Here is a 485,749-nt window from a genome sequence, read left to right as displayed (position 1 = left end):
AAATACCGGCACTGTGTGATGGCGGAGGGGCAATATCTGAACATCCAGATGGCAATTCAGACCATAAAAATTTCAAGAACTCTGAGAAGGCAGCTGTACCCTGGGGCATAGAGGTACCCTTAGTTGACTCATACTGGCGTTTCCTAGGCTGCGGAGAATCAGTCAGACAAAGCCACAGAACCAAGCTCCAAAAATAAATGCAGCTGCCTCAATGGGCTAGCTGAGCGTGAAATCACCTGCTTCTGTGAAGGAGAGGCTGAACGAGTAGTTACCGCCCCCCTGACTGTGGCACATGGCACAAAACGCTCTAAATGCGGCAATTTTTCCCCAAAGTTGGCATGAATCCACACAAGGAGACTCCATTCCAACAGTTTTCCTGGCAAAATGTTGAATTTTACAGAAGCAGGAAAAAGTTGAAAAAAGCTCATTAAAAATTTTAAATGGCCCACAGACCCAAATTTACTGCAAAATCGCACAAAAACCATTTGTGAAACTTTAAAAATTACAAAAATAATAAATTTCAGATGGGAGAACATAGAGAAAACCTTCAAAACCTCTCGAAATTACTGTTTAAAAGATGGATTTTGGAGCTTCTCAGCTCCTACTCACAGTTAGAGAGACACACAGCCAGCCTGCTTTTTTTCCTCCAGCCTTTGCACCGGCCGGTCTAGAATTCATTGACACACTGCTGGAAATTCATCTTTCAAGCTGATCTTTGGGCTGCTAGTCAAACACCCGTGTCTGACTATGCTTCCACCCCTGCGGACCACTGGACGCACATCTGGATGGGCGGAGGTGCAAAAACGCAGCAGGCGCGCTGTGAAACACCGCTGAGCCCCCTAAGCGCACTACACAGTCTGCGCTCTACCCCCTGCTTAACAGGGAGTGAGACTAGGTCAGGGACAGCCCTGAACTCCAAGGAAAGCTAAGAAGACTGGCTAATAGGTACCCCGAAAGGATCGGCCTGTCAGCTACAGACCGAAGTCTGTGAATTCTCAAGCAGGCAGCCTGTTAAATTTGCTTGAACCGCAAAAGGGAACAAACTTCACCGAATTAAAAATAATAAATGTGGGAGAGCAGAACTCTTAACACCTGCAGCCATGCAGAATAGAAAAACACGGGTGGAGCTAAGCTGGTCTGTGAAGTACCCTAGAGGCGGAGTGGAAAACCTGGAATGGTTCTCTTCTGCAATCCATGCAAGTAAAGGGAAATAATCCTATGGGTCTAGAACAGGGGTAGGGGACTCCGGTCCTCGAGAGCTGTATTCCAGTCGGGTTTTCAGGATTTCCCCAATGAATATGCATGAGATCTATTTGCACGTACTGCTTTCAATGCATCTTCATTGGGGAAATCCTGAAAAACCGACTGGAATATGGCTCTCGAGGACCGGAGTTCCCTATCCCTGGTCTAGAATGTCTCACCTATTGCACTGGAATATAATTTTAGATTGACATGGTTCAAATTGTGATAGTTTACTAAATGCTACAATGAGTAACTGTTTTTAACAGTTCTACACCTCAAGTACCTCTGCTCTAAAGCTAAGACTGGAGGGTGTGGGGATAGGGAGTTTGGTATCTCACCCAAGGTAGAAAACACCATGATTTGAAAAGGAGTACTGCAGCTATAACAACCTTTTCCACTTTGTTTATTACCAGGCTTAATATACCACCATTTGAAAAAATATCATAGTATGCTACAACCTAATAACTAAAATAAGATGATGGTAAAGAAAATAACTAAAAAGCCAGGACGTAAACTTTAAAACCCCTACTTGGTATTCTAGCCCTGAGTGAGAAATCTTATGGAACCTCAGTGTAAGTAGCAGCTCTTTTCTACCTGGATATAGCGTGCCAAGCATCCATAGCTGTGGAGAAGCCCTCTCAAGTCAACTTAGCTCCATCTACCCCTATACTGCATGGGGAAAGTAACACTGGAAGGTTCTAAAAGTTACACGTGGCTCCCAAGCTCCAGAGGTAGGTAACAGAAGTACTGGCCTGCAAAGTAGTTCTATTCTGAATCCTGTGTAAATCTAAGGAATACTTGGAGTCGATTAAGCAATTTTTTTACTGATCAGGAAACATTATGCAGGATTGTCTGGGGCTAGGTGTCACCACTCTAAACAGAGGTTCATTTTGGGAAGGATTGCCCCAAGCGTGGTATGGAAATTTTAGAGAGCCAGAGCCAGCTCAAGCACCAAGAAACTGTGGCACAACACTACCAAACTTCAGCCCTGCAAAAGCAGTGTTTGGTTCTCACACTGGTAGGGTGAAAGGCATCTGAGGTAGCAGTGATTCATTTCCTTTATAATTGCTTGGCAGTGGGAGGGGGGGAGCCCCAGCCAGAATGCACAAGCAAAGATGGGGGGAAGCTTTTTCCTAGTTCAGATAGTTTACCTCAGGATCCCCCTAATAATTCCAGATTTGTGTCTCAGCGCCAACACCATAAAACAGGGACACTTCTCCACTGGTTCTCATCTTAAATTTGCTTCCTCTACCCCCTGTAAAGCCATCAGAGAATTCCAATGAAATACTGCTTTCCCTCTGGCAATGGAAAGTAAGAGAGAGCAAAGGGCATCAAATTAAGCAGTACACCACTATTGGCCTGCGCCTCTCAAAAGGGAATAGTCTTTTCTGCAAAAGCAGCTCCAAGCTCACTTCTAGGTGAGAAAGTTGACTTGTCACTCTAGGCACTGGCTTCCCCCTAATCTCTGAATACACACATAATTCCATAACCTGACTGAGCTGCACTCTTCCACTCATTCAGCATGTACTGGCAGCTTACCTTGCCTTCATGTATTCATTTTGAAGTCTTAAAGATTACACAGCACCTGAAGCCAAACAGCTTGGGTGGTGAGCTAGTATTACCTTTCAAGAAAGCAAAATTTAGCCATTCCTATCACTACTTCTTTCCCCTTTCCCCACTTCAAGATATGCCATTTAAGAACAGCTATTGTCTTCTTAGATAAACTTACATTTCTGTCAAGTACACCCCCCTCCCTCAATTAATCTCAAGTAAAATCCAAAACAAAAATAATGAAACAAATTAAGGGAAACAGTTATGCAACAAATTCTAGGCCAGCTCTGATGAATTCCATGAAGCTAAGAAAAGTGCCCCTGTCCGCCTTCACCTCAAGTTAGCTACTATTCAAACAGTAAACCATCACCATTCTTGGTACAGAGGAAAATAATTCCAATTGCAACATGGACAAGTGTCTGTCAGCAGGTGCATAAGTGGGATGGATGTTCATGAGTGTACACATCCATAGTTTATAGATTTGGTTCTCAATGTCTTTCATCACTCTCCCACTCCCCCTGTATTTCTCTAAATCTGGTTCGCAGAACCTGTGGGTTTTTGTCAAGGTGAGATGTGGGTTCCCTGATTTTCCTTGGTTTCAGGTTAATTCCAAATTTTGAGGAAGCTGTCCCAAGAACCAGTTGCTACAGCCATACCATCGTCCGTCACGCCCAGGCAGCTCACCCTGTTATCATGGCCAGCAAGGACACCTATGGGAGAACAGAAAATTAATTATTTTGTCTTTAAATGCTTTTATTATTAAAGAATAAGAATGTGACAAACATCAAAAATTCAGGTACAAATTATAAATTTTTATAGACCATTTTAAGTGATGGATTGCATTTTTTTTTCTCATGAAATATGAAAATGTGATCACGTTCTGATTCTACTAGTTGGATGGCTTTGATGAAGGTCTCTCCCACAACAAGATTCCAATGAAACCAGACAGTTCTGTTAAAGTGAGGTGTAGAGAATGACACTGACTGTTTCCCACAGGAATGGGGGAAAAATGGACTGGGGTGAATGGCCTTGTCCCCGCAGTCAAGGGTCTGCCACAAGTTGCCTCCCTTCCCACCCCTCCTAGTCAGCAACCCCCCTTGTGATTGCAGGTCCAGCAACATCCTCCCTCCCTTGTATCCAATCACAGCTACCGGCAACACCCCCCCCCACACACACACACAAATGTGCAACGGCCCCTTTGCAACTCCTGGGGCGGGCCTACCAGCCTCTTAGAAGTGTTCATAGGACAAAGAGGTAACATCACACGCAGGGCTACTTTGGAACCTTTCCACTGAGCCCCTCTTTCTGATGTAACTTCTGGCGAAACCGGAAGTTACATCGGAAGGAGGGACTCTGTGGGAAGAAGGTTCCGAAGCAACACTACGTGCAATGTTGCCCCTTCGTCCATGAAGCTTCTAAGAGGATGGTAGACCTGCCCTGGGAGGCACAAAGGGGCCAGCCCAGGGGAGTAGCAGCTTTGTTTGTTTGGTTTCTTTTGGCCGGTAGCTGCAATCGGGAGGGAGGGTGGGAGGGAGAGGGGCTGCTAGACTCAAAGGTGGGCGGGGGGGCTGGAGCTGAAGGGAAGGGAAACAGGTTTGGGCCCATGTGGGGAGTGGAGTGGAGCTGGAGGGAAGAGACAGGTGTTGGACCCACGGGAAGGGGGCTAGAGGGAAGGGAGAGATGTGCAGGATCTGCAGGTAGGAAGAGAGGGAAAGAGAAAAGCTGGACCAAGCGGGATGAAGGAAGAGTGAGTGAAATATTGAACATAGCGGAAGGTAGGGAGGAAAGAGAGAGTGTGAGACACACATTGGTGTAAGAAGCTGGACACGGAGATAAACAAAAAGTGGGGAGATGGTGGGTATGAATGGGAGTATAGGAACAGGGACAAAAAGGGGAATGCTGTGTGGGGGTGGTATATTTATTTATTCATTTATTTTTATAGCCTGTCCTACCCAGGAGCCTGGAATGGGTTACAAGAATACATACACAAAGTTTTCAGGAACATTACAGTCAATAACATGCTACAGGATCAAAACACAAAGCTATAGAATCAATAACTTACAACTTATAGAGAATGTGACTAAGAACACATGCTTTGCAGAATCTAAGAAAATAAATCATAAGAGTCATGAATGGGTATTAACATATCTGAAGTGAACGCTAGAAGACCTGGTTAGCAGGCACTGGTATTCTGAGGTAAGGTACATCGAAGCAAGGTATACATCGGAGGTATATGGACACAGAAGATGGCTAGACATGGGGAGAATAAATGCAGAAGGAAGATGCTGGACGTAGGGGGGCATAGGGATATAAAGGAGTGATACTGTACACAGGGGGAGGGATTCATATAATGGTAAGATGATGAAGGCAGGGAAAAGGGCATATAGCAGACATAGAGAGGGGAGATGTTGAATATGGGGAACAATACATACACAGAGATAGAAGATGGATGGTGAGCATGGAGAAAGAAGAAATGTCAAATGGTCAGGAGACCCTGGCAAGTTAAAAGACAAAAGAAAACAGACCAGTGCCTGAGACCAACATGATTTGAAGAATAAAATGATGAGAATATCTCAGATTTGAAATATGTATCCTGCTAGAGTTGGTGTTAGACATAACTGGGGTCCGCAAAGTCCAAGCTGTGCTTCTTCGCCTTCCAGCTGGCTTAGGGTTCTCTCTGACCAAGGGGCAGTTGCACTCCTCTAACCCTATTCCTGTCATGTGTGACTGCAGTGTTCTATTAGCATGATTTTTCTGTGTAGCATTCTGTAATAATTTGTCTTATTCAATTTTCTTGATAGTGGAGGGGAGATGGGGGTTTAGTTGATCCTTGCTCTGTATTAGTGTTTATAAAATGAGAATTGTACAGACTATTGTTTATTTTTATACTTTAATAAAATAAGTTCAGTATAAAATCATAACTATTCGAGGCTTGTATGGATGAAATCAAACAGTTTGCGGGGACTGAGCTCAGGGAGACAGGAACCGAGCTCGCAGAGATGGGCACAAATGTTTTCCCTGTGAGGTAGAGCTTTGATTCCGATTCAATATGTCACTGCAGCAGGAAAATCTAAGCAAATTCAAGGCAATCAAAGCCAAGATATCCTGTCCTGCTGATGATCATACCTGGAACAAATTCACCACTAACAGCAAACGATCTTGCTTTTCATCTAAAAGAAATTCATCTCACCTAGTAGCATATTGGATAAGTTCCCAAGCAAATTACTGGCTGAGGCACCTAATACTATCACCCTGTGACTAGTTAACTTCTAGCTCTCGGAGAACAAGTACATTTCCTTGAGGCTAGAGTAGCAGACTTAGATGAGCTGAGGGAGACAGAGGAGACCTACAAGGATGTTGTAGAGAAGTCCCAACTTCAGTCTGGTAGCCCCTGTGCTGCCTTGGGGAAGATAGGTCTCCTAGAAGGAGAGCATCACTCTGAAGTAGGAAATAATCCTGTAGCTAGGACCTGCCCACCAGGGGATGCAATATCCTCTCGCACCGAGGATGTGTCTCCAGGAGTCTCTGCCCAGGAGGGAAGGGTTAGGACAGCTGTTATAGTTGGTGATTTGATCATTAGGCATGTAGATAGCTGGGTGGCTGATGGACACAAGGATCACCTGGTCACTTGCCTGCCTGGTGCGAAGATGGCAGACCTCACATGTCACTTAGATAGGATTTTAGATAGTGCTGGGGAGGAGACAGGTACCAACGACATAGGAAAATGTGGGAGGGAGGTTCTGAAAGCCAAATTTAGGCTCTTAGGTAGAAAACTGCTACCCTGGAGGATCTAGATTTCATATTCAGAAATGCTCCCAATTCCACGCACACGACCCAAGAGGCAGGCAGAGGTGCAGGGAGGAGGGGTTTAGATTTGTAAGGAACTGGGCAACCTTCTGGAACAGGGGGAGCTTGTTCCAAAAGGATCGACTCCACCTTCACCGGGATGGAACCAGGCTGCTGGTGCTAAAGTTTAAAAAGGAGACAGAGCAGCTTTTAAACTGAGATGCGGGGGGAAAGCCAACAGTTGCCCAGGAGCGGATGGTTCGGTGTGAGGAATCCTTAAAGGGATACTACTGAAAAGGGATATTTAGGGAGTCCCAGTAGAGAGGTTTTAATAAGGGTAAAAGAAAGCCAGGAGGGTTTAAGAGGAAGACAGAGTGAGCGACCCAAATTTTCCGTGTCTTCTCAGCAGTCTAGTTACAAGAAAAAAACACAATTTGAAGTGTCTGTATACAAATGCTAGAAGCCTAAAAAATAAAATAGGAGTTAGAGCATATAGCACTGAATGATGAGGTAGATATAACAGGCATCTTAGAGATCTGGTGGAAGGAGGACAATCAATGGGTACAAATTATATTGCAAGGATAGAGTAGATCAAATTGGAGGAGGAGTTGCGCTATATGTTAAAGAGGGAATTGAATCAAATAAAATAAACATTCTGCATGACATAGATAACAGTGTGGAATCCATATGGATAGAAATTCCATGCGTGAAGGGAAGGAATATAAAGGTAGGGTTATACTATCGTCCCCCGGGACAAAATGAGCAGACGGATGAAGAAATGTTTTCAGAGATTAGGAAAGCTGGAGAATTGGGCAACAGTATTATAATGGGTGATTTCAATTACCAGCGAAAAATGAAGAGAGTATGTATAATCACTAGAACACTGAAATCATACTCTAAATCTACATTATGGGGAACCATCCATTCATCCAGACACACAAAGCAAGCACACAGAATAGAAAGCGCAAGAAAGAAAAGAAAAATCCTCAGCTGGGCTTCATTGGTTAAAAAACTATTTCAATGCTCCTAGGTATGCACAAAACTGGTGCTATATTTCCAGAAGGTTCCATACATCCCGAAAAGGGGCACTTAAGACACAGCCCCACCAGCAGCAACTAAAGCAGGTAAAGAAAACAGTACTTCGCTGCTATAATCACTGATCCAGCACCCCGCCCCGCACTGCATAAACGGGGTTACAAGGTGCACTTCCACAACAGCAGCAGAAATAACCACAGGACCGAAGCTGCGTCAGAGGTCAATCTTCACCAGGCTGGCCTGCCACCAACACTGCAACATCAGGCGACAGCCAGACAAAGCAAAAAGGCGTTGGGATAATAGACGCCGACACGGACTGCTGTTAAAAGAGAATTAAGCTCCACCCTCCTTCTCAAGGTACTGAAGCAACCAAACAAACTTAAGTGAAAAATATTAAAAATAAAAGCAGAGCAACTAAAAGACTTCTGCACAGATTGCTTGTAGAAATTGTAACTGGATCTAAGAGTATATACTAACTCTCAGGCTAAAGGGTTAGAGCATGTGCTCAGAAAAGTTTGTGGATTTTTGCAACTCCCAGATTGCAGGTTGGGATTGAACACCTAGCATATGAAATCCAGAAGGGACATAACAGAATATAGTTTATTATGCCTGGTTCAAACTAAAATAAGTTGAAAAGAATAGGCATCCTCTGGGTACTTATTTATAGATAAAACTGTTACAGAATTATTCCCATGTGCCTATCCAATAAACAAAACCAGTGGCAAATCATTTTTTTACTGTTATCATGGGCTACTGATCTTCTATTGTTATTACTCTTACCAGGAAGAAATTTTTGCCAGGGGAAACTCAAGCATCTTCTACTTGTCTGTGGAACATAGTAACAGCCAACTCTTACCCGCACGGTCACCCTTCATAGAGTCCCAAATATTGCAGTTGAAGTCATCATAGCCAGCTAGCAACAGACGGCCACTTTTGGAGAATGCCACTGAGGTGATGCCACAGATGATGTTGTCATGCGAGTACATCATGAGTTCCTGGTCTGCCCGCAGGTCAAAAAGTCGGCAGGTAGCATCATCTGAGCCCGTTGTGAAGGCGTTTCCATTAGGGAAAAACTAGACAAGAAATATAAGACAGAATCTGACAAGATAGAAGCAGTTCATCTAGGATATGCAAGTTTCCTTCACACAAATATGTTATATAGAATTTAATTATGATTAGTTATTTATGAATTTTATGGATATTTAAAATTTTTACTGTATATTTAATTTTTTCATGATATTGTACTGTTTATTTTAAGCTATTTAAATTTTTTTTTATTGTAAACTACTTGAACACATTTTTTTGTAGTTTGTGGGATATCAAATAAATGAAATCACACTGCCCCACCACAGAACAGTACATCACATGCAGCAAAAGCCATGACATTATGGAAGTATTAAAATATTCCTCTATTAAATAAAATATATTATCTTCCACAGACCACTAGAGCTCGGGAAACATTGGAGGGAGTTAATCCAGATACACCGCAATTGGATGTTAATAACATCTGCTATCTTGGAAGAATCTATTTCTGATTTCATTTATTTTTCAACAGGACTTGAATTCATTTATGAAACTTTATTTCCGCTTATCAAAGAACTGTTTTTTTTTTTGTTTGTTTTTTAATTTCTTTATTCTTTTTCAAACTTACATCAAGTGCACAAAAAGAACAACATGAAATACTATCATATAACACTTGAACATCATACATTATATAAGAACTGTTTTATGGTAAAAAGATATGGCTATTCGTGGATGTAACTAAGGTTACCCAGGAAAAACGGACACAATTTTTGTCCTTGAGACAGGAGACCAAGGCCACGGGAGCGTCTTTTTTACTAGCGTACCCTTGTAAGTGCGTAGTAAAATTTGCTCAGGTTAAGTAAGATCATTTCTGGAGCTAATGAAAATTGCTGCTGTTTAGCGGAATTTAATATAAATGCAGAATGCCTTTCATTGATTAGTTATTTTTTCTTTGTGTTTAACTTCTCAATGTTACCTGCCTTATACTCCCCTTTGATTTGATTTTTTGTGATCTTAGGAAGCAAGAATTTTATTTCTACTTTCTTTTATATATAAAAAAATGTGATGTTCCTGCTGTATTTCCTTAGCAAGAATGTTAGTTTCTTGTAATGTATTGAAAATTTCAATATTTAAAAAAAGCCCTGGCATTACTCACACAAACAGCATTGATATCAGACTCATGGCCGGTGAAAGTTTGTCGGCACATACTGTCTCTGATGTCCCAGAGTTTGATAGATGCATCACATGCCCCTGATACAAAGGTCCTCATATCTGGGGCGAGGGAGAGGCTCATGACATCACCACTGTGACCTGTAAATGTAGTAGTTTGCTGTCCGGTCTCAATATCCCATAATGCACTATGGTAGGTAAAAAAAAGAAAAAGACAGACTCGCCAAAAAGCTGCTTACCAATAAAAGGTATACAAACACAGAATAAAGGAGATATTAAATATACTTGTGTTAGATGATAATCAATAAAAATACTTCACAAGTTGAATAAAACCAATGAATAAAGTGCAAAAAGTGCTTTTAAAGTGCAAATAAATGCTAATAAATATTGATAAAGTGCTCAGTCACCAACTGATATGTGCAAAAAGTACTAGAGCCGGTTGTAAACAGGGACCATCACAGCACTAGCACCAAATCCCTTAACCTGTGTTCTAGTAGGAATGAATATTGAGAAGCATACAGTGTGCTTTGTGTAGTTTAATTTTGTGGTTAACCATTATGTGTTGTTAATACAATTATATTTTGTGTGTGTATATATGAAAAATGAATGGAAAAAATGGTGTTACATAATAGTGCTATTATGGGGGCAGGGTCTGGCCCACGACTTAGCCCAGTGTTCTTCAACTTCCGGTCCACAAAATAATTATTTTATTTCCGCCGGTCCATAGGTGTCAATAGGTTGAAGAACACTGCTCTAGTTAATTTTTAATCTGAAATTTCAACTCCAGAAAGGGAGGAAAGAGGGAATTTGACTAGTGATTCCCATCTTTAGAGCAAAAACCAAAGAAAAAACTGCAGGAATCTCTATTAAAAGTCTATACAAAATTGTAATACATAAAAATTGCTCTCATATACACGGAGTACGAATCCATCTTTACAGAACATCTATTACAGATCAACAACTTGGTGGTCCCTAAAGACAAGTAGAATCACATATAAGAATCCCTGAATTTTAAAAATGAACACTTTGGGGGGGGGGGGGGAAGAACTCTAGCATTCAGAGATCTTAAAGAACAGATCGTTGGATCCTGCTGCTAAGTCACTGCCAAAAACAGCTAATACTAGAACCACCACTGCTCAGATGAAAAAAATCCTGCCCAGCCATGCAGAAGGAAATGAACCGAGGCATACTGTACACCTGTCCAGAAAGGATTTTTAACATTGCTCAAGGAAGCTCCAGAAAACATCCAAGCGGCACCAAGGGATAGTCTCCTATGATTGTGATTGGTAATTCCAGTTGTTGTCAGAGAAAACATTTTTGGTGTCTTTCAGTTCCATCCTTAGACAACCCTTGCACTCTATCATGCTCCTTAACACATTGATCACTGATGATACAACAGAAATTAAACGTGACAAAGTATAGTGATAAAACAAGACCAAAAGCTCGAGTCATTTCCTATTCATATGCAACTTTTGAAGGTAAAGAGGAAAAATACAAGCCAATGAGCACAGAATGATAATACAGTTACAACAGTGTATCGCAAACTGCCACAAGGAGGAGGAGGTGCCAGTGCACTGCCTACAGGACGTGCCTCTTGTGGAGAGGCACATCCAGTAGGCAGTCAGTGGGTGCCAGCACCTCGCCTTCTCTTCACATGTCTTCCAGCAACCTCATTGGCGGATCAGAGCCCTGTCTGGAAGACTTTCGCGCATGGGCGGACATCATAACGTCTGCACACTTCCAGATGCCGGCCACCACATTTAGTGTGCCATGGCTTGGTAAAGTTTGCAAGACACTGAGCTACACAGATCAGCTAGGGTTTGGAAAATAGCATATGCAAGTTTTAAATGGAATGGGTTGATGATAAACTCAGACAAGACTCAAATTCTGAGAATTAACAGGGATGGAACTAAGGTTTCAACAATTGAAGAAAAAGTGAGGGACCTAGATTGGTTGAGATTTCTCACACCCTGAACCAGTGGTAAGTCTGTATATGGAAAACTGCACAATGGATTAGTGTCTAAATCCTTCTAGGAGATAGGTGTGTCATTCTGGACAGAAGGGTAATGTTCCCATGCTCACAAGTCATGCAGAAGGAATCCACTCCAGCTTTTGAATTCCTCCTCCTTCACTAGAGCGAGTTGTACTGCTCCCTTCAATTTGTACCACAGCAGGTGATAGCCCTATATAGAAAGAGATGTGAAGGACGGGTATGGGGAAACTCCCTGAACTACAACTCTGTTGTGCTCTGAAATTATAACAAACATGTTAAACATTGAACTGTCAAAACAGCCAAACAGAAACATTTAAGGAGCTCATGAACTGTCAAAACAGCCAAACAGAAACATTTAAGGAGCTCAAATACCCCAATGTGTTCTAACATTCAAATTTCAGTTTGGACTCAAAACGTTCTGAATGAAACAGTAGGCAGGCACAGGAGATAACAAACAGGGCGAGGCTCCAGAATGACACACCTATTAGAAAAGATATTAGCAAGGTAAGAACCTAGTCTTTTTTAATGCAATAGATGTGTTGTTTTGGATGGACAGAACGTACTAAAGCAGTCCCAGAAATCTAGGGCAGGACTAGTGCTGCCTGATTCACGATTCTAATCGATTCACCAATTCACTTCGGGTGAATCAATTCGAATCGATTTAAAAACAAAAAAAATCAGCCTCCCGATTCGATGACTGACCTTCCCCCCCCCCTAAAGCAGGATCAGCAGCGCTGCCTCTTGCTGACCGGCCGCTGACCCTCCTGCTTTAGAGGGCGAGGGTCAGTCAGAAAGTGCTGCGGTGAGGTCAAGGATGTTCTCTGTTATGGCCCGTTTGGTAGGACAGCTTTTTGTGAAGAAATTTTAAAAAGCGTTAAAAACCTGGCTTACCTCTTGTTAGATGTTGGCTTAAAACATAGGAAGGTTTTGGTATTTTTTTAGTTTTAGAACTAAGGGCTTGTGTGTTAGTAATATTTTGATTTTATGAGTGGATTAAATGTAAACCTCTTAGATCAGGGCTGCTCAATTCCGATCCTCGAGATCTACAGGCAGGCCAGGTTTTCAGTATATCCACAATGAACACGCATATGAGAGATTTGCATACTAAGAAGGCAGTGCAGGCAAATCTCTCTCATGCATATTCATTGTGGATATCCTGAAAACCTGGCCTGCCTGTATATCTCGAGGACCGGAATTGAGCAGCCCTGTCTTAGATCATTCATTTGTACTGAATATAAGAATTTTAACAAACAAACGTGTCTTTCATGAAGAGCAACATAACTTTCATGAAGCAGCCATCATTACAATCCCAACATCAGTAACTTTGTCTACAATTATAAAATAGGTGTGTTATAAATAAAAGTAATAAATTTATATGATATTTTTGAATGAAATTTTTGTGGGAAGGGTGGGTGGGGAGGGAATAAATTTATGTATTTACAATGACAATAGAAAGAAATTCAAGTGATGTGTAAAAGTTTTAATGACATAATATTGTGTACTTGAAGTAAGATGAAAAATGAATAAAGAATTTGAAAAAAAATAAAAGTAATAAATGGAAAAAAAAAGAAAACAAAGAAGAAAATAAGATGAAACCTTTTTTTATTATTGGACTAATGTAATACAAAGAAAAGGAAACTACTGAGAGTGTGCCCCTTTATACTGACATACAATCCCAAACTGGAAAAACTCAGAAGAATCATAAAAGATCTACAAACACTACTCAAGAAGGATGAATTACTGAAAGCAATAGTCACAGTTCCTTAAGTTTATTTCACAGTAGGAAAGGGATCTGGGAGGGAAGATCAGTACAGAGACCTGAAAGGGAGGTTCAGAAAGCAGCCTCAATCTGTATATCTTAAAGAAAATGCATATAAAGTAGTTTCCTGCTGCAGTGTGGAAGATAACTTTAAATCATACTATTCAGCATCACTTGTCCATCAACTATTGGATCAAATTTTAAATATTTAGGCTGGATACTTAAGAACATAAGAGTTGCCACACTGGGTCAGAGCCCAGTATCCTGTTTCCAACAGTGGCCAATCCAGGTCACAAAAGAGTTTATCCTAGAACTAAGCAGTGAATTTTCCTAGGACAGGAGTAGGCAATTCCGGTCCTCGAGAGCTGGAGCCAGTTCAGATTTTCAGGATATACACAATAAATATGCATGAGATAGATTTGCATGCACTGCCTCCTTGAGATGCAAATCTATCTCATGCAGATTTATTGTGGATATCCTGAAAACCTGACCTGGCTCCGGCTCTCGAGGACCAGAATTGCCTACCCCTGACCTAGGTCCATCTTAATAAAGGCATATGGACTTGTCTTTTAGGAAATTATCTAAACTTTTTAAAACCCTGCTAAACTAACTGCTTTCACCACATTCTATGGTAACAAATTCCAGAGTTTAATTACACCGAGTGAAGAGGTATTTTCTCTGGTTTGTTTTAAATTTATTACTTAGTAGCTTCATTGTTCACCCCCTAGTCTTTGTATTTTTGGAAAGAGTAAACAAGTGATTCACATCTACCCATTCCACTCCACTCAGTATTTTATACACTTTTATCATATCTCCCCTCCAAGCTGAAGTACCCCAACCTCTTCAGCTTTTCCTCAGTCGTCCCATCCCTTTATCATTTTTATCACCCTTCTCTGTACCTTTTCTTAACAGAGTATTTAATTCCCTACAGTTCTAAATGAAATAGTTAATTTCTACAGGCAAATCTTTTTATCCCACCTCGCTGTAAAGTCCATTTGGCCCCTTCATTTTGGAACTCTTTGCCATTCCACCTTTATTTCGAACACTCTTATTATATTTAAGAGGAGATTAAAAGGTATGTTTTTCAACAGGCCTTTGACTTGTAAGATTTGTGGAGAGAGAGAGAGGGAGCACAGTTTTGTTTTGTTTTATGTGCGTGTGGCTGCTTTATCCTTTTCTTTCTAGATTTGATATGGATTTACACTACCTTCCTGTTAGTTCAGTGCAAAAAGCAATTAAGCAAATTTTGGATAGATAAGATAGATAGATAAGAGGATCTAGGAGAACTGGAAGTTTCCTTACCATGTTGTGTCTCCAGAACTGGTTATAATCTGATTGTCATCCAAAAAGCGGCAGCAGGACAGATAACCTAGAGCAGAGAATCAACAACTCATCATAGTTAATGCATGCTACCCAATTCCAGCCAGTTTTTCCATCAGTGCTCAAAATCTATTCATGGATGAGTAGGAGAAAATAAAAGGAAAAAACACTGGAGTAAAAGAATGCTGTACTATATGTTTAAATTATAAGTAAAATCTCCCTGCCTGTGTGAAGCTCTCCCTCACCTCACACTCAGTCTGTGACTCATATGTATCTTCATTATGTGATCACTCCCTGCAGAGACAAACTTGATCAGGCAGCATTCTAAAGTTATGTCAAGAAAGTCACAGAAAAAAAAGATTTGGATTTGGGGGAGGGTGGTTTGTTGGGTTTTTTAGGTGGTGCTGAAAGAAGGTCAGGAAATGACTCCCGATTAGTATCAGAATCTCTCAAAACAACTACAGCAGACAGCCAAGAAGGCACTGACCCTCAGAGGGCACACAAGCTGATTATTAAAGCCTTAGAACTGACTGATGCTGAATATCTGTAGAGGCTTCTATCTTAAAAGCTTTCTGACTGATTCTGTGAAGAAAACACTGATATCAAGCCACAGTGTTGAGGAGTTGATATTAACATAACAATCTTCCACAACAGGTAATTGAGACCAGCAGCGTGCCAGATTTTAAGAAAAGATGGGATTGGCATGTGGGATCTCTTCATGGAGGTAGTTAGGGGGTGGGCCATTAGTGTAGGCAGACTAGATGGGCCGTGGCCCTTTTCTGCCGTCATTTTCTATGTTTCTAAGTGTCAGGACAGATCAGTGATTCTATCTCAGTGTCCAGTCCAGGCCACTTCAAAGTACCTGTCTGATTCCAAATAACTACTACTACTTCTTATCATTTCTAGATGTACGCAGCACTGTACATTAAAACATTCAAGACACGGTCCCCTGCCTATTCAGATTGTTCAGCCCCAAAAGCAGGAGCTGGGGGGATACCTAAAACTATCCAGCTAAATAGTAGCTAATGGACTCGTCTACAAATCTATGCAAACCATTTTTTCAATTCAGCTTTCTGATTAGATATGAATATGCTTCTGGGCAGAAAACTGCAAACTTAATTATTAACTGTAAAACTTTTTCCAGCTTGTTTTAAATATATATCAGTTCATTATATGGAATATTCCTTAGACCTAGTACTAAAAAAGAAGGTTAATAATTGTCCTTATCAAGTATTCAACTCATGATTACATAAGCTTATCATGCTTCCCCTCGGTCATCTCTTAAGCCTTTCTTCTTCATAGTTCCAACTTCTTTAATCATCGTTACGGCTGAACTGTTTACTATCGTGGCAAGTATTAAGGAGTAGTTCTTTCAGCAATACAGTCAACACCAATGTGTTCCATGCACATTCACTTGACTGAGGTGTCAAGAATTACTCGAGTCATCTATCTAGCTCACAGGTGTCAAACTCAAAGTCCGCGGGCCAAATCCAGCCCGCCTGGTCGCTTTATACGGCCTGCGGTCCGATGCCCCCAGTGTTACCTTGTGGCCGGCTCCTCACAGCCGTAGTGTGCATGGAGCCGTAGTGTGCAGTGGCTCCTCGCGCGTTTCACACCTTATCCAGAAGCATTCCCCTCTGACGTTGCAACGTCAGACAGAAAGCTTCTGGTTTAGGTGCAGGATGCGGCTCTGTGCACACTACAGCTGTGAGAAGGAGGGAACCGGCCACAAAATGACACTGGGGGGCATCGGACCGCGGGCCGCATAAAACGGCTAGGTTGGAGCCAGCCAGAAGGTTAGACACCCACCGGAGGGAAGCACAGCATGGAGGGAAGGGAGACAACAAAGATAGGGGGGAATGATTTTATTTTCAAGTTAGTGTTTGAATTGTGTCAATTTTGAGCATTTGAATCTGCTGTCTATCTTTTGCACTGCTCAGGAAGAAATACATTTGTTTCTTTTGCTCTGGGGGTTGTACTGCACACAGAATCTTGAATCTTAGGGTGTTTTTTTAAAAATATATTCGTTCTTTCAGTTTTTGGTCCCGGGTTTGCATAGGGGTTATCTGTGCCATTTTGATGACGGCTCTGCACGGGGCAGGAGCGTAGGATGATTGATCCTGCCCCATATTGCCGCTAGACCACCAGGCAAGGTCCGATGCAGAGTTTTGGGTAAAAAAAAAATTTTTATCGCGAATAACCGAATCCGCGGGTACTGAAACCATGGATTCAGAGGAGTTACTGTATAAGGATATTTAAAGAGGAAGTTTCTAAGAGATTAACGATAGAATAAATCATACGAAGTCTGTAGAAACACTTTTGTACTACCGTACTGATCTGTTGATAAGTTGTTATCTAAAGTCACATCAAGTAACGTAATTGTAGTAATTGCAGTGGAATTTAAACAAATGGGAGAGATTTTCTTACATTACTGGACAACAACATAATTTTTGATTTAGAGATGTCTAGAGAGAGCATGTTATCATTTAACCAGTTAGTTATATGCTCCAGTTTTTTTGTTGATCTCTTGAATATCTAATGGATCTTGATTTATTAGATGAAGCAGTTGAATATCATCCGCATAAGCACAGATAGTGAATCCTATAGATTGGCTCAAAGTCATTAAGGGAGCTAGAAAAATATTGAACAGAAGTGGGGATACTATTGATCCTTGAGGTACCTCATATTCCTGTGAACAGGAGTCTGATAAACCTTCCTTTGTTATGACCTTGTAAGAGCGATCTGAAAAGTAAGAAGAAAACCAGTCCAAGGCATTTCCTGAGATTCCAATAGATTGAAGTCTTATGAATTAGCAGATGATGATCAAGTGTCAAAGACTGCCAAAAGGTCTAGTGAGATTAGTATCATTGATTTCCTGTGGTCTAATTCAGTGGTTCCCAACCCTGTTCTGGAGGACCACCAGCCAGTCAGGTTTTCAGGATAGCCCTAATGAATCTGCATGGAGCGGAATTGCATGCCTGTCACCTCCATTATATGCAAATCTCTCTCATGCATATTCATTAGGGTTATCCCAAAAACCCAACTGGCTGGTGGTTCTCCAGGACAGGGTTGGGAACCACTGGTCCAAATGATAGAGAATTGAAGATGTAAGGCAAATCAAAGAGTATTCTGTTGAGTGATTCGGTCTGAATCTGGTTTGGTTAGGGTGAAGTGCATTTGTTTTCTCCACAAAGTCAAAAAGTTAACTAAAGACAATTTTTTCCATAATCTTGGCAAGGAATGGCAGATTAGCTATGGGGAGATAATTTGAACAGTCGGTTTTGGAGTCCTTGAAGTCTTATTTTGGGATGAATCATCACTGCTTTCCATAATTTGGGCATTTTGTAAGATGTTAGACTGTTAGTGATCATAGAATAGATCTAGGGTCCAAAGAATGGAAAGTAGCATTTTCGCATTGTTGGTGAAATTGAGTCAGAAGAGGAACCAGTCAAGTTAGATCAAAGTAGGATGCGCTAGAAGAGGCTCCTGCATTATTGGCAAAATTTTATAAATTCAACGTTCACTTTTTCCCCTTATTGAGAGGATAATTCTCTCTTCAACATGCCTAAATGAAGGGGAAAACAGAGGAATGATCTTCCTGCCTCCTCTGCCACTTCATTGAAGCGACAAACAGCAATTACAACTTCTGCTGTTCCTGTTGACTCGGGCGGATCCATGGACCAAGGTGGGCAGACCCCAGACCTGGACAGTGAGGTATCGTTGAGCCCAGTGGGTCCTGGTGTTCCTCCATGTCCCAGAATGTTGTCGGGGGACACCAACAGCACTGCAGGAAGCGCCAGAGTTACTTTCTCCATTGGGGCTGCTGGTTTCACCCTTGACCCTGGAGGTAGTTCGAACTCAGTCACGTTTACATCAGCCTGCGTTAGCATTTGAAGGAGTCTGTTTCCAGAGGACAACGAGAATGGAAATGGTGTTCAAGATTTTGTAGTACCAGTTTCTTCGGGTCAATTACCTTCTCTTTCATCCCTTAACCCTTTGGAAAAACCAGCAATGATAGATATGGAGGTATTATGGGGAGCAACTGAGAGCTTGCACCAGGTATGCTCCTATTTAAGAACATAAGCGTTGCCTCTGCCGGGTCAGACCAGGGGTCCATCGTGCCCGGCAATCCGCTCCTGCGGCGGCCCCCCAGGTCCATGACCTGAAAGTGTTCCCTACCTAACCTAAAATATCCATACCCTATTCGCTCAATGTCCTGTAAGGTAAACCTCTATCTTTACCCTGTTATCCCCTTCGCTTCCAGGAAGTCATCCAGTCCCTTTTTGAACCCCAGAATTGTACTCTGTCCTATCACCTCTCCTATTTCCTCAACTAAGAATTCAGCTATATAATTTAAAAATTTTTAAGAAAAGATTCAACAACAGACTACTAGAATGGATCAAGTAGAAAAACTGGTCTCAGAAATAAAAGTTTCTTCTAATCAGCAATTGAAAGATAAAAATTTGTTAATAAGGAAAATTGAAAATTTGGAAAATGCTAACAGAAACTTAAACTTGAGACTGATTAACTTTCCGGTTTCCAGATTGCAGTCTCCGAAGGAGTTATTTCAACTATTTCTAAAAACAGTTCTAAAATATCCTGAGACCAATATTCCACCACTACAGAAGTTGTATTATCTAAATTTAGTTAAAGAAGAAAAAAAAATAAAAAGGCAGTACAGTCTGGTGATTTGGATTTCACTGGAATGTTAGAATCATCACAAATCGAAATTTCAGCTAGGGCCACTTTATTGGTGACTTTTGTTTTCATGCAGGATAAAGAATCAATTCTTTATCTAATCTATAGATAGACTGAGAATGTTGAATTCTATGGACACAAAATAGTGATTTTTCCTGATGCTTCAAAGTGGACACAGCCTAGGTGTAAAAAAATTTTGACTTTTCATCAATCAATGTTAAGTTTAGGAGCTGCCTTTCAACTTCGCTTTCCTTGTAAATGTTGTATTACTTATCAGGCAAATAGATATGTCTTATGAACCAGATCAATTGTTATGTTTTCTGGAAGGCAAGGCAGCCTCAAGGACCCCAGACGTAACCGTTGATATCAATCCTGGAGAGAACATAGGTGTATAGGAGTTGGGCTAGGTCAGGTTTGGAGATGTAAGGTTTGATTCTTCTCAGTTGGCAAAGGTAGTAGAAGGAGGTGGAGACTATTTGAGATATGTCCATATGATAAGATTTTGGAGTTTGTGGTGTGAAGAGCAGTCTGAAATGGGGGTAAAAATGAGTTGATAGATTTATAGACACCTGTGTTGTTGAATAACTTGGGTGGTGTGAATTGGGGGGCAAATGCGACAACCTCAGATGACAGGAATTTGCAATGGACATTCCACAGTGATTGTTGAATGGAGGAGAGAAAAGGACTTTACTGGAACTGTTAAAAATCAGAAGAAACGATAGGATACATTGGGAAAAATTTTAATGCGCACGAAGGAGCATTATCTGCTCCTTAAGTGCACACCTTCGGCGTGCACCACTGGAGGCACCTATTTAAAGGAGTAGTACCGGGTCGACTTCCGGGTGGGTGACTTTGATGGCGCCACCGCTTCGCAGCAGCGCATTTCCTGAGAAATCTGAAGGGATTGGGTAGACTTCCAGATGGGTAACTAAGTGGTGGCGCACTTCCTGAGAAATCTGAAGGGAACTAGGTGATCAGGCAAATAAGATAGGCAAGTTTATTTAATTTGATGAATCGCCTATTACAATTTCTAGGCGATGTACATATTATAATTAAGATAGAAGAAACTTACAAAATAAATTAAGTGAGCATGTAAGTGAGAGGGGTACAAGTTCCAGAGCTTTAACTGAGTGAAAAAATATTTTCTCCTATTTGTTTTATAGGTATTTACATCATTGAGTCTTCATGATTTTTGAAAGAGAAAGATAGCTGACAAGTTCCATAGAGAAAACAGGGAGAAAACAAAATCAAAGGTATTTGGCATGGCATAAAGTCATTGTGTTACTTTTTCTACATTTTAATAAATGCCGTTATCATCTGACAGCATTAAATTACCTACTTGTGTGGCTGATTCATCCAGCTTGCCTACAGAAAAACCTGCCAGATCTGAATTGAACATCACAGATCAATCATTAGTCACTATCCCATTCATCACCACCCACTTCTAGCATTTACCTGTGTGCCCTGGTAGCTCCCGGCTCACTCTCACGTTGCCCTCACGGGTCTTCAAGCTGTAGATGGAGCAGATATTGTCCAGACCCCCACAGGCCACAAAATTTCCAGAGGGAGCATAGGCGCAGGTCATAACCCAGGAAGATCTGAGAGGAATTGCATGGACCTGCCCAAAGAGAGAATGCCAGGAAAATGTTACCAGAGAGGAATAGTATACCTATAATCTAAACATCATATTGCAAGGCTATTCAGCTAAGAGGACCTCCAGGATCCACACACATATAAGAACACAAGACTAGTCATACTGGGTCAGACCAATAGTCCCATCTAACCTAGTGGCCAATCTAGGTCACAAGTAACTAGCAGAAACCCCAAATAGTAACATTCCACGCTACTGAAATCTGGGCAATAACAGGCTATGAATTTTTCCTCCAGGAGCTTGTCCAAACCTCTTTTAAACCCAGATATGCTAACCGCTGTTAACACATCCTCCAGCAACAAGTTCCAGAACTTAGCTATTCATTGAGTGAAAAAATATTTCCTCCTATTTGGTTTCTTTTTATTTCCAAAATTTTTATTCAAATTTTGTATAATAAACATACATTCAAACAGGAGAGAATATAATTCTGAAAAATCTGTTGACAAATTATTTAATCACAAAGCAAAGGATATTTCTAAAATTGCTAGAACTAACTATCCCCAAACCCACCCACCCCTCCCCATACGCAGAGAGTGAAAAAAAATCATATCATAACATTCACACAATATACATCCATACGTATCCATTTTCCAATACCACTTAACCATTATCCACATATACTTGAATGGGTGACTACAATCTTTTAAATTTAGCCTTCTTGCCTCTCTTTTCCATTATAGTTGCCTCATATTTCCCAATTAGGCAAACTGAGTTCCACCAAAATTGAAATGATAAAGATGCATTTTTCCATGTTTTCAGAACAGTTTGAATCGTTAACAGCAGTAAGTATTGCTATTAACCTTTTGTAATCATTAGGCATATCAACAGATGCATCAAAGAGATTGAAAATTACTCCAGCATACATTAAGGGAACATGACTCCATACCTGCTGCCCCAAATCATGAACCATAAGACATTGAAATAACATATGATCTAAAGTGCCTTTATCATTACCACAAGACCAACACATAGGAGGAGAGTATTCAGAATGAATCTTGTTTAACAGGAGTCCATACAACACGTCTGACCACAAAAAATAAAGATTGTTTCATGGAAGCAGACTGACAGCATCGACAGTGCTTAATGAATATAAACTTCCATTGATCATCAGATATAGATACAGTTAAGTTCACGAGACCATATATCACGTAAACCATCTATATTACATTTTTTGTTGTTCCAGTTGTATTAATATTTTGTACCACTTAGTGTGATTTGTTTCCCAGTTACGCTTTGTGGTCCTGTAGGATATGTTTTAGATTTTCTTGTTCATTGGAGGGGGAAAGCTGCTTTTGAGGATGGGTGTGTAGGATTATACTAGTGGTTGGGGGGGGGCTGGTTCTTGGTCCTGTTATTATGGTAGAGCTTGGGAATTATCAGAACTCAGATTCCCCAGTTCATTTTGGGTTTGTTGGGCTTGAGAGTCCTGGGCTATCCCTTCCAGTTCAAAAGTAGCTGATGGAAGGGGGGGGGAGGGGATGGGGACTGTTTGGTGATGTACTTAATGTACTTGATATAACATCAATAAAATTGTTTCAACACTAATATTTTGTACCAGTTTGATGCTTCATGACCTAATCCCATAATCATTTTACACAATGAAAGAATGCTTTGGTTTAGATGACTTCACTGAGATTTTCAACCCCCCCCCCCCTTCCTCCTATTTGTTTTACAGGTATTTCCATGTAACCTCTGAATATCGCCTAGTCTTCATAATTTTTGAAACAGTAAAAGAAATCACCAGGATTTTGTAGACCACTACTACTATTTATCATCGCTATAGCACTAAAAGGCGTACGTAGCGCTGTACATTTAATATTCAATAGATGGCCCCTGCTCTGAAGAGCTTACAACCAAATTAGGACAGAGACTGGACATCTCAGGATTGAGGAGTTTCTGGTAGAAGGAATGATACAATGGATATAGGTATCTGACAGTGAGTGGGAGTTAAGAGTTGAAATGTGGGCTCTTAGCTTGGATTTGAAGACTGCTAGAGACGGAGCATAATGTATAGACCTCAATCATATCCCCTCAGCCGTCTCTTTTCCAAGCTGAAGAGCTCTAATCTCTTTAGCCTGTCCTCATGAGATGAGTGCCATCCCCCTAATCATTCTGATTCACTCTTCTTTGAACCTTTTTTTAAATTCAGCTATATCTTTTCTGAGAGGCGGTGACCAGAAGTGAACGCAATACTCAAGATTAGGTCGCACTGTGGAACGATACAGAGGCATCTTCATGTTCTTGGTCTTATAAGCCATTCTTTTCCTAATAATCCCTAGCACCCTGTTTGCTTTTTTTTTTTGGCTACTGCTGCATGCACTGGGTGGAAAATTTCAGTGTAGGTGTATGATGATACACAAACAACTTTAGCTGTGAGTTTTACCAAGGAAAAGGGAGCAAAATATATATCATCCTACCTACAGAGGAGTAAGCATAGGCACAGGGAACTAAAGTGAACTCCTCACACACAGCACTGGTTAAAGAGCAAGGGATTGCAACTGAAGCATAGGGGGAATGATGTCATTTTACCTAACGTAATACACAGTCAGGAGTAGAGCTGAAAATCAAAACACACATTTTGGCTTATGTTACTCAATTTTTTTTTTGTTGTTGTTGTTTTAGGTTTAGTGCATCTATTGCCCAGGTTCCGAAATATACCCTCTGCCGTTTCTATATGCTTCAGCGGCCACGTAAATCACCTTTCTGTCTCACTACATGCAGGATCTGTCACAACAGGTGCGGGTCTCCGACCTTTCTGTCCCAGCATTTCTCCATTTGGCCGATCGATCTCCTCGCTAACTCTGGGATGTTCTACCGCTGCAGTGCCAATTCAATATACACTGCCTTATGTTACTCAATTTTCTAATAAATCTACAACTTAGATTTTCTTTCCCTATGCGGGCAGGGGACTGAAGAAATCTCAAATCTTGCAAGACCATGAGACCTACTTCTCTATTCCATGACTCCTCAAATTACAATCACATAAGAATAGCCTTACTGGGTCAGACCAATGGTCCATGAAGCCCAGCAGACCGTTCTCACGGTGGTAAATCCAGGTCCCTAGTACCTGGCCAAAACCCAAAGAGTAGCAACATTCCATGCTACCGATCCAGGGCAAGCAGTGACTTCCCCCATGTCTTTCTCAATAACAGACTATGGACTTTTCCTCCAGGAAATTGTCCAAACCTTTCTTAAAAACCAGCTACATTAACCGCTCTTACCACAACCTCTGACAATGTGTTTCAGAGCTTAACTATTCTCTGAGTGAAAAAATATTTCCTCCTATTGGTTTTAAAAGTATCTCCCTGTAACTTCATAGAGTGTCCCCTAGTCTTAATTTTAGATGGAGTGAAAAATCAATCTGCTTGTACCCATTCTACTCCACTCACTCCTCCAACTAACACTGCATCAGTAAAATGACTTACCTGTTGCATATGATCATATCTGACAAATGGCCATTCTGATGAGTGGGTGAAAAATTCACCTGCAATAAATATACTGAGGAGGGGATTCATGAAGCAGCACTGGGGCCTTAATTCACGTTATTTAGGCCTTAACACAAGTTAAAAAGCACTAATGCTGCCTGACCTAAAATATCGAGATGATAAAATTTAAGTTGTTGCTGATTAGGCAGTAATGAGATGCAAAATATGCAAATACATGGTTTGCATCTCATTACTATGTAAATGCCCTAACACACCTTGCAGTGATACATCGCAAGCATCAAAGATCATGGTAAAATAACCCCAGCTTTTTGCCAGGACCATCAATGCTCCCGAGCTTCCCACCCCCTTCCCTAGAGACTACTTGTTAAAAAGCATTGGTGGTCGGGGAGGGGAGGAGGGAATCCAAGACATCTGGGAGGCGAGGTCCAGAGGGTCATTGGGCAGGAGAGAGATTCAATTGCTCTTTCCCAGTCCGGAGCCTGCCTGAAAATGGAGACATACTACTAGGGGAACCATTTTCAGGAAGCTACCAGACTGGACAGGTGTAACTGGGCTTCGCTCCCATCCAAAAATCCTCCAGATCCACCCCGACAGACTCCCCAGACCACTGGATGATCTCCCATGGACCCCTGGATCACCACTGCTTTTTTAACAAGTAGCCCCTAGAGAGGCATGCAGGCAGGACTAGGGGGAACCCTCCCCTTGTGGCCCAATAATCACTCCTGGTGGAATTCTGCACGTGCAAGATTGCGGTTCACATAAACAGTCGGGTCTAAGCCAGCACAGGAAGTGACCCGCTGTGCAGCAGTTTACTTTCTCCTCTACTGCACATATCTGCCCTGAATTCTGCACAGCAGATGCAGAATTCTTTACATCCTGAGAGAGTGAGGAATTCTGCATTCACAGAATTTCACGAGTAAATAATCCAGGAATAACGCTGCTAACTAGATAATGCACAGTTAACATGAGGAGCTCCTAGTGTCTCCAAAACAGAAGGCGGTAAGTGCTCCCACATTATTATTATTAATTTTTTTTGCAGGTTTCGTGTGCTATTAGCACCAGACCTGCAAAACCCAGAGAAAAAGGGTCCTAAAATGTGCCACGTTCTCTCATGCGCTAGTCTTGCGTTAAATACATCAAATCCAAATTTTAGCACAGTTTATAGTAAAAGGGCTCTACAGTTGGCAAAAGGACAAACTGGCTTTGTGGGTTGACATTGTTCCTCTTATTTTATTTCTTGATTTTTAACATCATTTTTATATAACTTGCTCCAATATAGTAACATAGTAACATAGTAGATGACGGCAGATAAAGACCCGAATGGTCCATCCAGTCTGCCCAACCTGATTCAATTTAAATTTTTTTTTTTTTCTTCTTAGCTATTTCTGGGCGAGAATCCAAAGCTTTACCCGGTACTGTGCTTGGGTTCCAACTGCCGAAATCTCTGTTAAGACTTACTCCAGCCCATCTACACCCTCCCAGCCATTGAAGCCCTCCCCTGCCCATCCTCCTCCAAACGGCCATGCACAGACACAGACCGTACAAGTCTGCCCAGTAACTGGCCTAGTTCAATCTTTAATATTATTTTCTGATTCTAAATCTTCTGTGTTCATCCCACGCTTCTTTGAACTCAGTCACAGTTTTACTCTCCACCACCTCTCTCGGGAGCGCATTCCAGGCATCCACCACCCTCTCCGTAAAGTAGAATTTCCTAACATTGCCCCTGAATCTACCACCCCTCAACCTCAAATTTTGTCCTCTGGTTTTATCATTTTCCTTTCTCTGGAAAAGATTTTGTTCTACGTTAATACCCTTTAAGTATTTGAACGTCTGAATCATATCTCCCCTGTCTCTCCTTTCCTCTAGGGTATACATATTCAGGGCTTCCAGTCTCTCCTCATACGTCTTCTGGCGCAAGCCTCCTATCATTTTCGTCGCCCTCCTCTGGACCGCCTCAAGTCTTCTTATGTCTTTCGCCAGATACGGTCTCCAAAACTGAACACAATACTCCAAGTGGGGCCTCACCAATGACCTGTACAGGGGCATCAACACCTTCTTCCTTCTACTGACTACGCCTCTCTTTATACAGCCCAGAATCCTTCTGGCAGCAGCCACTGCCTTGTCACACTGTTTTTTCGCCTTTAGATCTTCGGACACTATCACCCCAAGGTCCCTCTCCCCGTCCGTGCATATCAGCTTCTCTCCTCCCAGCATATACGGTTCCTTCCTATTATTAATATTCTAGAGAAGTTAGTCCCTTTGCCAGTTAGTGGAGTGGAGGATTGGTCTAGTAGCCTCAGCACCCTGAGGTTGTGAGTTCAATTCCCACTGCAGCTCCTTGTGACTCTGGCCAAGTCACTTAACACTTTCATTGCTCCATGTTGTGTAAACCACACAGAAAAAGTGGTACATCAAGTCCCATCCCCCCTTTACCCCTTTAGATTTTGAAGATATCCACAATGAATGTGAATTTGTGATTTGTATACACTGCCTCCCCTGTCTGCAAATCTCTTCCATGCATATTCATTGTGCATATCCTGAAAACCTGAAAGGCAAGGGGTGCTCCAGGACCTAGTTGGGAAACACTGGTATAGTTGATCAAACAGATTTTATAGGCTAATTTATGCACAACATGAAAAGAGAAACCCACTCCTCTTTCAGTGTTTTTGAAAAGGTGTTCAGCAAGTGTCGTTCAAAAAAACAAAACTGCTACACTCGACTCATGATTTTTAATATTCATTCATATTCCCTCTTTGCCAAACTCAATAGCCCTAACCAGTTTAACTTGTCTTCAGGAAAAAAAAAGTGTTTATTTTTGCTGCTCTTCTTTGAACTATTTCCAGCTCTATTTCTTTTTCTGAAAAAGCCTTCCTTAAAGAAAGGACTAATATGGGAATCTCGAATGCTTTTCAGTCACCTTAATCCAGAAAGAACAAGATTCAACTGTATCATTTGGGGGGATGTTTATAGGGTTGGGATTTCTTCCTAGAGGACACTATTTACATAGCAATATAGTAAGATAATCTGGCTGAGAGGCTCTGGCAGTCCAGAGCAGGATGTAGCAGCTCTAAACAGGCTCTTCCTCATCCCTGATGCCAGGGTGATTCAGAGTTTCAGCACAGTGCTGCTTATGCTTGCTTTCAGAAACCAGCTGCAGAAATCAGTAGCCCTGGAGCAGGGATCTCAAAGTCCCTCCTTGAGGGCCGCAATCCAGTCGGGTTTTCAGAATTTCCCCACTGAATATGCATTGAAAGCAGTGCATGCGCATAGATCTCATGCATATTCATTGGGGAAATCCTGAAAACCCGACTGGATTCGGCTCTCAAGGAGGGACTTTGGGGACCCCTGCTTGAAGTGTGTAACCCAGGGGTGGGCAACTCCGTTCCTCGAGGGTCGGAATCCAATCGGGTTTCCAGGATTTCCCCAACGAATATGCATTGAAAGCAGTGCGTGCGCATAGATCTCATGCATATTCATTGGGGAAATCCTGAAAACCCGACTGGATTGCGGCCCTCAAGGAGGGACTTTGACACCCCTGCCCTGGAGGCTCTCTGTTGCAGTTTTAGGGATTTAGAACAAATTTTCTTGCGCTGCGGCACTCTAAACATAGTGGCCGTGGCTTGAGGCATCTGGAAGTGTGTAGATGTCGCCGTGATGACATCACGTGCACGCGTGACATCATCATGTTGATGTCCACGCATGTGTGAAGGCCCTCCAGATGGGCCCTGAGCTACCAGTGGGGGGTGCCAGCAGGGAAGAGGGCCAGAGAGGAGAGGCGCCGGCTGATTGCCTACAGGACGTGCCTCTCACTACAAGACCTCTCCTTCTCCCCAGTGTGCCATGACACACCTGAATTTCAGGAGGCACACTGATTTAGAAGAATCTGCCATGGCAAAGGCCTTATTTTCAGCCAGCAGGGAGAATAAGAACATCTGCCGATTCTCTGTTGATTTTGCTTTGTGCTGATTGCTGAAGACTTCTACTCAAAGGTGAACTTTTTTTCCCCTAGTCCCAGTCCTATGGCAGAATGGAACAGGTTTTCTTCCAGGATATGCTTGCACATTCCACCATCCATCTTTCTCTCGGTCTTTATTTCTCCCAGCCTGGCTGCTGAAAGCACTCCCAAAACATGTTACCATCACCAAGCTTTAGTGTAGTTAAGTTAATCAGGATTTCTACTCTGCCTTTACCTATTCGGTTCAAGGTCAGATTACATTACAAGAGGTTGGGGTCAGTTAACCAGGAAATTACAATGGGCAGTTTTACAATAGAATTGTTAGTACAAGCAGATCAGTACAGTTATTAATACAGGGGAAGATTCTCAAAACTAAAATGCGCCTTTAACGTGCTAGCCAACTGGTTCCAGCCGGTTTAGCATGCATGTATTTTAGCGGCAGATTATCAAAACGGCTTACTGTGGTCTTTTTCAAGTTTCCTAGCAGTCTCCAATACTGCCATGCAAATGTAATACAACAAGGTCATTAATATTAAAATGAGCACTCCGAGCAATTCTCTATCATAACCTCATTGTACCACATTTGCAGGCAAAATTTGCTGACAGGTAGCCTTACTTTCTGATCAGTGCTCGAGTGCTGATTGGCTCAGTCACTGTCATATCTTCCCTTTTTAAAGTCGTGGTTGAGGTTTTGGTACCTTTCCCTTTCCCAACATCAAGTTTGAAGTTGATCATGTTGTGAATGCTCATCCCCAGCGGGACCGTGACTTCTACTTCCTTTGCCGGATCCGTAATGCCATTTAGGACCAAGTCCAAGGTGACATTTCCTCTCGTAGGCTCTCCTACCATCTGTTCCAGGAAGCAGTCCTCTAGCACTTCCAGGAACTTTGCCTCCTTGCCACAGTTGGAGGTTCCCAGGTCCCAGTCTTTCCCCGGGAAATTGAAATCCCCCAAGATTATGACATTACCTGTTTTACATTCTTGTTTAATTTCCTCCATCATTACCAAGTCTGTCTCCTCCCTCTGTCCCGGCGGTCGGTAGTAAAGGCCAATCTTTATGTCGGCATCGTTGTGTCTGGGAATCCTGATCCAAAGAGATTCCAGCTTCTCTTTCTCTTCCACCATAGTTTCTCTCACAGATTCTAATCCTTCCCGAACATATAGGGCAATACCTCCACCTTTCTGCCCCACTCTATATTTTCTGTACAGTTTGTATCCCTGTAGTACTGTGTCCCATTTGTTTTCGTCATTCCACCATGATTGAGTGGTCAGGCAAAGACAAATATTATGCCCTCATAATAGGGGAAAGTGTCTCAGACGACATTATCAACAATTCACTCCCCCTCCCCTTCACAAAGCCGCGGTAGCAGTTGCCACGCAACAAATACTCCGACACCCATTAAATCCCTATGGGCGTCAAAGCGATTACTGCAGCTTTTAAAAAAGGATCCCTTAGATATTTACAAACCATATCCCAAGATGCAATCAACAGTGACTATAGGAAATTAAAAAAAACAGAGTGTTCTTTCTTAACTGTTTTTCTAAACACTTCATTTGAAGTACATTCCATCTGTCTATTCACTCCCCTAACTCTGCGAGTAGCAGTCATCTATTGACCCCCCCCCCCCCCACCAATACGTCACACTCTTCCTTCCTCACTAACTTTGCCTTCTGGCTCTCTTTCTTCATCGAGCCCTCATCCCCAGTAACTTCAACATCCATGTTGACAACCCCTCCAATTCTTTTGCTTCCAAGTTCCTTGCCCCAACATCCTCATTCAATCTCGAGTTGTGCTCCACTACCCCTACACACCAGAAAGGATGCTGACTGGAGCTACTCCTTTCCTCTTAACTGCTCGACCACCAAATTCTGAAATGCCACCCTTTTCCTCTCTGATCATCATCTGATAACATTCACAAATCATCACCCCACCTCTCCAGTCCCAGCCAATCGCAACTTCCGGTTGTATCAGAGGAGAAGCTTCCGCCCACACCCGCACGCGACTGCACGAACACTCCGGCGGCTTTTAACAAGTCTGAAACCTTAAAACATGCTGCAAAGGTAAAGGGGAGGGAGGGAGATGCACAGTCCACGTGAGGGGTGCCGAAAGGCAGTGAGGTGGCGAGAGAGAAGGGTGGATGCTGCGGGGACAGGGCGGGGGGGGGGGTGAAGGGGATGGGGCGGTAAAGGGGACCAGTGGTCCAATGACAGGCATAGATTTTTTTTTCCCCCATGCCATTCTCTACTCTCAACCACACAGCACAGTTACTTACCGTAACAGGTGTTATCCAGGGACAGCAGGTAGCTATTCTCACAATTGGGTGATGTCATCAGCAGAGCACAGGTGCGGAAGCTCGCAAGCAGACTTGCTTCAAGAAACTAGAAGTTTCGAGTCGACCGCATCGCGCATCCGGGAGTGCCTTCCCGCCCAACGTAGGGCACATCTCCTCAGTTCAGATAGCTAGCAGAGAAGCCAACCAGGGGAGGTGGGTGGGTTGTGAGAATAGCTGCCTGCTGTCCCTGGATAACATCTAGACAAGCGTCCTTGGAGCAAAACGCCTCTGATATATAGGAGGAGGACGTGTAGTTTTGGCAGGAGCTGGCTTTAGTTTAGGTCTGACAATAGAAGCAAAGGATTTTTCATGTTCAGACAATTTCTTGGTGGCTGCCTCGATAGATTAATCAAAGATGTCATTGCCTGCACAAGGAATATTGGCCAAGCGGTCCTGGAGATTAGGGTCCATGTCAATGGTACGAAGCCAGGCAAGGCGACGCATGGCTACAGAGCAAGCAGCTGCTCGGGCAGACAATTCGAAGGCATCATAAGACGACTGAAGGAGATGTAATCTGAGTTGTGATAAAGAAGCAATGACTTCTTGAAATTCAAAGTGTTTTTGAGTATCCAAATAACTCAGAAATTTAGCTAAAAGAGTTATGAGGAACTCAAAATAAGTAATAAAATGAAAATTATAATTGAGGACTTTAGAGGACATCATAGAATTTTCATAGATGCTACGTCCGAATTTGTCCATAGTTTTTTTCCCTTCCCTTCCAGGAGGAACGGTAGCATAAACCTTGGAAGGATGGGACCTCTTTAAGGAGGACTCCACAAGCAGGGATTGATGAGATAACTGTAAGTTGTCAAACCCTAGAGTCCAATTTGCCTGGAACAGCTGGTATGGTATAAGGGGTCTCCAGACATCTGGCAAAAGTCTGAGACAAAAGCTTGTGAAGAGGAAGCTTAAGTGACTGCTGGAGGTTGAGGTAGATGCATGATTTCGAAGTACTCCTTAGAGTATTTGGAACCAGCATCTAATTGAAGATCCAAGTCAACAGCCATCTGACGAAGAAAAAATGAGAAAGATAGCTGATCCGCCAATGCTTTGCCTCGAGAAGGACTCAAGGACGTCGAAACAGCCTGGGTCGAAGATGAAGCTTCAGCAGGAAAAAAGGCATCAAAAGAATATGAAGACTTGGACGAAGCAATCGAAACCGCTGCAGAGAGTGGTGGATACATGGAACACGCTTCCGGAGGCTGTGATAAGCAGGAGCATGCTACAGGGCTTCAAAGAAGGTTTGGATAGGTTCCTAGAGGACAAGGGGATTGAGGGGTACAGATAAGAGTTGACGTAGGTTATAGGGATAGGAGTAGAGATAGGTTATAGAAATAGTCAAGGACCACTGCTCAGGCAATGGGCCTGATGGGCCGCCACGGGAGCGGACCGCTGGGCGAGATGGACCTCTGGTCTGCCTCAGCGGAGGCAACTTCTTATGTTCTTATGCATCCTCGAGGTGTGGAAGTGGAGATCTCGATTGAGGAATCGGTGGTCTAGTCGAAGTAGGCGTAGATCGAGTCTTAGTGGAAGAGGGACATTCTTTAGAAGAAGAACTATGTCTTGAAGTATGCCTCGATGAAGGCCTCGATCGTCGGTGAGAACGGTGCTTGGAAGTAGATCTCGAAGATCGAGGAGACTTCGCCTCGGAGACAGAAGCAGCCGATGCCACCAAAGAATAGATAGGACTGGAGGCTGTAGATCAAAGCTCCAGAGGCTTGATGGAGGAACCTCGATGCACTCTCAAAGTCTCTGCTCCTTGTATAGAGTGTGAGGATCCTGCTGAGGCACTTGCAAAGATTCTCCTTCTTGCTTCACGTGCTTAGATGCGAGACCAGACACTCGCAGAGACTCTGCTCCCTGCAAAGAGTGTGCAAGCTCAGACTGAGACAAAGGAAGCAACTCAACCTCGCGGGAGTCTGCAGAATGCCCAGGCTGGATAAGAGGAAGAAACTTCGGTCCCATATTAGTAAGGAACTGAATGAATTGCTTCTCCAACATGGTCTGAAAAGAAGCCGGCAAGGATTGATCCGCGTCTGAAACCAGACCACCTGCTTTGGCTGGAGGTTCCACCGAGGCAGTGTAAATGTGCTTCGACTTGGAAGTCTTAGGCACTTTAAGCACCACCGCTGGAACTTTCTTTTGAGCTATCTGACCTGAGACAACAGGGGAAGATACAGCAGATGTCGTTGAAGAAAGAGCTGCTGCAAATGATGAAGGTCTGATGAGGCTCGAGGTGGAAGGAGTAGAAGGAGGAGTCTCGGTCGAAGGTGAGACCGAGGTCGCCTTCGAAGTTGAGGGATCGGAGGAAGAATCCATCCCGAAGAGCTTCTCCACCAAAAGACAACGACGTTTAAGGGCTCGAGGTTGAAGAGTAGCACAGCGCTCACACGACTTCAGTTGATGATCCGGCCCAAGGCACTTGAGTCACCTATGGTGTGGGTCCGTAAGGGAAATCGGACGCTGGCACTGGCTACACTTCTTGAAGCCCGTTACTGGCCGGGACATAGAAGGAAAAACGGCCGCTGCAAAATCAAAGCCCTTGGGCTGTGGCCGAGTGGCCTGCCCCAGCAGTCATACGGAAGACTGAAAAATTTTAACTATAAATAAACTAAACTAAACTAAACTAAACCTTGGGTTTATATACCGCACCATCTCCACGAATGCGGAGCTCGGCACGGTTTACAGGAAGAAGGATGAGAGAGGAACTACAGTGGAGAGATTAAAGAGTTAGGTGTAAAGGGGAAGGTGAGAGGCCTAAGAGGGGGGAAATGTTACAGTTTTGAGAATAGCCAGGTTTTTAGGTGTTTGCGGAAGAGTTGGAGGGAGCATGAGGTTCGGAGTGGGGAGGTGAGGTTATTCCAGATCTCAGTGATTCTAAAGGGGAGGGATGACCCAAGTTTGCCTGCATGGGAAATACCTTTTATGGAAGGGAAGGATAGTTTAAAAATTTGGGAGTATCTGGAGGAAGGGGTTGGGGAGTTCTAGGATAGAGGGATAACGACAGGAAGGATGCCATGTAGGATCTTGTAGGCCAGACACGCACATTTGAAGTGGATCCTGGGGATTACTGGGAGCCAATGGAGCTTAGACAGGAGTGGTGAGACGTGATCAAATTTGCTTTTCGCGAAAACAAGCTTAGCTGCGGCGTTCTAAATCCGCTGAAGTCTGTGGAGGCTTTTCTTGGTTAGGCTGAGGTAGATAGAATTGCAATAATCCAATCTGGAGAGGATGATGGATTGTACTAGGACTGCGAAGTGTTTTTGGTGAAAATAGGGTCTGACTTTCCTTAGCATGTGAAGGCTGAAGAAGCATTTCTTCACCAGGGATTGGAGATGTTCATTGAAGGATAGAGAAGAGTCTAAGGTGACACCCAGAACTTTGCTTGAGACCTCGAGCTGTAATGGGGGGCCGGAGGACAATGGGATGGAGGAAGGTAGATGGTCTAATTTTGGGCCGAGCCAAAGGAGTTTTGTTTTGGACTCGTTTAGTTTCATATGCATTGTGAATGCCCAGGAATGCTAGGATTGTGAATGCATTCTTTATGCATGAGGATATGTTTGTGGAGAGGTTAGTGAGGTTCGAGTCGGTCTCAAGGAGGACGAGGATGTCATCAGCGTAAGTGTAAAGAGTTTCAAGGGGGGATAGTTGGAGTAGTTTCAGGGAGGACATGTAAATGTTAAAGAGGAGAGGGGTGAGCCTTGTGGGACACCACAAGTCGGGGTCCAGGGGGAGGATGAGGTAAGTATAAATAAATAAATAAGAAATAAAGTAAGAATAGCGATTCGTGAAGAAAAAAATACAAACCGCGGTTCAGAGAAGGCACGAAGTAACGAAGTTAAACGCAGAGAATCAAAGACGGGCTTCTCGGCTCCACGGAAAACTGAGAACTGAGGAGATGCGCCCTATGCTGGGCGGGAAGGCACTCATGCATGCGCAGTGCGGTCGACTCGAAACTTCTAGTTTCTTCAAGCAAGTCTGCTTGCGAGCTTCCGCATCTGGGCTCCGCTGATGACATCACCCATATGTGAGAATAGCCTGCCTGCTTGTCCTGGGATAACCTTTTTATGGCCCAAGGAATCTTGCCAAAGAATTAGTTAACTGTACTGTAGTGGACACTGTCAATATATGAAGAACCAAACCCTATCTAAGCCGAGGCAAGAAGGGTTGGGGGAGAGAGAATGATGTACACTTACAGTAAAGTTCAAGGCATATCAAGACCCATCTGCTCCTTTTTCTTGGAGTTAGTGGATGAGAGGTATACCAAGTATACACATGGCCTTAGCTCTTGCAGAACAGAATCAGAAGTCATACCTTGTTTGTGGTGTAACTGTCCCAGATGATCAGCTTCCCATCCTGAGATGCACTCACCAATAATCTGAGAAATAAAATAGAAAAATAATATAACAGCATGTAAGCAAACGGATTTGAAGTAAAATTAGAATAGATTTTGGAAGGCAGCAGAATGTTAACAGACAAACAACAGAAGTGGGAGTGTGTGGCGCAGTGGTTAGAGCTACAGCCTTGGCACCCTGAGGTTGTGGGTTCACATCCTGCATTGCTCCTTATGACCCTGGGCAAGTCACTTAATCCCCACTGCCCCAGGTACATTAGATAGAGTGGGAGCCTACCGGGACAGTAAGGGAATAATGTTTGAGTACCTGAATAATTTGTAATTTACACAGAATTGTAGGATATTCGGAATATAAATTATTTTTTTAAAAACCAAGAAAATACAGAAGGGACAAGCGGAGATAAGAGTTACTTTCCTGTAAAAGGGAGGGGAGATCTCCATTGACAAGATAAATCAGTCATACAAATGGATGACTAACAGTGCTAAGATGGAAACTATGGAAATTCTATGAGATTATGTGGAAGATCCCATGCTACAGACCTATATGGGAGCCATCTAAGGTTTATTTTACTATACCTTAGCTTCGATCATGAAGTGAAGGGAGAGAATGTACATTTAACATAGAAACATGATGGCAGATAAGGCCAAATGGCCCATCTAGTCTGCCCATCCGCAGCATCCACTATCTCCTCTCCCTAAGAGATCCTACATGTCTGTCCCATGCTTTCTTGAATTCAGACACAGTCCTCATCTCTATCAACTCAACTAAGAGAATATTCCACGCAGATTTTGGTATCATCTGCAAAGAGGCAAATCTTACCCGACAGCCCTTCAGCAATATCACTTACAAAATTGTAATAGGAGAGGAGAGGCTGTTGGAACAATACAGCCCCATTTTAGACAGGACTTAGAAGTAGGAATTGAGATGTACAGGTCATTGTGTCTCAAGTAAAGAATGAAATGGGCACAAAATTTTTCCCCATCCCCGCGGGAACTCATTTTCCCATCCCCAATAATTATTTTCCTGTGCCCACCCCATTCCTGCAAGCTCTGTCCTCATCTGCACAAGCCTCAAACACTTTAAAATCATAAGTGTTCGACGATCCAAGATGGCGTCAGGCTAGACGCGCTGAGGAGCCGCTCTGAGGACTTTCTCTTCACAAAAATTTCTTAGCGGTTGTCTAAGCGGATGCCTAAGCGGAGGGGCCGTAGCGCCGTTGGTGCCTTGCGGCCCACTGCCACCCCCGCGGTCGGCGAACTCCTCAGACGGATGCAGGGAGCATTTTTGGCGTCGGAGGGAGGCCCGCAGAGGAGTAGCGGCGTCGGCGAGGCCGTGGTGATTCCTCCGGGATTGGAGACATCTTTGAGCCCCGACGTTAGGGCACCGCCCCCGCAGCCACAGTTGAGCAGCTCTCCAAGGGGTAGGGGAACCCTGGATGTCGGGGCCTTGCCTTCCCCTGAGGCAAGTAGTCCATCACAGAGCCTGCTGACAGGAGCTCTCATGGATATGAGCTCCTATGAAGAAACTGAGGAAAAATCATCTAAGGAGAGGCGAGATAGCCTTCAGGGACAGCGACAAGTTAATCAACTGGACGGTGAGCACTATGACACTTCTTTACCTTTAATTTCTTTGGAAAAACCCTCAGAAGTAACTCTGGACTCACTATGGGATCTTATGGCCGGACTAGTGAAGACCATAAGTCCCAAACTTCAGTCAATTGAGGGGAAACTGTCTCAACATTCTACTGAACTTAAAGAACTGAAAAATGAAATGACTGCCTCTAATTCCTCTGTTCAAAAGCTTGAACAGGAAATTAAATCATCTAAACAACTACAGGAAACTTTAATGAAAGACAATATAAATCTTAGGAGAAAGATGGAGAATTTGGAAAACAACTCCAGATACAATAACTTAAGATTAATTAACTTTCCTAGGCTACCATTGACACCACCTAGAGAAATGTTTAAAAGATATTTTCTTGAAGTTTTGGGGGCCTCAGAAGATTCATTGCCTCCTTTATCACGAGTTTATTATTTACCTAATAAGATTAAATTGCTAAAAAAGTCGTCGGATCAAGGATTATTGGATGTATCGGAGTTATTGGAAAAATCTGATAAAGAGGCTATAGAACCAAGTACTTTGATTGTAACAGTAGCTCTCTCTATTGATAAAGTTTGGTTGTTAAAACTATACTTTAAAAATAGACAGAAAGAATTTATGGGTTGTAAAGTGCAGATATTTCCTGATTTATCACGAGAGACCCAAAAGCGTCGTCGTGAATTTCTTATGTTGAAGCCAGGTGTTACATCTTTAGGTGCTACTTTCTATTTACGACATCCTTGTAAGTGTATAGTGCATCACCGATCAGTTAAATATGTTTTCTTTGAGCCTAATCAGTTGACTTCTTTCTTAGCGCTCTCCCGATTGGAGGCAGAAAAACCATAAGCTCTAAGATTATTGATTAATCCCAGCATCAGCCTTCTAGCTAACTTTATATGAAAGAGTGTACATTTTGTTCAATTCTTTTTCTTTTATTTTCGCTTGGATCCAAATTTGAGGACTTGAGCATTTTAGTTTATATATGATCTAAATGTTATTGGAATGTTTCTTGCTCTATGTGGAATTGCTAATTTGCTTTCTGTACAAGTTAATTCTTGATTATGTGATTTAAAAATCAATAAATATATATTTAACATAAAAAAAAAATAAAATAAAATAAAATCATAAGTGTTCAAGGCTAAGTGTGCAGTTAAGGTGGAGCTTACGGGAATGGGACAGCGACAGAATAGAATCTGCCAAAATGTACAGCGGTTCTAAAATACACCTTTGTAATGACTGCTACTGCCTGTTGTTCAAAAAGTAGAATAGCATGGCTTGACTCCACTGTAACTTCAGTTCCTACTGCACTCTCTTCATGTAGAGATGAGTAAACTGTGCTTATACATGGACAGACCTTTATTCTTAAACATCTTTTCCCCATCCCTCCTCCACTCAGTACCTCGAATCAGTGCCCCAGTGCATGGCATAGATCTTTGCCAGGTGCCCCCGCAGTGTGCGCCGTGTCCGCATTTGAATCCGACCCACAGGGTCCAAACCTGCAGTGATCTGAGAAGAATTCAGAAAAAGTCAAGGCATTTCAGTCTAGGTGCAATTTCTGCTTGTTTTGTTACAGAGACACATTGTATCCTTATGAAATAAGAGCAGGAAGATGCCTATTAACCTAAGCCAGTGTTTTTCAACCTTTTTTGGGCAAAGGCACACTTGTTTCATGAAAAAAATCACGAGGCACACCACCATTAGAAAATGTTAAAAAATTTAACTCTGTGCCTATATTGACTATATATAAAGTAATTCACTTGAGTGCCACCGCCGCCATCGGGAACAGGCCGGCGCCAAGTTCTCCCTGCTTCTCTTCCGCGCGGGGCCGACCAACTCTCGCCACCCGTCGTCAATTCTAACGTCGGAGAGGACGTTCTAGGCCAGCCAGGCAGCGATTGGCTGGCCCAGAACGTCCTCTCCGACATCAGAATTGACATGAGTGGCGAGAGTTGGCCGGCCCCACAGGGAAAAGCAGGGAGAACTTGGCGCCGGCCTGTTCCCGATGGCGGCGGTGGCACTCAAGTGGCTAAAGAGCCGCAGTTTGCCGGCCTAGGGACAACACTGGAGGGTGGCCAGCTGTGCACCCCCTTGGGACGTAAACCCGGGGTGGGGCAGACCGCCCCCCCCCACCCTGATATGCCATTATCTGTACCTCACTCCCTCCCTATGACCAAAAATTCTCCTTTCTTCTATTCCCCGTGTACACAACCATCTCTTTCCCTCCCTTCCTCTCTCCAAAGTCCATGCCTTCTGTGTCCAAACACTCATTCCCTCCCCACCTCAGCATCTCTTTCCCTCCTTTCCTCTCTCCCAAGTCCATTTCTTCTGTGTCCAAAAACACATTCCCTCCCCCACCTCAGCATCTCTTTCCCTCCCTTCCTCTCTCCCAAGTCCATGCCTTCTGTGTCCAAAAACCCATTCCCTCCCCCACCTCAGCATCTCTTTCCCTCCCTTCCTCTCTCCCAAGTTCATGCCTTGTGTCCAAAACGCACTCCCTCCCCCCTTTTGTGTTCCGTGTTTGCCTCCCAGCCCATCTTTGCAACTTTCTCAGCAAAACGAAGCTCAAGCCGCGAGGCTTGTCTTCTGCTTCCTGCCTGCCCTGCCGCGCACAAATAGCCGACCGGAAGTATTCTCCGACGTCAGCACTGACATCGGAGGGCAGGCTTTGCTTAAGCCCTCCCTCCGACGTCAGCGCTGACATCGGGGAACGCTTGCGATCGGCTATATGTTAGCTGCAGGGCAGGCAGGAACAGAAGACGAGCCTCGCGGCTGGAGATGTATTGAACTCCGCGGGTCCCCCGTCCAGCTCTCTCCTGTCCACGTGGGGCGGACCGCCCCTCTCCATAGACTGTGGCCTAGGACCCTGGGGGAGCCCGGGCCCCCTGTCAGCTCCGGGCCCCTGAATGCAGGACTAGTGGTACTGCCCTGATGGCGGCCCTGACCGTACAGCACACCAGGCAACATCTCGCGGCACACTAGTGTGCCGCGGAACAGCGGTTGAAAAACACTGACCTAAGCAACCCTGTTACAAATTACCTTCTCACCTCCAAATTCTGTATACAGCGCCATAAGTTTCCTGCGCAATTGGTGGCATAGCAGTTTTGGCATGCAACTTATTAACAAGTCAATTGGTGCCAATAATTGGCAAGTAATACATAATTGATGATAATTGGTACCAATTAGAAGTTACACATACAATTTGGAAGGCACTTTCTTTAAGTGGTGTGCGTCACTTCTAGTATGCAAATCTTAAAAAGTGTGTGAGCATGGGTAGATCGTGGGGGTTCCTAAAAGTTTGGCATACTTATAGAATAAGCCCAATCTGCCTGGCTTTCCTTGGCCTAAATATTATACCACATACGGCTGCTAAGCAGGATTCTATGCCTTCTATAGAATTATGCTAAGTGCCATGCTAATCAGCAGTGGCGTATCAATGGTTGTGGTGGGGGGGATCCGCTCCAGGTGCAACCCATAAGAGGGTGCTCCAAGCAATGGCTTGCATCACAGTCCGACTCCGAGAACTTTTTCCTTCAGCAGCATTCAGGAATTCACTGCTCTGCTGACATCAGGCCTTCCTTTCTGAAAGGTTCTGCCTTCGTGGAAAGAGGAAGTAGGCGGGACCCCAGCATGAGCAGTGAGTTCTGAGCATTGCGAAGAAAGAGAAAGAGAGAGAGAAATGCTGTATCCAATTGGGGAGAGGGAGGGAGGGTGGGAGAAGGAAGACCAGGAAAGGGAGAAGAGAGGAAAGAGAAATGTCAGACCATGGAGAAGGAAAGGAGGGCTGGAAAGGAAGGAAGGAAAGGAGATGCCAGGCCATGGAGGGGGAGGAAGAGATGCCAGGGCATGGGGAGGAGGGAAGAGAAGGAGACAGATGCCAGACCATCTGGAAGAAAGGAAGGAGATGCCAGGGCACAGAGGAAGAGGGAGAGATGGAAGGAAAAGAGAGGAGAGAGATCCCAGAGCATGGGGAAAGGGAAGCAGATGCAGACCATTGGGTGAGTTGGGGTGGGAAGGAGGGAAGGAAAGGAGAAGAGAGAAATGCCAGAGCATGGGGGAGGGCATAGAGACAGAAAGAGAAAAATGGGCCAGAGAAAGAGGGCAGATGCTGTATGGAATGGAGATTATTGTAGTTGTGTTTATAAATAGAAATAAGGTAATCTTTTCATTGGACTAATTTTTTAATAACTTTTGGAGAACAAAACCCTCTTCCTCAGATTAGAACAGGATACTGTAACAGCAATATATTGTACTGACCTGAAGGAGATTTTGACATCTGAAAGCTAATTGAAAAATGGATTACTCTAATACAGTGGCATACCAAAGGGGGTGAGGGGGGCAGTCTGCCCCAGGTGCAGAGCATAAGGGAAGGAGTAGATGCCAGACCATCAGGAAGAAAAGAAGAGAGCAAAAGGAAGGAGATATGCCACCAGAGCATGGGGAGAGAAAAAGTAAGGGAAGGAAACTGAGAAGCCAGACCACTGGGAAGGGAGGTAGGGAAAGGAAGAAAAGGAGATGCCAGAGCATGGAGGGAGAGGGAAAGATGGAAGGAAAAGAGAGGAGAAAGATCCCAGACCATCGGGAAAAGAGTGAAAGGAAGGAGAGGAGATGTCAGAGCATGGAGGGAGAGGGAGAGATGGAAGGGAAGGAAAGGAGAGAGAGATCCCAGGGCATAGGGGAAGTGAAACGGATGCCAGACCATGGGGTAAGTTAGTGTGGGAAGAAGGAAAGGAAAGGAAAAGAGAGATGCCAGACATAGATGAGAAAGTGGAGACAGAAAGAGAAAGAGGGTGGACACTGGATGGAATGGAGAGTGAAGAAAAGATGAGGAAAGCAGAAACCAGAGATGACAAAAAGGTAGAATAATTTTTTTGTTGCTTTAGAATAAAGTAGTGTTGTAACTGTATTCACATAAACATTTATACATAGAAAATAGAAATAAGAATCTTTCTACTGTCCGACTAATACATTTTTCCTAAATTTTGGAGATCAAAATCCCCTTCCTCAGGCAGTGGTGTACCAAGGGGGGAGAATGGGTGGTGGTCTGCCTCAGGTGCAGCTCCTAGCGGATGCTCCTCTGATCTCTTTTTATAAGGGGGGGTGATCAGTGCTGATTTATTTGGCACCATAAATAGAATTTGAGCCTGAATATCAAACATATCATTGCCTCTCAAGTCATATCTCAGAGGGGCTGCAGTCCTCACTCAGGTTTGAGCATTGTTCTTTCTCACTCCCAACCTCCTTACTGTATAGCATGCATATTCCAGCTCCTTGTCAAATGAGCAATTCTGAAATGTATGGCCCAGCCTTTGCTAATCTCACAGGACAAATAATTAGCAAAATTGATAAATGAATTTTCAAACTGCTCAGGGGAGAGGATTTTTTGGGAATCCGTCATAGCTAGTTCTCATTGTTAGGGGGAGGGGGAGGTTCTAGTTTCTACGCTAACCAATTATCAGTTGCTGATGGTATGATTTAGTGCTTCCACTGGATACCTCTGAGCCTAAACATCCACAGCCTTCTTTTTCCAGAAGGATTAATTTTTCTACAAAACAACGGATGGTTCTCCTAAAAACATTAGGTGAGCTAGGGATGGAGATAAGATGTACTTACCTGAGTCAGTGTGGAATCTCCGCATGCCTTTCGTGCATCCTACAAAAAAAAAAAAAGAGGAGAAAAAAAAGATGAGAGAACACCTATGCAATCACCACAAAAATCTAAGATTCACAGATCTTGCTTAGAAATGGATAAAAATGGAGGCGAGGTGAGCCGACAAAATCTTAAAGAGAAATCCATCCAAATGGCTTAGAATCAAAAACTCTTCAATCTAGAGCAGACATGGGCAAACTATGGTCCGCGAGCCATATCCAACCCATTTAGTTTTTTAATCCGGCCCGCCAAATTACCTTCATGGCGATATTTACTTTTCTTTCTACAAGTAGCCGGAGCTTTGAAGTTGCATGTGGCTGCTGGAAAATCCTCCTCTGACACAACCGGAAACAGAAAGTTGCGTCACAGGAGAGCTTTCCAGCAGACGCACACGACTTCAAGGCTCTGGCTGCTTGTAGAAAGAAAAGTAAACATCGCCACAAAGGTAAGGGGAAGAGAGGGAGATGCTCGGACCGCAGCAGGAGGGAGAGGCTGCTGGACCATGCAAAAACTGCTGGAGGAAAAGAGGGGTGGAGGACAGGAACAGATGCTGAAGGGAACTGGGGAAGAGAGAGATGGGAGAAGACGCTGCTGAAGGAAACTGGGGAAGAGAGAGAGGGAAGAAGATGCTGCAGAATGGAAATGGGGAAGAGAGAAATGCTAGACTATGGGGGGAGCGGAGGGAAGAAGATGGGCGCCAGACCAATGGGGGGGTGTGGAGGGAGAGATGGAAGGGAGAGGCACAGTAACAAGAGCATATGGAAGAGACAGAGAGAAGGCAGACAGTGGATGGAAGGAATTGAATGAGGAGAAGATGAGGAAAGCAGAAACCAGACAAAGGTAGAAAAAAATATATATTTATTTTCTTATTTTTGCTTTAGGATAAAGTAGTATATTAGTTGTGTTGATAAACATTTATAAACAAAGCCCTGCCAGCTGAACATCTCTTTCTCTAGTTCAACAGCCAGAACTTTGAGTTCTCAGAATCTCTTAACGAATTAATAATCCCATGGAGAGAGAGGGCGCCTACTTTACATAACTTCTCTAAGCTCACCTAGACTCTTTTAATAGGAAAAAAGAGAGCTTCCAAATTATATAAAATTTTGTGAGAAATGAGAAGCGAAGTGGTTATCCCCTTTGACGACCTCTTGGCGGAAGAATTGAATTTAATCCCTGATGACATAAATTGGAACTCCATGCTCGGCCCACCATGTCAGCGTCAATTTGTCAATCTACGTTTTTTGTTTTGCATAGGGCATATTTGATCCCCTAATAAAATAGCCAAATTTAAACACTCAATCTCATCAGGGAAATGCTGGTCTTGCCATACACAGCTTGGCACTCTTATACATCTCCTTTATAAATGTCATAACGTACATTTGTTCTGGTCAGTATAAAACTATTCGAGGCTTGTGTGGATGGGATCAGATTGTTTGCAGGGACGGGGACCAAGCACCAAGCTTGCGGGGATAGGACAGGTCTGGCCCCTTTGTCAAATTTAAGAACCCATTGTGGCCCACGAGTCAAAAAGTTTGCCCAACCTGATCTAGAGTGTCAGGGCCTCACTGAACATAGAGATGATAGGCTCAATTTTTAAATGGATGAATACTTTTTACTGGTAGCTAGTAAATATGTTAGTCCACTATATATGTATTTTCAGCTGTTATAGGTATAGTGGCAGGCTGAAAGTATGTCTAACTGCTATGCCAATACCTATGAAGTGGAGACACAAACAGTAAGTGGAAAAAATTATCAGTATAGCAGCAGCCTTCAGGAATTACGAGTCAGTTATATCAGTCAATTCTGACATCAAAAAAGAAATTCCGGGTCAGCCAATTGCTGCCTGGCTGGCCCAGAACTTCCTCTCCAACATTAAAATTGACGTCAGGGGGGGGGGGGAAGGCTTGTGGGTCTGCTGCTTGTATAGTCGCTGCATGCACCTGGACTGTTGCTGTGTCGGGGAAGCAAGGAGAAATCCCGGCCTCCGCCATCAACTCGTGTTGCCCTCGCGATCTACTGGTAGATCACGATTGACGTTTTGGGCACCCCTGACCTAGCGTATGGAATCAGGAAGGGATGTAACAGAATGGAAGATTAGGTTTATACCTTTGATATCATCTTTCTGTTAGTCCCTGGAGGATTCCATATGATCTGCCCTCTCTGTATTCACTCAGTTGTTTGAAGTAGCCTACTCCTTTCTGCCTTGGTTACTCTCATTGCAGGCTTGAAGATTTTCTAGCCATATCATGTGGGGAGTTTCTGTGAGTATACACATTACCGAAGGACTTTCTTGGGGTGCTCATTGCACAGAGCAAGTTAGTACTGCAATGTTCCTCAATGTTTTTTTTCTGAGTTGCCTTTGTGATTGTTTATTACTTGCCAATATTTCTGCAGAGCACACCAGTTCATGAGTTACTTGTTTGATGGGGATTTTCCCTGTACCCTTTTTGTCCTGGATTATAGGTATGTTCTTGGCTTTGAGACTGAACTGTTTCTACCACTACGGGGAGTACAGCATGTGTTCTGAAAAGATGTGAATTCTGCAACACCCGGACTGTGGGTTGGGATTGAACACCTAGTGTATGGAATCCTTCAGAGACTAACGGAAAGAAGATTATCGAAGGCATAAACCCAATCTGCCACTCACAGTTCCCTACCTCCCCAGCCCCCAAATTGCTATTTTTTAATTTGGATTTTGTTTCTTTTTGCTTTTTTTGGTGTGAATTTGCTGGTGACAGCCATCTTGGAGAACCTAGGGGCCTAACTCTAAAACATACCCACAATCTGCCCCTAACCATGCCCACTTTTAACTATGTGCTTTGCACTGTGCCTAACTGTTGTAGAATCACGCCTACCAAGTTAGGCGCCCAACTTTCAGTTTACTCTAATTAGTGCCAATTAAGCGCAGATTTAGCCTATTACTCAATTAAGTTAGGTGTCAATGTAGCCGCCTAACTTTATAGAATTTGGGGGCTTGTACCTAAGGCAGAAGCCATCTATTCAATAACTGCCCTAAATTGACTTTGTAGAAAAAAAAATACAGCTACTTGAGCCTCATTCTTTCTGTATATTTCTGATCCACTTAGAATATTCTAAAACATTAGAAGACCACCTTAAAGGCCTGGAGCACTAAGGTCTGGAAGAAACGGTCTCAGGAGATGAAAAGTAGTTATCTGGAGTTTTGGTAAAACTATTGGTTAGACGGTGAATCAGTGAAAGTTTTACAGGAAGCCTTAAGGGGAAGAGAGTCCTGCTGACTCAAATTAAAACTCCTTCAAGTCAGAGGGCACTTTAATAAAATGCAACCTTTAAAAAGGCAGGACTAGCAGAAAGTCTGCTACAGATTGCATCTAATTATCACACTTGAGACAATACTGCCCTCCTTCACTGCTTTCTTGAACACCGTCTTACACCATGGCTGCCTGCACACCTATGTGCGGGATCTGAAAGTGATGTCAGAGGGAGAGCTGACGCTGGCACGAGCAGCAGGTTGGAGTTGCTACTCACGCCAGCGAAGAGTTAAGGAACGGTGGGGAGGAAGTGAAAGTGCAGGGGAGGGATGCTGGTGCCCCCATCAAAATAGTGCCTGGGGCGGACTGCCCCCCACCCCGACCCCCTTACTCTGCCACTGTTGGCAGATCCTCTCCTACACTGATTTAAGAGAGATTTTTTTGTGTTTACAGGTTCTCTGTGATTACCCTACAACATTCCTGAAGTCTCAGCTCCAGAAGTCCCACTGTAGTAAAATTCACAAATGCAGATCCATCCACCTAGCCATGGTAGACCACCCCCTGGACAACAATCCAGGCCCAACAGATCACCTCCCAAGGAGGCATTCACATGCTGCATATCTCTACAGAATTCATTTTTTTTATAACATTGAACATAAGAATTGCCGTTACTGGGTTAGACCAATGGTCCATACAGAGCGGCCCTTTAGTCAAAGACCAGTGCCTTAACTGAGACTAGCCTTACCTGCGTACATTTTGAATCCCTGGAGGGTGTTTTCCCCTATAACAGCTTCCGGAAAAGCGTTCCAGTTTTCCACCACTCTCTGGTATTTTTTTTTCTTTTGTGTGTGTGAAGCTATTGCTTCAGGATGTTGTGTATCTGCCAATTGTATGATTCATGTTTATTATGTATGTTGTTATATGGAAACACTGAGACTCCAGGCAGTATATACATTTTTTAAAATAAATTAATTAATGGCTGTGACACCGCTTCACTTGTGGTATATGTAATCAGTGCAATGGCAAGGGGGGATGTCTTTTTAACCAATGGAATCTTTAATCGAAATAAACAAGTCCCAACAAGGCTCCCTGTTTCGGCATATCAATAGACGCCTTCTTCAACATGGAAAAAAACTGAATTATACTTTTTGGTGGAATTCAGTATGTCATATTTATAAAATGGAGAGAGTGCTTGCCATGCAACAGGGAAATTATCACAAGTTTAAAAAGATTTGGGGGCCATTGATTAATTATTCTAATGATCAGACATCTTAAACACCTTAGTATTAGATTAAATATAGGGGGAGTGGGAATGTGAAAGATAATAATTGATAATTGTTTATTATTAATATGGGTGAGTGGGTAGGGATTCTTTTATATTTATATGTTTGAAGGTATTTAAGTAAGATTGTCAAGTGATTAGTTAAAGATTTTCTGTTTGACTATTATACACTTCTTGTAATATTTGAAAATGAATAAAGATTAAAAAAAAAAAAAAAATTGGGGAAAAAAGCCCAGCAACGGGAGACCCGTTCGCAGGCAGCCTCAACTGTGTTTGTCTACCCTGTGTAATCAGTGAGCACACTTCTGAAGACAGCCATAAAAAATGTTAAAATAAATAAAATTGGAGGGCAGGAGAGGGGAAATTACTACAGTTATTCAACACTCCAAATACCCCTGGTATATATTCACTTGTTTCCTACTCAAAGTGAATTAATTTTATGTTAAGACTCAAAGGATATCATGAGAAAGGGAGGAAAGAGCCTGCTTGATTGTGGAGTGCTTCACTTGGAAATTACTACAGTTGCCAGAGCAGCAGCATAGTGCTTCCCAATTGAGACTGTAGTAAGGAAGCTTTGATAAGTACTAAAGGACACAGAGGCTATGAGCTGAAGCTCTGTTTATGGAGGTTCCTCTAGCTTATCTATTTGACCATGTTCTTCCTGCAGATTATTGTGGCTCTAAGCTTTAGTGACAGCAAAAACAGAGTATACCCGAGACAAGGCTTTGGAAATGGGCAACCAGAGTGCTGTGTTAGTCAGCCTGGGCCCGTCAAGCGGACATTTTAAAAGTATCTGTGACTGAGATTAATACAAATTTGGATGAGTTTAGTTTGAAGAGTGAAGAGCTAGCTGGGCCCAGTTCTATAAATGGCACCTAAAACTTAGGCGCTGAGTAGTGTGGCGCTTAGGCGTGATTTTATAAAAAGTGTACTTTACAGAATTGCACTTAGGGGCGCCAAAAGTGGGCTTAGGCACATCCTATTTATGCCAGGGTTTTCTTGGCCTAAATGAGAGCACCTAAGTCCAAAAAGGCACCCATATGAAAAACAAACCCCCAATCCACCCCCTAACCATGCCTACTTTTTGATAGGCACCTTGGTATGCCTACCATCCAATCAGGTGCAATTGACATGAATGAGGTGCTAATTGTTAATTACTGTACTGGCACTTTAAGCCTTTTAAATAAGTTAAGCGTCTAGATCGGCTAGGCGCCTTGATCTAGGCATCTAATTTTAGGCATAATTTATAAAATTAGAGCCATAGTGTATGACAGAGCCAGGTTTCCACTCCTCTGTCTCCACCTCCACCATTACAGCCCTCCATAAATTAACATAGTAACATAGTAACATAGTAACATAGTAGATGACGGCAGATAAAGACCCGAATGGTCCATCCAGTCTGCCCAACCTGATTCAATTTAAAAATTTTTTTTTTTTTTTTTTTTTTTTTCTTCTTAGCTATTTCTGGGCGAGAATCCAAAGCTTTACCCGGTACTGTGCTTGGGTTCCAACTGCCGAAATCTCTGTTAAGACTTACTCCAGCCCATCTACACCCTCCCAGCCATTGAAGCCCTCCCCTGCCCATCCTCCTCCAAACGGCCATACACAGACACAGACCGTACAAGTCTGCCCAGTAACTGGCCTAGTTCAATCTTTAATATTATTTTCTGATTCTAAATCTTCTGTGTTCATCCCACGCTTCTTTGAACTCAGTCACAGTTTTACTCTCCACCACCTCTCCCGGGAGCACATTCCAGGCATCCACCACCCTCTCCGTAAAGTAGAATTTCCTAACATTGCCCCTGAATCTACCACCCCTCAACCTCAAATTATGTCCTCTGGTTTTACCATTTTCCTTTCTCTGGAAAAGATTTTGTTCTACGTTAATACCCTTTAAGTATTTGAACGTCTGAATCATATCTCCCCTGTCTCTCCTTTCCTCTAGGGTATACATATTCAGGGCTTCCAGTCTCTCCTCATATGTCTTCTGGTGCAAGCCTCCTATCATTTTCGTCGCCCTCCTCTGGACCGCCTCAAGTCTTCTTACGTCTTTCGCCAGATACGGTCTCCAAAACTGAACACAATACTCCAAGTGGGGCCTCACCAATGACCTGTACAGGGGCATCAACACCTTCTTTCTTCTACTGACTACGCCTCTCTTTATACAGCCCAGAATCCTTCTGGCAGCAGCCACTGCCTTGTCACACTGTTTTTTCGCCTTTAGATCTTCGGACACTATCACCCCGAGGTCCCTCTCCCCGTCCGTGCATATCAGCTTCTCTCCTCCCAGCATATACGGTTCCTTCCTATTATTAATCCCCAAATGCATTACTCTGCATTTCTTTGCATTGAATTTTAGTTGCCAGGCATTAGACCATTCCTCTAACTTTTGCAGATCCTTTTTCATATTTTCCACTCCCTCTTCGGTGTCTACTCTGTTACAAATCTTGGTATCATCTGCAAAAAGGCACACTTTTCCTTCTAACCCTTCAGCAATGTCACTTACATACATATTGAACAGGATTGGCCCCAGCACCGAACCCTGAGGGACTCCACTAGTCACCTTTCCTTCCTTCGAGCGACTTCCATTAACCACCACCCTCTGGCGTCTGTCCGACAGCCAGTTTCTGACCCAGTTCACCACTTTGGGTCCTAACTTTAGCCCTTCAAGTTTGTTCAACAGCCTCCTATGAGGAACTGTATCAAAGGCTTTGCTGAAATCCAAATAAATTACATCTAGCATATGTCCTCGATCCAGCTCTCTGGTCACCCAATCAAAAAATTCAATCAGGTTCGTTTGGCACGATTTACCTTTTGTAAAGCCATGTTGCCTCGGATCCTGTAACCCATTAGATTCAAGGAAATACACTATCCTTTCTTTCAGCAACACTTCCATTATTTTTCCAACAACTGAAGTGAGGCTCACCGGCCTGTAGTTTCCTGCTTCATCCCTGTGACCACTTTTATGAATAGGGACCACATCCGCTCTCCTCCAATCCCCAGGAATCACTCCCGTCTCCAGAGATTTGTTGAACAAGTCTTTAATAGGACTCGCCAGAACCTCTCTGAGTTCCCTTAGTATCCTGGGATGGATCCCGTCTGGTCCCATCGCTTTGTCCACCTTCAGTTTTTCAAGTTGCTCATAAACACCCTCCTCCGTGAACGGCGCAGAATCTACTCCATTTTCTCGTGTAACTTTGCCGGACAATCTCGGTCCTTCTCCAGGATTTTCTTCTGTGAACACAGAACAGAAGTATTTGTTTAGCACATTTGCTTTCTCCTCATCACTCTCCACATATTTGTTCCCAGCATCTTTTAGCCTAGCAATTCCATTTTTTATCTTCCTCCTTTCACTAATATATCTGAAAAAATTTTTATCTCCCTTTTTTACATTTTTAGCCATTTGTTCTTCCGCCTGTGCCTTCGCCAAACGTATCTCTCTCTTGGCTTCTTTCAGTTTCACCCTGTAGTCCTTTCTGCTCTCCTCTTCTTGGGTTTTTTTATATTTCATGAACGCCAACTCTTTCGCCTTTATTTTCTCAGCCACTAGGTTGGAGAACCATATCGGCTTCCTTTTTCTTTTGTTTTTATTGATTTTCTTCACATAAAGGTCCGTAGCCATTTTTATCGCTCCTTTCAGCTTAGACCACTGTCTTTCCACTTCTCTTATGTCCTCCCATCCTAACAGCTCTTTCTTCAGGTACTTTCCCATTGCATTAAAGTCCGTACGTTTGAAATCTAGGACTTTAAGTATCGTGCGGCCGCTCTCCACTTTAGCCGTTATATCAAACCAAACCGTTTGATGATCGCTACTACCCAGGTGAGCACCCACTCGAACATTAGAGATACTCTCTCCATTTGTGAGGACCAGATCCAATATCGCTTTTTCCCTTGTGGGTTCCGTCACCATTTGTCTGAGCAGAGCCTCTTGAAAGGCATCCACAATCTCCCTACTTCTTTCCGATTCCGCAGACGGAACATTCCAGTCCGCATCCGGCAGGTTGAAATCTCCCAACAGCAGAACCTCCTCTTTCCTTCCAAACTTTTGGATATCCACAATCAGATCCTTATCAATTTGCTGCGATTGAGTCGGAGGTCTGTAGACTACACCCACGTAGATAGAAGTTCCATCTTCTCTTTTCAGAGCAATCCATATCGCTTCTTCCTCTCCCCAGGTCCCTTGCATTTCGGTCGCTTGGATATTGATCTTTACATAGAGAGCTACTCCTCCACCTTTATGACCATCTCTGTCCTTCCTAAAAAGATTATATCCCGGTATGTTTGCATCCCATCCATGTGATTCACTGAACCATGTCTCTGTGATAGCAACAATATCTAGATCTGCCTCTAATATCAGGGCTTGCAGATCATGAACTTTGTTGCTTAGACTGCGAGCATTTGTGGTCATCGCTTTCCAGCTATTTTTCAGCGATAATCTCCTTCTTCGTATGGATTTTTGTGTCGTTTCACTTTCCGTTGCAATATGGTTACTGCGGATGGGCAGACAAGATGGGCCACTTGGCCTTTATCTGCCGTCATGTTTCTATGTTTCTGTGTGTGTGGTGCAGTGCTTAGAGCTACAACCTTAGCACCCCGAGGCTGTGGGTTCAAATCCCTTGCTGCTCCTTGTGACCCTGAGCAAGTCACCTAATCCCCGATTGCCCCAGGTACATTAGATTAGAGAGTTGCGCGGGGACAGAAATCCCACCCGTCCCCACCCGTCCCCGCCAAAATCCCACCCATCCCCACCCGTCCCCGTGAGGAATCCCTCCGTCCCCACCCGTCCCCGTGAGGAATCCCTCCGTCCCCACCCGTCCCCGCGAGGAATCCCCTCCGTCCCCACCCGTCCCCGCGAGGAATCCCCTCCGTCCCCACCCGTCCCCGCGAGGAATCCCCTCCGTCACCATCCTTCCCTATAAACTTCAGAAATAGTTATTTTATTTAATTATGCTACTGAATTAAAGGCTCTGGTAGAGACCCATTTACAAATAAGCAAAGAGACTATTAATTTGGAAATATTAATTGGGAAGAATACATACTTTGTAAATGGGTTTCTACCAGAACCTCTAATGTAAATATAAAATATAAATACTCAGCTGATGAGAACCCACAAACTGTCAGCTGAGGACTTCCTTTGCAGTTGGCCTGGGGTCCCTTTTGCCAAGCTTGGCAGGCAGCAGTAGCGTCCCTGAGTCACAGATGCTGGCACCTCAGTGGCTCATGGATGCTGCCAGCGACTGCTGCGCTTGGTGGAGGGGAGTTCTGACCATCTCTAGAGGAGGTCCTCTGCTGGCGGTGCTTGGGGATCCCCACCAGTCACAGCAAGGGCCAACAAGTACTTCAACACTGTAGAAATAAAACCAGAAATGCATTTCCTTTTCTTTTGAACACAAAACAAAGATATCTGCCATATACATTTCCCAAGGCAGATGACTCTATGCAATGTCACCTCGGTAACAAAATACAAAAATAGACAAATACACCCCCTCCCTTTTTACTAAACCACAATAGTAGGTTTTAGCACAGGGAGTTACGCTGAATGCCTCGCGCTGCTCTCAATGCTCATAGGCTCCCTGCGCTAAAAAACAATATTGCGGTTTAGTAAAAGGGAGCCATAGTGCAAAATATAGACAGCAGATATAAATTCTCAAAACAGACACATTTTGATCACTAAATTGAAAATAAAATCATTTTTCCTATCTTTGCTGTTTGGTGATTTCATGAGTCTCTGGTTGCACTTTCTTCTTCTGACTGTGCATCCAATCTTTCTTCCTTTCTTTCAGCCTCCTGTATGTTTCCTCTCCTCCAGACCTCATTCTCTCCCCCAACTTTTTCTTTCTGTCTCCCTGTTCCCCCTTCTTTCTGTCTCTCTGTCTGCCCCCTTTCTTTCTTTCTCTGTGCCCTCCCCCAAGCCACTCGGTTTGCTGCCACCGCCATCGGGGAATAGTCCCCAAGCCACCGCTGTCCCAAGCTTTCCCTGCAGAAGCGTCGCGCTGACCAGCATTCCGCTCCCTGACGTCAATTCTGACGTAGGAGAGGAAGTTCCGGGCCAACAAGGCATTTCTCCTCATTCCATCCAGCCTGAGCCCCATCTCTCCTTGATCCAGCATTTCCCTTCTGTGTCTGTCAGAATTACTATTCCACCTATTTTCCAGCATCACCCTTCTTTGTGTCCATCTCACCTATATCCCTATCTCACCACTTTTTCAGAATCTTCATTTGTCTCTGTCCTTATCTTTACGCCATGTTCACCATTTGCCCTTTCAATGTCTTTATCTCCCCCCCCCACACACACACTTTTTCAGCATTACTTCTATGTCTCTATTTCACCTCCTCTTCATGTCCCCTCTGTATCTCTATCCTTATTCAGTAGGTCCTGCTTACCCTTTCTCTTCTTTGTGTCACAATCTCCATTTTCAGCTTTCCCCCCTTTTCCTTTGTTACTGCACCCTGTAGCCAGAATCTTTCCACCCTCTCTCCACTCCGGCCCAGCCCAGTATTAAATATTTCCTTTTGTTTCCCTCCCCTTTCTCTTTCTCTCTCTCTTCTGCTCCCTCACCCACGAGTCCTGCATCTGGCCCTCTCCCTTCTACCTGCACCTGGCAACACCCCCCTGCTCCGCGGCTCTCTTCAGCAACTCGTCAGCAGCGGTGATCAAGACAAGCTGCTGACATCGAGGCCTTCCCTCTACGAGTCCCGCCTTTGTGGAAAAAGGAAGTTGAAACAAGCGGGACTCGCAGAGGGTAGGCCCCGACGTCAGAAGCTGCTGCTGAGTTGCCGAAGAGAGCCGCAGGTAGAAGGGAGAGGGAGATAGGAAGGCTGTAGAAGCTCCGGAGCATGACACCGAACCCGGCCAGGATGATTTCTTTTTCAGGCTGCTGCTGCCGCTGCCATCCCCCACCCGAAATGACAAAAAAACAGCCTAATGCCCGCGTCGGGAAATAGCCATGCAGAGCAGTGAGCTCAGCACGTACACAGATGAAAGCCTTGCTTGCTGATTGGTCCGGCGGCACGGTGGGGCGGGGCCGCCGGACCAATCAGCAAGCAAGGCTTTCATCTGTGTACGTGCTGAGCTCACTGCTCAACATGGCTATTTCCCGACCCGACGCCAGACTTGCATCGCCAGACTTGCATCGCCAGAATTTAGGTAGGTTGTTTTCATCCCCGTGGGAGTCCCGTGGGCAAGGGGGCGTCCCCGTGGGAGTCCCGTGGGTCAGGGGGGCATCCCCGTGGGAGTCCCGTGGGCCAGGGGGCGTCCCCGTGGGAGTCCCGTGGGCCAGGGGGGGAACCCGCGGGATCCCCGCGATCCCCGTTCCCGTGCAGACCTCTACATTAGATACAGTGAGAGCCCACTGGGACAGAAAGGGAAAAATATTTGAGTACCTGAATGTACACCACTTAGGTTATAAGTGGTATATAAATACTAAAAACAAATAAATTGCAGGATAAAATGAGAGATTTGGAGGACAGACCACCATAAATTCATAGCAACATTTTAGATATGCTATTTACATTACATTAGTGATTTCTATTCCGCCAATACCTTGCGGTTCAAGGCGGATTACATAAAAGTTTTCAGAAATTACATATGTTTACAGGAATAGCATAAGAGATGTCGTAAGAGTTACATATGAATTACCAGAGAGTTGTCGAGATCTAAGGTGGTAAGTGTTGGGTAAATAGAGGCATTTAGCATTAGTTGGGTAGTTGGGGGCATATTAGAGTATATTAAGGGTATAGAGTGGGTAGGTGGGGTTTGGGTAGGAACTGGTCGTGTTAGATAGGTTTTATGTATTTTTTGAAGAGTAGGGTTTTAGTATCTTTCTTGAAGGTTTTGTAGTCTGCTATCCAGTCCTATGCTGAAGAGTCAGCAAGGCCAGCTTGGTCAGTTCTCTTACTCACTCGGATCTGGTTTCGTAGTTGATCTGCCTCCTGGCGCAGCTGCTCTAGTTCACTCATTGTAGGTGTTTTGACCTGGTGCCCGATATCCACGTCCTCTCAGACAAAAGAATCCTGCAAGAAAAAAATAAATGAAACTTAAGAAGAAACCACTACACGGCAGGCACATTCAACTCAGCGCTGTGTGTTCTGCAATTCATTTGCTCTTCCCACAGCTGATGCAAATAGATACCAGCTAGAATGCTCAGAATGCAAAACTAACTCACACTGAAACCAAAAGAAGCCAAAAACACCAGAGCACTGGATACAGCAAAATGAAGATCTTGCACACGTTTGTTTAAATCCTATGGTTTTAAAAGTAAGCTCTTATCAAAATGACTTTTCTACAGATGGTCCGGTGCAATGGCTCTCAACTCAAACCTCGAGATGCACCCAGCCAGTCAAATTTGCAGGATATTTACAATGAATATGCAGGAGATAAAAAAAAGGCAGCATAGGCAAGTCTCTCGCCTGAATATTCATTGTAGATATCCTGAAAACCAGACTGGTGTGGAACAAGGTCCGAGTTCAGAATCATTGCTCCAGTGGTTCAAGTGCTGAGCACTGTCAGGCAAATTATTTAGTTTATTATAGTTTATTTAGATTTTCCATACCAACTCATTCATGGTAATTCTAAATAGGAGAGCCTATTTTAGGTACCAAGAATGCATCTATTAAGAGCCTATTTTATAAAGAAAAGCAAGCACCCACTTTTCTTTCTTAAGTACTACCATAACAAGTTAAATCAGGGCTGGTTCAGTCTATGGACCAGGTGAGGCACTGGCCCAGGGCATCAGTGATAAACGGTGTCAAAATCCTAGCCTAGAATCTTTCCTTCCCATGCAGTTCAGCATCCAAAGGGTAGGAGGGAGAGACGAAGGAAGAGAAGAGAGATGCTAAAATGTGATTTCGACACCCTTTATCATTGGGGGGTAGTAGAAGGAGAGATAACCAGTTTGCAGGTCGAGGGGAGGGGCACTGATACAAAAATTGGCTCAGGGCACCACAATCCCTTATATAGTTAACATAGAAAATGACAACAGAAAGACCTTGGTACTAGAGAATGACATGGGGACAAATTTTTCCCCCATCCCCACGGGAACTCACTGCCCCATCCCAGCGAGTTTTTCCTGTCCCTGCCAACATTCCTACAAGCTTTGTCCTCATCTGTGTCTGATTTCAAGAAAACCTGGGATAGGCGCATGGGATCTCTTAGAGAGAGGAAGAGATAATGGTTACTGCGGATGGGCAGACTGGATGGGCCATTTGGCCTATATCTGCCATCATGTTTCTATGTTTCTATCTGCACAAGACTGAAACACGTTAAATTCATAAATGTTCAAGGCTTGTGCGGGTAAAGCAGAGCTTACAGGAATGGGACAGGGACAGCGAAAATGAGTTCCTGAGGGGATGGGCGTGTCACTCTCTACTTGGGACAAAAAGACTGACTAAGAACCATTTCTTCAAAGAATCACACCTTCTTGGTAATTAGGAGACATAAACAGTAGGGCGTAGGAGCTTTTACAGTTTGCTCAGCTGTTTACCACTGATTCCAGTTGTTACCCATCAGGGGTTTTTTAAATAAAAGAAACATTATAGGACCCCTGAGGAAGGAATGTTTCTTTGAAACACGGACCGTGTCGGGTCCGGGTTCATCAATCCTTTTGGATACAAACTGTTTTATGATCATATTCATATTTTATGATTGCTTATTAAAGACTTGGTATCTTGTGCATCATCACTGCAATTTTTGCCTTTGTATTTCTATTGTCCATCACAAGCATTAAGGTTGATGGATATGATCTGAAGGTATCTTCTTTAAGCGAGGTAAAACTGTCTGGTTACCGCAAAACTATGTTGTGGAATGTGCTACCTTTTGAGATAAGGCAGGTTTCTGGCATCTTGCAGGTCAGGCTAATGGTTAAGACTTGGCTATTTGGGCAGATGTTTCTTCAATTATTTGATTTTTAGTAAAAAAAAATCCTTCTTTATCATCTTTTGATTGTAGTTTGCTGTTTTAGGGTCTGTTTTTAACTGTTATGATGTTGTAATGTAATTTTTAGTTTTATTTTAGGTTTTAATGTTTTTATCATATTTTGTTTGGTTTGATATTTTTGCACGTTATGTTGTTACCCGCCTAGAATGGTAGGATATGCGAGTTATAAAGTTTTAAATAAATAAATAAAATAAATGGAGCCAATACAGTGCCAGAGACAGTACTCAGTATCAGAAGTGATAATTCCCATATAAGAATCTGGGATGTATTTCTATGAATGTAGGCCAGCACTCGCTAACCTTTCTGTGGCCCTGACCTAATCTATAAAGCCACAAAGAGCACACAACTCTCTAGCAATGCACGACAGTGACATCCTATAGAAATGCTTGTCTAGGATGCAACCCCAAACATGGTTTTCGTAACCTCAAATTAGGGTTTGGGAAACTATGGTGTGAGCATTCCTCAGATCCAGAGTATAGGCAATCTCCTTTGTTTAAGATGGCAATAAAAGTCCAAGGATATAATCTTTCTTTGGGAATAAGAATGCTCAAGGTCTCAGGTCTAGGATGGGATGGAATCTACTACTATTATTAATTATTTCTATAGCACTACCAGACTTGCGCAGCGCTGCACAGAATCACAAAGAGTAAGAAAACAGTCCCTGCTCGAAAAAGCTTCCAATCTAAACAGGCAAGACAGACAAACGGGATGTCATGGATACAGTTAAGGGGAACGGTTAATCAGCTGGCTGGGTTGGAAGACAGAGGGGAGTACAGGACAATTGAGCCATTGTGACATTCCACCAATAAGAGGTTGGCTCTTATTGGTGGAATGAGGCATTATGACATCACAAGCTCAGCTCTGCTTCCCAAAGACTAAAACTCTTCACACTACTACTATGAATTATTTCTATAACGCTACCAGACACACGCAGCGCTGTACAGAGTCAAAAAGAAGACAGTCCCTGCTCGAAACGAACGAAGTCTGGAATTGGCAGTGGAGGAGAAAGGTAATGCTAAGAGAGACTTATCTGAGGAATTGAGTTCTCTGGGAAGCGTATAAGGAGAGAGGAGAGATATTGAGGGGCAGCAGAATGAACACACTTCTAGGTCAGCAATAAGATCTTAAACTGTATGCGATGGCAGATAGGGAGCCAGTGAAGCGGCTTAAGGAGAGAGGTGACATGAGCATAGCAAGGTTGGTAGAAGATGAGTTGTGCAGCAGAGTTTTCCACAGATTGCAAGGGGGAGAGGCGACACTGAGGGATACCAGTTGGGAGTATATTGCAGTAATCTAAGCATGAGGTTGCAAAAGCTTGGACAAGGGTCCGGGTATTGTGCTCAGAGAGGAAGGGGTGAATTTTGGAGATACTGAAGAGATAGAAGCGACAGGTCTTAGCAGCTTGTTGGATATATGTAGAAAATCTTCCTGTCTTTTGTGAAGAGGTGGGTGAGGAAGGTGTCTGGAAATATTTAATCCCAGCCTCCTTTTTTGTACAATACTTGTCTCAAGAAAGGGAGGATTTTCTATCAGCCGCTCTTTCTCATGCAGTAGGGGCTTTATATATCTCCTTCAGCGGACACTTTGGCAGCATTTTCAAAAGGTATACTCTGGAAAACCAGCTACTGGAGTTTACAAAGAGGCAAACAGTTTACTACTTCCTCCAGGCCACCCAAAGAGATAAACTGACCATCACAGAAGCAGGAATATGCTCTGGGCACAATTTAAAAAAAAAAACAAAAAAACCCAATATCCCTGAATGACCAATTTACTACATGATAAGGTGATCAGAAAAAAAAAGGTCTTGAGCTCGGCTGCTGACATGGATAAGTGGACACAAGGCAATGTTTCATTTCGAAAAAAGAACATAAAAATTGCCGCTGCTGGGTCAGACCAGTGGTCCATCGTACCAAGCAGTCTGCTCACGTGGCGGCCCTTAGGTCAAAGACCAGTGCCCTAACTGAGTCTAGCCTTACCTGCGTATGTTCTGATTCAGCAGGAACTTGTCTAACTTTGTCTTGAATCCCTGGAGGTTGTTTTCCTCTATAACAGCCTCCAGAAGAGTGTTCCAGATTTCTACCACTGTCTGGGGAAGAAGAACTTCCTTACGTTTGTACGGAATCTATCCCCTTTTCACTTTAGAGTGCCCTCTCGTTCTCTCCACTTTGGAGAGGGTGAACATGTCTTTATTTACTAAGTATATTCCCTTCATTATCTTGAATGTTTTTATCATGTCCCCTCTCAGTCTCCTCTTTTCAAGGGAGAAGAGGCCCAGTTTCTCTAATCTCTCACTGTACGGCAACTCCTCCAGCCCCTTAACCATTTTAGTCGCTTTTCTCTGGACCCTTTCAAGTAGTACTGTGTCCTTCCTCATGTACAGCGACCAGTGCTGGACGCAGTATTCCAGGTGGGGGATATAACATGGCCCAGTACAGCGGCATAACAACCTTCTCCGATCTGTTTATGATCCCCCTCTTAATCATTCCTAGCATTCTGTTTGCCCTTTTCGCCACCGACACACATTGCATGGATGGATTAATTGACTTGTCGACGAGTACTCTCAAGTCTCTTTCCTGGGGGGTCTCTCCGAGTACTGCACCAGACATCCTGTATGCGTGTATAAGATTTTTGTTATCGACATGCATCACCTTACACTTATCCATGTTAAACCTCATTTGCCATGTCGCAGCCCATTTCTCGAGCGTGTTTATGTCACGTTGCAGATCTTCGCAATGCTTCTGTGTCTTTACTACTACTCTGAATAACTTTGTATCGTCTGCAAATTTAATCACCTCACTCGTCATACCAATTTCCAGGTCATTTATAAATATGTTGAAGAGCACAGGTCCAAGAACCGAACCCTGCAGCACTCCACTCGTGACGCTTTTCCAGTCCAAGTATTGTCCATTCACCCCCACTCTGTTTCCTATCCGCCAACCAGTTTTTAATCCACGGGAGTATTTCACCCTCGATTCCATGGCTCGCAATTTTTCAAAATAGTTGTTCATGCAGGACCTTGTCAAAAGCCTTCTGAAAATCCAGATATTCAATGTCGACCTGGCCACCCTTGTCTATCTGCCTGTTTACTCCCTCAAAGAAGTGCAGCAAGTTCATCAAGCAAGATCTTCCTTTGCTGGTCCTCATAAGATTGTGTCCATCAAGGTGATCAATGACGTGGTCCTTTATCTTTCCCGGTACTGAGGTCAGACTCACCAGTCTGTAATTTCCCGGATCTCCCCTTGAACCTTTCTTGAAGATCGGTATAACATTCTCCACTTTCCAGTCTTCCGGAATCCTTCCTAATTTGATCGACAGATTGGCTATTAATTGGAGCAGTTCAGCTATAACCCCTTTCAGTTCCATGATTACCCTCAGATGGATGTCATCCAGTTCCGGGGATTTATCATTTTTAAGCCTATGAATCTGCATGCATACCTCTTCTAGACTGACCATCAACTCTTGTCAGTTTACCGTCTTTGTTTCCTGCGTATAGCCTGTTGGCTTCCGGTATGTTGTGTATATCCTCTTCGGTAAATACTAGTGCTGCCCGATTCACGATTTGAATCAGTTCACAGATTCAAATCGGTTCGTTTTTATTAAAAACCGGACTCATCGATTCAGCTGCAAGACAAGTTTGGGCTATTTCACGCCGTTGGCCGCCGGACTCATCCCATCTAATGTAACTTCCGGTTCTGCGAAACCGGAAGTTACATCGGAAGAAATGAAAGGAGTGGTGGGAGAGTCAAGCGGCGAGCGAGCAGACCTCATGCAGCAGACCTCGGCACTCAGCAGCAACAAATACTAGTTTTCTTTTCCCGCATTTCTCCTCTTTCCCGCGATTTAATATCCAGTCCAGGCAGTAAGTAAATACATCGGCAGGGGGCTGGGGATGGAAGCTGAAATCGGCAGGGGGGCTGGTGAGTCTTGGGGGCTGGGGATGGAAGCTGAGAATTGGCAGGGGCCTGGAAAAACTGAGAATCAGGCAGGGGGGCTGGGGAAACTTTGGGGATGATTTGTTTTGGGGAAGCTGTGAATCTATGTTTCTCTAACTAATTTTACAGCTATGTTATAGTTTGGATGTTCCTATTTTTGACATGATACTGCCTTGGTTAAATAAAATGTTTAAACTTAAAAAGCTGTGTCATTAACAGTGAATCAAATTGAAAAATCGATTCAATAGGGTGAATCAAATCGGGCAGCACTAGTAAATACAGACGCAAAAAATGTGTTCAGTTTGTCGGTGATGGCTTTGTCCTCCTTTAGCACTCCCTTTATTCCAATGGCCATCCAACGGCCCCCACTGCTTCCTTCGCGGGTCGTTTCCCCTTAATATATCGAAAAAACGGCTTGAAAGTTTTTGCCTCCTTGGCTATTTTTTTCCTTGTAGTCTCTTTTAGCCCCTCTTACTTCCTTATTGCACCTGCTTTGATGATGTTTGTGCTTTTTCCAGTTTTTTGTCCGTTTTTGACCTTTTCCATTCCTTAAACTAAATCTTCTCATCACTGATCGCTTTCTTCACCGCTACAGTGAGCCACGCCGGTTCCTTGTTCTTTTTTCTCTTGGATCCCTTGTTGATACGCGGTATATATAGATTTTGCGCCACGGTGACTGTGTCCTTAAAAAGGGACTATGCTTGCTCTAGCGTTTTTACAGTGCTTATACTCTTCTTAATCTTCTTCCTCACCATGAGTCTCATCCCTTCGTAATTCCCTTTTCGGAAGTTCAGTATCGAAGCCATCATTCTGGATCGATGTTTTACCCCTGTGTCCAGGATGAAATAGATCTTATTGTGATCACTGCTTCCCAGTGTCCCTTCTACTTCTACACCTTGCACCAGTCCTCATAGTCCATTTAGAATTAAGTCCAGAATTGCATTTCCTCTCGTATTTTCCTTGACAAGTTGTTCCAGGAAGCAATCGCCTACAGCATCCAAGAACTTGGTCTTCCTACTGCAGCCGGAGGTGCCTAGGTTCCAGTCTATCCCCAGATAATTGAAGATAGCTTCTTGTGATGGAGGGTGCATCGGAGATAGCTACAGAAAACATCAAGCACTGCCCAGTGACCTTGCAATACTGCAACCTGGTATGATAAAGAGGGAAGAGGAATCCCTTAATTGGGAATCTGGAACTACAGTAAATTCTCGTGAATTCGCAGTTTGCAAGGTTTGCAAATCGCGGACTCAGTAATTCACGGTATTTTCCGACTGCCTCTTCCTAGTACTAAAGTCATGGTTACACCAATCAGGAGTTGCTTTGATATGCCAGACAGCGTGTCAAAGCAGCTCCTGATTGGTGTAACCATGACTTTAGTACCAGGAAGAGGCGTTCAGGAAATGTGCCCGGTTTCGTAAATACAATTTAAGCACCCGCCGGCACCCCAGCTGGCTTCTCCTGCCTTTGATCAACTGAAAAACCGTATTCGCGGTTTCTGGAATGGAACCCCCACAAATTTTGGGGGAGTACTATACTACAATAGAGCAAATAAAAACAAAAAGCTTCAGTTATGCCACACTTTTTCTATCTTGTTACCTAATCGTATCCACAATGCCTCCAAATCCTAGAACTGCTGGAAGAGACTCACCCCCATCTGGTTTCCCAGGCAACCATCATTCAAGGCATTACAGGCAGTGTACTGGCATACTATGTGCTTGTAACCATGACAACAGCATGCATCGTCCAACCTGCCTGCATAAACCATAAAAAAATTTTAAAAGGGGGGGTGTTCAGGGGCAAAAAACCTTTAGTTTTATGCTCTACTATAATGGAGATCCCGTTTTATTTCCTGCCCTCTCTCTCCCACCCCCAATCTTTTCCTTTATTCCTTATGAACACATGCAGCTAGTATTCTCTTTCTTGCTGGAAGATGCCCAAGCTAAAAAAAAACAGCAATGAGATTTCAGTTGGGCTTCCCTGGTTTTCCCCCAGCAATAGTACCAGAACTGAGGAAAGGAGATTGCTCCTGCCCTAAACCCAGCAGAGAAATCAGGATTAAAAAGGGAGGCCCAGGGAGGCCTGAGGGATAGCCTAGGAGCATCGGGGTGTGGCTATACTGTAATAATAGGCTACATCTTTTTGCGGTGGGAAAGAGGATCCTTGGCAATATATTGGCTGCATTTATTTCTAGGCATTTAAACTAGATGATGGGGGTGGTAAATGAAAGGTGAGCTCAGGAAGACACCCCCAGCAAAATCAAAAGCCTAACAGTGGTAGAGAAAAATAGCAAAAATAAGCCATCTTGGCATTTCATTTAGGCAAAAAGCAATGCAAGAAGATCGAAAGCACCTATTAAAGAAATGAGCACATATAGGGTTACCAGATGTCCGGATTTCCACGGACATGTCCTCGCATCCGGACAGCTCTTCAAAACCTTCCAGCTAGGAGCGACAATAGGATAGCAACTACGCATGTGCGAACGCAATGCCGTGATGTCACACACATACATGTCTATTTCACATATGGTAGTATAATTATTCCACCATTTGAATACCCTTATGGTTTTACTATTTTTTCATACAGTTTTAAAGGATCCTCAGCGGCACCACTTGGAACTCAATAGCATTTCATTGTACCAAGCTTTACGTGTCAACTCGTCATCGGGTCCCAATTGTTCTAATAATTTTATCATATATTCTTCACCTCTAAAGACAGAGTGGTCATAAGGGCTGACGCTTATTATTGGGGGAAAATTCCTTGATAAAGCTACTTCTAGCGAAACATGTCGGTATGACATTCCCCTAGCCGGAGACCACATCTAAAAGCTAAGTGATAGCTTATAAAATTATAAAAATATTTGAATTTCAAAGTGTTTGATAAATATGCAGAAGTGAAGAATATATGATAAAATTATTAGAACAATTGGGACCCGATGACGAGTTGACACGTAAAGCTTGGTACAATGAAATGCTATTGAGTTCCAAGTGGTGCCGCTGAGGATCCTTTAAAACTGTATGAAAAAATAGTAAAACCATAAGGGTATTCAAATGGTGGAATAATTATACTACCATATGTGAAATAGTCTTGATTAAGGACCCTTGTGAAAATTTGATTGTGTTACTAGTGAATTTTTTACACACATACATGTGACATCATCGTGTCATACCAGTGTGTGCGCAGATGTCAGCCTGACAAGCGGACAGGTAGAGGGGGCGGGGCGGAGCCATGGGCCTGGATTTTAGTTCTGGAAAACCTGGTAACCCTAAGAACATATGCTCATAGTCTGAGTAACAAATTTCAGGATCTGCAAACCCTGATGTTAGAGGCAGACATGGCTATTGTTGCTATCAGAAACATGGTTCAATGATTACCATGAATGACTACAATTTTTGTAGACCAAAGGGATGGAAGAGTGGTGCTGTATGTGAAAAATAATATTAAAGTAGCTGAAATGCCAGGAGGCTAGGGAAAGGAAGAAGTAATTTGGATGATCTTGGAAAGAAAAGATGGACAAGATACAGACCTCTGACGCAAAACAGAGAAGCTGCCGCTGGGAGATTTCAACGTGCCAGATGCAGACTGGAATCGCCCGTCTGCAGAATCAGAAAGATCGTGGATGCCTTTCAAAATGCTCCATTCAGACAAATACAGTAAATTCTCTGTTAATCGGAACTCAATTAACCAGAACTCTCAAGCAAAAAAAAAAAAAAAAATCTTAAGAAATACTACTTTAAATAAAATTGATAATAAAATCAATTTCTGGCAGAAATTGAAGTGCAATCTTGGCATGCTATACCTGAGTACGTCCATGCTTTGTCTACTACATGTCCTTTAGTTTGTCTGGAACAGTTTATGGTATGGCATAATATGGGATACGGTATTAGTTAGGCCTATTTTTAATAATAACTCTCAAGCAACCAGAAACTATTTATCCAGCATCTATCAATCTCCAAGGGTGCCGTTTAACTGAGTCTACTGTAGTGATGAAACCCATGAGGTAAAAAGGTGATGCTGGATCTTGTACTCACAAATAGAGAAATTATGTCTTATGTCCAGATGGATCCCACCTGGTCAGTAGTGATCATCACATAGGATGGTTTTGATATAAGAGCTAAAGTGGAGTACAGACACACAAAGATTAAAAAAACTGAAAGTCCTGGGTTTCAAATATGCTGACTTTAGTAAAATGAGGGTGTACTTGAAGGTGGGAGGATATAAAGAGAAGTAGGCAGTGATCCAAGGGAGCTATAAAAATGGCAACAGATTTTTATGTAAGGGAAGTAAATAAAAGCAAGAGGAAAAAGGAAACGGATTTGGTTTCCCAAACAAGTAACTGATCTGAAAAACCTTTCATAGCTTTTTTTTTTTTTTTAAGAGAACTATACGGTCTCTCTTATGGCCAGAAAATTTTAGAATAGCATAGTCCTTTCTACTACACACAATTAGACTATTGTAATTTTTTATACAGCTGTATTTTGACTAAACTGTAATATACAATTGATCTGGTTTCAGGGATTCCTGGCGGCTCAGCAGATTGGGATTCCACCTGCCAGGATCAGCTGAGCCACGGGGCCCTATACCCCTCCCGTGACAACTCCGCCCCCCTTTCCAACATCTCCCCAACATCCCCAGACAGCCCCCACCCCCTGTACCTTCAGATGAGAAAACTGCAAGAGGGAAGCCCAATCCCTCCTGCCTACAGGGCCGCTTGCTGCAAATAATGGGGCTTCCCCCTCCCAATACATCTTGGAATGCAGTGGGAGGGACTGAAGGCCCCGATTGGCCCCAAATATCCATTCTGAGCCAATCAGTGCCTTTACTTTTGAATGAGTCCTCTCTATACCTGTAGTAATATTAAACCGTACCATGCAGTATACACTTGGTGTCAGATGATCACTCACTGTAACATCAGAAACACTTTCCCCGTTTTTGAGCACCAAGTCCAGTATGACCCCATCCCGCAAGGGTTCCATTACCAACCGCTGGAACAGTTCTCTTTGTAGAGTATCCAGGGTCTCCCTACTTCTAGAAGACCCTGCAATAGGGATACCCAAATCAACATCTGGCATGTTAAAATCACCTATTAGTAAAATTTCCCCTTTTTTAGATATATTCTGAATGTCTACTATTAAATCTCTGTCCACTTCTTCTATCTGTGAAAGAGGTCTGTATATCACATCAAGCAAATATATATTTACCTTTCCCTCTTTCCAAATTGATCCACAGGGCCTCTTCCTTGCCCTGCAGATCTTGCAACTGTGTGTCTTTAATATGATCTTTAACATACAACGCTACTCCCCTTTCTTTTCTTCCTCCTCTGTCTTTTCTGAACAGATTATAGCCCAGTAAAACTACATCCCAGTCATGTCTCTCCGTGAACCATGTCTCTATGATCGCCACTATATCCAACTCATCTTCTTGCATCATTGTATCTTAAGGTTGTCCAGAAAAACCTAAAGTTGGATAGTGGAGAAGACCCTTGTCTCAAACAAGTAAATCCTCAGTCCAGGACCCTTCAATCTTCAGGCTGCCAGTGAGGCCAACATCAGACTGAGGCCTCAGACCCCCATGAACCCGCGTGCTGCACCATCAAAGCTACCACTACTACTATTAATTATTTCTATAGCAGCGCTGCACAGTCACAAAGAAGACAGTCCTTGTTCGAAAGAGCTTGCAATCTAAACAGACAAGACAGACAAACAGGATGTCATGGATACAGTTAAGGGGAACTGTTAATCTGTTGGCTGAGATGGTGGGCAGTGGGGAATATGGTAATGGATTGAAGGTTATATCAAAAAGGTGGGTTTTCAGTCTGTTTTTAAACAAGGGAAGGGAAGGGGCTTGGTGGACAAACTCGGATAATATATTCCAGGCATAGGGGGCAGTTAGATGAAAGGAACAAAGTATGGAATTGGAGGTGGAGGAGAAGGGTACAGCTAAGAATGATTTATCTGAGGAATGGAGTTCTCTGGGAGGTGTATAAGGAAACAGAAGAGAGGAGAGATATTGAGGGGCAGCAGAATGAACACACTTATAGGTCATCAATAGGAGCTTGAACTGTATTTGAAAGTGGATCAAGTAAAAGGCCCTTCAATCTGGCCATGAACAAATCACTACAGACTTTGGTGAGGGCAGTCTCTGTGGAATGTTGGGGGTGAAAGCCAGAATGTAGAGGATCAAGAATCTGTCAAGTTGAAAAGAAGTCCAGGCAGCGATGGAGAACAGCACGCTCAAGTAGCTTGGATAGGAACAGAAGAAGGGAGACAGGGCAATAGTTGGACGGGCAGGTAGGGTCCAGTGAGGGTTTTTTGAGGAGTGGCTTAACCATTGCATGTTTGAAGGTAGCAGGGTCAGTTGCAGTGGTAATGAATATGTTGAGAATATGACAGATGGGAGGGATAACTGTTTGTGAGATGGGGTTGAGTAGAGGGGTGGAAATAGGATCTGAGGAGCATGTAGTAGGCTTGGCTGAAGACAGAAGTTGTGCAGTTATTTCCTCTGTGATTTCAAAGAAGGAAGAAAAAAGTCAGTAGTAGTTGACGGAAGGACGAGAGAGTGGGACCAGGCAAGAAGAGCTTCCTGAGTTGTTTGGGTGAAGGATGAAGGGGCGGTGTGAGTTTGAAGTTCAGAAGAGTGGAGAAGGATGTGACTTTGTAGTGAATTCAAGGGCGATCTTGTGGACCTTGTCATGAAGTAATCAGCTATAATCTGGGGAGATAGAGAAGGAGGGGTTGGAGGTGGGGGCGCTTTGAGGAGGGAGTTCAGCGTGGCAAACAGACGACGGGGGTTGGAAGAAAGTGAACATAAGAACATAAGAATGCCTCTGCTGGGTCAGACCTGAGGTCCATCGTGCCCAGCAGTCTGCTCAAGCAGCGGCCCAACAGGTCCAGGACCTGTGCAGTAATCCTCTATCTATACCCCTCTATCCCCTTTTCCAGCAGGATTGTCCAATCCTTTCTTGAACCCCAGTACCGTACTCTGCCCTATTACGCTTTCTGAAAGCGCATTCCAGGTGTCCACCACACGTTGGGTAAAGAAGAACTTCCTAGCATTCGTTTTGAATCTGTCCCCTTTCAACTTTTCTGAATGCCCTCTTGTTCTTTTATTATTTGAAAGTTTGAAGAATCTGTCCCTCTCTACTCTCTCTATGCCCTTCATGATCTTGTAAGTCTCTATTATATCCCCTCTAAGTCTCCTCTTCTCCAGGGAAAAGAGACCTAGTTTCTCCAATCTCTCAGCATATGAAAGGTTTTCCATCCCCTTTATCAGACACATCGCTCTCCTCTGAACCCTCTCGAGTAACGCCATGTCCTTCTTAAGGTACGGCGACCAATATTGGACACAGTACTCCAGATGCGGACGCACCATCGCCCGATACAACGGCAGGATAACTTCTTTCGTTCTGGTTGTAATACCCTTCTTGATTATGCCTAGCATTCTGTTTGTCTTCTTAGCGGTCGCTGCGCACTGTGCCATCAGCTTCATTGTCATGTCCACCATTACCCCCAAGTCCCTTTCTTGGGTACTCTCATTTAATAACATCCCTCCCTTCGTATAGTTGTACCTCGGGTTTCTGTTTCCCACATGTAATACTTTACATTTCTCAATGTTGAACTTTATCTGCCATCTCGTCGCTCATTCCCCTAGTTTGTTCAAGTCCCTTTGCAATTCTTCGCAGTCCTCTTTAGTCCGAGCTCCTCTAAATAGTTTGGTGTCGTCTGCAAATTTTATTATTTTGCACTTCATCCCTGTTTCTAGATCATTTATGAATATATTAAATAGCAGCGGCCCAATCACTGAGCCCTGTGGGACCCCACTCGTGACCCTCCTCCAGTCCGAGTAGTGGCCCTTCACTCCTACCCTCTGTTTCCTACCCGCCAACCAGTTTCTGATCCATCTAGGTACGTCTCCTTCCACCCCATGGTTCTTCAGTTTCCAGAGTAGGCGTTCATGGGGCACCTTGTCAAAGGCTTTTTGGAAATCTAGATATATGATGTCTTTGGGGTCTCTTTTTGCACCCCTTTCTGAATCTGGGGATATACAGATTTTGTGCCTCGCTCACCGTGTTCTTGAGAAAAGACCAGGCATGTTCTACTGTTTGCCATTTTTGGGAAGTGTTCCTAAGTTTCTTCTTTACCATTTCCCTTATTGCTTCGTAGTTTCCTTTCCTGAAGTTGAAAGTTGTCGCTATGGTTCTCTTTCCTTTTGGTATTCCTACCTCAACCGTGAACTTGATCATGTTATGATCGCTGTTTCCCAACGGTCCCACTACCTCTACTTCCTTTGTAGGTCCCCTTAACCCATTTAGGATTAGATCCAGAGTGGCATTTCCTCTCGTTGGTTCTCTAACAAGCTGCTCCATGAAACAATCTTGTATAGCCTCCAGGAATTCTGTCTCCCTAGCACATTTTGAGCTTCCAAGACTCAAGTCTATCCCGGGGTAGTTGAAGTCTCCCATAATAACCGTGTTACCGCTTTTCCATTCTCGCTTCATCTCGGTTTCCATTTCTTCATCGATATCTCCGGTTTGCCAGGGTGGACGATAGTATAGGCCCATCTTTATTTCAGGCCCTTTCCATCCCGGTATTTTAACCCATAGTGATTCCAGCTTGTTGGTCGTCTCTGCTGTGTCCATTTTTGTCGATTGTATGCTTTCTTTTATGTATAGGGCTATTCCACCTCCTTTCTGTCCTGACCTGTCCTGGCGATAGAGCTTGTACCCCGGTAGTGCTGTATCCCATTTGTTTTCTTCATTCCACCACGTTTCAGAGACTCCAATGATGTCTATGTACTCTGCATTGGCCATGGCTTCTAATTCCTCCATTTTGTTAGTTGGATGTAGTAGTCTTGCTAGACCCGTGTAAGCACAGAATTAAAGGAGGTCAGCATAAATTTAAAGTGAAGAAAGGCAGCATGTGTGCAAGATTTGAACCAAAGACGCTTTGCACAGTGGGTACAGGAACGTAAGTAATGGATACTGTGAGTGAGCCAAGGCTGAGATTTGGGTATGCTTGACAGGATCGTGAAAGCCTTCCTGGACCGCCACAAGGCCAAACACCTGATAAATCATGAGAGAACTTTGCTTCCAGGTGAATGATTTTCAAGCTCCTCAACTTTCAGTGCAGGCCAATTAGACAGGTTCCTTTACAGTTGCCCTGCCAGCAGCAGACAGCCCATCAAAGGGTCTGCGTCCTCTCCCAGTCAGAACTGCCCCATTGCCACTGGGAACCTCTTGAGCACCTCAAACCTCAAAATCAGATAAAAAAGCTTGAAAATAATAAAAACTTCTCTGAACAGACTAGAAAGACATCTTCCAGCTCACCTGCAATTTTCCTTTTAAGAAAAACCTGAAGAGAAGCAGTATGGCCCGCTGAGGAAAGATGCGGAGCTGAAGAAAAAGTACACTTCTCCCTCCATATTTGCGGTTTCAGCAATCGCGGTTTCGATTATTCACGGTTTTTAGCTTGCTGGCCCCTCCCCCCAAATTACATCAGCTTGCATAGAGAAATCGCTGATTCCAAGCGTTTCCATAGAAAATCGCCAATTCCCAGCGCTTTCTTCACCGTGTTTTGCCTCTCCTTCAGGAACAGGCCAGGTCCCCCACCATGTTATTCGCGGTTTCACTATATTCACGATGGTTTTTAATAGAAAACAGCTAATAATATATGAAAAAGTTTTTCTGTATTTGCGGTTCTGTTAATCCCCTATCACAGCGAATACAGAGGGAGAAGTGTATTTGATTTCTTCTGCAACAGTTCGCGATTTGGGGGACTTAACTCACTTGTCACGACTTGTATGCTTTGTGTAACAGAAGCACGTGTTTAACAAACGGTCTAAGCACACGATCCTGGCCACACAATTTAGAAAGCAGTTGAACATGGGAGTTAACTCGGATAGTGAACATGACCACATGCTAAATAAAAACAAACAGTATCTGGTGGTGCTGAATTATTCCTCCACAATGCATAGAATAAAAGAATGGATTTTGACGCATGCACAGCACCAGAAATTTGTCATCAGGTCTGGGCAAGCATAGTTGGCTTGGTTGAGAGAAGTGGATATTTAGCAGTACCCACTTACTCTCTCTGCCCCCCACAAAACAACACAAATTATTCACCTGACCCCCTTTCCTGCCAGGACACTCTCCCATGAATATGCATGAGAGAAATCTACATACAGTAAAGGCAGTGCATGCAAATCTATCTCATGCATATTCATTATATGTATCCTGAAAACCTGACTGGTCAGATGTGTCCTAAGGACTGAGTTGAGAATCCCTGCTCTAGATCTTCCCTTTCATTGTAAAAGGCCTTTATCTGAATCTACTGTATCTCACTTAATTCTGGATCAGTGGCTCTCCACCGATTCCTTGACACACATCTATCCAGCTGGGCACTCAGGATATCCACAATAAATATGTATGAGATAATCTGCATGCAGATCTGAGACACACTCGTCGTGGAAATCCTGAAAGACTGAATAGCTGAATTTATCATATGGACTGGATTAAGAATCACTGCTCTACTTAGATCTTTATGTATCACCTGAAAGGACCCTTTAGCAACCTTTCCCTGGATCACCTTAGCTTGATGTCCTATAAGGATGGCCTTCAGAGATGGAAACAAAACTTTTGAGAGAGGACTCCACACCGATCTATAAAAACAAAAAGGAAGTACGCGTCTACCGTATATGCGATTGTCCTCTCCACTCCACTTCACAATCACGTACAGACGCAGGAAAGTGCTTGTGTGAGGTTACAGCAGTGAGGCAGGCAACGTTTCAGAACATAAAGTAACCATTGGAGGCAGTGCAGCTTGTGCGTGTGTCCGGTGCTGGAGGAGGTGAGAGCTGAAGGCAGTTGCGGACATGACCACCAGACACTTAAGGCACAGGTTTTCCATAAAGAATCATTCTTTATAATACTGAGGGCCTCAAAATAGTTGGTATAAAATCTTATCTCTTGCAGTTGATACTTTGATAGTTTTTCACTTTCTGCATGTTGCATTGCTTTCAGCTGTGTATAGCTGAAATTGCTTCTGATAATTTCAGATAATCTACATTTTGGATCTGTAGGTACTTAACTCATGCAAAGTTGTCATTTCTTTAATAAGACATTACCTATTTTTTTCTGCAGCCCTCCAAGTACATACAAATCCAAAATGTGGCCCTGCAAAGGGTTTGAGTTTGAGACCACTGCTCTAAGACTATGAACATTCCTACCTATTTATCTCCCTCCTTATAAAACCCTGCTTAACCTTCCTCTATGCAATCTCTACAATTTTCAGTCCTCTCTCCATTGCTGTAGCTCGCCGATTCTCCTCAGCCATTTTTTCTGTAAACCACCTCAAACCGAAAGGCTTTCACTGTATATAAATAAAGATTTATGTTATGTATAGCTCCCCCTACTTCTATGTTCACTCCTCTTCCCCCTCTTCCCTTCTCTTTGGTCTGTCGCCTTGAGCCTGTATAGGTATGTGCGACTCACAAATGGAAGATTAGATTAGATTTAGGTTTCTTATCATTCTGAACCATATTTAAAACACTAACCTAAAAAAACCAAAAAAGCAGCACAAAGCCAACCATCAGCATCACAGATAGCTGGCTGCAATTTCATCGACTACAGGGACGGGAGGGTTGAAAAAAGATAAAATGAGAAGGGAGTGCAAGTTGACCACCACAAAAGAATCCCAGTCCCAGCTCAGTCATTAAATCTTCTACTACTCCGGAAAGATCACACTGTGCTATGCTGTTCATTTAAATCAAAAAAAGTCTAGGTATAAACAAGTGAAATACAGAGCCAATATTAAATGTATAAACCTGTTGCTTTACATTGTGAGTGCCCTTCCCCAAACTAAAACTTCATGAATCCCACACTCACTAATTCCAAGCTGAGCTCTCTGTTACTATAACCTGAGGGCCATATGCGCTGCCATAAAGTCAAACGCAATCCTAGAGCTATAATAAAGACCCATGTGACCTTGGCCCATTTTAATTTCTTGCTCTAAACCAGAGACACTACTTGACCCCCAGATCTAATCCCTGGCTCCCAACCTCCCTTGATCCTCTGCACTCATCCCTGGCTCTAGCCCTTTATTCCCTGCTACTAGAGAATGACACGGGGAAAAATTCTGTCCCCGTCACTGCCCCGTCCCTGGACCACCATCCCCTTCACCGACCCATCACCGCCCCGCTGACCCTTTCACCGCCCCATCCCCGGCCCCGTCTTCAGCGTCTTCTCCTCTCCATCCCCTCACCCCCAGCACCCTTCACACGGTCCAGCAGCTCCCTCCCGCCGGCCAGCCGTGCATTTCCCTCCTTTTCTTCTTAAAATGGCGATTTCTATAAGGCTATGAGCTGTATTACAGCCGGAGCCTTGAAGTCGCATCGGGTTGCCTGCTAGAAGTCTCCTCCGATGCAACCGGAAACAGGAAGCTGCGTCAGAGGAGACTTTTACCAGCAGGCAACGCAACGCGACTTCAAGGCTCCGCCTGTAATACAGCTCGTAGCCTTATAGAAATCGCCATTCTAAGAAGAAAAGGTAAGGGAAAAGGAGGGAGGGAGATACATGGACGGACGGCAGGTGAGAGTGGGCTGCCGATTGGAACGCTCGGTCACCGCGCGTTCAAGATTGTTCACCGCCCCGTGCCTTGTCCCCGAACTTGCAGTGACCATTTTTTTGGGTCACCGTTTTGACAGGTTACCCGCGGCTAAACGCAGCTAGCCGCGGGTAACCGCCACCATGTCATTCTCTACCTGCTACCTTTAATCCTTTGTATCCCTTCAGATTTTCTTGAACTATTTTTGCCCACATCCATTAAGAAATTTAGCCCTTGACTCTTTAACCCTTTTTATTGAAAGTTTATTCCTAACACTATTCCCAAGAGCTGTGCTCCTTCCAGGACAAGATGTATATAATATTTTATCCAGACCAAGGTGAAAAGCATAGGAACAGAAACTAAAATCTTAACTATGAACTGTCATGTTGTGAATAATGAATTCCAAGTGTCTCTGTTAAGCAAGAACAGGCATTTGTTCCTCTGGAAAAGAAAACATCCAGCAGGAAGCGGCTGCAGGAGTACAGGCCAGAGGAAAAGCAGAACATTAACCTACTTGGTGTTTTGTCTTTGTTTCAAACAGGCCATGCAATTGAAAGATTTGCCAAGTTTTTGGGGCTTTTTTTAAATTTTATTTTAAGGAAGAACAGAGATTGAATTTCTCTGGGTCCATTCACTTAGCAGCAAGAGAGGAGGAAAACCAGGAATGGGCCAGTCAACCTGTCCCCAATAACACAGTTAGTCCCATGACAGCCGGTGACTGAAGCTTAGTATATTGTCTCATGCTCTTTAACCCCAATCTCAACCCCTCTGTACCTGGGTGGATTTGATTTAAGTCATGGTTTCCCACAGACTCATTCTTGCCGGTATAATCTCAATATTTACAACCAGATGTCATCAAACTAGGCCAGTTTTTAATATACTGCTCAAAACAGTCCATTACAGAATTCCTTCTAACATCTTGTGGGAGCGTTAGCTTGGTTTCACCCATTCTTTTCAGAGCTGCTGCTGCTGCAAAATTATTGTTATGGAATTATTTAGCAATTTCAACAACATATATACCGTGTTTCCCCAAAAATAAGCCCTAGTTGAAGTGCTGCATTCGCAGGCAGCAGCGCTTCCCCCCCCAACCCTTCCATCTCTCCTTCCCCACACCGACCACGAGACCGACATACCATTACCTTCTTCCAAACAGTAACATCACGGCAGCAATCTAAATGCTCTGCTTTGTGCCTTCTCCCGCTGGGGCATTTCTCTGCCGCACCACTGATGATGTCATCAGCAACACGGCACAGCAACGCTGTGGCGGTAGAAGGCCTGAAGCAGCCTATTTAGATTGCTGCCGCAACGCTGCTGTTTGGAAGAAGATAATGGTATGTCAGTTTCGCGGTCGGTGTGGGGAGGGAGAGCTGGAAGGGTCGGCGGAGGTTTGGCTATGCGGCGGGGGGGGATAGAAAGATGCTGTGGGTTTGTGATTGGGCATTGTTTCCCCAAAAATAATACCTAGTGGGTTTTTTGGGCCCAAAATTAATAAAAGACTGTCTTATTTTTGGGGAAACACAGTAGTCTAATTCTGAGACACTGAAGTCTTTGGCTAGGAGATGCAGTAAATGAGCACTACAACCACGTGTTATTAGCTTTGTATTCTCTTCATGATCTTCTAAATTTCTTCTCATTTTGGATACATTTGCAGCACGGTCTGTGACTATACTGTGTACTAGACATTTGAATTTTTGTTCACATTTTATTATAGTGTTTGCTGCTATTTTCTGTAAGTATTCTGCTGTGCATTTCTTGAGTTATCAATCGTTCTGCAAGAAAGACATTCCCTTTTGTTATATGAGAGGTGCTCAATAATTTATTTGAGTATGAAAAAGTAGCAAGTGTGTTGAAACAAGTCTATGCATGTTGCGACATAACTCAAGGTTACTCATGCTCAGTTGCGACTCATTACAAGTCTAACATTCCAAGAGACAGGATGTCAAGAGAGTCCTCATGCGAATCAAATAAACTGCTAGATTTGGAGCACCGTTTCAGTGATAACATTTCTCACATAAGAAGAGAAAAAGCCAAAAGAGATCCATGAACGCATGACTGCAGTTTAGGATGAGTCTGCTCCATCATCCTACAAAGTAAAATTTTCGAACAAGCAGTTTAAGTGAGGTAGAGAGTCCACTGAAGATGGGCAGCCTGTGGAAGCAAATTCCATAGAAATGAAAGTTGAAGATTTAATTTTGTCAGACAAATTAAGGTTCCCCAAATAGCTGAAGAAATGGGCATTTCGGAAGATATAGTTTGGAAAATAATTCATGAAAAGTTGGGCATGTCCAAGGTTAGTGCAAGATGGGTTCCAAGAATGTTGACGCACATGTCAGATGCTACGAGGCTCCAGTGCTGTCAGGAGAACTTGGAGATGCTCCATGAAGACCATTGAAGAACTCCAGAGAGATCTGAACCAGCTAGAAAAATGGGCAGAAAAGTGGCAAATGAAGTTTAATGTAGACAAATGCAAAGAATCCCTGCCGGACCAGGCCTGCAACTCAGACAACCGTTGAGATGGAGCCATGGCCACAAGAAGCACCGTTGGAAACGGAGCCCACTGCAACTGCAAATGATCCCTTAAGACTCCCTTTCAGAACGGAACTACATCACGCAGAGAAGCAAACAAAGAGCGAGTTTCAGAGCCCTTGCAATACACCAAGATCGTCACTGGAAGCTGAAGGGAAGTAAATACGAATCCCTTAGCCAACCCTTGAAATCACGAAGAAAGAATAGAAGACATAGAAGTCAGGAAGGGTGACGTACCTCGAGAACTTACCGAAGAATCGAAAACCCTCCAAATGGTAGCGTAACATAGTAACCTGATTCAATTTAAATTTTTTAAATTTTTTCTTCTTAGCTATTTCTGGGCAAGAATCCAAAGCTCTACCCGATACTGTGCTTGGGTGAAGATGTCTATATCGCCTGGAGACAAGACGAGACTAAACAACCTGCTTAGCATAACTCTTACACCTCAACGATGAGAATACAAAAGCTAGGTCGTAATACCAAAGTGGAACAACGATCCACGTTTATCCGACCCTGGCGAGTAAATGCGGAGAAACCAGGAAACTCCACAAGTCGCCTGTCAAAGACCCATCAGATAAGCATAACATGTACTGTGCAGAGAATCAAGAGATACCATGATCACTGGGGTCTGACCGCGAACCTGAGATGGAACATCCAGGAAATTATCAGCCAGGAGAAAACACTGAAAAAGAAAAAACAGAGGCAACAAAGAATCAACTTGTCTACTCCCTCTGACTGTCACTCCTGACATCTACTGAAGAAGCCAGGAAGCACGGTATTTAAAGAGGCCATGAGGTCTAGTTCTAGGGAGTCTCACCTCCACACAATGAGCTGGAATGCCTGAGCGGCCAGAGCCCACTTTCCTACATAAAGAAGAGTTGATTTATTTAATTTATTTATTTATGGTTTTGGTATTCTTTTGTGCTGAGGAAGTCTAAATAAGTGTCCCGTCCTGTAACTTGAGCTGCCGACAGAAACGGAAAATAAATCTCTGCCCATGGAAGGAGAACCCCTACTTAGCTTGCCAACTGAGGATTTCACTCACCTCCCTGGCAGCGGAGAACTACTTCCGTCATGACACAGTCCCAAAAGATCCATATTGTCAATGTGGAAGAATAGACTGAAACTCCTTAAGTGACATCCTGACTGAGTACCACCCCTGAAGAGTGAACGATTTCTGAGATGCCTCTCGAGACCAGACTCCTTGAGTTGAGGGTTGAAGGCACTGAGCCCCCTAACCCGACAGCTCGTTATGTTAGGTGACTATGAGATAATCCAGCAAAGACCATATCATGCCAATGAATATACTGATCTCGCTGAGCCACCAAACTATGCTGAGCGCTGTGTCAGAAGTCCATTAGATACTACCACTAGAGCCTTGAGATACCGGGAACCACCGGAACAAAAGTGGCTGCTGCAGGATTCTCATGTGAAAGGAAGCCGAAGGGGAACAACGGAGTCACTACCATGGATGCCAGAACCCATACAGAAATACATACTGGTGTTCTGGTGACTAAAGAAGAAAGTGAATCTGAGACCGTAACCTGTCTCCCCAGTCTCTGTGAATAAACACATATCACCCCTACTTGATTAACCACACTCCCAGAGATTCCAAGAAATGGCAGAGAAGAAGAGAGGTCTTTGTAAATATAATGAAGAAATCCCCCCAATGGTGTCTACCAAATTGAATATGGCCGCAAGACATCCGACAAAGCAGTCGTGTAAGAAAAATCACACCTAAATTCCCTCGTTGCGTTAAAATGCTGCCACCACTGGCCTTAACCTTATAAGCGTTCCTGGAGGTGTGGCTAGGTCAAATGGCATGTACCAAAACTAATGGTGCTGCCCAAGGACAAACAAGTGGAGACATCGCCGATTTAGAGACCATAGGGAATAAGAAATAAACACACAGTTATCTCTTTGGAAATGTCTAACTCTGAAAAACATATGGACTTGTAGGAGATCCAGCCCCAATAAGATCAAATTTGAGGGGTTTTTTTTTTGGGGGGGGGTTTAATTTTTGGGCAGTATAAAGTAAATGGAACAACCGCTGTTAGGTCTGGAAAAACTAAAACTAGCGCTCCAAGTTCCAGAAACACTGAAAGGGGGTCTCGCATCAACATAAGCTGTGGAAGCTCAAAACACAGCAACCTTAAGATAGAACCCAAAAGGGAAGAAAAGGAATCAAAGTGGCAAACTTCCTGAAAAATGTCCAAAGCCCCATGACCTGACATCAGAGAATCCCCCTCCGCAATGAAGCCTAAAGAGATATAAGAGGAAGTCAAGACCCCTTCAGAGTGCAGTGTAGAAAGTTAAGTAATGGGCTCTTGGAGAGCGGTAAGTTTCATTAAAAAAAAGAGAAACTCGCCTTGGAAAACCCTGACTTGCGACGTAAAATGCAGCAAGTTGAAATTCTGCAAACAGCATTAACTTTATGCATGTAAAGTGAAGACAAGACATACTAGGCGTAATCCCGAAGTAGCATTCGCCTCTCTATAGAAAACGAGCTGCACCTAGACATATAACTGACAAAGCTCCCACTCCTAAAGAGAGCATCGGGGATGATTTCAACAGGCATAGAGCGTACGTTACCCCAAGTGGATGGAAAAAGAGGTAACTTGCCCCTAGTTATCATCAGTCTCATAGACCTTTCAGCTAGATTGGAGGGCTGCCTAGCACACACCATGAGCAGAAGGTGACCTCTACGCGATAAGCTGTAAAAACCTGCAGCCCCTGGAGACACCTGTGCCCACAGGAAGATTTGAAGCGTCATTAGACCACAAGAGATCCCCCTAACTGGGAAATCCATTCATACTACCCTGAAGAATTATTTCTATAGCACTACCAGACACACGCAGTACTGCACATAGATAGAAAGGCTAAGGAAACCACCAAACATACTTGTCAGGGACCCCGAGAGAGACAAAGAACTACCCGTATGAAATGTGGGTACTCTCTGGCCACTTACTTCACTGTGCTGCCTGCCAACCCATTACGGAGAAAAACTGAGCGCAGGCGGCCAAACACTTTGAAGTGCCTGGAGACAGAAAAGAGCAGGCCCAAGAAAAAAGGCTGCCTCTCTTCAAGTGAAGCCAGGGGAACACACATACACACCAAATTTGATCACCGCAACATTGGTCAAAGCTGTTTTAACAGTTCTGACATATCTGACCCCGAAAAGGAGAAGCCGTGGTACACGCTGAGAAAGGCAGCTGCATAAAACAACTCTCCAAACGCTGTAGTGCAGGAGATTCAAGCGTGTGTCAGTTTTGCGCCGAGAAGAGTCAGCCCCAGAAACTAATAAATGCTGCAGCACTATAACCACCAGGGAATGAAAAGAATCTCGCACTTCAAATGCACGGGAAAACACCAGCTCCCTTAATCGAGTTTAGCCCTTCACTGAAGCAACTCCGTAGAAACCAAATTTCCACCTCACAATAAAACTTAGCGCTTAACAAAATAAACGTCCCGCAGTTCAAATAGCAGAAGAATTAAACTTATACTCACAACCTTGTGATTAGTGCCGGTAGATGCCGTGCAGGGCAGAAATGTAACTGCGGTGTCTCTTTCTTTCTTTCGTTTAAATAAGGGAAAGAAGAAAAAATAGGGACTAAGTCAGACCCTCTATCATTGAAAGGAGGGTGAGGCAGGGACCTGGGGGGGCTCAGGCGTATCCCTTAAAGCTGGCACCGTTCAGCTAGACACCTCTGTCTCACTGAAGAGAAGACCTCAACAGGAGAAATATACGTGACATCTCACTGAAGAGAAAACCTCAACAGGAGAAAAGAATTGCCCAGTCACTGCCAGAATCAAGGAGCTAGTTGAATAGCGACCATCACCTGCTGAGAGATAGAGCATACTGAAGATACAGGAAGAGTGCCAGCCAATAGGACCACCTGTTAATCAGTTTCTCTATCTCTGCCTGCTGGTAGATGTGTGCTATCCCACTAGTCTCTGGATTCATCTGCTGCTATCAGGGGACTATATTGAAAAATAAAAACAAAAAATTTTTGCAAACTCTTCATTCCTACTGAGGTAGATAAATTATTGAACACCCCTCAAACTACAACATACAACAGGATCACTGTGGACATTACTCCACCTGTCAAGACTTACAAAAAATGTAAACATTGTTTGAATATACAGCCTCATGCTACATAATTAAAAACTAATTCTTATTTCATGATGAATAACTTTTGGACTTTAATGTATCTTAGGCCCCCTTTTATCAAACTGTGTAAGGGTTTGTTTGTGGGTTTTTTTAATCTCAGACCGCTGTGGTAAAAGCTCCAATGCTCACAGTAATTCTATGAGTGTCAGAACTTTTACCACAGTGGTCTGCGATAAGCCCTTACGCAGTTTGATAAAAGGGGACCTTAAATAGAAAACTATCTTTACATAGATTTTTCCTTAAAAAAGAGAAAAAGCATTTTATTTTTAAAAAATCCAACTTAAATTTTTTTAAAAATCTAAACTTTTATTTTAACTCATTGATTTTAATCTACCCTGCTCTGACCTCATAACAGCACATAGCCAGGCAGAGACTATAAAGGGGCACAGTCTCTCTTTTTCCAAGGAAAACTTGCCATTCCAGGTCACGGGAACAATGTAAACATGCTCTATCAGATTTTACCCTTGAACTCAAAGCTGTGGAACATCTTTCCCTGAACCTGCTGCTTTCCACTACAGAGAAAGCACAGTTACTTACCGTAACAGGTGTTATCCAGGGACAGCAGGCATATATTCTCACATGTGGGTGACGTCATCTACGGAGCCCCAGCGCGGACAGCTTTTCAAGCAAACTTGCTAGAAGTTTCAAGTTTGCACACTGCACCACGCATGTGTCTGCTTCCTCGCCCACTAGAGGGCGCGTTCCACCTCGTGGTCCTCAGTTCCATCACTAGCAAAGAAGCCATCCCCGGGGAGGCGGGTGGGTTGTGAGAATATATGCCTGCTGTCCCTGGATAACACCTGTTACGGTAAGTAACTGTGCTTTATCCCAGGACAAGCAGGCATGATATTCTCACATGTGGGTGACCTCCAAGCCAACCAAAAAAGGGCAGGTGGGAGGATGGCAATTTATGAAAACAGATTACGTAACACCGACTGGCCAAACCGGCCATCGCTTCTGGACAAAGTGTCCAGGCAATAGTGGGAGGTGAACGTATGAACCGAAGACCAAGTGGCAGCTTTACAAATGTCCTCCATGGGAGTAGATCGGAGGAAAGCAACCGAAGCTGCCATCGCTCGGACCTTATGCCCCGTGACACGCCCCGAGAGCGGGAGACCAGCCTGAGCGTAGCAAAAAGAAATGCAAGCAGCCAACCAGTTGGACAAGGTGCGCTTGGAAACTGGATGTCCTAGACGATTAGGATCAAAGGACAAAAACAATTGAGGAACCTTCCGATGAGACTTGGTACGTTGGAGATAAAATGCCAACGCCCTCTTACAGTCAAGAGAATGGAGCGCCGTCTCGCCAGGATGGGAGTGGGGCTTAGGAAAAAACACAGGAAGGACAACGGACTGATTCAAGTGGAAATCCGATACAATCTTTGGCAAAAATTTCGGATGTGTGCGCAAAACCACCTTGTCATGATGGAACACCGTGAAAGGTGGATCCGCAACCAAAGCTTGCAACTCACTAACTCTTCGAGCCGATGTGAGAGCAATCAGAAAAACCACCTTCCAAGTAAGGAATTTGAGAAGGGATACGTCCATAGGCTCAAAGGGAGGTTTCATCAGTTGAGCCAGGACAACATTCAAATCCCAAACAACAGGAGGAGGCTTCAGAGGGGGACAAACATTGATTAGCCCCTTCATGAACCGTTGCACCATAGGGTGAAGCGAAAGAGCACGACCATCTAAGTGCCGGTGAAAAGCTGAAATGGCACTGAGATGTACCCGGACAGATGTCGTCTTCAGGCCTGATTTAGACAAATGTAACAAGTAGTCTAAAACCGAAGCCACCGGGACAGAATCAGGATTCAGATGACGCGAGGAACACCAAGATGAAAATCTGGTCCACTTCTGTGAATAACAAAGCCTGGTCGAGACCTTGCGTGAGGCTTCCAAAACCTCCCTCACTGACTGAGAAACCTGGATTGAAGTGAAGGGGAAAGGAACCAAGCAGTCAGGTGCAAGGACTGAAGATTGGGATGCAACAGCGAACCCTGACTCTGAGATAGCAGAGAGGGAAACACAGGCAGAAGCAGAGGTTCCCTGACACTTAGTTGAAGAACCAATGCTGACGAGGCCACCGAGGCGCAATGAGAATCATCGTGGCCGTGGATGACTTGAGACGTACCAACGTTCTCATGATCAAGGGAAAAGGAGGAAACGCATACAGGAACCTCCCCTCCCAGTCCAGAAGGAAGGCATCCGCCTCCAGACGGTCCGGGGAGTACATCCTCGAACAATATAGGGGCAGTTTGCGAGTCTCCGAGGAGGCAAACAGGTCCACTTGCGGAGTCCCCCAGCGGTCGAAGACCTCGCGCAGGACTCTGGAGTGGAGAGACCACTCGTGCGGCTGAAGAAGCCGACTGAGCTTGTCTGCCAAGCAGTTTTGGTCTCCCTGAATATAGACCGCCTGTAGGAAGATGTTTCGGGAGATTGCCCACTCCCAAAGGCGAAGCGCCTCCCTGCAGAGGGGCCAAGAGCCCGTCCCACCTTGCTTGTTGACATAGTACATCGCTACCTGGTTGTCCGTGCGAACTAGGACTACCTGATCGCGAAGAAGGTGGTCGAACGCACGAACCGCCATGTAAATGGCTCGAAGTTCCAGCACATTGATGTGACATCGACGGTCCTCCGACGACCACAGACCCTGGGTCCGCAGCCCGTCTAGATGGGCCCCCCACGCATACTCCGAAGAGTCCGTGGTCAGGACCTTGCGAAAGGGAGGGGCCAGAAACAGCAACCCCCCGGAAAGATTGGAACAGTCGGTCCACCAACGGAGCGACCGTTTCAAAGAAGGAGTGACCGTAATGAGACGGGACACCGGATCGCAATCCTGACGCCACTGGGAGGCCAGGGTCCACTGAGAGATTCTCAGGTGCAGTCTGGCAAATGGGGTGACGTGGACCGTCGATGCCATGTGGCCCAGAAGCATCATCATGCGCTGGGCCGATACCACCTGCAGCTGCGAGACCCACCGCCCCAGCCGAACCAAGGCCGCCAAGCGAGGCTGCGGGAGGTACGCACGTCGGCGCACAGTGTCCAGCACTGCGCCTATAAATTGAAGGGACTGGGCCGGCTGTAACTGCGACTTGGGGAAATTCACCTCGAACCCCAGTCGCTGAAGGAAGGCGATAGACTGTCGGGTCGCTGAGATAACCCCCTCCCTGGTCGTGCTTTTGATCAGCCAATCGTCCAGGTAGGGGAAAACCTGAAGGCCCCGATTTCTCAGGGCCGCCGCGACCACGACCATGCACTTCGTGAAGACTCGAGGGGACGAAGCTAGGCCAAAAGGCAGGACCCTGTACTGAAGGTGCAAGTCCCCCACCTGGAACCTCAAGAACTTCCGGAAGGCAGGATGCACCGGAACATGAGTATATGCCTCCTTCAGATCGAGGGAGCACATCCAGTCCCCTTCCTCCAAGAGAGGGTATAGAACCGGGAGAGACAGCATTCGAAACTTCTCCCGGACCAGGAATTTGTTGAGCTTCCTGAGGTCCAGTATAGGGCGTAGGTCCCCGGTCTTTTTCGGGACCAGAAAGTAGCGGGAGTAAAACCCGGTCCCCCGCTGATCTGCGGGAACCGGTTCGACCGCCCGAAGCTTCAACAGGGCCCGGGCCTCGGCCAGCAGGATGGGAAGCTGGCTCCGATTGAAAGTGGAAGGTCCCGGAGGCATATCCGGTGGCACAGACAAGAAATTGAGAGAGTAGCCCTCGGAGACGGTCCGGAGCACCCAGGCGTCTGATGTAATTTCGGTCCAGGCTGGGTAAAAGGACCGAAGACGCCCCCCTATAGGCAGGGAATTCTGAGCGGTCGCGGAGGGGAACCTGCCCCATCCGCTCAGCCCGTCAAAAAGAAGGCGCGGGCTTGGAAGGGCCCTGCGCCGGGGCTTGCGTTTGTCCCCCTCTGCCCCTCTGAGCCTGGCGTCTAGGTGGCGGTCTGGAAAAGGCGGGAGTAGATTTTTGGGGGTACCGCCTCGGGGGAGGGCGGAAGGGTTTCTGCTGCGGGGGTCTAGGCTTGGGCCGGACCAAGGAGGCTAACGAGCGCTCCTGCTCAGACAACCGCTTGGTCGCCGCCTCTAATGACTCGTCAAACAGTTCGGACCCCACACAAGGCAAATCTGCAAGGCGATCCTGCAGGTTTGGGTCCATGTCGAGGGTGCGAAGCCAGGCCAGACGGCGCATGGCCACCGCGAAGGCCGACACCCTCGAAACCAGCTCAAAAGCGTCGTACAAGGCGTGAAACAGGTACAACCGCAGTTGAGACAGGTTGGACATGAATGTATCAAAACCTGCCTTCTGGGAGTCCGGTAGGGAGTCACGAAACTGAGGGAGGTCCTTCACCATACCCCGAAGATAGGAGGAAAAAGTGAAGGCATAATTTAGCACCCTGGTGGCCATCAGGGAATTGGAATAAAGGCGACGGCCAAACTTGTCCAGGGTTCGGCCCTCCCTACCAGGTGGAACCGCCGCAGAAACCCTGGAAGGCTGAGACTTCTTAAGGGCAGATTCCACCAGCAAAGACTGGTGGGAGAGCTGCGCCTTGTCGAACCCTTTAGCCGGCACCGTCCTGTATTTGCCTTCCATCTTGGACGGGACTGACGTGACCGTAAGAGGGTTTGACAAATTTTTTAACCAAGTCTGCAGGAGGACCTTATTGTATGGGAGCCGAGGAGCCTCCCTAGGTGGAGTTGGAAGGTCCTGCTCCTCAAGGAACTCCTTAGAATATTGGGATCCGACCGAGAGGTCCAACCCGAGGGCCTTGGCCATGTCCTGCACAAAAACCGAAAATGAGGACGGTTTAGCAGGCAGGGAAGGAGATCTCGACTTTTTCGCCAAGGAAACCGGAGAGGCCTCGTGCGAATAATACAAGGGATCTCTCCCTGACCCCGAGCCCCACGATGTCCTCTCCACAGGCCTCGAGGGGGTAGGAGAATGAGTCCGCCTCGACGAGGCCCGGGGCGAGGACCCCGGGGTCCGGGGGACGAGAGCCCCCTCCCGTTTCCTCGGCGAGGAAGAACGGGACACCCGACGCGCCGGGGAGCGGAGAAGCTTCGGATTGTCAATGCGCAACTCCGACACCCGCAACGCCTCGCCCCCGATCGGGGAAGACCGACCGCGCCCTCGAGGCGAACCCCGTGAGCGCTTCGGCTTCCTCGGCCGGCGCCTCGACCGAGTCCGAGGCGAGGGCGAAGACCCCCGGGAGGACCTCGAGGACGACGACGAAGAAATGCGGCGGACCCGACGCATCTTGTCCCGGGGCCGCACGCTACGCTCCGGCTGATCCCCCGCGGTCGATGGTAAGACCGAAGCCGAGGCCGAGGCGGGCGGAGCCTCGACAGCCGAGACCGAGGTCGGAGGAGCCCCGGTCTCCGAGGTCGAGGGAGCCCCGGCACCCGAGGCCGAGGTCGCCGAGGCCGAGGCCACCGAGGCAACAGCCGCCGGGGTCGAAGCCCGTTGCAGCTGTTCCAGGGCCCCCGACAGCTCCGTTGATATGAGCGCTCTGAGGAGCTCCTGGAAAGCCGGGATCCCGACGAAAGTCGGGAGGTCCGAATCCGGGGCATGCTCCCTGGAGGGCGACCTCGGTCTCGAGTGTTCCCTCGGGGCTTGCACGGGCGGGGCCCGAGGCGGGGCCGAGGACGACCCACCCGCCTTGGTCGAAGCAGAGGACGGCTTCTTTGCAGACCCTGTAGGGGATGGAAGGGAGGACTTTCCCGAGGTAGTCTTCGTTCCCGAGGTCGACTTGGAAGTCGAAGGGCGAGGAGAGGCCGAGGGCCCCGAGGTCGTCGAGGCCGAGGTCGAGGCCGGGGCCGAAGCCGAGGCCGACGTCGAGGCCTTCACCACGGGGTCCGCCGTAAACAACTCTGCCATTCTGGCCCTCCTGCGACGGAGAGCCCTGGGCTGAAAGGTGGAACAGCGATCGCACGAGGTGGTAGGGTGTTCCGGGCCCAGACAAATGATGCACCACTGGTGGGGGTCTGTAATAGAGAGCAGCCTCTCGCACCGGCTGCACTTTTTGAAACCCGTTACAGGACGGGACATCAACGACGAAACTGGCCGGGAACGATCGACGTCCCGCGGCCACGGCTGCCGGGAGCCCCCGGAGCCCAACGAGAAGAAAAATATTTTTTTTTTTTTTTTTTTGAAAAGAAAAGAACAGAATAAAAACGACACAGAAAATCGAAAAGCACAGCGACCGAAATAATCAGACGCGGTGTCAGGAAGCAGCGACACAAAAAAGATTAGGAGCTCACAATCCACAGGGCTTACTGGCTCCGCGGAAAAAAATGAACTGAGGACCACGAGGTGGAACGCGCCCTCTAGTGGGCGAGGAAGCAGACACATGCGTGGTGCAGTGTGCAAACTTGAAACTTCTAGCAAGTTTGCTTGAAAAGCTGTCCGCGCTGGGGCTCCGTAGATGACGTCACCCACATGTGAGAATATCATGCCTGCTTGTCCTGGGATAACTTGACATTTTAATTTTTATTTGCCGAGCCCTCCATCCTGTCATAGTGGTAAGCTTCCTCATCACAAAATATTAAAAGGTTTTATTCCTAAGTATTTATAATTTATAAATATAGGTGTTTTTTTGACTGGTAGTTTGAACCCTCAAGAAATCCCTAATTTACCAGTGTTTTTGATTAGTTGGCACTAATGATAGGTACCTTTTCTGATGGAATAAAATATGTGCATCTGTATCATTTAGGCGTCATCAGCGTTGATGAAACATTAAAACTGAGTGGAAGGTACAAAACAAGCCAGAAGATGGGTGGAAGCATATTTCTAGTATTTAGAAACATAGCGGCAGATAAAGGCCAAATGGCCCATCTAGTCTGCCCATCCACAGTAACCATTATCTCTTTCTCTCTCCAACAGATCACATGTGCCTATCCCAAGCCCTCTTGAATTCAGGCACAGTCTCTGTTTCCACTACTTCTTCTGGGAAACTGTTCCACGCATCTACCACCCTTTCCGTAAAAAAGTATTTCCTCAGATTACTCCAGAGCCTATCACCTCTTAACTTCATCCTATGCCCTCTCATTGCAAAGTTTCTTTTCAAATGAAAGAGACTTGGCTCATGCACATTTATATTACATAGGTATTTAAATGACTATTATATCTCCCCTCTCCTGCCCTTCCTCCAAAGTACAGTACTCCCCTGATATTCGTGGGGGTTCCGTTCCAGGAACCCCCGTGAATATCGAAAAACCGCAAATACGGTTTTTCGCCTGGGGAGGCAGGAGAGGGCAGCTGGAGCACCAGCAAGTGAAGGAAATCTCTCGCGGTATGCTCCGAATACCTCTTCCTGCACTAAAGTCAGGCTTCACCAATCAGGAGCTGCTTTGACATGCAGCTACTGATTGGTGAAGTCCGACTTTAGCACAGGAAGTCCCGGTCAGAGAATACCGCAAATGACCAGGGAAACACTATACAGATTGAGATCTTTAAGTCTGTCCCCATATGCCTTATCATGAAGACCACACACCATTTTAGTAGCCTTCCTTTGAACTGACTCCATCCTTTTTATATCTTTAAGAAGGTGTGGCCTCCAGAATTGTACACAATATTCTAAATGAGGTCTCACCAGAGTCTTATACAGAGGCATCAATATCTCCTTTTCCCTACTGACCATACCTCTCCCAATGCAACCTAGCAAACTTCTAACTTTAGCTGTTTCCTTTTTAACTATTCTTTGAGTTTAAAAAAATATTTTCCTCCAACTGGTTTTAAAAGTATTTCCCTGTAACTTAACTTAGTATCCCCTGCTCTTTGTAATTTTTGATGGGAGTAAAAACTTGATTCACTTGTACCTGTACTAAACCACTCAAGATTTTGTAGACTTGAATCATATCTCCCCTCAGCCGTCTCTTTTCCAAGTTGAAGAGCCCTAACCCTCTTTAGTTTTTCCTCGCCTGGACTTTTCAGCTCTCTGTGGAACAAGCTGGATGAGCTTCTCCTCTCTATACAGGATTCCCCCCCCCCCCCCATGTACCTATGATTCATTGCTTGATCTTGACTATTACTTCACTCCTCAATGTCTCCTTTTCTTTCCTCAAGTGGCACCAGCTGGACACTTGTTCTCCCATAAAATTAGTACCATAATGGCAGAGTCTCTCAGGCTAAAGAACAAGAGATGAACAGCAAAATTCCCCAAACCACTGTCAAAAAACTACTCTCTTTCAAACATATAGTTAACCTAGGTTCCTTCCCACAAGGAACAAGAACTTAGAAGAACTGATGATCTTATCCAAGTCTTAGCAACTTCTTTCCTTAGAAAGGAACAAGTTAAATACAATTCCTTCCACAAAGAAAGACAAAGGACAGCAAGTTCATTAGCCTCTAGTTGTGGCTAGGTCCTGCTTTCAAATATGAACATCAAAAGATATCATCTACTTGACCTTCAGAACTACAGTAATGTGAAACTTTAACTCCCTCTGATTTCCCCTATTATTGCATATAAAATCATAATGAATGGTTTCTGACCTTCGTTTAATATTACATTTTGGTTACAGAGAATCTGAGTACTGTACATTGTCACAGGGTAGACCCTATGACTGAGAAGGGGGGTAAGAAGATGCCTGTGCCCAGGGCCAGGCAAGGGAAAATACTGTCCCAAAATGGAAGAACCCTACCAACACCTCAACCCAGAACTAGATCCAGTCAGGGAAGGTTTAATCATGAGAAGGAAAATACCTATTTGTTTTCACCTGGATTAAGAAAGGGGGAACGGGCAGATGGAACTAATAGTGCTGAGAATAGTGTTCCTAGGGGGAATGATGACAAGGCAACTCACATTTATGGGGGACCTGGTTCAAGGCGACACCAAGAACATTCTAGTCTCCACTTACGCCAGGAACAAGCAACACCTGCAGCTCATTATCCTGAGGCTTATAAGGGCCAGCAACCCAAGCTGGAGAGGAAACAAGGTATTGAAGGAAGACCAATTCCTAGGACTCGAAGCAGCAGAACACACAGGTCAGATCTATTGCTATTGATTCTGAAATGTTAGAAGATTTTATGAGTGAAGCTTCTGGAAATGAAGAGTATTTAGACCCTGAAGAAGTCATGGACTTTAATGTGGGAAATACTGAAACTGAACTGTATGACATGGAAACTGATTGTATTTGAACTGAGGTCATGCTGGGGACTTTGCCAAATAGCAAACTTAGAAGTTAAAATGGTTTGCTAGTTTGAGAAAGTAAAGGGCTAACTGCCCCAGTAAACTCAAGTTTGGAAAGTTTACTATGGAGCCTTAATGCCTTGTGAACGTTTTTGCAACTATTTTGGAAAAGAAACTGAGTTTTTCTAGGCTGTGGCAGTTTGTACTGCACAACCCTGGCTATGGTCTTTTTGGATATTTTTTTTTCCTTTTTGGTTTTCTTATAACTGAATTGTGAGTCTTGTGGGGAGGGACCACAACCAACAGTCACTGTGGAAGGAGGTCCCTTCTGCCCTGAGCTCTGCAGTCAGAAGAGCTCAAAGGCAAGATCCAGTCTGATGTTGCCAGTAATAATTTTGAAATAGAAACTGTGTGAATGCATTTTTGAAACCAGTTGAATATAGTACTGGGCTTAGTAAGCAGTCCCTGGTGTCAAAAGTTTGAGTGGCCCAAACCACACAAGCCAAATGAGAAAAATAATACTATAAACCACACTCTCAAAAATTCACAGCACAGCAGACATATAAACCATGAGAAACAAACAGAGCCCCCTAGAAAATATATCTATATATTTTCATGGGGTTCATTCAAATAAGCCCCACACGGACAAACAATACACACACCCAGCAATACTACAAGGCCCTACTTACAACCAACAACATTCACACTCCCCAAAGAGAAAGGGAAAAAGAAAAGAAGCGGAGAAAAAGGCCTCAGTTCAGCTTCATCTGGCCAAAACAAACTCCACTCCTACAAAAGCTGTTTATGTGTAAATGCTGAAAAATGGCACCAGTTTTGATCGATGAAGTGGTGAGGATGTTTGAGGAGTATGGTGGGTCTGGAATATCTGGATGTGAAGCAATGATATGAACACCCCTGACTATTTTAATCATTTTCTCCAAAATTGAAAAGAAGCTTCCTTAAATAGTCCTGGTCCAAATAGCGTACATATTTAGCACAAAGCTTCATAAACTGCCAAACATATTCAAACATATTCCAATGCAAATTGGCAAAATTAGAATAACTATCCTGTAACAAACGTTTCACTATCCCAAAACATATTTTGACATGATGCTTGCAGATCCATCATCTTTGAACAAAATTAATGCAGCACAGTATCAGACGTTGGGGGGGGGGAGGGATTTCCTGAGGTGCCGGCTTACTACTATCCACATAACAGAAGACTGTTAGTCTATAAATTAATGTATCGCACCAATTTTTCCAAACTGGGCAGAATAAATCTTACGTTTTTTCTTTTAGTTGATTTTTATATTCTTTGATTTTTATATTCTTTTCTCCATAGCTCCCACACATCCTCTCTTCCAGACTTATGCCAAGGTCACTCCAAGCGGCACATAGATCATGGGTTTGTTTGGGTTTTGTTTTGTTTTTTAATTAAAAGGTCTGTATTGAACCAAGGACCTGACTTACGCTGATATTTCAGAAACATAGAAACATGATGGTAGATAAAGGCCAAATGGCCCATCTGCAGTAATAGGTGTTTAAATAACTACATGGTGTAAATGTGCACGAGTCAACTCTTTCATTTGAAATGAAGCTCTGAAACGAGGGCATATGATGAAGTTAAGAGTTGATAGGCTCAGGAGTAATCTAAGGAAATACTTTTTTAATCGAAAGGGTAGTAGTTGTGTGGAACAGTCTCCCAGAAGAGGTGGTGGAGACAAACTGTCTGAATTCAAGAAAGTGTGGGATAGAAACATGGGATCTCAGAGGAAGAGATAATGGTTATCTTCCCTCTCCCATCTTTCCTCCAAAATATTCATATTGAGATCTTTACATCTGTCCCCATATCTTGTCCAAAATTCTGTGGCATTAACAACCACGGAACTCAATTCTCTTAGGAATGGGGTTTTTTTTAATTACAAGAAACTTCTTGCCAATTCAATGTAAATGATATAAATAATAGTCATTCCATAAATTGGCTTTCCAGGATATATCAGATAAATAGATATGTGGCCATGAAATATCCCTACTAAACAAAGTTATCAGATCCAGATGGTGACCTTTCTGATGCATTTTAGAAGCTGCAAGGATAGCATAGCCAACTGAGGACAAAGTAGTTAAAAATTCTCCAGCTGCTAGTGCAGATTGGTCTTCCAGGTGTACTTGGTGACAAAGAATTATTAGTCACAAATTCATAGAACTCACCCTAAGCTCTAGACCAGCCATCAGGGGAGGGGGCATGTAACAAAAGCACATAAAAAAATCAATCGAAATCACCTGGTGTGCCCAAGATGGTGGCATTGTGAATCTGCTGCGAAGAACTCCTACCTGAATATACAATTTTCCTGAGCCGCTTTTGTAATGCCTTACGTGACCATACGTCCCGTTTTAAACGGGACCATCCCGTTTTTAGGTAGCCTATCCCATTGTCCCCAAGCACAGCTTCGGGATGCCGAAATGTCCCGTTTTCAGAAAGAGAGCAACACTAACAATTTCAAAAAAAGGTGCTGTACTTGGGGACAACGGGATGCGACTTTACAAGCAGTGGGCCCACTTATGTTCTTATCCAGAGGGTGGTGGATACATGGAACGCGCTCCTAGAGGCTGTGATAGGCAGGAGCACGTTACAGGGCTTCAAAGAAGGTTTGAATAGGTTCCTAGAGGACAAAGGGATTGAGGGATACAGATAAGAATAGACGTGGGTTATAGGGATAGGAGTAGAGTAGGTTATAGAAATAGTCAGGGACCACTGCTCAGGCAATGGGCCTGATGGGCCGCCGCAGGAGCGGACCGCTGGGCGAGATGGACCTCTGGTCTGCCTCAGCAGAGGCAACTTCTTATATTCTTAAGCCCAATCACTGCCTGGCTGGCCAAGAACTTCCTCTCTGACATCAGAATTGACTTCAAGGGGGGGGAGGCTTGTGGGCCCATCGCTGCACACACCTGCCTGTTGCTGCATTGGGGAAGCAGGAAGAAATCGGCTTCAGTGGGGCAAAGATATCTATAATGTTGTTACCTAAAAATTAGCAAATGTCCCATTTTGAGGAAAAAAATTAATGGTCATGTTAGTAATGCCACATACCAGGAGAAAGGGAGTGGAGAGGACTATTCCCTCACTGGTCCTTGAATCCTCCCCTATGCAGCAAATGATTGACTGTTTTGTGAAAGTAAACTCTTCACTTGGACCTGAGAAGTTGTCCCTGCGATGAAGAAGGGTGAAGGAGTGTCCCTCTCTCAAGGGCTTGAGATTTCTCTAACCCCTCCTGATCCCTCCAGTTCCAGGAACTGCTGGGGCACTGGTGGAAGAGACATTTGCATCCGGAAGTGTTGCAGAAGAGTCTCCCAACATGGGAACTGTCAGCGCCAGTAGCACTGAGGAAATCAGACAAAGGAAGCAGAGGTTATTGCTACTCCCGTGGAGATATCCTTGACTAGCATATGGTTAGTCCTTCAACACTTGTTAGTCTCCAAATCGGTTGAGGAGGTAACATTAATTGCAAACAAGGTAGATAATCTTACTAAGACTGTAGAATCTGTAAAAGAGGATCTCTCACAAGCAAATGCAGGATGAAATACAACATTTACAACAGTTTAAGCTCTCTGTGATAAAAGAAAAACAGATCTTCCATAGGAAATTTAAACAAATGGAAAATTCTAACAGACTGAATCTCCATTTGTTGAATTTCACTAAAACTAGGACATCCTAGGACATCAAGCCGCTAAGTGGTATAAATTAATATCTGAACATGAATAAGAAACCCAAAAATGCTCTTAGACATTTGGAGCATTGAGATTAAGCAGTATTTCTGCATCTCGATGGCCACGTATTTGGTCTTGGAGGATGAGGTGTACAGCTTCAGCATCTATGAAACAAACTTGTTTTTTTCTGTTGCATCGTTCTTTTTGGACCCTGGTAAGATTGAATAAGTTGGATAATTCAAAGTCTAATAGTTGCTGGCACTGTCATCTTGACATAGGAAGATTGGATCATTTACTGTTTTATTGCCCTAAGATACTGTTTTTTTGGAAATCGATTTGGGTACATATTACTAATATTTTAGAATCTGAGATTCCTTTAACTTATGAAGTAATAATCTGTGGTACCATTTTGTATATCAAAGATCCCCTAGATAAATATAAAAGAAGTCTCTTTTTAATTATGACAAGTACAGCTATACAATTGACTACACGTAACTGGAAAAACTGGGATTGTCTCGATTTTGCATTCTGGTGGGCAAGTTTATGTCAATTATATAAATATGAAAAAATGAGAGCTGATCAGTTAGGGAATTTTAAAAACTTTAATCTAATATGGGGTCCATCGACATCTTTTGTAGATTTAATATAATTTTACATTTTGTTGTTAGAAGAATTGCACATCCAGGGGGGGAGGAGGGGAGGAATATAAGGGTTATAATCAAATATTATTATGGATGGGGGCAGGGTGGTTTATAAGTTTTAAATATGTCTAAGTGGATAAATGTGTAATTTTATATTTAAAATATAGTGAATTATGGAATTATGATAAATTTATAGATTCTTGAATGATAAAGAATAGTTTGGGTGAGGGGGTTATTGACCTATAAGAATCTTGTAATATTTTAAGTTATGTCTATAGTGTAAATGTGTTATTTATTGTTCTTCACTTATTGAAATTATTTTAAAATGAATAAAGATTATTTTAAAAAAATATATATTTCACTAAAACTCCTGGGGTAATGCCTATTGACTTATTAAGCGGTATCTAACAGAAATTTAAAAAATTCTTTCAGACTCTATTCCTCAGATAAACAAGATATTATTTACCTGCAAAAAAGAACCTCTAGGAGTTGGGGTAAAAGAGGAAATGTAGATTGATTTGGGAAATATATCTGATATTCTGGAACAATCTATTGCCGATGTTATTGAGAGAGCAGCTTTGCTAATATCTTGTTTTTGAACAGGACATGAATATGGTGTTAAGACTTTAGTTTAAAAGTTCTCATCTTTCTTTTGGAGGACAAAAAGTCTGGGTCAATCCAGATGTAGCAAAGACTACACAGAAACAGAGAAAAATATTTATATCCTTAAGACGAGACACTATTAAAATAGGAGCGACCTTTTTGTTAGCATATCCCTGGTTTGTTATGCCAGATTAAAATTTATTTTTTTTTTAATTCCCCAGAACAACTGAAGGACTTCCTTGATATGAAGAAAATTATAAAAGATTAACTTTGGGATAAGAAAAATGCGAAAAGGGCTCACATTTTGCCTTTTCCTTAAGATCTGGATATAACTAAGTGCCTTATTTACTTTTATCCACACCTATTTGGGGTCTAAGGAAGGGTAAAATTTTACTGGGGGGAGTTAATTGGTATAATTTTCTTGTAATATTGTTGGTCTCTGGGTTTCTTGTAACAAAAAAATGTCTTGTGAAGTTATTTTGAAATGCAATAAATTAAAAAAAAAATCAAATCCATAAATCAACAAGCTAAAATTTCAATATCCTTTGTTTCCAGTGTATGATTGTAAACTTAATTAAGACTTTAAAACGATAGCAAGCCCTCCACCTTGCCAATTCTGCCTACTTAACAAAATAACTTTATAACCCAGAGGACAGAATTCATTAATTAAAAGGGTCATCTGAGCACAGCCAGGTTTCCATCAAAAAAGGCAACCAAGCTGTTCCTCTGAGTAGTTTCGTAAGCACTTTGCTTGTCATAACAGAATGGCAGTATATTAAATACCTAACAAACAAAACAGTGGAGAAAAAAAAAAGGGTATAAGTTCCTTCTCTCTCAAGCCTTCCTAATCATAAGAACTGCCATACTGGGACAGACCAAAGGTCCATCAAACCCAGAATCCTGTTTCCAACAGTGACCATCCCAGGTCCCAAGTAGTAAAACAGATTTTATGCTGCTTATCCTAGGAATAAGCAGTGGATTTCTCCAAGTTATCTCAATAATGGCTTTTGGACTTCTCTTCTAGGAAATCATCCAAATCTTTTTTAAACCCCATAAAGCTAACAGATTTCACCACATTCTCGGGCAACAAATTTCAGTTTATTTAAATATTTTCTCCGTTTTGCGACCAAAAAAGCAAACAGGATGCTAGGAATTATTAAAAGGATGGTTAATAAAACTAAGAACATTATAATACCTCTATCGCTCCATGGTGCGACTTCACCTGGAGTACTGCATTCAATTCTGGTCTCTTTATCTCAAGAAAGGTATAATGGCACTAGAAAAGGTTCAAAGAAGAGCAACCAAGGTGATAAAATGAGCTGGAACTCTTCTTGTAAGAGGAAACACTAAAAAGATTAGGGCTCTTCAGCTTGGAAAAGAGACGGTGAGAGGAGATAAGTCTACAAAATACTGAGTGGATTTTGTAGACTAGAGGGAAATACAGGGAAATACTTCTAAAACCAATAGGAGAAAATTTTTTCATTCAAAGAAATACACGAACACTGCCAGAGTTTATGGTAAGAGCGAATGGTGTAGCTGGTTTTAAGAAGGGTTTGGACAACTTCCTGGAGGAAAAGTCCTTAGTCTGTTATTGAGAGAGACATGGGGCAAGCCACTCTTTGGGTTTTATCCCATCACTGATCCTCTGTTTTCTTGATCATCCTTAATTCTTGCATCTGCAATGTGTCAGGATGGCTTAAAACTAAACCGCCTGTTTCTTAATTGCTCCAAGTGAACTGCTATTGCTTTATCATATCCTCGTGTGCCTTTTTCTGAGTCTCTCAAAATATTTTGAGTGATCTTTGATAAAAACCTCAATTTTCAACAACAAATTGACACCGAAGTATGTTCATTTTTCGTTCTCCATCAAATCCAAGCTGTTCCGTCACTTCTCCCTCTTCAGATTCTTCTTCTTGCTCTTATTGTTCACATGTTTGTACTATGCAGGTATCTCCCTTCAATCTATTAAATGTCTCTAAGTACAATCCACAGCAGTCACAACTTATTCACCGGGCACTTCGATTTGATCATGTGACTCCATTTCTACAAAGAGGACATTGGTTTCAACTCTCAGCTACAATCAAATTTAAAATCCTACTCTTGGGTCTTTAAAGGGCAATGTCCACTTGCACCTGCCTATATAAACATTCCTGGCCACACTCTTTGTTCTGCAACTAATAATCTACTCAAAGTTCCCTCTCTATTTCTTCTTTTCAACTCAACATTTCACGCAAGACTGTTTTTGGCTATATCGGTTCCTTTCTCTGGAACTCACTTCCTTCAAACATAGTCAGAATCATCCTCGCAGAAATTCAAAACACTGCTTAAGTTGTATCTCTTTGCCACTATTTCTCTTCTTAATACAAGTTCTTCTTCACCACATGGCGCTTCTTCTCTCTTGTTTTATGGGCCCAATTTTATTGTAAATCACATAAGTGCCAACTCCACCTCAAGTTTCAAAATAAAAACTTACAATATTATATGGCAGATTTATAATTTTATACTTATATACAGTAAAACTTTGGATTGCAAGTAACTTCTCTCTCTGATACTGCAGGAGTGTAGTGACTGTTCTAAATGAGCGAGGTCTTGCAATACAAGTACATATATTTTGTATTAAAGTTTTTGGGTTGTGAAACGAATTGTCTGAGTTTCCATTATTTCCTATGGGGAAATTCGCTTTTGATATACGAGTGCTTTGTATTACAAGCATCTTTTCAGAATGAATTGTGCTCGTAAACCAAGGTTTTACTGTATTTTGTTCAGGTTATTTGTTCAGATATATTTTGAGACTATTAGTCCTATTTCTGAACATAATCTGTGTTTCTGTAATTAGAACAAAGGTTTTGCCACTGCTGGGTCAAACTAAGGGCCGCATCGGGCCCAGCAGTCTGCTCACGTGGTGGCCCCTAGATCAAAGATCAGTGCCCTATTGAATCTAGCCTATCTGTGTATGTTCTGTTCCAGTAGGAACTTATTCAACCTCTTCTTGAATCCCTAAAGGGTGCTTTCCCCTATAACAGCTTCCGGAAGAGGGTTCCAGATTTCTACCACTCTCTGGGTGAAGAACTTCCTTACGTTTGTACGGAATCTATTCCCTTCTAACTTTAGCGAGTGCCCTCTCGTTCTCTTCACCTTGGAGAAAGTGAACAATCTCTTTCTCTACTAAGTCAATTCCCTTCAATATCTTGAATGTTTTGATCATGTCCCTCTCAGTCTCCTCTTCAAGGGAGAAGAGGCCCAGTTTCTCTAGCCTCTCATTGTAGGGCAACTTCTCCAGTCCTTTAACCATTTTTGTCACTCTTCTCTGGACCCTTTCGAGTAGTACTATGTCCTTTTTCATGTAGAGCGACCAGTGCTGGATGCAGTATTCCAGGTGGGGCATACCATGGCCCGGTTTAATGGAATGATAACCTTTTCAGATCTGTTCATGATACCCTTCTTAATCATTCCTAGCATTCTGTTTGCCCTTTTCGCCGCGCAGTACACAGACTGTTTCATTGACTTGTCTACAAGTACTCTCAAGTCTCCTTCATGGGGGCTCTCTCGGAGTATAGCACCGGACATCCTGTATTCGTGCATATGATTTTTGTTACCGACATGCATCACCTTGCACTTATCCATGTTAAACCTCATTTGCCATTTCGTGACTCATTCCTCGAGTGCATTTATGTCTCTTTGTAGGTCCTCATAATCCTGTGTTCTCACTACTCTGAATAACTTTATATCGTCCACAAATCTAATCACCTCGCTAGTCATGCCAATTTCTAGGTCGTTTATAAATATGTTGAAGAGCACAGGCCCGAGCACCGAACCCTGCAGCACTCCACTCATGACGCTTTTCCAGTCCAAGTATTGCCAATTCACCTCCACTCTGTTTCCTATCCGCCAACCAGTTTTTAATTCATGTTAGTATATTGCCCTCGATTCCATGGCTCGCAATTTTACGAAGTAGATGTTCATGCGGGACCTTGTTGAACGCCTTCTGAAAATCTAGATATACGATGTCAACCGGGTCACCCTTATCTATCTGCCTATTTACTCCTTCGAAGAAGTGCAGCAAGTTTGTCAAGCAAGATCTTCCTTTGCTGAAACCGTGCATAGTAGGAGTTAAGAGTCAAAGTTAAAAATAGAAGTCGGTTGAAGATTTGGTATACTGACTCCACAACACTTATCATGTTAAAGGCTGGTATAAGTATTCATGCTTAACTAGTGGTAGTTATACATGTGAACTCTAGTATTCTATAATCTGTACCTAAAACTCATAGACACAACCCTGACCCACTCATGCCCCTCCCATGGCTACACCCCTAGAAGTGGCATTTGACAAATTGTGTGTAGCTTCTAGAATAGCAAATGCCAATTAATTTACCATCTGGCTGTTAATTGGCATCAAATTATTGGTGTTAACTGACCTTATCCTATAAATTGGGTGCCCAACTTTGCATGCAAAGTGTAAAGCTAGACAATCCAATATTATAGAATTAGTATTAATCTTTAAAAAAGCACATTTAAATAGCCTAGTTACCCAGAAAACTCAATGTGCTTCCTGCCTTTTCAGAACCTAAATTGAGATCCCTTTTTCTCTTCCTTATCACCCATCACCTAAGTGACACAAGCTGCATGGACACTTATTTCCCCAATACTCTTCTTTAGACTCATTTGACTCATTAACCACTCTCTTTTACCACTCTTTCACCTCTTAAATTCATTCAATTTGTAACGTCTTTTAATCTTTTGTAAACCGCATAGAACTTCAGTACTGCGGTATATAAACTGTTATTATTATTATTTACCTTCTCTCTAGTCTACAATTCTGTCCCCAAAGATAGAGACAAGGAGATCCAGTTTCTAGACTAGAGGGAGAGCCTTTGAACCATTTCTGGTTTTTTTGGAGTTTCCATGTCTGAACACTGGGGAAATTTGCAATTTTGTTCTCTTTCTATAAATCAGTACTAGATAGAGAAATGTTATCAGCTGTGATTTGGAGAATGGCATTAGATGATGAGGGTGAACCTAATCTTCCCCACTTCAACCCATGTAAAAAAAAAAAACCCACACTGGCAACAAAATATCTTAGATGGAGGGGGCCCTCCATCATCCACATCTCTAATAGCTAATGCTGTGGTCAAAAAAATTTGACAAAGCTATGGCACCTGTGGGTCCACTCATTACATTTTTCTGCAAAAAAAAAAAAAAAGGCTAGTTAGCTCTGAAATTCATTACTCTCCCAATATTTACTGTATTGGACTTCTCAGAACATTCCTACTAACCCATATGAACCCAAATAGTCTCAGTTTGGTCACATTGCATATACAGAAAAAAAATGAAAGCTACAAGTCTATACAATTAATTGGGGAGGTGGGAGGAAGGCAACGGGTTCCCTCTGTTCAAGCTTACCTAGTTTGTTCTGAAGCTGTTTGTATGATAAGCTGTTCAGGCCAATACAATCCTGGCTCTATCACTACTTGAATTTGTAGTTCTTCCATCCCCCCCCCACCCCAGAACAACCATCACTAGTAAAACAGTAATTGATAACATACAAACACCAAAATGTTCTGTCCAGAGAGATTAACTAATTCTGATAGCTACACAGACAAAATCACTTATGCAACCAAGCACCAACTCCTTCAACCCCTTTGCCTGTCCTTCACATCTGTCCAGAGCATGCTTGAAATCTTGAAATCTGCCAAAGTGAAGGCCTTCATCCCTTCTCTTTGTAGGATTTCCAGTACCACCATCCTTCAATACAGATAAGATAAATTAAATAAATAATGCAATTTCCCATTAAACTATATAACCAGGTTTGAAATTACTTTCCAATGGAGATGGTGAAGGCCAGCACAAATTTGAACATCCTTAGAATAGATGTGGAAAGAAATTGGGGAATTAGGTTGGGGTGGTGATGGGAGAGGGAAGAAGTTAAGCATATAAATTCCAAAATATCATGTACCCAAGGCAGAAAAAAAAATCACTGCTGTCTGGATAAGCCAATTTAGATTATCTGCTATCATTTCCTATATTATCTGGGTTATCTTATAAGATCCTTGATTCAGCTAAATTCTTATTATATACAATAGCAGCTAAGCATTCATCCCTCCAGGATGAAGACTAGACCAGTCTTGGATTTCATAGCAACTCATTCCCATGCACCCATTTTGGTTTATATCATGCCTCCAAGCAGAGAACCAGAGAGGCTTATATAATTCCTTCTTGATGCAACCTTGACACCTGTAGTAATTTAAAAGGGCATCAGCTGGACTAGAGTTCCCATGATGCACCAACTGTAGGTTACAAGTGCCTCTCTAAGAATCAGGTCAAGATTTCCTGTACCCCAATACTCCATATCATCATTGGGTATGCATGCTGCAGTTACATTCTAGGTGAGCATCCACTACAAAGGCCGCAAAAGATCCATAAGGTTTGTCACACCAACCTGACAAAAAAAGCCCTTCAAACCAGAACCCCCCCCCCCCCCCTTTCACACAGCTTAAGGGAATCCCGGTGACAAAGAACAGTGCTTCTCTCCTAGCCAATTCCACCTCCAAAGGCAAAAAATCCTCTCATCCATCTACTGACCACTTCCATGAAGCACAAGCAGCCGGCCCACAAGAGGACAGCTAGGAAAGCAAAAGCTAGAGCCATGTCCCGGAAGCCTGCAATTAAATCCCCAATAATGTTCAAGCCAACCTCAGTATGCAAAGTATAATTAAGGTTATCCATTTATTTTAGTAATCTCTCAAAAAAAAAAAAAACCCAACCGTACAGAATCTTTAATACTGAAGCTCTACATTACGTGTGGGAGCATCAGCGGGCTAACTGCATCATTTGCACAGACATATTTTCCTTGCATGAACCTCAGGCTTTTTGCCATATGGAGCCGTAATCCTAATATGCAGACAGTGGCTGAAAAGATATAATTACCGTTCTTTAGGCGATTCCTTGGTTCGAAGGCTCCTGCTCTCGGGTGGGGTAAATTTTCGGGCTCCAAGAGCCGCAAACGAGAACTAGAAACGTGCCAGATTCCCCTCTGGGCTAATTCCAAGAGCTACTCAGGGTGGAGCCCCGTCCCTGACAAGCAACTTCTGCAGCCCTGTGCAACACCACGAGCCACGCCCCCCCACCCCATCCCATCCGACCGCCTGACCAACCAAAAAGAGCGAACCATTGGATCGACCAATCACCGTTGCCGAGGGGAGGCACCCCCCCCCCTCCCCCAGGAGCCACATCCCTTTCCTCCTGGCGCCTGCCAATCACGTGTACCGGAAAGCTCAATCAGCAAGAGGCTGGCGACCCTCTCTTAGTCGCGCGCCCCGTAGCCTCTCGGTTCCGCCCATCATCCTAAGTAGGCAGCCGTAGCAGCCAATCAGAGAGAAAGAGAAGGGGCGGTCGGCATGTCCCGGCCTGTCATTTGCACTAATGTAATGGACAATAAGGAAAATGGATTTGAATGCGAGAATGAGGCATTGTGGCCACAGATCCGATTCGATTCTTCCACTCCCCTGGAAACAATGACAGCACTGCAAAGGCCACATCACGTTTTCTAAGACTCTAGTGATATTACAGAGGGCATGTGATTGACTCACAAATGACAGTTTGCAAGTTAAGAAGAAAAATGGTTTCAACGAAAATTCTAGTAGTTTCACTGATCCATTTATTCCGTCTTCTCTACGTTTTATGCATCATTATTATTTTAATAGGGAAATCGGAGCTACATTTCCCCCTCATCTAGCATCTCTCTTTCCTTCCCCTTCCAGCAGAATGGGGTTTTTGTTTTCTTCAAGTGGGGCAAGCTCTGCCCCCAGTTTCACATTCAGCTGATGTCTTAATTTCCCACAGTAATTTACAATTAGTCAATTTTAGATAAATCATATCTCCTAATTCTATAAGAGGATGCATCAAGTCAGGTACAAGAAAAACTGAAGAATGGGAATAATATAACATAACCTAACATTATACTTATAGACCGTGACACGGTTTACAAAAGATTCAGCTAGTCAGGTATTTGGAGAAAAGCTAGGTTTTTAGCTGTTTTCTAAAATGTCTGTAAGAAACAGTTGTGAGCAGCAATGATCAAAATTATTTTTCATGAGAAGCTGCCTGAGATGCTAAAGAGTGATTTAGGAATTTCTTGCTTTTACAACCTTTTACAGAAGAGAAATTGAACAGAGCATGAGTTTTTCTACTCCATTTGTGCGTAGCTATGGAAAAAATATTAGCCAGATAAGTAAGGGCTGCCCAACTTGAACAGTACCCGAGCTTCCACAGGCAACCAATGCAATTCACAATAAAATAACGTAACATCATCGTATTTCTTCAATCCATAAATCAATCTAACTGCTGTGTTCTGTATCAATGATGATCTCAATAATTCCTTCTTAGTAATTGATAAATAAGCAATATTGCAATAGTCAATATACAGTACTGCTTTTTCTATGTGGTTTATATATTTTAGACAGGTACTTATTTTGTACCTGTGGCAATGAAGTGTTAAGTGACTTGCCCAGAGTCACAAGTGAGAATCGAGCTTACAACCTTACCCTAGTGCTGTCCAATTCAGGGGAAAAAAATTGATTCGATTCAGCCTAACGAATCGATTTTTCAATTCAATTTGATTCAAGTCACTTTTCCTGCTCAATCGGGTGTTTGTTTGGGGTTTTTTTTTCAAACATCCTGGCAGATTAATTTTGTAGTCTTTCCACCTATCTGCCCCCCTTTGCCCACTCCAAGTCCAACCCCACACTGGCGCTTTGGTGTAAACAAAATAAAAAATACTTTTCCTCTCTCTGTTAGGTCCTAGCTCATACTCGTTGTCTAACACCAGCTCTGGCAGGATACACATTTCAAATCTGACATTGTAATCACAAAATAGAAAAAAAATGTTTTTTCTACATTTCACTGCCATATCCAACATTTGTTTCTTTCTCACTATCAACTCTCTCTCTCTCTTCCCCTGCCTTGTGCCCTGGGTCAAACCTCTCTATACCCCTCCATGCATAATCTCTCCTTTCCTCCCTTCCATTATCATGTGCAACATTTCTTTTTCATTTTCTCTGCCCATGCACCATTTCTTCCTGCCCTCCACCCTTTGTCCAGCATTTCTCCCTCTCTTCTCCATGCATGTCTCTCTCTCCTCTCCACCATATGAAGGACTTCTCCCTCTCATACCTTTCTACCTCTTTGTTTCATCTCTCCCTTCCTCTCCACCCCAACAATTCTTCTTCCCTCCCATTCCCCTGAGAAGCAGCTTTTCATCCCTCCTCCCACCATGAAACCTGATATACCTCTGAAGCCTCCTAAAGCAGCAGAAGTGGCAGTGCTCTGAATGGGCTGCTTTGCGATCTGCTCCACTAGGATTTCCCTCTGCTGTGTCACCAATGACATCAGTGACGTGGCAGAGGGAAGGCCCCAGTGGGGAAGGCCACAAGGCAGCCTGTTCAGAGCACCACTGCTGCTGCTGTTTTAGGAGGCCTTGGATATATGTTAGGTCTCACCGGAGTGGGGTGTCGCCGAATTGGCGAGTCTGATTTTTTTTTTCAGACAACAAATCAATTCAAATCAATTCACTGTTGAATCGGTGAATCAATTCGAATTGGCGAATCAGGCAACACTACCTCACAGTGCTGAGGCAGCTGCTGTAACCACTATGCCATTCCTATGTAGCAAGGCCAAAGAACACACAGACTGACCATTTGTTTTTCTTGCCTTCTCTTTAGTACACTGTGGGTTAGGGTTACCAGATTTCTTCATTAAAAAAAAAGATACATGGCCCTGCCCCAGTCCACCACCAAGCTTTCAAGTTTCAATCTACTAAGCAATTTACAAATAAAATAGGGGAGAGGACAAACATACAAAAAAAATTTTTAAAAATGTAGACAATGCTATAAACAAATGGTCAAACATGAAACGGAAGGTATTTGGGTAGAAATACAATTTAATATAGGAAAGAGGAACAATTAAGTGAAAAAACGAAAGGGGTTGGGTTGCAAAAGATCCTATCCCATTCTGCCCCTAAACAAATCTATTCTTCCCTGAGCTAGGAGCCGCATCTGGAGGGCCTCCAATCATGTGAGGATGCAACACAATGATGTCACACACATGCGTCATGCATATGACATCTTCACGTCACATGCTTGGAGGCCCTCCAGATGCAGCCCCGAGTTTGGGACGTTCCAAAACTGGACAAACTGCCAGTTTTTGGAAATCCATCCAGGCACCCAGACAGTCCTCTAAAAAGAGGTAACCCTACTGCAGGTGCTATTGGATGCAGAATCTACTCTTTGACATCTTTTGACATAACACATCCAACAGAGTATTTGTGATCCTTGAAGCAGGTGGTTATCCACCGAAAAACGTGTTGGATCTTAACTCTCAGTGTGTTGCCAATAAAAAAGTTCTTTATATTCTACACTTGTGTGCAGGAAAGTTCTTGGTCCACCCCTATTGTGTGTATTTGTAACTATAACCTAAATCATCTTAGAGAAGAAACTATATGAGAGTTAAATCCTCACTTTAAAAGCTTCCTCTACATTGACACTTTTGGTAAATAATACAAAATTAGGCGCCTATAAATAGTCCAAAATGCATTCATCAAAATCATTTTCAACGCAAAAAAATTTGATCCTTTGTTTGAGCTGGTATTTCTGATTTTTTTGGTAAATAGAAGACTCTAGGAAAATTAAGTATTCTCAAATTGAGTCTTCTATTGTAGTTATCAATTTGTTCAAATTTCCTCTGATAGATAATCTTGTCTTTAACAAAGTTACCCATTAAATTCTGTAGCATAGCCAGCTCCCTGTTGACTTGCTCAAATTTAGTGTGGGTTTCAGGACAGATACAGAAAAATGTTTGAGTACCTAAATGTAAACCACTTAGATAATAAGTGGTATATAAATACTAACATAAAATAAATAGCTTGAACAGATAGTGATTCTCAAGTTTACTCACTATTGTTGATACTTCTTCAGAAGATTTATTAACAGCCATTTCCAATCTTTGGAGGGTAGTCCATATATCTTCCAATGTCACCGTCAAGGAGCGGGATTCTCCCGCTCGCAAATTAGTTGTAGTTTCAGCATCCTATTCCATGTGAGAGCCCCCACTGTACGGTTGCGTCATGCACTTCCGGGCTTCAGCAGTCACATTCTCAACATTTTCCAGCATCGATCAAAGTGGCAAATGGGCAGCAGGAGATAAAGATATTTCCAGTCCTGAAACCTTGGCGGCGCCTTCCTCTGAGGTAAATGCAGGGAACTCCACTCCCGGAACGGATGGGAAACTGGCTAAAACGCGTTCCATCATTGTCTGTCTGGATGTAGAGGTGTCCATCTGGAGCAGACCCTTGCGTTTGCTATGAGGCACAATAACATCCTGAAGAAACAAACCGTTGAAGTGAAAACTTTACAAGGTAAGACAGAGCACTTCAAACTAGCTGTTAACACACCGTCGCCTTCTTGATTCTCCTAGAATCCTCAAATGATGGACTTAAATAATATAACAGAAATTCTTGAAAATTCTGCGGTTCAAATTGACTCCAGATGTACGATGTTAATATCCTTCGTTTTTGAGCAAGACCTAAATGCAGTTATGAGAATGTTTTTCCGCTTTTCACAGTCTTTATTTTATGGTCAACAGAGTATGGATATTTCCCGACGTCGGCAAAATAACTCAAGAACAAAAAATCTTTTTTTCCTAGCATGAGAAGTAAAGAATTTGGGAGCTAGCTTTTTGTTAAGTTACCCCTGAAAATGCTTGATCAGATATACAGGGATAAAATATGTGTGTTTGCTCCTGAGTAACTTCATAGTTTTTTGGACATAATTTTTTTTTTTTTTTAATTCAAACAATGTAATTATCTACCCCCCCCCCCCCCGTTTTCCCTTTTACCCCCACTGTCATGTTTGTCTTTGTAAAATGTTTCTTAATGTTCACTCTTCCCTCTCCTATAAGTATTATTTTAATCTTTGTTGACTCCGCCCACGTCCAAAATGTCTTGTTCTGAGTGTTTGACTTGGATGAATTTTTGGATAAGAATGGGGTATGACGATAGACAACTTAGTGGTCTGGACGATCAAATGGCTTAGATGTTTCTTGTGATTATGCCCCTCTAATTTCTGTTAACAAGTGGATGCTTGTGGATTTAATTGAAAATGCATAATAATAATAAAAAATTGATCACGTCACCCCCCTTCTGATTAAAGCACACTGGCTACCTATTGAATACCGCATCACTTAGAAAATCATGTTTGTGGCATTCAAAATTAGAAAAGCAGGGCAGCCGGAATTTATTAATAGACTTCTGATGCCCAACTCTCCTCAGCGCACTCTTCGCTCTTCCAATCAAAATTTGCTTGCAATCCCTTCTTTAAGACATATTAATACGATGAGAAATAATATCTTTTTTGTTACTGCCCCCTCGCTCTGGAACTCAGTCCTGAAGTACTTAATTAAGAGAGATCACTACAATTGATAAGTTTTAAGTCCAGTCTAAAAACTTTCCTTTTTCAAGATGCTTTTGACGTATGATCGTTCTTTTTAAGGATGTTTTAACCCAACGCTAAGCCAGTCTTTCTGGTTGATCCCTCTGCTCATACACCCTTTTGTTTTCTCCTTATTTGTTCTTTCCTATCCAAGCGATTGTAGTTCTTCACTTTTCCTTTTGTGCCAAGGAGGCGAAAAACTTTAAGCTGTTCTTTCAATATATTAAGGGGAAACGACACGTGAAGGAAGCGGTGGGGTCATTGGATGACCATAGAATAAAAGGAGTGCTAAAGGAGGACAAAGCCATCACTGACAAACTGAACGCATTTTTTGCGTATTTACCGAAGAGGATACACACAACATACCAGAGGCTGATAGGCTATATGCAGGAAATGAGGACGGGAAACTGACAGGGTTGACGGTCAGTCTAGAAAAGGTATGCAGGCAGATTGATAGGCTTAAAAATGATAAATCCCTGGGACCAGATGGCATCCATCCTAGAGTAATCAAGGAACTGAAAGGGGCTATAGCTGAACTGCTTCAACTAATAGCCAATATGTCGATCAAATCAGGAAGGATTCCGGAAGACTGGAAAGTGGCGAATGTCATACCGATCTTCAAGAAAGGTTTGAGGGGAGATCTGGGAAACTACAGACTGGTGAGCCCGACCTCGGTACCGGGAAAGATGGTAGAGGCGCTGATAAAGGACCGCATCATTAATCACCTTGACGGACACTATCTGATGAGGACTAGACAGCATGGCTTCAGCAAGGGAAGATCTTGCTTGACGAACTTGCTGCACTTCTTCAAGGGAGTAAACAAGCAGATAAACAAGGGCGAGCCCCTCCAGCCCCTTAACCATCTTAGTTGCTCTTCTCTGGACCCTTTTGAGTAGTACCGTGTCCTTCTTCATGTATGGCGACCAGTGCTGGACGCAGTACTCCAGATGAGGGCGTACCATTGCCTGGTACAGCGGCATGATAACCTTCTCTGATCTGTTTGTGATCCCCTTCTTTATCATTCCTAGCATTCGGTTTGCCCTTTTTGCTGCTGCCACACATTGTTGGACGGCTTCATCGACTTGTCGATCAGAACTCCCAAGTCCCTTTCCTGGGAGGTCTCTCCAAGTACCACCCCGGACATCCTGTATTCGTGCATGAGATTTTTGTTACCGACATGCATCACTTTACACTTATCCACGTTGAACCTCATCTGCCATGTCGATGCCCATTCCTCAAGCTTGATTATGTCATGTTACAGATCTTCGCAATCCCCCTGCGTCTTTACTACTCTGAATAACTTCGTATCATCCGCAAATTTAATCACCTTGCTCGTCGTACCTATGTCCAGATCATTTATAAAGATGTTAAAGAGCACGGGTCCAAGTGAAAACACCCTCCAGAGATTCAAGATAAAGTTAGACAAGTTCCTGCTGAACCAGAACGTACGCAGGCAAGGCTAGTTTCAGTTAGGGCATTGGACTTAAGAGCCGCCGCGTGAGCAGACTGCTGGGCACAATGGACTACTGGTATGACCCAGCAATTCTTATGTTCTTATGTTTGTTTCTTTGTATTATCTTTAGTTGTAGGTTGTTTACTCATCTATTTTAACCTTATGCAACACCGCTTTGAATTTTGATAAGGTGGGATAACAAATTTTAATAATAAACTATAAGCATCGGAGCTGTTACCGCCGCGGCCAGCGCTATGGTTTTTTTTAAAAGGGGGGAAAGTGTTTAACAACTGCATTATTCAGTCTGATAAAAATTTCCTTCAGATCAAACCAGATTGCAGTATTACTGATGTCTTCTGACTGGAACTGCAGGTCTTTGATCAAGGGAATCTCTGAAACACCTGACTTCCATATAACAAAGAATACTTTGTCATCATTATTGTCATTATCATCTGTATAAGTGGTGTTACCTAATTCATCACTTGCATCTTTATCTTTATTATCATTGTTATGCTGCCCAGTTACAAAGAAGGCTTTCACAAAGTTGTCTGCTGTTGTTCTAACAATTTTTCATCTGATGGCAAACTGTAATTGAATATCTTCGAGAAGTGATGCAAAAATGTCAAATGTGTGGGAACTCTTCAGTCTTAAAGCCAGACGCACAAGACTTCCTTTCTAAAGACTCTGTTAATCCAATGGACAGTCATTTCACTGTAAAATTTTCCATGGGATGACCAGCAGTCTGTTGTGGGAGAGAGAGATGTATTGTTCACCAAGAACTGGTAAAAGCTTCAGCTTCGGCTTCATCTCCTCTTTAAAGTGACCCAACTCATCACTGTTCTGTTTAGCTAAAGATCAAGTAACTAGTTCTTCAAACACAGGCGACTCCACTATTTTCATAGGCTGTGTTCCTTAAACAGCAGAATTTAAGATGAGATGATCCACTGTTTGCATAACGAGGTTTGCAATAGCAAAATCCTATTCCTGGTTTTGCTGTTTCATTTGGTTTACTGTTGAATTGTCATGAACATTCATTTTGCTTTTTACTTAACTGGAAACATCACATGTAATTGACCCCCCCCCCCCTCTCCCCTTTTTCAAAAGCGTAGCGCGGTTTTTAGCACCAGCCACGGCGGTAACAGCTCTGGACATTCATAGAATTCCTATGACTGTAGGAGCAAATACTTGAAGGGTATTAACGTAGAACAAAATCTTTTCCAGAGAAAGGAAAATGGTAAAACCAGAGGATATAATTTGAGGTTGAGGGGTGGTAGATTCAGGGGCAATGTTAGGAAATTCTACTTTACAGAGAGGGTGGTGGATGCCTGGAATGCGCTCCCGAGAGAGGTGGTGGAGAGTAAAACTGTGACTGAGTTCAAAGAAGTGTGGTATGAACACAGAGGATTTAGAATCAGAAAATAATATTAAATATTGAACTAAGGCCAGTACTGGGCAGACTTGCACGGTCTGTGTCTGTGTATGGCCGTTTGGTGGAGGATGGGCTGGGGAGGGCTTCAATGGCTGGGAGGGTGTAGATGAGCTGGAGTAAGTCTTAACAGAGATTTCGGCAGTTGGAACCCAAGCACAGTACCGGGTAAAGCTTTGCATTCTTGCCCAGAAATAGCTAAGAAGAAAAAAAAAATTAAAAAAATGTAAATTGAATCAGGTTGGGCAGACTGGATGGACCATTTGGGTCTTTATCTGCCGTCATCTACTATGTTACTATGTTATCACCGTGGCTGGCACTAAAAACTACAATATGCTTTTATAAAAGGGGGAGGGGGATGAGTAAAAGTAGTAAAAATTGTCAAAATTATGACTTCAGTGAAAGTAACAAATATTCTCCTGTACTTCTACTTAAGTACAATAACTAGTTACATTTACTTAGTTACTATACAATACTGGCTGAGCATAAATTTACTGTGGCATTAAAATCAGGCATTTTCTTTCCCCTTTTTTTGTTTTTTGTTTTGCAGTTCATGCGTTAACTCTTCATTATCCAGTCAATGTGTGTTAATGTTAATGCACTAACTGAATAATGCAGAAATGCCTCTCTCTGTAAACCCCCCCTCTAATTTTTTTTTAAAGTTAGGGCATGTTTAGCACATGCAAATAGGCAAAATACCACAAACACTTTAACACGTTTTACGGTAGCCTGGTTTTCCTGTGCTAAACGTCTGAGAGCATTTAACACCCATTAGTAAATAATAACAATTATTATTATTAGTAAATAATAACAATTTATATACCGCAGGACCATGAAGTTCTATGCAGTTTACAATGATTAAAGATGTTACCGATGTAAATGGTCCCCTAAAGTCTCTTGTTAGAAAAATAAATGGAACACAGTAACAGCAGGAGTAGTTTTTGGCAAATATGCAAAACTAGGTACAAAGTCTCACATATCTCCTATCTATTCCTCCTGAGACTATATGGATACGCTATAAAAAACTCTCCTACAGACAGGCATTTCATAGTTTCAGGTAGGAATCAAAAGAACTGCTACTTACGGTCTCTGAGGTTACAAACAGAGGGGCAGGGATGGACCAGGCACCTTCCAAATAAAAGAAACCCAGAGTGTCCAAGACTATGGCTAAAAAATAAAATTGAGAATGATGTGGATATGATTCAATCAATGATCTCAAACAATGTCAGAACAGAGAATTTCATTTCTGCAAATTGGCACTTAACGAAATAAGATAACACTCTTTTCAGTTATTGGCAAAATAACACTCATCATTTAGGAAGCTGGTTGGGCTGAAAACTTCTCAGCACCCCCTTGTATGTAATCAAAGTGAGCCAAGTATAGGACAATCAAGCCATTGTGACATCACTGAGGTTGGCTCTTATTGGTGGAATGAGGCATTATGACATCACAATCTAAGCTCTGGTTACTAGACACTGACACTCTTCACACTATGAGGGAGAGCTGACAAGTTCTCAACCCAACCAAGAGAATAACGTGGATATCTACCAGAAGGCAAAAAAAAATCATAGGAAAGAAACAAATGGACTTGACGCAGATCTGGGTTTCAGCTAAAAACGCCTGCTTCAGGAGTCACAAAATCTTTAAACTAACTGGATTCATACTCAGTTAGAAGTCTCTTCTGGAATACTCGCATTACTGCATGGCATTTTTCTCCCAGTTTCAGAGTGCTACTATACTCTACTAAAATAAACACTTGCTTTCTGATTTCACGTTGCTTCCTTTCTTATTTGTTATGTTAAAGCTCATTTGCCCATTATTCGAATTCAGTATTCATAAAATCCTGAGTGGTGTAGAACAGGTACAACTGGATTGCTTTTTTTTTTAACTCCATCAAAAATTACAAAGACTAGGTGATACTCTGACATTCCAGAGAAATACTAATAGGAGGAAATATTTTTCACTTGGAGAATAGTTAAACTCTGGAACGCATTAACAGAGGATGTGATAACAGAAGTTAAAGTAAAAAAAAAAAAAAAAGGTTTGGGCAAGTTCTTGGAGGAAAAGCCCATTGTCTGCTATTGAGACAGACATAGGGAAAGCCACTGCTTGCCCTGGGATCGGAAGCATGAAATGTTGCTACTCTTTGGGATTCTGCATGGAATGTTACTATCATCTGGGTTTCTGCCAAGTACAGTAAAACCTTGGATTGCAAGTAACTTGGTTTGCATGTGTTTTGCAAGACAAGCAAAACATTTTATTAAATTTTAACTTGATATACGAGCAATGTCTTGCAATACAAGTACATACAGTATACACACATCACAACTGAGCCAATGGTTCTTCTCTCTCTGATGCTGCAAGAGTGTAGTGACTGTTCTAAACAAGCAAAGTCTTGCAATAAGAATACATACAGTATACATGTGTCGCATCATCACAACTGAGCCAATGGTTCTTCTCTCTCTGACGCTGCGGGAGTGTAGTGACTTCTAAACGAGCAAGGTCTTGCAATACAAATACGTACAGTATTTTGTTTTAAAGTTTTTGGGTTGTGGAACGAATCATCTGAGTTTCCATTATTTCCTATGGGGAAATTCGTTTCGATATACGAGTGCTTTGGATTACAAGCATGTTTCTGGAACGAATTATGCTCGCAAACCAAGGTTTGACTGTACTTGTAATCTGGATTGGCTGCTGTTGGAAATTGAAAACTGGGCTACATGGACATTGGTCTGACTTAGTATGGCTATTCTTATTCTAATATTTTTCTTTTTCTGTATTTGTCCGTATAGTACAATGTGGTATTTGGTATAGCTCTAGTCCTTCCATTCATTGTCACATACTTTCTCAGAAATATCTCATATATTAGCTTGAAGCTCTCAAGAATACATTTATAAATACAAATGTTTATTATGCTAGTCAATATTTGTACAGATTTGGCAGGATAGAAGCTATTTCAGCTAATGGGGAGTCCATAATCCAAAGCGCTCTTCCCTGGACATAGTGAAAAATGTTCGCAATAGTGGGCATGCTCAGGCTTCCACTGTACCCAGAAACTGACTCCTGTTGTTATTATTACTGGGTCTTATTAACTGTCTTTTTGAAAAAGAAAATTCACTAGTTGGTTTAATTTCTATATTAACTGCCACCATTTACAAAAATAAGATATCAGATAAGCACCAGCTCATTAGTCCTAGTTTGAACCCTACAGGTGAATTTTTAGATATGTAGCTCCTGCTTTTCCCAGACTACCTGAGCCATGGATGCAGGAGAGAAGGACAAAACCAGGACTGGCTCAGCCTATCCCTGCTGACCTGGAGCCAGCAGACCTCCATAAATATACAATGATCATTGTGGAATAGTTTCGTTCAGCAAACAGAGCATGGGCTCCTTTAAGATTAGACTTTGGTCCTGGGTATTGTCTGGGCTGCTAGCCAATCAAGCACACCTGGATCCTGCAGGCCCATGTTACCATTGGTCTCTGGCTGATGCTCTGTGGTCCATTACTCCCCCTTCCTCCCTCCGTGGGTAGAGCTGAGGCTTGGATTCCAGTATCTGCAGCATCCAACTCAAGTCGGAATGAGCGGGGGTGTCTATGGCGGCGGTAAGGATTTCAGAGTGATTTTTATTCTCTGTCTAATTGCATCATAAAAATGCCTTTTCTTCACATTTATGCAAATATCTATTTATATGCTTATATGTGATATATGAGTGTTTGAATGTCTTTAGCGTCCTTTGTTGAGGATGCGAGAACCGGAGGAGAAAGGACTGAAATCATCAATGTGCTCAGTGCTGCCAGTTTCTTCATCAGCTCCACTGCACTTGGTAAGACGCTGTTTGCTTAAAAAAAAAAAAGATAATTGAACAAGGAGAACCCTGGGAGTGGTCCCTTCTTCAGCTCCCATCTATACAGTTTAATCCCCCAGCCTCTCTCTGCTTTGTGCTGGAAATCATGCAAGCTTTTCCTTCTCTCCTTGCAAATCTGCAGCTGACTAAACCGTCTCTCTGTGTCTGCTGGTGTGCAGCCCAAATGCTTATTTCTCTCTGTTCCCTTACCGTTGCTGGGGTGCCTCTACTATAGGTGTGCTGTGTCTGCTGAGCGTGATGAATCATTTTGGCAGGGATGGAAAGGAGTCAGTCCAGCAGCTCCAGCATCAGCATTCAGAGAGGAGCATTGCCCATTTTGCTTTTTTTGTGACTCTGGCTGTCAGAGTGCTGGAATTGATAAGATGAGATGCCCACTAGAATCTTGCCAGATTTCAGGGGGAGGAAAAATCAGGTTTTCTGACAAAATGCTAATTTGAGGTTGAGGGGTGGTAGATTCAAGAGTAATGTTAGGAAATTCTTCATTATGGAGAGGGTGGTTGATGTGTGGAATGCGCTCCCGAGGGAAGTGGTGGAGAAGAAAACGGTGGCAGAGTTCAAACAAGTGTGGGACAAACATAGAGGATCTCTAATCAGAAAATAATGGGTATATATTGAAGGAACTAAGGCCAGTACTGGGCAGACTTGCACGGCCTGTGTCCCGTATATGGACATTCAGTTGAGGACGGGCTGGGGAGGGTTTCAATGGTTAAGATGGGCTGGAGTGAGCTTTGACAGAGACTCCAGTAGATGGAACCTCAGCACACTACTGGGCAGGTTCTCTGGGTTTCTGGCCCAGAAATATCTACAAAAAAGGACTATTTAAACTAAATTAATTTATGGAGCATGTATGGTTGGGCAGACTGAATGGACCACTTGGGTCTTTATCTGCCATCATTTACTATGTTACTATGTCAGACCACATGGGGGGGGGGGGAAACTGAAAGATTCCAGTAGCTTGCAGGCCATAGTAGGTTCTTTATGAATATTTGTTTCTAGCAGACAGATTTCGGAAGAGAAAATTACCAGGCTCAGCCTCCAAGTTTCATCTTCCTCTCAATGCGTGGTATATTGTTATATACTAACAGTATTCTTGTCTGATCATTTTATTTAACATTCCAGCAAGCAAAATCACCTTGTTTTACCTTCTTTGCTCAGATTTTTGTTTCATTCCTGTGTCATGGATTAATATTCTCTGATAACAAGCAGGATAGCAAATCCTCATGGAATGGGTGATGTCACCAGTGGAGCCTGCATGGAGAGCTATTAAACTTTTGAGCTGCCTCACTGGAATTGCATGTCATTTCTCACCTCCTGTTGCCTTCAGTTGCACATCACTGATGCTCGCATCAAGACATCCTTTCCATGTTTAAAAATTGACTTTTGTAAGTTTTTGCGGGTCAGTGTGGTTGTGTAGTACTTCTCCCAATAGTAATGTAAATTGCATTTGGACATTTTTAAGTTTCCTTTATTTTTCTTGCTCAGCCCAGAGTAGGCCTCAGTTGAAGGCCTCCAACTCCCAGTCAAATTGTGTTAAAAAATCAAGTTTCCCTTTGGCTATTTTTCTGGATGATATGGTCCAGAAAAAGCACCTAATAGTTTTAGAAGTGCACTTGATGCAACAGGATTATATGTTACCCACACTGGTGCCTGCCCGTGAACTCTCTCACACTAAGTTGTGTTTACAGATGTCCAAGAGTTCTTCATGGTCATGAAAAACAGCATAAACCAATTTTTGGTACCAGTAAATTCAGTCCAGCATTGGTTTCCTTGGGTCCCAGAGCTGCATCAGATGCTGGGGATACATTGGTATTGAGAGTGCTTCATTCACCCCTGATGCTAAGCATCTATAGAGGCCTTTGGGACTGTTCATACTCCAGGTTCCACCTGAAAAAGAGGAAGTATTCATCCTCAACTTCATTGACGTCGAGCGCTCGTAATGTCAAACAGGTGAAGGCTGGTAAATATCAACATCACACCTCATTGGAGCACAACTCAGAACACCAATCAACAAGGTCACTGATATCCTTGAAGTACCTCTGATGTGAGCAGCACTCATCTTTCTTAGTATTGGAGGAGATTTAATAGCCTTCAAGGATCCAAGACCTGGCATCCAATACTTCTCAAGTGACTCAAGAGGACATGGCTACTTCCACTGTATTTCACACTCCTTTATTGAAGGCAGCCTTTGAGGAGTAGTTCAAAAAGAGATTTACTGAGCAGATTTAACACAATTCTGAGGCTTCAATATCATCAATGTTGGTGCAGAGAGATCCAGCCACTCCCTGAGACTCACACACTGCCTGCAGGTAAGGCATCAGTACAAGGCCTTGAAGGACCTCGGGGTCGATATTGACTGTATTGTTATCAGTTGCTAGTGCAGAAGCAGCTTCACTGATGCATTGAAAATCCATGGTATCTCAATAACCTTGCCCAAAACCTGACATTGATATCAGTAGTGTAATACCAGAAGAGACACAGATTTCTCTTTTGGAGTATTTTTCGGTGTCTGATTGAATGCTACTGGAATTCTGATTATGAGCTGAAGGTATCCTCTGAAGAGGGTTCAATCGGATCCTTCTATGAGGAACTCTTATGAATTGATTTTGTATAGGAAATGAGAAGCCATTCCTTTGAAGTTAGAGACAGAGGAAGAACCCAGGGCAGAAACACTTGACATCCTCTAATTCCTCAACCCCTTCTCCAAAAGAAGCTTGGTCAGTACCTGTTCACAGAATCCTCAAGGACATGCAGATGAGAATATGGGAGATGTTTCTTTTTATATCTCTTATCAACAAAAACTTGATTCTATATGCGAGTCCCTAATTCGAGAAGCAGCAACTTCCTCACCTTCTATTGTGGTCGAATCCAATTTCTAAAGGGCCAGAAGATTAAAGATGCATTCTTCGATATCCTGGGAAGAGAGGTTTGGACATTGCTATCTTTTGGGAAAATGATGCTCCAGTTAAGGATGCTTGCTCCATCATTCACAGCTGGTGGATTCATACCCCCAAGAAACAACGGAAGCAAAAACATTGTACTTGGTATTGGAGAGTTTACAGACAATCTCCTGCAGTAGAAGATTGAGCAATGCCATGCACTAGTGGTCTGATATATATGGTCTGAGTAATCTATGATATGTTCAATATGATATCAAGAGCTTCTGCTGTGGGTATTGGTGCCAAGAAACCCACATGACTCCATACCTCAGATCACAGATATGATGGCAAGAAAAGCTTAATGATATGATGTTCTGGGGAGAGCATCTCTTCAGAGATAAGGTTCAGGAAACTGCTACACTTGTCAAACAGCACAGTGATACTATAAAGACTAAGAGACCCTCTCCAAGCCCACTTTTAACCAGGCCTCATCTTCAGGAGGTCAAAAGTGAACCAATTATTCTCAAAAGTTTAGATACCCTCCTCTCTGCTGCTGTTCCCCCCAAAAAGACAAGATTCTTGCTCATGTTCTAGACAGTAGAAGGCCCATAAAATCCATCTAGCTCTGTAACCTAAACTAGAAATGGGGTTCTGACTGTCTCCACGGGAAACTAACCCCAGTGTTCCATTAGTCATGCTGGGTATCCTACCTTTAGGGGGGAGGCTTAGTTGTTTTACAAATTGATGGCCCCTCATAACCTCTGATCAGAGAGTTTTAAAGGTCTATAGAAGAAATCCTTGTTTTCTTTGTCACAGCTGGTCTTCCCAGAAAAAGAGTAACTTCAGGTGCAACAGGAAGGAAATAAGCACAGGGGTCTAACCAGGCAGGATAGGCTCCTGCCTAGTTAAACCCTGCTGAGTTAGCCAGTTGCTTATATTTAGCAGCATTTAACTGAGTAGTAGTAACAAGATCATAATGCTTTGCAGAAAAACCTGTAATTTAAACCTCATGTACAACAGAAAGTTGGCTGGGCAGTGGTCTGCAGGATGATCTTCTGTATGCATATCCTCCAATATGCCTGATAGATGAAGCCTTGTTGCAAGGAGTTGAACAGCATCACAGACTTTATCCTGACTATCTCAAAAAGATACTGAATGCTTGATGCTTTGGAATGCCATTGGTAGATGACTACACCAAAGTGTATGTGTTTAGCTGTTAACGAAGTAGGATAAATTTTTGTTATTTTCCACAATAAAGTACAGATATTAAAGGTTCATTTAATAAAATATTGCTAGTTCAGGTGTGTGCCTCTTTCCGACAATCTAAGTTCTTTTTGCAGGTTTGGGGTCCTTATATATATTCCTTGTCTCTTAGACTTAGAGTCCGTAGTCTGATTCTTAATACTCTAAGTCTGATCTGACTTGAGTGGTGGGAGGTTGGCACCCCTGGGATTGCCCCTTTTTCCTGCTCAGGATCTAAAGACTCTTCCTCATGTCTTACGTATTCCTTTTTTTCCTCTCTTTTTCTCTGCTGTTTCTGGTTTTGTTTGCATACGTTTGTGTAGAGGATCTCTGTGGGTGAGGGAGGGGGGTCCTGTGTCATGTCTCTCGGGGACCATCAGAGTCTAGGGCCCTGATTTCCTTGTTTTTGCTTGGATACTGTTGGGGCCTTCCCCGTTACATTGGTTTGGGACACTTGCCAAAATCTTTTCCAGAGAAAGGAAAATGGTAAAACCAGAGGACATAATTTGAGGTTGAGGGGTGGTAGATTCAAGGGCAATGTTAGGAAATTCTACTTTACGGAGAGGGTGGTGGATACCTGGAATTCACTCCCAAGAGAGATGGTGGAAAGGAAAACAGTAACAAGAGTTCAAAGAAGCATGGGATGAACACAGAGGATCTAGAATCAGAAAATAATAGTAAATATTAAAAGAACTAAGGCCAGAACTGGGCAGACTTGCAGGTCTGTGTCTGTATATAGCCTTTTGGTTGAAGATGGGCTGGAGAGGGCTTCAATGGCTGGTAGGGTGTAGCTGGGCTGGAGTGAGCTTTGACGGAGACTTCAGCAGTTGGAACCCAAGCACAGTACCGGGTAGAGCTTTGGATTCTTGCCCAGAAATAGCTAAAAAGAAAAAAATCAAGGGGATTCAAGATGGCGGATGCCACTTTGCTGAGCACAGAAGCTTAGCGTTTTTCTTCTAATCTTTTCAATAATCGGAAGTAACTATATACTTTAAAGATATGCTTCATACCAAGAGGAAGGGGACTGTGAGAGTGGGACAGCTACCGCTACTCACATCGCCTCCAGCCCAGTCGATGATTCAGCATTTTCTGCAGCCGCTGAGCCCAGCTGACACCCGGATAACCTCGTGGCGGCAGACTTCCACGATGGACTCGAGTGAGGGAGCACTCGAGTGCCTGGATTTGATGACATCGTTGTCGCCGCCGCTTCTCTCTGTGCCTCCATGTCCAGCAGAACCACAGAGTGAGGAGTTTGGCCCCAAGGGAGAGGATCAGGAGACCCCGGAGCAGCCATTGGGAGGAGCTACTGTCCCGCTGGAACTCTGGGTCGGAAGAATGCTGAAGGAGTAGGAGAACAACAACTACCCCAGTAGTGACACTAGAGACACTTTTTGAGGCTATCAAGAAAGTAGATGTGAAGGTGGAGAAGACGGCCTCGGATATGGAGGTACTGGTTAAGAAAATGGATACTTTTACAGATAGTTTGGCTAAAGTTAAGCTTTAATGTATGGATAAAATACAAACTGAGACAGCATCTTTGAAGCGTTCAATTACTACTATCATTAAAGAACAAAACTTTACAGCTCATAAAATAGAAATGATAGAGAATTTTAATAGAAGATTGAACTTGAAGGTCCTAAATTGTCCAAGGATTCCGGTAATGTCACCAATAGAAATTTTCAAAAAATTTCTTATAGAATCCTTGAATTTTCCACAAGACCAGATTCCACCCATAAATAAAGCATATTTTTTACCTGTTTCAAAAAGATCTTCTGACATATCGAGTGGTGAGAATTTGGTTCCTGATAAAGATTTGCAAAATCTTACCGCAATATTAGAGGAGTCATCCACGGACGTCAAAGAAAGAGCAACGTTAATTGTTAATTTTATCTTCGAACAAGACCTTAATGCTGTGATGAGACAATTCTCTAAAAAACCTGAAATACCTTTTTGTAGTCAACGTCTTTGGTTATATCACGATGTAACAAGAATAACTCAAGATAGGCAGAAAATGCTTTTAGCAATGAAAGAGGAGACAAGGAAGCTAAGTGCTACCTTTCTATTAGCATATCCATGCAAATATGTTAAGTATATGGGTTTAAAATATGTGTTCTTCACACCAAACTATCTACGATCCTTTTTAGATCTCAAAAGTTTTTCTAGTGGAGGGAGTGTAGCTCAAGAATAATGCCGGGTTGTAGCGTTTAAGCCTTTTCTTTGTATTTTCAGCAATTTACTCCCTGTATTTCTTTATTCCCCTCTTTTTGATTGAGGTCTAAGAAAGAGTTAAGTTTCACAATAATTTTTGCTTTATGTTAAAATGGCAAATGTTTTTCTTTTTGGAACATGACTGTATTTCTGTACCAAGTAGTTTATATTTGTAAAGCATGTTAAATTGAATAAAAATAAAATTTTAAAATATAAATAAATAAATCAGGTTGGGCAGGCTTGATGCACCATTTGGGTCTTTATCTGCCAACATCTACTATGTTACTATTATATATTACTTGATGATTTTGCTTTTGTCTTAATTCTAGTTTTGGGGGGAGAGGTGTTATACTAGGGGCTGTTGCAGTATCATTCTTGAACAGATATTGTACCTTTTAGTGTTTACCCTGTTATTTCATCTCTTTGTTCAATAAAAATTGTTTTCAAATAAAATATTGCTAGATTTGTTTTTGCATAAAATGTCTTTTTATCATTATTTGATGGCAGGAGAATGTTTTCCTTTTTTTGGGGGGGGGGGGTTGTAAAACTGTATTAGTAGGGTTCCAAAGAATCCGGCCCCACTTGTTATTTCTGTACTGATTTATTGTTCTTTTTCAATAAAACAGACTTGACAAAATGTCTTTATCAATGTATCATTGCCAAGTGTGAAAACAAAAGTTATAACTATAATACCAAGAAAACCTGGGGTTAAAAAAAAGAAGAACAAATGCTGATATATTGAAGATCTAGCTGGTATTTCTGCTTTATTCCTGCCCTGTGACACCTTCTAATAATCTGGTACTAGCTGCTCCACTAGGGCAATATCAATGCACCTCATTCCTGCCTTGCTGCTGCATCTCCTACTATTTCTGTACTGAGATCCCCACATACAGCTGTGCCAGAGCTCCTCACTCTTACCCTGCAACACCCCATGCTATTTCTGTACTGGAAGCCCCATACACTGGTCAATGCACCGTATTCCTGCCGACATACCTTGTTTCTGCTGTCACTGCTTTTCTAGTATACACGTGCCAGTGCACCTCACTCCTTCCCTGCACTACCTCCAGCTGTTGCAGTCCAGTGTCGGGAAGTGTGAGAAAGGTGAATGGATATCCTTGAGGATGCATCATCGCCAAGCTTTAATTCTATATTTCTCTCTCTCTCTTGGTAGATGAAGTGGGTGCGCTTGTGTTTGACATCGGTTCCTTCTCTATACGGACAGGCTATGCTGGAGAAGACTGCCCCAAGGTATTGAACCTGCCCCTTACATGCATCATGCATACTGATCAAATACTAATAATTTACTAATCACTATGGTGACCCCTTGAAAGGATGAAGGTCCTTTTACTAACCCCCTCTTTTACGAAACTGCGCTAGCAGTTTTTAGCGCGGAGAAGCCGCGCTGAATGTCCCGTGCTGCAACTGCCGCTCACAGGAGCTCTTAGTGTCAGGAGCAGCGTGGGCCATTCAATGCGGCTTCATCACGCTAGAAATTGCTAGCGCAGTTTCATAGAAGAGGGGGGTAAGGCGTGCTAGCCATTTTAGCGCATGCTAAATGCTTAGTAAAAGGACCCCATTGTTATATTTATTGCACTGATGATGGTGGCACAGAACAAGAGTTACGATGATGGTTCCTGAATTCTCTTGCCTTGCAATGTGAGGGTTTTAAGGTGCTGAACACTTTTTTTTTTACTATATGGTGGAAGATATTTATTTGATAAGAATATTTATATACTGAAGATAATTAGTAGTCCTGATTAAGCACGAGCTAATATACTGGTACCTACCTCTAGGATGCCTAACAATGCCTAAGTTTGCTTAGGTGCCAGTAAGGAGAGATTCTATAAATGGTGCCATGCAGTTGATTGACAACCACGCAGGACAGATGATGCCTCTAGGCACTGTTTATAGAATCGGGCCCTATATCTCCTTTGGTGAATCTCTTCATAAAGGTGGTTAATCTTTTTAGAGGACTGTCTGGTCTCTCGGACGGACTTTCCAAAACCCGGCCCCGACGAGCTCCAGCTGCATCTGGAGGTCCTCTGAGCGCGCACGGATGATGTCGCATGTTCCAGGCCTTCCAGACGTGGCTGGAGCTTGACTGGAAGAAGCGAGGAGGCTTTGTGGGGCTGGGAGTGGAATGGGGTGGGACTGGAGGCAGAACTGGGAAGAGTCATGTGTAATAAAGTAACCCTAATCTTGATAAATAAATATATATTGAGCATGATATCAAGAAACCACATAGGTGCCTTCACAGATCAAAAAGTGAAGAGCTGGAGATTGAACCTGGGAGGTTTTAAAAATGCATGTACAAAAGCATTTTGCTCTCATTCCAACGCCAGTCCTGTAAAGTTAGCCATGAGCTGTAGAGAATCCAGTTTAATACATATTTTAAAATGTTCACACGTTTCAGGCTGATTTCCCAACCACTGTTGGGCTCCTGCCCCATGATGAATCGGCGATGGAAATCGATGGGGATAAAGAAAAAAAAGCTGGCAAAACGTACTACATAGACACCAACTCTCTCCACGTCCCACGAGAGAACACCGAGGTCATTTCGCCACTGAAGAATGGCATGAGTAAGCGGTGTCTAAATCCCCTGCCCTGCCTCCCATCTGCAGCAAATTTCTTTCCCACTAAATACTGGATTAGTGGGAAAGTGATTATCTTCAGGTTTTCAGTTTTATTTTTATCACTGCTTTGTGCTGTTCACATAAAGGTTTTGCCATTGTTGCTCTGGTACGTAGGAGAGATTACCTAATGTTTCAAACTGCACTTGGGTCAAACTGAAAAGAAGCTGTCTCCCAGGTGTACGATTGGTTTGCACATGGTCACCCTTTTAGGGCCAGGGTCCACCACCACCATGCTGTTTTTCTTTCTCTTTCTTCCTCTCGTTCTCTCTCAAGAACAGCATCTGTTTCCCTGTTCTTACTCTCAGCTTCTCTGGCACAGAATCTCTTGATGCCGTCACTCTTTCTTTCTGTTAGAAAAAAAAAAAAAAAAATAAAGGCTTTGTCTCAATGCTGTCACCATCTGCCTTGGATACAGAACCTGTCTCTATACTCTCTCAGATACAGGGGACTCCGTGTCTTCACTTTCTTTCTTGGGTATGGGGCCTGTCTCAGTGCTGTCATCCTTGCTCTCTCTCAGATACAGTCAATCCAATGCTGTCAGTCTGTCTCAGGATTAGGGCTTGTCTTTATGTTCAGCTTTTCTCTTAGGTACTGACACTGTCTCCGTGCTCTTGCTTTTCCTCTGTCAGGCACAAGATCTATCAGTGCTGACACTGTGTAAGGTCTATCTCCCTGCCTCTCATTCATAGGGCTTGTCTCTGTGCTCTCTCAGGTAAAGGGCCTTTTTCCATGCTGTCACTCTCTTGTTAGCTATATGGCCTGTTTACATGCTATCAGTCTCTTTCTTAGTCACATTGTCTGTCTGTCTGCATGCTTTCACCTTTCTTTCGCCGTAGACCCTCATTTTCTGCTCTGCTCCCTAACAATACCAACCACACGCCTTTTTTCTTTTTTTTTTTTCTATTTTAAACCCGCTCCTTTCAATTAAACTCATGCCTTGCTCTTCCTTTCTGCTCTGTTTTTATATCTCTCCCCCCTCCCCCCTCTATACCTCCTACCTGTTTCCTCTTTCTCTCTCATATGGGGTGCACAGTTGAAGACTGGGACTGTTTCCAGGCCATCCTGGACCACACATACAGCAAACACATCAAGTCTGAACCGAACTTACATCCTGTGCTGATGTCCGAGGCCCCGGTATGTACTGTACCTCTTCCCTTCCACCGTGTCTGTCTTCTTTGTGACCATTTTGTTCAAGTGCGAAGGCTCTTGTCCAGTAAAAGAGCTAATGTCCATTACCTAGTCCAGTGGAGGAGTGTGTGGCGCAGTGGTTGGATCTACAGCCTCAGCACCCTGGGGTTGTGGGTTCAAACCCCGCGCTGCTCCTTGTGACCCTGGGCAAGTCACTCAGTCCTCCATAGCTCCAGGTACGTTAGCTAGATTGTGAGCCCACCGGGACAGAGAGGGAAAATGCTTGAGTACCTGATTGTAAAACCGCTTAGATAACCTTGATAGGCGGTATATAAAAATCCTAATAAACTTGAAACTTTTGCTGGAAGACCTCTTGACTTTGTAGGGCTAAAGGAGAAGAGCCTTTATTCATGGCATCATTCATTCTGATACACAAAGATTGACTTGTGCATTTGGTAGAGTTCCTGTTCACTGTAAAAAGATTTCTCAGCTCGTTGTTCCAATGAGAGAGCTATTGCCTTAAGAGGTGACTCCTGGCCACATGCTTTACTGGGAGAGCTGATAACCAGTATAAGAACATCCAATCAATGGTTCTTGAGCATAATATTTAATTGAAGATCGCTTTTCCAGTAGGATGCCTTGATAACATTCCTCAGTAGATATCTCTGCCAGAGGTGGTAGGAGTTTGAAGGTGGGAGAGAGCTTGTTTTAAATGAGAAAAATTCATTTCCTCTTGCCCGTTTCCATAAAAAGGCCTCTTTACCCAATGGAAAGACTCTTAGCAGATTAGCCCAGCAAGTGTGTTGGGTTTAAAAGAAGGACTCCTGGGCACCTTTCTAAGACAAGGCATGCCTGGTATTGGAGATATAGGATTAAAGAAGGACAAGAGAATGACACGGAGACAAATTTTTCCCTATCCCTGTGGAAACTAATTGTCCCATCCCATCCTGAAAAGTTATTATCCTGTCCATGCCCCATTCCTGTAAGCTCCGTCCTCATCTGCACAAGCCTCAAACATTTTAAAACCATAAGTAGCAACATTCTAGAGCTCAGATTGTGATGTCATAATGCCTCATTCCACCAATGCCTGAGCTCTGTCCTCATCTGCACAAGCCTCAAACACTTTAAAACCATAAGTAGCAACATTCTAGAGCTCAGATTGTGATGTCATAATGCCTCATTCCACCAATGCCTGAGCTCTGTCCTCATCTGCACAAGCCTCAAACACTTTAAAACCATAAGTAGCAACATTCTAGAGCTCAGATTGTGATGTCATAATGCCTCATTCCACCAATGCCTGAGCTCTGTCCTCATCTGCACAAGCCTCAAACACTTTAAAACCATAAGTAGCAACATTCTAGAGCTCAGATTGTGATGTCATAATGCCTTATTCCACCAATGCCTGAGCTCTGTCCTCATCTGCACAAGCCTCAAACACTTTAAAACCTTAAGTAGCAACATTCTAGAGCTCAGATTGTGATCTCATAAAGCCTCATTCCACCAATGCCTAAAATCTGTCCTCATCTGCGCCAGCCTCAAACACTTTAAAATCATAAGTGTCTGAGGCTTGTGCGATTAAGGCAGAGCTTACAGGAATGGGACAGGGACAGCAACAAAACTCAAGGGGATGGGATGGAGAAACTGAGTTTCTACGGGGAAAAATTTGTCCCCATTCATTCTCTACCAGAGAAAGCTCTTTCAATTGTTCACTGTCTTACTGACCCTGCCAAGTATCTCTTAATTAAACATGACCCAATGAATGATACTTCTGACTAAGACCACATACACTGGAAGGAATACACTGCATGCCTACTTGTTTATGATTGTCATTCATCGTTTCATTTCACATATCCATCTCAGTTCCGTTTCTTGTCCCTGTCTCACTTTACTACGGTCTCATCCAACAAACGAACCAACCAGGAAGTGTGACACCTCTTTCTCAGCTAATGCAGCAGTTATCAGGTCATTACTGCTGATTTGATCCAGCTTTGGTTTGTGAAGAAGCATGTCAAGGGAAATGTTGAATCCTGGGACTACAATGACCAATAGATGCACTGTGGCACAAACACTAAGATATATTTATCGATATCTATATAAGATTACAAGACTGCTGCTAGGGCTGGCCTAACAACTCGGCGGTAAGTACTATGTACTGCTGTGCAGAAAGCCAAGGTTTAATTTCTGGGATCATATTCTACTCCCTGGGACTGTGGATGGTGTGGCAGCAGTGCTCACAGCTCCTGAAGAGGGGAGTATGGGAAGGAAAAGGAGGCTGAGCCATCGCTTAACAGCAACATCTACTGGTTGATATTAAGGTGCACAAGTACCAGATTTATTAACCACATTTATGTAGAAATTCATCCGATGAGGTGTACAGCAGGTATAATTAAACATAAAACTTACAATTTTGTTAGCAGCATAACAGTAGTAAAAAGACCAAATATAAATATAAATACAAGGAATGAGGTAAAGTCAAAATCAGTAATTTGAAACTTATTACAGTAGAATCTGTTATTCAGCACCCACAGAGATTAGTGGATACTGGCTAACTGGTTTTCTGGTTAATTGAGTATGTGTTAGAAACCTTGTCTAACACTCACGCGATTTCCTCCCCCCTCCGGCCCCAAAGCACCACTGTGGCAGCAGTCCTGAGCCGCAAAGCCCTCCTCCCTCCAGCCCCAAAGTGGCAGAAGCAGGCGGGGGTCCTGAGCCACGAACACCCTCACTCTCTCTCCCTCTCTTCCTTACCTAAAAAGCAGAGATCAGCAGAAGGCAGCCTCAAAACAGGTTGCTTGCGGCCAGCCCTCGCAGGGCCTTTCCTCTGATGCATTGGAAGTGATGCATCAGAGGAAAGGCCCTGCTGGGACTGGCCGTGAGCAGCCTGGTTTGAGGCTGCCTCCTGCTGACCACTGCGCTTCAGGTAAGGAAGAGAGCGAAAAGAAGGAGGGAGGGAGGAAATTCATGGCTCAAGATTGCCACCTGCTTCTGCCACTTCAGGGCTTGAGGGAGGGAGAAGGGCTTTGCAGCTAGGACCACTGCCGCCGCACTGGTGCTTCAGGGCGGGAGGGAGGGGAGTTCGTAGCTGCTTTGTGGCTTGGAAACTTGAGGGAGGGAGTATTTGCGGCTCAGGATAATGCCATGCTGGTGCTTTGGGTTGGGAGGGAGGTGTAGTTTGCAGCTCAGGACCGTTGCCACTGGTGCTTCGGGGGGACATTTTTTTTCTACCGGCAATTTTTTTTTTTTCCGGTTGTATGAGAGTCTCGGTAAACTGAGACTCTACTGTAATAGCCATGAAAAAGTTCAAAGATATTCTTATTAACAGTACTGAAATTAAAATAAGAGAGATATAATATAACCCAAAAGGGAGACATAATACTTATGAAGCATCTAATAAGCACAAATCAGAACATTCAAATAACAGATATGACGCTAATGCTTTTCTCTAATACAGCTTAGCCTATAGCTTAGGGATCAAATGCAGATATAAGATGGATGGTACAGAGTGAGCTGGGATAAGCAGATGGGAGGCTAAACTCAAGGCAAGTTGTTTATACAGTTAAATAAGGTATAAGGAACTAATTTAGTCAGTGTATGTAGCAACATAGATTCCCGAGTGAGCCAAAGATTGTGAGCCCTGGTCAAGAAACATTACTGCAATGGGTGAGCTAGGTAAGAGGGGGGGGGGTCAAAAATTAGGGGAACCCCTTTTAGTTGATCTCAAATGAAATATCATGGTATCATTGCCCAATCACTTATGTTATTTTTAAATGGCCCCTTTAAAAAAAATTGTATCTTAATTTTTAGTATTGTAAACTGACCAGATTCTTGTCAATGGTGTGTATGTCAAATATAGATTAAACTTGGAAACTTGAGCTGGAAGGCCAAAGGAGCAGGAAGAAACCAAAAATTCAATTAAAAAAAAAAAGAAAGTGGCTATTCCTAAAATTCCTTCTCATTTCACTATCTCACCATCCCACAGCTACTCATATCCTTCCTGTCAGAGATACAGATCTTCTTTCCCCATGTCATCACCCTTTAGTTCTTTTGTTAAGCACACTATGAAGGGGGGGGGGAGTGTGTGGTACAGTGGTTAGAGCAGGGATGGATAACTCCAGTCCTCGAGGGCCAGAATCCAATCGACAGAAAACAATTCCAGCTCATGGTCCAGCCCCTAGTCCTAGGTCTCCTTGACTACTGCAACATCCTATATCTCCCCTGCCCCACAACAATGATAAAACAACTACAAACAGTACAAAACACAGCCCTGAGACTAATCTATTCACTAAGAAAACACAACCACATCACCGAGGCACATCTCGACTCACACTGGCTCCCAATTCAAGCAAGAATACTATTTTAAATTATACTGTCTATTATTTAAATCCATAAATGGTGACAGCCCAGCCTACTTGAACAACTGCCTAATCCAAACTACCACAACCAGACACAGGAGAACCCAGACACCATTCACATACCCTCCAATCGGAGACATAAAATGGAAAAAACTGTACGATGGCCTTCTAGCCACACAGGCAGCAAAACTAGAACACCAACTCTCCAATCTACTAATTGCGACCCCAGACTACAAACTTTCAGAAAAGAAATAAAAACCCTGCTATCCAAGAAATCCATGAAGACGAACTAACACCGTATGAAACATTTCAATCCTCTGAAGCAACCTGCTCTACTCTGTAACACCTCTGGACATGTCCAGAAATTCTCTTCAGTAATCCACCTTGAACCGCAAGGTAATGGCGGAATAAAAATCACTAATGTAATGTAATGTTTTCAGGATTTCCCCAATGAATATGCATTGAAAGCAGTGCATGCAAATAGATCTCATGCATATTCATTGAGGAAATCCCGAAAACCCAATTGGATTCCAGCCCCCGAGGACTGGAGTTGCCCATGTCTGGGTTAGAGCTACAGCCTCAGCACCCTGAAGTTGTGGGTTCAAATCCTGCACGGCTCCTTGTGACCCTGGACAAGTCTCTTAATCCCCATTGCCTCAGGTAAATTAGATAGAGTGGGAGCCTGCCCGGACAGTTAGGGAATAATGCTTGAGTACCTGAATGATTTATAATCCACTTTGAATTGTAAGTTAGCAGGAGGCTGGATAATCTCTTTTTCAAATGAATAGCACCCAGAAAGAAAACTCCAAGGTTAATAGAGTATACCTTATCACTAGCCGCCTCCTAGCTCTTGACATTAGATAATTATTTGTATAAGTCAAACTTGTAAAGTGAGCACAATGAACTGAAAGATATCTGATTAAATATAATGAGGGGGAAAACCCCCCTCAAATACCCCGGGTGTCAAAAACAAAGTTTTGTACAAACACTCGTTTAGGGGCAGGATGTACTATCACAGGTCAAAAACCTCATTTTAATGCCATCAAGGGCAGAAGAGAAAAATGTGAAATGGAAAAAGGAACCAACAAAGGAGAACCAGGAAGAGCACAAAAGGTACCAGAAAGAATGCCATCGAGAGATCAGGAAAGCAAAGAGAGAATATGAGGAAAGACTGGCAGGAGAAGCAAGAAACTTCAAACCCTTCTTCAGGTATGTGAAAGGGAAACAACCAGCCAGAGAGGAAGTGGGACCACTGGACGACGGAGACAGGAAAGGAGCGATAAAGGAGGAAAAAGAGATAGCTGACAGGTTAAACAAATTCTTCTCGTCAGTCTTCACCAGAGAGGACACATCCAATATCCCAGAACCCGAGGTGATTATAAACGGGGAACACGACGAAAAGCTGGTACAACTAGAGGTAAGCAAAGAGGATGTCCTCAGACAGATAGACAGACTGAAGAGCGACAAATCACCAGGCCCGGACGGTATCCACCCAAGGGTACTAAAAGAACTGAGAAACGAAACGAAATAGCAGAGACACTTCGCCAAATATGTAACCTCTCCCTAAAAACTGGAGAGATCCCAGAGGACTGGAAAATAGCAAATGTCACGCCCATCTTTAAGAAGGGATCAAGGGGTGACCCGGGAAACTACAGGCCTGTGAGCTTGACCTCGGTTCCGGGAAAGATGATGGAAGCAATGGTAAAGGACACAATCTGCGAACACATAGAAAAAAATGGGCAACTGAAGGCAAGCCAGCATGGCTTCTGCAAGGGAAGGTCGTGCCTCACAAACTTGCTATACTTCTTCGAGGGAATAAACAGCCAGATGGATAAGGGGGAATCCATAGACATCATTTACCTTGACTTCCAAAAAGCCTTCGACAAGGTACCTCACAAACGGCTACTAAAAAAGCTGTGGAATCATGGGGTGCAAGGGGATATCTACCGATGGATCAAACACTGGTTGGCAGGCAGGAAACAGAGGGTTGGAGTAAAGGGCCAATACTCGGACTGGCAATGGGTCACGAGCGGAGTTCCACAGGGGTCGGTGCTGGGACCTCTATTGTTCAATATATTTATTGATGATCTGGAGACGGGGACAAAATGTGAGGTTATCAAATTTGCTGATGACACCAAACTCTGCAGCAGGGTTAGGAACACGGAAGACTGTGAAAACCTGCAAAGGGACCTAACGAGACTGGAAGACTGGGCAAATAAGTGGCAAATGAGCTTTAACGTAGAGAAATGCAAAGTCATGCATGTAGGGAAAAAGAACCCGATGTTCAGCTACAATATGGGGGGAACACGGCTAGGGGTGAGTAACCTGGAAAGGGATCTGGGGGTGATGGTTGACACATCGCTGAAACCATCGGCGCAATGTGCAACAGCTTCAAAGAAAGCAAACAGAATGCTGGGCATCATCAAAAAGGGTATCACAACCAGGACGAAGGAAGTCATCATGCCGCTGTATCGCGCAATGGTGCGCCCGCACCTGGAGTACTGTGTTCAATATTGGTCGCCGTACCTCAGAAAGGACATGGCGGTACTCGAGGGAGTGCAGAGGAGGGCGACTAAACTGATAAAAGGTATGGAAAATTTCTCATACGCTGACAGGTTAAAAACGCTGGGGCTGTTCTCTCTGGAGAAGAGGAGACTTAGAGGGGACATGATAGAAACATTCAAAATCCTAAAGGGTATAGAGAAAGTGAATAAGAACAGATTCTTCAAACTGTGGGGAGCCTCAAGCACTAGGGGGTCACTCGGAGAAATTGAAAGGGGACAGGTTTAGTACAAATGCCAGGAAGTTCTTTTTTACTCAGAGGGTGGTGGACACATGGAACAAGCTTCCGGAGGAGGTGATAAGCCAGAACACTGTACAGGGGTTCAAGGAAGGTTTAGATAGGTTCCTGGAGGAAAAGGGGATAGAGGGGTACAGATAGAACTTGAGGTAGGTTATAGAAGTGGTCAGAAACCACTTCACGGGTCGCGGACCTGATGGGCCGCCGCGGGAGCGGACCGCTGGGCAGGATGGACCTCTGGTCTGACCCAGTGGAGGCAAATTCTTATGTTCTTATGGTGAGCAAACTGGTAAAACACTGATCTTGTGGCAAGAACTAGAAAATCAACAAAAGTGCACACAGCTGAGCCTCCCCCCCCAAAAAAAAAAAATTGAAAATGCACTTCTCTTTTCCCAATGGTGGCCTAACCGTTTCACACTAGGCTTCATCAGGGGAAAGTTCAGCTGTGTCTCTTGGCGTGTTATAGGGTTGCTTTTGTTGGAAACTCGCCAACTTCGTTTCTCTGCAGTTGGGGGTCCTTTTAGTAAGGTGTGCTAACTGATTTAGAGCGCGCTAAATGCTAAGACATCCATTATATTCCTATGGGCAACTTAGCATTTAGCGTACCTTAATAAAAGAACGCCTTAGTGTTAATATTCACCGCTACTTCCCCAACATGTTTTCTCAGTCGGCGTTTTACCATTTGGCAGGTGAATTGGGTTGCCATTAATGGAATGAGATATTTTCAAAGCATTCAAAAAAGATCCCCAAATATTTTTTTATTGTACACAGTTATATTAATAAGTAACAAATAAGATTTACAGCAGCATTAAAATGAGGTTTTTGACCTGCAGTAGTACCTTCTACCCTTAAATGAGTGTCTGTCAAAAACTTTGTTTTTGACACATGGGGTATTTGAGGTCTTTTTTCTTCATTATACTAATCAGATATCTTTCAGTTCATTGTACTCATCTTATAAGGCCAGAATCCAGTCAGGTTTTCAGGATTTTCCCAATGAATATGCATGCACTGCTTTCAATGCATATTCATTGGGGAAATCCTGAAAACCCGGCTGCCCACCCCTGGGCTCGATTCACTAAGCAAACCGATTGTGTACCGATCGGTTTGCAACCCCTTAGCGTTCAGATTTCCCTCCGGCCCAATTCACAAACCTCTCCAGCGATCTGCTTCAAATCCGTGCAAGCAAATGAGAGGAAACGCATGCAAAGTAGGCAGGGACGTGATTCACCAAACAAATTTGGGACACCAATTGGGCTGGCCGATCAAGAATAGAAGCGACTGCTGGGGTCCAGTCGCACAGGTCTCTGCTGACTCTCCTGCTTCATTGCCCTGCTCTCTGCCCCGATCTTGCTGTATAGGAAGTGGTTTGCAGCACCGGGGGAATCGTGTGGCTCCTGTCCCTGCTCTGCTCTCTACCCTGAACTCTGCTTTGAATCTGATTTCAAAACAATAAAAGGGTGCAGGGAAAGAAAGAGAAGGCAGGAAGTGTGACTCTCTCTGCCACCTTCCCTGCAGTGTAAGCCCACGGGTTTAAAGCAGGGCTGCCTGCCAAGTGCAGCCCCGCTTTAAACCCGCGGGCATGCACTGCAGGGAAGGCGGCAGAGAGCAGGAGAGTCTGGGTGGCAAGAGCAGGAGAGTTGGCACATGTCAAAAAACAAACTAGCAATAAAAAAACAAACCCGACACAAAACGCATGCACAGACCATCTGCAGGGAAAACAGATGATTTGCGCGGGGATCGCACACCAGCGATCCGGGTAGGCAGATGGGGGCGTTCCTCCGATCACCCCCATCTGCATATTTTTGTTTTAAGAATTAATCAGACCTGCCTGGATTGGGCCCGATCAGGCAGGTTCATGAATCTAGCCCAAGTTTGTTATATTTTTTTGAGACACAATTCACTTTTTCCTTTTATTAGTAATTATTTGTATATAAGTCCTCATGATCCTTCTTTTAAGGCCTATGACTGAGGCTTCCAACTCAGAATCCTTTGACCTAACTTTCCTCTTTTATTACTAACCTAGCACCTGTCGTCCATCCAAACTCTTTATCATAACACTTTCTTATCCCATCTAGAGACTCTTCCTCCCTATTTTCCTGTCATCTGTCCCTCTTTGTTCCATATTATAAGTGAATTTGGGAACCTGAGGGGGAGAGTGTCCCTCCAAATGTTTCAGGCGCTGGTGCTGAAATCGGCCTCCTTCTTGACCACCAGTAAGACCTTCTCTTCCTTGCACCCCATCACAAACTAAGCAAGCAAACTACACCTATGCTCCAGATACAGACCCTCACTTCCCATTTCACTAACTCCCAGTCCCTTCTTATCCCAGGTAGACAGGCAGAAATAAACAGCCTTAAATGAGGCGGGAGACTGAAATCTAGTATCCTGAGAACCCTTGAAAAAGCCGCATTTAGCGGCGAAATGGGTCGTCTGGCTTATCAGTACTCTGCACACTTTAAAAGATAAGTGATGTTTTACTGTTTGTAAAAAGCAAAAAAGTAATGTATGATACAGTACAATTTGGTGGAAGTAATTTGGTCAGTGATGGAAGTCATAAACTTTAACAACTTGGCATTGCATTAAAAATATCCTCGGATTGGAGTATCCATATCCAAGTAGGTTTCCGAGACCATTTTCCTCCACAATCTCTTTTGAATACCTTTTGGTGGGATATACTGTATACACCCATATTCCCCAAACCAGTGCTCCTCGCTGTCTTAGACCTTTCACCAATAAAGCACATTTCTTCATCGTTAAGACTAAACCGTGTGCGTTAATCCCCAGCTGACATCTACTATTCTATCCTACTATTTTCTGTTTTTGATTATTTTTCGTGGGGTTTTGTTTTCTTGTTTCTTTTAGACCTTCCCTCTCCAATCCAGTGCCCCTCCCTGTCTCATCTTTACAGACCTTCCCTTTCCAGCCCAATGCCCAGTGGCATAGTAAGGGGGGGAGGTCCACCTCGGGCTTTGTCTTGGTGGGGGCGCCAACATCCATTCTCCTTTCCGCCCCCTCGCTCCATCCCACTCCTACCCCCTACCACGCATGTGCCTTCACTCCTCCCCCCCCACTCTACTTCTAGCTTTTCGACGGTGCAAGCAGCAACCCCAACCTGCTGCTCACGCCCAGTATCAACTCTCTGATGTCACTTCCTAGACCCTTGCCTAAGGAGTGACATCAGAGCAAAGCTCACACTAGAAAAGTTAAAGAGGTACGAGGGAAGGGATGCGCTTGTGCAGCTGGGGGTGGGTGGGTGGGAAAGGAGCAGGGAAGCAGAGAAGAGTGGGGGGGAGGGGCACCACTGCCCAGGGCGCCTCTCACCCTTGCTACGCACACCACTGCCAGTGCCCCTCCCTGCCTCACATATACAGACCTTCCCTCGTCATCTCAGAGTCCCTCACCCCTTTCTTATTTTATTGCATTTAATTTCTCGGTGGATCATTTGGCCACGTGACAGTTTTTAATTTTGGCCCCCTGAAGCAGGCAATATGTGCCAAAACATGTTGGGTTGATGGGTTCCGCCGATTATACGGTTGTTTTCAATATTTTTGTGTGAACTTTGAATAAATAACTACTGGCTTTATATTGCGACACTTTAATAAGTGTACATTAGAACAATCATATGACATACCATCTAGATACAATATGGTGCTCATAATGTCGTTAGGATATAATGAAACATCTTAATAGGCAGCCAAGTAGTAGCAGTAGATACAGAGCCTCCCTGCCAATTTGGTTTGCTTTACTCCCTCCCAGAAGACATATTTAAAAAAAAATAATAAAATTAAGAGTTCTAGAATGAGACCACAGAGTTCTTTCAGCTATTCGTTTCGTTCTGTTGTCATTTTATGTATTCTGTATCCCTTATTACTACACTAATAAAGATAAAGCCTGACATTTCCCTTTTCCTTTTCCAGTGGAACACTAGGGCCAAGCGAGAAAAGCTGACAGAGCTGATGTTTGAACATTACAACATTGCGGCCTTCTTCCTCTGTAAAACTGCTGTGCTCACAGCGTATCCTTCCACACCCTCTACCTAAGGTCTTCTTCTCCATAATCAAATACTCCCTCCCTTCCCTCTCTTGGACTTTCTTACCGTCACGACCTCCCCTCCCCCCACAGACCTTGCTTTTCTAAACCAAGGGCTGGTCCAAGGCCTAACTGCAGCTTTTCAAATCCCAAAGTGCTGGGTTTTGAATAGCTGTAAGGACGCCCCGGATGTGTCCTCGAAAAGGAGTGCATGTCTGTGGAAATCCAGACATCTGGTAACTCTAAAATTTGAAGTACATGGAACTGGATTGGGAGCAAAGCAGTTCTTGACTCATTCTCTAGTCCTCTTTTCTTCAAAAGAAGGTGCTACTGCTGCCAGGGCCTTGGACTGGCTACTGCTTTAAGAAGAAAAAGGTTCACAGTGAAGAGGGGAGAACAGTAGCTGAAACCAGAACTAAGGAACTGAAAAAAACTGGATGGGAAAGAGCAAAAACAGAGGCTCTGCTGAGGGGTGGGGGAGTAGTCTCTTGAGGAAAACCACATAGTATAAAGGCCTCATTCATCAGGGAATATTCCGAGAAGATTCTCTGTGACTGCTTATTTTGTCTGGTGACAAATCTACTAAAGGGGGGAAGTTATCAATGTGGGCTACTGTTAAGACGGGCCAAGTTTCAGTCTCTGGTAACCAGAGCTGGTATTGTGATGTCATAATGCCTCATTCTACCAATGCCTAAGAGCCAACCTCATCAGTGATGTCACGACTTGATTTTCCTATACTTGACTCACTTGTATTACATGTAGCAGTAATTTAAATTTATGGACATTTCTTTGTTTCTTTAATTAGAGAGGAAGTTAACAACAAGAGGTATCACTAGGCACAGTTCTCCAAACACCTTAGTCACCAGAAATGTAGGCCTTTAAAACCATGACCTACATTAGTGGCGTCTAAGTTTTTTCTTATGTGCCAGTAGCCGCAATTCTGTTAACGGTGCCTAAGTATGATTGACATGCAACTGCCGCTTTTTTTCTAGGCAAGGGCCGATTTAGGCACCACTTACAGAATCTAGGCCATATTGTCCCAATTGTATTGGGCAGCACTTGCTTGAATAAAACAAATTTCCAATGTATCCTGATATGCTGTTTGTATATATGATACCTTATGACCTCCAGGGAGCTCTGTTTGGCGCAATGCAAGTGTTGAGGCAGGCATTAGCCATGAAGCTTAGGAAATGAAATCATCTCCAACATACTCTGGGTACAGAGGTGAGTTTCATCCCCATCATCGTACATAGAAACGTAATCCATTTGGAGATCGCAGGAGAATCCAAGATGACAGCTCAGTCAGTAGAAGAAGTAAGGGAGAAACCTCTTGGGAAGGTTTCCGAGCAGGTTGGAGATAAAGCAAAGAGACAGATGACAGATCTTGCAAGCAGTAGGATCCTTGATAAGATACAGAGAAGAGAATATGAGTGAAGAGTCCATATAAGTGGGGGATTCCTGATGGTAACAGGTTGGTGAACGGAATAGGAGAGAGCCTCTAAAGAGGGAGAGATGGCGGCAAAGGTCCCGGGAAGTAAAAGGTATTTAACATCTAACAAGGAAGAGTCTTTTCCAACTTAATTCCTTAACCCATTCTCCCCTGAGCTTTGCAAATGGACGTTCTACTGGACTAGTACTGGACAGTGGAGCTACTCACACCACAGCCATCCCAGTGCATGATGGTTACGTACTACAGCAAGGTAGGTGCATTGCATCTGTTTCAATCACTTGTGTCTAGGGTGGGGATTCAAAGCTCTGGACTTCCAACGGCGTAGATGACTACAGCCCTAGGTTTCAAGGGAATCAAACTCTGCAAATTAAATTTTTCCTAGCTAAGTCCATACTCATTGTGGATATCCTGAAAGTGAGATCTGTTTGGAAAGGTGGGAGTGTGTTTTTATTTTGGGGCTCTTTTTACTAAACCACAAAAGAGATTCTTACCACGAGCTGGCAAGGTAAATACTCCAACACTCATTCAATTCCTATGAACATCGGTGTATTTACCTTGCCGGCCCATGGTAAAAAGCTTTTCCGCAGTTTGGTAAAACCTAGCATTGGTTAATATTAGGTTTCTTTTCCTGTTCTTTTTTTTGCGTATGAATTTAATTTGATGTCTGATTTGCTTTTCCCTCTTTTGCTGTTTGGGCTAATTTCTTTTGTAATTTTTCTTTTCCATCTGCTGGCGAGGTTTTTTTTAAATATATATAATTTTGTTTTCCTTACAAATGTTTGTTTTGCTTTATTTTATATCTTTAGGCATTGTAAAGTCCCCACTGGCTGGTGACTTCATTTCCATGCAATGTCGGGAGCTTTTTCAGGAGATGAGCACTGAGATTGTCCCTCCATATATGATTGCAGCCAAGGTACAGGGGGAGGGTTAATGCTGTTATAGAGTGAACTTGTTCCATTATGACACAGCAGGAATCTAAAACATGGTTTTATTTAGTATACTGGGCTTTTCAACTTATTACTGCTTGAGACAATGAACATATAGCATGTCTCCAGTGAAGAGATCAGTAAAAACAGGAATTGAACAGAAAGTATCTAGCACACAATGCTTCAATTCCTAAAACAGAAGAGTGCTACCTAGTGGCCTTACAAGATATTACACTCCGTACAATACAGTACTATATTCCATCTGCAATTAGGTTTGCTGCAGAGATGGACCTTGAGCATCCTTCCTGGTCCCTCAGTATTTAGTGTCATCTTTGATATGAAGGTTGGCAACTACAAGTGCTATGCCGGTCCTCTCTGTGCTCAGTTTTCTCTTTACTTTGCCTGTGTTTCCAACTTTTTCCCATTCTAAGACTTCCTGCTTGAGTCAAAACAGTAGGTCACTGCTTGGCTTGTAGATTCAGTGATCCAATTTCAGTCTTCTGAAGGCAGGGTTCATCAGTTTTATGGAGTATCTTGCAGATAAAGTTAGCAAACAGGAATCAGTGCCTCATTTTTAATTTGGCACTTACTTTCTTTAAAAGATGTTGGAATGGGTCACTTTATCTCTCTTTGCCTCAGTTGTAATTTGTGACATCATCAATGACTTAGTACAAGCCACTATAATTGTGTAATATTGTTGTAATTATTGTAGATGGTCTTCTAAAGCTGAATCTTTCATGTGCAGGAGGCGAATATTGAAAGGGGAGGGCAACGTAATGAGATTTCTTTAGTAAAGAAACTAATAGACAGTTTGAGGGTCTGTTGCTTGGGACAGGGACAGTGGTGACTGAAAGAGCAGTCTGGGCGCTATAATTGTTTGTTTATTTTTCTCCCGTCCTTATCCAGGGCAAGTTACATATGAACATACAAAATAAAACATTAACATTTGTCGTACAAAACAATACAAAAACACACTATAACAAATTACATACTTACATATAAAATCAAATTGCATATGACATTACCATTGCATCAACGAATATCATTTAAGGCAAAAACTGGCTAAACCCTAACATACGTCAAAATATAAAATTACATAAGGCATACAAGAAGCTTCAATATAGATATCATTATGCCAGAACAGACCAGACCATCAAACACATCCATGACCAGCACTCAACAGTCATCACTCCTTCCCCCCTCAGCCTAACTCAGACACTATTGTGCTTTCTGCTTCTGTCTACATAGGAAGCTGTTCGAGAAGGAGCTCCTCCAAACTGGAAAAAGAAGGAGAAACTACCTCAGGTTTCTAAGTCATGGCACCATTATATGTGTAACGTAAGTGAAGTGGGGAGACCCTGCTGACCAGAGGGCTAATGTTTGAAAATGACTATCTGAGAAGAAGCTGATTTTATTTCCATCTCAAAACAAACAGGGCCAATCCAAGGACACAACAGTGCTATGGCCTAGCAGTCAAGAGCAAGAAAAAGAGAGGCAACCAGTAGCCAAAGCAGGAATGAAGTCCAGAAAACAAGAGAAACAAAATATTAACCAGTGGCCGTGGATAAAAGCAACTCATATTAGAAGATCAAAATTTGAATCATGGTATGGATCAAAAGGCCCAAAGTCTGGTGATTTTCTAGAGTACCACTTCAACGCAACAACAAGAGATCCAAAACTTGTGAAACAAAACCAAATAAACCAGATCTCTAACTACCAAAAATGGAGGAAAAAAGCCTGAGAGGTCCAGAGGTGAAACTGTTATTTCAACACGTAAATCGACACCTCATATAAGGATGCAATATCTTTCATCGGCACAAAAAAAACCTCCATATAATAATTTAATACAGCATGTAATATGTTTAAATGAGAAAATAAATAAACCAGCACTTAAGAGCCCAACGAGATCTGTTTCACAAACAAGCTTCTTCAGGGGATTCAAGTACTGTACTGTGTTGTGAACAGAACATATGCACTTGGATCCCCTGAAGAAGCTTGTTTGTGAAGCCAGTCTTGTTGGGCCATAAGATAAGTGTTGGTTTATTTATTTTCTCATTTAAACATATTACATGCTGTATTAAATTATTATATGGAGGGGTTTTTTTGACCCTTATATGAGGTGTCGATTTACGTGCTGAAATAGCAGTTTCACCTCTGGACCTCTGAGGCTTTTTCCCTCCATTTTTGGTAGATAGAGATCTGGTTTATTGTTTTTTTATTTTCTAGAGCTGAGGGAGTTATTTGTAGGCAGGCTTTGGAGTATTAAGTGGTTTCTGCGAAGGTGTGGTCCTTGTTCTAGAAGTAGTGTTATTTTGCCTCTGATGCAAGCGTTCCATGTGCTGAAACATGCCAGGCACATTGCTTAAGATCTGAATGATTAGACATTTAGATCACACCATTAACAAAGGTTTCTTTTCAAGTTTATTGTGATTTGATATGCCAGCCCTTAGTATAACTCTCAAAAATCAGTATTAAGTCAAGAGAGGAAAAGGAATGACATTAACAACAGGATAGAGAAGGAGAGACATGGCATGGAGGAGAAGCCTAATGTTTAGTGCAACAGACTGAAATTCTGGTAATCAGGGTTCGTTTCCCACTACAGCTCCTTGTGATCTTGAGCAAATCCCTTAACCCTAGGGTTACCAGATTTTTAAAGAAAAAAAAAAAGCGGACATGTGGCTCCGCCCTGTTCTGTCCCCCAGTCACCCCTCATTTCATCCCTGGCCCAGCCCCATCTTGCCCCCGGCCTGACCTTGTTCCACCCCCCAGTCATGTTCCTACATTTTCCCTGAGCTTGGGGGCCACATCTGGAGGGCTTCCGAGTATGGGCAGATGCGATGCGATGACATTGTGCACCATGTGTGTGACATCATGCATGCTCACAGCCCTGAGATCGGGCTTTCCAAAACTCGTACAAACTTCTGGGTTTAGGAAATCTGTCTGGGCATCCGGGCAGTCCTCTAAAAAGAGGACATATCCGGGTTTTCACGGATATCTGGTAACCCTATTTAACCCTCTATTGCCCCAGGTATAAAACTTAGATTGTGAGCCCACTAGGGACAGAAAGTACCTGAATATAATGTGCACATCTGGTAGTGCTATAGAAATTATTAATAGTAGTAGCAGAAATTGCAGAGCTGAGTATTTCACCCCATGGGGGGACCATATTAAGGCTCATGAACAGCTAAAACCTAGTCAAAAACATACTGAAATAGGAAAGTCCTCAACCCAAAGTTGAATAATTTCTCTAGATAAAGATGAGAAGAGAGAGTGTTCCAGAGGGAAGGACTGATCACACTAAAGATCCAGCTGATTGAGTTGTGAGGACCATAGAGTAAGTACCGGGAACTAAGGGATCAGTAGACAGGAAAATATATGGGAACTCCTGAGTAATGAAATTTATGTTCACTTCCCCCTCCAAATTCACAGGTTTAATACTCGCAAATTCGGTTATTTGTGAATTTTTCCTCCAATCCATCCCCCGCCTCCCTCCTGCGTCCCGGACCTCCCGAGACTACAACGGGAACTCATGGCAGCCATTTTTTATGACGGCTCTGCACGGGGCAGGACCGTAGAAAGATCACTCCTGCCACGCTTCACCACTAGACCACCAGGTAAAGTCTGGGGAGGTCCAAGAGGCAGGAGGGAGGCGGGGTGGGTCAGAATCGACCATAAAAGTTATTCGTGGGCTATCTCTGCCCCTAATCCCTATGTATACGGAGGGAGAAGTATACAAGGCCAAGAATTTTGTAAGACATCCTGTGCTGAATTGTCAACCAGTATTCGGAGTACAAAAGTGGGTTAACGTAATCAAACCTTTTGGAGTTGCTTTTTTTTTGAGCCTCTGATTGATATTGTATTACATGTTTTCTGGACTGTCATCCAAAAGACCAGGGTTCAATTCCTAGGTCTGCCCTCTCTGTTCCTTTGGCCAGTGGAGGTGATTAATGACTACTGGCAAATTCAAGGGTCTGATTGTACCATATCTCAAAAGAAGCCACTGTCCTGGTTTAGTCCACCCAGCCAGAGGACTGTCACTGAGATGGCTGAGCAAAAAAGGAGGCGGTGAACTGTTGGCTAATTGTAAATGAAGGCTCATGGTGTTGTAGTACAGAATGCTGTTGGGTTGTAACAACAGTGTTTGATATTACAGCCAGAAATGTTTGTGCCTGTTTTGTGCTTCCAAGGCTGTATGCTCTCACTTAATATTTATATGACTATTCATTTACCATAAGATCACGACTCCTGATGTAGGCTTCTAAGTGCCAAATATAGCCCTGTGTTGAGTCGTAGCTTTTTGGTGGACACTGAGCATTCTTCTAACCTGTCATTTAATAAAATTGTTGTTTGGATCTCTTCAGGCCTCTTATCCTTTTTTTAGGAAGACCATTTATCTGGCCCTACTCTTCTTCACTGGTAGCTCAAGAGGCAGTGGCATAGTAAGGGGAGTGAGGGAGGTGCAGTGGCATAGTAGGGGTAAGCAGCGCCAGGGTGGGGGCGTCCCTCCCTCCCTTCCGCACGACACCTTCCCTTTTCCCCATAACTTTTAAACTTCTCCAGCGTGAGCAGCATGCCCACATCGGTGTCGGCTCTCCCTCAGACATCACTTCCTAGGCGGTGGTCCCGGGCAGCAAAGGTATAGGGCAGGGGTAGGCAATTCCAGTTCTTGAGAGCCGGAGCCAGGTCAGGTTTTTAGGATATCCACAATAAATATGCATGAGATAGATTTGCATCTCAAGGAAGCAGTGCATGAAATTCATCTCATACATATTCATGGTGGATATCCTGAAAACCTGACCTGGCTCCGGCTCTCGAGGACCGGAATTGCCTACCCCTGGTATAGGGGAAGGTAAGGGGCATGCATGTATAGCAAAGAGAGGAGCAAGGGGACAGAGAGGAGGAGGGGTGTTGCACCCTTAGCAAGACGGCGCCCGGGGTGGACCGCCCCCTTACTATACCCACTGGAGAGGTGGACCACCCTGGGCACCATCTTACTGGGGGCCCTGGCGTCTCTCCTCCTCTCTGTCCCCCTGTACCTCTTGGAAACATTCGCCAACACCTCACCTCTCCTCTCCTTCTCTCTGCCTTCCCCTGCGTACCTCTTGAAATGTTCGCCAGCGCGAGCAGCATTTTCCACCTCCTGCTCATGCTGGTCTTGGCTCCCTTCTGATGTCACTTCCTGGTCACGGGAGCCTAGGCCGGCATGAGCAGGAGGTGGAAACTGCTACTCACATCAGTGAACATTTCAAGAGGTATTTGGGGGGAGTGCTCGAGTGGCAGGGAAGAATAGGGGGCACACAGATGGTGATGTCAGGCGCCAATGCTCCAGGCACCTCCCTCCATCACTACGCCACTGGGGCCAATTCCACTTAAACAGGAAACTCAGAACAGTGGAGAAGTTACCCAGTGGTCAGAGCAGTGAACTTACAGTATAACTAAATCATACTTCTGGCATTGATGATTCTTGTGACCTTGTACAAGGCACTTTGCCCTCCTGTAGCAACCAGACAGTGACGTCAGAAGGGAGCCAAAGCCAGTATGGCCAGCAAGCGGAAGAAGCTGCTCGCACTGGCGAACATTTCAAGAGGTACACGGGAGGGGGGAGGAGAGAAGAGGTGCCCCCACAAAGACGGTGCCCTGGGGCGGTCTGCCCCCACCCACCCCTTACTACGTCATTGCATAGGTCCCACCCTCATTAAGGTAACATGTCCTAACAAGTACCTTTAAAGACATCCTCCCGACGCTCCTAATTAAATTAGTATTCTAGTGCGATGACCGTGGCTCTGGCCAACTAGTGGGGCAGACTAGATGGACTGCACACGGTTTTTATCTGACGATAAAACAGGAGAAAATAATACCACAAATACAAATATGCAGGAACCAGAGTGGAATTGTCCAGATAGGAATGATGTGCAACAAAAGTGTCTTCCAATCCGTCTGGTAATATGATGATCTTTATTGTTCAAACATCAAAACAATACATTCACCAACTCAATGACTCGACATTTACATGTTTCGGCAATCAGGCCTGCCTCAGGAGTCTTAAAAATCACAAATGATAACATGTGAATTATGCAGATTTGACCAAGAACCAATCAAAATGGAGTATCATCATGGTACAAATAGAAGCGATTCTGAAGACTGTCATTAGGATTTCCATCCGCTCAACACCATCCTAATGACAGTCTCCAGAATTGCTTCTATTTGTACCATGATGATACTCCATTTTGATTGGTTCTTGGTCAAATCTGCATAATTCGCATGTTATCATTCGCGATTTTTAGACTCCTGAGGCAGGCCTGATGATCGAAACATGTACAATGTCGAAACATGTACAATGTCGAGTCATTGAGTTGGTGAATGTATCGTTTTGATGTTTGAACAATAAAAATAGTCATATTACCAGACGGATTGGAGGACACTTTTGTTGCACATCATTCTTATCTGGACAATTCCACTCTGGTTCCTGCATGGTTTTTATCTGCCATCATTTACTATGTTAATGTGTTATTTGGAAGTACAGTATATAGAAACATAGAAAGATGACGGCAGATAAGGGCTACAGCCCATCAAGTCTGCCCATACCATTGGCCCCCTTTTAAGTCTACTGGCCCCCTTAACTCTACTGACCTGCTCTATTAAGTCTATATCCTAGTGACCCTATTGATTGGTATGACTCTCGCAGTGATCCCACATAGGTATCCCATTTATTCTTGAAGTCTGGGATACTGCGGGCCTCGATCACCTGTACTGGAAGCTTGTTCCAATGCTCTATCACTCGTTCCGTGAAGAAGTACTTCCTGACGTCTCCACGAAACTTCCCTCCCCTGAGTTTGAGCGGATGTCCTCTTGTGTTCGAGGGTCCTTTGAGAAGAAAGATATCATCTTCCACCTCGACCCGTCCCGTGATGTACTTAAATGTCTCAATCATGTCTTCCCTCTCCCTATGCTCCTCGAGAGTATAGAGCTGCAATTTGTTCAGTCTCTCTTCGTACGAGAGACCCTTTAGCCCCGAGACCATCCTGATGGCCATCCGCTGAACCGACTCAATTCTGAGCACATCTTTACAGTAATGTGGCCTCCAAAATTGCACACAGTATTCTAGATGAGGTCTCACCATGGCTCTGTATAATGGCATCATGACCTCAGGCTTCCTGTTGACAAAACTTCTCTTGATACAACCCATCATCTGCCGTGCCTTAGATGAAGCCTTCTCCACTTGAGTAGCAGTCTTCATGTCTGCACTGATGATCACTCCCAAGTCTCGTTCTGCTGAAGTCTTGGTCAAAGTTTCTCCATTCAAGGTGTAAGTTCTGCATGGATTTCCATTTCCGAGATGCATGACCTTACATTTCTTGGCGTTGAAGCCCAGCTGCCAGACAGAGGACCAACTTTCTAAAGTACGGAGGTCCTGTTCCATAGTATTCTGCAGATTGTAGCCGTTTATGATATTGCATAGTTTGGCATCATCAGCGAATAAGGTTACCTTATAGTTACAGGAATGCCTACAACTTGGGCTTAGTTTAATGATGGTGAGCGAGAGAGGGAATTCTGGGAAGAAGGGGCATCAGAAATAGAAACTTTTCTGGTATATTGTATTTCAGAAGACAGAGGTCATACAGACAAAGGCTGAACAGGATATTGGGGGGAGGGGAGGGAAGTTATTGGACTCTAAATTAGAGAATGATACGGGGACAAATTTCCCTGTTCCTGTGAGTTTTGCCTGACCCATTCCTGTGAGTTCTGCCTTAACTGCACAAGCCTCAAACACTTATGATTTTTAGTGTTTGAGGCTTGTGCAGATGAGGACGGAGCTTAGGCATTGGTGGAATGAGGCAATACGACATCACAATCTGAGCTCTAGAATGTTGCTACTTATGATTTTACAGGGTTTGAGGCTTGTGCAGATGAGGACGGAGCTTAGGCATTGGTGGAATGAGGCATTATGACATCACAATCTGAGCTCTAGAATGTTGCTACTTATGATTTTAAAGTGTTTGAAGCTTGTGCAGATGAGAATGGAGTTTGCAGGAACGGGGCAGAGACAGGAAAAGATCTCGCGGGAATGGGACGGGAAATTGAGTTCCCTCGGGGACGGGGAAAAATTTGTCCCATTGTCATTCTCTACTCTAAATCCAATGCCTACTAGTGGTTATTAGGATTCCTAGGGCAAAAGGTTGATGCCATTGGACACTGGCATAATAAGGGGAGTGCAGGGGGGGAGGCGGTCTGCCCCAGGTGCAATTTATGTAAGAGGCACAGGCACCTGTCCTCCTCTATGCCTCCTCCTTCCTGACACCCCCCCTGCTGCACGCGAGTTTCCCTTCCCTTCCCTTCTCTTGTACCTCTTTAATTTTCCCTGTGCAAGCAGCATTACAACTTGCTGCCCGCATTGGTGTCGCCTCTCTCTGACGTCACTTCTGGGCCCCAAAGCCTAGGAAGTGGGATAGCCAACACGATGCAGGCAGCAAGTTCGTGCTGTTGCTCTCACCTGGAAAATTAAAAAGATATGGGAAAAGGGAAGTGGGGTGTGCATGAGCGGCAGGGGGGGTCGGAAAGGAGCAGGGGGGCAAAAAAAAGAGGGTGGGAATGGGTGCCATCGCCCCGGGTTTCAATCACCCTCGCTACGCCACTGCCATCGGAATCTTATCTTCAAAAATAAACCCCTTTTGACAGGAAAGAATGTTATAAAACCAGAGATGCGAGTCAACAAAAGTGTGGACTGAAGAGTGACATCAGAAGATATTTCTTTCCAGAAAAGGTGGCGACTGCATGGAACAGCCTTCCCAGGGCGGGTGATGAAGCCTGGAATATGCACAGAAATAAGGGGGAAGCTTGGACTGTGGCATGACACTAGAACATAAACTGGGCAAAGGCTAGACGGGTTTTACAAACTTCATCTGCCATCACAGATACAGTAATAGGTAAAAGCCAGATCCACTGTATCATCTGGTCCCATCATCACAGTCTCTGTTTCTTTATTAAAGAAGGTCCCTCCTCTTTAAGGATCCTTTCTTTGACTTTTTTATCATAAACAGGGCGGCTCTTATTCTTTATTGAGACGTTCACTGAAAATTTTTCTATTTCAGAAATGTCTCTGTTAATTTGGATTGTACTTTTGGTATTTCCCATGTTATGTTTATAGCTCTTATATTGTTTTATATTGCTAAGAGTGTCGTGGTGTGTTTGCTTTTGAAGTCACATGCATTTCTATTTTCCGTTTCTCTTGAAATCCTTCTTGTGATATTTCCATGCAGGAGGTGATTCAAGATTTCCAGGCCTCGGTGCTGCAGGTTTCCGATTCACCATATGATGAACAGTAAGTAACAAATCATGGCTCAATAAGAAGAAAAGTTAAAAAAATTTTAAAATATTTTCAGCCTCGACAGTCAGAGTTTTTAGGTTTGTTTTTTTTAAAGCACCTGAGATACTGAATGCGGGATCATATCCGGGTCTTTGGTGAACCTGGAAGTTATATAGACGTCAGCAGATAATCAGTACTGATGCATGTATAACTTTCAGGTCTGTCCGATTCTATTCCTGGACTGCCCTGGCACTACCTGCATTGTGCTGGGGTGCCCAGAGCCAACTAGCATTGCCCAGTTAAATCCACAAGAAAACCCAAAGAAAGGAGAAAACCCCCTGCGTAGCAGAGCCAAAGAACACACAGAAGTAGGGGTGGATCAAAAACTCCTGCACATAAGTGCATTGGCGTTGACTTCGGAGCTCTCTGACGTCACTTCCTCCCGGAAGTGACAATAGTGAAAGCACCAAAGCTGGCGTGGGCAGCAACTTTGGCGCTGCTCGTGCTGAAGTTAAAAAGGTACGAGGAAGGGGCATGGACATGCGTGGGCAGCAGAAGGAGGAGTAGGAAGGGGGGACGGAGAGGAGGCGGAGGGGTGCCAGCACCCTGAGGAAGACCACGCCCAGGGAAGACCCCCCTCCCCCACACACACCCCTTACTACACCACTAGCTTTATATTTTATACTTGTATGCAGGAAAGTTCTTGGTCCACCCCTACCAATTTTTCTATTTCAGAAATGTCTCTGTTAATTTGGATTGTACTTTTGGTATTTCCCATGTTATGTTTATAGCTCTTATATTGTTTTATATTGCTAAGAGTGTCGTGGTGTGTTTGCTTTTGAAGTCACATGCATTTCTATTTTCCGTTTCTCTTGAAATCCTTCTTGTGATATTTCCATGCAGGAGGTGATTCAAGATTTCCACTACCCAGTTAAATGCTGCTGAATATTGATTCCCAAAATTACCAACTGGGACAAACTTGACTCTTAAGGGTAAATCAAAACATCCAAACTGTCCGATCACAACAGAAGAGTCACCCACAAATTGGTCACAATGTAATGTTAAGTGCTCAAGTTAAAAACAATATCATGTATAAACAAATAAAATGGGAGTTAAAAGCAGACAAGGACTGACATAAGTAGTGGGAAGGGACATGGGGGAATATAATTACATTGAGATAAAAATAAAATGAAAGTGAGATGGGGGAGGAAGGAAACCACAAAAGGGAGGGGGGGGGTCGCTTCTTAGGAAGCGTTTGTTGTTCTCTGCTAATGCTTGGAGAAGAAGAGAAATATCAGGCATTGTAGGCGTCCTTGAAGAGAAAGGTTTTGATTTTGGATTGGAAATTTTCCAGAGAAAGTTCTAGCTTGATGTCTAGTGATAGTGCGTTCCAAAGCATGGGAGCGGTAACTGAAAAGATAGCCTTTCGAGTGGTATCGTAGAATAGTTCATGGACAGAGGGAATTACTAGCAAATTCTGGTTGTTGGATCGTACTGATCTAGTGGAAGAGTAGGGAATCAAATGTTTGCCTTTTCTCTGCTACCGTAGTATCATTCATTACTAGCCATTGTTGTACTTAAAATTGTTTATGCACTTAACTGAAGGAGTCTAGAAGGTTTGCGGGTTCTGACGTGTTTCGCCAACCAGCTTCCTCAGAGAACTCACTTCGGTACAGCTGGAATGACCAAAACGGTCTGCTCTTTCATCTCACGTTCTTCATTTGTTTCTTCCTACTTCCTGAGCACTTAAAGTTACATTGTGACCGATTTGTGGGTGACTCCTCTGTTGTGACTGGATATTGATTGCCAGCCAGCTCAGAGTGGTTTAAGTGAGCAGAAGCTCTCCTGCCTATTTAAACCACACTGAATATCAATCCCATAGGGGCTGATTTTATACAGGGCACCTAAAATCTTGCACTGGTAAAAACAATGGTAAATTGTAAACCTGTAAACTATATATTATGTATATTGGTATTAGATCCCTAGTATGTATCAAGTTAGGATAAAAATTTGTACTGAAAAAGTTATACTGTAACAGGGCTCATCACTTTCACCCACACTGTTCAACATTTACATATCATCCCTAGGGCACTTACTGCAAAAACTAAACTTGATCTACTACATATATGCAGATGACATTTCCATTTTAATCCCAGTGAACAGCATTACAAATGAAACCTCAAAATACATTTCTCATATTATGACCGAAATAGAACATTGGACAATCAACTTCAAACTGAAACTTAACACAGAAAAAACAAAAATCTTCCTTGCAAGCCCAACGGATAAAATTACCAACACAACGTTACATATAAAACACCACGATTACCCGATTACTAATACAATAAAAATATTGGGAGTCACATTGGACACACACCTGACAATGGTCAAACACATGAATATAGTGGTAAAAAAATGTTTCCTGATATTATGGAAATTAAAGACTATCAAAAAATACTTTGACCCATTATCGTTCAGATTACTAGTGCAATCACTAGTGCTTTCTACTCTGCACTATTGCAATATCGTTTATATGGGTATACCTAAAAAAACAGTGAGAAAACTTAGAATTATTCAGAACACAGCGGTCCGCTTGATATTTGGACTAAAAAAGAGCGACCATGTCACCCCCTACTACAAAGTACTGCACTGGCTGTAAGTCGAGGCATGAATAATTTTCAAGTTCTCCTGCATATGTTTCAAACTAGTTTGGGGACTAACTCCTACGTACTTGCTATCTCACTTTGTATTCTACAGCCCTATAAGACAAACCAGAAACCGCTATCTTTTTGCATACCCAAGCATTACCAATTGTAAATACAAAATCTTTCTGGATAGAACTTTCGCATACCAAGCAAACAAACAACAACACTGGCTAGACAACTACATTAATAAAGCTGGACTGACCTACAACGCTTTTAGAAAACTCATAAAAACTGCCTTATTCGACAAGTATATCACCTAAACAGAATCTTCACCGAACACTTCTTTTTTTTCTCGTTCCCAATATACCCCCTCTGAAATCCTAATCAAACCATATTTTGCAATTCGGGACAATTCTTCTAATATGTCCCCCCTGAAAATTCTTAAACTGTATATTGTAATTTTCGATGTATTTTTTTGTAATTCGCGATCTTTTTCCTAACAAATCCTCTCGGAAATTTCTTAGTGTACTGTATATTTTATATTTTCGCATTCTTAAAGTTGATGTACTCTGTATTTCCTCTGACTATCTGCATATTGTAACTCGCTAAATGTCCAGCTCTCTTGAATGTAAACCGCCTAGAAGTCGCAAGATTGTGGCGGTATAGAAAAATAAAGTTATTATTATTATTATTAACTGTATGTTATATTTGTTAACCTGTAACCCATTCTGAGCTCATTGGCGAGAACAGGATAGAAAAAAAATTAAGTTAGGTACCTAACTTACCCCCCTTTTACAAAGCTGGAGCACGGTTTTTAGCACCGACTGCAGCAGTAACAGCTATGACGCTCATAGGAATCCTATGAGCATCAGAGTTCTTACTGCTGCAGCCAGCACTGAAAACCGTGCTACAGTTTTGTAAAAGGGGAGCTTAATTGGCAAAACACCCTTAACAGGCTAAATAATTGCTAAAAATAAAATTAAACTGGGTGATAGGCACCTATCTGCCTAATACCTAAGAGGGCGTTTCTATGGGCGGAGCATGACTTAGGTGCCACTAGACGTGATCCTCCAAAAATTTAGGCACCTGAAATGTAGGCCTTTAAAACCCTTGCTGATATTTCAGGCACCTAAGTTTTCACATAGGCGCCACTAGCCACGATTCTGAAACAGCACTTAAGTGTGATTGACACATGGCCAGCGCCAATTTTGTAGGTACCAGCTGATTAGGCGCTGTTTATAGAATCAGCCCCTTAGTATCTTCTGCTTTGCAGTAGAGAATGACACGGGGGGTCAAAGTTTTCCCCGGCCCCACGGGAACTAATTTTCCCGTCCTGTCCCCGTGAGTTCTTTTCTTGTCCCTGCCCCATTCCTGCAAGCTCCGTCCTCATCTGCATAAGCCTCAAACCCTGTAAAATCATAAGTAGCAACATTTTAGAGCTCAGATTGTGATGTCATAAGGCCTCATTCCACCAATGCCTAAGCTCCGTCCTCATCTGCACAAGCCTCAAACCCTTTAAAATCCTAAGTAGCAACATTCTAGAGCTCAGATTGTGATGTCATAATGCCTCATTCCATCAATGCCTAAGCTCCATCCTCATCTGCGTAAGCTTCAAACTCTTTAGAATCATAAGTGTTCGAGGCTTGTGCAGTTAAGGCAGAGCTTACAGGAATGAGGCAAGGATACGGACAGTGACAAAACTCATAGGGATGGGACAGGGAAACTGAGTTCCTGCAGGGATGGGGACAAATTTGCCCCTGTGTTATTCTCTACTTTGCAGTAGTTTTAATTATTCTTGAAGACTGTGAGAAAGTCATACTGGGCCAGATTTAAGGATTATGTAAAGAAGGTGTCTGCAGTATTGCAAGCATTTAGCAGCATGTGACAAATGGTGCATTGATGCCAAAGCTGAATTTTGCGAGCAAGATAGAAAGTTTACTACTCTTTCCTCATCCAGGTTAATTAAAAGAAAATTTTACAAAAGAGAAGATTGCGAAATGAATGTTGCTACACTTCTGGGAAGCTCTGAGACTTGGCAAGGGAATAAATTTGGCACTAGATAAGAATGTGCCGACACGGGAAGAGCCCCTGCTGCCGGGTCACTGTAGTGGGGTTTCACAAGTATTTGTGAAAAAAATACTAAGCTGCCCTTTGGGCATTAAACTTGAAACATTTTTGTTGGCAGGGTGGCAGCACAGATGCCTACAGTCCACTACGAGATGCCAAATGGATACAACACGGATTATGGGGCAGAGAGGTTGCGCATCCCAGAAGGGCTGTTTGACCCCTCAAATGTCAAGGTACTAACTTGTAAGAGCCACTACAAGAAAATGTATTACAAATATTTGATGACACAACGCAAGGAACTCATCGAACCCCTGAGAGCAATTCCTTAATCTATGTAAAAGATTTTAAATTCAATTTCTTGTCTGTATGTGTGTGTGTGTGCCTGAGGGGTTTTTTTAATGGCCAGCCAAGACATATTACATTACATTAGTGATTTTTATTCCGCCATTACCTTGCGGTTCAAGGTGGATTACAGAAGAGAATTTCTGGACATGTCCAGAGGTGTTACAGAGTAGAGCAGGTTGCTTCAGAGGATTGAAATGTTTCATACGGTGTTAGTTCGTCTTCATGGATTTCTTGGATAGCGGGGTTTTTATTTCTTTTCTGAAAGTTTTGTAGTCTGGGGTCGTGATTAGTAGATTGGAGAGTTGGTGTTCTAGTTTTGCTGCCTGTGTGGCTAGAAGGCCATCGTACAGTTTTTTGTGGTTTATGTCTCCGATTGGAGGGTATGTGAATGGTGTCTGGGTTCTCCTGTGTCTGGTTGTGGTAGTTTGGATTAGGCAGTTGTTCAAGTAGGCTGGCCTGTCACCATTTATGGATTTAAATAATAGACAGTAGAATTTAAATAGTATTCTTGCTTGAATTGGGAGCCAGTGTGAGTCGAGATGTGCCTCGGTGATGTGGTCGTGTTTTCTTAGTGAATAGATTAGTCTCAGGGCTGTGTTTTGTACTGTTTGTAGTTGTTTTATCATTGTTGCGGGGCAGGGGAGATATAGGATGTTGCAGTAGTCAAGGAGACCTAGGACTAGGGGCTGGACCATGAGCTGGAATTGTTTTCTGTTGAAGAATTTTTGAATTTGCCTTAGGTTTCTCATGACCGCGAATGAATTCTGTAATATTTTGTTGATTTGTGGTTGTATGGTGATTTGTGGTTCTGGTTGATTTGTGGTTGCATGGTGCACTATCGTCATTCCCATAGCCGACTAAATGATATTCATTGGTTGGCTGCCTAATTCCTAGCGGCCAAAGATCTGCTGTTTAGGTAGGTCTATCTAGCCATTGAACTTAAGATGGCCAGCCAATGAATATTGGTGGGGACCGGCTGGCCAAACAGCTTGAATATTGACTGGTAAATCTTTCTTTTCTGATTTTGGCCAGAAGCCCTTTGTAGCAGGAGTCTCAGATCACTAGCATGCCCATACTGCTGCATGTTACTTCCAAGCCAGAGAAATCTGAACATCCATGCTTCTTGTCTTGCAGGGCCTGTCGGGCAACACAATGCTGGGTGTGGGCCATGTGGTGACCACCAGTATTGGCATGTGTGACATTGACATCAGACCGGTAAGTAGTCAACTGACCACTGCCATCTTTTATACCCATCACTGATACCTCCTCGTTCCTCTCTTTCCCAGTTTGCTAAGGACATATGTGTCACCGAACTGAATCAGAGTAAATGTACATCAAGCTCCGTGTCTTTTTTCTGATAGAACAACTTATAAAATACTCCTACTTGTCTTCAAAATTAAGATCTCCCACTCATCTGCCTTCTTAGACAAATATCTTATCTCACACCCCCCTCCAGGGCCCTTAGATCCTCCAATCAGAACTTACTAACAGTTCCCTCAAAGACATATACTATACTAGAAATACCATCTTTTCCGCAATTACCCCTTCCCTCTGGAATGCAATGTCACCGCATCTTCGCTGCAAAAATTCCTTAAACAAATTTAAAATTAACCTCAAAACATTTCTATTCAAAGATGCATATCAAAATTGCAGTTAAGAATCTTGATCAAGAGAAACAAAAACAAAAAAAACACAAATAGAGAACCGCTTTTAAGAAGCGACCCCCGGTTTTTTCCTCCTGTTTTATCCTCCCCCCTCTTCCCATCCTTTTATTTTTATTTTAATAAAGTAATTAAAATTTCCCTCCCCCTTTGCTCCTTTTAAATTTTGTCCTTGTCTTGGCCCCAACCTGCCCTATTTTTAATTCTAATTTATTTTTTTAAGATATTTAAATTTTTAATACTGTAAACCAGCCAGATATGATACCTGTGAAGATCAGTATACCAAATTATGAATAAACTTGAAACTTGACCTGCAACAGGATAAAATCAAGCCTTTTTTTTTTCCAAGTGAGCTGGCAATCCTAGCTCTAGAAATAGCATGTCCTGCTATTTAAGAATTTATTTCTCATTTACTTTCAGGGTCTGTACGGCAGCGTTATTGTCACTGGTGGGAACACTTTGCTTCAAGGCTTCACGGACCGATTGAATCGAGAGCTTTCGCAGAAAACACCCCCTGTAAGTGTTAACCTTCCCAGAGTAATCCAAAGGGGTCAAGCTGGCACTGGTTTTACCCCAAATGAATGTAGTTCCTGCTTTTCTTGGAGACACTGGATCTACAAGACCACAGGTGCAGTGGGGGGGTTGAAACTGGACTGGCAGAGTGTGCCCTTAATGACCCAACGTTTCCCTCATGAAGAATTTTTGCTCTGTTTAGAGCAAAGCTTCCCAAACTATCCCTAAGATGTGCTAACTTATCACATGTTTCTGAAGCAATAGGATAGATTTGGGAAGCCCTACTCTAGGTAGTGCTGACCCAATCATTAGGTATGAGCGGTTGGTGCTGAGCCCGGATATTCATGCCAGGCCATTTCCAGTGACTGGCATTGAATAAGCAGTCTATTTGTTACCTCCATGACGATATTTATAGCAGCCAAATTTATAGCAGCCAAAGATAGACCAGATATTTAAACAGCCTGATTTGTCCACTCAGTATAGCCGACTAGTGGTCTGAATTTCGTAGATAGCCGGCTATCCGTTAGCTACTAACCACCAAAATTCAGAGGCCATCTTGCCCTTAGGTGGCTAGGTGCTATTTAGTCAACCATGTGCTATTTAGCTGACCAGGAACTATTCCTGGCCAGCTAAATAGCTCTGAATTTTGGGCAGTGAGTCTACACCAGTATCTTAGCCCCCATACCCACTGCATTCTGGGTGATTTAAGAAGAGTTATGTAGAAACACAGAAACATAGGAAATGGTGGCAGAAAAAGATCATATAGCCTTACAGACTGTCAAGGATATTTTTTTTATAATTCTGATACTGTCCACATGTTCACTACCTCTGCTGGAAGACTGCTCCTCACATCCACTATTCTTTCTGTATAGAAATATTTCCCTAGATTACTTCTAAATTTGCCTTCTTTCACCTTCATTCTATGACCCCTTTATTCTAGAACCTTCTTTCCATTGAAGAAGGCCTGTCTTCCATATATTTATATCTTGAAAATATTTAAATGTTTCCCTTTCCTGCCTGTCTTTTAACGTATAAATGTTTAGATGCTTGGAATTAGAAATTAAAATCGGCAAAATTAGAAAAAGTTCAGAGAAGAGCAACTAAAATGATAAAGGGAATGAAACTTGTCTTGTATGAGTAAATACTAAAGAGGTCAGGGCTCTTCATCTTGGAAAAGAGATAGATAAGGGGGGATATGATTGAGGTCTACAAAATCCTGAGTGGTGTAGAACAGGTGAGAGTGAATTAATTTTTCACCCTTTCAGAAAGTATCAAAAACAGGGGATATTCAATTAAATAGTTAAGCTCTGGAACTTGCCAGACAATGTGTTGCCAGAGGATGTGGTTACATTTGTAAGTGTAGTTGGGTTTAAGAAAAGTTTGGACAAGTTCCTGGAGGAAAAGTCCATAGTCTGCTATTGAGACAGACATGGGGGAAGCCGTTGCTTGCCCTGAATCAGTACCATGGAATGTTGCTACTGTTTGGGTCTGCTAGGTATTTGTGACCTGGATTGGCTGCTGTTAGAAATAGGAAACTGGGCTAGACTCAATATGGCTGTTCTTATGAGTTCTTATGAGTTTTGTGCATGTCTCTCCCTGTCCACCTTATGGCTGTCTTCTTCCAACTGCCTTCTCATCTTTATTGTCTTTCTTCGCTGGCTCTTTACTAATTGATTAATTAGTGCTACTTCTTTTCTGTAAACTGCTTTGATTGTCATTCCCTGAAAGATGGTGTATCCTAAACAAACATTTGTTTTGTCCTAGTACCATTTAAAACGATAAATGACCATTGCCTGCAGGGAGGCACTTAGGGCTAGATTCACTAAGCAAACCGATTGTGTACCGATCTGTTTGCGAGCCCTTTACGACCCGATTTTCCTCAGACCTGATTCACTAACCTGTGTAGCGATCCGATCCATGCATGCAAATGAGGGGAATCGGCATGCAAAGCAGGAAGGATGCGATTCACAACACATTTTTCCTGACACACCAATTGGCTGGCCGATCAAGAACAATCAACTGGTGAGGACCAGTCGCTTGTGCAAACATCTGCTTTCTGCCCTGATTCTCCTGATCTGGTTCTCTGCTCTGATCAGGCTTCTCTGCTCTCTGCCTTGCTCCCCGGCTCTCTGCCTCCCTTTCTTGCAGCACGAGCCCGTGGTTTTAACCTGCTTTAAACCCGCAGGTTAAAACCACAGGTTCACACTGCGGGGAGGGGAAGGGCGGCAGAGAGCAGGTGATTCTGGGCCAGTAAAAAAACCCCAAAAAACCAGACAGCAGACATATGCCCAGATCATCTACAGACAAAGTAGATGGTCTGCACATGCATCGGGATCGCTACCTAGCAATCCATGTCAGCGGATGGGTGTGTGTCTCCGATCGCCCACATTAGAATATTATTGGTTGCAGAATCCATCGGACTTGCCTGGATCTTCCACAAGGTTCTGGAAAAGGAGCAGCTAAAGTTGAGAAGTTGTTGGCTCCTGGAATCATTCATTTTCAGACTTGCTTCCACATCCACACTCATGGTCCAGTCCTGGTTTGATTTTAAACCAATAAAATGTACTGAAAGAATTTCAATAGTCAGAACAAAAATGTAATTAATCACAATGTAGAAAGTGGAACTGTAAATTACAATTCACATTTTCTTCTCATCCTGGGGTTGAAAAATACCCCTCTTCTCCTCTAACTGGCATTCTCCTCCTTAGCTAAGTATTCTGCATCCTCTATTTCTTCCTTGGGCGCAGAGGCTGCAGGTGCTTCTTCCCTTGGTCCATCTTTGGTAGAGGTTCTCTCCTTCTCTCAGACACTTCCTCTTGCCCCTAATTCCTTATGCACTTAAGTGGTACTCGGATGCTGGCTTAACCAACCAGATACAGAAATCCTGTGGTCGGTGGCTTAGCCATGTGCAAAGACAAGAGACTGCCTTTGGGCTCAGTATCTATACCATTCAGGATCCCTCCTTTATGAGGTCTCTCCAACCTCTATCTGACTGGTAAGGAGACCCCTCTTAATTCTGGAAAGTACTGGGTACCATAAAAAGGTCATTATGCTATTAGAACCATGAGAGGTCTCTACCTCCCAAACTGGTAGAATCCTACAGGTCCCTCTGTTCCACAAAGGCATTATGGTTTTCTCCAGTTTGGGGTTTATTTCTTATTACCAAGATTCCTAACATTCTACTTGCTTTTTTTTTAACCGCTGTTGCACACAGAGCTTAAAATGATTTCAAAGTTGTTTTCCTGTCTCCCGCAGAGCATGCGTCTGAAGCTGATCGCCAGTAACAGCACAATGGAGCGTAGGTTTAGCCCATGGATTGGAGGCTCCATCCTAGCCTCCCTAGTGAGTGTGTGTTTTCCTTTGCTTCTTGGGAGGTGGAGGGAAGGGAAGAGGCATATCATTTTCCAGTTCTATACTGGAACAAAGAAGATTCTGCCATCCAGTCAAGGATACTTTGCTTATTTTGTGGCATCTTATCCTTGTAAGATGTTTCATGCTGTATGAACTAAAGAATGACACGGGAACACATTTTTCTCCGTTCCTGTGAGTTTTGTCACTGTCCCTGCCCCATTCCTGTAAGCTCTGCCTTAACCACACAAACCTCAAACACTTATGATTTTAAAGTGTTTGAGGCTTGTGCAGATAAGGACTGAGCTTGCAGGAATGGGACAGGGACAGGAAACAAACTCGTGGGGACGGGACTGGAAAATGAGTTCCTGCGGGGATGGGGAAAAATTTGTCCCCGTGTCATTCTCTAGTATGAACCTGATAATGTCAAATCAGAGTATTAAAGAGGAGAAAATATACACGTGTGTAGTTCTGAGAGACTTGCGTAGTTTTTTATTGTATGCCCCATGACAAATGGTTTTATAACACACTACTAAGTTAGGCATTCTTATGTGGATAAGAGCGGTTCTGCTCAAGGTTTCTTCATGGTTGAAAAAGTAGAGATGACCAAATGATGAAGCTGGTAGATAAGTTAATAAAGACCAACACAGGTTTATGTTTATTCAGAAGCTTCTATACCACTACTAATGACTGGGGAGTCAATTCAGAGTGGTTTGCATGAACTTCAGTAAAGGTGTTACAATACACGAGCTAAATTTATGTATATCTTAACTATATATACCATCTATGTACAGTAAATATAGTATTATTATAGTTTCTGTATACAATATATTTATCTTTCTTTGTATTATTTGTGAGTTCACCCTTTCATGTTCCAAGTGGATAGTAGCCCGCTGTTTTCTCCATGTTGCTTTTCCCCCTAATTGCTTCTTTATTTGCTAAAGTGTTCTCTGAAGAGTATCATCTTTATTCCTTTCTTGAACTTTTTGGTGTCCTTTGCTAGTTTTAATTCCCTCAGAAGGGAGTTCCACCACATTGGGGCCATCACCGAGAGCATGCTTGTCCTGACGCTTTTGTATTTGATGTCTCTGAAGGAGGGTATTTCCAGTAGGTATTCTAGGCTTGAGCATAGGGTGTGAGTCAGTTTATGGTTGTCTATTCTGTTTGCTAGGCATTGCGGTTCTGAAAGATGAATGAGTTTGTGTGTCAGCAACATGATCTTGAATTTCACCCTGCTTTCAATCGGGAGTCAGTGTAACTCTTTCAGTAGCGGGGTGGCACTCGTCTGCTTCGATTTTCCCATCAGAAATCTAGCTGCAGCATGTTATATTATTTGGACCTGCCTGATCATATACTTCAGGATGTGTACACGAGTTTTGTTCCAGCTAAAGGACCTTCATCAGGGGTCCATTCAAAGCTCAATATATTTTACTAAATTGATGTGTCAAAGAACCTATGGCATTAAACGATCTTTAGTAGTGCTGGTTTCTTTAGTTACTTGCTACAAGCGTCTATACGGGTAAGCTGGCTCTTCCTTCATTATTTGATTTCTGAGTAGCAATTTGTTAGTGACATGGAGCTGCCTGTCTTTTGGAGTCACCGTTTGGCAAACTCTGCTCTCCTTGGCTGTTTTCCCTTCTTGTCTCTCTTTTTCTTTCACATGCAATTTGCGAGCACTCACTAAGTCATGATACTGCTGACATGGTTGTCACACACTCATTTTTCACTTCTTCAACACATGATTTCATATACATACACTCCTCCTGTATGGCTGCTCATGTTTATTTACGTCTGTTTACTTTCAGCTACTATCATTTATTGATACTCCAAGACCACCATCCACTGGAAATGTTTTCCATTACTTTTCAGTATTGCATATATTTAAAATCACTGCACTCATTCTTAGTTTTTCACATACACATATACACGTTTGTGTTTGAGATACATCTTTTAAACAACAAAAAAGTTATGGTATGTGAGCTGCACAATTCACTCATGTATTTTGAATTGGTTTTAGTTTTTTTATGGTTTTATATCATTACTACAGCATAAATATAATGTTATTTATCTTCTTTTATAAAATAATTGCACGCTAACTTGTATATGTATTTATTCATTTTTTACATTCTTATATTTGATATTACTGTTACTGTATAAATGTATTGATTGTTATTGTTTGTTTGACCTCTAGTTAATATATGTATCCCTAAAGCAGGTTTTCAAGTAAAAACAGGGACCGTGTTGGGGTCTGATCCAACATTTCAAGCATAGTCTCTTAATTCATTACAATAAAACCTTTATAATGAAGTCTTATTGATCTCCAGTTTATGTGTACAATTCTACCCACCTCACCCCCCTTTTTAAAAAAAATGAACCATGCAGTGGAGGGGTTTCGTTTGCATAGCCTTGTGGAAGTAAATGGGAACTGTCCAGTGGAAACTTTGAGGAACAGGTAGGCTGCAGGTCAGGGCTAGAAGGGGATGCCAGGGCTGAGCTCTAACAGAACTGTTTCATATGTATTTCAGGGCACTTTTCAGCAAATGTGGATCTCCAAACAAGAGTACGAAGAAGGAGGAAAGCAGTGTGTGGAACGGAAGTGTCCCTGACCTAATAACCATAAGCCTCCAGACCTCCATTCCTCCTGTGCTCACCACCCAGCTTTCTGACATTCTGTATCATCACATGTGTACGAGTGCACATACATTGTATATGACATGTCTGTCTGCAGCAACTAGGAGACCGCAGGAGCCCACTGAGTCCGACTACTTTTGGACTTTTAACCCAGGGTTGGATGAGTTTCCTGTGTATGTATTACCCTGTCATTTGGTTTTGTAGTAGTTGGTCTGTCCAGATACCTGTTCCATTTATCCTGGGCAAACTTGACTTCAGAATTAAAAGTGTAGTGCATTCACACTTAAATGCAGGAGTTAACTGTGAAAATTCACTTGTGCACACATTTACTTTTGTATCACTTTACCACTTATTCTTGGAGTAAAATATCCATGTGTGGAAGGGGTTTATGTATTTATTTAAACTTAGAGCAAGTTACAAATATAAAACACAAAATAACACCCAGTCCACAATTTCATGTCCCTAAATCCTCAACCCCCCCTTTTTTTTTATCCATGCCATTTTAAAACCTCTTCACGCTTTTACCAATTTTCTAAATTTCACGTAAGTGGCCTCTACCTTCATATGATCCAGTAGACAATTCTAGAAATTCAGCACAAAACCACAAAAAGTACAGTCAACTTAGTCTGCAGAAACTGAGGCTTTTCCAATAACATCTGTGATGATCATAATAATAGACCTGACATACAGTACATGAGGTGGTCACCTCAGCCAAAGACATTGGCTTATCACCTCAGAAACATTGCAAAACTGGGTACAATGAGCCCAATATTCAGCTGCCTAGAGACAGCCTGGATAACTCCAACAGTCGGCACTGACAGTGGATATAAAATGCCAGGCTGCTTCCGGAGATCGGCATTGAATATCCTTTTTTTTTGGCTTTGTGACGGAGTGCTCTGTCACCTGCCCCTAGGGAGCTGGAAAGAATCCCCTTTCAGAAGACAACCTGGGTCTGACCAGAATCCTTAATGAGAGACTTAATTTGCATATGAATCTGTGATGCAGAAAGTGACTAATTTGAGAAGGAGAAGAAGGACTCCTGGGGAAGAGAAAAGGGGTGAGCAGTGACTTTCACCTCAGTTGACTAAAGACTGTGAAGCAGAATAACAAGAGAACTTTTGGAGGGTTGTATCAGGACTGCACCAACCAGGGTGGCATCCATGAGGACTGTCTTCCCTAGAAAGAGAGAACTGCTTCTGGAACTCTTGGGTGACCCTTGGGAGGAGGAATATAGGTATGAGCCTAGCTCCCAGTAAGCCCCAACTTGTCTAAAATATCCAGTGTCGCCAAGGGCATTTAAACCAGACTAGAATGGCTGGAGCAGGGGTGGGGAATGAGGGCTGCAATCCACTCAGGTTTTCAGGATTTTCTCCATGAATATGTATGAGATCTATTTGCATGTACTGCCTCCATTGTATGCAGATAGATCTCATGTATATTCATGGGGGAAATACTGAAAACCCAATTGGATTGTGGCCCTCATTACCCACCCCTGGGCTAGAGAATGGCCAAGGGCCTTTGAACTTGACTGGAGTAACCGAGAGGACGTGACTCAAGCAGTGTTCCCGCTAAGCTGCGCTGGGGTGCGCTGACGCACAAAATATTACCTCGCAGCGCACAAGTTTCTCGTCACAGCGCACACAGTGTAGAGCACAGTTCTTCAACCGCCGGTCCGCAAACAAAATCTTGCCGGTCCGCAAAGGATTCGGTCCCCGCCGCAACGAAAGGCCAGCGTCAGCTGACTTGCAACTTCCTGTTGCAGTCGCTGTGCCGGGACTCCTGCCTTCCACCGCGTTTGCCTCCTGCCTTGTCTCCGCACCTCCAGACCAGCAGCGGCAGCTGTGTATGCTTTTAACTTCGGCACAGAGCTGCCCCTAATCAATAGTTTAGCGCGGTTTCATAAGGCAGCCTCGGGGCCTTTGCTAGGCCGGCCCACATCGCATCATCGAAGCGGGCCGGCTATCAAAGGCCCCGAGGCTGCCTCATGAAACCGCGCTAAACTATTGATTAGGGGCAGCTCTGTGCCGAAGTTAAAAGCATACAGAGCTGCCGCTGCTGGTCTGAACTCTTGGGCCGCTGAAGGAGGGCAAAAAGCAGCTGTCCTGGAGGTTTCCCTTCCTCTCGCCTTTACAGGTTCCTTTTTTCCACCTTTTTTTTTTTCCTTCAAACGGCAACGGGCCCCAGCATCGACATCAATCAAGTAAGTTCCACTGTCAATCAAGCGGTTCTGCTCGGCCAAAGCTTCCCCTGTGACATGAGCCACCCTCAGGGGAAAGAAAGTGACCCACAAAGGTGAGGGGAAGGGGGGCAGATGATGGAAGTTGGGGGGGGGGGGGAGAGAGAGAGAGAGAAGGGGCAGATGATGGAATGGAGGAGATGAGAGAGAGAGAGAAGGGGACAGATGATGGAAGTGAGAAGAAGGGAGAGAGAGCAGAAGGCAGATGGATGTCAGTTGAGAAGGGAGAGCAGATGCTGAATGGAAGTGGGGAAAGAACACATACTGGATGGAAGGAGGAGATAAATAAAGGGGGAAGAAAATAGTAAGATAATGGAGGGGTGAGGGAAAGGGGTGACAAGCTGTGTGTAGACACAGTGAAAAGAGGGAAACGGGACTAAATAGTAAGAAAGAATTTAATTTAGATGGAGGCAGAAAATAGAGAAGGAAGACCAGAGAAGAAAAGGGAAGAGAGAGCAGAGAATGATCAGATCTGAGTGGAGGAAATGAGAAGAGAGATATGCTAAAAACCACACGGGGGGAGGGAAGGATAGAGATGCCAGACCATGAGGGGAACAGAAGGAAGATGATGGATGCTAGACCAAATTGGGGGGTGGGGGGGGGCAGGAGGAGAGATGGCAGGGAAAGACAGACAGTGAATGGAAGGGGCAGATGCTGGACTGAAGAGACAGAGAAGGTTATCATGCTGCTGTACCGGGCCATGGTACGCCCTCACCTGGAGTACTGCGTCCAGCACTGGTACTTTAAGAAGGACACGGTACTACTCGAAAGGATCCAGAGAAGAGCAACTAAAATGGTTAAGGGGCTGGAGGAGTTGCCGTACAGCGAAAGATTAGAGAAACTGGGCCTCTTCTCCCTTGAGCAGAGGAGATTGAGAGGGGACATGATAGAAACATTCAAGGTACTGAAGGGAATAGACTTAGTAGCTAAGGCAGGGAGAACGAGAGGGCACTCTCTAAAGTTGAAAGGGGATAGATTCCATACAAACGTAAGGAAGTTCTGTGGTAGAAAGCAACATATTTATTTGGCTCATAACTTGCTGGCGCCCGATATTTTTAGCTCACAGTGAAAAAAGTTTGCTCACAACACCCGCCCGCTTAGAGGGAACACTGGACGTGAGTAACCAAAAATGGCTATGACAAATTGTAGGCTGTTAAAAAGTTAACTGGCCAAGTCAATATTCAGTACTGACCAGTTAAGTTTATAACAGCCAAAGATAGGACTGCTACTTACACGGCCCAATTTGGTCACAAAACGTAGCTGCTCATCACTGAAAACTGCTGGCTATCACACTATATAGCTATTCTCTTAGGCTTCCGCGGTGTCACCCCTAGGCGCCTAACTGGCTTGGTTTGGGCCGTGACAGACTTCTCCCCAGCATGCCCTCTGTAGCTTGAGGGTCCCCTTCAGGATTTTCATCCAAGCTAGGCAACTGCCTACTAGTGCAGATACAGGTAAGTAAGATGGTAATCAACCAACAGACACCAAGTCAGAATGGCTTCCAAAAACAAGAATAGAGCTTTATTTAGGTCATCTGCCAGATAAGCTTCCAATCCTGTGTTATGTTTCTTGCACACAGCACAGATGATGTTCATAACATGCATCAAGCAAATAGTTCGAAATTGGAATAGTCTTTGTATAGAGAAAACACCCTGACAAACTCAGACTTCAGTTCAGTGCACTGGAGAAGTTCAAAATGAAAGCAAAAAGTGGAAATGTTCAAAATAAATATTTCACAAAAACCAATGTATTCTTGGCTATGCTTCTTAACAGATGTCAACTGCTGTGCTGGTTTAACCCTGGTTTGGATAAGGCAGTCTGTACCAGCTTTGTTCAGCAACAGTGCTCTGATGACATACAGTTTTAAACAGTTCCTTTTGAGACACGGAGAATTTCTTATGGCAGAGAACAAGTATTCTTTAACAGTATGTAGCAGGGAATGACTCACACGGCTTGCAGCTCTTGCTCTGCTCTCAGTAGCCATAGCAACCTCAGAGACAACCCAGCTGCACGCAGCACATGAATTAGCACAAACGGTGAGAAAGTGCGCTGACTCCAGCCTATAATTCCACACACTTCTCTCCTTTGAGAAACACTCTTCCAGTAATATTGTGCTTTCACAAACATGAAACCAAAAATCATATATTAGCAGGCAGGTAAGTTAAGTGAAAATCAAAACTCACTGATCTAGCTGATCAGCATGGCTTCGGCTGATTCCTGAAACTCCAGTAAGCATCCACCAACCTCAATAGCTTCAGGCTGTGAAAATAATACTCTTTCTGGGCTGAGAGGAGATTCTTCCTCTTCTTGCATAACCCAGTCAGAGGGGTAATCTCTGGAAGGTAACTCACACTGCTTTTCAGCTGGGCTTCTGGTTTGTCTGTGCTCAGACCATCTCTCCTTGCCCTGCTCACAGCTTCCTTCCCTGTGCCTCTCGTGACTCTACCTTCTGTGTTCCTGCCTCCCTTCCTGTAATCTGACCTGGCCTTTTGGGAGCTTAAGGCCATGCCCCTAAACTAGGGCGGGAAAGCAGACTTGGGCTTCCTTCCCTTGCTTCTAACAGCACTTTGCCTTAAAGGGACAGGACTACATACCTGCCACAGTGCAAATCCTAGCTATTCAGAGGAAAACCTCTGAACTAGCCCTGGATTTGTCACATTGGCTGGCGTCATAATTGTAGCAGGTTTCCGGGTCTCGCCGCATCTGTATAGAAAGAACCAACGTTTCAGTGATCATGCTATGGCTTTCTTCAGGGTATGCTATGAGGTCTGCAGTGTGTCTTCATATATAGTAAGTTCATGGACCTGATTGAGAACAGGGCAGTCTGTGGGTCGAGAAATTTGAATTTTTGGCAGGAAAGTTTGTTGGGCTGACCTGACTGAGAACAGGGAAGGCTGTTGGTCATGAATTTGCATTTTGGCGGGAAAGTTCATCGGAGGTCCAAGTTTGAATTTGAATTTTGGCAGGAAAAAGTTAATTGGAAATCCAAGTTTGAATGTTGAGTATTGGCGGGAGTGTTGAGGACCCAATTTTTAATGTCTGGAAAGAGGGTCTGAGGTCCTACACAATATAGCCAGTTAACTTTTAGCTGCTAACTGCGAATATTCAGTGGAGATAACTAGTTATTTGATACTGACTATTCACATTTAACTAAGTGCTACTTAATCAGTCAACACCATAGAAACATAGAAACATGTCAGATAAAGGCCAAATGGCCCATTCAGTCTGCCCATCCACAGTAACCATGATCTCTTTCTCTCTCTGAGAGATCCCACGTGCCTATCCCAGGCCCTCTTGAATTCAGACACAGTCTCTGTTTCCACCACCTCTTCTGGGAGACTGTTCTACGCATCTACCACCCTTTCCGTAAAAAAGTATTTCCTCAGATTACTCCACAGCCTATTACCTCTTAACTTCATCCTATGCCCTCTTATTGCAGTTTCCTTTCAAATGAAAGAGACTAGACTCATGCACATTTATATTATGTAGGTATTTAAACGACTATCATATCTCCCTTCTCCTGCCTTTCCTCCAAAGTATACAGATTGAGATCTTTAAGTCTATCCTCATATGCCTTATCACGAAGACCACACACCATTTTAGTAGCCTTCTTCTGGACCAACTCCATCCTTTTTATAGCTTTTTGAAGGTGCGGCCTCCAGAATTGTACACAATATTCTAAATGAGGTCTCACCAGAGTCTTATACAGAGGCTTTCTTCAGGCTGTTAGGCTCTTCAGTTCCAGCTGGTTAAATAATGCCGAGTATCAGCCAGAATATTTTAAATTGCACCCTGTTTTGCACACTTTGCCTTCACCAGTTGAAGCCTCATAAGTTGGTACTGTGGCAAATAGGAAGATAAGTTATTTAGAGTCTATTTCACAGAACAGTTTCATGCTGCTCCATGCCCTTTTTTTTTTCTTTTCTTTTTGGGTGAGGGGTAGGGGGGTTTCTTTACAGGTTATTGAAATCTGGTCTGTGTTATTCTTAATCTTGTGCCTTTGAATTGAGTTTTTTGACCAATAAACAATTTTGCACAGAACAATTAGGGCATCCCTCAACCAGAACAGTTAGGGCATCCCTCAACCACTACTCTGACTAATGCATGGGCACTGATAGGGGTGGTTGGAGTTATACATTTCTTCCTGTAAGCATTTGCTGCCATGTGCTATCAGAAACAAGGCACGGATGGCAGCCCTTGAGTTTATTTCTTTGAGTGAAATTTTGTTAGTTCAGGATTAAATATGCACGTTGCTCTCCATTTCCTCTAGTGAGAATGTGAGCGGTCATGAGTCTGGTGGCAAATTGACACCCTATGTTCATTTAAGGGGTGTATATATGTGAGAGTTTATAATTTATTTAGTTGTATCCCCCATTTAACAAGGTGGGTTACAGTAATACATTTACAGTAAGTATTACAAAGACAACCATAAATACATATAAATCTCATCCAAGTATCATACAAAATAAGCAGATAAGGGAAATATGGGTGCTGAACACCCATATTTCATTTTGCAAAAAAGATGTCTCTTTAAAAGCTTCTTAAACACAGTTACATCCTTTTGCTTTCTAATGTATGTTTAAATATATTTATTAAATTTTCAAATGTGCCAGCAAGTCAAACAAAGAGTTATAACAGTATTCTCATATATGTGCACAGTACAGTCCCCTTCCCCCAGTCAACAACCCCCCCCCCCCAATTCCCGTGCAGAGATATCAGCCCAGGAGCACACAAGGCAAAAACATAAACAAACTCACAAGTTCAATAATCTACTCCGAGCGTGAGGAGTAAGATCCATCCAAAAATGTTCCCAAATCAAACAAAAGCTTTGGCCAAGATCATCAAATTGCCTACGTTCCGAAGAGGTACAATCATCAACGATCTCCAATGACTGTAAGATGGCGGATCACTGAACAACCAATTAGTCAGAATGGCCTTCTTGCCGAGTAGCATCACTCTAGCCACAAAAGCAGACAATCCTTTTGGTTTTGGAGATGTGACGTTATAGTATCTAAAAAGTGCTCGTGGGACTGGAATCCACCGCTGGCCCCACAAACAAGTAGTATATTAACCCAAAAAAAAACAAAACTGGAGAATGTGGGGACAGGACCAAAGCATTTAAGACAATTATGAACTGGAGTAATACCCTTCCGGCATGGGTGGTATATAGAGACGTAAAACTATCTTCATTTGGAATTCCCAATGAACATTGGAGGACACCTTCTTACTTTCTAATGTAAAAGGGAATACAATTCCAAGCATCCAGACCAGCACCAGAAAATGCTCCCACTCTAGTTGCATGTAACCTTGCCTGCTTAGTGTAAACGTCGAGATGGTATGTGTACAGATATACATTCAATCAGAGTAGTTTTAGGTGCTGAACAGCACAATTTTTGTAAAGGCTGTGCTGCCCAGGTAGAGGAGAATGTTCACAGGGACCAGTGGGAAGAAGTGACGTCTGAGAGAGCGCCAAAGCTGATGTGGGCAGCAAGTTAATCACTGTTCACACCAAAGTTAAAAAGATTTGGTGAAGAGGCATGGGTGCAGAGGGGGGGGGAAGAGGTGCCACTGTCCCAGGCACTGGTTACCCTTGCTATGCCACTGACGGGGACAACACTCGATAGGTATTGAGGAGATGGGGGCTCTGAGTGGCCACAATGGGTAAGAGAAAGGCTTCTAGTGATTACATTAGAGAGTGTATGCACAGTGGTTAGGGCCTTGAGGTGGTGGGTTCAAATCCCAAGCTGCTCCTTGTGACCCTGGGCAAGATACTTAATCCCCCATTGCCCCAGATATATTACATAGAATGTGAGCCCACCAGGACAGATAGGGAAAATGCTTGAGTACCTGAATGTAAACCACTTAGGCTATAAGTGGTATATAAATACTAAAAATAAATAATGGGCTGTGTTAGATGGGCATAAGACAGGGGTCTGCAACCTTTTTAAAGCAAAGAGCCATTTTATTGTAAATGTTTGATCCAAAATTTACAAAGAGTCACTATGGGTAGAGAATTGGGTTTGAGATACAATTTTTTAAATGTGATTTAGGTATATATGCATTTAGCACAAAAACAAAACTCCAAGTACTTACAGAAAATAAAGAAAAACAATTTAATGAGACTTTTAACACTGTATTTCCACACAGTTGTTTCACGTCCATCGTTTCTCCCTCTTTCATTCCCCGGACCCTGTGCAGCATTTTTCGCCCCTGCCCACCAGCCTCTTGTCTTTCTATCACCCCTCTCAAGATGCTGCATCTTTCCCTCCATTCCCTTCACCACCATGTCCAACATTCCTCCCTCTTGCATCCATTTCCATCTGTCCCACTGTTCCCTCTCCACTACCACTCCACTCTCATCTCTCTCTTTTCCATGCATCTCTACCTCACTCTTCTCCCATCACCACGTCCAATAATTCTCTCTTCCTTTCTACGCCCAACAATTCTCCTCTTTCTTCTTTTCCCCATGTGCACCATCTCTTCCCCTCTCATTCAGACACCCATGTCCAACAATTCTCCCTTTCTATTTCCTCCCCACCCCAGCATCTCTTTTCCTCCCTACCTCTGTCCCAAGTTCACGCCCCCTCCTTTCCTCCTTCCTTCCATTCTGTGTCCCAACATTCCCCTCCCTCCCTTTTGTGACCCAGCTTCGTGCCCCCCCCCTCACGGTGTGTACCTGTCTCTTGGCGGCCTCCTCTTCCTTCCTTTCAGGCAGCAGCATGTGTTTCTTCACAAAGCCATGGGCAGCAGTTCCAACATGCTGCACACGAAAGCCTTCCGGGTCAGCTGCCCGTGGCTTTGTGAAGAAACACGTGCTGCTGCCTGAAAGGAAGGAGGAGACCACCAGGAGACAGCTACACATCCCGTGATCCCCACAAGCGAAGAGCCGCAGCCATGTGGTCAAAGAGCCGTAGTTTGCTGACCCCCTGGCATAGGGAAAGGGCTCTAACAGAACATATTTGACAAGTGGAGTGGGCTCCCAAAGGCCAATTACATGCTCATTGCTGCCAGAAAAGAAGAATCAGACACACAGGGGTTCAGATACACTTTGTATCAGATCCACTTTCGACAGATGGGGCCACCACCAGAATAAGTGGAGAAAGCACAGGAACATGCCCTCTGTATGCGTTTGTATCTCTGTGTTGTCTTTGTGTGTGTCTTTGACTTGGAGGGAGACGATCAGAGCAGTTTGAATGCAGTTGTACCCAAACACTGTGCTGTTTTGGAAAGAAAAATACAATGAAACCAAGAGTGCTACTATATCAAAGGATGGGTTTCACAGTTTAACCACAGGATGCCACTGTCCCACAGTAACACATATTGCTGTGATTTTCCACCACATGGCAACAGGCAGCAATCGAGGTGTCACTGTACACAATAACCATAAAGAAAGTTTATCATTCTGTTACTAGGTTTCCAAGAAGAATTTATCATTAAGGGGGAACCAATCCTAAGTTTGATTAGGAGAGTGTACTATAAGATACACTTGGTAAGTAAACTGTTTCATTATGTGTCATGGGGGGGATTTTAAAATCATTCTCCAATTGTTGGTGCTTCCGGTTCTTGATTACTGTAATGTGGTACTGTTTGGTGTTCCAATGACGGTGCTAAATTCTCTGCAGGTGGCGCAAAACTCTATTTTGTGAGCGTCATTCCGTCTTCAAAGCAATGAACATGTGTCAGAGTATTATTGCAAGCTGTATTGATTAAAAATTGAGTTTAGAATTAAGTAACAGTAATTGCTGTTGGTTTACTCAACTGTGCAAGGGTGTGCCCCACAATACTTGATGGATTGCATATCACCTTATGCTGGGATGCAAAAGCTTGGTTCGGAAACACAGTGAACTTGACCGTACCGTCTAGAAAGGAGTTAAGTCTGCAGACAGTGGACTAGGTGAGTGGAATAAGCTTCCTTCTTTCATTAAGCAGCAAGAAAGTTTGCAGGCTTTCAAGAAATTGTTAAAATGTCATTTGTTGTGTGGTATGAAATATAGAGTATGACTTCATCAGCTTTGTTATGACTCATTGAACTCATTGAACTGATGCTTTAGGGATGGCAGGGTTGTTTGACGCTGTTAATGTTGATATGTCAGTCTGATTATGTAATTTGGCGGTCATTTTTATCTTTGTAAAATAATTGAAATGTTATTTATGTCTATTTATGAATGTGTTGATGTACTTCGCCTTGTATGCGGCAGATTATAAATAAACCAAACCAATCAGGGATAAGGGTTATAGCAGGACGTGGATGGAGGTGTGAGGGTTACCAGATTTATTGAAGAAAATAAAGAGGAAAGGTGGTCCCGCCCCATTCCACCCCAGCCCCGACCCCACACAAAACTCGTCTCTTCTCCTTCCCCGAGTCCAGGCTGCATCTGGAGGGCCTCTGAGCATGCATAGATGCAACACAATGACATCGTACGGTGGCTAAGAAAGCAAACAGAATGTTAGGAATTATCAAGAAAGGAAAAGAAAACAAAGATGAAAATGTTATAATGTCCTTGTATCACTCTATGGTACAGCTGCACTTCGAATACTGTGTGCAATTATGGTCGCCGTATCTCAAATAAGATATAGCAGAATTAGAAAAGGTGCAGACAAGGGCGACAAAAATGATAAAAGTGATGGGACGATTTCTCTATGAAGAGACGTTAAAGCGGCTAGCTCTTCAACGTGGAGAAAAGACGGCTCAGGGGGGATATGATAAGAGGTCTATAAAATAATGAGTGGAGTGGAAAGGGTAGATGTGAATTGCTTGTTCATTCTTTCCAAACATACTAGGACTAGGGGGCATGTGATGAAGCTTCTAAGTAGTAGATATAAAACAAACTGGAGAAAATATTTCTTCTTACAACATGTACCGTAATTAAACTCTGGAATTTATTGCTGGAGAATGTGGTGAAATCAGTTAACTTAGCAGGGTTTAAAAAAGGTTTGGATAATTTCCTAAAAGAGAAGTCCCTAGGCCATTATTGAGATGGCTGGGGAAATCCACTGCTTATTCCTAGGATAAGCAGCATAAAATCTGTTTTAGTACTTGGGATCTAGCTAGGTACTTGGGATCTGGGTTGGACACTGTTGGAAACAGGATACTGGGTTTGATGGACTATCGGTCTATCCCAGTATGGCAATTCTTATGTTCTTATAAAGTTGAGGACTGAAATAAAGACCCTATATGAGAGTAGCAAAGTTATCTAGGTAAAGTGCTGATCAGGACATCTGGCATAGGGAGATCTCCTCAATCAATGAGCCTTCGTGCTACTGCAAATCCATGAACCAATAAACTCAGAGAATGACATGGGGGATGGATAACTGTGGGAAACCATCTGATGCCACTCTTTAGCATCTATCTTAATCTCAGTTCTTCTACATCAGCGTTCTTAATGCAAGGCTTGAAGGTCAGTGGCTGTGTCCATTCATACTCTGAATCTTCCCTGTCTCCTTAAAGAATGACACGAGGATGGTTTCCCGTGGTTAACTGCTGGGACAGGAACAGGGACAATTCTTCAATTCCTGCCATCATCTTAGAAAAAGGTGGTGCCTGACCTCTAGGGTTCAGTATGCAAAGTAAGGAAATGCTTCCCAATATGGGAGGCTACTGTTTATTTGGCAGACTGACCCAAGTGATGTTTATTCTAATGTACCATTGGGATCTGAGTACCACCATTTTCCAAGAGGGCAGCAGAAGGTGAAGAAATTTTGGAGTTTGCTCACTCCTTTTTAGTAGAATCTCAAGGCAAATTCCCTTAAGTTGCTCATAATATTTCCCTGTCCTAAAATGCTCACAATCTAAGTTTGCACAATAATAAATTAATAAATTTATTCTTGTATATCGCCCAACCACGAAGTTCCAGGCGGTTAACAACAAAGAAGACTGTACAATCAGTGATAGGTACAACAGGTTAATAAATATAAATGACAAAAAGAAATTTACATAGTTATTTAACAAACTTATCAAACAAGTGTTTTTTTAAAAGTTTTCTAAAAACATTATAAGAATCTGTTTGACAGATAAGCGGGCTTAACCAAGAGTTCAATTTGCCTAGCTGAAAGGCAAATGTCCCATTCAAAAATTTCTTGTAACGACAGTTCTTAACTGAAGGATACATGAACACTGACTTATTACAACTGTTTTTTGATGAAGTATAAAAATTAAATTGAGAGGCTAGATATCCCGGAGCCAAACCAAAAAGATTTAAAACAAAGACAACCAAATTTAAAAAGAATACGTGCCTCAAAAGGCAACCAATGGAATTGTCGATAAAATGGACTAATGTGATCATATTTCTTCAGGCCAAAAATTAAGCGCACTGCCGTATTTTGTACTAATCGAATACGTTGTAAATTTTTCTTAAATGATGCAAGATAGATGATATTACAATAGTCGAAGACAGACAGAATTAAAGACCGTACCAAAATTCTAAAAGAAGCAAAATCAAAGTATCTGAGTTTCCAGAGGGTCATAAAACATCTTTTTATCTTAAGATCAGTATGATCCTCAAATGTTAACTGTCTATCTAATAAAAGGAACAATTTCAAAGGTTTGATCATTAATTAAGATCTGTTTGTCTAAAATGGTATCATTTGGGCTGGCAAGAAAAAAATTTGTTTTATCTGAGTTAAGTTTAAGTCTAAACATCCAAAGTTGTATCTTAGCCACAATTTCAGCAATCTGGATTTTTACGTCCTCAGAAAAAGATGACATAGGCAATAACATAATAAGCAATAAAGGGTCAAAGCTCTTCATATACTAGATGCCCTGGCTTGGAATGCTTGAGCCTGAAGTGCCCTGAACCACAGAACCTCTGGTGTATGTGTGGGGGGGACAACATGAAATGGGAGGTGAGGCAATACTTGAGCACCTGATTGTAAACTGCTTAGATAATGTTGATAGGCGGTATACAAAAACCTAATAAATTTGAAACTTGAAACAGTGTTAGTGGTCTGGGGCCCACTGGGTGACCAGGAAATTTCTGGGAAGTGGAGGTAGGGGGCAGGTCCTGCCTATGCAGGAACAGGAAGCTGCTGCAGAGAGGTGGCTTATGAGGCAGGTCGGTGGCAGCATGCTCACCTCATTGCCACTGCTGGCTGCCCGGGGAGGAGGTAGGTGGGGGAGCTGGGAGTTAGAGAGAGAGGTTGTGAGGGGAAGCAACATTGGAGGAGGAAGGGGAGGGGTCCGGAGAAACAGCATGGAGGAGGGCCAAAGAAACAGCATGGAGAGAGGAAGGGAGGGCTAGAGAAAAGAACATGAAGTAAAGTAGTGCTGGATCGGAGGGGACAGACAGACAGCAGGAGAAGAGGCTGGGAGGGAGAGAGAGAGAGAAGCACTATAAGGGTACAAAGGATGGGAAGGGAAACTAAGGAAATGAGTGAAAGGTGGCAGGGCTTTGGGTGGAGTAAGATCTATGAGTCTTGTCTCTATATACTTTATGATGAAGATGACCTTACAGTGTAAGCTCTGTAGGAAATTGAGTTATTGTACCTGAACGTCTAAGCCACTTTGATGCCTTAGCTAGACAAGGTTAGCTATGCAGGGTGACTCATGTTTTTGTGTTGTACTTTAAGGGAAGACTGGAACTTATGTTTCATGCAGAATGCTCTAGGGCAGTGGTCTCAAACTCAAACCCTTTGCAGGGCCACATTTTGGATTTGTAGGTACTTGCAGGGCCTCAGAAAAAAATAGTTAATGTCTTATTCAAGAAATGACAATTTTGCATGAGGTAAAACTCTTTATAGTTTATAAATCTTTCCTTTTAGCTAAGTCTTGATAATAATATTGTAATTTATAGCTAAAGAGACATATGATCAAGAAACTGTTCTATTTTACTTTTGGGATTATGATAAACATACCGAGGGCCTCAAAATAGTACCTGGCGGGCCGCATGTGGCCCCCAGGCCGCGAGTTTGAGACCACTGCTCTAGGGCTACATGTTTCAGAACGAGATGCCTGATTTACTCATTGTGAAAACAGCCCCAAGTACTTTAGATAGATTGTGAGCCCACAGGGACAGATAGGGAAAATGCTTGAGTACCTGATTGTAAAACCGCTTAGATAATCTTGATAGGCAGTATATAAACACCTAGTAAACCTCAAACCTTTCATTCATTGGCATAGCCACGGGTGGCCATGGACCCACTCACTTTAGGCTCATGCCCAACCAAATTTCTCTTGCCCTTGTTATGGCTGGTGGGGATCCTCAAGTCCCATACATTAAAGTATATATATAGAATGTTAAGAAAGGGTGGTCGATAATCTCAGAAACTAGCTTGGACAAATAGAATAAAAATTCTCAACCAAAACTTACAAGTTCCACATTTGCATCATTGATTCTCAAAACCTCCCCAATGGCTCCCATTGAGCACCCAGTTCTAATCGGGAGTAATGCAGCGTTGTGACTGAACCTTTGAGAAAGCCTATACAAAGTAAAACGGGTCCCGTCGGGCTATGGATATGGCATTTATCTAAGCTAAGTTATTATATTCCTTTGCTGGGTGGAGGATATGCTATTTAAATTTTGAAAGAAAATAACCAGCAATTTTAAAAGAAGGATGCATTATAGGAGAAGCAATAAAGAATTTATATAAAAAATTTAGAGTATTATATAATGTTTCGGGGAAGTTTTGAGAATAATGCATATGTGGAACTTGTAAGTCTTGGTTGAGAATTTTTATTCTATTTGTCCAAGCTAGTTTCTGATATTATCGACCACCCTTTCTTAACATTTTATTCTTTAATGTACGGGACTCTATTTGTTCTGTGGATTTCTCCATTTTGATCCCATATTCCATCTTTAAAGACATTAGTGTGATCCTCAAGTCCCACCAGCTGCAAGCGTCCTCCGGTGGCAAGAAATTCCTCCCTCTCTCACTTAATTCAGCATGCAGCACTGTCCAAGTGCTGGCATCATGCTGCCTCCCCCTTGCCATGCACACTCTGTTTCACGGGATAGGGTTATGGGCAGTGTTTCATGGGATAGGGTTATGGGCAGTGGCAGAGTTAACAGGCTGGAGCAAGTGGCAGAGGGAAGAGTTCTTGCTGCTGGAGGTACCTTGCAGCTGGTGGGGCTTGAGGATCCCCACCAGTTCAGGGATTTTTAATGCTTTGAGTTGGTCTGGGGAAGGAAAGGATATGCCCACCCAGTTTTTTCAGTTGCCCACCCAAAATTTGAGGTCTGACTATGTCTCTACTTTTACCCCAAAGGGCATCTAAATCATGGCAAAAATATGTCCGGAACAAGATTTCTTACTTGTCTCTGGTCTGGAGGGTCTCTTCCCAAAGCAATAAGATAATTCTAGAGGCAGTTCCCCTCCCAATGAAACTTTTAATAACACAGAGGTCATGCCACTGCAACTTCAAGATTATGCTTGTAATATTTCAAATCATCATTACATATAAATCTTTATGATATGTGTTATAGACCTAAAACTCACTAAGTCATTAAGTTTATCAGCTAAATTTTAAATAGGTGCATGCGTCAGAGGAGAAAATAGCAACAGCTATACAGATAAGCAGAAAAAGCCTGAGACATTTCAAAAACAGACATCTTTTAGGCCAGGGATTCTCTGCCCAGCCTTCAAGACAAACCCAGTCCCAGGCAGTCAAGGTGTCAAGATATTCCCAATAAATAGTCTCAAAAAATCAAGTGAGTAGGTGGTCTGCAAACAGAGGGAAATTTGCATCTAGAATGGAGGTGCCTGGCACCCCCCAATGTGCTTTTCCTTGCCTCCAGCATCACTACACCATGCACCCCACGATGCACTCTTCCCCATCCTAAGCATTACCGTTCTGGGCACATCTCCCCCCCCCCCTCCGTACCTCTTCAAATCTTTGTGGGCAGCAAGCAGGATTTCCTACCTGTTGCATGCACTAACTGAGTCTTCATTCCAATGTCACTTCCTGGTCCTACGAACAGGAAGTGACATCAGAGAGAGGGACAAGGCCGGCATGAGTAGTGGAAAGGAAATCCTGCTCGCTGCCGGTAAAGATTTAAAGAGATATGTGAGGGGAGAGGTGCATTTAAGAGATCCTTCCCATCACCTGTGGAGGGGAAGAGGAGAGGTACCGACACCCCTGCCAAGATGGCCTCCCCCTTATTATGCCACTGTCTGCAAAATCCAGACTGAAGGAAATGTAGAGCAGACCACAAAGAGACCACAAGTCCAACATAATATGACACAAGTGTTTGAGAGGGAAAGATCGGGAAACAGAGGCATAGTACAGTAGACTCTCTGTTAAATGGCATCCATGGGGATTGGTAGATGCCAGATAAATGAGAGAGGTCTCTAAATATTGAGTGGAGTGGAACAGGTAAGCATGAATCACATTTTTACACTTTCCAAAAATACTAGGACTACGTAGGGGGCATGCAATGAAAATACTACACAGTAAATTTAAATCAAACCAGAGAAAATATTTCTTCAGTCAATGTGTAATTAAACTCCAGAATTCATTGTCAGAAAATGTGATGAAAGCAGTTAGCTTAGCAAGGTTTAAAAAAAGGTTTGGATAATTTCCTAAAAGTCGATAAGCCATTATTAAGATGGATTTGGGAAAATCCACTGCTTATTTCTAGGATAAGCAGCATAAAATCTTTTGAGATCTCTCTAGGCACTTAAGACCTGCATTGGCCATTGTTAGAAATAGGATATTGTGTTTGATTGATCTTCAGTCTACCCCAGTATGGCAACATTTATGTTTCTATTAGAAATAATGGGCTTACTAGAGCCAAGGGTGTGCTATTAATGGAGGCACAATTTTCCCCTCCATCCTGCCCCCCCTCCCCCAGTAACTGGCATTGCTCTCCTCTACCCTCTCTCCTCTACTCTCTACCATCTGCGATGATCAGATCTCTGTTCTTACATTTTCTCACGATGTGACCGGTGTGGGGCCTTGAGAATCTGTGCAGAGAAGTATTCCAATGACAGTCTCAGGGAGAAAAGGTAGAGATGAGAGGAGGGAAACAGAGAAAGATATATATCGGTAATTAAGTGATAGATACTAGGAAACACAGATCATTGTTAAGTTCTTTTTTGTTAGCTTCAAAACATCTTATCATTTTGACCTAAAAAACCTCAAGTTCCTTAAAATTTCCTCTTTGTATCCTGAGCGTAAGGTCATTGAAGCAGTGCCCTGACCCCAAGAAGTGTTGCCCCAACTTGACTTTTTTTTGTGGTGTCTTATGCAAATAAAACGGTATCACTATTTTTTTTATTCACTTTTCTTTATTACCGTAACCTTTAAAATAGTCTACTTTATTCCAGATATGGATATGAAGTTTCTCAGGGCCTGTTCTGGTACTGATTTTTGTACAGTATACAGATCCATGTGTATTTGAGAATTTCCTCTCCTGTCCACCTCACCCTCCATTACTGGGATACCCCGATGAGATCTCCTTTCTGCCAGCTCAAGTCATTTATGACCTCAGGTGTTCCCCTGTACAGACGTCACAGCTATCTTTAAAAGCTGTTACACTGGAGACTGTGGACTTTGCCTAGGAACCTTCAGGTTGGAGATAACATGAGCTTGGGGGTGGAGGAACATAGTGAAATGGGGGGGGGAAGACAGGAATGAGAGAAGTACAGTTGCTTAGCAGCCAGAGTCCTCAAACAACTGCAACAGAACAGAAAATTATACCTTAACACGAATATGGCTCAGGGTGTGGATTGAAATATCACAAGCTCTCTTTATCTATTCATTTGAGTATGGTTATAACACAACAAGTATAGTATATAAGGTTAAACAGTATTGATAGATGCCAAGCGTAGACTATCCCAAAGAGTGAGATAATTCCAGATGTCTTATTTTGCCCTCTGTCTGTCTATATCAGTGTCTCTCAAACTGTGTGCTGTGGTGGCACAAATGGTGTGTGCCACAAGAGATTCCAAAATTTAAAAAAAAAATTCCCTTCATAAGCATTTACTACAATAAATGACATATATCGCATATGTCAATGTTATGAGTATCTGCGTGTGTAAGGATACAGCCGCCCAGACAAGCATCAACAATCTTGCCGCAGCATAGCTTAATCATACAGGGCTGGCAGCGTCTACATTTTAGGGGCCACTCAGTGTGGTTGTCAATCAAAAGCTAGGCACCATTTACAGAATTACGCCAGCTTTCACCTGATCTAATTTAGGGGCGCTTATTTTATATGACACCTAACTCAACCACGCCTATTCTCCGCCCTTAACCACGCCTACTTTTTCAGGCAGGTGTCCTTAGGTGTTGGAGAGCATTTCCATTTAGATGTCGCTACGTGTCCCAAGAGTTTGTCACTGAACTATTAAATTGATTAATGTTGGGTTTTTTTGAGTGGCTAAAAACCAGCGCAATCAATTACCTCGCCAATTAAGCCAATTAAAAAAAAGGTGCAGATCCTGAACTTATGTGTCACTAGGCGAACACAATTAGGATGCTTTCTAGGTGCGTTAATAGAATCTGGCCCACAATGCTTATTTATTTTAAAAATTTCTAGTCCACGTTAAGCCTATGCGGATTGCGACGTACCATACAAAAATAATCCATAACAGATTCAAAACACAAATAACACATACACAGTTACTAAATATATTATGCCAATTCTGAAGCAGTTACATTGGTTACCAGTTGTAATTCAGGTGCAACATAAAGTTTCTGTGGTCCATCAGACTATTTGCCATCAAACATCATGATACTTTCAACAAGTTGTGGCACTCTATAAGCCTAATAGATCTTTACGATCCGAAAATCAAAAGCTATTAATTCCAATAGCGCAGGGAAATTACACAGAAACTAGAGCAATGGCTTTCTGTATTGCTGGGGTCAAAATGTAGAATGCTCTGGTGGGTCAATTGTAACTGTGTGTAAACTGGTTTCAATTTAAGAAGCAGTTGAAAACTCAGCTGTTTGTTGCTTCGGTTTTGTGATTTATTAGTCGGCATTTGAAGAAAAGAATCTGCTTAACCATGTTTGCTATTGTACTCTTGCGATTTATTAGGTGACAGTTGAAGAGAAGAAATTGTTTAATTACGTAGATTTTATGATATGGTTTGGTTTTATCTTATGTATGTTTTAACTGATGTAATCGTTTAGGGTTTTTTTGTAAATGGTATAACAAAGTTGGTGTGGTAAGAGTTCCGAGGATTTTTCCTCTGACTGGGTCTAATATTTGCCACACATTAGTAATGCATTCTAGCTGATTTTGTCTTTCTAGAGCAGGGGGGTCAAACTCAATCACATAAGGGGCCAAAATCTAAAACACAGGCTAAGTCACAGGCCGAACTTTTTAATTAAGATACTTAGTCATAGTAGAAATATAGATCCTTCCTCACCCTTAGACACCAGTAGCACAGTCATGCACTTATGTGGAGCGCCCTGCTCCAACCTAGCTTTTACACTGGGACTGGGTCCTTCTGCCTGCAAACAGGCACTGAGGTAGCGTGGTGAGGAGCTTGGAGCGCTGCTGAGAAAAGGGCAATGAGTTCAGGCGCTTGGAGCACCATTGGGCCACATAAAATGGCCTCCAGGCCTTGTGTTTGACACGTGTATTCCAGAGTGTGCCATTAGTATATAAGGGAGTTGTTATTGTACATTAGGATTGGTCCTTATGAACTTTATGTTGGTGGAGATGCTTTAATAATAAATCACATTATAGTAAAATATTAAAAAAAAGACATAAGATAAAGAGAAGAAAAATAATATTAAGAGTTGATAATAAAGGGGGTTTTTTTGGCCAATGACTTTACAGGAGCAGAGTGATTTATCACCTTGATAACCCTTATTGGGTTGATAGCTCCAGTAGATGCTTTTTTTACCCCAATCAAAGATAAGGAATGTTAAAGGATATGCCCCAAGATAATATAGGCAATTTAGTAGTGGGTTTATTTTTCCATCTGTTATAGAACATCCATCATTATACTATGCCTAATTATGAGATGAGTTGGCCTGAGTCACATTGTAACAATATCTGAATGTTGCTAACTTTTTATCCTTTTCTAGTATTGTTATAAATTCATGTGGCCCATGTCAAAATCTCTGAATGGAACCACCTTTTTGCTTAACCAAGATTATAGTACAAGCACTTGTCCCAAGACCCAGCCAAGCCTTCAACTGTCCTCATCCAAGTGTCTAATTTGCATGTGCAATTTAATTGAGTGAGTTGAGTGCTGATAATTAGGAACTTAATGAGCAAATTAGTGCTAATGGTAAATAATTAAAATTTAAATGCACAAATTTAAGCATTGGTCCAAAAAGGGGGCATGTAAATGGGAGGGTCATGGGCGGATCTGGGTGTTTATTCAATTTATGCATATAGGGGTCTTTTTATTAAGGTGCGCTAAAGATGCTAAATGCTAGGCATCCATTATATTCTATGGGTGCCTTAGCATTTAGTGTGCGCTAATCATTAGTGTGCACTAAGTCAGTTAGCGCACCTTAATAAAAGGAACCCATAGTTATAGAATAATGGGGGGGGGATCTGTGCCTAATTTAGGCGTGAGGATTTACACCACATTTTAGTTGGTATAAGTTTCAAGTTTATTAAAATTTTGATATAAACGCAATAGCAAATATTTTCAATGCGTATAACCAAAAAAAAATTGGGGGAGGACAACATAAAACAATTTAAACAGGCAAACATACAATCAATGTACACAATTAATAAGTGATACATAAGGAAAAAGGATTGAACTACAATTATTAAAGAAAGTAAGAGAACATTTAAGGAAAAACAACATCAGGAGGGTAATTAAAAATGTTTTACAAATAAAACAAGGTCTAAAAATGAAAGGGAGAAGTTAGATATAAATATTTGAACCTGAGATTGTTGATAAAAGAGTTATCCTGTTTATGACTCAAATGCATCTTTGTATAGGTGGCTTTTTAATGTGCTTTTAAATTTTTCTAAAGAAGTTTCACCACACAGAGAAATTGGTAACTTGTTCCATAGCTATGATTGAAAAAGTTGTAGCTCTTCTGGTGCCTATTATTTTCAGAGACGGGATGGTCAGCAAATGCTGATCTATTGATCTTAAAATCGGGTTTTCAGGATTTCCCCAATGAATATGCATTGAAAGCAATGCATGCACATAGATCTCATGCATATTCATTGGGAAAATCCTGAAAACCCGACTGGATTATGGCCCTCAAGGAGGGACTTTGAGACCCCTGATTTATAGAGTCTGATCCTTAACTTTCATACGACTGTCTTGAGTCCAGATGTCAACCCTATTACCACAGAAAATGCCTTTCCAGTCCTAGGAGGTGCCTGGCTGGCTCTCAAGCACCAATAAATTATTTATTTATTTAGATTTCTACCCCGTCCTCCCGTGAACTCAGAACGGGTTACAAAGGCACGTACACAGTAGATTACAGTAGACACAAAACAGTCAGTTATATTAGACATTCAAGGTACATTACAGTTTATGGACATTCGTGTACATTACAGTCAGTTATATTAGACATTCAAGGTACATTACATGCCCACTTTCAGAGATAAGAAACAACAATAAAAAAATAGATTTGAGGAGGTAGCTGAGTCTCACTAAACTTTAGTGCTCTGAAAGAGGTGAGAGAGGAAAAGGTATTGAATGATAAATTTCTCCACGTCGCCCTACCCAGGGTGTGACCTGTCTAGATAGTTCTGAGAGGAACAATCTATACAAATACTGTTTCCCTGAAAATAAGACCTACCCCAAAAATAAGCCCTATCAGGATTTTTGAGGTAGGTCTTAACATAAGCCCTACCCCAAAAATAAGCCCTAGTCCCAGGATTCGCTGGCAGTTTCCCTTCCCTCCATCCCTTGTGCTGCAGAACCCTTGAGCGAGCACCCCCCCCCCCCCCACCGTGCAGTCAAACCCCCATCCTTCCTTCCCTCCCATCCTAACCCCGCCAACCACGAGCGAGCCCTAAATACCTCCCTGAGCAGCGTCAGGCCGGCAGCACTCTAAACAGGCTGCTTCGGCCTTGTCCGCCCATGAATTCACTAGGCCGCGTTACTGATGATGTTTTATTTTGGAAATCCTATCTGCAAGAATTAATTTTTATAACACAACACGCACACACACAAAAAATAACCCAAAACTAAATACGAAAAAACATAATTAAGAACATCAGAAGTTAAAAACAAACAAAACAACTCCCTAGTCTCCCTTTCATCTCTCCCTCCCTCAACCTCTACTATAAAGCCTCAAATATCATGGCAATCAATCAAACAATAAATCAAGGATTACGTATTCCCCACCCATCTCATACATAATCTGTGCAATACACAATATATATATATTATGAACTGTTAACTATTAACGAGTCAATCAGTTACTGCTAATGGACTTACAAACAAACAGAAACTTGACACATGGCATCTTTTGCAAAGAATGGGAAGAGTTGGGAAATCAAAAACAGTGAAGAAGTATTTATTTTATTAGTATGCTGTGGTGGAGAAGGCAGACTCATTGCCCATCACCGTGCCACTGGCAGCCACTTTTGCTCACACAAGTTTCAAGTTTTATTTAAATTTGATAATTGCTTATATATAATTTACTAAGTGAGTTACAATAAAATATAAAATAAACATACAATTTAACGTACAGCTTAAAATATGTTAGACGGACAGACATATAGACAAACGTGAACACATAAGGAAAAAAGGGAGAAAGTTACAAAGTTAATGTTTTTAATTTTAAAAGAAAAGAAGAAGCCATGAATAGAAGGTACATGAGGAAAGGTAAATTTTTTTTTTTTTTTATATAAATGGTGTTTGGTACGTTGGATATAAGTCATATAAGTTCTTTCTGGTTCTACAAGGTAGCTGTAATTTTGCGATATCTTCAGAGTTCATTAAAATCATTTTCCAATTCAAAAAGGTAGAACCATTAACATCCTTCCAGGCCCTAATGATAGTCACTTTTGCAGCTAACCATAGAGTCATAATCAAATTGCCCAGCTCACTCCATGCCATTCCTTATGGAAAGTATTCCAGTAAACTAGTTGGAGGTGAGGTTTCCCAAGAAACCCCTATTCAACCTTCAAGTTAGTTAGTTAGGTGCCACTGACTCATGTTCGAGTCCTAGCGACTTGAATCACAGATCTAAAAAGAGATTGGTTTTGTGCTAGTCCAGTAAGGTCCTCCGGCGTCATCCCCATGGTTGTTTTCAATATGTCCAACGATCTGATTGCAGGTCGCCCTCTTCGCATGGTTCCTTCGATCTTCCCAAACTTAATATCCTTCTCCAATGATCTTTCCTTTGTGACAGTGACCAAAATAAGACAGTCATAGTTTCATCATCTGGACTTCGAGTGACATAGCTGGTTTGATCTCTTCCAGAATCAATTTGTTAGTTATTTTGGCGGTCCTATGGGACTTTCCTTGCTCATTTTCCATACCAAAATTTATTTTTCCCTTTCCCCTTGTTATTATCTTTAATTGTTCTCTCTTTCTTTCAAATTGTATTTCTTCCCACTATCCTATTGTCTCATGTAAGTAAAGTTATGTCATTAATAGTTTAACTGGACCCCTTTTTAAAATTTTTTACTATAAAGCACTTAGAATTTATGATTAGCGTTTTATCAAATTTTTAATAAACTTGAAACATAAAATCCTTCTCTAACACCAAAGCTCAAATGAGTCAATCTTCTTTCTGTCATGTTTCCATAGTGTCCAGCTTTCGCAACCGTAATTGACCACTGAGAAAATGAGTACGTGGACAAGTCTGATCTTCATTTGGAGTTTTATTTCCTTACCTTTGAATACTTTGTCAAGAGCCTTCATTGAAGAGCAACCAAGTGCTATTCTGTGGAGTATTTCTTCCCTGCTAGTTGCTTCTTTGTTTACAAAAGAGTCCTGGAGATTGAAGGAGACTTAGAGGGGATATGATAGAGACTTATAAGATCATGAGGGGCATAGAGAGAGTAGAGAGGGACAGATTCTTCAAACTTTCAAAAAATAAAAGAACAAGAGGGCATTCGTAAAAGTTGAAAGGGGACAGATTCAATACAAATGCCAGGAAGTTCTTCTTTACCCAACGTGTGGTGGACACTTGGAATGCGCTTCCAGAGGACGTTATAGGGCAGAATACAGTACTGGGATTTAAGAGAGGATTGGACATTTTCCTGCTGGAAAAGGGAATAGAAGGGTATAAATAGAGGATTACTGCTCAGGTCCTGGACCTGTTGGGCCGCCGCGTGAGCGGACTGCTGGGCAAGATGGACCTCAGGTCTGACCCAGCAGAGGCATTGCTTATGTTCTTATGAAACCCTTTACAACTTCTATTCTATCACCTTCAAGCTCAAAATCTTCATCATTTTCCATGTTCATGATCTTCATCTCGATTATGTTCCATTCTAATCCTATATTATGACTTTTGGCTTTGACTTTTCTCACTTGATACAGTCTTCTTTGCTGCTGGATATCAGCATTATATCATCTGCATAGCGCAGGTTGTTTATATTTTGGCCACCAACTCTGAAACTAACGCTCTCGTCTTTCAAATTTGCCTTTCTGAAAATGGCTTCGCCATAAAGGTTGAACAGGTAAGGTGACAAGATGCATCCTTGTTTGACGCTACGTTTTAATGGAAAAAAATCAGTGTTACCATATTCTGTTCTCACTTCAGCTTCTTGATTTTCGTAGAGGCTCATCATCAGCTGAGCTATGTGTTTGGGCATTCCCATTTGTGTTAGCAGCCCAAACCCAATGTTAAAACTGAGGTGTTCATATGTGCCTGCAATGCTCACAGCCCCTCCATCATATCTATTGCCAGAACCAGGGAGATGATCTTCCTTCCGGGGTATCCAATATAATCAAAGAACTAACTCCCCTGGGAGAACGGTATAGAAAAATTGAATAAATTTTTTTTAAAAAATTACATTACATTAGGGATTTCTATTCCGCCATTACCTTGCAGTTCAAGGCGGATTACAAAAGAATTATCCAAGATGTATTACAATAAGAACTTACAAAAAAAAAAAAAATTGGTCATTTTCAAAAAGAGTAAGAAATGGGCATGGTTATTTGTTTGGGGTAGTTGGCTTTAGTGAGAGGTGGAGTTTGAGACTTGCGGTACTATTTATTTTTTCAGAGTTTTCTTGAAGAGTATGGTCTTTATTTCTTTTCTAAAAGTCTTGTAGTCGAGGGATGCTGTCAGTAGATTGGCGATTTGGTTGTCTAGTTTGGCTGCTTGAGTGGCCAGGAGGCCATCATATAGTTTTTTCCGTTTGACCTCCTTAATTGGGGGTATGAGAATGGGGTGTAAGTTTTCCTATGTCTGGTTGCGGTGTTGTGGATTCAGGTAGTTTGGACTGTCTCCGTATAAAGTCTTAAATAGTAGGCAGTAGAATTTAAATTGTATTCTTGCTGGGATCGGAAGCCAGTGCGATTGGAGATATGCTTCTGTAATGTGATCATGTTTCTTTAATGAGTAGATGAGTCTTAGTGCTGTGTTTTGGATAGTTTGTAGTTGTTTTGTTATGGTTGTAGGGCATGGGAGGTATAGGATATTACAGTAGTCAAGTAGGCCTAGTATTAAGGACTGAACTATGAGCTGGAATTGAGTTTTCTCGAAGAATTTCCGAACTTGTCTTAAGTTTCTCATAACTAAGAATGACTTTTGTATTGTTTTATTGATTTGCGGTTGCATGGTGCAGCATCTGTTGATAGTTATTCCTGGCAGTTTTAGGGTGGTTTGTATGGGGTAGTTGATTGCGTTGATTTCAATGTTGGTTATGGTTGGTATTTTGTTGTTTTCTAGGAGGATGAATTTCGTTTTATCTGGGTTCAATTTCAGTTTGTGATCTTTCATCCAGGTTGCTATTGATTTTAGTGTTTGGTATATTGTGTTCGTCATGGAGAGTTCAGGTTGATCAAAGATTATGAGAATGGTAATGTCATCGGCATAGCTGTAGGAGGTTATGCCTTGTTTGTCCAGGTGAGAGCTGAGGGAGGCTGTATAGAGATTGAAGAGAGTCGGGGATGGAGGGGATCCTTGGGGAACTCCGCAGGGGTTTGACCAAGGTTCAGATTTTTGTTTGTCTGATTTTACTCTATAGGTTCTTGATTTAAGGAATCCTTCAAACCATGTGTATACTTTATCTGTGATACCTATTGTATCCAGGATTTGTAGTAGAATGTTATGGTTCACCAAGTCGAATGCAGCGGTAAGGTCTACTAGTTGTATGAGCATAATTTTTTTTCCTGTGCTGAGATGTTGTCTGGCTGTGTCCAAGAGAGATCCTAGTAGTGTTTCCGTGCTGAAGTTGTTTCTGATGCCAGATTGTGTGGGATGGAGTATGTTATGGTTTGCTAGGCAATTGGAGAGGAATTTGGCAACTAGTCCTTCTATTTTGATGTAGAGTGGAATAGAGGCAATGGGTCTGTAGTTGGCTGTTTGGTCTATCGGTCCTTTGGGGTCTTTGAGGATCAGGGTGATGATGATTTCACTGAGTTGGTAGGGTAGTGGCCGTTTATTAGCGCGATTTGTATCCAGTTTAGAAGAAGAGCGCGGAATTTTGTTGTGCTGGATGTTTTTAGGAGATATGGTGGACAGCTGTTGAGGTCACAGGATGCATGGCTGTATTTTTTGTAGTATTTGTTGAATTCAGGCCATTGTATGTTGGGGAATTGAGACCAAATTCTATCTGCTGCAGTAGAATCTCTATGGGGAGAATTGTGAATTCGTTAGGATGGGTAGGGGTGTCATTGAGGGTAGCTCTTGCATTGGTAATTTTATTTTGGAAGTGTTCTGCTAATAGAGTGGCTGAGGGGGGGGGGGTAGTATTGTTAGTGGTCAGGTAGGGTTTGGTGTCGGTTAGGGTTTTTAGAATTTAGAATAGTTTTTTGGTGTCTTGGGTTTCAGTGCCTATTAAGTTGGTGTAGTGTGCTTTTCTCTTGTCCTTTAATTGTGATTTGTATTGTTTGTTGATTTTTTTTCCAGGCGGATTTTGTATGATCCGAGTTCAATTTTCTCCATTTTCTCTCTAGTCGTCTACATTGTCTTTTGAGTTGTAGCAGTTCGGAGTCGAACCATTTATCTGAACCATTTATCTTATTTCAAGTGTCAATTAGCAGAAATGAAATTCTATGTTTTGACATTGTTTCAGATAATTGATTGAACCATACTGTATCTATGTCATTCTCTTGTTGGTTGGGCTGATAACTTTTCAGCACCCCCTCATAGTTAATATCTTTCGCATTTGGATATTGTAGTGGCTGAAAATACTGATAAAATGGGATTTTCCTTTGTGTAGCTCTTGTAAGTAAGTTGACACACTCATCCATACCCAAAGACCCTAAGCTTACGATCAATGGTCTATGAAATGATTGTTTGTTGTGCATCGCTTTTATGTAGGTATATAAATGAGATACATGAGGAGCCTTCCATTATAATTAGTGATTGGGTGCATTAATAGGTTTAGCTTACAACATATTTTGCTCTGGAAAGAACCTCACTCTTGCCATGGCAGAGTTAAATTCTCAATTATGGTAGAGAGCTCCAGGTTAACTATCCTGGACCATATCCAGTCTTAGCTGAGAGGATGGTAGTTATTGCTGAGGACATAGCTCTCAGATCACTAGGTCAAGAAATGTAAGCTCTTGTTCTCTGAAAAAAATGATCAGGAATGGATGGAATACCAAAGTTTAGCTCAAACAGTATGCACCGTGGCCAGTCTCCCTCATTGAATATAACAGAAGGAAGGAACAGGATGGAACCTGTCTAGAATACTAGCAGTGGCTCTCCTGTATACTTCAGAATAGGGCAGTGGCTCTTTTGTACACTTCAAAATAAGATAAGCTTTTTCACGATTCATTCATATTGAAGATATTCACAATATTTACTTATAAGCTAAGGAGATTTGTAGGATTTTAAACTTACCGTGATACTTTCTAAGATGTATGGATATCAACTGTTTGATAAGATTGATTAGGAGTGGGATTTTTTTTTTTTACTTTTTTAGAACAGTGGTTCCCAACCCTGGCTGGTGCCAGTCGGATTTTTGGGACAGCCCTAATAAATATGCATGAAAGAGATTTGCATATAATGGAGGTGACAGGCATGCAAATCTGCCCCATGCATATTCATTAGGGCTTTCCTGAAAAATTGACTGGCTGGTGATCCTCCAGGAAGGGTTGGGAACCACTGCTTTAGAAAACTGTGGACAGGATTTTTATGCAGAGAAGTTCAAGAACAATGCATATGAGAGGCTTAAAATATATAGAAACACAGCAGAAACAATATCCTCCAACATGTGTAATACGATTTACAACATCTTGTCAACTTGGGTATGCGTTTGATTACCCCAGGTTCACTGCATTCCTAAACCTTGACTGCTGGAAGCCAGAACAGTTGGATAGTGGAGGGACAACTTGCTTTTAATATACCTCTTCTAAGTCCTTGACCACTTACCACTGTGAGATTTTTATTTATTTATTCAATTTTCTATAGTGTTCTCCTGGGGGAGCTCAGAATGGTTTACATGAATTTGTTCAGGTACTCAAGCATTTTCCCTCTCTGTCCTGATGGGCTCACAATCTAGCTAATGTACCTGGGGCAATGGGGGGATTAGGTGACTTGCCCAGGGTCACAGGGAGCAGCATGGGTTTAAACCCATAACCTCAGGGTGCTGAAACTGTAGCTTTAATCACTGCACCACACTCTCTTCCCCTCCCTGGGCAATTTGGACCTTTGACCTAACACATCTCGTCGATTGCAATGACTGCCCTTCCTGATATGTCTGTATTATGACACTTCCTACTCTACATTCCACCCAGAAACCCGAGGGAGTGGCTAGGAAATTACATTTAATGAGACATCGGTGGGACCCAGAGAGAAAAAAACACACTGATAAAGTTAAGATACAGGATCAAGAGTTCAGTGCTATATATAGTGATACCTGATTACTCTAAGGCTCTTCTATTCCTCAGCAGAGGAGTGTGTGCATGGCAAGGGAAAATACCACTGACAATGGGAATTGGAACATGTTGGAAATTTAGCATTCTTCTTTGGCCACTCTTAGCCCAAGTAGGATGGGGCCTGTTACATCAAAGGTGAGCTGTTTCTAGATTTATTTATTTAGTTAGTTATACAGCTACATTTTCTATTTTATTTTTCATGTTGAAGAGTACATTTTGGAAGTTTAGTAATATAAGAGTCCTTTTATGAAACTGCAGTCAGTGCTAGCGCATGCTCACCTCAACATAGAATGTTTTTTGGGTGGGACATGCTCAGGAAACCTGGCGTAAATTCCTAATCTGTGCGTGCTAAAAAATATTTTTATTTTTGCACAGAGGGGGCATGTCTGGGGGAGGGGGAGGCAGAGAGTGGGCATTTCTATGCTAACCAGTTAGTGCAGTTACATTGTCACACGCTGAGTAGCGCAAAGATAGAAGCATGAACCCTTAACGCTTACAAAATAGGTGTCGAGGTGCTAATGTGGTAATTTTTTTCATGGCTACGCACTAATGGTAAAATTAGCACCTGGCCACTAATGCAAAAAAAGGAACATTACTGCCACAGTAAAAATGTCCTTAGCACGTGTGAAAACCCAGCATAGGGGCATGTTAAGGTCACTTTAAATTGCAGCTTAGTGAAAGAATCCCATAGTAAATATTGACAAATAAAGACCTATATGGTCCATCCAGTTTGCCCAACATGGAGAGCAGCATTGCAGAGTGGAGGAGTAGTTTAACGGTTAGCATTGTGGATTTTGAGCCTGGAGAACTTGGTTCAATTCCCACTATAGCTCCTTGTGATCATGGGCAAGTCACCTAACCCGCCACTGCCCCAGATACAAAAACTTCAGGAGCAAGCAATAAAACTACTAAGTAGTAGATTTAAAACAAACCAGAGAAAATATTTCTTCACACAACGCGTAATGTGGTGAAATCAGTTAGCTTAGCAGGGTTTAAAAAAGGCTTGGATAATTTCTTAAGAGAAGTCCAATAAATTAGAGAATGATACAGGGACAAATTTGTCCCCAGTGAGAACTCATTTTCCTGTCCCGTTCCGGCGAGTTCCTGTCCTTGCCCCATTTCTGCAAGCTCTGTCCTCATCTGCACAAACATCAAACATTTTAAAATCATAAGTGTTTGAGGCTTGTGTGGTTAACACAGAGCTTACAGGAATGGGGCATGGCCAGCGGAAAAACTAACGGAGATGGGAGGAGGAAATTGAGTTCCAGTGTGGATAGGTAAAGGCCATTATTGAGATGGCTTGAGAAAATCCACTGCTTATTCCTAGGATAAGGAACATAAAATCTGTTTTACTACTTGGGATCTTGCAAGGTACTTAGGACCTGGGTTGTCCACTGTTGGAAACAAGATACTGGGCTGGATGGACCTTTGGTCTGTCCTAGTATGGCAACTCTTATGTTCTTACATGAGCCAAGTATAGGACAATCAAGTCATTGTGACATCAATGATGAGGTTGGCTCTTAGGCATTGGTGGAATGAGGCATTATGACATCACAATCTGAGCTCTGGAATGTTGCTACTCTTTGGGGTTCTGCCAGGTACTTGGGATGGCCACCATTGGAAACAAGATACCGGACATGATGGACCTCTTTCCAGCAGGCACTTAGCATGTCTTGGGACAGGTGTAAATGCTGTCCTCTAGCTTTTTTTTTATATTGATGTGGATTCTCCTAGTAAAATTGGAAATCTAATCTGCAATTTCTGGGTTGCTCTATGCCTTACAAGGTTCGAAACGACTTAGAAAAGAATTTCAATGGATTAGGAGTACACAGCAGTTATAAAGCAAACAACATACTAATTGGAGATCATCTAATTACAACGTTGCCAGCTATTAGAAGAATATATAGAGAAGACAGTGGATAAACAGAACAGTGGATTATTTTCTTGAAAGAATAAAACAAAAATACAAATAAATTATACAGAAAGGTAGATTAATTTACAATCCATTAATGTTAGATAAGGCAGGTGGGGAGGGTCAGCTTTGTGAGAATAAAGGCCCTGTGATAGTTAGTTAAGTGATGTGGAATGTTCATTGTTGTTAAGCCTAATGTTATTTAATGTCTGTGAAGTATATTTCCTTGAAAGAAATGAGTTTTTAATTTTCTCCGAAATCTGAGGTAGATTGTTGTCGGCAGTCTGCTCCAGGTCTTTGCGCTGCTATAGGTCAGCAGTGTGTTAAAGAAGAGTTTGTATTTGACTCCTTTTGGTGAAGGTAGGATCAGAAGAAGTTTCTTGAGGTTTCTGGCCAAGATTGCCAAGGGACTGATGAAGAGGTCTTCGAGAGACTCCGCAGAGTTCCCGTATAAGATCTAAAGCATTGTACACAATAGGTTGAAGGAGATATGAGCACTGATGGGTAACCAATGAAGGTTGCTGAAATATGGTGCGATTGATTCAAATTTTTTCAGTTTGAGTATTAGTCTTATGGCTGTGTCTTGAATCAACTGTAATTTGTGAATGAGAATAGAGTTTATGCTGCAGTGGTCCATTTGTGTTAGTATGGTGAAGTGCTAATCATGGAAGAAAGGTCTCATACTATAGAAGGGGGCTTTTTTCCCCCCATAGGTTGGAAATTTGAGGTTTATATGAAAGAGTGGAGTCCAGTATGACTCCCAGGATTTTGGAAGTTTTGTCAATATTTAGTGTGGTTCCTGTAGGCCCACCCAAACCACTGATTATCCACACTCTAACCACACCATATCTAGATGTGGTGTGGATCATCACGTGTAAATAACAACCTTCTAAAATCACATTTAAATATGTACGACAATCTGTTTACATGTGGAATCCTTCTAAACTAAGGGCTTTAGTCTTGCAGTGATGGAAGAATGAGGTTATGTGAAATACCAATATTATCTGCATTATGTATTGGTTGTCTTCATGTTTAGTTGTACTACTAGGGATTAACTGAAGGAATTGTACCACAATTGGAAATGTCAACAGGATTTATATGCCATTTATGCTGGATATAGTTTGTACACCGATATCTTATTGTGATCCACATTGTATAAGTTGCCAACCTTAAAAAAAGTTCTGCAGAATATAAGATTTAAATTAGATTAAAAACTAAATTTCAAGTTTCTTTCTGTACTGCTATTGTGTCCTTCCAGGTCAATTTGTGTCAAAGACCAACCATTCTCAAATTTAGAGTTCAGTAACATGAAAGCTATGACAAGAGAATAACAATTTTGATCCTGTTTACAGAACAGAAAAGCCATCACACTGGAGACCACCCTATCTACAATTCCAACAAACTAAAAGATGTAAGTTGTTTATCGGTTCATCTCATGCATTCATCCCTGTTCCTCTCAGCTTTCTGCCTTTTGCACATTTTCAAAGACAGGCACTGCAGGGGCCTCATGTTTTTCTGTGAATGGGGTTGCTTTTTATTTGAAAATATCATTACTAAACAACCTGTATAACTGAAATCATCCTGTTATTACGAACGTCCATAAAAATAAATACCATTTATATCTTTTTGGTTATTAAGGTCCCCCCTACACACACACACACACACACATTCATATCTTTCTCTTTGCTGCTATACATATTGACATTAAATTTGCAAATGACACTAAACTGGTCAAAGTTGTTATACGCATGCGGACTGTGAAAAATTGCAGGAAGACCTTAGGAAATTGGAAGAATGGGCGTCTAAATGGCAGATGAAATTTAATGGGAACAAATGCAAAGTAATGCACATTGGGAAAAATAATCCAAATTATAGTTATCAGATGCTAGGGTCCACCATGGGGTTCAGCACTCAAGAAAAGGATCTGGGTATCATCGTAGACAATATACTCAAGCCTTCTGCCCAATGTGTGGTGGTGGCCAAGAAGGCAAACAGGATGCTAAAAATTATTAGAAAAAGGGATGGTCAACAAGACTAAGAATGCTATAATGCCTCTGTATCACTCAATGGTGTAACCTCACCTTGAGTATTACGTTTAGTTCTGGTCTCCTTATCTTAAAAAAAGCTTTAGCGGCACTAGAAAAAGTTCAAAGAAGAGCAATCAAGATGATTAAGGGGATGGAACTCCTCTCATATGAAGAAAGACTAGAGAGGTTAGGGCTCTTTAGCTTGGAAAAGAGATGGCTGTGGGGGTCTATGATTGAAGTCTACAAAATCATGAGTGGTTTAGAACGGGTACAAGTGGATCGATCTTTTACTGCATCAAGATTTACAAAGACTAGGGGGCACTCAAAATTACAGGGAAATACTTTTAAAACCAATAGGAGGAAATATTTTTTCACTCAGAGAATAGATAAGCTCTGGAATGTGTTGTCAGAGAATGTGGTAAGAGCAGTTAATGTAGCTAGTTTAAAAAAAAGGTATGGACAAGTTCCTGGAGGAAAGTCCATAGTCTGCTGTTGAGACAGTAGCATGGAATGCTGCTATTTCAGTTTTTGCCAGATACTTGTGACTTGGTCTAGCCTCCGCAAAGTCAGGATACTGGGCTAGATAGATCATTGGTCTGATCCAGTAAGGCTATTCTTATGTTCTTATGACATCCATCATATGCAACAAATACACTTATTAGATAACAACTTTTGGTTCATCTATTATGTCATCTGCACATTCTCCTCGATCTCTGGTTTTCTCTTTCTCTGTTAGTCTCAAGCTTGCATGAATTCTGGTTTTGTTGTGGTCTCAACCATTCTCCTCCAGTAGGCAAAATCAACGCTGTTACAAAACGAAGGTGTAGTAAACCAGTTTGGATAAGAGACTTCAATATTCTTGATACTTTTTGACATTACATCTGAGTTCAACGCTGATTATGGCCCTGGCATTGAATATCCAAGATTGTCACCAACCGCAAGAGATAGCCGGGCTGCCTCCTGCGGTCTGAATATTGGGGCCTATACATTTAGAAAGTTAAAAAAAGGAATATAGTCAATTGTATTAATAAATGTGAATTAATTTCTGGTGTCTTTTCCCATTGATGTGGGCTATATATTCTTTACTTTATTTCATTTGAAATATGTAATTAAAAAATTATGAATAAAAAAAACAGAATATAGTTAAATCATAGCCAATACAGCATATTAATAACAACACATAACTATTACAAAATACCCTAAAAATTTATGCATTTGATATGGAGTTAACATGCAGGAAAATCCCATGTTAAGCCAAGTTAATTTCAAATCTTAACATCTTTTAGCAATTGCGCACCTAACCCCCTCTTCTACAAAGCCACGCGGTAACAGCCCCAAAGCCCATAGAGGTTTAAAGGGCTTCGGGCCCATTACCACAAGCAGCCACTAGCGTGGCTTTGTAGAAGAGGGGGAGGTAAGTAACCTGGTTCACTTTGAGTAGAAAAATAATTATAAAACATCTAACTGGGAAAATTTTGTCTAGCTAGATTTAGGGAAATTTTGCTGGAAATCTGATTAAAGATGATTGCCTTTCTAGAAGATTCCACTGATAATATTCTAACTCAATCTACTCTTTTGGTCAGTTTTCTAAGCAAAGTAGATACATCAGTAGTATTGAGATCTTATTTCAAGAAGAAATCTGTTTTAAGTGGTAAGACTATTCAAGCGACTAGAAAAGAATTTCAATGGATTAGGAGTACACAGCAGTTATAAAGCAAACAACATACTAATTGGAGATCATCTAATTACAACGTAGCACAGTTACTTACCTTAACAGGTGTTATCCAGGGACAGCAGGCAGATATTCTTAACACATGGGTGACGTCACCGACGGAGCCCTCGGTACGGACCTTTTTAACTAGAAGTTTCTAGTTGGCCGCACCGCGCGTGCGCGAGTGCCTTCCCGCCCGACGGAGGAGTGCGTGGTCCCCAGTTAGTATAAGCCAGCTAAGAAGCCAACCCGGGGAGGTGGGTGGGACTTAAGAATATCTGCCTGCTGTCCCTGGATAACACCTGTTACGGTAAGTAACTGTGCTTTATCCCAGGACAAGCAGGCAGCATATTCTTAACACATGGGTGACCTCCAAGCTAACAAAGAGGGAGGTGGGATGGTTGGCCATTAGGAAAATAAATTTTGTAACACAGATTGGCCGAAGTGTCCATCCCGTCTGGAGAACGCATCCAGACAGTAGTGAGTAGTGAATGTGTGAACTGAGGACCAAGTGGCCGCCTTGCAGATTTCCTCGATGGGCGTGGAGCGGAGGAAAGCTACAGAAGCAGCCATAGCTCGGACTCTGTGGGCCGTGACAGTTCCTTCCAGTGAGAGACCGGCCCGAGCGTAGCAGAAAGCAATACAGGCAGCAAGCCAATTTGAAAGTGTCCGTTTGGAGACAGGACGACCCAAACGGTTGGGGTCGAAAGACAAAAAGAGCTGAGGGGCTGTTCGGTGAGCTCTGGTACGATCAAGATAGTAAGCAAGGGCACGCTTACAATCCAGCATGTGCAACGCCTGTTCCCCAGGATGCGAGTGAGGCTTAGGGAAGAAGACGGGAAGCACAATGGACTGGTTGAGGTGAAAAGCTGAGACCACCTTGGGAAGGAATTTAGGGTGGGTACGCAGAACAACCTTGTCATGGTGGAAAACAGTGAAAGGTGGGTCGGCAACCAGTGCATGCAGTTCGCTAACCCTCCTGGCAGAGGTGATGGCAATTAGGAAAAGCACCTTCCAGGTAAGAAGCCTGAGTGAAGCTGTGGCAAGAGGCTCAAACGGAGGTTTCATGAGAGCAGAGAGAACCACATTCAGGTCCCAGACGACAGGAGGAGGCTTGAGAGGCGGTTTGATGTTGAAGAGCCCTCTCATAAATCTGGAAACCAGAGGATGAGCCGTGAGGGGTTTTCCGAGAATAGGCTCGTGAAACGCAGTGATGGCACTGAGGTGGACTCTGATGGAGGTGGTTTTGAGGCCAGCGTTGGACAGCGAGAGCAAATATTCCAAGACAGTTTCCACCGCCAAAGAGGTGGGTTCTTGATGATGCCGGAGACACCACGAGGAGAATCTGGTCCACTTCTGATGGTAACATTGGAGAGTGGCCGGTTTCCTGGAGGCGTCCAGAATGAGGCGGACCGGTTGAGATAGATTCTCCGGAGAGGTCAGCCCGAGAGAAACCAAGCTGTCAGGTGGAGGGAAGACAGATTGGGATGCAGTAGAGACTGATTCTGCTGTGTAAGTAGAGTAGGAAACACAGGAAGAGGAATGGGCTCCCTGGAGCTGAGTTGAAGCAGGAGGGAGAACCAGTGTTGACGAGGCCACCGAGGGGCGATGAGGATCATGGTGGCATTGTCCTTGCGGAGTTTGGACAAGGTCCGCAACATCAGAGGAAGTGGAGGGAAGGCATAGAGGAACCGATCCCTCCAGTCGAGCAGGAATGCATCCGGAGCCAGACGGTGAGGAGAGAAGAGTCTGGAACAGAATTGGGGCAGCTGATGGTTGTGAGGTGCTGCAAAGAGGTCCACCTGCGGAGTGCCCCATCGAGCAAAGATGGAGAGCAGAGTCGGAGGGTCCAACGTCCACTCGTGAGGTTGAAGGATGCGGCTGAGATTGTCGGCCAGAGAGTTCTGTTCGCCCTGGATATAGACCGCCCTGAGAAAGAGATTGCGGTCCGTGGCCCAGGTCCAGATGCGCAGAGCCTCCAGACAAAGGGGGCGAGATCCGGTGCCGCCTTGCTTGTTTATGTAGTACATGGCGACTTGATTGTCTGTGCATAGGAGGAGGACTTGGGGACAGAGAAGATGTTGGAAAGCCTTGAGGGCGTAGAACATGGCTCTGAGTTCCAGGAAATTGATGTGATGACGACGCTCCTGAGGGGTCCAAAGTCCCTGGGTGCGTAGATCTCCCAGGTGAGCTCCCCACGCGTAGGGGGACGCATCTGTGGTGATGATCATAGAGTGGGGGGGCAGATGAAAAAGCAGACCCCTGGAAAGATTTGAGGAGTTCAACCACCATTGGAGAGATTGCTGAAGAGATGATGTCACAGAGATGGGATGAGAAAGAAGATCCGTAGTCTGTGACCACTGGTTGGCGAGAGTCCACTGAGGTGTACGAAGGTGGAGACGTGCCAGAGGAAGGACATGCACCGTCGAGGCCATGTGACCCAGGAGGACCATCATCTGTCGGGCAGGAATGGAGGGATGCATGAGTACCTGACGGCAGAGATGGAGCAGGGTCTGCTTGCGATCGGAGGGGAGAAAGGCCCTCATTAGCGTGGTGTCCAGAACTGCTCCAATGAATTGAAGTCGCTGGGAGGGAAGCAAGTGCGACTTGGGGTAGTTGATCTCGAACCCCAGGAGGTGGAGGAGAGAGATGGTGTGATGAGTGGCTTGTAGCACGAGTTGAGATGAAGGTGCTTTCACCAACCAATCGTCCAAGTAGGGGAACACCTGGAGGTTGTGAGACCTGAGGAAGGCCGCAACCACTATAAGGCACTTGGTGAAGACCCTGGGCGAGGAAGCGAGGCCGAACGGTAGCACTTTGTACTGATAGTGGTGGTGCAGTACCTGGAACCGCAGGTAGCGGCGGGAACTCTGATTGATGGAGATGTGAGTGTAGGCCTCTTTGAGGTCCAGGGAACATAGCCAGTCGTGTTGAGAAAGAAGAGGGTAAAGCGTGGCAAGGGAGAGCATTCTGAACTTCTCCTTGACCAGACACTTGTTGAGGTCCCTGAGATCGAGAATGGGACGGAGGTCTCCCGTCTTTTTGGGAACCAGGAAGTAGCGGGAGTAGAATCCCTGACCCCTTTGATCTGGAGGTACTTCTTCGATGGCATTGAGAAGGAGGAGGGATTGAACCTCCCTCAGGAGGAGGGGGGTTTGAGATGAGTGTGAAGCAGACTCTACGGGAAGGTTGTCTGGTGGAAGAGTCTGGAAGTTGAGAGAGTAGCCGTGGCGGATGATGTTGAGGACCCACTGGTCCGACGTGATGACTTCCCAACGGCTGGAGAAAATGGTGAGACGACCTCCGATAGGCTGTGGAAGAGGTCGTGAGGGAGGATGACTGGCTATGCCCTGGAGAGAAGAGTCAAAAGGGCTGAGACTGTTTAGCAGGCTGAGGCGGCTTAGAGGGTTGAGTGGCCTGAGATCGAGCCTGGGCATGGTGCTGCTGTTGACGAGGTCGCCGAGATTGTTGAGGAGGCGGATTGAGTGGCCTGGCTGAGAACCTCCGCTGGTAAGATGATTGAGGCCGATAGGGTCGAGCAGGCGGAGCCTTCTTTTTTGGCTTGATCAGGGTGTCCCACCTGGTCTCATGGGCCGAGAGTTTCTGGGTGGTGGAATCCAGGGACTCTCCAAAGAGTTCATCCCCGAGACAGGGGGCGTTGGCCAAACGATCCTGGTGGTTGATGTCCAGGTCGGAGACTCTGAGCCAGGCTAGTCGACGCATGGCTACGGCCATGGCAGAGGCCCGAGAGGTGAGCTCGAAGGAGTCGTAAATTGAGCGGACCATGTATTTTCGCATCTGGAGAAGGCCAGAGATGTGTTGTTGGAATAATGGGACCTTGCGCTCAGGAAGGTACTTCTGGAGGGCAGACAGTTGTTGGACCAAATGTTTCAGATAGAAAGAGAAATGGAAGGAATAGTTGTTTGCCCTGTTGGCAAGCATGGCATTCTGGTAAAGCCTCTTGCCAAACTTGTCCATGGTCTTACCTTCTCTGCCAGGAGGGGTAGAGGCATAGACACTGGAGCCCTGAGTCTTTTTCAAGGTGGATTCCACCAGAAGGGACTCATGAGGCAATTGGGATTTGTCGAATCCAGGAATAGGAATGACACGGTAAAGGTTGTCCAGTTTACGGGGGGCTCCCGGTACCGTGAGGGGATTTTCTAAGTTTTTATAGAATGTTTCCCGTAGGATGTCATGCACGGGAAGCTTGAGGAACTCCTTAGGAGGTTGCTCAAAGTCTAAGGCCTCTAGAAAGGCTTGAGACTTCTTTGAGTCAGATTCTAGAGGAAGTGACAGGGCAGCAGACATTTCTCTCAGAAATTTAGAAAAAGAGGACTGCTCTGGTTTGGAGGTGGCATCGGGTGCCGATGGTTCCTCATCAGATGAGGAGGGATCCTCCTCGGTACCGAGAGGAGTGTCCTCCCATAAGTCAGGGTCCCGGACCTCTGGTGCATGACGAGACACCGGGGTGGAGGGCGCGGTATGGCGAGTCTTGGACAAAGATTTTCCAGAGCGCACCGAAACGGTACCAGGGGAGGAGGACCGGCGTCTATCTCGGTCCCGAGAAGAGTGCCGCACCGCCTGGTGCCGAGGAGGATCCAATGTGGCCTGAGAAAGAACCACGGGATCGCTATGAAGTTGTTGGGCCGAAAGGATCGGCATGGAGGTGTTCACCGGTACCGAAGGAGTGGACACCGGGGGCTCGGTACGGGGCTCGGGCCGGTCTGGTACCGGAAGGAGCGGTGCCAGGATAGTGGGTAGCAGTTGTTCAAGCTGTTTCTTCAACTGCTCCTGGAGTTGAGCCTGTAAGATGGCCGAGATACGGTCATCGAGGGGTGGCATCGGAACCGCTTTCTTTTTCTTCGGTTCCTTAGATGCCGCTCCACGCCCCGGCGATGAGGAGGCCGATGACGAGGCACTCACCGAGATCGGGGCGGAGCGTTTGCGGGACCGGTGCGATGCCGGTAAGGACGGTGTCGCCACCGTAGCTGGAGGGCGCTCGAGGGAAGAGGGAGGCTTCTTAGCCGGCTTACCTGGCGCCAGCGACGCCGATGCGGGGTCGGTCGGTGTCGAGGACGACGGTGCCGATTTTTGAGGTACCGCCGTTGAAGGTGAGGAGTCCATCGCCGACTCGGTGCCGAAGAGAAGAGTTTGTTGAATTCTTCGGTTTTTAAGAGTTCTCTTTTTAAGAGTGGCACAGCGGGTGCAGGAATCCGCCCGATGCTCCGGACCCAGACACTGCAGACACCAATTGTGTGGGTCAGTAACGGAGATCGGGCGTGCACACCGCTGGCACTTCTTAAAACCGACCTGCGGGGGCATGAAGGGGAAGACAGCCTCCGCAAAATCGAAGCCCGAGGCCTGTATACTGGCAACAGGCCCCGCCGGGGCAAAACGAAAGAAAAAAGGGAAAAAGCAAAGTTTTTTTTTTTTTTTTTTTGCAAATCAAAGAAAGAATAAACCCGAAGGTAAAGAAAGAAAAAATAAGGAAAAAAGCGCGAGCGGGAAGGCAAAAAAGTGGTTTCAACGGCCGTTGAAAAAACACACGCGTCTTCTTCGCTCCGCGGAAACGAAGAAACTGGGGACCACGCACTCCTCCGTTGGGCGGGAAGGCACTCGCGCACGCGCGGTGCGGCCAACTAGAAACTTCTAGTTAAAAAGGTCCGTACCGAGGGCTCCGTCGGTGACGTCACCCATGTGTTAAGAATATGCTGCCTGCTTGTCCTGGGATAATGCCAGCTATTAGAAGAATATAGAAAGAAGACAGTGGATTAATTTACAATCCATTAACGTTAGATAAGACAGATGGGGAGGGTCAGCTTTGGACTGTTCATTGTTGTTAAGCCTAATGTTATTTGGCTGTGAAGTATATTTCTAGATGTTTCAGGCTTCTCAGCTACAGAGAAAGGCTTTTCTAGTTTTGAAAAGCCAAATATTAGCTAAAAGAGGCAACTTTTTCCCCTCATTTCCCCTGTAAATATTTAATTACTTTTACCCCCATTTACATTTAGGAGAGGCCTTTTAACAAAACCACAATAGCGGTTTTTAACGCAGGCTGGTGCGCTTAATGCTCTGCGCTGTTCCCAACACTCATAGAGTTCCTATGAGCATCAGGAGCAGCGCAGAGCTGTCAGCATGCCGGCCTGCACTAAAAACCAGTATCGCGGTTTTATAAAAAGGGGGGGTTAAGTTACATATATTTTTCATTCTTTGCAGCTAGAGAATTTTTTAGGTGAACATAAATCTTGGAATGCGGTTGGGATGTACAATATTAAGAGTTATTAATTAGGTTAAGCCATCATAGTCAGGGTTATTATTTTATTTTTTAATCTTGTTAGATTACTAATGAATGGTTTGGTTTGGTTTTTTGCTTAATATTCTCCCCCTTTTACAAGCCATGGTATTGGCTGCCATGAGGCAAACACTCCGACGCTCATTAAATTTCTATGGGCAATTACAGCGGCTTCGTAAAAGGAGGCCATAGTTGTGTCCTCCCCCTTGATGTGGGCTAAATTAATATCTCCACAGTGATAACCTAGGCTCTCGTTTACTAAGGTGCACTAACCGATTAGCGCGTGCATGGTAGTCTATGGATGCATTAGCGTTTAGTGCATGCTAATTCAATTAGTGCACGCTAATCAGTTAGCGCACCTTAGTAAAGGAGGGGGCTAGCCTTTTTAGGCTGATGTATCCCTTCATGTTTACCCACTTACCCCCTCTTTTACTAAGGTGTGCTACGCATTTTAGCACGCGCTAAATATGCACGCGCGCTAAAAGCTAAAGCGCCCATTATAAAAGTCTATGGACGTGTTAGCGTATAACACACACTAATATTTAGCGAGCGCTAAATTGGCTAGGAACCATTAATGTTACTTTCATATTACAAGAGTAGTTCTACCCTCCTTCCATTTTGGTCCTGTCAATGATTGTCTTGTTTTGGTTTTGTATGACTTAAGTGTTTTTTACCCTGGTTCTTTTAATTGTAAACGCTTAGAAATTTTTTTATAATCGTTTAACCACATTTTAAATATAACTTGGATTATTTCAAATTTTAATTTATGGTTTGCATTATTGTTAAATTATTTTCCTTTATGTTTATGGAGAATTTAAATTTCAAAAATGCAATAATAATCTCGTAATAAAAAAAGATAACTGGATAAAATTACTTAGTTACCTTTTCTGTTAAGTGGCTTTTTGAATGTGGTCGCTTTATTTAATAAGCGGCATTAATTTATATTCAATGTTTCATGAATTCTAATTGTATTCTTGTATATTTTTTGAACTCCTTCAGCTCTAATTTCAGAATGCGACTTTAATAACAATAGTTATCCTTTCTGCGACTGGATTCAGTCTAAGGATGATGATGGAGATTGGATCAGAACTAATCAACCAACTCCAACAGAAGACACTGGACCCCCGGGAGATTACCCCAATGGAAGTCAGTAAAGAAGCATTCGGATGAAATAAAAAAACATGATTTTAGTTCTGAATATTCAGCCGGTGGTGGTCAGCAGTTTGCTGACTGCCACTGGCTTTATTCTCCGATATTCAATGCCAAGCTACATCTGGGCACCAGCATTGAATATAGTTAAGTGCAATATTTAGCATTTAACCAGCTATGATGAACCACATAAAGTGTGTTTATACAGTTCTATTTATGGGATTATCCTAGACCGTTAAATGCTGAGTGTATTGGCACTTAACTGGCTAAAAGCCGACTCTACCCCTGGAACATCCACAAAGTATCCAGTTTTGGCTTAGGCACTAAGGCCCAGATTCTGACAGTCAGAGTTCCTCTATGCACAGCGCAGAGCATTCAGTGCGCCAACTGGTGCTAAAAACCTCTTGCACAGTTTTGTAAAAAGGGGGGAAGGGGGGTTTCATTATTTAACAGGCATAATCAACACTAATAACAAGATTAATTGGCTTGATAATTAGCTTAAATTAAAATTAATTGGGTGGTATGTGTCTAACTATTGATTTTAGGAAGGCACTTACCAGAGAGTGGGCATGGTTAAGGGTATACTGTGGGTGAATCTTGTGCATGTTTCCATGTGGGTGCCTAATTTACGTGCCAAGAAAACCCTGGCATAAATAGGGGGCGCTCAAGGTTTTGATGCCTACTGGTGCCCAAGTCCAATTTAGGTGCTGCTAGGCATGATTCTATAAATGGTGCCCAACTCATGATTGACATGCGCTATGCGCCATGTTCCTCTGCTCCTATCTTTTAGGCCCTGTGTATAGAATAGGAGCCTAAATGCGCATTTTCAGCAACACAGTTGAATATCCCGGTTATCTCTGGACAAGCAATTCAAAGGGTCAGGAGCTGTTTCTGGCCGTTTAAATTGTTTTGAATATCTATTGCTTTGATTGGTGCACAATTCTCAATATAATTTCGTAATCAACAAGATGGGAAAAAAATTGCAACCCAATGATTAAATATCCAACAGATTTTTCTTGTTTAGCAGGAGGATTAGTTGAATATCTAGATGTTCAATTTTGCTTTAAAAAAAGCTATCTTGCTAATTGTAATCTTCCTTTTCCATGTCTTCTATGTCCCTTGTTGTGCAGAGGGCTACTATATTTTTCAAGAATCGGGTGATTTCACACAGGGACAGTCCATCAAATTGGAAAGCCAGGCCATTTCTGCCTCGGCTGACATCTGCATTGAGTTTTACTACCACATCTATGGGATATGCGTTAAGAGCCAGCTGAATGTCCTGGTAAAAAATGTTGGAAACCTGACGACCATATGGAGTGTGGAAAAAAGTCAGAGCCCTTCCTGGCTTCGGGGATCAGTGACGGTGCCCTACCGTGGTCAGCAGCCAATACGAGTGAGTGGTGTCTGCTGAAAAATATGACCTCTGCCCTTCCTTATCTATAGAACATCACCACTCTGACAACTTCCTATTTGTCAACTTCCTGTTTTGCAAAGTCGCTATCTGGATTCCTGTCCTAGTTTTCTGGCCATTTTTTTCTTTCGTTCATTTCTTCTTTCATTTCCGCAGCATCCTTTCCTCAAGTATTTCCTAGTCAGATAATTCCATTTGCCTCTCAAGCTAGTTTCAAGTTTATTAAGTATTTGATAACCCGTCTATCATTACGTCCAGTGCAGAGAGTGACTGCTCATCTCACTTCAGGGCTTCTGAAACAATTCCCTCTCTAGTTTTGATACCCGATCCAGTGGTAGCGCAATTCTCCAAAAACGTAGGCCTTTAAAACCCTGACCCACATTTCAGGCACCACTAGCCGTGATTCTGTATAACGGCACCTAAATGTGTTTGACACACAGCCAGAGTCATTTTGGCAGGTGCCGGCCAATTTAGGCGCCATTTATAGAATCAGCCCCAATTTGTAGTGTCCTTTACACTATGCATGTATTTGGGAGACATGGCCATGGTTTACCAGTGATCTTCAGCTCAGCTTTAGACACTAGTTTCTACACTGCTTTTACTGACACTTCACCAGCGCTTCTCTCAAGAGTGTACATACACACTATGCCAATATTCAAGATGGTTTGTAATTGTGTTATATTTCATTTTAACATGATCCCTTAGACTCTTGATAAAGGCACAGACGCTAAAACACTGCCAGTATCGAGTCTTTGAGCCATTGTGGCATATCTACCAATAAAGTGATTTTTTTTTAACCATACACCCCTGGCCAATCACTTGATATCTTATCCTCACGACTGCTTCACCCATGTGTACGACCCCCTTGAATAATGTGCTTTGGCATTTGGGGCTGGATTATCTAAACCGCACCTACATTTCCATTGCCTTTGATGCGAATCGCACCTGCTTGGGTGCTATATGGTATCTCACACCTCTTCTGGCATTAGCCATGCCTACAGTGACGTTAGGCATCAAAGCTCCTAGAGGTGAAAATCTGATGCCACTTTTATAAGTACCATTAGGCACCTTGAAAATCAGTTTAAAATGTCATTTAACCGGCGTTTTCACTGAGCTTAGGTGCCAGTAGGGCGCTTACTGGCGCCTTAAAAACTGGCACCGTTTATAAAAATATGGACCTTAGGCACTATTTATAGAATAGTACCTAAATTGCATTGATGCCTTATTGTCAATTAATGGCATCATTACTGTGCATACATTGCATGTACCTCTCGGTGCCAGTTTGTAGAATTGCCCCAAATATCTTTTTGACTAGTTTTGTAGAGCTACCGTATGTCCCTTTTGCATTCACTTTCTTCCTTTCTCATCGACTCCTGGTTTTCTTTCTTTCTTGAACCTTCATTGTCAACCTCAGAGGATTTACTGTAACAAACTCTATTGTTCTTAAAATCCTTGTTGTTACAGATTATTCTGGAAGCAGTTAGAGGCACTTATCCCTACTGTGACATTGCGTTGGATAACATCTCCATTAAGGAAGGCCAGTGCTCAGGTAACACTGAATGCAAAATAATCTTGACCAAGATTTCCTTAAAGTTAGGGTGATTTTACATGCCTGTGTAAGAGCACTTTTTGGATGGTCTAATAATTATTACTAGCCAATTATATCAGTGAGGATGTTGTCTACCTCAAAATATGGGAAAAGGAGCTGGAAACTTAAGAACATAAGAGTAGCCCGTTTTCACGATGGCCAATCCAGGTCACTAGTATCTGGCCAAAACTCAAGGTGTAGCAATATTCCATGCTACCAATACAGGACAAGCAGTGGTTTCTCCCATGTCTTTTTCAATAACAGACTACGGACTTTTCCTCCTGGAACTTGTCCAAACCTTTCTTAAAACCAGCTACGCTATCTGCTCTTAACACATCCTCTGGCAACGTATTCTAGAGCTTAACTATTCTCTGAGTGAAAAAAAATTTCCTCCTATTAGTTTTAAAAGTATTTCCCTATAACTTCGAGTGCCCCCTAGTCTTGAATCAAGCCAGCAAAGTTTTGTGACCTTGAATTAACCCAGCCAAGGTTTGTAACCTTGAAACTTAACAAGGATATAGAAATATTGCAACTGAATGCTATATAGAGCGGAACTAGGGCCTGGTCATAGTCCTGAGGGTATGGTCTAATTGAGAAGGCCATGATGACAGTCACATTTCTGTTTTCAGCTTGTGTAGATGGCTGTGACTTTGACACACTGGATGACTTTTGTGGCTGGGAGAACCCAGTGCAGGCTGGTGACAGGCAATGGGAGCAATGGACTGGTCAGACCAATGTACCTGGAACTGGACCTAATGATGACTTCTCCAAACCAGGCCGTGAGTACTGTTCTCACAGGTGATGAGACCACAACTCTAGTTCAAGTATAGCTGTATATTCCTTAATGCTCAGTTCTCCACTCCATTTTCTTTACCTCCGGTTGCATAATACATTGGACAAGGGAAATACTGTTTTCTGAGGAACTGTGAGCCTAAGGCATCTACAGCATCCAAACCTATAGGGATATGGTGTCAATCTTTTCTTGGTGCCCTGTGACTTAGTAAGGGGGGGCAGGGGCAGGACCACCCTGGGCACTGTCTTGGGGGGTGACATCAACACCTTGCCTCCTCTCTGCACCCCCTCGCTCCTTCCCCGCCAATCCCCCTCTGTACGTGTGCCTTACCTTCCCCCATGCCTCTAGCTCTTCACCAATGCTAGCAGCAGCTCCAACCTCCTGCTTGCGCCAATATCAGCACTCCCTCTGAAATCACTTCCTGGTCGCAGGACCAGGAAGTGGCATCAGAGGGATAGCCCAGGCTAGTGTGGGCAGCAGGTTGGAGATGCTGCTTCTGCCAGCAAAGTTAAAAAGAGGTATGAGGGAAGGGAAGGGACGTGCGCACATGGCAGGGGAGGACGGGGAATGAGTGGGAAGGTGGAGAAGAGGGCAGGGCGCCTCCCACCTTCACTATGCCACTGTTGGTGCCTAAATTTTAGCGCTCTTTATAGAACTGCCCCCCGATTGGTTAATCATTTTATTTTCTTCTGATTGTAGTTGGTTACTATATGCTGATGGATTCCACCTATGCAACCCCTAATGCCACTGTTCTCCTGAAGAGCCCCGTCTACCAGTCCTATGGCTGCCTCACGCTGAGTTTCCACTATTACATGTTTGGTGCTTCCACCACCATGACGCTGAAAGTCTACGCAGCTGCACCAGGCAAGTGCAACATACAACAGGCAAAGGTTACTGAGGAGATGGCAGGATAATGACCAGGTCTAGGGGGCTTTGCATTTAAGGGTAGGAGTGTGTGGTGCAGTAGTTAGAGCTACAGCATCAGCACCCAGAGGTTGTGGGTTCAAATCCCACACTGCTTCTTGTGACCCTGGGCAAGTCACTTAATCCCCCCCATTGCCCCAAGTACATTAGATAGATTGTGAGCCCACAGCGATAGACAGGGAAATATATAAACTCTGAAAATCTGAGCATACCAAAGAGCAGATGTAAATGTGGACACTTTGGCCCTGATTTTATAAATGGCACCTAATGGCTAGATGCTGTTCAGCACGGTTGTCAATCAACCACTAGGTGTCTTTTATAGAATCACGTTTAGCGGAGCCTAACTCGACTTAGGTGCCAGGAGGCATCATCTAATATTAGGCACCGGTATATTAGGCCAGGGATTTCCTGGCCTAATTTACCAGCGCCTGACACAGATGCCTACCGACACCCAAGTCATTTCGCATTCATTCTTTACCCCTAACCATGCCCACTTTTCATTTAGGTGCAGGTAGGTGCCTCACCAAGTTGTGCGTGAACTCAAACTAATCATTTTTACATTTTTGTAAATTGGCTTTACTATGTGACCAACACTTCTACCAATGGCAATGTGAGAGAAACGAACTAACATAGAAACATAGAAAAGACGGCAGAAAAGGGCTATAGCCCACCAAGTCTGCCCATTCCAAATTCCCCCCCTCTGATATTACTCCCTTAGAGATCCCATGTGAACATCCCATTGTCTCTTAAAATCTGACACGCTCTTGGCCTCAATCACCTGCAGTGGGAGTTTGTTCCAATGATCCACTACTCTTTCAGTGAAGAAGTATTTTCTGTAGTCGCTATGGAACTTCCCTCCCCTGATTTTTAACGGATGCCCCCTGGTGGTCGAGGATCCCTTGAGGTAGAAGATATCCTCTTCTGACTCGATACGGCCCGTGATATACTTAAATGTTTCAATCATGTCTCCCCTTTCTCTTCGTTCCTCAAGTGAGTACAGCCGTAGTTTATTCAGTCTTTCTTCATACGTGAGATCCCTGAGCCCCAAGACCATCCTAGTGGCCATACGTTGAACCGACTCGATTCTCAGCACATCTTTCCGGTAGTGTGGTCTCCAGAATTGAACACAGTATTCCAGATAAGGCCTCACCATGGACCTGTACAGCGGCATCACTACTAGAATCAACAAAGTGGAAATATGCTCGAGATATCTTTCAATCAGTTTTAATGTGAGTTAACTATTCTTATAAATCTGGCAGTCAGCATTATAAATATCTAACAATTCGGCCAATGATTATTTCTTAATCAGCGTCTGCATTCATTTATCATCACTGGCCGAATTGTTAGATATCTAGATACCTTTCAAAGCACGAGTCTGCAATCTAGAGGACTGGAACATGTGCGGATGTGTGCGACATCCTCTGCGCATGCTCAGACGCCCTCCTGATGTGGCTAGAGCTCATCGGGGCTTTCCAAAACAGACATGGAAACTTTATCCGGGAGCCTGGGCATGGTTGTTTTCCCGGATGTCTGGTAGAGGTTGTGAGCAGGTTGCTCTCTTTTAAAAAGATGGCAATCCTACACCTAACCAGTCAATGTTGCCACTATGAATATGCATGAGATAAAAGAACTATGTATTGATGTTGGCACATCTATGACATGCATATTCATGAATTGGAAAATATATATCTTATAAAAATAAGGCTAAGATTTACGTTATTGGCTGACTGGTTTGAGGTCCACTTTTTTAGCTAAAGATTGTTGATGATAAATTATACTGGATTAGTACCTATTGTTTGTGTATCAATCATTCTGCATATTTATTTATTAAGTTTTCTATACTGTTCTCCCAGGGGGACTCGGAACAGTTTATATGAATTTATTTAGGTTCTCAAGCATTTTTCCCTGTCGGTCTTGGTGGGCTCACAATCTATCTAATGTACCCAGGGCAACAGAGGGATTAAGTGACTTGCCCAGGGTCACAAGGAGCAGTGTGGGTTTGAACCTACAACCTCAGGGTGCTGAGATTGTAGCTTTAACCACTGCACCACTCTAAAAACCAAAATGTAGTAAAAGTGAGCCAAGTAAAGGATAATGAAGCCATTGTAACATCACGGATGAGGTTGGCTCTTAGGCATCGGTGGAATGAGGCATGATTATGTCACAATACCAGCTCTGGTTATCATAGGCTGAAACTTGTCACACTATTTATTTATTCAGAATGGTTTACATTAATTTATTCAGGTACTCAAGCATTTTCCCCTGTCTGCCCTGGTGGGCTCACAATCTAATATACCTGGAGCAATGGGGGAATTAAGTGACCTGCCCAGGGTCACAAGAAGCTATGTGGATTTGAACCCACAACTGCAGGGTGCTGAGGCTGTAGCTTTAACTACTGCACCTCTAGATAACTAGGCTGATAAGTTTTTGTCTTCAGGAGTGTGCTGGGATCTACTACCATAACACAACAAAAGAGAAGTTTGGCGTATCAGAGCTAGCAATCCCTTATTAAACACCTGTATTCTTTTTCTCCATGTTGGACCTAGCAGGTGGCGCATTTGGAACCCCTCTCTTCACACAGACAGGAAACCAGGGGCAGGCATGGCATCTGGCTGAAATCATATATGGTGGTTCCTCTGAGATCCAGGTACTGTATTCTCAGAGCTCCAATTTCCTTAAAACAGCAAAAACTACGACTCCAGGCAGCAGCTAAGATAGAACCAAGTCTGGATGCAGCAGAAATGGGATCAGATGGTGATCCTACATTTGTCTGAAGTCAGAGGGGCTTCACACTGGAGGTTAGATTGAACTCTATTAAAGGCTGCTAGCTTCATGTGTATTCCACTTGAGTATGCATCTATATAAATATAGACTAAGAAACCTGTCTAAAATTATTTTTTAACAAATCTCAAAACATAGGTCATTCCACGGCAAGTGGTCCAGAGCTCCCCACTCAACCATCTCAGAAATCGATGAAATTTTTTCAGGAAATATGCTAGGACCGTGAAGTTCTATTCAGTTCACAAAAGAAATTGAACAATGAGATGAAATAACTTGATTACCTAAGTATTTGGTAAACAAATAAGTTTTCAGATGCCTCCTAAAATCCAAGCAAGTGGTTGAAGTCTTAATTAAGGTGTTTAAATCTTTGTCCCAGGACGCTGCCTGGTAGAATAGAAGGCGATGGTGGTACTTTTTGAATTTGCATCCTCTTACAGACGAAAAAATAAAATTGGCATGTGAACGTCTAGTATATTTATTAGTAGCAAATGAGAATGAATTTGTGAGATAATTGGGAGAAAGTCCAAACAAGATTATGTAACAGAAAGATCCAAACTTAAACTTAATCTGAGCCTCCACTGGCAACCAATGCAGTACACGAAAGAAGGCAGTGAGATGATCATATTTCTTCAGTCCAAAAACGTTTATGTTTATTTAAGATATGATATACTGCTTCTGCATTTTACTGACCTAAGCGGTTTACAAAGTATCAAACTAAAATGAAATTAGGTACTTTGAGAAAAACTACCCTATCTGTCCCGAAGGCTCACAATCTAGCTAAAGTATCTGACAAACTAAAAATATGTAACATAATACATTTCCAAGATCAAAAATCAAAGAAATAGAAAGAATGAAAGAAGATAAAAAAATTAAAACAAATTTAAGATATAGAAAAGTCTCTGAAGCGGCCTGATAGCAAAGAGTCATATTTTAGTGCAGGTCTTAATACAACTCCCAGCAAAGCACACTTCATAGATCTGTCACTGGCAGAGCTTGAGAGCATCAAAGAAATTAACATTTCTAAAACATATCCACTAAACTGTTATATGAAATAAATAAACCCAAATCAACATGAATCAGTACAAATTAAGTGAGATTGCGGCCTCCATTCCATTATTCGATTCGGGAGAGTCATTTGAAAAAAAATGTGCTTTTAGAAGTCTCTTTAAAATTTTGAAATGATTCTTCCTTCCTTAACTCTACTGGTAAATTGTTCCACAATATTGGAACTAAGTAGAAAAATGCACCATTTCTGGTTGAGGCAAGGTGAGCCATTGAGATACGGGGCGAACAGCTACTCTATTGTCATTTAAAGATCTCAACGAGTGACTAGGTGTGTAAAAACACTAGATTAGAGAGATATAATGGTTGTAACTCAAATAAGGCCCTGTGTGTCAGCATCAGGATTTCTACTTTAATTCTAAATTCCACTGTTAACCAATCAGCCTAACTGCTACGTTCTGCACAATGTGCAGCCTCTGCAAATTCTTCTGTGTTCCTGCCAAGAAAACAATATTGCAGTAATCTAATTGGCTCATTAGCAAAGACTGAACTAAGGGCTCCTTTTACTAAGCTGTGTTAGGGCATTAACGTGCGGAATAGCATGCGCTACAATGCCACACGCGCTAGACGCTAACGCCAACATTGAGGTTAGTAAAAGGAGCCCTAAATGGTTTCAATTGAATACACTAAGCTAGTGGTCTCAAACTCATGGCCAGGGGGCTACATGCAGCCCGCCAGGTCCTATTTTGAGGCCCTCGGTATGTTTATCATAATCACAAAAGTAAAATAAAACAATTTCTTTACAAATGTCTCTTTAGCTATAAATGACAATATTATTATTAAGACTTAGCCAAAAGGAAAGATTTATAGACTATAAAGAGTTTTACCTCATGCGAAATTGTTATTTCTTTAATAAGACATTAACTATTTTTTTCTGAGGCCCTCCAAGTACCTCCAAATCCAAAACGTGGCCCTGCAAAGGGTTGGAGTTGGAGACCACTGCTCTAGGCATATACCAAAAAAAATGGTTCATAGACAAAAGCGACGAAGACCAAGGCGCGCGCCGACAACTGAGCGCAAGACGGAAGCGCGCACCAAAGAAAAAGAGTGTTTTTAGGGGCTCTGACGGGGGGGTTTTGTTGGGGAACCCCCTCACTTTACTTAATACAGATCGCGGCGGCGTTGTGGGGGGTTTGGAGGGTTGTTGTAACCCCCCTCATTATACTGGAAACTTAAAGTGAAGTTTTCAGTAAAATGTGGGGGTTACAACCCCCCAAATCCCCCACAACGTGGCGCGATCTGTATAAAGTAAAGTGGGGGGGTTCCCCCCCACACCTTCCGTCGGAGCCGTTTAAAAGTCATTTTCTTCAGCGCGCGCCTCCGCACTACGCTCAGTTGTCTACGCGCGCCTTTATCCTGGCGCGCTTTTGACCTGACACCAAAAAAATTCACCTTATTCACCAGAGCACACTTATATTGTGCTCAGAGAACCATTACAAGGTAAAAAAAAAAAAAAAAAAAAACCCCAAAAATAAAAAGACCACCCTGTCAGTGAGCTAGGAAGCCCACCCTGAAAACAGCTGGTGTTCTCAATCACCGCGCTTATTGAAAGAATGATAGACATATGTTGGAAGCTGATATGGTAAATTTAAATGTAATGACTATTTTATTATATATTTATTGTATTGCTTCAATAAAAAGTTATATATAAAATAATGGGGGGGTGGGGGAAGTGGGGAAAGTAAAAAGGGGAATGTATCGATAGTTGCAATAGGTTATTCCAAAAAATTTATTTTGAAGACATGAATGATATGTGCTAAAATGACAATAGGGTAAATTTATTATGCAATGATTGTTTTGTTGTATTGCATTATTGGATTTCTTCACTAAAATGTTACAATACAGGGTGTATAAACACTCAGCAGCATTCTCAATTCACCACGTCTCAAAGTAACGGCTAAAGACTTACCGAGCTGCGCACGCGACCGTGGCCAGGGACCAAAAAGGGGGTCTGGGGTCCCGCCTGACGCGCTTCGCGACCGGCTGCTTCAGAGGAGCCTGAACTAAGCGCTCCCATCCTCTCTGAAAAGTAAAACACACGAAAGACCTACATTAAAGGGAAGCTAACAACAAGTCACGCGCCACAAAGTCTCTCACAGGCACAAACGGTACACAATACAGTACCTGCACCCGCTCGCGCACTTTCGTTCCGCTCAGGACGTCACCCCCCCCAAACACACACACACTTTATCCGGAGCTCCTCCCCGTGACAAGCCTGTACTAAGCCCGCCTACACCGCACTGCATTCTCCCCTGCCGCACCCCCGATTGGATGAAAACTAAACATTTCAAAGTGTCCATCCAAGTGCCCCGCCCATTGCACACAGATTGGATCCCTGACCAACCGATTGCGGGATTCCCAACCCGATTCACCGGGACATCCAAACCCCCTGAACTCGTCAAAAGAAAAACGAACTTAGGAAAGACTAAAGAAACTGAAAAAAAACACCACACTGAACCTCCCCCACACACATTTATCCAATTCTCATTAACCTAGATCGGTGGTTCCCAACCCTGTCCTGGAGGACCACTAAGCCAATCGGGTTTTCAGACTTGCCCTAATGAATATGCATGAGAGAGATTTGCATATAATGGAAGTGACAGGCATACAAATCTGCTCCTTGCATATTCATTAGGGCTATGCAGAAAACCCGATTGGCCTGGTGGTCCTCCAGGACAGGGTTGTGGACCACTGACCTAGATAACCATGCCACTCCAGCCCTGCTTTACTCTCTGCAATCCCAGTAGCAACCCTCTCTTGCAGCTCTGTCACTGCATTTCACTCTTACCCTTCTATATTCCTTGCTATATCAGTACTACCCTCCCCCCCCCCATATAGCTCTGCTAATGCATCACAGTCATGTGCCCACCAGCTTGCAGACCCCCCATAACTCAGTCAATGTGCCTCAGTCACATCCTATGGCAGGGCTGCCCAAGTCCGGTCCTCGAGATCTACTGGCAGGCCAGGTTTTCAGGATATCCACAATGAATATGCATGAGAGACATTTGCCTGCACTGCCTTCTTAGTATGTAAATCTCTCTCATGCATGTTCATTGTGGATATTCTGAAAACCTGGCCTGCCAGTAGATCTCGAGGACCGGATTAGTGCTTCCCTGTACTATAGCATTACCAGCTATTTCTATAGTGCAGGGGTGTCCAATGTCGGTCCTCGAGGGCCGCAATCCAGTCGGGTTTTCAGGATTTCCCAATGAATATGCATGAGATCTATTAGCATACAATGAAAACAGTGCATGCAAATAGACCTCATGTATATTCATTGGGGAAATCCTGAAAATCCGACTGGACTGCGGCCCTTGAGGACCGACATTGGACACCCCTGCTATAGTGAGACACCCATCTTCCTCACCTCAACCATTCTTCTACAAAAAAAATATCAATTTGCCTCAGTCCAGCCCTGCAGCACCCTTTGAAGCTTTGATACTGCCCTCTCCTTTTCTTTTGATCTAAGAGCCCAGCATGTAGAATCTTGTCTGTGTATTTCCTCTGCAATGGATTTATAACATGGATGCTATGTCTTTTTCGCAGTTCCTTATAGAAGGGGTGTATGGTGAGAATACGAAGACTGACATAGCAGTTGACAGTGTCCGGATCATCCCATGCGAAGGTGAGCAATGTCCAGGGGTAGGCAATTCCGGTCCTCGAGAGCCGGAGCCAGGTCAGGTTTTCAGGATATCCACAATGAATATGTGTGAGATGGATTTGCATGCACTGCCTCCTTGAGATGCAAATCTATCTCATGCATATTTATTGTGGATATCCTGAAAACCTGACCTGGCTCCGGCTCTCGCGGACCGGAATTGCCTACCCCTGTCCTAGGTAGTGCAATTATTTGGTAAATTGGGCTCATATCTACTGGGAAGAGGGGAGAGGGAAGCATATATTGGCAAGTTGCAGTTTTAACTCTGATCAAAAAAAAATGTGACAAAGTTAGCAGTGAAAAGATATGATCTAGATTTTGAAGGGAGAATACTGGGCAGGTATTGGGCTTTTGAATGCTCCCAATCCCCTACTACTGATGTATCATGATACTTCACCAATTCATTTGCCTATTTCACCATTATAGTCTGTAGGTGTCCTCGTTTTTCACTTCACATTTCCCATGCAAGATTCTTACGTTCTTTTATTATGATTTCTATTTTTTCTTGCTCACCACTCACCCATATTTCACATATTTAAGCCTCACCTGACATTTATATATACATATATCTTTATAGGACCCCAGAAGAAGGTAATTACAACCGCAACACAGACTGTGTCGGGTCCGCACCACAATTTTATGCTGTGTGTTATATATATTGACTTTATTCCGATTGCATTGCTTGGATTAGCTTTTAACTTGTGAAGAATCACTGCAATTAAAATTTTTTATATCAACTACATCGCTTCCACAGTACACCCTCTGAATGCACTTTGCCTTGAGAGCCACAACTTTTAAAAAATTACCTTGGTTCCTTCCTCTAGTCCAGTAGTCTCAAACTCAAACCCTTTGCGGGACCACATTTTGGATTTGTAGGTACTTGGAGGGCCGCAGAAAAAATAGTTAATGTCTTATTAAAGAAATGACAATTTTGCATGAGATAAAACTCTTTATAGTTTATAAAACTTTCCTTTAACAGTTAAAAGGAAAGATATATAAACTATAAAGAGTTTTACCTCATGCAAAATTGTCATTTCTTTAATAAGACATTAACTATTTTTTCTGCAGCCCTCACATTTAAAGTTTAATATCTTTTCTTTCTCAAAACTGGCACATTTCAATCACTGTATTGAAAATAAAATCATTTTCCCTACCTTTGTTGTCTGGTGACTTTATTTTTCTGTGCTTTCAACTATGTTTCCAGGGCCTTCTTGTCCTTTGACTGTTTTTCTCTCCGTCTTCACTTTCTGCCTTGCATCCATCTTTGACATTAACTTAATGTTCAATTTTTCTGCTTTCTTTTCAAAATCTACGTTTCCATGTCTTACCTTCCCTTCCTATCTCTCTCTTCTTCCATCCTATTTCCATGGTCTGGCATCTCTTTCCTTCCTTTTTCTCCCTCCCTCCTTCCTTCCTTTCCCCTGATCTGGCATCTGTCTCCTTCCCTTCCCCCATGCCCTGGCATCTCTCCCTCCCCCTCCATGGTCTGATATCTCCTTTCCTTATCTCCCTCCCATGAACTTGGCTTCTTCTTTTGTTCCTCTCCTCTCCCTTCTCCTTCCTTCCCTCTCTTTCCCCAATTGGGTGCAGCAGCAACAGAAGCAGCATTTCCCTTCCCCCTTTCCTGTGCAGGAGAGGCATATCTCTTCCCCTTTCCCTCCCTCTCCCTTTCCCTGTACAGCAGCAGCAGCATTTCCCTTTCCTATGTAGCAAAAGCATTTCTCTTTCCCGTCCCCTTCCGTTCTCTTCCTTGTGGAGCAGCAGCGTGTCTGGCTGGCTTGTTCCGTTCAAAGCCGCGGGTGGCGGCTCCTTGCGAGATCCGTGCCTGTGTCTGAAGCCTCTCTGATGTTGTGACATCAGAGAGGCTTCCGATGCAGGAGTGGATAGCACGAGGAGCCGCCAACCCGCGGCTTTGAACGGAACGAGCCGGCCATACACGCTGCTGTTCCAAAAGGAAGGGAAAGGGGAAGAGAAATGCTGTTGATCGTATCCAGACTGCGGGCCGCAAATAACACCTGGAGAGCCACATGCGGCCCGCGGCCCGCATGTTTGAGACCGCTGCTCTAGTCTCATGATGTCTTTGCTTATTTTTGACAGATGTTTTTGCGAAGTGTGATTTTAATAACAATACTCAGCCCATCTGTGACTGGATTCAGGCTAACGATGATGACGGGGACTGGAAAAGGACCAATCAGCCAACTCCAACAAATCACACTGGACCCCCAGGAGATTACCCTGATGGGAGTAAGTAGCAATGACTCTTAGCCAGCCTCAAAGTTTATATTTTGGGGGGTTTTCTTTCTGTTATACAAAGAATAGCCTAACAGTTGGGGTGGTGGGGGCAAAACAGTATTCTGCGGTAGACACAGAAGATAATCAGCAATTGGTGACAGGCACAGTGGATCTTCTGAGGTGGAGGAGCAACAAGTAAAACATGAGAATAAATAGTATATTTTAGGGCAGGGTTGTCCAATGTCGATCTTCGAGGGTAGCAATCTAGTCGGGTTTTCAGGATTTCCTCAATGAATTTGCATGAGATCTATTTGCATGCACTGTTTCCATTATATGCAAATAGATCTCATGCATATTCATTTGGGAAATCCTGAAAACCTGACCTGGCGAGGACTGAGGTTAGGCACCCATGTTCTAGGGCATACACAGAAAATCCCAAACGGTGGGGAATCAAGGCACGTGAGGCTTTATCCCAGGATTAAGGTGGATACTCAGTGTATGATGGATATTATAGTGGAGACCACACCAAGAACAAATTTAATGGTTTTGAGACCAGGGCCGGAAGCGACAGATGCCAGGAGGCTGTAGACAGTTTAACCAAACAGGCTTCATACTTCTTAGAGTCAATAAGGTAGGCCATGCCAAGCTATGAACGTACTTAAAAGTTACTTTAAGGCAAGCAGCTGGGACAGAGGCAATTACTTTGGCAGAGGTAATAATCAAACAGTATTTACAAAGAGGGTCATTTTTGATATGACACCTGTCTGACTTTGAACATTTCCAGCAAGACATCCAAAGTTGGAGGTGGAGAAACATCGATTTTCGAAAGTAGCAACATTGCAAAATGTACACATTTTTTTAAAATCAAAAATCGTCTACTTAGGCATCTTGGCCACCAGGACATCCAACCCTTAGGACTTCCAACTTTATTCGTCATTTTTGACCACAAAACTGTCCAAGTTCAAAATGTCCTAATCCAAACTATTTGAACATGGGAAGGGCCAGCATTTTAATAGACTGGCCACATAGACATACCAATGGCGCCCGGGGGGGGAGGGGAGTGCCCCTTCCCTGCCCTCTTCCCCTGTCACGCACGTGCCCCTTTCCTTGTACCTTTTTAATTTCTCCGGCATGAGCAGCATGCCCATGTCAGTGTTGGCTCACCCCTTGACATCACTTCCTAGGCATGGGTCCCAAAGGTGACATCAGAAAGAGCGCCGATGCCAACATGGGCAGCAACTTTGCGCCGGGGAAGTAAAAAAGATATGAAGGAAGAGGGGCGGAGGGGGGGGCAGAGAGGAGGAAGAGTGCCACACACTTAGGAAGACCATGCCTGAGGCAGACCGCACCCCCCTTTTTCGCTAGTGCCAGGAGCCGTTCCTGGCAAGCTAAACAGCTTTGAATATCGGCCTCTTCTTCCGAGCAGCTGATGATATAGCCGTAAAGTCAAAAGTATATAGTTTTATTAGAGCCATTGACAGATGTTTCTTTAATCCTGCCCACTTGCTGACTGGCCTTATCTTCCTCTGCAGAGGGTTACTACATTTACCAGGAGGCCGATGACTTTTCACCAGGACAGTCCATCAAACTGGAGAGCCGGGAGATCTGCACCTCCACAGACATGTGCGTGGAGTTCTACTATTACATGTATGGGATTGTGGGAGAGAAGGTCCAGCTGAACGTCCTGGTTAGTAGCCAAGCTGGTGTGCAGACCATTTGGAGCAGCCAAGGAATCCAGAGCCCCTCCTGGCTCCTGGGATCAGCAACCGTGACGTACCAGGCGATACAACCCATGAAGGTAAACTAAATCGGCTCCAGACAGCAGCCCCGCTCTCAGCTCATTTGATTCCAATTGCCCATCTTATCATCAGATTCTATGCAGGTTGTCCAACTTGGGTGTGGATCATAGATCTGCATGCAAACTAATCAGCTAATTAGAAGTTAACAATCAAAACTAAGTGTTAAGAGCCACTTAATTGATAGTAATTAGGAGTTGTGTGCAGATCTGTTCCATGTCCAGTTCTATAACATGCAGATCTGTTCCATGCCCCCCTCCCCCCCATGCCATGCTCTTGCCCTCCCTTCTCCATCTCCACTTCTTTAAATCTTCACCAGTGCACACAGCTTTTCCAGCCTGCTGCTCACGCTAGCCTGACTCCCCTCTGAAATCACTTCCAGGTCGCGAGGTCAGGAAGTGACATCAGAGGGAAAGCCAACGCCGGCGCGAGCAGCAGGCCAGAGAAGCTGCTCATGCTGGTGAAGGTTTAAAGAGATGTGGGGAATGGGAGGGTGCAAGCATGGCGTAGGGAGGTGGGGAAGGAGCAGGGGGGCGGAGAGGAGTGCTTTCGACCTGGGTGCCCCCACCCTCTCTACACCTCTGATAGCATGCACACCTAAATTTTATAATGGGCAGCTCCAAAGGGAACGTGGCCACAGGAGAAGCATAGGCGAGTGAGCAGCGATCCCAGGATGTGATGCAGTGGGGCACCTGGCTTAGTGGCCATCGGGGGTGGAGCACTCCCTCCTCCTCCAGGCACTAGGGAGGTGCATGGGGTAGTTTTTCAGGGCCATGGCCCACATGCCCGGCTCGGCCAGTCCCCTGCCCCATAACAGGAAATCAGTGTCAGAGGGGGCGGGGGCCACGGCAACTTAACCGGTTATGTTGATATTCAGCACTAAGTTAAGTGCTTAGCGGCTAAAGATAGGCCTGCTATTTTTGCGGCCTAGTTTAGCTGCTTAACATAGCTGGTTAGGCGCTGGATATCTGCTACGTCACCCGATATAGCCAGTTATAGGTGCTGTTAATAGAATCACGGCTAACGATGCTTAAGCAAAGTCTTAAGACACCTGCAATGTAGGCCAGCGTTTTACTGGCCTACATTGCAGGCATCTAAGTATTTTAATGAAAGCGCCTAAGTCCTACTCCGACCCCCCTAACCATGCCCACCTGGGTGAAAGATGCCATTAGACTTCCTGCTATAGACAAACTAATAGCACCTACACTGAAGAGGCCTCCTGGCGCCTACTTTTTTTTTTCATAAGTTTTTAATTGGTTTTAAATGACGTAGTCAATTACTGTGCTGATTAAAGCCAATTAAAACAATTAAGTCAGGCCTGCTACGTCACCCGATACAGCCAGTTAGCAGCTAGCTGCTAACCTTGAATATTCAGCGAGAGATAGACATCCTGGAACCATTCCTGGATGGTTAATTTTGACTACTGTGGGGGGAGGGGGGATGTTTCATGCTATGCACTATGAAATTAAAATCTCCACCGCCATGAGAAATACAGACAAAGAGGTGGAGGATTTAGTAGTGAAGAGTGCAAGCCCTTTAGCGTCGTCACCTCTTGATATAAAAAGTTACATTAATGAGTCTATGGAGGAGGGCACGGTTACTTTACAGAGCTGTACTCTTCTGCAAACAGGTGGTCTTCCAAGCGATCAGAGGCTCCTCTCCAACCTTTGACATTGCCGTGGATAATATCTCTGTCCGAAAGGGCGTCTGTGAAAGTAAGGCTCCTCACTGGTCATCTTTTCTCAGGCATGCATGACTGAATGTGTGTTTGCATGCATGTATCTGTATATTTGCACTTGTGTACATATGCATGTACTGGTGTGTGTCAAAAGAATTCTGGGATAGACCCAATGGGGGCCGATATTCAGACCATAGGAGGCAACCCAGCTACCTCCTACAGTGGGCGGCAAATGCAGAAAGGGCTGGTCTCGGTTAGGGCGCTAGTCTTTGGCCTAGGAGCCGCCGCGGGAGCGGATTGCTGGGCACGATGGACCACTGGTCTGACCCAGCAGCGGCAATTCTTATGTTCTTATGTAAATTCAATGCTGGGACCATAGCCATCACCTGCATTGACTTTTCCGTCTAAGTTCAGCCACAGTAGACATAGCCAGCCAAGCCAATTTTCATTGACTGGCAGCTAAGATACACCCACTATTTAGGCGGGTCTGTCTGGCCACTAGACTTAGCCAATCAGCCAGTTATATCGCATGACATAGCCAGCTATCTTCTGCTGAATATCCCAAACAAGGCTGCCTCAGGGCCATTTAACTAGCTGGGATCCGAAACAGATTCCACAAGGAATGAAAGCCAGCTGATGCAAAGGAACAGCTTATTCCAAATATGCACTGAGTCTCCTTAATGTCTGTCAAATGACAAACAGAGATTAAGGAGATTTATTGCAGATTTGAAGGAAGCTGGTCCTTTGCATCAGCTGGCTTTCATTCCTTGTGGAATCTGTTTCGGATCCCAGCTAGTTAAATGCCCCTGAGGCAGCCTTGTTTGGCGAAACGTGTCGGGCACTGTTGCTGGGAGCATCTCGAATAAATCTGATAATATCTCCAGATTGTCAATTGTTTTATTCCATATTGGATTAGAGTTACCAGATTTTTTTTTTTCTTCAAAGAAGAGGACATTTGGTCCCGTTCCGTTCCGCCCCTGCCCCATTCCACCCGTGTCTGGAGGGTCTCTGCACGTGTACGGATGTGACGAGATGACATTATATGCATGTGCACAGGCGTGTGATGTCATTACGGTGCATCTGCGCATGCGCAGAGGCCTTCAAGATGAGGCCCAGAGCTCAACGCTTTTCAAAATCCGGAAGAACTGCTAGGTTTCGAAAACCCGTTTGGACACTTTGACAGTTCTCTAAAAAGAGGACACATCTGAGTAAATCCAGACACCTGGTAACCCTCTATTGAATTCTTTGGTGGATCGCTTGCTTTGTTGCATTTCCTTGCATTGGGGCATTAAGTTAGATGCACATCTCCTCGAAAGGCGCATAGAGGGATACGGGTGACTAAGTTTTCACCAGGTTACACCTGGCTGGGCCACCGCATGAGCGGATCACCGGACTTGATGGACCCAGGGTCTGTTCCGGAGATGGCAGTTCTTATGTTCTTATGCAGCCAGCTATTTCTTATACAGTTAAGTGTGATACTCAGCACTCAACCGCTTAAGCTACACCTATGGACCGGGAGAAAGAAAAGAATTATTCTGTGGACCGGCATCGGTCCGTGGACCGGCGGTTGAAGAACACTGGGCTGTCGTGGGCCAGACCCCGCCCATCTCTACCCAATGTCCACCCCAGACCCCACCCCCATAATAGTACTAATTGCACCCTGCACGTCCAGTGCCTCATCTGGAAGCCTTCCCTCTGACGTTGCAACGTCAGAGAGAAGGCTTCCGGTTCAGGCGCAGGACGCCCGTAGGAGCCGCTGCCCGTGGCTTTGTGCACTGAATCAGTGAGGAAGAGGGAGCTGGCTCGAAGATAACGCCGCATCGATCGCGCCGTGGACCAGCGGTTGAAGAACACCTTTTTGGGCCTGATGCACATGCTGGCCCTGTGGACCGGCAGGAAATTTCTGTGGACCGGCACTGGTCCATGGACCGGTGGTTGAAGAACACTGAGCTACACTACATAAAGATAGGACTGATCTTTATATGGCTCGTTTTGACTACTAAACTTAGGTGGTTAAGTGCTGAATGTCAACACTTAAGTACATAAATGCTGACTCTGCCCCCAGACTGTTCAGCTTTCACTTTAGCAGTGTCGTTAACCAGTTGAGTGCCACTGAGTACCAGTGGATAGCCCAAAACAAGCAGTTTAACCATCCAGGAGCCATTTCTGGCCTGTTAAATTGCTTTGAATATTGGACCCTCTGTTTCCAGCATTTCCTTGAAGGGTGGGTTCTGTGTTAACTCCTATGTACCTGCCCTTGATTAAATCTCAAAGGAAATGTGTGCATCTGTTCAAATGCTGGGGCTGGGGCTTTCTTATGAGTGTGAGCATATGATGAAAACAAACGGCAGACTCCTATGTACGAGATGCAGGCAATGTTAATTATACTAAATATTTTATTTTATGCAGTTAAAAATACCACCTTATAACAAACCAAGGGACCTGACACGGTCCGTGTTTCGGAAAACACTCCTTCCTCAGAGGTCCATGGTTGCTAAGGTATAAAATAAACCGCAATGAAAGGTATAAATCAACCGCCTGTATGGTGTCCTCCACTTAAAATGTGCGACGCAAAACTAGTAAAGCAAAAGCTGTTTATTTTATATCTTAGCAACCATGGACCTCTGAGGAAGGAGTGTTTTCCGAAACACGGACCGTGTCAGGTCCCTTGGTTTATTATAAGGTGGTATTTTTAACTGCATAAAATAAAATATTTGGTATAATTAACATTGCCTTCATCTGGTACATAGGAGTCTGCAGTTTGTTTTTTGTTTTTGCTTTGGCTGGCGATACTGCAGTTTTCGTTGGATTCCTTTGTGTTGTGTAAGCATATGATGGTCATATTTTTACATAGGGTAAATTTTTCTGGACAGGGGATATCTGTACTGGTGAAAATGAAGCACTTCTCTTGTATAGAAGGTAGAACATAGCATTAATTCCATTCTCTCTCTCTCTCTCCTCCCTCTAAAGCCTGCATTAATAGCTGTGACTTTGATACACCGGATGAGTTGTGCGGCTGGAAAAATCCAGCTGGACCAAACGATGCCCAGTGGGATCAGTGGAATGGTCAAACTGAAACCCCTGGAACAGGGCCAGATAATGACTTCTCGAAACCTGGCTGTAAGTATGCCCTTCTCTCTTCACTTGTCACAAACTGGTGCCTCCAAAGGGGGACGGTGCCTCCCTGGGTTCTCACAGCCTTTGTGGAACTTGAGGGTGGCAGCTTTGAATTTAAAAGTGCCGGTTGTGGGGTGTGCTGCTGGTCAGAAAGTTCTAGAACAAGAAGCCATGATATGATACTGAAAATGGGGGAGCAGAATAGATTCAGGAATAACAGAGAAAAGGATTTCTTCACAGAAATGATGATAGGTAGGGTTGCCAGACGGCCTAGAAAACCATGTCTTCTTTTTAAGTTTCAAGTTTTCTTTAGTTTTGATATACCGTTTATCATTCAGGAATCTAAATGGTTAACAATAAAATATAAAAGTTAAAAAATAAAAGAAGACTGTCCAGGTGCCCAGATGGACTTTCCAAAACCCAACAGTTTGTCCAGGTTTTGGAAAGCTCCGGCTGCATTTGGAGGGCCTATGAGCATGCGGAGAGCTCGTCGGGGAAGAAGAGAGGAGTTTTGTGGGAGTGGGGCTGGGAGCAGAACAGGGCGAGGCCATGTGTCTGGGCTTTTGTGGCCCGAAATATGGTAACCCTAATGATAGGGCATAAAACAAACTTTGGCTTGGGAAAAGAGGGGTAAAGCTGGTGAAAAGATAGGGTCTGGAGTGTGAGACATAAATGGATTAGGTCTAGCTTAGGTTAGGAATGGCCTAGTGGTAGAGCTGCTGCCTGAGCACCCAGAGGTTGTAGGATCTAATCCCAGCATTGCTCCCTGTGACCCTGGATAAGTCACTTAATCCTCCATTGTCACAGGTACAAAATAAGTACCTGTATATATGTCAATTGCTTTGAATGTGTAACCACAAAAACATGGTATACAAGTCCCATTCCCTCCCATCCTTACATATTTTCTGTGCAATCCCATGCTTGAGTTAGAGCATCAGATGATCTACAGAAATGTATTTTTATTTGGACCAGTTGAAATTAGAGCCAGGGCTAGTAGAGTGGACTGGTTACTACACAATAGACACACCCATTGTTCCTTCGATAAAGTAGTCCACAGAGTCTAACTTGCTCAAAACTGTGAAGGGTTTACTGCAACTCGCATAGCTAATTAACTTGGATAAGGTCTTTGTGCAACTATTTACACTTTTATGTAAAGACAGAGTGAATGGTAACACTTCTAGTCCTCTGTTGTCTTTTTCCTGAATTCCCTTTTCTAAGTCCATTTCTCAAGGCAGCTCCAGTTCCTACCAGATTAAGTTCTGAGGTGTAGAGAGGCTTTACCTGGACCTTGGGCACTTCTCCTGTTCCTTTCCTTCTGCTCCTCACAAGCAGTGGTGGAAAACAGTTTTATAGGTTCTGAGTCTGGTTCCTGCTCTTGGCTCCTTAGGGTCAGCAAATGGATAAGTCAAAGACCTCTCTCTATCAGATTAGATGATACTCCACCTTAGAGGTTAGGGAATGGCCAGGGACTCTGTCAAACCCTCAGCCACTTGGGCAGACTGGATGGACCATTTGGCCTTTATCTGCCATCATGTTGCTTTGGGCTGGGTACTTATATTAGCCCTATTCATCCCCCATCCCCAAGGCATGTATCCTCTTACCGTAGGATTACAGGATGTCTGGATTTACCCGGACATGCCTTCTTTTTAGAGGGCATGTCTGGGGCGTCTAGATGGCTTTTCAAAACCCGGCCCTTTGGGTTTTGAAAAGCAAATTGCATCGGGAGGGGCATCTACGCATGCCCTCCTGACTGAGACAAGCAGGCTGAGGAGGCAGGGCTAGGGCATGGTTTGGGCGTAACAGGGTGGGGATGAGTAAAACTGGGCGGGCCTGGGGTGGGTCTAGGGGGTTCATGATTTTACATATGTAAAATCTTGTAACCCAACCCTACTCTCTTAGTCATAAAGGAAGGCACATTTATTCTGGAAGCTGCAGGGGTTCGAGGAAGGTCACTATTACCATTGTTCTACTATTTACTAAAGGTTCTGGTACTGCGACGCAGGCAGAACCTTACATCTGTATTAGATCCAATTGAGTTAGGCACTTCCTTGTCCACAGAGTGCTTATAATCTAAGTCTGTAATAGGTACAATGGAGGATTAAGGGGGTCTTTTACTAAGGCGTGTTAGCTGATTTAGAGCGCACTAAATCGGCTAGCGCACCTTAGTAAAAGAAGTGACTTGCCCAAGATCACAAGAGGCATCAGTAGGATCTGACCCCCAATGGCTCTAGTTCTTAGCCTACTGTTCTAACCAACAGGTTCCTCCTCCACTGACTAGAGTTAGAGGTATTTGTTCTTCATTTTCACGTTGTTGTCACTGAAGAAACTTGTCCTTTGCCCTTATGTCTCCTGATTCACCCCGATACGCCTATCTTTATGATTGCATACTCTGGCATGTGCCTCTTTGTCACACAATGTGGAAAAATGTGAATAGCGTCTGTATAGATAACTATGGCCCTGAAGATTTGGCCGCAGTGATGGTGTACCATGGGACCTGAGTTCACCTAGCAGCCTTTTATTTATACAATAAATCTTTATATACTCCGTTCTTGGGCAGACCGATCAAGCTGATGTACAATGATCAATATAAGAAGCTGTAGAACAATTTACTCCTTAGGAAACAATATTTTAAAGCCTTTCTGAATCGTGCAAGTGAGACTGCCAGAATGAAGGATAAGCCCCACGGCCCCACCTTATGTTTAATGTTTATTGACTTCTAGTTCACTTACGTGCATCTAAGTCAGGGGTGTCAAAGTCCCTCCTCGAGGGCCGCAATCCAGTCGGGTTTTCAGGATTTCCCCAATGAATATGCATGAGATCTATTTGCATGCACTGCTTTCATTGTATGTTAATAGATCTCATGCATATTCCTTGGGGAAATCCTGAAAACCCGACTGGATTGCGGCCCTTGAGGAGGGACTTTGACACCCCTGATCTAAGTGGAGAAGAACATACATCAACAAAAATGTTAGTTTTCAAAGCCATTTACATAGAAACATGGAAAATAATGGCAGATAAAGAACATATGGCCTATCCAGTCTTCTCTATAATTGCTTCCTCTCTCTCTCTCTCAGAGATCCTAGCAAGTTACCTAGATAAACTGGCCTGGCTAAAATTTGTGCCCCCACCCCTGCCTGTTTAGTCAGATTGCAAGGATGTGTTCCTGGGGAAAGTCTGTTTAGCCTAGTGGAGGAAATATACGTTTGACTTTCAAAAGGTGCATATATTTTACGATCACCCCTCTATGACCACCACTTAAGCAAAGAGCAAGTGCAAAGCATGGCCGCCAACTGTGCATGCCTACTTTATACTAATTTTCAGAATTAGCTATAAAGTACATGCAGGGTCAGCCCAAAGGTATTGGATATCTAGACATATCTTTAGACTTGTCCCCTCCCCATCAAGGGTGGCTTGAGGCCCTCTTTTCCCATTTTCAGCATCTCTCCTTCCCTTCCCTACTATTCCATAGTCCAGCATCACTCCCCCCCTCCCACACATGTTGTCCAATATTTTTCTCCTTCTCTGTCTCTTACTGTGGTGGCTTTCCTTTTTACATATAATTTTGTTTTATTGTAAACCACTTAGATCTTTTAGCATTTGCGGGATATCAGATATTTTAATAAACATAAACATTTCCTTACCTATGAGAACTGCACTGGATACCTATAGAAAGAAAAAAAAAACTTTGTAAATTCTATTGTATGCTATTGGGAGAAACTCCAGATTATATGCCTCAACTCTTTAATTTTTCTAATAATCCATCTTTGAATCTGAGAAATAATGACACTTTTAGGCATCCACTCATTAAGAATATAAGATACGATAGATCTTTTAACTCCACATGGGTATATCAAGCAGCAAAACTTTGGAAAACCAGCAATCCAATCCAATTTTCAAATTTTCAAAAAAGACCTAAAGACCTATCTATTTCAAAATTTGTTATTAATAATGCCTAAATATTGTAATAGTATTTGATAAATGTGTATCTTTCATGAAGGTATATAAATAAAGATTGTACTGTATTATATTTCAAGTTTATTTGGATTTTCCATCCTGCCCATTGGACAGACCTTCTAGGCGGTTCACAAGGTGTTCAGTGGCTTACCTCTGGGGTGGCAACACAGCAGTCAGCATCTTTAGAAGATTTACTGTGATTCGCATAGGACCTTGAGCACTCATCATCAAGGCCTGCTGGCTCCCCTTTCAGCATGCACAGATGCTCCAAACCCTGTGCCTGCCACACCTGGTGCCGACCTCTAAATTGTGCTGCCCTCAACTGCCCTGAGTACATGTATTTAAAAGTTTATGCACGCTTAACAAGTGGGGCAACCTATTATTGCAAATTACCTCTAAATGATTTTGGCTTAGGTGGTAGGGATGGATATTTTATTTAAAAACCTATACCCTAAAAATTTGGGAATCCTGTGAGAAGAAACTAATTGTCCCCCCTTCCTCCTTTTTGCAAAGCCATGGTAGTGACTGCTGTGTGGCAAACGCTCCGACTCCCGTTGAATTCTTATGTAAAAGGAGCCCTGCCAGCTTCTGGCCAGCTGAATTTGGGATAGTTCAAGAGCTGCCCCTGCCTCGATATCCCGTGAAGTAGTAGAGCGGTAAAACCTGAGATCATCCAATACTCATCAATTGTCAACGTCTTCAGTGAGTTTACCCCCCTCCTTTACAAAAGCTACACTAGCATTTTTAGCGCTGGCCACCACGGTAACAGCTCCAACGCTCATAGAATTCCTATGAGTTTTTGAGCCGTTACTGTGGCAGCCAGTGCTAAAAAACACTAGTGCAATTTTGTAAAGGAGGAGGAGATCTACTCGTAATTCTGCCTTTTTTGCTTCAGTCCTGTTCTTGTGGAACTCTCTTCCATATGAAATTCGTTCTGCATCATCCTATTCTAAATTTAGAGTTTTCTATTATCCTATTCTATCCTATTATCCTATTCTAAGTTTAGAGTTATTCTAAATTAAAAACTCGGATTCTGTTTTGCAGTCACTATCAAACCTTTTTTTTTTATCTTTCCTTTTAATGCAAAGGCGTTCTTTTCCTTCTATTGTTTTTATTGTCTTGATGTTAAAACAAAATACGGTCTATAAATTCCAAATAAACATATTTCCCTATCGCTAGAGAAGTTACAATAGAAGTTTAAAGTCAGTGTATTTCTTCACTTCTAAGTGGGGGGAGAAGGTTATCAATCTTTTGTCTCTTACTGACTGCTTGTGTCCTCTGGTTGCAGTGGGCTATTACATGCTGATGGACTCGACCTATGCTACCAGCGGTGCCAAAGCTGTCCTCCAGAGCCCCAGCAACCCATCGTCCGGCTGTCTTGCCCTCACGTTTCACTATTACTTGCTCGGCACCTCCAGCGTTGTGGCTCTGAACGTCTATGCACTGGCTCAAGGCAAGTCCCCACCGGCGCTAGAAAGCAACAGGCACATTAGTTCATTTCTCTGTCGGTGCCCACATGTGCAATGCTGACCCGGACATGTTGGGTCTTTCATTCTGTTGTTGCTTGAATTGTTCATTCCATGTTTAACGGTATTTTGAAGCTGAATTCAGGTAGGAAACAGGCAGTACCGTTTATATGGGAATGTTATAAGACCCTGAGGCTCCATACAAAGAGCGCCTCTTCCCACAATGCATTTTAAATACCTCCTGCTGAGTCAGTTATATACTCATGAGGAAGGCTGTTCAAGCCGAAACACGGACAGTGTTGGGGTCCAGTACAAAAAGGATCAATGGACTCTCTGTTAGGCTTGTTATATATTTTCTGTATATGTTATATAATTAATTAATATATTCAACTTAAACATATGAATAAAAAATGTAATTGAACATGTATTAAAAAGGATAAAAGAAACTTACATGAGTATACAGCAGGGGTCTCCAAAGTCCCTCCTTGAGGGCCGAATCTAGTCGGGTTTTCAGGATTTCCCCAATGAATATGCATTGAAAGCAGTGCATGCACATAGATCTCATGCATATTCACTGGGGAAATCCTGAAAACCCGACTGGATTCGGCCCTCAAGGAGGGACTTTGGAGACCCCTGGTATACAGTATATTAAAAAAGGAACTATTCTTAAGAACCGAAACATAAGTCAGCATCAGGGTACACTAACTAAAATGCGCGGGACAAACATGCATCAACAATGGCGTGCAGGACTTGTGTGCGCCGGAATAAAACAGTTACAGTAAGCGCTCTGAGGGAGGGTGTGTGTGGGGGAACCCTCCCATTAAACTTAGAAGTGTTTGTGCTCCCTTTGGGGGGGTGAACCCACCATTACAGGAAAACTGCTGTTTTACCTCGTTTTGGGGGGTTATCGGCAGTTTCCTCTGTAAGGGGGGTTCCCCCCCCAACGTGAACACGAACACTTCTAAATTTAGTCCCCCCACACCCCCCTCGGTGCGCTTACAATAATTGTTTTAATTTGGCGCGCACAAGTCCTGCGTCGGTGTACCATTGTCGGCATGCCTTTGTCCCGTGTGGTTATGATGGGTTGCCCAGCAATCAGTGATGGCCACACTGTAGCCATAATCATGAGGGAGTGGCAGAGACCTTCTGTAACCTAAAATTTGTCCCAGCAGATGCCACTCTGTTTCACTGCAAAATATGATCCTGAAGCACTCAGAATCACTATCTTGGTTTTATACTTGGCTCCCATAGGATGTACTGAGATGCTCCTTCTGTTCAGCATCACAGGGAACCAAGGAGAAGGCTGGAAACCAGCAGAGGTTTTGTATTTGGGCACCGCCAACATCCAGGTAATTATAAATACTGAAGGACAGTTGAACATTTGGAAGCGAGCGGAATTAACAGTAAGCTTGTTTATGTTCCCTTGCTCATTATAATTAAGCGTATACAACTTTTGCGTCCATGTTCATGGGTCACGCAAGGAAGTCATTGTTATATTGATTGATAGGGAAAGGGAGAGCAGTTTAGGCTAAGGCCTAATTCGGCCTGTGACAGTCTGAAAGACAATCCAATTATCTTCCCAGATGAAGCAAAAAGACAGCCAACCAAATCTTTGAGAAAGCTGTTCCCAAACCAGATCAAAATAGAAGGCTATGTCTTTGATCTATGAACAACAATTGAACAGAATATTGTTCTATTTTAAAAAGATTGAAACATAAAATAAGAGTTTGAGCCTGCGGAGACGGGGCAGGGATGGGGACAGAACCCACAGCAATGGGGCGGGGATGGGGATAGAGCCCACGGAGTAGGGGTGGGGATGAGGGCCAAACTTTGTCCCCCATGTCATTTTATATTTTGGGATATTATGCAGGTGTTCAGCTCTAAGCTCTGGAACAAGCTTACTTCCCCACTTAGGAATCTGAGCTCCCTCCATCTCTTCCGTAAACATCTGAAAACCTGGTTATTCTCAAAAATGTAACTCTTCCTCCCTCTCTGTTTACTCTAGTCCTCTAAATTTCCTCTTTATCTTTCCCTCCACTGGCGTTCCTTTCCACCCTAATTCTTGTTAACCGTGTCGAGCTCTGCGAATGTTGAGATGATGCGGTATGCAAACCTAAGATTTAGTTTAGTTTAGTTTTGACTGACCTTTCTGTGGTATCTGGAGCTGCTGAGGTTTAAGCTCAAGTTTTGGACCAGCAGGCTGTTAAATTTGTGCCTTTGGCGGCACAAGTATTTGAGATTTAAGAATCAAGTGACAATGATTAAGGATACTTTTTTTTTTTTTGCATGGAAGAATGGAGTATTTAAAAAACAGTTAAGAACAAACACTTTGGGTGTTTTTTTTTTTTAATTTCCCAAAGTCACCGTTGATTGTACCTTGGGATATGGTTTGTAACTATCTAAATCAGTGTATCTCAAACTGTGTGCCAAGGCATACTAGTGTGCCTCCTGAGATTTCAGGTGTGCCGCGGTACACTGGGGAGGAGGAGAGGCACCGGTGCCAGCTGACTGCCCACAGGACGTGCCTCTCGTGGCGAGAGGCACGTCCTGTAGGCACTCAGTGTGCACCAGCACCTATCCTTCTCTCTGGCCCTCTTCCCTTCTGGCACCCCCCACTGGCATATCAGGGCTCACCTGGAGGGCCTTCACACACACGCGGACATCGACATGATGATGTCACGCATGCGCGTGATGTCATCATGGCGATACCCACGCACTTCCAGGTGCCTCGAGCCGTGGCTCGAGAAAGTTTGCCGTACACTGATCTAAATGAATTATTGAATATTGACTATAATGAAAATAGTCCATAGTAGAAATTATAGTAGAAAGGGGAGGCAAGGTAGAGAGGTTCAAGGAAGATGCTAATTGCTTAATAATGTTGAAGCACAGTTTGTTCCTCTCTACAGTTCATCATCGAGGGCATCTATGGTGAGACCAAGAAGACAGACATAGCGGTTGACAGTGTCTGTATACGTCCATGTCATGGTAAGGACTTATAGAAGACCAAGCAGTTCATTCCACCTGGTAATATTTTTCAGTGGACTCAGTTCTCCACCTATAGTTTTGAGTAGGGAAGGGGAAGGTTTTTAGTGTGGGTCGGTGAGGTAAGTGCTCTGTCGCTCATAGGAATTCTAAAAACCTTCCCCTTTCCCCTTCTTACCTCCCTTTTGAATTTTATTTTTCTTTGATGTAATTTTGAGTCTTACCCTTACCCCAGTGCCTATTGTATCAAATCGTCCTTGTCTTGTCTAACTATGTCATTTACGTATTGCCCCCTTTTATTTTCTTTTATATATTTTTTAAATTGTTAGTTTTGTAAACCGACCAGACGCTTGTTGATGGTCGGTATATCAAATAGTAAATAAGCTTGGAAACTTGGCTACATAAGGAGATTCACTGGAGATTGAGTTCACGTCCAAAATTATGGGTTTCATTTTGGATTCCATACTTTCTCTCTCTTCCCAAATGAATAATGTGGTGAAAAAAATGTTTCTTTAGTCTTGGGATGCTCAGACGAGTTCGTCGTTTTGGGGTTTTTTTTCACCAATACTTTGGCGTTCTGGTTCAAGCAGTCATTCTCGGCCTCTTTTACAAAGCCACGCTAACGGCCCCGAAGCCCATAGAGATTTAGGGGTCCTTTTATCAAGCCGCGCTAGCGGGGTTAGCCCGTCGGACATTTCATCACGCGCTAACCCCTGCGGCCGGCTAAAAAACTAACGCCTGCACGTTAAACCCCTACCGCAGCTTGATAAAAGGACCCCTTAAAGGGCTTCGAGGCTGTTGCCGCGCGGCTTTCTATAAGAGGCCATCTATCTCAACTAGATTATGCAAATTCACTTTATATTTGTTTGAGTAAATGCAACCTGAAAAGATTGCAGATCATTCAGAATACGGAGGCAAAATTGATCTTTGGTAAACGTAAATATGATCATGTTACCCCTTTGTTAAAGGCACTTCACTGGCTTCCAGTTTATTGGAGAATACATTTTAAATGTGTCAGTGTGATCTTTAAAATTCTGTATGGGATTTTCTCTCCTGTTGTTCCTATTTTTTTCAATTCCTGTTGGTCATATAAATCCAGAAATGCCCAGAAATATAAACTTGCCTTTCCTACCGTAAAGAATACCAAAACTACATCTAGTTTTTCTCGTTCGTTTACTTTTTTGTTTGCATAAATCTGGAATGAGCTTCCATCTGAGATCGGACTCCTTTCCCAATTATCAATTTTCCAGAAAAAGTTAAAAACTCACCTATTTCAGAAGTCCCTAACAAATTCATCTGTATCTAATTATTGATTTTCCATCTCTCAACCTTGATCCCTTCTTTTTATTTTTAATATTTGTAAACCGAGTCGAGCCCTCTTTGAGGGATGAATCGGTATTTAAACTAAAGGATTGGACTGGAAAAATATTCCACTCCTGGACCAGCTCAGAGCACCATTAATAGTGGTACTTTGAGTAGAGAGGAGAAAACTCAGCTAGCTGCAGAAGATACAATGTGAAATTAATGTGACAAACTGACCTAAATGCCACTAAGGGCTCCTTTTATCAATCTGTGCTAGCAGGGTTAACGCATGTGACTTTTCAGTAGCGGCTAGCACAGCTGGCGGTTTAGTGCATGCTATTACGCGCGGCTTGATAAGAGGAGCCCTAAATTTTATGAAAATGAATAGGATAATGTTACCAATTTTGTTCACTTTGATAGTTGACTATGTTTTTATTATTATGTATGTTTTATTGTGAGCTGATTAGGTTTTTTAAGTGGATTATTAAAAATATATTTTAAAAAATCTAAACTATATCTAAACATATCTTTCATGTATTGTCTGAAGCTCCTACTGTATCTTCAACAACAACTAGGCCTCCAACTGACTCTCTTACCACAAATACTCCACCCATTGGGTCTTCTACAACAATCAAGCCTCCTACTGTATCTTCAACAACAACTAGGCCTCCAACTGACTCTGTTACCACAAATACTCCACCCATTGGGTCTTCTACAACAGTCAAGCCTCCTCCTGGTTCTTCAACAACAACTAAGCCCCCAACTGAGTCTGACACCACAACTACTCCACTCATTGGGTCTTCTACAACAATCAAGCCTCCTACTGTATCTTCAACAACTAGGCCTCCAACTGACTCTGTTACCACAAAAACTCCACCCATTGGGTCTTCTACAACAATCAAACCTCCTACTGTATCTTCAACAACAACTAGGCCTCCAACTGACTCTGTTACCACAAATACTCCACCCATTGGGTCTTCTACAACAATCAAGCCTCCTACTGTATCTTCAACAACAACTAGGCCTCCAACTGACTCTGTTACCACAAATACTCCACCCATTGGGTCTTCTACAACAATCAAACCTCCTACTGTATCTTCAACAACAACTAGGCCTCCAACTGACTCTGTTACCACAAATACTCCACCCATTGGGTCTTCTACATCAATCAAACCTCCTACTGTATCTTCAACAACAACTAGGCCTCCAACTGACTCTGTTACCACAAATACTCCACCCATTGGGTCTTCTACAACAATCAAGCCTCCTCCTGGGTCTTCAACAACAACTAAGCCCCCAACTGAGTCTGACACCACAACTACTCCACCCATTGGGTCTTCTACAACAATCAAGCCTCCTACTGTATCTTCAACAACTAGGCCTCCAACTGACTCTGTTACCACAAATACTCCACCCATTGGGTCTTCTACAACAATCAAGCCTCCTCCTGGGTCTTCAACAACAACTAAGCCCCCAACTGAGTCTGACAACACAACTACTCCACCCATTGGGTCTTCTACAACAATGAAGCCTCCTCCTGGTTCTTCAACAACAACTAAGCCCCCAACTGAGTCTGACACCACAACTACTCCACCCATTGGGTCTTCTACAACAATCAAGCCTCCTACTGTATCTTCAACAACTAGGCCTCCAACTGACTCTGTTACCACAAATACTCCACCCATTGGGTCTTCTACAACAATCAAGCCTCCTACTGTATCTTCAACAACAACTAGGCCTCCAACTGACTCTGTTACCACAAATACTCCACCCATTGGGTCTTCTACAACAATCAAACCTCCTACTGTATCTTCAACAACAACTAGGCCTCCAACTGACTCTGTTACCACAAATACTCCACCCATTGGGTCTTCTACAACAATCAAACCTCCTACTGTATCTTCAACAACAACTAGGCCTCCAACTGACTCTGTTACCACAAATACTCCATCCATTGGGTCTTCTACAACAATAAAGCCTCCTCCTGGGTCTTCAACAACAACTAAGCCCCCAACTGAGTCTGACAACACAACTACTCCACCCATTGGGTCTTCTACAACAATGACGCCTCCTTATTTGCCTTCAGCAACAACTAAGCCCCCCAATGAGACTGTTACCACAACTGCTCTACCCACTAGGTCTTCTACAACAATCAAGCCTCCCACAAGTTCCTCAAATACAACCACGCACTCCACCTTATCCACTGGGTCTTTCACAACAACCAAGCCTCCTACTGGTTCTTCAATAACAACAACTAAGCTCCCCACTGAATCTTTCACACCAAGCACTCCACTCACTGAGTTTTCCACAGCAACCAAGCCCCCTAATGTTTTTTCAACAACAACCACTCTATCCACTGATTCTTCTACAACAACTAAGACTTCTATGGGATCCTCACCAACAACCACTACTACACTTACACCTCATACTGTGTCTTCTACTACATTCATAACCCCCAATGGAACTTTAAGAACAACAACATCATCTGATCCAGGTAAGAAACAATTTAACACTCAGAAAATATTCAAATTCAGTTTTCCAGGACTGCTGAATACATACATGCTCTGTGTTATGTTATATTTTCATTTTGTGACTTTACTTTTTTTTTTTTTTAATTTCTATGTGTTTTATTTTTACTTCATGTTACTATTGTGTATGTTGGGTTGGAAATCACAATAGCAGGCAGGTCTCCATATTTGCAGTGCTGAAGTGTTTCCAAATAAATAAAATAAATAAATGTAGAATAAAGAGGTCATTTTAGAAGGACTGCATGACATATATAGGTGCAAATACTGGTTTTAAAATGCCACAGATGCTACAGACCACCCAGTTTTGGAGGGGGGAAGCCATGTTCTGAATGTAGCTTGGGTAGTTAAAAACCTATACATGCATTGCCATTGTAAAAATGGGAAATACTTGCTTATTTTTAACAATATTTCTCTTGCTATTTACGCCTGCTCCAAGGGATGTATGTTAGCTAATTGCTTGGACCTAGGTGAGCAACTGTCTTAACATCACTGCTTCAACAGGGGTGGTGTGCAGCGCAGTGGTTAATGCTACAGCCTCAGCACTCTGGGGTTGTAGGTTTAAACCCATGCTGCTCCTTGTGACCCTGGGCAAGTCACTTGATCCCCCATTGCCCCAGGTACATTAGACAGATTGTGACACCACAGGGACAGACAGGGAAAAATGCTTGAGTACCTGAATAAATTCACGTAAACCATTCTGAGTTCCCCTAGGAGAACAGTATAGAAAATTGAATACAGAGTGTGAAAAGTTTCAACCTCTGATAACCAGATCTGGCATTGTGATGTCATAATGCCTCATTCTACCAGTGCCTAAGAGCCAACCTCATAAGTGATGTCACAATGGCTTCATTGTCTTATACTTGGCTCACTTCTTCTACATTTTGATTTCTAGAGTGGCGCAGTGGTTAAAGCTACAGCCTCATCATCCTGAAGTTGTGGGTTCAAACCCACATAAGAACATAAGAATTGCTGCTGCTGGGCCAGATCAGTGGTCCATCGTGCCCAGCAGTCTGCTCCCGCGGCGGTCCCTAGGTCAAAGACCAGTGCCCTAACTGAGACCAGCCCTGCCTGCGTACATTCCGGTTCAGCAGGAACTTGGTCTAACTTTGTCTTGAATCCCTGGAGGCTGTTTTCCCTTATAACAGCCTCTGGAAGAGCGTTCCAGTTTTGTACCACTCTCTGAGTAAAGAACTTCCTTACGTTTGTACGGAATCTATTCCCTTTCAATTTTAGAGAGTGCCCTCTCGTTCTCCCTACCTTGGAGAGGGTGAACAACCTGTCTTTCGCTACTAAATCTATTCCCTTCAGTACCTTGAATGTTTTAATCATGTCCCCTCTCAGTCTCCTCTTTTCAAGGGAGAAGAGGCCCAGTTTCTCTAATCTCTCGCTGTACGGCAACTCCTCCAGCCCCTTAACCATTTTAGTCGCTCTTCTCTGGACCCCATACTGCTCCTTGTGACCCTGGGCAAGTCACTTAATCCCCCCATTGTCCCAGGTACATTATATAGATGCATGAGTACCTGAATAAATCCATGTAAACCATTCTGAGCTCCCCTTGGAGAATGGTATAGAAAATGGAATGAATGAATAAATAAATAAAAATAAACAGGCTTCTCTTGTATGAGCATTTTTTTAAATAACATACATTCAAACAGGAGAGAATATTATTCTGGCAATCTTTTAACAAATTTTGTCATTACAAAGCAAAGGATATTTATGAAATTGCTAAAATTAACTATCCCCAAACTCACCCACCCTCCCCATATGCAGAGAGTGAAATAATCATATCATGCCATTCACACACAGATACATCCATACATATCTATTTTCAGATACCATTTAACTATTATCCACATATGCCTGAATAGGAAACCACATTCTTTTGAACTTAGCTTTGTTTCCTCTTATTTCCATTACATTTGCCTCATATTTCCCAATTAAACATACCGAGTTCCACCAAAATTGACAAGACAACAAATATGTATTTTCCATGTTTTCAGGATGGCTTGAATAGCAATTGCAGTGAGTATTGCAATTAATCCTCTATCATCATTGGTCATATCAACCGACACATCAAAGACATTGGCACTAGTTGGCACCAACCTTGCTGCAAAACTCATGAGCCAAAGGGCATTGAAATAACATGTGATCTAAAGTGCCTTTATCAATACCACAAGACCAACACTTAGGAGAGTATTCAGGATTAATCTTGTTTAACTTAATAGGAGTCCATACTACTCGTCTGATCACAAAAAATAAAGATTGTTTCATGGAAGCAGATTGACAGCATCGAAGACATTTAATAAATATAAACTTCCATTGGTCATCAGATACAGATATATTTAGTTTTTCCCTCTTAATGATCTTTCCTTTCAAGATTGTACTTCCTCCCCTTTTCCCATCGTTCCAGTGTCTTAGTTTGTCTGTCAAACTAACAACCCCAGTAGGTCTGTTTTTATTAATTTAGTTTGTCTATATGTACTTTATGCAACACCTGGTTTTATTAATTTAGTCTTACTATATGTACTTTATGTAACGCTCTTTTATTTATGTACACCGCCTAGAAGCTTGATTAGCCGGTATATCAAATTTTTGGGAAACTTGGAAACTTCTGCCACCCTCTACCCTGATCACTGGTCTAACTCTTTGATTTTGTGTTTTCAGTATGTCCACCTAACTCCCACTACAATTCCTGTGGACCGGCTTGCCCCCCACGCTGTGAGGCACCGCAGGACAGCTGTAATCTTCCCTGCCAGCCAGGCTGCTTCTGCAATCCCGATTTTATTCTGAAAAAGAAGAAATGCGTGCCCTTGACGCAGTGTGGCTGCTTCTACAACAACACGTACTACGAGGTAAATAAGGACGTAAGAATAGCCACACTGGGTCAGACCAGTGGTCCATCTTCCAACAGTGGCCAATCCAGGTCACAGGCACCTGGCAGAAACCTAAAGAGTAGCAACATTTTGGAACCCCCAGGATTCCGGAATCCCAAGTAGCAGCAACATTCCATGCTACCGATCCCAGGGCAAGCAGTGACTTCCCCCCACGTCTGTCTCAATAGTAGACTATGGACTTTTCCTCCAGGAACTTGTCCAAACCTCTTTTGTAAACCCAGCTATGCTAACTGCTATTACCACATCCTCTGGCAACAAGTTCCAGGGCTTAACTATTTGTTGAGTGTAAAAATATGGTCAAACTGGTCTGTAAAACAGCGGCAAACCGCCCTACTCCATGGATTGTCCTTCTATACTTCTGCTTTCTGCACCTTTGGAAATTTCTTCCTGAATTGGGTAGAAGATCTTACTGGAGGATCTGAGGAAGTAATTTTTTTTTAAGGTTATTTTGTATATATATGCTAATATATGCATGTAAATGCATCATACAATTCCCTCCTCACTCACATACAAGTACGCACTATGACAAGTAGGTTCATACTTGTATGCAATCCTGATGTAGGCTTGTACGGGGAAATAGTTGGGAGAAGCATGGATGGAGTCACACAGACATCCATAAGACATAAAATAGAGCTACACGTTAGATAATAACACAGGGGACAAATTTTTCCCCATGCCCGAAGGAACTCAATTTCCCCGTCCCGTCCCCACGAGTTTTGTCGCTGTCCCTGTCCCATTCCTGTAAGCTCTGCCTTTACTGCACCAGCCTCGAACACTTATGATTTTAAAGCGTTTGAGGCTTGTGGAGATGAGGGTGGAGCTTGCAGGAATGGGGCAGGGACAGGAAAAGAACTCGCTGGGATGGGAAAATGAGATCCCATGGGGATGGGGAAAAATTTGTCCCTGTGTCATTCTCTACTACACGTTACCTGTTCAGGAGCAGATATAATTGTACACGGAGCTAATATTCAATGTAGCTAACTAAATAGGAGAGGACCCTACCCAGTAGACTAGCATTGACTGCCACTGCACTATCCGGTTAATGCAGGGACTGTTTATAAATGTCAAAATGTACAGTGCTGCGTACACCTTTCAGCACTATATAAGTGATAAGTAGTAGTAGTAATAAAAGCAAAGCTGGGAATTACTCAGACATTGCTGATACCCAGATAGCTACATACCTAATTAACTTAAAATAGCAAAATGTCTGTCCTAAATTAATTGGTTGGCTATGCCTTTGAATATTGATGATATCCAGATAATTCCCAGCAGGCTGCTGAGTACCTGGATGTTCAATACTGGTACTCAGATAGGGACAGGTACCAAATATCCAGATGTAATTCAGTTGTCATCAACCAGCATTTAGAGACACTCACCGTTGATAGTTGAATATTGACTGGTATGCAACTCAAAGTGGGCATTATTTGGCTTCCCCACCTAGGCAACTTGTTCTAAAATTATTCTCTTTATGAATTAGACAGGACTCTTAGTTGCAAAAAAATACCACAGGCTCCAGGAACATGATATAGTCTTAGATAGAGGCCGGCAGCCTTTTTAAAGCAAAGAACCAATTTATTCTAAATATTTGACCCAAGATTTACAAAGAGGCGCAATAGGTAGAGAAGGGAGTTTGAGATATTCCAGGGCTCTTACTCTCTCTTCCCTCCTTCCCCTGCCCGTCCTCCTCTCCCAACCCATAGCCAAGGTTCTATCCCCTCTCCGGGCCCCAACCCTTTAATCTCCCTCCCAATCCCATGATCCCCCTCCTGGGCCTACCGAGGTACCTGGTGGTTCAGCAGGGGTCTTTATGACAGGAGGGTGGCCCTTTTGCTCCTGCCTCCACACAGTTGCCTTCTAAAATGGCTGCCATGACCTTTCATGGCTGCTCATGACATTTCCTGTAGTACCACGAGCTGCTGCTGAGAGGTCAGAGCAGCCATTTTAGAAGGCAGCCATGAGGACGCAGGAGCGAGAGGACTGCACTCCTGCCATGAAGACCCCTGCAGGACCACCAGTTACCTTGGTAGGCCTGGGGCTTGGGGAGGGTGAATCGTAGGGTTGTGAGGGAGATTAAAGAGTCAGAACATGGGGAGCCGCAGCCACATGGCCTGTGGCTTATGAGCCGCAGTTTGCCAACCCCTGGTCTTAAAGAATATGATAAGGAAGGAAAGCCAACTGCTGCTCTCGCATCTTCATGTGACTGCCTGCTAAATACATAATACCACTAGCTTTAAAGGAAGCTGGATCTTGCCTTCTCAGTGCTAGGTTAAAGCAGTTTATAGGTGCGAATGTGAGAGAAAACAGGGAACCTTATCACAAAGTCTGTGCCACATGATCCACTTTCCTGTTGACCATTTGTAGTTCCATTTCTCTCTTCTGACTTTCTGCTCTTTTCTGTCATTTTTGTACTGTGAACTGCTTGGATGGCTTGTCTCCAGGGCTGTATATCAAATAGAAATGAACCTTGAACTTGAACTTCTACAATGACCCCTCCATGCTCTCTACCTTTTCCAGCCAGGTCAGATGATCTGGGGAGATGGCTGTTTGGAAACGTGCCAGTGCCTTGGTAACTACACCGTTGAGTGTACCAACAACAGCTGCTCCCCTACAGAATACTGCAAGGATGTGGATGGAGTCCCTGGTTGCTATCCAAAAGGTAAGGGCTATTTCTTTTTGTTTGTTTATTTCTTTTTGTTTGTTTATACATTTTTTTTGTTTGTTTATACATGGTCGAGTCACATTATTATGGCCACCTGCTAATAACCAGTATAACCGCCTCTAGCAGCACGAGTGGCAGCCAGACATTGTGGGTGTGACTCAATAAGATGCTGGATGGTTACTAGAAGTATCTGGAGCCATGCAGACTGCAGTGCATTTAACAGTTGCTGATCCAGTCGTTGCTGGATCCAGTCATTGAGCATGTCGATCGAGGTGGCCCCAAATGTGCTCAGTTGGGTTAAGGTCTGGGGAATTTGGAGGCCAGTGATGTAGCTGGAAGTCTTGGTCATGCTCTGCGAACTACTTGCAAACAATTCTGCCGGTATGAAAAGTTTCATTGTACTAAAGATCCCAACAGCCATAGGAAAGACCATCAATATGTACGGGTGACCTTGATCAGCAAGAATGGAGAGATACCTATATGAGAGTGCTTTCTAGAAGTATTAAGGGACCCAGACCATAACGCTGCCATCACAGCCTGTGTATGTCCAACAATGGTTGCTGGGTATTTGTTCTTGGTGGTTTCACGCCTGACATGCTACAGTCCATCTGTTCAATGGCGCTCAAAATGTGACTCATCAGAGAAGGCAACCCTCTGCCAGTCGATACATATTCAGTGTCAGTACTCCTATGTAAATTGCAGCCGTTTTTTGCGATGAACCTTTGAAGCTTGGGTGCAGTCACCAGCCATCTGCTCCAGAGCCCCATTCGCAACAAGGTTCGCTGCACAGTCATTTTGGACATGCATCTGGAATCCCCCTGGTTCATTTGGATGGTGAGTTGCTCCACAGTAGTGTGCCGATTGGCCCGCACCAATCTGCACAGCCGATGTTCACCTCTCGCATCAATGGCTCATGCTGCTCCACAGTTACCACGTCGGGTCAACAAAAAGGTTCCATTCGTCGACTCACAGCATACTTTAACCACAGCAGCCCTTGAACAGTTCACAAACTCTGCTATTTCCGAAATGCTGCCGTTCTTGGTCCGGTAGCTGATGATCATGCCTTTTTTCTTTGTCTGATAAACCACACTTTTCTCCCATGACAGCCACAGTTGCTCTATTGGCAACTTGCTGACATTCCACCTTATATATCCAAGATGTCTATGTGCGACAGGTGCATTCGTTCATTGGCTGTGCGTCCCTGACGTCAGAGGTAGGCGATGGTCATAATAATGGAACTCGACAATGTATCTGTGATGTAGAGTGTCCTTTAAAATGACTCAATAGTTTGTTTTATTGTTTACATTTGCTATGTATACTTCTGTTTCCTTTCTAATCATGTATTATGGTGTAAACCACTGTGATGTCTTTGAGCCCATCCGCGGTATATCAAATTTCAATAAAGGTAAGATAAGATTCATTGCTATCAATGTGGTAAGCATTATGTTGGTGGATCATAGCGAACTGCTGTACTAGGTTTAGTTATTGCTTGCTATCTTTTCTTCTCTTTCGCTCCAGATTCATCTACTTGCATTGCATCTGGTGACCCTCACTACACCACCTTTGACAAGAGAAAGTATGATTTCCATGGCAACTGCACTTATGTCATGGCCAAGCCCTGTAATTCCTCAAAGACTCCCTTTGCAGTGTATGCTTCCAACGAGTACAGGAATGGCTATAACACCGTCTCTTATATCAAAGCTATTTATGTGTATGTGTATGGAGTGGTGGTATCCCTACTACAAAACAAGATAGTTCAGGTGAGAAACATATAACAACCAGATTTCTATTTTACATATTAGATAAATTCATTAGTACATCTAAGGCATACCCACAATGAATATGTATCAGATAAATTTGCATGCACTACCTCTACTGTATATGCAAATCTATCTTATGTATATTCATGATGGGTATCTTAAAAACTCAACTGACTGTGTCCTGAGAACTCGGCTGAGAACCCCAACTGGTGGCATAATGTGGGAGGTTAGCACCTGCATTGCCATGCCATGCGCCCCCCAAAGTTTCCCCGTCACTTGAGCGCCCCCTCACTCTTTCTGCCACTTGAGCAGCCTCCCCACCCCCTGCATACCTCTTGAAATGATCGTTGGAGTGAGCAACGTCTTCCACCTGCTGCTTGCGCCGGCCACGGCTCCCTTCTGATGTCACGTCCTGGTCCTACTCGGGACCAGGAATTCGATGGGCCTACTCGGGACGGTCTGCTCCCCCCTGCCCTCTCTTTCTCCGCCACTGACCCCGACTTAGGTGACCAGATACCTCCATGTCTTAAGCAGAAGATTTAGCTGGTCTCTGATCTTACCCTTCATTCTAACAACTGTAAATAACTAAAATATATTTAGTGATCAGAAAAGTTATTTTATGCTCAGCTGCATTGCCTCATGTGCTTCAAAAGAATAAGGCTAAGTTATTCGATGTAGTGTTGCAGCGAAGGTGAGAGGAGCCCAGGGTGAGGGTGCCCCTTCCCGCCCTCATCTCTGCTCCCCCCCCCAATCTTTCCCTTCTCCCCCCTGCTGTGCTCACGCTCCGAAGGGGGGTGTAGGTGTGGGGGGGACCCCCCAGTTTACTTAGAAGTGTTGGCGCTTCCCTTAGGGGGGTTACCCCCCGACCCCCCCAACAGCAGCACTAACACTTCTAAGTAAACTGGGGGGTTTCTCCCCAAATCCCCCCTCGGAGTGCTTTATATTTAACTTTTAATCCAGCGCGCTGACATCTGGCGCGCATATGTCTGTGCTCATTTGTCCTGCGCGCTTTCATCTATGAACCTTTAAATATAAAGAGGTGGCTGCTGTTAAGCAAAGTTGGACTCAGCATTTTAAGAGAATTTGGGCTCCTTTGAATGATTATTATTTGTTGCCTGATCTATAATTTTTTTGGACTCTTAACTTGTTAATTATTACTGTAATTAGTGAGGTAATGGTGAAGTGTTTCTGTGTCACTTTAAATCTAATACCACCCCACCCCACCCCTGCTTTTACTAAGCCATGGTAGAGGTTTCTATCGCTGGCCAGAGCGCTAAATACTTTGATGCTCATAGGAATTCTATGAGCGTCGGAGCAGCTTAGTTAAAGAGGGCCAATGATATTTACATAGGAAATAGTTCTAGATCTGACCCTTCTAATTGGGAGTAGATACATGCAAACTCTCTTCAGCTCTATCCTGTACATTTGCTTGTTCTCTACAGGTGGATGGTAAAAATGTAACAGCTCCCACCAACCCTGTCCCCGGACTGTCAGTGTTTCCGTCTGGGAATCACCTCGTTGTGCAAACGGATTTCGGCTTGGTAGCGCGCTATGATGGGAACCATTATGCAGAAGTCAAAATCACTAGCGAGTAAGTGTCCTCAGGCACGAGCCCCCTTTGCTATTGCAGTTTGACAGTCATCCCAAATACTTAGAATTAATGACTGTGCCAACAGTCTAAAAGAAGAAACATCAAAATATGGTCTAATCGTCTGTAATTTCCACAACATATAGAAACTTTTCCTTACTAAAGCATCTGTATTTTAATTCATTGCGAAATATATGCTTTTTGTTGCGCTTAGGCCACTAGAAGTTGGTTTGTTGTTCTTAGAAATATCTTTCTTAAGGATTTCATTATATCTCTTTGGTATGCTTGATCCTTTAGTCTTCTGAAGCCAGAGGTTATAAATCTTTGACAAAAACTATGTCACATGACTGTGTTTTCTAGTGACTGCGTGCTCATTTGGTAATATAAGACCTTTCCAAAATTTATATGCGTCAAAAATTTTATTAACAAACTACTACGCATCCATTTGTTCTCTAAAGTGCTTTGTCACATATCTACCCTACTACAGTTACCAGGGCGAGCTCTGCGGTTTGTGTGGCAACTACGATGGAGTCCCCGGTAATGATTTCAGGACCCCTGAGGGACAGAAGGTGGATGGAACCAACGACTTTGGAAACAGTTGGAATGTTCATCAAAAGTAAGTGACATTAATGCTGGCCGAACTTAAATTCACTGTATTGGATATATGATGGAGATTTTGGCAGTTGGAACCCAAGCACAGTACCAGGTAGAGCTTTGGATTCTTGCCCAGAAGAAAAAATTTAAATTGAATCAAGTTGGGCAGACTGGATGGACCATTCGGGTCTTTATCTGCCATCATCTACTATATTACTATGACTACATGGGATAATGTTCAAAACTATTTCCTCTCATACAACAGTGGTTTCCAAGTTTATTCATAATTTATATACCGACCATCGGTTTACAATGCTAAAATTTAAGTTAAAAATAAAAGGGCAGGACAGGATGAAGACAAGACCATAGACAAACTCCCTCTTCTACGAAACTGTGCTAGCGGTTTTTAGCGCAGAGAGCCGCGCTGAATAGTCCGCGCTGCTCCTGATGCTCATTGAGTTCCTATGAGCATCTGGAGCAGCACAGGCGCTCAGCACGGCTCTCTCTGCACTAAAAAACGCTAGCGCGGTATCGTAGAAGAGGGGGAAAATTGATACAAGAGGTGCTGGGGAAGGGGAAGATTCAAAATTACATTGAAGTTAAAATAAAAATTAAAGGGGAAGAAGGAGAAGCGAAAGAAACAAGTAGGCAAGGGAAGTCGCTTCTTAAAAGCGATTCTCATTAATCGGAAATAATTGGAGAAGGGATCTTATCTTGTATTTTGGTGTCTTGAAATAGAAAGATTTTAAGTTTGGTTTTGAATTTGTCGAGAGAGTTTTCAAGGCAGAGGTGTGATGGCAGGGGCTGTGGCGGAAAAGATGGTGTTTTGAGTATAGAAAAGTTCTTTGGCTTGGGGAACAGTCAGCAGATTCTGTTCATGGTTCATGTGTAGAAATGGTTTGCCATTAAGTTGCCTGATTCTTGCAGGACTGGAGATGTGAATTTTCAAAAGCATACACATAGATTTTCAAGAAATTTTTGTGTGTATTAAACTGTAGTTGTAAATTTGTTTAGGTATTTTGGTGAAATAATTTCCAAAAGGGAAGTATTGGTCACTACATGCATAAGTTAACCTTATAAATCTAATTTCTCTCTCTCTTGCTCTCGGTCTACACATTTTTTTGTTCTATTAACTCTTCCCTTCAATTCTTCCATCTTGACCATAAATTTTATATTAATTCATTCTCTCTGTCTCTCTCTTTCTCTTGAAATGAATCCCCCTTTGTCTCACTTTTTCGACCCATCCTTCTTGATCCTCCTCCCTCTCTTTGTCTTATCATTATTTTCCTGCCTTGGTAACTCTGTCTCTGCTTTGCCTCCTGTTTTTCTGTCTCTTCCCATATTCCCCCATCCCCACCATCAAACTTTTCTCTTCCTCTGATAGCTGTACCCCAACAGACTCCATAGTGACGCCGGAATGCACAGAGGAAGAGCGTGAGTTGTATGAGGGACCTGCTTACTGTTCTATCTTGATTGATCCCAATGGACCCTTTGCTCCTTGCCACAAGAAGATCAATCCAAATGTAAGTCTGGCAAGTTAGCATGAGACACTCCTAGAAAGCAAAAATCACAGACCCTCCCCCAATCTGAATCCACTAATGATTACACCGGTTGCATTCATGGCAGACCTTCTTCAAAGACTGTGTTTATGACATGTGTGAACTGGATGGTGATAAACAACAGCTGTGTCAGGCCCTGGAGTCCTATGTGAATGAGTGCCAGGATCGGAACATTACCCTACAACCATGGAGAAATGAGAGCTTCTGCCGTAAGTGAGCCTTAATGATGGATTCTTATCATTATTTATTTATTTGTTCATTTTTATAGCCCGTCCTCCCCAGGAGCCCAGAACGGGTTACAGTAAAATAAAATTAGGTACTTAGAATTTCCCTATCTGTCCCAAAGGCTCACAATCTAGCTAAAGTACCTGAGTAAACAATTTTGAAATCATAAAGAAATAACAAAATTCAATAATAAAAAAATATTAAGAAAAATTCATAAGAAAAAAGAATAAAAATTAAAGTAAAACAAATCCTCCCCAAAGTCCCCAAGCAGTTCAAGTAAGACAGATGAAATGAGCCAGCAATATCGAGATCTCCAACTACAGCTCCAGTCCACATCACCATCAGGCCCGGTAGAATTCCTACTTGGCCATACCTCTCTATTCACCCTAGCATCCTTCTAATTTTCACTGAGAGCCCCCCAGGGACAGGAAAATATCTGATGTGACCTCCTTTACGCCATTCAGTGGAGAAGTGCTCATTCACAACACCTTTCTGTAATCTGGACATGCCAAGTACCAGGTCTAAATATGGATGTTGATATTGTTGAGCAGGAACGTCCTTTTCCCTTCTGCAATCAGAGCTGGATGTCCATCTTTTGGATCCTCCCTAGCCCTGTCCAACACCATGCCCAGACCCCTCCCCCTTGTCATATGGACAAAATTCCTCTTGCTCGAACAGGCCAAAACGCCTGCCATCACAGAACTGAAAATCAAAAACACCAAATACCCAATACAACCCGAACTAAAACTCCTAGGAGTTATAATAGACAGATGCTGCACAATGCAGTCCCAAATCAACAAGACGACCCAGAAAGCTTTTCTAACCATGAGAAATCTACGTAAAATCAGAAAATTCTTCAACCCAGCACAATTCAGACTAATTGTCCAATCCCTAGTCTTAGGTCTGCTGGATTACTGTAACTCCCTCTATCTTCCTTGTCCAGCCACTATGATAAAAAGACTCCAGACCATACAAAACACCGCCCTCAGACTGATCTACTCACTCAGAAAATATGATCACATAACTACTGCCTTCTTAGACTCCCACTGGTTACCCATACAAGCACGAATTCAATTCAAATTCTACTGCCTATTATTCAAAGCGTTACATGGCTCTTCCCCTTCCTACCTAAACAACCGCTTAAACCAGATCTCCACCTCAAGACACAGAAGAACCCCAAACCCTTTTACCTTTCCCCCACTCAAAGGCACACTACGCAAGAAATTGTTTGACAACCTTCTGGCAACACAAGCAGCAAAACTCAACCATACCATCTCCAATCTGCTGACAACATCGGACGACTTCAAAACATTCCGAAAAGAAATCAAAACCCTGCTCTTCAAAAAATTCATCCAAATATCTTAACCATTCTTCACCTACCTCAAGATATTACGTCCCCAAATAACCCACCTAAACACCTTCCAAGCAAACAGACCCCAAAAATTAGATGGTAATCTTACCTACTCTAACAATATTCTCTTTGTCCATATCACACAGTTCGGCACTGTCATTTTACTATCCAACCCCTAAATCCCCTTAGGAATCTATCCAGCTATCTCTCCTCTGTCAAAAATAAAAAAATAAATAAATAAATAAATAAATAATTGTATCTTCACTGGAAAATGTCCAGTCAAATCTTTTGTAATCCGCCTTGAACTGCAAGGTATAGGCGGAATAGAAATCCGTAATGTAATGTAATACTGCAGCATTAGATGTCCATATCCTGCCTTTCTAAAATTGAGATTTGGATGTCCAAATGCCAGTTTTCAGGTATCCAAAACAAGAACAGAGCTTCTAAATTAACCACCTTAATATGAGTAATGCTTTATCCATTTGCGCAAGAGATAGCTGAATTGTAGCACTAAAATTTCCCTTTGCATGTTTCCTGCCCTTCTTTTTCCACAGCCATTAAGTGTCCCCCTAATAGCCACTACGAGCCATGTGCCTCTGCATGTCCAGCCACGTGCCTTAATCTCCGACCTCAGTTATGCGACCGCCCATGTGTGGAAGGATGTTACTGTGACCTGGGCTTTGTGCAGAGTGGAGAGCAGTGTGTGAGGAAGGAGCAGTGTGGATGTGACTTCAATGGACAGTATTACCAGGTATTCACCAAACGTTTCTCAAGCTATCACAACAGTGTCTTAACTCAGACAGATTACAGAACTTTCCCTGTCTGTGGGATTTATCTCTACAAGCAAACGTTTCAGAGGTCACATTGAACCTTACCTTAATATGCTTTAGATCAGGGATCTCAAAGTCCCTCCTTGAGGGCCGCAATTCAGTCGGGTTTTCAGGATTTCCCCAATGAATATGCATGAGATCTATGTGCATGCACTATTTTCATTGCATATTCATTGGGGAAATCCTGAAAACCCGACTGGATTGCGGCCCTCAAGGAGGAACTTTGAGATCCCTGCTTTAGATGTTATGTCCACAGCTATATCAGAAGGCCTCTGTGTCCCGACATCGCAAAAGGTTATTGTCAGCACTATAAAGTGCTTTTCAGTATACATAAGTTAGCAATTGGCCTAATCTGTCCTGACTGAAGGCCTCTGGGAATTATTGCAGGCAGCTCTGACCTCTGACCTCAACCCTGGTAATGTCAGGTAGAAAAATTGTCATTCACATGCTAGAAGTACATTCCTCTGAATAACAAAAAAAACCCAGACATACAGTTCCTGGAGCTGGGGGTCGTCAAAGGAATTCATGCCTACTTGAAAATAACGATCCTACACAGATGAAATGGTGTAAAACAGATATGGGAGGAGATTAGAGAAACCCAACTCAGACATAGGTTCAGACACATAGAGAGGGGCACACAGAAGGCTTAATTTGTAGATAAAAAGAAAGTGGAACTATGTAGTCAGGAGTAGGGTTACCAGATTTTACTTTAGTAAAATCCGGAACCCTAGACCCGCCCCCAGGCCTACCCAGTTCCACCCATCCTAGCTCCATTATACACCAGTCCCGCTCCCCCATTGCCTGCATGCGTGGATGCCCTCCTGCTTGACGCAATTTCAAGGAAGCTTTTCAAAACCCGAAGAGGAAGACATGTCCAGGGAAATCCAGACCTCTGGTAACTCTGGTCAGGAGACGAAGCGGGAAGGCCAAAGTCAAGAGTAACAGGAGAAGAGGGGCTGGATTAGGGAGTAGAGTGGTGGTTCTCTGCTAAGGTTACCAGGTTTCTTCATTGAAAAACAAAGGCATATGGCCCCACCCCGATCCGTCCTCATCTGTGCCCCATTCTGCCCCCAGCTCCACCCCCACACAACCCTAGTCTCTTCTTCCTCGAGTCTGGGCTGTGTCTGGAGGGCCTCCGAGCATGCACGGATGCAACCTAATGATGCCATGCACATGCTTGTGATGCCATTGCATCCGCGGATGCTCAGAGGCTCTCCAGATGAGGATCCGAGCTCGGGCCCTTCCAAAACCCGGACAAACTGCCAGGTTTTGAAAACCCGTCTGGGCACTCGGACATCTGGTAACCCTATTCTCTGCTGAATCTTAGGTTCACCCCCCTCCTTCCTCTTCCTGCAGCCCTCTCAGAAAAGAGAGGCTGGAGCAGAACATCTCTGGAGTCTAAAAGGAAATGGTGGAACTGTGTTCTAGGCCAGTCACCAGAAATTAAGCCCTACAGATACACACCTAGCAGTTGTGCCATACTAACTCTGGGCCAAGTGCTATACATATGCAGCATGCTTATTTCTAGATAAAATACCTTTTTCCTCTTCAGCACCTGTCTGTATATTAATTTGCTGTGCTCTCTGCTAAGTGAGCTCAGGACCTTTCAGACGGACAGAATTTAAAAATATTCATTTATTCAATTTTCTATACTGTTCCCCCAGGGGAGCTTAGAATGGTTTACATGAGTTCATTCAGGTTCTCAAGCATTTTTCCCTATCTGTCCTAGTGGGCTCCCAATCTATCTAATGTACCTAGGACAATGGTGGGGATAATGTGACTTGCCCAGGGTCACAAGGAGCTGTGTGGGTTTGAACCCACAACTCCAGGGTGCTGAGGCTGTAGCTTTAATCACTGCGCCACTCCAGAAATCAAAATATAGTAGAAGTGAGCCAAGTAAAGGACAATCAGGCCATTGTGACATCACTGATGAGGCTGGCTCTTAGGCATTGGTGGAATGAGGCATTATGATGTCACAATACCAGCTCTGGTTATCAGAGGCTGAAACTTGTCACACTATTTATTTATTCAATTTTCTATACTGTTCTCCCAGGGGAACTCAGAATGAGTTACACGAATTTATTCAGGTAGTCAAGCATTTTTCCCTGTCTGTCCTGGTGGGCTCACAATCTAACTAATGTACTTGGGACAATGGGGGGGGGGGGGGATTGTGTGACTTGCCCAGGGTTATAAGAAGCAGCAGCAGCAGCGTGGGTTTGAACCCATAACCTCAGAATGCTGAGGCTGTAGCTATAACCACTGCACCACACTCTCCCCATATCACGTGCGCATGATGTAATCCGGTGCTAATACTAGGTTAATGTCTATGATTCCTAGCCTGGCGAGGTCATCTTCTCTGAGGCCTGCAAGGAGGTGTGCCAGTGTCTGGCCAACAACAATACCAAATGCACTGATACTAGCTGTGGCCCAGACGAGTACTGTGCCAATAACACGGGTGTCCAAGGATGCTTCCCAAAAGGTAAGTTCTCTCTCCGTAGATGTCCATTGGAGTCCTCATTTATAATAGAATGTGGTTGTCCTCGTGAACGGTTGATTGGTCCTAGTCTGTGACATTAGAAGGAATAGGGTTGGGTGCCTGTAGAATTGCATACATCTACACTACACTACTTCAAGACCTGAAGCAAGGGAAAATTTAGTAAAAACAACACCAAGGATAGAAAAGGGAGCCTGACCTAGTGGTACCATAGGCCATTTGGTAGCCAGGTTGGTACCATTTGGTAGCAATGGGCTGGGTCATTGTCAGCAAGCACAGGTAGTTGGGTACCATCCATTGAGTTTGGGCAATAGCTTTACTGGTTTTAGTTCTGTATTTAGTCCTGTTTTTATAGGAGCAGAGGTATAAGCAATGTTACGGTGTGATTTGGTTCATGTAATTTTTTTGTGTCTCACTCTTTGAAATGGTTAAACAGAATGTGAAAGCATATAAAGACCGTACAGCCTACACAGTTTGATGAATTGAAAGAAATGCTGTGTAAATTTTATTTTTCCATCTGTAAGAGGATGCAAATTCAAAAGGTACCACCATCGCCTTCCGTCCAGTGTCCTGGGACAAAGATTTAAACACCTTAATTATGACTTCAACCACTTACTTAGATTTTAGGAAGCATCTGAAAACTTATCTGTTTACCAAATACTTAAGTAATTGAGTTAATTCAACTCATTGTTCAATTTCTTTTGTAAACTGCATCATAGAACTTCATGATCCTGAAGTATACAAGTAAAATGTAATGTAAAGGTAGGATCTTGGAGGTATAAGGCAAGGGAGTACTATGTCCTACAAGGCAGCGTACCTAGAGAGCCTAGTCCCAGGAGAGGTGTGGGAATCAGGCAAGGATCAGTCCCTATACTATGCCAGCAGAGGAAAAAAAAATACCAGAAAAATTAGACACCAAAGAGAAATCAAGACAGGAGCAAAAACAAGAACCAGACCAGCAAATCCATGAGGTGATCCCTACAAGAAGTGTCAGAACAGAGAGTGTGTGGATATGCCCAATACTGGTCCAGTGGGATATCCATTGCCTGGCTGGGCAGTTCCTATGACATGTTACCAGGAATCTGGCCTCAGCTCTCAAGCTCCACAAGTTTGATTCCCATTGACCCTTACATGGGCATTTTTGTTGTGCGAAAGTTAGGGGCTGCTTAGGGCGAAAGTTAGGGGACCAGGAGAGTGCAACATTGAAACTTTACCCAGAAGAAATTAATGGGATTAGAACCAAGGCTTGTTAGAACGTCATACTTTCTGTTGGTAGATTAAAGAAAAGCTCGATGTCTGTATCAGATGGCAGAGATCCTTTGAGTAAATGAGGAGCTGACTTGTCTGGCAGGTGATATCCTCCAGGTAACTAAGATTCTTTGGCTAGAGGCTCTGATATGTCCTCTCAACTTGGACAAGGGTGGCTGGGCAGACTGACTGGGTGTGTATCTGCCCAATAATGAGCTAGGAACGACTCCTGGTTAAACGCTAATATTCAGCGCAGGATAACTAGCAGCTGCTATGTTGAGTGACTTAGCTGGTAATCCATGAAATTTAAAGCACCTGGCAGCCAAATCAGGCCGCTTAACTGCGTGGTCTATCTTTGGCCACTATAGATTTAGCCGCCTACATTTCTAGTGGCCAAAAATAAACCGGATATTCAATGCCAGTCACTGGAAGCAGCCTGGCTATCTCTTCTAGTCTGAATATAGGCCCCTGTATCTTTTTCTGCTATTAGCTACTACTATAATGTCATATGTTATTTTCCGTGGCTTCAACAATTTGCCTTTTGCTTTCAGGCTCTTCCACTTGTGTTGCATCTGGCGACCCGCATTACACCACCTTTGACAAGAAGAAGTACGATTTCCATGGAAACTGTACCTATGTGTTGGCCAAGCCTTGCAATTCCACCAAGGCTCCCTTTGCGGTGTATGCTTCCAATGAGTACCGGAATGGCTATACCTCAGTTTCTTATGTCAAAGCCATCTATGTAGAAGTGTATGGAGTGGTAGTGTCCCTTCTAAAGAACAAGGTGGTTCAGGTGAGATCCAGAGCAACTAAATCACATATTGACATCTGATGGTCTTTGATTGATGGATGAGGACCCAGGAATGGGTAGATGCTAACTCTGATAATCTACACTATTTTTCAGGTGAACGTAACCACCGTGAACATTCCAATCAACCCAGTTCCTGGACTCTCTGTGTCATCCTCTGGGAAATACATGGTTGTGCAAACGGATTTTGGCCTGGTTGTGAGATATGACGGGAATCACTACTCAGATGTAAAAGTGACTGATGAGTAAGTCCAGAGAATTTACAGCAAGAAAAACCTAGCACTCAGTGGCATAGTAAGGGTGGTGCGGGGGGCAGGCACTATCTTGGTGGGGGCGCTGGCATTTTTCTGTCCCCCCACGCCATGCTTGCACCCTCCCTTCCCTCATACCTCTTTAAATCTTCACCAGCAACAGCAACTTTTCGCAGCGGGCTGGCTCCCCTCTGAAATCACTTCCTGGTCGCGGGGCCAGGAAGTGACATCAGAGGGAAAGCCAACGCTAACGCAAGCATCAGGCTGGAGAAGCTGCTCATGCTGGCGAAGATTTAAAGAAGTACTGGTGGGAAGGGATGGCGCAAGTATGGCATGAGGGCAGGGAAGGAGGGAGTGGGGCAGAGAGGAGTGTGCAGTACAGAATGCTAGTACAAGAGCTAGAAAGAACTATGTGAATTAACAAATGGAGACAGGCAATGTGGAAATTAAGGCATATGATGGGAAGTTTAGAAAGGATTTTGATTTTTGACAGAATACGGATAATGTATTCGGGGCTCTAATGAGGGCCGAATTGATTGAATATGGAAAACGCATTTCATCCTCCAACATCTGCAGTCGTTTTCTTTCTTTCGATTTAATTTCTCTCAGAACTGAATATCCAAGTTCTCTATTTAATTTCTACCTATGGCTTCATATACTTGTTGCTCTTTATACACATAGGTGGTGCTTGTTGTTCCTCTGTTGCACCTATGGATTTGTCTGTATCATTTATACAGTATGATCTTTTTGTGTACTTTCTTATGTAAAACTTTCAATAAAAAGATTTTAAAATGAATGAAAATCCAAGTTCGCAAAGATAAGAAGTGCTGGCACATCTGGAATCTCACTGTGTCACACTGTTGTGCCACGGCACACAATTTGCGATTCACTGCTCTATAAGAACATAAGAAAAGCCTTGATGAGTTACAGAAAGATCCATCGTGCCCAGCGTTCTGTCTCTGACTATAACCAGTGTGGATCGAAAGTAGGGCTGTACCAAATATTTGTATTCAATCAATTCGGCCATCTACATTATTCGTATTCAGTCATAAATAGTGATTTAAATGTGAATACAAATAATTCAGGGCTCTACTGTGCTTAACGCTAATGCCTCCATAGAGCTTGCGTTAGTATTTTTCATTTAGCACGTGCTAAAAACACTAGCGCCCTTAGTAAAAGGAGCCCTTGATCTCATAGAAACATAGAAGATGATGGCAGAAAAGGGCTACAGCCCATCAAGTCTGCCCACTCTGCTTACCCACCCCCTGTCTATGCCCTAATGACCCAATTTCCTTATCTTGACCCTCGTAGGGATCCCACATGGGTATCCCATTTATTCTTAAAGTCTGGCACGCTGTCTGCCTCGATCACCTGCACTGGAAGCTTGTTCCAATGATCAACCACTCTCTCTGTGAAGAAATACTTTCTGGTGTCGCCATGAAATTTTCCACCCCTGAGTTTGAGCGGGTGCCCTCTTGTGGCCGAGGGTCCTTTGAGAAAGAAAATATAATCTTCCACTTCGACACGTCCCGTGAGGTACTTAAATGTTTCGATCATGTCTCCCCTCTCCCTACGTTCCTTGAGAGTGTAGAGCTGCAATTTGTTCAGTCTCTCTGACCACCCATTGCATCTTTTATTATGTTTAAGCTCAATGCCCAAAGTTCGAATTCAGCATTCGCATTTGGCCGAATGGTAAAACATGCTATTCGGTACAGCTCTCGTCATAAGTTCACGGAAGATCCCAAAATGTAGATCTATTTCCCATTTCATAGGCTTTTCAGGACCTCAGAAGACTGATGGATATTTCTTGCCCTCTCCAGCTTTTCCATCCTCTCACCCTTTGTAATTACTATCTCCTCCTTGGCCTCAGTCTTCCAAGGGAAGCAGGAGAATAGTTTAGGACAGTGTTTTTCAACCTTTTTTGGGCAAAGGCACACTTGTTTCATGAAAAAAATCACGAGGCACACCACCATTAGAAAATGTTAAAAAATTTAACTCTCTGCCTATATTGACTATATATAAAGTAATTCTCTTGAATAGGAATCAAATAAACACAAAGAAAGTATTTTATAATTACTTTATTACGAAATAAAAATTATAAAATACTTTATTCAGTGCGAAACCTGGGCCTGTTTGGCTGAACACAAAGCTGATATTCTGGCTGGAATCGAAGAAAGACACACACGTAGCTCTTCGTCAACAGCTCTCAGTCTCTCTCTGTATTTGGTTTTTATAGCATACAAAAATAGACAAATATACCCTCCATCCTTTTTATTAAACCACAATAGCAGTTTTTAGAGCAGGGAGCTGCGCTGAATGCCCAGCGCTGCTCTTGACGCTCATAGGCTCCCTGCGCTAAAAACCACTATTGCGGTTTAGTAAAAGGTGACCATATTGTAAAATATAGACAGCAGATATAAATTCAGAACTGTGCATAGTAAGTGAAGGGAAGTTTTCATCTCTGGGAATTTACCCAGTTAACTATTAAGTTATTTGGGCAAATTCCTTTGAAAACTGTGGTAATACTGCCTCCACTTTGCTAAATTTAAAATCAAATCATTTTTCCTACCTTGTCTGGTGATTTCTGGTTGCACTTTCTTCTTCTGACTGTGCATCCAATCTTTCTTCCCTTCTATCAGCCTGTATGCTTTCTCTCCTCCACACCTCATTCTCTCCCCCAACTTTTTCTTCCTCTCTCCCTGACCTTTCTTTCTTTTTTTCTGTTTCTCTTCTTTCCTTCTGTTTCCCTGCCTGCCCCCTTTCTTTCTTTCTCCCTGCCGTTCCCCAAGCCACTGCCACTGCCACTGCCGCTGCCATCGGGGAACAGGACCCACCAATGGATAACAGGCCCCAAAGCCGACGCCGACGCATGCTCTCCCTGACGTCAATTCTACAATCGGAGAGGAAGTTCCGCCCAGCCAGGCAGCGATTGGCTGGCCCGAACTTCCTCTCCGACTGCAGAATTGACGTCGGGGAGAGGAAGACTGATAGGTCCGATAGATTAGATCGCCAAGACAAAGTGAGTCCTGGGTGATCGACTCACTTTGCCTTGGCGAGCTACTGGCGCCCCTGCCTCGGGCCCCCTGTCAGCTCCGGGCCCGGCGGCCCTGCGGCACACCAGGCAACATCTCGCGGCACACTAGTGTGCCGCGGAACAGCGGTTGAAAAACACTGGTTTAGGAGAAGGGATGGTCCAAAGACCTATGACGCTCTAGTTGCACCTTCAGCTCATGTGAAACTACAAAGAGGACATTCTTATCGAGGGTCATGTGCATTCAGACTATTTTGGCATGTGCTTTATTGAACACTCCCCCTTGCACACACAACTGCAGCATGTAGACACACTTATTTATAGCAGCTGCCGACATAGCAAAAGTGGTCACGTCTAAACCTGGGCACCTAGATGAGATATCACCCTAGTATTCTATAACAGATTAGATGTAATAATGCACCATTATAGAATACTAGCTGAATTTCCTAATTCCCTGGGCCTAAATTTGAGCACCGTTTTTGAATTGACCTGTTTAACATTCCTTCTACACCCCCATCAGGTATGCTTGGACTGAAATAACTGGGCAAACTGAAAAGGTCAGTGGGCTGTTTACTAAATTAGTATTTCTAGATGGTTAGTAAAATTGTTTCTCCACAAAGAATAGCCATGGGTTCCTTCTTTGCAGCTACAAAGGTGAACTCTGTGGACTGTGTGGTGACTATGATGGAATCCCTGGTAATGACTTCAAGACACCTCATGGAGCACTTGTATCTCACGTCAATGACTTTGGAAATAGCTGGAATGTCCATCCCAAGTGAGTCTTCTTTCAGGTTCTTTCTAGAGACTTCTAACTGGAAGCAGGTTCTCAATAAGCTGACTTCACGGTCTTTTCCCTTTTCTTTGTCTCATAGCTGTAACTCAACAGACTCTATAGTGGATCCAGAATGTACAGAAGAAGAACGGGAGTCCTATGGGGGACCTGAATACTGTGGCATCCTGGTGGATCCTCATGGGCCCTTTGCTCCCTGTCATAATAAGATCAATCCAAATGTGAGTGACTTTATTTCACTCTTTAGTGTTGAAGGGAACATGTCCTAGCAAAGATTTTTAGAAGATAAAAAAAAAGATTAGCTAGTGAAATATGTTGTGTTTTTTAAGGAAGGATGGTAAGTGTAGTGACTCTTCATATGGATCTGCTGGAATCCAATTGCATAGGACAATCAAAAGAACTCAATGCAAACATTTCTTCTTGGAATTTTTTTTCCAAATCATGGTATCTTGATTTGCTTATGACAGACCTTCTTCAAAGACTGCGTATATGACATGTGTGAGTTGAATGGTGATCGACTACAGCTGTGCGAGGCCCTGGAATCTTATGTGAATGAATGTCAGGAGAGGAACATCACCCTGCGACCCTGGAGGAATGAGTCCTTCTGCCGTAAGTGATAACTGTGTTGATGCCACTGAAAGTATCTTTACGATCCCAAAGAAGTTTATTAAGCCTGCCTCTGATATAGTCAGGTCTTCTGTGGGGAGCAAATGGCACTGAGTTTACCAGAGTAATTCTGGTATAACAGACGAGGAATGCCTCTTGGATCTTCTAGAATAATGAGTCCCCTGTTTTGTAAAATCATCTTTGTGTAACATCTCCTTCAGGACGGCTCTGGGTCCGGGGCCTAGCCAGAGTTCTCCGAAGGCAGTCTCCGTTGGTCCCTCACTCTGTTAGCGCGTAGTACCTTCACCTGGGAAAAGAAGTGTTAGTGGGTGGGTTCACTCTCTTCTCCCCCCATGAAAAATCCAAAAAGAGTTCTGTGAACAAGGTTAGCTAATAAATTAAGCAGGTTTATTTGAACTATATGCATAGGCCTAGTCATAAAACCATTAGTGATAAACACTTTCTGCAACCGCTCCAAAATTTCTCATTTCAGTCAAATAGGTGGGTGTGGCTGTGTGCCTAAATTCCTCCTCTCCAATCCACCCTTACCCAGTCACCAAGATCTCACCCATCTTTTGGTGCTCTCTGAGTTTGGTGATTGCTGTTCTTCTAAACCAGGAGTAGGCAATTCCGGTCCTCAAGAGCCGGAGCCAGGTCAGGTTTTCAGGATCTCCTCAATAAATATGCATGAGACAGATTTGCATCTCAAGGAGGCAGTGCATGCAAATCCATCTCATACATATTCATTGTGGATATCCTGAAAACCTGACCTGGCTCCGGCTCTCGAGGACTGGAATTGCCTACCCCTGTTCTAAACTAAACTAAACCTTAAATTTATAGACCTGGTCATCTTCAAAAAAAATGACGCTCGACTCGATTAACAATGATAAGGTAAACCAGTAATAATAAAATAAAAAATAAAAAAATCAGATAAACCTTGTCCTAAATATACAAGTAATGATAAAAATAAATTTAAACAGAGCAAGTTGCTAAATGCTTAGAAAATAAAAAGGTTTCTAGTGCTTTACAAAATAATTGAAGGGATTTCAAGTTTCTTATCATAGTTGGGATTGAATTCCAAATCTCCGTTAATTTAAACATGTAAGAATGTGTCAGTTTTCCTTTAGATCTAATTCTCTTAAAAGAAGGGAAAGAGAGTTTTAATCTTTGTGTATTTCGCGAGAAACAAGATCTTTGAGCATACCAGATGAACGGAACCAAAGGAGTAAAAATACCAAATAGGAGTTTAAAAACGATGCGAGCTCATTTAAATTGAATCCTGAAACAGACAGAAAGCCAGTGTCTGTCCAGCAAAGGGGATATGTGGTCAAATTTCTAGGCCAGTGGGCCTGCTCCTGCTGTAGGCTCCTGGTCAAGCTCTGAAGACCCTGTCCTCCCAAGAGCTTTCCCCCTCTGCTGAACTGTTTCCAGGGAGCCTTCTCCCTCCATTGGGCTACTGGTGCCAATCTCATTCCGGTAGCCTGGTTCCTCCGTTGGGCTACTAGTGCCAACCATACTCTGGTAGCCTGGACCCTCCACTGGGCTACTAGTGCTGATCACACTCTGGTAGCTGGTCCTCATCAAGAGGAGCCTCTGATATAGTTCCCTGCTGGGGTTCAGAATACCATCTCTCAAGTGTTCCCTCTAAGCTGAGCAGGAGTCCTCCACCCACAGTCTCACCAATAGAGGGTGCTGTTTTACTGTCACATTTTTCAATTGTGAGGGACAGGCAAGTTCTGCAGGACTCCAGGGAACATACCTGTCCTTAGCGACTGAAAATATTCCACCCCCTAGTGGTAGCAATGCAGCTGGAGGACACCTGCTCAGCTTAGAGGGAACAGCCGGCCGGCGGCTCCCTCTAGAGGGCTGTCTCTGCTTAGGTACCATAGACTCTTTTCATCTACCTTGAGGCTATTTGTGGGCTGCTGGTCTTCTTTCTTCAGCCCTGAGCTTCCTGCTCCCAAGGATGGCTAGTCTTCAGGAGTGCCTCTAGTGATATACTTCTGCTGGTACACAGAATAGCAGTTCTAATAAGAGCTCTATAGTAGTCAGTAACAGGGGATCCCACAATTGCAGATATGATTCTGTACAGCACAAAAATGGATTCCAGATTCTTCAACTCTCTTCTAACTCAGTTTCCTGAACTCCCCACCATTTTCTCCCTCCTTTGAACTTGTGAGGAGTGGATTTCCAATTCCCCTATTTTGATTTAGCGCTTCTCAGTTTGCATCCCACATACATTTGAGCTCAGTATGGACTATGACTTTATGCAGTCGTGATTAAGGTGGCCATCTGTACATTTCTTATTGTAAACTCAGTTCCGCACTTGACTTTACATGCATTCATGAAGTTCTTTATCTTCCATCTAGCCATTCTGTGCCCACCAAACAGTCACTATGAGCCATGTGGTTCTGCTTGCTCAGCCACCTGCCTTCACCCTCTGGGCCAGTCATGTAACCAACCGTGCGTAGAAGGATGCCAGTGTAATGCAGGCTTTGTGCAGAGTGGCCAGCGGTGTGTGAAAAAGGAGCAGTGTGGGTGTACCTTCAATGGACAATATTATCAGGTATAAGATCACTAAACCGGTATTTCACAAAGAGAAAATTGTGAGACCGCTTCATGAGCTGTTAACTAAAAAGAATTTCAGATTGGTAGCACAAAATATTGTTGTCAGTGTTGTAGCAAGGGTGAGAGACGCCTGGGGTGGTGGGGTCCCTCCCCTGCCCTCATCTCTGCCCCCGCCCCACTTGCACATGCTCCTTCTCTAACTCCTCCTGCTGCTTGCATGCCGCTTCCCTTTCCCCGTACCTCTGTAACGGCCACTCCCAACCTGCTGTTGCACCAGCGTTGGCCCTTCCTCTGATGTCACTTCCTTCCTCTTTTTTTTTTTTTTTTTGTAATAATTTTTATTGAGAAAGCAGTCAAAAAGAACAAACAACAAGGCCCAAACGAAGGACCAAAGTACTAGTACAAAGGAAGAGTAAATCTCTAGTAAATTCAAAACCGTACAACAGGAGAGTTGCATACAAAACAATCGCTTGGGATGAATCCAAAATCCGCAAGTTAAAATATAATAAAAAGGGGAACCCGTCCAATTCGGGCTCAGAGACGTGCATCAAAAGACTCTCCTAAAGATATCATAGACTGCAAAATCATTTTTCGAAATAGAAAACCCCCACGCAACCAGCCCTCACTCATCCACCAGACAAAATCATCCCTCTCAATCAATCCACACAATCCGCACCAATCATACACCAAACACCCCTCAAGCAAACAACAAACACCCGAGCTCGAGAGGCACCGACCAGTCCTGTAGGGCGAAGTCCCTTGAAGGCGGGTCCCCAAGTCTAACGGGGTCCAGATTCCAGATTATGGCAAGGGAGCAGGGACTGCAGAGTCAGCTGCAACCTGAAACGCCCTCCATAAAGAAACATACAGTTTTTTGTCATTACTAATAGGAGCTGCATAGGTCTGGATTTCGAAGGCAGCTAGTTCCCGCATTTTGTTGAGCCACTGACTAAAAGAAGCTCGCGTCTCCACCACCCAATGTAGAAGCAAAATCTTTTTTGCCACCAGGATTGCCGTATATAAGAACTTCTGGGAGGGTGGGGAAAAACCCGCAGCAGACACCTCTCCCAGGTCTCCCAGGAGCAAGAGGCCATAAGACCTGGGTACCTTCCTGCCCAGAAGGCCATCAAGAAAAGGGAGGACCTGGAGCCACAGAGCTGAATGGGGACACTCCAAAAACATATGTACTAGTGTGCCCGATGCCCTCCGACAATGAGAGCAGGTAGCGTCGGCCCACAAGCCCACTTCCTTCCTCTAATGTCACTTCCTAGGCATGGGTCCAAGAAGTGACATCAGAGGAAGAGCCAACGCTGGTGCGACAGCAGATTGGGGGTTGCTGCCCATGTCAGGAATGTTACAGAGGTACAGGGGAAGGGAAGAGGGGTGCGTGCATGGCAGTGGAGGGGTGGGGCATGAAAGGAGTGGGGGGCAGAGAGGAGTGCCTGGGGCGGACAGCCCCCCCACCCCCCTCTTACTATGTCACTTATTGTTGCACCTTTGTTTGAATATTGTAATGCATTACTCTTAGCTATATGAAAGCAGACACCATTGCAGACTGCACAGAATACTGTAGTGTGAATAATCTCAGGTCAATCAAGATATGGTCATATTATGCCTACACTGATCCCTCATTGACTGAAAAAGTGCTCTGAATAAACCGTTTTCAGATGGAAAGACCACAGACAGGGGGCAAGCCCCCTAAGTGCAGCTTTCTTGGTCAATCATAGCACGATTCATGGTCTTTTGAAATTTCCAAAAGACCATGATGCTATGATTGAGCAAGAAAGCTACAATTAGGGGCTTGAATGAAAACGGTTCTGAGCACTTTTTCGGTCAATGAGGGATTAGTTAGAATGCTCTTTAGTGGGTGCCTTTTTCATTTGAATTATTGGGTTTTTCAATTGGGCTTCACCCTAGCACGTTTAGTCTTTCTTTCCCCAGTAGTATTGTTTGGGGTACACTACAAGCTTTGCATTGGCTTCCTATTGATTTCAGAATTTGTTACAAAGTCATAGTATTGGTATATAAGACCATCATAAATAAGTTATCTCCAGTAACTGCAGCCACCCTATACTTACATCAGCCATCCCAATCATTGCAGTCAGTAACAGCTACTATAATGGATGTGCCCTCTTCTAAATTGATACACCACGACAATTATTGATCACCTATATTTTATATAGCTAAGGCGATTCTCTCAAGTTTCAAGATTAATGGTTGTTTGACAATGAGAGCTATGAAACAATTTTAAGACCACATTGAAAACTCTTTATTTCCAGCAGATTTTTCCAACAACCTGAAAAAGTATTGATGATGCGATAAATAGCAGTAGCAGCTTTGATTCAGTTATAAGAAGCAGCCTAGGTCACTATTTTATTTAACTAGTATGTTGTCTTTAGTTTGTTATTTTATTTTTGTGTTTATTCTGTGTATTAGAATATGTACTGTCTGTTGATTTGTGATCCACCTAGAATGGCAAAGATAGTGCACAATATAAATTTTGTACATACGTAAATTAGTGTTTCCCCTTTATGGGACAGAGGAGCCTTTGTGTTAATAATTGAAGCCATTCCGCCTGACCAAGAGTGTTTCTGTCAAATAGTTGGTCACTTACACACATATGCATTATATTTATGCAAACTCTCCTTTGTCTTTCACTGTCTACAAGGTAAAGATATTTGCACGTGTCTAGGTGTTGATATCGATGGGGACTAATGTTTAATCTTAGCACCTAACTAATGGCCCACTGTACAAAGTTGCAGTAGTGATTCTCTTGTGGCAAATGAATCAAAGCTCATAAGAAATGAATTGGTTTTGATGCATTTGCTGCAGGAGAATGGCTACCGTGGCTTTGTAAAACGGGCCCTTAAACTAGGGTTACCAGACATCTGGGAAAACCTGGACATGTCCTCTTTTTAGAGGACTGTCCAGGTTCCCAGATGGTCTTTCCAAAACCCGGCAGTTTGTCCGGGTTTTGGAAAGCCTTGAGCTCCAGCTGCATCTGGAGGGCCTTCAACAAGCATGCGCATTTGGAGGACCTTCAAAAGATGGCACTAAACTGTTCAAAGTTGTTAAAACACATGCAGATTGTGAAAAACTGCAGGCGGACCTTAGGAAATTGGAAGACTGGGCGGCCAAATGGCAGATGAAATTTAATGTGGACAACTGCAAAGTGATGCACATTGGGAAGAATAACCTGAATCACAGTTACTGGATGCTAGGGTCCACCTTAGGGATTAGCACCCAAGAAAAGGAACTGGGTATCATCGTAGACAATATGATGAAACCTTCTGCCCAATGTGTGGCGGCGGCCAAAAAAAGTAAACATGATGCTAGGAATGATTAAAAACGGGATGATTAACAAAACTAAGAATGTTATAATGCCCCTGTATCGCTCCATGGTGTAACCTCATCTGGACTATTGCATTCATTTCTGGTCTCCTTATCTCAAGAAAGATATAGTGGCGCTAGAAAAGGTTCAAAGAAGAGCAACCAAGATGGTAAAGGGGATGGAACTCCTCTGGTATGAGGAAAGACTAAAACGGTTAGGGCTCTTCAGCTTGGAAAAGAGACAGCTATGATTGAAGTCTACAAAATCCTGAGTGGAGTAGAACGGGTACAAGTGGATTAATTTTTCACTCCGTCAAAACTTACAAAGACTAGGGGACACTCAATGAAGTTACAGGGAAGTGCTCTTAAAACCAATAGGAGGAAATTAATTTCACTCAGAGAATAGTTAAGCTCTGGAATGCGTTGCCAGAGGTTGTGGTAAGAGCGAATAGCGTAGCTGGTTTTAAGAAAGGTTTGGACAAGTTCCTGGAGGAAAAGTCTATAGTCTGTTATTGAGAAAGACATGGGGGAAGCCACTGCTTGCCCTGGATTAGTAGCATGAAATATTGCTACTCCTTGGGTTTTGGCCAGGTACTAGTGACCTGGATTGGCCACCGAGAGAACAGGCTACTGAACTTTATGGACCATTGGTCTGACCCAGTAAAGCTATTTTTATGTTCTTAAGCACAAAGTCAGGAAAAAAGAGACATGTTTTAGGCGGGGCTGGAGGTAGAACAAAGCCAGGCTGGGGGCGTTGCCATGCATCTGGGTAACCCTACCTTAAATAGTTGAACATTTGGATCTTCCTAAATAAAAATTTACTTTCAATAACCATTTAAATTTTGGGTTTTTTTGTATTTTTTAACCACTCTCTTAACTTTATGTTCAAATGGTTTTTATTAAAGGAAAGAAAATGAACAACATTGAAGAACATACTTTAAATGAGTAAAAAATCCTAAGTGCTTAACTTATTTTGGGTTGATTTTCAGTGCCAGGCTCCTAACTTGCCCCCATCTTTTACAAAACTGCAGTGTGGTTTTTAGCGCCGGCTGCAGTGGTAACAGTTCCGACACTCATAGAATTCCTATGAGCGTCGGAGCTGTTACTGCTGCTGCCGGTGTAAAAACCGCCCTATGGTTTTGTAAAAGGGAGAGGGGAGGTTGGGAAGCTAAATATGGAGTCTTAAATATATGCATCATGCTTTTAGGTACCCAAAATTAAGCAAAATTTTAGTCAAAAAGTTGTATTTCTAAGTTAGGCTAAAAATTCTCCCAAATAAAACTGAAGTGCCTAAGTCAGGGACTCAACCTTTTTTGAAAATTGACCCCAGTGTGTTTCCTTTGATTCTTAGCCTGGCGAGGTCATCCTTTCTGAGGCCTGCAAGGAGGTGTGCCAGTGTCTGGCCAACAATAATACCAAGTGCACGGATGCTAGCTGTGGCCCAGACGAGTACTGTGCCAATAATACGGATGTCAAAGGTTGCTTCCCAAAAGGTAAATTCTGCTTAGACCCATGTCTTTGACATCCACAGATAGGGGGAAATTCTAAAGCCTGTGCCCAAACAAAGATGCCGGTAGGCGTCCTACCAGTGGCTAAGTTAATTGAAGAATGTCGTTAGAAACAGCCTAAAATGGCGAGGCAGAAATGCCTCAATAAAAGGCTATGGAATCACACCTATGTAGGCGCTGTAGGCCGTCAAATGCTAAAGTAGGTGTGGCCAATGCTGGAAGTGGTGTTGGGTGACCTAAAGCACCTACGTAGGTGCGATTCATGTAAAGATAGGCACCGGAAATGTAGGCCCGGAAAACCCGGCACCTATCTTTCAAATGGGCGCGATTTTGAAACCAGCGCCAATGCATGATTGACATACCAATATCAGCGTAGGTTACAGAATCCGGCCCATAAAGACTTTGCTGATTTAGCCACCAATGCATAGGCAGCAGAATGCTGTTTGGTTGGGGGGGGGCTCAGGAGCTCTGCCCTAGCCCCAGCGGAATCCTGCAGCATGGATCATCACCGGCTCTCGGCTCCACCCCCTACCTCTTCCTGGCATTGTGCCTTACATCTTCAGGGCAGCCGCCACGCAGCATCAACAATCAGGCCTGCCCCCGGAAGTAGAATGAAGGGTTCCAGTGAAGGCCTGCTCATTGACGCTGCGCGGAGGCTGCCCTGAAGATATAAAATACAATATCAGGAAATGTGTGGGAGGGTGGGCACCAGCCATCGAGCACCAATTTTGGGGGAGGCCATGGCCCCTGTGTCCTCCCCGTTCCAGTGCCTATGCACCAATGATCTGATTCTTTGCCTTTCAGGTTCGTCAACTTGCATTGCCAGCGGTGATCCCCATTACACCACATTTGACAAGAAGAAGTATGATTTCCATGGTAACTGTACCTACATCATGGCCAAACCCTGCAACACCACCAACACCCCCTTCACAGTGTATGCCTCCAATGAGTACCGGTACGCTCAAGCAACTGTGTCCTATGTCAAAGCCATCTATGTGGAGGCCTATGGCGTGGAAGTAGCCATTCTGAAGAACAAAGTGGTTCAGGTAAGTATTGAACAGTATAAGTATAGGTTTATTGCATTTAATGCCTGAGTACCTGGATAAATTCATGTAAACTGTTCTGAGCTCCCCTGGGAGAATGGTATAGAAAACTGAATGAATAACTAACTAAATTAATTAATTAATTTGACTGACCACCTTTTATAAGAAACAGCAAAGTGGTTTACAGTATGTAAAAATTAGCAGACAACATCTGGTTGGCTTAGGGCTACCAGACGTCCGGATTTCCCCAGACATGTCCGGGGGTCTGGACGGCTTTTCAAAACCCGGCACTCTGTCCGAATTTTGAAAAGCCTCCTCACATCGCGTCGGGTAGGGAGGAAATCTGCGCATGGGCTAGGGCAGGACTGGGGGGTGGGATTAGGGCATTACAGGGCGGGGATGGGTGGAACCGGGCGGGCCTGGGGGCGATGCTAGGGGGGGTCCGGATTTTCCGATTGGAAAAATCTGGCAACCCTAGGTTGGCTTTACCTGATGAATCAAGACACTGTGGAAGGGCGTAAACTGAATACAATGGCCTTTATTACTTATTCAGGTGGATGGAACCAGCGTGAACATTCCTGTCAACCCTGTGGTCGGTCTCTCTGTGTCACCATCGGGGAAATATGTGGTCGTGGATACTGATTTTGGCCTGATTGTGAGATATGATGGGAATCACTACGCAGATGTCAAAGTAACAAGTCTGTAAGTACAACATTGTCGTAGGGAAGCCCTAGGGAAGAAGTCATGCCATTAAACCTTTTATGTTTTGCTCTGCATGCAGCTATCAAGGCCAGCTGTGCGGTTTGTGTGGTGACTATGATGGGACTCCGGCCAATGATTTCAAGACCTCTGAAGGACAAGTAGTGAATGGAGTCAATGAATTTGGAAACAGCTGGAACACCCAGATGAAGTAAGCCACCTCTTTGGTTTTAGGCACAAGGCTTTTTCTTTTTTCTGTCCCCTACCTGGACTCTGTAACCTTCTATTTCTTACATGTGCTGGTCTTTCTTCAAAGAACAAAGATCTTATGGCCTATAGGGGACCTAGAGAGAATGGAATTTTTTATAGGTCACAATGCCTCTAAACATGATAATGTCCATAAGTTTTCAAGATTTTGCTATACCTGAATGTAACTTGCTTTGAGTTACAACTGAAAAGGGCATGAGACAAATCAAAATCAAAATGGCAATCTGTAGATGACATTTTCTCTTCAGGACAAATATTTTAATTGAGCCCACACAGATCGAACATGTTCTGTAGGTATGTGCTAAGGAAAAACCTTCCAGTGTACTTCTTTTTACTTATTATATATCTGATCACTGAATAACTCCTTAGAAGACATTCTGAACGATTAATTGGAAGACTTGCCCATCTTATTTCAACTAGACCTCTGTATCTACTGTATCTCAACTGCTCTTTCTGTTCTTTTGGTTTCTAGGGACAGCTTTGACTCTTTGTTTCCTCTTCTTCTGTTTATTTCTTCAGCTGCACCCCAGTGGGGTCTGTTGTTGACCCAGTATGCACTGAGGAAGAGCGTAACCTATATGAGGGCCCTGCATACTGCTGGATTCTGGTGGACGCACACGGACCCTTTGCTGCATGCCATAAGAAGATCAGCCCACATGTGAGCTCCTCTCTCTGTCCCCCTTGACCTAAGTTTTTCATTAAATTATGGAATATTATCCTTAAAAAATAAGATAAATAAACTGAATGCAGAGACCTGGTTATGGGTGCAGCTCATTGGACTGTGCTCCTCTGGTGTGATCACAGGGACTGAGGAATAGGGAGGAATGGCAGATCTCAGGGAAGGGTTTGCAAACTTAGATCATAATTTTATTTTGCCTCAGCTCTAACTTCAGCTCAGTGATGGCTTGTTGATGACGGTGATGGGTATGGGCAAAAATCTTGTGTATGAAGAGCACTATTAAAAGAGCAATGTAGCAGATCTCAACTGACAGAGCACTCTTGGCCCACTCAAAAAAAACCCTTCCCATCTACCATGTCACAACTGACTCTAATTGATTTCTGCTCATTTGCCTCTCTAAATCTCACCTTTGCTCTCTGTCACAAGCATGTTTGAATTATGTCACCCTTTTAGTCAAAATCACCATTGTGGAGGACCATTCATTCTTTCGTTTCCCGTAGATCTTCTTCAAAGACTGTGTGTACGACATGTGTGAACTGGATGGTGATAAACAACAGTTGTGTCAGGCCCTGGAGTCCTATGTGAATGAGTGCCAGGAAAGGAACATCACCCTGGGGCCTTGGAGGAATGAAACTTTTTGTCGTAAGTACTATGTGTAAATACAAGTATAGTATCAAGGTGTCATTGGGAAGGATCTGCATCTGTCTCTGCTACGTTTTGCTCAACAGGTGTGATTGTTAGTCATTGTAATAGCTCTGTTTTCACCCTTATTCTCCAATGGAGCCTCTTTAAGGAGCATGAGGGGACAACTTAGAAGAATATAATCATCACTGGTGTATTTCTAGCTTTTTCCTTTTAAGTTGTAGCTGCTAGTTTACCATACTACATTGCTTCTTGAAACTATTTTAGCTCCATTCACTGAGCTCCTCCCTTGCTCTTACCAAATGATCCATGCTAGAACTCTGGCTTGACATTACCAGCTTTGCCCTATGGACTTGCAAGTTCCTTCTTTGGTTTGAAAAAGATGCCTTAGAGGTAAATTCAGGACAAGCTTAGCCTGACACTAATGATCTGATGTCAATGTATAAGAACATAAGAATAGCCTTACTGGATCAGACCGATGGTCCATCTAGTCCAGTATCCCATCTTCACGGAGGCCAATCCAGGTCATAAGTACCTGGCCCAAATAGTAGCAGTATGATCCTACTATGTCAATTACAAGATCTTGGTTTGATTCTCAAGCCTGAATTTTGCTTTTGATTGGATGGGGCTGTGATTGCTGTAGTGGCAAGGAGTTGGGGTGAGTGAGGAAGGAGTCCTAACTATTGCACAATAGTGACATCTAGTGGCCAGATTCAGGGTACAAATACATTGGGTTCCAGAGGGATCAACAGTCTCTGCCCTCCAGCTGAAGGCTTCTGGCATCAATTGACTAATTTGTATAAGAGGGGCAGTGAAAATAGAAGAAGAAAACTCCTGGGGAGCTGAAAATGTAGGTTCATAGCGACATAACCATAGCAACATCCCACTCTTCCGACACACCTATCTAAAGATACATTTGAGGCCTCTTAATTTCTGAGATTAATTTTCCCTTCTTTCCTCTTTCCATATCACAGCAATCTACTGCCCTCCCAATAGCCATTATGAATCCTGTGGCTTGGCTTGCCAGTCTACCTGCGGTAGTTCGGACTCTGGGACTTGTGATCTGCCATGCGTAGAGGGCTGCCAGTGCGACGAGGGATTTGTTCTTAGCGGAGGCCACTGTGTGTTCAAGAACCAGTGTGGATGCACTTACAATGGCAGCTATTATCAGGTAAGAACGATATCTGGATCCTTATTGTTTGCAAATTTCATTTTTACCGTTTATGAGTATCAGGGCTGGGAGAGGGACATTATGGCAATCATATGTGCCATATGTATGCTTGGAATGAAATAACTGAGCAAACTGAAAAGGTCAATTGGCTGTTCAGGAGCTTTTCAAAACCCGGCACTTTGTCCAGGTTTTGCAAAGCAGATCGCATTGGACGGGGGCATCTGCGCATGCGCAGATTCCCACCCGATCGAGACGAGCAGGCTGAGGGGGCGGGGCTAGGGGGCAAAGCTGGGATGTGGCATGGGTGTAACAGGGACTGGGTGGGCGGGTCTAATTTAATCCATAGTCATAACAAGTCAGTGAACAGCCTTTAACTCCCCCTTTTATAAAACAGTGAAAGCGGTTTGTAGCGTCTGCCGGCACACTGTATGCTATGCGCTGCTCCTATGCTCTATGAGCGTCAGAGCAGTGCACAGCATTCAGCACACCGGACAGCACTAAAATCTTCAAACTCAAGCTCAATACAGAGAAGACAAAATTATTTGTCGCTTCACCACGCCCACTTGACTCCAAAACACCACTAGGCATCAACAAACTTAACTACCCCATACAGCCCACCATTAAAATACTGGGTGTAACTCTGGACCAATGCCTTACCATGAAAGACCAGGTGGACTCCCTAATCAAAAAGGGTTTTTTCACCCTCTGGAAGCTTAAATCCATTAAAGCATACTTTGATAACTCTGCATTCAGAATCCTGGTACAATCCCTCGTATTGAGTCAACTTGACTACTGTAACATCGCCTATTTAGCAATCCCCCTAAAGAATATGCGACGCTTACAATTAATGCAAAACACTGCGGTCAGACTAATCTTCGGTCTGAAGAAGTTCGATCACGTGACGCCATACTACAAACAGCTACACTGGCTGCCGTTGGAAGCTCGTGTAAAATTTAAGTTCGCCTGCCTCTGCTTTAAAGTTCTTTACAGTCTAACCCCTAAATACATAACTGACCTCTTCTCCTTCTCAGCCAACAGACACAAGAGAAAGCTCCCACTTGCACTTGGTTTCTCCCCCAGTTAGAGGTTGCAAACTAAAAAAACACCATGAGCACCTTCTCTCACATCAAGCAGCTCTATGGGGTAAAGATTTAGAACAACTCCTATCACCCACCACTTACGAGGTATTCAGGAAATGCCTCAAAACACACCTGTTCCTGAAATACCTAGACAGTTGACCCGTTGACCCGTTCCTGTCTTTCCCCTCTTTAACGGTTCTCTTGCCCTTTCCCCCTATTGTTCCCCCTTCCCTTAAGTTCTCAACTTGTACTTCACTAATCTTTTGTAAACCGCATAGAACTTAACGGTACTGCGGTATATAAACTGTTATTATTATTATTTATTTATTTATTTATTGTAAAAGGGGTTTAAATTAGGTTTGGTATTTCAGAACATATATGTCTATGTGCTGGAACATACAGGTGCTTTTAGGGAAGGGGGAAGACAAAAATACTGGGGGGGGGAGGGGGTTTTACAAGCGACATCGACGATCCCTAATTCCTCCGGTAAAGCACTGCACAAACCAAGCAATTTTCTCTAACCTTGATGTCCCTGGAAACAAGTATAAATCCCATATTTTATCACGTTCCCGCCTCTCTCCCGCCTTCCTCCTGGCATCCCAGCCTTACCTGGTGGTCTAGCAGGCTTTCGGGGCTATCTTCCTACGCTCCTGCCCTGTGTAGATCGCCAATAGGAAATGGCTGCCATGAGCTCCTGCTGTAGTCTCGAGAGACTACGGGAACTCAAGGCAGTCAAGGCTGGGATGCCGGGGGGAAGGCAGGAAGGAGCCGGATGAGAAGATATTCGCAGTTTTTCTTCATTCATGGTCCGGCTCTGCCCCTATCTTCCGTGAATACTGAGAGAGAAATGTATTTAGAACATTGGAAATACAATTTAGAGACACCTTAGAGGCAGTGGCGTAGCAAGGGTAGGAGGCACTTGGGGCAGTGGTGCCCCCCCCTTGCCCCCTCCTCTCTATCCGCTCCTTCTGCACCAACCCCCCTGTGCCTTCCTCTCTGCCCCCTCCGCTCCTTCTGCATCCTCACTCCACACTCATGCCCTTCCTTACCACCCCTGTACCTCTTTAAATCTTCCCGGCGCAAGCAGCTTCTCTGGCCTGCATTCCCTCTGATATCACTTCCTGGCCCTGCTACCCGGAAGTGATTTCAGAAGGAGCCAGGCCTGCGCAAGCAGCCGGCTAGAGTAGTTGCCCACGTTGGTGAAGCTTTTAAAGAGGTACGGGGGGTCAGCAAAGGAAGGGCACAAGCGTGGCATAGGGAGGGGGAGAGGTGCCAGCACCCCCACTGAGATGGTGCCCAGGGCAGTCCACCTCCCGCCCCCCCCTCTTACTATGCTACTGCTTAGAGGTAAATTCAGGACAAGCTTAGCCTGTTACTGATGACTTGATGTCAATGTATGACCCTACTATGGCCATTATTTCTAAACAGCCATGCATCACTTGGGCACTATTTTCAACTGGCTTCTCTCCCTGCCCAGTGTTCCAATCCTAGTTTACAGTGGAGGAAGGAGTGATCTAGTGGTTAGAGCTACACCCTCAGCACCCTGGGGTTGTTGGTTCAAGCCCCATGCTGCTCCTTGTGACCCTGGACAAGTCACTCAATCCTCCATTGCCCCAGGTACGTTAGATAGATTGTGAGCCCACCAGGACAGATTGGGACAAATGACTGAGTACCTAAATGTAAACTGCTTAGATATTTAATAGGCGGTGTATATAAATAACTAAAACAAATAAATAAATAAAATAAGCTTCCAGAGAAATGGTAGGATCGGAAATACGAAGAGGAAGAAACAATGCTTGAGGTAGCTCAGGAGTCAGTTGAGTCTGTAAAGTAAGGGCCATATAGACGGAGAATCTAGGCTACAATAAATCCAGTCAGTAGAAGATAACCGGGTAGGAACCTTTCCTACCTGGTTATATTACACTGAATATCGACCCCTTGTGTCTCTAGTCAATCCATTCTATCTTGGCTTAGCTAATCTCTATGATCTATTTTCTGACAGCCAGGAGATGTGTTCTATGGACCAGACTGTTCTCAGAAGTGTGAGTGTAAGCAGAGCAATCAGACCGTTTGCCAATCATGGGCATGTTCTCAGGAAGAGACTTGTGGCCAACTTAACGGTGTCTACGGTTGTCAGCCGACAGGTAATGGTAAAATCAGGTGGTGGACAGGAAACAAAGGGGTGAAGAAAACCAACTTTAAAAATCATGTAGGTGTAACGCCTGATTTGTTACCTGGCTGTGGGATAGGGGCACACAAAGAATTTGTTTAGTTTTGGGCCATGGGCCAAGACCAATTTTGTGCTGGCAGGCCACACTCCAAACAGTTGTTCACTCCTCCAAGAAAAAGGCAGACCACATCAAAGATTGTAAATGCCAATCTGAACTTTTACTCCTTCAACGTAGAAAAGATGCTGGCTTGAACAACCCAGTCCAACTATATACAGTCTCTCCTTTTAGCTCGCACCTCAGATGTTTCAAATATCACAAAGATCCTCCTTGTTGGATGGACTCTGGGTCATTCAGGAAAAGGAGGTTTCCCCAAAAGCCAAATCTCCCAAGGACAGATCTTAAGTCTCCTTTGGTGCGAGGTCATTCTTCAAAACCAGGGAGTCCAAGAGCTGTCTTGGTCTCTCTGTAAGATGAGCTTCTAGAAACTCCCAATAAACCCCCCCTCCCCCATTGAACAGGGAGCCTGGTAGTCTCTCAGCAGCCAGCACAGCCAGTCTAACACACACCAACCTGTTCCTATGACAACTTCTCCTTGTCTAGGTGTGCACTATTCAAAACCCAACAGTCATAAATCCTTGTAGTCCCAATGCCTAGTAATGTCACTGATCTGAACGTCTTTAACATACTGTCACCCTTTACCATAGGCAGCCCTAAAACCTAGGGACCTGCACCCAATTAGTTTATACCTTAGGCACTGAAAACAAACACTAGCGGTTCACTCATGACTACCTAGGCAAATTACTCGTAGTTTGGTTGGGGATGGGCTGGGGAGGGCTTCAGGTTGGGCAGACTGGATAGACCATTTGAGTCTTTATCTGCCATCATCTTCTATGTTATGTTACTATGTAGTTTATTTAACAAAATCACTTATCTGGTAGAAGAAGATATTGATGCGAGTGCAGTCAATGAAACTTGGTTCAATAGTGTATGGTAATCCAGACTGGGAGATTAATATACCAGTATATACTCATTTCAGAAACGAAAGACTAGGTGAAAGGGGAGGGGGGAGGAGTAGCTGTCCCACAGATGTTAAGCCCAGTGCCCCGGCTGGAAAGCACCCGGAAGTGCCTGGACGTCTGGCTGCTAGATATTGCGGTTCTTCCAGTCACTCAACTTTGCCAGAACAAGCCTCCAGTCTGGTCTGACTGGATACTTACAACTTGCAGCCAAGATCAGCCGGGCAGCCGTAAGGGTCAGTTGACAGAAACTCGGTTCCCCTTCCTCCAAATCTGTCTTCCTCCCAGTTCTTCATGTATGATAATGTCCCTCCCTGGTTAGTATTTTTAAACATTGATTATGTTGCTGAAATAGCACCCTTCTGTAGAGGAGGACCTAATAATTTTTCAAATGTAGTTCTCCCCCCCCCCCAAGTATTTCTCGAAGCAAACCAGAGCTTAACTTATAAATAAGGAAATAGAGTATATCCTGGGAAACCAATCCATATTTGGTGTGAAGCTCTGGAAAGGAGCGAATCTGCCCAGTAGCAATGTTGCAGAGTTGCCCTGCATACACTAGCTCCTTTACCTCCCAAGAAGCAAACACCCCTTCTACCCTACTCAGGGTTGAATTTCAAGGGGGCAAACCACGAGTATCGGCATCCCTTTAATTCCTTTCCAGACCTATTGTGGACTCTGTGTTTTTATGCTAGCTCGAGGGGGATCCAGGGTCTATGCCCATGAACAAATCTTAATATGCGATTATCTGAAGGCCTTCAAGCTCATTTTCAAAGGGAAAGAGATCTTAGATAGATTGTGAGCCCACCAGGACAGATCGGGGAAAATGCTTGAAGTACGTAAACTGCTTTCAGTGTGATTGTATAACTATAAAAAGGCGGTATACAAGGCCCAATCCCTTATCCCTTTGTAAACAAGGGCTGGTGCACAGAACACAAACAGGTACAACGTTCCCAAATACTTTGTGCCTGCATGAAAGAATTCCGTAAACTATTTCTACGTAGAGATTTGAAAGGCAATCTCTGGCTTTCTTCGCCTCTCCCTCAGACAAAACTGTGCTTCCTTCATATTTATTTCCTTTCTGTTTTACAGACTGGGCTTCCTGCTACGTCTCTGGCGACCCTCACTACATGAGCTTCGATGGACGCCTGTTGAGTTTCATGGGCACCTGTACTTACACCTTAGCCAGAGCCTGCAGGGATTTTAAAGGTAGGCAGAATCGTCCACATACAGTCACCTGTGGGTTACGAAATACAAGCAGAGATGTAGAGGTACAGTATGAAAAGATAAAGGACAGTGTGAAGCACAGTTAGGGCAAATGCTGAGAAGAACATACAGGTTTGATAGCCAGACATGGTATTTGAAGGTAGAACATACATGATAAGGAAATATATGTAGGTATACAAGCCTAGACAGGTATAGAAAAGCGAGAAGATGTTTAAGTGTGGATGGATAAACAAGTTTGGATATGGGCACAGCTGATACTGAGATGTAGAAGGTACAGACCACGTGGCCTAAAAGGAAAGAGAAAACCCCTATGTAACTACTACTACTATTTATTATTTCTATAGCACTGAAAGGCATATGCAGCACTTTACATTTTAACATACAATAGACAGTCCCTGCTCAGAAGAGCTTACAATCTAATTTAGACAGGACATTTCAGGGTTGGGGAGATAATAGTAGGGGGCGGAGCAAAAACCTTCCTGCACATGAGTGCAGAACATAAAGCGCTCTTTCATTAGCAGAGTACCGACAGAGAAAGAAAAAAACAGATGTATTATTGTGTCAAAAGATGTCAAAGAGCAAAGTCTGCATCCGATAGTACAATCAGCCTAACTAGTGTGTTCTTACACAGTTTTAGGTAGGTATACAAGTGAGGGTAAGGTGGATTTCTTGGAGGACATAAGATATCTCACTCCAGCCAGCTACATGACTTTTTGCCGTGTTACCCCCACAATGGCCCAAAGTGAGCGCCCGGCACTTAATAAGCTAGGCTTGTTACTAACCGCCTCTCTCCCTGTCTTCCACTCCCTTCCTCAAATCTAGGTCCCCCGTTCAGTGTGGAGGGCAAGAATGAAGATCGAGGCCAAGAGGGAGCATCCTACTTGCGGAAGGTCTATGTGACCGTGGACAACATCACCATCACCCTCATGAAGAGCCGCCGGACACTGGTCAGTGTGGCACAGTCTCACTTTTTCTAGAAATGTTTATGTCTGAGAAATATGTCCTTTGAGACTCATAAAAAAAACCAATACATATCAGCTAAGGCAAACAGATCATTAAATATAAAGAACAAAGGAAAAAGCATATTAATTTCGTTTTTGGTGTTTCCTACCTTCCCCCCCCCTTTACCCCCAAAATAAAATGAAGTCTAATGGTTCCTTGTGGCATATAAGTTAACTAAGTGAATTTCACTTCCACCACGAGACATCCCACTTGCAAATGAAACTCAATTAAACATTACTACTACGAGGAGCCGCTGGAAAGTTCTCAGCCCAACCAAAAAGAGAATGATGTGGAGCTAGGAAGCTTGCAAATTATTCCACCCTTTTCTTGACCCTTTTCGTTTCATTTCCTATCATTGAAATGAAACAGGAAAACTCAACCATATTAATATCAAAACCAATTTTACGTATCTCTTCACTGGTCAAGTTCATTAGCCATTTGGATATCCAAGTATACTTCATACTTTAAAGGAAATACCCCGACAGAGAATCCTGTTTCAATTCTGCTGTATCAGGGGGGGGGAAACTCCTGCTCTCTGGTCACAGCAGATTCCTATCCCAGAAACAGAACCTAGATCCTTCGCCTCGCAGCATTGCCAATGAGCTGGCTTCGTGCATGCTTTCTTAAATTATGAGAGGTTTATTTTTGCCTCTTGTTGGCCATTGGATCATGGCAGTGGAAGGGCCTCCTTCATTACACCAACTACTCTTGGTCCTCATGAACAAGTTTCAAGTTTATTTACAATTTGATTAATCGCCTATTCCAAATTCTAAGCGATGTACAAATCAGCAAAATACATAGTTAAAAATATACATAAAATAAACATACATAACTAACAAAGGGACTAAGTTTGCAAAACATAATAAAAAAACTCATTTACGAACACAATGAAACAATAGGCAAGGAAAGAAATACAATCTAAGTAATGTAGGAGTCAACAATTAGAGGTTAAGCACAACGGAAGGGAAAGACAAAACTGAATAGAAGGTTTAAAAATAAACAGAAGAGCAGTAGGCAATTCAATTAAATATTGAATGCATCTTTAAAAAGAAAACTCTTAAGTTTGCTCTTAAACTTTTCCAAGTTCTTTTCCTCTCTTAAGTAAAGTGGGAGTGAATTCCAAGTCTGAGGCGCCGTGATAGTAAAGATAAATTGCCGTCGAGTATTGATAATTTTAAGAGAGGGAATGACCAATAAATGTTGGTCATTTGATCTCAATAATTTAGAAGAATTATATGGTATCAATGCTTTATAAATAAAAGATGGAGTTTTAAATAAGAGAGATTTGAATGTAAGCAAACATAATTTATATAGAATACAATGAGACACTGGAAGCCAATGAGCTTTTTGGAGTAAAGGAGTCACATGATCCAACTTCTTTGCTTTCATAATTAGTTTAATGGAAGCATTCTGGATTATCTGCAACCGCCTAATTTCCATTGTGCCCGAAAATCCATGAGCAGGGTCATCAGCTCACATCAAGACATCAGGTCCTAGTTTGTCCTGAATACATCTTTGTAGTTCCTATTATTCTCTTAGAAAAAAAATCAGAATTACCGACTAGATCTAAAGCATTTTGTTAATGTGAAAGCTCCCTGTTTCCTGCCTGGCGAAATCTTTTCTGTTGCTTCCATTATGTTCCAGATCGACGGCAGACGTGTAACCCTCCCCAACAACCCTACCAGCACCATCTCCATCTCCCAGAGTGGTCAGTATGTTGTAGTACAGACCAACTTTGGGCTGACTGTGCGTTGGGATGGGAACCACTTCTTGGAGATTATTGTACCGAAGTAAGTTCAATCCTTCACCTGCTACACACACCTTATCCTAGTCCTCAGGAAGATGAGTACAGTAAGAAGTGTCAGGAGTTCTTGGAAGTGCAGGGAAACAGTCCTAAAAAGTCATGAGCCTCTCAGACATTAGAGGGAATTGAATTCTTCAGGATTTGAACGGGCAACCTCTTTGGAGCATCCAGTGTAGTAGGAAGTGTAAAGGGTGCTCAGGAGCCATAATGAGCCACTGTTATATCTGTAATCCAGTATTATTATCATTTATTGACTTCTTATACCGCTTGTACCTGTCAAGGATCTAAGCGGTTTACATAAAAGTAATAAAAACAGAAACTGTTCTCTTTGTAGAAGTACTGACCCAATGCCCCAGCATAGTATTGGAGGCATTTTCCAACTGGTATTGACCGAATACCCCAAAATGGTACCAGGGGAGCACTGTTCACTCTGGATGGTGTTGGGTGCCCTCTGTGTGCCAGATTAGTGTAGGGTTACCAGATTTTGCATATGTAAAATCTGGACCTCTAACCCCACCCCCAGGCCTGCCCAGCTCCACCCATCCCTTCCCTGTTATGCCCCACTACGCCCCTAGTCCCACCTTAACCCCGCCCCCTCTGCCTGATCATCTCAGTCGGGAGGGCATCCTTGCATGCAACGCGATGTTATGTGCACATGCGTTTGATGTCACCGCGTTGCATCCATGCATTCACCGATGCAACTCCCGACGCAATTTGCTTTTCAAAACCCAGACAAAGTGCCGGGTTTTGAAAAGCCATCTGGATGCCCGGACATGCCTTCTAAAAAGAGGACATATCCGGATAAATCCAGACGTCTGGTAACCCTAGCTAAGTGCATTTTGCCCTCTGTTTTTGGGCTGAATCATGTCACTACTGCGACCTTTAGAGACCTCTCATTTTCCCACGGTAGACATCTATGATATTCTCATGCTTCTTTTCTTTTCTCCTCACAGCTCCTATCTAGGCAAAGTCTGTGGACTCTGTGGCAACTACGACGGGAATGCCACCAATGACAACCTAAAGCCAGACGGTAGCGTGGCTGCAGATGGTGACATACTGGGCAACAGCTGGCAGACCCCAGATGACGAAGATGCAGAGTAAGAGACCACACATCCTAGATGACTTGCACAAGGAGTTCCTTTGCTGGATCAGACCACTCTGTAGCTGTAGTGCTTACCACCATGAATAAATTGAGGGGAAGGGATGTGGAGAACACAGGCTTCTCTTCCATAGGTTTGCATGTCGCAGAAGGAAGAGGTAGAAAAGAATACCCAAAGTGAGCTCCATGGGGGCTTAGAACATACCCAGGAATATCTGTATCTGATGCCATGATTGTTGTGGTTGACCAAGGTCTTGTCTTTATATAGTGAGTTCTCAAAGCAATCAGGTTTGAGAATCCATTATATAAAGACAAACCGCAGACCTCATGGCATACCCTAAACTAAACTAAACCTTAGGTTTGTATACCGCATCATCTCTACATTCGCAAAGCTCGACACGGTTAACAAGGGTTAGGGTAGAAAGGAACTCCAGTGAAGGGAAAATACAAAATGAAGAGAAAATTTAGGACAGAGTAACCAGAGAGAGGAGGAGTTACATTTTTGAAAATAACCAGGTTTTCAGAAGAGTTGGAGGGAGCTCAGATTCCTAAGAGGGGAGGAAAGGTTGTTCCAGAGCTCAGTGATTCTGAAAGGGAGGGAGGAACCTAGTTTTCCTACAAGGGAAACGCCTTTTAGAGAGGGAAAGCCACAGTTCTGCTTACTCAGATATGGCAAGATCCAGTCAGCTACAACAATGATGCCACCAGCTGCAGAAGTCTAAGAGAATAATGAGCAAAATATGCCAGTTACAGACAGTCCCTGAGTTACAGACGCCCAACTTATGTACGGCTTGTACTTAAGAACGCGCTTGCAGCTTCATTTGAGTTCACTGAGCAGTATTTCCAGAGGCATAGACTCCTACACTTCTCCTGCAGCAGATTCAGGAATGATACATGGTCACTTTAAGAACAGTGTGTGGTTGTTCATGCCGTACCTTAGAGCAGTGGTTCCCAACCTTGTGCTAGAGGATCACCAGCCCGGTCGGGTTTTCAGGATAGCCCTAATGAATATGCATGAAAGAGATTTGCATGTAATGAAGATGATAGGAGTGCAGATCTGCCCCATGCATATTCATTAGGACTATCCCAAAAACCCACTAGTGACTGGCTAGTGGTCCTCCAGGATAAGGTTGGGGACCACTGCCTTAGAGGGAACCCTGGTAGGGGCAGTTGACCCTTTTCTCAGCTGGGAGCAGAGGGAAGCAGCAAGAATCTTAAAATCTACAAGTTCTGAGTTACGTACAAATCTGACTTAAGAACAGCTTTAAAAACATAATTCGTTCTTAACCCGGGGACTGCCTGTATACGATTTAAGATGTTCAGCAGTGCATGGCTGAAGAATGACAGGCAAAAGTAATGTGAAAATGGTTATGAAGAGAAAGAGGGATTCATTCCTAGTGACATTGTGCTATATATTTTGTGCAAGAACACTCTACTTCTTCCTGTCTCTCTTCTCTTTCAGTCTGTTTAAATTTGCACGCGCGCCTCAATTCCTTCTTACCTATGTTTCATCCTCTTTCTTGGTGCATCTTGTTCTCCTTTTCTCTATCTTCCAGTGTTTAAGGATTGTCCACTTAGAGACAATGTTCAAAGTGATGTAACAGAGAAGGAAAGTCTCTTACCTGGTTAAATTGCCTCTTTGGGGTTACCAGAAAAGTTGCACTGGATAAAACATAGTTCACGTGACACCCCACTTGGTGCTGTCTAGCAGGGCCTAGGAGCACAGGACCCAGGAGGTAAATAAGCCTTTCTTATTTACTGTGGCCTAATGAGAGAGGTTTTCTTGTGCTTGTGTTTTCCAGATGCAAAAGGGATGACTCACCAGACTTACCCTGCAAAGAGGACCTCTATGATAAAATCAGTGATTCCCAGCATTGTGGCAGGATCAACGATACCCTGGGAGCTTTCAGGTATGCATTGATTCCTAGGATGTTATACATTGAGAGAATCTGTGAGATCCTGCAAATAAAGCCTGTATGTCTCTGCTTAATGGTTCCTTCTGGGTACTATTCATGTGCATATCTCTATCGTGACTTCTTGAAAGCTCTACCTGTGCTTGTGTATGTGGCTGTGTGTGTGTCTCTGAGATGTCCAGAAAAACCCAGACATGCCCTCCTTTTTAGAGAACTGTCCGGACTTTCCAAAACCCGGCAGTTTGTCCGTGTTTTGGGAAGCCCTGATGTGCTCCGGCCGCATCTGGAGGGCCTCTGAGCATGTGCGGAGGACATCACACACATCCGCACCTGCTCGAGGTCCTCCAGACACGGCTGGAGCTCTTCGGGAAAGAAGACGAAGCTTTGAAGGGGCGGGGCTGGGGGGGCAGAATGGGGCAGGACTTGAGGCGGAACTGGGCAGGGCTGGGCCATGTGTCCGGGTTTGTGAGGCTCCAATTATGGTAAACCTACTCTGAGACCTATGGAGTGTGTGCACCTGCTATGTGATTCCCTGTGTCTGCTGTCAGGATGTTTGTCCCTGCTCTCTTGAGACCTCATAGGTGACAGGACCAGTCCAACCACAAGGTAGGACTAGGAAGTTGCCTAGGGCAGCGGCTTCTGGGGCATGTCAAAGTGAAACATTTGATCTGGACAGCCACAAAAACTCAAATAACCATCAGTGTGCACTTTTACCAGGAGGGAAGATGGTGGTTGTTGAATTGATCATGATTTTTGTGGAGGGAGCAAAGAGCCTACAGGTTAGTGGAAGGGGTGCAAGGTTTAATACCTTTGCACAAGCTGTGGTAGGTGATGCTTCTGCATGTGTACTGCAAGTCAGACAAGCTTTAAAAAAAACATTAAAAACTTTTCTTTTTAAAGACGCGTATGGATCTCAGGACTGCTAAAAACTTAATGATTTTTTAACTACAATTTTCAATTCCACAAATAGTGAAGATTAACCCTTTTTTTTGTGCTTACCCTTTATGTTCTTTCTTCTCTTCTATTAAAATTGTAACTATTCCCCATGTTAACCTCACATGTCGTGTAAGTTACCCACAAGTTTATTGTAAAGTCTTGTCTACACTAGTCTGTTTAGTTTGTTATATTTTAACTAACCACAAATTTTTGTATGGTTTGTAACACTAATATTTATCTGTTTTATTTTTATTAATTAATGTTATTATTATGGTACATCGCCTAGTAATCTAAATAGGCGATTTATCAAGAACGATTAAACTTGAAACTTGAAACTTGAAACGGATCCAAACCCCAAAAAACGAGTCTCAAAATTTGAGAAATCATCTAGAAAAGGGCTGCATCCTACAGTTTACTCAACTGAGTAACCATCTGACAACTGTTCTGCTGGTCTGGGATGTCCAGCATTAAGATTTCTTGCCCCCCCACCTGCTTCTTATCCCTGGTTCATCTATATCTTATCCCACCTCTAGAATATTCAAGTCAATCTGATGCCTTCCAAAGTATTTGAGCATGCAAAATCCCAGTCCTTGTTTTCTAGCCCCCCAAAAAGTGCTGGTATTCATATCTAGGTCTAAGGTTACCAGACATATGGGAAAACCCAGACATATCCTCTTTTTTAGAGGATTGCTCAGGCTCTTGGACAGACTTTCCAAAACCTGGCATTTGTCTCTGAGCGTATGTGGATGACATCACACACATCCACGCATGCTGCAGGCCCTCCAGACATGGCTGGAGATCATCCAGAAGAAGAGAGGAGTGGGGCTTGGGGCAAAATGGGGTGGGGCTAGAGGCAGAACTGGGCGGGGCTGGCGGGAGAAGAGGGTGGGGATGGAGGCGGGACAGAGTGGGATCATGTATGGTAACCCTATGCAGGCCCATCCTTAAAGAGTGTGGTGACTGCTGAGAGCTCCTCCCCCTAACAATAGCCAAGCCTCATGCGACTGGCCACAGTCTACTCCAGTCCTTAGAACACGTTACTTGTTGGGAAAAGAGAACAAGGCCTACGACTGCAAATCCCTACTCAACAATTACATGCTTACAAAATATGTTAATAAGTTGTACCCTCACTACTTGTATCCTGTAATTCGCCGACTGTCCAGTTATATTTTGTAATTCGCTTTATCCTGTAATCCGCCTTATTCTGTAATTCGCTTCATTCTGCAATTCGCCTCATTGTCCAGCTCTATTCTAAATTGTGCAGATTTATCAGCTTTATTCCTTGGGTTGCATACACAAGATCTATACCACATACTTAAGATTCATATTTTCCTTTTATCTATTTCTTATGTAATAAGTTGTAGCCGCTCTTCTTGCATTCTGTAATTCGCTGATTGTTCAGCCTTCTTCGATGTGAACCGCCTAAAAGTCATTCGACTGTGGCGGTATAGAAGAATAAAGTTGTTATTATTATTATTATCTTGGTCACATATGTGAGAAATGGATAGAGACTCACCAAATACAAAATTGAAAAAAATACCCCCCACACACACTTTTATTAAGCTGTAGGAGCAAGGCTGAAGGTTTGCCTAGGTTCACCTGTGCTTACCAGATGTTCGGATTTCCCCGGACATGTTCTCCTTTTGAGGACATGTCCAGGAGTCCGGACGGCTTTTCAAAACCCGGCATTTTGTCTGGGTTTTGAAAAGCCTCTTCAATTCATGTCGGGCAGTGTGGAGTGGGGCTAGGGTGGGATTAGGGTGTTATAGGGTGGGGATGGGAAGAACTGGGCGGGCCTGGGGGGCGGGTCTAGGGCGTCTGGATTTTCTGATTGGAAAATCTGGCAACCCTAGGTTCACCAATACCTTAGCAATGGCTCTGCTCTCCTTCCAAATGTAAGAGAATGAAGAGGGTATTGTTTTAATTCCGTAGCTTCCCCAACCCTCTTCCTACTGCTTCCACAGAATATAACGACATCTACCGTTTTTCCCCCAAAATAAGACCTAACTGGAAAATAAGCCCTAGCATGATGTTTCAAGATGCTCGTAATATAAGCCCTACCCCAAAAATAAGCCCCAATTAAGATCAACCCCTGAAGCCCCTCCCCTGAATGTCCACGGGAGGAGGAGTGCCCAATTCCTCCTGTCGTAACAGGGAACCCTCCCGACACAGTCCAAGGCAGGAGGGATGCCCACTCCCTCCTGCTGCTGGCCCCATCATCCCCCAAAACCCACCAAACACTTCCCGACTCCACCTCAACATCCTCCTGACTCCACCCCAACATGAAAAAATAAGACTTCCCCTGAAAATAAGCCCTAATGCATCTTTTGGAGCAAAAATTAATATAAGACCTGGTCTTATTTTTGAGGAAAAACGGTATTTTGTACACAGTGGCGTCAAAAAGTCGTGAAACTGTGCATAGGATATGAATGCCAGAGAATTCCTTGTGCTGGTGAATGGCAAGAGCCATAGTTGGGAAAACCTAATGAGAGATTAATGCTGTTCCTTGGCAGGGAGTGTATCAAGGTTGTGGACCCTGAACCATTCTTTGTCCGTTGCGCCTATGACATGTGCCGCTACGAGGGGCTCCTGCATATCCTGTGCGACCACCTGCAGGCCTACACCGATGCCTGCCTGGCAGAGGGAGCCATTGTGCATGGCTGGAGGTCTCCAGAGTTCTGCCGTAAGTAGCTGATCGGTCACTTTCGAGAAATCACTTCCTTCCTATACACACACATGCCTTGAAGTCTCAAGGGTCTGTAGAGAAACTCAGAATGCTTCACTGTTATTTCTATTTTATATAGCATTACAATACAATACAGTACTCCCCCGATATTCGCAGGGATTCCGTTCCAGGAACCCCCGCGAATCTTGAAAAAACGCGAATATGTTTTTTCATGGGGGAGACTGAAGAGGGCAGCGGGAGAGGGCAGCAGGAGAGCAGCTGGAGCGCCGTCATTAGTAGAAGGATGCAGATTCTTTATAGCGCCTCTCATTTTCCCCCTATCTATTCTCTCCCGAAGCCTTGGACTGCCCTTCAAACAGCAACTATACCCTGTGTGCCAGCTCCTGTCCCCCCACCTGCAACGGCCCCTTCTCACCCATTGACTGCCCCAACCGCTGTGTGGAAGGCTGTGAGTGCAACCCAGGCTTCATCCTGAGTGGCAAGGATTGTGTCCCTGCTAAAGAATGCGGCTGCATTGAATCCTCCGGCGAATACCACGCGGTAAGTACTGAGATGATGTCTTATGTTCTACAGGGGGAACTTAGATCCTGATGGATTATCAGAAGCCGTCTGACCTTTTCTTTCCCCTCTGCAGTTCTTTTCCTCTTTATTATCCCTTCTTTTCCTCTGCCTGCTTCCCTCTCCCCTCATACTAGGGTTACCAGATTTTTTCTTAAAAAAGAGGGCATGGTCCTCACCCTGTTCTGGTCCCACCCTGCCCCATTCTGACCTCAATCCCAGTCCCACACAAACCTCATCTCTTCGGGACCGCGTCTGGAGAGTCTCTGCGCGTGCGTGGATACGACGTGATGGCGTGACATGCACGTGTATGCAACGTCATTGTGTCGCATTAGCTCATGCACAGAGGCACTCCAGATGCAGCCCCAAGCTCAGTGCTTTTCAGAACCTGGACAAACTGCCAGGTTTTGAAAACCCATCCAGATACCTGGACAGTCCTCTCTAAAAAGAGGACATACTCGGGTAAATCCAATTCCTATTTCTCCGATTACTGCCCTGGCTTTCTATTTTGGGCTTGAAATTCAGCCTACGATGGTTACAGATTTTAAAAAGACGCCAATCACCACAAGCTTGCAATCTAACTTGGACAGACTGACGTGACATAGAGGGATGGGGATGCAGAACCCTTTTAACTGGGCCTTGAACACTGCCAGAGATGGAGCCCACCGTAGGGATTCGGGCAGCAAGGCAGAAGGGACAGAGTCTGGAGTTGGCTGTTGAAGAAAAGGGCACAGATAGGAGGGACTTACCAGATGAGCAGGAGGGGGGAGATAAATAAAGGGAGATAGTGAGGGGCAGCTGAGTGAGTGCATTTGCAGGTCAGTAAGTGGAGTCTGAATTGTAGTCTGAAATGGATGGGAAGCCAATGAAATGACTTTTTGCGGCTCTCCTGGAATATAAGTCATGCAGCCAAATTCTGGACGGACTGGAGGGGAGCGAGATGGCTAAGCTTTTCCTCTGGTTTCTGCTCCCCCGTGAATAATGCCTTCTTCTATCCCTTGCAGACAGGAGAGCAGTGGTACAAGGAGGACTGCGTGGAAAAATGCACCTGCCTGGGTGCTAACATCATCAACTGCACTGAAACCCATTGCCGGACACAGGAGATATGTGGGGTGTCGGATGGCGAATTCGGCTGCCATGCCTCAAGTAAGCACACGGTGACACTGATCTCCTTCTACGGTGGTTGTGGCAGTGGTTGACCCTTCTTTTGCAATTTGAAATACACATCAAACAAAAGTTAGCAATACAGTCAGGGTCAGCGTTAGGGGAGCAAACAGGACAGTTGCTCTGGGCCCCTCAGCTCCAGGAAGGCCTCTGCGGGCTGGGAAGTCCTAACCTCTTCCCCACCCAGTTCTGAAGCCTTCTTCGCCTGTAAAAATGCAGGCAACAATTCTGTAATGCTGCCTGCAGCCTCCTCGGTGTTCCTCTGTCGTGGGCTTCCTTCTCAGGTAGACTGCAGCAGAGGAACAGTGGAGGAAAGTGGAAGAGAGAGGAGGAATGTGTTGCCCCCCCCCTCAAATTGGAGGGCTACCTAAGCCCCTATAAAACCCCTTCCTCCATCTCTCTGTCTATCTCTCCTCACACACACACATACACACGTTTCATCATTTATTTTTCTAGTCCTTCCTCCCACATCTGGTCCGCGCTTCCCCTTCTCTCTGTCATCCCCTGGGCTAACTTAAAATAGCTCCAGGGGAACCTGCAGTCCAGGCATCTCTTCCCCTTGTTGGTCCATCTCCCTTCCTTCCCCTCACCTTTCGCGGTCATAAGGATATAAGAGTTGCCATACTGGGATAGACCCAAGATCCATCAAGCCCAGTGTCCTGTTTCCCAGCAGTAGCTCACCCAGGTCATAGGTACCTGGCAAGATCCTAAACAGTAAAATATAATATATGATGCTTATCCTAGGAATAAGCAGTGGATTTCTCCAAGTCCATCTTAATAATGGACCTTTGTTCTAGGAAATTAGCCATACCTTTTTTTTAAACCCTGCTAAGCTAACTGCTTTCACCACATTCTCCAGCAACGAAATCGAGTAATTATGCATTGATATTTAAAAGGTGTAAAATTTTGAGCAAACTCACAACCAATTCTGAATGCATAACAACTTTAACATTTTCAAAGAGTGTACCTGAAAAGAAGTATTTTAATGAGAAATTTCAAAGCCTTTATCCAGAAGAAGACTACCAGATCAAAAACAATAGAAACACTGAGGAGATAAAGTGGTTTATCATGGGTTAGGTGGAAGCCAATGAGGAGGATTAGGACAAAAGCACAGGGAAGGAAAGAGGTCACACAGTCTTGTTTTTGCTTCTTCCAGACAGATCCACCTGTTCTGTCTCGGGCGATCCGCACTATATCACCTTTGATCGTGCCATTCACCACTTCATGGGCACCTGCACCTACACCCTCTGCAAAGTGTGCAACTCTTCCTCGGTCTTGCCTACCTTCAGCGTGGAGACCACCAATGAGCACCGTGGCGGCAACCGGCTGGTGTCGTACGTCAAAGCTGTCCACGTTCACGTGTACGGGCACAGAGTCACGATGCTGAAGAACCGCAAAGTCATTGTGAGTACAGGAGCACGATCCCTGAGCGCCCCTTCCGTATAAGCCCTCTCACACTTGTTTCTTCTTTTTTTTTTTAATTTTTATTGTTTTTATTAACAGTGTGCATCGGTACTCGTACAACATATGATAGCAATACAAATAGGAATAACAATGAGAAGCATTATATTTAGCAAAAACAAGACAGGAAACTGATTGCCAAAGTCAACTGGCAGAAACAATGCGAGCTCTCCCCTATCCGGAATTGGTCCCGAATCCCCTCCCCACTCCCAGAGGGAAGAACACAACTTAGAAAAATTCAAAAGTAAACTAAAGAGCTTTCTTTTTAAAGACGCTTTTGAAAATTAGCCATTTAGTCTTCCAACCAATTTTACTTTTTCTCTCTAATTTTATTGAAGTAATTTTTAACTTCCCTTTCCTTCTGTATCTCCCTTATATGTCTCTTTAACTTTTAAATAATTTGTAGTTCTTATCCCTCTCTTCCCTTATGTTCTTAGTTTTGTTAAGTTTGTCAATAGTCTTGTTAGACCTGGTTTTTGTTATTCATTGTATTGTTCCCCACATTTTGTAATTTTATTATTATGTACATCGCTTAGAATTATGATTAAGCGATTAATCAAATCTCTATTGAAACTTGATATATGATAAAAGAACTAAGAAATACCAGAGGAGGGACCCCAAAGTATTCAACCTAAGAGAAAATATCGAGAGACAGCCCGTGATACCTCGTACCCTACCACACCTTGGAACCCTGTCATACGTGCTAGCCCCCAAATACACTGAATAGTTAATATACAAAACCACTAAGTGACTATAGAACTGAGACTGGAAAAACTTTCCTACTAGGGGTACAAGCCTCAGAATTTGGAGCTTTTTTTTTAAACCCAAATAGGATTATCTTGTGGAGACGCTCCACTTGCTCCTGCTCACTTCATTGGCTATAACCCGCCCTCACTCTCACTAAAAATTATTTTACTTATTTAAACTACCAAATTCTGGGGCTTGTACCCCTAGTAGCAAAGTTTTTCCAGTCTCAGCTCTATAGTCACTTAGTGGTTTTGTATATTAACTATTCCGTGAATTTCAGAACCACATATATTCTAATTTTTGTGTTGTATGACAGCCCCCAAATACCCACCACAAGCTTTCATGGGCATAGCCACCAGGCACAACAAACAAAATACAGTCCCCCACCACACACACACATTATCAAGCACCCTCTTAGAAACCCACCAATCCCTGTTGCCCCCCCCCCCCCCCAAAGCCATGACCCCATCCGCCAGGTTACAAAAATCAGCCTGCTGGCTGTCCCATACCTCATCGTGGAGCTGAAGAAAGTGTGACCATAAAGCTACATAAGTCTTTTTTGTCAATGCGCAGGGAGGCTCTGCACGTGTGGATCTCAAAGCCATGTATTTCAGGCGTCCGAGCTAGCCACTGCGTTAGCGGTGGGGCCTCATCCGAGATCCAGTAGGACAAAATAAGTTTCTTAAAGAGTAAAATAGAGACATACCCTTGCACAATCAGCGTCTCCAGGCCCCCCCAATAGTAAGGCTCCGTACTCCCAGTCCAACTTCCTTCCCACTACTATATTTAACAAGGGTAGGGCTGCCCGCCATAGGTGGAAAGTCGGACGTTCCAGAAAAGAGTGCAGATAAGTATCCAGCAAACTTTAACAAAAACACAGCTGCGCTCCCTTCTGCCTAGTGAGATAGTACCTATGTTCACACTTGTTTCTAACCTGAGGTTCTCCTCTCTATCCTTAGTTGCTTCACTTCAATATCATTAATCCTTTTAATTTCTGTCACCCCTCTTTATGATCACTTGACCCTGTCAGTGGTGTAGTAAAGGGGGGGGCGGTCCCCCCCTCCCGCTCCTTTCCTTGATGCACACGCCTCACCCCTTGCCTTCCCCTTTACTTTTTGTCGGCATCAACACTCTCTCTGATGTCACTTCTGGGACCCGCGCCTAGGAAGTAACATCAAAGGGTGAGCCGACACCGACGTAGGCATGCCACTAAAAAGGTATGGGGAAAGGGAAAGGGGTGCGCCAAAAGCAGGGGGCAGGGGCACCGCTCACCCTTACTACGCCACTGGTCCCTATTAACACTCTCTCAAAAAAATTTTTTTTTTTTAATATAACAGACCCACCCCAAAAATCACCTGCTCAAAGGACTGCACGCACACCATACCAATTGCACCAGCCGCACCCACTAACATACTCCAAGCACCCCCCCCATTCAATCACTCCCCCCCTTGCCCCCAATACTGGAGACCAGAGGTAACTGGAAGAACACCTTCCACATGGCCAAATATGCCAGCACCTCAGGGTTAGAGGAACGTTTATGATAGCCAAGCTCAAAGCGGGCCAGCTCGGTCATCTGATGAATCCAACAATCCAAAGGGATAGGCCCTGCTTGAGTCCAATATTGTAGGATCAGACGTTTAACCGTCAACAAAGTCAGATCAATAAATCGCCTCTGAGGAACAGTGAGGCCTTGCTCTTCCAACAGGGTCTGGTCGCCAAGAAGCAACGTTTTATAATCCCACTCTATAATGCGTTAACCCTGTGCCTTATTGCAGTGCTCAGTGTTTTTGTTAGTGCATATTGTATTATTCTCGATGGATGCTATTTCATTTTACCCATGTACTTCGTTTGTTTCCCTTGTTGACGCCTTAATAAAAATGATTTTAAAAAAAACAACAACACTCTCTCACCCTTGTGATGCCTTTCTTTACCTCTATGACCTCTGTGATAGCTCTTCTGAGTCCTCCAGTACCTCTTTTAAACTTTTGTGGCTCCTCCCCGTGACCCTTATAACCCGTGGAATGCTTCTCTAGCCTCTGGTCTCTGTGATCCTCCCTCTCTCTGCAGCTGAATGACCGTAGAGTCAACCTTCCCGTGTCGCTGAATGAAAAAGTGATCCTCCGGCTGAGTGGCAAGTACATCCTTCTGCAGACGGACTTCGGAGTCTGGGTACGCTACGATGGGAACCACCATGCTGATGTCTCGGTACCCTCCTCTTATGCTGGGCTGCTCTGTGGTCTTGGAGGTGAGTACCTACGATGGTGGGAAGACTCCTGATGCTGGCCTGATTGGAGAAAGTGAGGAAAAAAAGCCCCGCGGTGGTACCTAAAACCTTTGATCTGAGTGTAGCAATTCATTGTTGCACTGCAGGAACAAACAATTAATTATGGGAGGGAAAGAAGGCAGTAATGCTTTAGCTTACGTAAGTTTCCAAGTCTGATCCTTTATTTAACTCCCTCCCCTGCTCATTCTTCCAGGAAATTACAATGGAGACAGCAGGGATGACAACCTCAAGCCAGATGGGAGCACTGCCAGCAGTGTTAAGGACTTGGGAGAAAGCTGGCAGGTCCCTGACAATAATACAGAGTAAGTGTGAGGAATGGGCTGTGTGTGTGCATTTGGCCAATGCTGATGTATTTTTCTGAACTTGCCTATCTCTCTCCATGTGCATCTACCGTGTTTCCCTGTGCTTTTGGGCAAACGCGGTAGCTACCCTTGACACATACCATGTTATACCTATCCTTTTGTGCACCGGAACACCACCGACCGCCTTACATACCTCCAAAGCCTCAAAACCAGCGGCAATGCTCTGAACGGGCTGCTTTGCGGCTTTCCCCACCGGGGGGCCTCCCCTCTGCCGCATCAGTGACGTGGCAGAGGGGCTGGCATAGGGCCTTGAAGATCTGTGCCTGCTGAAGGCCTGCCCCTAGGGTTGCCAGATTTTCCAATTGGAAAATCCAGACCCCTCTAGACCCGCTCCAGCCCTGCCCCCGCCCCCCCCCCCCCCCCCCCCCACTGCCTGCTCTTGCCTGCGTGGATTTCCTCCCTGCCCGACACGATTTGAGGAGGCTTTTCAAAACCCGGACAATGTAATGTAATGTAATGTAATTTATTTCTTATATACCGCTACATCCGTTAGGTTCTAAGCGGTTTACAGAAAATATACATTAAGATTAGAAATAAGAAAGGTACTTGGAAAATTCCCTTACTGTCCCGAAGGCTCACAATCTAACTAAAGTACCTGGAGGGTAATAGAGAAGTGAAAAGTAGAGTTAGAGGAAAAATAAAAATAAAATAAACATTTTAACAAGACAGCATTGATCTAAATACTTTGGAAGGTAGAAGAGAGGAGAGAAAGGAATAGAAGCAGAAGGGGGAGCCCTTGAACAGTAGAATTCTGGAGAAATTTAAATGATAGAAATAGAACAAAACAAAGACAAAAGGCAAAACAATAGATAAGATTAAAGATAAATCATAAGCTGGAAAGAAAAATAAAATAAAACTTTGTCTTCAATCCACGGTTTCAGCGTCAGTGATGAAGTGGAGCAAATAAGTTTAGGAGTTTTGAAAAGCTGTCTGGGGAAATCCAGTCGTCTGGTAACCCTACCTGCCTCATTCTGCTTGCTTGACACTTTCTGTTTTGGAGGAGGTGAGAGTGACCCAGCCTGACCACTATTTATTTATTTTTCTATACCGTTCTCCCAGGGGAGCGCAGAACAGTTTCCATGAATTTATTCAGGTACTTGAGCATTTTTCCCTGTCAGTCCCGGCGGGGCTCACAATCTCTCTAATGTACCAGGGGCAATGGGGGGATTAAGTGACTTGCCCAGGGTCACAGGGAGCAGTGCAGGGTGATGAGGCTGTAGCTTTAACCTCTGCGCCATAATCTCCCCTTGGCATCCATCTAGGGCAGCAAAATCTGAAGGGCATAGACGAAGGAGCAGTCCTTGCCACTAGTCTCTTGGGTAGATGCTCAAGATCCTGTGCCAGCCATACTGATGTTTGTTTAGAGGCGAAAGACTGCTTCATCACTGGGTGCCCTCCAAATTGTGTTGCCCTGGGTGGATGCCTGGTGGTCAGGCTGGCCATGACTTCCTTTTGTCTCCCTTGCCTCAGCGTTCACCTCTTCTTCATTCTCCCCAGCATTCATCCTCTCCTCACCTGTTTGCACGACACTCACAGCCCACTGGGTGGCTCCCTGCTCTCATTGCCAACAGCCAGTGTTAACTAGTATTCGATCCCAAGAGCAGAAAGAAGGTACTGTGAATGTGTGCTACAGCCCCTGACCCTTCTGTTCCCATGGCAACAGGAAATAAAAGCGCCTGGGTACGGGATGGCACTTCTCTGTGTGTCTGGATGCTTGTCTGCGGCCAGTTGTGCTGCCGTCCCGATTCATTTCCTGTGACTCTCTTTCTCTCTACAGATGCACAAATAGTGGGGGCGCCCCCGAACCCTGTGACCCGGATATCTCCAGTGAGGTCTCAAAGCCCACCAGCTGTGGCCTTATTAATGACACAGAAGGTGAGAGGTCAGATAATATAGCACACAAATATACAGAGATACAGTGTTCCCCCGGTCGCTCGCGGTCGGCGGTTCGCGGTCCCGGTCCTTTGCGGTATTTTCCAACCGCAAACTGCCAAGGAGAGGGCAGCGGGAAGAGGCGGGACAGAGCAGCTGGAGCGCCCCGAGTGCAGAAAATCACTCGCGGTACGCTCCGACCGCCTCTTCCTGCACTAAGTCGGGCCTTATCCAATCAGGAGCTGCTTTGACACGCAGCTATGCTAACTGATTTCACCACATTCTCCAGCAACAAATTCCAGAGTTTAATTACACGTTGCGTGAAGAACTGTGTTCTCCGCTTTTGTTTTAAATCTACTACTTAGTAGCTTCATCGCATGCCCCCTAGTCCTAGTATTTTTGGAAAGAGTGAATGAACAATTTACACCTACCCTTTCCATTCTACTCGGTATTTTATAGACCTCTATCATATCCCCCCCTGAGTTGTCTCCTGTCCAAGCTGGAGACCTATCCGCTTTAGCCTATCCTCTTAGAGAAGTCATCCCATCCCTTTTTATCATTTTCGTCACTCTTCCCTTTACCTTTTCTAATTCCACTATTTCATTCTTGAGATACAGCGACCAGAACTGCCCACAGTATTCGAGGTGGGACCATACCATCTAGTACAGTATCCTGTTTCTTAGTAGTCGATTCAGGTCACAAATACTACTACTACTACTTATCACTAATATAGTGCTGAAAGGTGTACGCAGTGCTGTACATTTTGATATTTATAGATGGTCCCTACTCAGAAGAGCTTACAATCTAACTTGGACAACAGACATGACATATAGGGTTGGGGATGCTGAATCCAAGGTGAGAGGAGTTAGGAGTCGAAAGCTCTCTCGAAGAGGTGGGCTTTTAACTGGGCCTTGAACACTGCCAGAGACTGAGCCCGCCGTAGGAATTTGGGCAGCTTGTGTAAGTTTTTACATGTATAAGTTGATGCTTTCTATATTGACAGATGTAGAATGGATGCTCCCTCTGTACATAGCTACAACCATGTATGTGCATTCTTAAATGTATTTTAGAAAAATTCTGCATTGGCAGATCCTTTTCTAACATACTAATGAAGTTGGACATGTCTGGGCGTATCATTTCCAGTTTCTACATTCTTTCTGAAATGGGCCTTCACATGTACATACAAGGATGTGTGGATGGCTCAAGCATAGTGTACACTTCCCCCTCCATATTCGCGGGAGTTAGGGGCAGAGCCGGCCTGTGAATATGGAAAAACCGCGAATAATATTCGGGCTGGTTCTGCCATTATCCCCGGCTTCCCATGGCTATTTTTAGCTCTGTAAGCCCCCCCTTAAGCCTTAAGGTCTAGCAGATTTTCAGGCAGGAGCGATCTTCCCACGCTCCCGTAGTCTTTCGAGCCATTTCCTGTGAGCGATCTGCACGGAGCAGGAGCGTGGGAAGATTGCTCCTGCCTAAAAACCCGCTAGACCACCAGGTAAGACTTAAGGGGGGGGGGGGAATTACAGGGCTAAAAAAAAAACCTGAGAAATTAAAATTTATTTTTTGGTCAAAAACCGCGAATAACCGAATCCGTAGATACGGAATTTGCGAATACGGAGGGGGAAGTGTATTGTGGTAGATGTATAAGGACCTAGAAATTACAACAATGTATGAGTGCACTCCCCAAAGAAATATATTTTTATCCCAGGACAAGCAGGCAGCATATTCTTGACTGATGGGTGACGGCACTGACGGAGCCCCGGTACGGACAATTTTAGAGTGATTGCACTCTAAGAACTTGGAAAGTTCTTTCCTTTTTCCTGTGAACCTTTCCCGAACCTTTTGAGCTGCCTCACCTCCTGCCCTGCAGCCCAAACATCTGTGATGGGATGGGGAAAAGCAATTGAGCCATCCTCTCTCATTAGCGCCAATGAATGATTTGAGATCTCCAATACTCCTACACATTCTGGTCATGTGAGGTGTGTGTTCTGTGCTGGCAGACTCCTGTGTTTGGGAGAGGGCTGGAAGGGTCCTTCTTATTGAAATAATCATTGTATTATCGCTCTACATCTGTCGCTTCTCTTTCCCCATCCATTAGGTCCATTCAAGGCCTGCCACAGTAAGCTACCTCCTGACAACTATTACAAAAGCTGTGAATATGACTTGTGTGGCACTGACGGAGAGGCGGCTTCCCTATGCTTTGCCCTGCAGTCTTATGCTGACCTCTGTGCCCAAGCAGGCATTAATGTCACCTGGCGTAATTCAACTTTCTGCCGTAAGTCACCTCATGTTTCTCTGTCTTTAGGTCTGCTGGGCCTATTATCTGGAGCTTAAAACTGCTCAGTGTGGCCAATACCACCACTATTCTCAATGTCATAGAAACATAGAAAAATGAAGACAGATAAAGACTATGTCTCATCACGTAGACAGTTGCTAAACCCTAATATTCAGTGGCCATCTTGCGCTGAATATTTATGCTTAGCTAACTACCCCCTCTGCTGGCAGTGGCGGTAACTGCTCCGACACTCATAGGAATTGTACGAGTGCCGGAGCAGTTACCGCCACTGCCGGCACTAAAACCCGCGCTACGTGTTAGTAAAAGAGGGAGTAAGTGCTATTTGACTGACCAGGAGCTGTTCCTTGCTGGTTAAAGTGCGCTGAATATTGTGTGGCCTATGTTTAATCAAATGCTAAGTGCTCCCTACGTGTTTAACAATATCATAACACAATATATGGCATGAATTATGCTAGCGTGATCCAGGATGTGCACTTCATTCTGATACCGAGAACAAATAGTCCACCCACACACAACAAAAAAAAACCAGGAGAGCAAAACCAAAAAGAACAACTGGGGAACTGATGGTCTTGATGAAATCCTTTATTAAAGGTTTGTATTCAGACAGTCTTAATGTAAATGGCGCAGTCAAAAACCAAAAATACACAGTAAATGAATTGTGGTATAGACCCGACACGGGCTGTGTTTCGGTCATAAGAGACCTTCTTCCGGGGACCAGTGCTGCTATAAACCTACTTTGGCGGAGTCGCTCGATTAGCTGCGTTTTTATCAGCACACAGTATTACGTTTTGCAAAATTGCAATTTCTTTATTTGTGGTTTATTGCAGCACCGGACCTCGGAAGAAGGTCTCTTTTGACCGAAACAAGGCCCGTGTCAGGCCTATACCACAATTCATTTACTTTATATTTTTGGTTTTTGATTAATTACGCTATCAAAAAGTAGAAGGACTATGCTTGAGTGTATTCCTCCTTCTAATTATTATAAGTTTTTCATTCAACAATTACTCTGGTATGTCCTTTGATGTTGGAGAAGGGATACCTCAAGTGCCTGCAGCTATATATGACGTTAGAACTAGTCTTTTCAATATAGCCTTAATGCAAGCTATCATTGGTCCCTTTAAATTCTCCTATCATATTAATTTATGTTGTTTTTGTATATTACTCTACTTATAAATACCAAATTTCCAATGTAATAACGTTAGCAAACAGTATTAAAAAATTCACACTTTTGATTTAACTTTTGTACTTAGCTTTGTTTTCTTGACCTCAATAATGGGCGGCCGATGGTATAATCTTCTAATTGGATTAGGAGAAAGCTTTAAAGTGCTCAAGTGCTCGACGGAGCGTCTCCATTTCACTCTGTATAGAGCTTCTTCAGGAGAAATATATTTGTTGGCTTATACGCTAATGCTATCGTAGGAAAAAAAAAAAGGGGGGGAAGGAATACTGCAGCGTTTACATTAAGACTTTTTGAACACAAAACTTTAATAAAGGATTTCATCAATATCGTCAGTTCCCCAGTTGTTCTTTTTGTTTTCACTTCATTCTAACGCCATGATCCAGGATGTGCCCGTTTATCCTGGAATGAGAATATGAACGGGCAGACTGTCACGGTCTGGATCCTGCAAAGGAGATGGTTTGGACAGGCCGGAGTGAGCTTCAACGGTAACTCCCCGTAGTTGGAACCTAAGGACAGTACCAGGTGGACTTCTAAGGTCTATGGCCCAGAAATAACAAAATAAAAAGACATTTTAATTTAATCATAAAATTGTAATGCATGTGATTACAGGGCAGACTGGAGGGACTGTTCAGGTCTTTATCTGCTGTCATTTGGTATGTAATATGTTGCAATATTTATTTTATTTAACATAAGAACATAAGAATAGCCTTACTGGGGTCAGACCAATGGTCCATCAATCCCAGTAGCCCGTTCTCAGTGTGGCCAATCCAGGTCACAAGTACCTGGCCAAAACCCAAGGAGTAGCAGCATTCTAGAACCCCAAAGAGTAGCAAAGTTCCGGAACCCAAAAGAGCAACAACATTCCATGCTACCGATCCAGGGCAAGCAGTGGCTTCCCCCATGTCTTTCTCAATAACAGACTATGGACTTTTCCTCCAGGAACTTGTCCAAACCTTTCTTAAAACCAGTTACGTTATCTGCTCTTACCACAACCTCTGGCAAATGTCTTCCTCACTAACATCCTACAAGTCTGAGCGAGTTACAACAAAACACTCATAATTAAAATGACATCACATAGTACAAATACCAAACACCAATGAAGCAACACGACCTTCTCACTTACATGAGAAACATCTCTCAGAAAGCAATGTTAGGCAATAGGGTAATAGAAGATTTTAAAACAGTGTGAATCCAGGTTGATATCTGCATGCAAAAATATTCTTGTTTGTTAGCAACCTGTCTGTTGGCTTCCATGCTCACAATCTTCCCTTTCTTTCTTCTCCACAGCATTAAATTGCCCACCGGATAGCCATTACGAATCCTGTGGCTCTGCCTGCCCTGCCAGCTGCACAGACCTGGCAGCCCCAAACAACTGTGACCTGCCCTGCCTAGAGGGATGCTACTGTGACAGTGGTTTTGTTTTCAGTGGGGATAAGTGTGTGCCCTTCAGTCAGTGCGGCTGTACTGATGCGGAGAAGAACTATCACCTGGTGAGCCCTTATTAGGGATACCAGATTTTATGTATGTAAAATCTGGTTCATAGACAAAATCGCGCGAGACAACGGCGCGCCGACAACTGAGCGCAGACAACTGAGCGCAAGGTTGACGGCGCGCCGAAGAAAAGCACTATTTTAAAGGGTTCCGACGGGGGGTGTTGGTGGGGAACCCCCTATTTTACTTAACAGACATTGAGCTGGCGTTGTGGGGGGTTTGGGGGGTCGTAACCCCCCTCATTATACTTGAAACCGAACTTTTTGCCTCTCTGAACTTGTAGCTCCTGCTTTTCTTAGTGGCACCGACCCTAAAATGTCCATAGATACAACAGTGATAAAGCCAGGTGTGGCTTAGACCAGTGTTTTTCAACCTTTTTACACCTATGGACCGGCAGAAATAAAAGAATTATTCTGTGGACCGGCGGTTGAAGAACATGGGGCTAAGTCGTGGGCCAGACCCTGCCCATCTCTACCCAATCTCCACCCCAGACCCTGCCCCCATAATAGTACTAATTGCACCTTGCACATCCTGTGCCTCATCTGGAAGCCTTCCCTCTGACGTTGCAACGTCGGAGAGAAGGCTTCCGGTTCAGGCGCAGGATGCCCATAGGAGCCGCTGCCCGTGGCTTTGTGCACTGAATCAGTTAGGAAGAGGGAGCTGGCTCAAAGATAACGCCGCATCAATCGCACCGTGGACCGGCGGTTGAAGAACACTGTTTTGGGCCTGATGCACATGCTGGCCCTGTGGAAGGGCAGGAAATTTCTGTGGACCGGCACTGGTCCGTGGACCCGGTGGTTGAAGAACACTGGCTTAGACTGTTCCCGATGACCTGGAGTCATCTTGGTAAACTTCATGTACTGGGTAGTAAGAGGGAGGAGACATTTTATCATTACCATAAAGATGAATGATTTCATTATTTGGGCTAGCACTGTCACACTCTTTTCCCTCTTTGCTATCAGATTGGGGACAGCTGGTACACAAAGGAAGACTGCACTGAGAAAGGCACCTGCGCTAGCCCTAACACGATCACGTATGAAGCCTGGCAGTGCAGCCCTGTGGAGGAGTGCAAGGCGCTGGACGGGCTGCTAGGTTGCCAGTCCACAGGTGGGTGCGACATACATGTCTTCCTCTGACACCTCTAGACTATCCCAGACCAGCGTCAATGAGTGAGAAGGATAAGGAAGCCGAGACAGGAAGTCCTGGATATCCCAGTATCAATGGGTGAGGGGAGCAAGGAAGAAGAAACAGGAAGCTCCATCTGTCTTAGTGTCAGTGGGTAAGAGGAATGAGGAAAAAGACATGGGAAGGCCTGCCGAAAGAAAACGAGGAAATCTGCTTCTCACTTTCAGTGTAAATAATTCAGGGAGATCAGGTTAAGGGTTAGAATTTTCAAATTGTGTGTTTTGGCACAACATCTGCAGCTACATTTTACCCACAAACCTAGTCCTCAAGTGTGGGACAGAAGTGATAACTGTAATTACTAATCTCATAAAAACATGAGATCTGCCATACTGGGAAAGAGTTAGGGTTACCATATGGCTCCATAAAAAAAGAGGATAGATTGAAACATCCGGGTTTTACTTTCACTGAAAGCAATGGAAATAAGGAGGACAGATAGAGGCATCTGGTCTTTACTTCCAGTGAAAGCAATGGAAGTAAAACCCGCATGCCTCAATCTGTCCTCCTTTTTCTGGAGCCATATGGTAACCCTAGGAAAGATCATCAAGCCAACCCAGGCCACAAGTACCTGGCAGAAACCCAAAGAGTAGCAACATTCCAGAGCTGAGATTGTGATGTCATAATGCCACGTTCCACCAGTGCCTAAAAGCCAACCTCATCAGTGATGTCACAATGGCTTAACTGTCCTATACTTGGCTCACTTAAGAACATAAGAGTTGCCATACTAGGATAGACCGAAGGTTCATCAAGACCAGTATTCTGTTTCCAACAGTGGCCAACCCAGGCCACAAGTACCTGGCCAGATCCCCTGTGTGTTCAAGTTTCAAGTTTATTATGGATTTGATTTTTCGCTTATTCAAAATTCTAAGCGATGTACAAAGGAGTAAAATAATGAATTACAATTATCAAGGGGAAACCAACCAGATAATTACGACTGACTTGTCAAAACATATGGTACAAAAGGAAAAAATAGGGAAAGAAATACAAGTTAATGATAGTAAGTAAGACGAGTAAGGGAAAAAACAATAGGAAGGGGGAAAACGGTGAGCTTCAAAGAAATTAAGAACTAAGGTTCAGTTGATGCACCTAATCTGATTTTCTAATTGATATACCTAATCTGTACTGTCCTAACCAGTACTAAGTGATTGTAACTAATTCATGCATTGATATTGCTCACAAAAAGAGAATTTGATAAGAAGCTTGCCATTATGGAAAAAACTTTTTCAGGTAATTTGAAGCAAGACTCCTGCATTCCTATTTAAATTATTAATTCCATATTCCTCAAATAGAGTTTTGAGATCTAATGAACAGAACCTATTGACTATTCCTTCGTTGAAAGTTATTAATACAAGACGGCAATTTATTTTTTTGGTTACTGCACCACAGACTTGGAATGCCCTTCCAATGTTTTTAAGGGAAGAACAGGAACTCGGAAAATTTAAAAGTAATTTAAAAACATTTCTTTTCAAGGATTTGAAAACTAATTTTAATATCCTATAACCCTATTAAATTTTATCTTATTATATTTTATTGTCATTTTGTTTACCTTCTGTATTTTTCCCTTAATGTTTCTTCTTTATTTTATAGATTTGTATTTCATTCCCCCTTACCCAATGTTATGAGTATGTTAAAATTTGATTGTAATCCCGTATTGTTTTTTTAAATATTGCTGTTTACTGTATTGTTACCCATCAAATGTAATTTTAAACTGTACATCGCTTAGAAGTATGATTAAGCGATTAATCAAAAAAATTATTAAACTTGAAACTTGAAGAAGCCATTGAGGGGGGGTCAATTGGACCTTTACATGATTATGGGGTAAAAAGGCACTCAGGATGGTCAAGGCCATAGTGGAGAAACTAAATGAATTCTATGCTTCTGTCTTCACTGAGGTAGATGTACAGGAATGACCCATGCTGATGGGCTCACAATCTGATAGGATTATCAAATATCCAAGAATGGCCCAAAAATCTCTGTTTTGGAATGAAGTAACTTGGTAGCTCTGTTAATTTATGGTCATGTCTCAGCCTCATCCTGTCTGGTCTTTAGCTATAACTGGGTTTTCTGTTGGCTCACAGGTGTCGCCACATGCCACGTGGCAGGTGACCCACATTATTTCACTTTTGACAATGCTATGCATACATACATGGGCACTTGCACTTACACCCTGGTGAAGGTCTGCAATACCAGCATGGTCGCCAACTTCTCTGTGGTGGCCAAGAACGAGGAACGTGGCCTTCCAGAAAATGCCTACATACGATTGGCTCATGTGCTCATCAACCAGGACCGGATCACCCTGCAGAAGAGCAAGAGAGTGCTGGTATACAAGCCACCGCCCTTTTCCTTCCCTTCCTTTCATTTTCCTTTCTTCCATCTCTTTTCTCTTTCTCTCACGCTCTCACTCTTCTTTCTTTCTATTACTCCCTCTCACTTCTCTTCTTCCCTGCATATGTCTTATTCCTTTCATGTACCTCCATCATTCAGCTTTTCCTCTGGTGCCTTCTTTGTGTGTGTCTTTTTTCTCTGTTTGTTCCATATTCTTTTTTCTTCTTCTTCATCTTTCTTTTCCTTCTTGATCTCTCTTTTCCACTTTCTCTTTCATCTTGCTTTCCATCACCCCAAAGATTGAATATGTTTCTTCCCTTACTGATTTTTTTCTCCAGTTATTGGGAAAATGCATTTGATAAATACTAATATCTTTCTCTGTTTGTCTCTCCCTGTGTGGATGTGTGAATCTCTCTTGTTCTCTCTTTTTTTCTCTGTGTATGTTCTCCGTCTCAGATTAACGATGAACGAGTAAGACCACCTGTATTTGATCAGATTCCCGGTGTCTCCATCACAACTAGTGGCATTTACACCGTTGTGGAGACAAACTTTGGACTGGTGGTGAAGTTTGATGGCAATCACCACCTGGAAATTCAACTGCCAGGATCATACTACAATAAGGTAAGAGGGCTGGAGGCCAAAACTGAGCAATGTACACTTTCCCTTCCGAATCCACAGTTTCAGCATCCACAGATTTGGTTATTCACGATTTTTAAACAACAAAAAAACATTTTAATTGTTCGGGCTATTTTAAGCCTTACCTGGTGGTCTAGCGGGTTTTCGGGGCAGGAGTGATCTCTCAAGACTACGACGGGAACTCAAGGCAGCCATTTCTTATGAGCGATCTGCACAGGACAGGAGTGTGGGAAGATCACTCGTGCCATGAAAACCCGCTAAGGCTTACGGGGCTTAAAATAGCCTGGGAAAAGCGGGGGTTAGGGGTAGAACCGGCCCGAATATTATTCACGGTTTTTTAAATATTCGCCGGCCGGCTCTGCCCCTAACCCCCGTGGGTATGGAGGGAGAAGAAACAAGATCAAGAAGAAGCTGTCTTAGGCTAGGATTAGTACACAGCCTTTCTGATTCATCAATCAGTGCTACATACAGTGAGATTGGTGTCTGCTATAGGAGTAGAATCTGAGACAGCAGGTGCCACACCTTTGCGCTCTCAGCACCAGGCCACACAAGTGAGACTGTTGCCAGCAGTTAGAGTGAAGCCTTGGAGGCAGTGAGCAAAGCACTGATGAACTCTCACCGTTATGCGCTTTAGGTCTGTGGCATGTGCGGCAACTTCAATGGAAACATCACCGATGAGCTGCTGATGCCTAATGGCCACTTGGCACAGAATGTCACTGAGTTTGGCAACAGCTGGAAAGCAGAAGGTGACAGTGACCCAGGGTAAGGGACTATGAGTCAACTATGCCATGCAACTTTGCGAGTCAGTTATTCCACCTTCTGCAGATCACGACTATATTCTTTCACCTGTTATGAACGGAAGTTTGACTCAAAGTGATTTACAGCGACCAAAATATTACACTAATCATGATATTGAGGTGAAGAGTCATGGATTTGATATACCGCCTTTCTGTGATAACAACCAAAGCAGTTGACATATATTATATGCAGGTACTTTCTCTGTCCCTGGTGGGCTCACAATCTAAGTCTTGTACCTGGGGCAAAGTAGGGTTAATTCCCACCGTCAAAAGTAACTGCAGAGGGAATCGAATCCAGTTCCCCAGGTTCTCTCACCTCACTGCACTAACCACTAGGCTACTCCTACACTCTAGAGAATGACATAGTGACAAAATTCATCACCGGATAACCGCGGGAAACCATCTCCATGTCATTCTTTAAGGAGAGAGGGAAGATTCAGAGTATGAATGGACACAGCCACTGACCCTCAAGCCTTGCATTGAAGAATGTTGGTGTAGAAGGACTGAGGTTGAGATAGACACTAAAGAATGACACTAGATGGTTAGGACATAAGACCATAAGCATTGCCATACTAGGACAGACCAAAGGTCCATCAAGACCAGTTTCTAACAGTGGCCAATTCAGGTCACAACCTCATTCAGGAGCCAACCTCATCAGTGATGTCACAATGGCTTCATTATCCTATACTTGGCTCACATAAGAATCAGAGTATTAATGGGCTCAGCCACTGGCTCTCAAGCCTTGCATTGAAGAATGCTGGTTGAGAAGGACTGAGGTTGAGATAGACACTAAAAAATGACATGGGATTGTTTCCCGCGATTATCTGCGGGGACGGGAACGGTGATGGATTTTGTCACCGTGTCATTCTCTGCTCCACTCCAAAGTCACAAATACAATACAAAAATACATAAAAATGTATGATAAACTGCTAAATCCATCTGCTTAAAAATGGAGCTGTTGGCTGCCTGCCCATAGAGTCTTGGGGCCCAATGGGGTACCAGGTATCTTGGAATTTCTGGTGTAAACATGGAAAACTCTTGATTGCCTAGGAAAGGAATGGATATGTTTGGTCACTTCTGCTTTGTCTCCCCCCTTTCACCCCTCACAGCTGCCAACCAGATCAACGTGAAGACCTGAACCCCAAGTGCACTCGTGATGAGGAGGCCCATATGCTCAAGCAGTGTGAAGTGATGCTGTCACAGGCCTACCAGCCTTGCCATGCTGCTGTCCCACCTGCGGCCTTTGTGGACAACTGCGTGTTTGACATGTGTGAATACAGTGGCATGGTCTCCACCCTTTGTGACAACGTCCAGTCCTACGTAGAGGCCTGCAAGAGCCAGGGTGTGGACATCCGATGGCGTAACCAGACCTTCTGTCGTAAGTACATTATGGGACTTGCAGAACTGATCTCAATGGGCAGAATCAGGCACTACAAACCCCCACACTGCTTTGGGGGTGTAAGTTCGAGACTAGGACTGGTCAAAAATCTCCAGCCTGGAACTGGATAGCTTGTAATCTCCGAGAGCATTTCTAGCTTCCACTATATGCTGTACTAGTGTCCTCTTGTTATCTTGCGCTCAGATTAGGGTTACCATACGGCTCCAGAAAAAGGAGGACAGATTGGGGCATCCAGGTTTTACTTCATCAAAAGCAGTGGAAGTAAAACCCAAATGTCTCAATCTGTCCTCCATACTTCCTTTTTCTGGAGCCGTATGTTAACCCTAGCCCAGATCCACTGACACAGCTGCCCTCTCCTGCCTTTTGACAGGTGAAACACCGTATTTGCAGTTTTTCAAAATTTGCGGGTGTTCCTGGAACGGAACCTCTGCGAGTTTCGGGGGAGTACTGTATTTATTTTAAAAGTTTCTATACTGTCTAATTCCTAGGCGGTGTACAAAATATGCACATACATAATAGCTAAAACAGCACAAAAAGGAACAAAATATCTCAAATTTAAATACACAGTAATTCCTTGAACAGGACAAATCAGACCCTATAAAAAAAGAATTGACAAACAATTGCGTTTTCAGGAGTTTCCTAAAAGTTCCTCTATCAGCGTATTTTCTCAACCGCCCTACCAACGAATTCCATAATGTCAGCCCCCCGTACAACAGAAGGTCATTGCAGAAGTTTCGACATATTTCGGATTATCACTGGCCGTTTAACAAAGCAGAATTTTCAGAACTCAGCGATCTGTTAGGCTCAGAAGTAATCATCTTACTCTTAAAATTCTCTGGGATTGTACCATACAAATGGTGATTTCAATTATCGGCGCTGATTAAGCCAATTATGATATTAAAGTTAGGCTCACCTATCTAGAATAGAATCAGGGCCTTGGAGCAGATTACCGTGCCCAACTTTGAGCGAGAGAACAATACGCCTGCTGAAACCTCTTGTAAATTTGCACGCATTTGGGTGTGCAAATCCGAATATTCTATAACATTGTTTATTTATTTATTTAAAAGTTTATATACCTTATATTACCTTTACGGTTTACATAATAACAGGCATAAAATGTTAAACAAAACATACATATTTCAACTATTACAAATCACCATAGTTTAAAAAGCAGTCAGCAGGCACAAAAGCCATTTTCAGATCATTCTAAAAATATAATCTCAGCACAAGAAAGCATTAACAAACAATTGGGGGCTTTTTTCTTAAAATTCATCCTAGCAGTACGGAAACGCAAGATTCCTGGCAGTGCATTCCAAAGCTTTACCCCCGCTACCAACAACATGGCCGTGCCAATCTTAATATGGGAGATTGGCAGCTTACCCTCTGAACATAATCTTATGCTCTATTGTGTCTAATATCTAGGAACACTTCTGACCCGCTCATGCTCCTTTCATGACCACACCCCCTTTTGAGCCGTGTGCTATGAAATTTAGGTGTGGATTTATAGAACAGTGACTAAGGCAGATGCATGCACAAACCCAAACTGATGTCAATTAACTCCAGCCATTGACTGTCGACATTCCACTAACTCATTAATTTGTGCGTGCCTAAATTGAGACGGCCTAGGTAGAATCTGAGGGGTTCTGTCCGATACAACTCAGCATGCTCTTTAAAAGGTTAATATGCATTTTGATTCGGTTCATGTGTTTTCTTCCCCAGCTCTTCCTTGCCCTCCAAACAGCCATTACTCTGAGTGTGCCTCTCCCTGCCCAGCTACCTGCACGAATATCTATGCCGCAGCCAGCTGCGAGAGCCGCACGGCGTGCGTGGAGGGCTGCCCGTGCAACCGTGGTTTTGTGCTTAGTGATGACCAGTGTGTGCCCATGAGCCTCTGCGGTTGCCTGGTGAACAAAAATGAGTACCACAATGTAAGAGGGGTATGAGGGGGAGGGGGAGTGTCTCCAAAAACACAAAAGGCACAGGTGTCAAAGTTGGTCCTCGAGGGCCGCAATCCAGTCGGGCTTTTGAAATTTCCCCAATGAATATGCATGAGATCTATTAGCATACAATGAAAGCAGTGCATGCAAATAGATCTCACGCAAATTCATTGGGGAAATCCTGAAAACCTGACTGGATTGTGGCCCTCGAGGACTGACTTTGACACCCCTGACATAAGCGATAACGTTCCGCCTATGGCAATCAGTGTCCTTTTAAACACCAGCCATTGTGGAGTTTTTTCATACCTGAATAGTCAGCTCTGAGACATACCCAGGACTAGAGCTGACTATCCAGATATAAAGTGGTTGCTGGTTCTTATTTGGGTACCAGTAATATTTAACTTGGTACTCAGATAAAGTTAGGACAACTCTTTTGCTGCTTTAACATTATCTAGATACTTGGTCAATTGACCAAATATCTCTGCTAACCATGTAACTGCTAGCTCCGCCTTTGGACCCCCCCCCCCCCCAGCACTACTGGTGTAGAAAAGGGAGTGGTGCCGGCACCTTCCCACTTCCCACAGGTACCTCTTCAAATCTTCGCTAGCTGTGAGCAGAATCTCTTTTCCATTGTTCATACTGTCCTCATCCATCCCTCTGACATCACTTCCTGTTTTCAGGGACTAGGAAGTGACATCAAAGGGAAGGATGAAGCTGGTACGAGCAGTGGGTAAGAGATGCCGCTCATAGCTGGTGAAGATTTGAAGAGGTATGGGGAGGAGCAGTGGAGAAGAGTGCTTGGGGGAGGGGGGTGCAGGGAAGGATGCATTTGGGGGTGGTGCATGGTACCGCAATGTCAGGTGCAAACTTTCCTTACTGCACCACTGCTCAGTACTACCCAGATAATGCCGAGGCAGTATCTCTGGATTTTCGGAGGCTTTGTCTGGATAATGCTGTTGAAAATTTGGGTATGAATCTAGTGAGCGAGACTTCTCTGGGTAGGATCCTTTCCTTCCTGGCGAAGTCCCCTTGAATATCAATCCCATAGTAATTATAGCTTAATGTCTACTACCTCCACCGTAGTGAACCGTCATTTGTACACCTTAAGAATTTAAGATATTCCATGCTGAGTCAGACCAAAGGAACCTCGAGCCCAGCAGCCTATCTCCAACAATGACAAAAACCATATCAATAGGAAATATTCAGCAGAACCCAAAGAGGAGATCCATGGCTTTTCCATTTCTGCTTGGCTAATATTATTTATGGACTTTTCCTCCAGGAATTTGACCAAACCCCTTTTAAACACAGTTGTGCTAAATATTTTGATCGCATCCTCTGGCAATAAATTCTGCAGCTTGGTTGTAAATTTGCTGTGTTTTTTTCACCAGTTCAACTTGTAATAATCAATTGGGGTTAATATTAATTGATGCAATATGATTCTGAAGTCGCTTCAGTGTACATCAGACTTCAGACTTCAAAGTACAGTAGTCTTAATTTAAAGAAGGATTTCAGTATCAGCTGAACGCTAGGTGGTTTGGTGACCTCCTCTCTATCTCCTACACTCTTCAACCTTTATACTGTGTTTTTTTCACCAGTTCAACTTGTAATAATCAATTGGTGGTTTGTAATAATCAATAGGTGGTTTGGTGACCTTCTCTCTATCTCCTACACTCTTCAACCTTTATACTGCCTCCCTCAGCTCCCACCTGGACAAACAAGGCATAACCTCATACAGATATGCAGATGACATCACCATTCTCATACCCTTCGATCAACCAAAACCCTCCATGACAGAAACAATACACCAAACACTAAAATCAGTAGCGACCTGGATGAAAGATCACAAACTGAAATTGAACCCAGACAAAACTAAATTCATCCTCCTCGAAAACAACAAAATACCAACCATAACCAACATTGAAATCAACGCAATCAACTACCCAATACAACCCACTCTAAAATTACTAGGAATAACAATCAACAGATGCTGCACCATGCAACCGGAAATCAATAAAACAATACAAAAATCATTCTCAATCATGAGAAACTTAAGACAAGTTCGGAAATTCTTCAAAAAAATCATAATTCCAGCTCATAGTACAGTCCCTAATACTAGGCCTACTAGGCCTACTATCTCCCCTGCAGCAATAACAAAACAACTACAAACAGTCCAAAACACAGCACTAAGACTCATCTACTCATTGAAGAAACATGACCACATTACAGAAGCATATCTCAAATCGCACTGGCTTCCAATCTCAGCAAGAATACAATTTAAATTCTACTGTCTACTATTTAAGACTTTATATGGAGACAGTCCAAACTACCTGAACAACCGCCTCATCCACAACACCTCAACCAGACATAGGAAAACTCACACCCCATTCTCAAAACCCCCAATTAAAGAGATCAAACGGAGAAAAAACTATCTGAAGGCCTACTAGCCACTCAAGCAGCCAAACTAGATAACCAAATTGCCAGTCTACTCACAGCATCCCTAGACTACAAAACTTTTAGAAATGAAATAAAGACCATACTCTTCAAGAAGTCTCTGGAAAAGAAATAACACCGCAAGTATCAAACACCGCCTCTCACCAAAGCCAACTACCCTAAACAAATAACCATACTCATTTCTTACTCTCTTTAAAAATGACCAAATCTCTTTTTGGTAAGATCTTTTTGTAATACTTCCTTGATAATTCTTTTGTAATCCGCCTTGAACTGCAAGGTAAACTGCAGAATAGAAATCCCTAATGTAATGTAATGTAATACAGGAAAAACTGAGCGCTTACAGATGGATACGCTGCACCTACTGCATCTGAATAAGATAAGATACTGTATGAATAAGATAAGATACTGTATGTTTTCTCTTTATCCTTCAGGTGGGGGATACTTGGCTAACAAAGAACTGTAAAACTCAGTGCACTTGTGTGGTGGGTGGCAAAGCTCTCTGCCAGCCATTTCAGTGCAGCAAAGGATCCATCTGTGCCATGAAGGACGGAACCAATTACTGTAAACCTCAGAGTGAGTTCAGGCCATGAAGTGTCAGTCTCTGCACTTTGCAATGTGTGTGCATGGGGGGGGGGAGGGAGAGAAAAGGAGGGAAGCTTGATGGAATGGGAGTTCCTCAACACCTCTCAGAAGATACAGCTTGATGTGACCATTAAAGACGTAACCGAGATGGATCTGGGCCTGGGGAGGGGAGATTAGTTGAAATGGGATTGGAGCTTGCTAAGACCCAGCGGCAGTAACCCCCCCCCCCATAGATTCCCCCCCCCACCATAGATTGTGAGCAGTGGAAGATAAACAGTTGTTTTATCCTCTTCCCTCTTTCTCCTTTCTTCTTTTAACATGTAACTTTCCCCCCATCCTTCCCATTTTCCCTCACCTTCAAGTTTGTCTAGTTAATGTCCTCAGTGTACACCTCGATTATTTCTAAACTATCTATTTATTTTTCCTTCAAATTTTTTATTGTAAACCGGCCAGATACTTGCTGATGGTCGGTATATTAAAAGCCAATAAACTTGAAACTTGAAAACACAGAAAGATAGAAATTGTTGGCAGATTAAGCCCACATGGCACATCCATTCGGCCCGTCCACATCATCTAAGTTTCCAAGTTTGTTAAAATTTTGCTTCCCTGCATCTAAGGGATACGTTCAGGGTGGTTTATAATCCATAAACATTTCATAATAATTATAAAACAAACTTAAAAATACATGAGATTAAGGTCAAAGAAAGAACTAGAAGGTGGAGCTAGAAAAGGAGGGAAAGGAAAACACATCTGTTATCTTTTCCTAACTCTAGGACAGAGTTTCTCAACTCGGTCCTGGCGTCCCCCCTTGCCAGTCAGGTTTTCAAGATATCCACAATGAATATGCATGAAAGAAATTTGCGTAGAATGGAGGCAGGGTATGCAAATCAAGTTTATGCAAATTCATTGTGGATCTCCTGAAAACCTGACGGGCACGGCGGTACGCCAGAACCGAGTCAAGAAACACTGGTCTAAGAGATCCCGCAAGCCTGTCCCGTGCTTTCTTGGATTCAGCTACAGTCCTTGTCTCAACTACCTCCTCCAGGAGGTCGTTCCATGTATCCACAACTCTTTCTATGATTACTTGAGTCTATCCCCCTTCAACTTCATCGTATGCCCTCTTTTTCCAGAGCTTCCTTTCAGTTGAAAGAGGCCTGCCTCCTGTGCATTTATGCCTTGGAGATATTTAAATGTCTTAATCATATCTCCTCTCTCTCTTTCTTCCAAAGTATATATATTTAGAGCTACGAATATGTCTCTATAGGCTTTTTGAATAAGACTACTGACCAATTTAGCAGCAAAGGGAGCGGTTCTATTATTATAAAGGGAGCGGTTCTATTATTTGCCACCTTTGGTGCCAGCTATGCGCATCAAAGGCAGGAGCACAGCCGGAAGTACATTTTGGGAGGGACGCTTAACCATGCCCAAGGCGGGGCATCATCATGGCTTCACCTGGAAGTGGTCTTGGGCATACTTAAGCATCCCTCTGCGTTAGGGTTACCAGACGTCTGGATTTACCCGGATATGTCTTCTTTTTAGAGGGCATGTCCGGGCGTTCAGACGGCTTTTCAAAACCCGGCACTTTGTTCAGGTTTTGAAAAACAAACTACGTTGGGTAGGGCATCCTCCAACCGAGACGAGCAGGCTGAGGGGGCGGTTCTAGGGGCGAGGCTGGGGCATGGGCTTAACGGGGTGGGGATGGGATGAGTGGAACTGGGCAGGCCTGGATTTTACATACGTAAAATCTGGTAACCCTACTCTGTGTCTCCTGCAAAATGCTGGCCTACATTTAGAGCAGGGATCTCAAAGTCCCTCCATGAGGGCCGCAATCCAGTCAGGTTTTCAGGATTTCCCCAATGAATATGCATGAGATCTATTTGTATGCACTGCTTTCAATTCATATTCATTGGGGAAATCCTGAAAACCTGACTGGATTGTGGCCCTTAAGGAGGGACTTTGAGATCCCTGTGCTAAGCTGTTTAATGCTCTGGCCACCCATATGATTGTTACTCAGTGGAAAGACAATTCTCAACTTAATTTCTCAGAATGGTGGAACCAACTATGCTCAAATAGAAAATATGAAGGCATTTAACTATCAAAAACAATTCCTACTCACACTTTTGCAAAACTTGGGAACCTTTAGACACTCTCTGTGCTAACAATAGAAAACCACTCCTCTCATGATGGATTAATAACAATAATTTATGAATGCTATATCGTGTATGATTGTTTAAGTCAACATTTTGTATTAGACTGAGTATTATGATTATTGTGAATTTTTCTTATCCCAAAAAACTCCAATAAAGATATTTGAAGAAAAAAAAAGAGTGTTAGTGACAGAAGCAGGATTTGAACCCTGGCTGGAAACGGAAAGTCCAGGATAGACTGAATGAGACGAGGTCATAACTGGTCCGATGATTTTCACCTGCCCGCTGAGAAACTAGCACACTTCACCTGCAGTGGGAGGGACAGTCCTACAGCTCTCGTCACCATCTTGTCCTTTTGCTCCCTTTCTGTGGTTTTCAGAGTTTGACAAGTGCACAGTATCTGGCGATCCACATTACCGAACGTTTGACGGCTTCGTCCACCACTATCAGGGCAAGCATACCTACACCCTGGTCACCACCCATGGCCTGCCAGAGTCCCTGCCACCGCTGACTGTCATTGGCAAGAACAAGCAGCGTTTCTTCTTCAGCAGAGTCTCCCTCCTGAAGGAGGTCTATGTGGATGTTTATGGTCACTCAGTCCAGCTGCTGCCCAACCGCATATTGGTGGTAAGTGACCTACTCGGCTTTTCAATTCTGTCATAACATAACAAATTCACTTATATGCCGCAGTAATCTCTCCGTTCAACGCGGTTAACAACAATCAAGAGACTGTACAAGCCAAGTGTATTATAATCACATTCAGAAGAATTTGTCTAATAAGTAGGTATTTAGCATTTTTCTAAAGGAAAGATAAGAGGTAGAGTTTGTTATCGGGATAGAAAAGGGTTTATCCCATGATCTTTTGTATATGGAACTTTTTCCAGTAGGAAATGTAAATAATCTAAAATGCCGAGAAAAGCGTTTTCTGTCAGTAAATTTAAAGTGATCAATAGGGTATAAGGCCAAACAATGTCTTGCAACAGGTATAACCTAACTTGAATAATATTCTTGGCTCAACTGGAGCCAATGTAGCTTCCAATAAAATTTAGTTACATGATCAAATTGTTTCAAGTTGAAAATCAACCAAACAGCTGTGTTCTAATCTAATCTAATCCTTAGGTTTGTATACCGCATCATCTCAACGTTCATAGAGCTCGACGCGGTTTACAGTAGGAGAAATAGAAAGGAACTACAACATAGGGTTAGAGGTAGAAGTGTAAAGAAAATTTAGAGGACTTGGGATGCCAAGATATAAGAGTTTCCTTGATTCCTAAGTTGGAGGGAGGCTTACATTTTTTGAGAAAAGCTAGGTTTTCAGATGTTTGCGGAAAACTTGGAGAGAGCTCAAGTTCCGAAGAGGGGAGGTAAGGTTGTTCCAGAGCTCAGTGATTTTGAAGTGGAGGGAGGTCCCTAGCTTTCCTTTTAGCGAGGGGAAGGATAGTTTTAATTGGTGGGAGGATCTGGTGGTATTAGGGTTTGAGGAATTCCAAGAAAGAGGGATAAAGGGAGGGAGGATACCATATAGGATTTTGAAAGTTAAACAGGCGCATTTATAGTGGACCATGGCGATTATCGGAAGCCAGTGGAGCTTGGCCAGGAGCGGGGAGACATGGTCATAAGAACATAAGAAGTTGCCTCCACTGGGTCAGACCAGAGGTCCATCGCGCCCAGCGGTCCGCTCCTGCGGCAGCCCATCAGGTCCATGACCTGTGAAGTGGTTTCTGACTAATCCTATAACCTACCTCTGCTTCTATCTGTAACCCTCAATCCCCTTTTCTTTTAGGAACCTATCTAGACCCTCCTTGAACCCCTGTAGCGTGCTCTGGCCTATCACAGCCTCCGGGAGCGCGTTCCATGTGTCCACCACCATCTGAGTGAAAAAGAACTTCCTAGCATTTGTTCTAAACCTGTTCTTTTTCAATTTCTCCGAGTGCCCCCTTGTACTTGTGGCTCCCCACAGCCTGAATAATTTGTCCCTGTCTACCTTCTCTATGCCCTTCATGATTTTGAAGGTTTCTATCATGTCTCCTCTAAGTCTCCGCTTTTCCAGGGAGAATAGCCCCAGCATTTCCAATCTGTCAGCGTATGAAAAATTTTCCATACCTTTTATCAGCTTTGTCGCTCTTCTCTGGACTCCCTCAAGTACCGCCATGTCCTTTTTGAGGTACGGCGACCAGTACTGGACACAGTACTCCAGATGTGGGCGCACCATCACCCGATATAGCGGCAAAATGACTTCCTTCGTCCTGGTCGTGATACCCTTTTTGATGATACCCAAATTTACTTTTAGCGAAGATGAGCTTGGCTGCGGCATTCTGAATCCGTTGGAGTCTGTGGAGGTTCTGAATGATCTGCAACCTTTTTTTACTGGAGGCTAGATAAATGATGTTACAATAATCCAGGGAACTCAAAATCAATGATTGTACCAGTAGTCTGAATGAGGAAGGATCAAAATATGCCCTAATCGATCGCAATTTCCACTGCTGGACCTCTGGTGGAGGTGTTATTGGTGATAACAGCTTATATCATGCTGGCCAACACAATGGACCCGATACTGAGGCTGCGGGAGGCAGCCTGGCTACCTTCTGCTGTCCACAGCAATCCTGGATATTCAGTACCAGAGCCATATTCAGCCCCTAGCATTGAATATCCAGGTTAAAGTTCACTTTCTCAGACTCAGCTGACCAAGCTGATATTCACCGGCTGACTGGCTAAGGTGAAACGGCAAAAGCTAGACAAAGCCAGTCACCAGCCAGTCTGACAAACTGGATATTCAGCAGGAGATGGTTGGTTATCTCCCATTGAATATCTGCAGATAGCCAGCTAGGTGGTATTTCTTCTCTTAGGAACACCCTGAAGAAAGCCACAGCATGATGGCTGAAATGTTGGTTCTACCTACCTAGATGCGGTGCAACCTGGACAACTGCAACAATCAGCTAAGTGGTACTTAGCTGGCTAGGACCTTTTCTCAGTTGGCTAAGTACTGCTGAATATCAGAGGGGGAAGAGGAGAATATCAGTGGGTGTGGACATGGAAATGATGTAATTCATGATGCATTCAGCCAAATGCTTCAGGAGCGTAGAGAATGACACAAGGACAGAATTTGTCCCTGTCCCCATGGATAACCACGAGAAACCGTCCCGTATCTATCTCAACCTCAGTCCTTCTACATCAGCATTCTTCAATGCAAGGCTTGAGAGTCGGTGGTTGTGCCCATTCATAGTCTGATTCTTATGTGAGCCAAGTATAAGATAATGAAGCCATTGTGACATCACTGATAAGCTTGGCTCTATGAGCATCAGAGCATTTCCCTTGCTGACCCACGCTGAAAAGGAGCCCTTTCTGTAAATGCCACCACTTAGTGGATAGCTTCCAGCTTCAACTTTGTTTCGCTTCCATATTACCTAGGTCAGGAGTAGGCCATTCTGGTCCTCGAGAGCCGGAGCCAGGTCAGATTTTCAGGATCTCCACAATGAATAGGTAGGAGATGGATTTGCATGCACTGCCTCCTTGTGGATATCCTGACAACCTGACCTGGCTCCGGCTCTCGAGGACCGGAATTGCCTACCCTGACAACAACCCTATTTAGATAATGCTACTGAAAAATCAATGGATGGCCCTAGTCATCGGCACTACTCTAGTTAAGTGTGTTTGAATATCAGTTCTGCTATGTTATGTCATGTCTGCTTCCTATGTGTCGTTACATCCATAGTAACCCTCTCCTTCATCGTTGTCTCTAGGTGAACGGCCAGAAGGTCACACCGCCCTTCCAGCCCCACGAGGGGCTAAAGCTGTCCCAGAAGGCCAAGACCATTTATTTAGAAACTGACTTTGGCCTGTCTGTGAGCTTTGACGGCAAAGAGCATTCAGGTAGGCCTTGAACGAGAGACCTCACTGTGATTCCTTAAAGAGCAGAATAATTGAATTGCGTTCACCCCCCTCCCCCCGCACAGCGCACCATTGTTAGCTAACTTGACAAGGCATTTGGCTAGCAGGATCTTGCACAAAGGAAGCTGAAGCTCAGGCTTTCATTTCCTAGCAGCTAACTTTCCAAGCTTCCAGGTTTATTACATTTTTGATTGATATACCGTCTATCAAAGGTTACCTAGACTGTTTACAATACTACATTTTTAAAAATCAAAGAGAAGGGGGGCATTCAAACATCAATGATGACACAGACAAAGACAAATGGTAACAAGAGGCCCCTGGGGAAGGATAGGTAAAATACATCGAGATAAAATAAAATAGAGGTAAAAAAGGAATGGGGGGAACAGTAGGAAGGGGAAAGCGCTTCTTAAAATTGGTTCGAGATTATTACTCAGGCCTGAAAGGTTGTTGAGACGTCTCTTTATTTTTTTTCATGGCTGGTAGGCATCCCCGAATAGGAAGGTCTTTAATTTGCATCTGAATTTGTCCAGGGATTCTTCAGATCTGATATCTGATGGTAGAGCATTCCATAGGGAGGGGGCTGCGACAGAGAAAATAATGTTGCGTGTGTGGAGGAATTCAGGGTGCTTCAGGAATGGAACCTTCACCCATGATGATCGCTGTTAATTATTTTATGTTTTTAGGTGTTCCTTTAGATTGTATTTTTGTACATCCATAGCTCGTGTATGGTTTCGTGTCTATAATGATATTTATTATGTTTGTTAATTTGTACTTTGCTTTGTATAAGGCAAATAATAAATAAACACAATCCAATCCTTCTGCCAGGAGACTGCACCTCAGGACAAGAGTTCTTCACTCTTTGATTTTTTTTTTTTCCACCCCCCCCCCCTGTTTCTTTCCCTCAGAAATTGTCTTGCCCAGCACATACCAGGCCCATGTCCGAGGTCTGTGTGGTAATTACGATGGCAGCAGGAGGAATGATTACGAAAAGCCAGATGGCACTGTTGTCAACAGTCTCAATGCCTTTGGGAACAGCTGGCGTGTGAATGAAAAGGGACTCTCAGTCTTGGAGGCGGGCAGTGCCAACAGCCGTCGCAGGTGAGGAGGCAAGGAGGACTGCAGGATGCAACACAATATAGTACAACATGTATCTCCTAATTCTAGAAAGCCAAATTTCTGACTAGCATGCAAATTTGCACTCACAACTTATGGAATAAGGTCACTTGTGTGATTAGGTCAATTCAATAATGAGCTACTAATTGGTATTACCAAGCAATAGCAGGCTTTACTTGCCAACAGTTAGCAGTTTCGCACATAACTACGCTTAGTATTTTATAAGTTGTGAATGCGCATTCCAGAGCATGTAACTTCAAGAGGTGTGTCAGTCAATTAGGTGATTGGGTTATAGAATACTAGTGACAGAATGAAGAGCCATCAAGCCAACAATGGCCAACCCAGGTCCCAAGTACCAGGCAGAACCCCAAAGAGTAGCAACATTCCAGAGCTGAGATTGTGATGTCATAATGCCTCATTCCACCAATGCCTAAGAGCCAACCTCATCAGTGATGTCACAATGGCTTGATTGTCCTAGACTTGGCTCACATAAGAACTGCCAATACTGGGACAGACCGAAGATCCATCAAGCCCAGTATCCTGTTTCCAACAGTGGCCGACCCAGGTCCCAAGTACAGTAAAACCTTGGATTGCGAGTACTTTGGTGTGCGAATGTTTTGCAAGACGAGCAAAACGTTTTATAAAATTTTAACTTGATCAACGAGCGTTATCTTGCAATATGAGCATGTCGACCGCGCGCAATGTACAAATACGCACAACATACAGATGTCGCATCACTAAGCGCATTGCCGAGCTGAATGCTGCACATGCATTGCAACTGAGAACAATATAAGCGCGACACAAGCACGCATAACAGTATACAGTATTGGATTATGGAACGAATCGTCTGAGTTTCCATTATTTCCTATGGGGGAAATTTGCTTTGATATACGAGTGCTTTGGATTACAAGCATGCTTCTGGAACGAATTATGCTCGCAAACCAAGGTTTGACTGTGCTTAGCAAGATCCCAAGTAGTAAAACAGATTTTATGCCGCTTATCCTAGAAATAAGCAGTGGATTTCCCCCAAGCCTTCTCAGTTACACTATAATGGCGGTTGCACGTTTAACTGCCGTTACAGAATTCACGCACAGTGCGCATCATTCCAATGCTTAATTTTAGGCAATATATATATATAGAATTATCCCCTTATAGTTTGCTACTTTCCAATAAATTGGTGCAATGTGGATTTATAAAACATAAATCTAGTCATTCACCAGCAGTAATTCAATATAAATTACAATAAAGCAACAGTAATAAGAACATAAGAATAGCCTTACTGGTTCAGACCAATGGTCCATCAAGCCCAGTAGCCGTTCTCATGGTGGCCAATTAACAGAAGAACTGAACTCAACTCAGGCTCTCGAGGGCATCTGTAACATGCAGATTAATCAGATCTACTGTATGTCAGTATATCTCCTGAGTATTCATGGTCTGACTTGTGAGGGGGGGGGGAGATTTGAGAATTGTCATCTGTTTCAAAATCTGGGGAAACCAGAGAGACTGTTGCTAATCCCTGGGACGGGCATTAGATGGCACAGGCTGAGGCCGTGAGACGGCGAATGCCGCGTGTGAGGAGGCAAAGAAGGGTGGGATCAGCACGCAACCGTCAGGAGCAGATAACAAGCTGGCCTTTACACTTTTGCAGACACACCCATACTTATCACAGCTCCTAGAGCTTATCCTGCATCCCAAGTGGGTAATTATCTCACAGCTAGAGTCCAGAGAATGGCAGGGTGCAGCAGGAACTGGTAACATGTAAGGAACAAGCTCTCTGTCCCTGTGCCCAATTTCTAACCGTCCAGTCTTAGGGCTGACAGCATTGAAACACTGTGCCCAACCTCTGAGCTATTTGTTCCTAGAGATGACAGGCTCTGTATTCTTATCCCATTCAGTTTTTCTCAGAAAAATGAGTGAGTTTTGTGTACACTGTAACATAAAGAAATATAACAAAATACAAAGGAAATAAGGTGATATCTTTTTTATTGGACTAACTCAATGCATTTTATGATGAGCTTTTGAAGGTAAACCTTCAGACCAGAAAAAAAGCAAACATAGACAAATATCGTATATGAGGAAAACATGAAAGCATTTTAGGGATAGGAAGAGGGAGGGGTGGGTGGGAGGACAGGAGACAGAAAGGTGGCAGAGCGGGACCGCGAGAACTCCAGTAAGCCAATTAGCTAGCGGTTCTGCACCGGCAGAAGCGAAGGAAGGTCGTTTCTTCCACGATTCACTGCTGGACCACCAGGGAAACTATAGGTACGCAGGGGAGGTGGGAGGGAGATAATAATTAGAATTGGCTGGGACAGGAGGCGGGAGCGACCCTTCCTGTACCGACCATCACTGGATCACCAGGTCTCACAGCAGGCCCAGCAGGGGAGGGAGGGAGTGAGGGGGCTGGATGCAGAGCAGTGAGGGAGGGGGAAAAGGGTGCAAAGCCACCACTGGATCACCAGGTCTCACGGCAGGCCCAGCAGGGGAGGGAGGGAATGAGGGGGCTGGATGCAGAGCAGTGAGGGAGGGGGAACAGGGTGCAGAGCCTGGCAAGGCAAGGCACTGCACTTGAATATTAACCCCCCTTCCCCCCCCCCCGGTTTATATTCGAGTCAACCTATTTTCCTTTGAGGGGGAAGGTTACCTCGGTTTATATGTGATTTATGTGTGTGTATGTATGTGTATATATATATATATATATATATATATATATATATATATATATAGTGTAGACTCCTGATGCAGGCATTGTATGCCGAAACACAGCTCGTGTTGGGCCAATAAAGATAAGTCCCCATTCATTGAAGCTTTTTGTACTTTTTTCGCAGTATCTGGTTTAGGAATGTCTCATCCCAACCTGTAATCACAATCCGCCCAGTCTTTAAAACCAAATAACTGGCCAGGAATGGCTCCTGGCTGGTTAAGTGGCACTTAACTGGCTAACCAGCAATATTCAGTTGAAGTTTTCCTGCTGAATATTGATGGGTTAGTGCTTAGCGGGTAGCTGGTCATATCACTGATAGTGCACTGCCAGCTAAGTTTGTTGGCCAAATGAGGTCACCGAAATAGGTGGAATATTTTTTTGCGGTTTAAATCTAACTGGCTAGCGCTGAATATTAGCTTGGCCAGTTAAATCTAAATTGGCCAAAAAAATACCCCAATTGGATATTTAATGCTGGTCATTGAAAATCCAAGCTGACACGGGAGTCGACGTGGTCTGCTTATTGGCCCCAGTGCCTTCGTTCTCTGTAATTCTGGCTGGGGTGTGATTCCAGTGTTTTTCTGGTGCCACAGTGTTACAACGCTTACACACATTTCTCGAAGGGTGATCCTGTGTGCAGATCTCGGGGGATTCACCCATCTCTTTCTTTTCCAGACGCGAGGTGCTGGACGAGGATTCAGGCTTTGATGTCGGGGAATGCACAGGGGAGCAGCTGCAGCTTCTAAACGGCACCGGATACTGCGGGGAGCTCTCTGACTCCCAAGGGCCCTTCAAAGACTGCCACGCTCTTATCTCTCCAAACGACTACCAGGAGTGAGTAACGGGGATGACGCAGCGTTGCTCGCCTAAGGGGGTGGAAGGGGCTCTGTCTGGAGTCAAACTTGCCCTGGATTTGGGAATCAAACAGACAGTAGCTGACATAAAGAGATCTGTGGCAAGGCTAGTGAGAAAAAGGCTTCAGCCCAACAGGGGCAAGAGAGGTTCATTGGTTGGCAGGAGCATAGGAAACAAAGGAGAGACGAAGGAGAGTTGGACAGGGCAGGTAGAGTTTAGAAAGAGAGCAAAAAAAAATCCAGAGAAAGGAGCTCTCCTGCAGGAAGTCTTTCCTGAATTCAGAGGGGTGATAGAAATGGAACAGGACGAAAATGGAATGGTCCTTGTGGGGATGGTTTTATAGGCAATTTATTGAAATACTAGTTAGTTTTGCAGATCTTACCTTCCTTCTAGCGCAACCTTCTTTTCTGCCTTTTGTCCCATTGATTAACTGTTCCCCGTTCTTTAATTTTTTTCAGGAACTGTGTTTTTGACCTGTGCGCTCTCTACAACGACACAGAGCTGCGGTGTCATAACTATGAGGTCTACGCCCAGGACTGTCAAGAGAAGGGGGTCCGCCTTACCACCTGGAGAAACTCAACTGACTGCCGTAAGTCGCAGGGGTGGAGGGGCACGAGACAGCTGGCATGGACCACTAAGGAATTAACTAGCAAGCAGTGTCCCATATGGTCTAGCGGTTAGGATTCCTGGTTTTCACCCAGGCGGCCTGGGTTCAACTCCCGGTATGGGAATAGTGAAATTTTAAGGCCAGTACTGGGCAGACTTGCACAGTCTATGTCACATATATGGCCATTCAGTTGAGGATGAGCTGGAGTGAGCTTCGACAGAGACTCCAGTAGATGTACAATACCAGGCAGAGCCCAGAAATACCTATGAGAAAGAACAATTTAAATTAAATCATTAACTACCGGTTTGTTACAGTATGGATACTTCCCTCTCTCCAAAGAAGGAAGGGAGTAGTTCTAGAAATTACTAAAGGTCAATCTTCCCCCACCCCCACGGTCAGTATACTTCTTTTTCTGACTGAATGAAATAGGCGATGGGAATTTAAGTGGCATTTACTATTTTCAGAGATGCCAAGTTATCCAGTTCCAGGCTAAAGATTTTGGGGACCATCCTGGATTTCTGACCACCCCATTCTGGTGCGTTAAGAGACTTGCAACACTAAGTTCAATGGGCAGGACCAGACACTACAAATCTCACACTGCTTATGTTCTTATGTAACTTCAAAAGCAGGACTGGACACAAAGGGCCAGATTCTGTATAGACACCCAGTCTCAGAAGCCGCCTAGGCGTATGAGAATCGCACACAGGCATCCTATATAGAATCGAGTTTGCCCTCACGGACAGATGCCTAAGTCCACCTAACACCACGATTTTCTAACCGGCGTCTGTGTCATAGGTGCCAGTTAGAGAATCAGGTTGCCGATGAGCTTATCGTGGCAATGGATCTCCCTGCAGTGATAAGTTTAGCTGCAACCTCGCCCCCCTCCCCCCCCCCCCCGAAGACTACCAGGAGTAGGGATGCCCAGTCCCTCCTGCTGGAACCCCCCCACAACCCCCGCAAACATCGCCGGCAGGGGGGATGCCTAGTCCCTCCTGCCAAACACCTCCCTACCCTGTAAAGTAGCCCCCCGGACCCTCCCTAAGGTAGTGGCCTAAGGTATCTGGCCAATTGGAATCTTAGGCCACTCCCAGTGTATTCCAGAATGCACTGCGAGAGGGGCCTAAGATTCCAATTGGCCCAGGTGCCTAAGGCCCCTCCTACAGGAAAGGCCTTAAGCGCCTGGGCCAATCAGAGCCTAAGGCCCCTCACTGGTGCATCCCACGATGCACCAGGAAGGGGCAGGCCCGCCATTCAAGTGAAAGGCACTGAAGAGCACAAGTTTCCAGGTTTTCTGAAGCTGCCTTGTTGCGAAATGCGTCAAAACCTGTACAGCTGCCCGGCTCCAGCACAAGATAAGTTTTGTTGTTTTTTTTAAAATCTTGATAAATGCTTTGTCAACAGCTGACATTTTGCTTATAATATGAAGTTACAAAAAGTGCTGTGATTGAAAAAAAGAAGAGAAATAGACGGCTGGGGCTGGGGCCTAAAGTCTGGTCTCTTTAAAACACTTTTTTCCTAAGCACTTATTACATTACATTAGAGATTTCTATTCCACCTGTGCCTTGCGGTTCTAAGCGGATTACAAAATTGGGTGAAAACTGGACATTTCCAGGGAGTTTACATATCAGGTATATAACATATACATAACAAGTTTACATAGCAATAGCAATACATACAAATTAAGAAGATTATTACATAACGTTGAGGGACGGAATATTCTGGTTACAGATGGAGGTTGCTTACATAGTGTTAAGGGAAGCAATATTCTGATCCCGGATGGAGGTTGTATTTTTAGGTTTCTGAGTATGATTTTGGGGAAGGTTTGAAGGATTTGGCTAGGGGATACTATAGGGGTGGTGTTTATGAAGGGGTATGCGTGTAGGTTAGAATGATGGAAGGTGTTTTTTGAATAGAAGAGTTTTGATTTCTTATGAAGATGATACAATGTATATAACACTTTGACAATCAGGGACTGTTCATTTTGCTACCTAGTATCAACCTTTCCTTGGTGATTATTTAGTAATTCACTTCCCCAGTGAGTGTTGGTTTCTCCAAAAAAAAGAGGTCAGATTGAGACGTCTGGGTTTTACTTCCATTGAAAGCAATGGAAGAAAAACCCAGATGTCTCTGTCTGTCCTACTTACTTCCAGTGCTTTCAAAGGAAGTAAAACCTGGATGTCTCAATCCGACCTCCTTTTTCTGGAGCCATATGGTAACCCTAAGGGCCAGACAAAAGATCTTAAATCAAATGAGGAAATGGACAGGGAGCCAGTGCAGTTTCAATAATAGCGAGGAAACATGTCTTTAAGCATTACGCAGAAAATGAGCTGCCGCGTTTTGTAGCGTTTCAAGATACTTGAGTTGGTAATGAGCTACACCAGCATGGGCAGAATTACAGTAGTCTAGTTGAGAGATTGGACCAATAAAATAAGGAACAACAGATTCCTTGATGCCCTGAATGAAGGACAGAGGGGATTTAAATGCCATCATGTTTTAAAATCTGTCTTTGCAGGTATGAATTGCCCAGCCCACAGCACCTACCAGAGTTGCATGTCGGCCTGCCCGGCCAGCTGTGCCAATCTGGCAGCTTCTTCAGAATGCAGCCTGCCCTGCACAGAGGGCTGTGCCTGTGAGCGAGGTTACGTCCTCAGCGGCGAGGACTGCGTACCTTACAGTCAATGTGGCAGCACCTTTAACAACCGATATTATCCGGTATGACTCTCCTCTAACCACCTCTAAGTCACAAGGGGTGATCCTAGCCTAGTTTTTACCTTCTATCACAGAGGGAGCAGGGTACAATTTAAAACATGGACCCTCTTTTCCTTTCATTTAATCATCTTGGAAATGCGCTTCCAGAGGGCGTAGTAGGACAGAGTAAGGTACTGGAGTTCAAGAAAGGATTGGACAATTTCCTGCTGGAAAAAGGGATAGAGGGGTATAGATAGAGGGCTACTGCACAGGTCCTGGACCTGTTTGGCCGCCGCGTGAGCGGACTGCTGGGCACGATGAACCTCGGGTCTGACCCAGTGGAGGCATTACTTATGTTCTTATGAGTGGCTAGAGCTACAGCCCCAGCTCCCTGGGGTTGTGGGTTCAAATCCCGCACTGCTCCTTGTGACCCTGGGCAAGTTACTTAATCCCCCAGTGCCCCAGGTACATTAGATACGAGTGTGAGCCCACTGGAACAGATAGGAAAAAATGCTTCAGTACCTGAATAATTTGTAATAAGAACATAAGAACTGCCATCTCCGGATCAGACCATCGGTCCATCAAGTCAGGCGATCCGCACACGCGGAGGCCCAGCCAGGTGTACACCTGGCGTAATTTTAGTCACCCATATCCCTCTATGCCTCTTGTAAGATGTGCATCTAGTTTGCATTTAAATCCGGGAACGGTGGATTCCACAATAACCTCCTCCGGGAGAGCATTCCAGGTGTCCACCACTCGCTGCATGAAGCAGAACTTCCTAATCTGCATAAAATTGTAGGGTATGCAGAATATAAATCATTAATTAAAAAATAAATACATTTTCTTAATCCTTCCACCCCCCCCCCCCCCCCCCCCCGTGTTTGATACATAGAAGGAAACTAAATCCCTGTTGAGAACCCCTTGCAGTAAGACCCACTCAGCATTAACTCTTAAAAGTCAAACCTGCTTCCATCACTCTATAAAGGTCAGATCAGCCAGCTACTCCGACCCTTCCTAGTTGTCTGTCCATTGACCCATTAGAATCCTGCACAGGAGAAATAGCTGTAACAAGCTGAGGAGGTGTTCTGTCTGAAGCCAATAACACTGATCCGCTGACAGCTTGGGATAACTGTCTGCATCTGTTCAAGCAGAACCTCTCCGGCCGTCTTTTGGAGGCACACCTAGCAAAATCAGGTTTTCAATATCACTACTGTACAATTAACAAAGCCCGATTAGATAAGGAGCAAGCTTTTATGGCTTTCAGTGTGGACAGGGATAACAGGGCAGACTGGGGATCAACCAGCTGTCCCCCTTTTTTTTACCTGCCATCATTTGCTTTCAGGCTGTGTTATCTCACTAGCACTTGCTGTGGCAGGGAGGGAGTGACTAGGTACATACAGCTCTACCCCTTCTATGCTTCTTGTTCCAGTTTTCTGGCTGTGCCCTAGGAACCAGAATCGTGAGCAGAAGAATACATCAGAAATGTGAAAACTCCACAGTGTACGTCATCCTAAAGGGCAGACTGGATAGACCGTTCAGGTCTTCATCTGCGGTCATTTACTATGTTACATCCCAGAAGAAAAAAAAATAAATCTTTTTCCCGATAGCCCTTCTCCCCTGTGCACATAGCTCCCTTGTCTATAATTCTTCTCCCTCCTGTCCAAAGCTCTGCCCTCTTGCCTCTTCTTCAGCCACCCATAGAGCTACTCACTTCCCCTTCCCTCCCCTAGCTGTTACTCCCCTCTCTTTACTTCTCTTTGATGTCCATAACACCTCCCATTTGTCCCCTGGCTGTTGCACCATTTCCTCCCTTGTGTCCACTGTCTGTATATTTCTATAGATTCCCTCTTTTGCTCATTCATAGTTCCCCTCTTCCCCCCTCTCCCATCTGTAGCTATTCTCTCTTCACTGCTCCCCTTTTTGCATCTCCTGTTCTCCCCCCTCAGCCATCTTTCCCCTTTGTGGTACCCAAAACGACCGCTACCTCTCACTTCTATAGTGCTGCCAGATAAATGCAGTGTCATACATTAAAACAGTCAAGAGACAGTCTCTGCTCAGTAGAGCTTACAATCTAATCAAACAGACAAGACAAGTAGGGGGTTAGGGAGTTTCTCAGGCATAGGTGTTTTACAAGTAAGTGGGGGGTTAGGAGTTAAAAGCAACCTTAAAAAAAGTGGGCTTTTAGCCTGGATTTGAATACTGCCAGGGACGGAGCTTGACGTATTGTCTCAGGCAATCTGTTCCAGGCATATGGTGCAGCAAGAGAGAAGGAAGTTGGCAGTAGAGGAGAAGGGCACAGATAGGAGAGTCTTGCCCAATGAACAGAGTTCCAGGGAAGGAGTATAGGGAGAGATAAGAGAGGAGATACATTGAGGAGCTGCAGAAGTACCCTTCGTTTACCTTCTCTTCCCTGTTTATAGCTGCCCTCCACTCCATCGAGAGGGGAAGTGATGAGCTATGGAGGCGGGGGAGTTGTTTCATTTCCTCCTTACTCTCTCCCATTTCTTAGCCCCTCTGTCCTTTCTTTCCTTCTCATCTTTTTTTTTATTCCTTACAGGTAAATGCTAATTTCTTCCAGAATAACTGCAGTGAGAACTGTATATGTGTGACCACTGGTGTGGTAGAGTGTCACCCCACCCAGTGTGATGCCAGTGATGTCTGCGTTGTCTTCAACTACACCATGGGCTGCTACGCCAGTAAGTGTGACTAGCAAATCACGGGCAACCCAGTGGCAGGCAATGCCACTTTTTGCGGTCTGATTACAGAGGGGCACTCTGAGATAGAGGAAAGGGAAAAAGATTGTGGAGGGTGGGGCAGGGGCAGTATGGGAGGGCCAGTCTGCCACGGGCAGCATCTTGGTGGGGGCGATGGTACCTCTCCTCCTCTCCGACCTCTTGCTGTGCGTGCACCTTCCCTCCCCTCCGACACTCCTCCCACATTCTGATCTCCCTGACTCCACCCACAAAATCTTGGTGGTCTAGTGGGCTGGGGAGGGAGTTTAGATCAGATCCTCCCCCCCAGCTTGAGAATACTCCACCTCTGACACCACCCCCTGTACAGTTCATCAAAAATCAGGTAGGAGGAATGCCCACTCCCTCCTGCCTTGAAGGGCCGCCTCTTCATAATGGGGACCCTTCCCCCCTCCCGGTGCATCCTGGACGCACTGGAAAGGGCCTAAGGTCCCAATTGGCTCAGGCACCTAAGGCTCTTCTCCTAGGGGAGGGGCTTTAGGTGCCTGAGCTAATCAGGGCCTTAGGCCCCTCTTAGTGCATCACTGGCATGCATCGGCCTAAGGCCCTGATTGGGAGGGGTGATTGGAAGGTGAGGGCGCTTAGTGTCAGAGGGGACGGTTTTGGTGGTGGGGGAGGGGCGCATGCATGGCGGGGGGTGGCGCTGAAGTGCACCTCTATCCTGGGCGCCCCCTACCTTCGCTATGTCACTGGGTGGGGGGAGTTTTGGGTATTGGGATAGGCATGGAAGGGTAGAGGGCCAAAAAAGGAGATGACAAAGTCATCTTGCATGAAGATGTGGTACTGCTGCAACAAGCTCCCAAGAAAATGACTTGAAAAGAAAACAGATCCATTAAGTCTGCCCAACTATTGTTGTCTATACTACAAAGAGATGTCCTAGATACCAGCCATGAAGCATGGTCATGTGTATGATATCACTGCTTAGTTCCTCCTCCATTGCACTCTAGCCTCCTATGCAGATGATCATACAGGATTCCCCCAGCACTTCCTTCCTCCTACGTTCATCCACAAGATCCTATAATAACACAGAGAGCTGCCAACACCAGTGTGGTATTAACTGAGCATTCTGTATCCTAGTTTCCCATAATCTTTTGATGGGCAAATCTTCCCCTAGGCAGACTAGGCAATCACCTACAGTGGCCACCCTCCTAACAGGACATCCATTCGGTGGCTACTCTTGCAAATCCATGTCATTATTTAGGTCTAGCCAAAGCATTGTCCTGAGTTGAGGGGACTCTCCATCAGATAAGAGGCTCATAATCAGATTTTGTATGCTGTACCAATGCGACTGCCAACTGGTTTCTGTTCTTCTGAATGTGGTTCAGCTGTTTATTCCAAATTAGTCTCGATGACTCATCTCTCAATTTATATGACCTGTCCACCTCTACTCTTCATAGAGCAGGAATGGAGCTATGGTATCTGGCACTTCTGCAACCTATAAATCAGTTCCCTCCCTCCACACCTGTCCAGCATTTCATCCTCTAACCCATACCATCCATCCAAGCCACTACCATATCCCACTCAAAGTGGGAGAAGAAAATCAGTGTGGCATGGGACCTTCCAATACAGGCTGTGCTCCAGAAATGCCCTCTTCCACCCTCACTAACCACGTCTTGTGCAGCTTCAATACCCCTTGGCCAACAGTAGAAAATCACAAAAATAGTTCACATACCCCCATTATACTTACACGCTTACATATTTTCATAGGACCCCAGAAGAAGGTTGTCTTATACCAAAACACGGACCATGTCAGGCCACAGAATTGATACTGTGTATGATTTGGATTTTCCAAGTGTATGCATCGTTTTTACCTGTGAAGACTGTTTCAGAATAAATGATTCTCAAGACCATCATCTCCACAGTGCTGCTTGTTTTTTGGTTGTTCCAATGCCCCTTTCCATGCTTACTTGCATAGCGTGTTGCACCAGCGCTGTTAGAGTAACTTGAGGGTTAGAGATATAGTAAAGTACTGCTGATTTCATATCTGCACGTTAAATAAATTCTAGAAATTTCTGATTGCATTAAGTGTTGCTGCACTCTGTAATGAATGCTCGGAGTGCCCTGTTTTCTGTTATGACTCACTGATAGGACTAACTCTTCCTCACAGATAGTCCATGCCTGAGCCAGCCATGTCAGAATGGTGGGACGTGCACTGAAACAGATAATGGCTACTCGTGCCAGTGCCCTGGAGACTTCACAGGACCTAACTGTGAGACAGATGTGATCCAGCCTTCCTCATCAGCTCCTTCTTCTCCTCCTCCTGTTCTCACTGAATCAGCACCTGCGCCATCTACAGGTGAAGAACTTCCCATGACATAGATTCCTACCACTGCCCGGCAAATTGTGGCTTGTCCTTCACCCCCAACCGCAGAGTCAATGCCCAGCTTTTATCTTTATTTTTGTCTTTGCAGTGAATCTTACCGCCATTCTTGTCGGAGTCCTAGTGCCTGTTGGGATCATCATCCTTGCTGTGATCGCTGTCTGCCTTTACCGGCGCAAAGCCAGGTAAGAATGGCCATGCGGGGCTCTAGGGTGACAGGATACAAGATCTGATCATCCTGTTCAACCACCTCAGACTTGCGTGAAAAGTCCTTGCTCTAGACCAGCGAGTCTAGACCAGCTCTAGTCTTGAGTGAAAAGTCCTTGCTCTAGTCCAGCCACCATAGGGTACTTAAGAGTTATCTCCCTCACTGCTTAGTACTTACCATGGTATTTCCCTCCTTGAGTGACACTTACCTCCTTCACGTTTTCCTTTGTGAACTCTGATCATTGCTTAGATATTTCTTTTCCTTTTCAGTAAGAAATTATGTCATTTACAAGAAAAATCTCACCTGAAGACAGCAGTGGAAGGTAAGGAATCCAGTACTACCCTCACTTACTTTGTGGTATACAGCGGTGTGGGAAGTAGACCATCCCGGGCGCTGGCACCTCTCCACCCCCTGCTCTTTCCCACCCTTCTCCTACTGCACATGCATCTTCCCTTCCCCCCTTCTATACCTCTAGCTCTTCGTTGGCGCGAGTAGCAGCTCCGACCAGCTGCTCAAGCTAGCCTCTGCTCTCCCTCTGACGTCACTTCCTGGTCACCGAACCAGGAAGTGATATCAGAGGGAAAGCTGCCGGCATGAGCAGCAGGTAAGAGGATTTGACGAGGTACGTGGGTTGCATGGGGGAGGAGTGAGTAAGAACACAGGTGGGCTTGTGGTACAGCAGTGCTGGGCGTCACCACTCCGAGTACCTCCTTCTCTCGACACTGATTCCAGGTCATCAGGAACCTCCTGATTCACTCTTGGTTTTAGATCCCCTCCCCTCCACTCCACCTCACGGAATGGCATTTTTGGGATTTGTAATACATATCAATACCATCGGTCAAAAGGACTAAGTGGGAATTTACCCGTTCTAAAGCATTTTTTTTTTTTTTGTAACCTAGCGCCTAGTTTATGGAACCAACTTCCATGCTGAACACTGGCTCCCAATTAGCCAACGCTGTACTTTCAAAGCCCTGACAATTGCCCACAAGAGAATCTACTCCACCACCCCCTCCTACATAAAATCCAAACTTCCCATCTATAACCCCACTCGCACCCTCCGCTCAAAGTCAGAGATACGCCTATGCACCCCCCCTGGAAGATCCCTGCTCACAGAAACTGCCCACAAACGATCCTACAGCCACTTCATTCCACACCTCTGGAACCAACTCCCTCCCCAACTTAGACAACAGAACTCATTATTAACATTCCGTAAATCGGTAAAGACCCTCCTCTTCAATTAAAGATCTCCTCTGTCTTCTCCCCCCCTTAGGCCCCTCCCTCCACTCTCCTACCACCTTCCCGAAATTCCAGTATGACCCTCTCTTACTCTATCCACTAACAAATTGTACCTATACGCTTATAACTTTCCTTAAACTAAACTACTGTATTTCCCCCTTCTCTCTCTCTGCTTACTCTCCCTGTATTTAATTCTCTCCAAAAACTAAATCCAATCACTAAACCTGTTGTACCACTTATATGTCTAGTTGCTCCCCACTGTGTATGTTCATTTGTAAACCGTTCTGAGCTATTGGGAGGACGGGATAAAAATCTAAATAAATAAATAAATAGTCATATTCGTTTGGAACAGAACTTTTAAGGCTTTTTAAAACATTGTTGAAAACACATTTTGTAGTTTGGCCAGGAAGTGACTTCAGAGAGAGAGCTAAGGCCGGTGCGAAAAGCAGTTTGGAGCTGCTGTTTGTGCCAGCGAAGAGCTAGAGGCTAGGGGGGAGGGGGAGTGAAGGCACATGCATGGTGAGAGAAGGGTGGGAAGGAGTGGGCGGGGCAGAGAGGAGAAGAAGTGCCGGTGCCCCCACCAAGTGCCGACTCTGCCTTGGACCGTCCACAAACTATCTGGCTTTGGCTCCAGCAGTTAGTTCTGTTTTTCAGCAGCACTAACCAGTTAAATTCTGCTGAATATCAATTGAGAGCCCAAAAGTCCACAGTCTGTTATTGAGAAAGACACAGGGGGAAGCCACTGCTGGCCCTAGATTGATAGCATGGAATGTTGCTACTCTTATGGCATTCTGGAACCTTGTTACTCTTTGAGATTCTGGAATGTCGCGACTCCTTGGGGTTTGGCTGGGTACTAGAGGCCGGGATTGGCCACCGTGAGAATGGGCTACTGGGCTCGATGGACCATTGGTCTGACCCAGTCAGGCTATTCTTATGTTCTCACATGAGTGATTTAATTGGCTAGGAGCTTCTCTTGCCTGGTTAAATCACTTTGGGGCTCTCTCTCACGGTCAACGTTGAAACCGGAATATCAATGCTGGCATCATATCCTTGCTGCATGTCAATTTCCAGGGATTTTTGGCTGGCCGAGACGAAGCTGGCTAAAACAAGATCCAGCAGCTGGCCAGCTAAGTGCTAGTGGCCAAAGATGGACACTGAACTTAGCCGTCGAGCTGCTGAATATTGTCAGTGACCGGCAATGTCGTGCAACATAGGCGGTCATTGACCAATCTGCCGAATCGGATTTTCAATGGGAGGTAGCCACCTGTCTCCTGCTGAATATCAGTAGATTGTTGACTCTGTGCTATTTAGCCATCCAGGAACCATTCCCGTTGAATATATCGATCCCTATGTTTCTATGTTTGACACTCCAGAGGTGCACTGAAAAAGCCAGGACCAGCTTGAAGCCAACAGGTTACCTCCCGTCCCCATCCAATGCTGTAATTTCTGTCTCTTTCCTTTCAGACTCTGCGGGAGAGTTAGGTCCGGGGGAGATCCAGATAACCGAATTCTGAACATCTCTAAATTCTGGACCTGGAGCCTAACTAGCTGGTTACTGTCACGTCATTGCCTAGATCCATCCAATCTCATCTGATCCTGCCTGGATAAGCGAGAACCAGAGAGGGAGAGAAAAGATTCTTTCTTCTTTGAAGATGACTGAGGATACAAGCTCAGTCACAACCAGCTAATACAGTATACTCAACTCCAAAATGACCTCCAGTATTGTCCTGGGCCTGGTCACATTATGGACAGGCCCAGGACAATACAGCCAGTGAAAACCAATAATTCATTTAAAATGAATGGCTGATAGGACAACAGAAATGTTCTGTATTAGATGCTGTTAATATTATTATATGTTTAATAAATTATTATCGACCCTGCTTATAGTCATTTTAAAGAAGCCTCCACATTGCTCTTCTTTTCATCAAGGGGGTCTTTGGTTTTGCAGGTTAGTGTCACATGTGCTCAGAGTTGTCAGAGATCACCCAGGTAGGAGAGAGGAGAAACACATTCTTCCGGGGCTGGCCAAACCATTAGGCACACTAAACATTTGCCTAGGGTGGCAGATTCTGGGGGGTGACAAAGAGCAGCTATAGTCAAAGGAAAACAAACAAACTCAAAGAACCAGCAGTGTATACTTTTCTCCAGGATCATTTTAGGAATGGTGGTATTGAAGATATCATAATTGAGGATAATCAAAAACTTGGAGGGGGAGGGGGAGGAAGAAACCAAGAGGCCTAAAATTTAATAAAGTACCAGAAAACTGAAGGTTCACCAAGCGTAGGGTTACTATACGTCCAGGAAAATCCAGATATGTCCTCTTTTTAGAGGACTATCCGGGCGCCCAGAGGGATTTCCAAAACCCGGCAGTTTGTCCGGGTTGTGGAAGTCCTCAGCTCAGAGGCTGCATCTGGAAGCCTTTGCGCATGAGCGGCCATCACCATGATGACATCACAGATGAACGCATACGAGTGACGTCGCTGCTTCAACAACCCCACACGCGTGATGGCTTCCAAATGTGGCCTTCGAGCTCGGGGAGGTTCGGTTGGGGGATGAACAGGGTGGAGCCAGAGGTGGAACAGGGTGGAACTTGGACAGGACGGGGTGGGGCCAGGCAGCCTCTTTTTTTTTTCAAAGGGGAAATCTGACAACCCTAACATGTTTGCACCAGCCCTGCACACTTCATGTCCAAACATTCAGCCAGTTGCAGTGAGTGCCTTTCTAGCTGAATATCCGAGTTTATGTTCAGCCCTTAACTGCAAAAAGATAGGGCTGGCTTTCATGCACTTGGATTTAACCACTAAACTCAGGCGGTTAAGGGCTGAATTTTGACATTAACTGCATAAGTGCCAACACGATTCCCAGAGTTTAGCAGTCTGTGGTGATATTCAGCAACACTAAACGATTATCCCTCCCCCCCCCCCCCCCCCCAAATGTGATTTAACCAGCCAGGAGCCATTTCTGGCCAATTAAATCATTTTGACTATCGATCCTTTCCTGTAGTCTTTGAAATTCGATTGCAGGGATAGTAGAGCTAACTAAGGGGTAGTTCCTGGCAATTAATACTTGAGTTGGGATGAGCTGAGGGAAGATCCCAGGTAGAGGAAGATGTCTAACCAGCTGTGAACCGCTTCTGAACTAGTAATTCCAATTTTTTTGAAAAAGCAAATACTGGTACCAGAATGCAATGGGGAAAAAATCTAATTGTGACTTTGCTGGTCTCAGATGACCTGTCTGATCTCTGAAGTACCAAAGCCTCTCCTAATAAATGTCTTTTTGAGTTTGCAAAGAATCAAGGTTTTCACTGGGACCGGCACTGCCCTTCAGCCTAGGAGACACATTGCTGCTAAAGTGACCTTTGGCTCTGGTTCCGTATTGTCACTAGCCTTGTGCTCTGTATGATGTGACGGTGTGCTCTTCAGGCTCACGGGCCAGCTGGCAGCAGCGCTGAAAATAAACTTCTTTCTAAACTTTTCGGCTCCCAGCTATTTTTGCTGAACTAGGAAGGGAGAGGCCCAGACAGTTTAGGTTTCTTTATTTACAGTAGGTGCTAATACAACTCGAAAAATAAAACAAGAGAAAGGAAAATAGAGCGATTAAGGCCCCGAGGAACGTGGCACTTATCGCACGTCAATCTTAAATTAGGCAATCCAGCAAAAGAGCAGAGCAGTCCAGGTCTTCAAACCAAAAGGGTATTTATGAGACTTTAGACTGTGCCAGGCACAGAAGAGCACATTGCTAGGCACAGTTCCTTCCCTCTTTCAGCTCCATCCCTGTCAGCTCCATTCCTGCTGCCGCCGCTGCTCTCCCTCCTGCTGGCTCATCTTGATTGAGGCTCCGGAGCTGTGATCAGCTGAGCCGGCAGGAAGAGCAGGGGCTGTTGGCTCAGCTGTGGATTTTTTTTTTTTTTTTTGTGGGTGCACAACACACACCCACAACAGCTGCCAGCTCCTGAGACTTTTAAGAGAAAGTACCAGCACTACCACTGGAGATTCTCTTCCATGTTCCTCCTTTCCTCTTCCACTGGTCTTCCCTATCTTAAGAACATAAGAGCAGTCATAATGGGTCAGACCAACGGTCCATCAAGATCAGTTTCCTGTTTCCAACAGTGGCCAATTCAAGCCACAGTACCTGGAAGAAACCCAAATAGTAGCAACATTCCATACTACCAATCCAAAGCAAGCACTGGCTTCTCCCAAGTCTGTCTCAATAGCAGACAATGGACTTTTCCTCCAGGAACTTGTCCAAACCTTTCTTAAACCCAGCTATGCCAAACCACTGTTACCATATCCTCTGGCAACGAGTTCCAGAACTTAACTATTCGTTGAGAGAAAAAAAATCCCATTTTCCACCTACTTGTTTTAAAAGTATTCCCATGTAATTTCGTTGAGTGTCCCCCTGGTGTTTGTACATTTTGAAATGGTGGAAAATCCCTGTCCTTTTTTTTTTTTTTGTTCTCTCACTCCAATGAAACTGTCAGCTCCAGTAAGGGGAAACGCCTCTTGGGACACTGCACCAGCAGGTCACTCCTCACCAAAACCACCACCGCACTACCTCCCTCTTCCCTTTAAAGTCTTGTGAAACATTTATTTACTAGTTTCGGACAGTGGCAGAAATATAGAGGAGGGGACTAGACTGGAATACGAGAATCAGAGAATAACCCGTTAAACCAAAGAGCTTCTGGGTCTTGATTCAGGTAGCAGAGTTAGCAAGGTAAGTCTGCTTTTGTTTTTCCAGACCTTTTTATTCATTTTCATATTCAATTTTCCCTATATCGTTCTCCCAAGGGAGCTCAGAACGGTTTACACATCTCCCTCGGTATTCGCGGGGATAGGGGCAGAGCCGGACCGCGAATGGAGAAAACCCGCGAATATCTTCTCGTCCAGCTCTGACCCACTCCCGCCTCCCTCCCGCCTTCCTCCCAGCATCCCGGCCTTACCTGGTGGTCTAGCAGGCTTTCGGGGCAGGAGCGATCTTCCTACACTCCTGCCCCGTGTAGATCGCCAATAGGAAATGACTGCCGTGAGTTCCCATAGTCTCTCGAGACTACGGTGGGAGCTCAAGGCAGCCATTTCCTATTGGCGATCTACACGGGGCAGGAGTGTAGGAAGATCGCTCCTGCCCCGAAAGCCTGCTAGACCACCAGGTAAGGCCGGGATGCCGGGAGGAAGGCGGGAGAAAGGCGGGAACATGATAAAATATGGGGTTCCCCCCCCAAAAAAAAAAAAAATCGCAAATTTGTGAAACCGCGAGTGTGGAAACTGCGAATGGGGAGGGGGAAGTGTGCATTAATTTATTCAGTTACTCAAGCATTTTTCCCTGTCTGTCCCGGTGGGCTCACAATCTTTCTAATGTACCTGGGGCAATGGGGGGGGGGGATTAAGTGACTTGCTGAGGGTCACAAGGAGCAGGAACTTGCAACCCCCAGGGTGCTGAGGCTGTAGCTTTAACCACTGCGCCACACACTCCAAAGGAAAGCAACACTCATTTTATGCTGCTTTTTTTTCCATTTGCAATCTTTATGACACTAATCTACAAGGGATCTTCAAAAAGTTTCCACACTTTTATTTTTTAAACACTATTTATTAACCCCCCCAACCCTCCCTTTTACAAAACTGTAGTGCAGTTTTTAGCGCTGCCATGACAGTAACAGCTACAATGCTCATATAATTCCTTTAGCATCAGCACTGTTACCTCCGTGGCTGGCGCTAAAAACCGCACTACGTTTTTGGGGTTTTTTTTTCAAAGGGGGGTATATATCTCAAAAGCAAATGAAATCACTTTTCCACATAATCACCCTGTTTTGCGATACATTTTTCCTAGCCTCCTACCAAACTGTTTTTGGTTGTGCCAGCATTCTTCAATGCAAGGCTTGAGGGTCAGTGGCTGTGCCAACTCATACTCTGATTCTTCCCTCTCTCCTTAAAGAATGACATGGAGATGGTTTCCCCTGGGGACGGTGACAAATTCTGTCACCGTGCCATTCTCTAGCTTGTGCAGTACATAATATTAGAGACTTACTTTATTACTCAGTGGGGACGGGGACAGGGACAAATTCTGTCCCCGTTAGAGAATGACATGGTGGCATGGTCATACTCTGATTCTTCCCTCTCTCATAAAAGAGTGACAAGGGGATGGTTTCCCGCGGTTAAGTCTTGTGAGCGTCGGAGCAGCCGCCGGCGCTGGGGCTCACGCTGTGTGTCAGCAAAGGAGGGGGTAAGCATCTTAATAAAAAAATCCGGCCCGTGACTTAGCCTGCATTTTAGATTTCGGCCCCTTATGTGGTTTGAGTTTGACACCCCTGGTCTAAGATCCTTCCAACAAAACAAGTTTTCAAATATTGATGAAATATTAATCGTATTGGAAACTAAACCTTAAGCTTATATTCTGCATCTTCTCTATAAAGATAGAGCTCAGCACGGTTTACAAAAAATTTGAAGAAAGGAAAATGTAATAAGAATTAGTTATTATATAGAGAGCAGCGAAATTTACATTTTTGAAAACTGTCAAGTTTTCCGATGTTTTCCCGTACAACTGCAACCTTAAAAGAAAACTCTCACATCCCAACTATTTGGAAAATGTAAACTCAAACAATTTTGTGACTGTTAAGGATTGTCTAGTAAATAGACGAGAAATGAAGGAAATCCACTAGCTGAAGCTCGACAGCCTGCAGGATATTGATCCTTTGCCTTTTCACCCTAGCTGAGACATGGAATCAGGTCAGCCTCCAACCCATACCAGGGCACCTGCCAATTTTCATGTATTTAGTGGGATTTATTAGCTGCCTTTATTAAAAAAAAAATAAATAAATAAAAAAATCACCCAATACAGAATTTTGTTACCAGAATAACATATCGTAGTAAAGTGTCCAAATTCAAGAATAAATACAGTCAATAAGGCAAATTTGGAAATGGCAAGTTGAAATGTAGCTATAAGATGAACATGAAACACTGTCAGAAATAGACACATTTAATATCCCTATATATTACAGGGGTCTCAAAGTCCCTCCTTGAGGGCCGCAATCCAGTCGGGTTTTCAGGATTTCCCCATGAGATCTATGTGCTTTCAATGCATATTCATTGGGGAAATCCTGAAAACCCAGCTGGATTGCGGCCCTCAAGGAGCGACTTTGAGACCCCTGCTATATAACACCCCTAATATACACATTTAGGGCTCTTTTTACTAAGGTGTGCTAGCGTTTTTAGTGCACGCAGGAAATTACCATGCGCTATGCTGGCGTTAAGGTGTAGAACGTGCTATCCCGTGCGTTAAAGCCCTAACGTGGCTTAGTAAAAGGAGCCCTTAATATCCCTATGTACCAAGGTCCTGCCATCATCAGCGCTAACAGGCTTACCCTGTCACCTAACAGCTTGATTTCAAGTTTCAGGTTTATTTAAAATTTCCTATACCGCCTAATCGAGCCTTCTGGGTGGTGTACAAAAATGCCAAAACCCTGCGCCCAATTAATTTACAATATAAACAGAGACAAATGGGGGGAAATGACAAATTTTTATAAACATTGACGAAAGGGAAGAAGGGTTGGGACTACAATTGATAGAGAGAAAAGGAACATCCAAGGAAAAGAACGAAGGGAAGGGAAACGGAAGGTAAAAACCTTTCCTGAATCTAAGTCATCCTTAAAAGGGCAGTTTAAGTTACAAAGGCATCAAGGAATAAAAATGTCTTTACCTTCGCCTTAAAATTGGCAAGACTTGTATCCCTTTTCTTCCTATTGCCATTCTGGACGGATGAGCATTTGTTTCCATACCTAACCATGTCCTGCCTAGTCCCCATCTCTGTTCACATTCAACCCTATGTCTGACTCAAGTGCACTAAAATTCTCTCACTGGGGCTAACTCAGTGGCAATGAAATATATTGTCATGTAGGGAAGCCGGGATCAAGGCCAAGACTAAGATTTCCAGAGATGCCAAATTACCCAGCCTGGAACCCGTTCGTGCGTCGGAACAACATCTGCACGTGCAGGAACGCGATGCAATGACATCGCATGAATGTGCACATGAGACGCGATGACGTTGCACGCATGCCTGCATGAGACGCGATGACATCGTGCGTGTGACGTCACCGCATTGCGTTCACGCATTCGCGGATGCCGTCCAGAACCCCGGACATCTCCGGGGAAGTCCAGACGTCTGGTAACCTTAACCTGGGGCAATGAGGGGATTAAGTGACTTGACCAGGGTCACAAGGAGCAGTGTGGGTTTGAACCCACAACTGCAGGGTGCTAAGGCCACTCTAGAAATCAAAATGTAGTAGAAGTGAGCCAAGTATAGGACAATGACGCCACTGTGACATCACTGATGAGGTTGGCTCTTAGGCATTGGTGGAATGAGGCTTTATGATGTCACAATACCAACTCTGGTTATCATAGGCTGAAACTTGTCACACTATTTATTTATTCAGTTTTCTATACTGTTCTCCCAGAGGAGCTCAGAATGGTTTACATTAATTCATTCAGATACTCAAGCATTTTTCCCTGTCTGGCCCAGTGGGCTCAGAATCTATCTAATATATCTGGGGTAATACTCAGAGTCCCAAGGATCAGGGTGCTGCGGTTGTAGCTTTAACCATTGTACCACTCTAGAAATCAAAATGTAGTAAAAGTGAGCCAAGTAAAGGATAATCAAGCCATTATGGCTTCTCTGTTGAGGTTGGCTCTTAGGCATTGGTGGAAATGAGGCGTTATGATGTCACAATACCAGCTCTGGTTATCATAGGGGAGCTCAGAATGGTTTACATGAATTTATTCAGGTACTCAAGCATTATTTCCTAGATGCATGACATTACTTCCAGCCTACCACCTCCTCTAATTGGCAGTAGTGAAGTGGACTGGGGATGCCAGAGGGCAAGTCACACAGTACAGTAATAGCCCAGTACAGTTCTGGATGGAAAGATAGGGGGTTAGGATACTGTACATGGCATGGTGGATTCTTGTGTCTCTCTTTAACTGAGAAGGCTTTCCTCTCATATTACTCCTCTTTTACAGCCATTTGGGACCCATGAGTGCTCTTCAAAGTAATTCCATTTGAGTGTAGCTCCTAAATTGAAGGGGGGGGGGATGTTTAATAAAATTCTTAAAATATTCCATCTACTCTGACTCCAACTCTTTACTATTTCCATAGCACTGTATCTCTTCTACTCTGATTTATCATTCATAGTTTAGTCTTTCCTAAAATGCTTGTAAACTACTCCTTATTTCCCTCAAAATTTAGCTTAGTAAATCAGTGCAGCGCTGCTGTACTGATCATCATCAGAATACATCACATTTATTGAACTACAGAGCTTTGGTTCTACTACAGAAAGGCAGAATATCAAATCCATGACCCTTTACCCTACCATCCACTTAAAAAAAAACCTGTTTGGAAGATTTCAGCGTGCTCGGGGAGCATTTTTTTAGAGGATGACTCACTGGTAGTGCTCTAGCTAAAGGGATGAAAGAGGTTAAAGAGCCTTTGGACAGGGGCTGATCTGTAGAGTTAATGTTTAATATAAGCCATGAACAGAAACTGAGACATGTAGGATAGCGTGGAAAGAGAGACTAAGACATCTGAATGCCAGTAACACCATTGGGAATCCTAATACAATTACTGTAACATAGAAACATTCAGTTCAGTATTCAAAGGAATTTACACATTTAGCATCGTTATTCAAATAATACAGCTGAAAATTCCCTCTAAATGCTACAGCGTTATCCAGGACAGAACAAAGGCTGATTTTGTGGCATGGATGTCTAGATGTTAAGAAACTGAAAGGTAGTCAAAGGTTATGGGTTCAAGTCCCACCGAGACAGATAGGGTATTGGACTTCTAGATGCTGAAGGTATTCAAAGGTTGTTGCTTAAAAAAAAATAAATAAATAAAAGGAAACGAAAAGAGAGCGGAGGCTGTGGACTCACCAGATGTAAAACCTCGTTCTTTTTGTTTCCCTGCGGCTTTTTCTTCATTTAAAACAAATAAACACATCCGCTGCCAGGTTTGAATATTTACCTGATAGAATTTGATGCAAATAAAGACCCTGGCGCCTGTCCTGTCTGCCCTCCCACTCATCGACTTCTACAAACCCTTCCTTCTGCCTCAGAGATCCTCTGTGCGATGACAAGCTTCCAAGTTTTGGGGGGGGACTTAATATCCCGCTTATCAAAAACAATTGTCTATGTGACTTACGGTCTAGATTTGTAGGGAAGGATGTGAGAAGACAGTGGGGGGAAAGGGGAGAACTACAAAACTCAGATACAGCCCTCCTATCTACCACCTCCACTGGGGGGCTGTTTCATGAATCTTGCACCCTTTCCATAAATAACTGTTTGCGTAGATTACTCCTGGGTTAATACACTCTCATCCTATATGACTTTCTTATTTGATTACAGATTCAATAAGCAAGCCTAGCAATACGGAAAGGCAAAAGTGGTGCAGCGGTTAAAGCTGCAGCCTGAGGTTGTGGGTTCAAACCCCCGCTGCTCCTTGTGACCCTGGGCAAGTCACTTAATCCTCCCATTGCTCCAGATTGTGAGCTCACCAGGGCAGGCAGGGAAAAATGCTTGAGTACCTGAATAAATTCATTTGAACCATTCTGAGCTCCCCTAGGAGAACAGTATAGAAAACTGAATAAATAAATTACCAGGTTTTTTATCTGTGGAAATGGGCTTTATGAAAATTGAAAAAAATGTAGAAGCAGATATGGTGAAAAGATAAAACCTTTAGAAAAATGAATTAGTTCATCAAGTTAAAATAACTTTCATCAACTAATACATTTTTTCTAAAAGTTTTATCCAGTGCTTTTTTTTTTTTTCTAGTAAGAAGGTGCCGGTACTCAAATACCAGGCCACTCTTCAGGAGTGGGGTGATCACTGAGGAACCCACCCCACAGTAGCCCAGGCCCCGTCAACCAGCCACAGAATCCATGAAAAGGCAGCACAGAGTATGCAAACTTGAACTATTTTATTAATACCTGGGGAACAAGCAATGGAAACAGTACAGGTACCCCCCCCCCCCCCCCGAGTACCCCTTCAAAAAAAGCCTACCTATTTTTTGGGACCTTTCTGAAAACTGGTCACACTGAATGGATAAGCATATGTGTGATTAATTTACTATAAGATCCCTTAAAGGACTCCTCAACTTTAGAAAAGCAATAAAAAAATACCTGTTCACCTAACTCCCACGAGCGATAGATTATATAGAAATGTATATTGATACAAGATGCTCGGTATGTGTCGTTGTATTGTAAAATCTTGTTCTGTAACTGTGACAAATTTAACCTATAAACTGTATACAGTGTTCCCACGCGAATTCGCGGTATTCTCCGACCGCCTCTTTCTGTACTAAAGTCAGGCTTCACCAATCAGGAGCTGCTTGTCAAAGCAGCTCCTGATTGGTGAAGCCGGACTTTAGTACAGGAAGAGGCGGTCGGAGCATACCGTGGGTGATTTCCTTCACTCGCCGGCGCTCCAGCTGCCTTCTCCTGCCTCCCCAGGCGAAAAAACTGTATTTGCGGGGTTTTTTTTATATTCGCAGGGGTTCCTGGAACAGAACCCCCGCGAATATTGGGGGAGTACTGCTTTATGGATATTGGTATTAGATCCCTAGTATATGTCGAGTTAGGATAAAAACTTGTACAAAAAAAACCCCAAAACAACCCTTGTACTGTAACTATAGCATATTGTAGCCTGTTAACTGTATATTATATATGTTAATCTGTAACTCGTCCTGAGCTCTTTGGAGAGGACAGGATAGAAAAGGAATTAAATAAACAACTCCCAGTGGATGTTGGTGGGGTGGGGAACCGGGGGGTTGGGAGGGGTTACTTTAGGCTCTAGGAGCATATGGGGGGGGGGGGGGCGTGCAGTTTGTGAGGCCCGGGGATGATCAGAGTCCAGATTTCCGGGCCATTTTCTAGTTGTTGGTTGTGATAGGCCTGTGGGCCCTTCTTTCTTTCTTTTGTAGCTTGTTGTTGAGGGGGGGGCTGTCGGGGGGGGGGGGGGTTGGGGTTTGGGAGGATTGTTCTTGTTTGTTTCAGCTTTGTCATTGTGTCTGGCACTTCTTCAATGAAAATAATAAAAAAAATTGTTTTGACACTAAATAAACAACTCCCCTTTTATAAAACCACAATAGCGGTTTTCAGCGCAGGTCTGTGCGCTGAATGCGCTACGCTGCTCCCAATACTCATAGGAACTCTATGAGTGTTGGCTGCAGTGCAGGACATTCAGCGCACTGGCCTGTGCTATAAATCGCGATCACGGTTTTGTAAAAGGAGGAGGGGAGATAATAAATTAAAGGGAAACAACTATAGGCATTGTTTTGTTTGGGAAAAAAAAGTACCTCTGGAAAAAAGTGGGTGCAAATCTCTGCAGGGGTTGTTTTTTTTTTTGCTGATAGTCAAAATTAGTACGAGTTCGGTACTAATTATTGGTGCACATCTTGTCGGTAAACAATACCCACCGTGGTTTACTTTGCCCCAGTGCAGGCAGTTAATTATTGTCCCCAGCGTGACTTGCTCAGAGTCAGTAGGTGCAGGGAGACAATGACTCCGTCCAAGGTCACCCACAGAGTCAGTGACAGCAACGGGGACTGGAACAGAATCACAAGCAGATTAACGTAAGTCATTCATCCTGAGGCCGGACATATAGATTTGGTGAGAAAGCTGGGGATTAGAACTCACAAGTCCTGGAGTGATCCTGACTGCTCTATGAAAATCTTCCTTGAACTCTGCTCTTTGAAGATTTTTTCTGGGTATATCATTCCTCCTCCCCCCCCCCCCCACAACCCCATCTTCCAACCAGCTGTGCACTTAGCATGATCAGGCTAAGGAATAATCAGAAGGTAAGAGATACTGCAGCAGCTCCATCCATGAAGCTGCTGGAAGCTGTCTTTGCCCGTTTAAACATTCGGAGCCATGCAAAAGTTTTGCATCACCTCCGAGTAATACATTGTTCCGTCTTTCTTGCTGGATCACAGCAATATTTCTGATGCCTACTGCTGATGTGTTCAGAATTTAATGGCAAGAGTCGTTTTTAGCCTCTGATCCACGTGTTTCCGTGCCAGGACCTTTACGGACCCCTGAGAAGACAGTTTTGTCGAACACGGACCATGTTGGGTCCTTAATATTAATTTTCGTGGATTATTGGATTGAACTTTTAATAAAGCCTGCATCTTGATCATCTTCTCCACGGTGTCTTTGGTTTTATCACATTTTTATATCTGTGGAGTTTTTCGGGTCAACCTTTTGGTTGTACATCATGTATCCCTCCATTTTCTCAGATGTGCTAGGTGTTTGTCTCCAGAGAGATACAATCTAACTCACCTTCACCTACTACTGAAAAAGTGTTAGCTAAATTCAAATAAATAATGTCTATACATAGTATCACATGACTCCTAAGCCTCCATACAGGGCTGGCTTAACCTATGGACCAGATGAGGTACGGCCCAGGGCACCAGTGCTAAAGGGTGCCCAACGCTCAGGGCCATGACATCACCGGCCCATAATTTAAACTTTTCTGTGGCTTTCTTTCTCCTCCCTCTCCTGACACTACTGCCCTGTCTCAGCAGGGTATGGCTTCATGCGCTGGTGTCAACATCATAGGAGAGAAGTACAGCACTTCCCATTACCTAGGGTTACCAGAAGTCCAGATTTCCCCAGATATGGCTTCCTTTTGAGGACATGTCCAGAGGTCCAGATGACTTTTCAAAACCCAGCACTTTTTAAACCCTGCTAAGCTAACTGATTTCACCACATTCTCTGGCAATGAATTCCAGAATTTAATTACACATTATGTGAAGAAATATTTTCTCCAGTTTGTTTTAAATCTACTACTTAGTAGCTTCATTGCATGCTCCCTGGTTCAGTTGTCTCAAACTCGCGGCCCAGGGGTCACATTTGGCTCACCAGGTACTAATTTGAGGCCCTCAGTATGTTATCATTGTTCTGGAACGTTGCCCGCCTCACTGCTGTAACCTCATGCAAGAGCTTTGCTGCATCTTTCTGCATGTTGCACTGCTTTCAGCTGTGTATAGCTGAAATTATCAGAAGCAATTAAGGAAAGATTTATAAACTATAGAGTTTTACCTCATGCAAAGTTGTCATTTCTTTAATAAGATATTAACTATTTTTTTTCTGCGGCCCTCCAAGTACCTACAAATCCAAAATGTGGCCCTGCAAAACGGTTTGAGTTTGAGAACACTGCCCTAGACCTAGTATTTTTGGAAAGTGAACAAGCAATTCACATCTACCCTTTCCCTTCCACTCATTATTTTATAGATCTCTATCATATCACCCCTGAGCATCTCTTCTCCAAGCTGAAGAGCCGTAGCTGCTTTAGCCTCTCATAGGAAAGTCAACCCATCCCTTTTTGTCGCCCTTTTCTGTACCTTTTCTAATTCCGCTATATCTTTTTTTGCTAATACTGAAAATCAATAAAACAACTTCAAGTTAAAAAAATAAATAAATCTTAGTAGTGGTTCATGACGGATTATGATCATCTATTCTATCCTTCTCCCCAATTTTATCTACTTCGTTGCCCTCATCCCTATTTAATTGAACACTTAACTCTACGTAAAACTGTTTAATTTAATACTTAACTGCATGTAACTATGTTTAAATAATGTGTACCACATGTAACTATACACGTAGCTATGTTTAATTAATGTAAATCTATTCAGTTAATACTTAACTGCATGTTACCATGTCTAATTAACGTGAACCGCCTAGAACTCACTGGGTATGGCGGTATACAAGAATAAAGTTATTATTATTATTATAATAAATAAAATTAATAACCTCTCTCATTTGCCTTTTCTGTGTGGCTTGATTAGATTGTAGTTCCTTGAAACAGGGACTGCCTCTTACGTCTGTTTGCACAGTGTTGCGTAGGTCTAGTGGTGGTGTGTGAATGATAACCAGCTGTCATAGTAGCAGTAGTTTTGGCTGTGCTCAGTGATAAAGAGGCTGGGCTTAGGAGATACGCTCACTAACAGTATGGTGACCTTCCCTCCCCAAACCTTCAACACTTAAATGGTTATTTGGCCGTGCTTTCAGACTGATTGAGCTCACACAAGCTGAAACTTAATACATCGAAGCCAGAAGCAGTTTGGTTCAGTAGGAACTGCATTCTACCTACTCTATGGGTATTTCAGTCCTGCTATTTGACAAAGCGATTGTACTGGGAATGATCTTAGATTACTCGTTGAAATTTGAAGGGCATTTTGGCATACTTACCAATACATCTTCTCATGTTTTACATAAGATTCAACTTTTTGTCCTTTTTTTCAGAACCAAGGGATATACAGATGCTTTTGTATACCCTCATGTTAAGGTGATTAGACCAGGGCCAGATTTAAGATGTTGGCAACCATAGGTAGGACCAGAGAGTGGTTGGGGAAAGGAGTTTCTTTCCCTGATCACAAAAGAAAATTGAATCAGAGGCAATAGTTTTAGTTGCCTAAGTCTAAAATTAGGCCTGGATTAGACTACTGCGATACATTATTTTCCAGTATCTTTAAGACACACTCAACTCATCCAAAATCTTTCTGTTAAGCTTCTCTGCTTTACACAAACACTGGATCATGACTGTGACTCCCTTCTTCCCATCACTGGCTTCCTGTCAGTTTCAGAATCCAATTTAAAGTTCTATGGCCTAGCATTTCAAGTAAACCGCAGGAAACACTTTTATCTCTCTGATCTGTTGGTCTGACTTATCAGATACCTCAGATTTTCTCAGGCTAACATTTGCCCTTCTGCTACTCACTAAAATTAGGTTTACAGTGCAGAGGCTGCCTAGTTCTCTGCTATAGAGGTTCATATCTCTGGAATTTGATGCCATTTTAATCTTCGCATGGATCATAGTGCTCTTATTATAAGAGCAGGTTTCAAGAATATGATTTGTTACATTAGCTTTTAGTTTATTTCATAATTAATCAGTGTTCCCGCTAAGCTGCGCTGGTGTGCGCTGGCGCACAAAATATTAGGTCGCAGCGCACAAGTTTCTCGTCACAGCGCAGGACCGGCAAGATTGACTCATTTGAACTTCTGCAAGATCAGCATCGGAAGCGTGCGCTGGGCCGGAGAGATCTTGGGGAGCCTCCGACAGTGGCTTTCTCCCCTCTCTGCAGCTCTCCTTTACTTCCCAGCGCAGCGATTCACGAAGGCAGCCTCGGGGCTTTTGCTGAGTCGCGGCTGCCTCTGATGATGCAACTTCCTCTTTCCTCAGAGGCGGCGCGACACAACAAAGGACCCGAGGCTGCCTTCGTGAATCGCTGCGCTGGGAAGTAAGAAGAGCTGCTGGGAGGGGAGAAAACCACTATCAGTCTGGGAAGCTGCTGGGCAGGGGAAAAAAGGGACAGCTGCTACTGGAAAGGGAGAAGGAGAGATGCTTCTGGGAGGGGAGGAGGGAAAGAAATCTGGGAAGCTGCTGGGCCAGGAAAAAAAAGGGACAGCTGCTACTGGAGAGGGAGAAGGAGAAGGAGAGATGCATCTGGGAGGGGAGGAGGGAAAGGAATCTGGGAAGCTGCTGGGCCCGGAAAAAAAAGGACAGCTGCTACTGGAGAGGGAGAAGAAGGAGAGATGCTTCTGGGAGGGGAGGAGGGAAAGGAATCTGGGAAGCTGCTGGGCAAGGAAAAAAAGGGACAGCTGCTACTGGAGAGGGAGAAGGAGACGGAGAGATGCTTCTGGGAGGGGAGGAGGGAAAGGAATCTGGGAAGCTGCTGGGCCAGGAAAAAAAGGGACAGCTGCTACTGGATAAGGAGAAGAAGGAGAGATGCTTCTGGGAGGGGAGGAGGGAAAGGAATCTGGGAAGCTGCTGGGCTAGGAAAAAAAAGGGACAGCTGCTACTGGAGAGGGAGACGGAGAGATGCTGCTGGGAGGGGAGGAAGGGAAGAGAGTTACTGCTGGTCAGGAGGCTGGGAGAAAGAAAGAAAGGGGGCAGGCAGGGAAACAGAAGGAAAGAAGAGAAACAGAAAAAAAGAAAGAAAGGTCAGGGAGAGAGGAAGAAAAAGTTGGGGGAGGGAATGAGGTGTGGAGGAGAGAAAGCATACAGGCTGATAGAAGGGAAGAAAGATTGGATGCACAGTCAGAAGAAGAAAGTGCAACCAGAAATCACCAGACAAGGTAGGAAAAATGATTTTATTTTAAATTTAGCAAAGTGGAGGCAGTATTACCACAGTTTTCAAAGGAATTTGCCCAAATAACTTAATAGTTAACTGGGTAAATTCCCAGAGATGAAAACTTCCCTTCACTTACTATGCACAGTTCTGAATTTATATCTGCTGTCTATATTTTACAATATGGTCCCCTTTTACTAAACCGCAATAGTGGTTTTTAGCGCAGGGAGCCTATGAGCGTCAAGAGCAGTGCTGGGCATTCAGCGCAGCTCCCTGCGCTAAAAACTGCTATTGTGGTTTAATAAAAAGGATGGAGGGTATATTTGTCTATTTTTGTATGCTATAAAAACCAAATACAGAGAGAGACTGAGAGCTGTTGACGAAGAGCTACGTGTGTGTCTTTCTTCCATTCCAGCCAGAATATCAGCTTTGTGTTCAGCCAAACAGGCCCAGGTTTCGCACTGAATAAAGTATTTTATAATTTTTATAATTTTTATTTCATAATAAAGTAATTATAAAATACTTTCTTTGTGTTTATTTGATTCCTATTCAAGAGAATTACTTTATATATAGTCAATATAGGCAGAGAGTTAAATTTTTTAACATTTTCTAATGGTGGTGTGCCTCGTGATTTTTTTCATGAAACAAGTGTGCCTTTGCCCAAAAAAGGTTGAAAAACACTGGTCTAGAAATTGAAAGCATCAAACGTATTGTCTTCTGGACTGTTTTTAATTTACAGTTTACACATATGGATGTAACAGACATAACTACATTTGTTGTAAAACATTTATTAAGATATCATTTCATCCCTACAATTTCTGTGTTCTTAAAAATATTATTTAACGTTATTTAATTTAGCGTGTAGGCCTAAAATTCCTTTGAATACCTCGTCCTCATGTATCAGCAACTTTGACAACATATTTATTTGGCTCATAACTTGCTGGCGCCCGATATTTTTAGCTCACAGTGAAAAAAGTTTGCTCACAACACCCGCCCGCTTAGAGGGAACACTGATTTGAGGGCCATTTTCAATAAGACATTTAAGTTCAACTTTGGATGTTTCCTACAAAATGTCCAAAGTTGGAAGTGGAGAAATGGCCATTTTTGAACAGGATATCCAAATAATTGGGTTGTTGTTGTTTTTTTTTTTTAATTCCCTACTTGGATGTCTTGGCTGCCAAAACATCTAGGCCACCAGGACATCTAACTTTATTTGCCATTTTTGACCACAAAAGGGCATTTTGACACCACAATCTCAGCTCTGGAATGTTGCTACTCTTTGGGTTTCTGCCTGGTACTTGGAACCTGGGTTGGCAACTCTTATGTTCTTATGTGAGTCAAGTATAGGGCAATGAAGCCATGGTGACATCACTGATGAGGTTGGCTCTTAGGCACTGGTAGAATGAGGCATTATGACATCACAATCTCAGCTCTGGAATGTTGCTACTCTTTGGGTTTCTGCCTGGTACTTGGAACCCGGGTTGGCCACTGTTGGAAACATGATGCTCAGCTTGATGGACCTTCGGTCTGTCCCAGTCTGGCAATTCTTATGTTAAATGTGTGTGTGATTGTCAGTGTTGCACTGCAACTGCCTCTTATGTACCTATTTTGTGGTGGGACAGCATGTGTGTACGTGTAATTGTGTGGGGAGCTCACAATGTAATTGCCTTTGCTGCCTTCTATCAATTCTGTGATATAGCAGTGTCTAAGTTTACGAGGAGAGTCTCCATTTGCCCAGCTGGGCTGTGGATTAGACTCTGAAGGGTGGGGTGTGGTAGCTGATAAGCTCTTCTAGAGGCGCAGCCTCTCTAATCATTTTTGGGTGTTCCCCACAGGGCTGGAGTACAGAGCATTGGGAAGTCGTGTGCTTCATGGATGCCTTCAAATCCCTGCTGTCTGGGGTGGTAAGAACGTTTTGCTATGGCTCTTTTATTTTTTTTTTCTCTTTATTTCTTTCAACTCTTTTCTTTTTACTGTATCTTCCTTTTCTGATTCTCTGTCTTCCACACTCTTGCATTCTTTTGTCCTTTCGTTTCTTTTTGGTTTTCTTACCTCTTTCCTTTTTATTATATTTACATTTTCTTTTATTCTCTCTTCCTGTCTTTTTTTTTTTCTCTTTTCTTGTATTTCATATTTTCATTACTTTCGTTGCTTCTTCATTTTTTATTTTAAATTTTGTTTCTGTTTGCTTTTTTTTTTTTTTTTTTGCTTTCCACTTTCTTGATTGGTCTATTTCATGTTTACACTGGCTATTTTTGTTCTTGTTCCTTTTTATCTTATTCATGCTTTTTTTTCATTCTTTTGCCCTCTTCATTTGGTTTTTCCCTTCTCATTCTTTTGCACTGTTTTAAAACTTTTCCTTCTCTTACTTACTTATCCACCTTCTGCATATTTATTTTTTCTTTAAAACTCATTTTCTTTATCTTTGACTGTACAGAACACAACAAAATGCTGAGCAAATATTTATTATGCTTCTGATATTTTGACTTAAGTGAGTTCTGGTAAATTTAGTTTATTGTTCCTCATCCTCCCTCCTGATTTTCTCTCTGCTCCATCATTTAAGAACATAAGAATAGCCTTACTGGATCAGACCAATGGACCATTCAGCCCAGTATCCCGTCTTCACGGAGGCCAATCCAAGTCACGAGTACCTGGCAAAAACCCAAATACCATAGTAGCAGCATTCCATGCTACCAATCCAAGGCAAGCAGCGGCTTCCCCCATGTCTTTCTCAATAACAGACTATGGACTTTTCCTCCAGGAACTTGTCCAAACCTTTCTTAAAACCAGCTACGTTATCTGCTCTTAACACAACCTCTGGCAATGCGTTCCAGAGCTTAACTATTCTGAGTGACAAAATATTTCCTCCTATTGGTTTTAAAAGTATTTCCCTGTAACAAGTTTATTTTCAAGTTTATTTAAAATTTGATGAATCGCTTAATCATAATACAAAGCAATGAACAAGTCTAAAAATAGTACATCAACAAATACAAATACAAGGCTACAGTACAGGTAACATAGACGCAACACTTAACATACACAAGTGTCCCCTAGTCTTTGTAAATCTTGATGCAGTAAAAATTTGATCCACTTGTACCCATTCTACACCCCTCAGGATTGTGTAGACTTCAATCAAATCTCCCCTCGGCTGTCTTTTTCCAAGCTGAAGAGCCCTAACCTCTTTAGCCTTTCATCATACCAGAGGAGTTCCAGCCCCTTTATCATCTTGGCTTCTCTTCTTTGAACCTTTTCTAGTGCCGCTATATCTTTTTTGAGATAAGGAGACCAGAACTGAATGCAATACAATAAAGTCAGCAGATGTCTGAAGCAGTTGGGGTATTTTGTTAGGGGAAGACACTGGCAAAGTGAGAATTAGGGGCTGTGATGAGAGATCCTATAACAGAAAGAAGCTATAGATCTGTTCTTACTTTTATGATGCTTCCCTCTTAGTCACTGCATGTAATAGAACATAAGAACATAAGAAGTTGCCTCCACTGGGTCAGACCAGAGGTCCATTGCGCCCAGCAGTCCGCACCTGCAGCGGCCCATCAGGTCCATGACCCGTCAAATGGTCCCTGCCTCATCCTATAACCTACTTCTGTCCGTACCCCTCAATCTCCTTATCCTTCAGGAATTTATCCAAACCTTCTTTGAATCCCTTTAGTGTCTTCTGCCCTATCACAACCTCTGGGAGTGCGTTCCATGTGTCCACCACTCTCTGGGTGAAGAAGAACTTCCTGGCATTGATTCTAAACCTGTCCCCTTTCAGTTTCTCCTAGTGCCCCCTTATACTTGTTGTTCCCCACAGTCTGAAGAATCTGTCCCTGTCTACCTTATCTATGCCTTTCAGGATCTTGAAAGTTTCCTCTAAGTCTCTGCTTTTCCAGGGAGAACAGCCCCAGCTTTTCTAGCCTGTCGGCATATGAAAAGTTTCCATACCTCTTATCATTTTCGTCGCTCTTCTCTGGACCCCCTCAAGTATTGCCATGTCCTTCTTGAGGTACGGCGACCAATACTGGACATAGTACTCCAGAAGTGGGCGTACTATTGCACAATACAGTGGCATGATGACTTCCTTTGTCCTGGTCGTGATGCCCTTCTTGATGATACCCAGCATTCTGTTTGCTTTCTTTGAGGCTGTCGCACATTGTGCCGATGCTTTCATTGTTGTATCCACCAGCACACCCAGGTTAAGTTATAAGCTTAGAATTCAAGACAGATCTGGAAGTACAGTGGCTCCAGTTCTTCATCCTGACCCCGTTCCTCCCTGTGGGCAAGCATCTCTCCCCCGTGGTCCAATCTCTTTCTCTGTCTTCTCTCCATTTTCCCCTACTAAGTCCAATATTTCTCTCCCTTCCTCCTACCCTCCTTTTAGTCCGTCTTTCTGTCTCTCTCTGTTTCCCCCCTCCCCTTCTTCTCCTAAAGGCCTGGCATCTCTCCATCTGCCTCTTCCTCCTAACATCTCCCCCCCCCTCCACAAGCCTAGGATCAGTCTCTAGCCCTTTGCCCTCCCCTGCAAGCCTCTGACCTGGTACCGACAGCAGCACCTGGGCTGAGAATTCCAAGTTTGGCCTCCTTTGTATCTGAGGGAAATGTGTGGCTGATATGCCTTTTACACAGGTTTTTAATCCAGTGACTGGGTGTTCAGGCCATCTGTACTCATACAGATTGTCGTAACCCACACAGAGTAGAAGTTGCAGCACTAACAGCTGCGGTACACCTACATTAGGCTCCTAAGAAGGCCGAGAGCATGTGTATGAAGCAACCATGGTTAAAGAGGCTGGATGCTTTCAGATAAAGTAAAGCTGTGTGGTGTAGTGGTTAGAGCTACAATCTCAGCACCCTGAGGTTGTGGGTTCAAACCCTGTTCTGCTCCTTGTATCCCTGGGCAAGTCACTTAATCCTCCACTGCCCCAGGTACATTAAACAGATTGTGAGCCCACCGGGACAGACGGAAAAATACTACCTCTATGTAAAATTGCTTTGAATGTGGTCCCAATCCCTTACTTACCTTTAATGAAGGTTCTCCATGGATAGCAGGATAAGTCAGCCATTGTCTAATGGGAACTGTCAGATGACATCACCTAAATGTGGCTGATACATCTTGCTTGTCCTAGGAGAATAGCCTGTGGCTGTATGGATTGTAAAATTAATGGTAGGAGATAGGAGAGGGCCTGAGTGCTGGAGGAACAAGCCTGGAATTTAAACATCCTTGGGACAGATATGGTAGGCAGTACTAGAAGCAGAGTTGAAAGGTCATGAAAAAGGGGAAGAAGTTACAGCTGATTTGAAGCTGAGAATGTATATATAAAGCACTATTATTTTGTTGGTGTATTCAATAGGTTTCTACGGGATGATTGAAGGTAGATCAAAATACTGTGATTCGAATGATTTATTCATTGGGTCAATATGATTCGGTGACTGCTTTTATGCTAAAACAGTCTCCCTATAAGTGCCAGCGTTCAAATCAAATTAGGGGGGGCTATTTTTTCAATTTTGTATGGTGAAGCACCTTGTTATATGATGGAATTAGTCTGTTTATTACTAGGTCATAAGTCTGATTGACTAAGAGAATACTTACTGTTGGGATATCCTAGTATGAAAAATGTCAAATCTGCTAAATATAGGTCTTCTTTCTTTTCTTACCAAGTGGCTTCTTTTAGGAACACATTACCATTACATATTCGAAAGATCAAGAACTATCGGGAATATAAATGGACACTTAAGACTTTTTTGTTTCGAACATTTGTCTTATTAGAAGAAGAATGGTTGTATGATGTTTTAGTTTCTAAGCTCTTGAACTATTAGCTCAATTAGTTCTTAATGCTGCAGTGTTCAATGAACTATTTGTGGGCTAAAAGCTCTGTATAATGTAATCTACCTATAGTAGTAGAAAATCAGAAAACAGGACTTTAAATGTGGCAGATTGACTGGACCATCATTTACTCTGTAGCTATGCTGACATGAGATGGCAATCACAGCAGAGAAGACGTAACCATCAGGCAGACTAGGTAGCTTCTTAGGGGTGGCAAAGTTCAGCTACATCATAGCAAAGCAACAGGTCCTGACGGCTACACACAGAACCATTCATGAATACTTTCATCTGTAGGAAGGGCGGGCAGTTTTTAGAGGAGTTTAGACAGATTGGGACTGATTCTATAAAAGACACCTACAATTAGCTGTCTATTGATTTAGGTGCCGTTTATAGAATCAGGCCCATTATTTTGAGAGGTATAATGTTGACATGATCATTATATGATTAAAATCTCAGCATTCCTACAGGTGCAGCTCAGGCAAAATTTGTTGTTGCAGAAGCCACTGATGTTGAATAAAATGTACATGAGTAGAGTTTTGGAAACAACTCCAGGATTATATTTCATCACAATAGGAATTGGTCTTAGATACATTCCTAGTGCTCTTAACATTTGTATTGTACAAAAAAGCTATCTTCTGGAGTTCATATGGTGTAATATGCATAGGTAGGGTTATCAGATTTTCCAAATGGAAAATCCGGACCCACAGCCCCGCCCCCTCGACCTGCATGAGCAACAAGCGACATCGGGACAGCATTCGCGCATGCGCTGGTCTGATGCAATGACATCACGTGCATGCGTTTGACATCAACCCGGACAAAGTGTCGGGTTTTGAAAAGCCATCTGGATCCCCGAACATGCCCTCAAAAGATGTCTGGTAACCCTATGCAAAGGCAATATATAAAGGTGTGCTTGGAAATTGTTGCTAACCAGGCCAGCAATTTTCTGGTTGTTTTTTTTTTTCTTGGTTTCTGTGTTTTGTTTTGAGCACAAGCATATGAGGTCTATTTCTATTGCAGCTCTTGGCACTTGAAGATCGCTCTCTCTCTCTCCATAAGCAACATTGAATAGTGTCTTGTTACTGACACTTCTATGAGCAATGTCGTTCTTAGGGTTTTTCTCCTCTCTCGTGTCCACTGTATCTGGTTTTCTAGCATGAAGCTTTTTAGATTCAAACATTTTTTATTGATGCAAACATCATCAAATACAGCAAATACAACATCAAAGCACATCAATAAAGCATCAACTATTATAATATAATATACATAATAAAAGTCAAATTCCAATTTCAATAAACCCCCACTATATCTATATGTGTTTGAACCTTTACCATCCCTCTTCACTCCCATCCCTCCCCACCCTATAGTATTCTCTACCCAATGATACTCTCTTCATTTAACTAAGTAAAAGCCCAATTAAGAGATCCAACTTAAAATCGCACTACGGCCCTTAGGATGTAAGTCTTGCAAATAAGAACCCCAGATTTGTATAAATAACATATTTTGCTTTCTTATAATTCCAGCATCTCTAGCTTCCCAAATGCTTTTTAATGTATTTTTAGAGATCATATCATGTGATTACAGCCTCATCCTCTACAATCCTGGTAGGGTTGTGGCCCTAGTGTTTTTCTGATAGAGTGGTTGCAACACTTAGACAGTTTCCAGTGGATCAGCTGTGCTAGATTATTGTGTTTTTTCGATATACTAGCCTTCTGACATCAATATGTCGCAATTAAACACACACATATATATGTATGTGTGTGATATATACATATGAGGGGTGCTAAAAAGTTCTCAGCCCAACCAATCAACTTCCTAAATTCTGAGCGTAATTTGCCACTGGTGCTGAAAAGAGTGTTGGCATTGTTTCAGATCATTGATTGAACCATATCTCTCTTTGGTGGGGCTGAGAACTTTTCAGCACCCCTTTGTGTGTATACTGTATACACATTTAACTCCTATATATTCATTCAAATATATGCAAATATTCCCATATTTTATGGATTCAATGTTCTATACTGATCTCTTTAGGGGAGTTCAGAATGGTTTACATTAATTTATTCAGGTACTCAATCATTTTTCCGTCTGTCTTGGCGGGGTCACAATCTATCTAATGTACCTGGGGCAATGGGGGGCTAATAATAACAACTGATGATATATAACCCTCCCCTTTACAAAACTGTAGTGTGGTTTTTAGCACTGGCCATGGCGGAACAGCTCTGACACTCATAGAATTTTAAAAATGGCCCTTGACAAAGCTGTTTGCAAAGCATGTTGGGTCCATTCTCAAAACTGACATAATTCAATCACTAAATTCAAAAATAAAATCATTCTCCCCCTACCTTTGTTGTCTCCCTCCCTCCCTCCATGCTATGCCTTATCTTCTGGCCTGCTCCCGCCTGGCCATTTTATGCCGCCCCCGGTATTATCTTCAGGCCGGCTCCCTCTTCCTCACTGATGCAGTGCACAAAGCTGTGGGCAGCAGCTGCTTGTGCGTCCCATGCCTCATCTGGAAACCTTCCCTCTGACGTTGCAACGTCAGAAAGAAGGCTTCTGGTTCAGGTGCAGGATGCGCGTAGGAGCCACTGCCCGTGGCTTTGTGCACCGAATAAGTGAGGAAGAGGGAGCTGGCTCGAAGATAACGCCGCATCGATCGCACCGTGGACCGGCGGTTGAAGAACACTGTTTTATAGAATTAGGGAGCTAGTGTATTTTGAGGCTCTTTTTCAAAGCATTTAGATACACAAAATGCCATAGGTTTCTATGGTGATTTGGGTGTCTAAGTGCTTTGAAAATGAATCCCTAGATCTACCAGCTGGGTTTTTCAGATCATATGAGAAAACCTAAGCCAGTCCTGATTTTAGCCTCAATATATGAGTTTATGAGTGTATTCATTTGTATCCCACTTTATACAAAGCGGGTCACAGCAAATACATTTGCAGTATTAAAAAACACTAATACATACACAGTACATACTTAAAACAGAGACAAATCAGCGACCAGTGCTCAAATATCTACAATGGACCTAATTTTCATAGTTCACCTTACAAAACAGGAGTCTCTTCAATAATCGCTGAAAATGACATATGTTTGGACTGCAGAGGGGTTACAGCCACCACTGATTCAGCCAGTTCCGATGACCTTAGACCAGACATGGGCAACTCCGGTCCTCGAGGGCCGGAATCCAATCGGGTTTTCAGGATTTCCCCAATGAATATGCATTGAAAGCAGTGCACGCATATTCATTGGGGAAATCCTGAGAACCCGAATGGATTCCGGTCCTCAAGGACCAGAGTTGCCCATGTATGCCTTAGACCGGTGGTTCCCAACCCTGTCCTGGAGGAACACCAGGCCAATTGGGTTTTCAGGCTAGCCCTAATGAATATGCATGAAGCAAATTTGCATGCCTATCACTTCCATCATATGCAAATCTCTCTCATGCATATTCATTAGGGCTAGCCTGAAAACCCGATTGGCCTGGTGTTCCTCCAGGACAGGGTTGGGAATCACTGCCTTAGACCAATAGAGTTTCCACAAAAACTAGCTCCTGCAGGTAGGCTTTAGGCCAGTACTAATTTTTGGCTTCCCCCTTCAAAAAAAAAACAATATTTAGGCACCTGTAATATGGTGTTCCAGTAGAAAAAGCAAAGACAAAAAATATCTCTAACACAGGCCTGCACAACAGGACATGTTTTCACGATTTCCCAAATGAATATGCACGAGATCAATATGCATACAATGGAAGCAGTGCAGGCAAATAGATCTCATGCAAATTCACTGGGGAAATCCTGAAAACCCAGCCTGGATTCGGCCCTCGAGGACCGGAGTTGTACAGGTCTGCTCTAACATGAGGATGTAAATTCAAAACCAGGACTGGCCTAAAATCTCCCTTCCAGGCACTAGCTTTGTAAAACCAGTTCTAAGACAATCAATTACTCTATGTACAGTATAGGTCACCTCATCTTCAGTGGGTGCCTATGTCATAAGGTGAGCTTTTTCCAACATACTCAAAACAAGATGCAGCAAAAACCTGAAACAGGACTGTACTATATAGCTTGATTTACTATATAGATTGAGACATAGAATAAACCGTATCTTCTCTAAGCTAGATCAGTAAGAGGATGGGATTTGATATACTGTTTTCCTGTGGCTAAAATCAAAGTGGTTTACATATTATATTGTTCATTGTGATCTTTTATACCGCTATTAATGACTGGGGAGTCAATTCAGAGTGGTTTGCTTGAGCCTCTGTAGAGGTATTACAATACAGAGTTACAAAGAGCTTTTGCAAGGTGTTACAATACATGGGCTCTATATAAGACATGGTACTTATGTTGTATCTGGGGCAATGGAGGGTTAAGTGACTTGCCCAGAGTCACATGGAACTGCAGAAGGAATCAAACCCAGTTCCCCAGGTTCTCAGTCTAAAGCACTAACCATTAGTTTACTCATCCACTCCAGTAAGAAGAGAAAACAACACACATATAAAATGAAAGCCAAGCAACAAGAAAAAGCATTTTTTCTTCTTATGTGAGCTCCTAAAACAGAACAGTGCCACCTAATGGCCTTACAATAGATTGCAAACTTTAACTTATGGTTGTGGTATATCTCAGCATCCAAACTGTCCTGTTTATTTATTTGCCCAATTTATTGTTTGCCGCTCCCCCAACAACTACAAGGCAGATAAGCAAATATACTATAAAAGGAAATAAAACAAATAAAATAGTAGAATATGTAACATAATCAAATCAGTAACTTTACAGAATGCCAATGAGAACTGAATCAAAAAGCCTCACCTTGCAATGTTTTTGAAAGGCTATTGCTTCACTCTTCTCTCGAATTCTTTGTCCCTATTCTCTTCTGCTCTCAGACCAGCAAAGCTCATTCCCAACCCTCTTATATGATCTACCGGAACGCAGACTCCAACCAGACAGAGATGAGCCAAGTGGAGATGAAGATGGCGGAGCAAGAAGCAGAGGACAATGAGGTCTCCATCACACATGACATGGTAGCTCTGGTCACCAGGAAGCCTCAAGACAGGAGGCGGGCCATGATCTATCTCATCCTCATTGCCCTGCTCATCTTTACCCTTGGTAAGTCAGAAAATTCTTCTCCCACCACATCCCACATGAGATGGATAAAGAAAGGCCCAGGGATATGATCGTCAACCTTCCAGGCTAGGCCTTCCCAGGCCTCACTAATTATCCCTTACTACTGCAAAAACATAAACCCTCAGTTTTTTTTAAGGATTGCAAGTTTATTTTGTATTTGATATACAGCCCATCGGCACAGCCATCTGAGCAGTTCATAATCTAATCAGGTACTCTAAGTATTTTCTCTATCTGTCCCGGCAGACTCACAATCTAACTATGGTACCTTGGGCAATGGAGAGTTAAATGACTTGCCAAGAGTCATAAGGAGTGGCATTGAACTTGAACCTGTAACCTCTGGGTGCTATGGAAGTAGCTCTAATTTTAGGCATCTTTTATAGAATCAGGACTTAAGGGCTTACACATAAATCTTGCATTAACCAGTTATTGCACAGTAATGCAGATATGCTAACTGAACCTACTCTCCTCCCCATACACGACTCCTCCCAGTGGTGTAGCAAGGATAGGAGGCACCCCCAGCACCCTCCTCTCCACCTCCTGGCTACACTCTTACCCTCCCTTCCCCCTCTCCCCCCCCCCCGTATCTCTTTAAATCTTCACCAGCGCGAGCAACTTTTCTGACCTGCTGCTTGTGCTGGCATTGGCTTTCCCTCTGACGTCACTTCCTGGCCCCACGACCCAGAAGTGATTTCAGAGGGGAGACAGGTCAGTGTGAGCAGCAGGCTGGAAAAGTTGCTTACGCTGGCAAAGATTTAAAGAGGTACCAGGAGGTGGGAAAGGAGGACACAAGTGTGATGTGGTGTAGGGGGGGCAGAGAGGTGCCAGCGCCCCCACCCCCACCGAGATGGCGCCTGGGGTGGTCTGCCCCCCTACTACTCCACTGGCAGTATTTGCCACAGCTGCCAGAATTTGCCTGGTGCCCTACTAGAAGCGAGAGGTGCTACCCTCAAGAGAGCAGCTTCTGACAAAGCTGTACTATATATATATCTGATGCCAAAGTTGACTGCTCTGAAGAATGATAGTATGGTTGCTTTTGTCAGGTATGGCAACCATATAAGATCTGGAGGGGCCTCCCATTGTGACCTGTTTCTTTTCCTCCCCCCTTGTTATATCTGTTTTTAATTGTGCCTCATATATTGTTTTTATTTTAATGATTTTCTGGGTTCTTTCTTTATTTGTTTAAAACTATTTATTACCTGCCTATAATCCTAGGTGGTTTACAATAAAAAACAAATCAAACTTCGTCGTCGTAGAGGCATCCTTTGGCTTTCTTTCCAGTGCCATTACAATAAAAAAACATTCATAATCATTTAAACAAACACATAAAAACATTCCCACAACTCAAAATTACCTGTAATCTCACATGTATAATGTAAACAACAGCATGTTCATAGATCTTTTGCATAAATACATGTTGGATACTATATCTCCCTACATTGTCAAATCAGGCAAAATACAAGCATAGCCCTCCTTAGGGTTACCATATTTTTCTCCGGGAACCCCCGGACACATGACCCCACTCCATTCTACCCCCCAGCCCCACCACCACAAAGCCTCCTCTTTTCTTTCGGACGAGCTCCAGCTGCGTCTGCAGGGCCCGGAGCATGCGCAGATGTGTTTGACGTCATCCGTGTCTGCTCAGAGGCCCTCCAGATGCGGCTGGAGCTCGTTGGGGCTTTCCAAAACCCGGACAAATGATTGATTTTGGAAAGTCTGTTCAGAAGCCCAGACAGTCCTCTAAAAAGAGGACATGTCCGCGTTTGCCCGGACATCTGGTTACCCTAGTCCTCCTCCTATCTAGACAGAAACTAACGTGGCTTAGTAGCATAAATTTTCCACTCTTATTCTCAATTAAACGCTTTGGGGAAAAAAACCCCGTTTTTAACAGTTTCCTAAGCTGCAATAAGCTCCATAGCCTTAGATTCCCAGACATATCATTCCACATCACTGAACCAGCAATTGCAATGGAAGACTTTTCTGTATTAACATAATGAATCTCTTTCCTACTTCTCACCTCCAACATCATACAATTTTCAGATCTCAATGTCCGCTTGTATTTTATAAATTGGGGGTTGGATAGGTGGGAAGATTAAGCTGAATATAAGGGTCCTTTTACTAAGGCACGCTAACCGATTTAGCACACGCTAAATGTTAAGGCGCCCATAGAATATAATGGGCGCCTTAGCATTTAGCGCCTTCTAATCTTTAGTGCGTGCTAAATCGGTTAGCGCACCTTAGTAAAAGGATCCCATAGTTTGGCCTTGCGTTGTGATTTGCTCTGAGCTTTCTTATGTACAACTCAGATCAATGAAGTGCTGCCCGATTCAGGGGAAAAAAATTTCGATTCGATTCACCCTGTTGAATCGATTTTTCGATTTGATTCACTTTCAATGACACAGCTTTTAACCTTTAAACATTTTATTTAACCAAGGCAATATCATGTCAAAAATAGGAACATCCAAACTATAACATAGCTGTAAAGTTAGAAACATGGATTCACAGCTTCCCCAAAGCAAATCATCCCCAAAGCTTCCCCAGCCCCCTGCCCGATTGGCGCTCCCTTTACCCACAGTCCTTTCTTCTTTTTTTTTTTTGTCATTCAATGCTTTTATTAGGTCTGACTGTGAATGTTACAATTTATACATAATACCTAGTTTTCACTTCAGTAAAGCTTTAATTCAGTACATCACATGTTAAAAGTGAAAGCCAAATAACTACACTTCTCCCTCCGTATTCGCGGTTTCAGTATTCACGGTTTTGATTATTCATGTTTTTTTTAGCTTGCTGGCTCCTCCCCCCAAATTTCATCAGCTTGCATAGAGAAATCGCTGATTCCAAGTGTTTACAGAGAAAATCGCCAATTCCCAGCACTTTCTTCACCGTGTTTTGCCTCTCCTTCAGGAACAGGCCAGGTCTCCCCACCATGTTATTCACGGTTTCACCATATTCACAATGGTTTTTAACAGAAAACAGCGAATAACATATGAAAAAGTTATTTGCGGTTCTGTTAATCCCCTATCACAGCGAATATGGAGGGAGAAGTCTAGGTTAAATCTCCAACTAGCATTTCAGTATCCTTCAGACAAGGCAAGCTAGGAGGTCATAATCACTTTGCATACACAGGTAGTGTTTGGAAAAATAATTATATAAACTAGTACAGGAGTGCCCACACTTTTTTGGCTTGCGAGCTACTTTTAAAATGACCAAGTCAAAATGATCTACCAACAATAAAATTTAAAAAAACCCACAAAACACACTGTACGCAGAGAAAATGTTAATTATCATTTATATTCTGGGGGTTTTCAAAGAGGTCAAGGCAGATGACTTTAAAAAATGCAATGTCATCTTAGTAACATCTATACAAAACTAGACAAACATACCCCCTCCCTTTTTACTAAACCGCAATAACGGTTTTTAGTGCAGGGAGCTGCGCTGAATGCCCCGCGCTGCTCTCGATGCTCATAGGCTCCTTGTGCTAAAAAACGCTATTGCAGGTTAGTAAAAGGGGACCATGGTGCAAAATATAGACGAAGATATAAATTCTCAAAACAGACACATTTTGATCACTAAATTGAAAATAAAATCATTTTTTCCTACCTTTGTTTTCTGGTGATTTCATGAGTTTCTGGTTGCACTTTTTTCTTCTGACTGTGCATTCAATATTTCTTCCCTTCTTTGTATCTCATGCATGCTTCCTCTCCTCCAACCAACATCTCTGTCCTTCCATGAGTCCAACTTTTTCTTCCTCTCTCTCTACCTACTCCCTGCCACCTGCCACAATCCATTCCCTCCCCAACTTTTTCATCCTCTCTCCATGCCCCCTTTCTTTCTGTCTCTCTGCCCCCCTTTCATTCTTTCTGTCTCCATGCCCCCCTTTCTTTCTGTCTCCTTTCCCCCCTTTCTGTCTTCCTGTCCCCCTTTCTTTCTGTCTCCCTGTCCCCCTTTCTTTCTTTCTGTCTGTATGCCCCCTTTTTTTCTTTGTCTCATGCCCCCTTCTTTCTTTTTGTCTCCCTGTCCCCCCTTTCTTTCTGTCTCCATGCCCCCTTTCTTTCTGTCTACCTGTCCCCCCTTTCTTTCTTTCTGTCTCCATGCCCCCTTTCTTTCTGTCTCCATGCCTCCTTTCTTTCTTTGTCTCCATGACCCCTTTCTATCTTTCCTTCTTCTGTCTCCCTGTCCCCCTTTTTTTCTTTCTGTCTGCATGCCCCCTTTCTTTCTGTTTTTCTTTCTGTCTTCCTATCCCCCTTTCTTTCTTTCTGTCTGTCTCCATGCCCCCCTTTCTTTCTTTCTTTCTGTTTCCCTGTCCCCCTTTCTTTCTTTTTGTCTGCATGCCCCCTTTCTTTGTTTTTCTTTCTGTCTTCCTGTCTCCCTGTCTCCCTTTCTTTCTGCCACCATGCCTCCTTTCTTTCTTTGTCTCCATGACCCCTTTCTATCTTTCCTTCTTCTGTCTCCCTGTCCCCCTTTTTTTCTTTCTGTCTGCATGCCCCCTTTCTTTCTGTTTTTCTTTCTGTCTTCCTGTCCCCCTTTCTTTCTTTCTGTCTGTCTCCATGCCCCCCTTTCTTTCTTTCTTTCTGTTTCCCTGTCCCCCTTTCTTTCTTTTTGTCTGCATGCCCCCTTTCTTTGTTTTTCTTTCTGTCTTCCTGTCTCCCTTTCTTTCTGCCACCATGCCCCCTTTCTTTCTATCTCCCTGCCCTCCTTTCTTTCTTTATGCCCCCCCCCCACCTCAAGCCACCGCCGCCGTCGGGGAACAGGTTCTCAAGCCGCCACCGTGGCCGAATTCTCCCTACTTCCCCGACGCCCTATCTAGAACTTCCTCTCCGACGTCGGGTGGGGGGCGGCGGGTCCGGCGCTTTTACACAGCTCAGCCCCTGCTCTGTCAGTTCCACCGCTTTCCCTCGTTCGCTCTCTCGGCCAGGCGTGCGTCTCGTGCCGCCGCTCGTTGGCGCGCTTTCCGACCAATCGCGCGCCCCACAGCGCTGTCTTCTGACGTACCTTCCGGTTTTTTTTTTTGGTTTTTTTTTTGCAAAAACCCGGAAGTTACCTTAGAAGAAGGGCTCCGGCGGCGGGTCTCTAAGTCAGTCGGGTGGCGCTCGTTTCCTTGAAAAATATCGGGAGTAGAGTCCTCTTTTTTTTTTTTGGCAAGCCATTTAGACTCACCACACAGATGGTGGAAGAAAACAGTTGAAATAAGTCCCCCTCAAAGAGCTGAAGAAGCCCAGAAAAAAAAAGAAATCTTAAAAGCAATATCAAGCAAAGCTTATCTGAAGTGCCAAACGGTGCTCAGAAACTGGTACTTTAGCTGCCATATAAGCTTTCTCTCGTCGCACCAATATTTATGTTAGGCAACAGCTCAAAATGTATAATAGCAAAGACTTATCTTATTTGCTTTGTTAGGTTTCTACAGGCTCTGGGTCCGGGAAGGGGTAAAACGCGGACCTGACGGACCTCACGGATCTAGAAACCGCACGTCCTTAACCCTTTCAGGACCAAGGGACATATTTGTCCCATAACTTTAAAATCCTATAAATTTTGATTGGGATAGTCTACAGTTCTAAATTTGATATGTACGGATTCCATAGGATACTGCCTTTATGTAAACAAACTGGTTCCGACATTCATTCATTAGCGTCGTTGCCAGATTGACGAGAAGATTCACTTGCCACACTGTCCATAAGCCAGAAGTGTGATTTTTTTAAAAAAAAAATAATGCTATTTCACAAAAAAAATCAATTTTTTGGCATCTGCAAGCCCTTTTTACCATAAAAATGTCATCAAAACCACAAAAATTGGCCTACGATCCTTATGGTCCTGAAAGGGTTAAAAATCTGAGATCTGTGCCACTTGTACTTTCTGGCTCTGACAGACCTTGATGACAATTTAGCGCTGACGGATCCATCTCGGCATAGGGAGGGAAAAGTATTAGGATCCGTCAGCGCTAAAAATGTCATCGAGGTCTGTCGGAGCCAGAGACTTAAGGGCCTGATTCTCTATAGCGCGCCTACATTGCAGGTGTGCAGGCGCATGGTTGTCAATCAATTGCTAGGCGCGCGTTATAGAATCACGCCCACAGTTTTTTTTATAGGCATGTGAAATGTAGGCTACCATTTTGCAGGCCTACATTGCACATGCCTGCCACGCAAGTCCAGAGGCGCATAGCAACACGTAAGTGCGTGCAGCAACTTCCGGTGCAAGCTCCAACTCTGCCCGCCTTCTGTGCGCTTACACATCGTTAAGCGCCTTCATGCTCCCTAAGTAGGCGTATTAGTACAGCACGTCTAATTTTTTTTTTTTTTAACTTGCTCTACCATTGTATAGTTAGGTGGAGGCACCACGTCTACCGATGCCTAACTTTAACGTGCTATAGAGAATCAGGCCCTAAGTGCTGGAGCGGCTCTAAAACGAATCCTTTAAACCGGTTTCCTGGTAAAAGAAAGTGAGAGGTGGTTGTGCTTGCTATATCCCTGTCCCACCCTGCTTATGGGGGTCTGCTTAAACCTGACTTTCTGGGCGCTGTTCATTCTCGTTTGTGTTTGTTTTCAGTAAATTTAAAAATCTGAGGTCCGCGCCACTTATAGTCTCTGGCTCTGACAGACCTCGATGACATTTTAGCGCTGACAGATCCTAATACTTTTCCCTCCCTATGCTGAGACGGATCCGTCAGCGCTAAATTGTCATCGAGGTCTGTCAGAGCCAGAAGCTACAAGTGGCACGGACCTCAGATTTTTAAGGACGTGCGGGTTTAGATCTGTGAGGTCCGCGTTTTACCCCTTCCCTCTGGGTCCTAATGCATTTTGCAATAGCGTCTTCTGAAGACCCTTAAGCTGAATCTCACAAAAGTATGGTCTGTCCCTCATGCGCTGAAAAGCTTCAGTCTGCATTTTTGAAGCTTTTCAGCACATGAGAGACAGACCATACTTTTGTGAGATATCTGATGGATACCTATTTGTTAATGCATAAATATGCATTGTGGGTCTCCTGAAATTCATGACCAGTGTAAAGTTGGGGAAAACCACTGACTTTCTGGACCTGATGCTGCTGACTTCCCATCTTGTCTGTGATCATCAGCCTTCCTCTTTGGCTACTTGGCCACTGGATCATGCCCATCTTGTGTAGCCCCTCATGCTGAGTACCTGGTGGTCAGTGATGAGCCAGACCAGTCCATGAAGAAGACAATATTATACTGGGCCGATCTGAAACTGATGTTCCAAAAGTACCTCACTAGCGAGGAGCAACTTGGCAAGACCATCAAGTGAGTTCTTCACCTTCATGAGCCACAAATAAGCCTGCAGACAGTAAGGTGGCCACACAACTCTAGATTGTATGGACAAGCTTACTCAGCTCTAGACTTGATCTCACTGCACTCAGGGATAGGCAGCACTGATTTCCATAAGAATAGCGGGGTTATAAACCTTCTTGGGTGGGTGTTGATGGCTACAACCAGCACCAATTCAATCTAGAATTATTTGGTCACCTTAGTGGGAGGATTTTCCTAGAACACTGGCAGATTCTGGTCCCAACCATGCAAAGCAATGATCAGAAAATAATAGATGAGGGGATTTGTGTGTCAATCAGGGATGGCCTAAGATAGGGTTGCCAGATTTTACATTTGTAAAATCTAGACCCGCCCCCAGGCCCATCCATCCCTGCCCCGTTACGCCCCAGTCCTGCCCCTAATCCCGCCCTAGCCCCACCCTCGCTGCTTGCTCTGGTTGGGCAAGAAGGCATCCGAAAATGTGACACAATGATATCGTGCGCACTCGCACGTGCAAGTGATGTCATTGCGTGGCAGAGAATGACACGGGGACAAATTTGTCCCCGTCCCCACAGGAACTCAATTTTCTCATCCCGTCCCCATGAATTTTGTTGCTGTCCCTGCCCCATTCCTGTAAGCTTTGCCTTAACTGCACAAGCCTCAAACATATGATTTTAGTGTTTGAGGCTTGTGCAGATGAGGATGGAGCATGCAGGAATGAGGCGGGGACGGGAAAATGAGTTCCTGTGGGGATGGGGAAAAATTTGTCCCCGTGGCATTCTCTAAAACCAAGGGTGGCTCAGCTTCTTTGCACTGATATGGGTCAGGAGAGAACCAGTCCATTGACATGAAATAGGCCTAAATCTATCCATCTTTTGCATCCTTTTTCCTGTAGGCGAGTCAGTCGAATAAACCACCCAGCTGGCTCGGATGAGATAAATTCACTGGCTTATGAGATGATGACCTCTTTCAACAAGTACAAGCTAGACCACACTTGGGCAGACAGTCACTACGTGCCCCTGCAATTCCCAAACAGGTGAGGCCACAGCAGACATACCTGTACGTTACAGGAACACTTTTTAACATAAAGCCCTGGTAACAGAGAAAGAGGCGCTTTCATCTGTCATGAGCCATGTTTCAACAATAAGCCTACCACATCAAAGGTCATATTCAATAAACCTGTTGCACTATCCAATCAGAGAATTGGCCCAACGACGCAATTTTATAAATTGGGGGTTGGATAGGTGGGAAGATTAAGCTGAATATAAGGGTCCTTTTACTAAGGCACGCTAACCAATTTAGTTGACGAAGCTTAGTCTAAATGCAAGAAACATTTCCATCCTTCTAGAACACCTATGTCAGTTTATTTAATATGACGTTGATGTGGCCATATTGCCAAAACAGGCCATTGTTGGGTTTTGCTAGGAAATGACCTTTTCATTTATTATCGTCCTGTCGTTCTTGGTGCTTTTGCTTCTTCCTTGCTCTCAAGTATGAAACAATCGTATTGTTCAATCAGGGAAAGAGCTTAGAAGGCTATTACTGTAAGGAACTGTGGGTACCATCTAAGGATAGTGTTATTAGGCAGTTGTATACTTGCCGAGTATGTGGTAAATGTGTTTCCACTATCAACAGGGACAATGTAACAAAAAGAGTCAGAAAAGATACTGTGTAAACAAAAGCAAACCGACTCTGTAATGGTAACTCAAACCACGAGAAGGACCCGTTGTGCTAAAATACAGCTCAGAGGTATAAAACTCTAAAGAGGAGGAGGTAACCCCCTCTTGGGAAAAAGAGTTTATTTTCCAATCATTGCTTCATAACAAACGAGTCCAACTCAAAGGTATGAATAATTGTAAAGTATATATGTCTCACTAATAGTGCAAAAAGCATTCAAAAACGTTTTAAAAAAACAATCAAAATTTCTGCATTCAGGTAAGCACTAAAAACTTTGCATTCATATAGTGAATTCTCAAAAAAGGTACTTGTCAGGGTCCCGACGTGGCCCCGTTTCGGTGTCTACTTCAGGAGACCCCGTCTGGCTGATTAGCTTGCTTACAAATTAACAACCATGTAACATTTAAATGGAAGATCTGAAATGCAAAAAACAGAATCAAAAAATGCAATAGAGATGGGCTGACACCTTCTAATAGCCACAAAACCATGCATAACTTAATAAGGCTTACGACTAGACGGCAGGACAGGAGCACAAAAATGTACGTACCGTTCAGCAGATGAAAAAATTATTTGTGCTACACAGTGTACCCGCCCCCACTGCGGTATTTAAACCTAAGAAAGGCGGGAAAACAAACGTAGCAAACGTGATGACATCACTATTACACTGAAAACAGAGTACAATGCAAAAAACTTCAGAAATAGTTCACAGGAATCAGACATGATCAGAGGAACGCCACCCACTCGATTTCATTATTGAGGCCATAAGGGTGAAGAGTTTTAAGATCGTAGATCCATTTCTGTTCCTTTCTCCACAGCATCCGAGCTGTATCCGAGCTACGTTTGTTTTCCCGCCTTTCTTAGGTTTAAATACCGCAGTGGGGGCGGGTACACTGTGTAGCACAAAGAATTTTTTCATCTGCTGAACGGTACGTACATTTTTGTGCTCCTGTCCTGCCGGCTAGTCGTAAGCCTTATTAAGTTATGCATGGTCTCTCAGTACGATTACTTGATGATTGGGCCTAGAAGCAGGATATGATTACGGTCAGGGTTCTTAAGTGGCGAACTGGGGAGACAACGCATTCATCTCTTCCTCTATCCCCCCTGCTGCTGACTTCTGAATGAAATAAGCGGCACAAGGAGGAGGGGGAGGCAGCAGCACTGTATTTATTTGGCTGCTGGGGCTTTGGTATCCCAGCCAGCAAAGGTATGAGCAAAGGGGTGCTGTAGTTCTGGGGGGGGCCCAGGCCCCCACGGCCCACCAGTGGCTATGCCACTGAACTGCTTAAAGCCACTCTGGACGACGAGAGGGAAACAATGGAATGAGAGTCTCTGGGGTTATGGTTAGGGTTACCAGACGGCGGGATTTCCCCGAGCATTTCTTCCTTTTGAGGACAAGTTCGGGAGTCTGGATGGCTTTTCAAAACCCAGCACTTTGTCTGGGTTTTGAAAAGCTTCCCAACATAATTGTGTCGGGAAGGGGCATGCGCGCGGGCGCAACCAGGTGATGTCGTATGCGTGTGCATGATGTCATTGTGTCATGTCCGCGCATGTGCAGATGCCATCTGGGGGGGTGGGACTGGGCAGGAAAGAGGCAGAATTGGGTGATCCTGGGGGGGGCGTGACCATGGGTCCGCATTTTCCCCGAAAGAAAATCTGGTAACCCTAGCTATGATTCTGTTCTTTTATTTGGTGATAGACGGCCTCCGTCACCTGTATCTCACCTGTCCTTTCTTCTCTTGCATAGGACAAACCCCAACTCCCTGCAGTTTATAGACAGGAGTGGGGCCATCCATGAGGAGGTGACAATAGAGGATCCAGATGTTTATTGCCCCTACAGTGCCACTGGCAGTGCCACGGTATATAAAATGTATTTATTAATTTACATTTCTTATATACTGCTTCTATACCAAGTGGTTTACATCCAGGTACCACACGCACATCTTATATAGAAGTCAATAATTCAAGATACTTCATCCTTTGCAGTTCCACTACAGAAACCCTTTGAATTTGGAGCTCTCATTCAGTATTCCTGTGGTGATGCTCTGCACTTAGCAGTGGCACAGTAAGGGGCGCAGGAGCCCAGAATCTTGGTTTATATTTGAGTATACGGTATTAAGGTCCAGATTCTCTAAGCAGTGTCAGGTTCTATAATTTGCTGTGTACTTTTTGAAAAATTTCAATAAAATATCGATAATAAAAAAAAGGTACTTTTGGTGCCGGTAAAGCACCCAAGCTTAGTGAAAAATATCATTTAATCAATGTTTTAAATTGATTTTCAAGGCGCCTTCCAGCGCCTAAAAAATAGACACCAGAATTGTGCCTCTGTAAGTACTTTATAGCACCTAAAACCGCTGTAGGCGAGTAAGGAGGTGCAAGTCACATCAAAAGTAGGCGCAATTCTCTAAACAGCGCCATCACGTGAATGACAAACAATCGGCGATTGCTTTTAAGGCGGCTGCCAACAACGGCACCGATTAGAGAATCCTGGCCTACGTGTTTCCAGCCGTATGATGTCATCGACTGATTTGGTTGGTGGCCACTGCCTGCTTTAGTGAGTTGCCGTGGACACACTGACATGCCTTTCATTGCCTGTACCTAAGTCGTTCTTCTTGCTTGCTGCAGGGAGGGCTGGTTTATGCCAACTACGGCGATAAGGAGGACTTTCAGCTGCTACAGGACCAAGGCCTCAGCCCCAAGGGCCAACTGGTGATAGTGAAAGTGGGGAAAATTAACTTCGCTGAGAAGGTGAGGAGCTTTGGGGAGCTGTTGGATGAGCAATAATTATCCGGTTGCTATTCAAAGCGATTTGTGCAGCCAGAAGAGGCTCCTGGCGGACTAATAGCCTGGGCAGAGCTATCTGCTGCTATTCGACGGCACTTAATCAGTTAGTGCCGTTGGATATCAGCACAGAGCTGTCTTAATTTGTGGGCAGTGGCAAAGTGAGAGAGGTTGGCGCACAGGGCAGTAGTACCCGGCCTCGCTGCTGTGCGCCCCTACTCTTCCCCGCTGTGTGAGCGTTCCCCACTTACCTCTTTAAATGTTCGCTGGTGTTGAGTAGCATCTTCCACCTGATGCTTGCGTCACTCTCGGCTCCCTTCTGACATCACATCCTGGTCCTGCGACCAGGAAATGATGTCAGAAGGGAGCTGAGGCTGGCGTGAGCAGCAGGTAGAAGATGCTGCTTATGCCGGCAAACATTTAAAGAGGTACTTGGGGAGAGGAGAGACACTGGCGCCCCTGTGAAGACGGCGTCCAGGGCAGTCTGCCCCTCCCCACTTACTATGCCTTTGTTTGTGGGTGGTGTTAGTTCAGAGTTGGCACTTTTACCAAATGTCCTGGAAAACTGGGACATGCCATCTTTTTAGAGGACTGTCCGGGCTCCTGGACAGACTTTCCAAGACCTGGCATTTGTCCGTGTTTTGGAAAGCCTCGACGAGCTTCAGCCGCCTTCGGAGGGCCTCTGAGCATGCGCGGATGATGTCATACACATCCATGCATGCTCCAGGCCCTCCAGATGCGGCAGGAGCTTGTCCGGAAGAAGAGCGGAGGCTTTGTGGGGACGGGGCTTGGGGCAGACAGGGGTGGCGTCACGTGTCCGGGGTTTCCCGGAGAAAAATATGGTAACCCTATGTGCCAATATTCAGTACTTAATCGCATAAGTTAAGCAGCCAAATCAGACCGCATAAAGGTCAATACTATCTTTATGCGGTGTTGCTAAGGTGGTTAAACGCTGAATATCACCTACTTGAATTTGTAACTATGATCTAACTGTACTGATCTACCTGTACCAGCAACTCTATTGAATGTCCGTGTCAAACTGCCCATTGTAACTGACCCAACCTCTTGTAATGTAATCTGACCTTGAACTGAATAGATAAACGCAGAATAGAAAACCTGATTAACATAATAAGAGACAGCCAGTTGCCTAAACATGGATATTCAGAGCTGGGGCCCAGACATGGCTTGGCATTGAATATCCAAGAATAAAACACGCCCACTGCCACCAACCGGATCTGGATATCTATCCCTATATTTGTGGTGGTATATATTGTTATTGATCACATTATATATAGGTTCCACCACTTTTTTCTCCCAGAAGAAAACAGAGAATGAATGCTGACTTCTCGCTCTCCCTCTCATCCTCTTTACTTTTTTCCCCTTCCTTTTAAACTCTCTCATTTTTCTCACTCTCTTCCTCTCTCTCTATCGCCATCCCTCTTTTTCCTTCTCTCTCTTCCATCTCTTTCTCCTAAAATCGTTTCCTCCTCTTTCACTGTCTCCTCCTCTGCCTTCTTCCTTCTTCCTCTCGAATCCACAGGTTGCTAATGCCGAAGCCTTTGGGGCTACTGGTGTACTGATCTACCCGGACCCATCTGACTTCCTTCTGGATGTTCAGGGACAGAGGCTGCCCCGGAGCACAGCCATATACGGACATGTAAGCAATAAGTGGAAGCAAGGATGGAGGCCCTATTGGACATAAAAGGAAAATTACAGTTTAATTTTAGCTTTAAAACCCACATTTCCTAATTGGAAACCATAGTTTTCAAAACTATCCATGGCTGTTGCTTAGGGACTGTGCCCAGACTCTCTATTCCAGGGGACATAGAATATTTGGTTTTTAAATTTTAATATACGGTTTTTCTACCTATGACACCAAGGCAATTTACAACATCCTGTAGAATAGTTTGGAATAAGAAATCAAAGCAGCATAATAAAAACCAGAGAGGATATGAAAGCAAGTAGCAGGCGGACACAGCACAAGAGACAGTATTGACTTCCTGAAACTGCTCTTCCTAATCCGGCACCGAGAGCCAAATTCTCAAAACCCATCGGTAAAATCCAGCGAGTTGATGTAGTGGGAGTGACTTTTAATTTACAGGCGATTCTCAGCATAATAGCATGCAAATTATATGCATGATATTTGTGCAGAGAATTGCCAGTAAAGAGTGGGAGGAACTGTGCCTAGCGTTTAAGCACCTGGGCCAATCAGAGGCCCCTCCCCGGTGCATCCCAGGATGGGGAAGGCCTGCCATTTTGAAGAGGCAAGGCGGGCCTGCCGGCCGGAAAGAGTAGGCAATCCTCCAGTCAGCCATCATCTGAAAAGTATGGGGGATGTTGGGGGGATCACTGGTAGATGGAGGGAGTGGGCATCCAAACTGCAGAGGGTGTCAGGTGGGGTTCTCTGGGGTGTTGGGGATCACTGGTGGTTGAAGGGAGTGGGCAACCCTCCTGCCAGGGGTGTTGGGAATCACTGGCTGCAGGAGGGAATGGGCCCCCCTCCTGCTGGGGATTTCAGGGGGACAAGGACCCCGGTGGCAAGAAGGAGTGGGCATCCCTTCTGCTGTCTTTTAATTCGGGGGTCTTTTTTTTTTTTTAATTTGCAGGGCTGCCAAGCTTTACTTTCCTATCCATGCCTGAGCCAATCACGTGAGCATGGTTTCACCCGGAAGTGGCCTTGGGCGAGTTTAAACAGCCCTAGGTGTCTCCTTACAGCTAAGACAGAGGCCTGCAAAATGCTGGCCTACATTGATTAATTACCTTCTCTAATACGTTCCTTTAGGGTTACCATATGGCTCCAGAAAAAGGAGGACGGATTGAGACATCCGGGTTTCACTTCCAGTACGTTCAGTGGAATTAAACCCAGATGTCTCAGTTTGTCCTCCTTATTTCCATTGCTTTCAATGAAAGTAAAACCCGGATGTTTCAATCCATCCTCTTTTTTCTGGAGCCATACGTTAACCTTATTCTTGCTACATTAATCATTTTTCTTTTCTCTGGCCCCACAGGTACACATGGGCACCGGGGACCCATTCACACCAGGGTTTCCATCCTTCAATCACACCCAGTTCCCTCCCATCGAATCTTCAGGTCTTCCAAAAATTCTGGCCCAGCCCATCAGTGCCAATGCTGCCATGAAGCTGTTAAGGTGATGCTCTGTTCTGTCTGTCTCTTCTCATTGTAATTGGCACAGAAATAACAGGAAAAACACATTGCTTCATAATGTAAGAATGCGATCTCAGGCTGCTGCCAAGTGTGGAAAGCCTGAAATTCCTATCACCTACAGAAGGAAGTGCCTAGCATAGAGTAATTTAGTAGACGATGCAGATAGGAACCAACTGGTCCATACTGATGAATGTCATGCATTGATAAGGTGTGCTCATTAATCATTTGCATTGGAAAGAGTACTCACAAAGTGAGTGCTAGATTGTCCTTTCTTGATCAGCAGGCCTGCTACCTAGTGCTGGGGTGGCCTCTGCGGGGCATGCAGGGTCATGTGCAGAGACTCATTGTGGGGCTGAAAAGTGGGACCATGCTTGAAGAACACTGCCACTCATGCACAGGGCCAACCCTGATCCAATGTTAACATTTTCTAGTTGTCACCCTTGGCAAAATTAATTGACTGTTGCTCATTGGTGATAAAGAGAATTGATGTCCTGTTTGGCAAGTAGAACTGGCTTTCTATGTTCAGTTAGAGAAGAACATGTCAGAGGAACAGAACATCCCTAGGAAACAGGAGATGGTTACTTTCCAAAGCTTGGAAATTAGAAAACAAACAGCGAAGGAAGACTCTGGTGTTCAATATCTTTTATGAGTATATCATGACTTGACACGATCGTGTTTCAGCCCAACCGGGCCTGCCTCGGGAGTCTAAAGACTTCTGAGGCAGGCCTGGTTGGGCCAAAACACAATTGTGTCAAGTCATGATATACCAATAAAAGATACTGAACACCAGAGTCTTCCTTCACTGTTTGTTTTCTACAGAGGAACAGAACATCCATCATGACATTCCTATCTTCCTCCTGTTTCAGTGCTTTGTCAGGCCCTCTTGCCCCACTGGAATGGAGGACCCCATATCGTCTGGGCTCCAACTTCACTGATCCCAGAAAGCAGGTCCGGCTCCAGGTGAATAATTACAAGTCATCTGTCATCATCAACAACATCTTTGGATGCCTTGAGGGACAGGTGGAGCCTGGTGAGTGCAAACCTTCTGAATCACCTGCAGGTAGCGGCAAATTGAAAATGGAGTAACATGGCCATATGACAACTGTGACCTGTGACAACTTTGATGGCTGTATTACCAGAGGGCAGATGACCAGCAGACGTAGAAATAAGGGAAGGAGGGAAAATAGCCAAGGGATGGGATAATTATGGGATTCTGTCATCTTTACAGATCACTATATTGTGATTGGAGCTCAGCGGGATTCGTGGGGCCCAGGAGCTGCAAAGTCTGGAGTGGGTTCTGCCATTCTGCTGGAACTGGCACGCACTTTTGTTGCTTTGGTGAAGAATGGTAAGCTATTTTGCTAATGGTCCTGTAACTGTGTGAGCAGGGTTTGGGTTTTTGGGTCTATAAATACACAGTCAGACGTGACTAGCAATAGTGCAGAAAAGTTTTGGCCAGGTACTAGGGACCTGGATTGGCCACCGTGAGAACAGGGTACTGGGCTTGATAGACCATTGGTCTGACCCAGTAAGGCTATTCTTATGTTATGTTCTTTATTGATCTAAAACACAAAACTCCCTGAATCCTATTGCTTCACAGGATCGGGCACACAGAAAAAACTCACTCCCTTGATTTGGAAACAACAGTCCTGAGCTGAGCCTGGAGCTGGCACTGCCATGCTCCAAACACTGACTGCAAAAGTCTTCTTCAAAACAGGTAGCAAGGAGTGGTCCTAGTCGGACCTTAGAAAAAGCTCACATGTATTTAGTACCCCAGAGTTGGCTTACCTCAGCCAAGCAGAATGTCTGGATGCTGAAGTCAAGAAGTATTCTGGGGCCTCTCTAACCTAATTCTGGCCCTGCCTTAAATACTTCCTGGCAGCTGCTTCCCTGACTCCTCCTGCCCGTATCACTTCCCCTTAAGAAGGAGCTACCTATGTTAAAGTAGTTCTGACAATGTGAGGGAGTATCCATCAGGGGGAGTGGTAGTGTCGTATGGTGGGATCCATGGCCCTGCCCCCAGGCCTGCCCTGTTCTACCCAGCCTTGCCTCCAGCCCCGCCCCCCTCAGCCTGTTCTTGTGCTCAGAGCTGGGTCAGGAGGGCATCTGCGCGTGTGCAGGTATGACGTGATGAGGTCACATGCATGCGTGTGATGTCACCACGTTCCATGTGCAAATGCCCTCCCGATGCGGTCCCAAGCTAGAAGCTTATCAAAACCCGGACAAAGTGCCAGGTTTTGAGAAGCCGTCCAGACAGAGGACCTGTCCAGGTAAATCCAGATGTCTGTTAACCCTAGGTGGGAGGAGGAAAGACAGTGGAGTAAGGCCACACAACTTCAGCTATCTACATCTTGGCCAGTATGCTTATCCATAATAGATTTAGGCTTTCTGCCTCCCCCTATGTACTGTCAGTGCCACTGTCCCCTGCTTTTCACTGGTAACTCTAATAATACAGGAAGCAACGGAATTTTGTTGGGGTTGTCAACTGGGCCCAGAGATAATCCCTGCCATTTTCTAGGAAAATGTCTATCCCTGATGGCTTGGAACTATCTGATAACCTATAATACTGGTTCTCTGTCCTGTCTTGGAGGCACGCATGACCATTCTGGATTTTAAGATAGCCACACTGACTGTGCACGAGTCTGGAGATGCAGTGTATACAAATCTCTCTCACGCATATTCATTGTGGTGATCCTGAAAACCCGACAGTTTGTGTTCTTCCAGGACAAGGCTGAGAAATACTGAATTATAGGAAAAGAGCTGAATAGGACATTTGAGTGGGAGAAGGAATGTTGTGGTGGGTGCTGCTGGTCGCTTTATAAAGTTCCTCCCCTTTCCATGCCAGGGTTTCACCTGAGAAGGAGTCTCCTGTTTGTCAGCTGGGATGCTGGGGAATTTGGCAGCGTTGGCGCTACAGAGTGGCTTGAGGTAATGGCCTTTGTCAAGAGGAGTGTGAGTAAGGGTAAGGAGGAAAAGAATATTTCTTCCTTGCTCAACTTTCCACTCAGATCAAAGCAGAATGTCGCTGAACTCTGCACAGTATTATTCCTTCATCACAGACTTAAGGTCATCATTCCCATTCTTCTTTCAAAACCCACCTAGTTTTTCTGGGATTTTCTTCTTTTCCCCCTCCTCTTCTCTCTCTCTCTCTCTCCCTATCCATTTGTCTCTATAATTTCCTTCTCTCCTCTTTCTTTCACTTGGCCATCTTCCTTCCCTTTTTTTTCTGCCAGCTTCTAAGCACTTCACATCCAACATAAAACATGTTTCGTAGGGATACAAGAAAAAAAAAAAAATCCTTGGTTAGTTGATTTCAGCAGTTGACTATAAATTCATCCCTCCTTTCTCAGTCTCTCCCAATTCTCTTTAGCTTCTGTTTGTTTGGGTTTTTTTCCTTGCCAGCACTTGGTGGCAAAAACACAGTCTCTCTTATTTCCATCCTGACTAGAGGAAAAACATTTTAGTGTTTTATCTTTTCTTGGTATTGGATGCTGTGTGGAAGAAAACCCACCACATAATAGCATTACAGATTCATACGATCACAGTCACTACTTCCAAATTTTGGATTCAGATTTGAATGAGAACCACTCTTAGCTTTGGGTGGCGGGGGGGCTCCTAGTGACATTGGTACCCTTCATAATTGCTAAACTAACCACTCTTCCTAATGTGGCTGATTCTAAAGATTGTTGTATGAGAGGCTCTTTGCCTATGTCTTTAGTAACTATCCATCACATGGTCTTCTCTCTTCAGGGTTTGAGTGGTGCTCTTCGCACTCCATCTGCCCCTCCCCCCTCACCTGTCTCTCTCTTCTGATTCCAGGGGTATCTCACCATGTTACACCTGAAGGCTGCGGCCTATATCAGCCTAGATAACGCCATTCTGGGTAAGAAGACTGCGCAGATATTTTACCATATGACAAAAGTATGACTTGACTGTTTAAGTTTTAGACAAATTGTCCATTAGATGAATTGTCTCTTAGGACAAAGTGTTACTTTAGACGAATTGTATCCTTAGACCTGTGTCGCTCCATGGTGCGACCTCATTTGGAGTATTGCATTCAATTCTGGTCTCCTTATTTCAAGAAAGATATAGTGGCGCTAGAAAAGGTTCAAAGAAGAGCGACCAAGATGGTAAAGGGGATGGAACTCCTCTCGTATGAGGAAAGACTAAAACGGTTAGGGCTGTTCAGCTTGGAAAAGAGACGGCTGAGGCGGAGATATGATTGAAGTCTACAAAATCCTGAGTGGAGTAGAACGGGTACAAGTGGATCGATTTTTCACTCCGTCAAAAATTACAAAAACTAGGGGACATTCGATGAAGTTACAGGGAAGTGCTCTTAAAACCAATAGGAGGAAATTTTTTTTCACTCAGAGAATAGTTAAGCTCTGGAACGCGTTGCCAGAGGATGTGGTAAGAGTGGATAGCGTAGCTGGTTTTAAGAAAGGTTTGGACAAGTTCCTGGAGGAAAAGTCCATAGTCTGTTATTGAGAAAGCCACTGCTTGCCCTGTATTGGTAGCATGGAATATTGCTACACCTTCCAGGTACTAGTGACCTGGATTGGCCAATGTGAGAACGGGCTACTGGGCTTGATGGATCATTGACCCAGTAAGGCTATTCTTATCTTCTTATGTTCATTAGACCAATTGACCATTAGACAAACTGTCATTAGACCAATTGCACCAAACATGAGTGAGAGAGCCTTCAAATGAGCGTAACGCGTTCCTAATGGGTGAAATGTGGCATCTCTGTTCCCATTGCAGAATTCTGCATAACAACATTAAAAAGCTAGGATGAATCTGCTTTCATTGGCAGTAACTTCTGTCTTGCCCTTTAATAGCTTTTCGGACAATATTGACCTTATGGCGGTCAGCATTTTTTTTAAAACCCTGGTGGACTTTGTGTACCCAGATATTCAGTGCCAGACCATATCTGGATATGAGTGGTGACTATCTGGGTATAATCTGATCACTAGCACTAACTGAGTACCAGCAATATTCAGACTAGTACCCAGAAAACTACCCAGATAAAGTAAGAACAGACATTTTGCTTCCTAACTTTATCTGGATTGTTATCTGCTCAGTGGGACTTTATCCTGGTAGGAGATTCTCTGATTCAGATATGGTCTTTTAAATATTGACTCCTAGCAGAGAAGGGAGTTGGGTATTTGACATTAACAGCCTAGTACAAAAGGACTTTTGATTTCTAGTGGGGATGGAGGGGTTGTGATATAAAGTAAGATGTGACTTTAACAGGACTGCTTGGACACAACTCATGTTTCCGTCTTTGCCTTTCAGGAGATGAGACGCTGTTGGCCAAAACCAGCCCCTTGCTCAAGAGCCTTATTGAAAATGTTATTCGTCAGGTGAGGTGTGACGTGCTGCCCCAGGCCCAGACACCCACAATTCTTTAATCACAGTTCCTAATGCTTTGTGTCTCCACTTTTGTTTCCTGGTTGATGCAGGTGGATAGCCCTAAGAGGAGTGGGCAGAGCATCTATGATCAGGTGGTACCCCAAGGTGCCAAGTGGGAGAACCATGTGTAAGTGTTAAAGCCAGAAACAATTAAGCACTAGTGATTTTACTCTGACCAAATCAAAATTTAACAATCAAGTAATACAGCTTGAGCTAATCAAGCCTTTGCTCAACCCTGAGCTGGTAATGTATTTTTTCCCAAGGACAAGCAGGCATAATGTTCTCACATGTGTGTGTGGGTGACATTATCCACGCAACCCAGTAAGGCCACTACCAAGTGCACTGTCACTTTAAATCTTTACCACCAATACAGCTATTCTTTAGCACTCTCCAGACCAGTAGAGGTTAATCTTTACGAATGGGTATATATCCAATCATGACCAGCAGGTGGAGACTGAAAACAAAACTGTGGGACAGTATATACTATACTCCCTTCTCTATTTCCCTCAGTCTTCTTTCAATCTCCAGCAGGTGTTGATATGATCTGTACCCATCTCCCTTGGTAGGGCTGTTGGAATTTGTTTAGGGGGTTTATAGTCCCTGTTTTTGGCCGGACGGAGCTTGGGCGGACCCTGTTTGGGGGTTTGTCCGACCTCGGGGGTGTCAAACCCGGCGGGTCTCGAACGGGGTCCCTCCCCCCACTTCCTCCACCTCCCCACATTTTTTTAGAGGAGCCTCAGCAGTAAGCCTTGCCCCCTAAATCAAGCAAGGCATATTGCTTCGAGAGCCTGTGGAGTCTGTTCTGTAAAAAAAAAAAAAAATCCTGAGGTAGTGCTGGTCTGGAGGGTTGTTTCCCTTTAAGAAAACTGTATTTTACTGTATTTTTTCATCTAACCGGCACTTTTTTATAGCTAGGTCGCGTATGGAGCAATGAGCACTTCTAAAGGGAAAAAGTGCTCATTGTGCTCCAGGCGCGAGGCACTCGCGGCCGGCCTGTGCAAGCGGTGTTCAGGCCGGTGTGGTGGAGGAGCTCCGTCGGCAGCGGCTGCAGGCACCCAGAGCTCCCCGCCGATGGTGCCTCGCGAGTCGGCTGGGAGCAGTGGGGAAGCCCGGTTTTCCCCAACCGCCCACGGAGGGATTCCCCGAGCCGCCGACGGTCGGGTTGTTGGGGATTCCCTCTCAGCTGATATTTTGACAGCTGATGCCGGCTTGCCTGTTTTAGCGGCTGGGACTACCCCCTTGTATGCAATCAAAGTCAGCCAAGTATAGGACAATCAAGCCATTGTGACATCACTGAGGTTGGCTCTTATTGGTGGAATGAGGCATTATGACATCACAATCTAAGCTCTGGTTACTAGACGCTGACACTCTTCACACTACGAGGGGGAGCTGACAAGTTCTCATCCCAACCAAGAAAATAACGTGGAAATGGTTCAATCAATGATCAGAAGCAATGTCAAAACATAGAATTAAATTTCTGCAAATCGGCACTTAACAAAATAAGAGAACACTCTTTTGGGATACAGTGGCAAAGTAACGCTCAGAATTTAGAAAGTTAGTTGGGCTGAGGACTTTTCAGCACTTCCTTGTACACATTTATTCTAGCACCCGTTAATGTAACGGGCTTAAACACTAGTTATTTTATATTCTGCATATCCTACAATTCTATGTGGATTACAAATTATTCAGGTACTCGAGCATTTTTCCCTGTCTTGTCTTTTCGGCTCACACTCTATCTAATGTAGTGTGATTGACCTGCTAATATGATTGACTTGCAATAAAACTCCAAGTTGAGCCCACTGAGTTACTCTACTGCGCCTTTTGTTCTCTGTACATATTTTGCAATTGGCTGTTCAACTCTTCCTTTTTGTGCCTAACAGACCTTTCATACTTTAGCTGCATAAGAAGCCAAATTTCAGTGTAAGCGGTTATTTTGTGTTTGAAAACTAGTCTGTTGTTTGCTGGCTTAAAACTATACTTATACCTTTGTAGTTCGGCACCCTGTAAGTGGGACAGAAATGGTAAACAGCCCTCTTATGCCAGGTTGTCCTTTCTCTGTGCAGAATACGACCGCTGTCCGTAGATAGTGGAGCCTTTGCATTCACTGCCTTTGGAGGGGTCCCTGCTGTGGAATTCTCATTCACAGAGGTGAGCAATGAATGAGAGAAAATGAGAGAATTATGTAGGTTCTTATACATTCCCACTCAGAGACCCCCCCTCCCCCCACATACATACAGTTCACATATCTCTGTCAGTATATCTGACTGCTGCCCTGCGATATTCCCTGATATTCTAGTACTGACAACCCTCCCTCCCTCCACTTCACATAATTTTGGTAATGCACTTCAAATCTGATCTGCTGCTGAGTGGAGTAGAAAGGGTAGATGTGAATTGCTTGTTCACTCTTTCCAAAAATACTAGGACTAGGGGACATGCAATGAATCTACTAAGTAGTGGATTTAAAACAAACCGGAGAAAACATTTCTTCACACAACGTGTAATTAAACTCTGGAATTCGTTGCCAGAGAACGTTGTGAAATCAGCTTAGCGGGGTTTAAAAAAGGTTTGGATCATTTCCTAAAAGAGAAGTCCATAGGCCTTTATTGAGTTGGCTTGGGGAATTCCACTGCAAATGCCTAGGATAAGCAGCATACAACCTGTTTTACTACTTGGGATCTAACTAGGTACTTGGGGCCTGGGTTGGCCACTGTTGGAAACAGGATACTGGGCTTGATGGACCTTCGGTCTGGCCCAATAAGACAATGCACTCGGTGTTTTTCTAGTGCTGAGATTCTGCCAATGCACCTCATTTCTGCCCTGTGATGTTGATTGATAATCCAATATTGAGAACCTCCCAGCATAACTCTGCCATTCTATAATTGAGAACCCAAACACAGCTCTACCAGTGCACTTCCGTTCTTCTCTGTGGGCACCCCCTGCTATTCCAGGACCAAGACCCACCCACAGCTCTGCAACCTTTGCCATCAATGCCAAGTTTTGATCCTTTATTTCCTTGTGTATCTTTGCCACCAGGGTGCCCAGACATATCCGTTCCTGAACACCAAACTGGACACTTACGAGCGCCTGAACCAAATGGTGCAGGGTCGGCTGCCTGCCGTGGCAAAGAGCCTTGCGGAGGTGGTGGGGCTGCTGGCTATGAGGCTGACCCACGATAGGCTCCTGCCACTGGACTACAGCTGCTACAGCGAGGTGGTGCTCCAGCACATCGTGCGATTCAACGAGTTCACAAGTGAATTGAAGGTGAGGGCACTAGCAGGGTCTTGTGTGAGCTAAGGGCAGTAGATTCTGATGTGAGCTAAAGATGATAGACATCAGTGTGGTGTTATGTGTGTGGAGGATGAGGAATACCAGCAGATTCTCATTAGAGAATGACACGGGGACAAATTTTTCCCCGTCCCCGTGGGAACTCATTTTCTAGTTCCATCCCAGAGAGTTCTTTTCCTGTCTCTGCCACGTTTCTGCAAGCTCTGTCCTCATTGGCACAAGCCTCAAGCACTTTAAAATCATAAGTGTTCAAGGCTTGTGCGGTTAAGGCAGAGCTTACAGGAATGGAGCAGCAACAGCGACAAAACTTGTGGGGATGGGCGTGGAAATTGAGTTCCTGCGGGGATGGGGAAAAATTTGTTTTCGCATCATTCTCTAGTTCTCATTTGAATGGAGGGTGATGGCGTAGCAAAGGAGGTTAGCGCTGGGGCGGTGGCCCCCTACTCTTCTATGCTACTCGAGTGTCCCCCGATTCTTCCTGCCGTTTGCATGTCCCCCCGCTCCCTATGTCCCTCGTTCGCCAGTGCGAGCAGCTTCTTCTACCTGCTGCTGGCCTTGACGCCCTTCTGATGTCATGACCCGGTCCCGCAAACAGAAAGTGATGTCAGAAGGGACCCGAGGCCAGTGCAAGCAGCAAGTGGAAGATGTTGCTTGTGCTGGCGAACGTTTAAGAGAGTACGTGGCCGTGTTGCATAAATATTGAAATGAACCAAAGCATACTTTAATTACTGAGAGAAATATAGACCATAGCATCCAAACTGGAAGACTTCTATTTGTCTTTCCATAATTGGTTCCTTTATCTGTCATTGATCTGTATTCAAAAAGTGCCTTGAAACAGTGTTAATCCTCAGATAAGCCACTCTTAGCTGTACCCTTTTCCTCCACTGCAAATTCCAGACTTTGTTCCTTTCCTCTAGCTGCCACCTATGCCTGGAATAAATTATCCGAGTTTGTCCGCCAAGCCCCTTCCCTTCCCTTGTTTAAACACAGACTGAAAACCCAACTTTTTGATATGGCCTTCAATCCCCACTGCCCACTAACCCAGCCTGCAGATTAACCGTTACCCTTAACTGTATCCATGACATCCTATCTGTTTAGATTGTAAGCTCTTTCAAGCAGGGACTGCTTTCTTTTTCTTTGTGACTCTGTACAGCGCTGCGTACGTCTGGTAGCGCTAAATAAATAATTAATAGTAGAAAATAGTAGTAGAAAATTTGTTTTGCATTAAGATACGTTTGCACGGAGTTTGCCACAAATAATCTAAGCAACACTCAAAAGATTTTAAAGCAAGACATCAAAATGATTTTAAAAAGAGGTTTTTTTTTTTAAAGGACAACTGATGAAAGATAAAGGAACCAGTTGTGGAAAGACAAATAGGAGTTGTGTGTAGACTACGTTGTTTTGCACTGGGTGTGCACTGTGTTGCCATTTTGGGAACCGGTATATTCTCGTATAAGATGAAGGCAAGGAGCATCAACAGGTCCCTGTGTGAACTAAAGATGAAGGCCATGAACTAGTAGCCTTATTTCAATTGCATTTCTTTACTTCTCTGAAGTACATGATCTCTCCCTTCCCAGTGTAGTTTCCCATAAATGTCTTATTTACTATCAAACAACTTGTATTTCTCTTCCCTTTCTTTCCTTTTGTTTTAATACGTTTGTAATATTAGTTTTTAATGTCTTACAAGATTTAGTTTGTGTCATCTGTTTTGTTGTCCCCTAAATTTTGTAATTTTACTGATTTGTACATCGCTTAAAATTTTGAATAAGCGATCAATCAAATTTATATTAAACTTGAAAATGGTGAGATCTCTGTTTCTCTTCCCTGCAGTCCCGCAGTCTGACCCTGCATTGGATGTACTCTGCTCGTGGCGATTACACGCGTGCAGCGAACAAACTGAAAAATGACATCTATAGCTCAGATGAGAGAAGTGAAAAACTGAACCGCATGTACAACGTCCGAATCATGAGGGTAAGTGTGTAGAGAGATTGGGTATCTGCCGGCAGAGAACTCCGTTCCGCAGATAAGTCACTCTTAACCTTGCCCTCCTCTTCCACTGCCAATTCCAAACTTTGTTCCTTTCATCTAGCTGCCCCCTATGCTTGGAATAAATTAGCCAAGTTTGTCCGTCAAGCCCCTTCCCTTCCCTAAAAGCAGACTGAAAACCCACCTTTTTGATATAGCTTTCAATCCTTAACCCTACTCCTCTGCCCTCCAACCCAGCCAGCTGATTAACCGTTCTCCTTAACTGTATCCATGACATCCTGTTTGTCTGTCTTGCCTGTTTAGATTGTAAGCTCTTTCAAGCAGGGACTGTTTTCTTACTCTTTGTGACTGTACAGCGCTGCATGCATCTGGTAGCGCTATAGAAATAATTAATAGTAGTAGTTTTCTAATCAGATGCAGGGTCTCGTGGGCAGCTGAAGATCCATGAAACAGCCCATCCTTCCTGCTCCTTTCCTGGCAAAGAGCAAATTCATTCTTTCAAGGCCTTTAGACTTATGAAGAGTCCGCTGTCGCCTCCCAATCAGTGTACTATTGTGGCGGCAGTGCTTTGAGGGAGGTTTCCCGAAGCAAGCTGTGAAAACTGAGGACCTGGCCTTTACACAAAATATTTAAGCATTGGTCGTGATTCGTTTTAATTGTCGATTTGTAGTTAGTTAAGGTTCTGTCCACTGCTATACTGTGTAGAACTGGGTTGGGGATATTTTTCTACTAGACCTCCAAATAAGTGGCATAACGAGGGCGAGAGGCGCCCGAGGAAGTGGTGCCCCTCCCCCACCCTCTTCTCTGCCTCCACCCCATATGCTCCTTCCCCGCCTCCTCCTGCCGCGCATGCGCGCCCCCTTCCCTTCCCCCATACCTCTTCAACGTCCGCAGCGCGAGCAGCAACTCCAAACTGCTGCTCACAGCCAGCATCGGCTCTTCCTCTGATGTCACTTCCCAGGCGCGGGTCCAAGAAGTGATGTCAGAAGAGCTGGTGAGAGCAGCAGGTAGGAATTGCTGCTTGTGCCGCAGACTGTTAGAGAGGTACAGGGAAAGGGAAGCGGCATGCATGGTAGTGGGGGGGGGGAAGGAGTGGGCAGAGAGGATAGGTGCTGGCGCCCCCACCAAGAGGGCGCCCAGGGCAGACCCCAATAAAGCACAATAAGAACAATAAAAACACTGTCACACAGGATAAGATTCTTTCAAAATTCAAGAGTTTACTGAGGTCCTTCATGCAGATTTGGGAGAAGACAATACATTATTACCTGCTGCAATCTATATAGAAAGACAAATGTCAAAAACAGTCTAAAAAGTGGCATATGGGGTGGGGGTAGAGTGTCCTGGGCACTGTCTTGCAGGAGCACCGGCACCTCTCCTCTCTCTCTCCGTGGTGATGGGAGAGATCTCTGAAATTCGCTCCCCCCCCCATCTCTTCAAATCTTCGCTGGTAGTGAGCAGGCTCTCTCCTACCTGCTGCTTGCACCAGCCTCATCCCTCCCTCTGCACTTCCTTTTCACGGGTCCAGGAAGTGATGTCAGAAGGAAGGCTTAGTCAGCACATTCAACCTGCCACTTGCAGACCTTGCTGCCCCCAGCTGCCAACCCTGTAGGGGACAATATTGTGTACTAGTAATTTCCTGTATATGTATGACTATCTCTGCTTCATATGAGAGGCTGGAAGAATGTTAATTGGTCAGTGACTAACTAATGCCATCCCTTCTTCTCTTGGTGTCACAGGTGGAGTTCTACTTTCTGTCCCAGTATGTGTCAGCTACAGACAGCCCCTTCCGCCACATCCTGCATGGGAAGGGACAGCACACACTGGCGGCCCTGCTGGAACACCTAACCCTGCTGAGGACAGACCCAACCAGCTTCAACGAGAGTCTCTTCCGCAAGCAGCTTGCTTTAGTGACTTGGACACTGCAGGGGGCCGCCAATGCCCTGAGTGGAGATGTCTGGAATATTGACAACAATTTGTAGAGGCAGCACCACCACAGATTCTGTGAGATCATGGACGGGCTCAACCAGGTCTGGGCCTGCCTATTTCTGAATCTATGGATTTGTGGAGGGTAATTCTATAAAGAGGCGCTTATTTTTGTTGACCAGAATGCACCTATTTGGAGTCGATTCGGTAAAGAAAAGTAGGTGCTTGCATTTCTTTATAGAATGCTAGAAAATAGGTCAAAAATGCACCTACGTTTTAGGCGTGATCACGTACAGCAGCCATGGTGTACGTACTCATGCCTAGATTGTTAAAGAATGCATGGACATTGAGGCGTTTTATAATGCACGCATATAAATGTGTGCCCACCCAGTGGCAAAGTGAGGGTGGAAGGCGCCTGGGGCAGGGGCGTAGCAAACCCCTCCCTCCTGCCATATGCGCTCCCCTTCCCTTGCACCTGTTTAGCTCCCCCGGTGCAAGCACCATCTCTAACTCGCTGCCCACACCAGCGTCGGCTCTCTCTCTCTGATATCACTTCCTAGCTGCGGGACCTGGAAGTGATGTCATAGGGGAGTAGCCGCTCACGCCGGCAAGAGCTAGAGGTATGGTGGTGGGGAATTGATGGTGTGCACGCGGCAGGAGAGGAATGAATGGAGGAGGAGAGGGGCCAGCACTCCCACCAAGACGGCGCCTGGGGCGGTCTTCTCCCCCGCCCCACCTTTAATATGCCACTGTGTCCACCCTCACTCTGCCCAAATTCCAACCATGTGAATGCCTATTTGAAAAGTATGCGTCATACTTACAGAATAGTTCATAGCCAGAAAATGGTTGGTTAGAAGCGTAGGTGCCAACATACATGTATTTACATGTATTCTTGCCACCTAAATCTAGACGGCTTCTTATAGAATTACTCTCATCGTGCCTGCTTTTCTTAGGAATTTACAAGTTCCAGGGATGTATCCTTGATAATCTACCGCTCTCTGGTTGCCTAATTTATAGGTCTTCTCTGTTCAAACTCCTTAATCGGAAGAGCAATATCTGCCCTTGTTAGAGCTGCTGCTGAATGACAAGATGCCATCACTGTAAATAAGAGAGCAGATGATTCCAGAAGCACTAAATATTGTGTTTGAGGTCTCTTGTTTTAGAGGGGAAGGGTAGCAGCCATATCTTGTCTCGCGATTTCATAGGATCTCTGATTTTGCTTTGGAAGAGGGCAGGATGGGAAATTTCAAAAAGATTTGGAACTCGGGTTGCAGACTCAACTGAGATCAAGTGAACAGACTGATCCAGTCCTGGCAGCATGCATGACCCGCCCCCTTACTATGCCACTGGGGTGGATAAGACTGATGGTTCGGAGCCATTTGGTAACTCTACTTCTTGCCCCTATTACCGAAAGCATTTCATAGTCTTGCAATTTCTTGTTGAGAAATTCAGACTACAGATACTTTGGGCTGGATGTTAAAACATCAGGAATGGAACAGCTAATCTTGGAGCTTGGAGCTGTGTTACACATCCTGTTTTTGTGTTACACCCACCGCAGGGCATTCCGAGATCCATAGTCATAGTTTACTAAGCAAAAGTGCCATCTTTTCCAAACTATGGTGGTCCTTAAATCAGTAGTACAGCATTTGAAACCCCAGCTTGGCAAAATGATAATAACTTCTTTCAAGCAGACCACAACTTCATCTTTGCTGTCTGTTTTTCTTTTCAGTAGCACCCATGTATTTAAAAAAAAAAACAGAAAACTGATCACATACAAAGTATGATTAGCCAAAGGACTTATTTGTAATGCTCTTCATTAGAAAACCAGAGAGTGAGAGAGGATACTTCTTTGCGAACATATTTGAATTGTTTAAAAAAAAAAAAAAAAATCTTCCAAGCTGATTGGTCAAGGATTTGTGTTGGGTGATTACATCACCTATGATGTAATTGTAGAGGATCTTTTAGGTACTGTCCCTTCCTCTTTTAGGTTTTATCCTAAGTGTTAACACATTTTTTATTCTTTCTTTTGTCTGGTCGTCAGCCCCGTGATTACCTCTTTAATTTATCAGTGACAGTGATCACTATAAATCTTTTTATTATTACCACGTGATATTGCTAAATAGAGAATTACCAGTAATTATCGGGAGCAGTGCCTTCCATAATTATGACAGTTATACTGTCGTCCAATTATAAAGCAGCATCTGCTACAAATGAAACATGACATCAAGGGCAGGGGTGGAAGGCATTGGTTGAAATGCAGAAAAATCCAATTCAGGATGGCTGAGGGGCTGCCTGCCTCACGTTTCTAGAACATTCCTGCCTTTGATGTCATCTGCTGTCAGACCAGTATCCAGAGCTGCGCTTTCAGCACAAGGACATCTTCTCTCTATCGAGGGAAGAGTGTTATACAGTTATCGGGAACAGTGATTCCCATAATTTATTAATAATGTCTTTATTTTTGCATGCTTTGCCTGCTGCAAGGTTTTATGGGTACATATATGAAACAAGTGTTTCTATATAGTGGCTTAGCTTAAAATAGCATATGATGGCAGTCAAAGATTTATTAACCTCTCCAGTCTGTCCAGCGATTCCTGGCCAGACTGCAAGGAGTTGCCAGCTATAGAAGTCTGGATGCTTGTAGGATATCACTATAATCCAGACTGGTCATTTGCTTTTTTTATTACTTTTCTACAACCCTGGATGCAGTGGTGTAGTAAGGATGGGGCGGTCTGTCCTGGGTGCCATATTGGTGGGGGTGCAGGTACCCCGTCCTCCTCTCCTCCCTCCCCCCCACTACAACATGTGCACGTCACTTCCCTTTCCCTGTACCTATGTAACATTCCTGGCACGAGCAGTAACCCCCCAATCTGCCATTGTGCCAGCGTCCGCCCCTAGGAAGTGATGTCAGAGGAAGAACTGACCCTGGCGTGACAGCACTTGGGGGGTTGCTGCTCACACCAGGATAATTACAGAGGTATGGAGGAAGGGAAGCGGCGTGTGCGTGGCAGGTGGGGGTGGGAAAGGAGCGTATGGAGGTGGGGAGGGGCGCCTCTCACCCTTGCTAAGCCACTGCCTGGATGTAGCTTATAACATCCAGTGCTTTATGCAACTCCTATCATACCCTCCGTATCCCACCACCAAGCAACAATCCAAACTATGAAAATTAGTAAGAATTTTGCCCGAACATCTAGCCTCCCAAGAGCATGTCCACCAATGCTTTAATTTGTGGGTAGATGTAGCCCACTGGTACTGGCCAAGGTACTCCATGGCTAGGTCATGCTTTGTATCCTTTCTCTGCCCCCTCCTTATCATTTCTCCTCTTTTCACTTAATAGAGTAAAGAACGGGTTGTTTACAATATTGCAAATTCCCAACCAGTGGCATACCTGCATTGGCTGCCACCCCTCCAGACAGGAAGTGGGGGGTCATTGGACACCCATCGGTGATCTGGTGGGTGTCAGCTCTGCTAGTTCCCTGCCCTGGAACAGGAAATTGACATCAGAGGAGGTGGAGGCCGGTGGAGTCAATGACCGTTCACACTAGACCATGACCCTGTACCCCCTTACCGGCTGCACCCTGGATAGACTGCCCCCACAGCCATGCCCTTGGAATACCACTGCTCCCAACCCTGTTCCTACTGCTGTCATTGAGTCATGGGTTAAAATGCTCTCTGGAAATTCATCCCTGATATTGCACCCCTGAGCCAGGGAATCATACAGCAACTGACCTATAGGGACAATGAATCCCTCTCCCTAAGTCAGCGTAAAGTGAAGTACCCAAGATCACAGCACATGGTTCCCAGATCCCTCAATTTTAGACTAGTGCTACTGAACCCTCTCCTGGAGGCACACTGAAGCCTTTTGGGTTTTTAAGATGACTTCAATGAATATGCATGTGACGTATTTGTGTATAGTGGAGACCCTTGGTATTCAAGTCTGTCTCTTGCATAGTCATTATGGTAATCCTGAAAACTCGACTGATCGAGTCTACCTCCAAGAGAAGGTTGAGAAACATAGTCCTAGGCAAATGGGAGTCAGTGAACCCTCATTATTTATCTTCTCTTGATAAAAAAAAGGAAAGATATAAAGTTCAACATGAGAATGGCAATTCTATAACTGGGTATCCGCATGTACCCGCCTCCTTGTGCACTTAAATAACAGAATATGAACACTTATGCATATAAGTGTGAGCAGCATGCCTATGCTCTGTTCTGTAATGCTGCTTGTAAAGCAAATGCAAGGGGGGGACGTACACATGATTAGAGCATGGGCAGGGCTCTCACTTACATGTGTAACTTATGGAATACTGTAAGTCACACCCACCTCTTCTGCATTTACCATTAGTTGCTTGTACAAATGCCACCTCCATTGCTGATGTAACTGTGGGTGCCTAAATGTTAAATGCGCCAATACCGGGTTATTTTAGTATTCTGAAACAGAATCTGGGCTTCCACTTATAGAATTGCCTTTGAGTTGTGCTGTCCAATGAGGCCCATTATTGCATTGATTTGATGGCCCAAATCCTCAACTATATCAGAATAATGCTCAAGAGGTGCATTAGATAAACTGCTTTGAGTGTGGTTGTAAAACTACAAAAAGACAGTATACAAATCCCATTTAAAAGTTTAAAATGAGGGAGTTTGCTTGAAGGAATTTTTTAAAGTACTGTTACTATACCTGGACTCTGAAGTTTGTGATTTTGGAAATAGCATCTACTTTAAAACTCCAGCCTGTTTTTAAAAATAAAATATTTAATGTGGTACTACGGTAATGGGAAATGTGATTTCTGATGGCCCCAGATGTAAATGAAAAACTGTCTAATTGAAAATATCTTTCCTGGTGATAACTAATATCATTCTTCCTTATGGCTGAAAATGCATCTGCTCAATAAAACATGTTAGCCGCTATTAAGTCTCAACGTGTGTTGTATTATCTGTGAATCTGGAGAAAAGTTTCAAAAAGAGTTCCAGCTCCATTTCCTACATCCCAGTTTCTCCCCTTTAGCACTAGTGTTTTTTTTTTGGTATTTTTAAACTCGGCTTCTATTCCTCTTAGGCCTGGACATTTCCTGGTGATACCTTTTCATTATAACAACATGATACGATCCTTGGCTAACTTTCTGGAGTTAACACCCCCTTCCCCAAAAGATGGCAGCACTTTAATAAAGTTAATAAATTGCTAAGTTAATAAATTGTATCTGACCCATGACCCAAATTCTGGCCCTTAAACCCTATCTAGGTTGGTAATCTGGGACTTAACAGCAAAAGAGAATGTGCCTTTAAGATTTGGAGTTGGACCAGACAGTATATCACCTGCAGTTAATATGAAAATAAGGATTCATATTCACCTTTTGTGAATCTGGAGTTATGAATGTTCCTTCAGGACCGGGCAATCCAGTACTTGCAGGGTTAATCTCCTTCTGTGATAAGTTGACTTGATGTGGGACAATCGGAAATAAACTGATATTTAATTATCAGAAATAATATAACACCATTCATAGCATATCACACCTAAATAAATATTTCTGTGGCGTTAAATGTTCAAGAGAGGAGTCTTTTTCAAACGAAGGAAAATTCTGGAAGGAGAGGGCCTAGGCTGAAGTTAAGGGGCGATAGGTTCAGTAGTAATCTAAGCAGGGGCGGTCCGCCCCGAGTGCACGCCCCAAGGGGGTGCATAAACAACTACCCTCCCTATTCTGCCGCTGCTGCCTTCCCTAACCAGCAGCGGCAGTAAACTTTAAATTAGGAGTGTTCGCGGCCCAGCTTGTGCTCGCTCCAGCGAGTGTTTAGCTTCTGGCCGGCTCCCCTGCCACAGTGGTTTTTCCGCGGGCGTTGGCTCCTCGCATGATCCGCGGCTCTGTCGGAAGTGTTCCCTCTGAAGTGACGCTTCTGCGGATCGCACGAGGAGCCAACGCGGAAAAACCACTGTGGCAGGGGAGCCGGCCAGAAGCTAAACACTCGCCGGAGGGAGCATGTAAAAAGGTGAGCCATGAGTTGCGATCAAATCATGAACTCTTGCAATTGAAGGTATAACAAGAAGCCTATTCATAGGAACCAACTCTAGGGTACCAATGGAATGCTAAACACTCTCAATATTGGACAAGCACTATGTTCAGGGAGGGCTCATTTGTACAGTGTTGTACTCCCAAATATTTTGAATGTTGGCACCTATCACGACAGGAACACAGTTGGTGTGAAGAAATTGGTGCGATAAGCACATAAAAAAAGAAGCAGGCTGTCCTATGCACAAGGCCTTAAATGTAAGAAAACGACACTGAATTTCATCCTACATCTTGTGAGTAGCAACAATGCTGTAAAAACTATGGGGTAACAATGTTCTGTCCTCATTTACGTACTATTGCCATTTATACTTGCAGTTATATTTTTGTCTTATTTTCTAATTAGTTTGTAGTTTCATTCTTATTGGTCACCTCCCTATATACATGAACCCTACTTCTACTGTCATATGATTCTTGCTTATTGACCCAGGGCTCTGCCTTAGTATCGCTATCTTTATTTAAAAAGTTTGATAAATTGCTAAATCATGGTACAACCAAATCTAATACTGCTAATACTGGGTCGGGTAGGGAATATAGGGATGCTATAGTAGGAGGTCATACATGTGGTCATTGCTCAGTTTGTGACTTGATGTTACAGATCGCAGAATTTAAAGCTCCTCATGAAGATCGTATAATACCTTTGAAAGCTTTTACTTCTTGCACTTCTATGTGTATGATCTATGCTCTGATCTGCCCACGTGAGATAACGTACATAGGACAAACACCGCGTCAATTAAAGACCAGACTTATCCAACATTGACATTGTGTATCTAGTCAAAAACTCATTGCACCTTTGGTAGATCACTGTATACTAGCTGACTTTAAATGTTTAGTAATTGAACAACTTACAGCTGATCTCCATAGAGGGGACATTAGGCAGAGGCTTCATCAAAGAGAGCAGCGTTTCATATTTCCCCTGCAGACTATTGCTCCTAGGGGTTTAAACTCAGACACTGAATGGCAAGCATTTTTGTTTTTTCTGCAGGACGATTTCATTATGTCCTTCTACGTCATTGCGTGCTTGAGTTTTTAAGCGCACTCTGTGCCACTTTTTGGCCCTATTGAACACGGAGCTACTGGTGGATTATTCCCCTGAAGATCTGCCTTGTGAAACGGGGCTCTCCCCTAGGGATTTGAAGCTTGGTCGGTGTTTCAACTGGTTGAGGAGAAGTACAGATAACTGGCAATTCTGAGACTTTTTGTACTTAATGAATTTCTGCTGTATGTGTGAGACCTTTTCATGTTTATATAGACTCTACAATTCCTGGCGTCTGGTGAGGAGGAACTCGAGGCAATATTATACATAAAATAACAGGTGGAGGGGTCACGTGATGCTGGAGACCTAAACGGACGTGCCTCTCTACAGCTCCGGGCCACTCCGTACAGGCTTCGTACAGTTAAACAACAGATTAACACCATACTGACCCAGCGTGCTACTAGGACTATCTATTTTTATAAATATAAACTACATGTCTGGGGGAATAAAACAGGTCACATGCTCGCTAATTTAGTACGACCGCCGAAGGTCAAACATGTTATCACCCACATAACAGGCCATAACAGACCAATTTGTTCATTTACCAAAATTTATAAGCTGAGCAGCCCTCGGATGATCAGGCTCGGACTGACTTCTTTCACAACTTGCAGCTAGCTACCTGGGGTATCCGACACTCAGCGGAGCATGCTTAACCAACCAATTAGCGGGGAGGAATTACAGGTGGCTATTCACAAACTCAAGCTGGCTAAAACCCCGGGGCCAGACGGCTTCGACCCGGAATTTTATAAGCTTCTGCCTACCTACATGCTTACTTTTTGGGGTTACGGTTGGGGACTCTGCCTGGGAATACTCACAACAGGGCCCATGTCATCATTTTGCCGAAACCGGGTAGACCTATGGACCAACTGGGTTCCTACAGACCAATCTCCCTCTTGAACCAGGACATTAAGCTTCTAGCTGGGATTTTGGCTGCCCGTCTCAACACTCTACCTCCCGGTCTGATACATGAGGATCAGGTGGGATTTGTTCCTGGCAGACACGCTTCTATGAACTTACTCAAAGTTCTTATGGTTTTGCAACTGCCGTATACAGCTTCGGATAGAACGTTAATAACTAGCTTAGATGCCGAGAAAGCTTTCAATATGGTATCCTGGAGGCACCTTTTTTGGGTTTTGGCCCAATATGGCATTTCGGGGGACTTTATTGCTTGGGTGTTCGCCTTGTACAACTGCCCTATGTCTCGGTTGATGGTCAATGGTGGGCTCTCTGAGCCTTTCCCCTTGGGCCGGGGAACATGTCAGGGGTGCCCGTTATCTCCCCTGCTCTTTCACTTGAACCCTGTACGAATCTGCCAGGATCTGAATTTACAGGGTTAGGCATAGGCGGGCATGAATTTCATATTAGTATGTTTGCAGACGATATGCCCGGCATGCTGACGTACACCTTCCCTACTTGATGTCTATTATTAAATCTTTTGGACTGTTCTCTGGGTTAAAAATCAATTTTGATAAGACTGAAGCCCTTTTGTTACACAAATCGCCTGGAGATCCTTGGTACAAGAGACTGGGAGTGAGGGTTGCACCCGGGAAATTAAAATATTTAGGAATCATCTTGCACCGTGACCCAAAGCAGCTCTGCAAAGCGAATGAAGATTTAAAGAGGTACAGGGAGGAGGAAGGGTGAACACAAGTGTGGCATTCCATTGAGTGTTGGAGCTAATACCGTCATGGCCGGTGATAAAAAAGCCTAAAGCAAAAAGGGGGGGGATATGAGTATGCATTATATTTTACAATCTTGTCTTTTTCATTTCTAATCCCTTTCAAACCTATTTTAGACTATAATATGTCATTTTAAATTATTAAATTAAGATGAAATCATATGTAAAAGCTCGCCACGCTATAGGCATGGTACATCATGGATGAAACAGATACATGCATTATATTTTCTTGATTTTATTTTTTTAATAATTCGGAATACCTTCATAACGTACTTTTTCTTCAAGTCGTTTTTCATGCCTTGCTTTCAAACAGTTCTTACAGCTCATTCTGTCATATTCATAAAAATATTTACAATATAGACACTGTTTGTATTGGAAGGAGGGGGAAAGAAAGGAATAACATAGTTTAGACAGACATGTCATAACACAAAGTATAAGTGCAAAAAATGAAACCCCACAGTACAGGTTCAAGTGACAGGAAATTGGTTGCATCTTTAAACTTCACCCGGCTTTTCGTTCTGCTTGTTTTCTGTTTCAGATAGGTTTGTCTATAACTGCCCACTGCCCATCTTCCATCTCTTCCCTCGCAGTTCATGTGTCTGTTTATTGCCCCTGCTTTTCACCTGCCTGCCTCTCCTTCTCTCCTCAGTAGTTGCTGTATCTCTGCTTGCTGCCTCCGCATTTTCATCCTGAGCAGTTCCTATAGCTGCTATCACGTCTGCTTTTCCCTCCCAACTTTCTCCCCCTGTAGCTCTCATTAGCTTATTGCTTCTGATTTCCTCTCCATCCCTGTATCATTTCTTGTATCTGTTTACAGGGAGCTCAGAACAGTTATTGTCTCCACTCTCTCTTCTTGACCTGTTGCATTCTCTTGTCTTCACATATAACTGTAGTACTGGGAAGCCCTTTGAGCATTGTGAAACCCTTGCATACAGCTGTAGCACTAAGGAGCCCTGAATCTCCAAGGAATCCCTGTTATACATTCCAAGTTACTGGCCAATTAAATCATATATCCAATGATCAAGTTATACAACTTCAGCAGCAGAATGGAAGACCCGTCACATGACCAAAGGTGCAGCACAGTTCCCTTTACTCTTTGTAGCTCTGCAAATGTGGCAGGGCAAACCGTAAACACCCGCCCCAGCTAGTCATGTCCTGCCTCAGATAAGGGCATGTGGCGGATGGTGTGGAAGATCCAGTCCATCTTGGTGGTCCAGCCACCGTGATGCGCGTCATTCATCTGCTTTGTAAAGTACTCCAGCGCTTCCTGCTCGGTCTTGTCTAGGGCTAGTGTCTTTCGTAGGTAGGCGATGTCATCAAAGGACTGCAGCTCTGGCATCCCTGAGCCCAACATCATTGAGAAGAGGTTGATGAAGAGGTTGGCTTGCTGGCGAATCACCAAGTAGGCTTTGTAGCACATCTCTTGGAACCTTCTCTCCAGGGCGGGAGGAGGAGGAGAGAGGAAGTGAAGGTAAATGGAGAGAGGAGAAACCGTCTGATATCAAACACACAGTTCACTACACTTTCATTCTCAACAAAGCACTGCTGAGCAGTCCAATGCAGCTGGTTATTATTGTGTCTCTGTTTGAGAAGGGCATTAACAGGTGTCACACACAGGCAGCAAACTACTTTAATTCCAAGTATATAGCACATTTTTTTTCTTTTTTACTTAGTTACAGCCTGGTCAATATTCATACCTCCACCAACTCTAATAGAGAGCTGCTCTATGTAACCACCACCTTTCCTATGGTCTAAGTTGTTTCTCCCCTCACAAGTCATAGACACAAAAAATTACTTAGCATGCAGACCCAGTGGTGTGTGGTCAGGGTTTTCAGGGGATTCAGTGAATCCCCGGCTCTACAGCCCTGCTTTCTTTGTTTACTTTTTGCTTAATGCAGTTTGATTTGTTGAGCAGGCAGCCTGCTCGGCCAGTCAAACAGCATCAAGCAAAAATGTAAACAAACAAAAAAAAAGCAAGGATCTAGGACTGGAAATTTGGTACACCGACGAAAGCACACGGGACATTGGCGCGTTGACATCTGCACGCAGGACAAATGCGTGCTGCCAGTTCCGCTGCTTTCACGCCTTACCATTAGCGTTCTGAGGGGGTGGGTGGGGGGAATCCTCCAGTACACTGAAAACTTCCGTTCTCTCGCTGTTTGGGAGTTTTTAGTGTAGTGGGGGGGGTTCTCGCCCACCCCCCTCAGAATGCTAACAGTAATGCGTAAAAGCGGCGGATCTGGCAGTGTACATTCATCCTGCACGTGATTGTCGGTGCGTCAGTGTCCAACGCGCTTTTGATGTGCCACCAGAGATTCACTTAACCCCCTGACAGTACTGATCAGAATTTGATTGGTTGAACAGCTTCTGCCTGCTGCCTGCTCAACCAATCAGATTCAGAGCAGTGCCCTCAGGGTCACTGTGTAGACCTTATTAAACCATGAAATCAGAGCTACTGAGTGTTCTCTCTCTGCTGCAAGTTGCTGAACTCTTCTGAGGTCAACTTACCTCTCAAATTCCTTAGTTTTGGTACACTCCTGGATCCCTTTGCTGATAACAATGAGAAAGTCTTGAGTCAGGACGAATGGGACCCTCTCTCTCTTGTACCCGAACTTCTTCTTCTTGTGGTCCAGGAAATGTCCAAAATCAATGTGAAACAGCTGGTGGGTGAACAGAGGGAGATTCCAGGACATTGGATGGATCAAACTGGTTTATGTCCATCTGCCCATGAGATCAGCCTTTATATCCAACAGGAAGAACTCGTGTGGAGTTCCGCAGGGTTCTCCCTTATCCCCAACGTTATTTAACATATACTTAGTGTCTCTGGCTTATTTGCTCCAAAGTTTGAATGTAATGATTTACATATATGCAGATGATATTACTATTTTGCTATCCTGTAAGGCCATTTCGAATGAACTAATTACTCAGATTTCCAATGTTTTGGAAAAGGTAGAATTGTGGATGATGCAATTTAAGTTAAAGCTTAATTCTGAAAAAACTAAGATTTTTTTAGCTAGCCCCAATGATAAAATTCAGGAATCAACAATCCAATTTAATGGTCAAAACTTTGAGATAGTATCAAATCTGAAAATTTTGGGTTTAACTCTGGATCGTAGTTTAACTTTTAGGAAGCTCAACAGACTTTTTAATCAAAAAAGCTATGCACTATTGTGGAAACTGAGGACGATTAAGAAGTATTTTGACATGGAATCCTTTCTGTTACTGGTCCAGTTTACAGTATTGTCTACCCAAGATTATTGTAATATTGTTTATCCAGGATTACTGAAAAAGATCTTATTAAGACTCCGACTGGTTCGTTTAATTTTTGGACTTAAAAAATATGATCACGTAAGTCCTTATTATGCTAGACTACATTGGCTGCCGTTTGGGGCCAGAGTGTTTTTTAAATTTGGGTGTGTTTGTTACAAGGCTCTTTTTGGACTATTACCCTCTTATCTGCTACCATATCTGAAACTCTTTAATTCAAAAGAACATACCATAAATTTGGGTATGTTTATCTTCCCTACCCCAAGAGCATGTTGTTTTAAAACATTCTTTGACAGGACTTTAGAATTACAGGCGGGGAAAGTGAATTCCTGGATAAGCCCGTTGATTGCTCAGGCTCATTCTTACCCTATTATTTAGGAAATTATTAAAAACTCATTTATTTGATAAACAAGAATGTTGATTTTTTTATTATAAGTCTACAAAGATATTTTTTATTAGGCTGTGCTTGTAACTTTTTCCTCTAATTAGGTTGTATTTAACTGAGGTATTAACAGCTGTATGTCTGAAACTGTATTTTAACCATGATGTATTAATGTGCTCATTGGTAGTGAGTATGTGATTGTATTTATTAATTTAAATGTTTTTTAATTTTACTGTTGTGAACCGCCTAGAACTACTGGCAGGGCGGTATACAAGAAATAAATTATTATTATTATTCATAAGATCAGACAATTTGCAATATAGCATTATTGTATTAAATAAAGTGAAAAGTGGGTAATAAATAAAGATAATAACTTAAACTCCACTTCATAGCATTATGGAATCAGGCAACACAGAGTAAAACATACATTCATGAACCCCAACAACAATCAGTCATAGGATGAGACAAGATAATGTACCATACAATTATGGATCAAGCAAAGATTACTCATGAGATTACTATATGCTGTCTTATAGGGGCTGGAATGTTAGAAAAACAGAGGATGATGACAGTTAAAAGACTGCAAGCCAAAGTTTCTTTTCCTGCTGCAGTGTTGCAGATCCTATTTGATTTCTAGTAGAGAATGACACAGGGACAAATTTTTTCCTGTCCCCGCAGGAACTTAATTTCCCTGTCCTGTCCATGCGAGTTTTGTCGCTGTCCCTGCCCCTGCCCCATTTCTGTAAGCTCTGCCTTAACCACACAAGCCTCGAATACTTATGATTTTAGAGTGTTTGAGGCTTGTGCAGATGAGGACAGAGCTTGCAGGAATGGGGCAGGGATAGGAAAAGAACTCGCGGGGCGGGACAGGAAAATGAGTTCCTGCAGGGACGGGGAAAAATTTGTCCCCGTGTCATTCTCTAATTTCTAGTTACATCAAATGAGATCTGGCAGCATACACTATCAAACAGTGAGGTATTAGGCAATGCAGCACATAGTTATGAAATAAAACAGTATACAGTCCCATATAGTTATGAAAGAATCCTATATTTATAGGCCCAATCAATATATCAGTCATAAGACAAGGCTATACACTATATCAAACAGTCAAAAAATGCCAGGCAGCTTTGGACTCAAGCAAGAGAGTCTATTAACATGGAGCCTACTATAATATTGGAAGCATTCCCTTCTTCAAACTTCTCCTTTATAACCTTTCCCAAAGATACACCACTGTGATGTTCTCACCATTGCATCCTTTCTCTTCCTCACCTGCCCATCATCTTTCACCATGATGTTGCTATTGTGCCGATCTCCGATGCCCAGGATGAAAGTGGCAACACAGTATCCAGCACAGGACCGAGTGAAGAGATCAATGGCTGCATCGTACCTGCAAGGGGACAATATGAAGGGGTGCAGAAAGTGTGAAGGTGGGTTCTAGGACAACCCATGTTGAAATATGTATAGCCTAGTCATGGGTTATGAGATATCTATGCTGGACCAAGACAGAACCTCACTTCTATCTGGAGAAGCACTCCCAAGCCCTAAGACAGGGGTGTCCAATCTTTTGGCTTTCCTGGGCCGCACTGGCCGAAAAAAATGTTTCTGGGACTGCATAAACGCGCAAACGCTGCAGCAAGACAGAAGAGGGAACCGGCAAGATGGTAAACACCCCGGAGCAGCAGAGGAAAACACTGCATCGCCCTCGACCGAGGCCGCTCAAAATACTTCACAGGGCCGCAGGTTGGACACCCCTGCCCTAGGATAAGCAGCATAAAATCTTTTTCACTCTTTGGGATCTTGCCAGGTATTTGTGGCCTGGGTTGGAGACAGGATATTGGGCTTGATGGACCTTTTGTCTGTTGCAGAATGGGAACTTTTTATATAAATACATTTTTCTGCTGTGGCTTTCCTTGGATTTCTATACTGATCATGCCCCCCACCCCCACCCTCTGTTCCTTTCTTTTCTTCCTTACTGTCAAGCTTTAGGAGACCCCAAAAGAGCAACTTACCCCTCACCCTTGTTCTTGTCCTTCAGCCAATGGTGCAGAGTATTGCTGTTAAACTGTAGTGCCCCCTTCAGGCCTCCCTTGCATTGGATCTGCATGATGGTATGGGAGTTCTTCACCACCTCAATCAGCCCCACACAGTCCCCAATGGACAGACAACCATAGGGCAGCATCCTGTAGAAGAAGTGATGGGAGAAGGAAAGGAAGTTTGGACCAGAGTAGAGAATGAAGAATTAAGGTGAACCAACCATGTATCAAGAAAACTTCTGGGATGCTCCTGTAGGTCTAATTCTCAACTTGCCTCTGTGTCAGTGAGAGATCTTGGATGAATCGCATCATCTCTCTATCTCAGACTTGGCCTGGAGACCCTGAAGTAAGTTGGGTTTTCAGGATATCCACAACGAATATGCATGAAATAAAATTGCATACATTGGAGATACAGCTGGGTCAGTTTTTCAAACAGGATCTTCACGCTTTTCCAGTCCGACTATTGTCCTTTTACCCCCACTCTGTTTCCTATCCACCAACCAGTTTTTAATCCACGTGAGTATTTCACTCTCGATTCTATGGCCCCCAATTTTTCAAAGTAGTCGTTCATGCATCCATTAAAACATCCAAAGTATACATGTATGTAGATTTATCATTTTTATTTACTATATATACTGTAACAATTTAGTTAGTTAGTTAGTTTTATAGCCCAAACTCCCCAGGAGCCCAGAACGGGTTACAAGGATAAGTACACAGTAGTTTTCAGGATCAAAAACAAGTTAAGAAAGAGTGAGAAGGGTTTCGATAACTTACATGCTATGGGGAAGCTAAGAACACACAAGCTACAGGAATAGTAACGAGCTACGGGAACAGTACAAACGTGTTACCGAAAATTGAGACAAATTTTTATATTATGACACACATGCTATGGTGGTGGGAACCCCTATGCTTAAAGCTAAGAGAATATAAACTGTATACAGTCTCTATAAGAAGTTGCTAAACTAGGGGAATATAGACTACAGTAAACCCTCAATTTAACGGACTGCTTGGGGGGAAGGGTGTCCTTTAAATGCGATTACCCTACCTAAAGTTTTTGCCCTAATTGTTTCTTTTCTAAATCAATATTGTGGTTCTCCCTGCCTACCCAATTGTTTCCAGTAAGTCTTTTGACTGTGTTTATTGTTATTAATGGCCTCTTTTACAAAGCTGTACTAGCAGCTGCGCTGCACTAATGGCCCCGAAGCCCATAGAGATTTAAAGGGCTTTGGGGCTGTTACCGTGTGGCTTTGTAAAAGAGGCCATAAATGTTTGACTTTATTGTATGGCTACATGCTAATTTTAATTGTAAACCGCCTTGAAACTACGTATATGTGATATATCAAATTTTAAATAAACTTTGATTGTCCGGAAAATCTGGCGAGGAGTGGGAGGCAGAACAAAAACAGGTGATCCCTCCCTCCGTGAATAACTCCCTCCCTCCTCCAAAACTACATACAGTAGCTATCTACCTGCTGAGTGGTCAGCTGAAGTCTACTGATAGCTGAGGCAGCCAATCTGTGACGAGGAGCTATTCCTGGAAGCCGGACTCGCTTCTGGTTGCATGCAAACCAGATTCTGGTGGGGGTGGTTATGTGGTTGCAAGCTGCAACCAGAATCTAAAAGAGACTCGTTATGCTGAGAAAAGCCCTTCTTTTCCTCTGGAGCTGTGGACGTCATGACTCAGTGACGCTGGCATCACTCAAAGAGTGTCACTTAAGAGGGTGATGCATTGCAACTGGGAGCTATAGTCGCCGGGGTGCGGTCCATTAAATCCGAAGTCCGGATAAATAAGGTCCAGATAATTGAGGGTTTACTGTATATAGAGTCTCAGAATGGTATCTGCATGGTTGTAATCAATAAGAGCACAGTATTGGCTGGCAGATTCAGGTACCCTGAATTACAGTGTGCTGGTTCCTGGATGGTTAGAGTTTGAGACCAGGAGCATGTTGGTTCATGAACAGTCGTGTCTTTACTGCCTTCCAGAAGGGCAGTAGGTTGTTAATTTCCCTGATTGCAGGAGAGAGTTGGTTCCATAGTTTAGGCATGCTGTATGAGTACGATTGCTTCCGGGCTGTTTCCAGGTGGAGGCGGTTTGCTGGAGGGTTGGACAGCCTGAGTTCAAGTTGTGATCGGAGGGGCCGTTAAGGGTGGTAGATTGGGAGCTTCCTTGCTATGTAGTCAGGGGTCATGCCATGGAAGCTTTTAAAGGCTAGCATTAGTTGTTTGAAAATGGAGCGTTGATGTATTGGAGCCAATGGGCCTGGCTCAGTGTGGGGGAGTTACATAGAAACATAGGATATAGGAGTCTCAAAAAACTGCAAGAAACTCCCCAACCCCTGTCTGTCTGTCCAAATTAGATTGTTAGCTCTTCTGAGCAGGGACCATCTATTGCATGTTAAATGTACAACACTGTGTACACCTTTCAGTGCTATAGAAATGATAAGTAGTGGTAGTAATATCACAAAGGGTTTTTTCACTTTTTCCTTCCAGATTAAGCATCTGCTATCTCCAGTACCTGAGATCCAGTCCTTGGTTCTGCCACATATTTTCCATAATTCGAATAATCTGTAACGTCAGCATGTCTTGCCGCAAGTCTAGGGAAGAAATTAGAACTACTAAATTTCACAGGCCTTTGATCTTTCCCAATATGCATCTGACTTCTGATCTGAAACTAGTATTTATTTTTATTATATTTATTTATTCATAAAATGTATATTCCCCACTAGGCCGATTACAAAATCACAGATATAAACAGTATATATATGAGGGTTCTTCAAAACGTTTCCACACTTTCATATTTTCACAGGAAACGGTTGGGGCAAGAGAACTGGTAACAGGGTAGTCATAGCATGTCAGGTGATTAGTCAGTCAGACAAGCTGGCACATCTTGCAGGTAGTGATGTAATTAGCTTTTGAGATGTTTAATAAATACTGTTTGGAAAAATAAAAGTGTGGAAACTTTTTGAAGGTTTCTCAAAGAGTGCACATAAACTGTTAGAAAAAGAGATGCTGTATGCTCCTTCTTTCAAATGACATGAAAGAAGGGAATATCTAATAAATTCGCTAAGGACAACTGCAAAATTTGAGAGGATTAATGTAGCCGTAAACTTCATGAGATCGTTACGGAGATCTTATCAGACCTTACCCGCATTAAGATCTTCACATGAATTTGAAGTTCAATAGGTAACCAATGCAAGGAAATCAACATTAGAATGATATGATTAAATCTTGATAATCTTTGAAGAACACATGCTGCTGCTTTCTGGGCTATCTGTAATGGCTTCAATATCTTTTTAAAATGTCCCTAGGAGTAGACTAGTGCAATAGTCAAAGTTACGAATAGTTAAATAATTCTTTAGATGCCTTATTACTCTCAGTTTTGAAAAGATTACTCTAATCACTTTTCTAACATGATCTTGCATCGTCAGCACTGAGTCTAATATCATTCCTAGAGAATGAATTTTCTGCACAAAAAAAAAAAAAAGATTTCAGACCCATCCATCAAAAAAGTTTTAGGAAAAGAAGAAACCAGGTAACTAGATAAAAGCATCATCCAAATTGTTGCATTAGGTCCAATTTGTCAGAGTGCTATATAAGGAGTTGGCAGCCTTCAAGACATCTTCCCTAATCTGTCTTGAGGCAAAGGTCAAAGCTAGTGTCTGCCCCAGCCTTGCCCCCCCTCCCCACCCCCTCAACCTGATTTTGTACTCGGAGCAGCAGGTGTGACATGATGATGTCACACGCATGTGCGTGATGTCACCGCATTGCATCCAACAGACGTCCTCCTGATGTGGTCCCCGAGCTGGAAGCTTTTCAAACTCCGGACAAAGTTCAGGGTTTGGAAAAGCCGCCAGGTAAATCCGGTCGTTTGGTAACCCTAACTTCAAGAAGCAGATGAAAGCTCTTCACCCAGGTCTTTACTGAAAGAAATAACTTGCTAGTCACAGACATACTAGGAGTGACACCACCTGCACACAGTATATAGCAGGACTTGTTTATATATTCCTACCCTAGCTGAGATTATGTTCATGTACCTTTCTGACTTCATGTGCAACTTTCTTTAAATTATTCCCCTTATATGAGAAAATGAATGCAGAAAGTCTGGGGCACAGTATTCTTTTTAAATTGGTTTGGGGTCCGTTGGCATCGTATGTTGCTTCTCTATAGCAGGTCTCTGATTGTAAGTCAGGTTTTGTTTACTTTTATACACATCCAAAACAGGGTGGGGGGGGATATTTCTGTCCTAATTTGACCCTAGAATATTTGCACTTGGGGTGGGAGGAAGGGTGGGAAGATATTATTAATATGAAGAGGTAAGGTTACTGGGCAAATAAATGGGAGAAAATGAGTGGTTATATATATAATTGTAAATGGATGTGCTTATATTCTGATATTCTAGAGGCAAGTATGTACGTTTTTATTCCGATTTGTATGGTGGTGTGGGGGATCAATGAGCACTGGAGGAGTATGTGGGGGTCTGTACTTCGTGTCTGCCGTGGTTATCTGGTCACTTTGGAATACCTTCTGGGCACTTACACCTGTTTTTAAGATCGCCTAAGTCACAACGTATAAGCTCCATCCAGGCAGCATCGTAAAACTTTCGATTATTCCTGCAATACGACTAAGTCTAGGTCGTCCCACGTCCCGCTCAAATCTCACCCTCACCATTCCTCCTAAAAGCCCCTTTCAGCTCTGGGCATACAATGGCATTCAGAGGCCTAAAAAGTCTGTGGATTCATCTAAAACCCCATTTCGATTATCGGCACATGGATGACCTGTCTTTAGGATTGTCCAAGTGCTGACTTGGGTGGATTTTCAGACATATTTCTATTAACATAAGAAACATAGGAAACATAAGAAATGCCTCCGCCGGGTCAGACCTGAGGTCCATCGCGCCCAGCAGTCCGCTCACGCAGCGGCCCAACAGGTCCAGGACCTGTGCAGTAAACCTCTATCTATATCCCTCTATCCCCTTTTCCAGCAGGAATTTGTCCAATCCTTTCTTAAACCCCAGTACCGTACTCTGCCCTATTACGCTCTCTGGAAGCGCATTCCAGGTGTCCACCACACGTTGTGTAAAGAAAAACTTCCTAGCATTCGTTTTGAATCTGTCCCCTTTCAACTTTTCCGAATGCCCTCTTGTTCTTTTATTTTCTGAAAGTTTGAAGAATCTGTCTCTCTCTACTCTCTCCATGCCCTTCCTCATACTGGATATACACACAAACTCAAGAGTGTTACTCACACTTACCATCACCATTCTTAAAGATGATTTCATTATTGGTAAAGAGGAGCTCCGACATAATGTCTGGGTTTTCCCAGTTCAACCACAGTGGTCGTTTAGCTGAGGACATGATCCGACACTCTTCCAACCTGTTATGGACACAGAAAATTGGTCAACAGGCAACACTGAAACTTGTGGGGCTCTTCAATGTCAGTCCTCAAGGGCAGAAAACAGCTCTAGTTTACACGAATTGCTGCACACAATCAAAGAACTAGGATTCTTCATTAATTTTAATTGCTTTAGGACTAAATGTTCAGTATTCCCACTGGAAAGAGGTGAGTAGTGGAGTGACCCGGGGTTCTGCCATGGAACCAATATTGTTTAACATATACATTAAATGATTTCAAAAAGGGAATGAGCGAGGATGAAAAAATTTGCAAGTGAGACAAAATTATTCAAAGGAGTTTCAAAATGAGGAAATTATGAGGATTTGCAGGAGAAGCATGCCAAATTGAGGAACTGGGAATCTAAATGGCAGATGTAATTTAGGGACCTATGGACTAACCTGTGACAATGTTTACAGTTTAATACTCATTTCTGCACAAGTTAGCTAAGGAATGCAAATAAGCTCTTGGCTCATTTACATCCTGAACTAATTTTCACATGGAAAGGGAATTTTCACACAATGCCACAGTGGAAAAAAATAAAAGAAATAGACTTTCGCACGGGAGCCTTACATTTAAACAGTTCTCCGTCCTCAATCAGAGGCTCCCCTGAAATCTCTTGCCCCAGTAGGCCAGAAATGTCCTCCCTCCAGCACCAACATATAGCTAAAAGTCTTCAAGTCTCCTCCCATAGAAGCCTTATCCTCTTTTTAAAAGAAAGAGCATTAATCTAATCTAATCTTCAATTTATATACTGGATCATTTCCCTAAGAAGCTTGATTCGGTTACAATTCATTAAAAAGGAGAATAACATACTAATAGGCTGTATAGAAAGGATACAATTAGTTAAGATTAGATAGATGTTAAAGGTTAAAAATAAAATATACTTAATTACTGTTCATCAGCTAATAATCTTGGATAACTATTGTGTGAACAACCAAGTTTAATTTTTCAAAATTAGCCTATATCTCCCTAATATGGCAACTTAAAACTCTAGCTGCACTACTGTGACACTACCACTAGAGGTCAGCAGCACCTTTTTATTGTAATCCGCTGATTCCCTCTTTCCCCATGTTCTCAATTGGTTTTCTTCAGGTTTTGACTCACTTTTTTTTGTTGCTGATTGTTTGGTTTGGTTTGTTTTTATCCTAATTTATTGTAAACTGCTTAGATTTGCCTCTTGGTTTTATATTTGCGGTATATTAAATAAATTGAACTTGAACTTTTAGTGCAGGACAGAGCAGAAGCAAGTGGGAAGCACTCAATCAAGCAGCAACAACTAGAACAATCCATGCAGTTAGACATCTTCATAATGCACAGTGTTTCGATCACATGTCCCCTCTGTTAATCTCTGAGCCCTAGCTCCCAGTATCTGCAGGCATTAAATTTAAAAATCTGACCATAAAAGTCTCTCTCCCATGGCTCCAGATTATCTCTTGGATCTTCTTATTCCCTAGGCTGTATCCCATCACATACCCTTCGCTTCTCTCAACAAGCTCCACAATCTTCCACCACCATCTCACTTTCACTTGGAAATGTCCCATGAAACTGCCTTCTGCTACACTGATCCTTTACTACGGAACTCCATGCCACCCAAGCTCCAAATTGAGCCCTCATTTTCCAAGTTTAAAATGCTAATAAAAGCATGGTTGTTTTATAACACTTATACACTTCCAACTACATGAACCTTTTAAGGTTATTTTTCTGTCCCCATTAGGATTACCATATTTGTGAAGAAAAAAAAAGAGGGCCCTGATCAATTTTCAGAGGATTGTGCTCGTGAGGAGATAGCTAAAATAAAAATAGACAAAGTGATGGGACCAAATGGTGTACCTCCGAGAGTGCTGAAGGAACTTAGGGAAGTTCTGGTAGCTCCGCTGACTGACCTTTTCAATGAGTCTCTAGAGTTGGGAGTGGGCCCAGAGGAAGTAAAAAAAGTGGAAGTAAGGAAGAAGTAGGGAATTAAAGACGGGTAAGTCTGACTTCTGTGGCAAGCAAATTAATGGAAATGCTTTTAAAACAGAGAATGGTCAAGTTTCTGGAATCCTGTGGATTACAGGACTGGAGGCACCATTAATTCATTAGACGTAGGTCTTGTCAGACAAATCTGATCAATTTCTTTGACTTGGTGACCAGAGAATTGGATAGAGGGAGTGCGCTAGACGTGGTGTATTTAGATTTTAGCAAAGCCTTTGACAGTATTCCACACAGATGTTTAATAAATAAACTGAGTGCCCTCGGGATGGGTCCCGAAGTGACAGGCTGGGTCAAGAACTGATTGAGTGGAAGGTGAAAAAGGGTAGTGATCAATGGCGATCGCTCTGAGGAAAGGGATTTTACCAGTGGTGTGCCTCAAGGATGGTGTGCATAACATGAAGAAAGAGATCTTTAAGTTTGTCCCCATAAGCCTTATGATGAAGACCACACACCATTTTAGTAGCCTTCCTCTGGACCAACTTCATCCTTTTTATATCTTTTTGAAGGAGTGGCCTCCAGAATTGTACACAATATTCTAAATGAGGTCTCACCAGAGTCTTATACAGGGGCATCAATACCTCCTTTTTCCTTTTACCTCTCCCTATGCACCCTTTTCAACCTGTTTGGTCACCTTAAGATTACCACATACAATCACACCCAAGTCCCACTCTTCTGTCATGCAAATAAGTTCTTCACCCCTAAACTGTACCATTCTCTCAGGTTTTTGCAGCCCAAATGCATGACCTTGCATTCCTTAGCATTAAATTTTAGCTGTCAAATTTCAGACCATTCTTCAAGCTTCGCCAGGTCTTTCTTCATGTTATTCACCCCATCTGAGGTGTCGACTCTATTGCAGATTTTGGTATCTTCTGCAAAGAGGCAAATCTTACCCGACATCCCTTCAGCAATATAGTTTATAAAAATGTTAAAAAGAACAGGCCCAAGAACAGAACCTTGAGACACACCACTGGTAATATCCCTTTCCTACCCTCTATCGCCTTCCACTCAATCAGTTATGTCTTTCTTAGGTATATACCCATGAAATGACAGCATAATATGTTTAGTGTTTTCCTAGGGTTTCTCCAGTTTTATTAGCTCCATCAAACCTAGATCTAAAGGATTTTAAAAAGCAGAAGGAGGCTTAGTATGCACCCTTCTTACCGGAGGTTGCCCAGCTGGTGCACAGGGTTCAGTGGGCAAATGAACCCCTGGAGGGCTTCCATGTAAGCAGGGCGTCTCATCTGCTCCATCAGGAACTTCATCTGCATCTGGGGAAGGAGAAGAGAGCCTGGTCAGATTTGGAAAAGAGAGGGCTGAAGACAGGAAGTATTAAAGGGTTAGCAGAAGAGATGAAACAGGAGATGTATAAAAAGATAAGTGGATCAATACTATGAGAGTTAGACAGAAAGATGAAGGATAGATGGGATTGTGGAAGATAAGGAGAAATGTTAATGATGGGAAACATAGAAACATGATGGCAGATAAAGGCCAAATGGCCCATCCAGTCTGCCCATCTGCAGTAACTTATCTCTTCCTCTCTCTAAGACAGGGGTGTCAAACTCAAATCACATAAGGGGCTGAAATCTAAAACGCAGGCTAAGTCGTGGGTCAGATTTTTTATTAAGATACTTGCCCCCTCCTTTGCTGACATGCAGTGTGGGCCCCAGGGCCGGTGGCAGCTCCGATGCTCACAGGACTTCTGTGAGCATCGGATCAATCGCAAGCGCCAAAACCCATGCTACGCGCCAGCAAAGGAGAGGGATAGTCTTAGTAGAAGTATAGGGATGCAACCTCTCTAACCCCACGCCGGCTACAAAATAAATAAAAAAGACTTTTCCTCTCTTTTAGGTCCTAGTTCATGCTTGCTGTCTAACACCAGCTCTGGCAGGATACATATTTCAAATATGACATACTGTAATCACAAAATAGAAAATAAAATTATTTTTCTACCTTTTGTTGTCTGGTCATTTTGCTTTTGGTCCCAGTTTCTCTTTCTGATTTTGTCAGTCTTCTAATTCTCTTTCCAGTGTCTGCTGTCCATTTGTTTCTCCTCTTCTCCCTTGCTCCAGTCCCCGTCTCCAACATATTGATTTTTCCCTTTCAACTTTTCTCCTTTTTTCTTTTCTGCCTCTATCCACTCAAATCTTGCCCTCTTTCTCATCCTTCTCCTTTTAAAATTTTCAGCTACCTATCAATTTTCCATCTTCTCTTATTCTGTAGCTCTCCCATTTCCCATCTCACTCCTCTCCCAGCCTCCTATTTCCTTCTCTCTCTCCTCTTGGTCCAACATTTTGCTCCGTCATTTTTCTGTTGTTCTTCTTCCCTCTCCCCTTGATGCTGAACAATGAGATGAAAGGAAAAAAAAAAGAGACGCTGCATCTCTCTCTCCCTTCCACCCCCAGGTCTAACATTTCCATTCCATCTCCAGATTCAATTTCTCTCCCCTTCTCTTCCCAACTTCCCCCCATCCCATCTCTCCCCCTGTTTGTCTGTCTGCCTGCCTGCCTCCCTCCCCCCAGGTCCACCATTTCTCCCTTTCTCTTCCCAACGGTTCTCCCTTCAAGTGTCTTTTTCCCTCTTTCTCCACACTACCCCAGGTCCAACCTCTTTCCCTTCATCTCGCACTCTTCAAAGCCCGTCATGCCTTTCCCTCCGGTGCCGGGCCAATGTCGCTGCTGGGCCGGGGAATCTGCTGGCCTCAGCGATTTGAGAGTGTTGTGCGTGGCTGCTCCTCCTGTTTTTTGCCTGCCGCGGTCTGTCTCCAATGATTTGCAACTTCCTTTTTCGCCCGGGTGGACCACAGCGGATGGAGGGCAGGAGGGGGAGTCACGAACAGCACTGCCGAGTTGCTGCTGAGGCCTACAAACTTTCCGGTGTGGCGGCATCAGACCGGCGCGGAGGGGAGGACTTGCTGGGCTCAGAAGGGGAAGATCGGGAACGTTGCCGTGGGCCACATAAAAAGGCCAGGCAGGCCAGATTCGGCCTGCAGGCCTTGTGTTTGACACATGTGCTCTAAAAGATCCCACATACTTGTTGCACACGTTCTTTAATTCAGACACAGTCTCTGTCTCCACCACCTCTTCTAGGAGACTGTTCCACACATCTATCACCCTTTCTTTAGATTACTCCTGAGCCTATCACCTCGTAACTTCATTCTATGCCCTCTCATTCCAAAGTATACAGATTGAGATCTTAAAGTCTGTCCCCATTTTAGTAGCCTTCTTCTACTTTTTATATCTTTTTGAAGGTGTAGTCTCCAGAATCGTACACAATATTCTAAATGAGGTCTCACCAGAGTCTTATACAGGGGCAGGGAGGAGATATTAAGAAGAGGGCTCAGATTTGGGGAACAAACAAAAGGAAGAATTACGAAGAGGTAAATGGGATGGATTATTAGTATGGGAAATGGAAAGAGAAATGAGGGATAAAAACTGAAAAACATAAGAATTGACATGTTGGGGGAGCTCAAAGGTTCATCGAGGCCCAATATCCTGTTTACATAGAAACACAGATCATATGGCTTATCTAGTGTGCCCATTAATACCAACCACTCAGCTTTACAATTCCTTTCTCTCCCTCAGAGATCTTCTGTACTTGTCCCAAGATTTCTCGAATTCAGATACAATTCTTGCCTCCACCACCTCCACGGGGAGGCTGTTCCATGCATCCACCACCCTTTCCATATAGAAATATTTCCTTAAATTGCTCTTGAGTACAACCCCGTTCACCTTCATTCTATATCTCCTCATTCTTGAATGAAAGAGGCCTGCCTCCTTTACATTCATATTACAGAGGTATTTAAATGTTTTTATCATATCTCCTTTCTGCTGCCATTTTTTCATAGTTTATGTAACACTTGTTTCACTGGAATAAGCCCTAGGTCTGTTGCTTTATTGAAATATTTTAGAGTTAATATTTAAAACAATTTAACCAGCCCAGAGAGGCTACTACCCAATTAAATGGCGGTGAGTAGACCATTCCCTGATTTTCAGCAGCACTTAACCATAGAATACCACTGAAAATCCAGTGTGACCCCCATGGCACTCGCCAGTTAGTCCAGGAGTGAAGTCCGGGAGAAGGCGGAAGCTATGCAGACACCGATGGTACTCAGTGCAGTGCTTGCAAAGCTAACCTGGCATATAGGATAGCACAAAAGGTTATATGTGCATTACTTTTTAAGGTGTGAAAGTGATTTTTAGATCTTTCCTCTTTTTTTTTTTAGTTCTTTTCTTCTGTTTTCACTTTTATGTTTATGTACAACCGCTTAGAACTGTTGTAAGCTTCGGCGGATATATTTTAATAAACATACTTCTGGGTGCTGACGAAACCTGGTTATTCAGTTCCAGGCAAATATTCATGTCTAAGCTGGCAGCAGTTAGCATTTAAAGAAATGCTAGTCAATGCCAGCTGAATAATGGCCCATATAAGTTTGTTGGTGGATCAAAGTTAGGGTTACCATATTTGTTCATGCAAAAATGAAGACATGTGACCCCACACCCAGCACCACCTTGTTCCGCCTCAGCCCCACCACACCCGAACCTCTTCTCCTCTCCTTCAGTGAGCTTGGAGCATGCATGGATGAGACATGAGGATGTCACACACATGTGCACAAGAATGGACACCCTCCAGACGTAGGATTACCAAACGTCTAGATTTCCCCGGACGGCTTTTCAAAACCTAGCACTTTGTCTGGGTTTCGAAAAGCTTCCGACATCAGGACGGCATCCGTGAACATGCGGATGCAACGTGGTGACATCATGCGCACATGCACTACATCATCGTGTCGCATCCATGCATGCATGGATGCTGTCCTGACGCATGAACAGGTTAAGGGGGCGGGACATGGACAGAACTAGGTGGGCCTGGGGGCGTGGCCATAGAACCCTATCCAGACACGGCCCCGAGCTCAAAGTTGAGACCAGTATACACTGAGGTCTCTAGCACTAAATAACCACGTACTCCACAATCCTCTTGCACAGAGGCCAGAATTTGGGTTCTGATCCAAGACAGTTTAATTAAAATTAGAGGGGTAGATATTCAAAGCATTATAAAGGGCCAGGAGAGGCACCTGTTCATTTAAATTGCTTGTGCAGAGCTATCCAGGGATATTCTGTGGCAATTAACCAAACAGTGCTGGTGAATATCGCCTCTAACTGCCCATGCCAAAACTGGCTCCCTACCACCCTACAGTACCTTCTGAGTCTCATCCTTCTTCTCTTGCTTGAGGATATCAGTTAGGTTTATAAGTTTCTCCATGGCTTCCACCTGACGGTTCAGATGCTTCAGGTACATACCACAGCCACGACAGAAGGCCTCTAACATTAGTCCAAAGCGCTGACTAACTGTTTTGCTGTGCATTTCAGACCTGGAAAGGCACAAGAGAGAAAAAAAAAGTGAGAGAAAGAAGTCACCTGCCAGAAGTGAAAAAACAGGCTTGTGGCCTACTCTACCCAGCCCTAGGCCCTATAAACCCCAAAAAGGCCTTTGGACTAGCGGATAATATCAAACATAATGTTCCATCTGACGCTATGCCTCCTATAATATGAGTACAATATGTTGCCGGTATTAAGAGAGAGGGGGCTGGAGGTAGAGGAGAACCATCTAATATTCAGCAAGCTATGAACCTTACTGACTTTCTAGAAAGATCCTTAGATGTTGTTACTGAACGTACTACTGTTATTGTGACTTTTGCCCTAGAATTGGAAAGAGACAATATTTTTCGTTTATATTTAAAATTGAAGATAATAAAAGGAAGGTATAAAGTTATTTAAATTAAGTAATTTGGTAGGGAGGTGGGTCTCAAGTCTATGATGCTAAAAGGGGTGCAAGAAAGGATGGTTTCCTCTTGAAGAAGTCCAAAAAAATGGGAAAGATTGACTCCATGGTCTGAGGCTTGCCCCCACAGTTAAAATTTAAATCAGTTTGGGAATTTAATTTAGTATCTACCCACCAGTCTAATTATTCAATGGTTTTTGATAGATATATATATATATATATATATATATATATATATATATATATATATATATATATATTAATCCATATAACAACCATTTCAGCACCGTATGGAATACCACAAGGATCAATACTCTCTCCAATATTATTTAACATTTTTCTTGCTCCACTTTTGACCTTATGTCAATCTATTGGATTTTCTGTATACGCCTACGCTGACGATATTCAGTTATTACACCCAATTGACCCTGACAGCTCACAAGATATAACAATAATAAACGAGAAATTGGATCAAATTCACCATTGGTTAGATGTTAATAAGCTATCTTTAAATATTCTTAAAACCAAGGTTATGCTTTTTCCTTGGAAAGACTGTAGCAAACCGATTGTCCCGATTTCTATTAATCATACTCCTCTGCTGATTCACCAAAATATTAAGATCCTAGGTATAACATTCGACACTAAATTATCATACCACGATCATATAAGCAATGTGGTTAAATCTAACTTTTTTAGATTACGCCAAATTCGATCTGTTGCAAAATTCTTATGCGAAAAATCTTTAAATATCCTAATACATTCCTTAATCATTTCCAAATTAGATTATTGCAATGCTTTGTTCATGGGCATATCCCAAAAAGAAATCAGACGCCTTCAAATCATACAGAACGCTTCCATAAAAATAATTCATAAAGCAAAGAAATTCGACCACGTCACTCCTTTACTTAAAGAATCCCACTGGCTTCCCGTGGCACATCGTATTCTATATAAAATTTGTTTGCTTACGTTCAAATCAATAATGTCCCAAACCCCAGCTTTTTATTTTTAGAGTTCTAATTCCCTATATAACTACAAGAACACTTAGATCTCAGGACCAACATCTATTGGCTATTCCTTCATTGAAAGTTTTGTTTTTTGTTTTTTAAATCTTTATTCATTTTTTTATGTTACAACAAGTGTTACAGATAAACTCAATAGAAACTTAAATACACACTTGACTAACTCATATATTAATATCAAGTTTAACATTAATATAATAATCCCCTGTCCCACCCTCCTTCCCAACCAATAATACATAAATCAATTTTATTGTATATTCTTTAAATATTAATTTAGTATGTAATAATCAAAATTGAAAAACCCACCCCATTTCCCTCTTTACAATTATCTTATCATGGGAAAAATTCATAAGAGAAATCATGTTAACGGTCTTTAGATGTTTCCAGTGTTATTTATGGGAAAAATTATTCTTCATTACAAAAATCGGTTAATGGTCCCCATATTTTTTTAAATTTATTCATGTATCCTTTGTGTGTTGCAATAGCAAGTTCCATTTTATATATGTGGCATACCGAATTCCACCAGAACATATAGTTCAATCTATCATGTTGTTTCCAATTGAATGTAATTTGTTGTATTGCAATTCCAGTTAAAATAAATAAAAGTTTGTTATTATTGGATGAAATTTGGCTTTTTGCTCTCATAGTTGTTCCAAATAATATAGTATCATATGTCAAGGCTACCGGATTTTCTAACATTCTGTTAATTTGGGGCCAAATTGATTTCCAGAATGATAGGATAAATGGACAAAAGAATAAAAGATGATCTAATGTCCCAATTTCAATATGACAGTGCCAGCATCTATTAGATCTTGAACTATCTATTTTTTGTAAACGAGTAGGGGTCCAAAAAGCTCTATGAAGAAGAAAAAACCAAGTTTGTCTCATAGATGCTGACACCGTACATTTTAGCCTCCAAGACCAAAGTCGTGGCCATTGAGATGCACTAATTTGGTGTTTTATCTCAATGCTCCAAATGTCTCTAAGACCATTTTTTGGTTTTTTATTTATATATCCAGATATTAATTTATACCACTGTGCGGCTTTGTGACCTATTGAGTCCATCTGGAAACATAAGAATTCCAAACTGTGATATTTAGCGAGATCTTTCCATTCAGGGAACCCTTTCTGAATAGATTGCTTCAATTGCAACCATTTAAAATATTGTGTTTTATTGAGATCAAATTTTTGTTGCAATTGTGAAAACTCCAGCAATTTATCATTTTTAATTACATCATCCAAAGTGCGAATGCCTGCTATCATCCAATGTTTCCAGATGACTTTAAAACCGCCAACTTTGATCTTGGGGTTTAGCCATATAGTTTGGTTGGTTGATTTACTAATTGGAATTTGAGTAAGATTACTTATGTATTTTAGAGTTTTCCAGGTATCCATAAATATTTTATGATCTTTGTATAACCTTGGCATTTTGATACTAATTACATGATTAAGACGTAATGGAAACATAAGCCTCCATTCTAGCCAAAACCAGTCTGGAATATTATCTGTGGGTTCTGGGAGGATCCAATACATACCATGACGTAAGATATAGGCTTGATGATACCTATAAAAGTTGGGAAAATTTACCCCTCCCTCCTTAATTGGTCTTTGTAATGACGCTAGAGCAATTCTTGGTTTTTTATTAAGCCATATGAATTTTGTCAAAGTCCTATTTATTTTTGTATAAAACGAATCTTGAAAGAAAACTGGTATCATCCCCATTTGGTAACATACTACCGGTAAAATCATCATTTTTACAGTTTGTACTCTTCCCCACCAAGATAAGTGCAAAGGATTCCATTGCTCACACATTTCTATTACTTTTTGTAATAAGCATTTTTCATTAATTTTCATTGTTTCATCTACTGTTTTTGTTATCAAAATTCCAAGGTATTTAATATATTCTTCCTTCCAAACAAAAGGGAATGTATCAAATAAACCTTTTGTACAATGTATATTTAGTGGAAGAATTTCTGATTTATTCCAATTAATTTTATATCCTGAAAATTTTCCAAATTTCTCAATCAATTCAAGTAGATGTGGAATGGTGGATTCTGGATTTTTCAGATATAGTAATAAATCATCTGCGTAAGCAGATATCTTATATTCTTTATCTGAATGAGGTATACCCTGTATCTCCTTAGCTTGTTGGATAGCTAATATTAAGGGTTCTAAAACAATATCAAACAGCAAAGGGGATAAGGGACATCCTTGTCTAACTCCTCTCTGTAGATTAAATTTTTCTGAAAACGTATTATTAATATATAGTCTAGCAGAAGGGGAGCTATACATTGTTTGTATCATTTGTATAAATCCAGGACCTATACCAAACCATTCCATTGCTTGATACATAAAAGGCCATTCTACTCTATCAAAGGCCTTTTCTGCATCTAATGAAATTGCAAAAGTAGGTTCATTCATTTTCTTTGTTAAATATAACATATGGAATGTTAATCTGGTATTGTGAGATGAATGTCTTTGAGCAACGAATCCTGTTTGATGCATACCTATTATATGGGGGAGAGCTTTAGCTAATCTTAGCGCAAGTATTTTTGCTAATAATTTTCCATCTACATTTATTAAAGATATTGGTCTATAGTTTGATACCAAAGTGGGATCTTTATTGGACTTTGGCAAAACAATAGTCAAAGATTCTGCTATAGTGCCTTTAATACAACCTTTATTGAGTTGATATTGATAGAGATTTAATAAATAGGGTAATAAAAAGTTTTGAAATGTTTTATAAAATTCCACTGTATATCCATCACCACCTGGAGCGGATCCAACTCTAAGGGACTTCAAAGCTGTTCCTAATTCTTTTAGTGATATTGGTTCTTCCAAACTTCGTTTTATATGTTCAGGAATTTTTGGACCCTCTAACATTTTTAAAAATTCAAAACCATCTTTTTCTTTATTTGGATAATTTTCAGAAGAATAAAGAGATTTATAGAATTTTAAGAATTGTTTTAATATAGGTTCAATTTGTGTATATGTATTTCCATTTTCATCTTTTATTGCTATTAATTTTGTTTTTCTTTTTTTTCGCTTTAAGATAGTTTGCCAATATTCTTCCTGATTTGTTTGAATTACCATAGTACAATGTTTGTTGAGAAAATAAATCTTTCCTAATCATCTTAGATGAGATCTCATTATATTTACCTTTTAATTTTAATAATTCTTGTTGAATAGAATATTCCCATTTTTCTATAAGTTTTGATTCTAAATTTTTTATCTCTTTTTCTAAGATTAAAAATTGTTTTTTAATTTGTTTTTTTAGAAAAGCCGAATAAGAAATTATTTGTCCTCTAATGGTTGCCTTAAAGGCATCCCATAAAGTTTCTCTGTTAATATCATCATTATCATTTATTTGAAAAAATTCTTTCATTTTTGTTAGAAGATTTTCACAAAAATTTTTGTCAACCAGCATTGTATTATCTATTTTCCAAATTGGTCTGTTATTATTTTGATCTGTAGTTTTAATTTTGATCCACACTCCACCATGATCAGATAGAATAATTGGATCAATGGTTGCTTGTGTCACTTGATGTGCAAGATGTTTTGAAGTAAAGATATAATCTATTCTTGAAAAAGAATTGTGAACATGAGAACAGAAAGAAAATTCCCGACCATCAAAATGAAGTATTCTCCATATATCTATTAAATCGCAAGATTGAATCAAATTATCTAGTCCCATAGATTTCATAACTCTACCTGGGTTTTTATCTAATAAAGGATCTATTACAGCATTGAAGTCCCCTGCTACTATAAGATTTGAAGTAGCCAGTGGTATGATCAGTTGTTGAAGAGTTTTAAAGAATTCATTTTGGTTCGAATTAGGGGCGTATATATTGATTAACGTCATGGTAGTATTTCCCATATTCATTTCCACCATTATCCATCTTCCATGAATATCTGAAGCTTTTAGTTTAAATGAAGCAGAGCATTTTTTGTTAATTAAAATAGCAACACCTGCCTTTTTCCCTATAGCTGGTGAGAAAAAACACTGTTTGACCCAGCCTCCTTCTAGCTTTTTAGATTCTATATGTGAGAGGTGGGTCTCTTGTATAAGGCATATATCAGCATCTTGCCTTTTTAAAAATGATAGTGCTTTTTTCCTTTTTATCATATGATTTAGACCGTTAACATTTAAAGACATAATTTTAATATCCATTTATTTTTAAATTTTCAGGTATTAAATTATGTATATTTTCCCAATGTTTTAAGTATTTCATTTCTCTTTTTTCCTTTATTCCCATGATTTCCTTATATATTTCCCTTTTATTCCCTCCCATCCCTCTTATCCCTCCCTTCCCCCCCTTATTAATTACGAAAACTTGGATACGCAGGTTGAGGTTAGATTTAGATAACTCCCACAAGCTATTAATAATTATCTAAAGTACTACCATTTTTTTTTTTTTTTCTCTATTTTTGTATATTTTCTTTTATTTTATTATTAATTATAAGAATAAGTAAAAAGTTTTTCATTCTTATGTATTGAAAGATTATTTTCTGTATTTGTATATCTTTAAATCCATAAGAATGATTATATTAAATCAATTATATCTAAGAACATTTCAATTACTATTCATTTCTTTTCAGGTGGTATATTGTTTTTACTTTAAAAAGCTTTCCAATTTAGCCTCTTTCCTCAGAACTGTGACAAGAGTTTACAGCACAGGAATCCACTCATCTCTTATATTCATTATTTTCTTATGATTCACGAGAGAATTGTCAATTAAGAGGAGCTAACATTCCCATCAGTGTTCTTGTAAGTTTTGTCTCATTAGCATACTCTCTAGACATCTATGATTTTAAAGTATCTGAGGCCTGTGCAGACAAGAGTGAAGTCCTGTGCCAAAAACTCTCCTTTTATCTCCCATAGAAGATTCCCAGGTTGAACTATTGTGGATACTAAATTAAACTTAATAAATAAAAGAACATAAAATTTGCGTTTCAGATTTATTCTTTTCATATATTTCGTATTGAAATGCATTTTAATGTATCTGAAACGCAAATTTAAACCTGAAGTACCACCTTCAACCGGAAATACAACAAACCAATCACTTCATCTTTTTTTTTTTTTTTATAATATTCTTTGTGATTGAAGGATGATTTTCTTTCTCACTATTACTCCGCTTTCAAAATTTCGGATTCAATCAGTACATTTTTAAGTTTGTTGAAGAAACTTTCTTCGTCATCATTTGAGTTCGGAGATGTGTTTCAAATCATTTACGTTCCTGCCATTCAGTTTATTCTATTTATTCTGAATAGAATTTTTATATTTTTCAGTTTTCTTGTTTTCTATGTAGAATGTTGCAAGTTGTTTAAGTCTTTAATTTGATCCTTGTGTGTTCTTTTTCCATTGCTTTCCGTTTTGATCTATCTTTAACCGTCAATAGACTTTAGTATGAACCCATTAATTGTTCTTTAGATAGTCATAGGTTGCTCCAGTTGATTTATAAATTCCTGTAGTTTTTCTGGATCTGTAAAGTTTTGCGTTTTGTTAGCAACGGTAACCTTCATAATTGCCGGGTACAGGAGCCCAAATCTAGCTCCTAGAGATCTTAATTGTGGTCTCATGTCTAAGAATAGTTTTCTTCTTTTTGCTGTTTCTTTTGCAAAGTCCGGAACAATGTATATTTTTGAATCTTGGCATTTAAGATTTTTGATTTCCTTGGCTAATTGGCATATTTCAATTGCTTGTTGGTGTCTTAAAAGTTTGAAAATTAAAGTTCTTGGACCTGTTTGAGTGTTATTTCTTTGTGTTGGAATCCTATGGGCTCTTTCAATTTCCAGTTCCGTTTTAAATTTCAATGGTAGTATTTTAGGTAGAAATTTTTCAAGAAATGCTATCGGATCATTCTTTTCCACTCCTTCAGGTAATCCGATTATTCTTAAATTATTCCGTCTTTCACGATTCCGGCTGTCTTCAAGATTTTTTTTTATCTCTGTTATTTCTTTCCATATGATTTTGCTGTGATTCATATCTGTATTTAATTGTTCTGTAATATCTTCTAATGTTGAAATTCTATTCTCTGTAATGTCCACTCTTTTAGTTAGGATTGCGGCATCTTCCATTGCTTTTTGTAGTTTTTTGTTACTATCTAAGACAATTTCTTTTATTTGTCTTAGTTCTTCCATAACATCCAGATTTTTTTCTGTTGGTAATGGGATTTTAGAGGGTGTACCTGGCTCAGGTTTCGACCTCTTATTGCTTCCTGATGTTCCAGCTCCCAAGTCAGCTTTATTTTGTTTAGTTGAAGTCATAATTCAACATATATTTAAAATATTTAGTAGTAATTCTTTTTTGCATATAAGGAGCTATTGTTTATCCAACCATCCGTCCAGGCCACGCCCCCTTTTTTATATTATTCTTAAAGCAACTGTAAGTTATTTGTATTAGGTTCTATTGCTGTGAGGAGAAAAAATGTCAGTATTCTTTCACATTTAGCTTCAGCGCTGAAATAATAATTTGTAGCCTTCTTTTCTGGCTTCCTCTTATAAGCCCAATCGCAGCTTTTTCCGAGGAGAATAGTGTTTCATCCAATATATTTACTTTAGTATATGTGTATATATATGTATTTCAGCGTCTTTCTGATGTCTCAATATCACTTTTCTTCAGGTTAAAGAAATAATTAAATTATTTGTCCTTTTTCTCACATCCCAATCGCTTGTTTCATTTCCAGCAGAGGATAATTACTTTTTTAAAACAGTTTATTTCCTTAGTATGACAGGCATCAGGCTTTTCAAAAAAAAAAAACTTTATCCCTGTTATTAGGCAGCTCATCGGCAGTCTCAGACTTTGTCAATTTTTTTTTTTTTTTGATCCAAAATGGCCACGGTCGCGGCGCACCTAGCAACCGCCTGCAAAACCCACCCTCGGGAAACTTCCTCTCCACCTCTCTTACTCTACGCCGCAGAACTTCGATCGTGCCCAAGAGGGAAAGGGAGCCTTCACGGCCTCACAGTTAAATTACTGAGCTGTGGCGGTTTGAAAATTGCCTCACGGCGTCCCGAACCAGCGTCCTCCGGCAGCACTGAAGAGCCGCTGAGACGGACCCAGCCCTCCACACCTCACTTCCCAGAAATAAAAACGGCACTTCTATCTCCCGACTTTCACTCAAAGAATCTCTCCGACTCAATTAAGGAGGTAAACTCTGATTCTTATACCATCAAAAATGTAAAATGTAGTTTTTTTCCTAAAAATTAAGCTTGTTAGTACGGAGCTTTTTCTTTACCCAACCGTCATCGTTCGCGTCCAAGCCACGCCCCTTCATTGAAAGTTATAAACACTAGACGGCTTACTATTTTTTCAGTGACCGCCCCACAATCTTGGAATAATCTTCCTATTTATATAAGAGAAGAAAAGAACTTAGTTAATTTCAAGACTAAGCTTAAAAGTTTCTTATTCAATGATGCTTTTAGTTAATATTCAATGATGCTTTTAGTTAATAAATAACTTCATAATCCTTCTTAATCTTTTATTTTCTTATTTGTGCTTTTATTCCCTCCCTATTGTTGTAATCCTGAAATATAAAATTTGATACAGAATGTAACCCTTTAAATATAGTTTTCCTAATGTTTCATGATTGTAAGTTTTTGTAATTATGTAATTTTATTTGTCTATGTAATAACTACCCCAAGTTTTTATTCACTCATTATTGTTTGTATATCGCCTAGAATGTAGAATAGGCGATTAATCAAATTACATAATAAACTTGATAAACTTAACAAAGTTTTTCATTTATATTTTTGTCATAAAGTATGAATAATCTGTTTACGGGCTCAAAAATTCAAGTTTTTCCTGATTTTTCCAGACAAATGCACAGGGATTTTCTTGTGCTGAAGTCCAGGGTTATTGCCCTGGGGGGAACTTTTATCTTAAAATTTCCTTGGCATAATGTGGTAGTTCTACACTTATTTTTTTGAACCCTAAACAGTTGTTAAATTTTGTGGTTTAGCATGAAGGAATTCAGAGGACCTCTGGACTTGCTTCTAATTAATCCACTGTAATGTTAATGTATGCTGATAATTTTCCTTTCTTCTCATGGTTAAGTTGGTCTGCCTATATTAATATTTCCTTTCTTGGCCTTTAATTGTAGTCTGTTAAGCCCATAAGGAGAAATTAGGTTCTTACCTGCTAATTTACTTTCTTTTAGCTTCTCCAGACCAGTAGAGGTTAACTTTACGAATGGGTATATATCTAATCATGACCAGCAGGTGGAGACTGAAAACAAAACTTTGGGACAGTATATACTATCCTCCCTTCTCTATTTCCCTCAGTCTGCCGAATAGCCAAGCAGAACCAAGAACTGGAAAACAGGAAGAAAACAATACTCCGAACAGGAGTAACAAATAACATACCCAAATGCTGTTGGAAAATGCAGAGGAGAAATACCCAAAGGAAAATGTTCCCACAGCTCGCCAGCTAAGCCAGCCGAGCCACAGCCGCTGTTCTTTAATTCTCCCCGGCCCTAGAAAAATACTAGAACCCGCAGCAAAAAACAAAAACTGCCCGCGAAAACAGCCCCAACAACAACAACAACAGACAGGGTGGGGACCTCTACTGGTCTGGAGAAGCTAAAAGAAAGTAAATTAGCAGGTAAGAACCTAATTTCTCCTTCTTTAGCACTCTCCAGACCAGTAGAGGTTAACTTTACGAATGGGACGTACCAAAGCAGTCCCTCTCACGGGCGGGACCCCCGAAGGGCCGATACCAGAACACGCTCACCGAACACCGCGTCCCGACGCGCCTGAACATCTACCCGATAATGTCTAACAAATGAATGCAAGGAGGACCAAACCGCAGCCTTACAAATATCCACCGGAGGCACGAGCGACGACTCAGCCCAAGAAGCCGCCTGACCCCGAGTGGAATGAGCCTTGAGAAACTCCGGAACAGGCTGCTGTTTCAGAAGATAAGCGGAAGCAATCGTCTCCTTGATCCAGCGCGCAATAGTAGCCTTAGAAGCGCCAGCTCCCCGACGAGGACCAGCCAGGAGGACAAAGAGATGATCGGACTTCCGGAATTCCTGGGTCCGCTGCACATAAGAGCGAAGGACCCGACCAACATCCAACTTGCACAGCTGCCGTTGCTCAGAAGAGCCCTCCCGACCACCCAAGACCGGGAGAACCACCGATTGATTGACATGAAAAGGAGAAACAACCTTCTGCAGAAAGGAAGGAACAGGCCGCAAGACGACCCGCTCCCTAGAAAACTCCAAGAAGGGAGCCCTACAAGAGAAAGCCTGCAGCTCAGAAACACGCCTAGCAGAAGTAATGGCCACCAAAAAGACCGCCTTCAAAGTAAGGTCCTTCAAAGAACAGTCGTCCAAGGGCTCGAAAGGCGGGCGCACCAAAACAGAGAGAACCAGATTAAGATCCCAAGAGGGAACCGAGGGCCGTAGGGGAGGCCTAAGCAACTTGGCCGCCCGCAGAAACCGAATCACATCAGGAAGAGCCGATAAACGCTGACCTGACACCAACCCTCGAAAGGCCGACAGGGCCGCAAGATGAACCCGGAGAGAAGACCAAGCCAGGCCTCTATCCAGGCCATCCTGCAAGAACTCTAGAATGTTAGGCAGAGAAGCGCGAAAAGAGGTCACTCCCCGCGCCCGACACCATTCCTCAAAGAGACGCCAAACCCGCACATAAGCCCGAGAGGTAGAAAGCCTCCGGGACCCCAACAGTGTAGAGATCACCTTGTCTGAATATCCCTTCTTGCTAAGGCGACCCCTTTCAAGAGACACGCCGTAAGACAGAAGGGAGACGGGTCGAACATGGGAATGGGACCCTGCATCAGAAGGTCGTCCGAGAGAGGCAGAGGAAGAGGAACCGCCACCAGGTGCCTCACCAGATCCGCATACCACGGACGTCGAGGCCAATCCGGAGCCCCCAGCACCACCAAACCCGGATGGTGAACAATGCGAAGAAGCACTCTGCCCACCAGCGGCCAAGGAGGGAACACATACAACAGCCCCTCCGTTGGCCACAGCTGGACCAGAGCATCCAGACCCTCGGCCAGCCCGTCCCTGCGACGACTGAAGAAGCGGGGCACTTTGGCGTTGCCACTCGTGGCCATCAGGTCCATCAGGGGCTGCCCCCAATCTTGCACTATCAACCGAAACGCTCCGGCGCCGAGAAACCACTCTCCTGGATCCAGGAAGTGACGACTGAGGAAGTCTGCCTGAACACTTTCTACCCCGGCTATATGAGAAGCCGAGAGGTCCAGAAGATGGGACTCCGCCCAAACCATGAGCCGAGCCGCCTCCTGCGCCACAGGAGTGCTCTTGGTGCCCCCCTGACGAATGACATAAGCCACCGCCGTGGCATTGTCCGACAGGACTCTGACCGACTTGCCCAGCAAAAGGGAGTGGAAAGCTAACAGCGCCAGCCTGACCGCTCTGGTCTCCAACACGTTGATCGACCAGGAGGCCTCCTCCGCGGACCAGGTGCCCCGAGCTGAGTGGCCCATAAACTGAGCCCCCCAACCGAGGAGACTCGCATCCGTAAGGAGCACCGTCCACTGCGGGAGATCCAGACCCACCCCCTGAACCAGGTGAGGGGTCCGGAGCCACCAGCGCAGACTGCAGCGCGCCAAGCCTCGTAGGGGAACCGGAACATCCAAATCTTGCCTCCGGGGAGACCACCTCCGGAGCAGAGCATACTGAAGAGGACGCATGTGGGCCCGCGCCCACCTCACCACGTCCAGGGACGCCGCCATTGACCCCAGGACTTGAAGGAAATCTCGCGCCCGAGGACCCCGGGACGCCAAAAGCAGGCGAATCTGAGATTGCAATTTGCTCACCCGGGCCTCTGGAAGGAAGACCTTCCCCAAGGAGGTGTCGAACATAACCCCAAGGCACTCCAGACGCTGAGCCGGGACCAACCGACTCTTGGAAAGGTTGACCACCCAGCCCAGCGACCGGAGAAACTCCACCACCCGAGCCGTAACCCGGGAGCTCTCCTGCAACGACTTTGCCCGAATCAACCAGTCGTCCAGGTAGGGGTGAACCAGGATGCCCACCGACCGCAAGGCTGCCGCGACGACCACCATTACCGTGGTGAACGTCCGAGGAGCCGTGGCCAGACCAAAGGGAAGCGCACAGAACTGAAAGTGCCGCCCCAAGATCGCAAAGCGAAGGAAGCGCTGATGAGAGGCCCGAATTGGAACCTGCAAGTAGGCCTCCGTCAGATCGAGAGACGTAAGAAACTCCCCCGGCTGAACCGCCAGAATGACCGACCGCAGCGTTTCCATGCGGAAAGACGGAATCTTGAGAGCTCTGTTGACCCCTTTCAAATCCAGGATGGGCCGAAAGGTCCCCTCCTTTATGGCCACCACAAAGTAAATGGAGTACCTGCCGGTGCCCCACTCCGTAGGGGACACCGGCACCATTGCCTCGAGATCTAGCAAACGCTGAAGGGTCTGACGAAAAGCCTGCGTCTTCCATGGAGTCTGACATGGAGAAGCGAGGAAAAGGTCCGGCAGAGAGCGGGTAAACTCCAGAGCGTAACCGTCCCACACCACCTCAAGGACCCACTGATCGGACGCGATCTCGGCCCATTTGGGGAAAAATTTGCGCAGCCGGGCCCCCACCGGAACCAAAGGGGGCGCCGGCAAGGAGTCATTGCGCAGGACGGGAAGCGGGGGAACCGGCGGAGGGATTCCCTGCCCCCCGACGGGCCCCCCGAAAGGGCTGCATGCGCTGGAAGAACCGACCCCGGGAAAAACCCTGAGCCGGGAAAGAAGCAGCCCCACGCCCTGGGCGATACTTGCGAAATTCCCGCAAACGCCCCCGGGCAGCCCCACACCTAGACGCAGGGCGGGCACGGTCCTCAGGCAGACGGGGCACCTTCGAGTCCGTCAGAGTCTGAATCAACTCATCTAATTCCTCTCCAAACAAAAAGTCCCCCTAAAGGGAACTTTAGTAAACTTAGCTTTGGACGCAGAATCCGCCGCCCAAGCGCGCAGCCACAAAATACGCCGCGCGGCCACGCCATAGACTTAGCCGAAAACCGCACCAAGTCATAAAGAGCATCTGAGAGGAACGAGGCAGCCATCGCAATCTTCGCTACCTCCTGATCCACTAGAGACCAGTCATCAGACTCCCGATCCAGGACACGCTCAGCCCACCGAAACACGGCGCGAGCGACTAGCTCCCCACAAACAGCCGCCTGGACCCCAAAGGCAGAGACATCAAAATCATACTTAAGAAGTGTCTCTAACGCACGCGCCTCCGAGACCCTAAGAGCAGAACCGTCCATAACAGGCACGGTATGCCGCTTAGGAAGTGCCGAGACCACCGCGTTCCTAATTGGCGAAATTAAGGTAGCCCTACCTCCCTCCGGGACGGGATACCCAAGAGCCAAGGTGCACACCAAACGAAACTGCGCCCATAGGCCACTGCGCCAACCCAAAATCCCTCAAATCCTGACGCACAGGAAAAGAGCGGGAAACAGGACAGACCCCCTGAAGCAGAGGGGCCCCCATACGCGGGGTCTCCGGCGGCGCCACTGCAAAAATGCAGCACCAAGGAGACCTGCTACACAGGTCTAAAAGCTCATCCCTCTGAATAAAAAGCGCACCACGGACGCATCTGCTCTGGAAGACAACATTGCCAACAGGCGTCCCCTCTAGAGGATCCTGGAAGCCCGCCAAAGCAGCCAGGTCCTCAACCAGGCCAACACGCTCCTCCGCCCACCAATTCGCAATCCAAGCCCCCCCGCGGGCGCTTGGATGAGGGAGGAGGAAGAGGGGACGCCAAACGAAAAGAGGGAGGCAAAGCCATAGGGGGCGCGGAGGGAAACCCCCCCCGAAACCCCCCAGGCGCACGTGGGACCCCCAAAAGTCCGCACAAAGAAAGAAAATAAATTGGGGGCAAAAAACCCCTGGGGGTCCCCAGGGACTCCCTGCCCCAGCAGGGGTCCATGCTGAAACCTGCCCCTGTGTTCGCCATACAGGGGGAAGGTCACCTGAGGTTGCAGACAAAATGGAGGGGCCAGACAAAGAAAATGGCGAAGTTCCCGCCAAAAATGCTCCCTCCGTGGCCTGTAGAGGCTGAGAAGACTGAACAGTCTCAGCCGCTAAGACAGGCAAGTCGGCATCAGCTGTCAAAAAATCAGCTGAGAGGGAATCCTTCGGGGAATCCCTCCGTGGGCGGTTGTGGAAGACCGGGCTTCCCCACTGCTCCAAGCCGACTCGCGAGGCACCATCGGCGGGGAGCTCTGGGCGCCTGCAGCCGCTGCCGACGGAGCTCCACCACCTCACCGACCCAAACCGCCGAGTTCAGGCCGGCCGCGAGTGCCTCGCGGCTGGACTCAATTGTGTCCTACTCCCCCGGAGAAGGGCACAATAGCTCCATACGCGACCTAGCTATAAAAAAAAAGTGCCGGTTACATGAAAAAATACAGTAAAATACAGTTTTCTTAAAGGGAAACAACCCTTCAGACCAGCACTACCTCAGGATTTTTTTTTTTTTTATTTTATTTTTTTACAGAACAGACTCCACAGGCTCTCGAAGCAATATGCCTTGCTTGACTTAGGGGGCAAGGCTTACTGCTGAGGCTCCTCTAAAAAAATGTGGGGAGGTGGAGGAAGTGGGGGGAGGGACCCCGCTCGTGACCCGCCGGGTTTGACACCCCCGAGGTCGGACGGACCCCCAAACAGGGCCCGACCAAGCTCCGTCCGGCCAAAAACAGGGACAATAAACCCCTAAACAAATTCCAACAGCCCTACCAAGAGAGATGGGTACAGATCACTCAACACCTGCTGGAGACTGAAAGAAGACTGAGGGAAATAGAGAAGGGAGGATAGTATATACTGTCCCAAAGTTTTGTTTTCAGTCTCCACCTGCTGGTCATGATTAGATATATACCCATTCGTAAAGTTAACCTCTACTGGTCTGGAGAGTGCTAAAGAATTTTTGTTTCCTACTGTATTATTTTACTAGTGTGAAAATTATTATTTGGTGTACTATTACTGGTGATATTTGCCAGACATGTTAATTTGTGCAGGCCTAATTATATAATATAAGAAAGAAAGAAAGTTTAAAAATAAAGTTACAGTGTTGTAGACTTTTGTCTGGGGAGCAATGTTGGAGGTTTACCACAAGCTCCACCCAAAGTCACAAACAGTCGCCGAACTCAAGGAAGCACGGGGACAGCCTGTAAAAGGACCAGTCAACTGAAGGCCTCTGCTTTCCCCATTTGTTTTGCCTTAGTTTTACTCAAAACTTAGGCTTGGCTCTTAAATTTAAAACCTACAGAGAGAAGATGGAGACTTTGAGCATTCACAGAGAGTACAAAATTTTAACATACCATTAATTGAATCATTCGTTAAAAGGCGTCATGTATGCAGGTAAATTAGGGAAATCCCTTTTCTTCAAATTCACAGAGATTTGGAATAACCTCCCTGCCCCGCTGCGGAACCTAGGCTCATTCCAATTATTCCAAAAGCATCTGAAAACCTGGCTTTTCTCCAAAACGTAAAGCTATCTATTTAAAATGTAAAGCTAGCTATCCTCTTCATAATTTCTAATTTCTTATTGTGTCCTTCCCTCATTTATTGAATTACTTGTAAACCGTGCCGAGCTCTCTTTATGGAGTTGATGTGGTATACAAACTTAAGGTTTAGTTTAGTTTAGTTATTTTACTGTCTTTTAGCTCAGACTTTTTAATGTGCAAAGATCGCTAGGTAATAATGTTAAAACATCAGTAACATCAATATAGCTTACGATAATTAAATGTTGTTTATGTAATATGTAAATATGTAAGTATCATGTCTAAATAAACATGTAAAATTTTTAATTGAAATTCAAAGCGGTTGTTGAGAAAATGGCAAAAACTCCAGGGGATTACTTTTTTTTTTTGCCTTACTCTGTAATAGGAAAGAAAAGAAGAAAGAAAAAAAGAAGAAATAAAGGAGCAAAAAAATAACCTAGGAATGTTAGCATCAGTGCCCAACTGACTTGCCCGTGTAGGCTAGAATAACGAGGTGGTTTTTTAAGACAGCTCAAAATGTCATGTACAATTATTCAGAGCACAGTGAGATGTGCAAGCCAGCAATGATCTTCATCTTCTACTCCAACAGCAAAGAGGAAAAGGAAGTAAATTGATTAGGATATCACCACTGTCTTACTCTTGGGTATGATTCAGTAATTATATTTTTGGGGAGAAGATTCATTCTCCACCAGTGCCAAAATATAATGTCCTCCTATCAACTCTTCCCACTCACTTTAAATGCCAGAAGAAGAAGTGTCCTATCCTCTGATTGGTCAGAGCCTTCTTGATCAGGAAGCGTGCCAAGATGTTATCCAGATACTGTTCATATTTTAGGACCTGAGAAGAGACAGAGGACACTGGGGTCAGGAGGATGGACAGGAAAGAGATGGCAAATAAACCACACCAATGTCTACACCACAAGTTTAGAGAGAAACTCAGCATACCTGGGTTGGCATGAGGAAGAGGAAGATGCCACAAAAATACAACCATGTCTTACTCCCACAAGCTCCGTATGACACCTCCCATCCACCCTTAACCCCAATAACTCCTGCCGTTAGGATAAGAAAGTGAATGAACTCAGCCAGTTATGTAGCCACATTTACACCCCAAATCTGGGTTGGAGTTCAGCAAACCCTCCCAAATATGCTCATATTTAAAACTTGAACTTGGGCACCAAGAACAACAACCAATAGAGGTATGGGAGAAGGGAAGGGGGCGCACGCATGGAAGGGAGAAATGGGAAAAGGCGTGTGGGGGGGTTAGAGAGGAGGAAGGGTGCTGGCATGCCCATCAACAAGGCATCCAGGGCGGTCCGCCCCCTTTACTATGCCACTGAAGGGGGAAGAGCCCAGGATATTTGAGGTCAGGTCTTAAGAAGACCACAAAAAAACAATGGCATGTTTACATCCCCAACCTGAGGAAAAGTCAAGCATATCCAAATTATTAGGGGAGGAAGGGAAACACTGATAACACAATGCAGTTACCTGAACGAGCTGGATAAGGTACTGTGAGAGTTTATCATCCGTTAAACCCTTCACCAGGCATTTGAGAGCGAATTCTCGAACCATGGGGTCAGGGAAATTACAGTCCAACAGCTCCAGGGAAAGCTCAGGTTTAATCAGAGGCCATTCCCTCAGGAGGCAGTACATCTGTGCGAGAGCAGGAGCAGTAAAGGCTTAGGTTTAATCAGTAGATGACAGGGCTGGTGAATGTGTATTTGACACCTTAGATCAGGGGTGGGCAATCTTGGTCCTTAAGGACCGCCACTTAGCTGCACATAATGGAGGCAGAACATGCTAATAGATCTCAAGCATTTTTCTTGGAGAAATCCTGAAAATCTGATTGGACCAAGGTTGTCCGTCCCTGTAGTCAATGAACCTTCCACCTTGTGCCTCCTCGATTGACTTTTAGGCCCTTAAGATTTTAACAACTAAGCTTAACTATTATGATCACATCAAAACCACCAGTCCTAAAATTATCCTTTGAAAATGCATACAACTGTAAAAGTATGTACTGATAGGTCCTGATGGTTATATAAACGAAATAATAGCATTTTGCTTTGACTGGAGCTGCTCTTTCCTGGCTCCAAGGCCTCATGTGGCCCCCGTAGTCCATTTCTGTGGCCCACATATCCAGCGACCCCCCTGCCACTACTGAGGGTAGACAGAAGGCCCCATAAAGCTCTGTGGGTCACGAGTGCCCATATAGTCTCTCCCTGGACATGCATGTCAACATGACCACGCAGTCATACATGCCCCAACTGAGCTTCATAGGGTCTTTTCTCTACCCGCAATAGCGGCAAAACCTTCCAACAATGCACCTTTGCTCCAGTTCAGCTACCAAACATCTAAGCAACGGGGAATTACATTTTAATATTGGCTTGATAGGTTTGAATAGGGTTACCAGACATGTCCAGGGGTCCGGACAGCTTTTCATAATCCGGCATTTTGTCCGGGTTTTGAAAAGCTTTCCTTCGTGCAGGAGGGCATCCATGCATGTGCAGATGTGCTGCCCGATGAGAACAGGTAGCGGGGGTTAGGGCGGGATTGGAGGTGGGGCTCGGGCAGGATTGAGGGAATGACAGGGCTGGGATGGGTGGGACTGGGAGGGCCTAGGGTCGGGTCTAGGGGTCGGGATTTTCCAGACAGAACCCTAGGTTTGAAAATTAGAGAAAGGGTCTGTGGTACTTTGCACCAAGGCGGGCTGACAGGCAGCAATTGAAAGCAGTGGCTATGTTGTGTGAACCCTCATTGCTTGCACTTGCCTGCATGATGTTGGATGGTGGAATGCTTGTAGAATCATAATTGGCATTACAATTACATTTATGAACCTAGAAGCCCTAGATCTGTTGGTGGACCCCCGAGCTTTCTTGTATCCACTTTGCAGCCCTTTACATGGCAAAAGTTGGAGACCACTGCCCTAAGAGCTGTCACCCTAGAATAGGAGTAGGCAATTCCAGTCCTCGAAAGCCGGAGCCAGGTCAGGTTTTCAGGATCTCCACCATGAATATGTATTAGATGGATTGGCATGCACTGCCTCCTTGAGATGCAAATCTATCTCATGCATATTTATTGTGGCTATCCTGAAAACCTGACCTGGCTCCGGCTCTCAAGGACCGGAATTGCCTACCCCTGCCCTAGAAGATCTAGTCTGTCTAATGGTTAAACCAGTGCCGGTAGATGGTACATTTATGCAAGAGTGGGGGTGACAGAGATGAGAGCCAGGGGAAGCCAGATCGCAAAATCAGAACCTTTTAGTAATACCCACACCACAACAAATAATTTATGACACTACTACACGCTCTTCCATATTCCCAGTCACAGCCCCACAATTATGGAGCTCCATCCTCTCTTATCTCTGCAAAGAAACTTCTATGGATAAATTTAAATCGAACCCGAAGACCTTATTCAAGGATACATTTGAGCTATGAGTTTCTTTCCTTTTCCATATCTTCTACACAAACGGAATTCTCCCCTTCCCTAGTGTATTAACTTTAAATGTCTCTCTTTCCTATTTAAAACTATAGTTCTCTCCTCTAACCTCTTGTAATCAAAAGTAATTAACATAAATCATATTGTGTCTGTCCGAACTGTAAGTGTTAATATTTGTTTTCCATGTTTTATAATTTTATTATTGTATACCGCCTAACAGTTACTCTAGGCCAGGGGTGTCCAATGTCGGTCCTCGAGGGCCGCAATCCAGTCGGGTTTTCAGGATTTCCCCAATGAATATGTATGAGATCTATTCATGCAAATAGATCTCATGCATATTCATTGGGGAAATCCTGAAAACCCGACTGGATTGCGGCCCTCGAGGACCGACATTGGACACCCCTGCTCTAGGCGGTATAACAAGTTTTATCAAAACTTGAATACAGGACACATTACCTGTGTCACTTCATCTCGAGAGTTCCACTTTACCGACAGTAAAAGCTTGGGCAGTGTTTCAGGAATGTTGATACAGTAATGCCTGAAAAAGAAACACACTAGGTGTAAAACCACTGGTGTAGTTAGAGGGGTGCAGGGTGCAGTCTTTCTAAAGGGCACAGACACCCATCCTCCTCTCCGCACCCCTTCCCTCATACCTCTTTAATTTTTTCTGCCCAAGCAGCATTACAAACTTGCTGCCCGTGTCAGTGTCACCTCTCTCTGACATCACATCCGGGCCCCGCACCTAGGAAATGACGTCAGAGGGATAGCCAACATGATACAGGCAGCAGGTTTGGGCTGATGCTCTCAACTGGAAAATTAAAAAGGTACAGGAGAAGGGAAAGGGACGTGTAAGCAGTGGGGGGGGGAGGGCAGAGGAGAGGGCAGGGAGGGGCACCACTTACCCTCGCTACACCACCGTGTAAGACCATAGAAACATAGAAACATAGAAAAAAGCAGCAGAAAAGGGCTATAGCCCACCAAGTCTGCCCATTCCAAGTATCCCTTCCCCTGAATTTACTCCCTTAAAGATCCCACGTGAGTATCCCATTTTCTCTTAAAATCTGTCACGCTGCTGGCCTTTATCACCTGGAGTGGGAGTCTGTTCCAATGATCCACTACTCTTTCGGTGAAGAAGTACTTCCTGGAGTCGCCATGAAACTTCCCTCCCCTGATTTTCAGCGGATGCCCTCTGGTGGTCGAGGGTCCCATGAGCCAGAAGATATCATCTTCTGACTCGATGTGTCCCGTGATGTACTTATATGTTTCAATCATATCTCCCCGTTCTCTTCTTTCCTCAAGTGAGTACAGCCGCAATTTTTTAAATCTTTCTTCATACGTGAGATCCTTGAGCCCCAAGACCATCCTGGTGGCCGTTCGCTGAACCGACTCGATCCTCAGCACGTCCTTTCGGTAGTGTGGTCTCCAAAACTGAACACAGTACTCCAAGTGAGGCCTCACCATGGCTCTGTACAACGGCATCATAACTTCAGGTCTCCTGCTGACGAAACCTCTGCGGATACACCCCATCATTTGTCTTGCCCTAGAGGAAGCCTTCTCCACTTGATTGGCAACCTTCATGTCCTCACTAATGATCACCCCTAGGTCGCGTTCCGCCGTGGTCCTAACCAAGGTCTCACCATTTAGTACATAAGTTCTACGCGGGTTTCTCTTACCCAGATGCATTATCTTGCATTTTTTAGCATTGAAGCCTAGCTGCCAAGTAGTTGACCATTGTTCCAGCAACAGTAGGTCGTGTGTCATATTATCAGGTAATAAGCTTTTGCCTACTATGTTGCAAAGTTTGGCATCGTCGGCAAACAGTGATACCCTTCCTCTAAGTCCTTGCATCATATCTCTTATGAATAAGTTAAATAGAATCGGGCCCAGGACCGAGCCCTGCGGCACTCCACTGATCACGTCCGATGCTTCGGATGGGGTACCATTCACCACCACCTTCTGAAGTCTACCGCTCAGCCAATCCTCAACCCATGTAGTTAGAGTGTCTCCTAATCCTATCGATTTCAGCTTGTTCAGTAATCTTCGATGAGGGACGCTATCAAATGCTTTACTGAAGTCCAAATATACCACGTCCAGTGACTCTCCGGCGTCCAGTTGTCTAGTAACCCAGTCAAAAAAGCTAATCAGATTAGATTGGCAGGATCTGCCCTGGGTGAACCCGTGTTGGTGTGGATCACGCAGTTTTTCTTCGTCTAGGATTGTGTCAAGATTCTGTTTGATCAGTGTTTCCATGAGTTTACACACTATAGATGTGAGACTCACTGGTCTGTAGTTTGCTGTCTCTGTCCTGCAGCCCTTTTTGTGGAGTGGGATTACGTTGGCGGTTTTCCAGTCCAAGGGGACCCTTCCTGTGCTTAGGGAAAGATTGAAAAGAACAAATAATGGTTCTGCCAGGACTTCCCTTAACTCCCTGAGCATTCTGGGGTGTAGGTTATCCGGTCCCATTGCTTTGTTTACCTTGAGTCTTGATAGTTCATCATAGACGCTACTGGGCGTAAATTCAAAATCTTGAAACGGGTCTTTCTGGTTATCTCCCGTCTGCAGCTGTGGACCAGCTCCCGGCACTTCGCGGGTGAACACTGAACAGAAGTATTTGTTTAGTAGTTCTGCCTTCTCAGAATCTGATTCCGCAAAGTTACCATCCGATTGCTTCAGGCGTACTATCCCATCTTTGTTTCTTTTCCTGTCACTAATATAGCTGAAGAAAGATTTATCCCCTTTCTTAATTTTCCGTGCTAGCTTTTCCTCCATTCGGAGTTTGGCTTCTCTGACTGCTGTTTTGACAGCTTTAGATCTGTCTAGATAGTCCTCTTTCGCCCCATCTCTGCCTAAATGTTTGTAGGTGATAAATGCGTCTTTTTTCTGTTTAACTAGGTCTGAAATTTCTTTACTGAACCATTGGGGTCTTTTGTTTCTCCTGCGTTTACTTACTGTCTTTATGTATCGGTCTGTTGCTTCGTGTAGGATGGACTTCAGAGACGACCACATATCCTCCACATTGTCAGATATTGCTTGTTTATATAGCTCCTGATGGACAAAATCTCCCATGCGGTTGAAGTCTGTGCCTCTAAAGTTGAGAACCCTTGTTGCTGTGTTTGTCTTAGGGAAACCTTTCTTGAGGTTGAGCCATACCATATTATGGTCGCTGGAGGCCAGTGTGTCTCCTACTGAGACTTCCGTGACGCTATCTCCGTTGGTGAGAACTAGGTCTAGTAACGCCTGGTCCCTGGTGGGCTCCAATACCAATTGCTTGAGACGTGCACCCTTTATGGAGGTTAAGGAGAAATTAGGTTCTTACCTGCTAATTTACTTTCTTTTAGCTTCTCCAGACCAGTAGAGGTTAACTTTACGAATGGGTATATATCTAATCATGACCAGCAGGTGGAGACTGAAAACAAAACTTTGGGACAGTATATACTATCCTCCCTTCTCTATTTCCCTCAGTCTGCCGAATAGCCAAGCAGAACCAAGAACTGGAAAACAGGAAGAAAACAATACTCCGAACAGGAGTAACAAATAACATACCCAAATGCTGTTGGAAAATGCAGAGGAGAAATACCCGAAGGAAAATGTCCCCACAGCTCGCCAGCTAAGCCAGCCGAGCCACAGCCGCTGTTCTTTAAATCTCCCCGGCCCTAGAAAAATACTAGAACCCGCAGCAAAAAACAAAAACTGCCCGCGAAAACAGCCCCAACAACAACAACAACAGACAGGGTGGGGACCTCTACTGGTCTGGAGAAGCTAAAAGAAAGTAAATTAGCAGGTAAGAACCTAATTTCTCCTTCTTTAGCACTCTCCAGACCAGTAGAGGTTAACTTTACGAATGGGACGTACCAAAGCAGTCCCTCTCACGGGCGGGACCCCCGAAGGGCCGATACCAGTACACGCTCACCGAACACCGCGTCCCGACGCGCCTGAACATCTACCCGATAATGTCTAACAAATGAATGCAAGGAGGACCAAACCGCAGCCTTACAAATATCCACCGGAGGCACGAGCGACGACTCAGCCCAAGAAGCCGCCTGACCCCGAGTGGAATGAGCCTTGAGAAACTCTGGAACAGGCTGCTGTTTCAGAAGATAAGCGGAAGCAATCGTCTCCTTGATCCAGCGCGCAATAGTAGCCTTAGAAGCGCCAGCTCCCCGACGAGGACCAGCCAGGAGGACAAAGAGATGATCGGACTTCCGGAATTCCTGGGTCCGCTGCACATAAGAGCGAAGGACCCGACCGACATCCAACTTGCGCAGCTGTCGTTGCTCCCTCCCGACCACCCAAGACCGGGAGAATCACCGATTGATTGACATGAAAAGGAGAAACAACCTTCGGCAGAAAGGAAGGAACAGGCCGCAAGACGACCCGCTCCCTAGAAAACTCCAAGAAGGAAGCCCTACAAGAGAAAGCCTGCAGCTCAGAAACACGCCTAGCAGAAGAAATGGCCACCAAAAAGACCGCCTTCAAAGTAAGGTCCTTCAAAGAACAGTCGTCCAAGGGCTCGAAAGGCGGGCGCACCAAAACAGAGAGAACCCGATTAAGATCCCAAGAGGGAACCGAGGGCCGTAGGGGAGGCCTAAGCAACTTGGCCGCCCGCAGAAACCGAATCACATCAGGAAGAGCCGATAAACGCTGACCTGACACCAACCCTCGAAAGGCCGACAGGGCCGCAAGATGAACCCGGAGAGAAGACCAAGCCAGGCCTCTATCCAGGCCATCCTGCAAGAACTCTAGAATGTTAGGCAGAGAAGCGCGAAAAGAGGTCACTCCCCGCGCCCGACACCATTCCTCAAAGAGACACCAAACCCGCACATAAGCCCGAGAGGTAGAAAGCCTCCGGGACCCCAAAAGTGTAGAGATCACCTTGTCTGAATATCCCTTCTTGCTAAGGCGACCCCTTTCAAGAGCCATGCCGTAAGACAGAAGGGAGACGGGTCGAACATGGGAATGGGACCCTGCATCAGAAGGTCGTCCGAGAGAGGCAGAGGAAGAGGAACCGCCACCAGGTGCCTCCCCAGATCCGCATACCACGGACGTCGAGGCCAATCCGGAGCCACCAGCACCACCAAACCCGGATGGTGAACAATGCGAAGAAGCACTCTGCCCACCAGCGGCCAAGGAGGGAACACATACAACAGCCCCTCCGTTGGCCAAGGCTGGACCAGAGCATCCAGACCCTCGGCCAGCCCGTCCCTGCGACGACTGAAGAAGCGGGGCACTTTGGCGTTGCCACTCGTGGCCATCAGGTCCATCAGGGGCTGCCCCCAAGCTTGCACTATCAACCGAAACGCTCCGGCGCCGAGAAACCACTCTCCTGGATCCAGGAAGTGACGACTGAGGAAGTCTGCCTGAACATTTTCTACCCCGGCTATATGAGAAGCCGAGAGGTCCAGAAGATGGGACTCCGCCCAACCCATGAGCCGAGCCGCCTCCTGCGCCCCAGGAGTGCTCTTGGTGCCCCCCTGACGATTGACATAAGCCACCGCCGTGGCAATGTCCGACAGGACTCTGACCAACTTGCCCAGCAAAAGGGAGTGGAAAGCTAACAGCGCCAGCCTGACCGCTCTGGTCTCCAACACGTTGATCGACCAGGAGGCCTCCTCCGCGGACCAGGTGCCCCGAGCTGAGTGGCCCATAAACTGAGCCCCCCAACCGAGGAGACTCGCATCCGTAAGGAGCACCGTCCACTGCGGGAGATCCAGACCCACCCCCTGAACCAGGTGAGGGGTCCGGAGCCACCAGCGCAGACTGCAGCGCGCCAAGCCTCGCAGGGGAACCGGAACATCCAAAACTTGCCTCCGGGGAGACCACCTCCGGAGCAGAGCATACTGAAGAGGACGCATGTGGGCCCGCGCCCACCTCACCACGTCCAGGGACGCCGCCATGGACCCCAGGACTTGGAGGAAATCTCGCGCCCGAGAACCCCGGGACGCCAAAAGCAGGCGAATCTGAGATTGCAATTTGCTCACCCGGGCCTCTGGAAGGAAGACCTTCCCCAAGGAGGTGTCGAACATAACCCCAAGGCACTCCAGACGCTGAGCCGGGACCAACCGACTCTTGGAAAGGTTGACCACCCAGCCCAGCGACCGGAGAAACACCACCACCCGAGCCGTAACCCGGGAGCTCTCCTGCAACGACTTTGCCCGAATCAACCAGTCGTCCAGGTAGGGGTGAACCAGGATGCCCACCGACCGCAAGGCTGCCGCGACGACCACCATTACCGTGGTGAGCGTCCGAGGAGCCGTGGCCAGACCAAAGGGAAGCGCACAGAACTGAAAGTGCCGCCCCAAGATCGCAAAGCGAAGGAAGCGCTGATGAGAGGCCCGAATTGGAACCTGCAAGTAGGCCTCCGTCAGATCGAGAGACGTAAGAAACTCCCCCGGCTGAACCGCCAGAAAGACCGACCGCAGCGTTTCCATGCGGAAAGACGGAATCTTGAGAGCTCTGTTGACCCCTTTCAAATCCAGGATGGGCCGAAAGGTCCCCTCCTTTATGGCCACCACAAAATAAATGGAGTACCTGCCGGTGCCCCACTCCGTAGGGGGCACCGGCACCACTGCCTCGAGATCTAGCAAACGCTGAAGGTCTGACGAAAAACCTGCGTCTTCCATGGAGTCTGACATGGAGAAGCGAGGAAAAGGTCCGGCAGAGAGCGGGTAAACTCCAGAGCGTAACCGTCCCGCACCACCTCAAGGACCCACTGATCGGACGCGATCTCGGCCCATTTGGGGAAAAAATTGCGCAGCCGGGCCCCCACCGGAACCAAAGGGGGCGCCGGCAAGGAGTCATTGCGCAGGACGGGAAGTGGGGGAACCGGCGGAGGGATTCCCTGCCCCCCGACGGGCCCCCCGAAAGGGCTGCATGCGCTGGAAGAACCGACCCCGGGAAAAACCCTGAGCCGGTAAAGAAGCAGCCCCACGCCCCGGGCGTTACTTGCGAAATTCCCGCAAACGCCCCCGGGCAGCCCCACACCCAGACGCAGGGCGGGCACGGTCCTCAGGCAGACGGGGCACCTTCGAGTCCGTCAGAGTCTGAATCAACTCATCTAATTCCTCTCCAAACAAAAAGACCCCCTAAAGGGAACTTTAGTAAACTTAGCTTTGGACGCAGAATCCGCCGCCCAAGCGCGCAGCCACAAAACACGCCGCGCGGCCACGCCATAGACTTAGCCGAAATCCGCACCAAGTCATAAAGAGCAGCTGAGAGGAACGAGGCAGCCATCGCAATCTTCGCTACCTCCTGATCCACTAGAGACCAGCCATCAGACTCTCGATCCAGGACACGCTCAGCCCACCGAAACACGGCGCGAGCGACTAGCTCCCCACAAATAGCCGCCTGGACCCCAAAGGCAGAAACATCAAAATCATACTTAAGAAGTGTCTCTAACGCACGCTCCTCCGAGACCCTAAGAGCAGAACCGTCCATAACAGGCACGGTATGCCGCTTAGGAAGTGCCGAGACCACCGCGTTCCCCATTGGCGAAATTAAGGTAGCCCCACCTCCCTCCGGGACGGGATACCCAAGAGCCAAGGCGCACACCAAACGAAACTGCGCCCATAGGCCACTGCGCCAACACAAAATCCCGCAAATCCTGACGCACAGGAAAAAAGCGGGAAACAGGACAGACCCCCTGAAGCAGAGGGGCCCCCATACGCGGGGTCTCCGGCGGCGACACTGCAAAAATGCCGCACCAAGGAGACCTGCTACACAGGTCTAAAAGCTCATCCCTCTGAATAAAAAGCGCACCACGGACGCATCTGCTCTGGAAGACGGGAAACCCGCCGCCCCGCTGCCAACAGGCGTCCCCTCTAGAGGATCCTGGAAGCCCGCCAAAGCAGCCAGGTCCTCAACCAGGCCAACACGCTCCTCCGCCCACCAATTCGCAATCCAAGCCCCCCCGCGGGCGCTTGGATGAGGGAGGAGGAAGAGGGGACGCCAAACGAAAAGAGGGAGGCAAAGCCATAGGGGGCGTGGAGGGAAACCCCCCCCGAAACCCCCCAGGCGCACGTGGGACCCCCAAAAGTCCGCACAAAGAAAGAAAATAAATTGGGGGCAAAAAAAACCCCTGGGGGTCCCCAGGGACTCCCTGCCCCAGCAGGGGTCCAAGCTGAAACCTGCCCCTGTGTTCGCCATACAGGGGGAAGGTCACCTGAGGTTGCAGACAAAATGGAGGGGCCAGACAAAGAAAATGGCGAAGTTCCCGCCAAAAATGCTCCCTCCATGGCCTGTAGCGGCTGAGAAGACTGAACAGTCTCAGCCGCTAAAACAGGCAAGTCGGCATCAGCTGTCAAAAAATCAGCTGAGAGGGAATCCTTCGGGGAATCCCTCCGTGGGCGGTTGTGGAAGACCGGGCTTCCCCACTGCTCCAAGCCGACTCGCGAGGCACCATCGGCGGGGAGCTCTGGGCGCCTGCAGCCGCTGCCGACGGAGCTCCACCACCTCACCGACCCAAACCGCCGAGTTCAGGCCGGCCGCGAGTGCCTCGCGGCTGGACTAAAATTGTGGCCTACTCCCCCGGAGAAGGGCACAATTGCTCCATACGCGACCTAGCTATAAAAAAGTGCTGGTTACATGAAAAAATACAGTAAAATACAGTTTTCTTAAAGGGAAACAACCCTTCAGACCAGCACTACCTCAGGATTTTTTTTTTTTTTTTTTTTTTTTTTACAGAACAGACTCCACAGGCTCTCGAAGCAATATGCCTTGCTTGACTTAGGGGGCAAGGCTTACTGCTGAGGCTCCTCTAAAAAAATGTGGGGAGGTGGAGGAAGTGGGGGGAGGGACCCCGCTCGTGACCCGCCGGGTTTGACACCCCCGAGGTCGGACGAACCCCCAAACAGGGCCCGACCAAGCTCCGTCCGGCCAAAAACAGGGACAATAAACCCCTAAACAAATTCCAACAGCCCTACCAAGAGAGATGGGTACAGATCACTCAACACCTGCTGGAGACTGAAAGAAGACTGAGGGAAATAGAGAAGGGAGGATAGTATATACTGTCCCAAAGTTTTGTTTTCAGTCTCCACCTGCTGGTCATGATTAGATATATACCCATTCGTAAAGTTAACCTCTACTGGTCTGGAGAGTGCTAAAGAATATTCTTTTGCTGCTACCCGTAGTCGCGGAGAGTGTGTTCCAATCTGCATCTGGCATGTTGAAGTCTCCTAGCATTACTGTGTCCCCGCGCAGTGTGATGTTCTCTATGTCCTCGATTAATTCCATGTCTTTGTCCTCCTGTTGCCTGGGAGGTCTATATATCACCCCAAGGTATAGGCATTTTTCATTCCCTCTGGCCAGGTTCACCCAGAGGGATTCCCCGGTGTATCTAACATCTGTGATTCTGGTGGTTTTGATGCTTTCCTTAGTGTATAGCGCTACTCCTCCTCCCAATTTACCCTCTCAGTCGCAACGAAGTAGGTTGTACCCTGGTATAACCATATCCCACCCATGCGATTCCGTGAACCAGGTTTCGGATATCGCTATCACGTCAAGATCGGCGTTTGTTATCTCAGTCTCTAATGCTAGAATTTTATTGCCCAAGCTGTGTGCATTAACATACATAGCCCTCCATATCTGTGAAGAGATTCCTTTACGAGCTAGTGTGGCTCCTAAATTATCAGTGATATTTCTCCCTGAATTATTGTGGATATCATTGGTACTTACCTTAGACTTGGTAGTGTGAGTGCGACTTGCCTCTTCAGGGTGGTTTCTTACTGCTCTAGGATATAAGTATGCACCCTCCCCCAACTTACCTAGTTTAAAGCCCTATGGAGTAGGCGGGCCAATCGATGTCCAAATACGTTTCTACCTCTTCATCATACATACTATCATCAGGCCTGGGGACCCATTCTTACCTGTGCCTCCAGAGAAAGTCCTTTTCCTGCTCTGTGATCTCTGAGAGGGGATCTCGGTTACAGATGTTTCTCAACTGTTCCATCTCATTTTCAATCAGGCTGCTGTCCCGAGCTAGGCGATTGCTCTACAGGTTGAAAGAGCAGAAGAATAATGAAGGATGCATGCATTGGGTGATGCCATTTCACCGCAAAAGATGCTGTCCCAGCACTAACACTACAGGGCATTATTGGGAGCAGAACAATATTAGAGCAGGAATTGTAAGCAGTACAGTACTAGAAGAAGCAGTAGTAGGCGTGAGGCCCTTCTGGTGATGATAATATAGCGGTGCTTGTCAATCTTTTTGTGGTCATGACTAATGATAGCAGCTAAATAAAACTGTGTGATCCCCATAGATGTACAAAATAATGATGTACCTATGGAAAGCCTACCTAGCTTATGACCCCATTTGGGGTCCCAACGCACAGTGGGCAAAACAGAGAAAAACTTAACATGAAAATGACTATATGGCTTATCCAGATTGTCCACCCATGCCATCTACTATCTCTTCTTCTATCTTAAAGATCCTATGTTTTTGTCCCAAGCTTGCTTGAATTCAGATATAGTTTTTGTCTCCACCAACTCCACTGGGAGGCCGTTCCATGAATTTCCTTGGGTTACTTCCAAGTCTATTCACCTTCACCCAATGCCCTCTCCTTCCAGAGCTTCCTTTCAAATGAAAGAGATTCACTTCCTGTGCATTTATGACACAGAGGTATCTAAATGTTTCTATCATATCTCTTCCCTCACACTTTTCTTCCAAAACATACATTTTGAGATATTAGGTCTGTCCCCATATGCTTTAAGACAGCACGGTATCGCTAGTTGGATGAACTACTCCTGGAGATCCTGACCCGCACTCCCCTTACCAGCCCCACTAGGCAGTAGTTCAGTCCCAGCTCTCGAGACATACTCCAGTTGGCATGCTCCTCGATCTGTGGTGTGTCCGGGAATTTCACGGCATGAGTGTACCAGCTAAACTCCAACTCTAGGCAAGGAGTTTCCTGAGGAAACCAAAGAACAGACAAATCATTATCGAGCTTCACAATATTTTAATGCAATGTATTTATTTATGAAAATTTTTACACAACGCTCATCCAATTACACCTGCTCTCACTGATTTACAATAAAACACTCAGATGCAATCAAAACTCTCAAATGACAGCATACAGCAATTAAAACAAACCTTATTTCATGATCATACCAGAAATAATTACCAGAGGGCTAATTCTATAACAGAGTACTTATATAGAGTCATTAATAGTCATACATTTTATGAGTATAAAGGAAAATAAGTACCTAATTTCTTTTATAAAATACTAGCGTTACCGGATATAAACATGGTGAGCAAACACAATTCCCTAGGAGGTCAGGAAAGGGCAAGGAATGAGCCATGAGATCTGCAAGGTTGCGAGGGACACAAAAGGCAAAGAGGGAGGAGGTTCCTGCTTTTACATCCCCCATCTCATGATAGACAACATTATTCCAGGGAACATGACAAAGCCATGGCAACTCAAGATCCCTGAACAAGGATTCAAGATTCAGAGGAGCAGGCCCCTCCCCTAGGTAAGGAATCCCTTGGTTCCTGAAGGCTCCTGGGAAATGGAGGTGGAGCTAACATTCCAGCTTGGCTAGATTGACAATCATATCATGCTCGTGGGAAAAAAGCAGAAAGATGTCAGGAGCTCTCACCAACTGTAGTCCAAGGAACAGTGTTTGAAGTAGAGACTATGGAAACCAGTGCCCCGGTGATGGAGAGTCTGGGGAACATGCCGTCGAGTATGAAGCTACAAGCTACTAAGAGCAGCATACAATAACGCTCTTTCTCTCACCTTTATTTTCAATTTATTTGGGTGAGGGGGCTGTGGGGTGGTTCTGTGAAATTCTATAATGGGTGGAGGCCTTCCGCTTTCCCCTCCCTAACTGTAGAAGAACAACAGAGAAGAGGAGAAGAGAAAACAACAAAGGCTAAAGTTTACCAGCCGTGATGGAGTGATTCCTCCCCCCCTTGTTTTGATCCACTTGTGACTTGAGAAAGAATGGACTCTAAACAGAAATGAAAGAGGGAGGGAGAGAAATGTGTCCCCAGCACTCAGAGTGAATTCCTAATCTGCTTACAAAAAGAAAAGACTTTTTATAATACCCGGAAACTGTGGATAAAAAAGATTCAGAAAGTAGTTTGCTGTTAAGGACAGAGGAACAGAAGCCCTGTAGTGATACCTACTCATCTCCAATTGCTGATTTCTCAGATGTTACCTTGCTGCACACCACTGTGAGTATTCTTCCAAATGTCTGATAATATTACAACTTTATATATATTTCATGTGACATTTAGATGTTTGGACTCCCAATGAAGGCATGTGCTGTCGAAAAATGGTCCATGTTGGGAAAACCCGGACATGTCCTTAGAGCATATATGTGGCTTAGAGAGAGGCCAAGGGAACTGGGCGAAAGTCATTTTAATTTGAGTGCGACATTTCTGACGGACCGAACTCCTTGACCCACCTTGTTTGGATTGGATCCACCCACCCCAATGGGGTTCAGCAGGTCTTCAAGCCCATGGGGCACTGGCCATAAGTTCAGCGCCATCTTGCCAGCCACCAGTGTGTCCTTGTAATCAAAAAGATTAATGTTGCCCCATGCCAAGGGGCAGTGCTCCTGTCAAAATCAGAAGACAAAAATATTTCTTTATGGAATGGATGTTGGACACATGGAATCGCCTCTCAAGGGACGTAGCAGAAGCAAAAAAAATTAGGTGATCAATGCTAAGCCAGTGACAGTGATCCTTTTTTTAAATGCTTACTGCCAATGGCTAACTTAGGGGCTCTTTTTATAAAGCCACGGTAGAGGTTTCTACTGCGGACCGATGGGGTAACTGCTCCTATGCTCATAGAAATTCTAGTGTCAGAGCATTTAACTCACCAGCCTGCAGAAGAAACTTTGTAAAAGCCAGCGTTGATCCTGGATAACGGCCCAAGTCATATAGCTGATTGGTCAAAGTTAGGACTGCCTTATTTACAATCCACTTGCCCAGTATAGCTATGCTTCAAGTTTGTTAGGTGTTTATATACTGCCTATCAAGGTTATCTAAGCGGATTTACAATCGGGTACTCAAGCATTTTCCCTATCTGTCCTGCTGGGCTCACAATCTATGTAACGTACCTGAGGCTATGGAGGACTGAGTGACTTGCCCAGAGTCACAAGGAGCAGCGCAGGGTTTGAACCCACAAAGTGCAGGGTTTTGAAAAGCCGTCCAGACCCCCCCGGACATGTCTGGGGAAATCTGGACAGCTGGTAACCCTACCTTAAGGTATAGTTCCCAAGGTAGGCCCACAGAGCCAGCCAGGAGGAATGAAGGACTAGAGGTGAGGGAGCATTAAAAATTAGAAGATAGCTAGGGAACAGTAAAATCTGGAAGATCAGAGTTAGTAAAAATAGGAGATTCAACATCTGCTGGAGGTTCAGTTAGGGTTACCAGATGTCCAGGAAAACCCGCCCGGGGCAGTCTGCCACTGAGAGGACCCAAAACTGAAGGAAGACTGCACTGCTTACTTGCTCACTTGGTTTTCTCTTTGTTCCTTACTCTATCCTTATGAACAAAGTCTCATACCTCCTTGGCTCCTTTTCTGCCCTTCACAGAGCAGATAGATAGGCAAAGGCGGGCAGCGCGGGGCAGGTCTGTAAGGTACATGTCATAGGATAGCCACTCATTCCACCTGTGAAGAAGATACAGAGAAACGTACAGGCCAATTTTCAATGCTAGGCCACTCATCATCCTGTCTGACCACTGCAGTGCTCTTCGGTTAGTGTCAGGATGGAGTCAGGGCAGAGCCAAGAGTCACCTGGGCAGTGCCGATAATTCAGCAGTGGCACCTGGATAACTATCCGGTAAACGTAGGGTTTAAAAAAAAACTGAAAACTTTGGTAAAAATTAGAATATTGCTTTATTAATTTTGATATGGAATTAATTTTGATATGGTTACAGTTATTATTAATATTTGTCTTTGTAAATTCTCCTTATTTGTGTAAGCATTTCTGTTCTGTAAATTGCCTTGAGCCATTTTTTGGTCCTGGTGTAATCAATAAATTGCATATTAAATCAGACTAGATTAGATATCAGTAACACCCATGCAACTTGCGGCAAACTGCATATTAAGCGCCAATACCCAGATAGGGGCCAGCAATGACTATCCAGGTCTACTTCAGCTGGAAACAATCAATGTTTAGTCACTGTGATTATAAGAGAAAAGCTAAACTATCAGGCTCCAGCTCTTTTCCATCTTTGCATGATCATATCCAAATACAGTGGTACCTCGGTTTGCGAGTAATCCGGTTTGCGAGTGTTTTGCAAGACGAGCAAAACACTCAGCAAACTTTTGATTCGCAAACTGAGCACTGCCCCGACCAACGAGCACTTACAGTCCAGGAAGCGCCGCTTCGGGGGATTCCTCTTCCGTCTTCCGGCCAGCCTTCTACATCGGGTGCCTTCCGCAGGTTGGAGGACCTCTGTCTGGGCTGCGCGGCCGGGTGCGGTCCCGCCTGCGCGTTGCATGTGATGCGCACAGCGTCAATCATCAGCGTTGTGCGTGTCGTGCGCGGCGTGTGGGTGGGGCGGCGCTCGGCTGCTTGGGCTCGGGTGGGGGCTCTCCAGCATGCGGGGGGCATCCGACGTGGAAGGCTGGCCGGCAGATGGAGGAGGCATCCCTCTGAAGCGGCACTGTGGGGTTCTCCGGCGGCTGGCATCCCCCCCCCTCCGAAGTGGCACTGTGGGGTTCTTCTTCAGATGACCGACGGAGGAGGCAGACGGAGGAGACGGCGCTGCAGCACCCAAGCACCTGACAGGTATAGACCCCGGGTTCTAGAACGAATCGTTGCTGTTGCCACTATTTTCTATGGGGAACTTTGTTTTGATAAATAAGCATTTTGGATTACGAGCATGCTCCTGGAACGGATTATGCTCGTAATCCAAGGTACCACTGTACTGCTTATAAATATTACAGCAAAATGGAAGAACGAAAAGCAACTGAAGGCTCTGTGGTTACCTGGGATTGGAGCAGGGAACCCGCTGAGTGTTCACATTATCACACAGTGGCTCCCCTCCATGGTAGATTCCTGTCCGGACATATATCTAGAAAACAGGTCATGTGTGAAGAGCAATAATCATTCACCAGTAAATTATCAGTGGCATAGCGAGGATGAGTGGCGCCCAGGGCGGTCATGTCTTTCCCCCGCCTTCTTCTCCGTCCCCCCTCCCCCGCTCCTTCCGATCCCCCTTTTGCCATGTGCATGCCCCCTTCCCCTGTACCTTTTTAATTTTCCAGATGTGAGCAACCTCACGAAATCGCTTCCCGCGTCTTGCAGGCTATCCCTCTGATGTCACTTCCTGGGTGCGGGCCCGGAAGTGACATCAGAGAGAGGCGACACCAACGCAGGCAGCAAGTTCGTGATGCTGCTCACGCAGGGAAAATTAAAGAGGTACGAGGGAAGGGGTGCACATGCGTGCGCGGCAGGGGGAGGGCAGAGAGGAGGATGGGTGCCAGCGCCCCTACCAAAACCATGCCAGGGGTGGACTGCCCCTCCTGCTCCCCCTTACTACACCCTATCACTAGTAATAAGGTAAAAGCATAGACAAGGTCTCAGGAACCAATGGCAATAATCAACTAGAGTCAGATGACCTAACCATAAAAGACAAGAGTCATGTAATAATAAGAGTCCCATTAATCAGCACAAGTATCATCCTCAGATGCAGTGGCATAGCGAGGGTGTGTGGCGCCCCTCCTCACCCTCATCTCAGCCCCCTTGCCCCTTCCCCCCCACCCTTTTGCTCCTCGCACCTCTAGTTGTTCACTGCCACATGCAACAAGAACTTCAACATGCTCCTCACAACCCTGTCGTCTCTCCCTAGGCGCGGCACCCCGAAGCGACGTCAGCGGGGGAGACAGCGCGGTCGCGAGGAGCACATTAAAAGTTGTCGCTCGTGGCGGTGAACAACTAGAGGCATGAGGGAAGGGAGGAGTGGGAAGAGGCGGGGGGCAGAGAGGAGGAGGGTGCTGGCACCCTCACCAACACGGCATCCGGGGCAGACCACCCTCTGCCCACCCCCCTTACTACGCCACTGCTCAGATGTGCCAAGCCCCTTCTCTGCCTTCCTTCCCCTGTGCCTACGCTATCATTGCCCTTCTACAGATGGAAATGTAGACTCACCTTGTCAATGTCCCGAATGTTCACATTTACATAGGTAGCACAGAGAATCCTGATGCGTAGCAAACTATTGATGGACCAGAGAGATTTGGTGGGGACATCACCATTCATATAGCAAGAGGTCACGGAGCGGCGAGCATAGGAGGGCATGATGAAGATGTTGGCTGGCAGCTGGCCGTACAGACTCTCTTTGGACATCAGCATAAGGTGAGGCAGCCGGCCAATGGTAATACAGTTCCTGATATACTGCAAGTTAGCACGAGAGATCTCACTTAGAAACAAAGCAACATAAGACACCGGTACTGTAGAAAATGATTGTTTGCTGCATATAGTCTGTTCATTGCAACTGCCTGTGATCTGTGGTAAGAACATAAGGACGTACGAATAGCCTTACTGGGTCAGCCCAATGGTCCATCAAGCCCAGTAGCCCGTTCTCATGGTGGCCAATCCAGGTCACTAGTACATGGCCAACACCCAAAGAGTAGCAACATTCCATGCTTCCGATCCAGCACAAGCAAAGGCTTCCCCCATATCTTAATAACAGACTATGGACTTTTCCTCCAGGAATTTGTCCAAACCTTTCTTAAAACCAGCTACGCTATCCGCTTTTACCACAACCTCTGGAAACACAATCCAGAGCTTAACTAACCTCCGAGTGATAAAATATTTCCTCCTATTGGTTTTAAAAGTATTTCCCTGCAATAGGAGGAAATATTTTTTTTCGCTCAGAGAATAGTTAAGCTGTGGAACGTGTTGCCAGAGATTGTGGTAAAACCGGATAGCGTAGCTGGTTTTAAGAAAGGTTTGGACAAATTTCTGGAGTAAAAGTCCATAGTTATTATCTCCTTCCAGCACTGAGATTCCACAAAGAACAATAATCAAAGGCATTTCTGCAGATAAAACCAGGGGACACGGGAGCTTTGATTACTCAATGCTAGCATTACTGTACAAAATGCACATTTTTTCTCAACCTTGTGTAGAAGCATTTTTGGAGGCAATGAAAGGAAGGGGGAATGACTTAATGTGCTTCATTCAAGTTATTAAAAATTATGCACAGTCAGTTAAGCGCACTGGGGCTGATATTCAGACCATGGGAGGCAGCCTGGCTAAGTCTCATGGTCGGGGTTTAACCTGGATATTCAATGTTGGGCTATTTCCGGTGACCGGTATTGAACATCCAGAGATTTGGGATGGGGGGCGGGGGGGGGGGGGCTGGCACTAACTTAACCAGCTAAGTCAATAGGGTCCAAAGATATACCTGCTATTAATGTGGCCTGATTTGGCTGCTAAACTTACTGGTCAGCACTTCAATATTCATGACGTTTAGTAGCTGGAGAGTGGATTGCCAATAACTGCAAGTATTCAGCACAGTTAATCAGTTAGCCCGCAAAACAAGCAGTGGGGAGCAGCAGCCGTCTATCTATTTGGCTCATGGGACTTGGCATCCCCGGCAGCAAAGTAAAAGTGAACTGTCCTAAGTTATCCAGATAGCAGAATGTTTTCATAAATTAAGGCTCATCTGCTCTATTTTCTCTTCTTGATCCCTCTTCTATCAACATCTTGATTCATTCACTTGTAATTTCGACTTTAGACTACTGCAATGCCCTATACCAAGGCATAACCCAGAAAGAAATCCGTCGCTTACAACTATTGCAAAACACGACCGTCAAATTAATCTACCATGAAAAAAAATATGATCACGTAACACCTCTCCTCCGCCAAGCACACTGGTTACCCATCATGCATCGTCTCACATATAAAATAATCTTTCTTACTTTCAAAACAAAAAACTCCCACCAGCCAGCTTTTATTGATAAACTTCTAATTCCATATGCTTCTAGCAGGACTTTACGAGCTAGCAACCAAAATCTACTCACTATTCCTTAAATATGGGAACTTTTTTATGACATCACCCATAAATCTATCTTTTCTGTCACTGCTCTCTCTGTGGAATGCACTTCCTACAGACCTCCGATTAGAAACCTCCTTAGAAAAGTTTAAAACTAAACTCAAGACCTTTCTAGTTAAAGATGCCTACACTCTTTAATCCAATCTTCCTTTGTTAATTCATCTCTTTCAGAATTACTTAGGCAATCAAACGCTTCTTTTGAAGTGAGCCCCTTCCTAATGTATTCCCCTTTCCCATTTACCTCCTTTTATTTTTATTTTCTATCTCGATGTATTTACTAACTTTCCTTCTCCTATTTACCCTCTTGTCTCATGTATGTCAATGCGTAAATGTGTCCCCTTTTTTTTTTTTAGCCTTAGATATGATATTTTATCTCATTTAAGACTTTTTTTATTTTTAAAAATTTTATTTAATTGTTAACCATTTAGACATTTACTTGATAAACGGTATATTAAAAATAAAGAAACTTGAATATTGCTGCTATCTGGATAACTTCTAGTGCTGACCACCTTAACTGGATATTCAGACTGGCCAATATCCAGACAGTGACATTGAAAATCTGGATATCCTTTTACCACTACAGCCAGCGTTTTAAAAAAAACCCTGACCACAGTGGTTGGATATTAACCCAATACTTATCAATCTACGTCATAGGTGAACCTGTCAATTATAGCTATACTCAAGTTCTTATTTCCACCCACCTGATGTTCTTTCCCCAATCCTCATTCCCATCTCCTCAATGGCCTCTCTCTAAAGGGGTTCTCCTGTCTCCTTTCTCAACATCTGATGCTTTTCAGCACTAACTTGCTGTTTCCCTCTCCATCAGGAGCAAGAGACACGTTAATAAACCACCATCTTCTGCTGCCACAGGACTTGTCTCACAAGAGTTCACAGCTCTTATCTCAGGACAGATCTCGCGGTGGCAGGAGATAATGTCTTATTAAGATGTTTCCTCTTACTGATAGAAGGCGGGCTGCCACACCATTTCATTTCTCTGTATTGTCCTCTGGATGATATCTGACCAATAATCATAGCTCAGGTGGGGGAATAGAGCCCTTTTCCAAGTCTTTCAAGTTCTTACTATGAGCCTGACTTTCTTATAGTCTGCAATGTTGTCACCTCCTTAGTGATTCAGAAAGAAATTCAGAAAGTGGGGATGCACCTCTCTACTCACCTTGTACTGACTGAATGGATACTTCTCCAGTAGGTACTCATCACAGCCACACACTTTCAGGATATACTTTCCTTGGTACTCCTGCACACAGAGCTTCAGCTGCTCGGGGGACAAGTGCATGCTGCGTGTTTTCTTCCGAATGGCGTCGGCGATAACTTGTTCCGGTAGACAATCATGTGGGATCTTGAGGGTGTATTTCTGCTTGTCGTTGTTGGGAAACACTATCACCCAAATGGTGACAATGATCAGCCCTGCAGCAAGAGGCAGGAAACACGTCATAAGGCAATGAGAAGCCCTGCCAGTAACCGGAAGTCAACAGGAGTGATAACCTGATCCTTTCCAAGTTTCCAAGTTTATTTAAAATTTGATAAAATCGCTTTTTCATAAATTCAAAACAATGTACAATAATAAAAAAATAGAAAAAAGGGGAGACAGACAATTTTGGGACGATATTGACTTACTGCAATGAGAGGGAGGTACAGGGGAGAACTACAATCAATATAGGAAAGAGAATAAAAAAGGGAAAAAACATAAGGGAATAATGTAGGTGGTACAATGCTTTCGTAAAAGTCGATGTCCTACTAATACAGAGATGAATTATTCAAAAGTGTTCCTAAATAGGTAACTTTTTAATTTCTCTTTAAACTTATCAAGGGTTTTTTCCTCCCTTACCGGGGCTGGTAATAGGTTCCAAATTTGAGGAGCTGTAACTGAAAAATGCGTATTGCGCCTGGTGTTAATTATTCTCAAGAACTGAATTGTTAGAAGGTTTTTATCCTCTGATCGTAGAGTATGAAACGGATTGTAAGGGGTAATTACTCTATCTAGGAATAGTGGGACATTGAATTTTTGGACGTTAAATGTGATTAGCGCCAGTTTATATGTAATTCTGTGATTGATAGGGAGCCAATGTGCATTCTTTAGTAATGGCGTGATAGATCAAAATTATTTTTTATAATTATTTTTATTGCAGTATTTTGTATTTTTTTAAATCTTCTAATTTCTTTTTGAGCGCTACCCTTATAGAGTGAATTGCAGTAATCCAATTTTGATATTATTTTTGGTTTTTAACATGATTTGCATATGATTTTTATATGCATCATTTATTATTATTACTAATATACATGGTGTTCAGAAAAAAAAGGGACCACCCCAACATCTTACTGTGGCAGAAACTTCTGCCTGAAAGGTTGAGATATTTCTGAGTACTTAATTTTTCCTCCAGTGCATCAAACTCACAAAACAGTTGAGCTCTTTAATTAATGAAACACCAGAATTCATTAAACCAACAGCTCAGTGGTGTCAAAAATTTCATGAATGTTTCAAGGTTGAAGGAGGATACTTTGAACACAAATTCTGAATTAACTAAGAAAAAAGCCATTCTGCTAATGTATTTTCCAAAGATCAGACTAAAAGGTATGACTAAACATGTGGATAAAGGCGAGCAAGTTGATGTAGTGTATCTAGATTTCCAGAAAGCTTTTGACAAAGTTCCTCAGGAGAGGCTCCTGAGAAAATTAAAGTCATGGGATAGGAGGCAATATTGAATTGTGGATTAAGAATTGGTTATCGGACAGAAAACAGAGGGTAGGGTTAAATGGCCATTTTTCTCAATGGAGGAGGGTAAATAGTGGTGTGCTGCAAGGATCTATACTTGGACCGGTTCTATTAAACCTATTTATAAATGATCTGGAAATTGGAACTACAAGTGAGGTGATTAAATTTTCAGATGACATTAAACTGTTCAAAGTTATTAAAACGCATGCGGACAGTGAAAAACTGCAGGAAGATCTTAGGAAACTGGAAGACTGGGCATCCAAATGGCAGATGAAACTTAATGTGGACAAATACAAAGTGATGCACTTTGGGAAGAATGATCCAAATCATAGTCACCGGATGCTAGGGTCCACCTGGGAGTCATCATAGACAATACGCTGAAACATTCCGCCCAATGTATGGCGGTAGACAAAAAAGCAACAAGATGCTAGGAATTATTAAAAGAAGGGATGGTAAATAAGATTAGGAATGTTATAATGCCTCTGTATCGGTCAATGGAGTGACCGCACCTTGAGTAGTGCGTTCAGTTCTGGTCTCCTTATCTCATAAAGATATAGTGGCACTAGAAAAGGATTAAAGAAGAGCGACCCCACCATATGTCTAGCTCTTCGCCGGTGCAAGCAGCAACTCCAGCCTGCTGCTCACGCCAGCATTGGCTCTCCCTCTGACATCACTTCTGGGTCCCACGTCTAGGAAGTGATGTCAGAGGGAGAAATGATGTGGGCAGCAAGTTGGTGATGCTGCTCATGCGGGAAAGTTAAAGTATTTCCTCAGATTTCTCCGAAGCCTATCACCTTTTAACGTCATCCTTTGCCCTCTCTTTTCAGAGCTTCCTTTCAAATGAAAGAGACTCAACTCATGCACATTTATGCCACGTAGATATTTAAACATCTCTATCATATCTCCCCTCTCCCGCCTTTCCTCCAAAGTATACAGATTGAGATCTTTAAGTCTGTCCCCATATGCCTTATGATGTAGACCACGCACCATTTTAGTAGCCTTCCTCTGGACTGACTCCATCCTTTTTATATCTTTTTGAAGGTGCAGCCTCCAGAATTGTACACAATATTCTAAACGAGGTCTCACCAGAGTCTTATACAGGAGCATCAATACCTCCTTTTTCCTACTGGCCATTCCTCTCTATTCCATTCAAAAATAATATAATTCACTTTAAAGGCCAACTTAAGAGCCATTTATTTAAGGATGCCTTCAGCATTTAAACCCAAATTTCATTTTAGTTTCTCATTTAAAGAAGCAAGTTTCAGCGTCCCTTACCTATCATTTCAACCTTGTTTGTTTCTTATCCTTTTTCTAATCTAATTTATCTAATCTAGTCTTCAATTTATATATAGGTCATCTCTCAACGGAGCTCAACTCGGTTCACATGTAATTAAGACTTGAGTACATAAGAAAGAGAGCATAGAAGAAAAAAAAGCTGGATTATCTTCCCTTCTGTTTCCTGTAATGTCTTTGTTGATGTTCCTGTCTAGTTACGCCATTTGATTAATATTGTTTTTTGCTCTCTTTAATTTCTTTTATTTTTATCTGTTTTCCCCATATTTTAATCTGTATCTCGCTTAGAAGTTGGATAAGCGACATTATCAAACTTTAATAAAAACTTGACATGAAACTTACGCATCCATGCATAGGGTTACAATATGGTGCCAGAAAAGGAGGACGGATTGAGACATCCGGGGTTAATTTCCAAATGGAAGTAAACCCCAGATGTCTCAATCCGTCCTCTTTTTTCTGGAGCCATATGGTAACCCTACCCAACCATGCTTGATAAGTGGCACAGAAGAACAAGGAGATAAGAAATATTAAAATGCAAAGCTTAGAATGCACATCTACTTCTTATTGCTACTTTTGGAAAAGTGAGCATGCAGTTGGAACAGTGCTGAGTATGAGCTGTACATTGTTCCTGTTCTGTTAAGGGTTATGCCCCTACTTTGGCTATCAGTGGAACTGAGACATTGTCATTGCCTTTTGTACCTATCTGGCCACCTTAAGATCATTACATACAATCACACCCAAGTCCCATTCCTCTTTTGTACACAAAAGTTCTTCATCCTCTAAACCAGTGGTTCCCAACCCTGTCCCGGGGGACCCCCCAGCCAGTCAGGTTTTCTAAATATCCCTAATGAATATGCATATTAATTAACCCACCAGGACTTAAAAGACTTTTTAATAGCTCTACTTAATACATAAACAAAATACACAAATAAGAGCTATACTTCACACTACTTTTTATGCTAATAAATAATTCATCATTTATTATAATAATATAGCACCATCAAAACCTTTAAAACATATTATAACATTATTTCATACTAAACATGCATACAATTGTTCTCCCAAACAGTGAAGCCCTCTCAATCTATCCGATACATAGAAAAAGTTAAAATTCATGAAAAGTTCATCCCTTCAATAAAACACTATATTCAGTGCCTAATCTTCTTATCTGTATCAGTTATCAATTGTTTATCTTCTGCACGCCATTGTTTACTGGATTTGCCTCCACTCTCATTCAATCAAACTTGATCTTTGAAAACATTTTAGCTCGACACAGTTCTATGTTTCACCCTAAGGCATCATCAGGAACTTAAAACTGAGACCATCACACAGTTTCTACAATTCCAAAATTACCTTCACACATGAAAATCACAGTTTCTTAAACACAATCGGCAGGCCTCTCTGTCCTCATGATGGTCCTGCTTCAATTCAAAAAAGCATTCAGCTCAACACAAAACTGTGTTTCGCCACCTGGTGTCTTCAGGAACTGTGTTTGCAAGGCTCACCAACATCACAACTTCACCTACGATACAAACTAATTCACATACATTCCCTTTCATTCACACTAAAACCTTACCAAAATCTTTAGTTTACTGGTAGGTGAAAGGTGTTTTAAAGATTTTGGTGAGGTTTTAGTGTGAATGAAAGGGAACGTATGTGAATTAGTTTGTATTGTTGGTGAGCCTTGCAAACACAGCTCCTGAAGACGGTAGGTGTCGAAACACTGCCTAGCTAAAGTACAAGATCAACCACCACTTACACTACGATCCTGTGACCACTATCTCAGGTCAGAAAGTTTTTAAAAGCATTTCTGTACCAAGACAGGGAGCAAACCTTGAAGTAACCAAAATGATAATTGTAAACTGCCTAATGCAAGCCCTGAGACGTAATGACGAATCATCAATGACTTACTTGTACTTGTAGCTATATATTTGTAAATATGACCTAACTGTATTGATAATTGTACTGATCTACCTGTTCTAGCAACCCTATTGAATGTCTGTGTCAAACTGTCCATTGTAACTTCCTGGGTAACTGACCCAACCTCTTGTAATACAATCCAACCTTGAACTGAATAGTTAAAGGCAGAATAGAAAACCTGATTAACATAACAAAGCAGTTTCCAAAATAATCAATAAGTAATAAAATTGAAAAGAATTCTATTAAGATAGAAAAGTTCACATCCAATCACACAAAATAAGATCCATTATAAACATCTCTGGAGTTCAGTCTTTTTAATCACAAAGAAAAGCCAATCGAAAACAGTATGCCTTAAGCTTCTTTTTAAAATTCTCCAAAAGTTTCTTCTTTTCGTAATTCTATAGTCAGGCTATTCCATAATGTCGGTGCTAGATAAACAAATGTGCAGTCCCTAGTAGATGCAAGACATGCTCTAGAAATATGTGACATAAGCATTCTTTTGTCATTCAATGATCTGAGAAATCTGCCAGGGACATATAGCATTGCCAGTGCTGAAATATATGGAGGCTCTAATTCCAACAATGCTCTATGAGGGGCCACTGAAAAGTTCTCAGCCCAACCAAGAAGAGAGTGATGTGGAGCCATGAAACTTACAAGTTATTCCACACTTTTCTTGATACTTTTCATTTCAATGATATGAAACGAAAAGTGTCTAGAGAAGTGTGGAATAACTTGTAAGTTTCATGGCTCCACATCACTCTCTTCTTGGTTGGGCTGAGAACTTTTCAGCGGCCCCTCATATGAGCCAATACCAATATTTTAAAAGCTACTCCGTACTTCGCAGGCAACCAAAGAAATCTTAAAAACAATGGGTTAACATGTTCTCTAAAATGAATCCTACCTAGTAAGCGAATAGCTGCATTTTGAAAAGTTTGCAGGTGCCTTAATTTTCCAAGGGATTGTTGAACAACTGTAGAGGAATTGTGGAAAGACACCAGAACACTTGTGAAAAGTTTGCAGAGAACTTGCACACCCTGGAGGTGTGGCAGGAATTGTGCAGAGAGATTTCTTTTGCATGCAGAGAACTGCAAAAGATTTGAAAAAGGATGAGAAAAAGTTGAGAGATTTTGGCAAGACTGCAAGGAGAATGCAGAGAGACTGAGGGCAGGACTGCAATTAACATAGTAGATGACGGCAGATAAAGACCCGAATGGTCCATCCAGTCTGCCCAACCTGATTCAATTTAAATTTTTTTTCTTAGCTATTATCCAGCCCATCTACACCTTCCCAGCCATTGAAGCCCTCCCCTGCCCATCCTCCACCAAACGGCCATACACAGACACAGACCGTGCAAGTCTGCCTGGTAACTGGCCTAGTTCAATATTTAATATTATTTTCTGATTCTACTTTCTACTTTCTGAAGTAGAATGTAGAGAGACTGAGGGTCATTGCAGAAATATGCAAAAGGATGCATAGCAGTTGCAGAGAGATAGTAATCCCATAGCAGAGGGAGTGAGATGAGTTACGGAAGAGGAGATTGTGGTAGGAACAGGTATGCCTCACCTTTATCCAGTTTGTTGTAGATGTGTTTTGGAAGTTCGGGTGTAGACTCTACATTGGGTGGATACACATACAAAGCCTGGCTGTGAGGTCCACTTGCTTCCCGCAGGTCCAAGGCCTCTTTGCAGACGCTCAGAATGTTGCGTCGGAATTCTTGCACCTCGGGGTCCTTTACCATTTCAAATTCACATATAGGCATGCCGATAGCAAAGCCTGGTAAAAAAAAAAAAAAAAGAAAGAAAACGCAAAGAGGGCAACAGAGAGAGTCAGAGGGAAGAAAAGGAATTAAACAGAGAAAGAAAGGAAATAAGTGGAGAGAGAACATAAGAAAATAAGTTAATTTTTGGTCTACTATGTTGTTGTATGGGTTTGTTTTTAATTTTTTTAACTGTGTATGTTTTTATTGTTACTCACTTACCCCCCTTTTTTTTTTTTTACAAAACCGCAAATGCGGTTTATAGCGCAGGCTGGCATGCTGCTTCCCACTCTCATAGGAACTCTATGAGTGTTGGGAGCAGTGCAGAGCATTCATCACACCGGTTGACGAGAGTAGGCAGCTGCGGGGCTAGGTCAGGATTAGGGCGGAACTGGGGGGGGTGGGTCTTGGGGTCCAGATTTTACTAAAGGCCAGGGTTTTAAAGGTTTACATTTCTGGCACTTACCTTTCACATGAACTGCAGCTTCGGAGGCACTTTACAATGCCTGATTTCACTTCTGGCACTAGCCACGTCAACAGTGGCATTAGGTATCACACAGCGCCTTCATAGCCACAATGCAGGAGCCAGTACGTTTTTAAAAAAATGATTTCAATTGTTTTAAAATGGCGTTTTCCACTTAAGTTGGCGCCCAACTTAAGGCACTGTTTAAAGACTATGGGCCTCCGTTCCTGGCACTCACCAATCTCCCGGTTGAGAATTTTCTCTTCCCGATTCCCCACAGGCTCAATCACCTTCAGGATAGGCTGGAAGAGCCTCAGGTCACAGAGCCGACGAGTCTCATCATAAAATTCCTCCCTCTCTGCCTCTTGTGTCACGCCAACAAAAATGTACGAAGACTCATCCTGAGGGCAGCGAGGCAATGGGTCGACAATGGAGACAAATGATGAACAGGTATAAATGAATTTCCACAGCCCAGGAGAGAGGCAGCTGCTGAGAAGCAAATTGTCAACAGTGCAAAAAGGCGTCAACGGCCCAATGAACCCAACTGGTCAAATCAATGAGGCACCAACAGCCCAAATATTCAAGTTTAAGAGGTGTCAAAAGCCCCAGAAGACAGTTTAATAAGTTGAGCAACTGGATACTCTTTGCTCTTCAAAATCTGGCTTAATCCTTAACTAATGTCATAGAATAGCAAAACAATGGTGGGGAGGGAAGTTAACTCTTGTTTTCTTTTGCTTCTTTTTCACTGTTTTCTGTGTTAGAAAGGAGAAATTAGGTTCTTACCTGCTAATTTACTTTCTTTTAGCTTCTCCAGACCAGTAGAGGTTAACTTTACGATTGGGTATATATCTAATCATGACCAGCAGGTGGAGACTGAAAACAAAACTTTGGGACAGTATATCCTAGCCCCTCCTCTCTATTTCCCTCAGTCTGCCGAATAGCCAAGCAGAACCAAGAACTGGAAAAACAACAGAGAGAAAAAACAATACTCCGAAAGGAGTAACAAATAACATACCCAAAAATGCTGTTGGAAAATGCAGAGGAGAAATTCCCGAAGGAAGAAGGTCCCCACAGCTCGCCAGCTAAGCCAGCCGAGCCACAGCCGCTGTTCTTCAATTCTCCCCGGCCCTAGAAAAATACTAGAACCCGCAGCAAAAACCAAAAACTGCCCGCGCAACAGCCCCAACAACAACAACAACAGACAGGGTGGGGACCTCTACTGGTCTGGAGAAGCTAAAAGAAAGTAAATTAGCAGGTAAGAACCTAATTTCTCCTTCTTTAGCACTCTCCAGACCAGTAGAGGTTAACTTTACGATTGGGACGTACCAAAGCAGTCCCTCTCACGGGCGGGACCCCCGAAGGGCCGATACCAGAACACGCTCACCGAACACCGCGTCCCGACGCGCCTGAACATCTACCCGATAATGCCGAACAAATGAATGCAAGGAGGACCAAACCGCAGCCTTACAAATATCCACCGGAGGCACGAGCGACGACTCAGCCCAAGAAGCCGCCTGACCCCTAGTGGAATGAGCCTTGAGAAACTCCGGAACCGGCTTCTGACTCAGAAGATAAGCGGAAGCAATCATCTCCTTGATCCAGCGCGCAATAGTAGCCTTAGAAGCGCCAGCCCCCCGACGAGGCCCCGCCAGAAGCACAAAGAGATGATCGGAGCTCCGAAAATCCCGGGTCCGCTGCACATAAGCATGGAGGACCCGACCGACATCCAACTTGCGCAGCTGACGTTGCTCAGAAGAACCCTCCCGACTACCCAAGACCGGGAGGACCACCGATTGATTGACATGAAAAGGAGAAACTACCTTCGGCAGAAAGGAAGGAACAGGCCGCAAAACAACCCGCTCCTTCGAAAACTCCAGGAAGGGAGCCCTACAAGAGAAAGCCTGTAGCTCCGACACCCGTCTAGCGGAAGTAATGGCCACCAAAAAGACCGACTTCAGCGTAAGGTCCTTTAACGAACAGCCATCCAACGGCTCGAAAGGAGGGCGCACTAGAACAGAGAGAACCAGATTGAGATCCCAAGAGGGAATCGAGGGCCTTATGGGAGGCCTGAGCAACTTGGCCGCCCTAAGAAAGCGAATCACATCAGGAATGGCTGACAAACGCTGACCTGTCACCAGCCCCCGAAAAGCCGACAGGGCCGCCAGATGAACCCGAAGAGAAGACCAGGCCAGGCCCCTATCCAGGCCATCCTGCAAAAACTCTAGAATGTTAGGCAGAGAAGCGCGAAAGGAGACCACTCCCCGCGCTCGGCACCATTCCTCAAAAAGACGCCAAACCCGTACATAAGCCCGAGAGGTAGAAAGCCTCCGGGACCCCAAAAGTGTAGAGATCACCTTGTCGGAATATCCCTTCTTACTCAGGCGGCCCCTTTCAAGAGCCAAGCCGTAAGACAAAAGGGAGACGGGTCGAACATGGGAATGGGACCCTGCGTCAGAAGATCGCACCCGAGAGGCAGAGGAAGAGGATCCGCCACCAGATGCCTCACCAGATCCGCATACCACGGACGACGAGGCCAATCCGGAGCCACCAAAACCACCAGCCCCGGATGGCGAACAACGCGAAGCAGTACTCTGCCCACTAATGGCCAAGGAGGGAACACATACAACAGCCCCTCCGTTGGCCACGGTTGGACCAGAGCATCCAGACCCTCGGCCAGACCGTCCCTGCGACGACTGAAGAAGCGGGGTACTTTGGCGTTGCCACTTGTAGCCATCAGATCCATCAGGGGCTGCCCCCAAGCACGCACTAGCAACTGAAACGCCTCGGCGCCGAGACACCACTCTCCCGGATCCAAGAAGTGACGACTGAGGAAGTCCGCCTGAACGTTTTCTACCCCGGCAATGTGAGAGGCCGAGAGGTCCAGAAGATGCGACTCCGCCCAAACCATGAGCCGAGCCGCCTCCTGCGCCACCAGAGTGCTCTTGGTGCCCCCCTGACGATTGACATAAGCCACCGCCGTGGCATTGTCCGACAGGACTCTGACCGACTTGCCCAACAAAAGGGAGTGGAAAGCCAACAGCGCCAGCCGGACCGCCCTGGTCTCCAACACGTTGATCGACCAGGAGGCCTCCTCCGTGGACCAGGTTCCCTGAGCTGAGTGACCCAGGCACTGGGCCCCCCAACCCAGGAGACTCGCATCCGTAAGGAGCACCGTCCACTGCGGAAGATCCAGACCCACCCCCTGAACTAGGTGAGGGGTCCGGAGCCACCAACGCAGACTGCAGCGCGCCAAGCCTCGCAGGGGAACCGGGACATCCATCCCGTGCCTCTGGGGAGACCACCTCCGGAGCAGAGCATACTGGAGAGGACGCATGTGGGCCCGCGCCCACCTCACCACGTCCAGGGACGCCGCCATCGACCCCAGGACCTGGAGGAAATCTCGCGCCCGAGGACACCGGGACGCCAAAAGCAGGCGAATCTGAGACTGTAATTTGCTCACCCGGGCCTCTGGGAGGAAGACCTTCCCCAAGGAGGTGTCGAACAGCACCCCGAGGTACTCCAGACGCTGAGCCGGAACCAACCGACTCTTGGAAAGGTTGACCACCCAGCCCAGCGACCGGAGAAACTCCACCACCCGAGCCGTAACCCGGGAGCTTTCCTGCAACGACTTGGCCCGAATTAACCAGTCGTCCAGGTAGGGGTGTACCAGGATGCCCTCCGCCCGCAAGGCTGCCGCGACGACCACCATCACCTTGGTGAACGTCCGGGGAGCCGTGGCCAGCCCAAAGGGAAGCGCACAGACCTGATAGTGCCGACCCAAGATCGCAAAGCGCAGGAAACGCTGATGAGAGGCCCGAATAGGAACATGCAAGTAGGCCTCCGTCAGATCGAGAGAAGTGAGAAACTCCCCCGGCTGAACCGCCAGAATGACCGACCGCAGCGTTTCCATACGGAAAGAGGGAACCTTGAGAGCCCTGTTGACCCCTTTCAAATCGAGGATGGGCCGAAAAGTCCCCTCCTTCTTGGGCACCACAAAGTAAATGGAGTACCTGCCCGTGCCCCACTCCGGGGGGGGCACCGGAACTACTGCCCTGAGATCTAGCAAGCGCTGAAGGGTCTGGCGAAACGCCAGCGTCTTCCCAGGAGTCTGACATGGAGAAGCGAGGAAAAAATCCGGCAGAGAGCGGGCGAACTCCAGGGCATAACCGTCCCGCACCACCTCCAGGACCCACTGATCGGACGTGATCTCGGCCCATTTGGGAAAAAAGTCGCGCAGCCGGGCCCCCACCGGAACCAAGGGGGGCGCCGGCAAGGCGTCATTGTGCAGGACGGGAAGCGGGGGAACCGGCGGAGGGATTCCCTGCCCCCCGACGGGCCCCCCGAAAGGGCTGCATGCGCTGGAAGAACCGACCCCGGGAAAACCCCGGAGACTGGAAAGAAGCAGCCCCACGCCCAGGGCGATACTTGCGAAATTCCCGCAAACGCCCCCGGGCCGCACCACCCCGAGACGCCGGGCGGGCACGGTCCTCCGGCAAACGGGGAACTTTCGAGTCCGACAGAGTCTGAATCAACTTATCCAAGTCCTCTCCAAATAAAAACGACCCCCGAAAGGGAAATTTAGTAAGCTTAGCTTTGGACGCAGCATCCGCCGCCCAAGCGCGCAGCCACAACACACGCCTTGCGGCCACGCCAAAAGCCATGGACTTAGCCGAGATCCGCACCAAGTCATACAGAGCATCCGAGAGGAATGAGGCAGCCATCTCAATCTTCGCTACCTCCTGATCCACCAGAGACCAGTCGTCAGACTCTCGATCCAAGACCCGCTCCGCCCACCGAAACACGGCGCGAGCGACCAGTCCCCCACAAATAGCCGCTTGGACCCCAAAGGCAGAGACTTGAAAATTTTGCTTAAGGATGGTCTCCAATTTGCGCTCCTCAGAGTCCCGCAAGGCAGAACCGCCCTCAACAGGCACGGTATGCCGCTTGGAAATAGCCGAGACCACCGCATCCACGACTGGCGAAGCTAACGTAGCCCGATCCCCTTCAGGAATGGGATACAGGCGAGCCATGCTGCGAGCCAGCCGAAACGGCGTCTCCGGCGTTTTCCACTGCTCAAGAATAATATCCCGAATATCCTGATGCATAGGAAAAGAGCGGGAAACGGAACGGATCCCTCGTAACAGAGGGTCCCCCACACGCGGAGTCTCCGGCGGCGCGTCCTCAAAACGCAAAGCCGAAGAAACCTGTTGAATAAGGTCAGGCAGCTCATCTCTCTGAAAAAGGCGCACCACGGACGCCTCGTCACTGGAGAACGGGAAACCCGACAACCCGCCGCCAGCTTCCGTCCCCTCCAGAGGGTCCTGGAATTCCTCAGAAGGGTCCAGGTCCTCCTCCAGACCGACACGTTCCTCCGACCACAAATCCTCGTCCCACGACACCCGCGGACGCTTGGACAAGAGAGGCGGCGGAGGGGACGTCACGTCAGACGAGAGAGGCAAAGCCGCAGGGAGCGCGGAGGAAACCCCACCCCCCGAGACCCCCTGGGCGCAACCGGGACCCCCAGCCGCCTGAAAATAGGCTTTGCATAATGAAAAGAAAAAATCAGGGGAAAAACCCCCCGAGGGTCCCAAGGGACTCCCTGCCACAGCAGGGGACCCAGCAGAAACCTGCCCCTGCTTAGCCAAAACAGGGGGAAGGTCACCTGAGGTGGAAGACAAAATGGAGGGGCCAGACAGAGAAGATGGCGACTTTCCCGCCAAAACAGCTCCCTCCATAGCCTGCAGCGGCTGAGAGACCTGAAAAGTCTCAGCCGCTAAAACAGGCAAGCCGGCATCAGCTGTCAAAATATCAGCTGAGAGGGAATCCTCTAAAACCCGACCGTCGGCGGCTCGGGGAATCCCTCCGTGGGCGGACGGAGAAGACCGGGCTTCTCCACCGTTCCCTGCCGACTCGCGAGGCACCATCGGCGGGGAGCTCTGGGCGCCTGCAGCCGCTGCCGACGGAGCTCCTCCACCGCACCGGCCTGAACACCGCTTGCACAGGCCGGCCGCGAGTGCCTCGCGTCTGGAGCACAATGAGCACTTTTTCCCTTTAGAAGTGCTCATTGCTCCATACGCGACCTAGCTGTAAAAAAGTGCCGGTTAGTTGAAAAAATACAGTAAAATACAGTTTTCTTAAAGGGATACAACCCTCCAGACCAGCACTACCTCAGGATTTTTTTTTTTTTTTTTTTTACAGAACAGACTCCACAGGCTCTCGAAGCAATATGCCTTGCTTGACTTAGGGGGCAAGGCTTACTGCTGAGGCTCCTCTAAAAAAATATGGGGAGGTGGAGGAAGTGGGGGGAGGGACCCCGCTCGTGACCCGCCGGGTTTGACACCCCCGAAGTCGGACGAACCCCCAAACAGAGTCCGTCCAAGCTCCGTCCGGCTAAAAACAGGGACAATAAACCCCTAAACAAATTCCAACAGCCCTACCAAGGGAGATGGGTACAGATCACTCAACACCTGCTGGAGACTGAAAGAAGACTGAGGGAAATAGAGAGGAGGAGCTAGGATATACTGTCCCAAAGTTTTGTTTTCAGTCTCCACCTGCTGGTCATGATTAGATATATACCCAATCGTAAAGTTAACCTCTACTGGTCTGGAGAGTGCTAAAGAAATGTATTATATAGCTACGTTAGGCATTTTTATGGCCAGCCACAGCGATATTAGTTCTGACACTCATAGAATTCCTAGGAGCACCGGAGCTAATACCGCTGTGGCCGGTGATAAAAAAGCCTAACCCAGCTTCATTAAAGAGGGGGTTAATATATTCAATAAAAACTGATTTATAAAGAAAATTTACTAAGATAATATAGTAGATGACGGCAGATAAAGACCCAAATGGTCCATCCAACCTGATTCAATTAAAATTTTTTAATTTTTTCTTCTTAGCTATTTCTGGGCAAGAATCCAAAGTTCTACCCGGTACTGTGCTTGGGTTCCTACTGCCAAAATCTCCATCAAAACCTACTCCAGCCCATCTACACCCTCCCAGCCACTGAAGCCCTCCCCAGCCCAACCCCCACCAAACGGCCATATACAGACACAGACCGTGCAAGTCTGCCCAGTACTGGCCTTAGTTCAATATTTAATTTTATTTTCTGATTCTAAATCTTCTGTGTTCATCCCACGCTTCTTTGAACTCCATCATCGTTTTCCTCTCCACCACCTCTCTCGGGAGCGCATTCCAGGCATCCACCACACTCTCCGTAAAGTAGAATTTCCTGACATTGCTCTTGAATCTACCACCCCTCAACCTCAAATTCTTGCCCAGAAATAGCTAAGAAGAAAAAATTTAAAAAAATTAAATTGAATCAGGTTGGGCAGACTGGATGGACCATTCGGGGCTTTATCTGCCGTCATCTACTATGTTACTATGTCATCAGGGACAGACTAAAGCTGGATTTATTCTCATAGCACTTATAGATTTCTAGTGCTGGGTTACTACTACTTATGATTGATATAGATATACGCAGCGTTGTACACATTATATGCAGGTACTTTCTCTCTCCCTAGTGGGTTTACAACCTTAAGTTTGTAACTGGGGCTGTGAAAGGTTGAGTGACTTGCCCAGAGACAGAAGGAGCTGCAGTGGGAATCAAACCCTGTTCCTTAGGTTCTTAGCCCACTGCACAAGGTCTCAAGAAAACAGAATTACAAGTCCATAGATACAGAAGTAAACAAAACTTATTCCTGATGACTTGGCATTACCTGACAATCATGAAACAGTGACACTGGAGCCATCTCTCCTTTTCTGAGCTGAGGAAAGAACAGGTGCATTATTTCACACACATACCTGCAGCAGGTGAAAGAGAGGGTACTTTCGAGCTTCTTTGAAGAGATTATGCTTGATCCCTAAAAGCGTTGCCTCCCGCAAGCACTCCAGTGTCACTATCATGCCATTAGGAATGCAGCAGTCCACCATGATGCGTGGTGGCATGAGGTGCAGACCCCAGAGCTCCCCGGAGGATGGGCGAGGGGGCATGGTGGCAGGATTTCGGCGTCCTGGCTCTGTGCATACCTTTAAGGAGCAAGAATACACCTGAGGTGTTAAAGTTGGTATCGCATGCATTACATTTATAGACTTGTAGTTTTTGCTTTCTAAGAGAAGCAGTTGCTAGAAGCATCACAGATGCAATGGAGGGGGAATGGAGTTTAAAACCTGGACTGGATCAACATCTCCAATGACCTGGAGCCAGTCGACAATTCTAATGTCCTCCTCAGAGGTCAATATATCCATTTTCAGTCCTATCATTAGCACTTTAATTCATAAGCAAATTTAAATTCTAGAAAAGTTAAGCTTTTTAAATTTAATTATTTATAATTTGTACTTTTCAGAAAGATAGACAAGGGGCTAAATGCTCAAAAGCTCGCTGAAATTTAGGTGACCTTTATGTAGGGTTAGCAGACAGACGGATTTTCTGGATGTCCGGACTGATTTTTAAAATGCAACAGTTCGTCCAGGTTTTCAAGTTCGGGGCCGTGTCTGGTGGGTCTCCGAGCATACGCGTGTGTGATGCTATGATGTCGCACACACGATGTCATTGCGCATACACGGAGGCCCTCCAGATGGGGCTGTGAGCTCGAGAAGAGGTTTGGGGTCAAGGAGAAGGCCTTCGTCACAGGCCTAATTTTAGGCCGCAGTTAGGGCTCCTTTTACAAAGCCACGCTGGGGCCTTAATGCGCAGAATAGCGCGTGCTAAATTGCCGCATGCACTAGCCGCTACCGCCTCCTTTTGAGCAGGCGGTAGATTTCTGGCTAGTGCAGACTATGGTAAGTAATCACATAGGGTTCCATAGTGTTGGCGGAACAGAGTTGATTTCACGGACCTCACGGATCTAAAACCGCACGTCCTTAAAAATCTGACGTCCTTTTTTTAAAAAAAAATTTTTTTTATTAATTATAACTTTTTCACAAGTGTAACAACTTGTTTAAGGAAATACGGAGCCATAATCCAACATGAAAATAAATCTGAGTACAAACTAAGAAGTAATAAAAATCTTATGGAAATAGCTCTTTCTTAGACCACAAACAGAAACAAAGGAGGAATCAAAATTAACCCAAGAAAGGCGCAAGTTATTTCTTGCAATGAGAGATGAGACAAAGAAATCGCGTGCTACCTTTATGTTAACCTACCCCTGCAAGTGTATTATTAAATATATGGGTTTGAAATATATTTTTTATGCACCCAATCAGCTAAGATCCTTTTTTGATCTCAAGGAGTTTATCAGAGATGGAGTGTCTGGCTCAAATAATTAGTAACTGGGGGGTTTTGACGTATTAAGCCTTTTCCTAAATAGTTTCCTGTAATTTATCTCACGGTAATTTTTATTCCTCATTCGTTTCTGTTTGTGGTCTATCTCCATAAGATTGTTATTATCTCTTAGTTTGTACTTAGATTTATTTTCATGTTGGATTATGGCTCTGTATTTCCTTAAACAAGTTGTTACACTTGTGAAAAAGTTATCTATAATAATAAAACGCTAAGCGCGCATGCGCACTCTTAATGCCGTGTTGCCTGATCTGTAGTTCCGTGGCCGGCAGAGTGCGCATGCGCGCTTACCACGCATCTCTCTGTCTCGCAGCGGGCTTGCCGGCTCCGGCCACACAAAGTTCATTTTTTTGTTCAAAGCCCCCGCCGCGGCTCCTCTATCGAACCTCACCAGAGTCGGAGAAGACTTCCAACTCTGCCGGGGATCGAGAGAGGAGACGCAGCGTCGGCTTTGAACTAAAAAATGAACTTTGTCTGGCCGGAGCCAGAAAGCCCGCTGCAAGACAGAGAGATGATCGCATCTGAACAGTAACGGAGCGTGGGCTTAGGGGGCCTGGCTCCTCGGCTACTGCGTCCGGAACACGACGTCAAAAGTGGAAGATGGCGGTGGGTTGGCTCACCTCATGGCAGATGCGCAGGAACCGGCTCTAACAGGCTCACCCTCCCTCTTCCCCGCGCTCTGCTCCTCTTCTGCGGACGGCATGTGCTACGGGGACGACGCCTGCTTCGTGGAGGGCTGAGGCTGAAAGGGAAAAGATGGGAGAAGGAGGCTGGGGGGGAAATGGGTTTGGAGCTGGGGCTGAAAATAGGGTACATGTGAGGGAAGGAGGCTTTACTAGCACCCGTTAATATTAACGGGCTTAAACACTAGTAATTAATAAAAATTAAAAAAATAAATATCTGAGGTTTGTGCCACTTTTAGTCTCAGCATTGGTTATGGCTCTGACAGATCTCTATGATAATTTAGCTCTGATGGATCATAATGCTTTTCCCTCCCTACGCTGAGACTAAAAGTGGCAAAACTTTTGCCCTGAGGTCTGTGCCACTTTTAGTCTCGGCGTAGGGAGGGAAAAGCATTAGGATCCATCAGAGCTAAAGTGTCATAGAAATCTGTCAGAGAGCCATAACCTATGCTGAGACTAAAAGTGGCACAGACCTCAGATTTTTAAGGATGTGCAGTTCAGATCCATGAGGTCCGCGAGGTCAGATGCACTGCAGATTTTTGCACACATTAAAAAAAAAAAAAAAAAAAAACCCAAAACCCAGCTATTTACTATCCAGTGTCATATCGAGGCGGCTCTCGGAATCGGCGCGGAGGGAGAGATCTGTAGGAAGGGACAATCGGGCTAAGTAGCAAAAGCCATTAGTGAAGGCAGAGCCGGGGGTTAGAGCTGAGCGTGCGGGGAAAGCAGTGGAATAAGCTAAAAGGCGGATCTGTCAATAAACGACGGAAAATTTTTAAGGATGTGTGGTTTTAGATCCGCCAGGTCCGCGTTTTACCCCTTCCCATTTCAATTGTTTCCGGAAGGAACGGTAGGGGGATTTCTTCAATGAATCCTTAAAGTATGGCATTCCATAGATTAGGACCCTCATATGAAAAGGCTCTCTTTCTAGTTGATTGTAGTTCTATCTCTCTCAGGCCTGGGATTTCACATCGGTCAGGTTGAAATGATCTTAGAGCTCTATTAGCTTGATATCTGGCCAGTTTTTTGTACACACCCACCCACACATAAATAAACACAAGGAAATAAAAGAAACATTTAGCCTAAAACATCAATTCATTTTAAAAACTAATAATACTAATAAATCCTCCCAATCAATTTTAAAAAGCAGTGCTGTTTCTCTCTTAAACAGTTCAATCCACTACACAGTTCAGCATCAGGGCCCTGGAGTTTGCAAACTAAAAATATTAACCCCATAATTCCAGTTCAAGAAAAGAAAACCAGAAACAGATGTCAAGAGCCAGGGACGAATAAACTATAAAGAGAACTGCGGGCACTGAAAACGGAAAGGATTATCTGTCAAAAGAAGTGAGATACTTACACTAGAAGGCCCGCAGAGCTGCCGAAGGAGGAATGCAAATTTATTTTGTGACCAATTCCATGTTTTCCTTTTGTGTGCCAGGCATTTTTCCCTTCATGTTCCTCCACGAAGAAGGAGATTTAACAAAGCTACGACAAGAAAAAGAAAGGAAACCCTAACCCCACCCGAATTTCTCCAGACTTGAAATGCTAATTGTAGTGGGGAAAGAGTAGAGGCAGTTTCCCAGTGCAGATGTTGCTAGCATTGAACCAGATGTGCTTTGCAGAAGAGCACAGCTGCTTTCCCGTAACTCTTCTTTCCTTTTCCTTTTCTCCTCTTGACCTTTTTTTTTGGGTTGTTGGGTACGTGTGTTTCTGCAGTAGCAAACATTCTGGTATCCGGCATAGAGAGGCAGGGATTTCCGCTAGATTCTTCCTCTCACCTCCCACAACTCTTCTCTTGCATTTTATGGTCTTTCTGTAGCTATAATTATAGATTTAAATATGCATGGGGGTGTACACTTTCATTCTATAGCCTTAATCTGCCCGTGTATCAGTATATTTTGTGTTATTGCCAGATTTCGTTTTAATCTTAGAAGCTGCAAAGGATTATCTTCTGCCTTCTTCGGTCCACCTGATACAGTGAAGTTAAATTAAAAGTGTTTCTAATCAGGGACTTGTTTTTCTGTCATCATTTTCTATAGTATTTATTTTTCTTGCTTATATTTACAGTGTACAACACAGCTTTTATCTGTTTAAAAGAGTTATTTTTAAAATATTTTGACAAGATGGAGAAATTATCTTATATTGAGTTCTTTGGGGAGGAGAGGTACAGGGACAGGAGGTGTTGAAAAGTTCTCAGCTCAACCAACCAGCCTCCTAAATTACTACTACTATTTATCACTTATATAGCACTGAAAGGCGTATCTAGCGCTGTACATTTTATAGACTGTCCCTGCTCGGAAGAGCTTACAATTTACATATAGGGTTCTATTTTGTTAAGTGTCAATTTGCAGAAATGAAATTCTTTGGGTTTGTTTTTTTTTTTTTTACATTGTTTCAGATCATTGATTGAACCATATTACATTACATTACATTAATGATTTCTATTCCGCCATTACCTTGCGGTTCAAGGCGGATTACATCCAAACTAAAAACAAGAATTATATTTCAACTTTGAAGTAATAGAATAAACGATGAGATAAAATTTTAAGGGATAATTATGGGTTTTAGATAATGTTTGGTAAATAGAAAAAAAATTAGAGAGTACTAAGGGTTTATAGAGTGTTGGATGTTGGGTTAGGTTTAACGTGTTTTTTGAAGAGTATGGTTTTAATTTCTTTCTTGAAGGTTTTGTAATCTGTGGATGAAGATAACAGAGTGGTGAGTTGTTTGTCCAACTTAGCTGCTTTGGAGGCTATTAAGTTGTCATAGAGTTTTTTTCGTTTGACATTTTTGGATGGTGGGTAATAGAATAGTGAATGGGTTATTCTGTATCTGATTGAGGAGGATTGATTTAGTCTGTTATTCCAGTAAGTTGGGCTTATCCACCTCATTCTCTTCTTGGTTGGGCTGAGAACTTTTCAGCATCTCATTGTAGATACATTGGCTGACAAAGGTTTATTTCTAACGAGGAAAGTGTTTCTGATGTTACAGTGGGTGATCATCAGACATCCGGTGATCACTGCATGACATAGTTTAATATTAAGTTGGGTATAGAGAGGGCTCATTCAACAGCAAAGGTTCTAGACTTTAAAAAAACTAAGGGGACCTTTTATCAAGGCGCGGTAGGGGTTTAACGCACGGAATACCGCGCGTTAAACCGCCTGCCGCGCTAATCGCTAACGCCTCCATTGACGAGGCGTTAGTATTTTGGCTTGCCGCAGTGGTTAGCGCGTGATGAAATGTCCGACGCGCTAACCCCGGTAGAGCACCTTGATAAAAGGAGCCCTAACTTTGTTCAGATGGGGGTTTATGTCAAGGAATTATTGTCTGGATGGAAACGTCTGGAAGGAGTGGAAATGCGGTGGGCAAAACTGAAAGGAGCAATTGTAAGGGTGTTAAACCTTTTTGTGAGGCAAGTAAGAAAAAGTAAGAGGAAAAGAAGGCCACTTTGGTTTTCAAAAGTAGTAGCTGAGAAGGTAAGGAATAAGAGGTTAGCTTTCATAAACTACAAAAGATCGCAGAAAGAGGAGGATAGGCAAAAATATCTGGAAAAGTTAAGAGAGGCTGGTCTTGTAGTCAGGAAAGCAAAGATGCAAATGGAAGAAAAAATAGCTGACACGGTAAAATGGGGAGACAAGACATTTTTTAGATATATTAGTGATAGGAAGAAGTGCAAAAGTGGCATTGTGAGACTCAAAGGTGAAGGGGAGGAATATGTAGAAGCTAATAAAGAAAAGGCCAAATTGCTTAACAGATATTTCTGTTCTGTGTTTACAGCTGAAGCGCCAGGAGCGGGACCGCAGAAGACAAACCTGAATAGGGATGAAGGAGTAATAAACCCTGATCGATTTTCAGAGGGTTATGTTCGTGAGACGTTAGCTAAAATAAAGGTAAACAAAGCAATGGGGCTGGATGGTGTACGTCCAAGGGTGCTAAAGGAACTTAGGGAAGTTCTGGTAGCTCTGTTGACTGATCTTTTAAACGAGTTTCTATAGTCAGGAGTGGTACCGGAGGACTGACGAAGGGTGGTAAGTCTGACTTCTGTGGAAAGCAAATTAATGGAAACATTTTTAAAACAGAGAATGGTGAAGTTTCTGGAATCCTGTAGATTACAGGAACGGAGGCAACATGGATTCACTAGAGAATTGTTGTTTGAATGGATGACCAGAGAATTGGATAGAGGATGTGCGCTAGAATGTGGTGTATTTAGATTTTAGCAAAGCCTTTACAGTGTTCCACACAGACGTCTGATAAGTGCCCTCTGGAGGGGCTCAAAGTGACGGGCTGGGTCAAGAACTGGTTGAGTGGAAGGCGATAGAGGGTAGTGATCAATGGAGATTGCTCTGAGGAAAGGGATGTTACCAGTGGTGTGCCTCAAGGTTCTGTTCTTGGGCCTGTTCCTTTTTAATATTTTTATACACGATATTACTGAAGGGTTATCGGGTAAGATTTGCCTCTTTGCAGATGATACCAAAATTTGCAATAGAGCAGACATGCCGGATGGTGTGAATAACATGAAGAAAGGCCTGATGAAGCTTGAAAAATGGTCTGAAATTTGACAGCTAAAATTTAATGCTAAGAAATGCAAGGTCATGCGTTTGGGCTGCAAAAACCAGAGGAAATAATACAGTTTAGGGGGTGAAGAACTTATGTGCACGACGGAAGAGCGGGACTTGGGTGTGATTGTATGTGACAATCTTAAGGTGGCCAAACAGGTTCAAAAGGTGACGGCGAAAGCTATAAGGATGCTATGTTGCATAGGGAGAGGTATGATTATAGGAAAAAGGAGGTATTTATTTTGAACTTACTATACCACCTTTAACTATGGTACTAGAGTAAGAGGGTGCACAATCTATAATTTTAAATATAGAATAACAGAAAAAAACTGCAAATCATAATAGGAAAAAAAATTCAGTTACTTACCGTAACAGGTGTTATCCAGGGACAGCAGGCAGATATTCTCATGTATGGGTGATGTCACCGACGGAGCCCTGGTATGGACCACTTTAAAAGTGCATCGCCACTTTACGACTTTAGAAAGTTCCCGATAGCCCGAACTGCGCGAGTGCCTTCCCTCCCGACGTAGGGCACACGTTCCCTCAGTTAAGATAAGCCAGCTAAGAAGCCAACCCAGGGAGGTGAGTGGGTTGTGAGAATATCTGCCTGCTGTCCCTGGATAACACCTGTTATGGTAACTGTGCTTTATCCCAGGACACGCAGGCAGCATATTCTCATGTATGGGTGACCTCCAAGTTAACAAGAATGGGATGGTGAGAGTATTGGCCTTAGGACAATAAATTTTGTAATACAGATTGGCCGAAGTGCCCATCCCGTCTGGAGAAGGACTCCAGACAATAGTGAGAAGTGAATGTATGAACTGAGGACCAGGTTGCAGCTTTACAGAGTTCCTCAATGGTAGTAGATCTGAGGAAAGCTACAGAAGCTGCCATAGCTCTAATTTTGTGGGCTGTGACATGACTCTCCAGTGCCAGTCCAGTCTGAGCATAACAGAACGAGATGCAGGCAGCCAGCCAGTTGGAAATCGTTCTCTTGGAAACAGGATGCTCCAACTTGTTAGGATCAAATGAGATGAAGAGTTGGGGAGAAGTACGATGAGGCTTTGTCCTGTTGATATAGCAGGCCAAAGCAAGCTTACAGTCCAAAGTAGTTACTTGGCTGATTGATCGTAATCTAGCGCCTCAAGGAACTATTTTGAACATTTGGAATCAGCTTCAAGAGGGATAGTCTCTGACATCTCTTGAGAAACTTAGAGAAAGATGACTTCTCAGACAAAACAGGAGCCTCTTGAGATGAATATTGAAGAGAGTCATCATCTGTAGAACCTTCAGCCTCAGCGAGAAGAGGATCTTGCTCAGAGTCCCCCAACAGATCTAAATCATGAACAGATCGGGCTCGGTGCCGAGTACTCGGTGTCGAAGGTTCCAGGTGTTTAAGTTTTTGCAATGCCTTACGAGACCGCACCAGAGTCGACTCAGGAGATGTATGCGTTGAGGAGGAACGGCATCCAGAGAAGGGCGACAAAAATGGTTAAGGGACTGGTGGAGTTGCCGTACAATGAGAGGCTAGAGAAACTGGGCCTCTTTTCCCTTGAAAAAAGGAGACAGAGAGGGGACATGATCGAAACATTCAAGATATTGAAGGGAATTGAGTTTGTAGAGAAAGAGAGATTGTTCACCCTCTCCAAGGTGGAAAGAACGAGAGGGCACTCTCTAAAGTTAGATTCCGTACAAACATAAGGAAGTTCTTCTTCACCCAGAGAGTGGTAGAAATCTGGAACGCTCTTCCAGAGGCTGTAATAGGGGAAAGCACCCTGCAGGGATTTAAGAAAAGGTTAGATAAATTTCTGCTGGACCAGAACATACGCAGGTAAGGCTAGACTCGACTAGGGCACTGGTTTTTGACTTAAGGGCCACCATGTGAGCGGACTGCTCTGTGCAATGAACCACTGGTCTGACCCAGCAGCAGCAAATCTTATGTTCTTATGTACCCTTCTCTTCTACAGCTAACTCCAGACTCCATCCTTTCTACTTTGCTGCACCGTATGCCTGGAACAAACTGCCTGACTTGGTACGTCAAGCTCCATCTATGGCTGTATTAAAATCCAGACTAAAAGCCCACTTTTTTTAAGCTGCTTTCAATTCCAAACTCCAACCCAACTAATAAGCACCAATATGTCTTATGCCCTCTGTAATTCCCCCAGTGTATAGCTGCACCTTCTTGTCTAGTTTGTCTGTCTTTACTAGATTGTGAGCTCTTTTGTGTAGGGACTGTCTCGTCTAAGTTTTGATGTACAGCACTGCATATGTTTAGTACTGCTATAGAAATGATAAGCAGTAGTAGTAGTTTAAGCAAAGCACTCTTCAAAGGAAATTGGGTGTATTTTCACCACACTATGCTGGAGTAAGAGAGGGGTCTCTGGTTCTATTGTCTTGTTTCCTGTTATTCTTTTCTCTGGTTTTCCGTTCCTTCAGTCCTGAATTCTGGTTCAGCTAGGATATCCCAAGCCCTCATATTTCAAATTTTTCAGGTGTCTTAGTCTGAGCCATGCCCAAAGGGACATGAGTTCAGCTGTAATATAGAGGGATTTTACCATTGCTCCCTTACTGTGTTAGCTAAGCTAAAAGTAGACAAAAAGATGGGGTTAGATGAGATACATCTGAGGGCACTGAAGAGAAATTTAGGGTAGTTCTTGCAGTTTGCTGAATGACCTTTTCAATGCTTCTCTAGAGTTGGGAGTGCTCCCAGAGGATTGGAGAAGGGTGAATGTGAACTTATTTTAGTTCTGCCGCTGACTTTAAGGACTATATCAGATAAGTACAAATGCTATTCTTCCTCACTTTCATAGTTCCAATGTTGTCCACTAAGGTTCTGGTTCTTTGTTCTCAAATCTTAATTTTCTTTTACAAGTTTCAGTGGATTCACCTTCAACCAGGTTTCCTTCAAATAAGTATCTAACAATGAATATCTACCAATTTTTAACTACTTAGATCTGAGATTTGTTTTAATGAAATGAATTTGCCTGAATTAAAATAGATTTGTGAGCACACAATACCAGTTTGAGAAGAATCTTCGTTAAAGTTGTGGCTGTCTTGCGTTGGGTACCATACTCTCACAGCATTAACGTCTCCACGAGCAATGACGTCAGCTCAGGGACTCCAAAGTACCTAGTATCCTGACTGAAACAAAATCAACAAAGGAAAACCTCGACTCCCATGTGTGCGCTCTAATCTCAGTCAGTAGATGAATCGGCAGCAAAGCTGTGTAATCTAGTTAAAAAGAAAAGCATGGGGAATTCCTACCTAGCCCTCCCAGCACATACCTTTTTATTTCTCTTCTTTGTTTTTGTCCCACCTGTCCTTTTCAGAGGCAGGAATCACATTGAGGGGGCAGTATACTCATGGAGGCAGGCTTTTAGGATTCACAGGCCCTTTAGTTACAAGTGTAGGCACTCACACAAGCAGGCCTCTGCTGGACAGGTAGACACAGAGGGAGTAGTACACTGGGAGTAGTAGGCTGTGGATGCTTGGGGCTCACATGGGCTTTTTCTCTTTCACTCCAAGGGATCCAAATTGCAGCTCTCCTTCCTTCTCCCTTCAGGGCTTGCCTGCAGCTTCTGATCTTCTCTCTGCTTCCTGTCAGGCTCTCTCTATCCTGCAGTGTGGCCTCTTCAGAAGCCAGGCTGTCTTCCACATGCTCTCCTTTTTAGTCCTCAAAGTTCATCTGCAGTTTCCTCCTGTCAGTTCCTGCTTGAACTTGTCCTGCATCTCCTTCTGTGTTGGGGCTTGCTATTTGTCCTCTGCAGCAGGACTCTTCTAGCTTTTGCTCACTGGATCTCCTCTTATGGGCTGTTTCTCTCTTCAGCTTGTCTTTCTCTGTCTCCTTAGCCTGCTGCCCCTCTCCTGCCTGGACTTGCCTCTGCTTATTTCCTTCCAGCCTATCTTCTTCCATAGTGCCTCTCAGGGTTCACCTGCAGCTTCTCTCTCAGCTGCTGGCTTGCTCTTTGCTGCTGGCTCCTTCATGAGCCAACAACCAGCATGACAGGGCTGCCCATTTGCTATTAGCTTCTTCCCTCCCCATGGCCCGTAGTGCAGCCATGACTCACAGCATGTTCGGGCTCATGGGGGGTGTGTGTGTGAGAAATCGCTGGTTGTTCTCTTCACTAGAGCTCCTTCCTGAGCTGGCAGCCTGTGCGGTGCTTCTTCTGATGTTGGTGACTTTCCCCCCCCCCCCCCCCATTCACGGGGTTGGTGAAGAGAACACAGATATAGGCAGAGTGGGAAGGACTCTTAAGCACCTTATTGGCTAAAAACTTTCCAAATTGAGCTAGAAAAAGTTCTGGCCAGCCAGCCTATAAAATGGCTTACCAAGTGTGTCTGCCTCTTGTACATATTTTGTATGTAGAATATCTGTTACTCCTTCTAAATGTAAAAGACTGGCATGGAGTCTTTATATTGTTTTAACAGTTAGCTTTTATTTTGCACTAGTTTTAAAAGACAGTAAAGAAATGCTTTAAGAAATTCTCTAAAACCTCAACAAGTTTGATCCAGCAGGCCCTGTTGCTCCTAAAACCCTTGCTGATCTCACATATTGTTTCCCTCCTTTCTACATTTAGGAAAACCAGTCTATAGTTGCACGGTGTCTGTATTTTAAAAAATCAGAACTGTGCACCTCTCACCACTCCTGAGGAACCTTCCCTAGTCTTTAAATATTAAGTGCAGCAGCCTCATATTTGCACCTCCTAAAATAAATACAAACACATACATTTTATTTGCTAAACACACCAGAGTCATTATTATATTATAATGTGGCAAGAACTCAATGACGAATCAAGCTGATTTGCTGCCAAAATACAGGGATATAATTGCCTACTTTGAAAAAGCTTGAGGGAGGTCAATAAAGACACAGAACACTTCAGACTGATGATGCAGGAAGGCAAGAACTATCCAGGCAATTATATAAAGAGATTATGTTCTTTTCTTGATAATATCTTTTCCAGTAGATAAGTGTGTTATTCTGCACAAGCGGGTTATCTCCCCATGGCTGTGAGCCATATGCAGAAGGAATCCACTCCGGATTTTTTTCTGTGACCCTCCTACTTCACTGTGAGCTCTACTGCCACCTGCAGTTAGTACCCAAGCCTTCAAGAGCTCCATCAAAATTATGTGAAGGGAAAATGGGAAATTTCCCAAACCAATAAACTGTTCTGCTCGAACATAATAACACTTGATCAACGAACAATTAAAAGCCAACAGATGCATCAAAGGAGGCATCCAAGATACATACTTGAAGAAGAATAAACAGAATGAGATAGTAAGCAGGTGCAGGAAGAACAGAGTGAGGGTCCAGAATGACACACCGACTACTGGAAAATATATTATCAAGGTAAGAACAATCTCTTTTTCCAGTGCAATAGGTGTGTTATTCTGGACAAGTGGGACATACAAAAGCAGTCCCAGAAATCTAGGGCGGGCTGACTTCACCGGCCCATAACATAGAGGAACCAAAGGCAGAGTCCTCTCTTGCCATACCATCTACTCTGTAAAATTTTGCAAATGTGTGTAGAATGGACCAAGTCACAGCTCTACAAATCTCCATTGGAGAGACTGCCCTAGCCTCTGCCCACGATGAAGCTACACTTCTGGTTGAATACACCTTAACAGAAACAGGGGACTGTTTCCCACAGATAATGTAAGCAGTAAAATGGCCTCATTGATCTACCTGGAAAGTGTGGCCCTTGAAGCGAGTGAACCTTGCTTAGTCAAATGAATCAGCAGAAACAGATGGTCTGAGAGTCTAAACTCGGTGACTTCCAGATAAAGAAGAAGCACTCTTCTCACGTCCAACTTCTTCAAAATGTGGTCTTGTTTCTTAGAACTGGTGGACTGGAATACAGGTATGCGATTTTCTGATTAACATGAAATGCCAAAACCACCTTTGGGAGAAAAGAAGGGACAGTGCATAGGGAGTCCCCAGTCTCAAAGATTTTAAGGAAAGGCTCTGTACAAGAAAGAGCCTGGAGTTCTGAGACTTTTCTTTCTGAGGTCACAGATACTAGAAAAATAGCCTTTAGCGTCAAGTCTAAGAAGGATGCTTCTTCTAGTGGCTCGAATGGGGCTTTGGTAAGACTTGGCAGAACCATGTTAAGGTCCCACGAAGGGAACCACGGAGGTTTGATCAGTGGTCTGATGCAGAGAGCACCTTTCAGAAATCTGGCAATGTCTGGATGAGATGCCAGTGTAGGTTTGTGGTCCAGAGCCCTGCAACAAGAGAGTCCTGCTACTTGCACCCGAACAGAAGCCCAGTGAGGCCCTTGTCAAAGCCAGCTTGAAGAAAAGCCAATACTACCGAAACCGGAGCCAAAAAGAGCTCCACACGTTCTTAGGCACACCAATGCTGGAAAGTCTTCCAAGCTTTAGCATACAGAGAAACTGTGGTAGACTTCTTAGACCTGAGAAGTGTGTAATGACTACTTCTGAATAGACTTTGCACTCTAACGCTTCGCGTTCAATAGCCATGCTGTAACAGCAAATCAATCTGGATCTTACAAGCATTCTGGACCCTGAAAAAGGAGGTCTGGATGCACATGCAACTGGAGGCCATGGCCTATTTGAAGACGCATAAGATCTGCGTATCATGGCCTGTGAGGCCAATCTGGAGCCACCAGAATGACCTTTCCTTGATGACTTGCAACCCTTAAATGAGCTGGCTTATCATGGGCCAAGGAGACATACAAAAGTAGGCCCTGAGGTCACGGCTAGACTAGAACCTTGCTTCTGGGCTTGAATCTTCGACTGAAGAACCTGTCTGATTTCTTGGTTTTTGTCACCATGAGGTCGAAGTGTGGACAACCCCAGCACTGAACAATGGTCCGAAACGCTGCTGTCAACAGCATCCACTCACCCAGATCCAAGGTGTCTCCTGAGGAAGTCGGCTTGAACACTGTCCACATCCGTGACATGTGCTGCCGAAGATGATGCATGCCTGAAGATGATGCTCTGCCCAGTGGAAGATCATGTGGGCTTCCAGACATGGAGATGCACTCTAGGTGTCTCCCTGGTGATTAACATATGCCACTGCTGTAGCATTGTTGGAGAAAACTCTGACCAATTGACCTTCCAGATTCTTCTGCAATTTCAGGAGAACTAGCTGAATGGCACACAGTTTATTGACCTCCTCTTTTGATAGGATGAACAACGCCCTTGAATCAGACGGTTGCAATGAGCTCCCCAACCTAGGAGACTGGCATCTGTCATTATGACCACCTAGGGAGCAATCCAAAGAGGCATGCCTTTGGAGAGGGACTGAGGATAGAGCCATGAATTCATGCTGGCTGGAGCCTTCAGCATCCAGGGTAGAAACTTCTGTAATGTGTCCGTCTGTGGAGACCAGCATGAGAGTAATACGTGCTGGATAGGACGCATGTGAGCTCTTGCCCAAGGCACCACATTTATTATGGTTGCAATAGACCCCAGGACTTGAAGATAGTCCCATGCTGACAGAGCTTTGTCCAAAAGACAAGAAATCTGTGAGTACAGCTTCTGTCTGCGTGTCTCTGGTAAATAGACGTGACCATCAGCTGTGTCGAACAAGACTCTCAGGTACTTCAAGGATTGAGTCAACATCAAATTGCTCTTTCGGTAATTTACAACCAAACCCAGATCTTCCAAGACTCGGATCACCTGATCCACTGTGCGCTGACCCTCAGTCAATGAGAGGCTCTGATCAGCCAGTCATCCAGGTAGGGATGCACTTGCAGCTCCATCTGGCACAGATGAACTGCTACCACAACCATCACTTTGGTGAAGGTGCGAGGGCTGTTGCCAGGCCAAAGAGTACCGCTGAAAACTGATAATGATTTTCCAAGCCTTTACCAAATAAAAGCTGCCCCTTGAAAGGAAGTCTGGCAAGAGTAGCTTTGGAGGTGGAATTGCCAGTCCATTGTCTAATCCAGAGCATTCTATGAGCAGAAATTGAATAAGCTGACGCTTTACCCAGAACACGTATAACGTCATATAGAGCATCAGCTACATAATCCATACCAGATAAAAGTATCTGAAGGGGCGGATCATCCCTCTCACTCTCCAAAGTGCAGTCTGGACAGACAAGCATGTGTGACAAAGGACACCGCTGAGGCAGCTTTGACTCCCAAAGCCACTGCTTCAAAAAGTCTCCTGAGAACTACATCCACTTGGCGATCCTGCATATCCTTAAGCACCACATTGCCTTCACTCGGAAGAGAGGTGCGCTTAGTAACCTGTTCAACCAAGGAATCCACTTTAGGCTGACTAAAAAGTTGCTGATACTCCTGTGCCATAGGACACAGCTGTGAAATGGCTCTTGCTACTTTGAGAGACCCTTCAGGAGAATCCCACTCTTCCGAAATCAAGATATTACTGTTTGGATGCCATGGAAATATTGAGGACTGAACCCTCAACTCCACACATGAGGGAGGAGGAGATAGAAGGAGCTGGTTGTGTGACTAAATTGAGCTCATGCAGAGACTCCGAAATGAGATCCGGTAAGGCAGCAGACTTGAATAAATGCAGAACTGTGGTATCATCCCTAGGTTCTAAAGCCAAAATAGGATCTAAAGTGCCAGCATATATCCCTTGGTCCCTTGTCATGGAGGAGCATCTGTAGATAATAAAGAAACAGTAAGATTAGCACCAACATCGGTATCCCCTGCAAACAGGTCTCCCAAGTCCTAAACAGCAGCAGACTGTGAAGCAGTTGTGCTTTGGGAGGCTACGCCTTGAGGAGACAAGTCCAACATGCAGCAGGACTGCGAAGGAAGAGCATGGCTCTCTTGAAAGGCTTTCCACAAACAATTCATAAATTCTGAGAAGTAAGCCGTACCAGGGAGCGAGGAGTCAACCTGAGATGACTCTACTTTGCACTTATTGGGCTGCGGGGCGTTCGCATCCTTTTACGCAGATCAGACACTATTTTCATGCCCCGAAAACAAAAAAAGCCGCCCTAGCAGGCTAGCTGCCCTTTTTGTCAGCTGAGCATGCATGTCAGCTGGCCACTCCTGTCTCTCCAGTTCGTGCGGTACAGCTCATGGTGCAAGGACGCTCCTGAGGCTCAGAATTTATGCAATCCTGGCATGAATATGGGGTAAAAGAGGCCAAGGACTCCATCCCAACCAGTTTTGAAGCAAAAAAATTAAGTTATGGAAGTGCAGGGAACTTTTGAAAAAAAGATTACAAAAAATCCAAGATGGCCACCATCAAGATTTTCGTGCTTAAAATTGCTAACCAAAGTCAAAAATCAGCAAATGTAGGATTTTTTAGAAGTGGGAACACAAGGGAACATGCAGAAACCCTAAAAACCTGAATTTCAGACACCTCCCCCTCCTCCCCCCGATTCATCTCACAGCCTTATTCATTGTGGCCTGTGCTGGCAATGTGCTGCAGCCTACCTCAGGAGAAGAATCACTGCCTCATGCTAAAAACTCTCTTCAATGCTGATCTTCAGGCTGCCAGTCAGACACAGTGTCTGACCACATCCCCACCTCCGTAGACCAACGGACATTCTAACAGAAAGAGGGAGGCAAAACTGCAGCCGGCACCCTGCAAGACAAGGCTGAGCCTCCTACGGATGTCTAACAGCCTGTGCTCAACCCCTGCTAAGCAGTAGGTGAGGGACAGTAAGTGGGGTCAGCCCTGAGCTAACAGGTACCACCTGGGATCAGCCTGTCAGCTACAGACCTCAGTCTGCTTCTTCTCAATGCAGGCAGAGCTAACACTAAAGGTGATAAGCTCCAAGCACTGAAAACACCGAATAAAATAAGAAAAAGGGGAGAGCAGAACAGAAACACTCCTTCCGGCTTGCATGCAGAAGACAAAAACTGCAGGGGGCAGTAGAGCTCCTGGTGAAGTAGGAGGGTCATAGAAAAAATCCAAAGTAGATTCCTTCTGCATATGGCTCGCAGCCATGGGGAGATAACCCGCTTGTCCAGAATGACAAACCTATTGCACTGGAAAAAGTGGTTGCCCACATTTAAGCACTACATATGCATGTAAATCTTTAGAATACTGATATATATGCACATATGATTATCTTTATTTGATATATTGCCTTTTCTCCATGAATAGTAATGGATATGTGTGCATATACACACACGTATATGACAAAATGCTGCCTAATGCCTAATGCCTAATGAGTATATCTTCAATAGTGCAGTTTATAGATAGGCATACATATGGGTGGTATTTGGGTGGAAACTACTACCCCAAAAAAGGGGGTCAGTGGTGATTAAAACCAATCCAATCTTTAGGTTTTTATAATGGGTCATCCCTAAAAAAGGGCTCGACTCAGTTTACAAGAAATTGATTCATCACATAGAATTACAATTAAAGTATATAGAGTGGAAAGTATCATCTTCCTCCCAGAAAAACCACTGTGAATATTATCACTGTGCAAGTATAATCACAGAAAGTATTTTCAAGCTTGTCATCTTCTAACAAATATCTATAGACAGCTTACAGCTAAAGGAAAAAACTTGAAGAAGGAAAAGCCTCAGAAATTAAATGGGTTAACTATTAATGTATAATACCCCTTCTCCCCAAGAAATCATGAACCTATATATTTCTATTTCTAAAAACATTTCTTCCTAATCATCTCAGTGTTCAAAAAGAAGTTATTTACTCATCTCAAAAATGTGTACATGACTCTTCTCACTCCATCTAACATGCATCTCTGCAGCGCTATAAACTTATTTACCAAACCCAAACATGGGTGCATTCATACTGTCAACTGTTCATGTTACAGAACTTATCTCTGGGTGATTCTTAATTCTTCTTTCTGAATCACACACCTCTCAGCAGTCTCAGTAGTTTGAGTGAGAAACATATGCCTCTCCACAGTCTCAATAGTTAAAGTGAGGAACGTGACAGGACACAATTACAATGCTGACTCTCTTATGTTCAAACAATTTTATTGATGATAAATCGCAAACAAAATACAAAAACCAATACAACAGTCATCAAGTTTTACAAATCCAAACTTGAATCCAACACCCACCCCTCTTTCATGCTGACTCTCTTAAAGGCACTTCCCTTCCACAGTGTCTATTTACCAAGCACGAGCATGTACACATTCATAATGTCAGCTGTCTATAGATATTTATTAGAAGATGACAAATAAGATTTGAAAATACTTTCTGTGATCATATTTGCACAGTAGCTATATACACAGTGGTTTTTCTGGGAGGAAGACAGCATGTGTGTGGACCATAGGCCAGGCGCAAAGTTACACATGTAATTTCTAGAATACTGTAAGTTATGTACTTATTTTTGGAATATAGGCACACACACTTACATCAGCTCTATGGTTCACATGCATCTACTTTTCTTTATAGAATATGTGTCTATATGTAGGCACACTGGTATAGGATTATTCCCTAGAAGGATAATTCTGTAAATGAGTCCCTAATTTTAGGTACCATGAAGGAATCTGTTTGGATCCTATTCTTTAAATAAAAGTAGGCACCTACTTTTCTTTATAGAATACTAGCTTAACACGTCACATGCATACTTGCAGCAGTCATAGAACTGTTCTAAATGCTTGGGCCTAGATTGTGAAAGTATGCTCATGGATTATGGTATTTTATCATGCCTATGCTCCACCCAAACTCCACTTGTGTGAACACCCATCTGTAAAGTACACTCCATTGAATATTGATATATACTTATACATTAGCACCATCATTGGAAACTATATATTTATGTACATATGAGTTCACGTATGCATGCAAATAACTAGTGAACTCAACAAAGTTGGCAAAAAATATGGGGAGAGGAGGACAACTCTTCCCATATGTTCAAGAAAAAGGGATTGAATGAATAATCTTGTACTAAAACCTATAAGTGAAATAGACTTCAGTATCGGGGAACTGTAGTACGATTGATTACTCTTAATCAGTGTCCCCCGGGCTGACAACTCTCATAAGGACTATTAGAGCCCGAGTGAGTTTGCCCGATACATCACCATGTCTCTATTGTGTAAAGTGAAAAAATGTGTAAAAATTCATAATTCATTCATCTCCCTCTTTCAACAGTAAATCCTCAAAATTCAATAATAATTGCCCAATAAAGGTGTACCAGCACAATATATACCAATAAATATAATAAAAATTCAGCACAAGAAATGTCCAACTTATCTGTGTTGAAAAAGTTGAAACAGTACTTGTCCAAATCTAGGCAGCTCCTTATAGAATGTGTCATTGCATATTCACCCTGCATGTTTAAAACAGTGTCACATGAGATAATCAAACCTTTCAAATTAAAATGCAAACTCCTGTTCCCATGTCTTCCAGAGATAAGAAAATAGCATTGTAATGGGAAGTTCTACAAAGGGGTAAACTCCTCTGCTCATGGCTCATTTTGGTATATGAGAAATGCAATACATAGACACCAAAAGATACCCTACGGATCTTTTTCTCTCAAATATGCTTGCTAAATAATTGAAAAGGCATAACATTTAATTTCTCAACATTAAAACTTTGCAATAGACATCCAGTTCTCTATTAGCAGAGTCTGGAAATAAAAGTATCCCAAATAAATCCATATGACCTGCAAAGAACTGAAAAATATTAGCCAGGGTAAAACATGCTGCTGCTTTATATTTTCAAGAGAAAAAATGCACAGCAAAATTGTCAGTGTTTACAGGGACAACTTGGTACTCCTGCATTTTTTTTGTATAGACATACAAAACTATAAGTACTCTTGAAACACTGCCCTTTCATTTTGCTCAGGTTTGTATTAGAAGTCACCTTTCTTCTCATTATGGGTGAAATGGTTTTGGAATTACATACTGCTGGGGGCGGGTTTCATAGCTTTGAATTAGGCCACTAATCAGTCTGATAATTAGAGGGGCTCAAACTACTTTTAATCATCCAAAGGAAGAAACAAATTCTTCAAAACACAACTATTGTAATCAACTCTGGAAATAGAGAATAGTTTCTGTAAGTTAAATATATTTTTTAAAACATTAGCCTATAATAGGAAAACTTCCAGGAAATATTCATGCTAGGTTTGCTGATTTGTCATCTGTATTGTAAAAGGAATTGTAAAACCTTATCTAAGCTGATATTGCTTTGTGACCAAGTTTGTCAGAGAGAAGGTA

The 485,749-nt window shown here is 43.9% G+C and overlaps 5 protein-coding genes and 1 non-coding gene across 19 annotated transcripts; 4 read left to right on the top strand and 2 right to left on the bottom strand.

The window, feature by feature from the left end:
• Positions 1–465: 465 nt before the first annotated feature.
• Positions 466–212,710, bottom strand: GNB2 (G protein subunit beta 2). Of its 5 annotated transcripts, none has more exons than XM_033923772.1 (12): positions 212,578–212,710; positions 212,363–212,500; positions 110,744–110,826; positions 54,977–55,087; positions 42,527–42,565; positions 38,316–38,422; positions 35,277–35,340; positions 21,033–21,195; positions 14,862–14,928; positions 9,794–9,995; positions 8,471–8,687; positions 466–3,503 (listed from the first exon to the last, which is right to left on the bottom strand). In XM_033923772.1, exons 4-12 carry the CDS (start codon positions 55,031–55,033, stop codon positions 3,397–3,399), a joined length of 1,023 nt encoding a protein of 340 aa, XP_033779663.1. In that variant the 5' UTR covers positions 55,034–55,087; positions 110,744–110,826; positions 212,363–212,500; positions 212,578–212,710; the 3' UTR covers positions 466–3,396. The 5 variants fall into 5 exon arrangements, with proteins under 5 accessions (XP_033779663.1, XP_033779662.1, XP_033779666.1 ...); XM_033923771.1 differs by having other exon boundaries at positions 212,363–212,475; XM_033923776.1 differs by having other exon boundaries at positions 3,369–3,503; positions 8,395–8,687; positions 212,363–212,475.
• On the top strand, positions 113,239–159,659 carry ACTL6B (actin like 6B). Its single transcript, XM_033923770.1, has 14 exons — positions 113,239–113,263; positions 121,024–121,100; positions 122,266–122,431; positions 123,519–123,619; positions 134,683–134,780; positions 136,400–136,494; positions 137,051–137,157; positions 138,419–138,508; positions 146,428–146,489; positions 151,305–151,419; positions 152,666–152,746; positions 153,613–153,708; positions 156,961–157,047; positions 159,579–159,659. The coding sequence occupies exons 1-14, from the start codon at positions 113,239–113,241 to the stop codon at positions 159,657–159,659; spliced, it is 1,281 nt and encodes a 426-aa protein (XP_033779661.1).
• Positions 182,793–331,795, top strand: LOC117349796 (zonadhesin-like). The gene is made up of 65 exons (XM_033923391.1): positions 182,793–182,892; positions 201,745–201,891; positions 203,025–203,287; positions 204,770–204,854; positions 205,523–205,672; positions 206,386–206,550; positions 209,157–209,257; positions 231,261–231,339; positions 233,186–235,132; positions 237,831–238,018; positions 240,575–240,716; positions 242,238–242,479; positions 243,922–244,070; positions 244,555–244,683; positions 246,046–246,184; positions 246,288–246,429; positions 248,351–248,547; positions 250,964–251,105; positions 252,920–253,161; positions 253,273–253,421; positions 257,105–257,233; positions 257,331–257,469; positions 257,716–257,857; positions 260,224–260,420; positions 265,104–265,245; positions 266,065–266,306; positions 266,857–267,005; positions 267,085–267,213; positions 267,789–267,927; positions 268,449–268,590; positions 269,565–269,761; positions 272,843–272,984; positions 275,117–275,233; positions 276,074–276,198; positions 277,898–278,043; positions 279,011–279,154; positions 280,959–281,066; positions 284,519–284,688; positions 285,029–285,231; positions 286,254–286,395; positions 287,570–287,817; positions 290,689–290,866; positions 291,099–291,207; positions 293,045–293,142; positions 295,238–295,414; positions 297,903–298,105; positions 299,069–299,213; positions 301,367–301,608; positions 302,070–302,234; positions 302,884–303,011; positions 304,156–304,424; positions 306,165–306,373; positions 309,265–309,406; positions 311,942–312,189; positions 315,303–315,432; positions 316,356–316,548; positions 319,937–320,095; positions 320,575–320,740; positions 321,949–322,075; positions 323,236–323,435; positions 325,969–326,107; positions 328,269–328,457; positions 328,573–328,666; positions 328,959–329,011; positions 331,390–331,795. The coding sequence occupies exons 1-65, from the start codon at positions 182,793–182,795 to the stop codon at positions 331,437–331,439; spliced, it is 12,003 nt and encodes a 4,000-aa protein (XP_033779282.1). The 3' UTR covers positions 331,440–331,795.
• On the top strand, positions 320,776–320,847 carry TRNAE-UUC. Its single transcript has one exon. It is a non-coding gene; the product is annotated as a tRNA-Glu (tRNA).
• Positions 331,796–342,516: 10,721 nt separating the features above from the next.
• Positions 342,517–390,334, top strand: TFR2 (transferrin receptor 2). Its single transcript, XM_033924155.1, has 19 exons — positions 342,517–342,534; positions 348,867–348,935; positions 357,714–357,936; positions 365,017–365,200; positions 366,099–366,239; positions 368,625–368,736; positions 369,503–369,625; positions 371,199–371,315; positions 372,667–372,806; positions 373,690–373,853; positions 374,052–374,171; positions 375,669–375,751; positions 376,643–376,706; positions 378,119–378,186; positions 378,286–378,362; positions 380,299–380,383; positions 381,269–381,496; positions 383,351–383,491; positions 385,243–390,334. Exons 2-19 carry the CDS (start codon positions 348,903–348,905, stop codon positions 385,483–385,485), a joined length of 2,346 nt encoding a protein of 781 aa, XP_033780046.1. The 5' UTR covers positions 342,517–342,534; positions 348,867–348,902; the 3' UTR covers positions 385,486–390,334.
• A 4,080-nt stretch (positions 390,335–394,414) lies between these two features.
• On the bottom strand, positions 394,415–470,170 carry LOC117350584 (phosphatidylinositol 4,5-bisphosphate 3-kinase catalytic subunit alpha isoform-like). 10 transcript variants are annotated; one of them, XM_033924933.1, is made up of 22 exons: positions 469,458–470,167; positions 465,938–466,162; positions 458,376–458,538; positions 457,482–457,691; positions 451,149–451,399; positions 448,069–448,311; positions 446,907–446,992; positions 445,475–445,580; positions 444,370–444,522; positions 442,734–442,868; positions 441,828–441,952; positions 432,424–432,505; positions 430,021–430,185; positions 429,270–429,373; positions 412,437–412,608; positions 408,405–408,511; positions 405,130–405,251; positions 402,397–402,475; positions 399,858–400,028; positions 399,094–399,235; positions 396,708–396,859; positions 394,415–395,632 (listed from the first exon to the last, which is right to left on the bottom strand). In XM_033924933.1, the coding sequence occupies exons 2-22, from the start codon at positions 466,124–466,126 to the stop codon at positions 395,344–395,346; spliced, it is 3,246 nt and encodes a 1,081-aa protein (XP_033780824.1). In that variant the 5' UTR covers positions 466,127–466,162; positions 469,458–470,167; the 3' UTR covers positions 394,415–395,343. The 10 variants fall into 10 exon arrangements, with proteins under 10 accessions (XP_033780824.1, XP_033780828.1, XP_033780827.1 ...); XM_033924937.1 differs by having other exon boundaries at positions 399,118–399,235; XM_033924936.1 differs by having other exon boundaries at positions 394,415–395,629; positions 469,458–470,166.
• Positions 470,171–485,749: the final 15,579 nt, after the last annotated feature.

This window comes from Geotrypetes seraphini, chromosome 16 (genome assembly GCF_902459505.1).
Source record: "Geotrypetes seraphini chromosome 16, aGeoSer1.1, whole genome shotgun sequence".
NCBI lineage: Eukaryota > Metazoa > Chordata > Amphibia > Gymnophiona > Dermophiidae > Geotrypetes > Geotrypetes seraphini.
Note: the sequence above shows the minus strand (reverse complement) of the source record. Positions and strands in the feature narration are given on the sequence as shown.

What these genes read in the sequence shown, in the direction of transcription:
- LOC117349796 (XM_033923391.1), top strand. Translation starts at nt 182,793, where the DNA reads ATGATAGTCACTTTTGCAGCTAACCATAGAGTCATAATCAAATTGCCC. An exon ending in GTGGTCAGCAGCCAATACGA is followed by an intron (nt 203,288 to 204,769) that starts GTGAGTGGTGTC and finishes TTGTTGTTACAG; the next exon opens with ATTATTCTGGAAGCAGTTAG. An exon ending in TAAAGAACAAGGTGGTTCAG is followed by an intron (nt 253,162 to 253,272) that starts GTGAGATCCAGA and finishes ACTATTTTTCAG; the next exon opens with GTGAACGTAACCACCGTGAA.
- ACTL6B (XM_033923770.1), top strand. Translation starts at nt 113,239, where the DNA reads ATGAGCGGGGGTGTCTATGGCGGCG. An exon ending in CATATATGATTGCAGCCAAG is followed by an intron (nt 137,158 to 138,418) that starts GTACAGGGGGAG and finishes CTGTCTACATAG; the next exon opens with GAAGCTGTTCGAGAAGGAGC. An exon ending in TTTCGCAGAAAACACCCCCT is followed by an intron (nt 153,709 to 156,960) that starts GTAAGTGTTAAC and finishes TGTCTCCCGCAG; the next exon opens with AGCATGCGTCTGAAGCTGAT.
- LOC117350584 (XM_033924933.1), bottom strand. Translation starts at nt 466,126, where the DNA reads ATGCCCCCTCGCCCATCCTCCGGGGAGCTCTGGGGTCTGCACCTCATG. An exon ending in ACATTCGGGACATTGACAAG is followed by an intron (nt 446,993 to 448,068) that starts GTGAGTCTACAT and finishes CCTGTTTTCTAG; the next exon opens with ATATATGTCCGGACAGGAAT. An exon ending in GCAGAAAAGGAGCCAAGGAG is followed by an intron (nt 444,523 to 445,474) that starts GTATGAGACTTT and finishes TGATTTTGACAG; the next exon opens with GAGCACTGCCCCTTGGCATG.
- TFR2 (XM_033924155.1), top strand. Translation starts at nt 348,903, where the DNA reads ATGGATGCCTTCAAATCCCTGCTGTCTGGGGTG. An exon ending in GTGCCACTGGCAGTGCCACG is followed by an intron (nt 368,737 to 369,502) that starts GTATATAAAATG and finishes TGCTTGCTGCAG; the next exon opens with GGAGGGCTGGTTTATGCCAA. An exon ending in ACAACGTCCGAATCATGAGG is followed by an intron (nt 383,492 to 385,242) that starts GTAAGTGTGTAG and finishes TTGGTGTCACAG; the next exon opens with GTGGAGTTCTACTTTCTGTC.
- GNB2 (XM_033923772.1), bottom strand. Translation starts at nt 55,033, where the DNA reads ATGAGTGAACTAGAGCAGCTGCGCCAGGAGGCAGATCAACTACGAAAC. An exon ending in GAGATTCCACACTGACTCAG is followed by an intron (nt 38,423 to 42,526) that starts GTAAGTACATCT and finishes AATTCTTCTCAG; the next exon opens with ATCACTGCAGGTTTGGACCC. An exon ending in GGAGCTACCAGGGCACACAG is followed by an intron (nt 14,929 to 21,032) that starts GTAAATGCTAGA and finishes TCTCTGCTCTAG; the next exon opens with GTTATCTGTCCTGCTGCCGC.